Source organism: Xyrauchen texanus, chromosome 42 (assembly GCF_025860055.1).
Source record: "Xyrauchen texanus isolate HMW12.3.18 chromosome 42, RBS_HiC_50CHRs, whole genome shotgun sequence".
In the NCBI taxonomy this organism is placed as follows: domain Eukaryota; kingdom Metazoa; phylum Chordata; class Actinopteri; order Cypriniformes; family Catostomidae; genus Xyrauchen; species Xyrauchen texanus.
In genome coordinates, this window is record NC_068317.1 from 20,364,727 (window position 1) to 20,914,027 (window position 549,301).

At 38.6% G+C, this 549,301-nt stretch overlaps 26 protein-coding genes and 2 pseudogenes across 46 annotated transcripts; 12 read left to right on the forward strand and 16 right to left on the reverse strand.

Moving 5' to 3' along the window:
* Positions 1-1,994: 1,994 nt before the first annotated feature.
* On the forward strand, positions 1,995-23,916 carry LOC127634733 (basic helix-loop-helix domain-containing protein USF3). 5 transcript variants are annotated; one of them, XM_052114397.1, is made up of 8 exons: positions 1,995-2,083; positions 2,719-2,840; positions 3,566-3,651; positions 3,745-3,810; positions 3,977-4,008; positions 10,499-10,581; positions 10,689-10,785; positions 16,547-23,916. In XM_052114397.1, exons 4-8 carry the CDS (start codon positions 3,764-3,766, stop codon positions 23,431-23,433), a joined length of 7,146 nt encoding a protein of 2,381 aa, XP_051970357.1. In that variant the 5' UTR covers positions 1,995-2,083; positions 2,719-2,840; positions 3,566-3,651; positions 3,745-3,763; the 3' UTR covers positions 23,434-23,916. The 5 variants fall into 5 exon arrangements, with proteins under 5 accessions (XP_051970357.1, XP_051970362.1, XP_051970360.1 ...); XM_052114398.1 differs by having other exon boundaries at positions 2,046-2,083; positions 2,761-2,840; XM_052114400.1 differs by lacking the exon at positions 2,719-2,840 and having other exon boundaries at positions 2,007-2,083.
* A 771-nt stretch (positions 23,917-24,687) lies between these two features.
* Positions 24,688-55,822, reverse strand: boc (BOC cell adhesion associated, oncogene regulated). The gene is made up of 19 exons (XM_052114407.1): positions 55,422-55,822; positions 40,134-40,258; positions 39,182-39,463; positions 34,098-34,244; positions 33,412-33,555; positions 32,533-32,826; positions 31,204-31,476; positions 30,641-30,900; positions 29,887-30,052; positions 29,685-29,741; positions 28,905-29,114; positions 28,412-28,590; positions 28,194-28,293; positions 27,983-28,105; positions 27,688-27,870; positions 27,068-27,279; positions 26,230-26,318; positions 25,985-26,145; positions 24,688-25,848 (listed from the first exon to the last, which is right to left on the reverse strand). Exons 2-19 carry the CDS (start codon positions 40,240-40,242, stop codon positions 25,715-25,717), a joined length of 3,123 nt encoding a protein of 1,040 aa, XP_051970367.1. The 5' UTR covers positions 40,243-40,258; positions 55,422-55,822; the 3' UTR covers positions 24,688-25,714.
* Positions 55,823-92,192: 36,370 nt separating this feature from the next.
* LOC127634736 (uncharacterized) lies at positions 92,193-115,835 on the forward strand. The gene is made up of 7 exons (XM_052114408.1): positions 92,193-92,524; positions 99,643-99,936; positions 108,053-108,091; positions 108,193-108,444; positions 108,599-108,718; positions 109,444-109,680; positions 111,290-115,835. Exons 1-7 carry the CDS (start codon positions 92,497-92,499, stop codon positions 112,636-112,638), a joined length of 2,319 nt encoding a protein of 772 aa, XP_051970368.1. The 5' UTR covers positions 92,193-92,496; the 3' UTR covers positions 112,639-115,835.
* A 47-nt stretch (positions 115,836-115,882) lies between these two features.
* On the reverse strand, positions 115,883-127,333 carry spice1 (spindle and centriole associated protein 1). 3 transcript variants are annotated; one of them, XM_052114411.1, is made up of 18 exons: positions 127,236-127,333; positions 126,853-126,974; positions 126,712-126,759; positions 126,471-126,617; positions 126,273-126,375; positions 126,075-126,193; positions 124,444-124,535; positions 124,225-124,328; positions 123,978-124,094; positions 123,542-123,813; positions 122,423-122,554; positions 122,180-122,303; positions 121,895-122,008; positions 119,043-119,335; positions 118,613-118,793; positions 116,656-116,737; positions 116,459-116,522; positions 115,883-116,379 (listed from the first exon to the last, which is right to left on the reverse strand). In XM_052114411.1, the coding sequence occupies exons 2-18, from the start codon at positions 126,943-126,945 to the stop codon at positions 116,326-116,328; spliced, it is 2,139 nt and encodes a 712-aa protein (XP_051970371.1). In that variant the 5' UTR covers positions 126,946-126,974; positions 127,236-127,333; the 3' UTR covers positions 115,883-116,325. The 3 variants fall into 3 exon arrangements, with proteins under 3 accessions (XP_051970371.1, XP_051970369.1, XP_051970372.1); XM_052114409.1 differs by having other exon boundaries at positions 123,951-124,094; XM_052114412.1 differs by lacking the exon at positions 116,459-116,522 and having other exon boundaries at positions 123,951-124,094.
* Positions 127,334-128,706: 1,373 nt separating this feature from the next.
* Positions 128,707-141,791, forward strand: LOC127634738 (protein shisa-2). Its single transcript, XM_052114413.1, has 2 exons — positions 128,707-129,686; positions 139,690-141,791. Exons 1-2 carry the CDS (start codon positions 129,383-129,385, stop codon positions 140,265-140,267), a joined length of 882 nt encoding a protein of 293 aa, XP_051970373.1. The 5' UTR covers positions 128,707-129,382; the 3' UTR covers positions 140,268-141,791.
* Positions 141,792-147,412: 5,621 nt separating this feature from the next.
* On the reverse strand, positions 147,413-214,590 carry LOC127634734 (phospholipid-transporting ATPase IB-like). 4 transcript variants are annotated; one of them, XM_052114404.1, is made up of 37 exons: positions 214,350-214,590; positions 189,782-189,959; positions 186,485-186,584; positions 184,964-185,062; positions 184,757-184,802; positions 184,634-184,674; positions 184,273-184,346; positions 183,482-183,551; positions 183,263-183,390; positions 183,072-183,183; positions 181,621-181,789; positions 181,234-181,361; positions 180,877-180,954; positions 180,680-180,768; positions 180,486-180,530; positions 180,284-180,359; positions 180,070-180,175; positions 179,326-179,408; positions 179,190-179,239; positions 179,010-179,079; positions 178,727-178,811; positions 178,477-178,616; positions 175,552-175,690; positions 174,369-174,433; positions 167,206-167,378; positions 164,405-164,588; positions 164,072-164,182; positions 160,231-160,269; positions 157,727-157,849; positions 157,130-157,208; positions 156,965-157,026; positions 156,048-156,104; positions 154,739-154,846; positions 152,286-152,374; positions 152,056-152,160; positions 149,618-149,709; positions 147,413-148,954 (listed from the first exon to the last, which is right to left on the reverse strand). In XM_052114404.1, exons 1-37 carry the CDS (start codon positions 214,387-214,389, stop codon positions 148,860-148,862), a joined length of 3,528 nt encoding a protein of 1,175 aa, XP_051970364.1. In that variant the 5' UTR covers positions 214,390-214,590; the 3' UTR covers positions 147,413-148,859. The 4 variants fall into 4 exon arrangements, with proteins under 4 accessions (XP_051970364.1, XP_051970363.1, XP_051970365.1 ...); XM_052114403.1 differs by having other exon boundaries at positions 160,231-160,305; XM_052114405.1 differs by lacking the exon at positions 214,350-214,590 and adding an exon at positions 197,977-198,181 and having other exon boundaries at positions 160,231-160,305.
* A 1,875-nt stretch (positions 214,591-216,465) lies between these two features.
* On the reverse strand, positions 216,466-228,191 carry LOC127634922 (E3 ubiquitin-protein ligase RNF6-like). Its single transcript, XM_052114681.1, has 4 exons — positions 228,125-228,191; positions 226,810-226,965; positions 226,234-226,347; positions 216,466-219,981 (listed from the first exon to the last, which is right to left on the reverse strand). Exons 2-4 carry the CDS (start codon positions 226,949-226,951, stop codon positions 218,174-218,176), a joined length of 2,064 nt encoding a protein of 687 aa, XP_051970641.1. The 5' UTR covers positions 226,952-226,965; positions 228,125-228,191; the 3' UTR covers positions 216,466-218,173.
* Positions 228,192-229,196: 1,005 nt separating this feature from the next.
* LOC127634988 (cyclin-dependent kinase 8-like) lies at positions 229,197-246,636 on the forward strand. Of its 3 annotated transcripts, none has more exons than XM_052114774.1 (13): positions 229,197-229,611; positions 234,178-234,253; positions 241,023-241,133; positions 241,219-241,359; positions 242,635-242,692; positions 242,803-242,934; positions 243,070-243,213; positions 243,495-243,564; positions 243,656-243,728; positions 243,830-243,927; positions 244,483-244,570; positions 244,668-244,829; positions 245,297-246,636. In XM_052114774.1, the coding sequence occupies exons 1-13, from the start codon at positions 229,484-229,486 to the stop codon at positions 245,420-245,422; spliced, it is 1,407 nt and encodes a 468-aa protein (XP_051970734.1). In that variant the 5' UTR covers positions 229,197-229,483; the 3' UTR covers positions 245,423-246,636. The 3 variants fall into 3 exon arrangements, 2 of the variants coding, with proteins under 2 accessions (XP_051970734.1, XP_051970735.1); XM_052114775.1 differs by having other exon boundaries at positions 244,483-244,561; XR_007969436.1 differs by lacking the exon at positions 244,483-244,570 and having other exon boundaries at positions 244,627-244,829.
* A 1,133-nt stretch (positions 246,637-247,769) lies between these two features.
* wasf3b (WASP family member 3b) lies at positions 247,770-265,359 on the forward strand. The gene is made up of 9 exons (XM_052114366.1): positions 247,770-247,868; positions 251,949-252,114; positions 255,952-256,086; positions 256,485-256,638; positions 258,571-258,688; positions 259,055-259,236; positions 259,384-259,632; positions 260,169-260,479; positions 260,808-265,359. Exons 2-9 carry the CDS (start codon positions 251,982-251,984, stop codon positions 260,963-260,965), a joined length of 1,440 nt encoding a protein of 479 aa, XP_051970326.1. The 5' UTR covers positions 247,770-247,868; positions 251,949-251,981; the 3' UTR covers positions 260,966-265,359.
* A 315-nt stretch (positions 265,360-265,674) lies between these two features.
* On the reverse strand, positions 265,675-270,880 carry LOC127635127 (G-protein coupled receptor 12-like). Its single transcript, XM_052114926.1, has 2 exons — positions 269,402-270,880; positions 265,675-267,971 (listed from the first exon to the last, which is right to left on the reverse strand). Exon 2 carries the CDS (start codon positions 267,968-267,970, stop codon positions 266,948-266,950), a length of 1,023 nt encoding a protein of 340 aa, XP_051970886.1. The 5' UTR covers position 267,971; positions 269,402-270,880; the 3' UTR covers positions 265,675-266,947.
* Positions 270,881-270,961: 81 nt separating this feature from the next.
* Positions 270,962-279,566, reverse strand: usp12a (ubiquitin specific peptidase 12a). Its single transcript, XM_052114856.1, has 9 exons — positions 279,440-279,566; positions 277,667-277,747; positions 277,349-277,562; positions 276,177-276,409; positions 275,962-276,038; positions 272,926-273,009; positions 272,597-272,794; positions 272,302-272,380; positions 270,962-272,069 (listed from the first exon to the last, which is right to left on the reverse strand). The coding sequence occupies exons 1-9, from the start codon at positions 279,485-279,487 to the stop codon at positions 271,968-271,970; spliced, it is 1,116 nt and encodes a 371-aa protein (XP_051970816.1). The 5' UTR covers positions 279,488-279,566; the 3' UTR covers positions 270,962-271,967.
* A 3,115-nt stretch (positions 279,567-282,681) lies between these two features.
* Positions 282,682-288,622, forward strand: rpl21 (ribosomal protein L21). Its single transcript, XM_052114893.1, has 6 exons — positions 282,682-282,743; positions 283,381-283,459; positions 283,578-283,639; positions 283,738-283,850; positions 288,229-288,379; positions 288,497-288,622. The coding sequence occupies exons 2-6, from the start codon at positions 283,393-283,395 to the stop codon at positions 288,584-288,586; spliced, it is 483 nt and encodes a 160-aa protein (XP_051970853.1). The 5' UTR covers positions 282,682-282,743; positions 283,381-283,392; the 3' UTR covers positions 288,587-288,622.
* Positions 288,623-297,776: 9,154 nt separating this feature from the next.
* Positions 297,777-302,000, forward strand: LOC127635013 (transcription factor IIIA-like). The gene is made up of 9 exons (XM_052114817.1): positions 297,777-297,890; positions 297,991-298,085; positions 298,244-298,340; positions 300,758-300,846; positions 300,920-300,993; positions 301,098-301,181; positions 301,259-301,491; positions 301,753-301,806; positions 301,875-302,000. Exons 1-9 carry the CDS (start codon positions 297,777-297,779, stop codon positions 301,998-302,000), a joined length of 966 nt encoding a protein of 321 aa, XP_051970777.1.
* A 1,032-nt stretch (positions 302,001-303,032) lies between these two features.
* Positions 303,033-325,058, reverse strand: LOC127635109 (ligand of Numb protein X 2-like). The gene is made up of 11 exons (XM_052114900.1): positions 324,923-325,058; positions 320,555-321,087; positions 317,022-317,239; positions 315,909-316,046; positions 315,597-315,796; positions 314,882-315,250; positions 312,861-313,040; positions 311,442-311,619; positions 311,008-311,233; positions 305,239-305,397; positions 303,033-303,536 (listed from the first exon to the last, which is right to left on the reverse strand). Exons 2-11 carry the CDS (start codon positions 320,956-320,958, stop codon positions 303,401-303,403), a joined length of 2,208 nt encoding a protein of 735 aa, XP_051970860.1. The 5' UTR covers positions 320,959-321,087; positions 324,923-325,058; the 3' UTR covers positions 303,033-303,400.
* A 272-nt stretch (positions 325,059-325,330) lies between these two features.
* Positions 325,331-328,228, forward strand: LOC127635206 (protein POLR1D-like). The gene is made up of 3 exons (XM_052115076.1): positions 325,331-325,608; positions 326,823-326,897; positions 327,027-328,228. Exons 1-3 carry the CDS (start codon positions 325,586-325,588, stop codon positions 327,376-327,378), a joined length of 450 nt encoding a protein of 149 aa, XP_051971036.1. The 5' UTR covers positions 325,331-325,585; the 3' UTR covers positions 327,379-328,228.
* A 3,011-nt stretch (positions 328,229-331,239) lies between these two features.
* On the forward strand, positions 331,240-334,562 carry LOC127635321 (pancreas/duodenum homeobox protein 1-like). Its single transcript, XM_052115256.1, has 2 exons — positions 331,240-331,703; positions 333,353-334,562. Exons 1-2 carry the CDS (start codon positions 331,274-331,276, stop codon positions 333,712-333,714), a joined length of 792 nt encoding a protein of 263 aa, XP_051971216.1. The 5' UTR covers positions 331,240-331,273; the 3' UTR covers positions 333,715-334,562.
* Positions 334,563-334,798: 236 nt separating this feature from the next.
* Positions 334,799-335,893, reverse strand: urad (ureidoimidazoline (2-oxo-4-hydroxy-4-carboxy-5-) decarboxylase). Its single transcript, XM_052115308.1, has 2 exons — positions 335,677-335,893; positions 334,799-335,433 (listed from the first exon to the last, which is right to left on the reverse strand). Exons 1-2 carry the CDS (start codon positions 335,849-335,851, stop codon positions 335,084-335,086), a joined length of 525 nt encoding a protein of 174 aa, XP_051971268.1. The 5' UTR covers positions 335,852-335,893; the 3' UTR covers positions 334,799-335,083.
* A 2,136-nt stretch (positions 335,894-338,029) lies between these two features.
* LOC127635244 (receptor-type tyrosine-protein kinase FLT3-like) lies at positions 338,030-350,096 on the reverse strand. The gene is made up of 24 exons (XM_052115140.1): positions 350,029-350,096; positions 349,748-349,839; positions 349,103-349,245; positions 348,788-348,894; positions 348,515-348,632; positions 348,238-348,368; positions 347,809-347,936; positions 347,566-347,713; positions 345,299-345,476; positions 345,118-345,215; positions 344,919-345,024; positions 344,583-344,770; positions 343,949-344,037; positions 343,736-343,868; positions 343,533-343,637; positions 343,297-343,407; positions 342,930-343,086; positions 342,621-342,736; positions 341,371-341,453; positions 341,014-341,136; positions 340,794-340,905; positions 339,424-339,523; positions 339,167-339,272; positions 338,030-339,067 (listed from the first exon to the last, which is right to left on the reverse strand). Exons 1-24 carry the CDS (start codon positions 350,072-350,074, stop codon positions 338,804-338,806), a joined length of 2,982 nt encoding a protein of 993 aa, XP_051971100.1. The 5' UTR covers positions 350,075-350,096; the 3' UTR covers positions 338,030-338,803.
* Positions 350,097-352,028: 1,932 nt separating this feature from the next.
* Positions 352,029-373,574, forward strand: LOC127634822 (PAN2-PAN3 deadenylation complex subunit pan3-like). 4 transcript variants are annotated; one of them, XM_052114506.1, is made up of 18 exons: positions 352,029-352,735; positions 353,627-353,748; positions 353,867-353,939; positions 354,032-354,102; positions 354,802-354,943; positions 355,130-355,359; positions 355,449-355,553; positions 355,675-355,732; positions 356,149-356,310; positions 358,905-359,021; positions 359,410-359,511; positions 360,399-360,564; positions 360,921-361,008; positions 363,521-363,660; positions 365,556-365,685; positions 367,066-367,130; positions 367,235-367,373; positions 371,395-373,574. In XM_052114506.1, exons 1-18 carry the CDS (start codon positions 352,393-352,395, stop codon positions 371,533-371,535), a joined length of 2,394 nt encoding a protein of 797 aa, XP_051970466.1. In that variant the 5' UTR covers positions 352,029-352,392; the 3' UTR covers positions 371,536-373,574. The 4 variants fall into 4 exon arrangements, with proteins under 4 accessions (XP_051970466.1, XP_051970467.1, XP_051970468.1 ...); XM_052114507.1 differs by having other exon boundaries at positions 352,031-352,282; positions 371,395-373,418; XM_052114508.1 differs by having other exon boundaries at positions 352,031-352,277; positions 371,395-373,418.
* Positions 373,575-373,764: 190 nt separating this feature from the next.
* LOC127634821 (vascular endothelial growth factor receptor 1-like) lies at positions 373,765-437,526 on the reverse strand. Of its 5 annotated transcripts, none has more exons than XM_052114503.1 (30): positions 437,310-437,526; positions 413,476-413,572; positions 412,936-413,147; positions 411,775-411,899; positions 408,862-409,024; positions 407,003-407,139; positions 406,274-406,445; positions 405,917-406,034; positions 405,568-405,737; positions 405,314-405,461; positions 400,877-400,997; positions 400,068-400,176; positions 397,871-398,176; positions 395,468-395,614; positions 394,978-395,109; positions 392,876-392,982; positions 384,558-384,690; positions 384,348-384,452; positions 384,086-384,199; positions 383,326-383,414; positions 382,522-382,627; positions 380,665-380,762; positions 380,456-380,578; positions 380,228-380,339; positions 378,874-378,973; positions 377,277-377,382; positions 376,877-376,956; positions 376,721-376,790; positions 375,969-376,060; positions 373,765-375,852 (listed from the first exon to the last, which is right to left on the reverse strand). In XM_052114503.1, the coding sequence occupies exons 1-30, from the start codon at positions 437,371-437,373 to the stop codon at positions 375,654-375,656; spliced, it is 3,855 nt and encodes a 1,284-aa protein (XP_051970463.1). In that variant the 5' UTR covers positions 437,374-437,526; the 3' UTR covers positions 373,765-375,653. The 5 variants fall into 5 exon arrangements, with proteins under 5 accessions (XP_051970463.1, XP_051970464.1, XP_051970461.1 ...); XM_052114504.1 differs by lacking the exon at positions 437,310-437,526 and adding an exon at positions 428,946-429,050; XM_052114501.1 differs by lacking the exon at positions 437,310-437,526 and adding an exon at positions 423,619-423,880.
* Positions 437,527-439,343: 1,817 nt separating this feature from the next.
* LOC127635296 (suppressor of tumorigenicity 14 protein homolog) lies at positions 439,344-453,687 on the reverse strand. Its single transcript, XM_052115212.1, has 19 exons — positions 453,586-453,687; positions 452,409-452,598; positions 451,180-451,307; positions 449,317-449,384; positions 448,554-448,744; positions 448,133-448,255; positions 447,573-447,792; positions 445,820-445,962; positions 445,622-445,719; positions 445,336-445,445; positions 444,785-444,918; positions 443,791-443,895; positions 443,608-443,712; positions 443,268-443,381; positions 442,552-442,671; positions 441,633-441,816; positions 441,145-441,416; positions 439,600-439,736; positions 439,344-439,511 (listed from the first exon to the last, which is right to left on the reverse strand). Exons 1-19 carry the CDS (start codon positions 453,670-453,672, stop codon positions 439,344-439,346), a joined length of 2,697 nt encoding a protein of 898 aa, XP_051971172.1. The 5' UTR covers positions 453,673-453,687.
* Positions 453,688-477,337: 23,650 nt separating this feature from the next.
* LOC127634954 (spermatogenesis-associated protein 13-like) lies at positions 477,338-503,971 on the reverse strand. Of its 2 annotated transcripts, none has more exons than XM_052114728.1 (14): positions 503,613-503,971; positions 495,415-496,863; positions 492,312-492,353; positions 487,503-487,976; positions 486,246-486,390; positions 485,969-486,090; positions 485,281-485,460; positions 484,217-484,402; positions 483,458-483,637; positions 483,138-483,370; positions 482,820-482,949; positions 480,039-480,411; positions 479,830-479,904; positions 477,338-479,066 (listed from the first exon to the last, which is right to left on the reverse strand). In XM_052114728.1, the coding sequence occupies exons 1-14, from the start codon at positions 503,619-503,621 to the stop codon at positions 478,879-478,881; spliced, it is 3,786 nt and encodes a 1,261-aa protein (XP_051970688.1). In that variant the 5' UTR covers positions 503,622-503,971; the 3' UTR covers positions 477,338-478,878. The 2 variants fall into 2 exon arrangements, with proteins under 2 accessions (XP_051970688.1, XP_051970687.1); XM_052114727.1 differs by lacking the exon at positions 503,613-503,971 and adding an exon at positions 499,299-499,350.
* A 2,246-nt stretch (positions 503,972-506,217) lies between these two features.
* LOC127634956 (complement C1q and tumor necrosis factor-related protein 9-like) lies at positions 506,218-507,136 on the reverse strand. The gene has a single exon (XM_052114731.1). It carries the CDS (start codon positions 506,713-506,715, stop codon positions 506,242-506,244), a length of 474 nt encoding a protein of 157 aa, XP_051970691.1. The 5' UTR covers positions 506,716-507,136; the 3' UTR covers positions 506,218-506,241.
* Positions 507,137-508,489: 1,353 nt separating this feature from the next.
* On the reverse strand, positions 508,490-511,676 carry LOC127634955 (transgelin-3-like). The gene is made up of 5 exons (XM_052114729.1): positions 511,406-511,676; positions 510,764-510,987; positions 510,447-510,621; positions 509,436-509,538; positions 508,490-509,308 (listed from the first exon to the last, which is right to left on the reverse strand). Exons 2-5 carry the CDS (start codon positions 510,941-510,943, stop codon positions 509,167-509,169), a joined length of 600 nt encoding a protein of 199 aa, XP_051970689.1. The 5' UTR covers positions 510,944-510,987; positions 511,406-511,676; the 3' UTR covers positions 508,490-509,166.
* Positions 511,677-519,827: 8,151 nt separating this feature from the next.
* LOC127635289 (acyl-coenzyme A thioesterase 9, mitochondrial-like) lies at positions 519,828-527,049 on the reverse strand. Of its 2 annotated transcripts, XM_052115204.1 has the most exons (16): positions 526,896-527,049; positions 526,605-526,693; positions 525,573-525,599; positions 524,512-524,557; positions 524,210-524,380; positions 523,990-524,027; positions 523,776-523,859; positions 523,507-523,610; positions 523,340-523,413; positions 523,188-523,255; positions 522,910-523,021; positions 522,119-522,209; positions 521,675-521,760; positions 521,498-521,585; positions 521,226-521,376; positions 519,828-521,109 (listed from the first exon to the last, which is right to left on the reverse strand). In XM_052115204.1, exons 1-16 carry the CDS (start codon positions 526,907-526,909, stop codon positions 521,048-521,050), a joined length of 1,305 nt encoding a protein of 434 aa, XP_051971164.1. In that variant the 5' UTR covers positions 526,910-527,049; the 3' UTR covers positions 519,828-521,047. The 2 variants fall into 2 exon arrangements, with proteins under 2 accessions (XP_051971164.1, XP_051971165.1); XM_052115205.1 differs by lacking the exon at positions 525,573-525,599.
* Positions 527,050-530,195: 3,146 nt separating this feature from the next.
* On the forward strand, positions 530,196-532,210 carry LOC127635207 (diamine acetyltransferase 1-like). Its single transcript, XM_052115077.1, has 6 exons — positions 530,196-530,469; positions 530,789-530,840; positions 530,924-531,007; positions 531,267-531,368; positions 531,454-531,494; positions 531,756-532,210. The coding sequence occupies exons 1-6, from the start codon at positions 530,404-530,406 to the stop codon at positions 531,924-531,926; spliced, it is 516 nt and encodes a 171-aa protein (XP_051971037.1). The 5' UTR covers positions 530,196-530,403; the 3' UTR covers positions 531,927-532,210.
* A 689-nt stretch (positions 532,211-532,899) lies between these two features.
* On the reverse strand, positions 532,900-537,201 carry LOC127635014 (MICOS complex subunit Mic26-like; annotated as a pseudogene).
* A 340-nt stretch (positions 537,202-537,541) lies between these two features.
* Positions 537,542-540,091, forward strand: LOC127635015 (ropporin-1-like protein; annotated as a pseudogene).
* Positions 540,092-549,301: the final 9,210 nt, after the last annotated feature.

Here is a 549,301-nt window from a genome sequence, read left to right on the forward strand (position 1 = left end):
ATAATAATAAGTATGGCGAATAACAATAGTGATGCCTTCCCTTTGGCAAGCACCACTAATAAGTATGTGAGATTACAATAGTGATGCTTTGCAAGCACCACTAATAAGTTTAAGTAGGATTTCAGTAAGTTGGCTCTCACAAGCTAACAGAGTATGTGAGTGGAGTGGAGCAACAATTTTAATTTACCCTCTGCACTCAATGCATTCTTTAATCACTCCAGCTCCGTTCCGGATTGTTCATTTCCTGTTCCTCGCTCACTCTGCGTTCCTGGATTAGAGAAATCCTGCTCCGTGTTCACTCCGTGGCCAAATTAGTGCCTAACCTCTCCACTGTAAAGTTACTTCAGTATGTTTTTAATATCACAACCTCCCATGCAGAGGGTGTATTAAATGAAAAATAAATACACAATACTAGAAGAAAAGCTACAATGTGCTTTATTAGAACACTAACATAAGCCCAAATCTAAATTACATTATTTTTATATCTTACTTATTAAACATATCAGCAGCATTCTCTGGGTTTGATCAATTAACTTAATTATTAGATGCAAAAAACATGAAATGAAAAATATAAATTATCAAACGAAAACAATTATAAATGACCAAAACATTTTTTAATTAAAATTATTAGGCCTATGTATTGTTGCCAATTATTTCATATAATTGCACTTCTCTTAATCTTGCCCTATAATTCTGTGAACGAAAAATTGTTTATATATATATATATATATATATATAAACACTAGATAAGACTGTCAAAACTATACGTGTAATGCAGAGTTCACTTTTAGAACTTTTAATATAATATTTAAATCGTACTCTATTCGCATTTGCTGAGCTTCTTCATCTGCAAATGTATAATGCATAAATTATACGGCACTAAAATATATTTAGATGGCAATGCAATTAAAGTCAAACTATGCAATATTAACATGATTATTAGTTCAGTTTGTGTTTTGCATCTTTAAAAGTTAAATTATATTTAATGCGGGACATAATAGCCTAGAGTTAAGATTGAGATGCATTAGATTAGAATGTTTATATGATTATTCAAAATATTTAATAGGGTATAGATGTATTACTGACCTTTAGATTTTCTCTTCACATGTGAACCGATTATCATAGTGTATTTTGGACACGTCTTTTAAGATTTCACAACAAACATTTGATCGTGGTGGCAATCACCTCCCCAACTGTGTTCTCCTTCGCCACCCCGTCATTCATTTTCACTATATGCCAGTTGACGTAAGAATAAAGAGACGAGACACAACAAGCATGTAGTTAAGTCAAGCTTTAACGCAAGCTTAACTCAATAATAGGGGGCGTGAAAAAGTTAGTTACCTTCACGCTGGAGTTCGAACATTACTAAGTGCTGCTAGATTTTAAATTAGTATTTTTTCAAATCACATTCTTTCTGTTTATATCAGATCTTTCCTTCATGCCAATAGTGTCTAACACTGCTTTACACGTGGTGAATTATTGCATTAATGCCCGTTAACAGGTGTTTTGCCCATGATGGACCATTAGCGGAGTGCTGTTGGAGTGAGAGGAAACAATGACGCTCAGATTTTTTTAAATCCGCTCCTCGCTCCAGCCCAAATCATGCCGCTCCGCTCACATACTCTGTTCAAAATCAACAAACATTCTTTAGGGGGCGTTCACACCAAACTTGTTCTTACGCAAAAACTAAAAAAGTAGATGCAGCATCACAAATACAAGTGACCCGAGAAGCCTTTCAACTTGATACGGCGTCTAAAAACGTGGCACAACGGTAAAATACACCCGTCTAGCGCATAGTGTTTACATTGGACGCATAACGTGTTCGGCGTGAACGGGCCTTTACATCTCCTGCCTTATGTGCGTTTCTGATTACCTCACCAACAACGACGGCCCTCCAGCAAGAGCTCGTGATTTGATTGGTTTGAGTCTTGTTCGCCTTTCACTGCGATTGGTCGAAACGAAGATCCCGCCTCATTGTTTTGGGACTGGCAGTTGTATGCTAGGTCACAGATTGAGTAAATTGTCTGGGATCAACAAAGTTTTGACGGGCTTATCGTCAGTGCAGAGGATGGACAAGCAGTCGGTAGGTCATGCGTAATTAACAATTTTGCTGACACGTCGTGAGAAAGATGAAAGTGATACAATAAGGTATCCGGTAATCGAAGCCAAGTAGAGTTGTTAGCTGTCGTGTTAGCTCTATGCCAGTTAACAACTAAAGCCACCTTTGCACCATAATATTATGCTAAATCACTTTGAGTTATGAGTTTGAGTTGGCTATGTTCTCCTTACACTTGGTTGAGATTAACTATTGAACTCAGAACAAAACAGATTACATTCTAGGTTTAAAGCTAACACGCTAATCCTGCTAGTCAGTCCAGTGTTATTGAGCGTCACATATTAGTACTGGTGACTATTCAAAACAATGCTTGCTAACACACATAGTCTGTCTGTCTGTCTGTCTAGCTAGCTATCTAATCTTCTTAAACTTAAGAGAAAGATTTTGCAAAGCTTTTAAAAGCCAACCTAAAGTTTGTCTTCAAACTTTTTAATCTTATTTGTTTGTACAACACTTCTTATGGTCCTTATGAACACACTTTTTTGACAACAGCTCAAGACCTCAAATTTACACTAATCCATCTATAATTTGTAACCATTGACAATCCAGTCTTTACATTCTTTTGCCCTTTCTAACATTTTCTTCGAAACTATGTCTGAAAGGCCAGCATCTAAGACTCTTCTCTTCACTGTTGTGGATGAAAGTGGTGTTTGGCATGTTCTGTAATTGAAGCTGCTAGTTCAGGACCTGTGAGGGACCTGTTTCTCAAACTACAGACTCTGAGGTACTTGTCTTCCTGTTGTTGTGCATCTGGGTTGTCCACATTTCCTCATCTGGATAGATCCAGTTTGAGGTCTTTCAAGTCAGTAGAGCATCAAATAGCTTCCATCTATTAGTTTACATTAAAATGGATTCTCAAGGAATAGTTTTTTTCTTCCTTTTTTTTTCTTTCTCCAAAGTAGACTGGAGTAATGACTGCTGAAAATTAGGCTTTTCAATCATGGGCAAAAATGTCATTTTAAAATGAATACAAATATGACAGCTATTTCAAACCGTAATAATAATTTTAAAAATTGGGAATGCTTTTTGCAGTATTTTGATCAATTTAATGCATCCTTGGTGAAGTTTGAGATCCCTGTTTGAGAAGTTTGAGAAAATGTCTTAGTGATTCCAAACATTTGAACAGTATTTTTTTATGTGTGCGTGTGGTTATGACAATGTATTTATTTTGTTGTTGTTGTTTTTTAAAATGGCATAATCATTTTTAATGGTTAATAAATGTCAGTTAATTTCATACAAAGGTGCAACCTTTTCATAAAGGTTGTTGGCAGATAGGTTGTTCCTAGCATATTTGAAAACTTGCCAGAGTTCTTTGTATTTAGGCTGTCTACTATTGATAATGCGGGCAGTCTTGATGTTGGCCAAAATTCATTTCATGAATCTGCCATTAAATCACAGGCGTAACTGTAGTGTGTTTTAATGTGTTTTGTTTTCACTCTTTTGCTGCAGTTTTTCGTGGTGCATAGAAGTGCCTAAACCTATGGTCTCCCAACATTGCTGAGCTCACACATGATAACTGCATACTTAGGTGGAAGGTAAAGCTATGTTCATCCCAAGCCTCAGCATATGCACACATGTATATATTTACTATAAGTTACATTTTTTTTATTTTGTTGATCTATTAACAGGCTGTAAGAGTGTGCCAGGATGCCGGAGATAGTACAGACTCAAACAAATAACTCAAGACTGCCACGGTACGGATCAATTCCTGCTTAAAGAATGTATTTGTCACAACAACTAAGTATTAATTTATTTAACCCAAACATATAAGTTAGGAAAGAAGTGTGCAGATGTTTACTCATATGCCTACTTGTGAGTTCAAGTTATTCACTGTTTTATTCTTTTTTTGTAAACTGTTAGGCGGAAGAAAAACAAGGAGAGTCATAATGCAGGTGAGAGTACTATGGTACAGAATAATGTGAGTACTGCTATTGATCTTATATGTGTTTTCAATTAGGGCTGACAAATTTATCTAATAATCAAGATTACTTTTTTTACAACCAGAGTAAAAAGTGTAATTTACAGCATTTCATCCATTAAATCTACCCTGATGCATCAACATTTTCAATATATGTGTTTTCTTGCTGTTGAGCATTGCAACCAATTTTACAATTTAAAAAAATGATATGACAAATTATAATTTCGTTATTTTACTAAACCAACTAATGACTCGTCGACGCTTTATCAGTAGGTTGCACGACACGTGAAGCATTTTTTTTTAGCTTTCACTTAAGAAGAGTTGTGCACTTTTTATTTTAATATATCTCTTTACATAAATACTATTTTCCACTTAAAAACTCTAATTTCGTTATTTTACTATTCCCAACTGACTCATCCGCGCTTTCCAATAGGTTGCACGTAAGGGGGAAAAATATTTCTTCCACTTAAGAAGAGTTGTGCACTTTTAAGCACTTTTTATTTTAATATATCTCTTTACATAGATATTTTTTTTCTACTGAAAAACTATAATTTCGTTATTTTACTAGCCCAACTAATTAGTAGCCTACTCATCCGGGCTTTTTAATATATTAGCCTAAGAAAAAAAGCCGTCTTTGGGCAGCCTTCTTGCGAAGAGAGCAGCCACAGCCACGCTCACTGATGAGCAAAGGTCGAGGCAGAAATGACCATGTACCTGCAGGAAATGGCCATTGATGGGGAAAAGGACGACTAAATGTTTCCGTTCATTGCAAGATTAGCACGGAAATATCTGTGCATATGTGCTACCAGTACTCCATCAGAGCGGTCTTCAGCACAGCGGGTAGTGTAGTTACTCCAATCCGCAGCTTATTAAAACCAGATAAAGTGAATATGTTGGTATTTCTGGCCAGAAACATCGAAATTTAAACATGGTCTATGGTGAAAGATATTAGACTTCTTTACGCATTTTTCAGCCATCCGTTCTGGAGCTATTCGATTTTGCATATTATTTTTTAAACGTTCATTTGTGTAGTTCATATGACCACTTTACAATATTTCAATAACATGATTTATTTTGTAGCCTGTGCTGAAGTTAATTGTGCTGCTAATTATAAGTGAAATGTTAATGCCGAGTTTCGGTCTGAGTGTTGTTCCGTTTTCCTGTTCTTTATTTGTTGTTGTTCTATGTTTTAATAAATGTGTGTTATTCATATTCACCTTGTTTCTTTCATTTGATTTGACATTATGGATTTATGGCCAAGGAAATTTTTCTTTAAAAGTATTAACCAGACAAAAGTTATTTGACGTTCGCTGGTCTGGGTTTATCTTAAACTGCCGCTTCAGTGTATACAAGAGCTATGTGACAATGAGCAAGATGTTCTGAGACACTACAACTACTAATAATTAATTAATAAAGGCTTAAAATAAAATATTTTAATCTAAATGTACAGTGTAAGACATGTAAAAAAAGACAAGAAGCTAACAATGTCAAGATCAATATTTGTGTAGCCTGCCTGACACGGTATTTTCACAGACTAACACGTCACGTCTCTGGCATAAACTACAGTATTTAAAATAGCATATATGCATTAGCTATATTCTCAATTTAATTTACAGAGCAATCCCTGCAAAGTTTTTAGGTTAACTATAGAAGAGACTAGGATTAGTGAGTCACACTAGCAAGACTCGCAAAAGGGGGCGTGGCATCACGATGGTGGCTCTACATCGTGATGTTGGTCAGCCATCACGATGGACGATGATATCGTCCATCGGCACAACCCTAATTCAGAATTAGATTTTTCTCTTAAGAGGTCCAATGTTGCTTAGAGGTCCACTGTGAAGTTTACTCTTTAGGCACTCTTTTGTATTGATTTACTGATGTATAAAACAAAAGAGTAATTCAGGGACACTGTTATCAGCTTGTTTTAAATGTGTAGTCTAAATGAATAATATGGCATACATGAACATATCAGCCACAACATTAAAACCACCTGCTTAATATCCCCCTAATGGTCCCCCTTGTGCTGCCAAAACAGCTCTGACCCAATGAGGCATAGACTCCTAAAGACCTCTGAAGGTGTCCTGTGGTATCTGGCACCAAGACTTTAGCAGCAGATCCTTTTAAGTCCTGTAAGTTGCGAGGTGGGGTCTGCATGAATTGGAAATGTTGGTCCAGCACATGCCATAGATGCTGAATCGGATTGAGATCTGGGGAATTTAGAGCCCAAGTCAACAACTTGAGCTCTTTGTCATGTTCCTCAAACCATTCCTGAACAATTTTTGCAGTGTGGCAGGGTGCATTATCCTGCTGAAAGAGGCCACTGCCATCAGGGAATATCTTTGCCGTGAAGGGGTGTATGTGGTCTGCAACAATCTTTAGGTAGGTGGTACATGTCAAATAACATCCACATGAATGCCAGGGCCCATGGTTTCCCAGCATAACATTGCCCAGAGCATCACACTGCCTCCGCCGGTCTGCCTTCTTCCCATAGTGCATCCTGCTCCCATCTCTTCCCCAGATAAACAATGCTTACGCACCTGTCCATCCACAATATCTAAAAGAAAACATGATTCATCTGACCAGGCCACCTTCCATTGCTCCATGGTCCAGTTCTGATGCTAACATGCCCCCAATGTAGGCACTTTCGGTGGTGGACAGGGGTCAACACGGGCACTCTGACCGGTCATCGCAGTAAGCTGTGATGCACTGTGTGTTCTGACACCTTTCTATCATGGCCTTCACTCCCCACGTGCATCAATGAGCCTTGTGCACCCCTGACCCTGTCGCTGGTACACTGTCCTTGGACCACTTTTGGTAGGTACTAAAAACTGCATTCTGGGAACACCTCACAAGACCTGCCGTTTTGGAGATGTTCTGATCCAGTCATCTAGCCATCACTCAAATCCTTATGCTTGCCCATTTTTCCTGCTTCCAATGCATGAAATTCAAGAACTGACTGTTCACTTGCCTAATATATCCCACCCCTTGACAGGTGCCATTGTAACGAGTTTCAGTGGTTTTAATGTTGTGGCTGATCAGTGTATATAGCATACAGTGCATCTGGAAAGTATTCACAGCGCTTCATTTTTTCCACAGCCTTATTCCAAAATTGATTCAATTTATGAATCAATTTTGCCTCATAAATTCTGCAAACAATACCCCATAATGACAACGTGAAAGAAGTTTGTTTGAAATCTTTGCAAATTCATTAAAAATAAAAAACAAAAAAAAATCACATGTACATAAGTATTCACAGCATTTGCTCAATACTTTGAAGCACCTTTGGTACCAATTACAGCCTCAAGTCTTTTTGAGTATGATGCTACAAGCTTGGCACTCAGCCCTTTTTGGGCAGTTTCTCCCATTGTTTGCAGGACCTTTCAAGGTCCATCAGGTTGGATGGGGAGCGTCGGTGCACAGCCATTTTCAGATCTCTCCAGAGATGTTCAATCGGGTTCAAGTCTGGGCTCTAGCTGGGCCACTCAAGGACATTCACAGAGTTGTCCCGTAGCCACTCCTTTGTTATCTTGGCTGTGTGCTTCGTGTCGTTGTCCTGTTGGAAGATGAACCTTCACCCCAGTCTGAGGTCCAGAGCGCTCTGGAGCAGGTTTTCATCAAGGATGTCTCTGTATAATGCTGCATTCATCTTTCCCTCAATCCTGATTAGTCTCCCAGTTCCTGCCGCTGAAAAACATTCCCACAACATGATGCTGCCACCACCATGCTTCACTGGGATGGTATTGGCCAGGTGATGAGCAGTGCCTGGTTTCCTCCAGACATGACGCTTGTCATTCAGGCCAAGGAGTTCAATATTTGTTTCATCAGACCAGAGAATTTTGTTTCTCATGGTCTGAGAGTCCTTCAGGTGCCTTTTGGCAAACTCCAGGTGGGCTGTCATGTGCCTTTTACTGAGGAGTGTCTTCCGTCTGGCCACTCTACCATACAGGCCTGATTGGTGGAGTGCTGCAGAGATGGTTGTTCTTCTGGAAGTTTCTTCTCTCTCCACAGAGAAATGCTGGAGCTGTGTCAGAGTGACCATCGGGTTCTTGGTCACCTCCCTGACTAAGGCCCTTCTCCCCCGATTGCTCAGTTTGGCCGGGCGGCCAGCTCTATGAAGAGTCCTGGTGGTTCCAAACTTCTTCCATTTACAGATGATGGAGGCCACTGTGGGACCTTCAATGCTGCAGACATTTTTCTGTACCCTTCCTCAGATCTGTGCCTCAATACAATCCTGTCTCGGAGGTCTACAGACAGTTCCTTAGACTTCATGGCTTGGTTTGTGCTCTGACATGCACTGTTAACTGTGGAACCTTATATAGACAGGTGTGTGCCTTTCCAAATCATGTCCAATCAACTGAATTTACCACAGGTGGACTCCAGTCAAGTTGTAGAAACATCTCAATGATGATCAGTGGAAACAGGATGCACCTGAGCTCAATGTTGAGTGTCATGGCAAAGGCTGTGAATACTTATGCACATGTAATGTTTTTCATTTTTTATTTTTAATACATTTGCAAAGATTTCAAACAAACTTCTTTCACAGTGTCATTATGGGGTATTGTTTGTAGAATTTTGAGGAAAATAATTAATTTCATCAATTTTGGAATAAGGCTGTAACATAACAAAAGGTGGAAAAAGAAATACTTTCCAGATGCACTGTACATAGAGCACAAAAGGGATTTACTGATGTATAAAACAACAAAGCAATTCAGGGACACTGTTATCAGCTTGTTTTAGATGAGTAGTCTTAATTAACAATATGGCATACAGTTGAAGTCAGAAGTTTACATACACTTAGGTTGAAGTCATTAAACCTCTTTTTTCTTATTAACAATTTTTATTGACTCCAGTCACAGACTAATAAACATGACAGAAAATACGGAATCAATTTATATGAACTTAACCTGCACCTCAACAAACAAATAACTGCCCTATTTTTTGTTTAATAAACCCATGTTGCCCATTCTTCTATACATCATCCCCTCAAATGCCTCCACCCTTTCTAACTCCGTGCACCACTCCCGAAACTTCCATCCCCTAAGGATGATCTGTCTTCTGATCATGACATCAGCCAGGACCCAATGCTTTATGTACGCATTAATACTCATCCCATTGCCTAGAATACAGAGTCTGGGGCTAAATGAAATTTGAGTACCCAGTACATCACACATAAAACTTTGAACCCTCAACCAAATTTCTTGGATCTTAACACACCAACAAAAAACATGGGTTTTGTCCTCGTCTTCTGATTGGCATCACCAGCAGGTGGGTGTGTCTTTGAGTCTATACAATCTAGAGGGGTCCAATAGAATCAATGTAAAATCTTAATTTGCATCAGATGCACCCTTGCATCTCTAGATGTAGACTTGATGTTTTTTAGAATCCTAGACCACAATCCCTCCTCCAATACCAAGTTTAAATCTTTCTCACATAATCTCTGTTTCCCAGACTCTGAGTTAACAAGGAGTAATACACTGATGCCTCATGACCTTTTCCAAAAGCAGTAATCACCACTCCCAGAGTATCTGCTGCTTTAGGGGGGTGTATGCTACTCCCAAAAATAGTACAGAGCAGGTGGTGCAGCTGTAAATACCTAAAGAACTGAGATCTGTGAATCCTAAAATGTTGAAATGTTTCAAAGGATCTCAACACTCCACTCTCATATAGGTCACCGAGCGTAATAACCTCTCTCACAATCCACTCTGACCAGCAGATAGGGGACTTAATACATATTTTGGGTTCAGCCATATGCTCTAGGCATATGAATTAAATACTCTGGACACTTTGTCCATACCTTGTGCAAATGCGAGATAACTGGTTGTAACTTAACTTCTCCAAGTAGTTTAATAGAAAAGCTGGTCTGATGAAACCAAAATTCCAGCAACTTATTGTGAGAAGCTCGTAGAAGGCTACCCAAAATGTTTGACCCAAGTTAAACAATTTAAAGGCAATTCTGCCAAATACTAACAAAGTGTATGTAAACCTCTGATCCACTGGGCATGTGATGAAAGAAATAAAAGCTGAAATAAATAATTCTCTCAACTATTATTCTGACATTTCACATTCTTAAAATAAAGTAGTGATCCTAACTGACCTAAGACAGGGAATGTTTTCTACGATCAGGATTTGTGAAAAACGTATTTAAATGTATTTGGCTAAGGTGTATATAAATGTCTGACTTAAACTGTACATATATGGCATACATAGAGCACAAAAGAGATTTACTGATGTATAAAACAAAGTAATTCAGGGACACATTTATCAACTTGTTTTAGATGTGTAGTCTAATGTGGCATACATACATATTGCACAAAAGAAGATTATTAAAGTAAATTCAATAAATCAACATTAACCGCAATGAGAATATCAAGGGAAATAATCAACAATTATAATTTTTTGTCATAATCGTGAAGTCCTATTTTAATTACTTTAATATCTTGTTCCCTATTTCCATCATCCTTCAGTGGAAAGGCACCGTAAAGAGAAAATAAATGCTGGTATCAATCGGATTGGAGATCTTTTGCCTTGCTCTCAGGCCTTAAAACAGGTAATACACACATAACAATGTAAAAAATTAAGCACAATTTTAAAGGGGCTGTTGTATTAATGTTCCTTCAAAGTTCTCACTGGTTGATGTTTTGCTTCTGCTTATAGAGTAAAAATATGATTTTGGATGAGGCTTTTCATTACATCACTGAGCTAAAGCGACAAAATGATGAAATGCTGCTTAATGGGGGAGACAAAGTCTTAGGTGAGTCATGATCTCATAACAGTGGGTATCTGCATAACTTTACAGGGTGCATTAAAAAAATTGTTCACTCATCAAGGGAAATTATCATAACTTACCTTTATGTCGTTACAAACCTGTATGCATGAAATTGGGCGAGAACTTTTTAGTTTTTAGAGCAATCTAAGATTTCCTGTATTTTCCGGAATATAAATCATATTTTATATAATCTTCTGAAAGGTCCTACAACTTATACTCCAAAGCAATTTATATGGTTTAATCCATCTCAAGTGGTCCAATATAGGTTGCTTGACCATTTTTCATTTTCCTAATTTTCTGTGTGATTACCTCTATGTATTGCAAAACCTCCAGTTTTTTATTTAAATTTTACTTTGTTTAACCACGGTGGCCATCTTCATGTAATGGAGCACAACACATTTTGGTTATACAGATGTTTATGGAAACCTCGATATCTCTGCTCAGGATGGAACATATAAACATTTTTCACATTCTTGTTCCTTAGACATAGAACTTAAGTGCTAATGTAAAGTTTAAAGTTCCACATTTAGGGTACATTTATAATGGGAAGGGTTTGAGTCTCGATCCTAAATCTTTTTGGGGGGGATTATTGTGATTATTATTCATATATATAAAATAATCACACACATTTAAAACTACAAAACTCTTCACTGCCCCTCTCTGAGAGCCTTCTAAAAAGGCTAAATAGCTGTCCCATTTTTTGTTAAATTAATCCAGGTTACCTAGCCATCTATATGACATTTCTTCAAATGCCGCTACCCTGCTCATCTCTGTGTACCACTCTTGAAATGAGGGCGCTCCAGCCGACTTCCTTCCCCTAAGATTGACCTGTTTGCCAATTATAACACTGGCTAGGACCCATTTTTTCATGTATTTATCCCCTATGTTAATGACCACCCCATTACCTAAAATACTGAGTCTGGGGTAAAATGAAATTTGAGTGCCCAATACGTCACACATAAAACTCAACCAACATACTTTGATCTTAACACACCACCAAAAATGGGTTGTGTCCCCATCTTCTTATTGGCATTGCCAGCAGGTGGGTGTGTCTTTAAAACCAAGCCTATATTATCTAGAGGAGTCCAATAGAATTTATGTAAAATCTTAAATTGCACCCTTGCATCTCTAGATGTAGACGTTTTTTAGAATCCTAGCCCACACTCCCTCCTCCAATACCAAGATTAAATCTTTCTCCCATAATCTCTTGAGAGAAGTTGAAGCTCCATCCCCCAGACTCTGAATAAGCAGGGAGTAATACACTGATGCCTCATGATCTTTTCCAAAAGCAGTAATCACCACTCCCAGAGTATCTGCCGTTTTGGGGGGGTGTAAGCTACTCCCAAAAATAGTACAGAGCAGGTGGCACAGCTGTAAATACCTAAAGAATTGAGACCTGGGAATCCCAAAATGTTGAACCGTATTTTCAAAGGATCTCAACACTCCAATCTCATATAGGTCACCGAGTATAATAACCTCCTTCACAATCCACTCTGTAGAGCAGAAAGGTGATTTATTAATACATAATTTTGGGTTCAGCCATATGCTTGAAGCAGCATATTTGTTTCTTTCTCAAAACGCTTGAATTAAGTAGTCTTTTCCCCAGATTTGTACTAGTACTAGCTCTGTAACCAGTAGAAACTAAAAAATTTTACAACAGAATGCTACTATACAGTGCATCCGGAAAGTATTCACAGCACTTCACTTTTTACACATTTTGTTATGTTACAGCCTTATTCCAAAATTGATTAAATTAATTATTTTCCTCAAAATTCTACAAGCAATACCCCGTAATGACAATGTGAAAGAAGTTTGTTTGAAATCTTTGCAAATTTAAAAAAAATTAAAAACGATAAAAAAATCACATGTACATAATTATTCACAGCCTTTGCTCAATACTTTGTTGAAGCACCAATTACAGCCTCAAGTCTTTTGTGTATGATGCTACAAGCTTGGCACACTTATTTTTGGACGGTTTCTCCCATTCTTCTTTGCAGGACCTCTCAAGCTCCATCCGGTTGGATGTGGAGCGTCGGTGCACAGCCATTTTCAGATCTCTCCAGAGATGTTCAATCGGGTTCAAGTCTGTGCTCTGGCTGGGCGTTCTCAAGGACATTCACAGAGTTGTACCGTAGCCACTCCTTTGTTATCTTGGCTGTATATTTAGGGTCGTTGTCCTGTTGGAAGTTGAACTTTCTCACCAGTCTGAGTTCCAGAGCGCTCTAGAGCAGATTTTAATCAAGGATGTCTCTGTACATTGCTGCATTCATCTTTCACTCGACCCTGACTAGTCTCCCAGTTCCTGCCGCTGAAAAACATCCCCACAGCATGATGCTGCCACCACCATGCTTCACTGGGTTGGTATTGGCCAGGTGATGAGCAGTGCCTGGTTTCCTCCAGACATGACGCTTGTCATTCAGGCCAAAGAGTTCATCAGAATTTCATCAGACTAGGGAATTTTGTTTCTCATGGTCTGAGAGTCCTTCAGGTGCCTTTTGGCAAACTCCAGGCAGGCTGTCATGTGCCTTTTACTGAGGAGTGGCTTCCGTCTGGCCACTCTACCATTCAGGCCTGATTGGTTGGAGTGCTGCAGAGATGGTTGTTCTTCTGGAAGTTTCTTCTCTCTCCACAGAGAAATGCTGGAGCTCTGTCAGAGTGACCCATCAGGTTCTTGGTCACCTCCCTGACTAATGCCCTTTTGCCCTTGATCGCTCAGTTTGGCTGGGCGGCCAGCTCTATGAAGAGTCCTGGTGGTTCCAAACTTCTTCCATTTACGGCTGATGGAGGCCACTGTGCTCATTGGGACCTTCAATGCTGCAGAAATGTTTCTGTGCCCTTCCCCAAATCTGTGCCTCAATACAATCCTGTCTTGGAGGTGTACAGTTCCTTGGACTTCATGGCTCGTTTTGTGCTCTAACATGCACTGTTAACTGTGGGACCTTATATAGACAGGTGTGTGCCTTTCCAAATCATGTCCAATCAACTGAATTTACCACAGGTGAACTCTAATCAAGTTGTAGAAACATCTCATCTCTGATTCACAAGCTCTTGTTTCGATTTCGATTCAATATTGTTTCATATGTGTTTATTTCAGTTATAATGTCCCTTTTGCTTGCATTTAAAAGAAAGTCCCTCCCAGCTAATGCTGTCAAGTATACAGGGACCTTTTAACTAGGTTCATTAGGAAAATATTAATTTTACTATTTATATTTTATTACTTTTTCATAATTTGTCACATTTTGGCTTTTTAAAAATGAACAAATAAATGTATTTAATCAATAAATAAAATAATATATGAAATATAATATCTTTGTTACATATTTATGGAAAAATTGCATAATTTGTAGTACTATTTACATTGATTTGTTGTACACATGCTTAAACTGGTACAGTCTCTTTTACAAAAAACTGCATTTCTGTAAACAGTGCCTTTAAATGAGCGCATGTTAACTAGAGGACTCGGATGGCTTTACTTCATCTGTGTGATGCATGATTGGATTTAAATATTTTTTTGTAGTTGTTTTTGATCAACAACTGACTGTAAAGAACAGAAAGGGTATTAAAAGAGAGAGTATTCAATGACAAATGGTTTGCGTGGATCTCGTCTTGGACACACATTACATGGAACTTTTACTCTCAACACTCCGTGAAAGCATCTCACTGCTGAACACTTCACGACTAAACTACACAATTACTGGTGAGTGAAATGTAAATATTTACCAGCCAGTTACCAAATATATTCACTTTAGTCACATAATGTGAAATTTGGTTGCAAATGCGAGTGATTTTTTTCTTCTCATTGTTGTGGTAAATCTTGGGATTTAAGAAACGAGATCGTTTAAATGACGATCATGATGCATCGGGAAAACTATATATTTACCCACCCCTAATTTCCGTAAACATCTGTAAGATGGCTACCTTGGTTAAACCAAGTACAATAATTTTGCAATACCAATACATAGAGGTAATCACTCAAAACAAATTAGGAAAATGAAAAATGGCCAAGCAGTCAACTTCACAATTATTGGACCACTTCAGATGGACTGACCCATGTTCAAAATGTATACGTAACTGATGTAGGCTGGTCAAACACACATGCACCAAAACAGATAAAAACATCAGTCATAGAGACTATAGAAGCATTTTAATATTGCCGATTAAGAATATTTTGCCTTTACAAAGTACTTTGTGCAACCAGTTTAAATATTTTTCCTTCATAACATTATTGTTGTAACAAACTCAAAACCGTGTCAAACACAACTCCTCAAATGTCCACAAAATGACGTTTCATCACACTCTTAAATACAAACTCGTGGGAAAAAAATCAGTGAACCGGATAATTAATGCATGGCAAAGATGGTTGCTAATATCGGAAATATCCATAAACGCTAATGTTAATGAACGAATAGAATACAACAGGCATATTGTTTTACTGGCAGACTAAAAGCTGTTTATTAGTGCACAGCATGTTACAGGTGTTATAAACCAGTGTGGCTTACTTGTCGCACTTCTTTCATGAAGCATAAACCGAATATGAGAAACTGTTACACATTATTACTTAAAGCAAACTCTCCCGTTTAATACAAGCCCAAAAACAGCGTGATACAATGTGTAGATTCTGAGGTACTGTAACCTTCGGGTGTGACTTATAGTCAGGTGCAACTTTATTTCCGGAAAATGTGGTAACTGAAAAATGACTTAAACCATGTCCTAACCAGACACGACAAGATTCCAGCGACAAGCAATTTGTCTGTCCACACAGGATAAACATAAATCTTTACTAAACATAAATAGTTTTCTTAATGAAGATGTGCATGGACATATGCTTTCTACGACAGTCTTTGAGGGGATAAAAAAACCAATCACTCACATATGCAAGGTAAAGATACTTTAAGAATCGCATCCTAATTCAGTCTATTACCACTGTTCACTCTGTTATATGATTGTTATATGAACAATCAGTCAGTAACTGAACTGCTTGATTTAATATAGAAACAGGTCATCATTAAAAAAAAATAACAGTTCCTGAGACAGTTTAGACTGTGTCATGTAGCTTAATGTTGTACTTCTTCTTTAATTTCGGGTTGGACGCTGGAGAACTGTTAACGGAACCGAAAGTCATAAACAATGGAACCTATTCTGAACAAGAACCAGTTCTCGGTTCCCAACCCTAGTTATGAGAAGGATTTTAGACCCATGAGAGTTAATTTGCAGATGGAGCTACATCGCAGAAATAGAAACCAATTCAAAGATAGAATGCCTTGTTGCTTGTCATGTGTCACGGCTGGTTAGGACAAAATCTCGGATTAACATGGAAAAGATACCTTTAATTGCATGTCGCTGCATTTTGTCTGATTAGGACACCGTGTTAAATTTTGGGTTGTTTATCTTATGTCTTCAGAAGACAAACAAGTTTAATGGACTACTTCTATGATACTTTTGGGTCCTTTTGTGAAGCTTTAAAGTAGCGCTTTTATTGTATTTAAAAGACAGACTGGGACATACATAAAAAGATCTCCTTTTGTTTTCCACAAAAGAAACAAAGTCATACAGGTTTGAAATTACTTGCGGGTGACTAAATTATGACCACATTTTTGGGTGAACTATTCCTTTCAGTTTATGTATTCCTATTGGGCATATTCTCTGATTATGATAAGTATTGAATGAAATCCCTGACATGCATTTTTGTAAGCTTATGTGCAGTCATCCATTCTGAAGTAAGTCTATGGTAACTGTGTCTTTGCAGCGGAGGAGCTAGAGCGATTACGGCGGCAGGTGGAGGACCTGCGCAAGGAAAGTGCTCAATACATTGAGCTCCTCAAATCTAATGGCATTCATTTCTTGAATGACCCCACTATACACTGGAAAGGGAAGCAGCGCTGTGCAAAAGTAGCCAAAGTAACTCCAACTCATTTGATGTCAAAGGGAATAATTGTGTACTCCAATGGGAACACTTCCTGTCCCACAAGCAAAGTTTCCATTCCACCAAGTCCAGTTTCTCACCTTGATAAACAACCAGCAAATGCTGTAACAGTCCAACCATCATGCAATTCTGCATTGGGCACAGGCCAGACTCTTGGTATTACAAATTCAGCACCAGTAAGCAAAGTTATTGTCTCTTCTGCATCTTCCCACATACCTGTAGCAACTATTATCCCTGCTGTGTCCAAGCCATATCTTACAGTGGTGGAACAATATTCCCCTCTGGAACAGACTACTCCAAGATTGAACCCTCCTATGCATCATTTTACTTTTCAAGGTTCATGTCCCCAGCCTGTGGTCAACACATCACTCCCTCCACAATGTCAACCAGATAACCCAACTCCCAGACTCACTACTGCAACCAGCTTAGCCATGCCTCTCACACTTCAGCCTATGCTAAGCCTAACCTCTCTGCCTCAAGTTGTGATCAATAACTCAGTGGTCCCTGTTGCTGCATCCACTGTGCTCTCTCAAAATTCTGAAATCCCATCTGTTTGCCCCATATTCCCATCAAACTCTACTCGTCTTAGAACCAGTGCAACTAGTAGCACTCAGACTACATGGACAACACTACAGCTGGCCGGAAATACAGTGCAACCTGTCTCCCAGGCATTGGTCACAGATGGTGCCAACATTTCACAGAATCCACAGCACCTCTCTGTATGCTCAGTAGGGACAAAACACCTCGAGGAGCCTGCTTCTCTCCAATTACAACCACAGGTTCCTCTGCAACTGCAAGTATCAACACATATTCCTATTCAGCCATCTGGGCCAAGACCCCCTCAGCTATATTCAGCAGTTGTTCCAAACCCTCATACAACAGTAGCTCAACAGTCTTCACTTTTAGCAGTACCAGCCATTGTGTCCCAAGCTGTTGTCGTTCATCATCCATCTGAACCGCAGCCAACCTATTTGACCCATCCACAATCTGCTGTTCAGGCACAGCCAGCACTATTACCAAAATCTCAAATTAACTCCGCTCTTATTCCCAACTCTAACCACACCATACAACCTAAACCTCTGCTTCAAGCTGCTATACCATCTCAGCCTCATTTGCAACCAACAGTAGTGCCCCAGGCCCAGTCTGCCGTTGTGCCTCAACTGCATCTCAGTATGGTGCCTCAAGCTCAGCCAATCATAAATCCACCAACTCAACCTGCCCTTGTGCCTCAGCCTCAAGCTGCTACACTGCCAGTGTTACAGACAATGCAGGTATTACAGGTGAATTCAGATGAAACACCAGTTGCTGTGACCTCCTCTCCTCAAAATAATGCACATGTTGTTATTCTACAACAGGGAAGTTCATGTCCAGCACCACAGGTTCACAGAGAGGATATGACTAGTCAGACTCCCTGCCAGCACATTGTCATAATTCAGGCACCTGCTTTAACACCTGCATCACAGAGCCATCACACTGCCATTGTTTCAAACACAACATCGACTTTGTCAAGTCAAACAACCACGTCACACCCTACCTGTACAACAGGTACAATGCAGGCAGCTGGAACAAAACAGCTGGTACACATACTTCCACGCCCCTCAACACAATTGCAAGCACAAGCTCCTCAGACTATCACTGTGAATGGACAAGTTTATGTTTTGCAGTCAGTAAAGTTGCCAGATAAGGGGAACTCTCAGCAATCTAGTCAAAGTGTTACTCAAATCCTTCAGCCAAGCTGTGAGGAACCCACCTCTAATGTTGCCATGAATTGTTTAGGTGCTCTAACTAGTCTTAGTCAGAACATTTCAAAGATCACAAGTCAAAGCAATGTACAAATATACACGATTACTCCACCTTCATACACTACTGTGCAACCTCCAATCTGTGGTTCAGATTTCAGCACTTGTGAAACTGTTCTTTCCCCCTCTGTTCCTGTACCATCAACTGCTGCAGGCAGTGCAGTTAAAATCCTGCCAAAGAAAGGTAGTGTGACTTCTGGAAACCAAAATAGACAAATCTCAGTAAGAAGAACCAGAATGGTTAAGCAAAAAGAACCAAAACTTGGACAAAGTTTGCACAGAATTGCTGCAAAAAATAAAGCGTCCGTTTCAAATGATGCATGTTCCCAGTTATACACTATAGCAACAGGTATTAATTTATTAAAGTCTGTTGGTAAGGATATGGTTAGTCAGGATATAAATACTTGGAGTACCCCTACTAGTGTCAGTTCTACATCCATTAGTTCTGCAGTCATTAGTACCAGTTCTTTCAGTGAAAAATCAGCAGAGAGTTCTGCCTCGTCTTTGGTGTATGGCAGTGAATCTATTGTCAAGCCCTCCTTGGCTGGTGGAGAAATCTCAAAGACTAAAGCAAAATCGGTCTGTGTTGTCCCCTTGCATAACAATGTAACAGTTAGCAGTATCAGTTCATCAGTAAGTTCTACTCAGGGTAGTGTAGTTATTTCTTCAAATTATGACCACATAAGTAAAGGCATACACACTCCAGATATTGGGCCCCAGCTTAATTGTTCAGCTGACAGTGTTGCTCTTGCTTCAGAATCTAGCACTATGGACACTGTTGCATCTTTGTCAGTTACCACATCAGAAATTAAAGTTAATTCCTCATGCAGCGTGTCATTTTTGGGCAAAACTGCTAGTCAGAATGAGGTAACTGCCAGTAATGTTTGCTCCAGTAATGATGGCAGGTCAACAGTTTCAAGAACTAGTTTACCAGAGAGTTCCATTCCAATGACCGCAGTAAGCTCTTCTCAAAACAGTTCAATAGTTAAATCTATTCATTCTGTACTTTGCCAACCACCAGTTTCAAGTGGCATATCCACACTGAGTAGACCGTTAGGCATTAGTGCTGATACTATAGTGAGTGAACCAAGAGTTTCCATCATGCCAGAACAGAGTATTTCACAAATTCAAGGCAAGTTTGCTAGAAGGGAAGAGTTGACTTCCTCTCCTAAAATTCAGACATCATGTAGTATATCCTCAACTTCAACTCCTAGCTCAGACACCTCTATGTCAACTCCACCTGTTCATTTTCCAGAGGCTTCAGACCATTTCAAATCTCTTAAACGAACATCTGCAATGAATATATCCATGGCAGCCACTAACCATGAAACTTGTAGAGATTTCAAGCTGATTGAACCAAAAATTAACACAAAACCTGGCAAGGATGGACAATCTGTTTGTTCCACAGAGAAACATGTGACAGAAGTAGTTCCCTTTGCTCAAAAAGACACAGTTTCTCCACAGCAGGAATGTACATTGGTCAATGATTCATTTGAGCCGACATTGGGAACCAGTAGACATACTGATTCACCTCTGGCAGGAGGATCAGGTGGCAGAGGCTTTTCTGTTGCATCATTGCTCCCAGCAGGTCACAACATCAATGCTTCTCCAAATACATTTGGTACATTCACTTTCACTTCTGAGCAGGCTGAAATATTAGCAATGGCTGCCAGGGCTATATTTGAACAGGACAGTCCAGGTAAGAGGGTTGCTGCTGGTTGCACTGTTGACAACCCAAATACTGCTGCTACAGGGTGGGACTTTCCAAAAATGCAGTCAATCCCTTCTAACAAGGAGAGCATGACTGGCCAGCAAGTTAAACCTACAAAGCAGGTGGATTTATTCATGTCAAAAAATTCATCTCAGGTCTCTGGTCGAGGTCCTCCAGTTGAGCCTTTGGCCAGTGGCACTGTCGGCATCAGACTTCCACAGGCCATAGCTTACTCACAGTCTCAGCCTACTACTGTCACTAGCCTTAATGTTAATAACCTCATCAGACCAACCTCCAGCCAACCTTATCCAGGATCACCTAATCTTGCACAGCAGGTCTCTGCTCCATCGTCCGGGGTAGCTTCCAGTATGGTTTCTCAGTCTTCCTCTCAAGTTCCCTCAACCTGTACTGACCCTTCTCAACCCAATGAATATGCACCTTTGAAAAATGCTCTGATGCGATCTCAAGTCAGTGTTGGAATGGTTGAACGTCATCAGAAGAATATGCCAAAAAGGTCTGCCCAAGATGACCTTATTCTTCCAAATAAGCGTTCAAAGCCATGCCCAACAGGGAATGTTGCTAGAGTAGAGATGAAGGCTACAGATCATGTCCAGATGATGGTTTGTCATATGCCCTCAAGTACTTCTGCAGCCATGACAAGGAATCACTCTGATGGAGTTGGGGCTCTGTTTTCTGGTAATACTTTCATGAGCACTGTGCTCCGCCCTACTGAAGGACACTGCTCTAACCAGGTACCAACACATGAACAAACTCAGCGAAGTGTGTTGCACCTGCAGCAAGTGCATGCACAACATAGCTCTCCACAGTCTGGCCAGAACTTAGGTGGACACTCCTACCTCAAACACCAGCAACAGCAGGAACAAAGGCAACTTTACCAGCTTCAGCATCACCTGACACAGCCGGAATCTCAGATCCACAATATTCATCAGAGGAACCTGCTGCAAGATCAGCATGTGCACAAAAAGAGAGTTGTGCGTGGTGGGCAGACACCGGTTGGTCTGCAGAAGCAACATCATTTGGAAAAGAGTGGCATGCAGCAGCAACATCAACAACAGCAGCAGCCTCAGCAACACCAACAACAGCAGCAGCAACAGCAACAATCTCAACAGCATCAGCAGCAACAACAACAGCAGCACCATCAACAGCAGCAGCAATCACAGCAACAGCAACAAAAAGCACAACAGATTCAACAGCAGCAGCAGTCACACCAACAGCAGCAGCAAATGGCACCACAGAATTCACACTCACGCCATCAGCATCTTCAGCAGCAGATTCAGCAACAACAGCACTTTGGGGCTTGCCAGGATAAAAATTGTGAGGCCCAACAGTCAGGTCAGAGGGCTCATCAAAACAATCACTTGGGTCAGCCGGAGCGTCCACCTGGTCAGGATCATGGAGCTATGCAAAGACTAATGGGGTCTCGCTCATTGGAACAGCAGTTGACTTCCCAACCTAGCAATTCTGTTTCTCGTTCCTCAGATCTTGCTTGCCCTCCATCACGTCAGGAGCACCACCGTCTCTCTAGTTATTCAGCAGAGGCTCTTATAGGGAAGACTCCCGCTACTACGACTGGTGAACAACGTATGGGAGTGCATCTGCAAGCACCTCGAAACAATGGACAGGACCAGTCAGAATTACGAGGCTATGTAGACTCGTCATGTGGCAAAGGAAATATTGCTCATAATTCTCAGAGTAGGCTCCCCCCAGAGCATGCCAATACCACAGACACACAGAGAATACCAGAGTGTGGGCCTTTCAAGGCTCTGGTTAGTGGGCATCAACTCATTAACTTTGAAGGGCAAGTGTCTCACAGTGGTGACATGTCCAGCAAGTCTGTATCCCAAATCCATAGAGGTCCTCAGTTACAAGCAGGATTCAGAATGGGTTCTGGACCAATAGGGGATGGGCGTACATGTGGGACATATTCAGGTCCACATCCTGCTGCTCATAGTGTACACATTGGTGCAGGATTGATGAGAGAACAAGAGGGTTGTCACCAGAGCTTCATGCAAAGTCTTTTGGCACCACATATTCCTGAGCAAAATGTGCACCATAGAGCAGTACAGGGCTGTACCCCAGTGAGTATAGAGTACAACTGTGTTCCTGGGACCTCTGCTGGAGAACTTCAAGCTAAATCTTCTAGTCCTAATTTGCACCCTTTACAGAAAGCTGCTAACATTCGTCTAGGGGACAATAACAAAGGGCATATTTCTCAGGTCAGTGGAAATTTGCATGGTCCAACTGTGAGAGCATGTCCACCCCATCCTCCAACACCACACAGCAGTTCAGACACAGGGCGCATACAAGGCTCAACAAGATCACTCTCAGCAGTTAATCAGCGCCCCCACCATATTGGACCAGATCCACAAAGCACAAAGATCCGTCCTGGAGACCGACCTCGGTCTGGAAACTTGAGACCTGGCAATCCATTTGAACCAGAAAGCTCCCTGCCTCTTCCATCAAGTGGAGGAGTGCTCCTTGGCCGTACACAATCAGGAAATGAAGCTAGGCGAAGTAGCATTGTGCGTTTTATGCCAGAAGGTGCACAGGTCAGCAGTGACAACAATTTGGTGTCAGACCAGCATCTCACCCAGAATTTTGGTTTTCCCTTAATAGCTGAAGGAGGAATGAACCCTCCACCTCCCATTAATGCCAATGCATCTTTCATTCCACCAGTCACACAGCCCAGTGCCTCTCGCACCCCAGCCCTCCTTCCTGTGGAACCTCAGAACACTCTACCATCATTTTACCCATCATATTCCTCTGCAGCTCATCCCAGCCTTCCGAGTGAGATTCCTTTACAGTATTTTTCCAATCAGATGTTTACAAGTCCAAGCACTGACAAGAGTGGAAGTGCACAGTTGAACAATCGCTTTGGTTCTATTCTTTCTCCTCCTCGACCTGTGGGCTTTGCACAGGCCAGCTTCCCTCTTCTCACAGATATAACACCAATGCCAATTGCAAACTCCTCAGGCATCACACCTCATTTACCCAACTTCAACCTGACCTCTTTATTTCCTGAAATTGCCACAGCTATGCCTCCGGATGGCTCCTCCATGCCAATGTCCCCTTTATTGTCTCTTGCTAACACTACTTCCTCAGACTCAAATAAACAATCTAATCGCCCAGCCCACAACATCAGTCATATTCTAGGACATGATGGGACTTCTGCTGTTTAAAGCTACAGCATTTAGAATATATAAATATCTATTTATACTCCCTCACCCCTAAATTTAAATGCCCTCACCTCTTTATAGATTGTTAAATGGAACAATGGGGAACAATACAATGTTTCATGTTATGTCTGTTAGCCTTTGGTAGGTTTCCTTTGCTGGGCTTTTCTGATGATTCTTGGTGCTGTCATGGTTCTACATGATGTACAACTTGTTACAGGTTACTTTCCATACAAGCAGCTCCCAATATTTTAATAGGAAGATTAATATGTTCCAAACTTGTTTTATTCTGTAGCAACAATAGTGACTGGGTATGAAATGTCACAGCAAAAAAGTTATAACTTAGCATTTAATGCTAAAGTATTTGTAACTGATTTGTAAAGTATCAGTTGTTTTCCAATGTTTAAAATAGTTTTCTTTTGAATAAGTTCTCCAGCAGAATATAATTCTAAAATAACTTTCACTTATTTATGAAAAACAATGTAATGTCTGTAGATATTTGTAAAAATTAAAGTTTATTAAATTTTCTAATGTAAAAATGTCTTTTTTTTCCTGTCTGAAATTTTAGGCTGTCATTGTGTTTGGAGGAACTGTCAGCTACAGTATTCGCTCTTATTGATTGCTTGTTTTAGCATGTTAAATCCACCAGATGTCAGTACCTTTCAAAGATTTTTTGGCTTTAAGTTTGATTTTAGCTGAAAATAGCTGAACAATAAACATTCCTTAGTGTCAGTTAGCTATGAACAACAGCTTTCTGAATGCAAATGCTGAGCTATGTTAAACTTATATTTACACAAAAGGAGGGGGGAGGGGGGGGGGCTAGATGTAGAATTTTGTCTGTATTTGTTTTTTTTACATTGCAAGGTCTAGCATTTGATCTTTAGGACAAAATTCACACTTTATCTAATCTTTATTATCAGTTAGTATTTTTAGCTCACTTCAATGGCTCCTGTGGTTGTGCCCTGGATGGGGAGAAAAACTGGGATATGTGTGTGTGTGATGGGTTACTATCATATATTGTTAGGTAAAGTGTGTGGGACAGTGTTCTCATGCTCAAGCAAAGACAAGGTTAACTGACCAATATGCAAATATGGAGCAGAACTTTGTAGTCTAGTAATCTTTAAGAAATACATGGTACAATAGATTTATAACCTTTCAAAATGCCTACATTAGAACTCATTTTATGGTGTCAAATGCCATGCTATTTCTTGGATGCACAAATATAAAGAATGAGTGACAACAGGGCTTATTATTTCTTACATTTATTTACAGGCAATAGTGCTCAATCCATGTAACCAAAGCTGCTAATCTTCTAGAATATGTGGAGGTTGATTTTTCCTTCATGTTTCGTGTTTACAACCGTGGTAACAAGCTAATACTGATGCAGGAGAACTACCAGCCTCCAAAAGCAAAATCCATCAAAGACTGTGAAGTACCACTATACAAGCTGACAATATCAAACCAGTTTGAATATAAAAATCAGCATATTGCAGGTAGGTGTGTTTATTTTAAGAAAGTTTCACATCCAGGCCTCTGAAAAGATAAATACCTACAATATATGTTCTCTTTCGCATAGTCAATATTACTACACCGAGAATGCATATCCTTTGTATATATCCATTAATATTTTTGTTAATGATGAAAATAGATAATTCTTAGTAACCTATATACAAAGCTGTAAAACACTGCACCAACAAGACTCGCACAACTTAACAGAGAGCATTTGGAACAAGTTACAATCATGTTTTTAGTGTGTGTCAATGTTTTCAACTCAAAGTACCATCTACATTGCCATCAAGCCACTAAACATATGTGGCTTTAATATATTGTGCATAAAATATGTATGCATATAACATACATACATACATACACATACAATAAATACTTTAGATGCAAAGTGTTTTAAACAGTCAGTTGTTCAATGAATTGATCATCATCACAATGCCCTGAAAGCATTAACATTTCCACTAGCTGTGCTTCAAACATCAAGAAATGCTTGCCAGTGGGAAATCTGAAGCTTATAACTGTGAAACTATATGTTAAACAGATAAAAAATATATGCCATTGAGGTGACAATTTGTTCCAATCCCAACTGAGGATAATTTTTACAGCATGAAAATGACAATGTGGTGGTGACTGACAAACATACCAAAATATGTGTAACATCTCAAAGAACAGATATATACACATTCTAAAAACTGTACTATGTACAAAGACATAAATATATAAATATAGCATCTGTTATACAAAAATAAATATTTTTCTCTGTCTTCCTTTTTTTAATGTTTTATCCATCTTTTGGAACGTGTGTTCCTTGTTCTTCAAGCTGACTTATGTTCTGAGTTGTTCTCACTTCATGGTGCTCAGCTTCTTGGAGCAACCTGTTTATGCCTGCATCAACTGTCATTAACCAGGGCAAGTCTATGAAGAGAAAAACAGAATATTTAGTTTGAAAATAATGTGACAGATTAAAGAAACAGATTGTATCTTTTCATCTCACTCAAAGTCACATTTGGCATTGTCCTCTTTAAAAATACTGTACATAACATTATCTCACCGGCAGTCACCTCATCTTCAATGTGAATTGCTTCAGTGAGGGAGTGAATGTCCTGCAAGGAGTCAGAACTCTGAGATGGCTGTGCAGGATCAGAAAGGCTAAGGACCTGCAAGGGGGAGTCATCAGATTTACAGCATCTCTCTTCAGGACAGCCAGGTACCCTAAGAACAGCAGATATACATTTTGAGTTGACTTCAAGTGGAGTTAAAAAAAAAGAAAATCACAGCTTGAAGACCAATTCTTACCCATTACAGTATTTCTGGATATGTGGTTGCGGATTTGAAAGTATCTGAGGCAACAATGCGTCACACTCCAACTCATAGTCAGCATCATCCTATATGAGAGGTAAGGGATTGATGAACATCAATACAGTTATTAACTTTCAAATCTTCATTCATACAGAGGGTACATACATAAGTAGTTCTACTGTAACAACCAGGGACCAAAAACGAAATGTTTTTCATTTAGGTTCGAGCAAAAACTGTATTTTTTCATTCCGGTTCAGAAGTTCCACAGCCTCCTTTCCAAAAGGTTACCGGTTAGAATAAATAAAAGAATGGTTAATAACGTTCTTTTTTAAATTACAGTACTCTGCACTAATGGGTGGGTTAAATAGATCTCGCAAGAGAAACAAGCAAAAACAAGAAAAACAAGCCCAAAATAAGCGAAAATAAGCACTTATTTTTTCCCCTGTGTGGTGGATTTATCTGTCACAATCCTGTCACAATGTCAGTCTGGGTTTTGGTCTGACAGGACCATGGCATAATCGTCCCATGTCTGTGTTTCATTGTCTGTCTTTGTGTGAGTGCACGGTTTCGGCTGTATCCCCTGCTGTGCGTTCTTCGGTCCGTCTTGTTTCATGTTGGGAGCGCGGTGTCTGGATCCTGACTTCCTGTCTGGTTTGGTTTCGGTCTGTATAGTCACTTATCACTTTGTTCTAGTTTTCTGTTACAATCTGCTAAAAACTGTTCCTTTTCTGTTTTTGTTCCTTGAACTGTTTTTAGTCCCTGGTTACAACTTTGCAAAAAATCAACCAAAATCTGAATTCCAAGTCAATCAAAGTACCAACTTTCTCAAGATTACCTGGTGCCCTCCAGGGAGGTGTTGTGTTGTGTGTTTTCCATTCCCATTGGGGGTGTATTCTACTTTAGGAGTGTAGACAGTGTGAGGAGGTGCCAGGTGAGGGTTGATGGCACAGGGCCGACCAAGAGCCAATCCCTGCAGTGGCACCATGGTGTACTGGCATGGAGAGACTGCAGCTGCCAAAACTGGGAATCGCATGTCTAAGGTTTGTTCTGAAATAAAGAGAGATTCCAAACTCAGACCCAGAATGACACAAAGTTCTCAGACTTAAGTGTATCCTTAGTGAATCCTTTAGATCAATTTGTAAACCGTTTTGATGAATTTATTGAACGTAACAGACTGAAGAACGATTCATCGACAAATTGGACATCACTATGGCTTGTTTGGAGCATGTTATATGCTACACAAGAGTGTACACAGACCTGGAAAACACTGTTTTAAAAATTCCAGACATTTCTACATTTTCCATGACTATCTGGCCCCATGGAAGTTATAATACTGATGGTTATCATAGAAAGGGTTTATTGTGATTTTTGGTCCCAGTTCTAAAATTCTATAGCTGACCTTTGTAACTTTGTCATGTCACTTTGCATGTTTCTGTTAAAATTTCTAAAACTTACTTTGCTTGGCCCAAACTCTCCACAAACAGATTGGGATGAAGGCCACGATAATGAAGACAAACGCTCCAAGTACCACACCCACAATGAGGTAAGGCAAATCACCAGGTCGTGGCATTGGGTTTCCAGGATGTTCAAGTCTGGGTGTTGATGTCTCTGGAGGTGTAGTCCTCTGGTGTGGGCGTGCTAAAAGTACACACATTCACATTTAAAATCTGCAATGTCTGAATATATCTCTGTTTTGTATATTAGGTGAGGAGTTGGTTGTGATCATGAATAGGAGCAAAAGGATACAAACCTTTAGTTTCCAAGATAACGACATTGCCAAACTCACTCTCGCCTCCTTCATTAAAACACTGCATCTTAATGTCGTAGGCAGTCTCAGGCTGTAGATCTGTTATGGAATGCCAGTATCGATCACCTAAGTAGAACGACACAATGTTACAATTTATTTTTCTTTTAAATATACAGTAAGTGACAAATCACAGGGTAAAAATAAGATGACTTACCTTCAACAACGTCCTTTTTGTAGTCACTGTCGTTGTCACTGTCAGTGGGTCGGTAGAAGATGTAAAAGCCATAAATGGGGGTGTTATTGACTGCCGTGTACTGTAGAGAAAACACAAAATACTTGTACAGGGGCCCATTGTGAGAACACACAGGTCACATTTCTTGAATTTGACCATCTAAAAGGTGTTGTGAGGAAATGAGAATGCCTAGTGCTTACCGTCCATTTGAGGATGATTGTGGTCTCGTTGATGGCTTCATTATAGGTGATATAGGGTCCGTCAATGGGACGCCGGTTTGGTGGGCCACTGCCCACTACTGTGTAGGCTTTGGAGGGAGCACTAGGGGGACTCGCTCCCAACACATTAACGGCCAAAACTCGGAATTTGTACGATGTTCCTGCAATGCAATGGAAAGAAAAGGACTAAGTATCAGTTGCTTGTGAATGGAGTAAAATAATAACAACATTTTGTAATTTAGAAATGTTTTCTGATTAACATAGTATTGGTAGAATGATATATCATCCAAATATTAGTTCCAAAATCTATCGGCTGCCTCTTCAATCCATTTTAAACCATTTCCGAGTTCTTTTTTCTAACTTTTGAGTAAATGTTGCATAAAACAAGTGTTCATTTAATTTCAGCAATCATTTGCCGTCTTTAACTTGCATTCAGCGTTGGTGATCGCTAATATAAAGCTGATATAATGCTCACCTTTCTCCAGGCCTGTGATCTCCACTGAGAGGCGTGAGGGAGGGATGTTGTTCACAGCCACATCCCAGTCTCCACCTCCTTTCCGCAGTTTCTTGTACTGTACACGGAACGACTGAATAGGGAATCCGCGGTTTCCACGTGGGATCCATGTCACATAGGTTGAGGTCTCTGTGGCCATGGAGACAGTGGGCCTGTCTGGAGCTTCTGGAGCTATAATGACAATAAAAACAGAACAAAGTTGTTAACAAATGAATAACCTGCGGTGAGAGTGTGTATGCATGCACACTGGACACACACGTATACGTAATGCAGTTAATGTAATCTCATCCAATTTTAAGATTGAAAAAGAAAAAATCAAGAGAACAGTCATGATAGAATAATAATCAGACCAACTATTGGTGACTGTTATAATTTAAAGCTGTTTACATTTCAATTCTTTTTAGCTGGATTTAGAATTAGAATTTCTTATTTTTATTTGCACCAGTACCAGGGTGCCCATTTGTTCTGACCATTCATTTTTCATCACTTTTCCAGTCATTCTAGAGATCACGTTCAAAAAGAACAACTTTTAACCTAAAAATATTTTATATCAAGGCAAAACTAGAAAAAACTTTTATTTACTATAGAAATTTCCAGAAGACTATTAATTTCCATGATTTTCAAGGCCTGGAATTCACAATTATCAAATTCCCTGATATTTTCAGGTATTCTATAATCGTGGAAACCCTGCAAGGAAGCAAACATACCATATTATCATCATACAGACAAATTTATACTCACGCGAAAGACGAGGTTGCACCACTGGTGGTTTTGGAGCCCCTATGGGTCCTCTTCGCCCTGCACACCAAAATTAAAGAGCCACTTTAATTTACAATCTACCTAGACATAAAAAAGCCTGAACATTCGACTGATATACACAATAAACATTTCTTTCACAAATTATACTGCTGAAAACTCTTAAAGTAGTCATGCGGCTGTGTACATTTGCCTGTTCTGAACGTCATCATAGCAGGTTGCCCAAGCCCAGCGCAGTTCTTAGCGGCCATCTCCACTTCATAGAGGCTGGCTGGCTGCAGTTTGGTCAGAGTCAGTTTGTGCTGTGAGCCTGAAATAGTGCTAGTGATCCAGTCACCGGGAGATTCTCCAGCCTGCAAGAGAAAATACAGGAGAGCATGCACAAATACCAATGAATCAGTGTCAGGAATTACATGAGAAACATATATGCACATACTGTATATACTGTATAGAAACAGGTAATACTAAGAACATATTCGATTTTAAGTGACGTTTGTTCATGAAAACTTGCTGTCATGATGCTAGGTTGTTGCCTGGGCATTGCTATGCAGTTGGTAAGATGTTTGAGTTTTTTCTATGTGGTTCCTAGGGCATTCAAGATGGTTGCTAGGGCATTGCTTGGTGGTTGCTTACTGGCCCAAGTCAAAAGAGATTAACCTCAAGTTTCTTATGACATTCTGGTCCCTAGATGTGGCACAGGTTAGGCAACTTACATACCTCCTTCACCTGTCTGTCTGCTTATAAAGTTATGTTACATCTCTCATCGCAAAATCTGAGGTGGCACGAACTGTGCGAGATGCATTATGCACCAAAGTTAATTACTTAAGAGATAGGGGTTTGTTCAAATCCCAAACCCAATGTTCAAGCAAAAGTAATAGTGAAGCTTGCCTTAGCAAGCACCACTAATAAAGGTGGCATTTGATAGAATTGCAGTGCTGTACCTTTCTGTATTTGATAATGTACTCCAACACAGGTGCTCCTCCATCATGACGGGGTTCCCAGGTAAGTTCATAATAGTCAGCCTTTACTGTGCGTGGCTGGCTCATGATAACCGGAGCTTCGGCAGGAGAGACTCGGACCTCAGAGCAGTCAACAGGCAGCATTGCACTGGTGACCACAGGCTTCAGGGGTGGCTGTTCCCGCAACACCTTATCTGGGCTCATTGGTCGAATTAAGGGTATCTTACCTGACCGCGACGGCACTAAAATCAAAGATCAGAGCACAATAAATTAGAAAAGTGACACTACGACTGAACAGCTGAGATGCTAAATAAGACAAACACTGGAAAAACAATGTGACAAACGTACAAAGCTCTCTGGAATATCTGATTCTGACTCGTCAATCACTGTATTCTGCAGTCATATATTTCTGTATAATATCCGCTAAACTGTATAATCTGAAAAATTGTCCTGCGAAACCGATTTCTTATATAAATGGGCTATGTGAGACTACACCATCATAAAATGGCATAAAAATGGTACACATTGTCTTATGTGTTACATACCTGTTGGGACAGTGAGAAGTCTTGTAGTTGCCTGAGAACTGCCCACGCCATTCTCCGCCATGCACTGGTACACACCATCATCCTGCGGCCCAACATTGAGTATACGTAGCACCTGCGAGGACATCCGATGCCGTGGTGACGGCCTCAAGAGCTGAGCATTGTGCAGCCACACCACAGTTGGTGTGGGCTTGCCCCTCACCTGACAGCTGAATCGCACTGTGTCGCCCCGGGAAACGTCTTGTTGCTGCAGCTTGACACGCACCTGGGGAGGCTCTGAAATACAAAACAAGAGAACTTTAGACAAGTGAATGTCAAAACATGAGGCTGTAAAGGTGTTTTTATGTAGGGGGCAATTGCAACATTTTCAACATTTGCTTTCATAACTCAAGACTACTACAAATCGACTTGCCATCTTTTGCTTTATGAAACAAATACATGTATATGCCAAAAGTAATAGTAACATTAATAGACTTATCATAAGAAAGATTTAATATCTGGGATGGCATGAGGGTGAGTAAATGACAACATTTACATGCACTTAAATTACATTTTCTTTAACTTATCTTTACTTTAACTAAATAATGTTAATTTCATATGTTTCAGATTCCGTTTTTTAATTCAGAGATCTTTTGAATTCAAATGCAAAAATTGTTTGTTGAAAAAAATCGCACTACTTTTTCTCTCAAGCAGAGAGAACATTTTACAAAAATAATTTGCAATTGAAGAAATTCACTGTTAAAATTGCTGCCTCTTACAACTGGCCTGGTCTCCGCCACTTCAAGTAGCAGTGGGTGATACAAATGCTGAATAGCACAAATCAACATGGATGCTCATGGTTAAAACTTGTAGCACAAAGCATGGATCAAGCAAATGCGTCTCCATGAGTGCTGTATGTGAAGGCATGCTGCCACAGAGGAATCTGGGACAGACTGGTTTCTCTCTCTCCCAAAACTTGATGGTTGGCTGCTAGTGAATCAGCTCGAGCTCATTAGAGCAGCAGCAAGAGCGGCTTAATTAATCACAGCTGTTGTGAGACAAGCCCAAAAAAAACAACCTCATCAATGTCTCAGAAACTCGATCCTACGCACATACATACTTATTCTGCTCTGTAAATGTACTGTGGGTTTATTTTGGATGCTTATTAGCGGCATTCAACTGTATTCTCTAAGCCCTCTGGTTCTGATACATGCTTATTACCTTAAATGTAGCCATCAAATGACTGGAAATTGAAATTATGCCACCACACACATAAAATGTTCCATCACAGCCCTGGTTCCAGCTTTTCAAATCCCTGTATATATTATGAACTCTTAAAGCGTTCATACTCACCAAACACCTGCACGTCGTAAAGCATGTTTGCAGAGCTAGCAGAGCCGATGCCGTTGTCGGCTTTACACGCGTATGTGCCCGAGTCGCTTTCGCTCGCCGCATCAATCAACAGGTTGCTAAGCAGGAAGCGGGTGTTGTTATGATTTTCCAAGTCCAGGCCATCTTTAGCCCATGTGACCTGTGGAGTGGGAATGCCACTGGCCACACATTCAAGGACAAGTCGTTGGCCTTTGTTCACCATAATGGACAGAGGTGCAGGTGGATAGATGATACGTGCAGCCTCAGATGTCGAACCTAGACAGGAAAAAATCAAATTCAATATTAAAACACAAGCAAAACCTAATGAGCTGCCCCACTGCCTACATAGGCAGCTGATTTCTAAGGTTCTGCATACAGTAGGCAGCAAATCCACACACAATAAAAATTGTGCGCAGCATGGGAGACTTGACTTGCAATTGATTTCTACAGAGATTGATGTTAGCATGTTGCTAAGCTAACACGGTTTTACTTTAATAAGGGTAAAAATACACATAAATATTGGGTAAAATAATTTTTCTACAACTATTTTTTAAATCATTTTTAATATTGAATGCATTACAAATATATTTAAAACCAATATTTCTCTCACTTTATTGAATGTTCACCATCTCAGATAAATTTTTTCACTGTGCTCGAAAACTTATTTATTATTAAACTTATAATTATGGGATTGCTTTCTCCATGAAGAACACAAAAACAAGGTATCCTAGGAGGCAGCCTAATTTCATTTATGAGTGTGCAGATGTCTTTGAATGCTGCCTCTCTAGGTACAGTACAGAGCAACTGACAGAACGTATTCACAGTGTAAATTACAATTGTACATGCTTTGTGTGCACTTACGTCGTATCCGTAGACGATCTGTCGAAGTGGAGGTTTTTACTTCCTGCGTGACAGGGTTGTAGGCAGCACATTTATAAGGGCCCTCATCCTCCCGTGTTGCATTGGCTATCTGAAGGTTTCCTGAAGGCATGATCAGGTAGTTCCCTACAACACAATCAGGAAACCACTGATTAGCATCTGGATTACAGCTATTCAGACAACAGGTTTGTCAACAAAAGCTTCTTGTGGTCATTTCCTGAAATCTGAGCTGTTATCTACACCATCATTAAACTGATTATTTGAAGACAGAGATGGAAAAATTGCAACAAAGACAATCCTGCGAACAGGCGGCACCTTGTAGAGTGAACAAGACCAGACAACACTGAACACTTGATGACTCTCAACAAGACAAGAGCTGTCAAACACCCAAATACCAGAACCAGCTAGTGTGCTTTTAGAAATGACAGAATGAAATTAAGGGATGAAGTATTTGAATTCAAATGATGTGACTTGAAATAGATACAATGATGGCTCAAATAAAACAGTATTTAAAGTCCCAGTATTAGCAAAGAGAGAGAGAAAAAACAGCCATAAATCTGGAGCGATAAAAGTAAATGGCTACATATGAGGGAGACAGCAAATGGGTTCTTAGGAATGGGGGGGGGGGGAGTTATACAACGTTTGTTGACTTTAAATGTAAGAATTACCTTTAGATGTCTCTAGCCATTCCTGCTTGACACTGTAGCGGACTTGAGCTTTAGGTTGACTCTCAGGAAGATGGCACTCAATCACTGCTGTGTTCCCTTCATCTACTTCAATTTCCTGCTGGTCATCTGGCTCAAAATCACGCAGCTCTAGACCAATACACATAAAAACATGAGAATTATAATACAAACACTGTTTCTCCAACATTCAGCCTTACATTACGGTCTGTTCCTCACAATGGCTGTAGAAGACTTCGAATATAGCATGGTTTTTGGACCTTTTTGGAGCTTGATGTCCAATCTATGTAAAAGAGCAGCCCATACGTTCTGCTGAACTTCTCCTTTATGTTCCACAGGAGAAACAATATCCATACTAAGTTCAGGCACCCAACAAGAAAGTATGTCTATGGGTGAACTATCCCTTTAAATAGTCAAAGAAAGGAAATAAAAAAAAAATATTATTAAACACACACACACACACACACACACACACACACACACACACACATTGGACATCTCAAACTTCCAAGGCTCAGTTTTGAGAGTCCTAAAGTTGAATGCCTCTTTGTATTCTGTTCAAGAAACAGGAGAAGCTTTAGAGTGCATATGCTTAGGACTTTTACTTGGATATCATATGGGCAGACACCCAATAGCTCTGGAAAACAGAGACAGAAAGTCTAGCTTCCTTGAGCCCAAGTCAGCCTGGGCTAAAATGAGGTCAAAGGTGACTGTTCTCTTAAGTTTCAGGCAAGGAAAAGCAGCTTGGATTTCAATAAAATGGAATAACTCCACCTAAGTGAGTCTGAGTATGCATGTCATTCTGTGAGGGGGAATAATTTCTGCAAGACAGAGAGGGAAATTTGCACAGCGGTGTCCTGAAAAAAACCCTAACTTAATCAAATACCTCCCCAACTGTTCATCACTCTAACAAATCAAATCGCTCTATTGTTCTCCAGAGTTTAGTTATATTCCTTGGCATTTGAAATGTTTCTAAGTTATGTACAACAGGCGAAACAGAGCTAAAAAATCTGTGAGCGAAGATTGAAAAAAGGTTCTTCATGAAATCTCACTTGAACCGACGAGATACAGTGATGAATAAGTTGAGACAAGCACTTAAACAATAGTGTAAAGGAATTGAGTAACATTTTTTAGTATTATCAACCTTATTTTACATAAGCGCAAGTAAGCAGCGGCTGCATTTCCGGCGAATGTGTAAAAGATCTGCTGTTATTGACTGCAATGTAAATAAATAGAAGGATAATAATAATACCAGAATTTTGTGATATAAGTTTAGAAACTATCACACAACCACGGGATGTACATCAGAATGATGGTCTAATGTCGGATAATTTTCTAACTTCAGCATTTATAGTAAAAAAGTTAATCATTCACTTGTTGCTGTGTGTTGTTGTATTGAAGAGAAGGTAATAAAATCTGCTCCTTACTTTACCAAGATCGTAATGATGCAGTGTTTCTTGTCTCCATGTTAACCTCCAATTATATGTACCTGCATAACCTCCGATGATGGCTTTATTTGTTTATTTCCAAAGGTCATGTTTCATAAGCCATGCTGAATGTTGATCTGCGTATCTGTTTACTATACACTACTAAGAAAGAGAGAATGCTCTCTGACAAGAACGTAGAGTAAAATAAGTTTATTAATTTCTAAGATGAAAGAAGATGCAGTTTTGGACTGTCCTGTCAGCACCTGATCTCTCATTCATTCTGCCTGTGAAACAGTGTGATAAAACGATGGCATAGTGTGACAATCCATTTGGTAAATCAATCAGGGTATTTTTACAGCCCACTACTGCCAGCATCCCCCTTCCACACCTCTCCTAAATTCCACCGCACACACCTTTAACCCCTCCTCGACTGCCGCCCCATTCACCTCCCTCTCCTCAAAGCATTCCTCCCCTCATTCCACTGCATGATTCCCTCAGGTGTGGTGGGGGAATGAGGAAAGAAAAAGAGAGAAACAGGCACATTTAGTCCTATTCATCTTTAGTTTATCCTTCAGAATTACTCAAAGGATTTATTCATTTTTAATAAAGCTGAAGTGTGGGATATTTTTCGATGTAAAAATAATTATTCCTATCCCAACTTAATATGCAGAGACATATGCAAGCCACTGGTAGGTTCATTTCAACAAAAAGAGTAACATTCAATATATTTACATGCACTTTGAAAGTTTAATTTCAATTATACTAAAACAATAATTCATCTTTAAAAAAAATGTCATGTAAATGGTTTAGACAGAACGAAATCATACCAGTCCAATTTTTGCGAAGTTGGACTAACAGACCTAGAAAAAGCTAGTTGCTGTTGCTTGCATGCTTCGAAAGGCAAAGGTGACACATGCATGTGTTTAACACTTCCTCAGCTGATGTCCATCCATCACGTCACACTATTATTCAATTTCAATTCATTGCACTTTACTTTTATTTACTTACTGTATACTCTATTTGGACTATTGGTATTTTACATATTTTGCACATTTTCTCATTGTATATGCAAATAATTTGGCAATATGAATGTACAGTTTCTGTTATACCAATAAAGCACGCTAAATTAAAATAGTAAACAGAGAGAGAGAGAGAGAGAGAAAGAAAGTGAAGGAGAGAACGAACAGTGGTTAAGAATGATAGACCACAAGGAACAAACTGTGAAATAAATATTTATATGCTTCTATTATTTTTGTATGTGTGAGGAGGTAAAAGGTGAATGTGTGCTTTGTGTGTGCACGGTACTTTCTGAGTTTCCAGGAGGCCTGAAGAGCAGGGAATGCTGGGAGCCATGCAGGATTAATAGTATTTATAAAATAGATCAGCCGCGTTTCCAACTACACTTGGCAATGCTTTCGTACATGCTGCACGGTTACTTAGCATTCATCATTTTTATGTCTGGAACAGTGAAGCCTGTGTGTATGTACTTGTGTGAGTGTGATTTGTGTTCAAGTTTGTACGACTTTTAAAACTCATACTGAGATGATACTGTAAGTATTGTGTGCAATCATCGTTGGCTGGACTATGTGTCGTCTTAAATGACGAGCAAGAAAAACAAATACAACTGAGTGTGCACAACTGTGAATCAGACTTTACTGAGAATTAGCCACGGTCTGTATTAAAAACATATGTTGAACAATTTAGTGTTGTATTTAAAGGAATAGGTTACCCAAAAATGGAAAACTCTGTCATCATTCACTTACCTTCATGTTGTTCCAAACCCCTTTGACTTTTTTTCTTCCATGGAACACCAAAGGAGATGTTAGACTGAATCTCCGTCACCGTTCACACAATAAAAGTGAATAGTGACTGAGAAAATCTCCTTTTGTGTTTCATGGAAGAAAGAAAGTCATACAGGTTTGGAAGTCATACTTGTTTGGATAAAGTGAGTTTTGATTTTGGGGTGAACTCTCCCTTGAAGTGCGAGAAAGAGAAAAAGTGTGCCGAAGGAATGTTTTTGGTTCAAAGCATATGGGAGGCTTGCTTGTCTATGAAGGAATTCGAGAGAAGAGTTTGAAATAATGCTCAGGCAGGCAGTGGCCCCCCTAATGGGAGCTGCTTCAGAATTCCTTAAAGACAGATACCAGGGAGAGCCAAACTCTTTCACAGAGCAAAAACAAATGGGCAAAGCTTTAAAATATGGAGACATGAGTCAACGTCGTGCTCACGATCACACACACAGCACCCTCCCCAAATAGCCGTCCAACCCCTGAACAGACTAAGTGAGGAGTCTTTATTAAATTAGAACGAGGGGCCAATGTGGGATCATCAGACATAAGGGATCATAAGAGCTCGCATCTGCATGCCCCTAGCAGCCCTTGCTCTTAATTCATAGAATGATAGACCTTATCAATTACATCTCACATATGTACATGGACCTATCCATGTGGCAAGACAGCAAAGAAAAGGAAAAAAAGATAGAAAGACAGAGTATGAATAAAAAAAGGAGGTGAGGCAAACAGAGAGGGAGAACAAGAGGCTGAAAGTTAGAAAAAACAAATGAGCTTTGAGAGAAGTGAAATCCAATGCGCCATTAAATGCCAGGAGCAGTAGAAGGGAGATTAAAGGGATAGTTCACCCAAAAATGAATATCCTGTCATCATTTCCTCACCCTGATGTTGTTCCAACCCCACACAACTTTCTTCAGTGGAACACAAATTGAGAAATTTTAAAGAATGCGCTGGTTGTTTTCACACAGGAGTAAATGATGACAGAACTTTCCTTTTGGGTGTACTATCCCTTTAAGAAAAAGTAAGCTAGAGAGATTTGGGGTAGATGATGTAAAGCATTTTTGCTTTGCGGAGGTGAAGATGGTGTCAAGAATCTAATGTGAAATATCATCTTGAGAGAGGATCCTGCCTCGACTAGCCCCACCAAACCAAAGCTCCTCACACTATCACACAAACATGCATACATAGTTCCTCAGAACATCATATGTGGCATCCATAGGTATACAATGGGGTCCAAAATTCTCAGACCTCTGATTTCTACAAGAAATCTAAAATTCATTGATTTTCTTCACTTAAACTGTTATGTCGTTAATTTGTATTTTTAATAAATAAAGAAAATGATCTAAATAGAATCATTTTCACAACTGGTCACAGACTTCTAGTCCCTAGTACTGTACTGTATATACACACACACACACAAACTCACATTCTGGTTTCCAGACTCAAACTGCACCTCATTATACAAATATACTCTCGCAAAATTGGCACACTATTTCTTCTTTTCTTTAATTTCTTCCTTTCTCTCTCTCTTTTCCCCTTCTCAATGTATCAAGAAGAAAGCAGTGGAGAACAGGGAGGAGGCCCTTTACTAATGGGGCCAGTGGTTCACCCGAACACATACACACATACATCGTGGTGGCTCACATTACACACCCCTTCCCGCGCTCCAACACTGACTAACTTAGTGGCAAAACATCACCAGTATTTCCCAGCCTGGAATACAACCACAATACATAACACACACACTTTAGAGCCATGTGAACTCAACACAACACAATATCATCAAGGTTCAAACCCCTGTAGAACAGATCTAGTTAGAAGAACACATATTTAGGTGTGCGTGGGTACTCACTCGCTGCAGTAACACTGGCTGGCACGCTAGCGCAGGACCCAACGCTGGTGGTGGCCACACACTGGTATCTGCCCACAGTGAGGTTAGTAAGGGAGGGGATGTAGAGAGAGTCAGGCTGCACCAGAACTCCCAGCTCCTCATTGCCCCCAGCTGCCAGCTCTCGCCCGTTTAGACGCCAACTGATGTTGACATGGTTGGGCAGGGCACTGCAGCGCAGGGTCACGCTGCCCCCCAGTTTCTGTACCACAGAGAGAGGCTCCTCTGTGAAGACAGGGATGTCATCTAGAAACAGAGAAAGTGGGAAAGACACAAGAATGGTGAATAAATACATAATTTTTCCAAAACAAACTATTACAGAGGCCACTTTGTACACTTAAGCCATGCAGTGACATCTGCAAACAAATGATGCTAGACCTTTTCTCAGAACTAGCTTCACCATTGTCATTTTTCAGTTATATTTAACCAACTGGTCTTAAGGTGTGTTTTAGTTTACAGTATGTATGTATGAAGTCAGTTCCCCTTAAGTTCACACAGGTGTCCTAGCAGAGCAACCACAGTTGGAGTTCAGCACATTAACTATGTTCCACTAACATCTGACAACCAGAAAGTGTACAACTACATTGACAAATACAAGTTTGAACAATGTATCAATAATATTATAATTTAAAACCTAACAAACTTCTTTCTGTGAAATGTTTTGCTTTTGTTTGTGCTTCCTTAATAATAAATGTTACCCCCCCCCCCCTTTCTTTTTTTTTTTTACATTGTTATCTAATGTAATGTCATTCAAAAATTATTTGTTTAAATCTGTTCTGTTTGAAGTGTCCAAATACTTTTTGGGGCCACTATATATTTAATGCCACCTACACAAAATTATATTATATACAAACTATATGAATTTTTGGTTGGTAGATGTCAACTAAGACATCTTAGTAGGACACCAGAGACTCACCACTGAGAGCAGCACTACCCTGCAGGCAGCACAGCAGCACACCCAGGGCACAGAAAACTCGAACCTTCCGTTTCCTTTCCCAGGGTATCCAATCCAATATACCAGACATCTTCCATACACTACCCCTGGCAGATCAAGAAACAAAGAGAGGTTATCAGCCAAAAAATTTTCACAACAACATGAAATTTTACTGTTTGTATGGTGACTATATTCAGGAACCAACACAAACTGGGGATATGCCTTTCCAGCCCAGCCTGCCGGCAGGTAATCCCCACCTCTTCGGACCTGGGAGGCTAACAAAGGGAGGGAAAAATAACAAAAAAAGAGGGAAAGGCCAACATGGAGCGACAGCGGGAGAGAGAGAGAGAGAGAGAGAGAGAGAGGGTTAGAGCAGGTTCTCCGATACGCCGTAGCCTGGTCCTCAGCCACTCCTCCACCCTCTAGTGGATGACAGCCGCGCCTCCCTGGGCGGATCAGAGGCAGTCCTCTGGTCCCTGGCGGACAGAACACCCAGCAGCATTCTGGTTGATTTGGGGTTCACCTTCCCCTGATCAGGTTTGTATTTTAGGTGCCCTTTACAGAATATTTGTTCTTGCAATTAAAAAAACAGCTAGATGTAGTGCAAATGAATGAAATATAATGCAAGGGTCCTTAGACATGTTTTTAAAAGTGTAACTACTTTTAACTTGGCACACAGTCTTAAAAAAATGCTTCAAAAAACTTTTCTGAGAGACACCACTTCAAAAAATTTCAAAATTAACATAAAATATGTAGAAAACAAAAGAATCAAATCAAATTAGCTATGTTGAACCATCATATCCCATCCCAAGCACAAACACAACCTTGTATCCTAAGGTAGACAAAACGCTAAAACAGACTTTCAGTAAAGTTATGTGTCCTGTTACTCCTAAAACAATTTGTCTTCACAATCCCTACTAAGGGCATCACCAAAACATGCTGAAACACACATCCGTTTGAACCCACATCTACTGGGCTTGTGCTGTTGAGGCGGGTGCCCGGATAAACTAGGGGAAATCTGAGTCCCCTCAGTCAGGTTTAACTGATACAGGCACAGGTTCAAACGAAAAAGGTCTGCACACAAAGAACAATGGGGTAGGGGTGGGGGGGTGATATAATTTGTATTTTCTGGAAATAATAAGCAGGGTAATGTGATTATTACAAAGTCACAAACAGAGGAAAGAGCCAGTGAAAAAGAGTTATTGTTAGTGTATTAACAGTTAATGCAGGAAAGGGAGCAATTCTCTTTCCCTCTGCACTCACTGCCAAGTTTCCCAAATTCTTTCCTGTCAGGTTAAACTAACAACTTCCCGTCAGGAGGAGGGTGGTCCACAGCTCCCAGACTGCAAATCTCTCTCTCTCTCTCTCTCTCTCTCTCTCACACACACACACACACTCACAAGTCTACTCTCATCGATTGTACGTAATGATTAATGAAGTCTCGTAGAAAGATTCAGAGCTCAAACATGGGCGGGAACCACTGGACAGAACTCCAGAAAAAATCGTTTGCAAAAATCAATGAAGTTTGCGTCTTGGGATTCTGAGTTGTTTTTCTGGAGTTAGTAGGTACATAGCCATTAGCTATTAGCCAGACTCTGCTGTCGGAATAAAATGTATTCCATTTACAGACTTTTACTACGGTTGGCCTTAAATAAATGTTTTTCTGTTCCAACACAAAAATAAACAAGTCATGCTGTCTGGATAGAGCTGTAGAGAGATTATTTAGTCTGGAGTGGTTCAAAAATGTTGGACTCGTCTTTTTATTAATTACCATGTGTTAAAATGATGATCAATTCCCCTGTCTGTTACAACCCAAGACTGTTTGTTTCTCTTCTTCGAATTTGAAATGGCATGACGTTGATTCTAGGCACACCAGGCTACCTCACAGTGTAGCTAAAAGCAAATCGCCCCAACCAAACGCTCAACCTAAAAAAAATATCAACTAGTTTCTACCAGACTTAGACCCCATTTCCACCTGGTATTAAGATGCGTCTCGGGTGATCTGATCACATGTGATCATCGCTGTTTACACCTGGTCGCTCAAATGTGTCTCCTGTGACCATGCAGATTTCGGATGGTCTCTGATTTCACAATGTCATAAATCTGATAATATTAATGATCCATGATAACAAACTGCAAATAAAGTCATAAAAGACAAAAAAGCACAAATAAAATCGTTGTGCTGTTTCTCCCAGATGCAGTTTGTGTTTAAGCTAAACATTAGATTAGCATTTAGAGCAGAATTGTCCGTTATTTTATTGGAGCTTGTGTATGTATTCGCTTTTTCAATTTTTCCAATCGGCAAAGATTAAACTCTTGTTTTAGCTCAGTGGTTGATTGAAATATAAGGGGAGGGGCTTTAAGGCTGTCAGGGATGCATTCAGGACAGATTATCGTTTACATCTCAGATGAGATGTGGTCACATGCGTTTTTGACTACCTCCTTATGTGGTTTTTGTTTTTTGATCACAAAATGTTTTAGACCCTGTTTACACTTGTATTTACATTTACATTTATATTTACATATATGCATTTGGCAGACGCTTTTATCCAAAGCAACTTACAGTGCACTTATTACAGGGACAATCCCCCCGGAGCAACCTGGAGTTAAGTGCCTTGCTCAAGGACACAATGGTGGTGGCAGTGGGGATCAAACCAGCAGCCTTCTGATTAACAATTATGTGCATTAGCCCACTATGCCACCATCACTCCTATATTTAAACCTGATCACTTGTGATCACATCAGCCGAATTAATCTTAATACAAGGTGTAAACGGGGTTCATCTAGTTTTTACCTCCGCATTGTGATGTATTTCACAGTAAAACCAGACAACAGAACTTTTATCCATCAGGAATTGATGAACTAAGCCAGCTGAAAAGTAAAGAAAATTCATAGATGGAGCAAGATATTAAATTATGAAGAAATCATTTTTCTTTCTTTGGAATAATGTGCACTTCAGATTCGGTCACAATAAGACCAGAACTGTGCACCAATAAAGTAAATGGGGTCCATTTTGATTTCATGTTGACTTTAATAGACAAATTGACCAGACAACATTAAACTGATCAGATTAATGATTGGCTCATATCACTGCTACTGTTAATATTACTTATATTAGTATTATTAGTACTATGAAGTTTATTTCCACAATTACAGAAAACATTAATATTATATTATTAGTAAATAGTCATTAACAGAGTGTTTTCCAAAGAACCTTACTGTATACAAGTACAACCTGACTGAAGCAACCAGGAGTTTACTGTTTTACTCAAGGGCACAGTGCTTATACTTCATGGCATTTTCCTAAAAGGCAGCATCCTTGTGGTTACAATCCCTGAGCTACACCAACTGGTGGCATTACTACTAATATCTCGATCAATTGCTACTGCTGTCTCAAGATTTGTGATATTAGAACTTTGCACCAAACAATGTTGAGTGCAATCCACATGAACACTACAACTGTCATATAGGTTAGAAAAGGAGGCAATAGTCTTTCCTTTGCTGGCAAGCCACCTGTTTAGGCATCAAAAGTTATCCCCTTGAACACACACACTCATTTATTCAAGCACACATGGGTAATCCAACTCATGTCATCACCTTTGAGACAAACACTTGGAACCATGTCTGAAGGAATATTTGATAATGGTAGCAGTAATGGAAAATACTTCATAGCAATGAAATACAATTTGTTTTACCATCACAAAATGTGTATGTAAAAATGTAGGGTCAGAGGGAGTGTTAAAAAATACTGTACATGAAAAATGTGCTGCTGTTCAATTATATGACCCTTTCAGATAACTGGAATCACATTGATCTGAGCATCTGGATAAGGGCTGTACAAAGGCATGTGCGTTTAGACTCGGAGAAAGAAACGGAGAAAGAATGAGAGAGAGAGAGAGAGAGAGACAAAAAGTATAATACTGAAGTGACTTCATAATGCCTCTTTGTCAGTAAATGGACCCCTTTCTTCTAGGCCACTCTGGTCACCATTGTCCTCCAGCTTGTGTGAAATTCATTTTGACAACCCTACTAATTGGATAAAACTTCTCTCTACCGCCCGTGGTCCTCCCTCGTACTGCTCACATTCCATCTGCTTTTCCGCACAGAAGGAGAAGAGGATCGAGGAGTAAAGGGAGGTGGGGTTTAGCTCCTTCGGACGACTTGAGTTGCTGAATATTTATCGCCCCTCTCCCTTAACCCTATTTATGTCCTTAAGCCCACCCCCAAACCCATCTTCGATTCTCCAAACATCACAATACCCCCCTTTAGATAAACACATGCGGTGTCAAGTGTGAGGACTACCGGGTTCAACTGCCTGCGTGGGCCCATGGCCCACAATGCCGCAGCGCATATCTACTATGCGGGAGGCCCGTTGCTCTGGGAGATGGTAACAGGCAGAACGCACCTTAATAGAGTGGAGAGTCTTTGTAAAGCAGTGAGCCGGCGCACGGACAATAACCCCACGGCCCCCTGTGAAAGGAGAGATGCTTCTCAGAAGGGTCAGAGGAAGAGCTGATAGGGGTGGTTCAATGGCCTAGTCAGGGTTGGAGCTTTGGTTAGAGATGTGGGGGTGGGTAGAGGGTATCTGAGCTTTTGGGGTCCAAATTAGAGTGTAGATGTCAACTGGTTAGTGACTAGGCACGAGGGGGAATTGAAATGGTGGATGTTGAAGTATGTTGGCCATTTTGCAGAAGCAGCAAATTCGGGAAAGTACAGTTTAAGGGACAGGTTTCACTCATTTCACACTTATATTTACAAAAATCTTGATATTTTATCTCAGGATCCTGTATTTATATTATAACACCAAAGAATAAATTATTGTAGTTAAATTTTTCACATGAATATTTTTGAGGGAAAAAGAATGACCACCTCTTAGAGCAAAGTGTGTGAGAAATGAAGCACTCAATTATTCAACTTAATTTCTATTCAAACAAAATTCAAACTCAAAAAACAGTTCAAGGAACGAAAAACCAAAAATGAACACCATTTTTAGCAGAACATAACCGAAAACCAAAACAAAGTGATTTTCAATTATTTTGGCGAGAAGACTTTATTTTCAATTACTGGTAACTGGTTATATAACCAGTTCATTTTATTCAAATAAATTTTTCATGGAACTAAAGGCCAAATGTTTTGAATTACACCACTTGCCCCAAAATAATTAAACATATGTTTTGATCCTGAAAGAAACTGCTGCATCACACATTTCTTTGCCTAATTGCCTGTTGTGGATGTTGCATTCTCTGAATGAACAGATATGTATAATTATTACATAGCCATGCCTGCCTTATACAGATACAAGGAAATCATTATTAGAGCTAAAAAGTACATTTCTCAGTTGCTTCCAAGTCTTAAATGAATTATTGTTAAATATGATACATTAATACAGATTTGATACTGCTGGGCTTTGACTCAGAAACAGCTCTGTAAATACAATTACACTTACTGTTAATTAATTACCAGTACTTCCGTATCAATACTAAATCGATACTATAATCAACAAATAAAAAGCAATTTTTTATGAAATTACACAGAAAATGACTTGATTAAAAGAACTGCATAAAGTCTCACAGATACAAATTATGTGTTTTCCACTTTAATTATGTGAAACTCCCATAATGCTGGGATACTCCCTTCGTTACTGTCGAGCTGAGAATCATGTGACAGAGCAGAGCGGCACTTCTTTTTCATTCTGTAGGGTCCAGTGCATTTGACTGTCCATCCATCCATCCATCCATCGTCAACCGCTTATCCTGTGTACAGGGTCGCGGGCATTTGACTGTATATTATTTAATTAAATTACATCTTCTGCTGTTTAAAGATCACACTTGGCCATATCCAGAGGCTTTTTATTTTATTTTAAAATTGTCTTTGATTTCATCTCAAAACAGTCAAATCTCATTTCATTTTGCTAATGACAGCATACTGTAATATGGTACCGAAATTAGCAACAAAATATCATACCATTTTTTGGTATTGCGGTACTTTGTTAGTACTGGTAAATTGTGCAACCCTAGTGAGGTCACAATATCAGTTTTGATTTGAAATATATATTGTATCCCATCCCAGATATTGGCATAAAATATTGCCAGATCACTGTGGATTTCAATTCCTAATATACTTATAGGGCTGCAACAAACGATTATTTTGATAATTGATTAATCTAGAGATTATCAGAATGATTATTAGACTATTCTGCGATTATTTGCAACAATTAATCATTAGCTCTTAACCGATTATTCAGCTTGTGGCCCGACTTAAAAGGTTGTAGGACAAAAAAAAGATTTTGTCCTCTTTTTTTAACGTGATTAAAAAAAAAAGAGGACAAAATCTTCTTTTAAAATTACCTCTAAATGACATTCACTGAACGAAAGGGAAAAAAATACTTTTTAGTCAGTTTAATTGAGTAAAGAAATTCACTGCAAAAAATCATATTGTTATCAAGTGTTTTTGTCTTGTTTTCCATTTAAAATAGTCTAAAAATCCTTAAAACAAGATACAATTTTCCACTGCACGTTACAGTTTGACTTGCCTCAATTCTACTCGCTTTACATTTCTGAGCTTGCATTTCCACTGCAGTTTAGTGCCTCCTCAGCGTGGGTGGGATTATAGGATGATCATCATAGTTGCGCCGCCTGTACTACCGTGACATCATCTTAAACGCGACACAAACATTACTGATGATAAACAATAACACGACTGCTAGCTGTTAGCTACTAGCTCATTGTGCTGCATAAAGCAGTTGTTGCATGGTGATTTTACACAAGTGTAACAGTTAAATTGGCCAGGTTGTTTTAGAAGCAAGCTTTCCAGTAGCTGGTCAACTGAATAATGTGAAGCTTTCAAGCAGAGTATAGAGTTAACGTAACAAAACATACCATCCTACATCATGGCTGAGTCCATGGCACTCTCCCTCCCATTGCTTGCCGGTCTAGATAGCGTCCATTTGGTCGAACCACTTCCACTTTTCCACTTTTTAATGGTTCTGTAGTCACTTTAAAAAAAAAAATTTTTACATTTCCCTATACTGTTGGTTGGTCCGGTGGTAGCCGTGTGCGGCCAACAGCTGAGACATTTGCTCAGAGATATTTTCGCTTCACTCATCACTAACAAGTGGACCGTCTGCACCTCGTTTATTGACCACGGCGTGGTTTTGCGCACAGCCATTTCTTTTTTCACAATTCGAATGTTGCATGAACAAATGATACTAATATCGCTGTTACAAACTTTAAAACTAGCTGGTTGATGTCACGTGTCGGAAATCCAGTGATGCTGGTAGTGACGATTCTCCCTGACCAATCAGTGATCTGCAGGATTCTGACATCACATTTAGTATCGGCTTGGCTCGCTTGGAACCTCGAAACGAGGTGGTACTAAAAGAAGTATCAGGTACCAGGTACTATCCACAGTGGAAAACCCCCAAAAAAGTGTCGAGTTGTACCGTGCAGTGGAAAAGGCCCATTAGACTTGCTTTAAGAGAATGTATCTTATATATAAGTGTATTTTTTCACTTGGTTATACTTCTATGAGTGCAATAAAGACAAAATATACTTCTATTCAAGATCTATTCTCTAAAAGCAAGTCTAAATATCTTATATGCTGCTTCTCAGGTGAATGCTTCTTTTTTCTGTGAAGGATTTTTAGATATTTTAAAATATTTCTATTTTTAAAATTATATTCAACATTCTCAGAAAAAAAATGTCTTCTGCATTATAGCTTCTAAAGAAAATGTACACTGTTTTAAAGGAGTTTTCCATATTTATATTATAAAACAAGAAAAAAATAAAACAAATTTATTGCAGTGTATAATGGAGCGAGCGAAGGCTACCCTCTCTCACCTTTCTATTCACTTCAATCCATCTTTAACTCACAAAAATAAAAACGCTCTTAATAATAAAGCTGTGTATTGCCAATTTTATTCACTTCCACGATTCTTCATATATTATGATTCGAAGTCGCGAGCCATCACGTTATACTCTAGCTCCATTAAGCGTGCGCGCTCGATGGACGAGCGTCCCCGCGACAGAGTGTGCCTTAGCCAGATGACGTTTCAATCTCTCTCCCTTAGATCGGAACACTTCACGCAACTCACAAAAGAGGCGCTGACCACACAGAGAAATGCCAGTTTCAGAGTTTGTAGTTATTTACATGATATGCTTCCATATTATTTGAACTTTAATAAAGCTATTACACATCAAATATAACTGCAATAAAGATATAACTCCAGGGTGTTTAATTTAAAGAGCTCCAGCTCACCATTTTCCACAACTTATTCCCTCATACTTTACGATATACATCACCTGAAGCTGTTTGGAAGGTTTAGAGTGCATCTGGACTGTGAGCAGTATAATTCTTCCTCTCCTCAGTCAGGCATGAACTGCAGCACTGCTCTCGCACATCATCAGAATTTTATGTAATCTCATGCTACGTTAAATAAAATCAATCGGCTATTCGACAACGAAAACGACATTGTCGATAACACCAACTAATCGTTTCAGCCCTATATACTTGTACGGTGTATCAAAATTTACTAACCTATTATAACTTAGCACTGGGCTAAGTCCACCTGCAACCCAAGCCATTACTTTACTCACCGTCACTAAACATCTGGAACTTTCTCATGGCTCTCAAAACAGATTAGCAGGTGTAGGCAAAGCGGAATCTCTTTCAGTTCAGCATAGACTCCCAACAATTCATTGCACAGACATCAGTTGTTCCCATGCCGGATCATTAAACATCAAACGCAGCATTAACAAGGCCAATACACCCGTCATCACAGTACCCTTCAGTGTATTAATGAGCAACATCCACCCCTGCCCAAAAATATAATAATGAGAACCACTCAGCGGATTAACGAGCAAAACACTGAGCCAAGTCCAGAGGCTCTAATCAATTAGGCACATATGCATAATTCATATAACAAGGCAGCATTAACTAGTGCACGCTAATTATTGAGTTCGAGTAGGATGGTCACATGACAGAATGCCTCCATTTCGACAGATGATGGGAACTGTTAGTTAGGATTAGACTGACTTTATTTTCAAGCTTCTTCCTACCAAGCCAGGTATTATGAGAGGTCCAGTTCAACAAAAATCCATTACAAACTGCCTTGGTAATGCTTATTACGAAAAATATTGTCAAGTCATGCAATCTGTGAATGGGCTCAGTGAGCTTAGATCACTACATACACTTATTACAAACACTGAAAAACATTTAGGCTAACTTCAGAAGCCAAGATATGTTTGATGTCTGTGCATATGCACTTTGAATAGGAAAATGGCTAAAATTAAAATATTTGTAGTCATGTAGTCAGTTGTAATGACTAAAAGGAAAATATACAGGCAGCACAAGTATCATACAAAATTAAAAGACATCACCAGGTCAGGAATAATTGCAAAAAATGTGAGGTGTGTGTTGACAGTTTCTCTTCACTCAAAGTGATCATGTTTTAACACCCTCATGTTTTTACAAGAACTCAACAGCTGCACTAATTTATCAAATCCACTTTCAGAATCAAAAGCTATCCAACAGATTCACATTTATATATTTTCTTTTATGCATCTGGCAGACATTCACTCAGTCAACACAATTCTAGAACATTTGTTTCTAGAACATTTGATTTCATTGTGTTCTATCCAATTAAATTTGTAACATTTAAGTTAACTTAATCCATTTGGTCTACATGTTTGGACTACATGAATACTTTTTGTAGAACTGATAAAACTGGGCAGGGGATTTCCATTTCCCAGCATGCTCTGCATGGGACTGGATGGAGAGAACAAATGTTGAAATTAAGTGTTATTTTATACATTATCCAAGATGGGAACGGGAGATTTTTTAAAGGTTAATGTTTTGTCATACTGGTATTTAAATAGTGTCTGATATGCTGGAGTTTTGAGGGTTGCCATTGTGTTTTGATTTGAGTACTGCGTATCTCTATAAGCAGTTGCAGTCAAATTGACAGAGCTTACACTTGCTCATCTGGCACATACTAATGATTAATATAATAAATTAAGTTGGACTAACATAAGAATTAAGTTTTTAAACTAAACATTACAAAATGTATTTTGATGAACCTGATGAAGTTAAGTTAAAACAAATAAACAAACACTGATTTGACCTAATCCAACAAAATTAAGCTGGATGAATGAAACTGACTTAATAAATAAATTACTTGTAAAAACTCAATCCAGTAAGGGTAACTTTGTGAAACTTTTACAGTTTGTGTGTTCCCAAAGATTCAAACCCATGACCTTTTAAAATCATGAAAACTTTTGGAAACCAAATGCTCAAAATGTAATCATTCAATGTATGCCTAAACACACACACACACACGTCATTTGACAACAGTAAAGATCATTCGAACATATAGAATGACATTAATACAGAATAATGTTTTATGCAAAACCACACAAAACAGACACTTTATGCATGTTAGTTGCAGAGCAGCGGTACGATGAGCCGTGCAGAGCAGCGGTAGGATGGAGAAGAGAAGGGAGGGAACAGTGCGGGTGGAGGGGCCCCTGCTGCTCTGGCAGCTTTTCCATCATCCTGAATGGAACCAATTATAAATCTAAAGCAATTTCTCCACATTATTCAACAGGAACTCAGTGAGCTTAGACTGCCTGCGTGCTCACCAGCAAGTTTCAAATGATCAGGAAAAAACACCTCCAGAAAGGGAGGGAAATTCAAATATGTAATGAAATAATAATAAAATGTGTATAAACTATTTATAAAACACTCATGTGTAATAATGCTCTGTTGCCACAGAAAATGGCTGTAAACAACACTGACACAACAAACTCAAACAAAACGGTCGGAAAGCAAACAAAACAGGACTTTTAGTGCAAATGCGTATTTAAAATGTCTTTTAAAAATAGCAGGTTAGTGAAGGTTAAGGTCTAATTATTGGGTCTTTAATAGCCATAGGTTTGGCTTAGGCAGGGAAGTTCTCATCAACTATAAACACCTGCAGCATCCATGACCACACAGTTTGTAGACACATCAAAAGCAACACAAACCACATAATAAATAAACCCTAAGAACTGCAAAACAATACAGTAGCCCTTGGCACTGGATGTGCCATGATGTCCAAAAGGCACAAAGATTGTCATACCAAGAGGAAAACATAATCTGCTTCTTTTTCAACACAAACTGCTATGCTGAAGCAAACGTGTTTAAACAAAATTATAACATTATAATTGTTATTTTTCTACTTTTGAGTACAATGCAACTAAAAAAGAGATGTTTAATGTCTGCACCACTAGCATCACCACCTGTTTTCAAAGCGTTTTCCTCAAACATTTCCCCATTGGACAGCAAAACAGAAAGTCCGACCTGAGATCATTGTTTGAGCCAATGTTTCTATGTCAAGCTGGTGGTGATACTCAAACAAACAGAGCAATGTTTTGATAGGGGAATTATCCTATGGGAATTAATCTGCAAATGGCGTACTAATAGTTGACTCTTCATATTAAGCTGGGATAGGATCAAGCATTTTAACACTGGAAAAAAATTATACACTGGTCCTTTAAACATATAAAACAAGTGTAACAGAAAAAAAAAAAATATTCAAGCATCTTCCATAATATGATTGTGTCTCAAATTTACACGAATAACTTGAAATCAATTATCGAACAATTACAGAAAGTGACATATAATCTATACTCCATAGACAATGAAGAGGATTTTTGAAGTGTGTGCGAGAATGATTCAGAGCATGAGTGTGAATGTGACAGTATGATCTACAGCTCTCTGAAACGGAGTTATCGAGCGAGTGTGAATGGTCTCTCAGAGTGTCACCATTACTTTGGGCTTGTCAAATGGTCCTTAATCTTTGTACAAATATCTGCTTTACCCACACTGAGCTGTTTGTCTGCAAACAGTCGCCGCTTACTTACCCAAGTCTGGAGTTTATCAATGATCTCATTCCCTTGCAAAAGACACACGTACACAAAAAACAATGTGCAGCTATATGTGAGTGTTTCTATTGATGTCAAAGACAACTGTAATAAGATATGACATAATAATACTGTACTAACAATTAGTAAAACAACTTCAAGTGAAATGACAAGGTAACACATTAGCAGCATTTAATTATGGCAGACTATATGTGGGAGCAAATTTTCAGAAATATTTCACAAGGTTTTTCACAAGTTTAAAACTTGACAATGATAAATGGGAAAGTCAGTCTCTAACATTTCACATAACACCTATTTTTATGTTCCACAGAAGAATGATGTCATACAAGTATGGATTTTGGAACAGCACGGGGCTTAGAACGTGAAGAAACCATTTTCTTTATTGGGTGAACTATCCATTTTAAGGATTTTTTTTTAAAGTGAATATCTCAGCCCTGTAGGTCCAATCAATGCAAGTGAATGGTGGCCAGAAATTTGAAGCTCCAAAAAGCAAATAAAGACAACATATAAGTAATCAATAAGACTTAAGTGGTTTAATCCATGTCTTCTGAAGAAATCTAAAAAGTGTGAGTGTGAAACAGACCCATATTTAAATCTCCACTTTCACATTTTTCTTCTTTATGATGATTCACATTTTTTGTGCATATCACCACCTATTGGTCAGGGCTGATCAAATGTGGAGATTGATAGTAAATAATTACTTAAATATTTATCTGTTTTGCACCTGTCATATTCCTTCAGAAGACATGGATTTAACCAATGGTCGTATGGGTTACATATATGCTGCATTTATGTGCATTTTGGCCACATTCACTTGCATTGCATTGACCTACAGAGCTGAGATATTCTTCTGAAAATCTTCATTTTGCAGAGGAAAGAAAGTCATACACATCTGGGATGGCATGAAGAAGTAAATGAGATAATTTTCATTTTTGGGTGAAATAATCCTTTAAGGTTTTTTTTTTTGTTTTGGGTTTTTTTTTCATAAAAAGGCTCTAGTTTCTTCAACAAGAGCAGCACAAGAGCCCAAGCTGTAAATCCACTTCTAATGTGAAAGGGAAACAATAGCCACCTGGACGTCCAGGTGTAATAATGTGTCTAATGAAATGGAGAAAGGTCTAAAACTAAATTATCTCAGCCAGGTGCAGCCCCAACAGCTACTTAGAGGCAATTATTTCTCACTGCAGTCTTAAAATTGCCTCTTGACAGCTGCCATACTTTTGAGCTTTGTATAATTCTGAGTAACCAGGGCTTATGCATTTGGAAATAGCAGACTGACAAGGTGTGCGTTCCACTAGGAGAAGATAATCCTGATTGGAGATCATCTCTTACACACTAACCTGCAGATTGTTGCCTCCAGGCTATTATGACTGCATGAACATACCCGCTATATTATACATGAAAGTCAACCAAGGAGTTTTTTTTTATTACCCAGTCTTCTTTTGCAAATTAACAGAAAAGTTACACCCTTTATGAAAACAATAAGTCTTTCCAAAAACCTCTGCGGCACCAGGAAACCTCCGAACCCAGTTAGATTTAACTATCCTCTAAAACCATATGAAATAAGTTCATAGATGAAAATCACATTTCTATATGAATGCGAGGACAAACGATTGCACGCCCTTATATTGAGACAATGACAACAAATCTAGTACAATCTTCTGATGCCCATAGACCTGTGTATTTTTCAAAGGAAACAAGAGCCTTTAAAGACATATGTCACCTCCCCAGCTTCTCTGCCACAATGAAACCCAATGCCCTCATCTCTCCCATCTAATATGCTGTTATCAACCTTTCCAAATCCCCAGGCAGGCCCCTTTGGCACAGCTATGGGATACCTGTTACACTGAAAGAATGTGGTGCAGTGAGGGCATGTCATCTAAATTCTGTGCATCCATCTGTGCACAGCTAATAGGCCTTCCAAACATTATACCCAAATAAGGTCAGAGCTCTATGAAAGCCAACAAGATAATCAGACTGGAATCAATTATGAAACAACTTTGATCCACCCGACCGCCAATCATCTTTAGCAAAAACCCAGCTACCACAATTTTTTCTTCAAATTGAATTCTTGGCATCCGAGTGTAGCTATCAGCTAGTTTAAAACAATTGCGTGTCCAGGCAGCATTCCTCAGTTTATTCCCAGTTGGCCTGTTTTCATTATAGGAGATAGTGTAACCCAAGACTAATTCTTAGAACAAAAACAACACCTGGGCTATCGAGGTTTGAGCAGCTGAATAATTTAATTGCCTAATTTGTAACGTTGCTGTGTTGTTACTTAATAATGGTACTGACGGGCTATATGAACATTTACCCAGGAAAGTTGTCCACATGGCTAGGTACAATTTGCTTGCATCCGATCTATAGATAAAGCTGTACTGATATTATCTGACAGAAAACAAATAATATTTTCAGATTTTATCAATAATGTATTTTTTGTCCCCACATTAAAGTTAATAGCCTAAAATTACACTCAACTGACATATTTATTACTTCTAACAGCTTTAAAAAATAAACTGAAAGAATACGAAAGGTATATTTAAAAAATATATAATAATTGTTCAGTAACCAACAGGTTTGGACATTTTGGGGCAGGTTTCTTGATGCCCTATTTTTATTATAGGCTGAAACATGTTTCATAACATTTTTAATGTGGAAAAACACATAATATAATATATCACCAAATACAAATGTAATTAGAATGACAATGAAAATGCAGAATGGTATAAATATGTGTTTTGATTTGGTGTTGAGCACAGTAATGACAACGAGCACATCGGAATGAGGCCTGTAAAACTATCCCAAAACCTTTCACCTACATAGAGATGCTCTCGCAACTCACAATATATTTACTGACACTTCAGTCATGCTACATCAATGCGAGCATACAACATGATAATTAAAATTGTATTCTCGTCATTTACTAGGATTAGGTATGGACCAATGGATGAGCATCACTCTCACTAGTGAAAGAGCATTTAACGTACTTTTAATGAAATACGGCTATAAATACGCCCGATTTATCACTGTATCGTTTACCCTGGAGAAAAAACTACAAATGCATCATCTGATTGTCACTTATCTAAAGCAACAAGTATCTGTTAAGCGGACGATGAAAACAAAATAGCCATTAGCTAACACCCGCATCATTTTGTTTTATATAAGTTAGGCTCTATAAAAGACGAATAACATGCAATTCAAATATATATATATATATATATTATCGCAAAAGAACACATATGTGCAGCAAAACACACGAAAGTGAATGAAACACGAGTAAGCTATTGGAATAGCATGGTGGGGTTCCTCAAAACAAGAGATGTTTTGGGGGGAGGAGAGAGAGACTTACCAGAAACGTGCAGTATATTGCAGTTGAATCCACTACTCTTTCGTGCTCGACTTTTCCCAACAAGTTTTTCCCTCGTTTAATAATAATATAAAACTGATTTCTTCAGTATATTTGACTGCTTAAGTAATTTACTACTGCAGCAGCACCGACATTTTCTTCGGTTCCCCAACTTCTCGCATTGAAAGGACGTTTTTGGATGACTGAGCCCTGGAACAATTCTCCCTTTTGCGAAGAACTTTTCGGGCCCTCCCACTTTCTCAAGAAGGAGGAGGGATCTGAACAATAAAGATTCCTTCCCAAATTTCAGATCAGTTCACGCTCGTCTCGCATCAAGAAATACAATTTAAAGACTGAGTGAAACGTTTGCAGACTCGCGTGAGGAAAACGTGCGTACTCTTCGCGTGCTTATGGTTCTTTAGTCAGCGAAATGTTCCCAAAAGTTATGTGCGCAAGGATAAGAAGCCTCCTCCCACCTCCTGCTGCTTTTTCTGTTCTCCCTGATTTAGTATGCGTTCGTCCCCTCAAGAGTTTGTAATTGACCCCTGTCTATTGAAGCTCACGGTACCGCATGTCCGAATTCGCGCACTTTCAATGTAGCCCACTGCATTTGATTAATAACGTTCTTATTGGTTGTATATAAAGTGCGTTATTAAGGTATGCTGGTAACACACTTCATTCGGAATCGTGGACATTTGTCCTGTCACCTGAAGTATGATGAACTAACAAAAGTAATATTAATGTGATTTTGTTAAACAAGGACAATTTAACCACAAGGAACAACTTTCTTGGTGTATAGCACTTCAAGTTTTAAATCCTTTGCTCCTCAGCTCCCATGGCATTATGAGATAATAAAGTGTCCAATGAAGTCTCAAATATGAGTGTTGCCACCTTCAGACCCACTAAGTATTGCAAATAATTCCAAGCGCATTCGCATTCTGCATGTTCAGAGTATGCATGGTAAGAAAAATCTGGCTGCATGCGTTCAGTGCTCGAGCTCACTGCTGATGATGAAAAATCCCATTTGACCGAAATATACTTTGGGGTTTACCCAGATAGCACACGTACATCTCCAAGCATCACAATCTATTAGCATCTTAAAAAGATCAGATTAACAAACCATCTAAATCATAAACGTCTCAACGACATCTCCTGAATGTCTTATTGACATCCAAGACATGCTTATTAATATACGTCTTACAGACGTATTGCAGATGAGTAAACAATGTAAAGAATATGTTTTCACCCAGGCATCAAATAGACGCCTGGGTGATGTACGTGTGCTATCAGGGTAGAATTTCAGCTGATGAAGTTCCTGATAGTCCCACATCTCCGAAATGTCTGTTTTAGATCTTTTTATCTGAAAAGCATCACAATCTAATTAACATCTGCGAAACATCTTAAAAAGATCAGATTAACAAACAATCTAAATCATAAACGTCTCAAAGACATCTGCTGAATTTCTTATTGACATCCGAGAGGAAATGTCTTATAGACGTATTGCAGATGAGCAAACAACGAGAAAAAAAAACATCTTCCACATGTAAACACACACACATCAAATAGACATCTATGCTATCATGGAGTAAATCATCCAGGTATTTTGTGATTTGGACATGCTTTGATTCGCACTGCTTTTGGCACAATATATATAGTAGTTTAGTTTGCATGTATGGACGCAGGGTCATTCGATGGCGACCACAAGAGAGTGGAGCTTCTCAGAGACCCTGGCTTCATTAATATCCAACCATTGTGGCACACATCATATAACTCAGGCCTGTTTGGTGGTAAATGGCATCAAGAGACCTCCCACCACTTACAGTGCCTGAATGGTTATTTCACCATATAAAGCTCCCAGTTGCTCTTGTTTTCGTGTCACCTGTGGTTCCTCAGGTGAAATTTAACGTGTCTGAGTCTGTTCTATGGCGATGTGTGTGGTTGGTGTTGCCTGGTTTTTGCATGCCAGTGTCAGAGCCACATGTTTTTCTTTTTGGTTTGCTTGGCATGAGAGCTGATGTTATAGCAGAGGATGAATTAGACTTCCATGCTTATTAGCTTTGCAGGCTCTCTGCCCATGTGGACACAGCTGCAGTTGATGCACCAACAATCAGACCCTCTCCAATTTACACACACACTGAGCAGGCATGCACACATGCTGTAATTGCAGCAGTAATTAGACTAACCTCAATACTATTCATTGTTCTAGTCATGTCATCAGTCTTGACTATATGTGGGTGGGTGGGTGTAAGATACTAAGCTATTAATTACTAATACATTCATAAAATGTTTTATAACAAATGTTCAGGGATATAAGTGGCTGCTCACCACACTCATGTGAAAATTCTGCCAGCATCCCTCCACCACCCCAACTCCATTTTGTTTCTAATATGTTAACTAACTACCATTAATTGAATAGTCCAGAAGAGAACTCGATTTGAGTCTCATGGTTGAAACTCTTCTTTACAGACTGCATGCCAGAGCTGTTAAACCTCACTACTCTCAAAGATTATTTAAACATTTTGAACTCAAGAAAGATTTTATTTTTCTTGAGTTTTATTTATCTTAAGAATCTTAATCTCTGTAAGTCGCTTTGGATAAAAGCGTCTGCCAAATGCATAAATGTAAATGTAAGATAAGTTTAGATACTTGAATGGAGCCATAACCCTAACCCTGATCTGTAGTTTAGATGTGCAGGTATTTATTCATTAAAACCACACACAAACAAAAACACAATAAAATTAGCTAAAGCAAATTGATTTCAAGCATTTTGAGTGAGGCATTACTGTAATCAGTATTACAGAATTGTAGATGCCCTGACGACAAGCTCAGCTTGTTTCCCTGTATTCCCAATTCGGTTTATCTCAGGTAACCTTTACTAGGCGATAACAGATAATAAATATAGTATTTGATAATGTATTATTACCTGAGAGGCAGCAATAATAAGGGATGGCTGTGGGTGTTTCTTTTGTGGCTTTTGTGAAGTTTATTGGTGGAACATCAAGATGATGTATACGGTTTAGCTGTCTGACACTGGATTTGTGGATGTTTGGAAGTGTGTACATTGTACTGCAATTTATGGGTCACGTTCAGCGCATGTAGCTTCATTTGGCACAGTTGGAGAGTAAATATACTGTATGTGGGTGCATCATGGTCTGAGGTTGTTTATGCAAAGAAAGAAAAAGCATTAGAAAATTGAAGTGTATCTGCTCTGTGTTTCAATGCTAGTTACCGGTAATCTAGAGTATATGTTCAGTGTGTGATGCACTGGGCTTCTTAATGTTTTTGTGACCTGTGAGCTACATACTGATAGTTATAATTAATATGTAAAGGGGTATATTCAGTATGTAAGTGATAATGTCCACTATGCGTCGAAGTCCTGATCAGTCTGTCGAGGTTAATCTTGTGAGTTGTAACAATGATCGGCTGAATGTACATCTCACTTATTAAAGTCAGCTACTTTTTAAATAAATAAATAAATTGACATGAAATATTAATTTGGGTTAATATCATTTTATCATGGAAGAAAGAGACTTTGGAGTGATATGAGAACTAGCACATGCAACTAGCACAGCTATGCAGGACATCTGTTGCCTGGGACAACAGTGAATTATACAGAGAATGATCATTATTATTGACCTGTTTCAGTGACGTCACTTTTCCCCACAGTCACCATATTTGTGACTATCAGCTGGAGGAAACAATGGTGGTGAATGGAAAAACACCAATATCAAGAAAAAATCAAGAAAAACATCAAAATTGCTTCTGATCCATGCCAAGTCCCAGTAAAAGTTCATACTGGTCTAAAGACAGCACACATATTGCCAAATTGAACTTTCGTGGACATTTAAAGATCTTTTATCCACGATTCATTCACGGACACAGGCGAGTCTGATGTGTGATCGAGGAGTACACACGCCCACCGGTACATCACAGTTTTATGTTTTCCATTGTTTTTAATCTGGTTATGTCTTTCGCAATGTTTCATGGGACTGTAGTTCATTCAAATACTTTTTTTTGCTTCTAATCAAAGTTTGTAACGTTGTGATTTGACTTGGTTGGTTGGTTCATGGCTTAGAACTCTTTTATGAAGAATTTTAAGAATTTCCTTTTGAAAACTGAATGAGAAAAATACTTCCGGAGCCATGACGGCTGAAAAAGTTAAATTAAATTACATTTGTATGTATGCTGCTGTTTACACAAATCCTTATTTATTTCTTAGTAAAATAGATTTTGTTTTCTTAGATATAGGGTTAAATACCAGTACAAGGCCAATATAAGCATGGCTGTGATACGTCAATGTTTTCAAGACCTGTCAAAGTTGTACCCTTACTCCTTTAACCCAGAGAGAGAGAGAGAGAGAGGTGTGGCGAAAACTCAAGGCCCTGGGTGCCACTTCTCCTCCCTGCTCTATGCACCACAGGCTGAATTAGGCACAGACAAAGGCCTTTGTGGCTTAGCCATGAAAGGGCTATTAACCATGCTGCTGTCTCAGGCCAAGCCTGCTGGGGACCTACCTCCCAGAATGCCTCTGGCTCAGCATGCATCATTCCCAGCATGCACTGCTCCCTTACACCAATACCTCCATCAACTTCACAGCTTCATAATAAAGACCAACAGATTGATATGTAGATGATAGCAGTTGTGATTACAGGGGTAAAGAGAGAGGATAAGTTGGAAGGCAGTTTTGTCTAATAAAAGTGTGTGTGTGTGTGTTTGTGTGTGGCATGGTGGGCTGGGCTTCCAGCATTTGTGTAGGGGAATAGTATGTGCAGTGTGGCTGGTCTGAGAGTGTTCGACACTGTTCACTTGTGTGTGTGTGTGTGTGTGTGTGTGTGTGATGTGTGTGTGTGTGTGTGTGGAGACGTGTGCTTTTGAAGGAATGCTAGAACAGTCTCTCTGGCACTGGGTCTTACCCTATTACCCTCAACACAGGCGCCATGACAATGACCCCACTCACCGTGCCTACTGCTGACCTTAGCAGCTGTGTCACTTCCTCAGTGTGACAAAACTAAGGATGAGTTGCAGTTGGTGCCTCAAACTCAAGTACATTCACTTAAACAACACTACTTACTAATACACCTACGCACACTACGTTTAAACACATACTGTAGGTCACCCAAACATTTACAGAACACAGTCTGATGATTTAATCAAACTTTAAAAACAAACCATATAACATTAGCATGCACACAGTTTTTACATACGTGGGCTGAATACCACATTACACATAAACTATTGTCTTTTAAAACATTGAGAAACTTTAGACATTATCTATCTATCTATCTATCTATCTATCTATCTATCTATCTATCTATCTATCTATCTATCTATCTATCTATCTATCTATCTATCTATCTATCTATCTATGGCCACAAGCACAGTACTAATATTAGTCAGAATAGCTTAAATATATTGTATTTGCATTGTTAAACCTTAGAAATATCATGTAAACAAAAAATACACACACACACTAGCAAATCAAATAAATCACAATTCTCTCACTGAAACATTTCACAGAGCCCCATTTCATGCTGGTACATACACAGCAAGGCCTGCACAAAGCTCTGTGATCCTGTGCCCTGGCCTCTGGGACTCTTCATTTCCTGCCATATTATTGATGTTATTATTTTTCTGGATGGAAGAGTTTGTATGTGTGTGTGTGTGTGTGTGTGTGTGTGATATGCTTTTATTGTTATTATTTAGTGTGATTGTGTTGTCAAAACTGGTGTGTGTGTGTGTTGCCGTTGTGTGGTTGGATTGGATCGGCCTGTTAACTTGCTCCAGATGCGGCCAACTGCAGTAATTGTATGTGGAGCCATTCAAATCCCAGCATCGCTCTACCAGACATTGAGTAGAGAAATGGTGGTAACGTTTCAGAAGAACCCTGACCCGGTCTGGCCTGGACTTAACCTGAGTTAATGACCTCTCACATTTTTCATGGCAAGGTGGCATTTTCATTTGCAGCCTGGGTGGAAAAAATAATGATGTGGTTTCATGTAATTTCTTTTTGCAAGGATCAAGTGGGCCTTATTTGTTATTGTGTCCCTACTGTGCTTTTATGGCTTATTTTGTAGTGTGATAAATAAGGACTATGTTTTTAGACAGAAATCATTAAAAGTACACCTTCATTTCATTCTGTAAATGCAAACATTTAAAGGGATAGTTCACCCCTAAAAATGTACATTTAGTTATCATTTACTCACTCTCATGTTTATGCAAACAATGATTTTGTTTCTTCCACTGAACACAAAATGAGATTGAACAGCCTCAGTCACCCTTCACTTTCAATGTATAGAAAATAAACAAAAGGAATATTCCGGGTTCAGTACTCCCTCCAGGACATATACACTAGGCGGTGTGTGAAAAAAGCTCGGAGGATCATCAGAGACTCCAGTCACCCGAGTCATGGGCTGTTCTCACTGCTACCATCAGGCAGGCGGTATCGCAGCATCAGGACCCGCACCAGCCGACTACATGACAGCTTCTTCCCCCAATTAGTCAGACTGTTGAACTCTTGATCTATCAGGATCAATAATTAGCAATGCACTTTATTAACCTATAATCTCATACTGGACTGTCAACATATTCTCCTCAATTCAACTACTTATATATATTTCATATACTCCCACTTATTGTATATTGTGTATTCTATATTGTGTGTATTGTTTACTGTGCATTGTATATAATTATTGTGTTGTGTAAGTATGTGTACATTTGATATGTAAATTGTTTTGTGTAAGTATGTTGTTTATTGTAATTGGTATATGTCTCGTCACTGTCATGACTGCTATGTTGCTCGGAACTGCACACAAGAATTTCACCTACTGTTGCACTTGTGTATATGGTAGTGTGACAATAAAGTGATTTGATTTGATTTGAAGTTAAGCTCAATCGACAGAATTTGTGGAATAATGTCGATTACCACAAAAATGTATTTTGACGTGTCCCTCCTTTTCTTAAAAAAAAAAAGAAAAAGGAAAATATGGGTTAAAGTGAGCCACTTAAAATGGGGTAAATTTTTGGAAGGTTTAAAGGCAGAAATTAGAATTTTATAATTTTCATCAGTAAATATCTTGCAATATTTGACATTTCTGTATAATTTGAGCTGTAAAGTTGTTTAAATGTAATTTTTGTGGGATTACAAGATTACAGTTGCATTGTAATAACACTACTGACACTACTGTTAAAGTTGTAAAATGTAATTTACCTTTAAACTGAAAAGGTTAGTAAGCAATTTTTGCACACTAAAATCATGTTAACACGCAGATTGTTGACATCTGTTAGGTATACTTTTAACACAGTGAGTGCTATAGCGTTTACAGATTGCCCCCATTCACTTTCCTTGAAAGTTCCTAACTGTCGCCTCGATTTTGATTCTTTTTCTTTAAAGAAAAGTAAAGGCAAGTCAATATTCATTTTTGTGGTGATCAACATTATGCCACAAATGCTGTTGATCGAGATTACAGTGAGGCACTTATAAAGGAAGTGAATGGTGTAAAAAAAAATGTATCACCATTTTACACCCACCTTGAGGGTTTCAAGGCAGAAATTTGAAGCTTTTTTTTTTGTGGGAGAACTATTTCTTTATTCTTTAATAATAAAACTCTGCTGTGTAATAAATATTCTATCAGGAAGACTCGCAGACTTGAGTGAAATTGAAGATGACATTTATTTGATGAATATAAAACAGAAAAGTGATGTCTCTCTTTGGCGTAGGCCCCGTCTGGCATTCCGAAGTTGTAGAACTCGGAACCGTCATATCCTGCCGGAGATAGGAGGCAGGGGCGAGGAGCCTACCCCCGTGCAGGATGGGACTCAACTGGTGGTGGTGGGGTGGTGGAGGTTGCCGCGTTAGCACACTGAAACAGCAATGTGATAGATTGTGAGCAGACTTATAAAGCAATGGCTTACATGTGATTGGCTGGGAATAACCCAGCTAATGTTGTGATAATTTACAGCTGCTAGTCTTCCCGCTAGAACTACGCTGCGCTTACATATACCAGACAAAACATTTCTTGAGCAATCTTTCAATATTGATTGTGTTCAGGATTAGTGGGCTGTAATCGGAGGAGAAAGTCTCCTCTGTGATTGATGATACACTGCTTTCCAGGTTGGAAGTTTGCAGGAGTTTGAGGTCTAAAGGATTTAAGGTGGACTGTAGAAGGTATTAGGGGGGAGTGAGAGATAAAAATGTTGGAATACATATTCTTGACTTTTCCATCTACGCACCTGGTTTTATCATCCACATTCTTGGTCCTCCTACACAGAACTCTCTATCTTGATTCCTGTCTTTTTTTCACTGCCCCTCCCTGTCTTACTCTCCTTCTCCCTCACTCTCTCTCTTCATTTCTCCCCCCTTCACACTTCCTGGACCCTGGGCTTGCCAGACGCTCATAATTAACGAGGAAAACGATAGTCCCCATGGCCCTCTCGTTCTCCACTACAATGACGGTCCACCCCAGTCTGTGGATGTGTGCCCTTGAATAAATGTAGCCCTGTGTGTATGCACGGTTGTGTACCTGACTGAGTGTGTGTGGATCTCTCATGGTAGGTGTGTATGTACCTTTACTCTTGGCCTAGACTTCTTTTTTACTCAATGCCTCTTTATGTTCGGTGTCAGCAATGGAGCATGATCTCACCTGCTACAAATAACAGGCTCGGAAAATTACTTCTTACAGAGCCTTACACACAACCTGGGAGCAATGGCTCACACGCAAGCAAAATTACCTTCTTGACAAAGCATTCAATCTAAGAGTGCTGGCCATATGCACCCAGGGTGTTCAGGGCTATGCGTGTGTGTGTGTTTACTTTGGAGTTTCTTAGACTGTTTATTTTACAAATGTGCTTGCAATGCTTTTGCTTGCAATGGAATGTGTGTGAGTGTTTGAATATAATTTTTTCAGGTATTGAGTTACTGTTTTCTTGTAATCTGCATATTCATAATTGTTTTGAATGTGGAAGAGTTGTGAATGTTCCTTTGTGTTGAGATATTTAAGTCTTGGCACGGAACTCTTTGAAATACCATCATAATAACATCTAGGCCTGAATTCCAGAAGCTCTACGCTGTAGAACTGTCTGACCATTTTAGAGCGGCTGGTCTGATAAGAGCCCATCTGATCTCTATCTGTCACTCATAGCCAGAGGCAGTGTCACAGAGACCAGCACAGAGTCACCATTGTAAATAAACACATGGAAACTAACTCTTTCTCCATCTCTCTCTCTCTCTTACTCTCTCTTTCTTTTCATTAATACACACACGCACACACACACACACACACACACACAAAAAGCATTTAGGTGAACACATGGGAAATAATTGAGAGAGTGGGAGGTTGAATAGGCTAAATAACTTCCCAGAAAAACAACTTGACTTATCACACTGTCACCAGAATTATTTGTGTCTCATCAGTTCTCTTAACTAGTAGAGTCCCACAGGGCTCAATCTTAGGACAAATTTTGTTCTCTATTCACACACTTCCTTTTGGCCATTTCATAGTGTGGTGATGGAGGTGTGGCCGAGCGTCGTATGTAGGGAGCGAGGCCGGGTGGGGAAGAACAGTAAGGATTAACACCTGTGGGAAATTATCTCTAACAGCTGTTCTGTGTTGCAGTGAGAGCTGGAGAGGAATAAAAGAGGTAATCCAAGGGGGCCTGGGTAGCTCAACAAGTAAAAGATGCTGGCTACCACACCTGCAGTCGCAAGTTTGAATCCAGGGCGTGCTGAGTGACTCCAGTCTCAGCATTAGGTAGGCCAGCAGGGGGTACTCACCCTGCAGTCTGTGTGGGTCATAATGTCCCAGTATATTTATGGGGACACTACTGTAAAAAGGCACCGTCCTTTCGATGAGGCGTTAAACCCAGGACCTGACTCTCTGGTCATTAAACATCCCAGAGCACCTCTCGTAATGCGTAGGGGTGTAACCCCGGTGTCCTGGCCAATTTCCCCCCACTGGCCCTTCTCAATCATGGCCTCCTAATAATCCCCATCAATTAACTGGCTCTATAACTCTCCACCAATAGTTTGTGTGTGGTAAGCACTATATAAATGTAATGTTCATTCATTCAGTCAGGCTTCCTAAGCAACCAATTGGCCCCATTGTTAGGGTGGGTAGTGTCACGTTGGGTTAACGTCCTCATGGTCGCGATAATGTGGTTCTTGTTACGTGGTGAGTTGTGCGTGAATGCTGTGGAGAATAGTGTGAAGCCCCCACAGACACTAGGTCTCCACGCTAATGCACTCAACAAGCCACATAGACTGATGGTCTCGAAGGTGCAGACAACTGTGACTCATCCTCCGCAACCCGGATTGAGTCACTACGCCACCATGAGGACTTAGAGCACATTGGGAATTGGGCATTCCGAATTGGGGAGAAAAGGGAGAAAATCCCCCCAAAAAATTCAAAGAGAGAGAGAGAGTTGCACGCAGCAGTGTGGATGTGTGCATTTATTTATGTGTGTTATGCTGAAAAGCCAACTTGTGTTAAAAATAAAAAAAAATGTAAGTTGACTGTTTACCTGGCCCTCACTTTCTCCTTCAAAGAGAGTTTGTGACTTGTAGATAATGACAATATCTCTGTTTGCTATCAATATCACTGATTATGTTTACATTCATATCATTCATTCTTTGTCAGATGCTTTCTTAACAAAGTGTACACATTCAGTATAATACATAATACATAAAAAAAAAAAGATTTATAGCAATTAGCAGAGCAGGTAGCTACAAATACAAGGCAAATGACGTGGGAGAGCATGATTGGGCAGCATAATAAATTATCAGACCACATTAAATGTCCAAATAAACATTAATTTCCAACAAATATGTTTTTGTCAATTGCTGTTTTAAACTAGAATTTAATGCTTATTAGTTTAAAAGCTTAAACTGTAAAACCAGATACATCGAACAGTGCTTATTCTTATACAGTCACTTTTATTAAAACAATCCCAGCCTTTTCTGATGAAATTGCACAGCCAAACAACTTGTACACAAAGAATGGTTACAGTTATTTATTATTGTTGCTAAATAATGTAGTTACTAACTAACAACTTGTCTAGACAGTGACTGAACATTTAAGTCACAAAATGTAAGAATGTCATTGGATTAGATTACAAAATATCAAACCAAGCCTTTCACAAAAAGACATTTCAAGATGAGAATGTGGACACTTTCTGGTTGTCAAACATTAATGGAACACATCCATTATTAATGTGAGAACTACACTTTTGCAGCAACATGCAATGTGAAGAAGTATCCAAACATATTCGGTGCCATTGTATGTGCATATCTGTGTCAGCATAGTAAGTCAAGTATTATAATTCTATTTCCCCTTCTAAGACATAGTTAAGGAGAAAAATGAGAGTGAGAGAGAGCAATGTGAAGGACAGAAATTGGACTGAGAGGAGGAGAGAGAGGGGAGTGAAATATGAAGTAAACAGTGATGTAAATATTGTGTTGTGCTCTAGTAACAGCTCCTTCCTAAAGGCTCAGCGTCAGATCACTCAGCTGTTTATTTTCCTTCAAGACAGATGACTTCTTATCAAATAAGCAGACAGAGCTCTACAATGCGCTTTCCAACAACAGGTTTTTGCGCTCACTCTTGTTCTGCCCCTAACTCCACTACAGTATTTCAAATGAATGCATTATCCCCAAAACTGCACAGAAGACCATAAGGACAAACACACTCATATACTACCTATTGTGTTAGAATGGAGCCCCATGCCAGGCACATACACTCAATCATACACGTAGACATACAGGTGTCAGCACAGATGAAAAAGCAGACATAGACACACAAATATATACAGTGGGTACGGAAAGTATTCAGACCCCCTTAAATTTTTCACTCTTTGTTATATTGCAGCCATTTGCTAAAATCATTTAAGTTAATTTTTTTTCCTCATTATTGTACACACAGCACCCCATATTGACAGAAAAACACAGAATTGTTGACATTTTTGCACATTTATTAAAAAAGAAAAACTGAAATATCACATGGTCCTAAGTATTCAGACCCTTTGCTGTGACACTCATATATTTAACTCAGGTGCTGTCCATTTCTTCTGATCATCCTTGAGATGGTTCTACACCTTCAATTGAGTCCAGCTGTGTTTGATTATACTGATTGGACTTGATTAGGCCACACACCTGTCTATATAAGACCTTACAGCTCACAGTGCATGTCAGAGCAAATGAGAATCATGAGGTCAAAGGAACTGCCTGAAGAGCTCAGAGACAGAATTGTGGCAAGGCACAGATCTGGCCAAGGTTACAAAAAAATTTCTGCTGCCCATAAGGTTCATAAGAGCACAGTGGCCTCCATAATCCTTAAATGGAAGACGTTTGGGACGACCAGAACCCTTCCTAGAGCTGGCCGTCCGGCCAAACTGAGCTATCGGGGGAGAAGAGCCTTGGTGAGAGAGGTAAAGAACCCAAAGATAACTGTGGCTGAGCTCCAGAGATGCAGTTGGGAGATGGGAGAAAGTTGTAGTAAGTCAACCGTCACTGCAGCCATCCACCAGTCGGGGCTTTATGGCAGAGTGGCCCGATGGAAGCCTCTCCTCAGTGCAAGACACATGAAAGCCTGCATGGAGTTTGCTAAAAAACACCTGAAGGACTCCAAGATGGTGATAAATAAGATTCTCTGGTCTGATGAGACCAAGATAGAACTTTTTGGCCTTAATTCTAAGCAGTACGTGTGGAGAAAACCAGGCACTGCTCATCACCTGTCCAATACAGTCTCAACAGTGAAGCATGGTGGTGGCAGCATCATGCTGTGGGGGTGTTTTTCAGCTGCAGGGACAGGACGACTGGTTGCAATCGAGGGAAAGATGAATGCGGCCAAGTACAGGGATATCCTGGACGAAAACCTTCTCCAGAGTGCTCTGGACCTCAGACTGGGCCGAAGGTTCACCTTCCAACAAGACAATGACCCTAAGCACACCGCTAAAATAACAAAGGAGTGACTTCACAACAACTCCGTGACTGTTCTTGAATGGCCCAGCCAGAGCCCTGACTTAAACCCAATTGAGCATCTCTGGAGAGACCTGAAAATGGCTGTCCACCAACGTTTACCATCCAACCTGACAGAACTGGAGAGGATCTGCAAGGAGGATTGGCAGAGGATACCCAAATCCAGATGTGAAAAACTTGTTGCATCTTTCCCAAAAAGACTCATGGCTGTATTAGATCAAAAGGGTGCTTCTACTAAATACTGAACAAAGGGTCTGAATGCTTAGGACCATGTGATATTTCAGTTTTTCTTTTTTAATAAATGTGCAAAAATGTCAACAATTCTGTGTTTTTCTGTCAATATGGGGTGCTGTGTGTACAATAATGAGGAAAAAAAATGAACTTAAATGATTTTAGCAAATGGCTGCAATATAACAAAGAGTGAAAAATTTAAGGGGGTCTGAATACTTTCCGTACCCACTGTATAACAAAAAACTGTTCTCACACTCATATGATATCAGCAGTGTCGGGTAGACTACTTCTGAAATGATCTGATTATTTTTTAATTACTTGTTGCATGTTTTGATGAAAATCTAGTTATTGCATGTTTGATGAACCCAAGATTCTTTGAAAGTCAAGACAGTAATCAGGGCTGGACTGGTAATCTGGCATACCGGGCATTTTCCGTGCGGGGAATGAGCTCATATGCAGAAAAGGACAGCGAACCCCCATTCCCCCCCACTCCAACAACTTTTTGATCACCCCCCTGCCCAACAACCTTTTAATGTTCCTCACAGACATCTTGAAGACTTCTTATAAAAAAAAAATTACACTTAAAAATAAACGTTTTCCTCAGTCACCATACATGTTCACTGTATCTCTCATTGCATCTCCCTTTATGTTCCATGGAAGAAAGAAAGTCATATGGGTTTAAGATAACATGAAAGTGAGTAAATGATGATAGAATTTTCCTAATTTGGGTGAACTATCTCTTTAACACAAACTGTGGTTCTTCAGATCCTTTCCCAAACACACACAGAGAATCTTCAGGATATGTGTCAGCGCTGTCACTGAGTGACAAGTCTCAGACCCTTTCCCTGCAACCACTGCAATCAGTGGAGCAATAACAGTATGATAAGGGATGAGAGCCGGTTTGGAGGAGGTATTTATGAGCCTATCAGGAGAGCTGGCTGGAGTTCAAACCTATTCACGCCACAAAGTGAAAAGGGAGAGTTTTTGATTCCCTTCCACCATCCCAACTCCTCTCCATCTTTTTCTGATAGAGGCCCTAACCAGAAACACCTGTCTTGCAGTTCCTGCTCCCAATGGGCCATGAGGCACTCTTTGCTCAGATGTGTGTGTTGGTGTGAGTGAGAGTATATCCATGTGCAAAAAAGAAAAAAATATAGAGTTGTGCTATTTTTCTTGCAGTGTCTCATTGTTACAGGATGTTTTATTTTCTGTTTTTATGCCTAATTTGTATATTGTTTGTATATATAGCATCGTTTAGTTTGGCATAGCTACGCATTCTTTTGTCTTGTTTGTCAGTTGGCATGGGCATATTTTGCCTCATTGTCTTGGCGATGTGCGCTTATGCCATTTTGTTGTCTTTTGAGACTACGTGGCTTTGTTTTGTTTCTGTATCGCCATGTGGCTTTCTGTCTTACATCATATCCCACCTCCTTGTTTGCCCATTATTAGTTTATTAGTCACACCTGCCCTGTTTTGTTAACCTGTTGATTTGTCTCCCTATTTTAGTCTCCTTGTGTTTGCTGTCCAGTGCCAGTTTGTCTTGTTTCCCAGTCGGTCTGGTGTGTCTAGTGTGATCCAGACGGTCGGCCTTGTTTGTTCTTCATCCCATCTCTGTCTGGTCGGTCCTGGTTCCCTGTTTCCCTCTGCCCCAGCCCTGGATTGTTTGTTTTCCCTTAAGGGGTTGTTTATGTTTGTTTTCCCCTTGTGGGAGCTTTATGTTGGTTTTAGTTTTTTATAAATAAATCCCATTTTTATCTCTGCATTCACTGACACATATATATATAACTGGTCTTACTCAACCTACTCCAAACGGGACTTGAACCAGCGTTTCCAGCATGGGAGGCGGGTGCGCTAACGAGGAGGCTAAAGGCTACAGTCTCTAGCGTCAGTCGCTAGTGTGCCTCTTGAGGCCAGGGGAATGAGGTTTACATACCGCACAGCTACCTACCAGCTGGCTCCCATTACATATATAGATATTCATAAGTATTCAGACCCCCTTTCACCCCACTAGCTGCAGTCCTGTATATAATTTTTTTTCTTCACATCAATCTACACTCCACACCCCATAATGACAAAGCAAAAAACAGATTTTTGATAACTTCACAAATTTATTAAAAAGAAAAAAACGATATCACATTGACATAAGTATACAGACCCTTAACTCAGTACTTAGTTTAAGCACTTTTGGAAGCGATTACAGCCTCAAGTTTTTTGGGTATGATGCAACAAGCTTTGCACATCTGGATTTGGGGATTTTCTGCCATTCTTCTCTGCAGATCCTGGATGGATGTTGAATGGGGACCATCAGTGGAGAGCCATTTTCAGGTTCACAGAGTTGTCCTTAAGCCACTCTTGCATTGTCTGGGTTGTGTGCTTAGGGTCATTGTCCTGTTGAAAGGTGAACTGTTGGTCCTGTCTGATGTCCTGAGCACTCTGGACCAGGTTTTCTTTAAGAATATCTCTATTTTGCTGCATTCAGCTTTCCTTCAACCCTGACCAGTCCCCCAGTCCCTGCCACTGAAAAACACATCTACAGCATGATGCTTCACCATTGGAATGGTATTGTGCAGGTGAGGAGTGGTGCCTGGTTTCCTCCAGACATGACACTTGGAATTGAGGCCAGACAGTTCAATCTTCATTTCATCTGAACAGAGAATCTTGTTTCTCACAGTTTGAGAGTCCTTTAGGTGCTTTTTTGCTTTCTTGCACTGAGGGGAGGCTTCGACGTGTTTGGCTGGGCGGCCAGCTCTAGGATGAGTCCTGGTTGTTCCAAACTCCTTCCATTAAGGATTATAGAGGCCACTGTGCACTTGGGAACCTTCAATGCAGCCGAAATTCTTTTGTAGCATTCCCCAGATCTGTGCCTCGACACAGTCCTGTCTCTGAGCTCTGCAGGCAGTTCCTTTGACCTCATGGCTTTGACCTGATATAGACAGGTGTGTGCCTTTCAAAAATCATGGTGGAGGTGGACTCCGATCAAAGTGTAGAAACATCTCAAAGATGATCTAGAGAAATGGGATGCACCTGAGCTAAATTTCAAGTGTCATAGCAAAGGGTCTGAATACTTATGCCAATGTGACGTTTCAGTTTTTTCTTTTTAATACATTTGCAAAGTTATCAAAAGTCTGTTTTTTGCTTTGTCATTATGGGGTATGGAGTGTCGATTGATGTGGAAAAAAATAATTTAAAACATTTTATCATAAGGCTGCATCATAACAAAATGTGAAATACTTTTTAAATGCACTGTATATATATATATAAAATCTGTTATTAGTATATATTTATTATCCCTCGGGTCTTTTGTCTGAAACATGTCTGTTACATTGTGCTACTGTGTAAATAGTGTTTCAAAATGCTGAATGTTTGCACCAAGATTTCCCTAAAAACTACATTTTGTTTTTATCTCTGCCATGTAAAAACAAAAACTAAAGAAAAAACTAAAAACTCAATAAAAACATGTTTCTTTAAATAGATTCTTTTCTTGTCCCATTGGCGAAAATTTTCTTTATTTAAAGCATGAATCTAAAAAAACAAACAAACAAAAAAAACATATATTTTTGCTTAAAGTAAGAAAAATAAACTTTATTCACGATATTTTTCTTGATTCTCTGAAAGCAAGTCTTAAATTATTTTGCTTTTAAAGTAAATTAATCATATTTAAGGATGTTTAGTTATTTTATAATTTGTTTAAATAATCAAGACAGAAATGCTAATTAAGGAAATTATTTTTGGAGTCTGTCATGTTTTTTTTATGCCTACTTTGTCTATTATCTGCCCTGCATAGAGAAAATCACAATAAACCTGACTTTGAAATAGTTTAATAAACTTATTCTAAAGAAGGTCAAAAGATTGTGTGTGTACCTGAGTGTGCATATAAAATATTAATGCTTGTAATCAAGAGCAAAAGTATGTGTAAGTGAGAAGGGCATTACACAACATGTGTGTTTGTATATAAATGTGTCTAATGTCTGTATGCGTATTAATGTACACACACTAAGTTGTGAGAATAAATAAACATGCGGCAGCCAGAGCTCACGTGGCATTATTATCTCAGCAAAGACAAACTGTTTTGTTCCACTTGTTTGATTCTTCCCCCATGCAAAAGCTCTGTACGACCCACTGCAGTAACATGTCTCCCCTCATATCCACATATGGCTCCAATAAGAAAGTTATTTTTAGCAGTTTGCAGAATCTGATTATGTGTTTTGCATTGTGCAGCATCTGATAGGCGCACTCAAATTTATTTGGAAGGAACATGTATCCACAAACACAAAGCAACAAATTTATGAACTAACACTGTTTACTCAAACACCTCATTATCCAAACTGGCCTTCTGTAAGGGCCGGAGGGTGTGTGAGAGTGTGAGTTTAAGTGTGGACGCATGAGCGAGTGTGTTTGTTTTTTACAGTTGAAGCATGATTTCTATCATATCCACAACAACAGCCCTGTGATTGTGAATGTTTCAAAATGGCGAGCGAGCAAGCAAACACAGGCACTCTGTGGACGCAGTGACTTTGAAGATAAAAACCCTAACAAAAATAATGTGCGGTCTCTGGAAAGCCAAAAGAGAAACACAGACACTTATGCACACACTGACTCACACACACTCATTCTCTTCAACATTTTTCATGTATCTCACACACACACACACTCATTAATCTAGACAGACTCAGGAAAACCGCTCCAATGAGCTCAGTAGAGGCCCACAAATGGGGGGGGATCAAAGCCATGACAAGAGCAGCAGACTCTCTGAAAAGAAACAGCACAAGGAGAAAACGAGAAGAAAAGAAGGTTTGGAAAAGGAAGAAAAGAGAAAAGAAAATTATTCTTTGCTCCTCAACAGAACACAAGGCGAGAGGAACTTAACCATCAAAACCTAATGAACTAACAGTGTGTGTGTGTGTGTGTGTGTGTGTGTGTGTGTGTGTGTGTGTGTGGACGAGAGTTAGGCGGGTGTGTTTTTACATTCAGATTTTATTGATGAGATCGGGAAGTGTGTTTGCTCCAGTGTTTATAGTTAACAAAAACAAATAAAAACAGAAATTATTTGAAAAAACTAATACTAATACTTTTTCTTAACTTAAAAATAGACTCGGATTCATTTCAGTTTTAGTTTAGGGCAAAGAAGGACACTTTTGGAAATGTTACATTTCTTGACACTTTTAATTATGATCCAAACACACATAACCTGAAATTATACCTTTGAAGAAAGCTTTGGATGTCTTCTACCTTAGACAAAAGCAAAAATGAAGAAATTCTTAGTTCTGAAAAGTAGAACCTTTGAAGACCCTCCTTTGTCCAAATCCCAGAGGAAAAATTATTCTCTAGAAAATATCTATAACATATTTAGAATTATGTTTTAATATTTTGTAACACTTTTACATCAAAAATCATTATGTAACATTTACAAACATTACACCTCAAATTTCTGTTATTTTCTTTACCATTGCTTTTCCCACTGGTGGTCATGAAATGAGCTCTGTCACATATCGCAACGTAAAAATCTATTTAAAAACTAAAAAAGGTAAAAAAAAAAATTAAAAAAAAAAGAGATTTTGCCAAAATATTACAATTCTCTTATTTACTCTCATTCCGTCCAAGAGGTGTTTGATGTACTTACTTCTGCTGAACACAAGCAAAGATATTATAGAAATATCTCAGCTCTGTATGCCCATACAGCACGAGTCCACAGGATCTAAAGCTTTGAAGCACTAAAAAGCACGTAAAAGGTAACAAAGTAGTCCTTAAGTGGTTTAATTCATGTCTTCTGAAGATTTTCGGTGAGAACAGACCAAAATGTAACTCCTTTTTCACTGTACATCTTGCAATTGCAGTCTACAGGAAAGATTGCAGCTGAGACTGTACAGTAAAAAAGGATCCTACCTTCATGTGCTTTTTGAAGCTTCAAGGATTTGTACCATCATGACTTGTATTATATGGAACCACAGAGCTGAAATATTCTTCTAAAAAATCTTACTTTGTGATCAGCAAAAGAAAGAAATCATCCACACCTGAGATGGCATGAGGGTGAGAAAATAAGAATTTTCATTTTTGGGTGAACTATCCCTTTAATTGTTTACCACAAAGATTAATTAAGAAATTATTTATAATCATCTAAATAAATTCTAATCTTCTAAGGAAATAAATGTTCTTTGTCACTTTACCCATATTCACCCTATGTTGTAAAATTTGCAACATTTACGATCCAAATTAAACATGATAATACAAATAGACAGAGATAACAACAAGACTGCCCTGAGAAATATAATGATGTTGGAATATTTTAAATGATAACAGTAAATGCTTCTGCTTAGGCAGCCACGAAAAACACTAAAACAAAAACTTACTAAACTGAGAAAACTAAAACAAACAGACAAACTGTGAAAACAAAAAAAAACTAATACCAATTTAGAATGACAGATTAATTTAAAATAGAAATAAAAACTAAATAAAAAACCCAAAACATGAATAACGCTGGTGTGCTGTGTAAAGAAACAGACTGAGGAGGCAGACAAAGGATCCATATGTGGATCAAGCAGGTCACATATGAGTGATAAAGCAGGCAAAAGGTCAAAACCAGAAAACAGTCCAGCGAGGTAGACAAATCCAAAATGGAGAATACAAAGGCAAAATACACAATACAAAGGCAAAATACACAATACAGAGGCAAACCCGGAATAAACACTCAGAATTGCAGACTAAGAAAGAACCATCAAGACTTTGCACAGAATGGTAGAAACCCAGGGCTTAAATACACAGATAATGAGCAATAATGAACAGGTGTGAGAGATAATTGCGGGAGGCAATGCATGATGGGAGTTGTAGTCCAGTGAGGGATTAGTATTCAGGGGATGAGGATCATATGAACTGGCTAGGAGAAGAGACAGCAGATGATGTGATATGATCTTAGAAATATAACAAAGCTCACATGTCCTTAATAAGTTGTGTTGTAACAGAAAATAATGTCTGTTTGTGTTTGGATAAACTGTATAAATACTGCATAAATATGTTTGCCATACAATAGTGGCAAAGCATCGACACACACAAAAAACTGTACAGCCGTGGCCAAAAGTATTTGTCAGTGACATAAATGTTGTGTTTTGCAAAGTTTGCTGCTACAGTATTTGTAGATTACTGTTTCTATGGTATACTGGAAAACAATGATAAGCATTTCATGAGTTTTAAAGGCTTTTATTGGCAAAAACACTCAACAAATGCAAAGAGTCAATATTTACGAAAGTGTGTACATTCGCTCTGGCATGCTGGATATCAGCTTCTGGTCCAAATCCTGACTGATGGCGATCCATTCTTGCCTTATTAATGCTCGGAGTTGACCACAATTTGTGGGTTTCTGCTTGTCCACTCGCCTTTTGAGGATTGACCACAGGTTCTCTATGGGATTAAGATCCGGGGAGTTGCCTGGCCACAGATCCAAAATTTCAATATAATGATCTCTGAGCCACTTCATTATCACTCTTGCCTTGTGACATGGTGCTCCATCATGCTGGAAAATGCACTGATCACCAAATTGCTCCTGGGTTGTTGGGAGAAGTTGCTCTTGCAGGACATTTGATACCATTCTTTATTCTTGTCAGTGTTTTTGGGCAGAATTGTGAGAGAACCCACTCCCTTGGATGAAAAGTAACCCCACACATGGATAGTCTCAGTGTGCTTCACTGTTGGCACGACACAGGACTCATGGTAGTGTTCACCTTTCCTCCTCCGGACTATCAATTTTCCAGATGTCCCAAACAGTCGGAAGGGGGCTTCAGCATAGAAAATACATTTGCTCCAGTCTTCTGCTGTTCAATCCTTGTACATCCAGCGGAATTTCAGTCTGTCCTTGATGTTTTTCTTGGAGAGAAGTGGCTTCTTTGCTTCCCTTCTTGACACCAGGCCATTGTCCAAAAGTCTTTGCCTCACTGTGCATGCAGATGCACTCACACCAACCTGTTGCCAATATTGAGCAAGCTCTGCACTGGTGGTGACACGATTCTGTAGCTGACTCCTCAAGAGGAGACGTATTGGCGCTTGCTGAACACTCTGGGACGTCCTGAAGCCTTCTTCACTGGAGCTGAACCTCTTTCCTTGAAGTCTACATTTACATTTATGCATTTGGCAGAAATAACATAATATTTTTATAATAATTATCTTGCTCTATCAAGCCTACTTTTTCTCATTGCTATGTCTAAACATATATTGACTATTTTCCTACAATGAGCAATACATTTGTTGCACTTATTAATCTATGTGAATGTTAATTTCAGAATATACTTGCATATTTTCAATACTAAAAGTTGAATATGTCAACATTAGTTAATGAATTATGAACTAACATGTACTTACAATGAACATATTCATAAATTAACATTAATCAAGATTAATAATTGCTGTAAAAAACAACAACATTGTTTATAGTTCATGACAACTAATGCACTAGCAAATACAACCTTTTGTAAAGTGTTACCGCTTTACATTACTTGTTTTAAAATGTGGTGGGTTTATTTATTCTATTTTTCTATTTTCTGTAAAGCTGCTATAGAACACTATGTATTGCAAAAAGCACTATACAAATAAACTTAACTTAATCAAAAACTGAATTCCTTGCACAAACACACAAGGACACATTTGCAAGCACATGTTCATGCACAGTTCATCTTTCTCCCCTTCGTCTTCCAACACACACACACACACACACACACACACACACACACACACACACACACACACACACACACACACACACACACACACACACACACACACACACACACACACACACACACACACACACACACACACGAGAGCCCTTCAGGGAGGGTCGGCAGTCCTTAAGAAAATATTCCCCAATGCTCTAATTAGAAAAACGATGGTTCTCGTTAATAGCTGCACCCCACCTCCCCTTTCCCCTCTACAACCCGAAAAAAAAAGAAAAAAAAGAAACAAAAACCCAGAGAAAATCCCATGGAGGAGAAGGCCTGCTGTTCCAATGACTGGGCCTGGGTCAGAACTCTATTTACCTACCGCAGAACTACCCACCCTCTTTCCCGTTAACACACTCTCCCCATTTCTCTCTCGCACAAGCTCTTTCTCACTTTTAACACACAAATACACACACATTCTTTCTTAATCTTCTTCGCTCGCTCTCTCCCTGTCTCTCTCTCTATTACCATGTCTCTCACTCTCTCTTTCTCTATGTTTTTGTGCCCGGTAACCTGAGCCCTGGGCCCCGGATCCGCACATGTTCCTGCTTAAGAGGCTTGGGCCCAAAAGTGAAACCCAACCCATGCAGCTATGCTTCCCATTTCTGAAGACTTCATTAAAAGTGAGAATAATAAATGCTGCCATCTTTTTTCCAGCTCCCTCTTCTCATTCAGGGCCTAAAGAAGTTGTAGAGAGAGAGAGAGAGAAAAAAAAATTAAGTATGAGTACGAAACCCAGCCAGGAGATTCTTGTGACTTGTTTTATTTTCTTCCTGGTCCAGTGCCTGGATCCTTCAGAAAACAGAGAGCGTACGATCGCAGCCAGACTGAATCAGACTGTGTTAGCTTATCTTTGGAGAGTTATCTCAATGAACTAATGTGGCAGGTCACTCCTTCCACTCCTCTAAACCGATGCCTCCTTCTAGTACCGTACCCCATAACCCAACCAGCCATTACTTCACCACAGAGGCTCTCATTAAATGTATATATAGTTATAGTCCCAGTGCCGGAGATAGTCTGTGCTGTTTTTCACACACAAAGAATGTGTAATACTCAGATATGAAGTATGAACAGCCTTGGTTTTCTAAGGAGGATGAACAGGAGGGTTGTTTCCGATTTCCCACGAGCCAACACGGCCTCCGAAAGCATGGTTGGATAAACTTAGAAGACAGCATGCCGAGTCAGAGACATCATAGCTCAAACACAAAAATAAGTCATAACTGGCCCTTTTTAGTTGGAGGATTATTCAAAACATGCTACGTCCTACTAAACGAATACCACTCTTGCACAATGAAGACTTTAAGACATTACAGTCATTACAGCTTCATTTTCTGTTACAGCATAATTTTCTGTAAAGCTACTTTGAAAACACTGCAAGACAACCCTGCTGTAAATAAAATTCAAAGCATGAATTTCAAAGCTGTTCTAGGCTAGTTTATGCTGGTTTGGTGCTGCTCGCAACCCCAAACAACCCCAAACTCATAACCTATATTTAATGTATTCTGTGTCTTATTTTCTCTCACCTTGCACACTTTTTTTTATTGTTTTCGAGGATGAGGGCATGTCACGCAACCATGTTTGCATTTGGCTACATTCTACCAAGTGACAGAGGAATTTGTGGCAAAATAACATTTAATTTGATTGGACGCATTGGCTTTTTACATCAATGACAAAGATATGGGCAATGTATTTTCCTCCCTTTAAAAATCTGATAACCCCTCAGTATTTATTTCAGCCTGATCTCATGAAAAAACAACAACAAAAAAAACACATGACTGTGGAAACATCTTTGCAGAATTCCAAGGTTAAAATGTCCAATGTGTGGCACTAAAAGCAACTTCAAGTCACTGTGATGTTTTTAATCAACAAAACCTACCTTCCTGCCCTAAACCTTTAACCTAAACCTAACCAATAGTATCATAAAGAGGAAATATGAGGTAAAGCAACCACATCATTTTGTTGTGCTTCTATGACACTTTTGATTCGCTGACTCACGTGCTTTTCAGGACTCGTACTCTAATCCTTTGCATCACAAGTGCAACCCTCTTTCTGTTAAGCTACTGCACAATTTAAACATGCTCGAATAAGCTTGTAAATGTAGTTGGATATGTAATGCAAATGTTTAAATGTATCGCCTTACAAGTCACATGGCATAGTAAAAGTGTTTTAAATGTCATAAGATAGCACTGTGTGAGGAACAGGGTGAAAAGTTAGTGTTTATAAAACTAATAATCTGCTGTTTTAATAATCTGTTTGAAAGTGAATAAAAGTATTTGTTGTTATAGCACCTCTAGTGTTTATTCACCAGGAAACAGCTGGGATAAGTACAACAAGCCATATAAAAACCTTTTATGTTGATTTATTTTACTATCCGGACTATGCACAATTACATGGTTAGGTACATTTTATTATTTGTATTTAGCATTGTTTTCCACTGATGTCCGTGACTCTGTATCACAACAGATCTGAGACACATTTTTTGGGCACACCCACCAGTTGAGAACCACTGCTCTAGAACATAACTTGCAATAGTTGGACCAACTTGAAAAAGTAGCCTTTTATTAGCCTGAAGCACCACTTTTGACACCATTTTTTGTCAGGTCTTGATTTGAAATATCTTTTTGTCTTTTAAATCACACCTCAGCACATCCACAGTCTTCATCGTGGCTAACACTGTATCTGAAAATATATGACTTTTTCCTCTACTAGACTCCCTCTGCCTTCTTTTTGGTGAAGGTTCATTAGAATGTCTCACTTAGTCTGACAGTGTTATTTTTCTGTTTGTATCTACTTGTGAGAGCCTCTTTCTGTGGTGTGCTTCTTGTCGGCTGAGTGAGACAGCAATAGCAAGATGAAGATAAAGGGAGTTAAGCAAAGTGCTTTACCAGATGTGCTTTTATGGGCCTGAGAGGGTGTTTGGGTTGGGGTGGGTGGGGGTCACACATTCAGCTGGAGCCGAGAAAGAAGCAGGCTCCAATTATGGAGCCATGATGCACTACGTTTTATAGGCTCAGGTGTATGAAGCATCTGAAACCACAAAGGCTTGCAAACAGTAAACTGTGAATGTGTATATGTGTGTGTATACACAAATAGACATGTTCCTGCAAAGGTATGCACTAGCTCATCACAAGCGTAAAGCTGTGACCCTTTTTGAACATTGTGTTTCAACCGTAATTGAACCAGCTTCACTGAATTTACACGTTAAAAGCAGTACTCAGTAATTTTTTCCAACTAAAAAAAATTTACTCCTAGGCCCACATACATTTCTGCACAATTGGAATGTATGCTATTCACAAAGTTTCACAAATCCCTTTGCATGTTATGTTATCAAATATGTCAATATCAATATCAGTAAATGTTATCAATAAAATCGCAGCTCCATAAATTCTCCATAAGATAAATGTTTTTCGATAAAATCCATTTAAAGGAATAGTTCACCCAAAACGTAAAAATTCTGTCATCATTAACTCTAACATCATTAACAATGGCTCAACCGCTTGGGCGGGCAAGCTCAGGTTAACTTGTTTGAAATCCATCTTTTTTTTTATTTTACAAATCCATTTGGTGATGATAGTGGTGCAGAAATGACACATTTGACACTCAAGCTTTAACACATTTTCCCATGTTTAAATCCATTAGTAACACTTTATTATAAGGTTCTGCTTGTTAACATTAGAAAAAGCATTAAGGATCATTAATTAATAATGAACAGTATATTTTGTACAGAACTGATTAATCTTTGTTCATGTTAATTCATTCATTCAATTGTTCATTGTTCGTTCATTTTAGTTCAAAAGGCATTAACTGATGTTAACATGTACAACTTTTAATGTAAAAAATGTATTACTGTATGTTGAAATTAACATTAACCATGATTCATAACTGCTGAAAAGTGTTCATGTTGTTAGTTCATGTTAACTAACGTAGATAACTAACATGAACAAATACAACTTTAATGTAACGTGTTAGTGATCTATCTGACAGAATTCTACAGATATAAATTTGGGTCTAGCTATGTCCATCCATGCATATGAGTGTATAATCGCAAGAATCATTCACTAGAATGCACGTCTGATCATTTACAAACCCGCATATGTTTCCCACATGTGTTCAGGTATATTACTGTTTGATCCTTGGATCTGTGAGCTGGTATGATATAGTGTTTTGATCTGTGAAGTATTAGCTTCAGGCATCCATGAAAGGGCATGCAACACATGGAAATAGAAGAGTGTTAAACGAGCATGAGAACGTGCATCACCGAGGCCTGCAACTTGTTAGTTACGATTGTTAATAGTTGTGCGTTTAACTGGAAATGGCTTCAAAGCACTGCCACGTCGATTTATCCAGATCTCACCTGCTCAGCTCCAGCCCATGAGGAAGAGGAGGAGGAGAAAGATCAAGGAATTCCCTGCAAGCATATGCCACATCACACACACCTTCGGCCCTGACTTTGACACTGAAAAGTATGCAACCCCTTTCCCTCTCTCCCCAACACCCTGAGAGCCGACTGCAGAGTTGCATCAGATCCAGATGTGTCTGTGGATTAGACCACTGGGCTGAAGCCCACTGGTGCGATGGGGCAAGTGTGACCCCTCGTGACCCTAGAGCCTGCAGCCATGCCGACAGGAAGGGCTCGCAATTGGCTTCAGCTGTGACCTGCCTCCTCGGAGCTCATTAAGGCAAACTGTTTTTAAAGGTTGTACAGCTTATGCTATCACCAGTACTAACACTCTACAGCTAAAAGAGAGAGAGACAGACAGGTGGTGGGGGGTGAAGGAGGGAGGGGGAGATTTGAAGTATTGAAACAGCACAGAAGAAAAACTAAAAGAGTGATGAAGGGAGAACTGTGGTGAAAGAGGACGAGGAAGGAAACACTGTCCCATTTTGCATAGAGAATGTAGACAGTATGCAAGATGAGAACTGACGTATCCTGTATCATAATATGTTGACAACAGTATGTCAAAGTATACAATTTTCAGTGAATTCTTGAAATGAGCATCTGTGTTAGGTATTTCTGTGAATATTGCTCAATATTCCTTGCAGAACAGAAGAGGTGGAGAGTGTGATGGTTCCCTTTAAACTTTTGCAATTGTTTATAAATGGCAAGGAATTTGGAGGCTGAAACTCCCAATACTTAAAAGTTAAAGTGTGTAACTTTATCAGTGTTAAAATGCTAACCCATACCAGCTTAATATGCAAACAACTATAAGTAAGCTTTTTGTAGGTTATTTTTCTCGAAAACTGTAAACACTGTGTCTCTGTGGCGCTATATACATTTCTCTGTTTGTTTTGAGAGACCCATCCAGTCCAACAAAACAACATTGACTTAACTAATGGAACGAATTAGAGGCAGGACTATCTGTTTGTTTGATCAATAGAAGACAGGTGCATTTTCTGTAGGCTATTTGAAAACAATGTTTATTTCTTCTTACTTCTGATGATAACACAGTATTATGAAATGGGTCATAAGGTAAACCTCATTCTGCAAAACTTGCATTTGCTGCTACCAAGATTAGAATTAGAGCTACAGTAAAGTTAAGGGTTAGGTGTTTGGATTAGGTTAGGGTTTAGTTAATATGTAAGGTTTCTGCTGCACTTGAAATCTGTCTAAACAGGGTGAGGAGTGTTACTTTTAATGTAATCAGTTACATATTACTAATTACTTAACAATAAATATAATCAATAACATAATCAAATTACAGCAATTTGAAATTAATGTAATCAGATTACTTTTGATTGCTTTTGGATTACAAGTAAAACCAATCTCTCAATCTCTCTAAAACATTTAATTATGCCTTGTATACAAACAGAACATGTTTGAGTAATATTATGAGTACTGCTGTAGCTGTTATTATATCTAAGGAAAAGAAACCATGAAAACAGAAAATGAGCTGTAATGCAGAACAATTCAGTATTTTTAAAGAAATCAGATGAGTTCTCTGTCTGCTACAAAAAAGACAATTTATGACAACTAATGGAATGAATTGGAGTCTGAATTATGAATTATAACTATTTGAATTATGTCTTGGTTAACATTAATATAAATCTGATAGGATAAACCTTAGATTAAAAACCACTACAAAGTGTAATTCTACCATGTATTGCAGGTAGTGTGTATAGGTAATTGTAGTTTGCACTGTTCATTAACTTCAGACTGTATTCAACATGTAGATCACACGTTATCATCATCACCATTATTGTCATAATTAGATGCTGGAGAGTGTCTTTCATCAGCTTGCTCATGATCCAAAGTCAAAAATCACCAGCTAACAGTTTATGACTGATTTCTATGTTTATGTTTATGTTTATGAAGGATTTTTTAGGGGGAAATTTAGGGGAAAACTTTTTGATTCCAAAAAGAAAACAAAATCTAGTTTTAAAGAAGAGATCAAAACAGATTTAAACTTCTAGTGTGTCTTTACAATTACTTATTCCTAATTACTATAAGTGTTGAACATACATTTGCCAGAATGTCTCCCTCACCCAGACATTTGAACTCTTCTCAACAATAATGGATCAAAATCAGATAAATTCATCATTGAACTTTCTTTCCTAAGAACTAAAACCCAATTTCAATTAATTTGGTATTTATGTGTACAATTTGGATTTGTTAATAAAGATCAGGAATGCAAAATCATGAGAGGTTTTTTCTTAAATGATGAAGGTTTAAGGACTGTTCATCAAGGGGATGTGTAATTTTTTCAGCTTCAATACGGAACGAAACAACATACAGGACATCCTGGCTAATATAGTACAGTTTGCATTTGCAACCATGTAAACCAGGGGATTTCTGTCAGTATTGGCAGCTATTCCTGTTCCCGCCAGATGATGAGGGCCATGGATTTCTTGAGCACTAAGGCTAACTCATTTTAACACATTCTAATATTAACTAATTTTAGCAAATCTAGCTAATGTGTTTTCTGTGTAACTCTTTTTACCTTCAAATTCTCAGGTTTTAAGTGTCAAGATGCAATTTAATGACAATTTACTATGTTGAAATACTGTCAGACTACATATTCAAAAGTCACCAGCTAGGAACATATTTCATTTAGAACACAGATTAAGTAGTCACTAATTCAGTATTCCTAGATCAAATGAGACCACGGTGCACACCACTAGCATTATTAAACATGGGTTACACATTTCAGAAAAACAAATCTTGGTTTTCATTGGAACATTGCTTAGGGGCTTTTTGTGAGTCAATGAGTGTGTCTGTGCCTGCATACTCCTGCTATGACTCCTTTTCTGCTTGACCATCGCTGGTTTTTACCACAAGTTCTCTCTTTCATATGCCTGTCTGTTCATTTTTACATCCTTTCATCTCATCCCTCTCTCTGACTTTCTTTATTCAGGATGAGAGGCAGCTCCCCTCTGTGCTCATAGAGAGTGTTTTTTGGCATTTGTGTCTAGTTTGTGTGAGTGTGTTTGCAAAAGAAAAAAAGAGAGAGAGAGAGAGAGAGAGAGAGAGAGAGAGAGAAGAAGAAGAAGAAGAAAAAGAGCCCAAGAGTTTTGAGTGGAAGAGCCTGCTGTGCTGGATTAATACTGGATGCTCAGAGGGGGGCTTCCACCATTCATTACTGACTGATGCCCATGCCGAATTGATTTATGGAAGCGGCCCTTAATCAATTATGTGTGGAGAGCGAGAACAGAGAGAAGAATGCAGGGAGAGGGCAATGAGAGAGCATAGAGAGGTAAGATAAAGTAAGAGAGGTGAGGAAAAATAGGGCAGGGAGGTGTTGATGTAGTTTGTCCCTGGAGTGCACCACGGTGGGATGTGCTGGCATGTTGAACTGAGCGGTGTGGTTAAGAGCTGGTTAGCTACATTGTGTGGTTTAGACGGGTTGCTGTTTGTGATTGGATGTTATTTTTCAGAGAAGGGTTTGAGTGTTGTGTTAAGTTTGCTCTATATAGTGGTTTGCAGTAACTGGCTATATAAACGGTGCTGTGGATTTTATGTACTGTATACCTCCTGAACTGTATGTTTGTGAATCAGCTTGGCCAAGTGCTTAAGGAAGACAGTGTCAGTATTTCACAGGACACACTCAAACCTACAGGTTTTTGAATAAAGTTTGTTTTTAATAATAATTCCAATGATTATGTGAGTAGCGCTTGCCTGTACAAAATTTGCCACCAAAATTCTTCAGTGTTTTGGATGGTTGCCAGGCCATTTCCTTAGTGTTTTGAGTGTTTTTTAGAACATAGTTGCTAGGGTGTTCTGGGTGGTTGCTAGGTAGTTGCTATGTTGTTGCTAGAGCATTCTACGTGGTTGCCAAATGGTTGCTTATTGCCCCATGTGAACAGAGCCAACCCCTAAATGTTTTATGATATTCTGGTTCCAGATTTACAAAAATATTCCAAAGAAAAGTTCTTAATATAAATTATACAAAGTTTGTAAGGCCAAAAACATACATAAGAAAGTATACTGTAATGGGATTAAGGGAAAGGAGGAGGCGAGAACAGGCTTGACAATATAAATGATATTTAATTAAGAACTTAATCAAAAAGACACAAACACACACATATGATGGACAGCTGCCCATGAACGATCTCTCTCTGTCGCGCCACCATCCGCAGAGGCTTGATTAGCCTGATAAGGGGCCGGGTGTGTAGATTCACGACCCGGCCCCGCCCTCCGCCCTGTCACATATACATATGCAGGTGCTTGGCCAATGCATTTTCAAATGCACGGTCTGGTTGAACATGCTTAACCTGTGTTAACACGTTAATGTGGCAGTGGCTGTACCAAACCTCAGTTCTCATGGGAGCGATAGTTACCTTCAAAAGTGGCATTAAATTGATGTGTTATTATTTAGTTCAGTTGATATAAATATATTGACATTACCTCACTAACTAAGCAAAATTCTCTTCACACTGTTGCTCTGGCACAACAGTAATAAGCCTAAAAGGGAAAGATTTCAGAGGAAATGTACAGTTCACACTATAATGTCTGATATTGACCTGTTCCATATGATGTCACTGTATGACCGCGCTGCCATGTTTGTGACCAAAATTCCATATACCTTCAATGTGCTGCTGTGTGGGATGCGACAAAAGCCTCCTTCAGGAATTAAAAGCAGCTCTTACATTCGTACAGATGGGATAATCACAGACATATTTCAATACTGTGACTAAATCAGACCTGAACACAACACAAAAACATTTGGAACTTGTTGATGAATCAGGGATAATATATATTTAAATGTCTGCCAAAGTTCAATTTGGCAATATTTCTGCTGTCTTCAGGCCTGTATGAACTTCTCCTGGGACTTGGCATGGATCAAAAGCAATTTTTGAGGTTTTTCTTTATTTCGTTTCTTGGGTGTTTTTCCATTCATCTCCCATTGTTTCCTCCTGCTGATGGTTACAAATATGTGGCTGCGAGGCAAAAGTGATGTCACTGAAATAGATCAATAGCGTCCCTTGTAGCAATGTTAAGAATGCAACATGTACTTTTATTGTGTTCTGAACCGCAATTTGACACTTTTTGATACACAACAATGCACACAATTGAGCGTTTGTAGCTAGAAGCATGTACTTGTTTATAGTATGTCACGGCTTTAAAAAATGTCCTAAGTACAATTCATGAAGAACTTTGGCTGTTTCTCAATGTGCATTATGCATTTTTACATTTTGTGGACTTGTTTGACGTCATCATCCTCCTACGAAAGAAGGAAAAGAAAATAGAAATGATGTTGTTAAATCTACACGTCGCAGCACATCTCAAATAACTCGCATAGATGTGTTCTACATCCTCCTGTCTTCATTTTCGGTGGAGGAATATGCCATTCTATTGTGGATAGGATATGTAAATGCAGCAAAAGAAAGAAAAAAAAAACATTTTAAATGAATGTGGCTTTCAGGAAAAAAGTAAGAAGAATTTTTATAAAGAATGTTAGGTAAATCAGGCCCCTTGTACCTAGACATTGTTTGAGTCGCTCCTTTATTGTAGTTTATATATATATATATATATATATATATATATTGCTTATTGCTTAGAAAAATGTATGCGCCAAAGTTGAATAATTTTGGTCAGTGTTTTTTCAAGTTAAAGGGTGTGTGTGTGTGTGTGTGTGTGTGAGTGTGTCTCATGTGTGTGAGAGACAGAGGAGTGGAGTGTTTTAAAAAGCTCTTGTCATGCTGGTTCTATTGTCTGTTGGAGAGGGCAAGAGGGTGTGTGAGGAGGGGCCGTTCATGCTGTGAACTTGTTTCTCCGGCCCTGTCAGGACTATCTGAGACTCAGCCGGAACTAATCAACTCCAATAGGCCTCCCCACTACCCACAATGCACCATACCTCACTGGGGGCCGGTCAGTGGGAACTGAAGGAATGATGGTAAAAAAGACAGTCCTGGTGTACACCCCCTTTTACTGGCCCGCACAGCACACAACACGCACTGTCTCTTAGTGCTGTAATAATAAACACTTGAAATAATATTTTCACAGCAAGCAAAAGCCTGCCTCAGATCACAGCTCCGCACAGCTGCGGCGGACACTTGCCTGGACACACACACACATGCATGCACTCAGACAAATACAATCAGATATGTGTGCATAAACTGTATGACATATGCTTCTGGATACAAGCGTTATACAACACAAGATACTTTGTTTGGTTCATAATACCTACAATCTCTAGAACCAGGCATCTACTGAAAGCAATTTGTTTATGCATGCATGATGAATCTGTATACAATACTCATTTACATAAAGATAATATTAATACTGGTGTTGAGCATAATAAACTGTATGATGACATCTACATGCACTATTGGAGCAGAACTTAATTTTGAAACACAAAGCTTAAGAAGCACTTTCTTGTCAAAATGTATGCCATGAATTTACTTACCTGTTAAATAAATAAATTGACATTAAATTTAATTTGAGATGAAACTTGATATTAGACACATGAAACTTGCACAGTAGGAATTTGGCTGGCAGGGACAATGGTACATTGTTAAATATCAAATTGATCTGACATTATTCCAAAAAATAATGATTGCAGAATTCCACAATTGACTAATCAGAATCATTTGGATTGACACCCCAACACCCTCCACCCCCTTAGTGCTCATCAATATGGGTTTTTCAGTGGCAGGTTCTTCAACTTTACGTTTGGGTCGCCTCAATCTTAAACATCTGGTTACGTCTTAAGTGTGATGAGCATGGCAAAAATACACTCACTCACTTTGTGGTTTGTCGAGAGGCACTACAGAGTTACAACTGCCCTCTGCTGGGGATTGTTATAAATTCATCATATTCATAATTGTTAAAATGACCACGATGGGACCAAGAAATTACAGAAAGAAAAATTAGGAAGTGAAAGAGACAAAAATTAGATATCTTATTATTGAAGGTTTTTTTTTTTTTTTTCAAGTAATGGAATTACATAGAAAGTCAATGAAATTTCAATGAAATCAAGAAATGTGTCTCATGTGGTCACATCTAAATTAACTGGTTTTGTTCAAGTCAAAAATATTATTTAATTGATGTAACCTGACTACATTAGGTAACTCCTTAAATGTCAGATCAGGTAAGAATAGTACCTTATGATAACAATTGTGCACTTTTATGGTTTCTAGGAAACTACAAAATTACTCTTTGTGACTACAACCTTTATTAGTGATTTGTAAAATGAGTAATCACAAACAACTCGATAAGACAACAAAACCTCTAGGACAGGTGAATTGGTGTGGGAACCCTGATTTTTACATAAACATCATCATTACTAGTATTATTATTATATGCTTAAATAGACAAATCAGGCACATGTTAATACAGCACATATGTTGCTCCCAACTCAAGTGACCAAATAGGGTTTCCTGTGTGTCACCCTTGCCACAGAGGATATGTTTTGTGTCAAGTGCTGATGAAAGGGAAAAAAGAGAGTGAGTGTGCTTCTTTAGGAAGTAAGAAGGGTGTTGTGGCTCTTCATAAAGGTGAAGTAGGGTACATTTAAAGGTGTTAAGAAAGAACTAGCCTGCATCAATCCCCCCACTCATTATAAGAGCTACTCGTTGTTTTAAATGAATGAGTAGGTATGTGCACATGAACAAATGTGTCTTTAAGCCTGCATGGATAAGTATATGAACATGTTTGCATATGGAAGGTTGGGTGTTGTTGAAGATAAAGGAATTCATGTCTTTTCTAAGTAGTTCCATTATATCTTGGAATGTTTCTAAATGTGTGTCCATTTTCTGTTAACTTTCTTTTTTAAGCAGTATTTTCGTCTTGTGTCCCAGTAAAAAAAAAAAACATAAACAAATATTAAACTAGATCAATTTATTGCAGCATTTTACTGTATACAATATTATGACTTGTTTTCAGAGAATATATTTTGAATTGAGTTAATTTTTTAATAATAAAAAAAAGTGTTTAATACTTCAAACATGAAAAATATTTGTTAATGAAAAAAGTTTAATACAAGATATATTATCTGAAAATAATCAATTTGGCCTCTCCAGTAAATTTATCATGCTTTCAATTTGTTTCAATATTTGTATAATTATTGTTCTATTTATTATTATTTTTTTTGCAGTGAGCTTGCAAATACTTTGGAATTTTGAAGTTAATTTACATAAACATGAAGATGATGAAATGTAAACATTGATGTAAACAATAATTTCCTGGTTATTTTTAATGAATTGCAAACACATGCAAGGCACTTATGTGTCCATATGTTCAGACTGCAATGTTTTTGGAATGTTCATGTGTGGATGTGTGTGAGAGCAGAGGGGTGGGGTGTAGCAGAACTATTGACTCCTGAATGGATGAAATAAAGACCAGCACATGCTTGAGCTCTTAGCTCTTGGCGGGTATGGGGTTTTGAGATGCACTGGCGTGGGATTAATCCTTCATTCAGGCTCTCCTCCACTCAGCCGTCCTTGGCACAAAGGGCCCCACCCTGTGTCTGGAGGGTTTCCATGACGACCCCTAACCTGGCATTTTGCACTACTATTCCCAACCACTTTATGAGAGCACACAGTTACTTAGTTAAATATAACCCAATTATTTCTATCCAATGCCCCATTTTGAAGCAAGGATTGATGAATGGAGGTTTGGTTACAACCTGAATCCACCAAGGATATGTACCTCCCCCCAATCAGGGCCATAGCAAGGTAATCTGGGTCCCCTGACTATATATTGCTCTGGGCCCTTTTCTTATTGAAACTTACAGTTTAGAATTTATTGTGGGACCCCCAGGACCTTTGGGCCCATAGAATCATTGCCAACTTTCACCCCACTAGCTACAGCCCTGCCCTTAATACTCACAGATATTTGATACCTTCCTGCTCGATCGGGGGCAGCCTGTGGAGTGTTGGGGACAACTCCAACAGAATGGCCCAAACCCACGCCCACTCTAGTGGTGGCAGCTTCCCCCACCTGAGAGGAAGAATGAGTAGAGCTGGGGGAGAGAGAGACAGGAGTGTTAGTACACCCCCGAACCTGGGCAACGGTCTTGGGGGATTGTTCCACCATTTCCAGGGGAACGGGATAGGTCAAAAAGAAGAAGGGGAGGGGCTGGGGAGGGCCCCGGGTATGATGCTAAATGGTCCTCCACAAACTGCACTGCTTCATCCAGTGACGCCGGTCGGTGGGACTGGACCCACTCTGCAGTCCCTTTTGGTTGTTTGGAGATTAACGGTTCCAGGACCATGAGATTGATGACACTCCCGACATCGCTGGGCTCCTCTGCCAGCCCCCACCACCGGCAGGTGTTGCAAAGGCAAACAGGTGGCCGACTTCGCTTAGCATCAAGGTTCGGAACCTCCGGAGATGCTCTTCGGGTCTGCGGCTGACCCGCTGCAGGATTTCATCAGCTCAGGGTACCTCAGGAGGTTGTCGACCTGGAGTTGTGGGGCTGCGAGATGGGCCTCCCCGGTCAGCAGCGGTAGGAGTTGGAGTGTACATTTTACCCCCGGCCATTTCAGAACTTTGCATTATGCACGAAGAGCTCCAGAAAGGCCTCCGGCTCATCTTGTGCCCCTATCTTCGCCAGCGTCACATGGGGGTTCGCTGCTGCCAGGGGTGCCTTCAAGGCTTCAAGCTATGTGGCTATTTAGAAACTGATTTTAGAACTGATAATATACACTGGAGTAAAAAGTGTGACAACCAGCCTGGTCTCCCTTTTTTCAGTGGTTCTCAATCTTTTTGACTCCAAGACCTCCCAATGTCCAAGACAATATTCAAAGTGCCCCATGTAGGCTGAGATGCAGTATTTCCTCTGGTACTTCTGGTGTAATGAACTGTTTGTTCTTCAGGGAGTTGTTAAATTAAAATAAGACATAATAAATATTGCACATCTTGATTTAAAGTAAGCCATTTTTAGCAGTTTTAGATTTATTATAGTAAGTTAAATTATTATAATTATAGCGTATTAGCTTATTTTAAATCATTTTAAGTCAATGTGATGCCCCCTTGGTATAGTGGGCCTTAGCTAGGGATAAGTGTAGACACTTATTTATGAGAGCTGAGCAATTATTCAATGCAACAAGATCAACAGGTCCATTCCTTGTATTCACCAAACCCCATTCAATCTGATTTTCAAGAATTTTATGAATCTATAGTTGTTTAGCTCCATCTGCAGGTCTTGACACTCGAAGAAATGGATGTTCCTTAATGGAATTTAGTTCGTAAGATTTACCACCATTATAATTTTATTTAGTTATTTATTATCGATTTTATTTGATAACGTTGTGTGTGTGTTTTTATTTTTTTATTTGTATTTGGGTGGCAGCTACTTGAAGCCACGCCCATCGCTGTAAATTACAAACTTCAGTACTGAAATTAAATAATTCAGTATTAAATGCTAAATAATTAGCGGAGTAATCGGCGTCTTATGGTTTAGTTAATGAATCTGAACGTGAAAATTTGTTGACACAGCCTTTTTTGAATTTTTACGGGTAGTTACCACTTCCAGGAAGTGGTAAACTGCGAGGAACTGCCCAAGAGACTTTATGAGTAAAAGTTTTGCAGATGTACTAAACTTAAAGTAATAACATCACGAACATAAAAACTTGAATGATGTTTGTCGTCGTCAATAGTGCTTTTAAATACTTCTACAGCGACAGGTTGAACTGTCAGGGATGAAACGATCGCAACTCTGTTCTTCTTAGAAACATTTGAATGAACTACATGTTATAAGTTAAAGATGAGCCGTAATTATAGCGATATAGTGTTGTGATGGCAACGGAGACACCTCACGATTCAGGTAAGCTTTTTTATAGATACCATTGTAATGTAATTTGTCTTGAAAAATCAAGTGACACGCGTTTGGGTAGTTGAGATGACATGTTTTACTTCTAAAAACTATTTTAAATGGTATTTTTAATGTAAAAACAGAACAAAACAAAGAAAAAACATAATATGATTGACTGGTCTTAGCAAGACCACCTTGGCCAAGCTGGTTGACTGTCTTAAAAAACTAGGACCAGTTTAAACTAGCTAAGACCAGCCAACCATATCTGGCTGGTTTTAGTTATTTTTTGACCCCCAGCAGGGACATTAAATATTTTTTATCCCCTTTTCTCCCCAATTTGTCATGCCCAATTCCCACTACTTACTAGGTCCTCATATCTCAGGTCCAGTGATGGTAGTCAGTGTCAATACTCGCTGAGCAACCCAGGCCCCCAAATATTTGCAGTTTTAAAAATGTATTTGTCACATCACAGGACTAGTGAGTGAACTGCAAAGAATCAAAAAGGTGATTTAAAAAAGTTTAAAGTAAATGGTGACCAGTTCATGTCGATGTTTGTCAGCTACTTATTTGCCATTGGGAACTTTTGAGTATTTCTGTAACTGTTGATTTACTGGGATATTCACACACAACAGACTCTAGAATTTACTCAGAATGGTGGCAAAAACAAAAAAACATCCAGTGAGCGGCAGTTCTGTGGATGGAAATGACTTGTTGATGAGAGGTCAACAGAGAATGGCCAGACTGGTTTGAACTGACAAAGTCTACAGTAACTCAGATAACCGCTCTGTACAATTGTAGTGAGAATAATATAAGCTCAGAATGCTATTCTGAGATGCGGGTTGGCGCTGTTTTGGCGGCACAAGGGGGACCTACAGAGTATAAGGCAGGTAGTTTTAATGTTGTGGGTGATCAGTGTGTGTATAATATATACAGTGAGGAAAATAAGTATTTGAACACCCTGCTATTTTGCAAGTTCTCCCACTTGGAAATCATGGAGGGGTCTGAAATTGTCATCGTAGGTGCATGTCCACTGTGAGAGACATAATCTAAAAAACAAAATCCAGAAATCACAATGTATGATTTTTTAACTATTTATTTGTATGATACAGCTGCAAATAAGTATTTGAACACCTGTCTATCAGCTGGAATTCTGACCCTCAAAGACCTGTTAGTCTGCCTTTAAAATGTCCACCTCCACTCCATTTATTATCCTAAATTAGATGCACCTTTTGAGGTCGTTAGCTGCATAAAGACTCCTGTCCACCCCATACAATCAGTAAGAATCCAACTACTAACATGGCCAAGACCAAAGAGCTGTCCAAAGACACTAGAGACAAAATTGTACACCTCCACAAGGCTGGAAAGGGCTACGGGAAATTGCCAAGCAGCTTGGTGAAAAAAGGTCCACTGTTGGAGCAATCATTAGAAAATGGAAGAAGCTAAACATGACTGTCAACCTCCCTCGGACTGGGGCTCCATGCAAGATCTCACCTCGTGGGGTCTCAGTGATCCTAAGAAAGGTGAGAAATCAGCCCAGAACTACACGGGAGGAGCTGGTCAATGACCTGAAAAGAGCTGGGACCACCGTTTCCAAGGTTACTGTTGGTAATACACTAAGACGTCATGGTTTGAAATCATGCATGGCACGGAAGGTTCCCCTGCTTAAACCAGCACATGTCAAGGCCCGTCTTAAGTTTGCCAATGACCATTTGGATGATCCAGAGGAGTCATGGGAGAAAGTCATGTGGTCAGATGAGACCAAAATAGAACTTTTTGGTCATAATTCCACTAACCGTGTTTGGAGGAAGAAGAATGATGAGTACCATCCCAAGAACACCATCCCTACTGTGAAGCATGGGGGTGGTAGCATCATGCTTTGGGGGTGTTTTTCTGCACATGGGACAGGGCTGACTGCACTGTATTAAGGAGAGGATGACCGGGGCCATGTATTGCGAGATTTTGGGGAACAACCTCCTTCCCTCAGTTAGAGCATTGAAGATGGGTCGAGGCTGGGTCTTCCAACATGACAATGACCCGAAGCACACAGCCAGGATAACCAAGGAGTGGCTCTGTAAGAAGCATATCAAGGTTCTGGCATGGCCTAGCCAGTCTCCAGACCTAAACCCAATAGAGAATCTTTGGAGGGAGCTCAAACTCCGTGTTTCTCAGCGACAGCCCAGAAACCTGACTGATCTAAAGAAGATCTGTGTGGAGGAGTGGGCCAAAATCCCTCCTGCAGTGTGTGCAAACCTGGTGAAAAACTACAGGAAACGTTTGACCTCTGTAATTGCAAACAAAGGCTACTGTACCAAATATTAACATTGATTTTCTCAAGTGTTCAAATACTTATTTGCAGCTGTATCATACAAATAAATAGTTAAAAAATCATACATTGTGATTTCTGGATTTTTTTTTTTAGATTATGTCTCTCACAGTGGACATGCACCTACGATGACAATTTCAGACCCCTCCATGATTTCTAAGTGGGAGAACTTGCAAAATAGCAGGGTGTTCAAATACTTATTTTCCTCACTGTATATATATAGATATATATTCACACATGTATGCAAACACACAGTTTAAGTCAGAAGTTTACACCACATGGTATACTCAGTTTTTCACAATTTCTGACATTTAGATCGTAGAAAACATTCCCTGTCTTAGGTCAGTTAGTATCACTACTTTATTTTAAGAATGTGAAATGTCAATAATAGTAGAGAGAATAATTTATTTCAGCACATTCCCAGTGGGTCAGAAGTGTACATAAACTTTGTTAGTATTTGGTAGCATTGCCTTTAAATTGTTTAATAATTTTTGTCAAACATTTTATGTAGCCTTCCACAAGCTTTTCACAATAAGTTGCTGGAATTTTGGCCCATACCTCCAGACAGAATTGGTGTAACGGAGTCAGGTTTTTAGGCCTCCTTGCTCGCACACGCTTTTTCAGTTCTTCCTGTAATTGGATTGAGGTCAGGGCTTTGTGATGGCCACAACCAATACCTTGACTCTGTTGTCCTCAAGCCATTTTGCCACAACATTTGAGGTATGGAAGACCCATTTGCGACCAAGCTTCAACATCCAGGCGGATGTCTTGAGATGTTGCTTCAATATATCTACATACATTTCCTTCCTCATGATGCCATTTATTTTGTAAAGTGCACCTGTCCCTCCTTCAGCAACGCAACCCCAAAACAGGATACTGCCACCCCATGATTCACGGTTGGGAGGGTGTTCTTCGGCTTGCAAGCCTCACCCTTTTTCCTCCAAACGTAATGCTGGTCATTATGGCCAAACAGCTAAATTGTTTCATCACACCAGTGGACATTTCTCCAAAATGTTTGCAAACTGTAGTCTGGCCTTTTTTATGGCAGTTTTGGAGCAGTGCCTTCTTCCTTGCTGAGCAATCTTTCAGGTTATGTCGATATAGGGCTCGTTTTACTGTGGATAAAGATACTTGCCTACTGGTTTCGTCCTGTATCTTCACAAGTTGCTGTGGTTCTGGGATTGATTTGCACTTTTGCACCAAACTACGTTTGTCTCTAGAAGACAGAATGCATTTCCTTCCTAAGCGGTATGAATGGTCCAATGGTGTTTATACTTGCGTACTATTGTTTGTACAGATGAACGTGGTACCTTCAGGTGTTTGGAAATTGCTCCCAAGGATGAACCAGATGTCTTAGCTGATTTCTTTTGATTTTCCCATGATGTCAAGCAAAGAGGCACTGAGTTTGAAGGTAGGCCTTAAAAGGGACACCTTCAACTCAACTCCAATCAGCCTATCAGAAGCTAAATTAGGCTTGAGTCCATTTTATGGAATTTTCCAAGCTGCTTAAAGTGTATGTAAAGTTCTGACCCACTTGAATTGTGATATAGTCAATTAAAAGAGAAACAATCTGTCTGAAAACAATTGTTGGAAAAATTACTCATGTCATGCACAAAGTAAATATTTGGAGTGGTTAAAAACGTAGTTTTAATTACTTCAACTTAAGTGTATGTAAACTTCTGACTTCAACTATATATATATATATATATATATATATATATATATATATACACACACACACACACACACACGTTGGTCTACCTATCATTATGAGGACTTTCCATAGACATAATGACTTTTATACTGTACAAACTATAGATTCTATCCTCTAAACCTAACTCAAACCCTAAACCTAATCATCACAGAAAACTTTCTGCATTTTTACATTTTCAATAAAACATTGTTTAGTATGATTTTTAAGCGATTTGAATTATGGGGACACTAGAAATGTCCTCATAAATCACATTTATAGCATAATACCCTTGTAATTACTAATTTGTAACTTACAAAATTGTCCTCGTAAATCACAAAAACACGCCACACACACACACACACACTTTTATTCACCAAAGTGGCATTCAACCGATCACAATGTATAGTCAGGACATTAATAACATGACAAATCACTAGTACAACTTACTTCAAAGAGTTCTCCTCAAAAAAATCTCCACGTGCAGCAGTGACCGCTTTGCAGATCCTTGGCATTCTAGCTGTCCGTTTTACCAGATACTCAGTTGAAATTTCAATGGGGTCAGGATCCATAACACTCATTTCCAATTATCTGTTGTCCAATATCTGTGTTTCTTTGTCCATTCTAAACATTCTTTTTGTTTTTCTGTTTCAAAAGTGGCTTTTTCTTTGCAATTCTTCCCATAAGGCCTGCACCCCTGAGTCTTCTCTTTACTGTTGTGCATGAAACTGGTGTTTAGCGGGTAGAATTCAATGAAGCTGTCAGCTGAGGACATGTGAGGCATCTAAAATAGGGACTCTGTTCTTTGTCTTTGAAGACTGTAGTGTACACCTTTGTATGAAATCTTTGGCCATTTCAAGCATCGTATAGCCTTCATTCCTCAAAACAATGATTGACTGATGAGTTTCTAGAGAAAGCTGTTTCTTTTTTGCCATTTTTTTACCTAATATTGACCTTAAGACATGCCAGTCTATTGTAGACTGTGGCAACTCAAAAACAAACACAGACAATGTTAAGCTTCATTTAACAAACCAAATAACTTTCAGGAGTGTTTGATATAATGGCAAGTGATATTCCAGTACCAAATTATGAATTTAGCATGATTTACTCAAGGATAAGGTGTTGGAGTGATGGCTGCTGGAAATGGAGCCTGTCTATATTTGATAAAAAATTACTTTTTTCAAATAGTGATGATGCTGTTTTTTACATCAGTAATGTTCTGACTATACTTTGTGATCAGCTGAATGCCACTTTGGTGAATTAAGGTACCAATATCCTTCTGAAACAGCAAAATCTTCCAAACATTTGGCCTCCAGTGTGTGTGTGTGTATGTATGTGTATATATATATATCCATATATTAGAGATGCCCCGATTGCAATTTTCTTGGCTGATTTCGATTTCCGATTTTTTGCAAGTGTGACCTGCCGATACCGATTTTACCGATTGCGATTTTCTTTCTAAGAACTATTATTGACCATATATACAAACAAAATCTACCTTTCTTCAATGCTAAATTTTATTTTCATAATAAAATAAATTATTAAACATTACAATTTCCCCCAAACTGCACTAAGTTACAGGATCTTCTCTCACTTAAACAGCTCTCAAAATAAAGTGCTCTGTGACTAGAAAACGGTAGAAATAACAATTAACTGCAAATGAGTTGCTTTATATAACAGATGTCATGTTCCACAATTTTTTTTTATAAATGGACCTTTTTCTCTTTATTACTCGTCTAACAAAACAATTCCAAAGATCTGAAAAACTGAAGTGTCCAATACGCTCAGCTTACTTTAGATGTCCAAATATCTGTTGTAAAACTGAGCACTGCTTCGGGAACGGCTTGTAACTTCACACCTGTCAACACTCCCGTTTTGTTATTTCTCCCAAAAAAACTCAGGTGGTCCAGTTGCCAGATCTTGAATGAAACGCATCCTACTCACACAATCAACACATCATACAAATCACAAATCATGTATGACCTCAATCTGGCAACCTACAACCCAGCTGCGCTGTTGATATCTGCGCAGGCAGTAGGCGCGGGATGTTAAATCAAGCATCACTGATAGATGGGAGGAGAAGAATCAGCTGGTGCGCCGGTGAAAAACACAAAATATACATGTACCTTTAACAACAGCTGGATGGAAGAATTTAATTTCATATCCCGAAGCCATACCGACAATGCCCACGCCTTTTGCAATGTGTGTCGCACTGATTTTAATATCGGACACGGTGGGAAAAATTACATTACTCAGCACATTAAATCAAAACGGCATAATTTGTATGTATTTAGCCTGCCTCTGCCATCCAGCACCCCACTTCCCGTCTCCTGGATTTGTGTACCCAAATGTTGACAGATAACAGGCTGCGTGTGTTACATGACACGAGATTAAACAACTCGGGCAACACTACTTCGGAAAGTACCTCATACTTTGTATCGAGGAAATGTATCCGATTTCTGATCCCTCCGTCCTCAAATATGGAGATCATCTGGTCATCCAGGACCATGATTTCCATAATTTTCCTCGTAATTGCTCTGGTATTTTCGCTGCTCATACCAAGGAATGATAGGAGAGGCTGCTGACTTGTGACTGGCTCTGAGCTCTGGCTAGCTTTAGCCGCTTTCACTTTTTAGCTTCTTTTTTAAAATGGGCATTTTCAGCTGGGTGATGGTGTTATAAATATCTAATTAGGTTTGTTGATCCGAAAGTTATTGTTGTGGTTCTCCCGCGGTTTACTTTGGCCTCACAATTATTATACATTTCGAACTTTATGTATTCTTCACTCATACAGTGAAGATCTTCCACTCCAATGACATGTTTACGTGCGGCTGTGACGTTATTGCCTGCGCCGCTGGCAACAAAACGGACGGCAAGGAATCGGACAGACGTGAGGCTGACCGGCCGGTCACCGATCCGGGCCGAGCATGCGGAAAATCGGCTAATTCCGGTCCCTGGCCGGTCGATCGGTGCATCTCTAATAGATATATAATTTACATTTTAATTGATAGGAAACACTCTGAAAGCTAGGTAAGTTAGTTAAGTTGTCCTTGCCTAGTTGATTTTATTGACCGCTTAATTTTACTCCCCATACTCCCCATTGCTTTGTAACTATAGGGCCAGAGAACAAGCAAGCTGTGAAGGCCTGTCTCCTGTCTTCACGCAAGCTCCTGGTGGATGCCCTGTATCACTTGGGCCCTCTGCTAGACTGTGTTATATCTGTAGGGCTGCTCTCTAGAGACAACTGTTATGAGATTGAGGCTGAACGGACACCATCCAACAAAGCCCGAAAACTTCTTGAGATTGTTGACGCTCAGATGGACGAGAGTGATGCCTCCCGCTTCGTGGAGTGCCTGAGCAACTGCAAAAAATATTACCCACGTCTGAGATGCTGGTTATCTGCAAAGGAAGGTGAAGTTACTTGTAAAGGTGTTAAAAGGGATAGTTCACCCCAAAAAAATTTAAATGATCTCTTAATTTACTCACAGGCATGCCATTCCAGAGGTGTATGACTATCTGTCTAATTCAGAACACAAACAAAGATTTTAAGGAGAATATTTCAGCTCTGTAGTTCCATTCAATGCAAGTGAATGGTGACCAGAACTCAGAGGCAGGGCTGCTGATAAGGGGGGACAACTGGACCTTTTGTCCTGGGCCTGGGCTTGAGGGGGGCCCACAGAAAGGCTGTTTCATATTGTAGAGCGCATCCAAATGCGGTCAAGGAGATGTGGCTATAAATACGAAGATAGTACGCAACAGCGAAAGCGGCTGGGGTAGTGTACGTTGATTATTTAAAATAAAAAAAGGATTTAAAGGGGTCAATACATGAGGAATCACATTTTTCTTGATCTTTTGATATATCAGTGCATTCTTCATAAACTATTCAGCCTCCTTCATTTGTTTTTCACATTATGTTATGTTGCAGCTTTATGCTAAAATAATTTTTTCACATCAATTTACACACCATACCCCTAATGCACCAGACCCCTTATGACAAAGCAAAAACCTGATTTTTGATAACTTTGCAAATGTATTAAAAAGAAGAAAAAAAAAATTAAATATCACATTGACATAAGTGGTCAGACTCTTTGCTATGAAAGTTGAAATTTAGATCAGGGGCATCCCATTTCTCTGGATCATATTTGAGATGTTTCTACACTTTGATTGGAGTCCACCTGTGACAAATTCAATTGATTGGACATGATTTGTAAAGGCACACACCTGTCTATATAAGGTCTGAAAATGCATATATGAGCAAAAACCAAGCCATGAGGTCAAAGGAACTGCCTGCAGAGCTCAGAGACAGGTTTGTGTCGACATACAGATCTCAGGAAGGCTACAAAAATATTCTGCTGTATTGAAAGTTCCCAAGAGCACAGTGGCCTCCATAATTCTTAAATGGATGAAGTTTGGAACAACTAGGACTCATCCTAGAGTTGGCTGCCCGGCCAAACTGAACAATTGGGGGAGAAGGGCTTTGGTAAGAGAGGTGACAGAGAACCCGATTTTCATTCTAATTGAGCTCGAGATCATGTGTGGAGATGGGAGAAACTTGCAGAAGGACAAGATTTATACATATGCCTCTGATATTACAACTAAACTTTATCTGAATCTATGGATTCATCAATCTCCGAAAACTTTGTTTTCTCAGGTGTCAAGATCACTAACAATTCCACAAATTGACAACAGCCGTCAACGTAGTCCAGTTGATCAAGGATTTAGGGTGTTCTAGTTAAATCTATTGCATGGGTTCTGCCAGTATTGGGCTATCATGCAACATAAGCAATGATGTACATCCCAGTCCATGAGATGGAGAGAAGTTAGCAAGGGTAGTGCATACAAATTAGAAGGGGAATGCAGCCCAAGCTGCCAAAATGACACATTCTCTACTTCCTCCACATTGTGATGTCACAATTTGATAGACATTTGTATCTGACCGCCTTCACAACAACACATCAGCGCCTTATTTACCTTTTCATATCCATAGCCTCGCCCAGTAGTGGTAAACAGTGAGATGGCAAGTAGAGAACAGAGGCCTGTACCAGAGGACACTGAAGGAACTCAGGGTTTCAGGATTGGTTTCAGGTTGACAAATTTAAACCTATCCAATCAGGCTTAATTGTCACCATGATGCAGCTCATCAACATTCTCTGCCAACTCAGGCTACGTCCCTGACTCACATGAATGAGTGACATTTGCAGCGCACAACCAATTGTGTGAGAATGCGATTCACTTTGCGAGTGATTCAGCGAGATTTACCTCTGTTGAAAGCTGATGATTTTCTCCACAATTTGGAATGGCCAATTCCCAATGTGCTCCAAGTTCTCATCGTGGCGTTGTGACTCGCCTCAATCCGGGTGACGGAGTATGAATCTCAGTTGCCTTCAAGTCTGAGACGTCAATCCACACATCACGTGGCTTGTTTAGCATGTTAACACGGAGACATATCACATATGGAGGCTTCACGCTATTCTCTGCGGCATCCACGCACAACTCATCACGTGCCCCACCAAGAGCGAACCACATTATAGTGACCACAAGGAGGTTACCCCATGTGACTCTACCCTCCCTAGCAACCGGGCCAATTTGGGTGCTTAGCAGACCTGGCTGGAGTCACTCAGCACGCCCTGGATTCGAACTCTCGACTCCAGGGGTGGTAGTCAGCATCTGTACTCGCTGAGCTACCCAGGCCTCTCGAAGGCTGTTGATTACGGAAATAAGAATTGAAATTCATTTAAACTGTGCTCAAGACATTGTTTTAAAAAAAATTATAATAATAAGTTCAGCATGAAATCATGAAGACTTAAAACACGTGAATAACACAGTACTAGGGATAACTGTAACACTTTGAAGCAGTTAAAGACCTTTACAAAAGAAGAAACAGCTGGTGCTACAAGAGCTCAAGAGGACTGCTGCTAACAAATTCTTTATGTGATTAAAAAAATATATAAAACAGCTGGTATATCAATGTGTAAGTGAATTCATATAGGCCCACAACAAGAACACACAGGCTTATTAATTTTAAAAGCTTACATTTATTTAAAATATAAAAGCTTTTATACAGTGGTGGCCAAAAATATATTACCCTTGGTAAATATGAGCAAAGAAGGCTGTGAAAAATATCTGCATTTTTTTTTTTCCTTTTGATATTTTATTCAAAACAATTACAAAAATCTAAACTTTAATTTAAGTAAAACAATCGAAAGAGGGGGAATATCTCATTATAAAATAAATATTTTCTCCAACACATGTTGGCCACAATTATTGGCACCCAGTTCAATATTGAAGAATATTCCCATTCATATTTGCAACATTTTAGTCACCTGGGTGACTAGTAACATGAAATTGTTCAGCCATGGCTTCCTGTTTCAGAGGGGTATAAATATGAGGTAACACACAGTCCAAATTCCCTTAGTCATCTATCACAATGGGTAAAACCAAAGAATAAAGTTATGATGTTCAGCAAAAGGCTGTTGAGCTTCACAAAATGGGAAGTGGCTATAAGACAATAACCAAAGTATTGAAAATGCCCATAACTAACATCAGGGACATAATTAACAAGTTCCAATCAACTGGAGATCTTAAGAATCAGCCTGAAAGATCACGTGTGTCTATATTGTCTCCACGCACAGTGAGGAGGATGGTTCAATTGGCCAAAGAATCTCCAAGGATCACAGCTGGATAATTGGAAGTTGTTTGGGAGGATTTCAAGAAAAAATCCTCTGCTCTCATCCAACAACAAATTCAAGCGTCTTCAGTTTGCCAGACACTACTGGAACTTCAAATGGGACCAGGATCAATGGTCAGATGAAACAAAAAAAAAAGAGCTTTTTGGCAGCAAACACCAGAGATGGGTTTGGCACACGCAGAGGTGAAGTACCCAATGCCCATGTTAAATGTGGTGCTCAATCTTTAAAGTTGTGGGGCTGTTTTTATGCCAAAAGTCCTGGTCATCTTGTTCGGATACTTGGCATGACGGACTCTTATCAAATACCAATATATAAAAAATTTAAACCTGGCTGCCTCTGCCAGAAAGCTTAGAATGGGCCCTGGTTGGATCTTCCAGCAGGACAATGATCCAAAATAAATATAAAAATCAACACAATAATGGTTCACTGACAACAAAATCAAGATTCTGCCATGGCCATCCCAGTCTCCTGACCTGAACCCCATAGAAAACCTGTGGGGTGAACTGAAGAGGCGAGTCCACCATGTGGACCTCAGAATTTGAAGGATCTGGAGAGATTCTGTATGGAGGAATGCCTCAGTTCCCTTGCCAGGTGTTCTCCAACCTCATTATGCAAGAGAAGACTCAGAGCTGTTATCTTGGCAAAGGGAGGTTGCAAAATGTATTGAATAAAAGGGTCCCAATAATTATGGCCAATTTGTTTTGGAGAAAAATATTTATTTAGTAATGAGATATTTCCCCTCTTTCATTTGTTTTACTTCAATTAAAGGCAGGGCTGGACTGGGAAGAGAAATTGGCCTGGGATTTTACATGGGAACTGGCCCAACTGTTGAACGGGGGTGGTGGTGTTTGCTGTCCTTTTCTGCATATCGCGGCACTGTTTTGTGGTCCGTTCTTCATATCGTGGCGGCTCATTGTTGCTTATCGCGGCCCATTTGGCACGTTTCGCGCCCGAACCAACCTAGAATTAGTCTTATAATTCTTAATTTGTCAAAAAGGCTTGGAGGAATAAAATTCCCAAATGTAATAAATTATTATAAAGCTGCCCAAATTTAACCATAATAATGTGGATGAATGAAGAATCTAAAGTGAAATGGAAGAAGATGGAAATGTATCAAATGGGAGAACCTATTGGTATATCCCTGTTCCTACCCAAACAAAGCAACACATTTAAATCAATAGAAAATATTTGTATTAATAGTACTTTTAGAATTTGGTTCGAAAAATAGTAAAATTAACAAAGATATTGTTAATTTACAAGAAACTGCTAAAAATCCTGATTTCATGCCAAATAGATTAGATAATACATTTAAGTTTTAGGCACATAGAGGTCTAAAAAGTTCACCAACTGTTCACTGATAAAGGAATGGATACCTTTTTGAAACCTAGCAAAAAAGTATGGGCTTCCAAATTTACAATGTTAGTAATTTAGGAAAGAGTGCACTTGAAAGAGATATACAGGACACTCTTAATAAAATGATACGTAGGTGGAGGATGAATTAATATAAAAATTAGTCAGCAAGACTGGAAAGAAATATCATATAATACATTCCACACTACTCAATCCGGTGTTTGGAGGGAATATGCTTGGAAGATACAAATTATATTCAAAGTAAATACAATAGAATGGTAAAAGGGGATTATTGGAGAAATTGTGGAGAAAAAAATGCTCATTGCAGTCAAATTCTATTTGAGTGCTCTAAATTGACAACTTTGTAGAATTAAGTTATTAGACAGGTTATTATAATATTTAGCTGCACAATATAAATACATCCAGAAAACCTTATTTTGGATATAATGCCATTGTCCTTAACTAAATATTAATCAGAATAGCAGCTTTGCAACAGATTACAAAAAAGGCCTAAACCAGAACCCCCACAATTTCAAAGAAGGAGAGAAACTATTTCGGAAATATACCAAATGGAGAAAGTAACATTTAAAATTAATAATAAAAGTCTGGAATGTGATCATAAATGGGATTTGCTTAAAAATATTATAAATGAATTTAGATAGATTGTTTCCTTCAGATTCTTGAATTTTGAACAAAATTAGTTAAAATATGAGGTATGATGTCCCATCTCATTTAATATTTAAAAAAGGAGGTGATACCATAACTTTCTTTCCACTTTATTTGCAATAAAATATAACATGTAAATGAATTAATTACACATGTTATTTATAGAATATTGTGATGAGGAGATCGGGGCCAGGCCGTGAGGACTCACGGCCCCGCCCCGCCCCGCCCTCCTCCTCATCACAAATATATTGTGAATGGTTATTTGATAGGGTTATTCAAAATAACATTTTATTATTATTTCTCTTTCTTGATGTACAATTTGTACTTTAAAATAAATAAATAAATAAATAAATAATAATAATAATAATAATAAATAAAGATTAATCCTGATTATGACGTTAAACTGATCCAATAGGGTCTAGTTGGATAGCATATCATAAGATCTCTGATCAATTTGGTTATGGGGACCGATAGCTAGAGAAACTATCGTGAGTACTACTGGGACGCAGCGATAATACCTATACCTCATTAAGGAAAGTACAGTGTTTAACCCTAGAAAGGCTTTTTGTGGGTAGGGCTAGGCAAGCACAAGGAGACCTTGGTAAGGTGAACCCACTGCTATGCATGAGGGCTCATATCCCATCATTGTCTTACCTGGAATAAGGAAAATCTAAGTAGTATAAACAATATGAAAATGCAACCAAATTCTAAACATACTGGCTCGGCAGTCGCCCAGGTTATTAAGGTCCGCGGTGGCTGTTCAACCAATCTGCCAGCCACTGAATAATATGCCAAGATTGGAAAACCAAAGAACAAGCACTTCTCTGTGGCCGCCTAAAACGGGAACAATACCATCAGCACCGAAACTGTCGAACCCATCATGCAACCCATCTGTCAGTTGGTATACAGGCAGCTTACGGCACCAAAACAATGGACATCAAGTCTGATTAACCAAATTCCAAAGAAAGGAAACTCACAACTTATGACCAACTATCGAGGAATCAGCTTGATGTCAATAGCAGCCAAAGTCTTCAGTCGAGTGTTACTCAACCACATACAACACAAACATGTTGTCAATACATGTTGTCACATACGACAAACTGCTCCGAAACAACCAAGCAGGCTTCAGAACAGGTTGCGGTTGTGCTCAACAAATCCACATTCTTCGCAGAATCATGAAGGGAGCAAACGCCCAAGACATCCCATGTACATTACATTTATTAACTTCAAGAAAGCCTTTGACTCGATCGACCGAGAAATTATGTTTGCCATCTTGCGTCATTATGGAATACCAGCAGAAATTGTCGGGGCAATCAGAGTCATCTACGATCAATCGACAAATCAAGTGTATGTTGGAAGTGAGCTGTCAGAACCTTTCATCATCTAAACAGGAGTCCTACAATGAGACATTCTAGCACCGTTCCTCTTTATAATAGTCATAAATTATGTCTCCATACAATTCGCAGGCGATTTTGTGTTTTATAACACACAAAGTAACATCTCTACCAAAAAGTCAACGTCCGCAACTATCTTGCGCACATAAAATAGAAGAAATGCCTGAACTGAAGCTGAACAATCTTTCGTTCGCGGACAACATTGCAACATTGCACTTTTTGAAAACGATAAAACTCAGGCACAAAAACAAGTTTCTACCAACCAGCAAAACGCTTCCACAGCGGGGCTTTAAACAAATGTTGAAAAGACCATCCAAATTCAACTTAACGACAAATCACGAACTCAAACACAACTCGTCATCGATGGAAACATAATCGTGATTGTCGATGACTTCAAGTATTTGGGGTCTTATATAGTAGGCCTATCAACCGAGAAAGATGTCGAGAATCGAATCTCACTCGCCTGGGTTGCCTTCACCAAACTCAAAACCATCCTGAGATCACCCAGACCGAAAGTGACGTTTAAGATGCGGCTTTTCAATGCAGCTTGCATATCTCTGCTGCTTTATGGATGCGAGTCTTGGGAGCTCACTGAGGCACTGGATCAGAAACTCGACATCTTCGCCAGAAAGTGTTATCGGATCATGCTGGGCATCAATCATGTTTCAGCTCATATGAATAATCAAGAACCTCTACAAATCGGAAGTAACATTGAACCCACGTGGTAGACAGCACTTTTCATATCGAGAAAAAGTGTACAAAGATCTTAAACACTTAGGCCTGGAACTGGAAAAAGAACATCTAATGCAAGAGGTCACCAGATTGGCAGAGGATAGAAAGTTGTCCTTGAGTGGCCCAGCCAGAGCCCAGACTTGAACCCGATTGAACATCTCTGGAGAGATCTGAAAATGCCTGTGCACCGACACTCCCCATCCAACTGGATGGAGCTTGAACGGTCCTGCAAAGAAGAACTTGAGAGGTCCTGCAAAGCTTGAGAGGTCTTGTAAAGAAGACTTGAGGCTGTAATTGGTGTCAAAGGTGCTTCAAAAAAGTATTGAGCAAAGGCTGTGAATACTTATGTACATGTGACTTTTTTCGTTTTGTATTTTTAATGAATTTGCAAAGATTTTAAACAAACTTCTTTCACGTTGTCATTACGGGGTATTGTTTGCAGAATTTTTAGCAAAATAATCAATTGAATCCATTTTGGAATAAGGCTGTAACATAACAAAATGTGGAACAAGTGAAGTGCTGTGAATACTTTCCGGATGCACTGTATTCTTCTAAAAATCTTTGTTTGTGTTCAGCAGAAGAATTTTCATTTTTGGGTGAACTATTCCTTTAATTCTTGTCAGTAATGCAAATACATTCATGTAGATTGCAGCAGCATGGTGTGAGTGCTAAAATGGTTTTATTTCCTGTTATTAGAACTATTCAATTCTGCAGATATTCAGCAAGGACCAACAGGTAGGACTTAAAATAGTCTAATATTGTTTCAAAATTTTACTGAATGTTTTTATATAGGCTATACGTATCACAGCCCTCACCGTTGTCCTGTCCTCTTTCAGAACGCCATCTACAGTCCCAGTTTAGTGTTCTGTGTTCACGCTTGGGCTGTTCTGTTCTGCCAGTCTCTTTGTATCTCTTCTCCAGTGGCATTCTCACTAATTTGGAACTGGAGAAAATTCAGTCAGTTCTCATCCCAACCCAGCAAGCACAAACCTTGCTGTCCATCTGCTTGAAGAAGGGAGAGAAAGCATGCAAGAGCTTTTATTTAGCCCTCCAGAATGAGGACCAGCAGTTAGCTGAGGAACTTAATGGTAAACTTCATGCAGAACATTGTTATTGCAATGATGCGCTAAAAGGAAAAGAAGAATTACAACTTGCTACAGTGATGTGCATTACATGAAACCCTTGTGCTGGTCATTCAATCACCTGTTATCAAATTTCCTCTGCAATCCTCTCATTTTGTAGTTAATAGTTTGGTGGAAGACCCTTCATGTCCATCCCTTAATAACGATCTTGAGGGAAGCAGTGCACAGATAACAGTGGAGGAAACAAGAGGCCACTTGGGAACAGCTTTACCTCTCTCAGGTGATTCACTCTCCAACACCTGTATGCTTCAAAAATACTTTTATTTTCTATAGCAAATTAACACTTGGCAATTGCCAAATGACAGTCAAATTGGAGTTAATGCTCAGTTGATTAGTAACTGTTTTACAGTTTTGAATATTTTATACATTGTTTAAATTGCAATGTAAAAACTTAAATCTTACCCTTTTATCTGACTTGAATTATTAATATTTATTTATCATCAGAAATGTAAGCCACCAAAATGAAAATATGAGTAACAAAATCATGATCTCTCTTAATGTTTTTGTGTGTTGTGACATTGACCTGTATTTCCTTTGACATAGAGATGATTTAATGATTTAAAGCAAAATAGTTTCATGACCATATCATTTTCTTAATTGGCAAGAAGTTTGGACACTGATCTTTAGGTAACTAAGATCATACTAACCATATCATCATGTTTTCATAATTTTCTCACTCTTATGTTGTTCCACACCTGTAATTCCAGACCTATTTTTTCCATTCAACAAAGGAGATATTTTGCTGAATGCTAGCATCAGTCGCCACTCACTGTCATTGAATGGAAAAGAGATGCAAAGAAAGTGACTGGAGACTGAGGCATCTCCTTTTGTGTTCCATGGAAGTCATATGGGAGTTAATGATGACAGAATTAGCTCTATATATATATATATATATATATATGAACTATCCCTATAAATCTAAAACTGACTTCTTGTTTCTATCAGGAGGTCTGCAGCAGGTCATGGCTCAGCTGGGTTTGAATTTTGGTGATGAGATCAGATTTAATGTCTGCGAGTTAGGTGTGGCAGTGGGTTTGCCTCGTCGGACGGTCAGAGAATACCTTCTAGAAGGGGTCAGCATAGAGGACTCAGCACAGTTGGAGGCTTTAGTGTCCCTGTATATGGAGAAGACGCAGGACGCAGAAAGACTACTGAGCAGAGTGACAGGACTCAGTCCTCAGTGTAAGTGATATATCCAGAAACATCCATCTTTATGTACATTTTAGATTCTGTTTGATCAGTTAAACCAAGAACAGTACTTGAAGATGCACTAAGTAATGGTTTATTTACATTTCGGTGGCTAACACGACACTGGTCTTGGATTTCTATACTGCTACTTCTCGTCATAGATACAGCATGCAAATTCAGAAGTGCAAATGTAGAAATATACCACTCCCAGGCAGATTTGTCACCAATGATTATTTTATTTCTCAACTGAAAGTGTCCAATAATATGAGGTTTACAAAGATAAAGTGAGTAATACTTGGCTGGTCATGTGATCTCAAAATGGCAGGCTCCTTGAGGTAGCAGCCCATCTTGCATAGAGTAATATAGATTTTTCTTGGCCACTAATTTAACTGTGTTCATTGAACTTTTTTATGTTAAAATACTTTCTCATATCCCATCTGAATATGTATAGATAACTATAAGAAAGCCATTAGTATGTAGGTTGATTTCCCAAAACGTGTAACACTGAGTGCATTTACAAGCACATAAAAAGCACATAAAAATTTTAGTTGGGCTAAATAAATAATTAATCTTTTTAAAATGTCAAAATGACATGTTAGTCCAACCGAAATCATACCCTGTCCAGTTTGTGTGAAATAGAGCTAACAGACCTAGATGCTGTTGTCTAGACCTAGATGGTCTGCAATAGGCCTCGGCATTATGCGCATGTTTTGAGAATCAGAGGTGCCTTGCGATGTTTATTTAATTCGGAAGTCAAACGCAACACAAAGCAGATAAGAAGAGCAACAACATTTCCATTCAGAAATTATCATCTCTTTGCTCTATTCTCTTCGAAGACTTTACCATCCACTCTGAGAACTTTGGAGGGCTGACAGGTAATTTAAAAAAATAAAACGTATTCAACTTATAAGTAATTTTTATTAAGGTTGAAGCGATCTTACAGCATGGCTACTATGATTGTTCTCCCTTCAAAGTGCCCTTTGGAGGCTGATATCTCAGGACACATGGTGAATGCTAGAAATGTTGTAGAAATGAGACGGAAAGCATGATATTTATTGAATAAGCAGCCTGAAGCAAATCACAGATTCTGATGAAGAACTGTTTAAGTATTCAAACAAAAAAATACTAGTGATTGCAAGGAAAATATAGACAAACCATATATTTTTCTTAACCGTCTTTTTATTCACAATATCTCTCCTCAGTCTAAACATTATTATTACACTTTACACAGAGTTTATAAGGATAAAGGGGGACTAGCTTTTCTTTTTTTTTTTCTTTTTACCAATGCCTGGAGGAAGGTGCATTCAGAAATCTTTTTGAAAAGTGTTTATTTTTGCTATTCCATTTCATGATGCGAGTGTCACAGATATTACACACTTAATGTGAAATGTATATCATTTGAATCATATTTGCCAAAATTCTAAGTATTACATACTATTTCTCAAAATGAAAAAAATAAGATACATTTTGTTTTGAAATGTTTTGAAAATGGAAAAATTACTTTGTGCACTTTTAGTAGTACAATTGAATAATGTAATGTTCATAATTATAATGTTTGTGTGAAACTCATTTGTATATCTGTCTAACTGGTTGTCATCTGTAGGGGTTCAGCTTTCTGAGAGGGGGTGTCTGCTGTTGAGGTTGCTCCAAAAGGCTGAGACTCTGCTCCGTAGTGGAATCCACAGTCACCTGCACAGCTGGGATCACCTGCACGATCAGGACCACTTATGCAGCTGGGACCACCTACATCCTGGAGAATGCACAGACCAGCGCACTGTGTGGACCATCTTCAGTTTCCTGGTGTGGGATTGCATGGCCGAGGTTCTTGAGGAACCAGAGGCAAAGACTAGTGGAGGCATACTTGGTATGATCGAGCAGCTGAGTGCCAGTGGAAGGGTGGAGGCCGCTTTGCTGCAAGAGGTGGAGCAGTGTTGGAGAGAAGGTGATGCTGAGAGTCTTCTGCAGAGTGTGAGAGTCTTCGCTCAGGTGCTAAGGGACCTACATCCCCTCCAGGAGGGCCTCCAGCTTTCTTCTTCTGTGGAGGGTCTGTTCTCCTGCCGCCCGAGCAGGCTTCACAGGGTCACCTCCTTCCAGGGTGTTTCTGCTCGGGTCATCCGTAAAGCTCTGAGCAGCATGGCTCCAGCCTCCTCAGACCAGGATGCAACCCTCCTTGCTAGACAATATAGGGAGACGTGTGTTCGCATTGCATGTTTGCTGGATGTGGTGCAGCCAAAACGAAGCACCCCAGACTTTTCAAATGCACCCATTGCTACGGTCACTCAGCATGTGCAGTCTGTCTTATCAAATCCTGCCTTCAACTCAGAGGCCTTTGACGCAGGTGTTCGGCACCGATTGCTATCCATTTTGGAGTTCAATCCTGCACAGCTGGACTTGGGATGTCTCATGCAGCTGCACCAGGAGACTCTGTCTGAGTTGCAGAGCTACTTGCAGCTTGGCGAGCACCACAACTTCCAGTTCATTCTTGAATCAGTGCGGATACTCGGGCCCGCAAAGCTGTTCTCAGTCAGCAGGGTACATGGGCCCGTTGCTATTGACAATGGAGTGGAGGAGGTCCTTCGTTTTATTACATCAGAGCCCACTTCCTTCCTCGTTCGGTTGCATTGTCTTTGCTATGAGGAGGATAGAGGGTGCTATAAGGTGTGTGCACCACGCTGTGCGTGTATGTATCTGCTCAAAGCAGAGGGGCAGCGTGAGATGCAGTGGTTTGGTGTGAATGTTTTGGCCGAGGCAGGTGGGAAGGTGTGGATCAGAGAGGGAGACAAAGATGGGTGGGAGGAGCTACAGTCATTGGCTCAGAGAAACTCCACTCAGCTCAGGGACGAAGGCTGCTGCTTCAAAGTTAAGACCTCTGGCTTGGAGTGTGAGGTCAAATTCATGTACAGGAGTGGGAGGCTGTGGGCTGTGCCACATAGAGACTGTGAGGTGGATTAAAAGTGTGCTGTATCAAACTGTGAATTCAAGGAATGGCATTAACACATGCCTTGCTGAGCATCAACAACCCACCAAATCAACTTTTCTCAATGCACGTTTACATGCACATTAAAAAAAAATCAGACAAAGCGAGAAAACCGAGTTTACATGAGACTTGAAGTCATCGGGTTATTCTGTACTATTGATGTCAAAAAGGACACATGCACACACATTTGAAAAGTCGTTCGAGTTGCGGTAAAGCAGGGTTCCCACTTGTCCTGGAAAACCTGGAATTTTGCAATACAGTTTTCCAGTGATGGAAAAGTAATGGAAAATTAAAAAAAATTCCTGGAAAATAATGATTTGTCCTGGGAAATATTTTAGTGAAAGAATCCCTGTCACATACATTCTCTGCTCATCTGCTGTTGTTTTTTTTTTTCTTTCCAAAATTGCTGTTGTGATAACCACAAAAACATTTAAGTTATAAGCTTAAACAACTACAGTCAGACCACAGATTATTTGGAAAAATAATTCACGCCCCAAGTTCGTTGCATGGTGGTTCGGCCTTAATACCTTGGAATACCTTAATACCAGAGTTTGCTTATACTATGGTTGCCACATGTAGTATGCAGAAAACACGGACAGATTCATGGAATCTAGTCAAAAAATGGCATTAGATATAAAATGCAGAATGTCATGGAATATGACATATTTGGATGAAAATGAATGTTAGAATGCAGAAGTAATTTAATTAAAATTGCAATATGACACAGTGTGATTTAATTAAATATATAATCTGCAAGTGATGCACACTTCAAAACGAATGTGTGAAGCCAGCCACTCATACACTGGAAACACCACATCATGATCAGTGCACTCTTGTGTGTGTGAGATGACATAGAGCAGAGCACACTGAAGTGCACAGCACATACAGACTATGTGTTTATTAAGTAATAATCCCCCATGACATGACTACGTTCACCTTTATGGGCTACGTGTACGCTTGACAGATTTAGTTGGATTTTTCAACTTTACGGAAGAAAAGTTTGGAGCAATGTGTTACACTAGGGATGCACCGATAGTATCGGCTCTGATACTGAAGCTTAATTTACAACTAAATTGAACAAAAAAAGAGATCTTATCCAGTATACTAGTTCATAATAAAGTGTTTCTTAATAAGCTATAATTTATATTGAAATAATTTGAAGAGGTTTGTGTTTCTTTACATATTAAAGAGAACTCCCAATTAGTTCCACACAAATGTAAAGATATTCTAAACTGATTATACAAAAAGAAAAACACACTGGTATCGGATCGGGCGATACTGAGATTTCTGATATCGGAAGAGAAAAAGTAGTATTGGTGCATCCCTATTTTACACGGCCAATTATACTTTATGTACTTTTTAATTATGAACCGATCCAAAATCATGCTTTATTATTTGGTATGTGCATGGAGCCTGAATTCCAATTCCAAATTGCTTATTATTCTGCACGTGTTTAGAGGTCTTCAATCTGAACTGAGTCAGATGGTATCCGGCAAACCTTTAGGTTTTGGGCCAGGTTCGGGTTAGTTTTTCCAAGTAGGCTATAGGGCGAGTTATGGGCTGTTTACATGTCCCTCTGCGCTGTTTTTCATTTTAGACACTGTTAAGTTTAATAGAACTTTATTAAACACATCTGGAGACATCTGCATTCTGTTTCACCATTTGTTGTGCTGCATCAAGCTTTTTCAATGCTGGTGTGACAAATCGACATTCTGATGAAGTTCAGGTTGCAAAGAGGACTTAATGTGACAGTCATACATGATTCCAAATTGTTTTTCACTTGGCTAAGTTTCAGCACTTGATAAAAGGTGAGCCAATGTTTTTTTCCACCTTTTGCAGACAATAATTACACAAGTTATATGCGGAATCATTTAAAAATCAAAGCATCCTGAAGAGGTTTATAAACCATAGCATTCGCTGCCTCATGGAAAGTGAACCTGCCCGGGCAGAATTACACATTTTCCATTGATTAAGATAAAAATAATTATTTTACCTTTAGGGGTACAACAGCTCGTCACTGGGGCAGTACCCTCAAAGGTACACCAGCTGTACCTTCTTTACACCTTAAGGTACTAATATGTACTCTTTAGGGACAGATAAGATACTTTGGGTACTAATATGTACCCTTTCATGACAGTTAAGGTACAAATACGTTCCAATTAACATATAAAGGGTACAGTGGATGTACATTTTAGGGTACTGTCCCAGTGACCAGCTGTTGTACCCCTAAAGGTAACATTTTGCAATTTTATTTCTGACAGTGTAGGCCTAATTTGTTGAATGCAGTGACATGTTTATTTTTGTTCAACTTTAATGTGATTTTATCATTTGATGATCGATGAATTGTGCTATTTAGGCTCATAGCTCACTTTATTCCCTGCTAATCGGAGTTTGTGTTTGGCAATAAAACATTCCTTTATTCCCGAGTACCGACTCCCGACAAATAACAGAATAACCATTCATGAACTCTCTCGGTTAACCAAACAGCCTTTTTCAAAAGGTTACCATGCACATATTTAGGGAATTAAGGCATCTTTTTCTTTATCGTTAAACATTAAATGCATGCAGGAATTCCGTTGCTTATATAAATTTAAACCATCAGCTTTGTACACAGCCAGGGTAAACTGCACCTTATCTTTGTGTTTGGAAGTGTTTTGTAAGTCAGACACTGTTCTCTGCAGTACTTCAATTAATCGTGCTTCACCTGTGAGACACAGATTATTTGAGTGCATGCTCGAGTGTCTGTGCTCGCACTACTGCAGAGTGAAATCAGGGGTAATGGGCCAAAAAAAAAAAACTTCTATACTCAAACCATTTATGACTTTACACAGATAAAGGAAAGCCATTTACCGTGTTTACATGACCTTTTACATAGTCAGCTTTTTAGAATAATTGTTATAAGATTGTGCATGTAAATGCTCATCAGTGGGACATTTAACGTGGTACTATGTTAGAAATAATGATCAATAATCCTTTAGGAATATTTTACTCAATGCTGATTCATTTCCAAAGTAGTATTACAACTTGAAAGATGTGTGAAATGTTAACAAAATTATGAAATGTTAATATTTAGATTTGCTAATACTTGTTTTATCTTTGGCTGCATCTCTCTTTCGATGCTCTCAATTTGAAAATTATGTCTGTGAAACTACAATGTCAAAGCAACATACTACACAATAAAACATTTACATTTTAGATAAAATCTTAGATTTATTGTGTTTTTCTTGACTTTTTAAAGTAATAAAAAAAAAATTACATTTAAACAGTCCGTGTACACTAATTCAACATACATGCACACTAATATTTAAAATATGTTCTTCATATGAATTCCATGTACAATATTGTAATAAGAAAACATTTAAAAAACAAGACTGAAGAGACACGTAATATTATTATTAAATATCTGGCCATGCCAACAACTGATTCTTAGTGGTTTCTTGTGTTTGCAAGTTTGCAAATTTAGTTCCTGTGAGTCAACAGCCCCAGTGACTGTCACTTTCTCAACATGGGCTTTACTAAGGTTTGCAGCAATTCTCATAGTCTGGACATCAGAGAGACATAAGCTGCATGCTGTGAAGACTTAGCTGGAGATGTATTTGAAAAGCTATCGTGTATGTAAATGTAATGCCATGCATAGAAGATATCCCTTTGTTGAGCTCAATTTATTTGACATGAGCAGACATTGCAAACCAGCCCTCTCTTTTCAGGTTGTATGCCTGACAGGAAAAAAAAGAGAGAGACTTTGTAAACACTTCCTGAATATATCTTCAGTTTTCAAGTAAATATATTACATACTTGATTCTGAATGCTCTGGATTTCAACACTGTCTAGATTTTGAGATAAAACTCTTCCAGCTGACCTGGGAATTAAAGTGTTGTTGAGCTTGATTTAAAAAGCAAAACACAGATGAAAAACATCTTATGGATGCCTGAAATGTTAGTACAGTAGAACTTGATCTAATTAGGATCTGTTCTTGGCTTTTCATGACTCACCTTTTGCTACTTGCAGAAGGTTGTGGTGAATGGTTTCTCTCAGGAAGTGTCAAAAACTGCTCTGGAGTTAACCCTCTAACAGCTGCAAAACATTGAGTTAACATGCATACAAGTGAAGTGCGTATATAAGTCAATATACACAAATCATTCTCACGCCAGGTAAGGCATCAAACGATTCCATGTCAATCAGAGTTTGTCATAATCAGTCGTAACAAGATACAGAGTGACAGGACATTGTAAATTGCTTATTTGCACCACTCACATTTTTGTAAATATTTGATTATATCTTTTCATGTGACAACACTGAAGAAATGACACTTTGCTACAATGTAAAGTAGGGAGTGTACAGCTTGTATAACAGTGTAAATTTGCTGTCCACTCAAAATAACTCAACACACAGCCATTAAGGTCTAAACCGCTGGCAACAAAAGTGAGTACACCCCTAAGTGAAAATGTCCAAATTGGGCACAATTAGCCATTTTCCTTCCCCGGTGTCATGTGACTCGTTAGTGTTACAAGGTCTCAGGTGTGAATGGGAAGCAGGTGTTAAATTTGGTGTCATCACTCTCACACTCCCACATACTGGTCACTGGAAGTTCAACATGGCACCTCATGGCAAAGAACTCTGAGGATCTGAAAAAGAATTGTTGCTCTACATAAAGATGGCCCAGGCTATAAGAAGATTGCCAAGACCCTGACACTGAGCTGCAGCACGGTGGCCAAAACCATACAGCGGTTTAACAGGACAGGTTCCACTCAGAACAGACCTTGACATGGTCTACCAAAGAAGTTGAGTGCATGTGCTCAGCGTCATATCCAGAGGTTGTCTTTGGGAAATAGATGTATGAGTGCTGCCATCATTGCTGCAGAGGTTGAAGGGGTGGGGGGCCAGCCTGTCAGTGCTCAGACCATACGCCGCACACTGCATCAAATTGGTCTGCATGGCTGTCTATAGATGATGCACAAGAAAGCCTGCAAACAGTTTGCTGAAGACAAGCAGACTAAGGACATGGATTACTGGAACCATGTCCTGTGGTCTGAGTAGACCAAGATAAACTTATTTGGTACAAAGATTTGAGTACAAAGACAAATGTGTCTTGCCTACAGTCAAGCATGGTGGTGGGAGTGTCATGTCTGGGGCTGCCGGCACTGGGGAGCTACAGTTCATTGAGGGAACCATGAATGCCAACATGTACTGTGACATACTGAAGCAGAGCATGATCCCCTCCCTTCGGAGACTGGGCCGCAGGGCAGTATTCCAGCATGATAACGACCCCAAACACACCTCCAAGACGACCACTGCCTTGCTAAAGAAGCTGAGGGTGAGGGTGAAGATGATGGACTGGCCAAGCATGTCTCCAGACCTAAACACCTCAAACGGAAGGTGGAGGAGCACAAGGTCTCTAACATCTACCAGCTCCGTGATGTCGTCACGGAGGAGTGGAAGAGGACTCCAGTGGCAACATGTGAAGCTCTGGTGAACTCCATGCCCAAGAGGGTTAAAGTAGTGCTGGAAAATAATGGTGGCCACACAAAATATTGACACTTTGGGCCCAATTTTGACATTTTCACCCAGGGGTGTACTCACTTTTGTTGCCAGATGTTAATGGCTGTGTGTTGAGTTATTTTGAGGGGATAGCAAATTTACACTGTTATACAAGCTGTATACTCACTACTTTACATTGTAGCAAAGTGTCATTTCTTCAATGTTGTCACATGAAAAGATATAATCAAATATTTACAAAAATGTGAGGGGTGTATTCACTTTTGTGAGATACTGTATGTTCTGATTGGCTGTGATTGTGTCACGTCGTGCAGCAGTTTGTCTTGCAGCAGTTTAACGTTCAGCATGGACAGACAAATTGCTTGACACTGGAAATGCACCTGGTTAGGTCATGGTGCCATACTGCAAGCTGAGAGATAAGAAAAGCATCAGATGAGAGACTCATACACATACCTGTACGAGTGCTGATGGAATGAGGAGGTACTGGAGAAATAGCAGGGGAAACTCTGAATGAGGTGTTCTGTTTCTGTTGTTCAATAAGCTCTAGTAGTTTAGCTCTAGCTTCAGCACTTTGTCGGTTCAACTCATGCAGTTTTTGTTCTATTTCTGTAGTAGATCTTGCTACACAAACAGACTGAACAAAACATAAATTTAAGAAAGCTTTAAATGCACTCTTGACTGTACATCGCCCAAGGAGAAAAACAGACATTACTACTAAGTATTTCTGAGAAAAACAGTCCAAGGTTGTTGCAAATGCCAGGAAAGGAAACAATATAGCACCCAAAATGTTTGTGGTATCTTATATATTTTAAAGCAAAATTCACAAGATAAGAGATTGGTGTCAGAATTTCACATCTATCCAAGTCCAAAATATGCATCTTACCTGCTGTGTGTGCTGTGGCCCTGTAGAGGGCGATGCTTGTCTAAATATAGAACTGGTTGTGGACAGTCGGTCTGCACTCTGCTCCCTCGACACTGAAGCTCCTGCTGGAGAGGGACGTTGCTGCCCCAACTGGGCCCGTATCGCTGCATTCTGATGTGCCAATTCTGCAATCTCCCCTTGCATGGCATCCTGGGAAAAATCGTCCAGCAGATGAGTGGGGCATGGTAGGCTGATGAAGGAGGAAGGAGAGCAGGGGATGTCAAAGTCTTCCAGTGAACTCTGACTTCCTGTTGCTGTGTAGGAGCCATTATAGTGCAGCGGGGAGAAATAAGCAAAATACCACTAAATCACACTTTCATTCAAGATGAGTCATTCAGATTGAGCAAACATGCACAAGAGGAACAAAAGTGACCGGCATCCTAAAAACAAATACACATACTTTAAAACCAAGATCATACCTCAAAATTGTGTTGCAGCTTAAAGGAATAGTTCAGCCAAAAACTTATCATTTACTCACCCTCATGCCATCCCAGATGTACACTACCAGTCAAAGGTTTTGAAACACATTCATTCTTTATTATAATTTTTGGAATTATAAAATGGAACTATGGGAATTATGTTGTGACTAAATAAAATCCAAAATAAACAAAACCAACGGAGTTACTTTTTGGCATCTTCAAAGTAGTCACCCTTTGCAGACATGTACTCTTGATATTTACTTAACCAAATTCTTGAGGTTTCACACTGGGATACTTTTTAAACAGTATTGAAGGAGTTCCCATCGATGTTGGGCACTTATTGTCTTATTTTCTAAATAATTTGGTCCAAGTCATCAATTTCAAAAACTTTTTTTTTTATTATTATTACATTTTAGTTTTATAATGAAGTAAATGTATATGGTGGCACAATTATATTTTTTGTCAACAAAACTAATTCAAACATTTAAGATTTTTAAGATCATGAGAAACATTTCAGTTATGTGTTTCAAAACTTTTGACCTGTAAGTGTGTATGACAGAGTTTTAGAAGAATATCGTGACTCTCTCTGTAGGTCCATACTAGGGTTGCTCCGATACCAAAGTTTCGGCATGATACCAGCTATGGTACCTACCTATAAATCAACAAATAAAAAGCTAAATGAAAATACACAGAAAATGACTTAATTAAAAGAACTGCATAAAGTCTCACAGATACAAATTAATTTTTCAGGATGTTTTAAATAATTGTTATGATCAAATGGTGCAAATTGATACAGCTTTAATCTAATAAAAATATAATAATTATTTTACTATAATTCAATATATATTACTTTTTTCAGTCAAATAAAATGCTGCTGAACAGAGCTTCACAGTATTAATGAAAGTCACAACATGCTGATAATACACATGCGTTTGTGATATTGCTTACAGATGATTATAATAAAACCATTTAATATTATATAATTGTTATTATGAGTATTATATATTTAATATTACATTTTTATACAGTAGTTATATTTTTCTGTCTTCAAGTTCACACATCCATTTGAATAGAGCTTTCATGTTAGAGGGACTTTTATTTTGACAGACCTTTGAGATCTTCCTGTTTTTGATGGGTTAGTTATACCAAGCTTCCCATTTATGCTCCAATACCCCCATTGCGACTCACAAGCTAAAATCGCCGAGCTGCACCAGAGGAGTTAATTTAAGTGTTAACAGACGTTTATACTCTAAACACACAGCATGAAAATTAAGCATGAACATTAGTGTGCATATGCGTTTGTGTGTATATGCGCATGTGCAGAGTGGCACCTCTTGTTCATTGATTTAATCTCAAAACTGTCAAATCTCATTTTGCTAATGACAGCATACTGACCTGGTACCGAAATTAGCACCAAGATAATATTGTACCATTTCAATTTTTGGTATTACGATACTTCAATAGTACTGGTAAATTTGGCAACCCTAGTCCATACAATGCAAGTGAATGGTGGCCAGAACTTTGAAGCTCCAAAATGAACAAAGGCAGGATAAAAGTAATCCATATTACTCCAGTGGTTCAATACATGCCTTCAGAACCAATATGATAGGTGTAGGTGAGAAGCAAGTCAATATTTAAGTCCTTTTAATTATAAATCTCAAACTTTGTGGAGCCCCGATCTGTAGGTGACAATATGCATGAAGAATGCTAAACGTCCAAAAAAAAAAAAAAAAAGTAAATGTAGACATTTATGGTAAAACAATTACTTAAATATGGATCTCACCCACACCTATTATATCACATCTGAAGATATGGATTGAACCACTGGAGTCGTATGGATTACTTTATTGCTGCCTTTATGTACTTTTTGAAACTTTAAAAGTTCTGGCCACCATTCACTTGCATTGTATGTACCAACAGAGCTGATATATTCTTCTAAAAATCTTAATTTGTGTTCTGCAGTAGAAAGAAAGTCATACACATCTGGGATGGCATGAGGGTGAGTAAATGATGAGAGAATGTTCATATTTCTGTGAAATATCCCTTTAAGAATAATGTTATTTTGTAAGTTAATTGATGAATCTTAGAATTAAACAATTACATATGTGCAACAGTTACTTAAAGTACAGTACTTATTTTAGCAACTGAAATATAAATAACTACATTTTCTGAAGGAAATACAAGTGCTGCCTGCCTAAGCAAAAGTCATGTTCATGTCAGTAGCACAAAGTGTGGGACAAGTTACATGCCAAAGTTAAATACTAAAGGTTGGGGTTTGTTCAAATAAGCAATAGTAATAGGTGATGCTCACCTAAGCAAGCACCACAAATAAATTATTAACATTACTGGCTGTCACTTGACAGAATGAGGGATCTTTCTGCCCTTCAGACTAACCTTTAGGTGGTAGGCCATCTCTTTGGCGAGGAGGAGAGAGCAGCACAGCTGGAGAAACAAAGTTATGTTGCTGTAGATCTTTTTCAGTACCACCAGATTCACGATAGCTGCCTTCTAAAGAGCACAATACACTCTTAAGTTAAACAAATAAAATAATCAATTAAATAATTATTGATAAGTAAAGTTGTTAATTGCATAGTATGTACTAACAGAAAACAGATTGAAAACCCTGATATGCAAATACAAGACTGTTTGTGATCTGTAGATAGAGATGGCAGCAGTTACTTTGGACTGTGCTGTCTGAAATTTGAACTGCTGTCTTTGAGTCTGCAGAATCCGGTCCACCCAGAACGAGTACTACAGTATCCAGACGCTGCTCCAGTTCAACGATCTGCTGCTGCAGCCTTGCCTGTATAGAAGTGGCATATACAAACAAACACCATTAAAATGGCATCTGAATGGACAAACCTGAGATTAGCATCCTGATCTATAATATACCGCTGTAAGCTGAACAGAAGATTGGCTCACCTGCAAGGCAGCCCTCTCCTCTCTCATTGTGAGTGACTCTGCAGTCAGGGCATCAATTAAAGCCTTCTGCTCTTTCATCTCCTCCTCTAGCTTCCTTCTCTCTTGAACCTCCCTCTGAGTCTCCTCTTCTTTCTGTGTGTAAGTCACAAGACATTATATTATTAATTTCATGTTTTAGAAATACAAAGAGTAAGTGAACCTGTCACAGATTTTACATTAAAGGGTAATTTTACCCAAAAATATAAATGTGCTCATCATTTACTCACCCTCACGCCATCACAGATGTATTTGACTTACTTTCTTCTGCAGAACACAATTGAATATTTTTAGAAGAATAGTTCCATAGGTCCATACAATGCAAGTGAATGGTTACAAAAACTTTGAAGCTCCAAAAGCACATACAGTAAAGGCAGCATAAAAGTAATCCATACAACTCCAGAGGTTAAATCCATATGTTCAGAAACAATATGTGGTTAAGTCCATGTCTTCACAAGCAATATAAAAGTTGTGGGTGAGAAACAGATCAATGTTTAATTCCTTTTTTTACTATAAATCTCAACCTCTGACCAGACCGGTAGGTGGCAATATATATGAAGAATGTGACTCTCCAAAAAACAAAGAATGTGGAAGTGAAACTGAACATTTATAGTAAAAATGACTTCACTATCTATTTGTTTCACACCCACACCTTTTATATTGCTTCTGAAGACATGGATTTAACCACTGGAGTCATATGGATTACTTTTATGCTGCCTACATATGCTTTATAGTGCTTCAAAGTTCTGGTAACCATTCACTTGCATCAAATCTACCAATAGAGCAGAGATATTCTTCTAAAAATCTTTTTTGGTGTTCTAAAGAACAAAGAAAGTCATACACATTTTGGGTGGCGCGAGGGCAACTCATTAGAGAATTTTAATTTTTGCAGGAACTATTCCTTTATTGTATTCATGAATGTAACAGGCTTGATCTTTGACTTGAACGTAATGAAAATGTAAAACAATCGGTCAATCCAACACTCTCAAGTTGCAAGAAAGTGCCTTTTAAACACAAGGAGCTGAGTAAAAGAATAAGTACTGCAGTGATTTGAGATCAGTACTTGCAATAGTTTGTGCTTACTTTTCTGATATGACTGGCAAGACGTCCAAGCGTGGCCACTAGAGCCATGGAGAAGCCTGTGAGGCCCGGTCTCTGTTGCGGAGATCGACCATCAGAGCTCAGAAGCTTTTGAGGCTCCAAAGAGTCCAGCTCTGCCTCCACCTCTTCCAGCATGCTCTGCAGAAGCTCCATACTGGACTGGTTCCCAGCCAGAGAACTCAACCCTGAACCATTCAGACCAAAGTTATTTGCGGTGCACCCTTTACTGACTTGAGCTGACCTGCTCTTAGTACCTGCAAAACAGGAAAATTATGCATTCAAGAATGGATTACATAGACAGTTTAGACCATGTGAAAGACCTAAAAATGACATCTCAAAACATATGTTCAAATAATGTTCATAACCAGCTATTAAATATTATCTTACACACCAGCTTTAATTGACAGCAGAACCCCACCTGGTTGAGATAAAGCAGGCCCAGGGTTGAGAACCTGATTGACTAGCGATGTAGACTGGATTGTGTCACGCGGAGTCTGTCTGGACAGTTGTTGTACAGCCATTGTGGCATTGAGGGCTGAGCAAAAGAATCACAGGTGTTTAGAAAATCCAAGAACTGGTAAGTGCAATAGAGACCACAGAGCCATTATGACATTAGATGTCATATGCAATGAGATAAAAAAAAGCTTTGTAAGTGGCCTCCATACCTGCCTGATCTTCTGGGACCCCAGTATTATGGGGTGTCTCTGGTAGTTCTTGTTGCAGATTGTCTGAGCCCCATGGAGATTTTGACCTGCATTTATTTATCTTCCTGAAAACAAACATTTATACAAATATTTGACAAGGTTGTTGATGACATGGTTCAAGTGATCACTTAGCACATTCATAGTTGTTTTTTTCAAAGAGATATGAAGAGTAATTTATACCGATGTGTCACAGTGGTGGATCTGAGGTGCACTGAGGTATCCTGAACATCTTCATCATGTTCCTCTTCACACTCTTCCAATTCATTCAAGGCCTTGAAAAGACCAAAATACTTAGCCCTTTCCTTGCCATGCTATAGGTTGGACTTGTATGTGTGAAAAAAGCACACATTTACCGTAATTTCCGGACTATAAGCCGCAACTTTTTTCCCACGCTTTGAACCTCGCGGCTTATACAATGACGCGGCTAATATATGGATTTTTCCCGCTTTCAAATTTTATTAAAAAAAAAAAAAAAAAACATTCCGTGACGTGCTCAGTTTTTTGGCAGCGTGAAGCTTTCATTAGACCAATGAAATTGCCGAAAGGGTTAAGGTCAAACAACTTTTTTTGTTTAGCCTACTGTTTAGATTAAATCGAGCGCGCTCAAACTTCCCATCATTCTGATTACGGTAGTAATTTTGTCACCCTCACCATGGTAAAGACATGGAGAAACGCATATGATGCTGCTTTCAAGTTGAAGGCGATTGATCTGGCTGTTGGAGAAGGAAATAGAGCTGCTGCACTGGAGCTTGGTCTTAATGAGTCGATGATAAGACGTTGGAAACAGCAGCGTGAGGAATTGACTCTAAACTAAAGCTGAGACTATTCTGAGGCTATTCAACTCCGACACCGAAGGAGATGACTTCAGTGGTTTCAGTGCACAGGACGAGGAAGATAGTGACCAATGACTTTCTTGGTAGGCTACTGTTTACTGCAAATGTTTTATTACAAGCCGTGTGTGGCAGCGGGGCGTGGTCAAGCGCCCGTCCGGAGAGAAAAGCTGTAGGAGCTTACACCTGCGCTAAATTATGTCTAACACCGGTGTCTAATTTCAAGTGCCCTGCTTCACATGTCCTTCTTGGGAAAACTGTCACACGGGCACCAGTGTGACAGTTTTCAGCAGGGCACTTGACGTTCCAGGTAAGGCTTTTAATGGCCACAGCAATGTTTACAATCAATTTTATAAAGTTTCTCAATTCTTCTATGCGCCAACACTAGACTGACGTGTGTCACTCTCTCAGCTCTGTTGCTGCTGCCTTTTTATGCCGCTCTCCCCATGCTTACTGAAATTAGACACCGGTGTTAGACATAATTTAGCTCAGGTGTAAGCGCCCGGGCGCTTGACCACGCCCCCGCTGCCACACCGTGTTTCGTTAAAGCCTGTGTAAAGTTCATTTGTTTCAATGTACTGGTAGGCACCTGCGGCTTATAGACAGGTGCGGCTTATTTATGTTCAAAATCATATTTTTTGTAAAAATCAGTGGGTGCGGCTTATATTCAGGTGCGCTCAATAGTCCGGAAATTACGGTACATACTTAGCTATATAAATGGGAATATACCATGGACTTCAATTTTCTTTTGAATAAAATACATTATAAATACTATTGACAAACAAACTCTAATTGAAGACTTCTTGGTAATTTAAAAAGAAATATCAATTGCTTATAAATTGTTCCAATTTAGGACATCCGTGGATGTCTCTAATGTGAGGTTTTGTCAGATTTAGAAGACTTCTGCTGCCAGTTTGGTTCCCAAAGTATAGCTATGTAATCCAACATACACACACACACACATTCAAAGCAAGGATGTACCTGTGGATCCATCATCGTCTGGGAGAGCAATGAGAGCTGCGTTGGAGGATCAGGTCTTTGAAGAACAGGAAGTTCAGCATCAGAGTTGCAATCAGGTGCCATTGTAATGGTGGGAAACCCTAAAATGCACATACACATATTACTTATCTACTTGCATGATAGAACAAACATCACTGTGGTGGCACAAGCATGGCCTACCTGTGCGTCGGCGGGGTGCATCACCAAACAGGTCTTTCACCACAGCCAAGGCTCTGTCTGACCGTGCAATTGCATCCTGCAACTGGCAATGATCTGAAAACACCTAAACAAATATAAATTATTGTTACAGTGTGATGTTGAGGTTCTGTGTGGGGATTTTTTTTTTTTTACACAGTTAAATCAAAGTCTGATTTAAACCTCTCTGATGATTTTGAGTCTGGCTTGGTCAAGTCCTGGAGGGCTAGGGGGCTGATTCTTTCTCCGTCTGCGTGTTAAAGCCTTTTCTCTTAATTCCCACTGTGCCAAGACTTTGTTCTGAGACCGGTGCATTTCATGACGCTTGGTCTGAGAGATTATTAATGTCAGAAAACAAAAAGTGCATTTAATAATAAATGCTTAAATCAAGCGTTCACATATTTGCTCCAAGTAAACTCCATACCAGTTCCTCTGGTGTGGCTTTATGCACTGAAAGGTCATTCACTGTGCTCTTAAAGGAAAGGGAGATACAAATAAAATAAGACACCACAATTAACTAAGAGTATAGACTTAATATCAAGCTGATTGCATTTATGTTCCCTACCACCCATTCATTCTTGGGTGCAGACGCCTTCTTAGTTCGCACAGGTCTTTTACCCGGACCATATAAAGGACGATTCATCCTCACTAACGACATCTCACAACAATGACAGGCACAGATGTCTCCTGGAGAAACACAAAATACACTTCTAAACAAAACATGAATCTTTCACGTTAATCTAATCATACAGTTTGTGCAGACATTTTTCAGAAACGGAAACAGCGAACATAAAATGCAATTGTTCAAATCTACTAACAATAAGTAATCATTTAGACGCCGTCTGGTACGTTCAGACGAAAACAAAAATATTCTGGCTAACTGCTTGATAAAAATGTGCTACGCAGAATGGCCGACACATCTTTGCACTTACTGACGAAAATACGTACCTTATTTGAAAACGGATACAATTAAAGAATGGACGAGAATGTTGCTGTCCTTTGTTGGTGTTAGTGTTGTAGTAACAGAAATAAAGCGTTGAGAAACGAAAATTAAAAGCACCACTTGACCACATTTCAAAATAAAAGTCCATCAAGACCTGCAGCCATAAAATAAGTAAAAAATAAAATGAAATAACTTTTCACAGAATCTAAAATTTTGTCCAACTTATTTCCCCAAGGCTTCTGAAAAACATAGTAGGATAAGGGAACACAATAAGGTTATTTAAAATTTAAAAACAACGCTTGACCACATTTCACAATAAAAGTTTAGCAAGTTCTGACTCCTTAAATACCAGATAACCAAAAATAAAATAACATTTCATATTATCTCAAATGCTAAAACATTAATCTCCAAAGCTTTAAGCCCGAGGGAACAAAAACAATTGCTTAATTTAAAAGCGCCGCTTGACCATATTTCATAATAAATCCCGTCCTGCAGCCATATAATTCTGGATAAACAAAAATAAAGACAGAGTCTAAAATTGAATCTCCAAGTTATTACCCCAAGGCTTTAAAATATTATAGTTTATCTGACAGAGTTGGACAAGGGAACACTCAGAGCCATAAATATATATATATATATGGCTCTGGAAACACTAGAAGGATGTTCAATATAAAAGCACCGATTGAACACATTTCAAAATAAGTTAATCGGATCCTGCAGCCATAAAAAAGCAGAAATATAATAAAATAACATTTCACAGAATCTAGAAATCTCCAAATTATTTGCTTTATATCAGAGTTTATCTGACAAACATAGTACACACTCACACACACACGCACGCACGCGCGCGCGTTGGCTGTTTTGTCCACTAGAGTGCGCTGTCGACCTAAACGTCGTTTCAATTATATACCATTCTGCACAAAACAACCGCGATCAAGTGGTGTGAGCTTACCACCAAGTGCACTTGAATAATTTCTTTTTTTTTTTTTTTTTAGAAAATATCTTATTTTGCATAAATACAGAAAATAATAAATTTTATAAAAACACTACGCCCAGAGTTTGTGTGTTTTTTTTAAACATTCTCCAGTGTATTATATTTTACTTTTTTTTTTTTTTTTTTAAATGTATTGGTTCCTTTTCTGTTCGTATGCTCTTGATAGTGGCCCATTATATCCCCAAGCGATCCTAATTGAGGGCTCTAATGGATGCGAGCCACCCGGCGAGCTGAACGCATTACAATACACAGTTTCCACACCTTTTGTGCTCTGTGATCCCCACGGACACCGCTGAACACCCATCGCACAGGTGCTACTTCTGAAACTCCGAGGGGCCCCCTGCTAACATACAATGACACTTGTTTGCGTTGTCCAACAGTCACTGGAATTGCGCATGCGCTTCTGATCGGGTGGGCTACTGCTATCCATTGGATGTCAGTGGATCACAGTCTATCAATGCCAAATCCTCACCATGGACAGCTGATCTTGCTTGAGATATTGACAGTTTATTCCATGCTCCCATTTGGAAAGCAGTTGTTGCAGTTCAAGGGTTCTCTTAGAAATGAATGCGGTGGACTTCCAATCCAAACACTTGATGAAAAAGAAAAACTTAATTGCGTGGTTTAGGAAAAGTAAATCATTCGTGAGAACATATTCAGGGATCGCGCGTATGCATTGCATGTACAGTCAGCACTAGCTTCTCAAGGGAAGACAAGAGACAAGTGTGTTTTCTGGCGACATGACATGTTTTCTCTTCCGCGGCGGAATGGGATTGATGCAAAATTTTGTCCTGGATGTTTCGCAAGGGAATGTGGGATATTCTGAATTTAATATTTTACTCGCAGCAGAACGCATCCTTTATCTTTGGGTTTAAATATGCATAGTCCTTTGCATTACGTACGAGTCAAAGCTTCTGGAAGTCTGATGACGCGACTGGGGGATACACTGGATAGGCTACTTGTCTTGTTCAATTCACTCTGCTGGAATTATTGAATTAACCTAGGAATTTAGGTGCCCAATGACATTGCTAAAGTCGTTAGTTGGGTTCCTTTTTGTCGCATCTTCTCATTTTATCAGTTTCATTAACTTAACCGGTCATTGGCAAAAAGATACGAAGTTTTTCAGCTACACATCTTGTGTCGGTGGCTCGTGACAGTATGCGCGCGTGCACGGGATTCCCGATGGCTGTCACGGTGGTATTGACACTATTGACTTTTATTAACGTCAAGGCGAGCGGAGAGTATTGCCACGGTTGGCTCGATTCGCAGGGTGCCTGGCGAGAGGGTTTTCAGTGCCCGGAGCGCTTTGACAGCGCCGAGGCCATCATCTGCTGCGGGAAATGCGAGCTCCGGTACTGCTGCTCCAGCACAGAAGCTCGGCTGGACCAGGGATCATGTAATAACGATAAGCAGGCACAGGACACCAACACTGGGGACAAGGACAACAAAAGTTCTGGAGCAGGTAAATACATGCGCTAATGTCTACACGATCTCAGTAACTCTCCTCCAATGCATTTAATCTGTCTGAAATGTAGGGAATTATAAAATGACTGTGTAATCAAATTTTACTCAGACCATTTTAAATGGTTTAATGTAATAACTTTTTGAGGAGCAGTGTGTGCATGGGCGAGTAACGTATATCGACCCACTTAAAACTGTTTTTCTGTCCCTCAGGCGTTTTGTGCGTAAAAGTGCCATTAAATGAGAAGTTAGGATAGAGTTTCAGGTGTCCAAAAGCAAAAGGGGTCACACAAATGCTGTACGCTAATCTTGTTTGACTGTGTCTCCGGGTTAAGTGTCATTGCTTTTGCATGTTTTGACAGCTGCAGTTAAATTAGCTTCAAATTGGTCACTCACTCACAAATGGTAAATTGTGCTGCGCGCGATTATAAATAGCTGCTGTTTGCCCTGGCAGTAACGCGCACTCTCGTTCGATTCCCCACGATTCACAAGGATCAAGTTCATACCTGACCGGATCGCTACTGCGATGTGCTGACGCAGACAACCTCTTCAAAAAAAGAATCCCTCGCTAGTGCATCATTTCCGCTGCCTTCGTGAAAGCTTCAAAACTTGCAATACTATTGTGCAGTTACTGGAGTCCCCGACTTTTCCCTTAGCAGAACTGTACAGTAAGTGCACACTCTGATTCATGTGTTATGCAGGTGACTTACCCCAGCAATCAGTGTACCATCCATAGCTGTTTTTTTATTTATTTTTTTTTATATATATATATATATATTTTTTTTATGAATATTTCAAAATCTTAGAAATGTAATATAACTTAGATGTTCTGACACGTGTAAAAGTAGGTGTTTTTAACAATACTGCTAGAAGGGCTACTACTCTGAGTTTAAAGGGATAATTGACCCAAAAGTGAAAACTCCCTCATACTGTTAACCACCCTCAATCCATGCCATAGGCATATTACTTTTTTTTTCTTGTAACAAACACAAAGAAGATTAGAAGACTATCTCCGCTCTGTAGGTCCATGCAAGGGAATGGTGGCCAGAACTTTAAAGGTCCAAAAAGCTCATAAAGGCAGCATAAAATAAATCCCGACTCCAATGGTTAAAATCATGTCTTCAGAAGCTAAAAAAAAAAAAAAGTATGGCTGAGAAACCGATAGATATTTATGTCCTTTTTACTATAAATCTCTACTTTCACATTCTTCTTTTGTTTTTGGAGATTCACATTCTTCATGCATATGGCCACCTAATGGGGAGGGATGATAATTTATTGTAAAAACACCTTTAACCACTGTCATGAGTCATGTGGATTACTTTTATGCTGCCTAATTGAGCTTTTTTTTTAGCTTCCGCATTCTGGCCACCATTCACTTGAACTGAAAGGACTGAGTTGAGATTCTTCTAAAAATCTTTGTTTGTGTTTAGTAGAAAGAAAGTCACACATCTAGGATGGCGTGAGGGTGAGTAAATGATGAGAGAATTTAAATGAGCAAATTACCATTAGCAACCTAATACCTAACAGGAAAAGCAACTAAGCTAATAGATAACTTTTTAGACACTTCTAATGATGCATAGCTGAAAAGCAAGAGGAAATGGCAGTCTGCTACGGTATGTGGGGCATGGAGTTTGACAGATCTTGTCTGGCAGTTAAAGACGTGGCTCCACTTGGACACAATAATGCAACAGGTGTGATTTCATGTTAAGGGGGCCCAACCCTTTTAAGGACATGAGAGAGGCCTGCATGGGTAACATTTGCTGTCATCTAGGATCAGCAGTGAACACCAGTGTTAGATTTACTGGATTCACTTGTTTGTGTAGCAAATATTAAATTTTTTGTTTTAATAGATTCAACAAAAACGGGTTTATATAGCATGCACATACGCTGTAAAAATGGCAACCTGCAATTTTTTTAATAATAGAGTTGTATGTATTTTTTACTTGAATTAACCCTTAAAAATTACTTTTGTTGGTAAGCAGCAGTCATAATAAATCTGTCATATTAAATCTTTTTTAATTTTTTTTACTTGAATAAAACCAGTTAATTTAAATAATACAACATATAGCACATTTTTATGTTACCTGACAAAACTTCTTTTTTCAGTTTAGTTCTTTTCCCTTTTGAGGTACTGTATTAGTTTGTATTAGCATTTCTATATGGCAGAAAGACATTCTGTATCGTTTCAACTATTGGAAGTCTCCTGTGGTGAGTGTGCTGCTGTCTATCTCATTAGACACCTATAGCTCCTTTCTGTTACCACTAATACTTTATAACACATTGAATTGTGTTATAAAGTATTATGAAATGTGTTATAAAGCATATTACAGTTAAAGTACAGCCGTACTTTAACTGTAATATGCAATTACTTTCCACTGCACTTTTACTCGGATAGTTTTTGTCCAATTTAATTTGTACTAATAGTATTTATTGCACTTCTGGTTAGACCCAAACTGCATTTCGTTGCCTTGTACCCGTACTTGTGTAATGACAATAAAGTTGAATCTAATCTAATTATGCAAACTGGAAAATGTGTAACATCACTCAGGAACAATAAATCTATGGAAATAACCTGAATAATAACAGATTCTCTATTGTTTTTCCATACACAGCTGTGCGTAACTGTGAATAGGGTGTTCCTTAATTGCCAAATGATCCTCAAAACATGCAGGCAAACCCAAAGCTTGCCAAAAGCCAGGTCATTTACTGAAACATTCCACTTTAATAACTACTAAAGCATAAAAGAGCTCCTGTTAAAATGACTCCCCTTTCATTTTCACAAAAGCAATCCCCAGCAATCATGTCCTTGACTGAATAAACTGTATAATAAAATGTTAACAATAACTGCTTTTGGTAAAGGCTTCATTCCTGAAGAATACTGTATGCTCCTGTAATAAAATCAAAAGCCAGATTACAGTTCAATTAAAGAGGGTGAGAGAGCCTGATCAGACACTACAAAGGGAATGCTGAAAACATCCACAGGTGATAAAATGTCTGAGACTAAATAAGCTATAAAGGTTACGGTTTTGAGCTGTCTGTTGAGAAAAGCGCTCCTAAGCATGTACACGATCAGGCAGCAAGGGCAAAATGGTCACAACAGGATTGCAGCAGATTAGAGCAGATCAAAACGGTGTTAATAAGTGATAATGAGGGGCCCCGGACCCCTGGGGACAAGCCTCTGGTGCAACATCTCATCTTTCATTCTTCCCCTCTTTCCTTCTCTCTCTCAGTGCCCTCTTCTAACATGGGCCATCATGTTACCCTTTTGTGAGCATGGTGGAAACATGTGAGCACTCTTGTTTTCTGAATTAAAGATGTAAACATGCTTAAATGATTCACTTAACACACAAGTCTTTGCTCTCTTGTTGGATCTTCTTTCATTCATATACTGTGATACACCAACAATTTTCAGCAATGCTTTGGGCTACACGCTTGTTTTTATTGTGATTTTTAAAGGTGTGAAAATAAAGACCAGGTCACAATAATGATACACTAGTCTTCCTAATGGCACTGGAAATACATTTGCTTTGTAACATACTGGAATTCAAAATGGAGAACTGTTATTAAAGTGTTTTCAATAGAGGTATTAACTTTTCTCAAGGGCTATACACAAACAAAACTCAAAGTCATCTAATGTGTTACCATGCAGCAATTATCTTTAGTTTTGTCATTAGGGATGCCTGATACACACACTGTAACATTACAATTTCTAATATCAGTGGTATTGAATACAGCTGGATGACCTAAATACATTGTGAAGGCTGTATTACTAAGTTATTGATGCTCGCTAACTTTGCTAAGACACATGAATGATACTTCAAATTTTGCGGCTTGTTGAGGAGAGGTGTGCTATTACATTTGTAAGTAACTGGACTTGTGATTTATGTCTGGTGAACAATAAAATGGGGGAAAAAATCCCAAAGATTTGCATTGAAAGGGGGACCCAAGCCTTAGGGATCAAAATATCATAAACCCCTTTTCCACCTGTGATTAAGATGCATTTCGGATGATCTAATCACGTGATCTGGTGTGAAACATTGCCGTTCACATCTGCACTGAAACAAATACTGTGTTGAATTAGTTTAAAAATATTGTGGATAATTTTTGCTGTCACTGTGAGCGAGCCCACGGCGCCATCTCCCTCGGCTCTGTCTCCTGAGCCTTCCACGGCTCCGCCTCCTGAGCCTCCCGAGCCTTCCTCGGCCCTGCCTTCCTCGGCTCCGCCTCCTGATCCTCCCTCGGCTCTGCCTCCTGAGCCTCCCATGGCTCCGCCCCCTGAGCCTCCAGAACTTTCCATGGTTCCGCCTCCCTCGGCTCCGCCTCCTGAGCCTCCCGAGCCTTCCTCGGCTCTGCCTTCCTTGGCTCCGCTTCCCTCTGCTCTGCCTCCTGAGCCTCCCTCAGCTCCGCCTCCTGAGTCTTCTATGGCTCCGCCTCCAAAGTCCTCCTTGTCTTCGCCCACCACGGTTCCGCCTCCTGGTCCACCCAAGGCCTTACCACCTGAGTCTGCCACGGCTCAACCTGCCTCTGCTCTGCCCACAGTGTCTCCCACGGCTCTGCCTGCCTCTGCTCCGCCCCCAGGGTCTCCTGCGGCCTTGCCTGCGCCTCCTTCATCGCCGCCACCCAAGTCTTCGACTGCTCTACCTCAGAAGTCCTCCTTGGCTCCGCCAGCTCCCCTAGTGGCCACTCTTCCTCCCAGGCCTCCTGAACCAGCCCTTGCCCTATGGCCACCTCCTAGGTCACCTAAGCCTGTCCCTGTCCTGTGGCTTCCTCCCAGGCCCCCTGAACCGGCCCTTGCTCTACGGCCATCTCCCAGACCACCTAAACCTGTCCCTGCCCGGTCGACGCCTCCCAGACCACCTAAACCTGTCCCTGCCCGGTCGATACCTCCCTGGCCTCCTAAGCCTATCCCTACCCTGTGGACGCCCCCCCAGGCCACCTGACCCGGTTCCCTTAACACACCCCCAGAGACTGCTTGCTTGCCCTCTCGGCCTCCCTGGTCTGCCAGTCTGCCCTCTCGGCCTCCCTGGTCTGCCTGTCTGCCCTTTGTGCCCCCATGGACTGCCTAATTGTCTCTTGTGCCTCCGTGGACTGTCTGTTTGCCCCTGGTGCCCTCATTTTATTTGTTGTGGGGTTTTTTTGTCAATTTTTTTTAAGATCGTCTGGATTCCGATCCTTTGAGGGGGGATTCTGTCATGTTCACTGTTGTCTTCTGTTTTTGTGTTGTATGTTGAATGTTATCTTTGCATGTTCGCTTCTCTTGTTCCTCTGGTTATCTGAGTTCGTTCGAGGTCTCCCTGCCCTTCATGGATGTTTTCCCCAACCTGTGTAGCCCCTTTATGTTTTCCCGTATTTAGTTCCTTTTTCCCATCGTGGACTTTTGTTTTGTTCCTGAAATTGTTTATTTCTTTATCTGTCTCATTATTGCCAAATAAAGCCGCTTGTGGATCCGCACTTCCCGTCTGCCTCTTCCTCACATCGTTACACAGACAACTAGTGAATGTGGAATGTTTTTATTGTTGTTTACAAATTTACAATCTAACAGATATTCATGCTCTCATAGAACCAAAATACATTCAAATACAAAAATAGTAACAAAATCATGACGATAAACAAAAAACATAAAAACAAGTGGGCTATGCAATGACTTCAGTAAAGCAGACTGCACACTGCAGAAATATATGCAGGTAGGAGAAAACTCTCTGAACTAATACTATAACAAAAACACCAGAAACAGTTTGTATTTATAAAATGAAACCATTCATTCAAAAGACCTTTTCAACTTGGCTAGACCATGCCATCATCAAGATTTACTGTATGACTTCAAAAAAGGAAAGAAAAAGTGTAAGCTTCTTTGGGTAGCTGATGTAAAGGGCATAAAGTAGCCCAAAAATTCAGTGCACTGACAAGTTTTGACAAATGTCCCCAGCTCATTTTCAAGTACAACCAATACATCCAGTGGGTTGAAAGGCAACAATCGCTCTTCCTGCTCCAAAGCATTGATGGCATCTGCTCCTTTCTGTGCTTGGTCAAGCTCCTCTTCCTAAACTGATAGAAATAATCTGTCAAAATGTATATTAACAGTTTCCATTGTATTTATTTGCACAATTACATATCCTCAAACTCAATAATTACAGAGTAAAAAGAAAAGTGATCCTTAAAGGGTTAGTTCACCCAAAAATAATAAATCTCTCATTTACTCACCCTCATGCAATCCCAGGTGTGTAGGACTTTCTTCTGTTGAACACAAAGATTTTTAGAAGAATATCTCAGCTCTATTGGTACATTCAGTGCAAGTGAATGGTGGTCAAAAAGGACATTAAGGTGGCATAAAGTAATCCATATGACTCCAGTGGTTGAATCCATCCATTTCAGAAGTGATATGATAAGTGTGGTTGAGAAACAGATCAATATATAAGTAATTTTTCTGTCAATCTCAACATTCATTTTCATATTTGTTTTCTCTTGTTTTTGGGATTACATTCTTTGTGCATTTCACACTGGGCAGGGAGGAAAATTCATATTATAAATGACTTTAATATTGATCCGTTTCTCACCCACACCTATCATTTTGCTTCTGAAGACATGGATTAAACCACTGGAGTCATATTCATATCTTTAATGCTACTTTTATGTGCTTTTTGTACTTTCAAAGTTCTGGTCACCATTAACTCGCATTGTGTGGACCCACAGAGCTGAAATATTCCTCTAAAAATCTTAGTTTGTGTTCAGCAGAAGAAAGTAAGTCGGCAGGACACGGCATGAGAGTGAGTAAACAATTAATTTTATTCAGAATTTTCACTATTCAACCACTGTACCAAATTATAAATTTATATGAATGTCAGCGGATATGTTAAAATGGTGCTATAAAAATATGAATAAAGTAATCCAAATGTGTTTCCTTCCTTTTTTTTTTGCCTTGAAAACCTCTGAACTTTTCTTTCAGTTATAGCTGTATACCTGTCCTATCCTGTTAGACAAACTTACACATGTTGATATCAGGGTATGTCCTTGAGGCAAACCAAAAATGATAATTCTCTCATAATTTACACAGTTTTATGGCACTTTTCCACTTCACGTTACAGTTTGACTCGCCTCAACTCTACTCGCTTTACTTTTCTGAGCTTGCATTTCCACTGCAGTTTAGTGCCTCCTCAGCATGGGTGGGATTATAGGCTGATCATCATAGTTGTGCCGCCTCTACTGCCGTGACATCATCTTAAACACGACACAAACTGACCAAAACAATTACACAATCGCTTTCATGCAGAGTATAGAGTTAACATACCATCATCCATCGTGGATCAAGGGTGTTCAAGGCACTCTTCCTCCCATTACTCGCCGGTTTAGATGGTGTCATTTGGTCGAACCACTTTCACTTTTCCTTGATGGTTCTGTAGTCACTTAAGTGTTTTTTACTTTTCCCTACACTGTTGGTAGGTCCGGTGGTAGCCGTGTGAGGACAACAGCTGAGGCATATCCTGAGAGACTTTATTGTTTCGCTCATCGCTAACAAGTGGACCGTCTGCACCTCATTTATTGACCACGGCGTGGTTTTGCGCACAGCCATTTCTTTTTTCACAATTACAAAGTCGCGTGAACAATGATACTGCTATCGCCAGTACTAACTTTAAAACTAGCGGGCATGATGGAAATCCAGTGACGCTAGTAGTGACGATTCTCCCTGACCAATCAGTGATCTGCAGGATTCTGACGTCACATTTAGTATCGGCTCGGCTCTCTTGGAACCTCAACCGAGGCGATACTTAAAAAGTATCAGGTACCAGGTACTATCCACAGTGGAAAACCCCAAAATAGCATGCAGAGTCGAGTTGTACCGTGCAGTGTAAAAGCCCCATTACGCCTTGTCAAACTCATTTGACTTTCTTCAGGGGAACACAAAGATTTTTAATGGATATTTGATGTGTGTTTGTTCATATAATGGAAGTCACTGAGGTTAAAAATTTCAGCACTATTTAAATAGTGTTCTGTTTCTTACCCACACCTATTATATTACCTCTGCAGACATGGATTTAACCAGTGGAGTCATATTGATTAATTTTATGTTTCCTTTATGTGATTTTTGGAGCTACAAATGTCTGATCACCATTCACATGCATTGTGTATGGACCTACAGAGCTCAGATATTCTTCTAAAAATCTTTGTTTGTGTTCTGCTGAAGAAAGACACACATCTGGGCTAATAATCAGAGAATTTAAATTTTTGGTTGAACTATTCTTTGAAATGTGTCTCCTGTCACCACTTGTCTGAAGATTTGGAGGGGAGAGACGACATACATCAATCACTCTGTCAGTGTGTTACTGTATGACATTAAAGCCGGAGAAGACAAAGAAATTGCGAAAAATACAGCGTGCTATTTTGAAATTTAATCTAAGCACAAAAACAAAATTTTGAGCAGAATTGTCTGTTATTTTATTGAATTACTTGTATTAATTTGAGCTGCAGATTTTCATGCTTCTCATAAGTGGACCTGCATGCTGATTTCAGACACACTGAGGAAGATTCGTGAAGTTCTCATGCTTGTGTATATATACGTGTTTTGAAATTTACCAATCTGACTTTTTTGTTTCTATCAAAGCCACTAATAACCGGCAAAGTTTAAACCCTTGTTTTCGCGATGCAGTTGATTGACAGGTGAGGTGAGCTTCGCTGCACTTATGCCAGGATGCATACAGGACGGATTAGCATTTACACCTCAATGCGTTTTTTACCACATTCTTATGTGGTTTTTGTGATCCGATCACAAAACGTTTTGACCCCGTTTTGACCTGTATTTAGCGCTGACCACATGTGATCGGATCACAAAAACAGCAGCTTTACACCAGGTGTAAATGGGGTGATAGAGACTTGGCAGCAGTATTGGGAGTGCTGTTATGACTTGGGCCATTAGGCAACCACACATAACACTGTAGCAACCACCTCACAACACCCTAGCAACCACCAAGAACACCATAGCAATGTGTAGAAAGACACCCAGAATGACCTAGGGCTGGGTGACGTGGCCAAATATATTATCAAAATATATATAGATTTTTCATATTATTTGATATTGATATTTATCACAGTAATAATTTTATACTGTTAATGGGGGAGGTAATGCATTCCACATGTTTGTTAGACCTCAAGAATGAATATAAACATGACTTGTTTGTTTACAAGTGAACTCCAGTGAGTAAGCAGCCTTTTAAGTATACTGTACTATGTTTAGGATCGCTACATAAGGTGTGTGATCTCTTTTCAATGCAATTTGCCAATTTCATCATATTCAGCGGATGTTTGACTCTGCTGAAAGACATTCTTGTGACACTCCACACTCCAGCTCAGTAGGTGGCGGTATGCACCATAAGCTGGATTACCAACCACCAGTAAACATCATAAGAAGAAGCTATCTTGCCTGTGATAGCACTATGCATCATGAAAAAAATTAAATAACAAAATAGTACATGAATAAACAACAATGATGTTGATGTCTATTGTGTTCATTCGATAGCTGTGTATTGCATTGTCATTGCTGTCTTGTACGATACACAATGATATCATATTAGTCAGATAGCTAGCAAGTGCCTATGAGGCTAGGCCTTATTGCTGGTTTCCATGACAGCAGGGCTATGTAAATGCTAGCCTGCTAAATCTTCCTAAAAATAGACTGATTTCATGACTATGATTTAGTTTGCTAGTTGCGAGTATAACTTTGCCAAACTGCTTACATTCTTAGCGACATGCACCTGGTCCGACCGTCCAGATGTAGAACCTAGGCAAAAAAATCGAACAAAACTAAAGTTTATCATTGATATCGAAAATGTATTTTTTTGTGATATATATTGGTAATGTTCTGTAATGGTAATCTACCAGCCCTATGCAGTGGTGACTTACATGTTTTCCCGAAAATGTAAAAATTTTGTTTCTTACCAAACTATGTTAGTGTAACTTGGAACTTATGCTTTGTTGTTTGAGTTGGTCACCATTGTTCTTCTTTTATTTTTCAGTACCCATCTATGTGCCCTTCCTAATCGTTGGCTCAGTCTTTGTGGCATTTGTGTTGGTGGGCTCTGTGGTTGCTGTTTGCTGCTGCCAATGTCTCCGCCCCAAACAGGAGCCTGCTTCAGGCAGTGGGTCAGGAGGTGGTTCCAGTGCCCGTGTTTTAGAGACAATACCCATGATAGCCAGCACGGGCACATCACGAGGCTCCTCGTCCCGCCAATCAAGCACTGCCACCTCCTCCAGCTCTTCGGCTGCTCCCACCGCACCCCGCCCTGCACCTGTCCCCCTGCTACGTGCACAGGCCTCTTGCTGCCTACCCCCAGATGCCAGCGTCTATGTCAACATGCCCACCAACTTCTCTGTACTAAACTGCCAGCAGGCCACTCAGATTCTTCCTCACCAAGCACAATTCCTGCATCCTCAGTACATTGGCTTTGCCCACACTGTTTCTCCGCCCCCAGCCTTCTTAGACCCCGCTCAGGCTGGCTACCGCCCCTTGCAGTCTCCATTCCCCCCACCTACCAGTGTGGCCAGCATGGCCAGTGTGACCGGTGATCAGAAGTATCCTCCTGTAACCATGTGAATGTTGGAGTGAGAGTCATATGGAATGCTGGAATACTGGACCACAATAGCGATCATGATGAGCAATCATTGGAAATCAGTTGGAATTGAAGTCACAAGGGGAACACGCAACAATGGGTCATTTCATGGCGAAAATGGAATGCCTTGTTACACCAACAAGCAGACAAGTTGTGTTTACGTGCTTTCACAAGTATGCATGGCCCTGCTTTCACCTAGGACACTGAACACACTCACTTGCATAGTTGTGCAATTACTTGCAACCCAAATGAGACCCTGAGACTGGTATTTTTTCAAACCCAAAATGTTTTCTGTGATATAAAGGACACAGTCAATATATGCTTGAAAAAATAATTGTGTAATGTGCCTTGAAACATGCTAATGGTGATGCACAATGAATGTGTAGCCTGTAAATGTTTGTGCTGTTGTAAATGAAGCGTACATGTGTACATATGCTATGTATATCTGGGTTTTGTAACCCTGCTTATGTGTTCTGTGTGTGACTGTATAGGTGTGATACAGTACATGTGAATATGTGTGTGCAGTTTAGAACTGTATATGTTGCGTGTAATGGGAATCACAGGTGCTGTAATGTGAAAAGCAGTCCTGGCTCCCTGTTGAATGCTTAAAATATAATGAAGTTAACATAGGACACAGACTGTGACGCTCCACCCTCTTGTCCACTGGCCTAAGCAGATACACAAGCACACACACTCACACACACACAGATACACTCACTTGCCCTTTTACATATCCTGTACACACTCACATGCCACAGAGCCCGTTTTGCAGAACCAAACTCATTATCTCACAGTGCCAAGGAACAGAAAATATCCCAATATAAAAGGGCTATATTAGAAACATGTTTAGGAAAGGTATGTGCGTGAAGGTGTATTTAATGGTATTCCTCTGTGTAGTTGAAATCAGCGGTCTTCTGAAAGCAGCTGGGTCAATTACGCAGTAAAAACTGTCTGCCAACTGTTCCCCTTCACTAAGTCACTGCCTTGTGAAAGAAGTGTATGTGTGTGCCTGTATTTATGTGTGTGCCACTTTCCCTCTCCTTCTGTTAGCATAAGGCACACTCAATGACTACCATAGGGTTCCTGGGCATTTCATTTGGAGTGGGTTTCTTTCAGCACACACACACAAAAAACAGCAGTTTAGCAAGGAAAGAAAAGTCCCAGACTCCTCTAGCGGAAGCCCATCAACTGCTGTAATATAAAACTTCTAAAACTCAAGCATTAGAACTCACCATGGCAGAGAAATAACTAGGACTGACTTCTGGACTTCCACCATGTCCCCTAATAGGTAGAATAACATAAAGTCTGATTTGACAGAGAGCATTTTTGTTTCAATTGTATGTGACAAAATGACATGTACGTTACAGATTTGTTTCGGAGTATGATACATTTACATGTGTGTGAAACTGAATGTCTAATTGAGGTTGAATGTTCCTCTCCCTCTAAGAGCAGGGTGCCATGTTTGTTTTACATATGAAAATATATTAGTTCTAATAAATATTTTTAGAGACTGTGATATGTTGCAGGGTTGCTTGTAAGAGATGTAAGAGTGCTGCTGTGCTGGGGTGAGAGTGTCATATTGTCCGACCGGAGGTGGGGCGGGGGGTGGCAGGCAAACTGCTCCTGGCTGGACCTGTTTGCACCACTGCCATGGCTAAATTAAACCAGAGAGCTCCTGTTACACATGGACTTAAAGTGGCTGATTCTAGATCAGGTTGAGTGCTCCATCTTTCATCACTCTCAACACTCACGAATCATGATGAAACTGAGACCAGGGGCCTTGTGTCTAAAAACAAAATTAAAAAGAGCGAGAAAGAGAAGCTGCACATTTTGCAGTGTTTCAACGTTTTAAATTAATTATTATGGTGGCCGAGGTGTGCATAACATAACAAAAATATAAAATAAAATAAAAGCTTGATACACAAAGGAAATTAGCCACAACACAATTAAGCCACAAACATTTTTTTTTTAATTAAGCTACAGCATAACGGAAATTGACTCTTTTCACACTTCCGGGGTTTGCAACGCAGAAGAAAGGATTGCAGGGTAAACATCTGAGGGCCGTCCTGAGATCGCTGAGGCGAGCGGGGCTCACGGCAAATCTGAAGAAGTGTGAAATTGGGCAGGTGGAATTACTATATCAGGGCTTCCACTTGGGTCATGGACAAGTGTGCCCCCAAACCGATAAGACAGCAGCCATTGTGGCTTGAACGAGACCATCGGCATTGCCAGGTCATTTTTCCAGGGCTTCAGCCTCGAATTTTTTGACTGTAGCCCCGAATGTAATTTAAAATGTTTTTTTACACAAAGTTTAGGTGCAGCTCAACAACAACAACAAAAATATTTTCTGTATGAATATGCAATAATCTTTATGACGCAGCCTGTCTCGCATGTCTTCGAAGAACGTAGGAGACTGGCAATAATATTGCTACATTTTGTTTGAAGTTCACTTGATGTGACGTGACCCCCCACCACCGAAAACTAGAGAGAGGCAGCTAGTGTAACTCTGGAGGAAAAATTAAACGGCAAGAAAAAAGCAACGCAGCCTTTTGGACTTTATCGAAAAGAAAAGTAATGGTGAAGATTTATTAATGTTACCTACATGTTTAGCTTAACGTTTTTAAGCTTTTGGGCTGGTTAAGGACGTGCAAATATAAGAAATAAATATAACGTTATGCTATGTATTTAGAAATAAGTGTAAATTTAATTGAGAAATAGCCTACATCATAATTATAATTGCCATAGCCAGTGGGTGACACCTGTCTCTCATTTTGGTTTATCTGGGTTTTTCTCGTAGGCTAAGTAAATCAAATCAGTTGAAAAATTGGTCTGCTTGGGGTTTGCTAGTCCACTTATGCTAATAACTAGCAAGCTAGCATTACCCTCAAAGTAGGCAGCTTGTAGTAAGCTACAGATTATAAAAGGCTACCGAGAAGTTGATAGTGGGAGTTGTCCCAGGTGTTGGTGGGGGAGGAGCTCCCCATCCTGTAGCATTAGCCGAATGCCTCGTAAGAGAGACAAGATGCAGCTAGATTGAAAAGGTGTGTCTGACCATCAAGTGGGCGGTCCTCACACTCCGGTACTACCTGCCCCGCTTCAATGTCTCCACTCCATGAAGGATGCCAACGTGTGGATCACTCGTTGGTATCTGGCACTCTCTCGGAGCCGGGGGGTGAGGGGGGTGAGGGGTGTAGTCGGCAGAGGGGGTGTGTGGACGCGGAGGCATGGTCGAGCACCATGCTGTGGTGAGTAAGGCCAGAGGGAGATGAGTGGTGAATGATTTCCACCTGTGCTTAACACCTGTCTTGTGTTTCAGTGAGAAGTGACAGGAGCATTTAAATAGAGGAGACAGCAGCAGATGGGGTGAGAGAGCCCAGTTATCATCCTGCCCTGTCCGCTAGCAACCAAGATAGATTTGGAGAATCGTAATCGACAAAACAACGGCATGAGGAAGGCCAAGATATGGTAAAATTCCTAGACGGGCTCTTCCCGAGTCTGCTCGAAATAACAGGCCATAAACTGGATAACAAGTGAGCTCACACAGGGTCCCGGCTCGCAGATCTGCAAATGGAGAAAGGCCCCGATCAATTCTAGCAAAAATTCTGAGATCATCCGATAAAGATTTTGTGTTACACGAGGCAAGGAGTAAAGGAAGACTTCCTTGAAAGAAACTTTCCCTCATTTCATCAGTATTTGACTGGTCATTTAGAAACATTTTATTCTCAGATCACACCCTATTGAGTTTAGAGGTGTTGCCACATACAGAGATAAATAAATCATATAGTTGCTGCTTTAATTGATCCCTTTTGCAAAATCGTTGCAATCTTTCCTCATTATTGTTCTGTCTTGCCCTGGAACCATTAGCATGCTGCGATAAGAAAGGAGGAGGCTATTCAGGGGTGGTCGTGGGAGGTCTGGCAAATAAGCTATTGCTTTATGCAGATTATATTTTATTATTTGTCTCCAACCCCATTAGATGTATGCCTTTGCCTTCACAAAATTAATAATACTTTTTCTAAGTTCTCAGGATACAGAGTCAATTGGTCTGAACCCGCAGCTTTGGCTCTGACAGTGTACTGCCAAGTAATGGCCTTCCAGCCGGGGCCTTCCAGTCGCCCAAACAGGGCATTAAGTTTTTGGCCATTTTATTCCCAACAAATTTGTGTGATTTAGTTAAGAGTTAATTGTGACCCCTTAATAAAAAGGTTTTCAAGCGATGTGAGCAGATGGGCTTCATTATATTTATCTATGATTGGGAAGGTTAATGTTATTCAAATTAATTGTATTCCAAAACTACCTGCCACAGTCTCGCCCTGTAGATGTCCCCCTATCTTATTTCAAGCAATATGATAGTATAGCGAAGTCCTTAATTTGGAATGGTAAGCATCCTAGATTACATTTGAATAAATTACATTGGCCGATTGACAAAGGTGGGCTAGGCCTGCTGAAGATTTTTTTTTATCATGCATTCAGTCTCAGACATTTGGCTCATTGGTCGCTTCCACCTGAGAGAGCCCCACCCTGGTTTTGTATTGAATGGGAAGTTCTTGCCCTTATTTCGCCATTGATCAGTCTTTCGATCAAACTAAACAGAGAAGTTACACCCCGTTATCTCGCATTTGCACTCAGTATGGACAAAAGTGTCCAGAATTTCTAATTCTGGCATTTATTTAAACTTTTCCTCAAGCATATGATTGAACCCTAAATTATGTGTTGATAAGTCCCCTTTCTGCTGATCAGAGTGAATTGTGAGGGGGGTTACTACACTCCAGTAGTGACCTATATGAGAGTGCAGTGTTGAGATCTTTTGAAAATTTGATTCAGCATTTTGGGATTCCTATATCTCAGTTTTTTAGGTATTTACAGCTGCACCACCTGCTCTGTACTATTTTTGGGAGTAGCATACACCCCCATAAAGCAGCAGATACTGGGAGTGGTGATTACTGCTATTGGAAAAGATCATGAGGCATCAGTGTATTACTCCCTGTTAACTCAGAGTCTGGGAGACGGAGCTTTAACTTCTATCAAGAGATTATGGGAGAAATATTTAAACTTGGTATTGGAGGAAGGAGTGTGGTCTAGAATTTTAAATAACGTCAAGTCTGCTTCTAGAGATGCAAAGGTGTGCCTTATGCATTATATTATTATACATTGATATATATATATATCTTTTTGCAGCTCTAGAAGCAGACTTGACGTTATTTAAAATATATATGTGTGTGTGTGTGTGTGTGCATAGATTATATATCGATTCGATTGGATCCCCTCTAGATTGTATAGGCTCGGTCATATAAAGACACACCGGATTGCTGGCAATGCCAATCGGAGGATGGAGACACAGCCCATGTTTTTGTGGTGTATTGAGATCCAGGGGTTTTGGATGAAGGTTCAGAGTGTTGTGTGTGACATGTTGGGAACTCAGGCCAGAGGCTAGGGGACCGAAGCCTGGCCACCCCATTCGCACACAGACTATAGAAATATAATTTGAACCTGCTAAAACATGAATAGCTACTATAACTTGATAGAATAAATCTCACAGAGCAAAGTGTAACTTTTTCAGTGTTCAAATTTGTTTTCATAGGTTAATTTCACCTAAAAGTGTAAAACTAGTTCTGTGGCGCTATCAAAACATTGCTCTGTTTGTATCAGCAGCCCGACACAGCTACATTGGCTTGACCAATGGTGTGAGTTTGGAGCAGGATTATATGTTTGTACAACCAATGGAAAATTGTGAGTGATTTTGTTTTTAAAATTTAGTATGTGAAATTCAGTTTGATGCTAGATTGACACACAAACCCCACACATCACTTGAGTCAAACTTTCCAGCCAGACAATGGACTCTGGACCAGGCTGCCACTATAATATGCACAAAAATAATAATAATTATAATAATTCACTATTATGCAGTGAGTTAAATATGCCTTCTTAAATTTTTGGCATGCTTCTATGGAAACTCCAGAGGGGTGAGTCCTTGGATGTTGTTGAAAAGGATCCATGTGTCTCCTGCTGAGGTGGAACATACTGCAGGAATGGATTCCCCATATTGGAAACACTGGAGCTGGATAGAGCTGGATCAGATTTTGAGATGTAGGAGTGGACTTCCTAGCAATGAGGAATCATCGGAATGATTGAGGTGACAGGGTTACACACACCCTCATGATAATGTGCACACTTAAATGAACTCATATGTGATTATTCTCAGTAATACTCAATCTCTGGTCGTCGCATAATTAATACATTATGAATCCATTTGAGCTGATCTGGCTGAGTTACACTTTACATAGTCTTTCTCTCTACACACACTTACAAAGTACTCTAAATTAGTTTTTTTGGACAGTGTGCAAATTGAGTGAGTGTTTAAACAAGGTAAGATCTACACATTCTCTAAATGTGTTAGTCCTCTCCTTTCTTTCCTGTCCTTAATTCTAAGAAAACACTCCAGCTCAGATCATTTCCTAACCTGTGTATTTCTGACTCAATTCTGAAGTGCACTTCTAAGAAACCCGGCCAGAGCAAGCACAAATCAAACCCTAAAAGTGCACTTCTAAGCCCGCTGGTGAACGTTTGCTTTCACCTTTTAAGTCACTTTATATCTATAGTACCAACAAAGTACTACAACGTAATTATTGCCTCGGAGCGACCACCCACTCCCATGACACACTGTGAGTGACATAATCGAGTCGGTCTCCCTTTACCCTTAAACTACTTATATAATTGTACTTATCAGATTATTTTGCAATAAACTTATAATATATGGTTTCTTTACTTATAATCAACAACCTAAATTTTACAGTTTGATATATCCCATTGTTTCTTATTTAATTACATAATTTGCAATGCTTCATTGGAATGTAGTTTGTACCCTCGGGAAATACAGTAAGAACACAGCCTTGTCCCTTAGTCTTTTTGTTAGATTTTCAAATACTTTTTTTGTCTTAAAACAAAGTTTTGGATGATGTGATTCATTCACCTCAGAGCTGGTTGGTTTGGTTCATGGCTTACAAATCTTTTATGGAAGATTTTATGAGACGCCTATGCAAAAAAAATTAATGGAAAAATTACTTCCGGAACCCAGACGTATGTACCATTGAAGAAATTAAGTCATACAAGTTTGAAACAATGAGGATGACAGAATTTATTTTTTGGCCAAATCATTCCTTTAACAAAAAAAAAAAAAATGACAAAAACAAGCCTTAAAAAGAGAATGACACAGAGTCACAAGTCCAGTTTATTTGACACAACAGTCCAAACACCTGACAGGTTGAGTGAAAGTGGACAAAACATAGCCACAGCTGTGATCCACAGCAACCACTGAGTGATACAGAGGGGGGACTGAAAGGTTAACTAGATCAAGAGAACAAGAAGACATGGAGATTGCTGATCTGGAGAGAGAGACAGAGAAAGAGAAGGGTAGAGAGAACATGAGCTCTAAGTTACAGACTCTGTATAAAGGTTGCCATTAAGTAGAAGATTAGTGGAAGGGATAGACCAAGACAGAGAATGAAAGAGAGAGCAAGAGTGTGATAAGGTGTATTTGTGTGTGTCTTTGTGTGTGTGTGTGGTAAGTTGGGAGCTCCATGCCTCAGGGTGGGAGCAGTAGTGTGGGTTCCGCCTCAGAGGAATCTCTGTGTATTTTGGCATCCTTGTTGGATGGGAGGGGGTACGATGCGTGTGTGTGTGTGTGTGCATGTGTGCGAAGCAAGTCTGTTGACAGAGATGGGTCTAAAGCAATGCCCTGCATCTGTAAGTCACACATACTCAGAAACGCACACAATTCCTCCATCTCAGGTCTGTATTAGGAATTCCCCCAAAGTGTGCATACATGTGTGGGTGGGTGTGTCACTGTGTGTGGGTGTTTTGTGTTTATTTAGAGTGGCCTCCCCTCATCTGCATCAATGTGGTGATGATGAATACACCAAACTCCATTCTCTGGAGACATGGATGTTAGGACTCATCAAAAAAACACACACACACACACATAACCGCCTTCTCACAAACACTTGCAGACACACAAAAGTGCACAACAGCTGCCCCCAACCAATAAAATATATAGCAATTGCAACAGACAAGCCATACACGCAACAAAATTGAGATCTCTCTGAGTGCATATATATGCTCACTGCTCAAACAAACGTCCAGATGCATCCGCGCACCCACACAATATATAATGCAGATAATGCAGACAAAAGACAGATTCCACAGAGTGGTTATGCAGCAGTTTTGTAACTCATGATAGTGATGAAACATTATGAAACATTTCCACTTCTGGATGCTACTTGGCTCCTTTTGTCTGTTCGTTCATGAGTAGTGCATTTTGACTGGCCATTTCAGTGCAACAATTTCCCAGCCCACCACAGCCCTCTGTTTCCGAACATCCACTCACTCCAAGAAGTCCAGCCTCGTTGTGGGGGGCCATGTGAAATGTAGCTGGGTCCAGTAGTGTGCTAGCTGTTCCCAGTTCAGTTAGTTTACGTTAAAGTTCCAAAAAGGCCAAAGCAAGATCACCCAGCACAGGTGTGTCATTAAAGTCTCTACCAGCTGTTGCTGTGGTGACCCCTCAGCAGAAAGCTGTCCAGCTATAGACTGGGCCGTTGACGGGTGGTGTCGTAGGAGCGTACAACCTGGGACTGAGACACCACACCATGCTCCTCCTGTGAGAACGCATATCCATCTATGGGGAAAAGGAAGAGAAAAGGCATATTCACATGTATGCTAATCAAGGCACACTTTGCTGAAAAGATTAAGCAAGACTGGTCACCCAGCTTTGGATGCTGGTCCCACAGGAACGAAAAACCACAAATGAGATCTCTTAAGTACCACAATTGCTTCTGCTAGACACCAATGAGATTAAAAGAGAAAATCTTTATTAGGTCTCCTGCATTGGTTATGTCCCCTGCTTCTCATATTTTTCTGGGTGTCAATTGTTTCATTTGTGGCTATTAGTTTTTCTTGAAAGGAATTTTTAGAAGAAATATTGGAGACAAGGTTGATGCTTTAATGCAACATAATGGAGGACAACCTTCAGATTTGAGAGCTATAAAAGATCAATAAATCTTTTCCTCTAGGGTTTGCTTGTGTCCCCGCCAGGCATCTTAACTATTTTAAACAGCAAGACTTCCTTGATCATTCAGCTTCACCAGCTAAGTTTAGTATTGCTATGCAGGTCCACCTCATTGACCAGGACCAAACCAGCACTATCCACCCTGAACCAGCATAGAAATTCATGTAGGTCTTTTAAACAGGGCACACATAGGTTTTGTATTCAGTTAGCTGTGCAGATGTGTGTCTGTATTCAGTGTGTTAAAATGGGTGTGTGTGAGGAACTTTAACTTACGTGACACGGTCTGCTGCACAGAGTTTGAGCGTCCCACGCTGGAGGGCGTTTTCCTAAAGACCCGTGTCAGCAGGTGGGCACGCTCGTTCAGACTGGACAGAGAGAGAGAGAGAGAGACTGACAGGTAATCTCACCAATCAAGGTGCAGAGCTAATGATTGATATGCTATAATCAAGGCACATAGGAATAATTGACAAACTAGAGATCAAATCACATGCTGAGATACAACTAAGATATCACACCACCATTTCTATAACACACAGACTTTTACTCTTCTGCATGGCAGTCTTGGCACACAACAGATACATTAACGATGATCAGTCGAGCAGAAAACACACACCCAAACAATTTTAAGAAATGGCTTTCCAAAGCACTCCTAAAAACATTAAAGTCAGCACAGCGATTCAAATATCTCTTCAAATATTTCCAAAGCCCTAAATCCTCAAGCTTCTCATCCTTCAAAATAAAAAAATTACAAAATACTAAGAGCATAAAAAAGTTCTCTATCATAAAAATGTATGTACCCAATAAATTCATTTCCAATTACTAAATTAAATGGCAAAATAGCAATGAATTCCAATGCCATTTTGTGGCCAGTTTCAAAATGTAGAGAAATTGAGCAAGCCTGACCTCATCTTTAATAAACAAGTTGAAGAATCAGTCTATGATGTTTCCCTGTAAATCAGATAAAAGAAAATTTCCCCCCATCAATAACAGAGAGAGAGAGTGATCCGAAAACCAGTTGTCATGGAGGATGGCCAAACTTTTCAAGGTTACAGCTCAAAATCCTATTGCGCTATGAAGGGGACCGTTTGCACTGTTATCATTGGGAAGGACGTGGCATTCATTTGGCTGTGCTGTAAAAAAATTCAGCAACAGTATATGAGAAATGGCAGAAAGTCAGCCAACAAAAACTATGTCTGCAAAACAGATGACCGGTTGAAAGAACGGTATGATGAATGTATAAATAAAGAAATAAAAGGATGGAATGACGCATAGGCTGACTTGTAACCAGAGCTCTTTCTTGCTTTGTCATTTTGGAGCTGTCTTTCTCTGAAACTGAGGACAATCTTGGAAATATATGGCTACAACTTATTTTCCCCTTGATTGTCCCTCATCTTCGAGTCCAGGTTGGGATTAGACTGGTGGAAAATACTTCGCCCATGTCCAGTACGGCTAGCTGAGGTCTTCCTAGGCCGACAGATTTGCAAGTCGAAACATATACTCTTCGATTGTCCCAGCCTCCACCTCAAAATGCTGAATTCAAAACTAATTTTTAATCATTCGGCAGACTTTGGAGACTCTTTCAGAATGACTTGCACCCATTATCATTTCAGCTGGATATATACTGAAACAAATGATGTTAAGCACTCCCCTCTGGGAGAATAAGGGGGTAAACCCAAACAGGGTTTACGGCCAACATCCCTCTGATTAGAAGTCCATTCTGTCAACTCCTTGGCCATGTAAATTAGTGGCCTAAAGACCACAAATCACTTCAAGGTATTAGAAAAACTGCATGAGGCTACACATACTGTACATTTGCCAAGTTCCTGTCTCATATAGGACCATAGGCCCAAACACCAAACTCAATATGTAGTGCAATATCCTGTAATATCTCTGGGCAAAAACTATTAGTCCACACAATTATTCCACACAGTCAGCCTCAAAATCTACAACAGTATGAAACAAACACATGCACAGAGGTAATTTAAACTACTTTTGAAGGATGCTACACACACCCAGTCTTTATAGCTATGCAAACCAGCTGACCAGCTCATGGCCTCCTGACCTCGCAAAACATGGAAACAGAAAGAGAAGAGGGAAAAGAAAAGTCAAAAGATATAATGATGATAGAATTAAATGTTTAGGGAAAAGAGAGAGGGAAACAGAGGTCACTCCACATCCCAACAGCTGGTGACATTCAGGCAGACTGGTTCTACCTGCATACATTCCTGCCTTTGACTCTGTAGTCTATGAATCCTCAGCATTGGGCCTGTGATTGTTCAGGCAAGGGTAAGAGAATCACAATGAACTTAAATAATGTCTCTTTCTCAAACACATCCAGAAACTATAATTTGCAATTAACATGCAGGCATAAACAAATGATATGTTGATAACATAACACAATATGGTGATAAATAAAACATAACATAAAGAGATAAAAACAGGGTTCCCATATTTTTTGACCAATTCATTCCCATGACCTTTCCAGTCATATGTACTTCCCTTATACTTCTGTATAAGGATTTTAAAATATGTAAATGAATGATATAAACCAATTTGTAAACTTATGTTTCAATTATGCATTTGTGTGAAGAGAGACCAATTTTAAACCTTGATAAAATGCCTGGTAAATCAATTTGAGGTATTAAAGGGGAAGACACATTTACAGTTTTACAGTTGTTTGCTTTGGCTTCAAGTCAAATTTAAGGACATACCTGCGGCCGCTGGCATCTCTGAGGACGGCTGCTCCAGGGTCCACAGCCCAAGCCTCTAATTCCTGCACTTCCTCTAGCAGAGTCTTCTTCACTGTGCGTCGTCCTCTGAACGCACAAAGCCAGACAGTGTGAAATTGTCAGTCTGTTTATGTGAGTAGCTAATATACATTGCCAAATCACACTATATTTTCTCCATAAATACACTGAAGTGTGTGTGGTATGTTACTTACGCATTCCACACCACATCTTTGAGTAAACATGCTGTTGGCACCAGTATAAGGCCCAGCCAGAAGCTCCAGCACTGCATCACCCTGCCAGCCTAAAACAAAGATAAACAAATCATCAATTTGAAATCAATGCTCAGCAAACATTACAACACTCAATCAATGCAGGATTTCTCTCTCCTAAAAGCAGCTTTCGACTGACTGAGTCATCTTTGACCCCTGTTAATGGCAGAGGTTAATTACCTATTTGTCTCCCCCACCATCTCTTTTATTTGCTCGAATAAACTGTCTTTATCTCTTATGAGTCATCTTTAATAACATTATTTTAAATGGATCAGTAGGCCAAGTATAATAGCTAACACTAGGCTATATAAACGAATTGATTAAAACTATACAATTATCTGAAGTAGCCTCTTTAATAGAGCTCATCTTACACCGATCAGCCACAACATTAAAACCAGCTGCCTAATATTGTGTAGCGCCAACCCCATCTCAGAATAGCATTCTGAGATGATATTCTTATCACCACAATTGTACAGAGTGGTTATCTGAGTACTACGAAGCACCAACAAACATCCATGCGATTATCTAATCAGCAAATCGTACTGAAGCATTGCCGTGCATAAAATCATGCAGATATGGGTCAGGAGCTTCAGTTAATGATCACATCAACCTTCAGAATGGGGAAAAATGTGATCTCAGTGATTTGGACCGTGGCATGATAGTTGGTGCCAGATGGGGTGATTTGAGTATTTCTGTAACTGCTGATCTACTGGGATTTTCACACACACACACACACACATATATTTATTTATATACAGTATCTCACAAAAGTGTGTACACCCCTCACATTTTTTTAAATATTTGATTATAGCTTTTCATGTGACAACACTGAAGAAATGACACTTTGCTACAATGTAATGTAGTGAGTGTACAGCATGTATAAAAACCAGATATAATTAAGATATAATCAAATATTTACAAAAATGTGAGGGGTGTACTCACTTTTGTGAGAAACTGTATTCATTCACTGTATGTATTTATTTTTAATTATGGCTGTGTAAATTCTTTATTAACTTATTTATAACTTGTCTAAAAAGTGTTGTCGCATTGTTTGTCAAGTGCTGTGTGAGTGTATTGTGAACTGCTAATGGTACACTGCAAAACCAATATCCCTAAGGGGATAAATAAAATTTCTATTCTATTCTATACAGTTTTTATTCTATTCTGTTCTATTCTATACTATTATTTGCAGATTTTAAAATAGCAAAATAAAAGATGCTTAATTGGTATGACTGAACTATTGTCTTTTCAGTATGAGAGAAACATAAAATCCATTCCAAATTGTATTCAGAGCATTCTGAAATAAAATATGATAAACAGGATACATTTTTCCTGGGGTAACTTTTAATGTTAATCGCATAGACTGGAGCAACTTCACGGTGTGCAATCAAGTGATCCCAATGAGGAGAGGGTTAAGCATCCTCCACAAATTATATTCCCGGCGGACTCTGCTGGACTCCGAAAACCATTAGGAGGTATCCCTTACGACAGCTGCACATACACCCCCAGACCGCCAACCCTCCTGAATTCTCAGACAAGGCGACGTGCAAAAATGCACACACTGATATACAATGATGGAAAAACATGCACATGCATATGCTCTCTTAGTTTGGCCTACATGGAGAGATTAAGAAATGAGCATCTAGGAAGAAAAGCCTATACTTTCGGGTAAAGAGCAAGCGGGGGGGGGGGTTCCACCCAATTTGGCATGCCCAATTCCCAATGCATTCTAAATCCTTGTGGTGGAGTGACTCGTCAATCCGGGTGATAGAGGATGAATTTCAGTTGCCTCCGCTTCTGAGATTGTCAATTACCGCAGACCTCCGCGGTAATGCGCTAGGTCTGCGCATTACCGCGGAGACCTAGCACATGTGGAGGCTCACACTATTCTCCACGGCATCCACGCACAACTCACCATGCGACCCACTGAGAGCGAGAATCATATTATAGTGACCATGAGGAGGTTAACCCAATGTGACTCTACCCACCCTAGCAACCGTGCCAAGTGGTTGCTTAGTAAGCCTGACTGGAGTCACTCAGCACGCCCTGGATTTGAACTTACGACTCCAGGTGTGGTAGTCAGCGTTTTTACTTGCTGAGCTTCCCAGGACCCCACATTCCTGATTTCTGACACAAATTGAATTAATAGGCCAAAGGGTTTCACAGAGCTCCATCCCAAACCCAACTGCACCACACTGCCCCCCACAGGCCATAAAAGCCTGGGGCACGGGTGACTACAAGGCAGGTGCAGTGGGACTGCGGAGTGGGACATCAGGCCATAAATCTGACACGGAACACACAGAGAGCAAGTCGTCCAGGTGCCGGACAGCAGTCAGATTCATGAGCCTGTCAGAAGGTATGAGAATGAGCAGGTCTGTGTGTGTATATGCACTTACCTGGCCCAACATATCTGGTGCTATTGGCATGGTTGGCCAGATAGCAGAATAGACAGTGAAAAAAAGCATCCAGAGCACCATGCTGCCCCAAACAGCCAGATGAGAAAACTGGACAGAGAGCAAGAGAGTTAGTTAGTAAGTAACGTTTATTTAACCAAGATAAAGCACTCATTGAGATCACATTTGTAATGGTAAGCTGGTCCAGAAGGCAGAAAAAAATACAATTAGATGGTAATATATGAAAAACTAAAGTCTATTTGTAAAATTAAAACTAAAATCAAGCAGAACATAATACAAAACAATGGCCAATCTCAAGGTCAAGTGCCATAAATTCAGCCAATGGAAGAAGTGTAGTCATATTGTGTAGTCAGTTTTAAGTTTTTCTGTACGTATTCAATATTGCTGGGCATTGAGCATTAAACCTTGTTGTGGCAGGGCGGAGGGCGGGGCCAGGTCGTGATGTTACATCACAAAGGATGACCGGAGATGGCAGTGTGACAGAGAGAGAGAAAGATGCCTGAAAATCTCTCTCTCTGTCGCACTGCCATCTCCAGTTGGCCTTTATCACTATCAGGGGCTTGATTAGCCTGATAAGGGGCCGGGTGTGTAGCATCACGACCCGACCTCCGCCCTGCCACACTTGTATTCCCAGCTCAGACCTAACTATCTTTTGAACGAAGATTATAATGTCTACAGAGAAACTAGTACCAAGAGCACCAGCTCAGCTTTGACATATAATAAATAAAATGTAAGACACTACAAAAAATAGTGTCAAATTTTTCTTTAATCTATACATTGAGAGCAATAGAGAGAGCTGGATCATGGTCAATTTCAAACCATGCATTGACGCACTGAATATAGACTTCTCCAACACATCAGCAAAGCCTCTCTGTCTGTAATGGACACCGTGTGAATTCCAAGGTGGCTTTACTTCATCACAAGTGCTGGTGCGTGGACAGCTGAACGGACAGGGAGTGTCGACGTCTCCTCAACACACACCACAGAGGGAAAGAGAAATGTCCTGACATAGCACCAGTACATGTTCTCCATCTATCTATAGCAATGGCACTTCCTGGAATATACATGACCTATCTACAGAATCGGACACATTCAAAATATTTCATCTGAAAACTTGAGAATGTTCTATTATGTGATTTCCTTTCATTCCAGATGTAACACATTCTTTGAAATAAATTTGATGTTTTATATGGGGCTTTCATAATTGTTGCCAGAGATGCTCATTACTTTGAGCTCAGACGGCCATCTGCGAGGAGTGTGTGTGTGTGTTGGAGGATAATGACTGACTTACCTTTGTCCATGCTGTGGTCTCCATACCGGCTTTCAGACATACAGTTACCACTACATACTGCAGCAGGGGGAAAGAGAGAAAGAGAGTGGCCATAAATAACAGTAATGATATGCACTCATCATCCTGGTAAAACGTTCTGTACAGTATCACACACACTACACTTGAGTACATAAAACCAGATGAGGGCTTTCACACAGGCATCAACTTACTACTGCCTCTAGCAACAAATACAGCTTTAAAATACACACAATTACACATTCACCCTTTGAAGTAATCGCTCATACACACATACACACTCAGAAGCCTGTAAGGAACAGATAGAAATACCAGCAGACAAAGACTTCACTCACCATGGGACTCATTCATTACTGTTTTAATGGCAAGAGTCTAGTATCGCCTCCAGATTTCCAACATACTGTATTTAATAGTCTGGGACACAAACACACACACATGGCCTCATTTCTATAAAGGAACCTAGTCCAAAAGCACAACAAAACAACATTTGACCACCCAGAATACCCTAGCAACCGCATAGTAAAATTCTGGCAACCACCTAGAACCACCACTGACAATTACTTCAGAAAATGTAAAAATCCAGTTACTGTCACAACCCTAAATAGCTGACTTGAACTGTAGTAGCTCAGCCATGAAGTGCACACATTGGCTAATGGAAAGCTGTCTTTTCTGTTCTGGTCAGTGTTCTAACAGTTGGCGATTCTGTCATTTTTTTGAGTTCCGATCATTTCATAAGGACTTTTTTTCTGTGAAAAGAGACATTAAAAAGTTTACTGAGTAAACACTGACGGCTAAAGTACGAATGGAGAAAAAGCACTAGCACGGAAATGATGTGTGACTACTCATTGGCAGGGAGGGCAGCGATGCGATAAATGCCATGCTGTGATTGGCTGACGACTCACTGTGTAGACTATGTTCCCCACGAACAGGTAGTCAACACTGTTGCCGTTGTCAAAGGGAGTGTCTGAAGAAACAAAAGGGATTGATGAAAAGATACTCAACAATTTACACACTCAAGCTTAAGTGTTTTAAGTGTGTGTGTTTGTGTGAGTGCTTGTGGTAGTTACCGTGCTCCAGTAGTTTGAGTGGAAACCAAAAGAGAATAATGGAGTGAATGAGAGCATTTATACAGTGACCCCAAAAGACCTGGAAAAAGAGAAAGAGTGAATGAAAGAGAGAAAGGAGGGACAGAAAGTAGGAACGAGAGAGGGGGGAGAGAGAGAGAGTCAGTTAAGACAGTCTAATGCCAAGATACACATAGCCCACACAAACAGTTTCTCTGCAATTGCACAGCTAGTGCAGTGTCCCCCAGATCACCTCTAACGCACACAAACACAAATAAACACAGATCTTCTGTCATAAATGAAAGACTTCCTTATTCTAGCCTTGAATCTCATTATTACATTATCTCTGTGGTAACAGTGCTTCTTCTTGCATTCAGAAAATGAACAGTCAAAACAACATGATGTCATTGCTAACAACATCATACCGTGATAATCAATTACAGGTCTACCTGTAGCATACCATGCCTATCACAAGTCTGACCCTACTGCAGACAGATTTATGAGTCTTATAGTATTTGTTGTTATGCATGCCCATGATTGCCTGTTTGTGTGTGTTTGTGTGTATGTGTGTGTGTGTGTGTGTGTGTGTGTGTGAGATACCTTGGTGTTAAAACCTTCTGCATTCTGTGTTATGCGGTAGAGCTGAGGGAATCGTAGCATGTTCTGTTGACTGCATGGCCGGTCATATATCCCCAATGTGAAAGGAGGAAGTGCTGTAAAGATCTGAAACACATATGCACACACTCAATTATTAAAGTCAATTATCTTCAAGTACTGTAGAATATCATTCCTATATACTAACACAATAATAAAATAAAATCAGACACAGGCTACAGTGTAGACAACACAAATATACACACTATGAACAAAAACAATATAGACATATTGACAAATAGTGCAGTGATCAGAGTGCAAAGAATGCAGGAGCAAAGTTATTATTATCATTATTATGTACATGTCGGAGGTGGATGTGATATACAGGTACACATACATGCATACATGTACACAGTGCGATGAAGCATAGTGCAAAGGATGCTGGAATAAGTTTCAAGTTTCAAGTTTGTTTTTATTTATATAGCACATTTAAAAACAGCAAACAAGGCTGACCAAAATGCTGAACAGTACATAAAGTAAGGAACAATGACAAACCACAAAAAAAAGAAAGAAAAAAAAAAAAACTCACAGTAGATTGGTATACAGAATAAATAGTATAGGTATTTTGTGCAAGAGTTGTGACTTGAGGTAGGTAGATTGGTATACAGTATATACAATATGACAATATGACAATATAACAGTATGAACAGCTCTGAAATAGAGAATGATTAATAAAATTAAGCAGTAACCAGTAAACAGGTGGCTGATTAGAGACAGAGGCAGCAATCAAAACATAATGTGATTTAGATCTCATAAGTGATTTAGAATGCTGAACATACACTCACCTAAAGGATTATTAGGAACACCATACTAATACTATGTTTGACCCCCTTTCGCCTTCAGAACTGCCATAATTCTACGTGGCATTGATTCAACAAGGTGCTGAAAGCATTCTTTAGAAATGTTGGCCCATATTGATAGGATAGCATCTGGCAGTTGATGGAGATTTGTGGGATGCACATCCAGGGCATGAAGCTCCCGTTCCACCACATCCCAAAGATGCTCTATTGGGTTGAGATCTGGTGACTGTGGGGGCCATTTTAGTACAGTGAACTCATTGTCATGTTCAAGAAACCAATTTGAAGTGATTCGAGCTTTGTGACATGGTGCATTATCCTGCTGGAAGTAGCCATCAGAGGATGAGTACATGGTGGCCATAAAGGGATGGACATGGTCAGAAACAATGCTCAGGTAGGCCGTAGCATTTAAACGATGCCCAATTGGCACTAAGGGGCCTAAAGTGTGCCAAGAAAACATCCCCACACCATTACACCACCACCACCAGCCTGCACAGTGGTAACAAGGCATGATGGATCCATGTTCTCATTCTGTTTACGCCAAATTCTGACTCTACCATCTATCTGAATGTCTCAACAGAAATCGAGACTCATCAGACCAGGCAACATTTTTCCAGTCTTCAACTGTCCAATTTTGGTGAGCTCTTGCAAATTGTAGCCTCTTTTTCCTATTTGTAGTGGAGATGAGTGGTACCCGGTGGGGTCTTCTGCTGTTGTAGCCCATCCGCCTCAAGGTTGTGCGTGTTGTGGCTTCACAAATGCTTTGCTGCATACCTCGGTTGTAACGAGTGGTTATTTCAGGCAAAGTTGCTCTTCTATCAGCTTGAATCAGTCGGCCCATTCTCCTCTGACCTCTAGCATCAACAAGGCATTTTTGCCCACAGGACTGCCGCATACTGGATGTTTTTCCCTTTTCACACCATTCTTTGTAAACCCTAGAAATGGTTGTGCGTGAAAATCCCAGTAACTGAGCAGATTGTGAAATACTCAGACCGGCCCGTCTGGCACCAACAACCACGCTCAAAATTGCTTAAATCACCTTTCTTTCCCATTCTGACATTCAGTTTGGAGTTCAGGAGATTGTCTTGACCAGGACCACACCCCTAAATGCATTGAAGCAACTGCCATGTGATTGGTTGATTAGATAATTGCATAATGAGAAATTGAACAGGAGTTCCTAATAATCCTTTAGGTGAGTGTAGGCACGCCACACACTACACAACAAGCCAGTATGGTTTTTCTGGTAATTCTGGTTAAACAAAGAAGTTAAGCTGGTTAACATATTTAATTAAAAGCATTGTTGGAACACCAGTGCACCAGCATCCCAAGTTGTGGACCAGCATTTAAAACACAACATATGTTGGTGACCATCTCTGCTGTTATTTTTACTGAGCTTGTCACAATGCATTCAGAGATTGCATTCTCCGTTAAGGATACATGTGATCCTGCCCTAGATTTGACCAAAATGCGATCTCTTAATGTTGCTGCTTAACCTTTCGGAACAGCCTTTGTGTTGGACGTGTACCTATGATGTTTTAAAATGCTGTCTAGGTAAGCAGCTTACTAGGTTTAGGAACAGATCTTATGACCATTAAAATGCTTCAAAATAATAAAACAACTGAGAAATTGAGATAGTGGGAGAAATACACTCACCACATTGTACAGGCCAATGCACCACCGTTCAAACAGGATCTGTCCAGAGAAACCGTTTACAAATGCGAACCAAAGCTAAGGACAACAGAAAGGGTAAAATGTGGTAAAAAATTTCAGTAAGTGAAGACGAAAGAATAGTGAAATAGTGAAAGAATAAAGAAAAGAGACATGAACAGACAAGAGTAAATGCCTTTGCCCACCAAAGACGATGTAATTATGAGAGGCGAATCACTGAAGAACGGCCCTTGTATATTGAAAGCGACGCGAATGATGACCGTTAGGACATTCACACATTCATCTTTAATCTGAACCATTTTTATAGACACTTTAAAACTTGCCAATGACAGCACAGCTGTTAATGTCTACTAACAATTGCACAGCAGACAATTTTGTGGAGACACTACCACATGTTTGGTGTACAAAGGCATTTTGATACAAAGACTGGACTGCAAGTCACAGCAATAGTATTAATATTGTTAATATTTGGGGAAGAAAAACTCTTACGATCCAGAAAATTCAGAGAGTTTTTTAAAGGACATGCAAGGCAAACATACCATTTACATTTTAAGAATACCCATATGAGGATTTTGTTTTTCAGTTTTTAAGGCATTTGTTGCAAATGACACACATCCTCACGGCTGGATCAGGATTACTTCCTCGAGTTCCTTCAGCGTTTAAAGTCAGTGGTCAACACATCTTTCTGTGCTTTAGTGCCACATATTGCGCTGGTTTTGTTAACTGCAGCAGCTCCTGCCACGTGATCAAAAGGTCATATTTTATTGGTCAGGTTATTTCATCAGCCGGCAAAGAAAAAAAAATGACACACTGGCAGACAAAAAAGCCTCGCTTTGTCAGTGCGTGATTCAGCATGAATGGTCACTCCAGGTGAGAATGGCTTATTAGGAATCTATTGTTTCAATTCAAAATGTTGATCAAAGCGATAAATCAGGCCACAAATTTGCATTTGGTGTGCAAAGGCCTTAACATGGAAACTTGTGTGTCATGCTGCTTTCGGCAACATCACAAACCAAGGCAAAGGTCAATTCACTTAAACAAAAGCCTACACACACACACACACACACACACACACACACACACACACACACACACACACACACACACACACACACACACACACACTTGCTGTCTATCCCCCATGTATCTTCTATAAAGACAAAGACAGTCTGTGAACTTTGACCTTTAAAGCTCTTCTTTGCTGGAAGCTAATCCTTGGTATGACCCAAAAACCACCCCTGTCCCCTGACACATGGACAGATGTGCTCATACAACAATCACATTCCAAAAATATAGAGATATCTAAACATTTAACAGCCCCCAAGTGAGTACATTGTACCCAGCTCTTCCCACAATACACACATTCATGCATAACTACATCTTCATCATCATCACACATACACACACACACACACACACACACACACACACACAGCAGAGCAATGGGTGCTGACTTTGGGGGCATATCTCTGCACCTGCTGCCAGGGGATCTCATATAGACCAGAGGGGGCATCTTATTTATCACTGTCAAACATTTCCACAAACAGCTGCAAGCAGTCTACTTAATGTACTTAAGTGTGTCTGTGTGAAAGAGACGCAAGCAAAAGGAGTGAAAAAGAATGTGGGAGAAAGAGTAGAGAGAGATAGAGACAAAATGTATGTGCGCATGGACTTGTGCTATGGACTATCTTTCAAAGTTTACTGAACTCATGCCATGTAAATTCAACACATTTTAAAAGCTAAATTATGTTATTTAAAGGGGTAATTCATCCAGAAATGAAAATTCTGTCATCAATTTCTCACCCTCATGTTGTTTCAAACTTGTATGACTTTCTTTCTTTAGAGGAACACAAAGATAAGTTTAACAGAACATCCTTGGTGCTCATTTGCATACAACAAAAGTGAAATTTAAGAATTCACCATAAACGCAGTCCATACAACTTGTGCGTCTTCCATATTTAAATCTTCTGAAGCCATTTACAGTGCATCCAGAAAGTATTCACAGCATTTCACTTTTTCCACATTTTGTTATATTACAGCCTTATTCCAAAATTGATTAAATTCATTATTTTCCTCAGAATTCTACAAACAATACCCCATAATGACAACGTGAAAGAAGTTTGTTTGAAATCTTTTAAAAATAAAAAACGAAAAAAATCACATGTACATAAGTATTCACAGCCTTTGCTCAATACTTTGTTGAAGTACTTTTGGCACCGATTACAGCCTCAAGTCTTTTTGAGTATGATGCTACAAGCTTGGCACACCTATTTTTGGGCAGTTTCTCCCATTCTTCTTTGCAGGACCTCTCAAGCTCCATCAGGTTGGATGGGGAGTGTCGGTGCACAGCCATTTTCAGATCTCTCCAGAGATATGGACTCTGGCTGGGCCACTCAAGGACATTCACAGAGTTGTCTCGTAGCCACTCCTTTGTTATCTTGGCTGTGTGCTTAGGGTCATTGTCCTGTTGGAAGATGAACCTTCACCCCATGTTTTCATCAAGGATGTCTCTGTACATTGCTGCATTCATCTTTCCCTCAATCCTGATTAGTCTCCCAGTTCCTGCCGCTGAAAAACATCCCCACAACATGATGCTGCCACCACCATGCTTCACTGGGATGGTATTGGCCAGGTGATGAGCAGTGCCTGGTTTCCTCCAGACATGACGCTTGTCATTCAGGCCAAAGAGTTCAATATTTGTTCCATCAGACCAGAGAATTTTGTTTCTCATGGTCTGAGAGTCCTTCAGGTGCCTTTTGGCAAACTCCAGGTGGGCTGTCATGTGCCTTTTACTGAGGAGTGGCTTCCGTCTGGCCACTCTACCATTCAGGCCTGATTGGTGGAGTGCTGCAGAGATGGTTGTTGTTCTGGAAGTTTCTTCTCTCTCCACAGAGAAATGTTGGAGCTCTATCAGAGTGACTATCGGGTTCTTGATCACCTCCCTGACTAAGGCCCTTCTCCCCCGATTGCTCAGTTTGGTGAGGCGGCCAGCTCTAGGAAGAGTCTTGGTGGTTCCAAACATCTTCCATTTATGGATGATGGAGGCCACAGTGCACATTGGGACCTTCAATGCTGCAGAAATGTTTCTGTACCCTTCCCCAGATCTGTGCCTCAATACAATCCTGTCTCGGAGGTCTACAGACAGTTCCTTGGACTTGGGCTCGGTTTGTGCTCTGACATGCACTGTTAACTTTGGGACCTTATATAGACAGGTGTGTGCCTTTCCAAATCATGTCCAATCAACTGAATTTACCACAGGTGGACTCCAGTCAAGTTGTAGAAACATCTCAATGATGATCAGTTCAAACAGGATGCACCTGAGCTCAATTTTGAGTGTCATGGCAAAGGCTGTGAATACTTATGTACATGTGATTTTTTTTCGTCTTTTATTTTGTATAAATTTGCAAAGATTTCAAACAAACTTCTTTCACAATGTCATTATGGGGAATTTTTTGTAGAATTTTGAGGAAAATAATGAATTTAATCCATTTTGGAATAAGCTGTAACATAACAAAATGTGGAAAAAGTGAAGCGCTGTGAATACTTTCCGTATGCACTGTATGTGCGACTTAAATTTCAATCTGTTCCTTACAAAGATTTGATCCAAAGATTTGGAATATAGCACACAAGTTACTTGAGATATGTTTATTGTATTTTTTTAGCTTTACATTCATTTATGAGCATCGTAAACATTCTTCCAAACTTTTATTTTGTGTTCCATGAAAGATAGAAAGTCATACAGGTTTTGGAAAGACATGAGGTGAGACCTAATATTACTTTAAAAGTGTTACACACATATACACTTGATTGTGGTTAATGTTCATACCTCTATGATGTACAGAACCACATTCTTATAGAAACAGTACAGGATACATTTGGTTACCCGGTTGTAACTCCAAGCCCCATGAACCAATAACAACTTTTCCAGGTAGGAAAACTAAAAGAGACAGAGAGAGGGAGAGAGGTTGAGAAAGGATTTAGTTTGCCCGCATGTACACGTGAACCATTACTGCAGGAGCAGCTACCCGGATACAACAGCGCTGTGGGCAGAAGACTGCTCTGTGTTTTGTGTTGTGGTAGTCTAAGTTTGTAAAGATGACACATTGAGATGACTGTATTTGTGTGTGTGAATTAGCCAAGTAATAATGTTGTATCATACCTGCGCTATAGAGTAGTCGGATGAGTTGGTGGCCTGCATGCCCTCATTTCCACTGATGCCCACTCCCACATGTGCCGTCTGTATCATGCCTACATCGTTGGCTCCATCTCCTATGGCCAGTGTGATGGCCTTTACATGCTTCTTTACCATGTCCACAATCTCCGACTTTTGCAGAGGAGATACCCTGGATACACAATACAAAGTTTTCATTTAGTCACATTACATATGAGGAAAATGGCATAGTGGGCTAAAGCACATAACTGGTAATCAGAAGGTTGTTGGTTCAATTCCCAGAGCCACCACCATTGTGTCCTTGAGCAAGGTACAGAACTCCAGGTTGCTCCGGGGGGGGATTGTCCATGTAATAAGGGCACTGTTGGATAAAAGTGTCTGCCAAATGCATAAATGTAAATGGTTCAGTGATGGTTTCAGTTGGTAATACCCTGGTAATAAAATAAAAACTATGGTTTTTATTAATTACCATATTCATGTACCACAATATGTATCAAAGTACCATAGTATTACCATTTAGTACCATCATTGTACCATGGTTCCACCATAGTACTTTTTTTTATCTGCAGCAGACATGTAATCATAAACTATTGTGCTTCTTTGTCTCTATGGAATTCCCCTATGGCAGGTGTGGTATATGATTTGGATTTCTAAAGAAAATTAATGACCACTGATATACATTTACATGCATTAATTTAGCAGACGCTTTTATCCAAAGTGACATAGCATGAGCAATACTATAACACAAATAATTCATCATAAGTAGACAGTAATATTAGAAGTGCTGCAACGCAAAGTTTGAGTTGGCCAGAAAAGGACAATCTAATACAGAGATGTTTGATCTCCTTAATGGTGCAAGCATGGTATGGTCAAAAAATCTAACATTTGCAGTGAAAAGACAAATCCTCAGCAAACTGCTTTCTCTTGTCATTGTGTTGATCGATTCCACCCTTTTCCCACTATAACTCTATCCTTCACACAATCCCAGCGGGCTGGGGAGATCTGAGGCAGCAGGCAGATGAAAGGCGGGCTAATGTTCTTCATGGTGGAATTGAGCAGAAAATAAGGAGGTTAAAGCAGCACTTTAAACAAACAGTGTGAACTCTGGACACCATGCATGGGGCATACACACACATGCAGATTATTTCCCTGCAAACTTTCTCTCTCTTAGAAACACTTTTAAAACTTTAAGGTTCAAGAGTCCATATGTGAAAATGCTTATTTTTTGCATGTTTCTAATTTAATAAAAAAATTCCCCCATTACAAATTGTTTTATCAGCATAACAATTTGAGTGAAAAGCTGAATTGAATTTGAGAATTTCTTAGTATCTGTTCCATCTTTGCTTTAATAACAACATGCCCTCAATGTGGCATGGACTCCACAAGTTTATGCAAAGCCTATTGATCCATTGCATTCCAGCATGATTGAGAATTTTCCAAAGAGCATCTTGTATTCAATTTCAATGGAAGCCAAAAAAAACTTTTGTAAATAGTAGTTAACATGTTCAGTGTCATAAATGTGCTTATTCAATTATTAACCAAGAAATAATGTAGAATCTTCAATGTTCAAACGTCATAACATTTCTTTGATTTACATTGTTCTAAATCCTAAAACTAAAAAAAAAAAAAATCAAACCAGATTTGAACACATCTGAATTAGTGAGGATGGTTTTTATAATAAAATAGTGAAATTTACTATACCCTACCCCTAAATCTAACCCTCACAGAAACCATCTGACATTAAGATTTTTTAAGTCAAACATGATTTGGTAAATTTATGAGCACTTTCAATTGTGAAGACCACTTCAAATTTCCTCACAAGTCAGTTTTCGGCACTGTTCCCTAAATTTGTGAGGACATTTTCTAAAATGGCCCCTAACAATAGCTAAACTACACACACACACTGTGCTTCTCTCTGTTGTCTGTCTCAGGATTTGTGTGAATTCACGCAGGTCTGGGACAGTGTGGGGGTGCCAGAGAGGGAGAAAAGTTTGGTTCAGCCAGTTTGTAGGGCCTTGGAGACCAGAGTCCGGATATGGGCTTTATGCAACAGCAAGTCAATAACTCCCTCTCTGACACACACAACAGATGGAAAGACACTTTATTATTGCATCAAAACTAAAATGCTTACAACATGCCGCACAGACCGCTTATTTATATTTAGATAAACACTCTCAGCAATTAACAATACTATATGAATGACTATATTGTCTACCTGTGTGTATGAGAGTTTGTGCATGCATATAATGACAATAAGTGAGTCATTAGTTTGACATTTGCACAGAGCTCAGTATATTACATTACCTGTCCACAGCCCCTCTGTTCTGGGAGCCAAGCTCCTATTTTCACCACTTATTTAGTCACCCAGGGCAAGACATAACCTTTTACTAAAAAGCATGCACACACAAACACAGCCACACTCAGTAATGAGTGTATTTTTGTTTACGCATACTGTTCACATGTAAAATATATATGCAATAGACTATAGCTTTCAAAACACAAGGCATAAACCTGCAAATATGTGATAATTTCATATTGTTCCAAACCTTTTTTATTTTCTGTCTTCTGTGGAACACATAATATCCAGTATGCTCTTTTCCAAGCAATGAAAGTTGTCCAAAACTCCTACACATTGAGGTTTATTATTTTTTTAATTTAGAAAGAAAATCATAGGGGTTTGGAACACCATGTGGATGATTAAATCATGGCAATAAATGATTAATCTTTAGAGTGTATAGGCTCTGAGATGGAGATGTGCATATATTTATGGGTAAAGTTTATGTGTATACCTGCAACAGATGACGGCCTTACAGGACAGGGCGAGATCAAGGAAGGCTTGCCGCACTTCAAAAGAGAGGGCGTATTTGAGAGTTTGTCCATCTATGATGAGCGCTAACTCGTTCTCTTTCCTCAGACTGTCACCCAGCGAGGAACAGTGAGCTGTTAGTGTGGCCCTGGTTGCCTGAATACAAGAAAAAGGCACATTTAAAAAAATCAAAACGACCAATTAAAAAGAAAGAAAAAAAAGAAATGCTATTGTCCTGTACAATACATTCATGTGTCTTTTTCATTTCTAAAACACGTCTATAACTGCATGAAACCATTCCCAATCTCTTCATGAGAAAATATGCCAGCACACATTTAATTATATTTGCCTAACAACATACTTCTCACACATACACGTGGATAGTACACACATATCAGAGCAAGAGTGTAATGCCAAAGGAAGTTAAAGTGGATGTTTTAAGTGGTGTCACTGGGGCTGTTCGCACCACAATCTCTCACTCACTCTCACACACCTGTTACACATCATCCTGTCACCCAAGACACTCTAAGCCCTTAAAGGACTCAAAGCATGAACTGTTGGCCAACAAGAACTTTATATTGGGAGAGAGAGAGAATGAGAGAGAGAGAGTGAGAGAGAGAGAGAGAGAGAGAGAGAGAGAGAGAGAGAGAGAGAGAGAGAGAGAGAAATGTGATAATTGATGGAGGAAGGAAAGAGAAGGATAAGGAAAAGTAGAAGGAAAATTCAAGACAAACTTTGATGTTGACTTAAAGAGTTTTCTGAAAGTTAAAAAAGTTAAACAGCCTTGAAGTTTGATGGCAGAATAGGCCCTATGTACTTTTAACCCTTGTGCGATTTTCGGGACATTTTTGTCTTTTTCATTTTAGTTTTTTCGGTCATTTTGGTTGTTAATGCCAACGACATACATTTTCCCAAAGGTCTGTATTTTGGGGAAATGTTTATAATGTTATATTATGTTTATATTATACTTTATACATATATTCCTAAAATACATCTATAATACACTGTGTACACAAAATAGTTACACTATTGACCTTCAGGACAAAAATGTCCCCATTGAAACCAATTAAAACAATATCTGAATTGCAATATTTGATCCCAATGCCATTAAAGCATAAAATCATGAATCCTATGATTTTATGCTTTCATTCTAGAGCCCTGGCTTCAAAATGTAAAAAATACATATTTTCCACCAGAAAAGCATGTTTAGCCTATGGAGAAAATACATGCTTTTTTCCTATTTTCTGTTTGCTGTATTATAGAGCACTGCAGTCCAATTGAAGAAATGATGCAGGCTAAAATCCTGAAAATGTATGAATATTTGGTAGTAATGATCAGGACTGATGTTGGTTAAAAACTAACTGAAAGTGGAAAATAATATTAATATATAATAATATTATGGCAGTTTTTTGACATGGACATTATTGTCCGCGAAGAACCTCTGAGTAACTTTTTTTGTATTGATGCACATGAGTTAAGTAAATAACTAACTAATTAGCAAACTAAGTACCTAAATAACTAACTATTGATGGATGGATGGATGACTGGATGGATAAAAGAGGACTAATGAAAAAGAATGAAGAAAGATAGGAAGATGGATGGATGGACAGAAAGAAAGAGAAAGAATGGATGGGATCTATTTAGTTTGTCTGTAGTCGTTATAATTAATACATTTTGTATGAATGAGGTCTATGGTATAGTAGCCCTCATTTAGAGCTCCCAAGTAAATGTGCATGTTAGTGTGTATGTGTGTGTACACACGTGCATGCTTGAGTTAGAAAAGACATGGAGAGATAAAAAGAGAATGTGAAATATGTGCATATGTGTGTTTGTTTAAATGTGGTTGGAGGCAGTTTTTGATTGTGATCTTGATAATGGGGAGAGAATCACTAATAGAGGAAACAAACATTCTTCATTCTCTAACAAGAACCATGTGGATGACACAGCATGCAACAAGGCACGGCGCTGGTGGCCACACGCATACACACACAAACATACATTCACACAGCTGTAGAAAGTCCCTGTCAGTGCTATGACATTCTTTGTGTTGCTAAAAACCACATTAGACACTCATGACTGCTTCAATTTAGTATTAACTCTTGAACTTCAGACAGGATGTGTCAATGGCTGTGTCCAAATGAATTCACTCTAAACTAACAACTCCAATCAACATCTTGGTTTGAATCAGTGAGTAAACAAGTCTCGGTGCTCAGACTATATAAAAACAGGCAGAGCTGAGACCAGCCAATAAGATTCCTTAGTAACCAGAGCTCATCTCCTCTCTTCAGCTCAACCCGAACATGTTTTGTCTGTTAGTGTGTATGTGTGTGTGTGTTTATCTTTTTAATCAGGAATCCCTGTTTGCTTTCACCTTACCCAGGAGAACAAGAGGGAAAAAACAACACAAATGGAATGAAAGAATTGTGGAAAAAGAGTGATTATGGAAAAGTGGGGTCGTTGTGTGTTTGGGTATAAACAGTGGCCTAAGAAAACTGCTAATGGTAATTCATTACCAATGGAAAGAAATTTCCCAGCTAACTAGTTTATTATTAAAGACAGCCCCCCACACACACACACACACACATTAGACACTCATGACTGCTTCAATTTAGTATTAACTCTTGAACTTCAGACAGGATGTGTCCAAACCTAAACCAAGCCTTGTTACCTAGTAAGAAATATATGGTTGGGTATTGATAAAGATTTCTTGATTTGATTTAATTCCAATTCACAAGCTCTCAATTCAGTTCCGATTTTGATACGATTGTGATTAATTTGCATATATTTCAATTATGTCCATTTTGCTTAAAATGCAAAAAATTATCCCTCGGGAAAACTGAAGTAAACTCTACAGTAAAATGCAGATCTTGGGATTTTAAGAATGTTATCAGGTTTGCTAAAATGAAGATTGTGATTAATAAGAAAAGTTATATTTTTACCCAGCCCAAGTAAGGAATAGTGCCGAACGATATTTACCTTTCACAGATATATCAGTATCAGCATATGTTTACCGATATGCACAGACTTTTTTAGAACATATAATGCAGAAAACAATGCTTTAAAATTGGCGTCATACATACTGAAAAGTTAATAATTGTAAAGCTGTTCAATGGAAAGGAGGAGGCGAGAACTGGCTTGTCCATATAAATAATAGTTTTAATGATAAACTTAAAAAGACACAAACACACACATGTCGGACATGTCCATAAACGATTTATCTCTCCCGCACCACCGTCTGTAATCGGCCTTTATCCCTCTTGGAGGCTTATTTAACCCGGCCCCGCCCTTCGCCCTGTCACAATAATCAATGACTGAATCATATTCCCTTTTCAATATAACTACTATAATCTTATCTCTGTCCCTGACAACCATGTCACTCATGTTTATCAGATCTGTTTGCTATGTTAGCCAACTATAATTTTTCAGAGAATCTTTTTGCAGCTTAGCAGACAACTGTGTGGTGGTGGATTGTGTCTGTTGAGTGTTGATTTCATGCTACGTTGTTACCTAGTTGCTGAGACGCAATGCTGGGAAGTAAATAAAGTCCATCTTTTGCTCTCCGTGACAACGAGCTTATAGCTAACTAGCTAACCACATAGTTACTTTCATTGCATGTCAGCTGAGTGGAAGCTAATGTGTAAAATGTTTTGTTCAGAACTCGCAGTTTGGTACCCCTTCAACCGAAGAATTCCAGTTGTTACATTTAAAAAATGTAACACAGCTGCCGTTGTTTATCTCTTGACTCGGCAGGTGTAAATGCCTCGGCCACTAATTGACTGGCAGTATTAGAATAGTCAGCAACTGACTGATTCTGAAGTACTGATGTCTATTTAGCTATTTATTGTATTTTTATTTATTCTTTATTTTCTCAGTGTTCGTTTCTAGAATTTGTTGACAATGTATAATAATAATGTCAAATATTCTTTGATAAAAATATTTGTTTAAGAAAGCAGCCTTCTGAGTGCCTTTGCATAATCATTTTGGTGCACCATCCACATAGAAAAGGTCTGTTTTCATTTAATTCATTCATGTGTAATGATCTAAAACAAAACTTTAGAGATTGCCAAGCAAATATTTAGATATATTAGAAGTAGTTCTATTACAATTTAAGTAATTTAATACAATTAAGACATTTATAATTCAATTCCTTTAAACCGCTCCTTTAGATGCCTTTTTTTTCCAAACAACCTGCCGAACTGCAGACACAGGATTGTAGGATATCTAAGGCCGCAAGGGATCCAGTAATTACATCATTCCTTAAAAAAAGCGACAAGATGAAGGCGACTTACTAGAAAATTGTACAATTAATTTCAAATAATTTGTAGATATTTTTTCTTTGTCCCTCTATGACAGATGTCAGTAGTAAATGAATTTCATGATCCGATACAAATGTTATTTTCTGTACGTCTTTGAGCTGGGAACTGAATAAAGTACATGTTCTCACAAACCCACATAAATATTGTATATAGAAAACACTTCAGTACGCCCACACACACACACACACACGCACACACACACACACACACACACACACACACACACATTGCAGCTTTGTTGTGTTCTCAGGTTCCAGCGAAAGGGATCTTATCACTTTTATATTTAGAATAGAGGAGAATGGCCCCTTTGGTGTGACAGATCACATTCTCCATTCATAGAGAAATCACATACACACAAGTAAGTAAGACGTTAAGGCCAACTGCTGTGACACATGACAGGTCATCTTATCTATTACATAGCAGTGTTGCATGCACTAAGCAACACAATGCAGTGAGGTCTCTCTCTCTCACACACACACACACACACACACACACACACACACACACACACACACACACAGGGGACAGGATCATGGTTTATATTCTAGTAGTGAGATAAATGTACAGTCAGCTGAATAAACCAGATCGCAACATTTTTGTGAAAGGTGTGCAAAAACTATAACTTTACAATTTTTTGGAACCCAGTCGAACATTATTATAATACTGAATTATTATTGTTGGACCCAGTCAAGTTTATTATTATATAATAATGAAACATTATTATTATTTTGAGTATTATATTTGTTTAATACAAAAGTAATACATTTCTTCACCTTGAGCTTTTATTTTGGGTTGAGTTTAAATTGTTCCTCAATACAAATCTAGTAAAGCGCTGTCACCTGCTCATTTGTGATACTGTGATATATTTGCTCATTAAATGCTGGCAGTGTGACAGCAGAGGGGATTGTTGGTGTGACTGATGAAATGTGGAACTCAGCCTATCACACAGATCAGGGAGTCTGAGACAGCCCCTCTGTGTGTGTGTGTGTGTGTGTGTGTGTGTGTGTGTGTGTGTGTGTGTGTGTGTGTGTGTGTGTGTGTGTGTCTGGCAAAGTAAGAGGGAATATGTGTGGGCCATGGAAAGACTATGTGTGACAAAGGAAGAAGGGAAAGAAAATGTTTGGACAAGAATAACTCTGTGTGTATCACAAGGACCAGCTATCTGAATGGGGCAGTGTGTGTGTGTGTGTGTGTGTGTGTGTGTGTGTGTGTGTGTGTGTGTGTGTGTGTGTGTGTGTGTGTGTGTGTGTGTGTCACAGCAGAGTGACAGATGGAACTTGTCACAGTCAAAAGCCATCATGTTTACCCAGGAGGCTTTGCTGCCAGAATTTGTTTTGACGAGATGGAGTGCCAAAATGAGATCACGTTACTCCTTGCTTGACACACACACTTGCTCTTGAACACACTCTAATGCACACACGGTTCCTGTAAATTTGGAAGCTGTTGAAAGACGGGGGAGGAGATGCCTGACAGCAGAGATGGAGAGAAAATCTATCAACCACACCATCAACAATGACGAGCTAATTTTTCCATTATATAAATGACAGAGAGAGAGAGAAATAGATAGAGTCATGAGGCGGACGACACGAAAGACTGTGATATGTTGGCCCAACTGTGGGTTCAGCAGCTGTCACACACAATACACACTCTCTCTCTCACTCATACACACACACATACTACACTCTCGTATACACACACACACACACACACACACACACACACACACACACACACACACATCACTGCAGTGCCAGAGGTATTGTGGGTTATTTTAAGTGTTCTGTGAGATAAGAAAGAATTCTTTCAGTGATTTTAACTACGACCTGCATGGCCAACCTCCTTAAAACATCGGTCATATGCTAACTACATAAAATGGTGTAAAGTAAAAGGTCATTAAACACTCACTCAATTAATTCCATAATGTGGTTGGACAATTTTCAAAACTACAATATAATTTACCACAAATGGCTGCCCATTAGTGGCAGAAGAGAAACTGCATAAACTCTAATTTATTATCATTGTCTATTTTGACCGTTAGCATTGTGTTGTGGTGCGAGTAAAGGTCTATTCACACTGAGCATTCATTTTCACATTAAATGAAAACAGCACATCCCTATGGACTCCTTCACACCAAGCAATTCCCAATGCACTCTAAGTCCTCGTGGTGGTGTAGTGACTCACCTCAAACCGGGTGGCAGAGGACAAATCTCAGATACCTCAGTGTCTGAGACATCAATCCATACTTCTTATCAAGTGACTTGTTGAGTGCGTTACCAAGGAGACGTAGCGTGCGTGGAGGCTTCACGCTATTCTCCGCAGCATCCACGCACAACTCACCAAGCTCCCCACCGAGAGCGAGAACCACATTATAACGAACACAAGGAGGTTACCCCAGGTGACTCAACCCTCCCTAGCAACCGGGCCAAATTAGTTGCTTAGAAGACCTGGCTGGAGTCACTCAGCATGCCCTGGATTCGATCTAGCGACTCCAGGGGTGGTAGTCAGCGTCAATTCTCGTTGGGCGTCCCAGACCCCCCAACCAAAAGAAATATTTAACTGTATAACCCAGCCCTAGTTTATGTGCATGTTCAGTTTTTCATGTGTCTCTCTCAAGCTTTTGTCATAATGAGTACATGTCCATATGATCCATTACGGCTTTCATCATGCCCTCAATGATGACACCAGACACCTTAATTATCCTCACCTGTACATGAACATAGACACACACTTTCCTCACTTGACCACACCCAAATTCCTCCAGAGACATCATGAGAACGTTAACCAACACACGCACATACACACACTGTATATATCTACAATATGTACTCACATCCAGGGAATCTTCATTGACGATTATGAGGGACATGCCATGTGACACCAGCCTACAGGAGTAACCTGAGACACAGAGAGACAGTTACAGAAGAGGCGTTACACAATGCCACACATACACGCCCCAACAACAACTTAACCTCATTGTATATCTGTCATTACCCACTAATCCTTGTCTACCGAGCTGTGCTCTGCTGTCCACTGTTTCATCTCCACTCACACCCACTTTATTTTGAGCTGTCTGTTTGCAGTGCCCGTCTGACTGCATATCTGTCTGTTCTTCCTTGTCTTCTGTGTTCTCTATTAATCTCGGAGTCTGCTTGTGTGTTTTCAATCAGTGTCTATTTAATATTGTGTTGTCATATTGTATGTCCTTGTCTGGATTCAGGCTACTTTCAAGCTCCTTTTGGTCATTTTTTCGATGTTAAAATACTTCCTCCTTTTTCAGCTTATGCTGCGTTCCATTCAAAGTTGGATGTGTGGGATTCCTACTTGATATTTCCCACATCCGATCATGAAGGTGTTCCGTTGCCCGACGCTTGGAAGATGACATACAAAGAACGAAATGCAGCTTTAACCAAACCAAATTGCAGAGGATAAACTATGCTATGCAGTGCTAGCATTTGTTTAGCAGGTATAAAAGCTCCTTTACTGTTTTATTGTTTGTTTCATAAGAACTTTAACTCATTAACAACATTCGTTTTTGTCCTGACCCAGTCCTGTGCCCCACCATGTTCACGTAACATTATACACCCACAATTTGGTGATGTGCAGATTGCAGCACAAATTTCCAAGTTGGATTTCTGACTTCAAGTAGTGTTTAATTGTACTTTTCCAAGGAGGAATTTGAATATTTAAACTTTACGAGATGAATGGAACGCATCATTGACGTGCAGAGACAAATACCCGTAGCCATTCATAGATTGATTTCTCTGTAAATACTGTGACTTTGTCATTATTAAAACATTGATCTGCTTGTTTGAGCATCCTGACACCACAAACTTGGGTGGGACTATCTGCTTGTTGACCAATTTAAGAAAGGGGGAGTGTTTCACTGTTTTTAAACATTATTTTAGTTTTTCCATTCGATGCTGCAAGAGTTGCACAGATATTACACACTGCTGCTTTAATGATTGACTCCTGCATGTTTGTGTAGTACATATACATTTACGACAAACACACACCAATGTTTATGGCTGTCTCCTGCTTGTCTCCGGTTAGAACCCAGATCTTGATGTCGGCTTTCATGAGTGTTGCAATGGTTTCTGGGACTCCTGCTTGCAGGCGATCTTCTATTGCAGTTGCACCCAACAACAGCAGGTTCTGTGTGTGAGAAACACAGATGACACACTGAATAATGTTTGAATATATCAAACTATATTTGAACATTTTCTATAGAAAATATGAGTGTGAACTCACAGCCATGGTGCTAAGGTGTTGTGGGTGGTTGACATTGCAATGTGATTATAAAGGTGTTGTTGTTTTTAGTGCATTGCTATGTGCTTTCTATGGTGTTCCAAATGGTTGCTAGGGTGTTGCTAGGTGGTTGCCTATTTGCCCAAATCAAAAGAGACAGAACTAACTAGCAGAACTAGTCAATTAAAAAAATATCACACTTCTCCTCAATAAGCTGCATTATTTCAAGTGTCATTCATGTCTATAGCATAAATTATGCAAAATGAGTTACGTGTTGAATTTTAATAGAATAGTTCACCCAAAAATGAACACCCTTTTAGTATTGACTTAATTTACACTAATGTCGCTCCAAATTCATATGACTTTCTTCAACGGAACTCAAAATTACAATTTCTAGAAAGTCTTTGCAGGTTTTACTTGTAAGTGAATAGTGGCTCTGGTCTGTCAAGCTTGAAATAGTACAGAAATACACAAAATAAACTACAGCAAAAGTCATAGATACGCCTCATCATGCATTTCATTCCAAGTCTTCTTATGCAATACGATCACTTTCTTTGTGCAATGAACCGAACAGAATTTAAGTCATTATTCACTCTGAAATGTCTTTTTAGTAAAGTGCTTAAATCAAATATGGCAGCTATGTTGATAACATGAAACCTCATTGGTTCTCATCAGGTCTCATGACCAAAGGTCATGACATCAAGATGCATGTTTGGTTACAAGATGTAACATCTTTCAAATTATCAATATTTATTTTAAGCACTTTAGTCACTATACACTTACAGAACGGCAAATAAACCCTGTGAAGACTTTTTAAATGAACTTTTGTGTTCCACGGATGAAGTTATATGGGTTTGGAGCAAAATGAGGGTGAGTAAATAATGACGGAATATTCATTTTTGGCAACCTATTGCTTTACTACTTTGGGTTAAGTAGTAGAAGTAGATGTTCAAATCCCTGCCTCTAATTATGAGCAATGATAATAGTGATGCTTGTCTTAGCAAGCAAATCTAAAGCAGCCACACACACACACAGGGATACGGAAACTCAGTAACCACATACAGGTAAGGCAACTGACAATCTGAAACAAAATTAGTATGAAACCAAATAAGTATGACAAAATAACCCATCCTTCATCTCTCCTCTCCATAATCTCCCACTCCATCGTTCACTTCACCATTTCTTTTCCCACTCTCTCCAATAATTTATATTTTTCCCCAAGCATCAGTATGTGTATAAGGGGCAATATTTGGAAAGTTGTGTGTGTGTGTGTGTGAGTGTGTGTGTGTATTAATGTGTATGTGCAGAGGTAACACAGTAGTTATGTTGACTCTGGTTTTATGGGGCTCTTGGCAGACTAGTGAAGGTAATTATCCTCGCAGTGGTATACCAACCCCTCCTCAAACTACTAATCTGGGCCAGAGCCCTGAAACACACACAAAAACCCTACAAACTCCATTTTCACTGCTCCATATAACAGTGTCTGTGTCCTGGGGCTCAGATCTCTGATCAGTGCGTTTGTAGCCAGTAAGTGGGATTGGAGCACTGTACTGTGTATTCCAGTCTGATGGGAGAGTTTATGGCTTGAGAATAACAAGTCACCTTCTGCACAATACCAGTATGAGCTACCTGCTTAAAATGTAATCATACACTGCCTCCTTTTGTACAATCAGAGCATTGCAGCAGGGGCACTGGCTCAGACAAGAGACCTTAGTCTTGACTCTTGTGTAGCAATATGTTTGTCTATTGGCAAGAATTATGGCACATTGCAGTTTATTCTGGTGAAGCAGCACCAATTGAAATTGGATATAACTGAGAACCAAGTGGAATAGTTTATTGTTTACTATTTAGGCATTCAAAGATTTCAAAGATTCAATGCCACAAACCTCACGAATTGGCAAATCTAATGATGTTCCTTCAACAGACAGCTCAAAATCAAGTCGGAACTGCCTATTTCATACAGTTATTACCATTTTTGTGTGTAATATGTATCAGATGGTCTTCCTCAGCAGTGTAAAGTGCTTATTACATTATCGGCCCTTGTTCAAATATAATAACTGTTAGATAGTGATGTGTGTAGCCTATACAAATTCTGACATGAAATAAAAATTGTTTTATTATTTTTTATAAAGCTTTAAAGGTCTTTCTCCTCCTGACATCCAACATATATAGGATTTTTGTTTTTAAGTTCCTTTTATCCGATACATGCCATAGTAGTAAATCTTGGGCTATCTTTAAGAGGACTCCCTAGGCTTTTTAGAGATACCAAATATTTGGAAGCTTTCTCTCCTTGGTGTATATAAATGTATGACATTACAATTCAGCACATCAAATCAAATATGAATAATCTCTCTCTCTCTCTCTCTCTCTCTCTCTCTCATATATATATGTAATTTTAACCAAGCACAAGATGCTTCAATTCAGCAAATACTCATTTTGAAATAGCATTAAAAATATTAAAGTTATGGTCACTTTTACTTTATCAAAATCAGCAAAGATTTCACAGCAAAAAGACATGTGCTTCACAATAGGAAGGTTTATTACCCCCTCAAAAAAACATAAACCTTCACCAGGAGGCAGTAGACATCTAGTACACTGCATACAATAGGTAGCTCAGCAAAGTATTTATAATTTTGAGGCTTTAGAAAATCATGTATCAAATATAATACCCACGGCTTTATAGGGTCAAGTACCTTCTCTATGAGTTCGTAGCATTCCTCCAGTTTCTGAGCTCTGTCCTTTAGCACTGTGCTAACACGGTTGTACTCTCTCAGCCATTCCTGATACGCCCCCTCCTCTAGATCCATATATGCAAAACAGAGTGTCCGCAGCCCTACACATGCACAATCATAGAAAAATACATGTCAATCCAGGAAGTAGGTGAGGGGGGAAAAACCCCATAAAAACCCTTCAAACAAATGACAATTTTGAGGAACTCTTCACCTTCTGTGGCAAACTGCTCCAGGTGGACCACAGTCAAGTCTTTATACTGCGACGCCTCATGCAGACGCTCAAATATCACATTATCCTATAATACATGCATGACATCATCAAATTGCAATATAGTTGTATCCATTTGACATAGCATCTCTAGTATAAGAAATAACATCACAAGGCATAATAATTATGGGAAAGTCCTAAGATGTGTATGCACTGTATATTGTGCCTATTTCTGACTTTGCTTTAAATATTTGTGTGTGTGTATGTGTGTTTATGAAACACTCACCGCTCCCTTGCAGTACAGTCGCAGTTTGCCTGTAGGTGTTCTGACAATTACTGACATCCGTTTACGGTTGCTGCAAAACATTTGAAACAAAGCGAAAGCTTGTTATATTATAGACTTTTAGTTTGCGTGTGTTATTTGTGAACTCCTTCTCATGGGTGGGATGTAACAGCTGATGCCTACCTGGAAAATTCTAGAACATTAAGCAGCTCGTATGACTGTTCTTTTCCTCTCTGAGGAACAGACACAAGAAATGTACACATTAAACAATGAAACCTTCAGAGCTTTGGTTGATTATTTAAAATGAAAACACACGAACCGCCTCTATGATGACTGAATGGGGTGTTCTTGCAGTAAAAACAAAACCCAGGCTTTTGGCACCTTTAACCAGCGCTCCTTCGTCTGAGAATATAGATTTGTATTAATACTTGTAGTAATAAGCATTGTGGCACATGATTCAAGTTGAGTACTGAGTGAAAATGACAAAGCACAAGTCTTAATAAAGTCTTTTAAATAGTCTTAAAGATCCCATGATAAGGTTTGACAACTGCTAAAAGTTAGTAAAATGTTATATATAGATGGCCATAGCCTCAAAATCTAATAGAATAAAAGTCACAAACCCCCCCCAGTTTTTAATTCTTGGTGTCTGAAAATTAAAGGTGCACTCTGTAATTTTTTCTAAACTTCTAAAGACATGAATTTTGCAATATATGTAGGAAATCATGAGCACTGTTTTAATCTATATGGAGAGGGTCTGCACATGGGGTCTGCCATGTTAGAATCACATGACCGTCCTGTTATTTGACTCACACTCAATGCTTAAAGTAATCATAGCTGACTGTGAATACTAAATTTCAACAGTGGCATCTGAAATCTGATTTTAAATGATGCTGCATCCAAGCCGCTACGTGTCAGTGTAAATCCAAGATGACACGAAGACAAAAGTTACTGAGCGCACCTTTAAAGGTTTGACAATTAAATGGTCGCAAACTTATAAATATTTAAAGCTGCACCTTCAGTTTGAACCACAAGCAAATAGGTCATGAGAAGAAAGATGTGAAACCTGGTGAGGAGGCCTGGAAGATAATTTGGTTTTCTTCTCGCTCAGGAACAACAGTATGACAAACAGCCATCATGGTTAAAAACTCACAAATCTGAGGGGAAGTGGGCTATGAAGAAAGAACGAAGGACAAATTCTAACCATAAACACTCATAATACACAGAAATATTGCATTTTAAAATCTAAGATACAAGAGAGAACTGCTTTAAAAACTCACATGGTTCTTCTCAATGTTCTGAATAAGAGCTGGATCATCAAACTCTGTTGAGTCATGACTTGTAGAGGGAAGGTGACTGAAAAAAGTGAAATATAAAAATGAGATATAACATATAATAGAATAGAATGACACACAATATCCTCTTAGATTTGAGAAGCATTTGTTAAATTACAGGACTGAGATAGAATCAGCCTTATCTGACCTGAAGTCCTCCATGGATCGATCGCTGTCCAGATCTGGGAAGTGCCTGGAGACAGAGTTATAGATCAGTGGCCACACACACAAATATCAACAAAAAGCAACAGATCAATGCATGCTAATAGAGTCAGAACCATGCAGAGCACACCGATAATGCATGTTCAATGAGGTATTACAGCAATTGAACACTATAATTACCCATATGTAATTCCAGCTATTGTGCACTTCTTAAAATGCATGATGTTGCAGGTGAGTGTGCCGGTCTTGTCTGAAAATAGATATTTCACCTGAGAAAAACAGAGTGAGGAAGAGAATGAAAGAGAACTGAGAGAGTATTGCAGCTGAGAAAAAAACATTAGTAAGATAGAAAAACGTTAATGGTAGGTTTTCCGTACTTGGCCAAGTTCTTCATTCAGATTGGACGTTCGTGCCATGGCAGGCGTATCTGTCTCAGAGTAATACATCTCAACATCCTGCAAAGACAAAAAGATTTTGATGCTCACCACACATTACCTCTCATACACATACTGTACTGCATTACTTAGTTATCTACATAACTTCTACTGCTTTTATGCTAATAATGCTTATTTTAAAATAATTAAAAACATAATTTACAGTAATATAAATCAGGTTTTCAATTGAGGATGCCCCGAACGTCCCAAACGACAGACTTTTTTTAGGTTTAGTGCACTTTTGGAGACAAAAGTCCCCAAACTTTAGCTAAATATACACACATTAAGCATCAGTCTTACCCAGTTGATAAAGAGAGCCTGTGTAAATTTAACCACTTCCAGTGTGACCAGTAGACTTATGGGGATCAGATTATTATAGAGTATGATGAATGTCAGCAGATTGTACCAGAAGTTCAGGGAGATGTCACCTAAACACACAGACACAAGACACACACACACACACACACACACACACACACACACACACACACACACACACATATAAATACAACCAGACAAACTTAAAAAAAGATAACAAATGCAAATATATCAAATTGATTTAGTTGTTATTTAGTTCACCTTTGCTAAAAACTGAAAAGGTGCTCACAAATACAACATCTAACACACATCTACAAGGTGTGAAAATGAAAAGCAGAGGCAAGTGAGTGTTTTTTTGCATGTGTATACCTGTACGTGAAAGGTACCAACAAGCCTCATCTGTGTGCTCTTTATTCCATATGGCAGCACCAATGGAGCTGATCAAAGCCATGACCAAAAGAATGCAGAACAGAACGAGAATCTGCATGTTTGTCACACGTTCAACATTGGAGCGTTTCAGTGGAGCTTTAGTGGAATTCTACAGAATAGAGATTTAATATTTAATGCTCATATTATGTTTGTGACCCTTATAAAAATAACAGGTCAAAAGAGAGTGTAACCACAAATGCAACCTGTTTATATTAAGTATACACACAGACACATATGACTATTTTCATATACTGTATAGTGACTCCACTAATGTTTTAATAAGGCCGTCAACCAGTAAAAATCAATTATCGAATTCATTACATGATGTGCTGATTAATTAATCAAATGAATTACATATAAATATTTACTAAGAAGGCCCCCAAATAAAGGTAATTTACAATATCATAATTATAAATAAATAAATATTATAATTCAGATAATTTAAATACATTAGACCATATTGTGGTAACAGACAAGTAAAGCATTTATACAATACAAAAAGAGTTTTTAAAAGTCAAAATATTGTTATGTTTCCATATGATTAAACAACCCAAATATTGGCCTTTTTCTGTCTGCACAACTTTTAATTGTTGGTCTATGTAGTTGTGTGTCTGACAGATGCCTTTGTAGCATCGCACTTTGGTTGCGTTGCATCTCACTAGTTTTCAGCATCTCCAGTCATGAGCGCTGTGTTTATGGGACGCTGTGTCACAATAGTTTGAAACTTTACAACAACGCATTTCGAGATTCCGGCATTCTATTGTGCTTGGTTATTGAGCTCAAATACGCATTCCTGCCTGTTGCTCTCATTGGATTGACGAGGCATGTAGCCTGTACAGCCAGAGCTGACTGCCACCTGCTGCAACAATGTGGTTCATCAAGCTTGAATTGCTCTGATGGTAGAAACATTACTTATTACAGAATTTACGTACATGTTGGGTGCATGAAATTGCATTCATTTTTTCAACGTGTTATTTTTTTTATAGAATTAATCACACCAAATTATGGTGTTAAATCGATAGCCCTAGTTTTAATCTATTGAGGTATAAAAATAGTGTTGTCTCAGGAATTTCAGATGGTTTTACAATTATATTCATGTACCAAAGATCTGATTATGATTTTGAGTTTTGTGGCAGTACTGATGGTATCTGATGGTAATACCATGGCAGTTACTTGATATATACCATGATAATACAGAATTCCTAGAATATTCATGAAACATTGTATTTGCATGGTAATCCAAGGTACTTCAATACATGATACTACGATGGCACAACTGTTCATAAAAACATGGTAATTAATTTGTGCTTTCAACAACCTTAAAGTCTACAGATGAATATGATTTTAAACAAAGGTAAAATTTCACTTTGTTTTTTTTAGATGTCACTTACTTGCATGAGTTTGGAATCATGTCCAGTGTAGACTACAATTCCAACAACCCACTGCGTGTTCCTGAGCTGGGCGCCTCGTAACAGCACCTGGTCTGGCCCAAGTGGAACTGGGCTGTAATATAAAACAGCAAATTATCAGTGTGTGTGTATATGTGTATGTGTGCATAGACATTATTTGTGGTTTAACGTACTTGTGGTTGTCTAGGTGCAGTGTTCCAGTGAAGTCATACAGGTGTCTGTTTGGCCCCTCACATTCTAGTCGACCAGATAAAGCCATCAGTTCCTCCAAAGACTGAACACTTGCTGTGAGAGAGAGACCCTGTACATACATATACACACAAGTATTATAACAAAACTTACAGCTAAAAACACGTTCATATTAAGAAACACTTTTGTGACATGTAGTTTACCTGTCGGATCTTCAGGTTGGTCTCTCCATCTAAGTTGGATGTTTCAGTATAACACATGGCCTGAGGTTCACTGTTAGAACAACAGCAGTTTAATTTAAACACAACCGTAGCACACAATCATAAATATTAAACACACACTGATGTTAGGCTTTGTTCACACTGCATTTGCTTACGCTCTTTAGGACTGACTACCCGCAATGACATTTAGCAAGTGATGAAATCTGATTCTTTTGTTTATGCAGTGTAATCAATATCTGGTTTACACAGTATGTACAGTGATAGCATTAGTACTGACATAGCTGCCAACATGAATCAAAATGATTTTTTTCAACAAAAAATTAATAGCTGTGAGTTTAGAAAGAGATGAGGGAAAACATGGAAATATTGGTCTCTCACCATGGCAACACATGAGGCACACAATGGAGACATTACAGCATTTTACACATTATCATACTAGTTCATTCATTCGCTATTCACTACATAATGAATGCCACATAATTCACTAAAAGTGAAAATCACTGAATTACCTAAATATTTAATTGGATTTCAAACCACATACAAAAGTGTATTTTATTGTTAAGAAATCAAACAACTTCATGGATTTGAGTCAGAAATGCCAAAATATCTTATTTTTGCTGCCTGTCTGAACAAAGCCGCAGAATCCCTGAAACATCACCAAAACCACACTTAACATACTTCTCATATCTCACACAGGTATAAATATAGCAACAGCACAAACACAACACAACAAACCCCACTACACACACACAAACACAGACAGCGGTGCTGACCTGGAGGACACTATGACCATGTCAGCTGGGAGATGCTGCCCATTGGTCACCTTGACTATGTCTCCAACTGCCACCTAGTGGACAGGTGCAGCATTGCAACAGCATAAGAAAGGAGAAAATGAGATTAAGAGAGAGACAACAGTGCATGAAACAAAGAGAAGTGCTGCAACACAAAGGAGGATGAACAAAAATCAAAAGGAAAAAGTAAAAAAAGATCTGGGAGAGATTAATTAAAATAAGCAGATGCTACCAAAATTTGCATGAGGACAGAAATGAAAGCATCATTGAACAAAAAGGAATGAAAAGGAAGAGAAGTGGGATAAGAAAGAAGAGATGGAAAGAGAGAGAAGGTGAGGGTTACCTGCTTCCATATTATGGTCTGCCATGATCCATTACGCAGAACTGGAAAATAATGACATTGTCAGAAAAACTCTTCCCATAACATACACAATTACATGCAAGCTAAATGATTCTAATAGCCAACCTGTTGTCTTCTTTTTGTTTACTGTGTTATCTGCTTTGTGTCTTTTCTGTAAGAACAAGACATGTGACACCTCATCAGTGTTTATCATACAAAATATCAAGTGCATTTCAATGACAAAGCACTTATCCGATGTTTGCAAAACATAGTCTAGTCTGTGGTATATACAGTTTAAAGTCAATCCAGTGTACCATTCAGTAGAATACTCACATAATCCTCAATGATCTCCTTGATCCCAGCCACTGTCAGAATAAAGATGAGCGGCACCAGCGTTGTGTAGCGACCCGTTGGTGAGACATCAGGGATTTGCTATATTTGAAAATGTACATAGATCACTTACATAAAATTAAGTACTTTACTCAGATGCTGAAATGACGTGCTTTATGTTTCAAGTGCTGATGGATAACTGCATCTCATATTAAAAATACAAACAATTATTAGACAGGTATAAGAGAATGTCTGAATAAATAAGTAAAACAAAACAACATGGTGATTTTTTTTTTTTTTTAGCTATTTGATTTAATCTCACAAAGATGTGCCCGGGTTATATTTTATCTTAAAATCAAAACACAGAAACTTTTGCTTAAATAATATGAAATCTGTTTTTAGGACCATATAGATTTTTAGCATTGTTATTATCATGACAATTGAGCACATTTCCCCCACAAATTCTCAGAAATCTATAGCAAAAAATTATTTTCATTTCTGTAATTAGAAATTCTGTAATTGTCATTTTTGTAATACAGAAGCGAATATAATTGTATCTGGAGACAATGGCTTTTCAAAATCTGCGTAAATACAGTACAACAAATAAAATTACATTAATAAGTAGTTTACAATTTAAATCATTTTTTTTTCACATTACTGTAATAAGAATGAAAATTTTACAATTACAATAAGCTACTTAGAATTGGGGAAAGGGTGTTTAAATGTGCTTATTACATGGCTCTCTGGAATATTCCATTCTGATTAGTCAATGGCACATCTAGTGGTCTGGTATTTCTGATGAACAACCGCATATCCACATATCATATCATATTTGTCATGTAGTCTTGTAATGTGCTGGATAACAAGCTGTCAACCAACACAAACTGGAGGTGGATTTCAGCTGTTCAGCGATTTCTCTCTTCTCACATAATTACATAATTTCATTGCAAATCAATGTTTCACGTCCATTCATTTATTTATTTGGTTTTAGCCATGTAACAAGCAGAATGATGAACAGTCCACTCCGATTCACATTAGGGTCCTAATCACCCTGTCGGGGCTTATTTTGCGATAACAACTGACTGTACATTATCCCTTATTTAACTGTCATAATGCATAATGTGATAAATAAATATGCTTTATTTTCTTTTCTTTTTTTTTTATTTTGGATTGAAATATGGCCAAGACTTTTCTTGACAGTTTTCATGAGATTAACCCATTTAGATTGCATTCTGTTTGATGCATTACTGGCCTAAAAGGTTAGATCAATATCCAACACTGAGAGTTAGTGACTCAAAGTGGATGAAAGTATCATAGTGGAACACTTCCAAACAGAATCCATCCATTACAAAAATGGATATGTTGGCAAACGACTGAAAAGTCTGTACAAGCTGTTCAGCTCCCCCGATATCCTACTGCAACAGCTCAAAAGTGGCACCTATGTGTAATAAATGTTCTTTGAGATCAAAACAAAGGCAGTTTGGACAGGTGCGAGTGTATTTGTGTGTGCCACAACTGTCATACCTGCATGAGAGCAATGAAGAGGAAGAAAGCATTAGCTGCTCGTCTGATCTGTTCATACAGAAAGCGCGGCAGGAAGGTAAGGATCCCGTATTTAGCCGTGCTAGAGAGGTAAAAGGGAAAATTGATGATATATCTCTTTAGTAAGTCATCTTTCACCCCACTTTTGACTTTTTTAGAATGTCTATATATACAGCCTGGGCCATTACAGCACTCATTTAGGATTGGCTCCACTTAGGTTTTGCGAAAAAGCATTCGCAAGTGTTTTGCCAACACCCACCTGCTTTCAATGCCTGACACATTACTGGCCAAAGCATTTAAATGTAGATAAACAATCCCAAAATAAGTGTCTGGGCTGTTCGGATGGATGTTTTTCTCCTTGTCAGTCAAATAACTGTATTGATCAATCTCTAAGTAGCTCTTGAATAGCTGATTGTGACAGTAAAGGATTTGCAGTCATTAAAATAGCTGTGAAGAAACACTAAAAATAACTTCAGGGACTACACATTTGTTTCCATCCCAAGACTAAATATTAACAAGTGTCAGTATGACTCTGTTTGTGTGGGAGTGTGTTTGTATCTGTATGGGAGGCATGTACTGTATAAAGTCCAAGCGTAGGCACGTTCCAAGGACTTTCACAGCATTACAGGGATAGCTCACCCACAAATTAAAATTGTCATTATTTACTCACCCTCATCTGTATGACTTTCTTTCTTCAGTGGAACACTAAAGGAGATATTAGGCAAAATGATAATCTCAGTCACCATTTACATCTGAAAGGAAGTTATGCGGCTTTGAAATTACATTTGGGTGAGGAAATGGACAGAATTTTTATTTTTGGGTGAACTAACCCTTTAAATGCACCATTTCTATGCAACAATAAAATACTTGTGAGCGCAAGTATGTTTTGGTGTTCTCTGTAAACATTACACCCTTCTGGGTTCATTGGGAACGAGTTCACAGCCTAACACACTCCTTGCAACCCACACTATGGCCTCAAACAGCAGCTCAGTAGCTGACCTGGAAGTATGGCGGGCTATCGTTGACATCAAAGAGCGCCTGAGACCATTCATACGATCCCCTTCATTAACATTCAGTGGCCTAATCACACACACACACAGTAACCCACACCACAGTGACCATGCTGCATAGTACTTGGGGATACCCTAAAAGACTGATGTGGATGATATAACTACCATGCCAGCCTGAATGATCCCTGGCACTGACCCGCGCTATTGTGTACTGCTGGATTTGTCGCTCTGGTTACTCTTTGATTGACAGCTGACCAGTTGATGCCAATGCCATGGGAAGCAGAAACCGGTTTGTAAATAAAACATGAGGATAAAGGAAGAAGAAAGAGATCTGAATAAATCTAATAACAATTTCCACTGCTCCAGTAAAGAGAGGCATTATGCAGAAAGGTTGATGAACGGAAGGTCATGAAAGATGATTCTTGAAATTAGCCAATGACAAAGCGGATTTGGGGTCCTAGGCCCATGTTAATGTTGTTACAGGAACCAAAATAGAGCCTTTTAGAGCTTCAGCTAATACCGGCAGATCAATAAAGTGTGTGTTAGTGAGTGTGTCGATACTGAGAGATTCTTTTTGAGCTTCTATGTGAGTGTTGTGTGTGGGTAGGGCACTATTATAGACTGGCAATCACCCCTTGACTATGAAAGTGATCTCCACATCTATCCGGCTTATGGTCTGAGTATTTAGCTAACATCAAACATGATCATATTCAAGTGGAAGAAGTGTCATCATCACAATTTCACTGGATTCCTATTTGAGAAACTAATCCCATTTACACGTCAGGTAAAAACAAACTGATTGAACGGCTGGTACACACAGGACCGCCCAAACTCAGACTGGGCCCCTGAAAAATTATAGGTAATGGGCCCCCCTCCTCAGTGTGGGGTTGAGAGATGCGTGTGCCAGTATATGTTGGAGCGCTGGTATTTGTCGCTGGCAACAAGTGCTCACTATCTCTGGCGGGCGATCTCCAGACGTCGTAACACTATGGGGGTGTTGAACTATCTCTCTTGGGTCCCCCTTCGTTGCTGGGCCCCAAAAGCTCTTCCATTTTTTACCCCTTATGGGTGGCCTTGGTCTATATGACAGGTCTTTATTGGAGTCTTTCATGGACTGGTCCACTTATAGACCTCATGACGTCCAAAAAGCCTGTTTTTCAGGAACTACAGATGAACTCTAGCCAAGCACATCTCGGAACATGACCTTGGAGTACTCTCAGGAAATCTTTGATGGAGTACTTCACTTAATGGAGGCTATTTGAATGTCTCATTCAAGACGCACTTGCTTTAAGTTAGCATGGAATTTCCCTGAGGGCAATGCTTTTCTTAGCCTGATTAAAGTATTTTACAATCAATCTCATAGTAATACTGACTAATTAAGATCTGTATTGAAACAACTCCGTCCTTGCTGTGGCATAAAACACAGTTCGAATATTGTGTGTAATTTAATAATTAATTCAATAACAGGTACAATAAAACGCAATAAGATATTGAAAAGAGGAAACAAACAACTTCCTAAAAGATGCATAAAAAAAGTGCATGAATGGCAGGTAGTGCACATAATCACACAAGAGACGGATTAAGCACTTCTTTCATTTGTTCTGTATGACTTGATACATCCAAGTACCATATATAGTTATTTCATCTTTTACAAATCACAAGCCAGAAATTTGGTTATAGGCAGCAAATTATAGGAGGATATAGTCATGGGACAGAATGCAAAACATATTCTTCTCTAAATTGCTGATCAGGCTGCAAAAATTTAGTTTTTAACACCATGTCAGCTTCTTAAGCCATTTTCATGGAAAAATACAGCTAAACAACTAAAAACCTATAAGATGTTGAAGAACTTTGTTGTGATTTTTTTTGTTTTTGTTTCTCTAAAAATGCAAAAACAAATAGGTAGAAATATAGATGTTTAAGATCATTTTTATAATTTGTGTACACTAACTATAAGTCTGTCGTACTAAAACATACTACCTTTCTAACATATTGCTTATAACAGAGATACGATTGTTTACAGCCTCTAAAATAATGTGAATGTACTATAAGGAAATAACAAATTCACTATGAATAATCAGTGATTATGCCTTTAACTGCAACAATAAACCAATTGAGAGGCTACAATATTTAAATCAAAGTAAATTGTGAGACTTTTCACACTCTAAACAAAGAATACAACTGAATTTGCATTCAATTAAACCTTTTCCTATTCAATAAATCAATGTCTTAAAGATTCCTCTATTTAAGCATTCCGTCAATGACTTACCTGACATGGTTGTCACAATATTTGGTAGTCTGGGGCCGGTTGAGAAGCACAGTCCGCGCTGTGGCATCTATCGGGTCCGCCTGGGATGTGGTTCCGGACATCTCATCCTCTGTCTTGCGGTAGCCGGTGGACGAGCACGCGGGTCCTGCACCGTTCGAGTGATGGGAGAGAGGCGAGGCTAGCGTGAGTGTGCGTGAAAGACAGGAGGAGGAAGAAAAGACACAGAAATGTCGTTTATAGTTCAGTGCGGTGACCACTAACACTACTACTGTGTATGCTGATGCAAGCCGCCCCTATCTCATGACGTTCCCCTCTATGCACCGCCCTTCCTTTCATTCTGCACATCATCTTCATCAGCATCCACAAGATCCGTCACCAATACAGCTTGCGCGCGACGCCCACGGGACCCCCTCTATAGAAAGTGCTGATGGGTGCACAATGGCGCAGCAAACACCACGGGCGTGTCACCTTTGTAGGAAACCTTGTGCATTTGTTTCTCTTTATAAAAGCCTTTTTTCGGCGGACATCTCCGACAAACACCTGGTTATTCACGATGCGCTGGAAAAATGCAATGGGCTACGAAGCGACATTTTGGCTGTGTCTTAAACCCTATCGAGCTGGATACCTCCTAGACAGCGTTTGACAACCCTGTCTACACCGGACGCGAGCGGCGCGTCGTGTCAAAAGCAAATCGTCCACATTGCAATTAATAATATTATCTACACTTGCTGATGCGTCACTCAGAGTGAACGGATTCCCGTTTTATTTTTGACACGCTGCAGAGCTACTCCAGCCACTTTATTAAACCGTCCATTTTAAATGAAATTATTTTACTTACCAAATATCATAGGTGTGATTTTTTTTTGTCATGTATTTTGCTTGTTATATAGTTAAATAACCATTACACTGAAATCAGCTTGTGGTGTTTCTGCTCTCTGATCTACTCATTTAAATTATATTGTTTCAAACCATATTTATATGCATTTATTGCAATAATAACATTATAAGAAGGATTACTATTTATAAATGTATAGGTTATTCACCCAATTAACTCAATCTCACCGGACTGGTCCGTTTGCCGAACGTCATTTAGAACGTTCACTTTGCGAGTGTTAGTCTTGCGTCACGTTAACGGACAATCAAACGTTCCAAGTGTTGTCTAGGTAGGCAGCTCACTAGGTTTTGAAACACAGCCGCCCAGAGCTATTTATAACGTCTAATAAAACTCGAATTTTCATGCTGTGAACGTTTTTTTTTTTTCCTTCTGTCGCTTTTACTAGGACTTGAATTAACCCATAAATTCATTAAAGCTGCTATATGTAAGACTGACAACAAGCGTTTGACATTCAAATTCAAAATATTGGAGAGTTGTGGCCCCTCCCCAGACTCCAAGCTCATGCGGGTTGCCAGAATGTTGCCACGCAAATTAGCCAACTCAGCATACGTTTTAAATGATATCTGGGCTTAAAGTAGTCTCCATCTTCCACAGGCATCTCCAATATTTATCCTTGTTTTACTACGCCGCTGGACATGGTGGTTTTAAACGGATGGCGAGGCTTTTAAGGTCGCATTAAATCTGTTATCTCTGATCCAGTTCGTTTGCTGGCTTCCATGGCTGCAGCAGAGAGGTCATATCTGGCAACCCGGCAGTGTCAAAATACTATGGTAAGTGGGCAATGGGCGGGATCACACAGGCCAAAACATAATCAGAAATTCCGGCCTTGAATTGAAACTTAAAAGTAGAATATACTGGCTTTAGCATTGTTATCAAAGAAGCCAGTATTTCAACTTACTTAGCATGTTTCCCAATTCTCTAATTACTTATTAGGGTAATTTTATGATTAAGTACAGTACAAATATTACATACAGCACCTTTAACGTTCAGTTATTAACTTTAATTTACCTTATAGGTAAATTATAGGTGTCGTTGCAGATGTTATATATCAATTTGGGAATGAGGGCTGACACAGTTTAATCCAGAACATGTTCTTCTTCAGATTTATTTAAAGATTATTTTAAAAAAGGAAAGAAAAACATTGAATATATCCTCTCTGGTTGACTCGTGTATTACAAGTGACCCGGCAGAAACGTGTTTATCATATTTTGGATTATTTTTTATAAATTCCCACTTAAAAGTACTCAAACACACAATAATTTCATAGACTGTCATTGGAAAATAGCAGAGGCGGGTCAGAGTAATGGCGGCAGGGCAACTGTTGCTAAAATAGGATTGGTCAGAAGCGCTTTTAAGGCAGGTCCAGTTGTACATTTCAGAATATTTCGCAATAAACGTAAACTATATTGTTTCTATCCTTATAATCCGTGTTGGGTTACTCTAAAAAAGTAATTAATTACTACTTTACTAAGTAATTAATTACTAACTAGCATTACTAATTACATATTCTATGGTGTAATTAGATTACTGTACTAATGACTGAAAAGTAATTGCATTACTTATTACTAATTACATTCCAAACCCCTTGTCAACCTTGACGAGATGAAAAACACAAGGATAGACATGAAATTGTTCTTTTAATTCTATCAAATATATAATAATATCAAACAAATAAAATATTCATGAACTGGCCAAACAATTTAAGGGGGCTGCATTTAATTAGAAAACATCCATTTCGACACTACATTTTGATTTTAAATTCACTATTGTTATTATATATTGTTCTATAGTCTGTACAGTATTTAATACATTTACATCAGAAGTAACTGTTATTAAATTACTGAAAATTAAGAGTAATCCCATACTTTAACTTTTCAATTAAAATGTAATTTAATTACAGTAATTAATTACTTAGTAATGCATTACACCCAACATGCTTATAATCATGAATGCTTAATATAATTGATTATAATGCTTATAATCAAGAATGCTTATAATCAACATCCTAAAACCAATTGTTTGATATATTCCTATGTTTTTTTTATTCAATTGCATCATTCGCAATGCTTCATGGAATTGTAGCATGTTCCTTCATGAAAGACGGTAAGTACACACTGGGCAGTTCTAGACCTTATTAGGGGGGCTTCAGAATAAAAATTTGTATTCTCTTTGCTATTTTGCATATGCGTGGTAACCCTTCGTACGTGTGTTGCCAGCTACCTGCTTCATTTGAACGGAGAAGCGGCTGTGCTGCATGTATGTCATAGGAGGTGGCAAACTTGAATGTATTTTCTATGATTTTTTACTTGTTTGCTAACCTGCATCAATGCATTCAATGTCTACACTGTCTAAGGACATTTTCTCTCTCAAATGAGCAAACAGTAGTTAATAATCATCCAGCCAGTTTATAAATCAAGATTGCTTGCTCATGCTTTGCAAACTGAAGCGACTGAGTTTTTAGTTGACTGTCATAAATGACACATTTCTTGAATACAAAGTCCATATTTTTTGCCTTTAGCTATCTAACAGTAATACTGACTAATAATAATGATATGATGGCTAACAAGATTAAAATGTTTACATTTGTTCTATTGTGAAATTTGGCAGTGGCATTCACAATACCTGAGTTTGACCTACCAACTGAAATTTCTTTCTGTAGCCCAGTGCTCACACTCACACACAACCACACACACAAACAAATCAGATAGACCACAAACGACATTCAAAGACATGTTTGCTTTTTTATAAATGGATATACATTTTTAAACATAAATGCTGGAGGACATGGAAAGCCATTTCCCCTTTAAGGCGTCTCTGTAACATACACTGTGTAATTTTTAATGAAAGAAAGAATTATACAAATATCAATCCACTTTGATGTGGTTGAAATAATATAGGTTTATACTAAATATATGATGATATATAATGATAAATTATAAATGAATGTACATTAAGGTAAAACAATCAGGTATAATAATATAAATATTAGCACAATTAAAAGCACAGGATTACTGTCTTGAAGTTATAACGGTTTGTATATACTTGAATTAATAGTTGAAAATTTGAATCCCCATGTCATGACCCCTCTAAGATAACTGAAAAAAATTCTCCATATAATGAAAGGCAATGTATTTAAGTTCCAAAAAGGACATAAAAGCATTGTAAAAGCTCTCCATGTGACTCAAGTTGTATATCCCAAAACTTCTATTGCAATATCGTGCGAAGTGCGATCACTTTGGGTGAGGTCATTATTCAGTCTCAAATCAAATCAAATCGTTGATCATCTTGTGCATACACAACCTAAATAAAAAATGGCATCATGCTATTTTCCATAAAACCTCATTGGTTCTTGGATGTCAGTCATGTTTCTTTGAGAACCAGAGCTTTTTGATGTTAGTTTTTGTTAGGCTGTATATCAGGCCAGAGAACTGCCACTTTGGGGTGTGTTTGTAATGTGCAAAGCCATTGCGTCTTGTCTATTGTTGTTTTCAATACACATGCAATAATACAATTTTATACATATGCGATTACAGTTGGAAAGATGCCAGCTTCATTTACGAATGACCACAATGTAAAAACAGTGTTGATTTATTACAAGTTTGCTTACCCAGCCTCAGTATTGCCATAATGAATGTGTGCAATCATCATTTGAAGTCTGCGCCGCGCCCAACGTTTTCGTTCCTCATTTCCCCGCAGTCACCATATTTGTGACCATCAGTGTGAGGAAACATTGGCAGTGATTGGAAAAACTTCAATTTCAAACCAAAAATTTCTTTTGATCCATGGCAAGTCCCAGGAAAGGTTCATACAGGTCTAAAGACAGCAAAAATATTGCCAGATTGGATTTTGCGGACATTTAAATATATTTTATAAATGATTCATCTCCATATGCCGGCAAGTCTGATGTGTGACCAATGAGTTTACGTGCACACCAGCAAACACCGTAAACATCTTTCATTCATAAGGTACAAATGTTTTGTGTTGTTTTCAGGTCTGATTTGGTCACATTATAACAAAACGTCTGTTATGATCCCATCTACAGAATATGAATGTAAGAGCTGCTTTTAACTCCTGAAGATGACTTGTTGCATCCCACTCTGCAGCACATTGATATGGAATTTTGGACACAAACATGGCGGTGCGGTCATACAGTGACATCTCATGAAACAGGTCAATAGAATCGCATGATACTTGGAGTGGGCATTTTGTGTAAAGGGTGTTCCTTGTCGTCTTGATGCAGACAGATACACTTGACAGCTGTGGCCCTCGAGCAGTGCCTGTGCCTTTAAATGAAAGGCTTTTGTATTTTTTGTGAAGTGAATGCTGACATGAGACAGAAAGGGTTCGTTGTCTGGAAAGAAACCAACTTCTCTTACTGAAGAGACACAGCAGAGGTGAACCTGTTACACAAAACGTGGGAGAGGGTTTGCTTTCGTCTGTTTGAGAGACTGACTGGAATGGGAGAAGTGACACATGTAGCCCATCTCTCCACACCCGCTTTCGACCATACACCAGCTGAGTAAACTCTCCTGTCACATCCAAACAGCTGTTATTTACCTAGCTTACATTATTTATTATATGTGGAAAAAAAAATATTATTTTGAAGTCGCCTCTCTGCTGCGACAACATTTGAGAGAGAATCGCAGCGATCAGAATGGTGAGTGGTTGTGTTTCAAAACCTAGTGAGCTGCCTACCTAGACAACACTTGGCACATTTGATTGTCCGTTAACGTGACGCAACAGTTACTATACGTGTCAAAGTGAACGTTCTAAATGACGTTCAGCAAACGGACCAATCCGGTGAGATTGAGTTAATTGGGTGAATAACCTATACATTTATAAATTGTAATTGTTCTTATAATGTTATTATTGCAATAAATGCATATACATATGGTTTGAAACAATATAATTTAAATGAGTAGATCAGAGAGCAGAAACACCACAAGCTGATTTCGATGAAATGGTTATTTAAATAAACAAGCAAAATACATGACAAAAAATCACACCTATGATATTTGGTGTGCAAAAATATTTCATTTAAGATGGACGGTTTAATAAAGTGGCTGGAGTAGTTCTGCAGCGTGTCAAAAATAGAACGGGAAATCCGTTCACTCTGCGTGACGCATCAGCGAGTGTAGACTGTATTACTGTGTAATTTAACAATTTATTTGACAAAAGACTTCAGATAAATATGCATTACAATATCACTTTTCATTTTAGCCCACGTAAAAATATTATTGCTTCCGTTAATGAGAATATTTTATCAAAAACCGCGCCGTCCACGGCAATCTCCCATTAATACCGATGGGAAGTTCTGCAGAGCTTGTCAGAGTGTCAGAACTGTAACCAAGGAGGACAGAGCTTAGTGAAGGGTCAATTATATAAGTAGTTTAAGGGTCAAGGGAGAAAGACTCAATTATGTCACTCCCAGTGCGTCATGGGAGTGGGGGTTGCTCCTAAGCAAATTTCACAAGCTTCGTTGGCCATGGTTCTCTGATTGGTGAACGGATATCTGCTGTACCATGGGTAATGTAGTTTTTTCCAGGAATTCCACTAACAAACACACTATTTAAGCAATGAAGTTGAAATAACATAGATGGCTGGCTTCAACAGAAGCATATAACATCTTTGAAAAACCTCGGAGCTCAAGGTAGGTCTGTCTTGAAATGTTGAAATGTTGAAAACTTGAAAAGTTATCGTTGAAAATCAATTTAATTAGATTTTTACTTCTAGCACCAGACTGTTGTGATCTATAGGCTAAAATAACTATTACAATCATATGCAATTGCTGTATGATTCATGTTGTTTTAACTGTTGTTGAGACTTTTAAATTAAACCGAAGATATACTGTTTAATTTACAGTATATAAAGATATACTGTAAATTAAAAATGTCTCTGTTATGTTCATGTTTTCTCCAGTTAGCTCACTTGTGTGTCTTGTTGTGGGCATGTGTTGTAGTAGTCTTGCAGGATGCAGCTGTCTAGGGGCTTCACTATTATGGATTGAAACCCACTAAACACGCTCAATGGAGTCACTTCCTGCTCAAATGCTCCTTCTTTTTTCCTATGAAATGGAAATTTTGCCTGAGGCCATAGATATTTTGTTATTTGGAAAAGTGACAAAATTCCTATAAGTCAAATTGCCAATATAGACTCAAAACAGTGGAAACAATTGCATATTTTATGATAAATTAAATAAGAAATTAGCCCAATAACATAAATTTATTACACAGATCTCTGGAATACTTCATTCTGATTGGTAAATTGCAGCATTGTGTGGTGATCTATATCTGTATAATAATGACCTCTAAACTGCATAATTGAGCATTGTTCCAGACAACCAATTTCAATGTCTCACATATCACTCTGCAACTTATTGTTTCACATAATAATGTAATTAAAATTAAAAATTTTAATTAAAAAATTTTAATTAATTTTCCAAATTTTAATATTTATTTATTTAGTTGTATCTGTGTAATAAGTGGGGTAATGCGCAGTCAGCTGTTCATTCACACGTTAGTTATTTTTGTTATAATGGCTGGCTGACTGTACATTTATCCCTTACTTATTGCAGATCTTTGTAGTAAGCATTTTTAGAACAGCGAGCAAGACTATATTTCCTTTCAAATAATTATTTAACTTGCACTTGCAGGTAAGCAGGAAGTACTATAAAAGAGGTGTGGCTCAATATGGTGTAAAAAAAAATTACTCCATGATTCCTCTCGCTCCATATCAACCATTTCAACTGCATGTTCAGTTATGCAAAACCATAATCAAGAGGGATCAGATAAAACACAGACCCACGCACACACCTATAGACAAACACACAAAATCTCTCATTCTAAGGAGGGACATATTTCCATCAGATCTTCCAGGTTTTTATGAGATTGCATTCTGCAGGGGGGTCATATACTTGTAAACAACATGACTAAGTTTTGAGGTGCAGCATGTAAATATAGCAAGCACCCAACTCTTTGGTGTCAAAGGCGATCTTGGCCACGGATAACCATCTTGCCATTAACTAAGCTATCAATAAACTTACAATTATATACAGTGTTATTATATTTTAGCACTGAAGACATAAATGTGATGATATCTGGTTATAATATATAGCTAATGTACTTTGCAAGATGGCACTGGACTCCTTCAGATTACATTTAATTGTAACATAAACTACAAAAGTGAGCTGGTGGCCTGCCTCACAAGCAAAAAACAAAGTGCACGTAAAGAGAATTCCTTAGTAGAATCAACTCTGGACCAGAATCAAGGAATCAGATATAACCCACTTTTCACCACATACCTCACATCCCACTCTGAAAGATCACTTTCTTCTTCTCACACTTTTATTTTCTCCTTCCTCCACTTATTCTCCCCGACTATTTACTCCTAATGATCGATACAAATCCCATGAGGTGCGGCTTTGATTTTTTCAGGGACAGATGAAAGCCTCAGTTACTAACAGACGGCCAGGCAGACAGACAGTTAGTACCTAATTAACATCACAGAACTGTGGAATCAGCATCATGTTGGTTAATGATTTGCAGTACACTGACTGGGCATATAACCAATTTACTCGTTTTATTATGGACACAGAGGCTTCAGTTCTGATTATTTTTAAGTTGTGCTGATAACACTATGAAGCTGATTTTGCCCTCAAATGAAGAACAATAAAAATGAATTGTTTGTTCAGTTTTCATGAGCAGCAAATAAATCATGTGTGTCACCGTCCCCAGCCAAAACTGATACAAAACTGATACAAATAGAAACATTGTTAATATTGTAAAATAAAACCATAGCCTACTCAAGCAAAAATGTCTCACCTATGTTTAATTTACCACTATTGTCTTCTGCTTTTACAATATATTAAATGTATTAATTTAGCATTATTTCTTGGCAAATAGAAGACATCCAATTGTTTTATTATCATTAAAGGTGAATGCTAAAGGCTTGATATGACCATCCTGATGAGTACATATTTCTCAAAACAAAATATAGTCTGATCCTGCTAACCAGGCCCACACAGAATGCCCAAAGAACATCACAGACAATTCCATAAAATTCCACAGAATTCAAACACCTGTCATTCACAAATTTCTACTCAAACCCTGTCCCTTGCATATTCATTGATTTTAGAAAATGTGTAGTTTTCAAAAGAGTTTAGTGCTCTCAGCTCTGTTTTTACCATGTTTAAAATGATATATGCCTACAGTAGCTTGATTTCCATCCACATATTTTTATGTGCATATCACATAAAAACCGCTGGATGAAAACACCAAGATGCGAATAAAATCTCCAAAACTGGATTAAATACGTATAGCCTACTGTGCGCTCCATTGAGGTGTATACATTTTTTATTTGATCAAAAGAAATGGGCATAAACTATCATGGAAACACATTTGCTTAATAAACTCCTTTTGAATTTATTAGAAATACAAGCATCATTGCATCTGAAATGCGGCATTGGGTCACCTGAAATGTTTTTAAAATCCAAAGCCTGCAAAGAGTTTGCAGAGCAAATAAGACGAATACAAACTTGATCTGTGCCGAAGAGCATTGACACTTTTAAAAATATACTTACAGAAAGTCAAAAGAAAGGAGGAATACACACACTGTGTGCACAGAACTGTGTGGCATGCTGTCACGCCCAGACAGTGTTTTGTCTGTGTGTTCTAAACTGTAAGTATTTTATTAATAAAAGAGTCACAGTGGCTTCGGTTTATCCGGAAGAGGCAATTTCAATGTAATCTTATGATTAATTGTATGTATTCTTATATAAAGTTTGGCTCAAGCAAATATACATTCTCTTACATTTGCATAGACACTGAAACATACAATATGTTTACGTACAATATTTACATATTGACAGCATGTAAACGTCATCATTTTACGAATTAACACCTATAGAAATGTACAAATGTTTACGTGTACTGTTCGAATTGATTAATATTGAATAATTCATAGAATTAATCAGTTAAATACATTTAATTTATAATCAGTGAGATTAGTTAAATGCATCACATTTATTTAATGCAGCTGACATTATAATATGATATTTTAATGGTTTCATTCAGTTCTGTGGCATTTCTGCTGCCCTATACAACATATTAAATTATTATATCACTTTAACCAAGATTACACTTTAAAACGTTACAATGAATAAAAACAATTTAATCGTTTATTAAGCATTTATCTTATTTTTGTTTGCCATAGGAAACAAAATAATGTTTTCAGAATATGCCAAAAAACTAAATAAACCACAAAAAGCACCATAAAACAATTCATTAAAATTAATCCATACATTTGTTAGCTATAATCCAAATCTTCAGACTGCTTTCTGTGAAGAATAGACCCAAATTCAAGCATTTTATTTAAGGATCTCCGTCTCCATCCACCGCAGGTTTCATTCAGGCTCCAAGTTGGTTTCATTTTCAAAATTACAAAATTGCCGTCTCAAGCATTACGAACAGTGGTTTTACAGCAGTGATGTCGAATGCTCATTGGCTCTTAGTTTCTTGTGATCATTTGCAACATATGCTGTGATGTATATGTTTGAATGAGATATGTGTAACGATCCCCGTGTTCTCTGTTTTCCGCTTCTGTCACTTTCTGCACTCCATAGGTTCACTTCTGTCCCTTGTTTAGCTCCACTGTCTCTCTGTCGGCTTTCCCGCTCACTGTTCATTATTATCACCTGTCTTCGTTAATCTGTCATTGGTTTTGTTTGCTCATTGGTTCCTTTGCTCTCTGTCTTTGTATTTAAACCCTGTCTGTTTGTTCTGTGGTTGTCATTCGTTAATGTTAGTATAATGTTTCCGTGTATCAGTTCCGATGTCTGCTTAAACGCCCTCTGTCCGTGTTCCCTGTCAGTCTGTCTACTCGTTCATGGTTACCCTGTTGTCCGTCCAAGGTTCCCCTGCTGTTCTCGCGCTCCTGCCTGTTTTCCCATCATGGACTTTGCTTTGTTCTAGTGTTTGTTTATTTTGTCCTTTATCCCAATAAAAGCCCGCGTTTGGATCCGCACTCTTGTCTGTCTTCCCTCATCATTACAGAACGAACGACCACAATGGATCCAGCGGCTTTCTTCGTGGGACTGACGCATATGGAGCTAAACATCCGTGAGTTCTCCCATTTTTTCTCCTGCATGGCCGGCTACACCGGTTGGGATGACAACCTCCTGAAGACCGTCTACAGGACTGGGGTACCTACACACCGGTGTTGTGTTTTGCCGGAGATTGGAGACTACACCTGGCAGGAATACGTGAGTCTCGTCGTGGAGGAATTCGCTGCCGGTGAACCTCCTCTCTCGATCCCGGCTCCCGCCTCTGGGCTCTCTACTCCAGCCACGGTCAGCAAGCCTGTGCCCACTCCAGCCACGGCCAGCGAGCCTGAGCCCACTCCAGCCACGGTCAGCGAGCGTGTGCCCACTCCAGCCACGGCCAGCGAGCCTGAGGCCACGCCAACCACGAACAGCGTTCCAGCGTTGTCAGCCTCATCCGCCCGGAGGAAGAGGAGAAAGGGAAGGGTCTCTGCTCTTCAGCCTCCGTCTACCACAACTCCGTCCCCAGAACCCCCCGTGGCTCGGCCCCCAGCGTCCAGCGAACCCAAGCCCACGCATGCCACGGCCCACCAGCTAGAGCCTGATGCCCCAAATGTCAGAGAGACAGCGCCTGTAGCCTCGACCGTCCCTGAGCCAGTGCCTGTAGCCTCGACCGTCCCTGAGCCAGCGCCTGTAGCCTTGACCGTCCCTGAGCCAGCGCCTGTAGCCTCGACCGTCCCTGAGCCAGCGCCTGTAGCCTCGACCCTCCCTGAGCCAGCGCCTGTAGCCTCGACCGTCCCTGAGCCAGCGCCAGCAGCCATGACCGTCCCAGTGCCAACGCCAGTAGCCATGACCGTCCAAGGGCCAGCGCCAGTAGCCATGACCGTCCAAGAGCCAGCGCCAGCAGCCATGACCGTCCAAGGGCCAACGCCCGTAGCCATGACCGTCCAAGGGCCAGTGCCAGTAGCCAGGACCGTCCAACAGCCAGTGCCCCTCGAGCCTTCTAGGGCTCTGCCTCCTGAGCCTCCCAGGGCTCCGCCTCCCAAGTCTCTCGAGTCTTCCAGGGCTCCTCCTCCCGAGCCTCCCAGGGCCTTGCCCCTCAAGCCTCTCGAGCCTTCCAGGGCTCCGCCTCTCGAGCCTTCCGGGGCTCCGCCTCTCGAGTCGCTCGAGCCTTCCAGGGCTCCACCTCTCGAGCTCCCCGAGCATCCCTGGACTCCGCCTCTCAAGTCTCTCGAGCCTCCCAGGGCTCCTCCTCTCAAGCCTCCCAGGGCTCCTCCTCCCGAGCCTCCCAGGGCTCTGCCTCTCAGGCCTCTCGAGCCTTCCAGGGCTCCACCTCTCAAGCCTCTCGAGCCTCCCAGGGCTCCGCCTCCAGAGCCTCTCGAGTCTTCCATGGCCCCTCTCCCCGAGCCTCCTACGGCTCCACCTCCAGAGCCTCCTACGGCTCCGCCTCCCGAGCCTCTTACGGCTCTGCACCCAGAGACTCCAGAGCTTTCTAGGGCTCCGCCTCTCGAACATCCTACGGCTCCACCTCTCGAGCCTCCTACGGCTCCGCCTCCCGAGCCTCCTACGGCTCTGCTCCCAGTGACTCCAGAGCTTTCTAGGGCTCCGCCTCTCGAGCAACCTACAGCTCCACCTCTCGAGCCTCCCACAGCTCTGCTCCCAGAGACTCCTGAGCCTCCTACGGCTCCGCCCCTAAAGGCCCCTACGGCGCCACCTTCCTCGGCTCCACCTCCTGAGCCTTCCTCGGCTCCACCTCCTGATCCTCCCTTGGCTCCACCTCCAGAGCCTTCCAGGCCTCCGCCGCTAGAGCCTCCTACGGCTCTGCCTTCCTCGGCTCTGCCTCTTGAGCCTCCCACGGCTCCGCCCCCTGATCCTCCAGAGGTGTCCATGGTTCCGCCTCCCTCGGCTCCCCCTCCTGAGCCTCAAGAGCCTCCCTCAGCTCCGCCTCCTGAGCCGTCAGAGCCTCCCTCAGCTTCGTCTCCAGAGCCCCTCGCAGCTTTGCCCCCGGGAACTGTCCCTGTCCTGAGGCCGCCTCCCAGGCCTCCTGGACCTGTCCCTGTCCTGAGGCTGCCTCCCAGGCCCCATTGACCTGTCCCTGTCCGATGGCCACCTCCCAGGCCCCCTGGACCTGTCCCTGTCCGATGGCCACCTCCCAGGCCCCCTGGACCTGTCCATGTCTCCATGGACTGCCTAGTTGCCCCTGTGAACTGTCTCATTTCCCTTTTCTCCTCCCTGGTCTGCCTGTCTGGCCCCTGTGCCTCCATGGACTGCCTAGTTGCCCCAGTGTTCAGTCCCATCTCACTTTTTTTCCCCGTGGTCTGCCTAATTGCCCCTTGTGCTTCCTGAATCCGTCTCTGTGTCTCTTGTACCTCCTTGATCTGTCCTTGTGTTCCTTGTGTCCCGTTCTGTCTGTTTTTTCTTCCCCTCTTCTAGCTCCCCTCGCCTGGAATATTTTTGTCTTTTTGTATGTCAGTTTGTTGAGACCGTCTGGAATCCGGTCCCTTTGAGGGGGGGCTATGTAACGATCCCCGTGTTCTCTGTTTTCCGCTTCTGTCACTTTCTGCACTCCATAGGTTCACTTCTGTCCCTTGTTTAGCTCCACTGTCTCTCTGTTGGCTTTCCCGCTCACTGTTCATTATTATCACCTGTCTTCGTTAATCTGTCACTGGTTTTGTTTGCTCATTGGTTCCTTTGCGCTCTGTCTGTGTATTTAAACCCTGTCTGTTTGTTCTGTGGTTGTCGTTCGTTAATGTTAGTATAATGTTTCCGTGTATCAGTTCCGATGTCTGCTTAAACGCCCTCTGTCCGTGTTCCCTGTCAATCTGTCTACTCGTTCATGGTTACCCTGTTGTCCGTCCAAGGCTCCCCTGCTGTTCTCTCGCTCCTGCCTGTTTTCCCATCGTGGACTTTGCTTTGTTCTAGTGTTTGTTTATTTTGTCCTTTATCCCAATAAAAGCCTGCGTTTGGATCCGCACTCTTGTCTGTCTTCCCTCATCATTACAATATGACAGCGCCGTTATGAAGTGCAATATTTACAGTGTTCACACTTGTTCTTCATAACCTCAGAAATTCGCTTTGGCATGCTGGATATCAGCTTCTGGGCCAAATCCTGACTGATGGCGATCCATTCTTGCCTTATTAGTGCTCAGAGTTGATCACAATTTGTGGGCTTCTGCTTGTCTACTCGCCTTTTGAGGATTGACCACAGACAGGTTCTCTATGTAAGATCCGGGGATTTGCCTTGCCACGGATCCAAAATTTCAATGTAATGATCTCCAAGCCACTTCATTCTAACTCTTGCCTTGTGACATGGTGCTCCATCATGCTGGAAAATGCACGGATCACTAAATTGCTCCTGGATTGTTGGGAGAAGTTGCTCTTGCAGAACGTTTTAATACCATTCTTTACTCATGGCAGTGTTTTTAGGCAGAATTGTGAGAGAGCCCACTCCCTTGGATGAAAGGCAACCCCACACATGGATGGTTTCAGTATGCTTCACTGTTGGCAGGACACAGGACTCATGGTAGTTTTCACCTTTTCTTCTCCGGACTATCGATTTTCCAGATGTCCCAAACAGTCGGAAAGAGGCTTCATCAGATAAAATAACTTTGCACCAGTCTTCTGCTGTCCAATCCTTGTAATTCCTGCAGAATTTCAGTCTGTCCTTGATGTTTTTCTTGGAGAGAAGTAGCTTCTTTGCTGCTCTTCTTGACACCAGGCCATTGTCCAAAAGTCTTCACCTCACTGTGCGTGCAGATGCACTCACACCAACCTGCTGCCAATATTGAGCAAGCGCTGCACTGGTGGTGACACGATTCTGTAGCTGACTCCTCAAGAGGAGACGGTCCTGGCACTTGCTGGACACTCTGGGACGTCCTGAAACCTTCTTCACTGCAGTTGAACCTCTTTCCTTGAAGTTCTTGATGATCCGGTAAACGGTTCTTTCAGGTGCAATATTCTTTGTAGCAATTTCCTTGCATGTGAGGCCATTTTGATGCAAAGCGATGATGGCTGCACAGCTTTCTTTAGAGGTAACCATCGCGACAAGAACACAATGATTGGTAGCACTTCTTCCCTCTTTTTTTATAGCAAACAGTCTGCTCATAATCCAATCAGAATGATAGAGTGAACTGAGTACCTAACTAGTACTCATTCACACTTTCCCAGGTGCTGCTGATATGATTAGTGAAATTATGTTAGCTTGTCATTTTGTGGCAGGGGGGGCTATATAAATCTTTTGGCCAATGAAGCTTTTTGCAATTATTTAAAATGCATCTGATCACTCTGCACAATAATCTAGAAACAATGTGCATCAACACCACAACAACTGAAGCAGAAAGCTTTGCTAAACACAAAATATATGCCACTGCCAATACTTTTGGCTACGGCTGTAGGTTTGAAGCTTAGCACTATGCAGGTTGAGTGTGGTCACTTGGCCATACGCCAGCTTTTCACCACTATAAGGCAGCTTGCTTTTAAATAATGAATAGACCTGGTTTGCATTATTCATCACAACGCCATGGTACCCGTGCTCACTTTACCTTCTGCATTCTCCTGTACCGCATGCATTCATTCAGCGGCCCTCTCTTATTTCATGCAATATCACTGCACATATCTCCGCCTGTATTATACTACTCTGATTAGTCTCACTTTGGTCATGCTGTTCAATTGAGTGTCAAATTCCTCTGTTGTGTGGAATTTTCTGCTGCCACAATACACTGGCACTGGAACCGGGTCAAGAGGACAGTGACTCAGCAAATCTTCATAGTGTCTCTGCAATCATACAGTAAACCCCCAAAAAACCAAGTCTCAGTCGACATAGTCCATAAACTGACGGTCAAATGCATAAACGTAGCTGACAAAACTGGAACTTTCTCAATCTGGCAAGCACTAATCTGATTGGATGACATTACACAAGTACCTAGAGTAAGGGCATACAGGATTTGTTATCAACAAAGTTATGTTTACAAGGTAAAGGGGTTAATAAAATGAGCACTTTTGAGGATGAAACAATAAAAACAGTAGAATATTTTTTTCATACTATTACCTAAAGAACTGCAGTTGGTCACTTGACACGTTGACAGACTCTTTCTGTCTAAATGGGCTGTTCTTGGCTAAAATAAGCTGTAATGTGGACCAGACCTTATGCTATTAAGTCAAGTCTAGCTCCACAAGACTAAACAAAACCCAAGAACACAACAAATATGCATGCATGCTACAGTCGCACTCCTAGCTACCAGGCTGTTGCTCCCACTTATGTTGGCATGGCCACTCCACCCGAAGTTTAGAAACTCATTACCTACAGAGCCCCAATTAGACCTTGTGTGCCTTCGGCGTGACATGTTTGTCCTGTTGTGAAGGTGACCCACAGGTCCCAGTTGCCACCAAGGCTGGAAATGTAGGATGCGCTTGCAGCCTGGGTCGCGATGGATATTGTGAATAAGGAATTAAAGCCAATAGACACAGTGACCAGGGTTAGTAATTCTATTTCTGTCAGCACTACAACTTCACCTGTGTCTGATCCTGACTGGGGATTATCCCAGAGCCCAGGTGAGATTGTTCACTTTACACCACCAGGCATGCCAGCTATCCGCAACCTCATGCCATGCAAGCATCACAATCTGACCCCTTGCATATTAAATGACACACTGCAAAAATTGCTTTCTTAATCAGCATTTTTGTCTTTAAGACATTAATTTGTTTTCAGATAATATATCTTGAATTAGGTTTGTTGTTCTTATCCTATTGCAAATAGATTTTTCTTGTTTTAAACCTCACTAAAACAAGAAAAAAAGGGGTAAGAAATAAACTGATTTCAAGATATACTTTCTGAAAGCAGCTCTTAATACTGTATATTATGCATTTATGTATATTATGCATATTCTTGTTTAAAGGATGTTTAGATAGTTTTGCCGAAAAACAAGACAGAAATAGTGAAAAAGAACATGATTTTTTGCAGTGCACAAACATTAGGACAACTTTTTTTAATGCATGCATGCATTTTGGCGCATCCCTTGATGCATATGTATGTGTGCATGTGAAGACATACTGTAAATGACAATGCAAAAGTGAGATTGTGAGGGAGCAAGACTATGTGTCAGGGCTGTTTGGCATGACATTTACAAATGTGTCAACCTGTAGATGTGCATCTATCAGTGAGCAGGACCGCTTTATGTTATTTCCACATGTGACAAAAAAAACTGGAGCAATGCAAAAATACACAGCGGAAAGGAGTGTTGTAAGGTGCTGGAAGCAATTTTATATGGAATATGCAGAAAATGTTACTTCTCCCTGAAGATATCACTGAAATAAATGTCCTGAAATCACATCTTAAATGTCATATTCAGATTAATAACTGTTGTCATCTTAGGGCGCAACTTTGCTACTGTTGAGTTTAACTGTGAAAAGACAGCTGCTCTTCTGTTCGTTGACAATCTCAATGCTTTCTTTGGAGGGCAGTGTTTTGGAAAGAGTTGGCATGACTAATTCAACAGCTCAGTTTCATTAAAGTTCCAGACCTGCAAAAATCACTTACAACAACTTTAAGTGGAGTTTAGTCAATCGTGTTTGTTGAGCAATGTCGAAACTCGGTGTGATCGATGAGAGATGACAGGTGTGCATATATCGGCTATTATAACTTCTTCATCCAATCAGAATTTAGAATCGGAAATATCACTTTTGTAATATTGGTTTTGTTGTTTTTGGGGCTTTTGTATTGTAACCCAAGTGTTAAAGGGATAGTTCATCCATATTTTTTAATTCTCTTAACGCTTACCCTTCTAGAATCCCAAATGTGTATGACTTTCTTTCTTCTGCAGAACACAAATTAAGATTTTTAAAAGAATATCTCAGCTTTGTATGTCCTCACAATGCAAGTGAATGGATGCCAAAATGTTGAAGCTCCAAAAAACACATAAAGGTAGCATAAAAGTAATCCATGGTACACCAGTGGTTAAATCCATGTATTAAGACACACTTTGATAGGTGTGGGTGAGAAACAATATATAAGTCATTTTTATCATAAATTCTCCTCTCTGCCCAGTAGGAGGCTATATGGGTGTAGAATGTGAATCACCAAAAACAGAAGTAGAAGAATGGGAAAGTGAAAGTGAAGTGAAGACTGACAAAAAAAAAGGACTTACATGTTTATCTGTTTCTCACCCACACCTATCATATCGCTTCTGAAGATATGAATTTAACTACTAGAGTCATCTGGATTTTATGTTTTATGTATATAGTTTACCATTTAAATGTTGGCACCCATTCAATTGCATTGTATGGAACTACAGAGCTGAGAAATTCTTCTACAAATCTTCATTTGTGTTTAGCAGATGAAAGAAAATCATACATATCTGGGATGGCATGAGGATGAGTAAATGATGAGAGAATTTTCATTTTTGGGTGAACTATTCCTTTAAATAAGTAATAGTGCTGATTTTGCAATGTGACTTATAATTTATTTTTAAATAGTCTTTTCTTTAGGTCTGAGATCCTTATGTTCCATTTAAAAAATGAAAATTATCAAATAATTTATTTGAATTTCAAACAAAAATACAGCAACTACATTGTCATTGACAAATAAGGATGTCCGAGGGGATTAAAAAAGGTAAAATCTTTCAAAAAAATAGTTATATAAAAATCATTTTCATGTTTTGTAAACATTTATAGCATTTTCTAAACAAAAGGAAAAAAATATTTAATGATTTTGTCTAACCATCAAGTAAATGGTCTTAAAATACTTTCCTTGCACCTTGAATACATGTGAGTGTATGCAACTTAATCGTTATTTTAAAAAAGGGGCTTTTCAAACATATTTTTCAAGGTATTTTTCCCCCCATGAATATCAAAATGTTTTCTTAGGGCTACCGTCATTTGACCTGCCTTTTCATAAAAATTTCAAAATATCAGATTTAGTTTTTCAAACTTCACATGACAACTGAATGTCAACCTGCATGTTGTTTACACCACCTGATATTGATTTAGTGGACAAAGGAGTTTCTAATATTAATAATATAAGAGAATAAAATTGTTTCACTGCTAAGTTTTCAAGAATTTCAGCTTTTAAAATTAGAGACAATTATTAAGGTTTTTTTTCTGTCTCTGGACAGTTACACCACTTGCACCAGAAAACATACCAAAATGACTTTGAACTCAGTTAATGAAAACATGTTTATCATAGCAGAGGTGTATTTTAATTGTTGTAATTCAAGTAATTGCTTTGTGTGAATTGCCTTTTTTATCTATTTTTTAATAATTTCACATATTTTACAAATTATAATTACAATATAATTACAAATGATAAATTTCACACCATTTACCAATATACATTATGATTTTGGCCACTCCATGTTTCAGTGTGTATGCGTGGGTGTATTTCAGCATATCTATGCAGTGTTGGCTAATGGAAGGGGTGGCTTCATGCACCTGTGAGGCTCCAAGCAGTAGCGAGAGGCAGCAGCCCACTTGAGGAGGGCACTCACTTTTCTCAAACCTGTCTGTCAGACGGGAGCTTTATGTTGGAGCCCATGGGCTGGTCCTGCAGGACAGGGGAGTCCTGGCTAAGAGGGGTCAACACTAACTGTTCTGGAGGAGCCCAACAAGCATTGCCGTAAGAAAAAACAATACACAAGACATCAGTCAGTAAGAGCAATACACTCTAAAAATGTGCTTCAAGGGTTTGAAAGATGAGAAATGGTGCTTGGTAAAAGTATTACCATAGTATTACCTTCTCTTCATGAAATGGGTTTTTTATTGTCAAGGGCTTCTTAACAAAGGTTCTTTGAAAAAAATTATGACGCAAAGTGGGTAAAATGGTTTTATCTTTATCTAGTTGACTTCCATTTGGAGTGTTTTGGAGTTCAATAATGTATCACACACAACAAACGTAACACGAAACATAAATTTTTCAGCTTATTTTTTCCTGTCTAACATAAGAAAGCTCACTGACATTGTATGACATAAAAAGGGCACCGATTTGCTGTACAAGATCAAGTCTTTAAACCCACATTAGCTCATGAAGCAAGGCTTGTTCTTTAGATGTGCGTTGGGCTTGCTCCTAGAAATGTCTTTGAATTTGCTGGATGTAATATTAAATAGAAGAGGCAGGGTCTAGCTAGAAACTATTGTGTTACTCTGTTTATGTTAATGTGACTGTCAAAAGCATTATTACAATAATTCAAACAGAATTTATTTTGATGCAGGTGCAACCTCAGGATAAAAATTTTAACAGGAAAAATGTGAACTGACATATGTTAGCATATGTTAGCCTGAACACAGCAATGTACAACATGCTTTATAAAAAATATACAACAATATAATATGATACATATGCATACGCTGTTACGGTATGTAACAATTTGTTGTTAGTCCAACTATATAATAAGTAACACATTTTTAAGACAAGCATATCCCGTTAGACTCACCACAATATTAGTTGACTTCCTTCCTATTAGATATTTGAAATTTGGTTTCTCTTGTACGTTTTCAGACTAAACTTTACTTAATTTGTACGATGCAGATGGCTAGACTAAGAAAATGGTATACACCATAGTTCCTATTGATATTTTAATAAATGTACAATGACTAAAGTTTAGTCATATTTTAAGCAATATCTACTGACAGCAATACATTTCTTGCTCAAAGCACTATCTCCTGATTTCTAATAGTGTTCCTTTAGCACTGTTCTATTCTTGAAACAAGAGAGCCCCCTTTTGTCTTGTTTTTGTTCTTATATATATATGTTCTTATATATATATATATATATATATATATATATATATATATATATATATATATATATATATATATATATATATATATATATATACTTTATTAGGTACACCTGTACCTCTACTTATACAGACAATGTGTGACAGCAGAGTAATGTATAAAATCCTACAGACACTGGTCAGGAGCTTCAGTTAATGTTCACATCAACCATCAGAATGGGGGAATAATTTGATCTCAGTGATTTAGAACAAGACATGATTGTTGGTGCCAAACGGGCTTCTGTAACTGCTGATCTCCTGGGATTTTCACATGCAACAGTCTCTAGAGTGTGAAGAGAACGGTGCGAAAAACAAAAAAAATCCAGTGAACGGCAGTGTGGGAGAATGGCCAGACTGTTCCAAGCTGAAAGGAAGGTGGCAGTAACCATTAACATGCATTACAATGGTGCTATGCAAAAAAGCATTTCTGAATGTATAAGATGTCGTACATTGAGGCTGATGGGCTACATGAGCAGAAGACCCCTCCGAGTACTACTACTGTCAGCTAAGAACAGCTGAGGCTGCAGTTGGCACCGGCTCACCAAAACTGGACAGTAGACAATTGGAAAAACATTTCCTGGTCTGACAAATCTTTTCTGTTCTTGGCTGACAGAAGTGGAACCCAACGTGGTCTTCTGCTGTTGTATCCCATCCACCTAAAGATTTGTCATGTGCATTCTGAGATGCTATTTTGCTCACTACAATTGTACAGAGTGGTTATCGGAGTTACTGTAGCCTTTTTGTAAGCTCAAACTAGTCTGGCCATTCTCTCTCATCAACAAAGCATTTCCGTCCACAGAACTCCCACTCACTGGTTGTTTTTTGTTTTTCGTAACATTCTTTACAAATCAGCAGTTACAGAAATACTCAAACCATTGCCACGGTCCAAATCACTGAGATAAAAAAATGTCCCCCATTCTGATGGTTGATGTGAACATTAACTGAATCTCCTGAACCATTACCTGCATGATTTTATACATTACACTGCTGCCATACAATTGGCTGATTAGATAATTGCATGAATAAGTAGATGTACAGGTGTAACTAATAAAGTGGCCGGTGAGTATAAATATGTGTGTGTGTGTGTGTGTGTGTGTGTGTGTGTGTGTGTGTGTGTGTGTGTGTGTGTGTATTTATGTACTGCACTGTGCAACAGTTTTAGGCACTTGTGAAAAATATTGCATAGTTAGGATGTTTTCAAATATAATGCCATAAATAGTTTTCATGTATCAATTTATATCATACAAAGTCCAGTAAACATAAAAAGCCTTGCCTTTAAAACAGCCCCAGTTCTCCTAGGTACACCTGGACACAGTTTGTCTTGGTTGTTGGCAGATTGGATGTTCCAAGCTTCTTGGAGAATTCACCACAGTTATTCAATCTATTTAGGCTGTCTCAATTACTTCAGTCTCTTCATGTAATCCAGACTGACACCGTGTTCAGTGGGGGGCTTTGTGGGGGCAAAGCCATCTCTTGCAGAGCTCCCTGTTCTTCTATTCTAATATTTTCTATTTGCAATGTTTAATGTTTGGGAATCTACCAATTATATTTCCTATTGACACACTAAACTGAAGATATAAATAACCATCTTAAGACAAATGCTTTTGTAAAACATCTTATGTGCCTAAGACTTTTGCACAGTACTGTGTGTGTATATATATATATATATATATATATATATATATATATATATATATATATATATATATATAATCAAATAAGAAAATATATAGAATTAAACTAAAACAAGACAAAAGGAAGCTCTCTTGCATATTTATTGTATATTAGTATATTAGATTGTACTGTATATTACATTACCATGAGTGATGAGTTCGATGCTGCCCCCATGTGGCCTTTAAAAGTGAATGCACGGAAACCTTTCACACAGTACGTGATCACTAAAGCAGGGGCCTCTGATAAGCAAAATCATTGTTTGTGCATTTTGCAAACCACCTATGACATCAGACGTTTATTGTTCTTTCATCCGTATAATGGCTGTTCAAACAACAGCACACTAGTATTAATACATTTAAGAGCACTTGGTTTGACTTTATTGTTACATGCTATATATTATTTTAGCTGTTTTCAATTTAGGTTTCAATTGATTCCATTCCATTTCCATCATACATGAATCTACAGTATGGAGAGCAAAGGTGAAGGAAAGCAGCTGTCAGTCATATGCCGTATTGAGTAGAACTGAGTGGATTAATTTTCCACTTACAGTACAGTTAACATAATGACAGCAAAGTGCTGCATATTATGAGAGGTTTTAATAAGATATTTCTTCAAGGCCCATTATAAACTACACAGATTAGATATTTCCAAAATTAACAACTTTAATGAGTGGTATTCGAAACTAAAACAAACTAGAGGCATATTCCTATTCCACATGTGGTTCCCAAAGACATGGCCCTTGTATGTTAATTCTGGAACATGCTGGGTCAAATGCTCAAACAAATGTTCAGTGTAATGCACAATGCATTTAAGTCAGTCAGTCAAAAGACTCCTCCCTCAGTGTCATCATCTCACAAAGCCCACAGAATAAGCACATGCTGGAATAAACCTGCTGCCAAACGACACACTCCAATCTCTCAAACCCTCCACCACTGCTCAAATCTAAAGAGTAATGTACTCGCAATGTACTCTTGGCTCCTGTTCTGCACATAAAGGGCTTCCAAACTTTCTGTGCTAGACTGAAGTCTGGAGAATGATATGTATGAGATCCGGCTTAGGCTCGCAATAATTGTCTCAATGGCGCATTTCCATTCACACTGGATTCTTAAACTGGATTCATCTTAAAAAGATTCCGTTTAATGTTTCAGTAATTTACAGTCCCTGACCTATATATTTTTCAAACACTATTTAACCCTATATTGCATGCACTGAAATAAATATTTATTAAATATTTGGTTAACTTTCCTTGCATAAAATGGACCTTTACAAATGTTAAAGAATCATATAAAATATAACCATATGAACCCTATATTACATGTATTATGAAAGCAACATTTAAAAAAATAGCTTGATTAACTTTTTTGCATATAAAGGACCTCATTACTAAAGTCAAACGATAATTAAAAAATATATATTTGGGAAGCTCATGGGAGGCAACATTATGCAACATTGAAAAAAAAAAAGATGGGCTTTTAAGTATTTAAATATTTATAGAGAAATAGAGTGACTTTCCAATCTGATGATGTAAGACAACTACAAATGTAGCAATGCTTTTACACCATTTTATAACATTGTGTAATAGACATTACATGACAGAATATAGTTGAAATGTCACCTATAGCTTACATTTTAAACTTAAAAGTTACGTAAATAATGAAAAGGTGGGTGCTTCAGCCAGGTGCACATGACCTCAACAGGTGAGTCGGCCCTGTCCATGAGCTTACAAAGATTGAGCGCTTTAAATGTCACGTGACTACTACTAATGGAACGTCTCCCTCAATCGTCTATACAGATTTGGATAATGGTCGTTATCTCTTCGGTTCACCTTCGCCCAACTGATAGAAAACAAAACACCACTTCGGTAACCCATCTGTTTAATGATTACCGAATTGACAGGTAACCTACGACCGTTTCAATCACTACATCACCTCCCTTTTCTGATTAACACAGGCATACAGTACAACCAGTTCTTAATGTTGATTATTAAGCACTGAATAAAGTCAAGACTGCGCCGTTTGTGTACCGCATCCTTATAATAGGTTTGTTTATATGTCTGTTCTACTATTAAATTAATATTCTATGGCACAACATTCCACCGAAACAAACACACGAAAACAGAGCTAAGGTTCCTTACAAACTACATTGCGAAACAAAAACATATATGTCGCACATCTCGACAGAATATGTCACGCTTACCTCCCTCGCTGTGGATCTTCGACCGTCTGTTGAAATACATCGCGCACGCATGTGTAGGACTTCCAGCAAGAGGAGCGCAATGATGGCATACTGCGACTCAGTGGGGTTATGCGGCCCAAGGAGGCAGGGATGCGGTCTGTTTTGATGGAAACAACATAGCTCCTGATGATGGGGTCACCCTCAACCGCGTGCACTGGAGCGGTCACGCGCTCCTGCCATTCTGCTGATCCGTCGCATTATTGCACGCGCGAACGTACAGGCGAATGAATCCACGCGCGCGCCGTCATCAGACTCCGCCTGTCCCAACTGGACACTTTAAGCTGTCCATACGCCCTCATATGGTCTGGACTCAAAATGTTTAATAAGATTGGCAATCAAACGTATAATATACACTGCCGGCCAAAAGTTTGGAATAATGTACAGATTTTGCTGTTTCAGAAGGAAATTGGTACTTTAATTCACCAAAATGTCATTCAACTGATAACAAAGTAGGCTGTAGTCAGGACACTACTGATGTAAAAAACAAAACAACACTATCACTTTTTGGGAAAAAACATTTTGTTGATCAAATCTAGACAGGCCCCATTTCCAGCAGCCATCACTCCAGCAACTTATCCTTGAGTAAATCATGCTAAATTGCAAATTTGGTACTGGAATATCACTTGCCATTATATCAAACACTGCTGAAAGTTATTTGGTTAGTTAAATGAAGCTTAACGTTGTTTTTGTGTTTGTTTAAAGGTCAATATTATGTAAAAAATGGCAGAAAAGAAACAGCTTTCTCTAGAAACTCGTCAGTCAGTCATTGTTTTGAGGAATGAAGGCTAAACAGTTCTTGAAATTGCCCCAAAAAAACTTAAGATTTTATACAAAGGTGTACACTACAGTCTTCAAAGACAAAGAACAACAAGATAATTGGAAAAGAGTGTTATGGATCTTAAGCCCATTGATCTTTTGTGGGATCAGCTAGACTGTAAGGTGCGTGAGAAGAGCCCGACAAGACAGCCACATCTATGGCAAGTGCTACAAGAAGCGTGACATCAAATGTCACCTAAGTATCTGGCCAAACTGACAGCTAGAATACCAAGGATCTGCAAAGCTGTCATTACTTCACGTGTAGGATTTTTTGAGAACTCTTTGAAATAGTTTATGAAGTTCTGAAAAAAAAAAAATCAAATTGTAATAGAAATTATTCACGTCATTAATGTCTTGACTATACATTGTGATCAGTTGAATGCCACTTCGGTGAATTAAAGTTCCAGTTTCTTTCCATAAGAGCAAAATCTGTACATTATTCCAAACCTTTGGCCACCAGTGTATATGGTTTGTCATTTCTATATATTCATAGTGTAGGCCTATTTGGTTGGCTACCATGTAAAATAATAAGGCAACAAATTTGAATCTCCTATTTATATTTTAAATAAAGGGCCAAATGCAACAGTTTGGGTTGAACTTGTAAGGGACTATCTTCACATTTTCAGGGTCATTTGATCCACTAGTTAATGTAATTCTTGCTTATCTTGTGGATGATGACTGCTTCCACAAGTCGAGAAAATCTGGCCAGTGTGCGGTTGGGCAGCGTGGACTGAATTATGATGAAATTGATGTCACGCATACTGTGAGTGGAGGGATCCACAACGCAGATGCGCAAAGTATACTTTGGCCTTTACACTTTCTAGCACTCTAGGCATGCGTCAAGCACTAGGATGTGCAATCGAGCTTGAAATCATGATCATGCCTAGAGACTGCAATGGCAAGAGGTACAGTGAAAAATAAGTTACATTTGGGTCTGTTCTCACCTAAAACTGATTGGATGATGGTGAGAAAATAACTAGAGAATTAAAATTGTTTGGGTGAACTATTCCTCGAGGAACTATTATTCAAGGTTTAAAACAATGATTTCTCAGGGTTATTCATAGAGTGAAGAGTCAATACGTTTCCAAATTCCAAGGAATAATGAATAATGTTTCATTTTATTACATAGTAACAGAATACATATTCTTCAGTTTTAGCATCACATTATAACATAATACATAGTCTTTGCTTAATGATGCAATTTTTTCATCATTAAATATCTAAAATTCATAGCCAAAGACCCCCCCACCCACCCACTCAGTTACACAACGCCTCGAAAACCATTCTATTCCATTCAGCATTCAACAGACATATACACGCACATTTGGAACACACATACTTAGAATTTTTGAATTCACACTTCTTTTATAACATACACACATCCTCAAAACAAATAGACAAAATAAAGGGATATTTTAATATACAAGAAATCAAAAACTTTGAGGAGAGCTTTTTAATAACAGATTTGTCTTTGTTTTAACTGAGATCCTGAAACATAGACATCTTTTGTATACTGAGGGAAAGTGCACCTTTAAGAGAATAAGGTACCACTACATCTTTCATTCAGGACTCCTACTTCACACTCTGCTTCATGTGGGGAACGAGCAACATTGCATGATTGGTACAAAATGGTGACTGGAGGAAGCTGGGCTTTCAGACAAGCCCAATAAGTGAAACCACTGTACATTAAAATACTCGTGCACGAAGGGAATGTGATCAGGGCAGGCCAGAGGAAGGATCATGATGTGTGTATGATATGGGGCACATGATGATAAAAACAATAAAGGTAGTTACATAAGAGGGGTAAGAAGTAGGAAAACATATTAAATAAAAAACATAGGTTTTTAATATTTAACTACCAATCAGTATCTTTCAATGCCCATTGAACTTCTCATGTAATTCTGGCCTATGACAGGCTTGATTGTACTGACCTATGGGGCAGCTGCTGACAAGCACTTTAGGATAAAAGCTTAAATTTATTCTCACCTGACATAAAAAAATTGTGAACTATGTGCTGGATGATGAAGGGGCTTTATCATGTTTAAGCACAGGTAAACCAAAGACAAATCAAGCATGCACTTCCTAGGTCATACAATTTCATATAATCCGATCTGCACTCCAAAATGCTGTAGTAAATGGCTTGTTCAAATCAGAAATGTAATGACACTCAAAATGGAAAGCATATGAAAATATTGTTGGGAAAATATTGACCACGCTTATAAAATTACTGTGTTGTGTAGTGTTGGTGGAGGAGCTTGCTGCAGTTGACCCTTAATGTAAAGATGCAGATGCAGTTATTAGAGTTTCATAAGGACTAATCCCTATAAAACTGGACTCAAAGAGAAACCGTACTGACAAACATAATCTCTGTCCAGATATATCCCATACCTTTTCTTATCGACCCCATAAAAGTCACACTTAAAACCTGCTTTGATTGAAAACGCATTTAAAATTAACTTGCCCAACATACAAGGACTGTCATAAAAGCTTCAAAATGATGAATTCTGCAGCAAGCACATAAATGTAAAGTTTCTTTTTTTTATGCAAATTAAACCAGGAGCTTAAGTTTCTTTCTAAACACAGACATTCACATATTTACATGTACTTAAAGAGTTTGTAGAAGTCTATCTGTAGAATTCCTGTTTTGAGCCACCAAAAATCAACTTAAAGTGGGACAGAATTAGCTGAAGCTATCTTTAATAACTCCTTCTGAGTTAGTCACACTGTCTGTTAATAATATGCCTACAATCCATAATGGCGAGATCATGGAGAGAATGGAAGAGGAAAAAATTTAAACAAGTGCAGGAAACAAAAGGAGTCTAAAAAAATAAAGCTTTGTTAAATCTCTGCATTATAGTAATTCTTCTGCTTTTGGTTCTACCTTTAGCTTGAATACAATGGATCTCAGAGAATGAAAACATTGAAGCACTATTTACAGGTACCCACTAATTGAAAGTGACAGCCTGACATCATTCCTGATGGCTGGACAGAATAGGTTGCCTGCAAATGGGGCAAGTGTTGTTTTCAGATAGCCAGCGATCAATGCAATGGATGTGGAACTCGTGGGCACAGGGCAATCGACGCAGCTTGTTGCCCTGAGCATACTCATTGATGCAGACGCTGCAAGCGCGGCCCTGCTCACCCTCCAGGTTGACCTGACCGTAAGTGCGTGTGACAAGATTGTCGATCTGTTCTTTGGTGAGGCCCCGTGGGTGCTCCTCATCTTCATCTTCATTGAGTAGGAAAAAGTGTGCCAGCCTCAGGATAGGCAACGTGCCGTTCTCCACTAGATTGTTAGTGTCTCTACTGCTAGGCCGTCCCTCTGTCCCAGTTCTACTCACCCGTACTTGCCCTTCCTCCTCGCCTTCCACTAAAACCTCTTCAGCTGATTCCACCACACTGTGGGCTGTAACGCCCTCATTGCTATTTACACGGTATGCCTGGGCTCTGGCTGCTGGAGCAGAGTCCTGGTTGGGCACAGCAGTCTCTGAGTCCGCTTCTGTCTCCATGAGGGAGCTAAGCTCGCCAAAGCCAGTCATGATCTGCCGCAAGATGGAGCGCAGTGCTGTGGAGCTGGGCTCGCCTAGGCCTGTCTCAGAAATGCGCCGTAGCGGGATGCGTATAGTGCTGACATAAGTGCGGATTCCTGCGCGTTCTGAGCGGGAGATGGTACGGCGAAAGCCTCCACTGTCGCTCTCAAAAGTAACCGTGTTCTCAGCAGCGCGAGCCCGAGAACGCGTACGACTGGCAATGCTGTCCCTGTCACGGTTCTCGCCTGGTCTGATACGCCGCACCTGGAGGTCCAGCATGATTGTGGGGTGGCGCCGCACCCCTCCATTACCTGATGCAGGTGTCTCGCCCTCTTCCTCACCTGCCTCTGGGAGAGATTCCGTAGGTGCAGCCGGCTCTACAGTAGCTTCACCCATCTCCATAGGAACAGCTGTACTTCCATTGGCCTCCACTTGGGGAGTGTTGCTGCTATGGATGGGGTTAACACTGGGGGGAGGATTTCTGTCCAGTGGGGAGCGGCTACGTCTTGAGGAGCGAGATGAAGCCCCACCTCCTCCTGCTGCCCTCCGGACACGGCCACGTGAACGAGTCCTACTGTTTCGCGGCTCACGCCCAGCTGGTGCCACCTGGGGGCCAGGCTGAGGCAGAGGGTTGGGGCAGCCTGGGCCTTCATTCCCATTTTGACCTTCCTCAGCATTAATTGAAGACGTTGTGACCTGTATTTGACCCCTTATAGCACCACTATCCTGCTCTTGTGACTGAGAGGTGAGAGGAGCCTGTGGAGGGGAAGGACTTGGCAAAGGGGGCAGATTCCTCCTCAGAGCTGTGGAAGGAGCCTGTGCTGTCAAAGGAGGCATTATAGGTGGAGCCGAGCTGCTACTACTACGACGCACTGCAGCCCTCCTTCCCAAAGTGGGCCTGGCTGTAGTAGAGAATGGAGCAGGGTGTTGAAGTGAGTAAGGTGTAGATCTTGTGGGGCTGTATGGGGCCGTGGGTACAGTTGCAGGCGACACTGGGGGTGGAGGCATTGGGAGTTCAGAGGGGTCAGGTGTGTCACTGTGTTCTCCAGGCTCGGGCTGCTCGTGATTGATGTTGATCTCAAGACTAAAGCGGAACTCGCCACTGTTAGGGTTTGTGCGGCTGACAGCACGCCAGGTTTGGTTGCCACTCTGCCCGCTACGTGTGGCATTTCCCGTGCGCCGGAATGTGTTCAACCACTCCAGCAGGGAGTCTCCGTTAGAGGTCTCCGCACCTGGCTCAATGGCACCTGGAAAAGAAACACATTAAGAAACTTTACTATTCCAATTTCACACCATATATTTAAGAATGTAACTTAGGATAATGAAACAATGCACATTCATCTTTTACTTCTTTTTGCACAAACTAATTTGCATTTTAAAGTAGATCTACAATGCAACCTGCCCTTGCAGAACTTTGCAGAACAGTGTTTCCAACTGAATCTCCAGTGCCATGGCAAAAGAATGATGCCCAAGATGTGAGCTTGCATTCTCAATTGAATGTGATGAGATAAAAAGAGCATATGCCTTGAAATAGCACAAAAACAACACCTCTTTCAATTGCATTATGTAGGGCTGATTGATCCGTTGAAATAAAATAGAAATCAAGACTTGACCTAATGTAAATATTAAACCGCAAAGGGCTGTGATTAAATCAAACAGTCTGCATGTGCCACAATCTGCAAGTGCGCATCTCTGTTTTGAGCACACATGAGGTCGTTCTTTGCGCGCACCACAAATTTAATCTTGTGCACAGTATAATAGATATATAGCATTTGATTCGGTTTGGTAACATGCACTGATCATGTTATATTTACAGTAGAGATGTCCCGGCCGATCGTGCCTAGATTTAAGGCTGATCTTTTTTGCAGCATGCAGGTAATAACACACACACTGCTCCTCTAATGAATGAGTGCTTTCTCAGCACTTGAAGAATGACAGAATGGCCTATGGAGGGTGAGTTGTTGGCAATTCTAAGCATTCACGAATTTAAACTTTAAGACATGATGTAATTGAGATGAATATGCCGGTTTGTTTTTAAAAATGTGAAAGAATTACATGTGTATGAATATTAATTTGCCCATTTTCTAGAGTCGTTACGGTAGTTATTTGGACTTGTTGCACAGTGAACAGGAAGAGGATATAGAGGCTGCTAACATGTTTAAAGGGTAACTAAACACCTGCTCAGAGTCTGACTCCACCCACTAGAAATATTTGAAAATGCAGGAAAAGTGGGCAGACCCCGGCGGGGATAGAGGGAACGAACCGAGAGCGGGGCTGAGCGGGGGGCACCTGAGACTCGTAGTGACGGATTAATTGACAGCTGCTGTCAGACTCTATGTTATTATTATTCCTCACACAGTCGCAAGACGACATGTACATGAATCTGGCGTGGTGAGCTGGAACCTGCTTACATCAGCTGTCACCGCTTACGTCACGAAGTACCGCAACAGCCAATAGGAAAATTCAACTGCAGTAGCCACCGTTCAACCTGAAGAGGGCAGCACTCAGACGTTTTTACACCATATATTGTAGAATTAAAACACTTTATACACAAATGTCAAAAAAATTACTTGAATCAATGACCAGTACTAATAAAGCCCCATTCTTACAGATCATTAACTAAAAAAAGTTGGTTTAGGGTTTAGTTACCCTTTAAAAACAAATTAAACAAAAAATAAAAATGCAAATACATGATACATGACGTGAGTTGTGACAATCAGATGTTGTGTTGAGTGATAGAGACTGTTTGAGCAATCATGAGCGCTTTTAGCTTTATTCTCTTTAACATGAGCGCTCATTGTGTCAATCAAAGACGTGCACTCTTCAGGTGCTCTCAATATCTCATCATCAGTCACTCATCCCAATTTAAATCAGATTAATGTTGGTCACAATACCACTAATAATAAATGTAACTGTTTAACCTTCAAAAAATGACACCGCGTCTTCATGCATTTGCTTAATAATTGGTGATTTGTTACAGCAAAACTCAAAGAGAGTAAACAGACCATAGATATTAATGATTTCTCACTGGAGCAGTTTTAGAGCTTGTTATGAATATATTTTTCTTAATTTTGAATGTATCTCTGTGGTGTGTGATGCTTTCATGGTTTTTACTGTTGTCAGTATGTCACAATGGCATTTTAATACTGACAACTGAACTATTAATAATGGTTTCATTATTGTTGAACTTGGGCCTGTTCAAGTGTAACTGTTTACGCCACATTTAAGTGTACGTAAGATTTCTATTCATCCATACAGAACTTAGTGGATTTGTGATTTATTTTTGTACCTGAATATTAAAGATAAAATAAGCTATTACACCATTCTAAGTAGAAGTTGATTTTATATGTGAGTTTTATAAAAACGCTAGCTGCACTAAGTTAAATGCATTAAGCTGAAGACATCTTTTAGTTACTTTGTTTACTTTTGTAAACAAACAAAAAAACAGTCTGCAGCTAAATTATCTAGGCAAATACAAGTATCAGATCGAGACTCGGTATCAGATGATATTTAATATTTAAATATAGGATCGGGGGGCCAAAAAAAGCTGATCGGGACATCCCTAATTTACAGTGCTCTAAATTCACTTTAATTGTCCACTACAAGTTACTACACAAATAAAAAACAAACCTATAACACCAGGTTTTAATGGACAGAAGCCGAGATGAGAGCATTTCACCATATTTAGAATTATTAAGCGGCCTTTCAAAGTCTATTGTTAAAACGACTTCACACAGAAAGTTCCTGCAGTTTTTAACCAGGTGCCATAGCAACAAGTTAAGTACATGTGAAGAAATCTTTAGAGAAATATGACTTCTAGAATAATAATAAACTTGACCTCTTTGGTCATGAAGGCTTTTGAAAAAGAGATCAAAAAGTATATAATGGCAGTTACTAGTTCGGCTTTAGATCCGCTGCAGTTTGCATATCGTGCTGGAAGAGGCGTAGATGATGCAAAACTGTTTCCGTTAAATACTCTTTATCAACATCTGGAAAAAAGTAAAGCATTTGCGCGGCTTTTGTTTGTGGACTTCTCGTCAGCATTTAACACTCTGCAACTTGTCATTTTAGGGAAAAAAACGTATTAATCAGTTTAATTTTAATCATGGATTAGTGTCATGGATTATGGACTTTTTAACAGATAGGAACAAAGGGTTAGGGTTAATGGGGTTTTATCAGATATGTTAAACACTTATCAGATATGTTAAACACTTCCATAGGTTCACCACAAGGTTGAGTACTCTCTCCAATCTTTTTTATATTATACACTAATGATTGTCAGAGTATACAAGGTAACAGTTAGCTAGTAAAATATGCAGATGATACTGTTCTTCTTTCCTTGCTTTCACATTCAGACCAGGATTATGTTCCGGCTCTACACAAATGTATCTCTTGGTGTAAAAGTATGAAATTAGACTTGAATGTCTCAAAGACTAAAGAGTTGGTTGTCAATTTTAGTATGAAAACACTTTCACTTCAACCTGTGATTATTAATGGTACACAGGTGAATGTAGTAGAGGAATGCAAGTATTTAGGGACAATTTTTGATAACATGTTGAAGTTCGATAAATTACTGATGCCATTATTAAAAAATCACACCAAAGATTGTTTGTACTGAGGAAGCTTAATTCTTTTGATGTACAGAGACCCATTCTAAGGTCTTTATATAATTCATTTGTTGAAAGTATTCTGTCATTTTCTTTCTTATGTTGGTTTTCTTCATTGTCTATGAAGAACAAAAATCGTCTGCAAGGTATTGTAAACTTGTGCTCAAAAATTATGTGTGTTTCTTTACGTAATTTAAAATTTTACTATGAACAGCAAGTGTTGAGGATGGCACATAAAATAATGGGAGATAGCACACACCCTTTGAACCCTCATTTCGAGTGGTTGCCCCTTGGGCGGCTTTTAAGGACAATCAGGTGTCTCACAAACCATTACAAATTTACTTTTGTGCCTAAGGCAATTAGTTTATGTAACAAACATAATTGACTATTTTGTTATTCATTTATTTATTTGTAGTTATTTATTATTAAAAAAAAATGTATTTATTATTTGTTTTTCTTGTTCCTTTTTATATATTTTATGTATTTAGATTTTTTGTTGTACGTCTATTCAATGTTGTCTGTATATGTGAAGCACCAGGACAGTCTGAATGAAATGCCCCATGGGATTAATAAAGCTCTATAATAATAATAATAATAGTCGTTATTATAATACAATTAATTTCTTAATGTCGTTTTTTTATCCCCTTTTCTTCCAATTTGGAATGTCCAATTCCCACTACTTACTAGGTCCTCGTGAAAGGTTACTCACCTCAATCAGGGTGGTGAAGGACAAGTCTCAGTTGCCTCCGCTTCTGAGACAGTCAATCTGTGCATTTTATCACGTGGCTCTTTGTGCATGACACCGCAGAGACTCACAGCATGTGGAGACTCATGCAACTCTCCGCGATCCACGCACAACTTACCACACGTTCCCCATTGAGAGCGATAACCCCTAATCGCAACCACAACGAGGTTACCCCATGTGACTCTACCCTCCCAAGCAAACGGGCCAATTTGGTTGATTAGGAGACCTGGCTGGAGTCAATCAGCACACCCTGGATTCGAACTAGCAACTCCAGAGGTGGTAGTCAGCATCAATACTCGCTGAACTACCCAGGCACCCATAATGTAGGAATATTAAATATTATTAGTATTAAAGGTGTGAATCTTCACTGGCTTCACGATTCGATTACAATTCAAAGGGTAAAAATTTGATTATAAAATGATTCTCGATGCATCACGATGCATCTTGTCCTTCAATATCTTTCTTTAAGTTTCTTCTCAATTAATTTTTACTCTCAATTTTTTCCCTTTCAGCTTTTTATTTAACAGCTGTTTTAAAAATCAGAACGAGTCACATTACATAAACCAGCCTTTTACATTCAGTATGAAACAACATGTGAACAAAACATTGAACATTCACAAGATCAAATAAATGGTTCTATAGTTTAAAAGAGTATCTCAGTTTTTTCAGTTTCTTTCTTTAGAAGCACAACAAAAATATTGGTTCCCCATCAAAACACACTGAATACTATTACTTCTACTAATACTATTACTTAACTGATTATATTATTATTTTGGTTTTTCTTTAAGCATTGTAAATCATTTAATAGTATTTAATAATTATTTAAAATTAATCTATGCCATGCTATTCATTTTAATTTTTAAGCACAAATGGAAGTTGCTGGTCCAGGATGAGAGATATATCTTCTTCTATGAGAGTGCAGCTGTCAGCTTCTACTCTCCTCACCTGCACAGGTGATAGTAAAGTGGTTTAAATAGTGCACTTGTTGCTTCAGTGTCCTGTATGCACTGTTCTATCTGTTTGCTCTGCAAGTAGAAGATAAAACCTTTATCATCAGGTATGCGCACTGTCCTGACAAACGAGTGACCGGCAATGACAAAAGCCAATGAAATGGAGAGCGCGCAAGAGTAGAGAAAGGCATCGGGGGTACATCTCCTGAACTGCTGCCTCGTCATTATTTTCTTCTGTGTTTTTCCCCATTGTATGCAAATCAGTACAATTATGGGTGCGAGCACATCTTTCATGTTGTTTGTTGGCTTCTTATCACTGAATAAACTCTCTCGTTGTTATGTGAGAGGGTTTGTGAAAGAATTTCGGGATCATAGTTTATTTTGGTACAAATGGTCAAGTGTTTGAAATAGCTGGTCTGCAAACAGTCGTGTTTGTGCACTTGACTTTAGTGTATGCACTTAACTCGCGTCTTTGTTTCCATATCTGTCTTTGGCACGCATCACTGTTCTGCCATGATTTAAACTGAACTCAGACTCGATTCTGATTCTTTCAAGAATCGATTCAGAATATGCATTGCATTGCTGAAATGTTTTTTTCCGACAGCTTTAATTAGTATGATGATTATAATATTCAGTATTATATTACAATTCTGCATCCTTGACTGAAAGAACTTACTGAATCAGTGTTGTTCAATGTTCATATGACAATGTGTAGCTAGCTATAGATAAAATTTGGCAATAATTTATCTATAATGTATAATAATTTAAAATTGGTAATGTATATAATTTAATTCCGTATTTCTGTTATGTTTATTTATTTTGTGAATGGAATCAATAAAAATTGTTAATAAAAAAAGATTAATAGAATTTACATTTAAATAATTATTTTGTATGGGGCAGTTGCATGTCATTTTCTTTATGAAGGCTATGCATCAAAACAACTTGAGAACAAAACAATTGTAATTCACAATTTGAATAAATTGTACACAGTATAATTTACATAGTGAGCAATGCTGATATGCCTTAGACTAATTAAAACGTGTAAAATTTAATTGCAGAAAAATTTGCAAATTCTGTCTGCACCTGCTTACAAGCAATGCTTCACTTAAATATTTCATGCAAAACCAGCAGATTATTCAAATAAAAGTTATTATGACAGTTGCCCAGTTCAATTTAAAATCCTATCTAAGTACTCACCACTACTGCCTTCTGCCTCACTGTTCTGTGGGCGTGGTTCAGGGTGTGGCTGAGAAGACACTCTCTCCTTTGCACCATCCAGACGCTGCCTCAACTCTTCTGCGGTGACTTCCCCTATGCTCAGACAAAGTCACACCTTACAAAAAGCTATATTTTGTTCCTTTGGGTGAAAGGCTATGTTCGAGGATTTCTAGTTTCACGTGCTCTGAATTTTTTTATTTCTATGTTTTGACAATAGTATACGTGTATTACTTATTAATGGTAAAACTGAAATGTATTAGTGGTAAATTGACTTTTCTTTATAAATATATATAATGATCAAAACAATGACAATGTAACAATGTTTGGGGGCTCCGGAGTAAAGGACAATTTACATTATTATTGAACTGTGTGCTACAGAGGGTCCCAAACAGGGCCGTTTCTAAGCATATTTGAACTAGGAGGTTGCCTAGGGCACCACCTGCTTGGAGGGCGCCACTGGGGGCGCCAAAAGGGATCTCGCCTAGGGCGCCAGAATGGTCTGAAACGGCCCTAGACCCAAAGCATGGTGTGTGTCTGTATTTAGAGTGTGCTCACCAGGAGTTCCCAGTAGATTGCTATCTCTCATTAGTCTGTACTCTTCCTCACTCAATTCGTTAATGAAGTGATAGTATGCCTCCTCCCGCCGAAGGCGCTCCGCCTGACGATGACGCTCGTCTCGCCCGCCGGGAGGGTCCATCACCACAGAAACCGCTGTTTATAGATATTCCAAAGACAAAAAGGGGAAATGTTGTTAAAGAGATACAAATGGTGCCTGTTTATCATCCACTGTGATGGCTTACACCATCAAATGCCATTGAAATCCAACCATTAATTTGCTTCCTTAAAATCTTCCATAGAATAAACAAGAGCCAAAAATTTCAGCTCCTTGCCAAAGGTCAGTTTACCCTGACTTAATATTGATCTACAATAATATACTACACTGAATCTCTAGGACTTACCAAAAACAATACATAAAGAGTTAACTAAGCATTTTACCAATGACTCTAGAAAAAATGGAAACCAGGGCAAAATGTAGTCTTTGGATGTTATTTTTTGACAAAGCAAAGACAGGATTGTTTATTTAGCCATGATCATGAAACAGCATGAAAATTCACGTCGGAAATAATGTGTATATTTAAAGAGAGTCTGAGCCATAAACTTCTCTCTGTCTCACACAGCCACCATTAGAGGATTGCATGACAAAATGAACGCCAGGCCATCCGAATATCCGAATAAAAACACCTTTGACACATGTCAACAAGCAACGATACCAATATGACATTGACAGTCGCCTCAAACTAATAAAACTGAACATCCTTGTAATTTAACCAATACCGCTGCTCTGTTCTAATATGTCACACAGTAGGCCACCAAGAGCACCGCAGAACAAGTGAAGCACCAAAACTGACGTTGTTAGCTTCACAACCAATGAGCGAGCCAGTAGCGATGACTGACACATTGATTGGCCAATCACCATCGCTCTGAGCAGGGACATGGCCAAGAAAAAGTCAGGCTCCATGTCAACTAGCAAGCTATCCGAGAGACAATAAAACAGCCTCGGCAAGCACTCTATACTTGGCGAAATTCGCATTTTAAATTTGTCATTAAACTGTCTCCATCGCCTGTCATCGGGCAAACGCAAGTCATGCGGCGGAGTGAGCTGTCATTTAAAATGCGCAACACCTTTGATGGTGTCGACAGATTGCTGACAAGCTAACTGTGGGCCAATGAAAAGGTTTAGATCATTATTTTGACAAGATGAGAAAAATGTCACTGACACAACAATGTAACAGGAAATGTGAACTGTATTAACACTACGCAAAATTAGAACAAATTAAAGAGACAAAGCAAGTTATAGGTATTTAGGTACCTGAAACAGCAGCTGTAATATGGACGGACTCTCTTTCCTCTCCGCTCTATGTAGGCAAGTAGGCAAGATGGGACCAACGGAGCTACACAAACAACTGTCCGGACAACCACCATGTGCGCAAAAAAACGATCCCCACAGTCATAGATGCATAACAACATTATAATACACAGATTAATAACAGATCAAATTTGACAGTTTGTCTATGTAGTAATTTGTTATGATGCAATACATGAATCAAAACTAAATTCTGTAGATATTCATATTACCTACTAGGGTTGTTCTCACAGCTTTTAACAAATAAAATGTTATTATTTTCTCAGCTATTCGTATTTACTAGATTATATATTTAACTTGTGACTTGTGCAGGGAGGCAAATCCTTAGATTTAGAATGAAGAATTTAGAAGGAATGCTGTGTTTAAGGAATAGTTCACCCAAAAAAGATTTTTAGAAGAATATTTCAGCTCTGTAGGTCCATTCAATGGAAGTGGATGGTGGCCAGAACTTTGAAGCTCCAAAAAGCATATAAATGCAGCATAAAAGTAATAAATACAACTCAAGTGGTTAAATCCATGTCTTCAGAAGTGATATTACAGATATGGATGAGAAACAGGTCAATGGTCCCCTTTCACCATAAATCTCCACCTTTCACCACATAATATAGCCAACCAGTAGGTGGCAATATGCTCAAAGAATGCACATTGCAAATTGCAACAAAAAATCAAAGAAATAAATGTGCAAGTGAAAGTGGTCATTTATAGCAAAAAGGACTTTAATATTGATCTTTAAATGTTTCTCACCCAAACCTATTATGTCACTTCTAGGGACATGGATTTAACCACTGGAGTCATATTGATTAACTGTTACGCTGCCTTTATATGTTTTTTTGGAGCCTAATAGTTCATTTTAAAATTTGTGTGGCTCTGTTATATTTATTTAACTACAACGAAAATATAGTGCAACACAAAAGTGCTCTTTGGCAGAGAAGAGTTAAAATACACATGCGCCACAAAGCCCATTGCTGGGTTGTTAGTGCCATACACGACGTTTTGCGACATTGCCGTACGTGGACGCTGAACTCTCCCGGGTGAGATACCGGCAGAGCAGCGCAGTTGCAGAGAAATATCGAAGAAATCGACTTATAACTCAGTAACACTCTGCGTTTTTTTCCAGATCAGAAGCACACGTTGTTCATACATTGTTACAACCGCCCGTAATTGCTCGCGGTAAATGTGGACTCTTTAGTAAAGCTGAAAGCGCGCGAGGGAAGGCAACTAATTGTCTAAACGGGGCTTGAAGTTGCCTCCCCAGCGGCGCTTTAAAGGGAAGGCGCAGCCCGGATCCTCCTTATAACGGTGAAAATGGACTATGATTTCAAAGAGAAGCTCACCGGGGAGAGAGAAAGAGTCGAGGATCTCTTTGAGTACGAGGGATGTAAAGTTGGACGGGGGACATATGGCCATGTGTACAAAGCCAAAAGGAAAGATGGGTGAGTTTGCAGGATAGACTTGTGCAACGATACGAGGCCTGCGTTCCCGTTGCATTCTGCTCTCAGAAATCGAAATAGACAGCGTTTTAGCCGCTCATGTCCACTTTTTTATAGAGACGTGTTTCTTATATTATAAGAGAGGTTGATTTGCACCACTCACATCGCCAGTGAAACCAAATTTTGAAGGGGCTTTCAATGTACGTCAGCAGGCAGGAATGATGTTGTGATTGACGGGCTTAAGAAAATTATGATCTGCACAGTTGCAGGGTGTGTGAGCGTCGTTGCACGAGTCAAGCAGATGCATCTGACGCATATTGAATAGTTGAAACAATAATTAAACAGAACAAAAACATCTTTTGTTGATTGTACTAACACAAAAATGTGTAGTATTTTTTCTAGACCAATAAAAAACTACTTAAATCTCAATATTATGTCGATACATTAATTTAGTGTTAATATGCTTGACGTCACTCGTGAGATATTACCATGGAGATCGGTATCAGCGTACAGCTGCATCCGCTCCACTTCACGGGTTTAGAGGAGGATATCTTGGGTCCACGTTACCATTCTCAGGTGTCTTTAGGTTGCAGGGCTTCTTCTGGCTGATCTTTTCTTCTTTATTTTTGCATTCATCATCACTCTACGTCAATGACACTGCACAGTTCGATGTCACTCACCACCAATTCTGTCGTCGCAGCATTTGTTGTTAGTGATAATGAAAGGGTTTTAGAACTAAAATAGTAATGACGTGGCTTTGTATTCCAATAAAAACGACGCATACAATTGTCAAACAAGTCTATGTTACCCCAAAAGTCCAATATAGTGCCACAACTCAAATGCTTAGAAAAAGGTACAGTTGGTATTTTTTCATTAAAAAGTTTTACTCTTAAGGAAATTAATAGTAAATGTGAAACATATATATATAAACGCATGAGCACTCACATGGAGATGAAGAGGACATCAGTAACCTTATAGAAGCGGTTTTATACTACATGGAGAGGGTCCCCTCATGGGGGCTGCCATGTTAGGATCACATTACCATTTATAGGCTCCTAGCTTAATCTTGGTAACTGCCCTGATTTAAGAAATGCACTATTAACAATCAGCCCTAATTCATTCATTCAACTCATAGGTTGAATGAATTAGGGCTGATTGTTAATAGTGCATTTCTGCATTGGAAACTGAAATCTATTGTGTTTTAATGATTCTGCAAACATCATCTAAATTTACATTAAAATGTGTTATCCATGACATAATGCCTCATTCTATGAGTAGAATTCACACGAGATCAGTGTTTTAACTTCTCAGTGATGATTTATAGTAATGTATATGCATTAGATAATGTATAATTTGTAATGTTTACCTTTTGAATTCAAAGCGTGAACACTCTTTACTTGGCCAGACAAATGCGCTGATTACACTTTTATTATAATTTATTATGATGACACATACTTCTGCAAAAAAAAATTATATGACACGTTCTTGGAAAATGTCTCTAGGCAAACAATTATACAGATATAGGTACATTTGCACCAGCTTGCTAATAACTCTACTGGCCAATGTGTTCATGTTGGCTTCAAAGTAGGTGGAGCTCCAGGTCATACCTACCAATGACGTAGACCAATGGCAGTAAGAAGGTGTTCAGCAGCCAGTAATAGGGCTGGGTATTGAGTTCGATACATTTTAGGCACTGGCCGAATTGGCTCTAAACATTCGAGTATCGAAAAATGTCTTGTCGTTCGGTACCAAATTTCGATACCTGAGGGGTTAATCTCATCAATGTCAGTGATAAGCATGTAGCATGCTAGATGTGCCCAAATCTAAAAGTGCTGGTGATGGGCTGTGTTTAGGCATCAAGGATAAACACTAGTATCATAAAATGGTTTGAGTTCCAGGGCTGAGAAAGAATGTTATCAGTAACATTGTTTGCACTGTTCTACATTACAGAGAAATACTAAACCGTAATAATGAGCCTTTAAAATATCATTAAGCGAGCCGCAGCGACAAAAAGCGGTAATGATTCTGAATGCTCTCTTTTCATCTTTTTGATATATGTTCCTGGATAACGAAATACCCGACCTGTAGAGAATGCACGGATGAAGCTTCTTTGCCAGGGAGATGTTCACAACTGTTGTAAAGCCATCTTTCAAAAAGTTGAACAACACATTTTAAATGCACTTATTTTTTTCCAGTTTCATTTGAACTTTTAGTTAAAATAAATAAAAATAAAGTTCAAAGTTTGAAATCAAGGTGTCTTGCTTTATTGTGTAAGCTTAACCTAGGCCTGGGCGAAAAATCGATTCAATTAATTAATTTGAATTTTTTGTTGCGGGCGATTTAAAAAATAAGTAAATCGAGTTTTTGTGTAATGGCGCATTTTTGGCTCCCCGGAGCATCCGTAGCGTTAGTTTCACATAGCAGTATGGCAAGCGACAACAACAACATCATAGCACACACGTAAACGGCAACAGCATACAGCAAGCTGACAACATGGCTACCGGTGAGAGTGGGAAGTTTGTTCCCAAGAAACTTCATCCCAGAAATGGGGGTTACATTTGTCTTGCTTTTGATTAAATAAAAGCAAAATTTGCTTTAAGTTGTCTGCCTTTTGTCGTATTGATTTCCTTAATAAGTAGATGGGAAAATCGGGAAAAAATCGTAAATCGAATTAAAAAAAATAAAATCGGAGATTTTATTTTTAGGCCATATCGCCCAGCCCTAGCTTAACCCTAACCATGTTTACCGAAAATGATCCCATAGTACCACCTAGCATCCAACCAGCAGTAATACCGGTGTTCGTCGTGTTTTTTTTTTATTCCGACCAAAGTATCAAAAAAAGTATTGTTTAGGAACCGGTATGGATATCGAACATTTTTGAACGATACTCAGCCCTAGCCAGTAAGAACTTTTCCGAACATTTCGCCCTGGCAAGCTGTTACGAACCACCAGAACAAACTCTAAACACCTTTTTTTTTTACCATATTTATCTAAAATATGTCACACTAGTATGTTCTGCAATTTCGTAGGAAGTGTGCGGGGGACTTTAATCCTAGATGACTGCCATATTGACCAGCACAACCTAAATAAATAAATACTTTGTGCACCTTTAAATGAATAACCCAAGTCATCATCCTCTCTTGGAATGTAATAAAATGACCATAACTCAAATAGGTTATGTGATGTATTTGGTGCCACTTTGAATGCGAAAGAAAATCACAGGGAGAAAATGTACTGAAGACGATAGGTTTGAATCTACCGATCCAAGAATGCTGGAAAAGAGAATTGGGAGGTCTGTTTTATTAGAAGTCTTCTGGGGGAAAAGGGGAGTTTATTGAGAGAAATTCTTTTGCTCTCAATGTTTTTGGTATCTTGCCGAAGCACATTCTGCAAACTTTCTCACTCTCTGACACAGACACAGGATTTTATTGTTACTCTTCATCCAAAGCAAGACAAATGATTACCTTCAAACACAATGATCAAAGGACTACAGAAAACAGTATAACAAATGTTAAATTTTTTGGTAGGATTACATAATAATGCATATATATTTCAGCTTTATTTTTCTAAGTTTTAAAGTTTAGACATATTTGTAAGGTCTCTTTAATAGACCACTACACCATACACGCCGATGCAATTCTGATTGCCTATTTTAGCTGCAGTGTTTGATTTTACTCCATGGTTTAATTACTCACACTTGGAAAGTAACAAAATTACCATATGTCTCAAATAGTTTTGCATTAATTAGCAAGAAATTAGGGCTGTGGCTTGGTGGAATAACAAAAAGCACACTACATTTTACTTGTTTTTGTTTTGAGGATGTTTAAAACTTTATTGAAATTAGTCCTTAATATCTGTTGGACATCGGTGGTAATATTTAGCTGAAATGGCATTCTTACCAATGTGATAAAAACCTTCTTGCAGTATTCCTAACATTTTATTGTATTTTGTACGGTTACGGGAGGTCTGTTTTCCATACTAATCCCACACACTAAATTGATGTTTAACTCGTAATAACTTTCGGTTTGTGTGCTGCAGGCTTTTGTTCACACCAAATGCCAACTATTTATATTGGTAGAAGAATGGATCTACTGATGAGTTAAGCTGGTTCTGAGGTGCCCACAGCAGAGTTATTAAAGTCCAGACAGCCTGGCGGCCAAAGTCTCGTTTGAGCGTCCTAAGTGTTTTAAGATGTTTTTGTTCACTAAAAGTGCTGGTTGTTTATGAGAGGTTTACAGCTAATTTGTTCTCCTGTAACTGGACAGGGCATAGTCCTTCTATGGGTTTGTGGCATGAGGTTTTTTATGTCCTGACCTGTCCTGACCTCAACATGGCTATGCCCTCTTACCTTCATCACCCCACTTTAGCAATCGTAAGACTTTCGTTGCTGGAAGGTGTGGTGTAAATAAAAGAATACAAATCTTTGGGGACCATTTAGACTCGGAAGATCCTCCCTAGTCTTCCCCAATGGGTTTATTCTATGTGCAAGTGGTTTAATGTGCTCTGTAAGTACAGATTTTAGGAAATGTACTGAAGAGTAATTGTGGTTGCCGCTATCTCCATTTGCAGGAAGGATGATAAAGACTATGCTCTGAAGCAAATTGAAGGCACAGGAATCTCTATGTCTGCCTGCAGAGAGATAGCAGTAAGTACATCAAGCTTTAAATGTGTTCCAGTCAAGAGGATGTTCTTCAGGTAAAGTAGCTCTGGCACATGCAATCTTGGTTAACTAAAGTTCCTAGAAACACATTTGGGCATGTGGATATTTTAGATTGTGTAAATCTTTCAACTCCTTCTTTTAACATTCCAACAACTGTCTGAACATGTAAGTGCAGTATACATTAAATGCTCTTTAGAATTGAAATGTGTACATTTGTTATGTTAAAAAATACTTTCTTCTGTCTTAGTGTAGTGTGCAGTAAGCCATTGTGTGACTTGCCAAAATGTGAAAACACTGGCTCTATGGTGCTTTCTAAACATTGCTTTCAAACAAAGGCAGATGGAGGGAGTGTTTCTGGAAACCTGTTTTGAAGCAATAATTCTTTTTGCAATTTGGTGCCACAAGCAGTCCAGAAATTACATAACATTTTAAGACTGTTATTTTTGATAAATTCCCATTTTTGGGGGCTATGGTAGCCTAAATGCAAAAGATATGGGACATCACCCGCAAGGTTTATGGTTAATTCCCAAGGCTTTTGTGTGGTTTAAATTAGTCACCATGGAGGGAGATCTGCCTTATTACAGTTGGCAGGCATGGTTTGCGATCAAAGTCAAGGGAGCTTCTGAGAATAGTGAGGGTGCTGTGTATAAAGGTGACACGCAATGTAATAAAAACAAATAAAAAAATTCAAAAAGTTGAAATCATGTTTAATGCTAATAAATCAACTTAATATTTAATCCACAATTTACACCGCTTCCTTTTTAAGAAAAATATTTTTTTTCTAATGTACAATATAGCTTCTGCGCATGAAGGCAGCATGCAATTTTGGAAGAGTCAGTGTGACAGGGCGGGCCGGGTCGTGATTTTTACCAACCCGGCCCCTTATCGGGCTAATCAAGCCTCTGAGAGGGATAAAGGCCGACTGCGGACGGTGGTGCGGGAGGGAGCGTTTACGGGCAGTTGCCCCGTGTGTGATTGTGTGTGTGTGTGTGTCTTTTTATTTAATTAAATGTTGTTTATAATGTCAAGCCGGTTCTCGCCTCTCCTTTCCATTAATCCATTTACAATCAGTTTTTGCGTTCAATTAATAGGTAAGGTTTGAATTTGGCATTGAGAAACTTATCCTAGACCAACAGTTATGAGACCGCTAAAAATACTCAAACTTTTTGCTCAAACGGAGTTCTTAACCAATCAAATGCTCAATTGTACGATGTACACATGAAAGGAGAATGCTGCATCTGCAAATTAGTGAATCAATGTGCGTACTTATGTGTTCTTACGTTCTTGTGGACCCGTTCATGTCATCATTCACTGCAGAAGTTTGATTCCAATCCTCAAGAACGCAAGTACAGAGAACAAATAAAATTACCCGGATATGTTCTTGATATCAAGGATGCATCCGATCCATCCTTAAGCACACCAAACCTGTTTAAAGTCCCAGAAGTAATAATGTGTGGCTCTTTGATTGCTGAAGGACATTTGTCATGTTTTTTTCCCCTAAAGTGTTTCCCGTGGTAAGCTCGTGGAAGTCTGACGGCCGTGAGAACTTGTTTTGTTCTGCATAATTTTAATAAAGTAAAAAACACATGGAGGAAATTATTTGTAACAGACTTTTTTCTTTCAAAGAGCTTCTAGTCCAGCAAATCTCACTGGTCTGATTATAATGCTGTCACTGGTCTGTATTAATGCCAGAATTATTATTTTACTGGCTTCAAATGTGCTGTGATGGGCAGTTGTGCAACAGGAAGAACGCAAGAACATCTCAATGCTCAAAATAGATGCATTCTACGTCCTCCTGTCCTTCTGAATTCGTTCTTCCAAGGATGTTTGGCAAGACCGCTCTTAATAAGAATGCAAGTCCATTCCCCGCATTCTTTGAATTGAGATTCACCCATTGATATGCAAGATAATACCAGATATAGGTCATTTCTATTTAAATGAATGGGAGAAATTGGAATGCTCAACCATGGAGTTCCGAGCACCCAGTTGTCAAAGATGTAGAAACGAAGCCTGCCTTACAGTTAAAAGAGCCAATATCCTGGGCCTGGGTATCTCAGTGAGTAAAGGCGCTGCCTACCACCCCTTCAAATTCCAGGGCGTGCTGAGTGACTTCAGCCAGGTCTCCTAAGCAACCAAATTGGCCCGGTTGCTAGGGAGGGTAGAGTCACATAGGGTAACCTCCTCGTGGTCGCTATTATGTGGTTCGCTCTTGTTGGGGCATGTGGTGAGTTGTGCGTGGATGACACGGTGGATGGCTCAACAAGCCACATGATAAGATGCTTGGATTGATGGTCTCAGATACGGAGGCATCTTCCGCCACCTGGATCGAGGCGAGTCAACCACGAGGACTTAGAGCTCATTGGGAATTGGGCATTCCAAATTGGGGAGGGAAAAAAAAGAGCCAATCACCTTTTAGATAAAGACATTACCTGTCAATCAACTTTAGAACACGCATTAGATATACAAGCTGGGAAAATTGAGTTTTTAGCGTAATATGAGGTAAAGAATCACAATTTATGATTCAGGTATTGTCATCGGTCTTTCTCCATTCAAGTAGATCTGCACTGTTATGACTGGAAAGATCCTCCTGAGAGCACTCCAAAGGTGGCGGCAGTGGAATGACTTTGCTAATACACATTTATTTGTTTAAATGAAGGGATTTTGTATATGTGTTCTTCAGGATTCAAGGAAATATGCTTTGCCACTTTACTGTATTATTATGCTTGAATATTTAATTACGGGTGCTCTAGCGTTCATTTGAGGGTTCTTGGCACCCCTGTAGAACCGAGCTTGACAGTTGGCCGCCCTGTAACTTGTTTAGAAGAGAAGTGCCTGTAGAATGTTTTATTATGAATAAGAATTTTGGTCTTGAATAAATCTGAAACAATTGATGGCTTCAGATCTCTTTGTGTGTTTAGTGATTTTTAGGTCTTGAAGACTCCATAAAAATCATACGATGAATGCAGTTTTTTTTGTCCTGTGTTTGTTTGTGTTATTGAAACAACATTTGGGTGGGACATATCCAAATGTTTGTAAATAACCAACATTACATCTATGAACAATGAGTGGCTTCTAGGGCTGCAACTAATAATTGATTATCGATTAATCTAATGATTATTAGAATGATTATTCGACTGTTCTGTGATTTTTGCATCGATTAATTATTAATTAATTACTTAACCAGCTATTCAGCTTTTGCCTCCACTTAAAAGGTTGTATAAAATGTGCTTACTAACAATAAAGAGGACAAAATCATTTTTTAAAAATACCTCTAAATGACATTCACTGAATTAAAGGAAAAAATACTTTTTATTTATTTTAATTCAGTTAAAAATTCACAGCAAAACATCATAATTTTATCAGGTGTTTTTGTCTTATTTTCCATTTAAAATGGTTTAAAAATCCTTAAAACAAGATACATTTAATTGAGAGCAACATATAAGATATTTAGACTTGCTTTAAGAGAATGTATTTTAAATATAAGTTAATTTTATATATAAGTGTATTTTTTCACTTGATTATACTTCTGCGAGTGCAATAAAGACAAAATGCAATTACACTCACCTAAAGGATTATTAGGAACACCATACTAATACTGTGTTTGACCCCCTTTCGCCTTCAGAACTGCCTTAATTCTACGAGGCATTGATTCAACAAGGTGCTGAAAGCATTCTTTAGAAATGTTGGCCCATATTGATAGGATAGCATCTTGCAGTTGATGGAGATTTGTGGAATGCACATCCAGGGCACGAAGCTCCCATTCCACCACATCCCAAAGATGCTCTATTGGGTTGAGATCTGATGACTGTGGGGGCCATTTTAGTACAGTGAACTCATTGTCATGTTCAAGAAACCAATTTGAAATGATTTGAGCTTTGTGACTTGGTGCATTACCCTGCTGGAAGTAGCCATCAGAGAATGGGTACATGGTGGCCATAAAGGGATGGACATGGTCAGAAACAATGCTCAGGTAGGCCGTGGCATTTAAACGATGCCCAATTGGCACTAAGGGGCCTAAAGTGTGCCAAGAAAACATCCCCCACACATTACACCACCACCACCAGCCTGCACAGTGGTAACAAGGCATGATGGATCCATGTTCTCATTCTGTTTACGCCAAATTCTGACTCTACCATCTGAATGTCTCAACAGAAATCGAGACTCATCAGACCAGGCAACATTTTTCCAGTCTTCAACTGTCCAATTTTGGTGAGCTCTTGCAAATTGTAGCCTCTTTTTCCTATTTGTAGTGGAGATGAGTGGTACCCGGTGGGGTCTTCTGCTGTTGTAGCCCATCCGCCCCAAGGTTGTGCGTGTTGTGGCTTCACAAATGCTTTGCTGCATACCTCGGTTGTAACGAGTGGTTATTTCAGGCAAAGTTGCTCTTCTATCAGCTTGAATCAGTCGGCCCATTCTCCTTTGACCTCTAGCATCAACAAGGCATTTTCGCCCACAGGACTGCCGCATACTGGATGTTTTTGCCTTTTCACACCATTCTTTGTAAACCCTATAAATGGTTGTGCGTGAAAATCCCAGTAACTGGGCAGATTGTGAAATACTCAGACCGGCTGGCACCAACAACCATGCCACGCTCAAAATTGCTTAAATCACCTTTCTTTCCCATTCTGACATTCAGTTTGGAGTTCAGGAGATTGTCTTGACCAGGACCACACCCCTAAATGCATTGAAGCAACTGCCATGTGATTGGTTGATTAGATAATTGCATTAATGAGAAATTGAACAGGTGTTCCTAATAATCCTTTAGGTGAGTGTATATTTAAGTTACATTCTCTAAAAGCAAGTCTAAATATCTTATATGCTGTTGCATTAGTTGAATGCATCTATTTTTAAAGGATGTATAGATATTTTAAAATGTTTGTATTTTTGTATATTATATTCAGCATTCTCAGATAACAATTGTTTCATCTGCAGTATAGCTGCTAAAGTAAATGTACGTTGTTTTAGATATTTATGTTGGAAAACAAGCCAAAACAAATAAAAACGTATTTTGTTGCAGTGTATAATGGGGTGAAGACTACCCTCTCACCTTTTTGTTCACTTCAATCCATCTTTAACTCACAAAAAACCTCTCTTATTAATAAAGCTATTGCCAATTTTCTTCATGATAATAAACACACAGTGACTCATATTATGATTTAATAAGTCGTGAGTAATCATGTTATAATCTAGCTGCAGCAAGTGCATGCTCGAGGGATGAGTGTCCCCGCATAGAGTGTGCCTCAGCCATGTGCAGTTACAATCTCTCTCCCTTAGATCGGAACAATTCACACAACTTATGGTAGATGCGCTGACCACACAGAGAAATGCCAGTTTCAGAGTTTGTAGTTATTTGCATGACCTGCTTCCTTATTATTTGAACTTTAATAAAGCTAAAATGCATTAAATATTACTGCATTAAAGTTGTAACAACAGGGTGTTTCCATTAAAGATGCTCGACATGCAAGTTTTGCTTCAGTGGAGTGGCAGGTCCAGCTCCACTTATTCCACAACAAGAGTGCTTCTGTACTTGCTTATTTGGTATTTTTGTATAATTCCCTGAAACTTCAATCTACATCACCTGAAGCTGTGAAAGTTTAGAGTGCATCTGGGTTGTGAGCTGTTTTCTTCCTCAAGTCAAGCGCAAGCTGCAGCGCTACTCTCGTGCGCCATCATTGAAGTTTCATATGATCTCATGTTATGTTAAATGAGATCACACGACTATTGTGCAATGGAAATTTTTGTCGATAATGTTTTATTGTTGACGTTGTCGATAATGCCGACTAATCGTTTCACCTCTATCGGCTACGTGCTGGTCTGTTGCTCACTCCAGAGACCACTTGTTTGCACAAAAATCTGTCCAATATGTAATATTTTCGGTCAGTTTTTGCTAAAATGAAATTATATACATTTGAAATGTGTAACTACTAAAGCAACACACAAACTAAATGCCACAAAACTATTCTTTAATTTTTTTCCGGGGATCTTTAAAGGGATAGTTCACCCAAAATGACTGAAATTGAAATGATGCCATCCCAAATGTGTATGACTTTCTTCAGCTGAACACAAACAAAGATTTTTTGAAAAATGTCTCAGCTCTGTATGTCCATACAATGCAAATGAATGGTATCTGACTGTTTGTAGCTCCAAAAATCACAAAGGAAACAAAGTAAACCAGATGACTTAAGTGTTTAAATCCATATCTTCAGAAGCGATATGATATGTGTGGGGGAGAAACAGATCTCATTACTCTCATTGTATGGACCTACAGAGCTGAAATATTTTTCTAAAAATCTTCGTTTGTGTTCAGCTGAAGAAAGTCATACACATCTGGGATGGCATGAGGGTGGATAAATTATAAGATAATTTTCATTTTTGGGTGAACTATCCCTTTAAGTACTTGGGTTACACTTATATGATGCATTAAAAATATGCATAATTAAAAAAAACTTCAAATTTCTCATGTAAAATGTAGTGTGCTCATTGCTAACAAAATAGCTATTTTGTACAAACATCATTAGCTAAAGGAATATTTAGCTACATTAAATTTCTAAATATCAAAATATGGACCAAAATGTGGATCTGTCTTCGAGACTACCATTTCAAAAACAGACGGTCATACTGCAGAAATGCAGTGCTTAACAAACTTACTTTAGACTGATGTGGTTCTGTGTTCTTTGGGTTCTGTGGGTGCACTGTAGATGTCTGTCTCAGCGGGTATGTGTGTGTGTGTGTTTGTTCTCTTTGCTCCCTGCAGCTGCTGCGAGAACTAAAGCACCCCAATGTGATCTCACTGCAGAAGGTTTTCCTGTCACATGCCGACCGCAAAGTGTGGCTTCTCTTTGACTACGCTGAACATGACCTCTGGGTAATATACACTAAAATACACATATTCATACACACACAGAAATATTTGTATGCACGTCTTGCTGAGTGTGTATGTGTCTCTGTAGCACATCATCAAGTTCCACAGAGCCTCCAAGGCCAATAAGAAGCCTCTTCAGCTGCCGCGTGGGATGGTTAAGTCTTTGCTCTACCAGATCCTGGACGGCATCCACTATTTGCATGCCAACTGGGTCCTGCACAGGGACCTGGTGAGCTTGTGTGTGTGTGTGTGTGTGTGTGTGTGTGTGTGTGTGTGTGTGTGTGTGTCTGTCTGTCTGTCTTTGGCAAACCGTACACTAATGCATTTCGTACCCATCCAGAAGTGTTTGATTTGGCATGGTAATCATTCATTTCATTACATTTTATGATTAGCGAGATGATACATGACAGGAGGCCTGTCAAATCTGAATTCTTGCTCCTGAGTCATCTCACTCAAAAATATTAGTTTTATGAGTTCAATGTAATGAAACCTGGCATGTTATCATAAATGTCATGACAATATTTCCAGCAGGTGTCAGCATTTATTCGATTTTTATTAGATTATTTATTTTCACATCTGATCTGCTGTAAAGGCATGTGCTCTGACAGTAAGCTCTGTCCACAGAATTTGTGGCATAATGTTAAAACCCACAAAAAATCTATTTGGCTTGTCCTAAAAGTCATGGTTATTGTGAGGCACTTATAATGGAAGTGCACAAGGCAGTCAGCATTAAAATAGGTTTTGATGGTATGCCCACAAATTCTCTTATAATTTACTCATTCTCATGCCATTCCAAATGTGTATGACTTTTTCTTCTGTAGAACACAAAGATTTTTAGAAGAATATCTCAGCTCTGTAGGTCCATACAATGCAAGTGAATGGTGGCCTGTTGTGTGTGAGAAACAGAAGTCCTTTTTTACTATAAATCTCCACCTTTGACCAGTAGATGACGATTTGCACAAAGAATGTGAATTGATAAAAAACAGAAGCCGAATGTGGAAGTAAAAAGGTCAATTTCTTGTAAAAAATAAATCCTTAAAAATGTATTTCTCACCCACACATCACATTGCTTCAGAAAATATGGATTTAACCACTGGAGTTATATAGATTATTTTTATGCTGCCTTTATATGCTTTTTGGATCTTCAAAGTTCTGGCCACCATTCGCTTACATTTTATGGAGCTACAGAGCTGAGATATTCTTATTAATATCTTAATTTGTGTTCAGCATAAGAAAGAAAGTCATACACATCTGGGATGGCATGAAGGTGAGTAACTGATGAGAGAATTTTGGGTGAACTATTCCTTTAAACATTATGTGTTGGAATTAATGAATTCACTTCTGATATAGATGGCAATCACAGCTGTATAAAGGGGAATGTTTTTAACAGAACCATTAGCTCATGTGTTTAAGCACTTTAAAGATACAGAATGAAATTTTGAGAGGAAGTGTTTAAACACGAAACTTTGACCTGCCCTTTGAACTTTGATTCTTTTCACCACAGAAACCTGCCAACATTTTGGTAATGGGAGAAGGTCCTGAAAGGGGACGTGTAAAGATAGGTATGACATCAGCTCTGTGTTTTTTTTTTCATACTCAACAAGAACAACAGATATATGTCTACTTGATTGTTTTGCATCACAATCATAAATATCCTATGCTTTGTATGCAGCGGATATGGGTTTTGCACGGCTCTTCAATTCACCGCTGAAGCCTTTAGCAGATCTGGACCCTGTAGTTGTTACGTTCTGGTATAGAGCACCAGAGCTTCTGCTGGGAGCCAGGCATTACACCAAAGCCATCGGTGTGTATGTGTGCATATGCACATGCTTGTCCATGCATATATGAAAAACAATTATGCCTTATGTAACAACACATCTCCCTCAGGACTGCTGCTGTCCCAGTCTTGTATGTTAGATTTCATGTCTCTCCTCCACAGATATCTGGGCAATTGGCTGTATCTTTGCCGAGCTTTTGACCTCAGAGCCTATCTTCCACTGTAGACAGGAGGATATTAAGACCAGTAATCCTTACCATCACGACCAGCTGGACCGCATCTTTAATGTCATGGGCTTTCCTGCAGGTACGCTATGCTGTGCTGTCCAGTCATCATTCAAAACTAGTTGATTCAGCTATATTAAGTTTTGAGACTGTTATTGTGCTGAGCAAGCATTTGTAGCCATTCCCTCAATGTATTTTTAACATGTTCAAAATCAGTTTTCTTATACAGAAGTAATCTATAGAATGTATTAAATAAGTAACTTTTATTCTAATATTTATATTTGTCATTACAGTTCAGCTGAACTTGAAAGGCCAGTTCTTCGGTGCTTGTAATTTTTTAGCCTAATCTAATTTTCTCCTCAGACAAAGACTGGGAGGACATTAAGAAGATGCCAGAACACTCTACATTGATGAAAGACTTTAGGAGGAATACGTTAGTTCAGTTTCATCTCTGGCTTGCTTTGCTGAAATGTTTACACATTTATAAGGTGTTTCAGTGATGACACTTCTCCCTCTTGCTGTAGGTACACTACCTGCAGCCTTATAAAGTATATGGAGAAACATAAAGTCAAACCTGACAGCAAAGCATTCCACTTGGTGAGTGAATCACTGACTCTATCAGAACATACAATACAATTATAGAAAATACTAAATTTATTTAGAAACTTGACACTATTGACATCTGAACTCCCTCTCAGCTGCAAAAGCTGCTCACTATGGACCCAATCCGCCGAATAACGTCTGAGCAGGCCATGCAAGACCCGTACTTCCTAGAGGAGCCTTTACCCACGTCAGAGTGAGTGGCGTCAAATCCAAAATCAGCTTTCTGCTTGTGAAATGGACTGATTAATATCAGAATATGATTGTTTTGAGTATGCACATGTCATGTAAATGCATTAACCTAAATAAGCCAATATTCTGATTCTAGAAATCCAAATAAAACCATCTTTACACTGTAAAGGTGGCACAGAGGCTGCATCTGAAGTGTCAATTAGTTGTATTTACACAGACTGTTCAATGCTGCTCAGAGCTTAAGGCATTGTGTCTTTACACAGAATTTTAAGCAGGCACAGAGCAGGCTTAGCTCGGCTGTGTGTAGACACGTTAAGACTGACAAAAACCTGTATTGATCAGAATTTTGCATGTAAATGCCTTATAAATATTCATTCATAGCATATATGTGCAAGCCCATACAAATGTGCTTCTGGGAAAAGTTAAGCTGTCGAAGAAAAATGTAAACTATTGCTATACATGTACACAGATTAAAGTATGTACAATACACTTAAATCAGTTGCACTACTTGGATGAGAAGGTTTTATTTTTTTTTTACTTTTATGTGTGTTTTGTTTAGTGTATTTGCTGGTTGCCAGATTCCTTATCCCAAACGAGAATTCCTGACAGAAGAGGAGCCAGAAGATAAGGCTGATAAAGTGAGAAATGTGTGTTTGTTTCTTATTAAGTTTTTATGTGTATGTGTGTGTGTGTTTCTGTTTAGAGTGAGTTGCAATGCTCCCTCTTGCTCTCCTGTTACCACAGAAAAACCAGCAGCAACAGCAGCAGGGGAACAACCACACCAATGGGGCGGGGCACACAGGTAACCCAGACAACAGCCACGCACAAGGCCCGCCTCTGAAGAAGGTGAGAGTGGTCCCGCCCACTACTACCTCAAGTGGCCTGATCATGACCTCAGATTACCAGGTAACACATGAAAACAAAAGTGTTCATTTGTTTTATATTGTTACTTTAATAACAATGGTGGAAATTATGTTTTTGCTCACCAGCCACAGTGGTTGCTGAATGCCCAATTGTTATATATTTAAGGAATTGGTAGTATAAAAGTTAAATTGAGCAAATGCACATCTGACAGCAGTAATCAATGGGTATTTTCATTTAAGCAGATGCATTCGCTGCAAAGTTGTAATCAAATGTATTACTTCTATATGTGTGCATCATTTTTACTAAGCTAGTGCATTTCTTGTCAATGCCCAATCCAAGATGTGCTACTCACCACCACAGTAGCTGGTACAATAGACAAAATTACCATTTGGCTAGTGGCGGGTGTTCATTTCCCACCCTATTTACATACCTTAAATTAAAAACTGAATTACTAAAAAAATATTTAAAAAAAAGATGCTGAATAAGTACACCATTCTTCCTTGTTCCAGCGCTCCAATCCACATGCTGCCTACCAGAACCCAGGACCAAGCACATCATTGCCCCAAAGCAGCATGGGATACTCCTCTACCTCCCAGCAGCCTCCACAGTACTCACACCAGACCCATCGCTACTGAGTCAGGCCACGCCCCCCTCACATTGACCACTAGGGGTAATGCACTTAGAGAGGTGGGCGTGGACCTGGTTCGAACCACCCTCATACCCCACTTGGCACTTGATGTTCAGCATTTCCATAGAGACACAACAGGAACAATAACCGTACATGAAGCTAACTAACCTAACAACGCATCAGTATCATACAGCTGACAGTATCCTCAGCTGAGAAAGAAAAATGAAACCGAAGTGAAAACAATCCTAAAGACTGAGGAAAACAGATGTGTGTTTCATTTGTGATAGTTCAAGTCTTCACTGCAAGTCTGTGATCCTTCACATAAAAAAAAAGACAAAATACACAAAGCAACAATCTTTCTCAATATGTGGTACTGATCAGCTGCACACTGTAGTAAGACTGGTTTGGTTTGAGTTGAATATCTACCATGCCAACTAGTTTCTGAAGCCCCAGTCCTTCTAGCCCTCAGTTTGAAAGAACTTTGGCCTCTCCAAGACTAAAGCTGCTATGTGACTGCCAGCAAAGACAGAATGACTTGCTTTTACTCTGTCTATCTTTCCGTCTACCCTTACACACACTCGGATACATTCAAGCACTCACTCTCAGCCCATTGCTGGAGAATGAATTCTCTGTGCTGGAGCTGCTGACTGAAGCGTTATGAGAACCTCTAGTGCCCCCTGCTGGATTATACTGGTAGTATGCTATATAAAATAAAATAAAAAATACAGTAAACTTGATTTTAGAAGTTTAATAATTTAATGTTTTGGTTTTACATTAGGAGAGGTCAGCAACTTCCATTTTGTTGTCAGACCGGCTGTTATGTGTGAAAGATCAGCCTTGGAATTTCATGACAAAACTAGTTGTGTGGACAGCAGATTGAACATGCATTGTACTGTATTGTTATGAAATATTTTACATGAAACAAATAAAAGTGTAAGCCTTTAAAAAGATAAAGTGTGTGAGAGAGTGTGAGATTGACTGATTGATTGCAGTACCAGGAACAATAATAACTAAAACTTGCAATGCACCTTTAGTTTATAACTGAATTTTAAAATGTTATTTTGAGCAGTTGTTTAGGTATTTTTCTGTTGCTATTATGGCTGGGTTATCTTTGATCGTCTAATTTAAATGAATGACATTTAAGATCTATGAAAATACTGCATTTGGAGTACATTAATGTACAGTATGTGAAGCTGTACTATATTACATGTAGATTTTTGAAAAAGCTTGTAAATATGACTCAAGGACACATTGGGAAATTATAATATGTTGTTGCACCATCAATAACAATTATTCCATAAATGTCCAGAATTCACTAGATCATTGAAAAGAAACTAACAATTAATGTTAACTTTACTAAGGGTTTATAAAATAGTTCATTAATGACTTATGAGTCATTTAAAAATGCCTTATAAAAAATGTTATGCAGTTCAAGCAACATGCATAAAACCGCAACTTTCATCCAAAACTTGCCAAATAGTGAGCTTTTAACTTACATTTTATAAATGCTTAATTAATACTCTTATTTATACTTAGTCAAAAACATAAAATGCCCTGATTCATGATTTATGCCTTAAAGAAGCTAAATATACTATTACAGTGAGATTACAGTCCACTTTGTGGTATATTAATAAGTGTGTGTGAGCATGACTATATTAATGTCTTGGCTCACTTGTGTTGTCACTGTTATTGTCACATTTATGTCAAAAGATTGGTTTTACCTAGTCCATGTTACCTTAATTCCTCTGCAAAAACACTTTTAATGTCTTTGTTAATTTTATATCAAATAATAAAGGCTGATGACCATTAAACTTTTTTAACTTTATCTGTTCATGGCTACTGCTTAATAAATGCTTCACGTGTGTCTACTTTACACCAATGTAAATTTTCCTTGGTTACTTGTGTTGATAAGTGTTATTAAGTATTTATAACGTGAGGTAAAAGTGCTCGCAATTTATCAGGCACTGCACCGTATGTAAATTGTTAACAAAGCGAACATCAATGGAAAGTGTTACCAAATAAACTATTTTAGAGAATGTTCGATGTTATTATTAAATGACCTTAGTGTATGTGTATGATGCAATTATTACATATTACTCAGGATTTAGGGTCTGTTCCTTGTTTTATGGTAAGCACGATTTGTTAAGCATTTTCGCCCTGTGTTTAAAGCCCCAGCTAAATCCCGCATCTACACGGCCCTCCCTATGGTTTTATGACCGGAGGCTCTCTGTCAATCATCCTCCGCCTCACCTCTGATAGGCTGCTGGGACAAATGGGGGCGCGTTAAATTCTAATTGTAAAATGTCGATTGGCGAAAGTTACCCAATATGCCCCGCCCCCAAGCGGATTGTTTGGAACGGTCAGATGGACCGATGGAGACACAGGATGGCTATCCGGACCGCTGAAGCTTTGGACATGTGAGCGAATTGAATTCTCCAAAAAATACACTTTTGGTAAGCAACAAACTTGTTATCTTGACTGTTTATCGAGCTTTTATATAATAAGTGGCACGGTTTGCGCTTATTTAGTGTGGAGTTTAATTATTTAATTCCGTTAACTGATAAAATAACAATGACATGATGACCGTTTGCCACCGCATAACGTGACCTGTCTCCTGAGCACAATAAATGGAGAAGAAAAAAGTTTACATTCTCAATCACGTCACCATAATCCCAGTCCCTTTTAGTAAACTGGCATAACAGAATACCATATATAATCAATCATTCCTATTCTTTACTTTTCGATTTCTAGTGTTTATTATATATAAAAAAAAAAGAGAAACGAAAACTTAACTGATTTAACCTGAAAGCGTTGAAAGCACAGATAAGACTTACATTCACCAGCCTTCATGTCTGACGTTATCCGTATTGAAATATTGATGTGGTCTTACGCGCAGTGATGTGCTGTTCTTCAGTTATGAATATCTAATGCATCATTCTGTCCTTAATGGATCTGCTGCGTTTAAATCTACGTTTAGAGTGGATGCGTGTTTCCCAAGTTAGTTTAGACAGGATGTGGCCTCCTGTAGTCACGGAATGGACCTCAAAGCCTGTCAACAGCAGTGATGGGGAAGTAAACAGCTGTGATGCACACCATTTATTTATGTGTGTTATTTGTTTGTGCATATCTTATAGTGACTACTTTTGGTTATGCACCCTTCTTGTCATTTGATCAGGATGACATGTATACTGTTTGTGTTTGTAGTGTTCTATATATGTGTTGTTTTTGCAGTAGGCACGACGTATGGAAAAGGAGGCAACAGAAAAGACAGAGAGAGGGGCAGGAGTGCTTCTTTCATTTGAAGAATGGGGTGGGGAGTGGGGTGGGGATGGCAGGGGTAAACGGGTGGGGGAGGGAACAGAGCATGCATGGGAGAACTCCTCAATTGCCTTGTGTAAGGACGGCTATTGTCCCAGGAACCTTTCAGAGTGGCTTCCCTTAGGTCCCCTGCCAGTCTCCCTCCCCCGTCATCCCTCTCTCTTTCTCTAGCATACTTGTCCTCTCATTCACTCTTTTCTCCTTTGCTGCTTTCACTTGTACACATACACAAACAATCACACTCTCCATTTCCTCTCACTCTCTCCCTCACATTCTAAGCACTCTGGATCACTCCAACACATTTTCCTCTCAACCGAAAGTTTCCCAAAGAATTCTGTCTCTTTCCTGTCTAACTAACTCACAGACATTGCAACTTCTTTTCGTTTTCATTCTCGCTCCCTTTGTCCCCTCTGTGTCTCTTGTCCCCCCTCCTGGTGAGGTCTTAATTCAAGGCACTGTGTAATTAGTGTGGGTTGTGTTGTGTCCGTACTCCCATGCACGGCAGAATTATAAAGCTGTAGAGTGCTGGGCTGCTTAATTAACACATTACAACATTCATAAACATGTACCTCATTAGACTAGAACAACAACTGCGTATGTGTATGTGTGAGGTCTAATAGCATATTTGCAGTGCTTTTGAAACCACTGGCTGCCCTGTTTGTGTTTTTAAAATTTCAGGCCTATTTAACTGGTGGAGTGAGGCACTGTGCTCAGTTTGGCTATAGTTTTCACTCTTAAAGTTGAACTGAACTGAACTGGTTAGGTGGACTTGGTGGCCACTTGTAGTTTGTTACTCTGGTAAAGCAAACTTCTATAATTATTAATTTATTACACAATCATTGTTCAGATGCCATCCGTGTGTGTGCTGAAGGGAGCTGTCAAAAGTTAAATCAGTCTAAAGCTAGAGTATGTAATTTCTCCAGCACTAGCATCACATAACAGAATGAGAAAAACATGTCTCAAACATTTCCCGTCTCACACTAATGGTTTATTCCAGACTGATCTCACAGTGAAATCAAAAACAGTATGTTGAATGTTCTTTAGCTAAAATCGGTCTGTGCTTTCTGAAATATGAAACACTGCCCCCAGTGGCTAAAGCTGTAAGTGTTGTTGGGCTTAGAGGCATGTGTGAGCTCCATTTTCCAGGTGTATTGTCCACAGAGGGGTGCCACGTTGCTGTAATGCAGTTAGGAGGAATTTATATTATATAAACTGTACACCCCCCCGCCCCCCCTCCCCCCCACACCCCCAACCTAAACCTAACCATCAGTGGAGTACAAATGTAATGTTGAGGGAAAATGCAGCCTCCTAATCATGATAGTCACTGATTGTGCTAACACAATTACTTGCTGGTTTTAATGCTGGATCTGAACACACGCTGCTGACACAAAGCATCAAGGCAAGAGAAAGTATACAAGCTGGAGCCGCCAAAAGGGTGGCTGATGCGGATGGCACTTGTCAGTGAGTCAGCATAATGTGGCCGATCCTAGTTTACTAGAACTCTCAGAAACAACATGATGACTCCCTGTGTGATAACGTCATTGATTCAGTGCTGCTTTGTCCAAATGGATGCTCAAAGAAACAGAGCAATGTTTTGATAGCATCACAGAGCCACAGTGTTGTTTACACTTTTTGGGTTAAACCACCTTACAAAGGGATAACCTTTAGTAATGAACTGTTAGTTGTCTCTGCATTTAAAGATGGGATAGGAGAAACTATTTTAGCATGTGCTGAGATTTTGTGTAAGTGAATTGTGTTTTACACCAGCTCTGGTTGCATCATTGTTCTGGCTGTTTGGGATGACAGGAAGTCAGAGATGTGACAGAGGGGAACAGGAAGACTGGAGCTGGGTGTGGCACAGGAAAACAGGAAGCAGGGAAACAGGCAGATAAGATGACCCCTGAGATGCTGCACCACCATCCCTTTGTTCTTGTACCTAATCTTTGACTTTCAACCCCCCAATCACACAGCAGATGGCCTCTCAGCTGGCCAATCACTGTAGGGGTTACTGTTTCACAGATGGGAGCATTCTGTCATGGTGTCCAGTTGAACCAGCTGATATGGTTTAGTGAGGTTACTTGTGTTCAAAAGGAAAAACTTTGCTTCTTGACAATGCACATGATATTTTCATGTCATGCATATAGTAATAAAGTAGTATATATATTTTCTGTTATGTTTTATGTACAAACATGATATTGAGTCATATTTTATCATACAGTATGGTGTGATATTATATTGAATGTCACAGTGTATGAAAAATCAGCTACACTAGAGTAGATTATATTTAAGATAAATATTTATAGAAAACAATATTGGCATTAATTTGACTTCTTTCTTTGTTTAGCCAGTTTTTGTTCATTAGATGGCAGTTTCCCTGATTGTATGTAATGCAAACAATATGTCTGAGCAATTATATATTGTTTTTATAATTTTTTTTGTAGTTGTTTTCCCCATCATTAAACACAAAGAAAATGCAGGGAAAGAACGAATGCTGTTTGGCTATAAAGATAGGATGAGTTAAAAATAGAACATTTTATGAAAATAATGCAATTGAAGTAAAACCTTTTCTGATGACAGATTTTTATCAATTTTGGCATGCAATTGCAAAATGCAGTAACTACACATTTTGTCAAAATTTAGTTATGGTCGAAATCAGGTCTCTTTGATTCGATCTAAGTAATTTGAAGTAATCAGTTTCAGGCTGGTTTGGTGTAATCACATTTTGCCTTTTGCTAGATTCTGCTGGATTTTTTAAGCAAAATTTCAGCTTGTACGATGAACTGGATTAGTTTGACTGTATCTTCTTTGCTTAATGCCTTGTAATCCCACCATGGGACTCTGCTTGTTGCTCCTCTGCGGTGCTGATTGAAGCTTGGGCCAAAAGTCCCTCTCACTGAATGTTACAGTATATGTTGTTTGTGTTCAGATGCATTGGGGTTTACATATGCTGAACTTTTGGATCATGATTCTGGAGTCAGGAGTCTGTCTGGTTTATGACAGAGTGTACTGTATTTGCAAAAGACCCCTTTTTTCCTCTTTTCTTGATCTACAGTTGCCCCAGTTTAATTAGAACGCTCTCGCAGTGTGTGGGTGTCTTTTATATAACGAGTTGTTGAAAACTGAGTAAACATTATAGATGGACTTTTCCTTTGCGCTTTAATTCTAGTCAGTCAAGGTGTGTTTTTAAGCATATTGTTTGTCTTTTCTCTGTGCAGGCCAACTCTGGTGTGGCTGTGTAAGGAAAAGCCATGCCGCTGGTGAAAAGAAACATTGAACCCAGGCACCTGTGCCGTGGGGTGCTGCCCGAGGGCATCGGCAGTGAGCTGGAGTGTGTGATGAACAACACGCTCTCTGCCATCATACGCCAACTCAGCAGTCTGAGTAATAATCCCTCTCTCTTTCACACACAGACACACACACATGTTAACTTAGCTACCTAATCAGGGACTTAGCTTTGGGTTCTATTATCCATAAATTAAGCTATTTTATAATTACTGTGCACTAACCCAAACCCTCAAATTAAGTAATAAGCCACTAGAGGCTTATTTTTAGATTTACACTTATTATTAATAAGAATCAGAATATAGAATTCTTCTGCCAAGTAATACAGTTCATATGCATAACTGCAAGCTGTTTACGTTTGTCTAGTAATGTAGCAACTTGGCTCATTAATACAGAATGTGTGGTCACTGGTGTGTGTTTATCAACATTTAAAATTTTACGTGGCTCATCCAATCATTCAGAGTTTGAACTATGCATATTATTATTACATTTTGTCAATTAATGTTTGGCATTAAGTGGAACATTTCTGTTACCAAAGCTATTGCTAGGCCACACACACACATACAAAGTGTACTAGTGTCACTTTGTTGCAACTAATGTTAGATCCTTTTTGTAAATAATAGTTTATAATATTTAAAGCTAGAGGTTAATACCTACACTTCACCTGACCTTTTGTACATTCTCTGTGAGAGACTCATTAGTTCTTTTTAAGATATTTTTTGTTCACCCTGCTGATACTGATACTTATACTTTTTCAAAACCGCTTACACTATTTTGTCAACATTGCCATGTAACTTGTCACACACCTTTTGTGCTAGTCAGACATGAATGTTACCTCAAATCATCCAACTTGTTGAGAAGAGGTGTACTATGTCTTTTAGAATTGATCAGATCAGATATTTTTTCAAAGGTTGGACCCAAGATATATACAGTGCCACAGAAACCTGTGGTGGGTCCTTTTCTTTTTAGTCTTGTGTATCAAAAAAACGAAAACAGAACAGACAAAATATATACAGAATCAACTTTTACCCCTGTTATTTCCCCCTCCCCAAACCCACCCTGTCCCTCAACAAACATCCCTGTGGTCAAAGCCTAAATTACACAATGCGCACATATAAACTAACAAACCAAAAATATTTGAGATAATCAAAAATATAAAAAGCAACAAACTAAGAGAAAAAAGAAATCCACAAAGAACAGAATCCCCAATTACTACCACAATTTTTCCTCTCTCCACATGGTCCTCACTGATGTGGGGTGGATGCTTTTGACTTTGGCCAAGACTTGCATACAGAATCTGGAATGTTTAGCAGCTCTAACTGGTCACAAATAATTGAAAAGAAAACACTCGACAAATAGCAAAAAATGTATAGAGAGGTTATGTACAGCACAGAATACTTAAATACAGACTATTTCTCTGACAACTATGAAAACAACAGATTAGTAAATTCTGCTCGTGCATATCTGCTTTGCTTGCCACTATGTGCCTCAAATGAAAATCAGAAAATCTTTAAACGATCTAATGTAACAAACCTTGCAAACTTGGCAAATCCAGTGATAATTTAATCCTCAAAACCGCTAGTTTTGTCAATCTGGTACTTTGTGAACATGTTTCTAGGTGGACTGATAAAAATCCCTGTGTGCTTTGACTCACAGATGTTTTATCAAACCAGACAATTAGATTAGAACTGACTCATGTAAGAAAGTGTTTTTCCTGTTTTGTGCGCAACATGCATCAGACTGTTAGTGCACAGACTGTGAGCTGTCTGTAGGTGTGCCGTCTGAATCAGAGACTAGCAATCACCTAGCAACCACTCAGAACACCATAGCTACCATATCAGTTCTCTAAAATCACATGCTAGCATCACTCAAATTTTCTGTTGTGTTGATTATGCATGCTTGAATATTTATTATTTAAATTACTGAACATTATTGTTAAACAAATTTAGACTCTTATCCAGAGATATTTGGTTTGCATTCATTGTGGAAATAATTTAGTGGTCCATCCATTCTTATTATCAGCTTAAAATGCCAAAGGGAAGTTCTCTAATAATAATTCCTCTTGACACACGGGACCTTAACTGCGTTACATAAGACCATTAACTTGAAAACGTGTCCTTAGAATCAGCAAGTTTCTCTCTGTGTATCAAACCACTATTCCTCCCTTCCATCCATCCATCCCTCTTTTTCCCTCCACCTGTCCCCCCGATCCCTGAAATCCCCTGAAGTTTTTTTTCTGGGTTGGTACTTTGTAGTGAATGCCTGTAGAAGGAGAAGGCCTTTCAGTAGCAGCTGTGTGGATTAAATATAAATGACAGCCCATTGGACTTGAAGGCAGAGCTGTAGACTGTGTGTGCGTGTGACAAAAATAGATTATGCATGTGTGGAAACAAGCTTTTTGTCTGTTTGTGGGTGTAGTACACCGAAGAGAGTATAAGTGTGTGATCTGTGATATATATATATATATATATATATATATATACCCACACACACACACTAACGGGAAAAAGTTTTTCTGTTTTAAAAGCGGCTTTTTCTTCCCATAAGGCCTGCACCCCTGAGTCTTCTCTTTACTGTTGTACATGAAACTGGCCTTGAGTGGGTAGAATTCAATGAAGCTGTCAGCTGAGGACATGTGAGGCATCTATTTCTCAAACTAGAGACTCTGATGTACTTATCCTCTTGTTTAGTTGTACATCTGGCCTTCCACATCTCTTTCTGTCCTTGTAAGAGCCAGTTGTCCTTTGTCTTTGAAGACTGTAGTGTACATCTTTCTATGAAATCTTCAGTTTTTGGCAATTTTAAACATTGTTTAGCCTTCATTCCTCAAAACAATGATTGACTGATGAGTTTCTAGAGAAAGCTGTTTCTTTTCTGCCATTTTTGACCTAATATTGACCTTAAGACATGCCAGTCTATATATGCCACACAAAAACAAACACAAAAACAATGTTAAGCATCATTTAAAACACAAATAGCTTTCAACTGTGTTTGATATAATGGCAAGTGATTTTCTAGTACCAAATTATCAATTTAATCTGGCATGATTACTCAAGGATAAGGTGTTGCAGTGAAGGCTGTTGGAAATGGGATCTGTTTAGATTTGATCAAAAATGACTTTTTTCAAATACTTTTTTTACATCAGTAATGTCCTGACTATACTTTGTGATCAGTTGAATGCCACTTTGGTGAAAGTGTTCCTTCCAAAACAGAATAATCTGTACATTATTCCAAACTTTTGGCCACCAATTTTGTGTGTGTGTGTGTATGTATGTATTTATATATATATATATATATATATGGGTTCATAGGCCAGGAATTTGAAAGGAACAGACACTCTTCCTTCCTGCAAATATTTTCCTGTGTGCTTTTGTTTAACTGCCATTATTAATAGCAACAATTGTGGGTGATTAAAAAAAACTTTATTTCTTTAGACATATTTGAACCATTGTTCTTGTAATACTGTATATATTATGTCATTATGTCCTTTGTGCTGTATATTTTGTATATGGACAAATTCAGAATTCATAAACATAGAAAGCAACTTAAAAACAAGCCAGATTTTGTACTATTTAGAAAGCTAATGTGTTTTTTTTTTAATTATTTTTTTTAATACTTTGTACCAGTTCAATATGCAGAGGCAACTAACATTAATTTGTTTACACTGTGGCTCTGTGGGGCATTCATTATTTATTTGATTATTTGAGTGGCCCAACATAGCAACACTGACTCAACCAATGCTATGAGTTTGGGGCATGTCTACCAGTACCATGGCAGAGTGTTTGGGAATAGAAAATAGGAAATAGAGTATTTTTGGGTTCAGAAAATTAAACACTTCACCTTTAATATATAATTTCACCTCTATTATATACTTTTGAATACATTATATATTAAAACATTTAGATCCTCAAAAACAACGACTCACATTTTTCATAGGTAAACATGCTGAAGATATATTTGGAGAGCTCTTCAACGAGGCGAACATGTTCTATTTGCGGGCAAACTCTCTACAGGATCGAATTGACCGACTTGCTGTCAAGGTTACACAGCTGGACTCTACCGTTGAAGAGGGTGAGTATGTGTTTCTGGGAAACAAGGTTCTCAGGGTCATCTCTCTATACAGTGTGTCCATCGGCATCTCATTTCTCCCTAAAAATAAAATCACTGAGGTTACACAGCTCGAGTGTGAGATCAATACCACTGTATTCCTCCAAACCAAAAATCAACAAAAAATAAATAATGCAGAATTTTACACTCTCCACATCTTTTTTACGTTTCTCTATTACCCACACACTGAAGCATGCACTTGCATCTCTTTTTCAATGAAAAGATCAATACTGGAGTTTACTTTACACACTCTGGAGGGCAGGCGTAATCAATCTCTCTCTCTCTCTCTCTCTCTCTCTCTCTCTCTCTCTCTCTCTCTCTCTCCCCCCAACCTCCCCCACCCCCCCCTTCACCCCATGCAGTCTCTCTTCAGGACATAAACATGAGGAAGGCTTTCAAAAGCTCTACTGTACAGGACCAGCAGGTGGTCTCCAAGAGCAGTGTACCGAACCCGGTGACCGAGATGTACAACTTGAGTGACAAACCCCCACCTCTTAATATTCTCACACCCTACAGGTGTGTGTGTGTGTGTGTGTGTGTGTGTGTGTGTGTGTGTGTATTAGAGTGTTTAGTGTTTTTCCTCTTCAAAAATTATAATTCTGTCAGCATTTACACATCCTCATGTCATTGTAAACCTGTAAGACTGATATTCAGTTAGGAAAAATATGTAGGGTGGGTCTTGATTTTACCCATAAGGAATTGATTGGATTCTGAAAAGTGGTCTCTATATGACAGGTGCTTGGAGGGGAGGGGTTGAACAATACAAGGGATTGTTGAGATGAGCCAGAAAGGAAAGGCATTACACAGACGGAGCAATTCATTACAATTTGATGACAAATAGCATTTTCTTTCGAATAATTTGTACTGATGAATTCAGTACAATAGTGAATAATGACACATTTTTTAAGGCATACCCCCACACAGACTTCCTCATGCCATAGCCCATCCAGCCTCTTAACGTGCTCTGCACGCTGGCGAGCAGGAGAACCAGTCTTTGTCAAAAAAAAAAAACTCTGCTGGGTCTATCTATGGCCTGTTCATTCTGTCACAGGTTGAGCAGAGAATCAGAGGCAGGACCCAAACAAAAATGATTTATTAATACAAAAATAAACAAAGGCAAAACAAAAATTACACAGAAGGGTAAATCTAGGTACTGGGTGGTAATGACAAAAACGGCTGGACTGGAAAATAGGGAAAAACACAGGACAGACTGGAACCAACAGGAACTGGGAAGAACACATATCGAGATGGACACCAAACAAGACGAACTGGGATCGGACAGCACATACGAGGAGACTAAAATAGGGAAGGAATTCAAACAGGTTAACAAGCAGAACAGGTGAGAGAAATTAAATAATAATGGGCAAACAAGGAGGTGGGGTATGATGTAAGACTGAGAGACACGTGGCAATACAGAAACAAAACAAAGCCACGTCCTCTCACAAGACACAGACACCCAAATAGCATGAGTGCTTATCGCCAAGAGAACAGGCAACAAACGGTCATGCCAAACCGACAGATAAAACGAGAGAATGCACAGCAATGCTAACAAAGCAAAGCCATGGATCCAGTCACCATGCACCAAACATGAAACTTGAGACAAACCGAAGAGCGCACGGCAGGGAAATCACAACCGAAGCAGTGCGCTCACACAAAGACACAAAACACAAGACAGACATAGAACGAAGTTGTCATGGCCCTGCCACATAAAAACCCAGACTGACAGAATGTCAGACAATAAAGTCATTTTTTATTTCATGTTGACCTTAAATGTCCTGTTGTCCTCTACAGATTAGATTGGTCAGAAAATAGAAACCAGTGACTCAAACTAAATTAGGTTTTACTGCTTTATCACCAAACCATTCATATCTATTAATGGTACTTACAAAAAACAAAAGCAGCAGCAGCACATTCGAATATAAGTCTTTAAACTGGCTTGAATGGAAGTCTGAAGTATGATTAAGGAATATAGAGCAGTCATGAATACTTAAAGCTGGCAGATGTAGTTCATGTGAACCTCAGCTCTCAAGGTAGAGAATGTGGGCTGTTCATGAATACTTCAACAGATTTAATTCAAAATATGTGGAGGGACTGTTTTAAGGGACAGTGGCTTTGCTCTGACTAATCTTTCTTGGTCTGTTCAGTGGACTGCAGTTAACAAAGTTGTTTGTGATTTTGCATTAATGATTAATGGTCAATTAATACCACTTTTAGAAAAGAAGCTGGTCAGAAGAGATTTTTTTTATCTTTCTCTCCTCTAAAGAGTTCCATAAAACCAGTCCAGCAACTGATGGATACTTTAATGTATTAGGAGCCATAGTTACCACACGTATTGTGTATTTGAGAGATTAATTGAGAGAAATATTTAAAACGGCTTCAGATAAAAAAAAAGCAATCATAAAATGAAACATTTTTATTGTAACAACTCTGACCTCTTTGTTTCCATAGAGATGATGATAAAGAAGGTCTGAAGTTCTACACTGACCCCTCCTACTTCTTTGATCTGTGGAAGGAAATGATGCTACAAGACACAGAAGACAAGAGGAAAGAAAAGAGACGACAGAAGGTTGACTTCTTTAACTTCTCTCTCTATATTAGTCATAGACCGTAATATCGGCCAGGCCGATAATTATGCTGATATTTGGCCATTTCGAGATTTTGAACAAATAGTGAATAAAATATAATTTGGTGTCATCAAATGTAATCAGTTCAATGTGCATATCAGCATTACATCAGCCATCGGCCACCCTGCTCTTCAGATATCAGTATCAGTTATTATTCAATGTGGGTCGACTACTACTCTCTTTTTCCCTATACTTTTCAAAATTCTGTGCATGTATATTGAACTTTAAATTTAGATACCTTTTTATGAGGTATATCTGATTATAAAACATCTATGTACGATAATTTTGTGGTTTGACACCTGATACAGGAGCAGAGGCAATGTGTAGATGGCACACTGCAGCGGGAGGTTAAGAAGGTGCGAAAGGCACGAAACCGCAGGCAAGAATGGAACATGATGGCCTTTGATAAGGAGCTGCGACCAGACCATCGACATGCTCACACTGTGCACAGAGGACGCTCTACTGAAGGCACCATGTCCCCAGAGCACAGGTTAGACAGTCTACATGGTTTTGGAAAAACACAAGGTTGAGTAAATGATGATAAGACTTTCATTTTTTAACTGTTCCTTTAACTGCACTTATATAACCTCAATCTGAATGATCTTATTCATAAATAAAACTCTCTTGACCACTGCAGGTCTCATGGCCAAGATCATATAGATCATGGTTATCTCAGCATGGCTAACCATGCTGGCCACGCCCACACTTACTCTGGGCCTCGACCCAGTATGGCAGCCCTGGCAGCTCATGCCCAAATAAACATGGACCAGGATTACAGAGCTGGGTCTATAGCATACCGTTCTAGCCGTCCACATCAGGCCCCGCCACCTCCTCCACCAACAAACACAATGAATGGCTCCATGACACATCCACCTGTCAACTACAGGTTTGTTGTTTTTATGTAGCTCAGTCAGATCTTTAATACCTAAACAAAACATCATATATTTTAGGACTTTTACATGCAGTTTTAATGCACTTATATTCATTAAAGGACTACATGGAATTTTTTTGCATTCAACATTCATTTGTCACACTGCAGGATTATTTAAAATTAACTAGTGAAGTTCATAAATTGATTACAAATTGTGAAAAACTTAATGGTGACCAGTTACAGGACATATAGTAAATACCTAATGTTACATACAATAATTTCTTTTTTTTTAATAAATACAAATTTTAATCTAAAATCTCAATGTTGGATAAAAACAAAAATGAATTGACTTGTTATACAAATGCTGCCACCTCGTGGTCGATATACAGAATTTGTTACTTAGTGCATCTATGATTTGACTATATACAATATCACAAAAGATATTGGACATACAAAAATAGCCTTAGATTATGATTTATTAGATTGTTGCATGAGCTGAATAGGCAAGATTGATTTTATTTCCTACCATTTTCTTCATCCTCTCTTGACAGTGTGGATTACATGAATTCTGGCCCCCAACCTCCACCACCAGCTGCTATTCCATCAGCACAAACTGCTTTTGCAATGCCACCCTTGGGCCCAGTCCCACCTCCAGGTCATCTAGGACCAATGGGAGTAGTTGCTGGCTTTGCCCCATCTATTCCACTTACATCTGGACCAACAGTTGCCCCTCCTCCACCAGTAGCCCCACCCCCTCTTCCCAGTGCATGCCAATCAATCACTCCAAAACGACCATCTATGCCTATTGAGGCCCAGCCCATAAACGATGCTCGCAGTGACCTGCTCGCAGCTATAAGAATGGGTATGAAGCTTTTGTGTGTGTTTAGCAGTTCCAGAATATACATTTTACATTTGTTACACATAAACATTATATGTTCGTTGAATGAAAATTCTGCCATAATTTCCGTGGAACACATAAGGAAGCAGAATGTTAGTCTCAATCACCATTCACTGTCATCGTGTGTACATTAGCAACGGCCTATTGGAGTTAATGTACCTATAAACCAAATTCTGTTTAATTCTGTTGTGCTCTGTCTTGCTGCTTTCAATGCAAGAATGCATCCTGTGTGAACACCCCTGAGGCCTTTGAGTTGTTGATCACGTATGTGTGTTTGTGTTGGTACATGCAGGTATTCAGCTGAAAAAAGTTCAAGAGCAGCAGGAGCAGCAGGCAAAACGAGAGCCGGTGGGCAATGATGTCGCCACCATCTTGTCTCGCCGTATAGCTGTGGAATACAGTGACTCTGAGGATGAATCTGAGCTAGAGGACAATGACTGGTCTGACTAAAACAATGCATAATAACTTACAAGAACATACAAAGGTTCACAATACAAAATTCACTAACAAACGTTAACATTACATTTCCAATGTACTGTATAAAATGTTCTTGTATACAGGGTCCAAAATTAACTTTTTGCCACAGGTGCCAATAGCGGGTGAATTAAGAAAATTAACCTGCTGTAAATTAAAATTTTGTTCCTTATGACAATAGAATTATTTAGCTGTTTTTCCTTATATATTAGCGACAAAAAACACGGGTCAGTGCGTTACTCACAGCATCATATACAAGATCAGTGTCGGTCTCTCAATAATACTGCACCTGTCACAAAACCGCAAAGACACATCCTAACTTTTGTTCCTTATAATTTATTTTTGGTGGCTTAATGTGAGGAACAATATGGGTTGCCTCATGGTGTTGAAAGTGATCACACTTCATCGAGACTCCAACTATAGTTGTTATTGTTTGACTTACACCATGTATCATGTTTCTATTTAAGTTTCTAATAAAGTTACCTGCCAACTCTGGGAAAATTTTTACTTGCGTTTTACAAGTGTTAATTTTGGACCCTGCTTGTATTTATGAAGGCCGTCTATATTATCGATTACTTAACAAAATAGCCAAATAGCTACACTGGTGGCCAAAAGTTTGGAGTAATGTAAAGATTTTTCTCTTATAGAAAGAAATTGGTACTTTTTTCACACCTTTGTATGAAATCTAAGAATCGTATAGCCTTCATTCCTCAAAACAATAATTGACTGACGAGTTTCTAGAGAAAGCTGTTTTTTACCTAATATTGATCTTAAGACATGCCAGTCTATATATGCCACTCAAAAACAAAGACAATGTTAAGCTTCATTTAACAAACCAAATAAGTGATTTTCTAGTACCAAATTTGCAATTTAGCACGATTACTCAAGGATAAGGTGTTGGAGTGAAGTCTGCTGGAAATGGGGCCTAAAAATGACTTTGTTCAAATAGTGATGGTGCTGTTTTTTTTACATCAGTAATGTTCTGACTATAATTTGTGTTCAGTTGAATGCCACTTTGGTAAATTAAAGTACCAATTTCTTTGCGAAACAGCAAAATCTGTACATTATTCCAAACATTTGGACACCAGTGTTATTATTATTATTTCTTATAATGAATTTTAATGAAACGCTTGTTAATAAATCATATTGACATAAGTTGTATATAGCAACTGAAAAAATATACAAAGTACGATGAGGTCAGCAAAACAGATTCTGATCAGCTCTGAGAAATTTCGGAATGTGCATGAAAGTTTAGATATTCTGTATATTGAGATTTGAAGTTAGTAATTATATTTGTGTGAACTGACCTGTGGTGTAGACTTAAACTACCTGATTTTAGGTAACACTGGATTGTGTTCACTTAGTGTTGTCTGGTGTGTGCGTGTGTGTGTGTGTGTGTGTGTGGTGGGTGTGTGATGAAAGGACAGCTGTTGGCACGGCCCCATGACAATAAAAATCTGACAAAACACGTTAAATCACATCGCTCTCTGTTCCTGCCCCTGACTGTCTTCGTCATGGAAACAGGACAGTTTAGATTCTGAGACACATGTCTCTATGGAAACAGTACAGCTGAGACTCAGATCTCCATGGCAACAGTGAATTTGAGGCACTCAGCCAATTGATGTGCATGTGTGAATAAACCCAGGCAAGTATATTTAATGCACAGCACATTCTTTTAATACAAAATTAACAAGATCTCTCAATTCATTACCAAAGCAATAAAAGTATACAACTAACACCTTGGAAAAATATACAACACGTTAACACAATGTCTTAGTTAATTAGTGCATGTTGATTCTAATTTTTTACAATATTGTTTTGCAGATAAGTCATTTTTTTGTGCCTTTTATCATCAAAAAAATAAAGTGCATTTCACAGTTAAAACTACACATATGTGTACACAAGATGCTGAAACTGATGCACCCAACTGCCACTTGGATTGTTCAAGATACCATTTCAATTTCAGTCTGTTCATAAAAGAAAAGTAAATATACAGTAGAACAGAACTAATCTGAGTTTTACTGTTAATGTAAAAATTTGCCTTACAACTGTAAGGCACAAAACCAGAGGTTCAACCCACATGATTTCTTCTACTATGCTCATTAATTAAACTGGAATAAGCAACACACTACAATTCAAGCCCTTTGTCACTGGCAAACCCACCGGTCCCATCGGTATGACATCAAAGTCATTATTTAGTCATTGTGAAGCTCTTACATTGGATTACGGAGCACAATCAGTTGAATACATGTCTACTTAAATCAAACGTTAAATTGGCAAACATGCATCCACATGTGGAGGATCCATCAGAGAAATCGCAGTTGTTGTCGACCAGGCACAACGCATGATAACATCATTGTACAAATCTCTTTTCAAAAACAGATGGAAAAATTATGTTTTAGATAGAGGCCTAAACCCAAAGCCACACAATAATCTCTGAGCCATATCGGAATGAACGGCTGTGGATCAAGCATAAACCCTCTCAATCTGCTGTAAACAAGCATGCCCAGGCAATAGGAGATGGTATGCAAAAGTCAATACAAAAAATTGGAATGTGGCCCAAAGGTTGCAGAATGACACTGAGATACTGTGAGATATGTCATCATGCCTTTCAAAAGTTGCATGCTTTATCTACAGGATAAAAATTATTGATAGGATGCCATAGGAACAGAACAATAAAAATGTCTTTATCAGTACATTCGGAAGAGGCTGTACAGTGCATCAGAATATAAAATAAAATCTCAGTAGTTCAGAAAGAATCAAGACTGAGGGGAAAAATAGAGACTTTCAATTAATATAGTAAAATAAATGATTCCTCAAAGGACAAAGAATTCTCTTTTGTTTCTCAGATCTGGCTCAAAGCAGCCTAACAACTTGACAAAATGTGCCAGGCCCATCATATTTTTTGTCATAATCATCAAGTCTATGCTAACCACCTTTAAGCTCTAATAAAGGGATAGTTAACCCAAAATGAAAATGATGTCACCCTCATGTAGTTCCAAACACTATGTTAGGCAGAATGTTAGAGACTGACAGCCTCAGTCACCATTCACTTTTATTGCACCTTTTTCCATTCAATGAAAGTAAATGGTGACTCTGCTGGTCAGTTCCTAACATCTTCCATCACATCTCCTTTTGTGTTTTACAGAAAAAAGAGAGTCATACAGGTTTGGACATACATAAGGGTACCCCCCTCATTTTTGGGTTAACTAACACTAACTAACTTTAAAATTTGCATACCTGTTCGATACACCTCATGTGCTGTTTCAATCAAATAATCAAGAGGTCGCAAGGTGCGTCCGACCCGCAGGCACGATGTATAGAGGGTACCTCTCTTGAAATGATGGGAAGTCTGGTAGCCACTCTAGCCCATGCAGGTCTATGGAGAATATACATTATAATCCCCAACTACATTGTCCCCAGAGAGACAGACTTGTAGCTCACAAACATGCAAGCATTCACGCACACACACACACACGCACGGCCATGCAGGTTGTATGCACCGACGCAGACACACATCAGTCATATGCGCACAAAATGAACACATTCCTCACGTTATAAACATCTCTAAGGTTCACAAAAAGCAAATGCATACTGCAGAGTAGGTCACATTGAGTGTACAGAAAGATTTTATCCATAGTTAGATATTGTAAATGGCCATAGGGAGGGCACAATCATCTTCTGGATGGAACACGAGGCAGTGAGATTATGGACATGTTTACAGGGATTGGGTCATTGTCCAGTTCAGATTTTTTTAATCCCAAATTCGCTCACATCATTAGGGTTATGTTGTAATAAGTACAGTTGTCCGTTGTTTTTGGAATCCACTCTTTGAATCATTTCGTGGTAGGTATTTCTAGAAGTTCTCGGCTAGCTGAGGTGTTTGTTTTGCTCGGGCAAGGCTGTTATTGCTGCCAGAATATTGCTATCATTTGATGAAACACTCAGTCTGTAGTTATTGCTTGCAGATGGATTCTGCAACAGCACTGAAATGAAAAGTACCTGGTTGACATTTGATAGTCATTTAGCTCTAAAGCAGGGGTGAACATTAGCTCTTAATAGTAAGGTGACTTCAGCATCAGCTGTGAGGAAAGTACTGAAACAAGGTCACGATACACTTTCATCATAACATTACACCCAAAGGTCAACTTTTTTGCACACTTTTTCTCTTCATTAAAGTTTTGTCATTTTAGACAGGAGATTTTCCAATTATCTAACTTTTATGGCTCATTTGAGGGCGAAAGTGTACAGCATCTTGGTTGAGCTGACACATAATTTATCATGACGTTAAGTCTCCATTATTTGTGTAGGTAAATGTCACCTGAAAACATGTCTGGGTCATATTTTACCCCAAAATCAAAAGAAAAACAGGATATTATATTTTACATATAGAAAATAAAGCCTGTTTTAGGGCCATTCAATTCTAATTTTGTAATTATATATATATATACACACACATACATACTGTATATTGCATTATAATAATGAGGATTGAGGTTAAATTCACTTAAAAAATATTTAAGCCTATTTTTAAGATTTATGCATATAAAATTTCCATCAAAATTTAATATTTAGCTATTTAAATTAATAAAACAAATTTTATATTTAAGTTTTATTAATTTAATTCAGTTAAAGATTACTCAATTAAATATGATAAGGAATTATGAAATTGATATGCAGAAAGTCTTAATGGTTCTAAAATGTATATTTTTTTTCTATTTTCATTTAAGTTTGAGGTGAAATATTAAGCCAGCGTTTTCTTGATGAGCTTTGTTAGACACCCTCTATTTAATTTATCTCATGTTGGGGCCAAATCATCTTTCTTTATAAATGCAGTACATTGAATTATCAAGAACAATGTTATTAATTACAATTGTGTGATGGCTATACTGGATCCAGTAGTCATTACCAATTGAACATAATAAAGGAGCAGTGCTCTGTTCAAAGCATTTGTGGGCACAATGTAAATTAAAAGCAAATCAATAGAAAATATATTCGGTTCCATTCTCCTTGTCGCTGCAAATAAACAAGCTTCTTTTTCTCAGCCACTTAATGCATGTTTAGTACTCAACAGTTCTATGATGTAAGCCGTTAGTCACAGGGGGGCTGTTTGAATGAACATACACTTTCTCCAGGGCTCTAGTTGTTTTCATCCCGCATTTATGGAAGAGGATGCAGATGAGCAAAAACGATTGCCAGTTAAACTTTTGTAAAATAAAACCAGAATAAAGGCATCAATGGGTTTGGTTATTTATAGAGTGGTTCTCATTCTGAGATTGTATTTAGCTCTCCATGGTTTCTGCTTTGGAAGAAATTTTACATTCGGGCACACTTGGGTTGAGATTTAAAGTGAGATGACAAGCAGAAGAGAGAGGGCAAATGGCGAAGGCTGTATTTCCCCTTTCTCTCTCTCTCTCTCTCTCTCTCGCTCTCCCTTTCCCTCAAGGTCGGTTTCTTTGGAGGATGCAAGGCGCAGATCACAGAGCGCCTTGTCTATTTTTAGCACTCCGTGGTTACTTAACGTTCAGCGCACGTTCTTGAATGCAGCAACAGAAGAACGGGATGAATGAGCTTCAGGATCCAGTCAAGAGGACCGCCTTGTGCTGCCCTTCATCCTCCACCTCCCCCTTCACTGCCTGTGTAACAGGGGCCGCCACTGTGGCCAAGCCAAACAAGGACTAAAAATGCAAAGGCGTATATATGTACAACATATTTACAGCAGCCAGCCACATAGCATCCATTTTCACCCTTTTTCTGGACAGGGTGTGGCAGCTGGTCAGATCACGATCAGGCAAAGATTGTGTGGCAGTGGTTGTCACGTTACAATTAGGGGAAGACATTAACGGATGACACACAGCCCTCTTTCCCAGGGTTTGGGAATATCTGCAGCCGGAGTCTGAGCATGACTAGGTCTGTGCAATTCCCTAGGCTTCTAGCGTTCAGAAGCTGCCCTCTGCATCAGACGTCACAGGGGACCCTTGCCCGCTGGGCCACACTGGCAGGGATACAGCCACAGCACACAAGCCACAGCGCTTTCTGGATCTCTTGATTGCGGAAGGCGTAAATTACGGGGTTGATGACAGAGTTGTAAGTGGCAGGCACCAAAGTGGCATAGGTGTAGAGGGGTGGGTATGTGTAATCAGCTATAAGCGAATAAACTGTAAATGGCATCCAACAGGCGGCAAAAGTGCCCAGAATGATCGCTAGGGTGGAGACGCCCTTTCTGGTGGTGACGTAATGGGGGCTCGCCGCTAAAAAGTGGTGCTGCAGGGCGATTTGGTGTGTGTGACGCATAACAATTTTGCAGATCTGCACATAAAGTTGAAGCATTAGGCCAAACAGTAGAAGGAAGGAAATGGACAGAACAGCCACGTTGTTTTTTGTCAGTGGCCACACCACACTGCAGTTTGCTTCCTGGCCCAGGCAGTTGACACCAGTGACAGGCAACAAACCCAGGAACAGTGACACTCCCCATAGAAGCACAAGCATGGTGTATGTGAAGGCAGCTGTACGCTCAGAGTTGTAGGTAAGGGCGTAGAACAAGGACAGGTAGCGGTCAATGGTGATCGCCAGCAGGCTGAAGATGGATGCAGAAAAGGAAGCCACCACCAGACCCACAGTCAGGAGCTGTGCCGAGTCAGAGTGCAGCAGATAAGCAAAGGTAAAGTGCAGGACTAACCCCAGGCCAGCCAGCAGGTCAGCTAGAGCCAGGCTGCCAATCAGTAAAAACATGGGGGCACGCAAAGCTGGGTTCTGCCAGATCACAAGAACCACCAGGGCATTCTCACAGGCTATCAGGGTGCCAGAGGAACACAGCACGATGTCCCAGGGGTTTACCAGCAGCTGATCAGGTGGCCTCGCCGGCAGAACCACAGGTGGGTACGTTCCAGCAGTGAAGTTCTCTGGGCTTCCCGCACCACTACTGCCCCAGGTGGGCTCTTGGGCCAACCAGCTGTGGGTAACTGGCACCTCCTCACTCATTCTGCCTCCCATCGAGATGACAAATGCATACGCCACACAAACACAGAGAAAAACACATTTAGATGAGTAGATTGTAAAATGGTAATCACAAATTTGATTTGTTAATATACTTAGGTTGATTTAGAGATTTCAAATAATATTTTTGATGTGGATGAAACCAGTTAATTCAAATGTTACCACACAAAGTACATTTTTGTAAAAAAAAAATGTGTACACTGTAAAAAGTGGTAAACAGCATTTTCTTACCTTGGGAAGCTATTTCTACCTGATCTAACTCTAAAAATGTCTTTTGTTGGCATAACCTAATGTAGTCAGGTTGATTCAGTGACTTAAATAAAACCAGTTAATTTAGAAAAAAACAAGTATAATCATGATCAAAATACATGTAATCATGATACATTATTTATTATTATACAACAAAACATCAGACAATCGTAATCAGCCATTGTAACAAAATGTCAAGAAAAAGAGCCTATATTAACTATAACAAAAAACATAATAAGCATTCAATGGAACAATATCTTAAAGCGATAGTTCACCCAAAAATGAAAATTCTCAAATAATTGACTCACCCTCATATTAAGAAAAAAAAAGGACATCAACTTTGATCCATCGCTCACCCACACCTATCATGCCGCTTCTGAAGATATGGATTAAACCACTGGCGTCGTATGGATTACTTTTATGCTGCATTCGTGTGCTTTTTGAGCCTTCAAAGTTCTGGCCACCATTAACTTGCACTGAAAGGACCAACAGAGCTGAAACCTAAAAATCTTAATTTGTGTTCTGCGTAAAAAAAAAGTCGTGCACATCTGTGATAGCATGAGGGTGAAATGATGAGAGAATTTTCATTTTTGGTTGAACTATCCCATTCAAGTGTTACAGAGACATTGTAAAAGTGTCAGTTTAAACATGGCCATGAGAAATCACGCATTACTCCTCTACCAGTGTCTTAAAACTCAAAGTTAATTTGTTCAGAACAAGAGTCAAATTAAGATAAATTAGATATACTTTTGTTGGATATACAGGAACCTGTTATTATTCAGTCATAGGTTACAGTACAACGGTGGAAACTACAAAGGGAAGGGAGGGCCCTGTTGAGTACTGATATTAAATAAAGCTTATAAAACAGTTTATAAAAGAGCTCTGCGTCTTAAGAAGACGCCTGCATCAGCAACCTTTCATTTATCACATATACTGCACCATAAGCCCATTACTGCAACCAGCTGGATGACAGCAAAACCCTGCACCCTATGATTCTCTATAATAATGCTTAATCTCTCTCTCGATACTGGATATAGATATATAAATATAGAGAGATGAGATAACTGGTTCTTTATCTGTGGTTAAATGCAAAATCAATATATAGGTATTAACATGTTCTGAAATGGACATGTTCCCTATTCACTCCCCATCTGAAAGCTTCCCTACCTTATCTCTCGGAGGAGAGGCGCCTGCTTTAAATGTTTTTACGTCCTTGTTGTCTTTCCATTACAATTTATGGCAGCGCTGTTCACCGGTGCAGCGCCTCCCGGATGGAGGAATCGGATGCGGTGATGCCGAATATTTTCTTTATGCTGTACGTTACAGCCAGCAGCGATAGCGGCTCTTCGCCCTCTGCACGAGCATCTCCGCCGACTGCGACTGTGCGAAGAGCTGGAAGGTAGGGAGGGCGAGGTTTGATTCTCACCGGCCCGACTCACCAGAATAAGGATCCAGTCACATTTGTTTGCTGTTCTACTGCTTAAGGGCGGAAACTAAACTATGATAATTCCTCGGTTTAAATTCGTGTAGCATCAGTTGGGGCTGGAGGCACCATGTACATTCTCATATAATCTTATGCACATAAATATTAACACTCGATTTAAGAGCATTTGAACCTGTGATTTCTACCGCGTGCGCAATCAGTGCAGCTTTCAAAATATATTAATATTTTCAAAGGTCTTTGAGAATTCTCTAGGATTATAATATGTTGTTAAGAGGAGATATTGCAATGCCTCAGTGTAGGATGACACCCATTTATCTATCATCTGACATTCAGACTGCATCTTTCATTGTGTTGCTCCCCTGTGAAAGCTATTCTCGGCGCGTGCTATTAACAGCATGCTCATCTGTGTCACCCAGTTCCCCCACTATCTTTCCTCTCTCCTGCATCTCAGTCTAACCTCTTTTATTTAGTTTATTCCCATCACTCTTTTACAGTCTAAAATATGTCGCACAGATTTACAGCAGATCATCATAGATTAAACTGCACATGACACCTCTTAAAATCTTTCTAGCCTGAGACCAGGCTTGAAATGCATCGCAGAAAATAATTGTACATGTTTAAACAGGGTTTTTTCTTCTTCTTTACAGACCACTGGCAATACAAGAACAGAAAGCATTTTGTGTGATACTCTTTAAGTATTAGAGGAGAAGAATCTCTTAACTTAAAGGAATAGTTCACCCAAAAATACAAATTCTCTCATAATTTACTCACCCTCGTGCCATCCCAGATTTGTATGATTTTCTTTCTTCTGCAGAACACAAACCAAGATTTTTAGAAGAATATGTCAGCTCTGTAGTTCCATACAATGCAAGTGAATGGTGAGCAGAACTTTGAAGGTCCGAATAGCACATACAATTAATCCATAAGACTCTAAGAGGTTTAATCCATGTCTTCAGAAGTGATATGATAGGTGTGGGTGAGAAACAAATAGCCAAAATCAAAAGAAGAATATGAAAGTGATAGTGGAGGTTTATAGTACAGAAAACAAAACAAAAGGACTTAAATATTGATCTGTTTCTCACATACACCTATAACATTGCTTCCAAAGACATGGATTTTACCACAAGTCTTATGAATTACTTTTATGCTACTTGTATGTGCTTTTTGAGCCTTAAAAGTTCTGGTCACCATTCACTTGCATTGTACAGACCTACAGAGCTGAGATATTCTGCTAAAAAGCTTGGTTTGTGTTCTGCAGAAAAAAGTAAATCAAAAACAAATGGGATAGCACAAGGGGAAGTACATTGAGAGAATTTCTTTTTTTGGTGTAGTTATTGTTTTAAGCATTAATTAATCAGCTATATATTTTTAATTACTTCAAAGCAAAAAACACAACTATTTAAATATGTCTGAGCTGTAAAGATAGGAGTGCAATGGATGAAATAAGTGATGCTATATTTGATTCTCAATCTTGCAGTAATCCCGACTAGCCACTGAGGGGCCACAGTGACCAAGAATGAGTCATCACCACCAAGGCAGGATCAAATCGCAGCAGGCTGGTAATAGCTCATCCTTACATGCTTGCATGCATACATCCTGTCTTGGTGTATACACTTTTATTTCTTTTTCTTTAAAACAGAAAACGATAATTTCACAACAGGCCGTCTCAAGCAAACCCTCACATTAACCTGCCAACATCTACAAAACTGTATCAAAAGTGCACCATAGTATTATATATTTTTTTCTGGTTCCATCTTCTTATTTTTTTGTGGCTATATCAGTAATATTATTATAATTCTCATAATATTTATACAAATATTACTCTGTACAAGGTAGAAATACATAACTCGCAGTTCCCCACACCTGGAGTGTTTAAGACCCTCCCATCCATTTTAATAAACACACCCCCCTTTCCCCCATGCACAAGTCTTCACCTCCACACAGCCGCAGGAATCAAAAGGTTGCAACATGAAAGTTGAATGCAAATCCCGGTCATATCATACATATCTGTTACATTAAACACATTCTCTCCACAGCAAAGGACTGAACACGAGCGATGAAACGCTCTCACAACATAAATACAACTGACAAACAATGTTCAAATGCCTTGCGACTGCATCACATTCAACACTACTGCTGCATCGAGACCGGCGAGGGAGGGCTTGGACGGGTGGGGTGGGGGGTGTGTGAGCTGCAGTGAGAATCTGCACAGGTGGGATGCCGCAGAATTCTGCAAACAGGCATGCCTGTTGCACTGGTGTCCATAAGGGGACGCCCCTCTGGCCTCTTTCAGTCTCTGGACTGGTAAAACAAGATGTACCCGGACTCTGAGTTCTTAGAAATTTCAGATGTTAAACCATAGAACTCTTCAATTGCCTGGGCGTCAATTTTCTATAGGGAGAAATGGAACAAATTCAGACAAATGAAGAAAGACCATTTTTGCAATCTTGTATTCACTATAGTATATGGCCAAAAGTGTGTAGACTCCTAAACGCCACACCCTTATATACTTGATGAGCATTTTCAATGCCAGTGAAGTGTATTTCTGTATAAATGAATGAACAATGCTGATTTTGCATTTCTGTTCGATCTACAGTATTATGGATGAGGGCTGGCAGCTTACCTCAACAATGTCATCATCAAACAACAGCCAGAAATCATGACTCTTTACAATAGCGATATAGTGTCCTCGGTTTGGGCCGCTGTAAAAACACATGCAGATTGGCTACGAACCAGGAAATATTGATTCTCCTACTTTGTAAAGACTAATTACAAAAGGCTGTCTGTGAGTTATAGTATTTCTTATTTAAAAATCAGTGAAGATTATACATAATTATACATGTATTGTATATTGAAAGTTAATTCAGACTTGGGGTGTCAAATATTACTAAATAAATATCACATCTGTACTGACTAACCTGCCACAATGCACCACCACAGCGACCAGGTCGTAAAGCCTCTCAGGATTGGTGGCATCTCCAGAGGTGTTAAAGAGGCGGAGCTCCAGAGGGAAGACCACGCGGTAGCTTAGCTTCGTATAGCGCTGCAGCTGCTCCATGTATTTAAATCTCTTCAAGTGCAAGGCGAGGATCATAGGAAGTTTCTTAACCCGCATTCTACAGTCATATACAAACACATTCATTTAGAAAGTATATACAGAAAATACATTGTAAAGAATCAGTTGGTAAAGGACCAACTGACAGAAATTGATATATAGTCATTCATTTTAAATGACGCTAATGCTCACCGTTTGTGTGCCTCTTGTTTACTTCTGCATTCCTCACAGTAATATTTATATTCACTGCACAATGTCTCTGTATTACTGAAACCTCTATAAAGAGCGAGTAAAAGAGAGAAAAGTTGATTAAAATGGATATAGGTTGTCTTTGAGAAGACTGTTTTGCATTGGTTTAAAGGCCCCTTGTAGTGCCTTGATTTTTTTCCTGAGTTGACTAATTTTCAATTGAAACAGGACGTTTGGGTGTGGCATATGAAAGTGCTCGTCCCTTTTTTTTAAAGTAGCCATTAGCCTTTAGTTTGCATCAAAGCCAAAAAACATGATTAGCTACTTGCTAGTTGACTGCAGGTTGTATTACACCATCTACACCGGACGCGACTATTGGCATGACGCATCAGCTTGAGGCTGTCTAACACTGTAGAAAGCACGGACCAATCCACTGTAAAATCGAGTAGAATTCAGCAATGGTTAAATAATGCAGAGTTTACACTACACGATTTTAAGCCCAATTTTCGCTCGCCGACAGTTTTGTGGAGATCGCCGACAAAAGCCTGAAATCGTGGGCAAATCGGAGCTCGCTCCCGTGAGCAACGATCGCAATGTATGAACTATTAAAGATGAGATTTGAGAGAATCGCCGACACGTCGCCGATGTCAGCAAGATATCTAGGATGTTAAATATCTGAACCTGTCTACAACTCCAAATCGTGCAATGTGAAATATGTTTTGACTGAACACAACTGCAGCGTTGACCTACAGCCAATGAGAGAGCAAGAAACAGGGCACGGGAAGTTTCAGTGGGAGGAGTCCTGATGTACTGTACCTGCAACAGAACAACAACTAGCATGGCTGCGGTATCAAGAAACTCTAATTGGACTGAAGAAATTTTGGAAATATTTGTGGAACATTGGCAGGAGCACCAGTGCCTACATGATTTTTCCTCTGAACTGTACCACAACCGGGTGGAGAAAGAGAAGAGTTGGAGAGAAATTGTCAATTGTCTTGGACAGTCAGGTAAGCAAATAGGTAGTTTTTTCAGTAGGAGCTACTTTTTCATATTGAAACTAATCAAATATATGATGCCTTGAGGCGATTAAAAACATACACATTATATTCTGAAATGCATAACAAATGATCATTCATATGTTTTCGTATCTCGTATCACTTCTGGCTTGTACTCTGTTGTGAAACGTAATTTGGAGTCCAGGCAGAGTCGTCTGTGATTCGTCAATAGTGAAATGTCTTGTAACGTGTTCACCCCTGTCGCGGATTCGTCGTGTAATTTGAAAACGCTACAACTTCAGTGACATGACAGACAGTTTTGTAATATGAACAGTACCACGACCCGACATCTTTGAAAGTCGTGTAGTGTGTAGGAGCCATAACCAGTATCATACTTAAAAAATACATAAAAAATCCACTGGTATAAACATTTACTTATTATGTTGGCTTGACACTTGGCACAGACCTTTAGGCTATTCTCATTCGGGTTGCTATGACTTTTCGAACTGATCAGGACTGCGTTTCCCAAAAGCACCGTAAGCCGAATTAGATCATAGAAATCATTGGCGGCAATGGTTTCTATGATCTACTTAGCTTGCGATGCTTTTGGGAAAAGCAGCCCAGCATAGAGCACAACAGTGCCCGCCAACTTTTTCAGCCACCTGCGACCTGGAAGTATTTTTACTTTTCATAAAATCCCTCATAAAACTACTAAGCCATGAACCAAACCAACGAGCTCCGAGGTGAATCACAACATTACAAACTTTGTTTTGTAGCAAAAATGTTTTTGAAAATCAGACAAAAAGACAAAGGCACAACACTATCTGTCATTCACAAGGGCAAGATCTACAATCCCATGAAGCACAGCAAATTACGTTATTGAAAATAAACCAATGGAAATTTATAAAACGTTTGATTTAGGTTGTTGATTATAAGTATTGAAACAATGTAGTTAACATTTATCATGAAATATTCCAATATATACAAACATGCACTGTAAGTAGTTTGTGGGTGAAGGGACACCGACTCTTTTGCGTTATCATTCACACATCACAATGCGTCATAGGAGTGGACGGTCGCTTCCAGGCTTGTTTGGCTGCAATTGTCTGATTGGTGGAGCTTTCTCTGCTGGACCACAGGTAGTGTAAATATTCACCAGGAACTCATTGATTTTTAAACAATGAGGTTGAAATAACATAGACATATGGTCACAACAGAAGCATATACTGCACCATCGATGAACAACCTCGGAGCTCATGGTAGGTCTATCTTTATATGTTTGTAGGTCATCGGTAAAAATACATTTGTCTGAGGAAAAAAACTGGCTAGATTAGCTCTGCAGCCCATCAGCACTAGAACAGGGCATCCGTCTACCATCGGTGCTATGCAGCTCATCTGGTGTAGACATGGTGTCATATGGCATTCTTATTCTAGAGAGCTTTATTATATTGGAAAAGAAAATCTGTGTTGTAAAGATGAGTGATCAATATTTTTGGTCCGTTTTACCAGAAGAGGAAGACTGTAAGTTATAAATGAGTATATATGATAAAAGTTCATTCTAAAGAGCACTAGTGAATAGAAGGCTTTAAAGCCAATATACCAAACCCCAATTTGTTTTAATGAGGTTGTGATGAGGAGGAGGGCGGGGCCTTGACTACACATACCCGGTCCCCAATTGGGCTAATCAGCCGAGGAGAGGGATAAATGCAGCCAGATGCGGCAGTTCGGGGGGGAGAGGGGAGGGAGAGAGAGAGAGAGAGAGAGAGAGAGAGAGAGAGAGAGAGAGAGAGAGAGAGAGAGAGAGAGAGAGAGAGAGAGAGAGAGAGAGAGAGAGAGAGAGAGAGAGAGAGAGAGAGAGAGAGAGAGACTGAGACTGAGACTGAGACTGCCGCATCCAGCTGCATTTATCCCTCTCCTCGGCTGATTAGCCCAATTGGGGACCAGGCATGTGTAGTCGCGGCCTGGCCCCACCTTACTCTTCACAGAGGTCTTTAACAGCATGTCCAGTATGTGTTTGTGTGCAATTCCTAAAGTGTTTTCAAACCTGAGACAGTGTGTAATTGAAGTGTTCTGTTCAACATCCACTGACAAATCCAAGAAATCCTCGTCTTTACTGCTTATCTGTAAGAGACCAAAGTTCAAAGATGCACCTCAGATAAAAGCACAGCCAATCACATTCATCATAATTATCAGGATATCACACCCTATTGTAATTAAGGGATTACCAGTTTAATAATATACAGTATGTGGCGCTATTACCGTCTCACAGGTGAGGCACCGTGTCTCATTGGTCAACGTGCCCTGGAAGATCTCGTGAACCCAGGTGGAGGAGGGCGGGGTGCTGTTATTGTTCTGTGAATCAAGTGTTCCATTGGCCAGTTTGCCATTCTGTTTGTCTTGCTTCCGCTCTTCTTGTAGCAGGTCTGCTATAGTGTTCAGCAGGTAGTTTAGGAACTCATGTGCATCTTGTTGCATGTAGTTATCAAATAGTTCTGTGGGTTTACAGGGAGAAAGGATATGTCACTCTCTGTAATAGCAATCTGCTGGGTAACACAAGGAATGATGAATGAATCAAATGCTGTATCTAGATCTGCACAATGAATCAAAAATAAATAAATAATCGAGATTACAATTATGGCTGCTACAATTAACTAATCGACAGTGATTTCATAATCATGCAGCCCTAGCTGAATCTAATGTGTTTTACATGCCAATAAAACCCATTGAATGAAACTAAATATCAAACCAAGTGGCCTTTATTTTAAATACAGCTCATGCAAACTTTTTAAGGAAATTACTTAATATGTATGTTAGGTTTAAATGATACTTAAATATAATTCAGTTCAATTATGTTTAATTTATTCAATTGTATTTAACATATTAAAATGAAAAATAAAAAGTATTTGCACACTTTCTGTCTGTTAAACTTTGTGGAACATGTCGACAGATGTTGTGCTGAACTACACCTGTGGTTACTGTGCTAGGGCACCTATGTGAACTTGACTTCACACATCCACTAAACATTACCATAGGACCACTTGGTTAAAAGAAGTTGTAAAAAAATTTGAGAAAAGGTCTAGCATTATTTAATTTGATCTAATGCAATGAAATGCAACAGCTGCGCTGCTGCTGGCAAGTGTATCAGACTGAAGACTGGTTTTGTTGGATGAGATCTGTGTTTCATTGCTTGCATTTTATACACTCTTTGAGCATTAAAATGCAGTCACGAAGTAACATGTTTTGAGCAATAAGTTTCATTAAATTGTTTCAATTGACAACATCTGTAACAACAGTCATTATAACAAATGTACATAGTGTCGCCTTCGGTGTGCAAAGGCCTTTAAGTGTCCAAATAATTTTTGGGCCATCTGTTAACTTAAAAATATAGTTGCTTGATTATATTTCAGCACTCTCTCTTCTTTCATCCTTACCATTCTCTTTCCGTAATCTCGTGATGAACTTTTTAGGGGGTATCACCCCAACTTTCCTCTTCTGGTTAGCTATGCTGTGAAAGAGGTCTGCCAGGCAGGTGAGCAAGTTCTCCTTGCGGCGTGGCTGACTCCTGTATGCCAGGATTTTCTCCCGGAACGGCCTGCAGAAGTACAGTGCCTGGAGCACAGAGTTACAGTAGCAGGTGTTTCCAAACTGTGGATCAAACACAGAACACAGACACACAATGATTCCAGCATGATGATAAACACACTGGCCAGAGGAAACAATGTTAGAAAACAGGGAAGATCTCTTCTTACATTGACCAATCCAAAGTAATGCTCATTGACAGGGAACTGCTCCGAGCCGATCTCTTTCTCCAAAGCGGAGGCATTGGCGCCCTGAAACAGAACAGGCAAGCAGCTATTCAAGCATTTACAGCAGTTAACTTGTGGATACAAGGTCTCTTTTACAAAAGTACAATGGCAACCATAGTTTCTGCCAAATATATTTACTGTAACTAAAACAAAACTGTAATAAGGTTTTGCCACCAGCCATGGATGCCATCCAAAAAAATTAAAGGGATAGTTCACACCAAAATGAAAATTGTCTTATTTACTCACCCTCATTCCACCCCAGATGTGTGACGTTCTTTCTACTGCTGAACATAAACAATGATTTTTAGAAGAATATCTCAGCTTGGTATGTCCATACAATGCAAGTGAATGGTGGACAAAACTTTGAAGCTTCAAAAAGCATATAAAGGCAGCTTAAAAGTAATTTATATGACTGCAGTGGTTTAATTCATGTATTCAGAATATGAAAGGTGTGGGTGAGAAACAGATCAATAAATAATTCCTATTTAACTATAAATTCTCCTCCCTGCCCAGAAGTTGGCAATATGTACAAAGAATGTGAATCGCTAAAAAAAAAAAAAAAAATAAGAAATGATCTGTTTCTTATTTTTGCAATATGTAAATTAAATGCAAGTGAATGGTGGACAAAAAGTTGAAGCGCCAAAAAGCATATAAAGGCAGCTTAAATGTAATCCAAACAACTCCAGTGGTTAAATCCATGTCTTCTGGAGTGATATGATGGGTGTATGGATTACATTTAAGCTGCCTTTATATGCTTTTTGGAGCTTCAACTTTTTGTCCACCATTCACTTGCATTTAATTTACATACAGAGCTGAGATATACATCTAACAAGAATGTTTGTGTTCAGCAGAAGAAAGAAAATATACATATGGGATGGCATGAGGTAAATAAATGAAAGAACTTTCATTTTTTGGTTGAACAGTTCCTTTAGGCAAAGCTTTTAAGAAGACATTTACTTGCACTTTGAAAACATTACAGTAATCCCTTGTGATTCAGAATAACAACTAGTTAAAATAATACATAAAGAACATAAAGCAGGTACATTTGCATTTCATTAAAATGTGCAAGACATTTTAAGGTACAACACTACATTAGCACAACATTTCACAGCCACAATAATTGTAATAAAAGGTTTTCTAACTGAATAATAAAGTCCAAAAAGAGCAATTAAATCAATCGAATAAAGATCCAGATAACAGATAAGATATCGAGGTACACACTACAAGGGGGATGCACAGACAGGGGATGGGACACTAAAGCAATCACGATGTACGCACTGGGGCACAGGTACACTGAACGCAGTGAAAATCACAATGCTAACGTTTGCCGTACCACTACTCATTTATCACACAAAAGTAAAAATCGCGCTGATTTAGTTAGCTCGCGCTTATTAAGCATATATCATGCTCATAACCTGTGTGTACTGAATGACACTTCAGCTCAGCAGTTAGCTGATATCTACGTTGCTGCGTCCAGGAAGGGCGAATTCAAAAGGCCAAAATTGCTTTAAAAAGACATAGATAATATTTATGTCGCATATCCCTCCGATAATAGTAATTATTTAGGCCTAATGCAAAATTCATAGCAGGAACACACGCACGCAAGGAGTCCAATTCCCAGTCGCCACTAACACAACAAATGCAGCACGTCACCAATTATACTATCATGCATGCGCGGACATCCATTAATCCGTGAATCAGTGCATATTTACTCACCATGGTACAAAAAGAGGCAAATTTGGAAACTGTCATTAGGATTTCCATTCGCCCACCGCCATCTTCCACCCAATCACCGCGCGGAGGCGAAGAGGAGTCCCCGTGAGGACAGACTGCGTCCCTACCAGAGGGCATTCCGCGGGGTCTTAGCGTCCCTCCAAGACTGATGATTTCCGTCTGATTAATTGCTTACACAATTGCAAAATTACTATTGGACTGAATAGAGTTAAACCAGAAAATCAGGGAGAATTCTTAAGATTGTATAATTTGTATAATATGTTTATGACGTTTAAATTTTATTTTTAAAATGTAGTTTTATTTATTAATAGTCATTTTATATCAAATTTTGAACATGCTTTTTTGTCAATAAAAATATAAAATAAAAATAAATAATGTGAACATTGACCAGAGACAGTTTAGCAGCGATGGACCACTGTATTAATCGGAGCGCCCAACGGATGTAGAAAAGAAAGTCCCGCCTTACAGGCAAAAGAGCCAATCGCCTTTTAGTTACAGAAGTTACCTGCGAATTAGCTGAACTAGCCGAAAAATAGCGTTATTTTTTACGTGATCTGAGCTAAACGAGCAAAATGTATAATACTGGTGTTGTCAGATTTTACTGTTGATTTCAAATTTGCTCTTTGATCGGAGATTTCGGTCTTTGCCCATTCACGCAGATAGGAGCTGTACTTTTATGCCGCTTGTTTACATAGAAAATAGCTACTTGGGAGCGTTTCAAAGATGGCCGCCGAGTGGACTGATTTGTCTTGAAAGGTACTTTGATAGTGGCCGCTCACTTTTATGTCACATAATTTAATTTCACCCAAATTAAACCCCCATGCTTCTTTAAATATATTATTTAAGCGAAGCAAACAACAGTTACATGTATGTAGTTAAAATTAATCACTTAAAAATCAGTGAGTAAACTGGTTCTGCATGGCAATGACATAACTACGGAAGCCCTGAACCGCACTTAAAAAAAAAATTCACCCCAGATTAATTTTTTCTGTCTTTGTTCCTTCCTTAGCCTATGCCCTAGAAGGAAAAAAATATCTCTCATTTTCTCTCTCTCCAAAGTAATAATAATACATAAATAAAAAATTCTCCAAATTTCTCCAAAATTAGTTTTTTTCGTCAAGAAGCAACACTTGAGAATTTTTTTTTTCTTTGCCTGCTGGTTAATCCTTAGCATGCTGTACCAGCCTCTGCCACTAATTAAATCTTGTGCTGAAGGTGACAGATGTCAGCTTAATCTGTGTATTTTTTTGTTGTAAAATACAAAAAGAATGTTTTGCGAAGCTTAATCATGAAAGAAACATACTGTATATAATGTTTGAGAGTCTACTAATCAGAATCAGCTTTATTGGCAGGTATGCTTACACATACGAGGAATTTGTCTTGGTGACAGGAGCTTCCAGTTCACAATAATACAAAAAAGCAACAAGACATATATAATAATAATCAAAACAAATATATAATACGTGAGATCCCACAATTAAACGAATACACCTCAAGTTACAATGCTTCATATGGCATTCATTGTGAAGTGTTTTTTTAAGACATTAACCACTGGGAATATCAGTGCTGCTATTGATATTGTGCTTTTTTTCTATTTGTAGGCCTATGTAAACATGCACTTGATAGATGTCTTTGACCGTTGCAACACCTCCCACTCTCTTTTCAGTGCTGTGTTTAAAGGGGTGACTCAAGTTAGAGTTGCCCAAATCAATGAATTCTTTGGAGCGATGCATCAGCTTCAACCACGGCACTGTGTCGAGGAAATGGTGCATGCTCCATGTTCAATTATCGTTTGGCGTTCTGGTTGTCCCAGAAAGAGATTTTGCGTCTCTTGAATATTGCAACATAGGCAATGTCTGTTTTTTGTTGTGATGTGTGTACAACTGGTAATGTTAATCATGTTGCAAGTAATGTTATAATGACAAATAAAATAATGCATAGATTGATGGAATGTTTAACAAAAGTAAAGTTGTTCAGACTTATTTACATTGGAACTTCATCACAATTGAAGCTCGTCAATATGAGATCATGAAACACAGGTGAAAATCCAAAGCCTGAATAGAGTTTGCAAAGCAAATATTTAGATCTTAATAATTGTATAATAATGTGGGTTGCTTTTGGATAAATGCTACCAGGATGTTGTGCCCCTTAAAACACTTCCAGCTCACATTCTCATTTTACATAAAATAAGTTGTTGATTTAAAACGCAACAACTCCAAAAGTCACAGAGAAGTCGGGGGAAGAAAATCACCATAAGCAAAGATGCAGCAATCACAGGAGAGATGGAGATTTAATTACTAATAATCTACAGGTGGTGAGACAGGTGAAAATTATCTACACAAATAATTGAATACAAACTTGAAATGCCTAAAGAGCAGGTTTATGTCCACTTTTGAAAATTATCAGTTGTACACAATATCACACGCACACACAAAATAAAAAAAACAGGCATTGCCAATGTTGCAATATTCAAAAGACCCAAAGTTCTCAGTGCTTTCCCTCATTTAACAGACCAAGGGATAACCAGAAAGCCAGACGATGATTGAAAACGGAGCGTGCACCATTTCCTCAAAAAGCTCTGCATCTTCCTTTAACTCGACACAGTGCCGTGGTTGAGGATGATGCATCACTCTGAGGAGTTCATTGATTTGGGGAACTCTAACACGAGTCACACAGCACTGAAAGAGAGAAGTTTTGGCATTGCCACACTTCCCAATGAATGCCATTGGGACATAGTAACCTTAGTTATATTCATTTAATTGTGGGATCTCGTATATTAGTAGACTCTCAAACATTATATACAGTAAAAACAAATCCTTGATTAGGTTTTGCAAAACATTCCATTTGTATTTTACAATAATAAAAATATACAGATTAAGAACCACAGCTGTCGTCTGTCACCTTAAGCGCACAATTACATTCTTACTGAGAGTGGCTGGTACCGCATGCTAATTGTTAGCTAGAAACAACAACAAAAATCATGTGCTGCCTGTCGAGAAGAAAAAAAGAATTAGCAGAGAATAAAAATTGAGAGAGAATTGTATATTAGTTTTAGTTTTTTGTAGGACATTTGTAGGATGTTTGATACATTTCACCTAATGTTTTTTCTTTTCATTTCACAGAGCGGTTCAGGGCTTCCGTACCATCTCTGTCTAGGGAGCAATAGCTTTGGAACAATTTTATTCAGGCAATTGAGCGGTACACCTATTCGTGTGCTTTGAAGGAAGAACCGCAGGACCCCAACATTCTCTTTCCGCCGTACCCGCCATCTTGCGAGCAACCGGGGGTAAGATGTGCTCTAGACATTATAAATAAAATCATCGATTATATATAATTTAATGCAGATAACTTGTACACAAAGCACCTACAAATTTTATTATCCAACTAGCTTCAAAATTAAGCCTGTGTTTGTGTTGCTTGATGTTGTATAGAGTAAAACTACAGCGTTAAGATGAAAGTGTGTCGGTTCCATGTGGGCCATGCGTGGACTTTGAGAGAGACGAGACTGGCAAATAATAGTGTGGGAAATTGTGTTGCAGTATTTATCGAGATTTCAGTGTCAGTTTGATAGATGTTATGACGAAATGTTAACTTGTGTAAGTTAAGTCAATGTTTTACAAGCAATATAGGCTAACTAATGACAATCGTTTCTCATAATGTGCAATTATGTCACAAATACAGCCATCTTAACTGTTAATTTTACAAATACTTGTTTAGATGTTGTATGTGTGAGATCTATATATATATATATATATATATATATATATATATATATAACGTATATATGTATGTCAAACTAGTGTATTGCTTGGTTAATAATCACTAGAAGCTGTCAACTGTGATAGTAATTAAAGTAGCTCCTTGGTGTAGTTATAGTTGGATAAAATGTTCATGAAAACTTGTTTTGTCTCTTTTCTACCCAGTAATCAGGCATCATGACGAACACCAGAGGCAAGAGGAGGGGGACCAGGTATATGTTTGCCAGGCCCTTCCGTAAGCATGGTGAGTTCACTTGAATCACACTGCATTCATTCTCTGGACTATAGGTTTACATGCACATAAGTTGGCAGTGTTGATGTTGAACATTTTGTCTAACAGAGCTTAATTCTTTCTGTAAAAGGCCCAGTCCCTCTGTCCACTTATATGCGTATCTACAAGAAGGGTGATATTGTTGATATCAAGGTAAGTTTAATTACATGAAAGATTTGTAAGTCTCAGTATACTTTGTTGTGATGAATTTTGTGCATTGAAAATAATAAAACCATTAAGTTTTTACGCAGGGCACAGGAACCATTCAGAAGGGTATGCCTCATAAGTGCTACCATGGCAAAACAGGACGTGTTTATAATGTTACACAGCATGCTGTAGGCATCATTGTCAACAAGCAAGTCAAGTAAGTAAAGCGCTTGTCACATCTAGATGTTGATGATCAAAATATACTGATATTTTAATTAGAGATTTGTGGGAAGACTAATTTCACTGACATTTAAATGTAATTTTTGAATTTGATTAGTCGAAAAAGAAACCCTGAGAAAACTGTCAAACATTTCGTTCATAAGACCCATTTAAAACACTTAAACAATTCGATTATGATAATTGAACTTTAAATATAGAACATGACATGCATTCAACGTTAGGGAAAACTGGCATATTTTTTTCAAAGCAATTGCATTTCATGACGAACATTAGGATATGACCTGATATGATATGACAGCTGTTCGATTAAGAATGTTAAAGAATAACAGTTAAGATGAAAAAAGAGGCCTGTGTGAAATGTACAATAAACCTAATGTATTGTTCTAAGCATGACATTCACAAAGAGTAAATGGTCTGCACTTATATAGTGCTTTTAAGTTTAGCGCTTACCAAAGCGCTTTACACTGTGTCCTAATCACCCATTCACACTCGTACACCAATGGCGGCACAGCTGCCATGCTAGGCGCTAGCCTGCCATTGGGAGCAACTTGGGCTTCCGTGTCTTGCCGAAGTGTCCTTGGGCAAGAGTCGTGTGGGCCGGGAATCGAACAGCCAACCCGCCCTACCACCTGAGGCACAGCCGCCGCAGTAAGCATAAATAAATAAATGGGCATACCTGGTCTAAAATAGTCATTTTCTAGGCTACTTGTGCATACTTATTTGATGAGGAAAAATTAACACGTCAACGTGGTCCGGTGAATTACGGAACCGGACTCACTGAGGTGATTTTCTTGTAAAAAAAAAAAAGCCCACTCGATGGGAAAATAACTTGATCATGCACAGATTTAAAGACTCAAATGTGAACATCCATAGCGACCTGCAAGCCAACGTTTCAGAAATCCGCTTCTAGCATCAATGCCGAAGTGACACTGCTCAGTTTTTAACAATGATACGGCATGAATAATGTGTACGTGTTAGCTGGAATTATTTTAAAGGTAAGCTACACCCAATTAAAACAGTCCTGAATTGTCATTTTTAATGATTGAAAACACTAATATTGACTCAAAATATCAAATGCATATAGAATGACATGCGTTTACAAACTCAAAACTACTCCATATCAGCTGATATCCAAATGTAGGTACTTGTATCAGCCTTCAATAATTGGTATTGGTGCACCTCTAAATTGTATTAATAATTATATTTAAAATGTTACATTAACATGACAGGAATTTAAGTGCAGCCTTTGTAAAAAAATATAAGCCAATCATAAATGTGTAAACCTTTAAAGGGATAAAATATTTACAGACTAGTAATTTCAGTATCAACTAGCAGCATCATTAATGTTTATTCTAATAGTCTTGCTCATCCCTAATTTTAACAGTCCTGCTATAGCCTGATTCTATGCATTCAAAGTTTCTGCCTTTTATTTTAAGTAAAGGGGTGGTCACACTACACTTTGTGCTCTATTCACTCTCATTCAAACGCATCCAATCACGGGACACTGGAAATGCAACGTCATGCGAAGAAATTTGTTTGACGAGAGGACAAGTGATTAACAGATCACCAAAGTGTCACATGCTGACATCTTGGTCATTACAAAGAATGCAAATTTCATAGTTTAGTGTTTTGTTATACAGGTGCTGGTCATATAATTAGAATATCAAAAAGTTGATTTTATTTCAGTAATTCCATTCAAAAAGTGAAACTTGGATATTATATTCATTCATTCCACACAGACTGATACATTTCAAATGTTTATTTCATTTAATTGTGATGATTAAAACGGACAACTAATGAAAATCCTAAATTCAGTGTCTCCGAAAATTAGAATATTACTTCCAATACAAAAAAATTATTTTTAGAAATGTTGGCGAACTGAAAAGTATGAGCATGTACAGCACTCAATACTTAGCTGGGGCTCCTTTTGCCTGAATTACTGCAGCAATGCGGCGTGGCATGGAGTCGATCAGTCTGTGGCACTGCTCTGGTGTTATGAGAGCCCAGGTTGCTCTGATAGTGGCCTTCAGCTCTTCTGCATTGCTGGGTCTGGCGTATCGCATCTTCCTCTTCACAATACCCCATAGATTTTGTATAGGATTAAGGTCAGGCGAGTTTGCTGGCCAGTTAAGAACAGGGATACCATGGTCCTTAAACCAGGTACTGGTAGCTTTGGCACTGTGTGCAGGTGCCAAGTCCTGTTGGAAAATGAAATCTGCATCTCCATAAAGTTGGTCAGCAGCATGAAGTGCTCTTAAACTTCCTGGTTGACGGCTGCGTTGACCTTGGACCTCAGAAAACACAGTGGACCAACACCAGCAGATGACATGGCATCCCAAACCATCACTGACTGTGGAAACTTTACACTGGACTTCAAGCAACGTGGATTCTGTGCCTCTCCTCTCTTCCTCAAGACTCTGAGATCTTGATTTCCAAAGGAAATGCAAAATTTACTTTCATCAGAGAACGTAACTTTGGACCACTCAGTAGCAGTCCAGTCCATTTTGTCTTTAGCCCAGGCAAGACGCTTCTGCCGCTGTTTCTTGTTCAAGAATGTCTTGACACAAGGAATGCGACAGCTGAAACCCATGTCTTTCATACGTCTGTGCGTGGTGGTTCTTGAAGCACTGACTCCAGCTGCAGTCCACTCTTTGTGAATCTCCCCCACGTTTTTGAATGGGTTTTGTTTCACAATCCTCTCCAGGGTGCGGTTATCCCTATTGCTTGTACACTTTTTTTCTACCACATCTTTTCCTTCCCTTCGCCTCTCTATTAATGTGCTTGGACACAGAGCTCTGTGAACAGCCAGCCTCTTTAGCAATGACCTTTTGTGTCTTGCCCTCCTTGTGCAAGGTGTCAATGGTCGTCTTTTGGACAGCTGTCAAGTCAGCAGTCTTCCCCATGATTGTGTAGCCTACAGAACTAGACTGAGAGACCATTTAAAGGCCTTTGCAGGTGTTTTGAGTTAATTAGCTGATTAGAGTGTGGCACCCGGTGTCTTCAATATTGAACCTTTTCACAATATAAACATTTTCTGAGATAATGATTTTGGGGTTTTTCATTAGTTGTCCATTATAATCATCAAAATTAAAAGGAATGAACAATTGAAATATATCAGTCTGTGTGGAATGAATGTATACATTATCCAAGTTTCACTTTTTGAATGGAATTACTGAAATAAACTGTTTAATATTCTAATTATATGACCTGTATATTAATATATTTTAGCATGTTTAATATTATTTGTGATTTATTTACTTTCTCACTTGACATAATATCCTGGCATGTTGCGTTGTCTGAAAAAATGTGCATGCTCAAAGCCTAGTGTGACTGCCACTCAACTTGGACTAGTTGGTGATGGCTGGAAGTAATAAAAGTATAAACATACTATTTTAGGCTTGTCAAAGTTAATCTGAGTAACCTCCAAAGATGCTGATTTATGGAATGCAAACATGTGAATAATGATTGAGTGTATGTTTTTGTCAAATGCTATCCATTGAATTTACAATTGTCCAATGTTTCCTAATGTTAAAAAAAAAAAAAAGGTCTTAATCTACAAATGTTTATGTCAGGCCTTTACTCTATAAAAAGGAGAAGGTACTAGAGAATCCTGATGAATTGTGATTCCTTAGTCACCAAAGTAATAATTTTTTAAAGTATTCATTGGGTTTGAAATGGGTGTTCCTAAAGTAGGTCTGGGGAAAAAAATACAGATGTTCAGATAAATGGCAATCTTCACAGAACAGCCGATTTTCTTATTTAGACAGTACCTTTTTGTTTTTTTTAAACCTGTTCAACAAATCAATGTAAATACCTGTAAATAGTACAAATTATGCACATAATCAATACAAATATGTAGCATATGCCACAATCTAATAAATGCAATATAATTTGTTGATAGAATACGTGGATTTGTTCATTTTTAAAAAGCTCAAATGTGGCAAATTATGAAACAATATCTCATATCATTGGTAAAATTTACAGCATTATCTAGGACAGAATTTAATATGTAAAAAAATAAAACGTGGACATGAATAACTGAAATATACCTGCATGTCAATTGATATTGAATTGAGAGCTTGTGTAATATAATACAATTGGGAAATCGTTATCAATACCCAGCCTTACTCCTTAATGTGTTTAAGAGCCCCAGATTCACTTTACCATAAGGGCAGTCCAGTGTCCTGTGTGGTCATTCATGTGGGGAAGAGCAGTGATCCTTATGCACCCTGGACAGACACATTAATGCCTGTGCCAGATTGTCAATAAGGGAACATGCATCTCATGGATGATATTTGTGATTGCGCAACATAACCCCTGTTGTTGTAGTGAGCAACTATTTTTGTTCCTTTCAGAGGCAAGATCCTGGCTAAGAGAATTAATGTGCGTATCGAGCACATTAAGCACTCAAAAAGCAGAGACAGCTTCCTGCAGCGCGTAAAAGAGAATGAAAAGAAGAAAGTGGAGGCCAAGAAGGCAGGCACTTGGATTGAGCTGAAACGCCAGGTATGGGAAATAAACTTGGTGTTTTGTCAATTTTTCCATCTTGAAGTGTCAATTTATTTTACAGTTAACTAGACTTGTATTTTGTTGATGTATATTCATCTTGTTCTTTCCTCTTAGCCTGCTGCTCCACGGCCAGCACACTTTGTCAGCACCAAGAACAATGAGCCTCAGCTCCTGGAGCCCATCCCCTACGAGTTCATGGCATAAGTCTGCTGACCAAAATAAAGTCCTTTGTACAACATACTTCATGTTTGGAACTCTTTACTTTTAAAGAAATGTTGGGGTTCTAAAATTGCTATTATTGTCATTTTATTTATAAATGTAGCATTGTTGCTCAGACTAGAAATGAAAGCATCCGTGTACTGCAGAGCATGCGCAATGAATCGCAAACACTGATGCTGTTACTTCCATTTATTTCTATTATTTTAATGCAGTTATTACACTAGCGACAGTGCTGTCAGAGCTGCATGATTTTCTTTTTATTTCCCATGATATTGTAATCATTATTTTGATTAATAGAATTTATATTTTTTTTTTTTCCTGTGTGGGGCAAATTACAATCCATATTTATATAAGCTACACCTCCAAGCAAGATTAGAACTTTGTTCCTTAGTTATCGCTGTTATATCATGATATAATGGGAACATTCTACAGCCTTGGCCAAAAGTATTGGCAGTGACAATTTGTTTTGCAAAGTTTGCTGCTTTAGTATTTGTAGATTATAGATTATTGTCAAAAACACAATTTATGCAAGGAGTCAATATTTACTGTCTTCAAACTTGTTCTTCATAACCTCTGCAGTTCGCTCTGGCATGCTGGATATCAGCTTCAGGACAAATCCTGACTGATGGCGATCCATTCTTGCCTTAGTGCTTGGGGTTGATCACAATTTGTGGACTTCTGCTTGTCCACTCGCCTTTTGAGGATTGACCACATGTTCTCAATCGGATTAAGATCCGGGGAGTTGCCTGGCCACAGATCCAAAATTTCAATGTAATGATCTACAAGCCACTTCATTATCATTCTTGCCTTGTGACATGGTGCTCCATCATGCTGGAAAATACACCTATCATCACCAAATTGCTCCTGGGTTGTTGGGAGTAGTTGCTTTTGCAGAACATTTTGATACCATTCTTTATTCAAGGCAGTGTTTTTGGGCAGAATTGTGAGAGAACCCACTCCCTTGTATGAAAGGCAACCCCACACATGGATGTTCTCAGGATGCTTCACTGTTGGCACAACGCAGGACTCGTTCACCTTTTCTTCTCCGGACTATCGATTTTCCAGATGTCCCAAACAGTCGGAAAGCGGCTTCATCAGAGAAAATAACTTTGCACCAGTCTTATGTCTGTCGTTTATGTTTTTCTTGGAGAGAAGTGGCTTCTTTGCTGCCCTTCTTGACACAAGGGCATTGTCCAAAAGTCTTCGCCTCACTGTGCGTGCAGATGCACTCACACCAACCTGCTGCCAATATTGAGCAAGCTCTGCACTGGTGGTGACACGATTCCATAGCTGACTCCCCAGGAGGAGACTGTCCTGGCACCTGCTGAACACTCTGGGACGTCCTGAAACCTTCACTGCAGTTGAACCTCTCTCCTTGAAGTTCTTGATGATCCGGTAAACGGTTCTTTCAGGTGCAATATTCTTTGCAGCAATTTCCTTGCATGTGAGGCCATTTTGATGCAAAGCGATGATGGCTGCACAGCTTTCTTTAGAGGTAACCATCGCGACAAGAACACAATGATTGAAGCACTTCTTCCCTCTTTTTATAGCAAACCGTCTGCTTTTAAATTCCAATCAGAATGATAGTGATTTCACCTGACTAGTACTCGTTCACACTTTCCCAGGTGCTGCTGATATGATTAGTGAAGTTATGTTAGCTGGTCATTTTGTGCCAGGGCCAAAAAACAGTGAAATTTATGTTTTTGTGATAGTCAATTTTTTTGGCCAATGAAGCTTTTTGCAATAATTTCAAATGCATCTGATCACTCTGCACAATAATCTAGAAACAATGTGAATCAACATCACAACAACTGAAGCAGAAACACAACATTTATATCACTGCCAATACTTTGGCCACAGCTGTATAGATCAGTGATCCCACTACATTTATATGCATATCTTTCCATTCAGTGGATAAAAAATGTATATTCTCTTCGTTCACTTAAATGTAATTAGTTTGAACTTCTCCCTGGACACATTTAATGATGTAGAAACAATGCCGTAATAATTGCATTTAAATATTTAATTTTCAACATAACACCAGGCAATTTCTAAAAGAAATGTAGGCTACAGTAGCGCTGTAGAGTGGTAGTTCTTAATGGCCGGCACTAGAGGGCAGTATAAGCTATAACTCGGTGTGACCCACTTAGTTTAACGATATTTAAAGATATTCTAGGTTGATGTGTGGCGAGAGGACATTGATAGCGCTATTCTTCCAAACGATATTTTTGGACGCATATTTGCATATCTGATCTATTTACCAGAACAGCCTCATGACCAGCAGATCACGACTTGAGAAAATGCTTAAGTTCTGTTGACATCAAAGCATCTGACTATAGGCAGCCACATTCGAATTATTACATTATGATTTAACACTCGAGTTGAAAGTTTTCATAATAAAGGAATATTTTTGTTTCAGTACAAGTGAAGCTCAGTATACTGCATTCGTGTCATAGTGTTGATTACCACAAAAAAAAAAATTCTTCTCATTCCTCCTTTTCTTAAAACAAACAAAACAGCAAATAGCCAGATTACAGTGAGGCACAATACAAGTAAATGAGGCCAATTTTTGGAGAGTTAAATAGCAGGAATATGAAGCTTATACTTTTATAAAGGTACATTCTTATGTTAAAACGTGTGTATTATTTGGACTGAAAAGTTGTGTAAAATGCTATTTTTTACTGTTGTTTTAAGGTTTAGAGTTATGTTGTCATGGCAGCAAAGTTGTGCAGTTTGATAACTTTACACAGAAAAGGTTAATAAGTGATTTTATCACACGTTAGCACACACATTGTTTACGCTTTGAGGCTATACCTTTGAAACAGTTTCAAAGAGTTTTTAATGTATACAGACTGGCCCCATTCACTTCCATTATAAGTGCCTCACTGTAACCTACAGTAGATTTGTGCTTTTTTTTTTTTTTTTAGGAAAATTTGTCAAAATACTCATTATGCCACAAATGCTGATGATTGAGCTTAACTTGTATTGAATACAGAATATTCCTTTAAATGAAACACAAATCACAAACACAGTGTTCATATTGGTAAATGTTTATAATTAAGGAGAAATGATGCTGACATAAATGTTCTGTCATGAAATAAAAAAGTAAAAGAAACAGTGCAATCTAAAACATTAATAAAATAGTGTGTCCATTATTAAAAAGTTACAATAAAATAACAGTTTAAATAATTAAACACCCCTTTCCATTCCCCCTCAAAGTGTAAAGTAAAGAGTGAGTTTGAGACATGTCACCAATTACAAAAAACATGCTCACCTCAAAATGTCCAAATTTGCTGATACTTTTGTCTGGTTTTTGAAGTGTGTACACTTGATATTATATATCTGCAGTTCTGGGCCTTTAGTGTGTGTGTGGTGTGGGTGTTTGTGTGGTTTGGTGTGTAAGTGAGGACCACCTCTCTCTATCTTGACTTGGAGTGCAATCAGAGTGGCTGAATGCTTGACTGGATATCTGACAAATATGTTATCTCATCCCACCTCAGTTCTTCGCCAATATTTGCTTCAATTAGGGTCAGTTTACCGAGATACACTGCAGCTGTGTGGGTGTGTATGACGCTTGTGAGAAACAGCCTTAATTTCATAATGATCTCATGTCACTTATGACCATTTTTATTTTATAATATCTACTTTTAACTACAGTGAATATTTCTTAGTGTTGGTCCTATGTTTGTTTTTGAAAGTCAATTCCTAGAGGTACTTAACAATTGATATACTGCTTAGAGCGGACAAAAATGCATTAGTTGTGAACAACACCCTATTTGCCAGGATGAAAGATATGGTTAATTTAACTCACATTGACCTTTAGTGGTCATGGGTCATGTTGTCACCCTACATGGGGTAAGTCGTCACAATGTAATATAATTTTAATCATAGGAGTGGGGATGTGGTTGTCTCTTCATTGGACCAGGAGGACTGTCAGAAGTTTTGGGGTACAAGGAAAATCTATAGAGCGGACAATCTTTTTGACTTTAAACTGTACCCTTGTAATTTCCATGTGTGACAATAAGCCCCAGCCTCCCCTATAAAGGATGTTTATATATTATATTGAGCATAATTCCTTGAACAAATTCAGTTTACATGATTTGCCAGGATGAAAGATATGGTTAATTTAACTCACATTTGCCTAAACAACAGAAATATCTACTTAGAAATATCAGATAAGAATTGCTATATCAGCACATATGCATTAAAGTAAATCAACGACTTGATATAGATTAGCTGTTATTGTGATGCAAAATGTGTCCTGCATAGTCTATTCACTCTGTCCTTAGGGGACACACAGGTCTGGGAATTAGTCAGAGTATTAGGATCGCAAGCTTAGAGGTCATTGCATGACTGTGAGAATGTGTGAGGATAACTAGATAACCTCATTGTATACTGTGCCTATCCGTTGCCTCTGCTATCATGCTGGTGTTAGGTATTTGTTAGAATTGGAAAGAAGGTGATGAGGTCTTGTCGAGGTCATAATCAATAGTATCAATCAACAAGTGACACGGTGCCCTAGTATTGATCACTACAAAGATGTTGAAAGAACTATAATGGCATGGAATTTCCCTGTGCAGTCAAGTGTCAATAAATCCTAGTGGCTGACCGGATCTTTCCATCTTAAAGATTTTTGAATTTAAAGATTTTAGAATAGCAGGGAATGTTGTTCTGGACCCACATGTCTTTAGTGTATGGGGCTGGGGCCCACTGTATCTCTGTGAATTCAAACAATGGCCCTGACATTTACAATATCATACACAAAAATAATGTGAAATAATGTGAATGAAAATATGGCATTTGCATTCAGTTATCTGTTGCATAAATTAAAGCTGATGTGTGTAAATTCTTTCAGACTGATCGCACTGTGAATTTGGCAGTCTGTGCATACCGAAATTTGAACCACTTCCCCCAGTGGCCGAAGATGGAATTGTTGTTGAGGTGAAATGTCCACAGAGTGGTGCCAAATGAGAGTTATATTTTTTGTTGTAAATGATGTAACATAGTCAAAAGGAATGCATATTTTATTAACCATACTCCCTAACCCAAACATCAACCCTAAGCCTAAATGTCAGAGGGGTAAAATTTTATTTTACAGTGTAAATATAACCTTTGAATGGTAATCAACATTGTTTATGTGAATGCATTTACTTCCTGGTTTCCATGGGACCAGAATTTGTGTTTATAGATTGCTCATGCAACACATCAGTAGTGCCACAGGGTCCAGGAAAAGTGAACAGTGAATTGTGAATTGATGCAGAAATGTCTGATGGGGGATGGCACTTGTTAGCAATTCGACAGAATGGGGTTGATTTTAAGGTACACAAAAATTCAGAAGCAGCATGTCAATTTCTCATGTAGTCATGCTAAATTTTGATCTCGCATTCCAGCTTAATAGGTGTTAGTTATAGAGGTAAGCCATCTTTAACACTATCAAAACATTACTCTTTTTGGAGTGGAGTGGACTTTTTGGAGTGGCCTGTCCAAGTCGACACAGCAACATTGGCTCAACCAATTATACCAGTCTGGTGCGGGACTATCTGTTTGTACAACCATTGAAAATGTGGGAGTTTTTTGGAATAGTTTTGAAAACCATAATTATTTTTGCAATTCCGTTTGGTGACCAAGTGTCACAGAAATTACACACTTCAGCATGTATGTAATTTTGTTCAATTCCTTTTATGCTGAAAAGGTTCTTGAATGCACACAACCATGTTTGTATGTGCATTTTGAGTGTCCTGGTACACGTTGTCTGAAGTGCTGCATGGCTCTGACTCATAAATTGAATAAAACAAAGTAAACAGACACAAGAGGGGTAGATAGCAAAAAGGGATGGAGCTGAGTGGGCAGAAGCAAGTCATGCAACATAAGGTCCTTAATCATACCTGTTTGACACTGAGATTTAGGCAATCAAGTTGTGCGGCTGCTGTATCGACCTCCCTTGTTACACATTAACTTTCCTCTCTCAGCCAGGGAGACAAGCAAACATGGAAGAAAAAGATAGTACAACTAGACATCATGTTGTCTTCTACCACAGTCTCTTTATAAAACCTCACAGAGGTTGTGAAATTAGAAATCACATGTGAGACTGAAGGTGTCCTATCAGCACCAACGACACACTGTTAGGCTGTGAGCTAGTGTTTGTCTTTTTTGCTTGTTGGTGCTTATCAAGACAGATCATGGCCATGCAGATACAGAGACAGCTTTATTGATCAGTCCCAAACATAGGGTGGGTTGGAACACAGCAAGACCGGATGATGTGAAGGAAGAGGCATGGTGATTATAAGCAGGAATGTTCGCTGCTGTGTCACAATTAGCTTGTTAGAGGGTCCAATTGAAGCTCCTACTGATTTTTGTCTTATTTAGAACCACTGCTCCATCGGTAAGGCTCAAGTACCCCTTCATCAACACCACACCAGAAATATGTACCTCTAATATAATATAATATAATATGACAACATAATATAATATAATTAAGGCTGTCGATTTAACGCATTAATTCAGGACCATAATAAGGTAGATTCCTGAGAAATGCAAGCTTGTAGTACCACCTGTTTACTCCAGAGGGCAGTAAGTGAAATTTACTTATCAGCTGTATGAGCAACGTGCAGTTTAAACAGTGAAGAAAACAACACTTAAGTAGGCAGAACAACATAAACAAGCGTTACATTCTTGCATTCAAAACACTCGAAGGAGCGCAAATGCGAACTAAGGGATCTCAAGATGTGCTTAAAGATGGAGTATTAAACTATATTTAACTTGACACAGTGAAATAAACATTTTATATTTATGACGCAACACACCCGAGACATCTGACGTAGGTGTAAATTGATGGGCCCTTAAACAAGCCCTCATAATAAATCTCCAACTGATTGACAAATTCACTTGTGAAATGGATTACTGTGAACTGAATGCCAATGATTGACTTATGATCAATAATATGGTAGTAAACAATACATTGTATTCTAAAGCCTCTTTTTAAATGGTCTTATCAATGATGAACTCTTCTGCTACAGGAATGGAATGCATTTTAATTATCTGAATATATATACTTTTTTATATTTAAAGATAACTATGTATTGTTATATAGACTATATGAGGGGCTTTCTCAGCAAATATTTTTATATGTGATTAAATGCAATTAATTGCGATTAATTAATCGGGACACCATGTAATTAATTCTATAACATTTTTTTATTGATTGACAGCCCTAAATATAATATAATATAATATAATATAATATAATATAATATAATATAATATAATATAATATAATATAATACAATATTTTACTGGATAGTAGAATAAAAAATTAACCAGGTCTTGGGGCAAAAATGCCACATAAAGTGACAAAAATGCCCCATATATTTCAATATGAATTTGAAATATTTTGTAATATTTTATTCTTGGCTTGTCTAGTTATGGGTGAAATTGTGATTCACTTGAAGTATTTAACATAGCCTAAAGGTCAACATGCTGTGTTTTGCCCTCAAAAAGGAAAAATGGCCTTTTAATGAAAAATGTTGATGTCTAACTACTGGATACCATTTAGCATTTTTGTTCATATATTATTAATGATAATGAAAGACAATTTTAATAAAGGGAAAGAACTGTATTTAAAAAAACAGACTCACTAGCACACAAATGAATAAAACTTTCACACATTTAATAAATGTTATAAACTGGAAAATTAATATAAGATTAATCATCATTTGTTTTTTTAACAATTCATTTTTCAGTTTTATAGGACAGAACATTAAATAACATTAAAAACCAATGTTAGATTTTGGTTGTTTACCCATAAATTATTTAAATGTGAGGTCTGGAATTTAGCCTTATGAATAATGATAGAATGAAGTTCTGTATCAGGTCATTCCAATACACTTTTTAGCAATGGAAAGAAAAAAAATATTTAGCCTTAGGGCAAAGGGCAGCATGCAGGAAATTAGAAATAGTTTATCGTATGCAACGCTGATTTTGAAATAGATCAGGATCACCTTGGGGCACGTAGCATTGAATGAGAGCAATGGACCATGGCTGTAGTTACATATCAGCAATCTGTACTCGGAGGCTGATAAACCATAATTTGGGCTGAAACTTCCACGTGTGTAAATGATGGATGGAGCCAGGCAGTCTTTTAACACTCTCAGACAGACACATTCATTCACAAGCTTGAATGGAGCCACCAGTGACAGATTAATATCCACATAAATCTCTGTCAGACAAACCCAAAGACCTTCAGTCCCGATCACAAGTCTGTGAAGGTGAACCTCTGTGCTTATCAGGTGTCAGACCATGTGTGAATATAAATACAAAATAAACAGTAGAGGTGATGCATTGTGTTTATTAAAACAAAAAGACATGGCAAATAAAAACATTGCATTTCTTTTTATATTGAAGTTATATATATATTATTTTTATTTTTTTTAAAGTGTACATTATTGACAACTATACATTGCAAAAGAGTAAATAAGACCAAAAACAGACATACAACTAGGGGATAAATAAAAATAAGTTATCAATATAATTTAATACATTTATATTGTTTAATTGATATTCAATACTAAAGACTCTTTCAGTACATCCAATAGCCTAAAAGAGGTAGAATTTAGGTTGACAATTGACAGTATTTTGGTTTGTGGATACATTAATTTACATGCAGAATATAGGCTAAGTTTATCACATACTCCATCCTCCTGTTCTCATTTATAGGAACATATATGCCTCAAACATTTCAAGGATACATTATAAATAGCCTAATCCTCCTTGGGTCAATTAAGTAGGAACTTTCTTTGAACTGTTAAGATGATTGATGGATGCATGAAAGTCCTAATGATGTAACGTCGTTCGTCAATCATGTGACGTGTACAGGTAGGTCTATTCAAATGAGGGGTAAGCCAAGTCTACCTGTGATAAAACGATTACCATTATTAATATGGTAAAACAATTTGTGCTCCATCTTTTGACACTTTTTTTTTAATAAATTATATTAAGCAGCCTGACAGGTCGCATGTTCATTTTGCGACTTAATTATCTCGTTTCTTTCGATAAACACTAAGTAAGCAGGTGTCAATGGACTGGAGATGGTACGTGCCACTCACAATAAAAAGTAGTCAAACGAAGGCTGCTGCTGTTGTAGGCCGAAGATAGACCTGCCACCGTATGACTATCCAAAATGGGTGAACAAATCAACCCAAATAAACACTTCATCTGTTCTTTTGTCAACTGTAAAGCGACGTTTTCCAAGTTGTGGAAGTTGGAAGCACATTATTGCAAACACTCGGGACTGGTGAGTGATAACTTAATGAATGGCATATTTCTTCCTCCAAACGTCTTGCTCGGTGAGAAAGCACTCAGTTAAGATTTGCTCTGTATTTATGGTTTATCAGAAGCCCTTTGCTTGTGGAAGCTGCGACAAGAGCTTTTGCACCCGTTACCAGTTCACCCGACACCAGCTGAGCCACAGTGGGGAGAAACCTTACCTGTGAGTACCCAACACTGCCTCTGTCTAAAATGTTGAGCTGCTTACTAACACCGCATTTATGGAGCATGATATGAAGCTAAACAAGTTTTTAAACACCGTTGCATAGCATGGCGCCTTGCACGTGCTGCTTCTGATCACCTGTTTTATATACATTCAAGGTGCTCAGTCAGTGGATGTGCAGAGGCATTCTCCACGTATGGCAGCTTGAGGAACCACACTGCTCAAGCTCACCACAACAAAGAAAGGAATTATGTCGTGAGTCCCTTTTTAAATGATGGTTTAAAGTTCTGCATTTAATGTTCTTTTAGAAATGAAAATCCGTGCTTGCAAGTAGCTATATAAGTAACAACAAGTACTTTCCTCCGTGGAAACGTTTGTCGGAATAGTCACTACAGTACTTCTAAAGAAAGTTCACAAAACACTATATCAGAGCCTACATTATCTCCGTGTATATGGTTGATTTAAATTAGAACACCTAAAAATGTCATGTATTTTTTTTTTATCCCAACAATTTCCCAGACTGCTTCCAATCCAGAAAGGTTTTCATTAGCTTCCAGGTTATCACTCCACAAGCTTTTCAAATAACTCTTTCATTCAGTTTTTTTCACTGTTTTTTGGCCAAACATAGGATAAGGGCCTTTCCCACTGGTGAAACTAAAGCCCATTTTAGGTACTTTTCCCCGGAAATAGTAAGGAACTATAGTTCCTCTAAGCTGTTTTGGGGACATTTTTTAGCTCTTACTCTGGGGTAGATTTGGGCATATAGGGACTGTAGAAGGTGCTGCAGCCTGTGATTGGATAAAACCCCTGCATTGAGAAAGGAAAGGAGCTCAATAGTAAACAACTAGCTGTTAGCCGCTACTGAGGATTGCACACATTTTTCAGTTCCCTTAACCGAAATAACATATAAATAACATATAAAAGTATAGTGAGTGTCTGTCTGTCTCGCTTCACCGGGAGACACTTGAGTTTATCACATCAGAACTTTAGGTAATTTACCTTTATGCACTAAACTGTCAAATCTAGTTTATGAGGGAAGTATTGCGTGCCTTTTACTGTGTGGTTAACTTGCATCCCTTTTTGGGGGGGGTCAATGAGTATTTCAATACAGCAATTTGAGTCATAAAAGATTGTTGATAAATGGGTGTATAGCTGCATGGAGCACTGCAGGTGTAGCTCATAAGCCCAGTTTAAACCGTAACCTGAAGACACCGGCTGTGTCCGAATGCTGGTATATGCCATATAAGTATGGATGGAGGTAGGATGAAATTAGGTGCTTTTTAAACCGTTCAGAGTTCCATTCATCCAAAAACACTCTTTAAAACCAATAACTGATTAGGCAGCTGCATGCGTCTTCTGAAGTTAATATAAAACCGCCCTAAACAAACAAAAGTGTTGCTCCGATTCCGGCATCCTCTGGTGTTTATTTTGTCGTTGCTATTGAAACGCGCATGCAAATGATGTCAGAATAAAAATGGTCAATGCTAGATGGATCACTACAGTGCAATGGGAGAACAGTCTCCTGTGTCCCGTTCCTCTTGAGTTCTCATTTGGAAAAGTACCAGGACTGTAAGTGGGAAAGGGCCTCTATAGGACCTTGGATCTTGAAAATTATCTTGTCTTTTTGTCCTGTTTCTAAAGCCAAAAATGCAACTCCATTATATTTATATCGATATATTTATTCCTACTTTTTGCTTATCTGAAAGCTAGAATTATTTATGGTTTGTGAAAGGCACTGAAAAGATATTTTAGAAAATTTAGAAATTAATTCAATCAAATGGAATTATGCAGAAGTTTACAATTAAATTAGGGCTGTCAATCAGTTACATTTAATTACATGGGGTGTCGATTAATTAATCATTTAATCCCATATAAAAATATTTGCTGAGAAAGCCCCTCATAACTCTATATAGTCTATATAACTATAATATTTAAAAGAGAACATGTAAATGTCTCTTTCTCTCAATTAAAATGAATTACATTCCTGTAGCAGAAGAGTTAATCATTGATAATACAATAAGTGGCTTTAGAATACAATGTATTGTTTACTACCATATTATTGATCATAAGTCAGTCATTGGCTTACAGTTCACAGCAATCCACGAATTTGTCAATCAGTTGGATATTTATTATGAGGGCTGGTTTAAGGGCCCGTCAATTTACACCTATGTCAGACGTCTCTGGTGTTGCGTCATAAATATAAAATGTTTGTCACTGTCAAGTTAAATATAGTTTAATACTCCATCTTGAGATCCCTTAGTTCGCATTTGCGCTCAGTGTTTTGAATGCAAGAACGTAACGCATGTTTGTGGTGTTCTGCCTACTGAAGTGTTTTTTTTCACTGTATAAACTGCACGTTGCTCATACAGCTGAAGTTTCACTTACTGCCCTCTGGAGTAAACGGGTGGTACTACAAGCTTGCATTTCTCAGGAATTATGCTATTTATTTGTTAGTTTTAACGCATCCCTTTTTGTAAAATTAATCGCACTGAATTAATGCATTAAACCGACAGCCCTAAATTAAACGTAATAAAACTTGGAAAACAAAAAAAGTCACATTTTTACGTTTCAGCTTTAAAATTCTATCTTATGTGCTCCTTTTACAGTTGTGGGTTTTTTTTTTTTTTTTTTTTATACATTTATTACCTGAGTGTTGTGACCATGTTTCCTAGTGCAAACATCAAGACTGTGGAAAGGAGTTCCATAAGAAAAAACTACTGATGATTCACTCATGTGAGCACACAAATGAATTGCCTTTTCAGTAAGTGTTAGTTGCTAATGTACATTTAGGTTCTGAATTATAACCAGTTACTCATAAATACCTATTCTGGCAGATGTGACTTTGAAGGATGTGGCATGAAATTTGCTTCTCCTACAGTTCTAAAACGACATGGGAAGGTACATGAAGGTAACGCACTCCTCGAGCCCAAAAAAAAACATATCTGACTTTCAGACAAGGTGTTTTTTTATTTTTTTTATTTTCCTATTTATTTTTGCTTTCTAAAACTTAAGGTTACCCATGTGCTGAGGAGTACTGTCCCTTCAAAGGGAGAACTTGGTCAGATTATCAGAACCACAAAAAGGCTGAGCACAGAGGTACATTACTATATAATTTCGATGTTCTGTTTTGAATAGTCTTTTGTTTCCCAATACGGAGTCCTTTTGTTTTGCAGAAACGCTGCCATGTGATCAATGTAAGAAGATCTTCCACCAGGCCTGGTTTCTGCAGAAGCACAAACAATTTGTTCACTCTGGGGAACGGCGCCGGTTTAAATGTACTAGAGAGGGTTGTCCGGAGAGCTACACCACACACTTTAACCTCCAGAACCACATTCTAGTCTCCCATGAGGGAAAGCGTGCCTTCACCTGCTCTTTTGCAGGCTGTGGTAAAGCCTTTGCGATGGAGGTCAGTTTTCCAATAAATTAGTAAGGGTATCCTGCTGAAAAAAAAAAAAATTAAACCAGCAAAAGGTGGTTTCTGCTGGTCTGATTTGATGGTTTTAAAGGGCGTTTAGGTAAATGACAGCTGGGAGGCCAGTTAGCCTCGCTGAACACCAACTAGGCCAGGCTGGAAGAACCACTAAACCAGCTTCATAATTAATGTTGACTTTAGAAGCTTTTTAGTTTAAAATGTTGCTAACACGAAGTTAACCTTCTTTCTCTAAAGGAAAGCTTGAAGCGGCATGCTGTGGTCCATAAGCCTCAAAAGACAAAGCTGCAGGTAAATTGATACATGTGCACAAAGGTCTTATGTGTGTAGATGTTGCTCAGAGTCTGATCTTCTTACAGAAGCCAAAAACCACTCCGCGCAAGAAGACTTCATCCAAGACAAAACCTCCGGATGCAGCAAAACTGTCACAGCTTCTACAAAATGTCTCCTTGAACAAGGCTACTTCACAGAAACCAGAGACTTAGGCTGCTTTTTTTTTTTTTTCCCTTTTGGAAAAAGCCCCCTTTTTTGTACCACATTTTTCCTCTGTTGAATTCTGTTTCTAGATCGTTTTCAGTTTGTCACTTTATGAAATAAATGATCACTGCTGCAACTTGTTTTGTTGAATTAAGTAAATTGTGGTGGAAAAGGATCTTGCCTGTTTGTTAAAGGATGGTTCACTGAAAAATGAAATCTCATTTACTCATGACATCCCAGATGTGTATGACTTCCCCCTCATCTGGAGTACACAGATTAATATTTTTAGAATATCACAATTCTGTAGGTCTTGACAATGCAAGTGGATGGTGGCCAAATCTTTGTAGCTCCAAAATGCACAAAGGCAGCATAAAAGTAATCCACACTACTCCAGTGGTTAAATCTGTATCGTCTGATGCGATATGATTTGTGTGGGTGAGAAAATAAATATTTAGTATATTTTAACTATAAATCACCACCTTTGACCAGCCCCAACCAGTAGGTGATCATATGCACACAATTATTTTTTTTTTTGAAGAATTGATTAAATTTTTTTACCCACACCTATCATGTCACTTACAAAGACATTGATTTAACCACTGGAGTCATATAGATTACTTTTTATAGTAACTGATTTTTGGAGATTCTAAGTTCTGGTCACCATGGACTAGCAGTGCTAAAATATTCCAAAAATCTTGTGTTCTGCCGAAGAAAGTCATACACATATGGGATTGCATAAGGGAGAGTAAATTAAAGCATTTTTATTTTTGGGTGTGCTTTCAGTTTATAATCCTCTTAACTTTCTGACCAAACAAGAAGAGAAAGGGACGCATGTTTGATGTAGGAAATATTAGGCCTCCATAACATTGTTAATCTTTATAGATTTCAAAAAGCATTTTAAGAGGAAATATTTTAAATTGGCTTTTTCCAGTATATCTGAAGTTTTAACTTGAATTCTTCAATTTATCATTGATCCAAATCGGATTACAAGGAGATTTATACAGTTTAAAATAAAATCACTTGAGTCTCATGTCCTCACTGGGATAGATTTATTAAACTGCTGTGCACATTCATCCATTCATACTTGCACACGTATACTTTTGTTCAGTCTCTTTTACACGCATTCACAAATATAGCACACATTTAGAGATAACATGTATATAAAACCTCCAGTAGAGTGGACTGCTGATCAGCATGGCGATGGGAGACCTTAAGGCTGCTCTCCAGAGGGGGTGTGGCCTCATGGGCATGGCAGGTTTTCTAAGGCCTGGTTTATTCAGCATCAAGTAAAGCATTCTATTTCCGAGAATCTTGCTTGATAGTATGGTGCCTCTGTGGCAGAAAGAACACAGGACCATTAGAACCGATATGAGAGCTGTCTGTGGTGAGGAATGGTGCCCTTGTGGGGCTATATCAGACTTCCTGGCCAGGACACAACAGTGAGTGCCACCCTGCTTCGCTGCTCCTTCAGCATGGGCACCAAAGCGGAGTGACTCATGCCAGCTGTGGGCAGACCGTTTACTGTCACTATCATATCGCCACACCTGGGAGACAAACCAAGAGGTGATAAGTGCCATTTCAGTGCTACAGAATAACGTAAAATGTATTACAAACTGACATAAGTGTTTCCTGCTGTCCACTTCAGCAGCAGGAGAAACAGTTTTAATGAATCAGTCAAAAACATTCACGATGAGGGTTTGAATAAGTTTAACGATTTGTAAGAGCGGTTGCTGTCCATGTCCAACCCGAAATGTGCCATTACTGTATTATGTGTGGTGTACTTAAGATTTGTTAGGCTTAAAGTAATAGTTCACCCAAAAATAAAGATTCTCTCACCATTTACTCACCCTCTTGCCATCCCAGATATGTATGACTTTATTCTTCTGCAGAAAGAAAAGATTTTTAGAAGAGTATCTCAGCACTGTAGATAATGTTACCCCATGCAATGCAAGAGATTGGTGGACCAAACTTTGAAGCTCCAAAAAGCACATAGGCAGCATACAAGTAACCCAAACGACTCCAGTAGTTAAATCCATGTCTTCAGAATCATTACTATCATTTTTGGGTGAGAACAGACCAAAATATAACTCCTTTTCCATTTCACATCTTGCCACTGCAGTCTCCAAGCACGATCATGATTTCAAGCTTGATTACACTTCCTACAGCTTGATGCTTGCGCAGAGCACTAAATGGCGTTAATAAGTGTAATCAAGCTTGAAATCATGATCGCCATAGATTATTTGGGTCTGTTCTCACCCCAAACCAATTGGATGGCTTCTGGAGATATAGATTTAACCACTTGGAGTATTACGAATTACTTTTTTACTGACTTTGTGATTTTTGGAGCTTTAAAGTTATCAAAGTTTCTCGAGGAAGTCAGTCCAATGTCAGCCATCTTTGGAATGCTATCGGGAGGCTATTTCCAGTCATGCTAGTGAAGCTCCTATCTACTTGAATGGGAGAGACAATGAAATCTCAAAAATGGTTGGTCAAGATTACAATCAAAGAACATATTTAAAATCAGCAATAAAATGTTAGAATATTGGAATCATAAATTGTGCTTCTTTACCTCATATTACACCAAAAGACAATTTTACCAGCTTGTATAGCTATTGCACATTAGCAAGTTGATTGACAGGACATGTCTGTATCTAAAAGATGATTGGCTCTTTTAACTGTAAGGCAGGACTTCCTTTCTACATCCGGCGCTAGAGCTTCTTGGTTGGGCATTCCAATTTCTCCCATTCATTTAAATAGAAGTGGCTCGTCTCTGCTAAATAGTCTCTGTCAATATTCACTTGCATTGTATGGACCTACAGAGCTGAGATATACTTCTAAAAATCTTTGTGTTCTGCAGAAGAAAGAAAGTCATACACATCTGGGATGGCAAGATGGTGAGTAAATGATGAGAGACTATTTATTGTGGGGTGAACCATTCCTTTAAATGACTGCTGCTTGTACAAAGCATCAGTTCTTGAGTTTGGGAAATAAAAGCTTTAGAAATAAACTTTACCTAAAGTTGTGTACATTTTATAAAAATAAAAATAAAAAAAAAGAATAGTTTTTTGCCTAGCATTTTCTTACGAGCAATTAGCCAATTAAGGGTGACTGAATCCTGAAGGAAACACTGATGGCCAGAGGCGAGGGTTGTTTTTTTCATTTTAATTGAGGTAATCTTGAAAAGTGCTGTATCATCTAACAGTAAAGCATAAGGTCATTGTTTATTGTGTGCTTGTGCTTGCTCACTTTAGACGGCCATCGTAATAAGCAGGTGTTCCAAGGACAATAGTTTTGATAAAGAATGCCTGGCTGCTGTGGTTCTCCTCATAACCTCCAACAATGCTGAAGCCCCAGCTGCCAGGGTGACTTCTGCGGAGGACAATCTCATGGCTGCTATGCAGGTAGCTGTGACAGAGCCAGAGAGAGAAACAAAATAAACATATTAATACAAAATTAGATTTTTACATTCAAATAGAAAATTGACTGTAGTGCTACCGTTTTCTGAGTGGTTGCCAATGCATTGTGGTTGCTGAGGTGTTCTGAGTGGTTGTAAGGGTGTTGCTATGTGATTACTAGGCTGTTATGGGTGGTTGCTAGGGTGCAGTGTGTGGTATCTAGGGCATTGCTATGCAGTTGCTGTGGTGTTCTGAGTATGGTTGCCACTTTGGCCCTGTAAAATTCCTGGACACCTGATCAATGATCGAAAAACGAATTGCTGGCCATTATACATGAAATATACACAACATATTTTATATGAGTTTACTCATTGTTTTAAATGGAAATTACTGTATATATATATATATATATATAAAATTCAAGCAATAGCAACAATACTCAAATATTATTATTTTTTAAATACACATTTCAATTTAATAACAAAATTCCATCAAAATGAATCTTATTATGTTTACAAAATTAATAAAACTTAAAATATAAATTTTATGATGTAAAAAATTACAAAAATTTTTTTTATGAAATTTAAATGTGATTATATATAATTATTTTGTTATAGGGATTTCCTTTGATATGTTTTCCAGAACATTAAAGCATTATAGTAAGTAGGCTATAGTATAGTATAGACAATACAACAAACCAAATAAATAAATAAAATTAATAAAGGGGCAATTACATTATTTCTAAAAGTTTTACAGTTCCCTTACGACTCAGTACACTTGACATTGCATTTATTAACATATATGGGGAGTGCCTTCTTACATGAAGTAGTTGAAACCTCTCTACAAAAACGCCAATATTCTAATATTGGCAATGGTGTTTGAGCCCCGCATGTTTTGGCACGAAACTGTCTGCTATTAAAAAAAAGGTGGACAAATACCATTTCCTATTTCTTCCTTCGACAGCGATCATCTCTCATCTAGAAGCCTTCTACCTTCACCGTCGACATACACGAGTCAGCGGGCAGAATCTTCACAGCAGCGAGCGCATTCAGACCATTCTACAGTGTCTGTCTCAGTTCAAACTGGAGAGAACACTTTCACTGAAGCTGTTTCAGAAAGCATTGGGATTTATGGCGATAGCATCTGCCATCATTCCATTAGGCCTCTTACACTTGAGACCTCTTCAGTGCTGGCTGAAGTTCCGTGTGCCATGATATACTTGGCACCAAGGGTGCATGTACATCACTATATCCCACCGCTGTATAGCTTATTTGGCACCATGGACAGCTCCTGCTGTGTGCGAAAGATGCCCGACTTTTGGCACCTGGACGGCGAAGAAAGTGTGGCACATCAACGGCCTAGAGCCATCATCTGTATTTCTAGCCTTAAAGGCTTTTCAGTCAGAAATGGCAAACTGTCATGTCCTGGTTCACTCAGACAACATGACAGTTGTGGCATATACAAACCGCCAAGGTGCAATTCATTCACCGCCACTGTTGAGACTGACGCGTCACTTCCTCCTATGGAGCGAGGCCAGGCACATACCTACAGCCACACCAAGGGGTGATACTGGCTGAATGGAGACTTCATCCTCAAACTGTATTAAAGATTTGGGAAACATTGAACGTGTGCTAAAATGCGCCAAAAACACCATTTAATAGGCCAAAGTGCCATCCACGAGATGCCTCCACACGCTAAAATGGAAGATGTTCACCGATTGGTGTCTCTCACATGACAAAGACCCAGTAAAATGCCCCAACGCTTATAGTGTATGTTACAACTATATCTGTGTATCACGCACATGAAGCCTGTGCCTCTATAGGGAAGCATGATTTAATCAAAGTTCCTTAAAGGAGCAAGACAATTAAAACCCACCTCGCCTGCTACAGTCCCGACTTGGGACTTAACTTTAGACCTAAATGCTCTCGCAGGGGCCACTTTGAGCCTTTGCACTTTGATTTGTGCATGCTCTCCGTTAAGACCATACTACTGCTGGCTCTGGCCTCAGTAAAGCGGGTCAGAGACCTGCATGCACAATCAATTTACAACTCCTGTCTTGAGTTTGGCCCCGGTCTTTAAAAAGCCACTGTCAAACTAGAAAAGGCTATGTGCCTAAGGTCCTAACCACACCCTTCATAGCGCAGGATGGTCTTCTCAAAACACATTCACGAGGCTTTACAACCTAGACATAATATCTCTCTCTTCACAAGTCCTCTCTGTTTAGAGCAATTGTTATTTCGTTTGCCAAACATATACTGTGGCAGGGCGGAGGGCATGCAGTCAGCCTTTAAACCTCACGGAGGCATAATTAGCACAATACGGGACCGGGTGTGTAGGATCACGACCCGGCCCCGCCCTCCGCCCTGCCACATATACTTATACCCCTCCCCTTAAGTACGGGCTCCCATCATTTTACACAATTTCCTGAATTCAGGCCGTATGGAGTGCTACCCTCCTGGCCCAACACGAGATTCACTCACTGCGGCATACTCATGTCGGTCACCATCCCACGAAAGTGCCACATCATGCTTTCTTTCTGGTAGTTATGTCGTGTAGTGCGGCGTGATGGGATTTTGTTCTCCATATGCGTTAATAAACACATTGTCAAGTGTACAGAGTCGTAAGAGCATGTCTCTGTTATGTACGTTGTTTCCCTGAGAAAATGGGAATGAGAAATTGCGAACGCAAGTCACACAGACTCAAAGTTCTTGAGGCACGAGTGATGAGCTCCTTGTTCTCAGTCAGAAATTCTGAGGAAATGGTGTTTGTGCACCTGTTTTTATAGTGGACAGTTTCGTGCCAAAACAGGCGGGGCTCAAAGACCATAGCCAGTATTAGAATATTGGCATTATTGTAGAGAGGTTTCAACTAGGTCCTGTAATAAGGCACTCCCCATATGCATTAATAAACACAATGTCTCGTTTCCTTCGTCTCAGGGAACTGAGGTTACGTACGTACCGTAACCAAGACATTTTTACAAGTTCTGTTTTTTTTTTTTCATTATTGAAATTATTTAAATATAAATTCTAATATTAGTGTTGCAAACTGTATTATATAAATACACCTCTCTTCAACAAGCAGCACAATTTGAAGTATCATTTATGCCCATTGCACAAATTGTGTGGGGGTGAGATATGCACCAATATTTAATATAACACAGTTGAAAATACAGTTGAAGTCTGAAGTTTACATACACCTTAGTCAAATACATTTCAATACAATTTCAAAAATGTTTTCACAATTCCTGACATTTAATCATAGAAAACATTCCCCGTCTTTGGTCAGTTAGGATCACTACTTTACATTAAGAATGTGAAATGTCAGAATAATAGTTGAGAGAATGATTTATTTCAGCTTTTATTTCTTTCATCACATTCCCAGTGGGTCAGAAGTTTAAATTCAATTTGTTAGTATTTGGTAGCATTGCCTTTAAATTGTTTAACTTGGGTCAAACATTTTGGGTAGCCTTTTACGAGCATCTCACAAGAAGTTGCTGGAATTTTGGCTCATTCCTCCAGACACAATTGGTGTAATGGAGTCAGGTTTGTAGGCCTCTTTTGGTTTGTATGCTTGCACTCTTTTTCAGTTCTGCCCACAAATTTTCTATCAGATTGAGGTCAGGGTTTTGTGATATCCACTCCAATACCTTGACTTTGTTGTACTTAAGCCATTTTGCCACAACTTGTGTCTCCTTACTGAGAGGTATGATGGCTACGTGGTCCCATGGTGTTTATACTTGCATGCTATTGTTTGTACAGATGAATGTTGCACCTTCAGGCGTGCAACATTCAACAATTTGGGGAAATTACTCCCAAGAATGAACCAGACTTGTGGAGGTCCACAATTTATTAGATTTTTTTATAGTCTCTGTGATATTCTGGTCACTAGATTTATTATTATTTTCCCATGATGTCAAGCAAACAGGCACTGAGTTTGAAGGTAGGGCTTAAAATACATCCAGAGGTACACCTCAAATTCAGTACACCACCTATCAGAAGCTAATTTGTCTAAAGGCTTGACATTATTTTCTGGAATTTTCCAAGCTGCTGAAAGGCACAGTTAACTTATGTACAATAGTAATAATGATATTTTCCTTTGCTAATAATGAGCAACTGGGACACATAGGGATATAAACACTAGAAACCTGGACCACAGATGGAGAAACAGATGCATGTATTTGGAGAGGTACAGATAGGGAGGATCTGGCACAATAACAGGAAGCGGGAAGGAGACAGCAGGGCGCCAAAGCAAAGGGACTGATGAAGGAGAAGGTAGGACCGAGTAAAAAAGGTAGAAGTGAGCTTGGACACATTAACCTATGCGTATCAGCCTGAGTCTGGGCTGAATGGTGTAGAAGCAAGATATTTCCACATGTCCACTTCTGATGAAAATCTGCAGCTGTTGATGTCACGACAGAGCCATAATCCCCTCGTGGGTTACCACTGCATAAAGCTGCTGATCCAAAACACACCACACTACAGACTTTTTTATGTCAAAGTAATCAAAAAAGCTTAATTCCATCCCTTCAAAGCGGTTTCCATTCAGATTTGGATTAAAAAAAATAGGTAAACCTAAACCTGACATGATGGTCCTGGCCAGATTGCTTTTGATCATTTTAGGGTTATTTGCATCAGTGCTCAGCAAGGTGATGATGCTATTTTTAAGCATCCCAGTGGAGTACAGAGAGTGTCCAAAAACAAATATTGGACTGTTCCAAAAGTACATCCTGTTTAAGACCTTGCTAATAGCTCTGTGTCATTTGCTTCATTCATATTATTTCCTACACATATCAGATTAAAGGAATACTTCAGCCAAAAATTCTGTCATTATTTACTCACTCTAATAATGTTAATTTTTCTTTTAAACTAAAAGTAGACGTTTTTGAAGAATTGTTTTGCAGTGCTTACCATACAATGACAATATTCATAGTGGCCATGGGATGTCAAGCTCCATAAAACACTATATAAGCGGTTTAAAAGTAGTAATCTTCAATTCCGTCATCCAGATTCAAAAAAGGCATTTTAATGGCAAATCAACATGCCGAATTGATGTCAAAATGGTATTCTCACTTGTGTATTAATGCAATGCACAATGTAGAGATTTAGATATTGACTTGCTCTCAGCAATTGTTTTCCACATAAAAAAGTTTTACTCCTAAAGAAATTAATTGCAATTTTGAAACATATGCATATAATCATCATAACATGAGATAAAGACTCCAGTCATATCAGCATCCATATGAAAGCTGGGGGCTGCCATATTAGAATCACATGACCAGACAAATACTTCTTGCTTCATTTCAGTGAACGCACTCTTATTGGACACTTTCACTCATGGTTTATATTTATCATGGCTGACTGTGAATTGTGATTTTCTACAATAGCTTCTTTAACTGAAAACTATTGCAATCCAAGACAACAAGAATAAAAACGTATTGTGTGCATTTGTGCGCACAAGTTGTATGTACTGCTTTTTTACTGCATTTATGGTTCCAAATGTTTTCTCTTTGTGTTCCATGTTAAAATAACAGGATTACAGGATAACAGGAATTTTCATTTTTGGGTAAACTACTCCTTATACTAGTGCAACAAAATATTTGCTTGCTTTACTGCACTCTTACCTTGGAAGTCCAAGCCACATGACCCAAGATGGCGACCAGCTTGCGTCATAGTCATTTTCATGCAGAGGCAGCAGCTCTTCGTCCGAGCCAGGTTCTTCCACAGTGCTGACCTCCAGTGCCCTCAACTGGACAGAGCAGGACGTGGCGCTGGACTTCAGAGTGCCCACTGCTTCGCTGTGGCTCAGGTAGGTCAAATCCTGACCATTAATACTCAGCAGTACATCTCCTGAGCAATGAGAGACACAAAGGGCATTTAGATAGGCTTCAAGCAGACACACAGAGGGGGCCGCAGCATGTGTTGAAAACCCCATGGAGACAGAGTTTGGTTCACTGCACTTCATCATTTTGAATTACAAAAAACAACCTTTGGAGTTGCTGTTTTGGCCTCTAGCTGAGAAGATATGTCGCCATCAGAGACAATTCAGATAACTCACCACGCTTGATTCGTCCATCACGTGACAGGCAGCCATGGGGCTGGACGCTTGTCACAAAAATGGGCAGCTCACCGCTCTTGCTGCCCCGCCCTCCCGCCACAGTCATACCCAGTGACTCATGAAGCTCCTTCTTCACAGTGATGTGTTTCTCCTTACTGGTCACACACTGGGAGAAGTCCTACAACACATGCTCATATTTACACAAGCACTTACAGCAGGAGAACATTGAGGGGGGGAATTCACTAAGAATTAAGTATGATAATAGGGTGGTTTATTGCACACACTTTATGGGTTGTTTTAGCAGCCAATTGACTAAAGGAATTATGTAAATCAGAAATGTAGTGCTGAACTCAATTTGCATCAGTTCTGAGGGCTGGGCTGTGAAGGGTGCAGCAGACTACCACGATCTGGTATACAGTACTGAGACTGTACAGCATTGCTCCACCACTGTAATCTAGACACTTTCAGCTATTTAAAATGCAGAAATTAAGTTTGACTACACTGTGCATCTGGATATATGATCGATTATTAGGTTTTTCTCCTTTATTTGATTGCTTGATATATTACTGCTGCCATGAACAATATAAACTATGCAAAAAATCACTTTTTAATTCAAAGTTTTGCTTGATGGTGCAATTAACATCACGCTATTATGGCCCAAAGCAAATGGTGCTGATTTTTGTGAACAAAGCACAATCTATAAAAAGCCTAATTTACACAGAGAGAAGGCCTGTTTATACTAAAAGAAATTACAATGTAAATTCAACGCAGTGCTATTTCAGGACATTTAGTGCCCGGTTAAACTGGATTACAAGTGGTTAGTGAATTATGGTTTGTTCAAGTCATGTTGCAAAGAGTGTATTTATGAGTAAAGCACCCATGAACACTCCCACAAAGTCGTTACTACCAGTGGGAAAGCCCTGACTTTCAGAATTGAGGGCATGATATATGAATCATGACGGAAGCAATTTTGGTATTGAAAATAATTTAGTTTTACTTGTGAAATTTGAATATACTTGAACTCAGTTTCTTTTAGCTGAAATATAGTGCACAATAGTGGTGAAGCTGTTTAGGGAAATCACCCCTAAACCTAAATTTGCCTCAAACGTGGATAAGAAAAAAGGGAAACCCCTTTCTAAATGGACACTGATCCTAACTCTGATCAGCTCCCTGTAGAGCAATGATCATTATACCTATGAAATCAGCACTACTCTAACTTCATAATTGATTTAACACTGGAACCAACCAGGAGGTTGCAGGAGTAATTACGCTTGTGGTCTGAACCCATGGAAAACTGGAGTCTACCCAGATGCTTCAGAAATAGGGCTCCCTAATTACATCTGTACAGTGGAAATACTAAAATAGAATCTGCAACACACACACTTGCTCTCACACTCAGCCACAGCAACTTGTACTCACTCTCTGGGTGGAAGACCTGGCAAGGTGCAGACTTGGGACGGGGCTGGGGGTCGCAGTGCAAGGGAGTGGGGGGACGTGTTCATGGCACCAAATGTCCCTGGTCAAAGTGGAGCCTGTGTGCACGGCCATAGTCTGCTTGCTGGAGCGGCTAATCAGCAGATTGACCCTTTCTCCACTAGCCTAGAAGATGGCAGTAGGTGGCTTGTGAGACTGACAGTATATCTAATATACTTTTATGCTGAGGTGGCACTGTATCTTACAAAGGAGTCTGGTATCTGCCAGTGCTATTCTTAATGAAGCTTAAGCTGCTCTTTGTCTTTGTGATCTGGGCAGCCAGATTGGAGAACGTGCATAGAGAAGCTATCAATCACATTTTGAGCAGGGCAGCAGAGACAATGTCCTAATGTCCCAAACAGGCAGCGAGACTTGGATAAATGACAACAGTGTTGTGTTAGGAGAATATGTATAAGAGAATACGTGAAAAGACTAAATCTTTTTAATTTCTCTGAGTGGTACTTGCCTGTGCAAAAGTTGCTGCCACAATGTTGGAGAATTGTTGGTAGAGGTAGATTGATATAGAATAGTCTTTTTATAGACTATTCTAAATAGTCTTGGACTCAAGTGACACAAGCAGCCTCAACATTGTACAGTGACAACAGTACCACACATATGCTACAACACTCATAAGGCACAATAAAACAATAAATAATACATAAAATATACACCAGGTTACCACTCTTCAATAAAAAAAATACACACCGTGGTTACCACACATCTGCTAGCCTTCAGTTTATGCAACCTTGTGTAATAATCTAATAGAATAATCTAATAGATAAATGAGTTCTTGTACCTATTAGATTTACATAATGGAATTCTAAATCATCTCCCCAAAGGTAAAGTTTTAAATTAATTGTGTAGAATATGAGTATCAACAGCCACAATTTTCTTGGCATACCTTAGTATGGAGTCGTACAGATACAGTATATCAGTTTCACCGATTTATCGGTGCCGATAGTTGCTTTTTGGAACCATCGTTATCGGCAAAATCTCAGCCGATAGTTGCAGATAGATTTTCAGAATTTCTAAATAAGAGCCGATAGTTTCAGATAGATTTTCAGAATTTCTAAATAATAACAGTTAGTTTTTGGGCTTGTTTATACTGGGAAAAATGTGTTATGCACCAAATCTTTCTTTATGGTTATTTAGGGGATTTTGGTTGAACAGTAAATTGCATCTGGAATTTTATTAATTTGGGACTTTTTGTCTGTGCCAATCATGGTACGGAAAGAATAAGTAAAATGTTTGACATTCTATAAATCTATTTTAAAAACTATCGGCCGATTAATCGGTCATCGGCCTTTCCCACGACCTTAGTTACAGTTATCTGCAAAATCCACTACCGGTTGAACTCTATTTGTTGAGGTTGCCAAGGCATTGCTATCCAGTTGCTAAAGTGTTCTGGGTACATGTTAGTGTGTTGCTAACTGGTTGTTAAATTGTTCTGGGTGGAACAAGTCTCTGTGATATTCTAGTCACTAGATATGAATTGGGTCCCTCCTTCAAATTTCATGGAATGTTCTGGGTTCAGTATGTTATAAATTAAGCTCAATCAACAGCATTTGTGGCATAATGTTGATTACCACAAAAATATATTTCACTCCTCCCTGCAGTGTGTGTTTGTGCTTTTTTTTTTTTTTTTTTATATAAGTCGAAAATATTTTCTGTGGTAATCAACATTATGCTGCAAATGTTGTTGATTGAGCTTAACTTGTGTTGAACCAGGAACATTCCTTTAAGTATATGGGATTGTTTTCACCCGTTTTATCATCCACCAGGAAAAATCATAAGTCTGAATACTTTGCAAAGTAACAGGACTTCTGCATGGTTTGAGGTATCACAGCACAAACAGTGAGACTAATTATATGCCAAAGTTTAATGTATGCACAAATGTATGCAAGCAAGCATCATTAGTGTGACCTGTGCTGCCTACCAACACAAACACACAAATGTTTTCTCTCTACCTGTATAATCTGAGCAGCCTGCTCAGGTGTGCCATGTCTTAGGTCGTGCTCGTTTACGGCCAGCACTCTGTCATTGCTGCAAAGTCGTCCATCTTTAGCGGCAAGCCCTCCCTCCAGCAAGTCCAGGATAAACACGCCTGCTTCATCTGTACGCCGCACCAGTTTGATCCCGAGCTGCTCTGATGATTCCTGCTTGTGCAACATGATGCGTATGCTGGCAGGGCTGCCCTTGGGCGAAGCAGCTGCCTCGGGCGGCCTGGCAGAACAGCGGCGCTCTCTTAGAACTGTCAGTTGAAGAGTGGCACAAGGACGCATCAGTGAAGAGCGAGCAAAGTTATGGGGCACGTTACTAATGTCTATGTTGTTCACCTGCACAAAAATGGGAAGTGGGAAGAGAAAAATTAGTTTGAAAGATTTAGGTTACAGCAGTTTGAAGAATGCTGTTCACCTAAATCTATCTGTGGCAAAATACGCACTGCATCTATTCACACAGATAGCTTTTCTGCAGCCATATTAAGTGTAAAAATTGCTTTTCACATAAACTAAATCAATCTGTGGCAAAACACACTGCACTACTTGCAGACAGCTATTCTGCAGCTGCTATTCATCAGGACTCTTTCAAGATTGATTAAAATATCAAGCCTGTTCGGTAAATAGCAGTGAAAGTGCTTTTTTTTTTTAAACAGGCAGTTATTTTGAAAAGTAGCGACAATACCTGAAGTATTTGGTCGCCGGCCAGCAGCCTTCCATCTCTGGCTATAACACCGTCACGGTACACCTCCTGTATTACCACATTTATCAGGGGGGTCTCGTTTCCACCCACAATACTTATACCCAGCTCCATATAAGGGTTTGAACGATGAACCTCAATGGTGGTGATTTCTCCCTCAGGTAGGGACGGAAGTTTCACACAACCTGATGAACAAAAGGTATCAAACCCAAGCAAAGATATAAAAGGTATTTAGTCTCATAGAGGTTGAGCGAGGGGGGATATGTTTTAGTCTAGCATTGGATGAGACCGTCATACCTTCCTCTGCAGAGAGCGGTAGAGTTTCAACAAAGTCCCATCCTGAAGAGGCGGAACTACCAGTGCGGAGAAGATGGATGCAGGGGTTACTAAGAGGCCGCTTCACACGTGGAGGAACGCACTCCAGACCAGGGAGACCTTTGAGAGAAAGAATAACAGAGAAAGCTGTAGATTTCACTCCCAAAAACACAATGTGTGTCATCACAGAAGCTCTGTTCCAAAACCTGTGAGCTGCCTCCCTAGACAACATTTTCAGGCATAAAGGTGTGCTCGTCATTTAAAAAAGCATTGATTTTGCTGCATTTACACCTCTCATCCACACTGGAATGGCATTGTCCTCCACAGAAAATGGAGACTTTCAAAAAAAATGCTCTCTACATACTTTGGGAAATTATGACGTAAGGAAACTGAAAAGTCTGGACACCTGGTTTTACCTAAATTCGAAGACAGCATCCTATGTATCATCAAAGTCAAATCAATCCCAAATGCACTGTGACAAGCTCAGTGAAGCAATTACCAAAAGAGTAAAAATGAATGCTGATTATATTTAATTCAATATGTAAAGTATTGATAACAAATTGTTCAAAGTAAAATTGACTTTTTCACATAATATTTGTTTATGCTTTGTATTTATGTGCTTATTAGAATATCACGTTAGCTCAGCAGCATGTGCTAATGCCAAACTCTATTAAAATCTATTGTTAAAGTAGTCAGTCTATATTTGTATGTGTAAGTGACCGTTGCCTATGTGGACTGTTTCAAATCAGTCACTTACAATTTTACATGATGATTAGTATATTGCTTTAGAAGAAAGCTACACTGCTGGAAAAAAAAACAGCTTAAACCATCCTAAGATGGTATGCTGGTCTTAGCTGGTTTAAGCTGGTCTAGCTAGTCCCAGAGCCTGGCCAAGCTGATCTTCAGCTGATCTACCTTGTTTTCAAACTGGTGTTTTACTGGTTTAGCTGGTCGGTCAGCTGGTCACACAAAACCCCTCTATAACCAGCAAACCAGACCAGCCTGAGCAATACTACAGCAGGATATGTAGGCAGTCGGCAGCTAGGAATATCACAAGGTTCTGAAAAACAGCGCAAGATTACTGAGGATACTCACTGTCTTCTTCAGTGCTCTCTTCAAAAGCAGGGTTGTCAACACCAGGATCTTCTGTCCATGTAGGAACATTGTTGCATGCGCTGGATCCAGCAGGTGGTGATGGCAAACTCTCATTTATTTCAGTCTGGGGGGATTTGGGTGGGTTGGTCACCATGAGCTTGTCCTCCCCTCCCTCCGTCCGTTCCAGCTTTGCTCGCTGATTCTGTGTACCAGGACACCTACACCCACATCCACAAGTAAATTAATAAAGTAACCTTGATCATCACAAAATGCTGGGAAGGCTAGATACACATGGAGATCTGCTTAACAAATTATAGACAACAGCAAGAAAAAGAAAGATAACAAAGATATCAAATTTGTTCCATTCTCTCCAGAACAACCTTGAGCTAAATCATCAGGGCAGAGGCTATTCCATTAACCTAAAGTAAAGACCCTGATCATGCATTCCTTAACTCAGTGATTTTCAACTGGTGGGTCGCAACCCAAATATGGTTTGAATGAATGAATTACCAGAGCTAAACACAAATAATAAAATGCAAGAAACCATATAATCATTAACAATTAAGGATAATAAAATAAATAGGCTTGTCAACTTACTTTTAAAAGGGGTGAGAAACAGTTCCATATCTTTTGTTGCTCATGCCAAAGGCTGCGTGTCTAATCAAATTCTATGAAATTTGGTATAAATGTATCCATCACTGGTAGAAACTAGCAAAATCAGATAGATTCCAACATGGTTCCCCCCTTATTTTCTTTTATTAAGGTCAAAAATATGACTCAGACAGCATTTAGCATGGGTTCACTTGCCATGAGAATAAACATGTTTGAGCCAAACACGTATTTTGTATGGTGAATTTGTATTGGCTACCTATTTAATTCATGGTAATGAATGGTATTAAATGCCATTGTTTGATTTTAAGTATATTTTTGTTTACTTTATACAATAATCAATTTTGTGTTGGGCCACCACTTGATCTGTATCCAGAATCAAACCCAGTTGAGAACCACTACCCTAACCCAGTCCAGACAATAAAATTACATGTCTTTACACATCTTAATTTGCCTTTGACACTATTTAACTGGATCACAGTTATGCAATTAATGATAATAATTAATTACTTTACACCTCATTTGTGACAGATATGAAGGATGGTATTAAATGCTGAGGTCTCATAGTGTAACAGGAAAGCACTGTCAACATAGATAATGCTGGCAATGTTTCTAAAGTCTTAGGAAGGTGTTAGAACCTTGTTAAGGTTAATCTCCCAGTGATCTTAAGTGCCCTTCTATAGAGATATAAATAAATCTCCCTTGCAACAACAGTAAATAAAAAAAACAAAAAAAAACAATTGATGATCTGACAAAACTTTGAGAAATTCCATCTTTTGACACCAAGTCTTCCTTGGAACAGAACAGGAGTCTTTCAAAGAGTTTACACTGATTTGACCTGTAATTTGTGACCTAACATTACTCTTAACTACTCAACTGACAGTTGGCTTCAGACATCAGACTTGACACCAAACCCTTTGAAGGCCAAGAACTTGAGTTTATCCAAAGGCACAATCATCAAGCCTATTCTTTGCACTTGAACTCAGTTCAAAACTTATATCATTCTGTCAAAATCATCCTGCCAACTCTTAGTACCAATTCCATGCTATATTTTCAACACTCACCATAGTTCTGGGTTGCCCTTGGCAGTCTCACAGAAGAAATGGTTGAAAAGGTTTCTAGAGTTGAAGTTTCCAAGCATGATAACAGAGAATATGAAACTGCTGCTGGCCCGCACAAGACACGGGACTGACTAATCCCCCATCACATGACGAAGGGTCAAATAATCCACAGATGGGATGTCAGATCAACCCCTGCAGCCTTCACTCAAGGAAGTGACTCTAAGGTTCACTGGAGCCTTCTCTACCAAGCGTCACCTACTAAGTCTAACTCTAATAAACAAATACACAACTTTATGAGAAGTATTTGTTCCTGCATGTTCTGTCTCAGAAGGCCCCTGCAGGCATGTGATTATAATCATAATCAAGCCTGAATTCTTAATATACTTCTTAATGCATTCAGTAAATTGATCAGATTGGCTTGAGATAAAGGATGTTTATCATTCGTGTTTGAGGATTACATCCCTATTCTTAGAATTTACATCCTAAAATGCATTGTAAAAAACTACAATGTAAGACTTCATGTAATATCTAAATATGAATACTACCACTGACTTTTTTAAAAACATATATTTAAGATGTAATCTTTGTTTAAAGTACCCTCCATACAGTAAACAACAATGGCAAGAGCTGTTTGAAATGACCAGTTCCAATCTGATCAGCAGTCTTTAAAACAATTTCTGGGAGTCAAGGTGCATAGGTGTTTTTTTAAGGTAAAAAACAAAACAAAACACAAAGTTAGAAACAAAGTTGCATTTAAAAATCTGTGAGGTTCATGGCATTGAATCTTTGAAAGTTATTCAGTCATTTTTTGAGAAAAATAAACAAGATTAAGTTGACAAATCTGAATATTCTGACTTGTTATATCTGATTTCAGATTTCCCACCCATAAACATCACTTAAACTAAGCAAATAGTGGTAATGGTCACTTTACATAGCCATCAAACCACCCCATCCTGCCTACTTGTGCAGTTCTAGGCCAGAATAGAGCGCAACAGTCTGCTTCCAGAAGTAGAACTCAGATACAGTTTTCCATAGACTAATTGATTTTTATCAATAATTTATGAACCTTTAGCTCAGAGGTTGTTAATGAATGGTATATGCTTCTGCTCAAGCCATCAACAATGTTATTTGAACTTAGTTTTTTTATTTGCGTTTAATAGTGCAATTTGTGGTGAAGAACTACACTACCCATGATCCTGCAGAGAAAAATACACCAATCAGAGTATCGCAGCAAACCATGTGTGCCAAAAGATATCTTCAAGAACCTTCACTCCCATGACACACTGTAAATTACACAATTGAATCATTCTCCTTACACTCTCAAATTACTTATATATCTGAATATTTTGCAATAAACGTATAAACATATTGTTTCTATACTTGTAATCAACAACTTTAAATCAATAGTTTTATATATTTTTCCATTGTTTTGAATTCAGTTGTTATTCGGAATGCTTAATGGAATTGTTGTTCATTCCCCCATGAAAGACTTTAAGTACATTACTCTTTTTATTGGATTTTCAAATTGGATTGGATTTGCTTCAAATCAGAATTTGCAATTTTGTGGTTCACATTAGAGCTGGTTGATTGGGTTCATGGCTTAGCACTTTATTATGAAATCCCTATGGAAAAAATAAATGGGAAAAATACTTCCGGAATCATGGCGGCTGAAAAAGTTGGCTGCCACTGTTGTACTATTGGCTTCAAAGTGGGCCAGACTTAATACAAAAGTCAGTCAAAAGTCTGGATCTGCAAGACTATGTCTGAACAAACCATAAAACAATGTTTTACATTTGAAATGATATACAGTATATATGAGTTCAAGCATGCATATTTGTGTTTCAAGTCAGTTGAGAATATTACCTGTGTTTAAGATGTGCCTCTAGGTCACAGCGAGGCATGTTGAGAGAGCAAGTGGGTGTGAGTGGGCATATAACTGATAACTTATCCAGCAGCTTGTGCACCAGAATGCTCGAGCGCCGGCAGACCTGCAGCTGAAGATACGCACGGTCCAGCGGACAAAAGTCCCGTTCTTGCAGAAAGCTGCACAGGCAGCGGGCACAGAAGGTGTGGCCACATGGTGTATCCAGGGGCTGAACTAACGGCTGAAGGCAAATGTGACACACCAAATCATCATCCACCTCCAAACGATAGTTATAAAGGTGGTTCTCCCAGGCGCGGTGAATCTGTCCACATTCAGAGCAGAGGGCCTCCAGAAGAGCATCGCTCACCATTCCCGGATCCACTCCCTCTCCCAGACTGCCCATTGCGCACAGCACACAGCTTCAGCTTGACAATCAATAGCTTGGTAATGGGGGCGTCCGCCCCATGGGCGTCAGAGGCGGTGTGACTCCAGCAGGGGATGGCCACCCCCTGGTAAAAGATGTGACATCCCTCTGATGGGTTGCAGAGAAGAAGGGAAGTTACTATACTGAATGAGAGTGTGTTTGTGTGTGTGTTGTGAGGATGAGATTATGTTGCAAAGCAGTGTGGGTTTACTCTTGCACATTAATCTGACAGTGTAATCTCTTGCTCTCTCGCCTAGAGCAATCTTTCAATCCCACAGAGAGAGAATTATCTAGGATTGAGGCAGAGAGCGCAGTCAAGAGGTTTTCATGTGAAAGTGAGAAGAGGACAGACAAGGTTGAGAAGACAAAAGTCATATGCAAGATGACAAATAGATAAATAGAATGAAATCATGTTTTTCATGTGTCATTTATCCTATCCTATTAGAATAATATCGCCTCTGCAAATGCACCTATAAGAAAGCCATTTGTAGTTTGCTTTCCCCAACCTCAAGACCTTGTTCAGTTTGTTTGAGCATCTGATAAATTATTATTTGTTTGATAAATAATTGCTAAACACTGCACTTGATTCTTTTGATTTCAATGTTTATTAATACAGGAGTAGAGAAACGAGTAGACTGTCCTCTGATGATGTTTTTTGTTTTTTTGAAATAAACCCGAATTTTGCCAAAGTTGTACCTGATGTTGGTAGCAGTCTTTTTATTTTTGGTGGCATGGTTGCTGGTTCTGAACTTTACACTATTTCTAAAATATTCTAACTGATCCCCCAGCGTGAGTTATTCTAGGTGACCGTTATTTAGAACCTGTCACTTTAATGTTTCCATGGTGACGCATCATTGCTTGTCACGTTACACAGCGCAACCACAACACAGCGCTGAATGAATGATGATCTGCTTTTATGTCATTTTTCCTTTTTTATACAAAATATTCACAAATGTATTAGCTATAACATGAAACACTGATATTCCGATTGTCAAATATGTGCAAGTGGATGTGTTTTGTTGTTTAAACGCCTTTATAACGATCGCGTTAAGTTAGTTGAGCTGTATGTGCGATGGGCGGCGCCATGTTATTTTACAACACGTCAATTCCTCAACTTCTCACGAAATACATGAAAGTAAGTGGCCGGTGAACTGGGAGAAGAATAGAGTAAAATGTAAAGCTACTTACACAATGTTTATCTGATATGAAAACGTGTCTTATTTAGGGTGAATTGGTAAAATTCGTGACGGACGAAAACGGGGGCAAGACATCCTGCAGACCACAATTCTCGTTGTAGAGCTCATCCATGTCAATAGAAAAATACATGTCCTTTGACTCAAGGCTCTGGGAGAAGTCAGACGCGAGCGGTGCCAGTATGTTTGTGACAAGTGCTTCTGCTTTTGTGCGACCGCAGCAGATGTGTTTAACTATAGCCGAGTCGGAGTACAGTTTTGGCGTTAATTTTATAGCACAGTCAAGTGATCTGTATGACTGTTGGTGGGTCACAAAGTGGAACACAGAGGTCAGCTCAGCAGCAGCTATTTTATTATACATAGAATCATCCTCCCGTCTAAAGAAGGATGAGACCAAAGTGTTGGTCTGTACAGTTGTGTTGTTAGTTATATGTAGTTTGCTGCTAGCATGCAGCCTGACGTCACACTCCCCCCCGTGCGAAATACCAAACTCCTTCCTACATACATTACAAAACGCTTTCTTAGCATCACGTAAAACTGCAGTAATCCCTTATTATAAATACCCCTTATTTCCCTAAACAGTCCTCCCGATACCTGCAGAGACGTTTTTGCTTTTTAGCTACGTGTTCATCGGGTCCCGGGACACCAGCCTGAGGCTCCATTTCAAGATTGAATGAATGAATGAATGACATTCTCGCCTTGCCGCCTACGTAGTCTACGTAGCCCACTGCAGCTCTCTACGTTCTTTTACTGTGGTTGCAATGAGCAGCCGACAGGAGCTGGCTTCAGGACGGCAATGAGCAATTTTTAATATTCTATCACACTATAACTACTCGAGAGTCTGCTCTTGAGACTTTGTTCTAATTTTCGGGACAATTAGGGAAGGATTCGGGATTCGGGACAACTGCTTGGATTTCGGGACTGTCCCGAATTTTTCGGGACGTCTGGTCACCCTAGTCTTATTGTAACGTAACGTTAATGGAAAGGATTATAATTGCCGCTTCCCTAGACATCAGTGTGTATTTTACAAACTCAAAATATTTTTTTGCTAGTACTTATGTGTATTTAAATGTCTGAAACCTAAAATAAACATTATGTGGTTGAAAACACAGAACAGTTGATCTGTCTATGGTTGTGATACATGACAGCAGCACTGAGCGCGTCTGTCTCTGGCTCAGCGCCAGCCAAAGCCGAAAGCACGTTTGAATTTAGCAGTTGATCACGTGATGCACTGACCGTTCTAATCACACCGGTGTTGATCGATCATACGTGCAAAAGGGTTAACATAAACATTGAAGGAATATATTGAAGGAAAAAATGCTTTATTTGTAATTTAAAATAATGGTGCTGATGATTTTTAGAGACCCTCACAGGTGTATGATTTTACTGCTTTCATGGGAGCTCATCCTCTCTCTATGGGAGCTCAGCTCCCACTGGCTCCCACGTAATTCGAACCATGGTTAGTAGCGTTGCCACTTTTAGTTAATTACTCCCCAACACTGGCTATCATAGACTGTGATTTCATTATAGCCACCAAACAGCAGGGGGCAACCTCTTGAGCCAATGATAACTACAACTATTTCAACCTTCGCCTACCCATACATAATATCCAACAGCTGTACATGTAGCCATGGCCAACCTCACACTTGAGCCGGAGAATGAGAGTCTGTAACAGCGTCTCCGTCACTACCTACCTCTGTTTTTATCTTGCAGCTGGACATGAATAAATCACAAGGACACAAGGCTCCTCTGTTCTATAACAAAGCCCTGTCAACATCGCATCACTCACTCCCAGTGTGCAATGCCAGTACACTGAAAATGTCTCAATGTGAATATTATTTTATTATAATCTACATGAAGCAGCCTGTACTTAACCCTTGGTGGCATGATGTGGGACTAAGGCTAGAATGCTTAATGGCTTTTAGGGAACTGTTCCATGTCGATTCTCTGGTAACTTTGAATCACAAGGGAGTCTTAGACCACTCGCTTGTTGTATCCTTGTATCTTTAGCATCTTGTTTGGGTATAAATCCTAGACAGTGTCCCCACTTACAAAATGGCAAATGGCGTTATTCTGGCTGCTTGCCGATGAAGAATGAAAATTTTCTTCTGATAAATATTTGTTCAACTAAACAGGCCTCACTGACATAACAAAACATAGTTATATTTGTATCATCTACATTGAAAACAAGATATATATATATATATATATATATATATATATATATATATATATATGATATTTTCTATGCACAATGGCACACGCATATTTATAGAGTTTATTTTTGCGCAAACGGCTTTCAATTGGCAATGACATGTTTTCAATCTGCATTCATTTTGACACCCATCATGCATTCGCTTTCCAAATCAATATCATGACCTTAATTGTCCAAAAGGTTGTCTATCCACAAACAGACCAAAATAAATTATTGGAGGGAGTGGGAGGAGAAATAACGGCACTGCATTCATATGTCTGGAGATGCCACCTGCATGAATTGTCTCATTAATAAGGCGCATCCTGTCCCGATCTATGACACGCACAAATATCGATTTCTCATTATTTCTGGTATAGAGCGATTCGCTGTAAAAAAAATAATAATAAAAAAGATCAAAAATAATTATACCGTCTCTCTCCCCACTGCAAAAATATGCCATCGCCTGAAAAAGGACGACAATGACATCAGATATTACACATGAGATAATAAAGGATCTGTGAGTGATAATAGGAGTAGGCTATATTAATTAAATTACCTTTACGTGCTCCCCTTGTAAGGTGTGAACTCTGGCCCCGAGAGGGGAGAATCACGGAGCTCAATCGCATCCACCGCAGCTTGCCCGAGCCGCATCCGAACGTCAAAACATCCCCCGTATCTGTCATGGATGAAGGGCCGCCCCTGTTCGCTCGGGCACACGGGGGCGGGTGGCGAATTTCTGTAACCAAGGATTGCTGGGAAAGAGTCATTGATATTCATAATTTAAACGATATTTAATTGGAAGAGTTATTAATATTAATCAGGAAAGCGCAATCTGACTGGTTAGTAAAACTATATATCACCCCCCAACATACCGCCCTCAACGTTTCATTGACCAATCAGAGCGCTTCCCTCATAAATATGAAGTACACTTGTCCTGCAGATGTGACCATTGAGATGCCTGGTTAAAAAGAGATCGTAGTGCATACCGCCAGCGTCTTAAGATTACAATTTAAACATTCTTAAATTCGTACAACAATACAGAAGCTGCTATATTTATATTTCTTACGTTTTCCTCTCATACTTATGACCAGGATAGACGTTGTGTTGTTTTTAGATAGTCTTGCGGGGTCCTTCTGTTTAGGGTGTTCGAGAATAAAACATAACAACAACAACTAGCAAGCTTAGCTGTAATGCAATATATTTGATAGTTGAGTAAATCATGGATGATAGTGAACTAGAGAGGTATGACTTGCAGAAACATATTGCATTTGTTTGCAGTTAATTTTCGGAATACTGTTTTTACTATGCTATACTTGTCGGCTGCGTTTGACTGTAGTCTGTGTGCAACTGTCTTACTTTGACTAAATTAGAGTTTGTCACGATGATTATAGGTAATATTGTGTGGGCCGTTATCTCTGCTATAGGCTATGTACCAGTCATCATTGCCAACAATGACATTTAATAGTTGATTATTTTTTTTTTATTTATTTCATTTAAAATCAAGTATCCACAACGTAGCCTACATAGTTAAATCGGCTGTTCTGTGTTACAGTCTCGGCGCTGATTTTCTAATAAATTGCAATAAAGATCTAAACAATGTAATTAGTCATGTAAATGCAATAATTAAATGGATATTTCACCCTCCTTCAGAACACATGAACATTTTAAGAAGAATTTCTCAACTCTGTAGGTCCACACAATGTAAGTGAAAGGTGGCCAGAACTTTGAATCTTCAAAAATCACAAAAAGGAAGCATAAAAGTTATCCATAAAATTCCAGTGATTAAATCCATATCTTCAGAAGTGATATGATAGGTGTGGGTGAGAAACAGATCAATATTTAAGTTCTTTTTTTTTTTTTTTACCATAAATTTCCACCTTTGACCAGCCCAGCCTGTAGGTGGTGATATGCAGAAATAATATGAATTGCCAAAAAACTAAAGTATAAGAATGTGGAAGTTAGAGTGAAAGTGGATATTTGCAGTAAAAAAACATTTGTTAAATGTTGATCTGTTGCTCACCTATCATATCGCTTCTGAAGATATGGATTTAATCACTTGAGTCTTATGGATTACTTTTATGCTCATTTTATGTGATGTTTGGAGCTTCAGAGTTCTGGCCACTTTTCACTGGCATTGTGTGAACATACAGAGCTGAGAAATTCTTCTATAAATATTTGTTTGTGTTCAGCAGAAGAAAGAAAATGATACAAATCTGGGATGCATTAGAGTGAGTAAATTGATGAGAGCATTTTATTATTATTATTTTAGGGTGAACTTTCCCTTTAAGCTTTATAGAAATGCTCAATCTTGCCACTGCTAAACAGTCCGGATGCCAGTGAAAGAGTAAAACCCTGCCTCTCGGGTCAAGTTGGATACACTTACCTGTTTTTATCCAATTCATATTCTGTTCCAGTTTATCACACTCTGAATCCTGTAAATATTCTCACCACCCTAGGAAGGCAGTGGAGGAGCTCCTTAAAGAGGCTAATAGAGCAAAAGTCCGTGCAGAGACAATGGGCCCTGCTGGGTGGTAAGTAGTAAGCAGATGTTTTACTGACAATGCACAAGTTTACAAGGGAAAAAAAGGCATTCTTATATGTTATGCATCCTTTATGCTGGTATATTTGTTTTAATATCTTGTTAAATTGCTTTATTGTAGGATAAAGTGTCCACTGGGAAGTACCAACAAGCGTTTCTTGCTGAACACACTTCGTTCCACTGTTCTGATGGGTCAGCCTAAAAACCAGGGCACTTCCGAGAGAGGCAGAGATGGACATAGGTACAACAGAGAGTGTGAAAAACATCGCATCAAAGACTGTGAAGAGTGCAGTCATAGAAAAGACAGTCACTCTGATTGTCATTCATCAAAACACGATTCCTCCTCACGCAAGGATTCATCATCCAGAAACCAGCAGTACCTCTCCAGGAAGTCAAATAGGACTCGATCTCGTTCACCTGTCAGGGAGAGATCTGCAGCTGTCCAAAAACACTATGACAGAAGGAAAAAATGATGTAGCATTCTATGGAGAGTGTAATATTTGTCAACAACATACATGAGATCATTACCATCTGTCCAAAGTGTCCATGTCTTCATTGTTAAGCTCAGTCGACAGCATTTGTGGCGTGACGTTGATTACCACAAAAATAATGACTGGTCCTTCTTTATTTAAAAAAAAAAGCAAAAATCTTGAGGCACTTACAATAGAAGTGATTAGGGCCAATCAATAAACATAAAAATATTCACTATTTCTAAAGTTTAACCACAAGACATAAACAATATGTGTGTTAACGTGATTTTAGTGTGATAAATTCACTCACTAACCTTTTCTGTGTAAAGTTATAACTAATTTTACAATTTTGTTCCCATGACAACAACGTAACACAGTAAACGCTAAAATTACGATCATTTGAACAACTTAACACAAATAATACACAAGTCTTAACAGAATAATTAATGTAGGCCTAAGTGCTTTTATAAAGTGACAAGTTTCTAATTTCTGTGGTTAAACACTCCAAAAAATTGCCCCCATTTGCTTCTATTATAAGTAGGCTACATTAGGCCTACTGTAGCGTTTTTTCTTTTTGCCCTGTTTTTAAGAAAAGCAAATGTTATCGATTGAACCCGGAACATTAATTAATGTAATGTGGACAATGTCACATTGTTTATGATAGTTTTTTAAACATCTAGAAAGTGATTATGTTATTTCACGTACTTGACCAGCACAAAACATGATATTCTTAATAAAAACGTGTTTACTCTGGTAATATAAGCCATATGTTCTTATGTAGGCCTATAGTTTGTCATTAAAAGCCTGTATTAACAGTTTTAATTTAACATTTGGCCAATAAACACAAGTTTTTGGGCGAAGTTTTTGTCATGTATCCTCTCATTTCGTGGTGACTTCATGTCAAAATGCACGATTTAAAGCGCCCAGCGTTTTTCCACCTGGATTTCAGTTCAAATGCAATTATCATTCCTTTGCCGTTACTCGCGGTTTCACATGTTTGCCTAAGCTTTGCTGTCTCCACTGAACAAGCATATTTTATCGTCATTTGGCCTCCCAGTTTATTTATGTTCGTCTCCTTATCGCACAGCTTATTGTCTAAAAAGCAAAAATGCTCCTTTTTTGTGTGATCAATTTACCCTCCACCTCACAATGAATTTAATTTTCATCTAAATCCGTTCAATAGTTTGTCTAATCTAACTGTTTATTGACACAAGTGTTCAAATAACAATTTAAACTGTTTTAAGAGACATCTTGACGGTGTAGGCAATGCACTCGATTAAACAGAGACTGATCGTTTTACATAACGCAATTGTACATTATGGTATGGCTTCGAGGAACTCTCCCATTATCGAGCCGCACTTGGACGTTTATGGCCACACATTTCTCCTACTCAAACATACAAGAGTCTTCAGAACGCTTTTGCGTGTCCACTAACTGGTTTATTGCATTTTATCTAAAGTCTCAAAACGCATTTTAATTGCTTGCCGATTTTATGTACCAGTGCCTTAAGTTGTGTATTTCCTCCCTGATTCTGCACAGATAGATTATATATCACTTAACACCATTATACCACTTATAACCTTCCATGGATATACTTCCAAATTGCGGCGTCTCACTCACGCTTTATAAAACCTTTAGTACACTTTCAACATTGGGGAAAAAGTGGCGTATGATAGTTTCCTTTCCTTTTCAAACTAAAGTCATATATAAACACCATTAAGCGTCGTTACGAAGCCTGATTTGTGAGAAATGGATTTGTCTGAACTTTATGATGGCGCATGAGAGCCCCATTAAGATATGAGAGAAAGTGCCATTATTGTCATTTGAAGAGGTGTATATATATATATATATATATATATATATATATATATATATATATATATATATATATATATATATATATATAAACACTCTTAGTCTCGATTCCTCGAATTTTTCTTAAATATAATAAAATACAAATGGTCTCATTTTTTTACGCAGACTGACTTACTTTCTGCTGAACAAACGAAGATTTTTTAGAAGAATATCTTAAGTCTGTTGGTCCATAATGCAAGTGAATTTGAACTTTGAAGCACCTAAAGGCAGTATGAAAGTAATTACAACTTCAGTTAAATCCATATCTGCAAAAGTGATATAGGTGTGGGTGAAAAGTAGATCAATGATTAAGTGATTTTTACTACAAATCTCCCCTTTCAATCATATTTTTCTTCTTTTTTTATTGGTGATTTGCATTCTTTGTGCGTATAGCCACCTGGTCAGGGCTGGGCAAAGGTTATATTCTGTTTCTCACCCACACCTATCATATGTCTTCTGAAGACATGGATTTAACCACTGGAGTCGAATTGTTTACTTTTATACTGCATTTATGTGCTTATTGGATATTTAAAGTTCTGATCATCATTCACTTGCGTTGTATGGGCCTACAGAGTTGAAATATTCTTTTTGGGCGAACTATCCCTTTCATAATACATTTTGTGTATCGAGCTTTATAATTGTAACTATAAATGTAAATCGTCTGTTGTTGTTGTTTTTTCTTCTCGTGATCTGAGTCAGATCATCTGACTGACATCTCCAAACAAGTTACTGCTTGGTATAGCGCACACGTTGCAAAAACATCTTAAACAAACTGAGTCGTGTTTCACCCTCCATGATAATTCGTTTACACCGAACATCTCGTTTTTATTTAAGAACGAGGGCTTTAGTTTAATCATCCGAGAAAGGGTGTGCTTAATGGCAGGTAAGCTTGGTTAAAGCCAAAGACTGTCAACACCTTGGGGTTTTGAGTGTGTGTGTGTGTGTGTGCCAATGTCCGTTGCTGTCACTGGCAGTGTCCATAGATCCTACTGTACGTAAAATGTGTTAAATGGACCTGTTAATGTGTACATTTTAGAGGCTCCAACACGCACTTGTTAGTTTTGCAGTTATGGCAAGCCGATTTATCTTTTAATGCACCCGCAGCGTTACTCGTTGTAATTATATTTACTAGTAATATCTCAATTAGAAAGCTCTATAATTTATTTTCTACTAGTAAGAATTACAATAAAAGGGCTCTTTATTTTTATTTTTACGAGTAAGAATGCAATTGCAAAGCTCTACAATTTAATTACTTAGTGCAATTGCATTTTTACAAGTAAATACTCCAATTAAATGTACAGATGATTTTCGACTAGAAATAAATATAATTACAGAGCTCTGCAATTGCATTTTTTTTTTATAGTAAAAAATAAAATATAGAGCTCTAAGTCCAATTATATCAGTAAAAATCAAACGAAGAGTTAGGAGTATAGAAGGAATATTTAAAGATAATTTAGCCTTTCATATGCGACGTCCAGTCTGGTTCCAAGACAACCATAAAGCAGTCAGATACGTTTATGTTGCCTAGGATAAGTGACAATCGATCCAGTCTCTCCTCCATCGGATGTTGATGAGACAATTTGGACCCTTACAAATTAAAACTGTTGATAACTTTTTATTTTCAGGAACTTTCCCACGGCACCTATTTTTCTTCTCGGTTTGGTGTTGACTGAAAATTGGCCACTCAAATTCTGCCTCCTGTGCGAAGATAAAAGGTACGGCCGCAGATTCTGCGATTCAGCTGTCTTTGTAGGCTATATCACAACTGCAGGTGTAGCACATAGTCGCAGGCAAACAGAAAATGTTTACCAAGGGCATTGATTTTGAGCTGTCAGTTCTGTTCAATTATTGTCAAAACGTGGAGCAGTCGAAAGGAAACACCAACATAATCTACAGCCAGTTGTCAGCTTTGTGTAAACAGTGAAACCAATGGTGCAGCAGGGTCACATGGTCACGGTGGCACACCTATGAGGCCCTAGAACGGCGCCAGACGGTCAGACTGCAGGTAGAGCAGAGGTCCTGATCAGAGGCAGGGCGCTGGCACATGTGTTCTTTTACTGCACGGTGTCCCCGGTCTGTGGTAACCATGAATCGGGAAGAGCATTATTACCCACCTAACCATCTGTACAAGGAGCCTTGTGTCTTCCAGAGACACCAGAACGAAGACTACAACCAAAACCCTCCGCCTTGTCTGTATATGAGCAGACAGATTCAGTCTGTCTACGCGTCACCTTCTTTGGGCGCAGAGGACCAACCAAATCATACCGACGTTACTTCTTATAGCATGTCGACACGGGACGATCTGGCAGTGCCTCATCTCCACCTGCCCCAGACTCCACAGCCACTTCTACAGACAGTCGGTGGTTATGGAGAGTCTGTCGACCCGTGCGGGGATCGGAACAGATACCACCTCCCTTTCCCATGGATGAAGTCAACTAAATCTCATACGCACTCATGGAAAGGACAGTGGGCAGGTAACTCTCGTACTTTGGCCATAAATATAGCTCACCTAATAACTTTTTATAAAAGCAGGCCCAAAATTCTAAAGTGCTTTCAGAATCCTCATATGACAAAATCTCCATTTGGATTTATTAATTCAGAGATGATCGAATCTATATTTTAAATAAGCAAGCTATGTTTTAGGGGGAAATAAAAACCCTAAATGTTTTGAAAAGGTTTACACTTTCGCTAATACCAAACGAGGACAACGACAGCACCAATTGGTCAAACGTAAATTCAGGGCCAAAATTCTGACAATCTGAACATTTTTATTGTAGGCCTACTGAAAACGATTTTAGGGTCGAAAAATAAGAAAATTATTTTGGGTAAACTATTTTCTTTCTTTGGCCCAGCAGTTTGTCTAAAATGGAAAGACCAAGATAATGTTATAGTCTATAATGTTTTGAATTTAAATGGTTTATTTTACATTACACAGTAGCATATGGTTAAAGTTGATGGTTTCGAGTTGATTTGATTTGATTATTTTTTTGTAGGCCTATTTCTTTGTTCTTGATAGTGTTCAATTAGACGGAGATAAGCGGTGTAGACTGTGGACAACATGTAACTTTTTATAAAATTGAATTAAATAGAATTAATAAATTAAGTGACATTTACACACTAAAAACATTGACAATTATTTCCACTCAGTATCTACATCCAATTATATGTAAAATTATTCTCATAAAACACCAGATGGCTCGCGGAACCAAATGTGTAGAAAAACGGTTTTCAGATTTTTGTATATTTTCATTTAGAATTTTAGCTTGGTTTTATTTTGCTACAATAAATGTCCAGTTTCATTCCAAATTAAACTAATTTCAAAATGAGCATTTGTTATAACGAAAGATAAACGTGCGCGCATAAGATATTTCTGGAGATCATGAGACAAAGATCCTCGGATGTTACAAACAGCATGTTCTGTGTATAATAATAGGCTACAAACTATTAGGATTGGGTTCACGTGAGATTTCCACAGGTTATGGATTATCAATTCAAGTAATTTTTATTTGTCAATAAAATGTTATATGATCAAATGAGACTGCTCTCTGAGAATAATTAAGCTATTCCACGTTATTTATAACATCACCTTTCCATGATTGTTCTGATGTTATAGGCTATACTTTTGTTATTTTTATTTCTTTAGAAACGAGTTAATGATTTTACTTAAAATAAAAAACACATTTATTTCAGATAATTCGCGTCACATCTATTCCATCATCATCTTGAAGCTTTTTCGCTTTTTCACAGGCATGTTGGGGAAACCAGAAAGTGTCCAAAACTTTAAGGACCTCTTCGCTATATTGACCATTAGTGGGTTGAAGACATGTTCATTAAAATTTCCCCCATGTATTCTGTTGTTGGAATTCAAGTTCTCTGAGCACTCTCCCAAGTGTACCCTCAAAATTTAATCAAATTAAATTGAGTAATCTTTAAGAAAATTAAATTAATACAAATATAATTTAGTTAAACGTTGCTCAATTCAATATAGGCCTAATGGTGTTTTGTTAGCCTATAAAATTGAAATGCGTAAATCTTAATATTTTTTTTTGAGTGTAATATACATTTGGGGGTGGGGTAAGTTTATTATGAGTTTACAAAAGTTTTCCGCATGATTTTGTTTTAGGCTCTTACATGGTAGAGGCCGAGGAAAACAAGCGCACGCGGACAGCTTACACCAGAGCGCAGCTGCTCGAGCTCGAGAAGGAGTTCCTCTTCAACAAGTACATCTCGCGCCCACGCCGCGTGGAGCTCGCGCTCACCCTCAGCCTCACCGAGAGACACATCAAAATCTGGTTCCAAAACAGACGCATGAAGTGGAAAAAGGAGGAGGACAAGCGGAGAGCTAGAGGGGTGGATCCCGAACAAGACTCCTCGATCACGTCTGGGGATCTGAAGGATGAGTCGTGTCTCGTCCCAGGAACTCTAGCGGGACCCACGTCACCCCTACACTCTCATGTACCTCCAGCTCCACGAGAGTCTGCGTAAAACGCACACTGACCAAAAGACACATCCGAGATTGTGCCATCAACACAATCTATTGGCTCTTGCAAAATGAGTGGAACTAGGTGTGCACATCAGTAAGATAGTGTCCCATTCTCATCCAAACAGTTGGTCACATCTTCTTTGTATACTTTAGACTGGCAGTAAAGAGCAATCCCAGTTTAAATGTTTAACATGCATTTTATTTGGATGTAAGAGAGGTTGGATGCAAGCTTCTGTGGAGTCAATTTCGTATTGTGTAGGCCTAATCAAATCTCAGCTCTTCATTTAGCTAAATATGAAAACACCAACCAGCTCTATGAGGACATTGCCAAATAATAATAATTTATTCATATTTATAGATAAACAATGGATAGTCTTGTTCCTTAATTTTAGAATGTCACGTATTTTCACAAATCTGTAAATGGGTAAATACTGTATATCTCCACATGCTTCCAAAAACATTCAGAATATTTATGATACAATGGGGGCTAAAAGTACAGTTTTAGGAAATATGCTTTTTTTCTGGCCACAAAGTGTATCAAGATTGAATTTTTTTAAATTAAATATTGGAGAATGGAGAATCATCATTTGTGTTATAAGAAATAATAACAGAATGTTGTTTTGATTCAAATTCATAAAAAAAAAGTTGCATGGCCAGGGAGCATTTTACCCCACACTTGGGGTAAAAGGCCCCCATACATGGGGTTTATAATGATACATATAGGGGCAATAGTAGCAGCATGGTTTTTGGGCTGACAAATTAAGATAATTTTAATTCAATATACCTGTTCATTTTAATCACATTTGGAATTTCATAACATCTTAAATATTCTATAAACAAATGAATCTACATTGTGATTGGATCAGTCAATGCTACTTTGACCATTCTTCATAATAAATCTATTCCTTCTTTAGTTCTACCCCCAAAATCATAATTTCACTTAATGGACAGTTATTAAAAACGTATGAGTTAATCACCTTTGCCAAAACTGAAAATGACTAATAAGTGTGTGTGTGTGTGTGTGTGTGTGTGTGTGTGTGTGTGTTTGTTTAAAACAAGCAAAAAAGGCGACCGCCAATTAATAATTAATGATTTTACTGCACTCATATGACCCAAAGTTTATTAGCCGACCCGACAAAACGTCTCCTTAAAGCACACTGTATTTTATTGGCCTTTTAATGATATTTAGGGACATTGAGATTATTATCACATTGTAAATTTTTGAATTATAAGCTTAGGCCTTGCATGGTATAATGAAGCATTTTAATTAGCCACTTGTTTATTTGTGTTTATTTACTTTAAAACTGACACATTACAACAATATGCAATCAAAAACAGGGGACCTTTGTTACTTGCACAACTCAGCTGGGGTTACAGTTTTGTTTGAATATCAGAAAGGACAACATTGTGCAACCTGAGACTGCAGATTTTTTTAACCTCTTCGATGGCTCGTTCTCTCTCCAATGCGCGCTCATTCTGGATGCGGTCAGACAGCTGGCGCAGAATATCCGCTTTATTGTTCATACGGACGCAGATGATAAAAGGGAATCCAAAGCGCTCCTTGTACTGCGAGTTCAGACGATACATGCGCAGAATCTCCGCGGAATCCAGTGTGGTCAATCCGGCCTGACTCTGCTCTTCTTGCGACTCGCGTGTTAACGTGCCGCTCTGGAGATCCATGCCCGCTAAATCAGGATGACACCGCAAGATGCCCTCTTTACCTGCACACATTTGATAAAATAATTATGCGCTGTTTTTTTGTTTGTTGTTGTTTTTAATTAGTGAGGTTAAAACGTCAGGAGAACATTCCTATGTGTCAAAGTGTCAAAAGTCCATGATAAATGTTAGTCTAAAAAAAAACAGCCAAATATGATATACATTTAGGGATTATTGTCATATGTATAATTTAAGATTCCATAGACCTACATTGAAGAGCGTTTTCAGGTTGAAGCACAATAGCATACCTGAGTCGGATAGACTCTCAATGAATTCCGTTATGTGAGTCTCGATGTCCGCAAGGTCTTTGAATGGCCGATGTGACCATATTGCAGCCGAGATGAGCGGGCATTTCTCAACCACATTACCGAATATTTTCACGAAATCGTCGTATGTGAGAGCATTTACAACGCTTATGTCCATGGCTCGAGCGTGTCCTTTACAAACTGTAGTGGAAACGGCAAAAGCCAATATTGGACAAGGTCAATGTCCTTTGGGGCAAGCCAGTCACCAAAAACTCTTCCCGGTTAGAACAACAGTGCAGCAGTCATGCACGTTTTCTGCTGTAATTATAAACTCAAATACAACCTTTTTTCAACAGACTATTGTAGGATATTTTACGTGATGATAAAAGTCTAAGCAGATTTGCTTCATCACATAAAACCACAAAGCTGATGATGCCGGCTGATTTTTTATCACACTGTTCAGAAGTCTGACACAGGGGCTCTGTGGCGCCACCTACTGTGGGCCTGCGTTCATCAAATGTAATGAGCCACTGTCCTCACATGGGTTTTCTGTAATTAACATTTTTATTAATTAATATATACACCACAAAGAAAAACCCAACACATATAAAACGAATCAACATCTAAGATTCAAACCACACTAATATCCCTCCTCATTCACCAAGCCCACCCTGACCCCCAACGAACACCCCTGTGGTCACACACACACACACACACACACACACACACACACACACACACACACACACACACACACACACACACACAAATGAAAATATAATAAACATACATCATTAAACTAAACTACACTCTTCACATCCCCTCCCCGAGACCCCCCCCAAAAAATACATAATTCCAAATTTTTTAACAAATAAGTCCCAAAACCCCAGCCTTATACTCACCTCTTCCTTGAAAGCAGCAACCTCCCCATTTCCACACACCACTCCGAAAAAGAGGGCGCTCCATCCGACTTCCATCCCCAAATTATTTGCCTGCCGATCATGAGACAGGTCAGAACCCAGTTTTTAATGTGATTATGCCCAAATGTATGCCCGCCCAATCACCCAAAATACAAAGTCTGCAACAAAATAAAATTTGAGTGCTCAAAACGTCACTCACAACTCTGAACTTTCAACCAAATTTTTGAATATTAGCACCCCCCAAAACATGGATTGTGTCCCCATCTTCTGATTGGCATTGCCAGCAGGTGGGTGTGTCTTCAAGACCAATACTATAAAATCTAGACTCACTGGGGTTTTCAAAGTTTTTGGCATCAATGACCACCAAATATGGGGCAGTGGTGGCTCAGCAGTCGAGGCTCTGGGTTACTGACCAGAAGGTTGGGAGTTCAAGCCCCAGCACCACCAAGATGCCACTGTTGGGCCCTTGAGCCTGTCCCTTAACCCTATCTGCTCCAGGGGCGCTGTATCATGGTTGACCCTGCACTCTGACCCCAGTTTAGCTGAGATATGTGAAAACTAACTGTATATATGCAAAACTGTGTGTATAATGTGTGACCAAAATAAAGGATTCTATTCTATTCAAATATGATGATTGCATTGCGAAGGATGCATTTTCTAAAATAGTAAACCAGCTATTCATTTAAATTTCCCCAATTTGTTACTGTGTGAGAAAATGGTAAACAGGTATTATAAACACTTGTTTTGAAAATTAAATACTTGCTATTAATATTGTTATTGTACCAAAGACAAACATAAATTAGTAAAGTGTAATCTTATTAAAATATCTATTGACAGTGTAACTTTACACAATATTAGAGTAAAGTTAAATGTAAAAACCTGAAGAGAAACATATTCAATTAAAATCAAATGCAATTTTATAGCAGATTTCATACTATCGTTCCAAATCAGCTTTACAGAAAATATTGCTTTACAACCTCCAGTCAGCAAGCTAAAGGTGATTAAAGGTATAGTATAATTACTACAAGTATAATTTATTCTCAAAAGCATGAAATATTTAATTTTATTTTTGTATTTATTAAAACAAATTCTATTTGTTTTATTTATCACTATTCAAATATATGTCTGTCAAAAGAATAAAGTAATCATGCAGAACCCTATGATTTTCTACCAGTCTTTAGAAAGCACATTTGTCAAATGTTTTTATTTTTGTTGCCCTATTTAATTTAGCAATTTTCATGGACTCTCTAGCACCCCCTTGAGGCCCCCTGGAGGTCTCTGGACCCCAGTTTGAAAACCCCTGCTCTATAACACTATGAAATGACAAAGAATTATAACATTGAATTTGTTTTCATTTTTATTTGCTTTTCAGCAGTTACCATCATAATTGATAGGATTGGAATGATTTGTGTGAGCCAATGCTCAAAAATCAAGGAGAATAGCCATTTATTACTTTGCCATCACTATTTTATTCCATTATAACTTCATAGGCAAGTGAACTGGAAAAAGAATGTTTAATGTTAACAGCAGGCTAAGAGGGTGTGAAAATTTTTCCTTTGCTGATTTTTGCAGAGTCGTAACAATGTTAGAAAGACAGAATGCACTGGATATTATAGACCTCATCGTTGTGTCTAGAACATCTGTGCAAATGAGCAATATTAAATTTCTGCTACAATCAAACTGTAGGCATAACAAAGCATACTATAAAAATATCCTTGTTGATAATTGATACATTGATATATAATGTATCAACAGCAATGATTTATCAATAAAAGTCAAAGGACAATTGAGTAAATATACTGAAAAATACACTGAGATAGCAACATCAAGCAAATTCAGAATGCAAGACACAGCCAAATATTCATCTTTTAGAAACATATCCATATTGTCCAAACTTGTACTTTTAGAATGCATGCATATCTAAAAATATATATATATATTTTGTTTTTAATATTGGTTTAAATTCATGAAGAAGGATCAATATCTCAGCACTTACAGGAAAGCTGCTTGCTGCACAAAACTACATATAATTATTTTTACTGATTAATTACAGCATTTACACTCATACACTTCTGAAGAGCTCACTGTACATACAAGTTAATAAGTGAAAAACTTCAGAATACTTATTCATTATTAGTCCTAAAACATTTGCAATTGCAATTACTCATTGCAATTCCAATAAGTATCTCAGATGTGAAATAAGTTGTTATTTAAGGACATTTTTTCCATGCGCCAGACATAATTACATACTCCTGGCCTGAACTCCTAATCTTCAAATGAGAGGTTCCTGTTATTACTGATCCGAGATCCTCCATGGCTTTGCCTTCATCTGAATTCTCTGTGTTGGAGGATGAGTTTACCTGTGATGTCTGACAGACATCTTGTCTTTCATCCAGCAATGTAGGGTCAGGAGTTACTGGTGCATTCTGATATATTAAGTCACTGTGGCAGTATCCTCCAATATTGTAATAGATCTGCAGACAGATATCACAGTAAATGTGCAATAGTAGGGTTTATATACTATCATGCATCAATGTTAAAACTTTTGTAATATTTTTAATATAATCAGTCACCCTCTCTTCAAAAGCAGCCAACTCATTTTGCATGAAAGCCACAAGCTTGGAGAAACAGGGTCGGTCTGCTGGATCCAGTGACCAGCAGTGACACATCACATTGTATCTAACAGTGAAACAAACAAAGGTCAAGTTGTTGTGAATGTATTATATAAAGAGTAGAGCAAGATCAAAATCTGCACAATTATAGCCAGAATAAAAAGGGTATATCTGAATAAAATGTGATTTTCTTTTTCATCAACAATAATGGCACTCACACCGATTCTGATGCATAATAGGGCTGCTCCATGTGATACCCACTTTCAATCATTGTGTAGAATGTGTTATTTACAGTTTTACCAGGATATGGGGTGACTCCTGAAAGAGATTAATATCAAATTGAGCACAAACTATTAAACAAAATGTATTTATATGCTTTGATATGTTGAATCAGGGATTTTCTAGGTTCAAAACAAGTCAAGCTCTGTCTAAAGCATCTTGTATAAGATTTAGAAACATCTTTTTTTGAAAACAATGTGAAATTATGCTTACAGTATTGCACTTGTGTCAAGGAATTCCAGAGGGATTCAAAGCAGAAATTAGCGGGTAATATTTTTCATAAAGCACTTTCATAAAGTTATTATTCCATACAATTATTTTTATTTGTGCTGTTGTTTATGTCATAATTTTAACAGTGTAACTACTGTTCTACAAAATACAAAATGTAGCAGCACGTCTTTTAAGAGGCACATGTAAACATGAGCACATTTCCCCTATTTTAGCTTCATTACATTGGCTGCCTATTCAATTTAGGATCCATTTCAAAATTCTGTTATTTGCTTTTAAATCATTAAATGGTCTTGCCCCGCCATACCTCTCTGAGCTTTTACACTCTTATAAACCCGTCTGCACTCTCAGGTCAGATGATCAGCTGCTCCTGACTGTGCCTAAAACTAAGCGTAAGCTCAGAGGGGACTGTGCCTTTGCTGTGTCTACCCCTAGACTATGGAATGATCTGCCTTTGCATGTTAAGCAGGCCTCTTCTTTATCTGTTTTTAAAACCCTTCTTAAAACCCATCTTTTCTCTATGGCTTTTGACACCTAGTAAGATGTCGACTTTATTTACTTGATTGTATTTGTTACTTTGAATGTTTTTATTGTATGGTTATTAATTGTACATATGTATATTTTTCTGTACAGCACTTTGGTCAACTTTGGTTGTTGTAAAGTGCTTAACAAATAAAGTTGGTATGGTATGGTTCTAAGCAGATATACCTATGTGTTATTTCAGGTATGTATATTTCTGGTCTCCTTGTGTGTATCACGCAAAAGTTAAAGGGTTCACTGGCTTTACATTTTCATGTCAGGAGTTGAAATATTGGATACAACTTTGCAAAGACAAGGTTATTAAGCAATTTTATCAAACATAGTTTTTTACTAGCATGTCTAATGTTTAAGGGTTTTTGACAATATTTTGGAAACAGTGTGCATTTTAACATTTCTCCTTATGCTTTACCCCATAGACTTCTTTTGTAAGTGCATTACTGGAATTGTAATTGTCCACAGACTTTAACCTGTCTTTAGACCCTTTAATATAATGATGAACTTTAAAGATTGACAGATGAGAGAAAGACAGAGAGAAAGATACCAAGAGAAAAGATTTCCCACAGCAGAATGCCATAGGCCCAGACATCACTTTGCATTGTGTACACCCCTTTGAAAATACTCTCAGGAGCCATCCACTTCACAGGCAAGCGCACCTGCAAAAGGTAAACAATTATGAATACCGAACATCTTTATGAAGGCCATACTTATTAGTCATATCAAGACAATTCTATCACATACTGTATGCATACAAAAATACATACATTTCCTTTTACAACATAGTTGGAGTCATTTTCAATGTCTCTTGCGAGGCCAAAGTCACCAATCTTCACCTGTCTGCCATGTGTCACCAAAACATTTCTGGCTGCCAGGTCTCTATGGATACACTGTAGATAGAAAATTGTTCACTGAAAGCATTTTTACAGTGACCATATGTGACACAATGGGAATGCACATAAAGAAATGAAGCATGATAAAAAAATCAGTGTCTATTTAACTTTAACAAGCGCTAGATAGCAAGATAAAATATAAAGGAAGCATTTAAGAATAAGGCTGCTGCTTTTATTTCTGTGAAATGGCAAGAAGTAGAAATTCTTTCATGATCAGAAAGAAAGGCTTACATTTTTAGCAGACAGAAAGTCCATGCCTTTTGCGACTTGAAAAGAGAAACTCAGCAGGTCATCATAGGCGAGACTCTGAAGTTCTAAAAACAAAAAGATTCAGTCCACTTACTAAGGACAAAGGGACTGTAATGCTATTTCACATACGATATTTGCCTTATGAAATTTTCAAATAAAAACATGAAAAATAATTTTATATATGAAATATATAGTTTCATGGTCTAATCTATGAAACAAAAATGAACCAAAAAGTCCCAGAATCCCAGAATCATCTCTATGGCCATGGCAACAAATCATTTTTGGTTGAAAAATTATTTTCTGCTTCCTAACATTATCGTTTTTCAAAGTATGTGGGACTAGAGAGTGTTTTCCAAAGTCTCCATTTTCGGTAGGGTAAAAAGCCATTCCAGAAGACTGAACTGTGAACTAATCAGAGGTTGCACTAGAAAAACATCTTTATCTGTCACTCTGATGGACTGAGTTGTAAAATTTCCATCATGGTCAATTTTTATCCTTCATACTTGGGTTCACAAATACTAGGGCTACATTCAGGGTGAAAGCTCTACCTGTCAATCAATTGCTGCGCTAAAACAAATGGGAAAAAGCACACACATACATATGCAAGTTCACTGAACTTTTTCATTGCGCCTGATATCAACATAAAGATGAGAAACACACACATCTGTAGCTTAGTTAATACATTTACTCCACTAAAATAATAGAATTCTGCTCGAAAGATCATGTTTGAGCCTAGAGTAAATACAAGTATAATTGGCATTTGGATGCACCACTGTTTTCACGTTTTCTATATTTCCAGGGATGGCAGTGGTGTCTGTCCACTAGTTGGGTCATCCGATACACATCTTTAATACAGGCATTAAACAGGGCGCACACACATAGCTGGTTAAAATGGTTTCTTTTTTATCTGTCAAAATGATCAATGTTTCCAAAAAATCTGTAAATGATATTTGGTATACAGCCAACAAAAATGCATATTTTATTAACACTATGCCCTAACCCAAACCCTGAACGTAAACCTTAAAATCAGTGGGGTAAAAATGTAATCATAGAGGGTTCCACCTCCTTCTCAATTAGGAGAATGTGATGATTAATGCTCAGTAGGCTATGTCTATTGCCTACATAGAAAATATATCTGTCAGGGGGCACTACCAGCATGGCCGGCGAGTTAACTGACTTGCGTTAAACGGTCTTTGGTTGCATTCTCTATATATTCTGCTTTCTCCACCTACCCTCAATAGTAGACACTGAGCTGATGCTAGGACTGAGCAGTGCCTCATTCTCCTTTCCTTTGAATACAGGAGATGTGTTGTGCAGACACGGGTCATCACTAGGCTCAACACACTCACTGTGGAAGTACATGAAGGAGAGAGGAACAGTCTTTAACATTAACTGAATGACAGGTTATTCATTTGCGTACACCTTCAGAGTTACAGTTCCCTTTATGTACAATATATTAATTTCCCTCTGTTTCACATGGGTTTTTCTCTAAAAGGCCAGTAATAAATGTAATTCACTTCTTCCTGGACACTTATTCAAACCTGAAGTTTCTCTTCTGCTGAAAGTTGCGGTAGAGGCCTCTGAATCTGTCCCTGTTGAAAGCATCAGTCAGATAGTTGTGAAAATGCTCTCTGTTGCTTTTCAGGTAGTTCAGGAGATCTCCATTACAGCAGTATTGGAAGATCAGGTATATGGGACCTGTGAAATGTCAAAAAACAATGGAATACATTTTGAAATCATTATTATCCTGCTTTATGTAATTTTCATGTAAGTCATGCAGATTTGGAATAACATGAGGGTGACTAAATGACGACCGAATTTTCATTTCTGTGTAAAATATCACTTAAAAAAAAAGTGCCTTTGGCAGACAAAAATGATTCAGAAGCCCATGAGTTCTCTAAATCTTACCTAAGCCTGTGCAAGCTCCGAGCAAGTTGACAATGTTTTCATGCTGTCCGATATGCGTCAACATTTTCAGTTCAGACATCAGAGCCTCCTTCTCCACTGCCTGGTGCTTTTCTGATTGATTTGTAAATTAATAATAAAAGCTTTCCGTTTACTATCATATTCCAACATGCCAATGACAAACACAATTGATTTAGTTATTTTAGAGAGCTATTCATAGTATGTATTGAATTACTTACCCTTTAACATTTTTACTGCTACCTGACTAGAAACTCCTTGTTTGCTGATTCCATACGCCTTCGCATGCAAAACCATCCCAAAAGCACCAGACCCCAGTTCTATTCCTTTGGGAACACAGACAAATAATTCATGACACCGAATAAGCTATTTAAGCATGTTCGTAAAAAGTAAAAGAAAAAAAAGTGTTTCTTGTGGTCTCTACCAAGCTCCAGATTCTCTCGTGGAAATTCCCATTTGGGGTCATACTTAAAGTCCCTGAAGTCTATGTATATGTAGTCATTGTTGTTGGGTCCGACCATCTGAATCATCTGGATTTGGCTCTGGTACATAGGCTTCTGTGAAACAAACAAGGGAAAGTGAGTTTCAGGAGGTAAGGTATATGTGAAGTCAACCTGACAGGCAGGCACATGTTTACCTTTATTCTGATGAAGATCATTAAGGCAAAGATGACCACAAGTAGTACAACAATGAGCACAAAGCAAATTACATAATCAACGTAGGAGTCTGTAGGAAAACAGAGAGGCAATTTATGATTAACTGTACTGGTTAGTGTGCTAAACAGTCTAACTAGATAATTGTATGGCATATAGTATATTCTAAGCTTGCATTTGAGAACAAAATGAGTTAAAATGATTCAACGGTTGCAACCATTTTTTGACATAAAATCAGGTTTCTTTAATGAGCTAACATTCACAGTGAACTGTATTTATTGCAAAGGCTTAAACATGCTCTTGAATCCTGAATTGGCTAATAATTGAAAATGTTGGGCTTTGTCAGACGTGTCAAACGCTGGTCTGGATGGATTCTTTCACCAATCTTTTTTCAAAGCAAGACTTGCTCAGTTTACAACATGCACATTATTAGTGCTGCAACCAGTATTCACAAAAATATGTTACTTTTTAAAAGTATTTTTATATACAGTATATGTTTCCACTACTCTTTGTTTCAGCTCATTGATGTCATGTTAATATAATAGGAAACCAAAGATAAAAACTAATATTAATGGTGAAACAACTCCAGGATTGTTAATTTAGGGGGTTTAGACTTACTTGTTTGCAGTAGCATTTGGTCACTGCAGTGAGTCCCTTCTATGTTAGTTATGCAGCATTTAATAAGATGGTCCTCTCTGTAAGAGCGTGATCTGGCAAAGACAATCTTCTTTTGACAGAACTGATCAGAGTCTGGGAATTCAGAGGGGGCAACAGGCATCTCATTCCAATCTTCAGGATCAATACATCTGTGAAAATATACACAGAACTCAGCATCATCTGGTAACTGTGGCATTATCTACTGCATAAGCATGCAAAGATGTCATGCATTTCTTGTATAAACAAGATTATATCTTTGCCTTTGGCTAGCTTTTCACCTTAAAGTCAATCACTTACTTAGTATGTGATGGGCAGATTTTCCAAGATAGAGCCACAGGTGTGGAGCTTTGAGTTGTGCAAGTAGTGAAGCTCAAATCTTTAAGTATTTTTATTCTAGGAATGTCTGCATTGGAATAATTTTTTCTCGTTGTTAATCTCTATTTATTGTACTCTGGCATATTCATCTCTCCAATATCAAAATATTTTTATCACTCACCAGATATGCAAAGAGACACATTCCTTATGACACTATGTTCTTGATTCTCTAGTTTAATTTGATATTGTCCTGATTTGGGGTAACACAGCTTAAAAGTACTATAAAGACAAAGAATAAAGTAAGTGAACATAACAAAGCACTCTATCGTTTGCAGTCAAAATGGATTGCAGGATGAACATACCTGTTATAATGATGGTAATGAGTCTCTCTGCACTTGATTTTGGTTTGATTTGGTATAATCCAGTGGCACTGGGCTTTTGGGTAGGAGAATACCAGAGCCTGGAAGCAGAAGCTTGCCTTATTTTGAGCTAGAATGCTGTTGTTCGCATTCAGCTGCAATATGTCGATTTTGTCTTTTTCTGTCAAGGGAGGATCGCCATCAACAGAGGGAAAAATATAACTTTAATTACTATTTCAACAAGAAATCATTCTCTCTATTTTGATGTTGTGAACATGAACAAATATTCATGTAACAAGATTCTTAGTTAGGGGAAAAGGAGGAAGCGGGAGACGGCGAATACAACTCAAACAATATGTTTATTTAAAAAAAAAAAAGCAGACACGGTTCAGTACAGTCCCTATGGCTTGTGTATCGTAAGTCTCTCTAAATGGCAGTCTCCACTCTCACTGCATCGACAAACAGCTATTAGAGACAATCAGGTGATGATCCTTACTGTTCTCATCTCCTGATCTTGCTCTCCATTCACAAGCCAGCGCTCAACCACTCCCCCACCACCACAATTACACATTGGTAATTTTGGAGACATCCATGCAATTGCTTTAAATTGCTCATTGTGTAGTTATACAGGTCCTTCTCAAAAAATTAGCATATTGTGATAAAGGTCATTATTTTCCATAATGTAATGATAAAAATTAAACTTTCATATATTTTAGATTCATTGCACACCAACTGATATATTTCAGGTCTTTTATTGTTTTAATACTGATGATTTTGGCATACAGCTCATGAAAACCCAAAATTCCTATCTCAAAAAATTAGCATATTTCATCCGACCAATAAAAGAAGTGTTTTTAATACCAAAAAAAAAGTCAACCTTCAAATAATTATGTTCAGTTATGCACTCAATACTTGGTCGGGAATCCTTTTGCAGAAATGACTGCTTCAATGCGGCGTGGCATGGAGGCAATCAGCCTGTGGCACTGCTGAGGTGTTATGGAAGCCCAGGATGCTTCGATAGCGGCCTTAAGCTCATCCAGAGTGTTGGGTCTTGCGTCTCAACTTTCTCTTCACAATATCCCACAGATTCTCTATGGGGTTCAGGTCAGGAGAGTTGGCAGGCCAATTGAGCACAGTAATACCATGGTCAGTAAACCATTTACCAGTGGTTTTGGCACTGTGAGCAGGTGCCAGGTCGTGCTGAAAAATGAAATCTTCATCTCCATAAAGCTTTTCAGCAGATGGAAGCATGAAGTGCTCCAAAATCTCCTGATAGCTAGCTGCATTGACCCTGCCCTTGATAAAACACAGTGGACCAACACCAGCAGCTGACATGGCACCCCAGACCATCACTGACTGTGGGTACTTGACACTGGACTTCAGGCATTTTGGCATTTCCTTCTCCCCAGTCTTCCTCCAGACTCTGGCACCTTGATTTCCGAATGACATGCAAAATTTGCTTTCATCCGAAAAAAGTACTTAGGACCACTGAGCAACAGTCCAGTGCTGCTTCTCTGTAGCCCAGGTCAGGCACTTCTGCCGCTGTTTCTGGTTCAAAAGTGGCTTGACCTGGGGAATGCAGGGATGTTTCTACTCCAGACTCAGTCCACTGCTTCCGCCGGTCCCCCAAGGTCTGGAATCGGTCCTTCTCCACAATCTTCCTCAGGGTCCGGTCACCTCTTCTCGTTGTGCAGCGTTTTTTGCCACACTTTTGCCTTCCCACAGACTTCCCACTGAGGTGCCTTGATACAGCACTCTGGGAACAGCCTATTTGTTCAGAAATGTCTTTCTGTGTCTTACCCTCTTGCTTGAGGGTGTCAATGATGGCCTTCTGGACAGCAGTCAGGTCGGCAGTCTTACCCATGATTGCGGTTTTGAGTAATGAAACAGGCTGGGAGTTTTTAAAAGCCTCAGGAATCTTTTGCAGGTGTTTAGAGTTAATTAGTTGATTCAGAAGATTAGGTTAATAGCTCGTTTAGAGACCCTTTTCATGATATGCTATATTTTTGAGATAGGAATTTTGGGTTTTCATGAGCTGTATGCCAAAATCATCAGTATTAAAACAATAAAAGACCTGAAATATTTCAGTTGGTGTGCAATGAATCTAAAATATATGAAAGTTTAATTTTTATCATTACATTATGGAAAATAATGACCTTTATCACAATATGCTAATTTTTTGAGAAGGACCTGTATTCAAGGTGTCTAGCACAGACACCTTTGCATACAAAAAAAATATTTTTAACAGAAAAGGCAATGGCTTTTCTTACCAAAGATCATGACATAGGTGGACGCAGTGTGGTTGTATTTAGATTTGCAGATGTACTCTCCACTATGCATCACATTAACTGATTCAACAGTGAGGAGCTCCATCCAATAATAATAATTTAGCGAAGTGACTGAATTGACTCCACTGACCTGAATCAAGGGCAGAAAATATAAATGCAAACTAGTGTTAATAAAAAAAGTCATGAATAATTCAAATAATTACTTACTGCTATTAAATGTTTTACCAAAGAGTTGTTGAAGTACCATCTCAATTCAGGACTTTTTCTTGTTTTCAGTATGCATCGGAGTAGCAAAGACTGACCAGATTTTAGAAAAATTTGAACCTTTTGCCCATCCTCCTTCGTCTCCAGATCTGCAACGGACATAATGACAATTGATTTTTATACTAAAGAAAAAGTATCAATCCACTGCAATAACCTACATCCTACAGTAATTTTGCTACCATTATAGCAGGTTGAGAATTAGGGTTAGACATGGGCATATGTGGGTCCCACTTGGTGTATTTCATTGCCCATTAGGCCTGCGGTCATTTTTATCGTACCCTTTTGGCCTGCCGTTGTGGTCCCCCTCTCCCCCCGGGCCCTCCCTGTAGTTAAGCCACTGGGTCAAAATATCCTTAATTATATTATTATTGTAAAAAGAATATTACATACCATAATCATAGATCTCAGAACATTCTTCCCCCAGCAAATTACTGGCACAGCACTTTTGACAATCAGGGCTACTAATCAAACTGCTCTCTGTCCTGTTCCACCTATTTTCCCTGACTTCCTTTGGATTTTTGCTAAATGGAAAACAAGCAATCAGATCACAGACAGTTATGACTGCAATTTATGCAAATAATTCACCACAACTATGGTTATAAACATATCCTATCTGAAGAAATAACATACTTTAAAAGACATATAATAGACTATAACTTTATATTACTTGTTGCCATTCCACTTGATGGTAGGTTTAGGATTTCCCTCGGAAATACAAACTATATCAGCTGTATTTTTTTGTCCTGCACTTGCAATAGCTTTGAGCACTGGGACTGATGGCATCCCTAGAGATAACAAAGAAACGTAATGCAACATAACATTTGGAGGGTGAAATGATTAGGGTTAGGTCATATGTCACAGTTATTTTCTGTGATTTTTAGCTACTAGTCTCAGTTGAGATGTATTGCCTCCCTTTTATGAGAGGGGGTGTTTTGCTTACTTTTTGGTGACTGCACAACTGTAAGATTGTGATTGCCACAGAGTAAAGTGTATGTTCCATTTTCAACTCTCTCAGAGTGCTGTAACAGATGCATAGTGGAATTTACCCTGTAGGCAGCACATAAAGCAATTAAAAGGTTAATATCAGTTCCCATAGTAATCAATTATCAATTCAGAGATGTCAATTTAGATAATCAGTGTCTAAACTGGTCAATTAACACATCAATAACATCCTGAATTTCAACTAAGAATATGTATTAGAGCATTTTTTCCATTTAACCATTAAACAATCAATTCCTCTAACACATAGACACACCTTTGGTAGCAGAGACATCTAAACCGCTCTGAGCTGTTTTGTCGACATGCTGCGTAAATGTCCACTGTCTGTCCCTCAACGACACCCAGTTTAATAGGGTCAGAATTGAGCAGGTCTGTCTCTTGCAAGGTGCAATTTACGGTCTGAAATACATTTGTGCAGAGTTTGTCAATTAAGGATTAGTACTTACAAACAAATTATCATGTCATAAAATTCAACAGTTTCATCAGCATCACCATTAATGCTGATAACTGAATAACTGTGTTCTGTAAATTCAAAGTTCTACTTCTGTTTCAGTAAAGCCATTAGATCTGCTTTTTATTCATAGATGACATTTTTTATGCCAAGTAATAGTAATTACAAATAAGTTGCAGATGTGCTGGCACTGACATTTTATACACAAACAAAATATTCCATTCAACTGAATGTAAGATCAGCTGGTTAAGTAGTTAAATGTGTTTTTGTAATATCAAGTAGAACACAAATGTATGGACATGTCTTAATGGTTAATTTGTATATACTGTAGTATGTCTAACCTCAGCCTTGCGTGGAGGTAAAATATAAACTTGAAAAGAAACACTGAACTAGCCTACTGTCAAAAAGCTGCAGTGAGCTACTGAAGGACTGGTCAAAAGAGTATTTTACCGATCCATCGGTGACACAGTGGGCATGTGTGTCTGTAGAGCCATCTCTCATTGCGCTGAGGCTTCGAGCGCTCCACTGCAGCAAGAGCAGCACTTCAGTTCAAAACAAAAATAAAAGCGCGTGAAAAGCCAACAAAACGGAACGCAATCCGATACAATTTAAATAATGGAATAAATGCATAACATTCCAATCAAACAAAAACGACCAATAATGCGTTATAATAAATTAGCTTAATCCTTAATTATTGAATAATTAAATTAACGAAAGTTTTTCTGACTTACCCACAAAAAGCCTTTTTCCTAAATGCATCGCTTTAATGCATAACATTGTGGACAGGATGGACAGTAAACAGGCGCTCTTAAACTTCTAGCTACAATGAATGACGCGGCACATCACTTAATAAGGTGCAAACGAATTTCACTGCAACGCATGACAAAAAGCATCGCTTCTGACGTTCAACAACTTCTTCAAATGCATGAGGTTAGCCATCACCCTGTGTACAACACCGCATAAAGAAAGTACTCGTACGTCTGAAAAGCGTTGGTGTGCACGGTAAACACTGAAAATGTATTTTAAATTAGAGTAGAAAAAGTCAGGGGAAAAATATAAGGTAACTATTAATTAATAAATAAATCAAAGTCTGAGTTTTTCTTTGTAGCCTACTTTAAAACATCACCAGTGAGGCAAACACTTAAAAAAAATCATAAACTGGTGCGCATTTCGACCAGTTATTGCACAGAAACATGTATTACATTTATTAACCGTGCTTTCAGTATTCTGATGACTGTTGGATTACAAATATTAGGGGTTTCTTTAACCATTTAGTTTTTCTTTCTCATTGTCTTTTTGTAGGTTGGAACAAATATGGTGGATATTGCTATAGGCTACACTCAGCAAAACGGGCCTGCACATAGATCATTTTGAATTCTTGTTTTAATTTAATTAATTTTATAGATTTATACAATAATAAAGTAGCTACCATGCTTACACATTTGTTTGTGTAGTTTATTTTACACAATTTTAAGGCTAAAATAATCTGACAATATACTTATGAGATCAAATTATCCCAGCATTCCTGTAAAAAATTTATTTACCAGCATTTGGGTTGAATAAATAACCATTTGCTGGGTTACAATGAACAACCCATCAAGCTGGGTTTGTTTAGACCAGCGTGTGTTCTGTCCACTGATTGTACAGCTCAGTTATCTGAGTTACTGTAGACTCTGTCAGTTCTAACCAGTCAAGCCTGTTGATCTCTCACATCAACAAGGCATTTCCATCCACAGAACTGCCGCTCACTGAATGTTTTTGGCACCATTCTGAGTCTGTTGTGTGTGAAAATCCCAGGAGATCAGCAGCTACAGAAATACTCAAATCAGCCCTGCATCTGGTACATGCCACAGTCCAAATGAGATCACTCCCCATTGTGATGGCTGATGTGAACATTAGGCCTACTTGAAGCACCTGACATGAAAAATCTGCATGATTTTATGCACTGCACTGATGCCACATGATTGCTGATCATATAATGGCATGGATGATTGTTGGTGCCAGATAGGTTTGTGTATTTCTGTAACTGCTGATCTCCTGAGATTTTCACACACAACAGTCTCTAAAATTTACTCTGAATGGTGTCAAACACATCCAGTGAGCGGCAGTTCTGTGGACGGAAATGCGTTGTTGATAAGAGAGGTCAACGAAGAATAGAGAATGAAGAAGGATGTTGCTATTTTGGCGGCACAAGGGGGACCTACAATATTAGGCAGGTGGTTTTAATGTTGTGGCTGATCGGTGTATTTCACTGACACTTTCTCGACGAAAGTTGGTTAACAAGTCCACTAACATTTGAGAGAATATAACACATTATATACTGAAATGAGTTGGGTTAATTTCACTGTCTGTTTAGGCTAGTTTTAAACATATTTTGTACTTCTATAGCTAATGCCTTTTTAAGGTTTAACATTTAAATTCTGGGTCTGGGAAAAGGTTAAAATACTCAAATCTTCCCATAAAAGACATTTGAAGGCATGGCATTTTTTATTTTGTATTATTAAAGTCAGTGTTAATGTAGGCCCAACCATTGTTTTATAAAAACACAAGATGAAATCTCTCAATAATAATCATAATAAAACCCTAGGACATAGGCCTATGTGCTTGAAGATAAAAAAAAAAGCACCCAATATAACTTCCAAGCAAACGAGAAGTCACGGTGCCCAGATCAATGGCGTAGGCTATATCATGCTTTATTTGTGCATACATTTCTCAATTATAGTTTCAATCATTATAGCGATTACGCTTTAAATTAATTCCCTAATGACTCCACATGTGAACTGCAGCAGAGCTCGGGTCGTACCCAGCATGCACAGTAGAGCTATTAGCGCTTAGCTGAACAGAAGACAACAACAACAGCATGATCCATACTGATGGGATAGTAGGCCAGCTATGGACCCCGATAACATGTAGCAATTCGTAGCAACAAACGCGTGGATCTTGCTGACTTGAAGATACCGATTTTATTGCTAAACGTACAGTAAGGTGCTTATTGTTTCTCAAGTGCTTTGAAAAACACACAGCTGCTGAGTTCTCGACTTGAGTCTCTCTATGTACGAGCGTCTTCCGGCGGGAGCAGCAGAAGCAGAGGTGCCATGAACAGTGGACTCCCCGCTTCAGCTGCTCCGCTCGGGGGTGTCGGTATACCTGGTGTGAAGGTGAAATTCTGCCGCTACTATGCGAAAGACAAGACTTGTTTTTACGGAGATGAATGCCAGTTTCTGCACGAGGACCCGTCTATGGCGAGCTTTTCGCTGCTCGGCGGTTGTGCTGGTGCTGGAGGAAGCCCCGTCTCTTTATCTCTGACCGGAGGAGCGATGACTGCGGCGGGTTACGCGCTCGGAGGCAGCGCGGCCAGCGGCTCTCCGGCGAACGTTCCCAAAAAGAGTGATTCTCTCGGTCCCACAGTAACGGCTTTGGATGGTCAACTGTTGTCCAGTGAGTTTGCTCTGAGGCCTAACGCATCCTCTCTCCGGTTGCTGTTGTTGTCGAGTCGCGCGGCGGCTTATGTGTAAACCGAGGCCGCGGATTTAGCGCGGCCTATCTCTCGCCACCAAAACAACACGGGAAGCAACATGTCACCCCATAGTAACAAAGCACGAAAATACTAGAACAATGTAAGGAAAACGTCTAGTTAATGCTTATTTTTACTAAACGCGTTAAGTGTTTGAGCACTAGATAGGATATGTTATTGTTCACTGTGTAAACGGAAACCTCATTGTAAACTACTATAATAGCAAACACCTCGTTAGCCAGTGTTTTGATGACGCTTTTTATGCTTAACATGATGAGTCTGAGTGCATTTGGATTTTGGAACATAGGTTGCGAAAATGGATCAGGTGTTTCTCGGTGTGCAACAATACATCTAGCAATGTTACAAGGTAGCTACATTGTTACTCATAATCGTATAAAAATACGCCCACAAATATAGGCTAAAAATATGCATTTAATCACAATGTCAGCGCATCGCTTCAAATAAAGATGGTCGGATTTAATTCGTAAAAGTGCGTTTAGCGCGTCGACTGACAAAATGTTGACGTCCTCCACACGCTGCTTTCTGATTGGCTGTTGAGTTATCAATAGGGCTCTCTGCTTCGTGCAGCTCCCAAGACCTTGCTGGAGTTTTCAGGGGAAATTCTGTGGAAAACTCGTCAGTTGCTTTCAGCAGAGCATATTAATCTTTTAAAACACTAAAAACATACTACAACAGCCTTTTATCACAGCAGTGCATTATTTGAATTATTTATATGTTTAGTTCTAAAAGGACTTGCATAGGATTTAATATTTTGTAAACACAAAGTAGTCGCATGTTTGCTTGCTTTATTACAGTCCCTGGAATGGAGGGAGGTGCTCTGACTGATGCCAGTCTGACCAACTCGTACTTCAGCAGCACCTTTATTGGGGTAAATGGGTTTGGAGTCCCAGCAGAATCCAAGTATTCAATGATGCAGGTAACTAACAGCATAAGTGTCTGTGTATGCTGATACATTAGAAAAGAATGGAAGCAACTGGGTCAGACCAAATGAGCACAGACAGTGACCGTTAATTTGTCCATGATAATGTTTTCAGAGGATGACGAGCAGCAGCAGCTCTCCAAGTCTGCTAAACGATGGAGCCAAGAACTATAGCCACGGCACTCATGGTGAGTTAAGAATTGTTTGAAAGTTTTTGTAGTAGCTATAAAGCCATACTGATGGGATGTAAAGCTCTTCTGTTCTGTGACCTCCTGTTTAGATCCAGTCAATTCCCCAACGTCATCTCTCTTCAGTGATTTTGGTGCTTTGAGCATGTCACAAAGGAGAAAAGTGAGTTTGGTGCTTTGAGCATGTCACAAAGGAGAAAAGTGAGTGTCTCATAAACAAATTTTTTTTTTGGTCACTCACACCCTGTGTTAAGAAATTTGCTGGGTTTGTGGGGACCTGGGTAGCTCAGCGAGTATTGATGCTGACTACCACAACTGGAATCGCAAGTTCGAATCCAGGGTGTGCTAAATTACTCCAGCCTGTTCTCCTAAGCAACCAAAATTGGCCGGATGTTAGGGAGGGTAGAGTCACATGTGGTAACCACCTCATGGTCACAAATGAGTGTTCTTGCTCTCAATGGGGCATGTCGTAAGTTGTGCATGGATCGCGGAGAGTCCACATGCTGGTAGTCTCCACGGTGTCATCCACAAAGAGCCATGTGAAAAGATGTATGGATTGACTAACTGAGACATGTCCTCCACAACCCTGATTGAGGTGAGTAACCGTGCCACCACGAGGACATACTAAGTAGTGGGAATTGGGCATTCCAAATTGGGAAGAAAAGGGGATAAAAAAAAAAAAATGGCTGGGTTTTTTGTTGACTGAGAAAGATTGCATATATTTCTGACAGATTTCAAAAAGACTTGAGGAAAAACAAATCGTAATTTCATGCTGCTTAAATTGCTTAGACTTTTTGAAGGTGAAGAGTAAAAGCGTTATGGGTCCATTTATGACTGTGGCTGTCTTGTGGTTCATTTGCAGGCTCCTAACCCTACAGCCAGTGAATTTGTCCCTAAAGGGGCCCCACGAATGGCCTCCATGTCTCAGACAACTGTGCCAGCCTTCGCCTCCCCCATCTTCTCTCATCCTGGTCTGGGCAACTCTGTGGCTGCTCTTGCACCTGGTCAGTGATTCACGGCAAAAGTAAAAAATATCACCATGGGTTTTGCCATTTTATTTTTTTCTTAGTTTTTCTTGAACACTCACTTAAAGTCCCTTTTAAGGCACTTCCATTCACTCTGTAGCCTTCTTGGTAAAGCTCAAGGATGTGATTTTTGATTGGGCTATAATATGCCTTTTTTTGGGATAGGTATGTCCCTCTCAGCTGGGTCATCTCCTCTCCATTCCCCCAAAATCACGCCTCACACTTCCCCAGCCCTGCGACGACGCAGCCACACGCCCAACCCTAACCCAGCCAATTACATGGTGCCCACCACTGTATCTGACAAGGGGGGTGGAGCCCACATAATTCAGAAGGAGACTGTGGGCGGGACCACATACTTCTATACTGATAACACTCCTGCTCCCTTGACCGGAATGGTATGCTCCATATAAATCAGGATTTACAGAGAGCTGTTATTGCCTTTACCTGATTAAAATGATCGATGTACCGATCATCACATTTTCAGGTGTTCCCGACGTATCACATGTATCCCCAAACAGCACCTCATGTGGCGTACATGCAGCCGAAAGCCAATGCGCCATCTTTCTTTATGGCTGATGAACTCCGACAGGTGATCTAACATTTCTCCCCCTCATCTGTCCATTTTTGTCTGTATTGCGACACAATGTTTTGATTTTTCTAACAACAAAACTATTTTTTTGTGTGACACTCATTTATGTCTCTTTTTGTAGGAGCTGATTAACAGGCATTTGATAACAATGGCACAGATAGATCAGTCTGAGAACCCTGGTAAGGATGTGGTTTGTCTTGTGTCGGTGTGGTATGTCAACGTTGTTCTTGTTGTTTTTATTGGACAATGTGACTTCTAACTGTTATAATGTCTTTTTTGTGGTCAATGCATCTGGATTTACCTGGTGTCTGAAAAGAAAACCACATCCTTTTTGTCTCAGTCTTTTTTAATAGTTTTGAAGTGTGCATGGGCTAAATAATTTTATACATTGACATCCATGGATGTAATGCATCCACATTCTTTGTAAAATTCATATTCTTTGTGAAATGTCTGCCTTGTGTTCTTTTGTAATTCATTTTTTTTGTTATATATTTTTATATTTGAATGTATTACTATTTGTGGTTTATTTTTGGCATAAGTGTGTGAGAAAAGGTATGTTGTATGCTTGAGGTCAAGTGTTTTATATCTCCTCTAGGAGTGCCCTCTGAGTTAGATAGTTACCACAGCCTCTTCCCTCTGGAACCCCTTCCCCCACCCAACCACCTTCAGAAAACCAGCAACTTCAGTTACATCACTTCCTGTTACAAGGCAGTCAACAGCAAAGATGACCTGCCTTACTGCCTCAGGAGGATACATGGTGAGTAGAGGTCGACCGATATTGGTTTTTGCAGGCCGATGCCGATCTTTTGAAATCCGGGTCGGCCGATGGCCGATTAATGCTGCCGATTTATTTTGGCCGATATGTGCTTGTTTTTAACCTCTTATTTGAACCTTTTATTTGAAAGATAAAATGTAACACAAATAATTACTTAAGATAGAAAAAAATCTCTCAACATATACATTTATTGAACACTTGACCAATCTGCACTTGTACACTTAAATTAAAAATGTATAATGTAAAAACATATTGTATAAATAATGTATAACAAATATATTAAATAAACAAAGCAGGTGTTACGAACTGCTCCGAGACACGAAGGTAGAGATCCAAATGCAGCTTTAATTAAGGGGCAATCCAGACATGTAATATTCAGAGCATCCAAGAGAAGCACAGGCATAACTAGGGATGGGAATCGTTAAGGATTTAATGGTATTACTATCTTACCGATACTGCTTATTGATCCGGTACTTTAACGGTATTCTTAACGGTTCTTTTTGTTTATATATACATATATAATATATATATATATATATATATATATGTATATATAAACAAAGATAAATGTTATATAGGCACAGTGATTTAATTTCAGGAAGGTCTACTAACATTACTGTTCAGGTGTGGTCTAAAAAAAATCTAATAAAGTAATCAATTGTAAAATAACACTGCATAGTTTATCATAGATCGATTAATGCTTATTAATGCAGAGGTTATTCATTCAAGAGCTGTAAGTGATTTTCTCTTTGCCTTTTGTTGTTTGATTCGCAGTAATGGCTTAATCGTCAGCATGTTTATTTGACCGCTTCCCCTTTAAGACCGAGTCTAATAGACTCCTGATGCGCCATATTTTCTCCCAACTATTTCCATAATTACGTCCATTTAAGACATAAACTGTGTTTAAGTGAATCTCCAAGCCGGTCGTTTTGACATATTTTTGTGTATAGTTGATCGTTTAGACGTGCACATGGATCCAAAGTAGCCTATAGTTTGCTTGTCTCGTTGTGGTCTGTATCGGAGTGCGCGCCGCCTTGGGAACGGTATCTCTTGCGCTCTTTTTATTATTAAACGTGTCCCGCAATTTAGCAACAGTAGCTAGACTGCATTTTACAACAATCACCGATCGTGCTGATTCTGACGTTAAGTTTGAGTTTTAGGGAGAAATGTCAGTGCACCGCTGTGAAGGGAAGGAAGTTGTGCTAGACAGAATGCGGCTTATGTATAAATATTCTTTTTATAATCTTTGGAAGGCGAAATCTAAAATAAAATCAGACTAATAATCACATATCTAAACCAGGCTACGTTTGAATGTTTAGTTCTGTCACTCATTAAGCGGGGCTCTTGTGCTCGCTGTGCGCGAGATCTCTCTCTGACTGCGAATAGCTATTGCATCACAGACAAATGGTTTCATAGAATTATTATACATAGAAATGGCTGGCGAGATAAAATAACTTTCTCTTTATAGCAATAATAAATGTATTTTCTTAATTTCTCCAGTACCGACAGAAGAACCGGTAACGTCCGAGCTTACCAAAGCCAGTCCTTCACTAGCCTATAGTGCGCTGGTATCTTTTTTTATTAGCCTACTTATTTCTCTGTATTGAGTGACAACCCTCTCAAATATAAGACACACAAACAGAACAAATAAGTCTCAGATTCACTGTCTGTAATTGCTAAATTCTTGCTTACTTATTGTGACATGATAGCAACCCTTCTGCTGTGATAATGCAACTTCAACTACGCTATCAATATCCGAACCGAACCAATATCCGATCCGAAGTAGCCGAACATCATGTCACGTTTTTTCTTGAAGTTGGCAGTAACATATCAAAAGTTTTTAATTAAATATAAAGGAGTTATACAAATTTAATCCTTACTGTTTTCTCCAAGGAACTTAGCTCCTTCCTTAGGCACTGGATGAGGTCTGCTCACTCTGCTGGAAAATGACTGTAGGGGCAGCGTGCGTCGAACACGTGTTCCACAACAACACTAGGCTGCCCACAGATGCGCCTGCCTAATAATCGGCTTGATATACTTGGATATTGGCTGATGCCGATTATGTTAAAAAATGCAAAAAATCGGCCGGCCGATTAATCGGTCGACCTCTAATGGTGAGGCATGAAGTAGTTGCATCTGCTGTAATTCCTTTGGGCTAAGACATTTTGCACGCTTGCACTTTTTTCAAAATGTCATTTTATTTACATTCCATAGACACCCCCCCCCCCCCCATAGACATTAAGTTAAGATGAGAAAAGCTTGCACCATTATTCTAAGGGGAACAAAATCCTTGTAGAATAATAAATTTAGATGCCAAATAAAAAATTGACAAGTGCAAAAATGAATGGTGACAAGACGTTTTTGGGTTTTGCCCTTTATTGGGGTAAATTGGGTTTTTGTGCATTTTATTTATTTTTTCTTATATTTATCACAAAATGTTTTAAAAAAGAGCTGAAATACAAATTAAGATCTTTATCTTGGCAGTACAAGGGACACCTTGTGTCTTGTGAAATCCAGTTCAGTTTACTAACCATATTTATAACTGTGGAAAAATGTGTGTGTGTTTACATGAGCAGGCTTCAGGTTGGTGAACACCAAGTGTATGATGCTGGTAGACATGTGGAAGAAGATTCAGCATTCCAATACTGTGACCCTTCGGGAGGTTTTCACCACCAAAGCATTTGGAGACCACTGTAAGGATTGGTGTATTTTTGTGTGTAAATGCACACATTTTCATCCAGCATAATTTTGATCTACTTTGCCATGATGCATTTGGTTGTCATTACTGTGTCATGAAAAATTTCATAAATCTTAAATTCCAGGCCTGGAATGGATTCAGAATAAACAAAATCCCAAAAAAGTCTCTAATAGTGACTGTTCTAGTTTTTCAAGTTGTGCTTCTCACTAAAATATTTCAGCGTTAGAAATTGCTGTTTGTGAGTGCAACGTCAGTTAGATGATTTAAAAAAAATCCTTTTCCAATAATCATGAATGACTAGTGAAAGTCCAGGAAAAAATAATGTAAACTTAATGGTCAAAATGTGTTTGAACCCTGAGGATGATCATGACTTTCCTTTCCAGCATTGGTATTCTCCTATGACTTCCATGCGGGGGCTGAGACAATGTTCAGTAGGCACTTCAACGATCCGGCAGCAGATTCTTACTTCACAAAAAGAAAGTGGGGTGAGTTGTTCTCTCTTGGCTCTAGTCATTTGCGAGAGTGCATGTGTGTAAAGATACAGGCTTTAGTATGCTAAGTGTGTGGTTGCAATTGCATCTTGGTGACTGTGAAGCGAGGAAAGCGGAAGGAGTGGTTTAAACCGATCCTGCTTCAGGTGGGTTCAGTGCCTGCAAGCTCAGTACTTACAGAGGAAGCAAAACCCAGGGGAGGCATTTAGCTATAAATAGCTGCAGCACATACAACTGAATTAACCACAGTGCACACCCAAACCATAAATTATTTATCTTTAGTAAGAGTTTGTTGTCAGGACATTTGAAAATAAAACACTTTAAAGTGTTTTAGGGCAGTGACATAAGCAATTTAACATGCTATACTCCATCAAAATCTATTTTGAGAGCATTTTTCTGATTTATAGAGTCTCGTTATATTAATATAAATGACTGTGCATTCAGAACGTTTTTCACATTTTGTTTTTGCAGACTTATGTTAAAATGCTTTTAAATTATTTTATATTTTCACATCAATCTACCCTCTATACCCAACAATGACAAAGCAAAAACCAGATTTTTGATAACTTATGAAAATTTATTTTTAAATAAAAAACAGAAATATCACATTGACTTAAGTATTCAGACTCTTAGTATTTAGTAGAAGCACCTTTGGCAATGATTACAGCCTCGGCTTTGGGATATTTGACCGATATCGTTGATATCCGATTACATTGTCCAATCGCCCAGCCATAATATACATTCTTTTAAATTTTTGCGTAAAATCTTTTTGTTAAAGAAAGTTAATGTCTGTGTTAATTGTTAACAATCCAAATGTATTTTAAGTAATTGACAGTAGACATTTTTTTACATTGTGTTAATTTTCCGTGTTGTTCCATTAGGGCAGCATGAGCTCCCTCCTCCACGTCAACATGCAGGCCTGTTACCAGAGTCTCTGATCTGGGCCTACATCGTCCAGCTGAGCTCAGCACTGCGCACCATTCACACAGCTGGCCTGGCCTGCAGAGTCATGGACACCAGCAAGATCCTCATCACTGGAAAAACACGGTACACTACACATCTAACACAAAACTGCGTTTATGTTACTGCATGAATGGAAAACGATGGAATATCTGATAAATAATCAACAAACTAAAGCAGAGACTAGAATCTTCTTGATGGCCATAGTTCACCAAACATGTCAAACAGAGATGGGACCAGGTTCTGTGAAGCCTCAGAACAAGGCCAGTGATTATGTTCGCTAGCCAGAAATGGTGAATGGAGAAGTTTGTTTTTAGTTAGTTTTTTTCTCTTCCTTTAATACACAAACACTACCTGTTTATCTGCTCTTCTCAGCAGCATTTGGACAAAAAACTGCACATGCAAACAAAGACACTGCTAAATGTCTGTTGTTTTTTTCATAGGTTACGAGTCAACTGTGTTGGAATGTTTGATGTCTTAACATTTGACAATAGTCAGACCAACCACCTGGCGCTTATGCCCCAGTACCAGGTACTGAATGTCTCCTTTACAACACAGTCTGTTACTGCTATCACAAAGTTTTATGTCTTGCATGTTTACAGATACGGCATATCTGCATGTAATCATATTATACAGTGGAAGTCAGAAGTTTACATACACTTAGGTTGAAGTAATTAAAACAAATTTTTTAACCACTCCACAGATTTAATATTGGCAAACTACAGTTTTGGCAAGTCGTTTAGGACATCTACTTTGTGCATGACACAAGTAATTTTTCCAACAATTGTTTACAGACAGATTATTTCACTTTTTATCGACTATATCACAATTCCAGTGGGTCAGAAGTTTACATAAACTAAGTTTACTGTGCCGTTTAAGCTGCTTGGAAAATTATTGAAAATTATGTCAAGCCTTTAGACAATTAGCCAATTAGCTTCTGATATGAGGTGTACTAAATTGGAGGTTTACCTGTGGATGCATTTTAAGGCTTACCTTAAAACTCAGTGCCTCATTGCTTGCCATCATGTGAAAATCAAAAGAAATCAGTCAAGACCTCAGAAAAAAATTGTTGACCTCCACAAGTCTAGTTCATCCTTGGGAGCAATTTCGAAACACCTGAAGGTACCACATTCATCTGTACAAACAATAGGATGCAAGTATAAACACCATGGGACCACACCGCCTTCATACCTCTCAGGAAGGAGATGCATTCTGTCTCTTAGAGATGAACATGGTTTGGTGTGAGAAGTGCAGATCAATACCAGAACAACAGCAAAGGACCTTGTGAAGATACTGGAGGAAACAGGTAGACAAGTATCTATATCCATAGTAAAACGAGTCCTATATCGACATAACCTGAAAGGCTGGTCAGCAAGGAAGAAGCCAATGCTCCAAAACCGCCATAAAAAAAAAACTGACTACAGTTTGCAAGTGCACATTAGAACAAAGGTCTTACTTTTTGGAGAAATGTCCTCTGGTCTGATGACAAAAATTGAACTTTTTTGCCATAATGACCATTGTTATGTTTGGTGGAAAAAGGGTGAGGTTTGCAAGCCGAAGAACACCATCCCAACCATGAAGCATGGGGCTGGCACCATCATGTTTTGGGGGTGATTTGCTGCAGGAGGAACTGGTGCACTTCACAAAATAGATTGCATCATAAGGAAGGAAAATTATGTGGATATATTGAAGCAACATCAAGACATGAAGTTAAAGCTATGGGTCTTCCCAATACATATACGTACATACACTCACCTTCATACATACACACACGTAGTGCAAATCTATTACAATCTGTTATATAAAGAACAAAAAACAGTATATTATGTACAGAGCAATGTAAGTAATGGCAGAAGTGGATATGTTGGATAATATAAATAGAATTAAACTGTGTATTGCACATAATTATTGCTCAATGGGGCAATTTAATTGTTCATTAGATAGTTTTTTCCCTCAGGCTATCTGTTCCTGTGTCTGACGGTTCTGGTGTTCAGAGCTCTGAAGCGTCGGCCAGAAGGCAACAGTTCAAAAAGGTAGTGGGCTGGGTGAGTGGGGTCCAGAGTGATTTTACCAGCCTTTTTCCTCACAATGGACAATGACCCCAAGCATACCTCCAATTTGTGGCAAAATTACTTGTGGACAACAAAGTCAAGGTATTGGAGTGGCCATCACAAACCCCTGACCTCAGTCTGATAGAAATTTCTGGGCATATCTAAAGTGTTTGCAAGCAAGGAGGCCTACAAACCTGACTCCGTTACACCAGTTCTGTCTGGAGGAATGGGCCAAAATTATAGCAAATTATTGTAAGATGCTTGTGGAAGCCTACCCAATACATTTGACCCAAGTTAAACAATTTAAAGGCAATGTTACCAAATACTAACAAAGTGTATGTAAACATCTTACCCACTGGGAATTTGATGAAAGTAATAAAAGCTGAAATAAATAATTCTCTACTATTATTCTGACAGTTTATAGTACATTCATAAATAAAGTAGTGATCCTAACTGACCTAAGACAGGGAATGTTTTAAAAAAAAAAAAAAAGGAATTTAAATGTATTTGGCTAAGGTGTATGTAAACTTCTGTCTTCAACTGTATGTAGTAATATTTAGAAGGTTGTGGAATAGGGCTGTACATTTCTGAGTCTTGTGATTGAGTAAACACAATATTGTGTTTACTAAATTTAATCCTCTATGATTGTGATCAAGGTGATGCACTAAAAAATTAGTCTAATACTACATTTTAGCACTGCTTCTTTTATATCTTGGAAAATAATATCTACTGTTCCTGCCCACTTGCTCACATTTAATATTGCATTGTGATTCATCATAATACTGTATGTTATGTATTGTGAGATACTACTACATGGCAACTGTGCACTTGTCAGTTTTATGTGGGGTGTTATATTGGATGGTGTTTATTTTAATTGTTTGCAGTTGTTTTCGGAAACATGTTGAGTGTCATGATTTGTGTTTGTTGTTACACTTTGGGTCTAAACACATTGGTTTCAGAAGATGTTTGTTTTTGTGTCTGCTCTCAATCAGCAAGCAGATCTTGTCTCCTTGGGGAAGGTGGTGTTGGCTCTGGCGTGTAACACTCTAGCTGGCATTCAGAGAGAGAATCTGCAGAAAGCCATGGAGCTGGTGTCCATCAACTACTCATCTGACCTTAAGAACCTCATACTGTGGGCAATTTATCTCTTTCACTTGCACACACATTTTTACAGCCTAAATGACCTCAAAGTTGTCAACCACAAATGGCAGATTGGTTAATGTATGCATACACTCATACAGTGGGGGAGGGGGTTCAAAGCTGTGAGTTTGCACTGAAATTATAGGATTCAAGAAGTTATTTAAAGCTCAAGTGCGTTACTTTTTTCTGTTAAAATACTTTTTTGTAGTTCTCTTTCTATGTAGAGACAACTATAAGTAAATCATTTGTATGTTAATTTTCTTAAACTGTAAACACTGGCTATATAAAACCCACTCTGTTTGTTTTGAGCAACCCGTCCAGTCTGACACAAGAACATTGACTTAACCAATGCTGTGAGTTTGGGGTGGGACCAGGGGTTGTGTTATCAAAAATCCTCCATTTACCATTTAAAAAAAAATAATTACATAAAATATTGACTGCAAATTTTAACAGTTTTAACCAAGTGCAGCAGTTTTGACTTTACGGTCTCTCACACACACTCCAGTTGTGTGTGTCCCTTGTTTATTGCCTGGTAGTATTAAGATATGTATTAACAGGCACCATCACCATTAACACCTGGTAATATTTGTCTCTTTTGACCAATTGCGTTCAGATTTCAAAGAGAGGGTCTCTGAATTAATGACCGCATGCATCAATCATTATGTTAGTGTATTAATGCATGATTCGTTTGCTACTTTATTATCATAAAATGCAATAATGTATTATAATAAAATGAAAGTGCAAAAAAGAAAAAAAGCAGTGCATCGTTTCTGCCAATTACTTGCATTTAATCTAAAAACAAACTTTACTTTTAGAGCAGAATTGTCCGTTATTTTAGAGTACCTGTACTAGAGCTTCAGAGAGGTGTGTGCTTCTCATCTGTTACACTTTATTGTTCGTGTGTATGCTTAGTTTCATATATTCCGATTGGAAGTTGGTTTCCTTTTAAAAGCTGCACATAACCAGTAAAGTTTAAAATCCTGTTTTAGCGCAGCAGTTGATTGACAGGTAGAACTTTCACCCAAGAACTCCTTGGCTTCACTTGACTTGTGCTTTGAGAATCAAACAATATATAATTTTAGCCTATCCATATTCATGTACAGTAAATGCTATTATAATAGATGCTACGCCCCTGAATGTAGGACGTATATGATTAAAACAAGAATGACAGATAAAAATAGACCATGATGAAATTTTACAACTCAAGTCATCAGAGTGATGGGTAAAGATTTTTTTTCTAGCGCAACCTGTGGATGGGACTATCTTTTTGTTTCGATCAACAGCAGACTGGGGATGTTTTTGAAAACCTCCTTAAACAATGAATTTTTTTTTTTTTAAATTCTGTTCAGTGATGTAGAAATTACATCAGCTTTAAATATAAAAATAAACAAAGGTTTAGCATTTTTTAAGTCTTAAGAAACATTGTTGCAAAAATGAAGTTGATCTGCATTATTTCTAGGTCAGTAATTGAATAAGCAAATTTGTGACGTTGACCATGTTAACTACAGTACTTTTTACAAAAGGTCAGATTTCCTTGCTTTCGTTAAAGCTCTTTGAAACATTCTTCAGTCATGCTGGGATAGCATGGATTATCAAGTTCTGCACAAACTTGTGGAGTCCACGCCAGCATGGCTACATGGTGTCATTAAAGCAAAAGCATTTTTGCATTATAAAGCATGTCATTAAAGGAATTCTAAAATTCATGTCTAAAATTTTAATGCAACTTTTCACTGAATTTATAGTGATAATATAATTTGTAACAAACATTTTAAATTAGAAAAATATTTCCTGTTGTAGTCTCTGATATGCTCATGTTTGTAGCCCCACTTCCACACTTATACGCACGTTTGCTCATGTTGTTTTTGTTTGTTTACGATTCTCTTTCAGGTACCTGCTCTCAGAACAGAGCCGTCTGCGCAGCGTCAATGACATCATGCCAATGATTGGAGCACGGTTTTACACTCAACTTGATGCCTCGCAAATGAGGAATGATGTAATTGAGGAGGACTTGGCTAAGGTACTTCAGCACATACACAACCTTGAGGACCCTGCTACGCAGTTAAAGGGATAGTAAATTAAAACATTTTCACTTTTGGGTGAACTAGCTCATGTTGTTCCAACTTGTATGACTTCTGTGCATTACAAAAGGAAATTTCAGAGAATGTTAGATTTAGTGATTCTCTTTCATTGCAGGGAAAATAGATGCAATGAGTGACTGAGTCTAACATTCTGCTTTAACTTCTTTTGTGTTCCATGGAAGAAATTCATATGGGGTTGGAGCAACATGAGGGGGAATAAATGATGACAGAATTTTGGTGAACTATCCTTAAGTTCAACAATAATGATGATCAGTTGATAGCTAGAAGGGTAGGGGAGGTGTGAATGTAGTAGATATTTTGGAATTGTTTCCCCTGTTCTCTCTTCTGTTTCTGTTGACCTCTCACATCAGATGTGTGAGCCACTTCAGCACCACCCTCCTATATGAACAAACACATGTTTTTGCATCTAACTCTGGATATAAAAGAGGTTTAAATATAGCCTGGTTTCTCGAAGTTCCTCATTTTATAATCTGTGCAAAGGAGCCTTATTTATGCAAACAAAGAACAAACTTCAGTTACATTCAGTTTGTAACTTTGCACATTTTCTCTGCTGGGCTTGGATATTAAAGACCCCATAAAATCAAAACAGAGTTTTGTCGGTTTAAGTTTATGGGTGTTTGATTAAGAGGCCATCTGAATGCTAGTGTACTCCTAAAAGTTGGTAAAATACATTTAGTCTCATTCATTTAAACGCCGACTGTCTCTCTGAGCCACACCCAGAGCAGCTCCTGAAGAGTGGGTGAAAATAGCCCGCTTCTGAAGTTCTGTGATTCATGTGCCATATACAGATGTTTGAACCAACTCCTATGAAATTCTAAACAAGGATTTCGGTTGCCTGCAGGGGTTCTAAAAACAACAGTGTATATGTAAAATCGACCAAAAAAAACAAAATAGATGCAGTATTCGAAAATATTTTGATATATTATTTTTCATGTTAAGATATTAAAGGAAATCTTATACCCCTATTTTTTGATATGATTCCAATTTAAATATAAATAAACAATTAATATAGACAATTATTTGTTTGACAATTTTCCAGGTAAATTTCATAATTATGACAACTCTAGCATTAACAAGTAGCAAATCATGGTTCATGGCTGTGATGTAAGGACAAGGCCTTTTTTATGTCCTGCTCAAGCATCCGGTTTTTGAAGAAAAACGATGTCCTTTGATGTTTATGGACTGATGAGGATGACGCCAGATACAGATTTCATCTAATTTAATCGTGTAATTTTATTCAATTTTGTTGTTTGTTGTTTTTTTTTTTACATGCAAAGTGTTTCATTGCGTCTTTACAGGAGGTTCAAAATGGGCGATTGTTTCGCATACTGGCAAAACTGGGAACCATCAATGAGAGACCAGAGTAAGTGTGATATAACAATGACAATAGTGAGCTCTCCAGATACGACCCCTCTCAATTCATTCTGTACCTATTTATAGGACACTTTAAACAATATAATCTTGTAGGTTCCAGAAGGACCCAACATGGTCTGAGACTGGTGATCGTTATCTGCTGAAGCTCTTCAGGGATCACCTGTTTCACCAGGTAACTGAGGCAGGCACACCCTGGATCGACCTCAGCCACATTGTATCCTGTCTCAATAAGGTGAGCTTGGTTTCCTTGAAATAACTCTGTGTATATGTGCATATCTATATGTGTATTAATTGCTAGGGTCTTGCTTGATGGTTGCTGTAAAAAAAAAAACACTCCCCCAAGTATGCATATGATGGTATTCGGTTATACGGTAGATCACGGAAAATAGCATGCATAATATTGTTATCGTGGGCACTTAAAAATACCGTAAATAATTCTAGATATTTTTTTTGTCTTCGTTTTTTCGTCATTTTGGTAACATTTTAGATTTTTTAAATTTTGTTAATGTATTACATCAATAAATATGGTGTATTGAAATTGCATATATATACAGTATATTGTTACATGTTTGCCTAATTTGTACTATTTACAATGATGTACTTGGATGTGTAGAACAAGTGCTAAAATAGTACTGTCTCTTTAAGACCTGTGGCAGTGTTAGTAGGGGCAGTAGTGTTTGTTTGGTCGGATGGCTTCTTTGCAGCATCCATGCTATGTGTGATTAGAATTAAATATTTCTTTTGTTGTTATTGATAAATCACTGACTGTAGAGACAATTTAAAATAGATTTTATTAAACAACAAATGATTTACTTGGATCTAGTCTTTGGAATTACATTACATGGAGTCAAAACTTTTACTCTCAGTACACTGTTAAAAGATTTTGGGATTGGAAATCTAAAAAAATTACCAGCCAGTGTCTAATAATTTTTTTGTCCATTTTCAAAATTATTATTTTTTTATTTTATTTTTTAAAACATATATTTTATCATTTACATTTATACAAAAGGACTGCACAGATTTGCCAGTTCTTGCTGTGAAATTTGTCCCCAATCTTCCACCAAGACAATTGCAAGTTCCTGGACATTTCTGGGGGGAATGGCCCTAGGCCTCACCCTCCTATCCAACAGGTCCCAGATGTTTTCAGTGGGGATTGAGGGCTCTTCACTGGCCATGGCAGAATACTGACATGACAGTCATGCACAAAACGAGCAGTATGGCTGGTGGCATTGTCATGCTGGAGGGTCATGTCAGGATGAGCCTGCAGGATTGGTACCACATGAGGAAGTAGGATGTCTTCCCTTTAACACAGTGTTGAGATTGCCTGCAATAAACAACAAACTCAGTCTGATGATGCTGTGAAACACTACCCCGACCATGACGGACCCTCCACCTCCAAATCAATTCCGCTCCAGAGTACAGGCCTCGGTGTAACACTCTTTCCTTCAATGATAAACGCGAGTCCAACCATTACCTCTGATAAGACAAAACCACGACTCATCAGTGAAGAGCACTTTTTGCCAGTCCTTTCTGGTCCAGCGAAGGTGGGTTTGTGGCCATAGTTGATGATGTTGTCAGTGGTGTCTTGTAAGGACCTGCCTTACAACAGGCCTACAAGCCCTCATTCCAGCCTCTCTCAGCCTATTGCAGACATTCCGGGCACTGATGGAGGGATTGTGTGTTCCTGGTGTAACTCGGGCAGTTGTTGTTGCCATCCTGTGCCTGTCTTGCAGGTGTGATATTCGGATGTACCAATCCTGTGCAGGTGTTGTTACATGTGGTCTGCCACTGCGAGGACGATCAGCTGTTCTTCCTGTCTACCTGTAGCGCTGTCCTAGACGTCTCACAGTACAGACCTTGCAATTTATTGCCCGGCCACATCTGCAGTCCTTATGCCTCCATGCAGCATGGCTAAGGGACATTCACGCAGATGAGCAGGGACCCTGGGCATCTTTCTTTTGGTGTTTTTCAGAGTCAGTAGAAAGGTCTCTTTAGTGTCCTTAAAGTTTTTATAACTGTGACCATAATTGCCTACCGTCTGTAAGCTGTTAGTGTCTTAACAACCGTTCCACAGGTGCATTTTCATTAATTGTTTTACAAAGATCTGAATTTTTAAAAAATAATTTTTTTAAATAGTGTCCTGAAAAAGGGGCATTTATTTTTTTTCTGAGTTTATTTGCCCGAGCCTAGATCCAAACGCATGAGCGAGGTCCAGCATATCCGTGAAAGAAACCGTTATTCCTGCAGGATCAGTTTGTCTCCTCCACGCCTCATTATAGTATATCTGAATGTAAATATCATGGTATATCACAATCTAAGTATCAATACAATATTTTGAGAAAAAGTATCGCGATATATCGATATTTGATTGTATCGACACAGCCCTAGACACTCATGCACGGGACAGTCATTGCGTTCAATTCAGCAAGATAAAGGTAAGTTGTGACAGTTCTGCTCGTTTTTTCCCAAACTTTTGGAAAACTGAGAGACAACACACTATGAGAGAACTAGTTGTGACAATGTGACAACTAAGATGACAAAGTGAACACTTGTTGCTATTTGCAGATAATGTGTAGCTTGCTTTCTAGTGACCAGAGAGTAGTTCACAAAAACTCTGCTAGCTACACAGTAATGTTTGCGTCTCTGATTAACAACTAAAATACAGTTGGAATCAGAAAATACTAAGTCCTGTAATTAATAACGGCAATGTGAGGCAATGATGATTTCAATATTAATTTCAAGTTGGAACGCCATGCAGTCGTGCGTTGCCATACAGTGAGAGCGAACTTAAGGTTATTAAAGTTGTAGCTAGTGCTTGCTATGAAGGAAGAAGAAAAAAAACATGCATACTATTATTGCAGCCTAATAGCTAGCTTGAAATAATCTTGTCTAGCCTTACATTAACAATAGCCTCAACAAGACATGGTCTGTCCTGATCTGTTATGATCAGTGGCCCCGTGGCATAATGTCCATTTTTAAACGTTAAGACTTCAACTAAATGTTATATTTGCTTGCTTAAGCGCCGTGTCACCCATGGTGGGTATAGGCGATGTCCTTTGAAATCTGTCGCCATTGCAGTCTGTTTGTTTTTGGCTGAGGCCGAATGATTTTGAATGCATAATGAATGATTTTGCTTTGTGGAAGTATCTGGTTCGTCATCTGGACGCCACCTTTCGGATATTTCCAGGTTGGTCCAGGTAGTGCTGTGAAAGTTTGTATGGGGAGATGGTTCGGATGCATCCACAGGACATGTCCTATCCATTTCCAGCGCTGTAAAGATATTGTGGAGCATAGGGGTTCTTTTATACCACAACTTTCACAGACACGTTCATAGGAAATGTAATCTGCCCAGCTGATTTTGGGTATGCGGCGGAGAAATCTATGGTCGAAGGCCTCTAATTTCTTTAACTGGTTGGCTTTTAAGGGCCATGTTTCTGAGGCATACAGGAGAGTGGCCCGAACAATGGCACAGTAAATTCTGACTTTGGTCTTAAATATTTGAGTGCTGCAAATATGCCAGAAGCCTTTTGTATACGTGATGCTATCTCTTGGCTAAGGTCGCCTGATGGCGGAATGTGACTGCCCAAGTAAATTAACGAGTCCGTTACTTGCATTTCTTCATTATTTATTGTGATTGGTATGACTGGGACAAAGGGGTTGAGGTTTGGATTTTGCACGGTTTAATTTTAGGCCAACAGCCTCAGTCCTTAGAATCACTACAAACAATGATAAACCATATCATCCAGAGGGCAAAGTTACTATTCAGTGCCTGTTTTAAGACATGGTCAATGCAAATGTTGAATAGGCATGGAGAGAGTAGCTTTAAAATTGCTTTAGCAATTATAGTGACATGAAAATGTTATACCTTCTCATGCCTACTCCCAAGTCTCTATGATATTCTGGTCCCTAGATATAGTTTGAGTCCCTCTTTCAACGTAAATCATGCGATTTTTAAAAGTTTTTATTCCCCCATCTGTCTTACGGTCCACCAGGGGAAAATTAAATTTCCGACCACTTAGAAAGGTAAATGCACACTTTCCTCAAGCCAAACAGTGAGGTGTCTTTCATGCCCATAGCACAAGTGAAAGGGGAAGAGTTATGTGCCGAAATGTAATGCAAAGGGTTTAGGAGTTTGTTCAAATGACCCCAAGTAGGAGTTCTTGTAATGGTGATGCATATCTTATACCGTACAGTACTTCAGGACCTTCAGTTTCACCTTTACTTGTCTCACTTGTCTTTATTTCTCATTTTAGCTGGATGCTGGTGTACCAGAGAAGATCAGCCTAGTGTCGCGGGATGAGAAGAGCATGCTTGTGGTGACCTACTCAGACCTGAAGCGTTGCTTTGAGAGCACCTTTCAGGAACTGCTTGCCGCCGCTAACAGTCCGCTGTAGCAACCACCCATCCCCACAGTAGTGGGCTGGAACTGCCTGAAACAGAGCACATTGCACTACAGCCTGGAACTATAGGTGCAGAATGATGATCTCACAACCAGGGCGGAGCCAGCTGGTTGCTCACCTTCAGTCAGATACACTGTTCTGTCCAGAGAAGTCTTTTTTTCTAAAGCATATTTTTTTAGTTTTCTCAACACTGCAGCTGCAGAATTATGAACTGAACTGGAAGCTGTGATATTTTTTTTTTTAGACTCAGGAACAATGTCAGAAATAAGAGACTTCCTGCTTTTATTTAAAAAAAATGTCTTTGGAGGAAGCACAATTTTTTAGGTTCCTTTTTAAGTGATTGTGCGTGTGTGTCCTACAGGGTGCATTGTGGACTGAGGCCTCACACATGAAAAGGAAGAACTAGAAAAACAGATCTTTTTTTTTTTTTTTAACACCATCTCCTTACCCATCTTAATTGAGGTTCTACAAGATGGAACAGACCACTGGTCATTTGTGGTGTTCCTCGCCCAAATTTTTTTGCCTCGATTCTCACTTCGATGGGACAAACCACTGGGATAGTTAACGAGGGGTTGGCAAATCAATTATAGTGACCACTTATGAATGTCTGGCATGAGTTGTAGTGTGCCCCCTGACTGCCATCTCGGAGGTGGTGGGGAGGCATTACTGGTTGTGTGCGGGGGGCATTTAGGGTGGGGGGTGTGATTTCAAATCATTTGCTGGCGCTTACAAAGGGGTGCTCTCTCTCCTCTTGCTATGTAAAATTATGGCATTAATTTCAGAGTTTTGCAACATCCATTTTCATTTTACAGATGCTTTTGAAATGTGACTCAAAATCGGAATAGAAGAGGATGGATTTATGTTGTCTTTTTAGTCAGGATCTCATGATAGGAACCAAATAACTGGACCATGCTAGCTAGAGAAACCAGTTCTGGCATATTGTAGACTGTTCTCTTATACCTCTGTTGTGGAGTATCCCAAGTTTCTACACTCTTTCTTTTACCCTGCCATGCTTCCTCCATTCTTTTCCATATCTCTGTCTCTACCGCCCCTCTCTGGGTCTTCACACTAGTTTTGGTTTGGATATAGTGAATCTCAGTAGAGCTCTCTCGTGTTGATACTGTCATTCCATTTCCGCTCCAAACTGTTGTATAGAGATGCATGATGGGATGTTTACGATCTCTCCTCACTAAAGTGCTCTCTGTGGACCAATCTCATCAGGATGAAAGGGGGGTTTGGGTTAGTTGGGATTGTATTTGGTTTTCTTCATTGTTTTTTTTACAGTTATTTGACCTACAAATTATGTGATGGCAATGTGCTTTAACTGAACCTCTGATCCAAAAAATGGTTCGCTTAAAATGATCCCTGAAAGGAAATAGCCAATGACTGAATGTCTCTGACCTGTCATTGGTGACTTGCCCAGTCCGTGAGTCAAACTGAGGTGGAACGGACAGAGAAGGGTACAGGATACAGCAGGCAGAGCTGCAGTGAGGATGCTGTGAGTTGAATATATTGCTCCTTTTTTGTATCTTCTTTTTAGTATAAAGATCAGTCAGTAAGAAACTTGGTGTACACTGTGCCAAGCCCTTATTCCACTCGAAGTGACATTACAAACACTGATAAATACACGTTACATTCAAAGCCAGCACTGGCAAATCTCATATCATGAACCCAGTTTCCTATGGAATGCACTCCTGTTATAGACACTCGTGCACACACACACACACACACACATACAACGCACTCGTACATGAAGTCCTTCACCATCCCAGTACGTTTTATGCCCTTGTGTTTATAGTCACATTTTTGCAATATTTGTGTGTACAACAGTATTTTAATAAAGAGTAATAAAATATAACATTCATCTGTGTGTTTTTAATTCCTAGAATGACAGCATATGACAAAATACAGCAACAAAAACAGCTCACTGACAAGTATAAAGGACACTTTCACAAATACTGCCCCCCAAGTCATCACAGCATTGAAAAAGCAGTGTTGTCTTTTTAACTCTTTCCCCGCCAGCGTTTTTAAAAAAAAGTTGCCAGCCACCGCCAGGGTTTTTGACGATTTTCGCTAAACTTTAATGGCCCGCAGAATATTTTCTTCCATGAATATATGAAGATGCTATATATCACAATAAAGATCTGAGCCTCTGCTTTTAGGCAAAAAAAAAAACGATTTTATTTTATCTTCATTTGTTCTTTTTTATTGCGACTTGAACAGAGGTCGGTTTTGTCAAAAAACAACATTTCAGACAAAAAGCTGATAAAAAGGCATGTTTATGTCTGATATTTTGAGCTTCTCAATACTCCACTTCATGTTTGAGACGATCGCAGTCTGTTTCTTTGATCAAAGAGTTGCGTACTCTTTCAAAACAAGCGGAGGGGTCTTCCTTACCGTATAACACCTAAAACACGGAAACCCGGAAAATTCCGTGTTTGGCGGGGAAGCGTTTTTTCATAAAACACGGAAAATTCCGTGTTTGGCGGGGAAAGAGTTAATGTCAAAGAATTCATGGTAGGGCAATACAGAAACCGTATGTATGGGCAGCTATTTTGTGGGAGTCATTAAGTCAGATGATCTCTGCACATAATATCCAATGTATGGTAACCTATTTTAAGGGCAGGTGCAAATGCATGTTCAAGGGATAGTTCAACCCAAAAATTATACATCTCATTTCCTAATCGTGATGTCATCTCAAACTCGTAAAAATCACGTCATACAATAAATACATCCTTCAAAAAAATCTTTATTACGCAGACGAAAGTCAGAGTCTGAGACTGCACTAGGGTGTCAATTGAGAGATAATTATCTTTTTTGGATGAACTGTTCCTTTTAAGATTTTCCAGTATACACATTGCCAAACAACTTCGTTTCATCGCTCAAACTTTTTCTACTGCAACAATGTTGCAATACTTCTCTACACACAGCAGAGAGTGCATTGCAGGAAGAATTTAAAAATATTTTAGGCATTTTGGCCTCTCCATTTGCATTGTTCTCCTTAAATTAAAATTGTTAATACAAAAAAAAACAAGTTATTTGTGTTGCGCATTTCACAACACGCATTGTTTCGAAGCAGCTTTAAAGAAAATGATGCTTTAACAGAAAATAAAACTAATATCTATTAAGTCTGTCGTCATTGTGTAGTTTGATGAAAATATAATTTTACATTGTGTATAAAAATAAGTATATAATAACAGTGAGCAAGACGAAGTGTGGCAAGGAATACAAAACTCCATAAGAGGTTGTTAGTGGAGAAAATAATCTTGGGAGAAATGAGACTCACTGTGAGGGCCAGTTCTGGCTATACAACATGAATATAAGACCAAAATTAGTTATGTGTGTGCAGTGAAAGTCATGGTTTAAAATTTGTAAACCAAGCAAGTGTAAAGGCCCAATGTTTGAACTGTACAATTAATGACTATTGTCTTTTTGAAGTTCATCCTAAATTAACAGAAGTTTACATTTGTGCATTGTCCTTTGTTAGTTGGCTGAAAATGTTTTCCTTGACATTTAAAAAAAAAAAAAAAAAAAAAGCTACTGCAATTTATCGTTGCTCCTAAATCCAAGATTATACGAAACCAGTGATTCTTAAAGTTTTATCAGCATTTAAATACACAGTAGATACTGTAGGATTTTTACAGGTTACTTATTAGGGAAATAAATACAGTTTATGGTTAATTTCTCCAGCATATGGTTTTTGCAGCACAAAAACTGTGATGCGCTACAGTAAAACATTTGGTACCTACAAGCAGTGATTGTAATAAATGCATTTCATTTGTTCATGAATAAATAGCTATTCTCTGACTATTAAACAAATACAAAATTTAAGGGGTATGGATTATGTGGTTTAAGAGAGAATATATAGACATTAAAGTACAGGAATTTAACATTTTGAGATTAAATGCTGATCAGTAATTAGAAGTGACGATAAAAAACGCTTTTTAAAAAGCAGACAAAAGTTCACAAAGTCAAGAGAGAGTGAAGAATAAAAGAATGCATTCAGAATTACTGGGTTGACCGGTCTCATCTAGCACAACAAGCACCCGAAAGCAAAATGGTCCAGATGAGCTGTGTTAAGAATGGAATTGGATGTTAGATGGTGTTTACATTCAGGTTGGCTGATGTGGGTGTGCTAAAAACAGGGGGTAAAGCAGAGCAGCTTCATAGTCTGGTGGGTGAGAGCAGCAGCTCTCTGAGTAACAGATGTGAGGAAAAGCATTAGAAACATCCACTTGTTGGATTTTTCTAATGGGGGCAATATTCATACAAGGCAGCATCCCACACTGGTTTTGATCTTTGGTGAAGAGCCTGCAACATAAATGCCGGTGAAATAATTTTAAGTAACAGCCCAAATAATGCCACAAGGAAAACCGTAATGCTTGCAGTTCTTATTTTAATTTAAAGGCCAATCAAAGGACACTTACTTGGTGATGGCTTTGGTTTTGAAACTGTTCATCCATTTCACCTGAAATAACTCTTCAGATGGAAGAACCATTCCACTGTCAGACTGGTTGTCCTAATCCAAATTAGAATACAAAAGTCATTATTATCCAGGTAATTTAAAGGGATATTTCTCCCAAAAATGAAAATTCTCTCATCATTTACTCATCCTCATGCCATCCCAGATGTGTAGGACTTTCTTCTGCTAAACACAATGAAGATTATTAGAAGAATATCTCAACTCTGTACGTCCATACAATGCAAGTGAATTAGTACCAAAATTTGAAGCTCTAAAAGCACATAAAAGGCAGCATAAAAATATTCCATGCAACTATAAGAAGCTATATGAATAGGTGTAGGTGAGAAACAGATCAATATTTAAGTTTTTATTTTTACAATAAATTCTCCTCTCTGCCCAGTAAGTGGTGATATACACAAAGTGGAAGTTCATCTGAATATGAAAGTGGAGATTGATAATAAAAATGGATTTAAATATTAATGTTTCTCACCCACATTCATCATATCGCTTCTGAAGACCTGGATTAAACCACTGGAGCTGTATGGATTACTTTTGTGCTACCTTTGTGAGATTTTGGAGCATTTCAAAATGTTGGTACCCATTCACATGCATTGTGAGGACAAACAGAGCTCTAAAATTCTTCTAAAAACATCTTTGTGTTCTGCAGAAGAAAATCATACACATCTGGGATGCATGAGAGTGCCTTTAAAAACGTACATTATGGATTTCTTTGTGTAGATCCTCCTCAAAAGTGCTAATGGCTTTGATTTGCCCAGTGTTGATGTAGCTGTAATACACAAGGAAATTAATATTATTCCCTCCATTTTCCCATTGATTGATCATGTTCTGTCAATATTTTTAAGACATGTGTACCTTGATGTCCCAAGGGTTTTCTTGCTGTTGTTGCTTTCTCCTGAAAGAAGAGTGTTTAGTGGAATATATTCCTTCCCATCCTTTTAAAAAAAAAAAAAATGTTAAAAAGTATTCTGAGACTAAATCTCAAGTTTAAATAATACATTGAAGATGCATGTGATATAAAGAAATGTGTGAACAAAATATCTTTTACCCAAAAGTTAGATAAATCACAATCAGGGACATCCTTAATTGGAAAATCAAATAATAAATAAGGTAAATACTGTTTTTTTTAATAGTAGTTTATTTTAAAAAACAATCTGTTTGGGTTAGAGTTATTCTTTAGAAATTAGAATGACCTTTTATATAAAAATAACAAGTATATGGCATATCCCAATTTGAAGGAGAGATGTAAGCCCACCTGTTGGACACATGTCTGCAGATGGTCTCCCAGTATTTCCACTAGAGTGGTGAAAGAGGGTCTGTCCTCAGGGTTATTCTCCCAGCATGCCCTCATGATGCTGTAACTGTCATACAAATACCACAATCTCAGTATTGCTATATAGCCTATATATATATATATAAAGTTGCATTTTGCTATATTCTAGACATGATTCTATAATTCAAATGCCTAGGGTTAGGATGGAGTTGAGATGGCCGGTGGACTTAAGGGCGCCCACTTGTTTCTGCGGGCACGCCATGTCGCCCACGGCAAGATGCCGCCCCGGGCAACTTCCCATGCCTAAATCCGTACTTGACACTGTTTACAGGGTTTGCACAAGGTACTTTAAGTGCTTAATTGGGGGCCTGGGTAGTTCAGCAAGTAAAGAAGCTGACTATCACACCTGGAGTCGTTAGTTAGAATCCAGGGCATGCGGAGAAACTCCAGCCAGGTCTCTTAAGCAACCAAATTGGCCCGGTTGTAAAGTAAAATGCTCAGATTGACGATTTCAGACACCGGAGGCAACTGAGATTCCTCCTAGGCCACCTGAATTGACACTATGCTACCATAGGGTTTAGAGCGCATTTGGAATTGGTCATTCTAAATTGGGGAGAAAAAGGGAGAGGAAAAAAGTGCTTGAATTTAGCTCTTAGGTATTGGAATACCTGGAAGAATCGCAGTGTTTTGTTGAAAAGTGCTTAAGATTAAAATGAACCATTTCTTCCATGTAATATGCGTCCGAAGATGAAATCCCGCACCCCACTTTCATTGAATAATGTAACTTTCAATATAATTTCAGTTCGTTACAGCCAGTTAAAAAAAGGAAAGCACAAATAAATATTAGTTTTGACCACAAATGGCACAGAAACAGATTTATCTCTCTAATTAATAAATTAACACCTGTGCAAGTCTGTGGGATGTGTGTTAAACTCTTAAAGTGACAGTACCATTATAGCGCTTGTGTAAACTTCACGTAAATGTAAACGTAATGTTATAACTTATAATTTGTCCACATTATTTCATTATTTCAATTATTATATATATACAATTTCAAGAAATAATATTAATTGATAGGAAGTAGAATTTTATATTTTTTAAAAGTTGTACTTATAACCAAGACAAACAAATTATAATATATATATATTTATATACACTTTCACAGGCTTTTCAGGACGGGTTCTGTACAGTTCTTTTGCTTGTTTTTCACCTGATCGACCTGAATGTAGTAGGCCTACACTATTTTTGAAGGCTTATTTGTTTGTGAGCTTTCCTTATAGTGAAAGGTATATGAGAAACTCTTATTTTTGAAACTTTGAAGATTTATATTGTGAATTAAAGAACTTTATTTTGATGAGAAATTATAATGCGCATTTTGCGCAAACATAAAATAAGAGAAACAATTTTCTGCCATACTTTGTCATTTAAATGTTCATATCATACTGAATCGAGGTAATATCGAACTGTAAACCTCATATTGTATATATTGAACCAAATCGTGTGATAACTATATTGTCCCATCCCTACCAAAGCCCCATGAACACTGTTAGATGATGGTTGTTCAGGTGTGACAACTTACATCTCAGGGGTGCTGTACTCAGGAGGACACATCCGTGTTCCCTGTTTCAGTCTGTGGCAAAACTCCTCATCAATGCTCAGTCCTGGGTATGGAGATGCTCCTGTTGACCACAAACCAAAAATATTTCTGCAAATAACATTCCCATTTGGGATACAGTTGGGTATAACTGTATGTTAGGTTCCACTACATGCTGGTCTGTTCTCCGGTCATTTACTGACAGACTGGAGTGCAACATCACATTCTGTTGTTTCTGTATTGTTTTATTGGGGAAATGTATTCCATTTTTTATTGTACTAACAAAAAGAGCCTCACAAATAAAACTCCTTATAACATTTTTAAAAAGAGCATTAAACATTACATGAATTAAATAAACATTAAATCTATCAGCAATGACAGTGCATGGCCAACGTTTATAATTCAATGAGACATCAAGTTCATTTTAAATGCATACAAAATTTGCATCAGTATGAACATTAATGATCATAAAATCAACAGCAATGATTTTGCTAGGTCAAAGCTTTCATCTAAAAACACTGAAACACTTTTAACACTTTAAAGTGCTTACTGATAGTCCATCCCCTATTCCAAAGCTGAGGTGCAAGATATTATCTTTTGAGAGCAATATCATATTTTAAAACAGCAGATTTCCACCGAGTCACACAAGGAACAGTTGTATAAAGTTTTATGTCAAATTTTGTGCATTGGACTCCACTGCATCAGCAGCAACAGTAGAGAGATGAGCTTTGTTTTGAATCTCATGGGTTATGCACATTTTGCAAAATAATTGCACATATTGCAGTTCAACTATTGTGTACCCTGTAGGCAGGACCCTTAGAGATGGTGTCCACTAGATCCTTTAAAGCAATTAAGTTCAATGTGTGAGCTCCACATCATTGGTGTAATTTCATTCTTAAAAAATGAAATTATCTCCAGAGATCCAGTGGTTAAATGCTAAGAAAGACCGATCCTTCTTCACCTGGCTGTCTAGTAGCGAGTATCAAGTCTGAGTGCAATACAGACAACCCTCCCCTTTTCTTCCGAAAACACTCAGTCTTACCAATTGTACATCCGTGTTGTTCTGATTTAGAAATACAAATTTAAAGACTGAAAAAAGAGAGTTATTATGATGATCAATAAATTAACTTGTTAATATGGAATCATGTAATATATAAAAAAGTAACTGTTGTCAGATTTAGAGTATTTTAAAATGTTATTTAATCCGATTACAAGTACTTAATTTTTTGTAATCCAGATGACATGGAATCCATTACTGCCCGACACTGGATTTACATTATGAAACATGCCATGTGACATGCTTGAAGTAGCTGATGTAGGGAAAGAGTATTGACATTACCAAGGGAGAAGATCTCCCATAGAAGAACTCCATATGACCACACGTCACTCTGAGTGGTGAAAACTTTATCGAAGATTGATTCAGGGGCCATCCATTTCAGTGGTAACCGTGCCTATATGGCAAGATACAACATGACACATTCATTAAAAGGTCTTTTATGATTCATCACTTTTCATTGTGTTGCTGACCATACCCTGGTTTATTAAAGGAAGCATAAAGTATGCTTACATCTCCCTTGCGCACATAGTCAGGATTTTTGAAGACATCTCGGGCCAGGCCAAAATCACAGATCTTGACCACATTATTGTTGGTCAGCAAGATGTTTCTGGCAGCAAGATCACGATGAATGCACTGCAAACAAGACACAACCAAATCCACAAATCAATCTCTTAAACCAGCTACAAAGTTACAGCCACATAAAGAGGAAGCTACTTTACCTTGCGAGAGAAGAGAAACTCCATGCCTCTGGCCACCTGAAAGCTGTAGGAAATCAGGTCTTCAAGGAGCAAAGGGCTGTTTGGTTCTAGAAGAGAACCTTGAACAGACAAAGTGTTCAAAAAAGTTTGACTTTGTTAACATTTACAATATTGCCAAAGAGTACAAAACATACCGATAAAGCTATGTTGACTCGACTCTTTGAGTAAGACATAAATCTCTCTTGACAGAACGGATCTAAAAATGTGCAATTTTAATATCAAAATGTTATGTCTTTTTGCATCAGTGTTGATGGTTTATTTAAGCAATATCACACGTTTAAGAGTGCGATATGGCCCTACATCAGCACTGCTGTGATTCGGCCGCAGGCACGAGTGCCGTAGGAAATTACAGCAGTGGATCAGAATCTGCCGTTGCTGGTTAAAAAAAAATGAGGTGTCCAAGCCCCCATTAGTAATTCAAAAATGTCACTTCAGAAATGGTATCATGGCTTGTGCTGTTTCTAACAAGTCATTGGATAAACAAGGATATGTGTGTGAGAGAGAGAGAGAGAGAGAGAGAGAGGGGGATGGAGCATGTGCAATCACCTGATGCCAAACCCAATAAGAGATGCTGTCAGCTTTCTCAGTAGAAAATAGATGTCCAAGCGGGGGAATTCCTCTCTATTTCGCGGTCATTCACTATAGAAACAGCGATGTCCTCCGCCATTTTAAACAGTATGTATCCAATGTGGAAACTCCGATAAAAGGTAAGCACTTGAGTTCTGTAATAAATCAGTCTGTTGTGTCTCTCAGCACAAGCCTTAATCCTGAAGTTGTCCTTTTAAAGCCTTTAAAGCTATTTCCTAGCTTTTGGTAATGTATTAGTAATAGGAATAGCAGCGATCACTGAGCGCAGTTCTATGTAAACAATGACTAACGGATTCACTATACGTCACCAACTGGCTCATATTACACACAAACATTATCTTTTGCCACCACCTGCTGGCTAACATATGTAATTTCAAAAATAAAGCCAGTAACGATACACTTTAGTTTAGAACAGCATGAACGTGGAGTGATACACACACAGTGAAGCGTCCCAGTGCTGATGCTGTCACACCAACAGTGATCATGGAACGTCTTTCGTCCAATCAGATTCGAGGACCTGAACTAACTGTGGTATATTCTTCATAATTAGATTAGCCTACTGGTGGAATTAAAGTTACAATCCTGACTCCTGTTCAACAAGTTTCATTATTTGCATAGTCATACTTTAAGGGTGCTTTCACACTAGCACTTTTGGTGCGCACCCGAATGATGTCAAAGTTTAGTTCGTTTGTGTGGAGTGAACGCTGTTTTCAGAACTCCACTTAAAAAGATGGCCTGGGGTGTGGTTCGCTGCTAATATGAACACAATTGTACCAAATCACAGAAGTGAACTTCTACTGATGATGAATAATTAGTGTCTTTGCAGGCTCCCGATTGCAATTACTATGGTTTAATGAATTTCTCATACCAGCTTGTGTCCAAATAAATCACCTACAGAGAGCAGCTCAAATGCTAATCATGCACATTCAGTGCATCTGTGGGAGACAAACATAATTGTCATTTTCTGCATGTAAAGTTTTGGTGGCAAATCGAAAGAGATGAAAACTTTAATAACACAGCAAAGTTGATGTCTTCTTGAGTTGTTGCCTAGTTACGGTGGTAAACAGCTGCTGCTTGTACACATGTTGATGCAAAATTGGACTGTGGTTCGGACCCAAAAACAGAGCATGTGAAGGGGAAAGGAAACAAACTCTGGTTTGATCCAAGCAATCAAACCAAGTGTGAAAGCACCCTAAGGATAACATGTAGGCCTATATGATGGTATCTTACCAGTATCCTCCTCTGAGCTCTCTCCTCTCTCCTCACTAAACCCTGAGCTGGCGCTGCTCTGGCTGCTGGACACACTGGGCAGTCGTCCCTTACATCTGTTCATCTGCTTCAGATACAATGGACATGAGAAATAAGCAGCCATCCATATCAATACAGTGTGAGATATAACCAGCTTTTAATGAAGTTGGGTGAGAATTGAAAACACATCTAGCAAATCACATATCATCCTGTGTCAAATACAAGGACTGCATTGACTGCATACTATTTCATCATTATTATCGAATGTTAATATACAGTACATGTGACGGTGTGTTTAAAAAACGAAAACGTTACAAAAAATGCCACAAAATAGTGTTGATTTTAAGGAGGTAAGTAGGTTTAGGGATAAGGTCAAACAGAGGGAAGTAAGACATTGTTGTCTTGGTAAACACAGGTCTATTAATTTCACAAGGAAATGAGAGAAGGGCATACATTTGACAGTGGACACACTTAGGTCACAATAACACAAACCTCAAGTTTAAGCTTAACACAATGTGACATTCAGTAAATCTCTTGAGTCATTCTGTAAAAATATATTTTACACATTAGACAGGATTGACGATAGATCATTTATTATGCCAGCAAAATCACAATTGCATTCAAAACTAACAAACAATACTTAGTGCTGTTTTTAGGCTCAGTTTGTTGCATTAAGTAATATTTGTGTTGTCCAATGAATTCAATGTGTATTTAGGAAAAGTATACCAGATAGATAGACAGACAGATAGATGATAAATAGATAGACACAAAGACAGACAAACTAACCTTATTTAACAGGAAAACATCTCGTTTGCTCTTAAGGTAGGCAGACAGGTTGCCGAACTTGCAGTATTCGACTATGACCATGAGAGGCCCTAAAATTAGACAGCAGACAAAGTATAATACATAAAAACATATAGAACAATAGTCTTAATAGAACAAAAGACTTAGTTTTAACTAGATTTTTAAGTTATAATTGCCCCATTGAGCAATAATTAATGTGCAATACACAGCTTTGTCTATTTATATTTATCCAACATACCATACCAACAGATTTGTATTTGTATATTGTTTGTATATGTATGTATATATATATATATATACAGTGTATATATATATATATATATATATACAGTGTGTATGTATATATATATATATATATATATATATATACAGTGTATATATATATATATATATATATATATATATATATATATATATATATATATATATATATATATATATATATATATATATAATGTGTGTGTGTGTCCTATTGTGTATTTCTATATATACTTTTTTTTCTATTCACTTTTATTTTTATTCTATTTGTATTTCTTTTTTTATTATTATTTTATTATTATCTCTGTCTTGCTGTTTTGTATTGTTTATGCACTGGAAGCTCCTGCCACCAAGACAAATTCCTTGTATGTTTAAGCATACTTGGCAATAAAACTGATTCTGATATTTACAACTGGTGCATAAATACCCAAACATTGAGGTTTATAGAGTGTAATGTAACAAAACGATGGTAACATGCAAATACCTCCTGGTTTGGTGCATGCACCTAGAAGATTGACCACGTTTAGATGATGGCCAATATAATTGAGGATCTTGAGTTCCATCATCAGAGCCTTGTGTTCACTGGGTGTAGCGCCATCTGCAGAGACAGACATTACCCATTAGAGTGTGATCTTTCACCAGACTAAAGATCACACTCTAAGAAAGCCACCCAAGCCACCCACTTTCATAGGCTAATACTTGTATTTTTCAGTAAGCTAATTTATTTAACAGGTTTTAGAATATACCATTAAGCATTTTAACTGCCACTGTGGTGCAGCTGGCTGAATTGCGAATGCCGAAAGCTGAAGCCTGCATCACCCGCCCAAATGCCCCTCGCCCCAGGGGCTTTTCTGTAATGGGACAATAACTCCAATATCAGTATACAGTACAGCAGCACCAATATGAAATTAACTTAAAAAGCACACAAACTAACAAACATACACACAACAATTTACCCAGTTTAAGGCGGTCTCGAGGAAACTCCCATTGGGCAGCGTCATACTGTAACCTATGGCAGTGCTCAACCAGATGCTCCTCCCCTGGGTGCAGGATGATTGGCATGTACTCTGCTCTGCCATTAATGTTTGGCTGAGAAGGACACACAATTGTGACACTTCAAAATTCTCATAAACACAAAACTATTGTAAAAATGATTTGGATGGCACGTTGAAGCATCATTACCACATCAATCATTCTTCCACATCAAATGGAGAAGTTTTTATTGGTGTATATTGTAAGAGCCAAATCAATAATTTGTGTAATTTATGTATATTAATATTATTTGCATGTTGTTTATTTTCTTTACTTTTAAGTATTACAGGTTTAAAGTGTATCTTTATTTGGTTTTTGTTATGTAATGCAGGCTTTCATTTTTTTTGTCTATGTGTGTATTTTGGTTTCGGTTTCAGCCTGCTGGATGAAAAATTGCAGTGTCTTCAAATAGGTTAAATGTGTGCAAGCAGTACAGAAAGAGAAACAGTTATTTTACTGTGTAAAGCACACAAAAGGTAACTTTGATAGGCTAGAAGGACACCCTTTATAAGCTGTAGTTGTATTAAAGGGGTCATATAATGCCATTTTTGTACAAGTTAATATGAATCTTTAGGGTCTAAATGAAAACTTTGTAATATACTTTTATTAAAAATTCTCATTAGTATTCTAAGAAAACACTAATTTTACCTGCTCAAAACAGCTCTGTTTTCAGCACGCCGTTTCAGTGCATATGACTTTAAAGGGTAACTAAACCCCTGCTCAGAGTCTGACTCCACCCACTAGCAATATTTGAAAAATGCTCGAAAAGTGGGCAGACCCCAGCGGGGATAGAGGGGATGAACCAAGGGCGGGGCTGAGCGGGGGGCGGGGGGGGGCGTGCACCTGAGACCCATAGTGACAGATTAATTGATAGCTGCTGTCAGACTCTAAAATGGAGAGTGACTGGAGTGACGCAAGTAGCTTTGCCACGGAGTGGTCTTTTGAAGTCGAGGACCTTTCTCCCCCACCTTCACCTGAAGTGGAGGAGGGTGAATTGTCTGTGGACACAGGGCCGGAGCCATATCAATTCGAGCCACTGGCTCAAACTGCGGTTTTAACTCCCTGTTGAGCATCCGAGTGCGCATTCACAATCACTCGCGTGCAGGAAAAACAAACGAAACGCTGTTCAGTGATGTTTATCCTTTTAGCAGGATTTTTATTTAGCAAGCTTCACTTGAACATAACATCAGTTAGCTGTTCTCTCAACTTAGAAGAATGTGACGTAAAGCGTAACGTCATCATGTACAAAACCGTATACCTCCAAATAAAATGAATCGGTTACCTAACGTAACCTCGGTTCTCTCTAGATGAGGGAACGAGTATTGCGTAAGCTAGCTTACGCTATGGGAAAGATTCATCTTTTCTGAGATATTGAAGCCAAAAAATTATCCTTAATTTTGTATCATTTGTCAACGCAGTGCAGCAACTGCAGACCTTGAGCGGGCTAGCTAGCGAGCTCATTGGTTGCTCTGCGGCAACTGTTGCAGCCTATAGACGAACTTGGGCGAACTCACGTCCAATGAGAGGCGTCCGCACGCTTACTGCATCAAAGCCCGCCAAAATGGGCGTGGCTAGAGTGCATATAAGCGTAGTTCGTAGGCTGGAACCCTGGTTTTCATTGAATGAAGCGAAAGTCGCTCGTGGCGCGAGCACGGCCGGCTACGCAATACTCGTTCCCTCATCTAGAGAGAACCGAGGTTACGTTAGGTAACCGATTCGTTCTCTTACGAGAGGTTCTCTCGTATTGCGTAAGCTAGCTTACACTACGGGAACCCATTGTCAACACCGTGCGCGCCAAGCATCCACTGCATGAGCCCCGGGGGTGGGGGGACCCGGGGGAGCCCTTGTGAGTGGGGAAATAATATTTGGCCGGCAAGAGTGTGGGCCAGTGTGTGTGTAATACATAAGCACATAGTGGGAAGGGAACGACAGAGCGGCGGTGCCGGTCTGTGTGGAATGAGTCCCATCAGTGCAGCTCACCAGGGGAGCTGTAGCGTATTAAACCGCTAGTAGTTTTGCCTGCAGGGCGGGCACTTCCAGATTGTAAAATCTGACAAAGGTGGAGGGGTGACGCGTTTCCCTGATCCTCTGCATTACCTGTGGCAATAGCGAGACGGGAGGGAAGGCGTAAAGCGGGCGGTTGGGCCAGTCCTGGGCCAGCGCGTCCTCGCTTTTCGAGAAAAATATTGGGCAGTGAGAGTTCTCTTCTGATGCAAAGAGGTCTATCTCTGCTCTGCCGAATATGCGCCATAACTTCTGGACTGTTTGAGCGTGCAGGGACCATTCCCCTGGAGGAATATTTCTCTGGACAGTCTGTCTGGGCCGTCGTTCAGGTGGCCTGGCACGTGCGTCGCCCTCAGCGAGCGCAGGTGGCACTGGGACCAACTCAGTATGCATTTCGTCAGATGGAAGAGGTTCCTGGATCTGACACCGCCCTGACGGTTTAGGTAGGATACCACAGATCTGTTGTCCGAACGGACCAGGACTGGGAGAAAGAGCACAAGCGCGTACACGACCGCTATCATTTCCAGACAATTTATGTGAAGGAGCTTTTCCTGAACTGACCATAGGCCAAAAACCGGAGAGCCCTCGCAGACCGCGCCCCAACCCGTGTTGGACGCGTCTGTCGAGATGACTTTTCGGCGAGATACAGCTCCCATCGTCACTCCCCGCTGATACCATTCGGCCACTGTCCAGGGCTGCAGAGCTGAAATACAGGTCTGAGTCACCTTGATTGGCTGGGGGCCTGTGGCCCAAGCCCGGCGAGACGCGCAGGTGTTTAGCCAATGCTGAAGCGGGCGCATGCGCAGTAAACCCAGCTGAAGTACTGCTGCGGCTGAGGCCATGTAACCTAGCACTCTCTGAAATTTTTTCAGAGGCGTGAGGCTGTTCATCTGAAAGGACGCGGCTAGTCGCTGAACACGGCGCGCGCGCTGTGTAGATAAGCGAGCCGTCATTGCCACGGAGTCTAGTTCTATTCCAAGGAAGGAAATTGCCTGACTGGGCTGTAGTGAGCTCTTGATCCAATTGACTGCAAGACCCAAACTGTTCAGATGGCTGAGGAGAACTGTTCTGTGAGACAGAAGCTCCGTATGTGACTGTGCCATAATCAGCCAGTCGTCCAAATAGTTCAGAATTCGCAAGCCCTGACTCCGCAGGGGTGCGAGCGCCGCATCCATGCACTTCGTGAAAGTACGGGGTGCTAAAGACAGGCCGAACGGAAGGACGGTGTATTGATAAACCTGGCCGTCGAAGGCGAATCTCAAGAATGGCCTGTGATGGGGATTTATCTGAATCTGAAAGTAGGCATCTTTCAGATCGAGAGAGATAAACCAGTCCCCTGGCGCGTATGCGCGAGGAGTTTCCTGATTGTAAGCATTTTGAACGGTCTTTTTGCAAGCACCTTGTTCAAACCCCTGAGATCTAATATTGGTCTGAGGCCGCCGTCTTTCTTGGGAACAAGAAAATAACGGCTGTAAAACCCCGACTCGCTCAGCGAAGGCGGCACTTTCTCTATGGCCCTTTTGCACAGAAGGTTTGCCATTTCTGAACGAAGCATGCAGGCTGCTTCCGTGTTCACAATAGTTTCGAGCCGCGCTCTGAAGCGGGGAGGGCGGCGATCGAACTATAGCAAATAGCCCTGTTTTATTCTGCTTAACACCCATTTTGATATCCCTGGGATAGCTTCCCACGCTTTGAAGCGTAACGCTAGATGGTGAATGGCCAAATCGCCCTGATTGCCGCACACAGCGCGCTGAACAGAATGTGTGAGCGCGCTTACTATGCTTATGCATGACTGCTCGCAGACAGCAGGGACAGGCTGTTCTGAGTGACTTCCCGATTGAGGTGAATGGGGAAAGAGTCACATCTGTTAAGTGATGCGCGAGCATAGTCACGGGCACGGGACTTACATACAGAGAAGTGTTTGCTGGCCGTGTGACAGAGCGGGCAGAGAATGGGCGCGCGCACGTATTCGTGAGCGCGTTTATTGACTCTAACACTCGAGCGGGTTGTGTCCGCTTTATGTGAGTGGGCTCTGATCGGGACATGGGAAGTGTAATGCTTGTGTGTAGAGGTGAACACTGGATTGTGGGCACATTTTCTACACATAAGGCTGGTCGTGTGACAGAGCGGCCAGAGAAGGGGCGCGCGCACGGATTCGTGGGCGCGTTTATTGACTCTAACACTCGAGCGGGCTGTGTCCGCTTTATGTGAGTGGGCTCTGATAGGAACACGGGAAGTGTAATGCTTGTGTGTAGGGGTGAACACTGGATTGTGGGCACATTTTCTACACATAAGGCATGTTTGCTCTTTACAAGATTTCTTTGGGTCGCCGTGAAAACGGCGTTTGAGTGCAGGCAAGCGGGCAGTATCACCGGCTTGTTGGCTGCTGAATCCACCACTGTAGTAGCCTGAGAGAGGGGGACTGACAAGGGGCGAAGCTTTGATGGTGGTCCGGCCTCGGCGGGACTGAGCCGTCGTTTTTTCAACAAGGCTAGGAGGACTTCGGTTGCTCAGGTTTCAGCGCAACCTTAGACCGAGGCCCGCGGGGGGGCGGCAGTCTGCGGCGGCTGTCTGAGCACGATCGAGGGCGGCCGCCCTGTCGACGCTGAGAAGTCTGACTTTGTTGAGCTGGGCGCTGTGAAGAGGCTCGTGCAGGAGGCTGGTCACGTGGGCGGCCTGCAGAGGAGCTAGCGCGACGCGGCAGGAAGAGGTTCATGGCTTGGGTGGCTTTCTGGACTTCTGAAAAGCGGTCAACAATGCCACTCACCGCGGAGCCGAAGAGACCGGTCGGAGAGAGCGGTGCGTTGAGGAACGTGGAGCGCTCTGCTTCTCCCATGTCGGCTAGCGTTAGCCACAGGTGTCTCTCGGTCACAGTCAGCGAGGCCATGCACTTCCCTAGAGCTTGGGCTGCAGCTTTGGTGGCGCGAAGGGCGAGGTCCGTCACGCTTCTTAGATCTGTAACAGCCTCTGGGTGCCTGCCTTTCTCATCCCACTCCCGAAGAAGGTCCGCTTGGAGGATCTGTAAGACGGCCATGGAGTGCAGAGCAGATGCGGCTTGGCCGGCGGCGGAATAGGCGCGGCCAACATAGGCGGAAGTCGCTCTGCAGGCCTTAGACGGGAGCAGTGGCTTAGACCGCCATCTCGCGGAGGGCGGGCAAAGGTGTGCTGCTACCGAATCCTCGACCGGGGGGATGGAGGAGTAGCCCTTCTCGGTGGCGCCGTCCACCGAAGCGAGAGGGGTGGAGACGTGGGAACGGATCCTGGCCGAGAAAGGCGCGTTCCACGACTTTGCAAGCTCAGTGTGGAGTTCCGGCAGGAAGGGAGCGGCCCGGGCCACGGGTGTTGCGCGGCGATGGCTCTGAAGAAAGCAGCCGTCGAGTCTGTTGGGAGCCTGCTCAGGGGGCGGTGACCACTCGAGCCCGAGGCGGTCTACGGCCTGTGTGAGGAGGCGTGTTAGTTCCCCTTCGACTCCGGCGCGGGTCCTGCTGGATTCCTGGGCCGAGGAGGAGGCGTGGGAGCCTGACCACTCCTCGCTGTCCGAAGCCATGATGGAACAGCCCTTATCCTCCGCCTCGTCCTCCGAGATGGCAGCAGTGCGGCCGCTGGGCGGCAACTGCGTGTCCCGGGGGCGGGGAGGGTGAGAGCGATGCTCGAGGGAGAGGCTCCGGCGAGGCAGTCGCTTCTATCACCGGTTCTGGCAGCCTTTGGGAGCGGCGCTTTTTCCTGTGCGGCAGAACGGAAGGCGGCGCGGCGGCTTCGGTTCTGAGCGCTTCGAGTCGAGCCCGCAGGGTCGACATCGGAAGCTCCTCGCAGAGGTCGCATCCGCCTTCAGCGAGGGCGAGCTCTGCATGCCCCAGTCCCAGGCAGAGAGCGCAGATGATGTGGCGGTCTCCGGCGCTGAGAGGGGCAAGGCATGAAGCGCAAGTGGTGCGAGGCATCTTAAAAAAGACGCTCGTTACTCTTTTGTGAAGTTCGTTAAGAACTAGCTTGCTCTAAAAAAAGGATACGTCGCCGGATGGCGTAGCTCGCAGGATGGCTGAAGGTGGCGGAGACGGCCGGCTTCTTCGAGCGCTGTCCAAGCTTGCTAGATGCCCCTCGAACGGCGACGCGGCTTCCAGTTCAGAGATGCGAAGAGCTTCGCTGAAGAGATGAAAATCAGGGTTCCAGCCTACGAACTACGCTTATATGCACTCTAGCCATGCCCATTTTGGCGGGCTTTGATACAGTAAGCGCGCGGACTCTCATTGGACGCGAGTTTGCCCAAGTTCGTCTATAGGCTGCAGCAGTTGCCGCAGAGCAACCAATGAGCTCGCTAGCTAGCCCGCTCAAGGTCTGCAGTTGCTGCACTGCGTTGACAAATGATACAAAATTAAGGATAATTTTTTGGCTTCAATATCTCAGAAAAGATGAATCTTTCCCGTAGCGTAAGCTAGCTTACGCAATACGAGAGAACCTCTCGTAAGAGAACTATACAGGTAGTCAATACCGTAATACAATGTATAAGGGTGCAATACGTTTAACACTCCCGCATCGCGAACGCGCGTTTGTCTACCCCAGAGGATTAACTTTAGCCTAACCATAAATTGTGATTCAAATATATATGATCACTCACCTCAAGATGCCGCTGAGGTGGTGGAGTCCATGCAGGAAGAGCAGCGTTTGGCACTGCGTCGCTTTTCAGCGCGAGCAGTTTGGAGAAGCCCATTTCCACCTCCATTGCGTTGGAGAAGCAATCCCGCGTAAAATGCAGTTTGCACACTTCTCCAGCTCTAGGCGGGAACTCGCGGTCTTCCAGAACAAGGACGTGCAACCCCTGGCGCCTAATTTCCAAGTCTGCTGGAAAGCTATACAGTCCAGCAGTGCTGTTGCAACCAGAAACACTACACCTACGTACCATCCTGACCACTGTACTAAATACAGATAATCTACGCTAACTTGAAGCTATCCTAACTGACGCAATACTATGCTACTAACTAACTATGCTTCTAACAATACTACACTAACAAATATGCTAATTAACTACCTAGGCTACACGAAATAATCTAAATAACTATATAAATGCTATGCTAAATAGATGCTAAAATACTCTATCCTGATCGTTTTCAATACTCGCAATTCCAACTCCTGACTCGCTACAGTGGTTTTGACGAAAACAAGATGGTTTTTACACTGCCATGGGCGTGGTAGCTCGTACCAAGGGCGTGGTGAGCTGGAACCTGCTTAGGTCAGCTGTCACCGCTTACTCACGAAGTACCGCAAACAGCCAATAGGAAAATTCAACTGCAGTAGCCACCGTTCAACCTGAAGAGGGCAGCACGCAGACGTTTTTACACCATATATTGTAGAATTAAAACACTTTATACACAAATGTCAAAAAAATTACTTGAATCAATGACCAGTACTAATAAAGCCCCATTCTTACAGATCATTAACTAAAAAAAGTTGGTTTAGGGTTTAGTTACCCTTTAAATGATAATGAGCTTTGGTCACCCCGCCCCTTCTTAGCAAAACCAGCTTTATACTGACCCTCATTTATAAAGCAGTCTGGTGAAAAATGATTCGCTCAAACATGAACGCATTGACATTGCTCGTGGGGAATATTCCCATCGTAAACAAAACTCAGCCACTGCGTCTTCAGTGGTTCAGATTTAGGAACATCAAAATGACTGCTGTGTTCGTTATTACACCGAAGAACAGGACACCACAATCGCTTAGGCGCCATTCTGCTCCAGTGTATCAACAATGATGACGGACTATGATTGACAGCTCGCTCACGAGCGAGGGCGGGTCTGTGTTAAAACACTGCTGTCAATCAACAATCCTGGGAGGGGCGTCCGACCGTGTGACGTCACACGGTCGAACGGCTCGATTTGAGGCAGGGGAAAATATATAAGGAGATTAAAACAAAAACACTGGATGGATTTTTATCATAATAGGATGGTTGTGTACAGGCACAGCCAACACACATTTCAGTACAATCAACTTGAAAAAGTGCATGTACCATTATATGACCCCTTTAAGGAGTTACGAATACATACTTCAGTGATGTAAAGCCTTTTCTTTTTGTTTTTGTATTTTTTGTTTGTGACAATTAAACTTGAACGTGTTCACGGACTTCTGGCCTAGTGTGTTTCACGTGTACGATCCCGTTCTCTTGCACTATAGGATCAAGGAAAGTGAATTTCGACTTTGCTCTTAACATATATATTTAGGAAGGGACGTTTTGCTTGGCTCTAACCTGTTTAAGTTTACGAATCAGCAGAGTGAGAAGCAGCCAGAATAGAGTGGCCACCACACAAGTACATGCCAGAGTTGGGATCTCCAGAGAAAGGGAATCAGATGAACCTATAGAATACATAATGTTGTCATCCATACTCACAGAATATACATATTTAAAGAGAGAACATGTCAGTATAAAAAAACTGTTTAGGTTGCTCTAAATTTTCCTGTTATGGCCTCTAATCTATATTGTTGTTTCCATCTAAGAGTCACATACCATGTCTGTAAGGAGCATTTGGTCAAACTAGTCAAACACAGACTAAAGGCATCTTTATACTGTATATGTTTATATGTTTACACATCCTGCTCTGTGCCAGCTTAAAATTCTGTGTAAAGACGCAATGCAGCATAAAAGCCAGTGTAAATTAAGCCAGGTCTAATGAAAACAGAGCAGCCTTAAACTTTGTTTTGTCATGATGGAGCTTATATTTCAGAATTTAGTTTCATATTTAAGGGAAAATTTAAATGTAACATTCAAAATGTTATATTTAAAACATTACTCTCATATTATGTATGCAACTGTGATTTCTGTGTGTGGTCAGGCCATGAGGGTGCACGCCTGCCGCTGAGTTCCCCCAATCAGCAGGACAGAGAGATAAGGAGGAGCCGGGGCGCCAGGGAGAGAGACACAAGGAGCTGTGTTTGTGTGTCTGCGTGTCAGTGTTCTGCTGAAAACAAAGTTTATGTTGTGTTTAAGTTGAACATTAAAGTCTACATGTATTGTTCAAGCCAGTCCCAACTTCCTCCTTCCCACACAACAACAAAACTTGTTACACTGTGTAAATGCATGTATGCCTGCTCTGAGCAGCATTAAACAGTCTGTGTAAATGCATATATATATATATATATATATATATATATATATATATATATATATATATATATATATATATATATATATGCCTGTTTAAATGCAGCTTCTGTGCCACATTGGCAGTGTAAATATGGCTTAATTCATATTTGTTCACAGACACTCTGTCTCCTCCCCTTTGTTAATGCATAGAAATAGCTAAACATATAAGGGTTGAAAACTAGAGGCCATCTGTGGGAAATGAAAAAGGGAGACAGTTTCCTTCCTGACCTATTGGAACAAAACAGCATGAACGTCTCCTCTCAACACTGAGTTTAGAAGCATCCGATCAGAGAGAATGATTGAGAAAGAGAAAAAGAGGTAGGGTTGAGAAAAGAATAGAGAGGGGCACAGAGAGCTATTTAAACAACTGACAAATTCATATGAATAAATATTCCAGGTGAAATATACCTTAAGCATTGTCAAGTAAATTTCCATTACTATAAACACATTTATTTTATTTTTTGCTTTCTTTACAAACTGAGGGACAAGACAAATTATTTTCTACGGTAATCAACAGAATGCCAAAGATGCTGATTGAGAATTTGTATTTTTAACTGGGAGCTGACTAACCAATTAAGGCATACAGTTATTCCAAATAATATTTAACTCTCAGTAAAAAGTGTGATATGAAAGTAAAACATTAATGGTAGAAATATATAGATATATTTAATTTATCCTCAATTTAAAGCAATAGTTCACCCAAAAATGAAAATTCTCTCAACATTGACTCACCCTCATGCTATCACATGAGTATCTTTCTTCTACAATACACAAACAATCATAAAAGTGAGCAAAAAATTCATCCATTAAATTCCAATGGTTAAAGGACTTAAATATTGATCTGTTTCTCACCCACTCCTATTATATCACTTCTAAAGATATGGATTTAACCACTGGAGTCTTATAGATTACTTGCATGCTGACTTTATATGCTTTTTGGAGCTTCACTTGCATTGTGAGGACCTTCAGAGCTGATATATTTTTCTAAAAATCTTTGTTTGTGTTCTGCTGAAGAAAGAAAGTCATACACATATGGGATGGCATGAGGGTAAGTAAATGATGAGAGAATTTTCATTTTTGGGTGAACTATTGCTTTAACAGTAATGAGGATAAATGAAATATATCTATATATTTCTACCATTAATGTTTTACTTTCATATCACACTTTTTACTGAGAGTTGGTAAACTGTTCCTTTAAGGGTGCTTACTGTGAACCCAAATGTGGGCGGAGCTTTCCACAGATCCCCTCTCATTAGTGGCCTTGCAAGTATAAATTCCCTCATCATCAGATGTAATTCGGTCAATATGAAGAGTACCTTCCTCTGGGAATAGCATAATTCCTGTCGATAAAAAACGAAAACGTATATATATATATTTAATAAATTCATAAACAGGACGGTTGTTCCTGCTCTTGCATATTATTCAGTTCAGAAATAATTTTTTTAATTTTTTGTTATCTTTTTACATGCAGTTTAAGTATATATATATATATATATATATATATATATATATATATATATATATATATATCAACAATGTTTTCAAACAATGATTAATTAAGTAAAAAAAAAAAAATCACTGACTTAAATTCCTTTTAAAAGGCAACCCCTGAAAGTCACTGGGTAATTTGCACACTCATTTTGGTTGCATTTTATAGATATAAGTTCTCAAATACATTGTGCAGACTGGCAGTCTTACCTGACACCTGGTGGAGCTTTCTTTGGTCTTTATACCATGTGATATCGGGATGTGGAACTCCCTGAGTGGGACAATGGAGAGTGACTGAGTTGCTAACATTAACACTGTGATCACTCAGCTTTTGTAGCAGCACTGGAGCCTGCAGATCTACAGATGGAGACAAAGAGGCCTCAGGGCAAGGGTCAACAAATAGTTTGTCACTTACATAAAATGAACATGGTGTTTACATGATGTTTTGGAAATGCTACCATTGCAATACTTTGATTTATTTGTGCCATGGCAATAACATTTTTGCTGGACATGTACCTTGGTAATGATATTTTTTTAAAGTACTCAGAGTACAAGCAAATACCATAAATGAAAGTGCCGTGGTAATGATTTAGTGTAGTATCAAAGTCACATGCCATTACCTTTAGATACCATCCCTAATCGTATCATAGTACCATCACAGTACTTTTTGGCAAGAGGTTCCATGTCCACCAATTCAGTTAAATAAAAAAATAAAAATCTCATGGGAAACTGACGGAAACCAATAACTGTCACATGTGGCACTTAGCAATTTGAGTAACCGCCTTATAAAGTAACTGAGTGATTTATGAAGGACACATGTCTGCTATTGTTACAGAAGTGTGAATAGACTGCGAGTTGAATTTCTTTCACTACAGAGTGAAGTCTGGAATGTTTGAAATGCAGCCATTGGATTTGTGCCATTCTGCAAAATTCCTCTGTTTTGTCTTAATGACACATTCAGCAATTCATGACCTTGACCAATATTTCCGGGTTAGCTGGCCAAGGACGTCTGCTATTGCTTTGGCAGTGGATAGGCTAGGCTTACACTTTTCAGATATAAATAGTATCAGATCAGTAGAGATTAGAAGAAATTAACTTAATTTGCACACTTTTTTTGCACTAAAAGTTTTGTATCGAGCTGTCTTTTGCTTCAGATATTTTCCAGCTGAACACAATTGATTATTGTCTCTTTCCTTGTTCTGTGACAGTGGCTGATTGGCTAATTGTTCTTTGGCCATGTGAAGCAGCCTTAAAATGTGGCATAGTGGGAAGTGCCATTGTGTACTCTTCCTCCTCACTAGATCTCATTTCCACACCAAAGAGGTTCTGCTTCACACAGCCTTGGAGTGAGGGGCTGCAGGAAGCTCCAGATACAGTTCCCAAGGACCCATTTTGTTTTCAGTCTCTCTCTCTCTCTCTCTCTCTCTGCCTCTGTCTCTAAATGTGTGGGTGCCTGCAAGCACATTCTTACGTGACTCAAAGTCACGGACTGTATGCAAGTTTTGTATTTACACTGATAGTACAGTTTCAGTAATAGTTCACTAAAAAATTCAAATTCCTTCATCATTTCATAATTAACTCGCCCTTATACAAAGCTATCGTATGGCTTCAGAAGACTTGGATGCATGGATGTAACATATGAACTACAAATATGGCACATTCTTGTTATTTAAGGAGTTTGACAGTCCCTGTTCCCAACTTCCCATTCACTTTCATAGTATGGAAAGGAGCAGCCAAGACATTCTGATAAAATTCTAATTTTGTGCTCAAAGTAGGGTTGGGTATTGATACAGATTTCATGATTTGATTTCAATTCACAAGCTCTTGATTTGATTTTGATTAAATTCTGATTGATTTGGCTAGGCCTATATTTCAGTTATAATGTCCATTTTGCTTACATACTAAATAACTTCTTTCTCAGCTAATGTTGTTTGTTATACAGGGGACCTTTAACATGGTACATTGTGTAAATATAAATTCTACAATTTTATCATTATCATTTTTCATAATTTTGGTCACAACTTTTTAAAAATGTACACAAATTGACACTGACTTGAAGAACAAGTGCTAAAACAGTGGCAGTTCACTGGGGTCTGCAGAAGTGTTTTGGTTGTGAGCATATTAACGAGAGTGAAGTCGCATGACTTCTTAAGGACATCTGTTCTATGTGTGATTAGAATTAAATGTTTTTATTTTTGTTGTTTTTGAACAGAATGAATATTAAAAGAGACATATTCAATGACAAAAGGATTGCGCAGATCTTGTCTTTGGACACACAGTACACCAATCAAATCAAACCAAACTTTTTCTCTCAGGATCTTGGTGCTTAACTTCTTCACAGACATTTTTAGTTGAATAGCGCAAAAGTTGGTCACATATGCGAGTCCTTTACTAATATCGTTCTTGGGATTTAAGAATCAAGATGGGGATCGTTCAAATGAAAATCACGATGCATGCATCCCTAGTCCAGTGGACGAAAGGAAGTCATACTTGTTTTGATTGAAGGTGAGTAAATGATGACAGACCTTACATTTATGGGATCACTTTGCCTTTAAGGAGAGCATCTGTTTGTGTGTGTGTGTATGTTTAGCACAATGACTCTTGGAGACACACCTGTTACCTCCACTGGTATATCTAGATGTGTGCGTTCTCTTGTAAGCAGGTGTTTGGCATCACAGATGTATGTTCCTGAATCCTGTGAGGTCACATTCTTCAGCAGGAGGTGTAGGGTGAGGGAAAACTCCCCCTCTGTAAGCTCCCCTCCAAGAACTGAATTTCCCTCTGATGCTGTGGTGTGATGCGTCATTTTATACCACAACATATCTGAATAGAGGTGCTTATTTGCCATACAGACCAGGCGAAGGTCCCCGCCCTCTCTGGGCTCTTCCTCTAAAGATGCGATGAAGCCTCCTTTGACATCTGTGATGGTGGACAAAAGAAGTGTCAGCTTTCAGTTCCTAAGCAATCTATAAATGCCCTATACAGTGTGGCAGAATGCATGCAGACATACTGGCAACAAGTGACCTTGGCTGAGGCCATTAAACAAAGGAGAAACCATTTTGAGTTTTTGTGAGTGTTGACCGAGTGTTTTTATAGTTAATTAACTAAAATTATTTTTAAGTAAAATAAAAACTGAAATTACTGGAAAAAACTAATACTAAACTAAAATATTTTTCATAACTCCAAAATTAACTAAAATAAAATAAAAATGCTCTCAATAATATGGTGAATTTGGGAAAAGAGTGACAATTATGGACATTTTTCTTTTTTTGACACATTGAATCATGATCCAGATTTTTGTCTTCTACCTTAGTCAAAAGCAAAAATTAAGAAATATTCAATACTGGGAAGTAGAACTTTTGAAGATCCTCTTTGAAGGGCCCACTGGTAAAGTGGCTCAAAAGAAAAATTATTTTCTAGAAAATATATATATTTGAAATTAGTTTTTATATTTTCTTCTACACTTTCTCATCCCAAAATTAAGTTAACCTCTAATTGTTTATAAGATTAACTAGATTTACCTCAAATTTCTCATTTTTTTAGAAGAATATTTCAGCTCTGTAGGTCCATACAATGAAAGTGAATGGGGTCTAAAACTTTGAAGCTACATAAAGCACATAAATGCAGCAAAAAAGTAATCCATAAGACTCCAGTGGTTTAATACATGTCTTCTGAAGTGATCTAATCGTTTTTTGGTGAGAACAGACCAAAATGTAACTCCTTTTTCACTGTAAATTTTGCAATTGCAGTCTACAGGAATGATCATGATTTCAAGCTCAATTACACTTCCTAGTGCAGTTTACAGAGTGCTAGATGGCGCTGGGAAATATAATCGTGCTTGAAATTGTGATTGCCAAGGAAATTGCTCATGTCAAGATTTACAGTAAAAAGGGACTTAAATATTGATCTGTTTCTCATTCACACTTATCATATCGCTTCAAAAGACATGGATTCAACCATGGAGTTGTATGCATAACACCAGTGCTGTCTTTATTTGCTTTTTGGAGCTTCAAAGTTTTAGCCAGCATTCACATTCACTATGGACCAACACAGCTGAAATATTCTTCTATAAATCTTCATTTGTGTTCAGCAGAAGAAAGTATATGGGATGGCATGACGTTGAGTAAATTATTAGAGAATTTTTTAGGGTGAACTATCCCTTTAATTGTGTACTCCCCAAAGATTAGATTAGTAATGATTCATAAGAATTTCATGAAATATATATGGATACAATGTGGATCAATCTTTCTAATAAAAACTAAACTCAATTGTAATGACAAAATGAATATAAAAAACTAAACTGAAAATCCAAAACTGTAATAACACTGGACCGAGCAGCATTATTTTGTAACCTTTGATGACAATTTTGAAAAAGACATTGTCAGTACAAGTAGCAATAAGAGGCTAGTGTAAAGGCTCCCTGTTTTCTTGAGCTATTTGAAATTTCCAGTGGAAACCTCTCAAGGGTTTCCTGATGGACATTAATGTTTATCTTTCTCGAACACCACCAGCGTACTCCAAATAATGCTCCACACGAGGAGGCAGTTTGATAAGAGCCACAGGTTCCTGTTCACTCCTCCACCCTGTCACTATGACAACAGCCCCCTCCACCAGGATGGGCTGCATCCACTGTGTCCAAATTTAGCACAGCTTTAAAGCAAACCCTCGAAAACAAGGGGATGGAGGGAGGGAGGGATAAGGGGAAGAATGAGAAGGAGAGCGAGGTAGTGGGAGAATAGGAGAGAAGGACAGGATTGGAGATATTAGCTTTTTGTTTTAGTAAGCAGTTCATTCACTTTGCTAAAAATACCTGTGACATAGAAAAGAATGTCTAGTTCATCTCTGCCCATGAGGTTGGACGCAACACAGCGATAAATTCCAGATATCAATGCTTCAGCAACTGTCAGAACCCCTACAGTCTGTGGAAACACACACACACACACACACACACACACACACACACACACACACACACACACACACACACACACACACACACATTGGTGCAGCTATCATTATGAGGACTCTCCATAAACGTATTGATTTTTATACTGTACGAACTATAGATTCTATCCCCTAACCCTCACAAAGTTGGGGACCGACTGATTGTCAAAAATGTCAGGTTTTACTGTCCTTGTGGGGACATTTGGTCCCCATAATGTAGGGAATACCTGGTCACACACACACACATACACAAAGGGTTGGGTGGGTTACTTTTGATGCTGTAAAATGTAATTTGTAATTTATTCTGTTAGATTACTCTAGGTCAGTAATGTATTCTAAATACTTTGGATTACTTCTTCAGCTCTGGTAGATTTTTTTCACTTGTTTTGACTATTTGACAACGGGAAGTTTGTTGATAAAAAAGTTTGATCGTGCTGGTAACATGTGCATGTAAAATGGCTAAAAAATAGCATTTTAGCATAGCGTAAAGCTGACAAGGTTTATTTCTATTTCTTCTATTGTGTAGAATCAGTTTGCTAACAAGGTTAATTCATTAGGTTAGGGTTTGTTTCAGATTCCCAAGTTTGAGGAATAATATTAGTGATGTTTTTCAGGTACCCTCTTGTACTCATTTTATTTGTTCCCTATGAACAGTCCACCCATTATAGCACTCACCTTATCCTTTCCTTGTAACACTTCCTGTCTGTAGCTGATGTTCAGAATGGGATTGTGGGTGGACGTGACTTCTGTCCTTTCGCTGACTATAGTCCAAGAGGAAGGAGAAGGCTTCTCACAACTTAGAGAGTAAGAGAGAGGAAGACAAAGGACAAGGGAAAGAGGAAGAGAAAATGACAGCGCTCTTGAGTTCACAAGTGTTGATGTAGGCCTAGTGTAGTCACAAGACAAATGTGTGGCGCAGCTGCACTTCAATGGGGAAGACTTCCGATCACTGGTCTCTTGGGAATTCTTTTTTCACCATAGTAATTTTTCGCAGAATCTCATGGAATTTTTTTCATGTAGATTTTTTTTCCCTCAGTGCGTGGATGTGTCATCCCTATAAGGATATGGTGATACTTGTTGAATGTTCCATAATTAGCACTGTATGGCTTGGATGAGTTCCCTTTCCTATCTCATCCCCACCATATTTCCGAAATTCCAACCTCTCATCCACTTTATATAATAAATTCTAAGTATTTATCCCAATATCTTATCCATGGCCATTCTTTAAGGTCCCTAATCTTTGGAGCATGTTTCTGGTAGCCTATCATGATGGGTATTTGTCCGTGACTGTGTGCCCACCGCCCTGTACCCCTCCCTGGCTTTGGTGACTTTCGCTGATTGCTTTTCCTATTTGGCTGAGACAGTGTTCTATCCTCGTACATCCCACCCTGATCATGACAACAGCTTTTCTCAAGCACACACACTCTCCATTCCCATGGCTCTCCGAGAAGAGTTGCTCGCTTTCTCTCTACACACACACACACACACACACACACACACACACACACACACACACAAAAAAAGTCATTTTGTGTGATTTAAAAGTCATTTGTTTTTACCACAAACATCCTTAAAAAGACACGTTCATTCTTGATTCACACCAACACGCACATTAACACACATCCATGTACCCTGTGTGCCTGCGTACAGTATTACGAACTCATCATGTGAATGGGACTTAAAGAACTGAAGTGGGTCATTATAAAATCTATGCTGTTCTGTTTTCTTGAAATCCATACTTGTCAAAGTTTTCAATGAAGAAAATGTTTATTATAGATTGCCAATATTTCAGCTACACCTTTGTGATCAGTGAGAACTTCATATTTACAATTTTGAGAACCAAACAGACCATATTGTACAAATGATTTTAAGCAAATTTTATGTCGAAACAAATACATTTTGCTATGAACACATACATTAGATATTACAAAATACATTTTTATCAGTGTTCTTACACGTTTTTACAAGTATTTAGATTTACCATAAGTAAGTTAGTTGTATAAAATTATTAAATATTAGAATCATATATTACTCATAGACAATCTGTATAAAAAGGGACAAATCACTTTGGGAAAGACCCGTAGAGTAGAAACAACACACAAAGTCAAACGACCATTCTCTCACACACAAGCACACACAGGCATACAAACAAGCAGGTTCTTTACAGCTCAAAATAAAGCAACTGTAATACACAGCATTACCATGAAGTGGAAGAGTTTGACATGAGATAGACACCATTTGACATAGGATGACACAGAACTGTTGTCGTTCATTTCTAGCCCATTGAAACTCCTACACAGCAGGCGTTCTGGGCTGAGTCTAGTCTGCAAAAAATATTAGAATTCCAAATAGTGAGCCTTGGTTTCTCTGCCCTCCTTGGCTCACGTTGAGATGTAGATAAAGAATATTTAATTATGTACAATCTGAACTCACAGCTTTTGTGGATGTTAGAACTATAACAGATGGTTTGGGATTGCAGATGGAGGTGTGGTTCATACATCCTTTATAGTACCACTCAAGAACACAAAAAGCAAAGCAGCACCAGGCAGTGTTAGTAGTATATGGATGGGGATTGCACTCCTCTTGCATAAAATGTGTGAAGGAACAGTGAAGACAAAACATGATATCCAAATGTAGAAAGAGGAATAAATTAGAATGTAGTTCCAGGGGTATAGAGATATCAACCTCTCACTCCAGTGTGAGCTCAGCTGTTCTGGTTCCTCAGCTCCTGTGTGCTGGGGTAGTGTCCTAGCATACGCTGCTGGGGGGTACAAGAGATCACCTGCTTTTAGTCACGTCTCTGGGGTGGCTGCCGTAGAAACCATCCTGGCTGGATAAGGAAGGAGGCACATGCCTTCTGAGGGGCATTGTCAGTTGTTGGGATGTGGAAAGGGTTGGTGGTTAATCCATAACTGGGAAGGGTGTCTACGTGGCAGGACAGATGAGTGGCTGGTTAAGGGATAGCGGGAATGGGGGGAATTGGTAAAGTGGGGTGTAGGGTGGGGGAATCAGGGACTCTCAAGAATAGATCAAGCTCCTGAGGAAGCGGACTGTGCCACGTTTGAAGACGAAGGGACAATCACGCTGCTAGGAAGCTGTCTCGCGTCGGGGAGGAAGCCAAACAACGAGAGGAAAAGCGCTCTGATTTTTCGCACAGGAAGCCCATCTGCGCCTCCTGCCTGGCTGAGATAAGAGTGCTGCTGTTCCCATGGCCGAGCTCAAGCCCATCCAGCCGCTATCAGGCCAGCACGGCCCACAACTCCACTCTCCCTGAGCCTCCTCCACCACAGCGTCAGGCCAGCTGTGCTGGGCCGCTATAAAGAATAAGGGCCTGAGTCAGGATCCATCCAGTCAAGACCTCTCAACAGAATGTACATACAATACATTTAAATTATGAAATCTTAAACAGTTCTTTACCTTTTAGATGATCTCTCACAGACTAGACTATTCAAATACTTTAATTGTTGCAATGATGGGTGCCTAATCAATAGTACAAATTATCAGGGATATGTACTCCTTTATAACTTAATATAAATCATATTAAATTAAATTAAAATTAGATCAGATAGGACACCAAAGAATTTCTTAAGAAGGAATGCATGATGGCTGGCACATTATTCCAGCTAACGAGACTTTTCCTCTGAGAGATATTTCATTTTCAGTTATTTTAGGAAGTACATTTGTGTACTCCAAGAATGGGCCGAGCAAATGTCACCAATCTATGATGGCAATACAATAAAGGGAAGTATGATCTAAAAATGGACATATTTTAGTAGAAAAGAGGCTGTGTCATACTGTGGCTCAAAACTTTGAATTTCATAAACATTCATTAAAAATAATTGACCTTTGATTGAGCCTGTACGTGTCTATGTCAGTGTGTCTCTGTCTATGCATGAGTATGTTGGAGGAATGTATGTGAATGGGTGTTTCTTTGGGATGTTCTACTATGAGTAATGCTTGCTAATTCCTCTCATGAGAACGGTGGATATGTGGTGTGTCAGACATTGAAGAAGGCATGGCAGGATGCGTCTGAGCAATCACAATAATAAACAGCCAGCATTCTGCACAGGAAGTTCATTAAATCATAGTGTTTGATTTAGAAACTAAATAATTGTGCTTGTAAACAAGGAACTGCCTTCTTTTGAAGTGCTTTTTTATGCACTTTCAACTCCGAGTTATATTCAGTTCTGTGACTGTACCAGGCACACACTCACACAAATACAAACACACACACAGGTGTCTGCATCCACACAAAAATGAATAGAGACTCACACATGAAAGGGATTCTCAAGCATCTGTTCTACAGGCTAAGAGGAAACTCTGTCTGAACACATGCTGAAATAGACAAAACAGGTCTCTATTCACAAACACACACACACATACACACTCACACAGTCATACACACATAGAGTACACAGACATGTATGTGTGTGTTTATATAGACACATGTCTCCAGTCATATGTGCATTCATTCTAAAAAAACTAAAAACACATCAAACGCTGTGACCAGGTACAGTATGAAATAGCTGTTTACAATTGACATAAAAATGGTTTCAGGACATTACGCAATGATGGTGAGGATATCTAACTTGGTCTAATGTGGGAAATCCAAACCTAGCAAAATTACATTGTCTCACATTTTTTTTTTCCACTTAGATCAACTTCTAAACTAAAAGCGACTTTTGGCCCTCACCCAGTATTCTTTAGTGTATCCCTTTCCACTGTGACTAAAGGGCTACGAGGACAAACCAATAATGAAGGAAACAATTTCAAATTTAGAAAGTTCACTGTAATGCTTTCACTTTTACAGTAAACCATGATGGAGGGAAATGAAACAATATTTAAGAGACCTTGGAGAGGTCTGATTAAAACAAGGTAACGCTATAACCTTCCTAAAATAAGTTCTTTGTTGAGCATTACCTATTTGCTCCCTCTAATAAGATTATGCATTTGATCAGCACTTATTTGACTTTAGGTGAGTGAGAAGTCCAAATATAAGAGTAACATATACGGTAAGTATTATGATATATTCTTTCCATATGTACTGATCACAGCCTTACTTCCTATGTGACAAGAATCGACTGTGTGCTTATGTCTGTATGATTAACTTACAGGCCTTTAGGTGGGCACGGATGCCAGAGCCATTGAATTTGAGGTGGTGGAACACCATGAGAGGTGCAGTGCAGGGCTTGTCTGCTGCCTCGCTGGACAGTCCGAGGCTGCATTGAGGACACTGTCTTCTCTCCAATCTGTGGCTTCACTGTGAACATAGACAAGCACTGAGTCTACAGGTCTCACTGTCACACTATCACTCAGTTATTGGGTTACATTTAAAAATATGTTTTAAAAACACTTTTTAATCTCACCATTTACCACCAATGTGATTGTGAGATTCTGGAAAAGTCCATACTGCTGGATACCAGTGAGGATGGTGTAGATTCCTGCATCCTCCTCAGCAACATCCCGTATGACCAGAGAAAACCCATCAACATGGTAACGAGAACAACGCTCGGCCGCTACCATGTCATCCTTGAACCTAAGCAATGGATTCAGGTGTTGAAGTTATGTTCAGGCAACATGATCACACAGGCTGGTTAAAGAGGAGTTCACTTAAGGGCAGATATGTTGTTTCTGCTCATGGTATTTACTTGAGTTTAGCAAACATCAGATTACATCTCTTAAGTAATCTAATTATCTAATCAATTGAAATCTCACCAGGTGATTTCAGGTGCAGGGAAAGCCCTTAGTTTTGGTGCTAGGCGGAAAGATTTTTGTCCAGCAAAAGCCTGAACCACAGGGCCATCTCTGTTCTTGAGTCGAATGAAAGGCTGATCTGCAAAAAGGACCATCAGAAACATAAGGAGTACTAAGAGACAAAGCTATGTACAGCTATAAGCTGTTAAACAGTAGTGAATAGAATAGAAGTAGAGAAAAGGAATTCTAACTGGGGAAAACAGCCAAAAATGGGGACCGTTTTATATGGTCTGTAAAGTGTGAAATATACAGTAGATCAGAAATTGCCTCTGTGGAAATCCATGAGAAACACCAACAAAAAAAATCTCAAAAACTCACCATAGACAATAACTGTGGTATTAGTCTCTCGCTTCGATGGACCACTTGTCACATGACATTTGTAGAGTCCTCTGTCTGCTTTGCTTAGTCTGGGGATGGTGAGAACACTATAAAACAGCATGTTGGTTCTGCTTCTTGATATGTGTCTGCTGATAGTAGCAGAGCCATTCGCCTGCGGTAAAAACAAGCAGAGCAAATTGTCACAATCATCACAATGTTTTTCCCAAGAAATGAAGGGCTAGAGAATTGCAATCTGCATCATAAATGTACCATCAATCATTGCAATTTTAAAGACTTAATAAAAAATTATAAAAGCTCATTTTTATAAATGACCCTCTGACCCCAGCTTAGTTGAGATATGTGAAAAACAAATACATTTCACTGTATATAAGCAAAAATGTATGTATAATGTGTGACCAAAATAAAGGCTTCTAAAGCAATGCCGTCTTAGTGCACAAACTGGCATATCTTTAAAAACTGGAGAAAAACTGTGCTGGATATGTGTATTGTTGCGGAGCTAATAAATTATTAGATTACTTATAAAGTAATATACTTTTTTTTCACCTGCTTTGTACCTACAGAAATATATTGTTCATGTTACTATACTTCTTAGTACAAAAAGAGCATAGATTCTGATTACAACAACGGGATAATCTCAGTTTTCATTTTAACAGCATAATACCAATCATTTATGAACCACAAATCTGTACTGGGTTTTCAAATCCATACCTTTCCTGGGTAGGCCCAGCTAATGGACACCCTGGAGTTCCATTCGGCTGTAACAGTACAATTCAGTGCTAACATCTCCCCCTGTAATGTGTGGACCAAATCTGTGCTGTTCAAATACACACTCAGGATCTTATTTACTGTGAATAGAGGAAAATTGATACAACATTTGATCAGTCCAAGAAAATACATAGTAAACTTCACAATTAGGACCCAACTCATGATCCACCTATTACAGTGGTGGCAAAAATATTGGCACACTTGGTAAATATGAGCAAAAAAAAATAATAATAATTATAGGTGTATAGATATAGTAGTGTCTAAATGTATTGTGATACGTTTAAGGGCTAGGTAAATTTAATGTCAAATAATAGTATTCATTATTATTAATAAAAATTTTTTTGGTGATGTTGGTGAGATTTAAACAATCAGTTATAATAATAACAATAATAGTAGTAGTAGTGGTAGCAGTAATAATAATAAAAACAATAATACCAGTAGTAGTAGTGCTAACAATAATATCATCTCAGCTTTATGAAATTTTAGACTAGTCAATAAAATTATTGCCAGTATACGAAACTCTCTAGGTCTGGGAGCCGCTCCACCACGCCGGTGGGCACATCCAACAGACCCGCCCGACACAGACACCAACCCCAACTTTAATCCCCCCGGCCCCCCTCCCCTGCCGCCGGCAATCTCGTGCCAGCGGTTAAGCCTCTGTGAACCGCTGTGTCTTCCTCCACAAAGGATACTGGGGCACCACGACAGGCACCTCCAAATCAAGCTCACCTGGTCTGGTTGTGACCCGGCAGATGACCGGAATTGTGGTGTGCACCAGTAATCTCCCCAGCCAGAGACACCACATCCAAACCAGATAGCACTCCGACACAGTCATGTTAAATTAAGAGAAAGGACCACCAGCAGATGCAGCAAAGGGAGGGGCCAGGCAAACCAAATCTCGCACAGGTAATGCCTATGCCGACAAGATGTGCCAAACGCACCCACCGACAGTACTAGAGCAGCCCCCAGACCCAGACAGTTAATAAAGTATATAAGTTATAAGTGTATAAATAGATTTTTTTTGGAATTGGGTTTTATAAGTGAGGCAGGTGGGAGGGATGATAGATTGTTCTATACTAATATAACTATCAGTACTGTGGTGGGAGCACTTTGGACCCGGCGTGATCTCCTGGCATGCATGCAGTGCCAACAGTACAAAGGAAGCTGGGGGCGCCACTTACACTATGTCATGCTGAGCCAGAATGACATTTTTACAATCCTGCCCCCATGCGCACACAAACATGAATAATGAGGTTGGAGAACACCTGGCAAGGGAACTGAGACATTCCTCCATTCAGAATCTCTCCAGTTCCTTCAAATTCTGTGGTCCACATGGTTGACTCACCTCTTCAGTTCACCCCACAGGTTTTCTGTGGGGTTCAGGTCAGGAGACTGGGATGGCCATGGCAGAATCTTGATTTTGGGGTCAGTGAACCATTTATGTGTTGATTTTGTGTTTTGGATTATTGTCTTGCCGGAAGATCCAACCAGGACCCATTTGAAGCTTTCTGGCTGAGGCAGCCAGGTTTTATTTTTTTATTTGTTGGCATTTGATAGAGTCCATGATGTCATGTATCCGAACATTGTATCTTTTGGCATAAAAACAGCCCTCAAATGTAAAGATCCACCACCATATTAAACCGTGGCCGTGAGGAAATATTTTTGGGAATATTTTGAATGAAAGGATAAAGGATAAACAATAAAGACAGCAGCCACAGCCTTCATTGCTCATATTTACCAATGGTGCCAATATTTTTGGCCACCACAGTAACTAATCAATGAAACTAACCTAAAGGACTTACCTGGCCTGTGAGTCAAGAAATTGTTGGTGTATTTGACTCCATTGACGATAGTCTCACAGAAGAAAAGTCCAATGTAGAAATATGTTGGGCTACGGATAATGAAACCTTGCCTACTGTTCCAGATGATGTTCCTATGATCAGGCTCTAACTGATGGTCAGGAAACTGAACAAAATCAGAAGAAAAATTATTATTAAACAAAATTGCACAGCTACGTGATTAGCTATTGCATAATATTAGGTAACACAGAGGGTAATACAGAGATTTTTGCTTTCACTTCATGAAGCTGTAAAAGATTTGTATTGGTGTGGATTTTAAAAACAAGCATCAACTTTTAGTTTAAATTTTTCAGTTTCAATTTGTCTGGGATGCAATCTCTAATGGGTTCAATAGTGCACCATTCTTCAGAAACTTTTGGAGAGCTCTGTTATGATATTGCGTACCGCCATGTTCAATGGAGGAAATGTTTACAGACTTAGATGTGACTCTGTGGAAGTGTCCCGCCCTTCCTCAGGGGATCAGGTGAATGCTTTCCTTCCAGTGTGAGCTGGTAAACTCTCCTTGTTCCTTGAAAGCACTACTTCATTAGGTAAGCCCTTTAGCTGGGGCATAGCAACCATTAAAACTGCACTTTTAGACATGTCTATGTTCGCACTCCCCACGTTTTAGGAGATGATAATTATATTTTAAGAGTTTAGTTTGGCTTAGCTACAGTGTAAAGAAAAAAAGCGGAAATGATAAATAATTTAAATAATTAAAATGATAAATGATAGTGCGGAAAATGATAAACTTTAGACCAAGCAGATAGTGTTTTTAGTGGACTGAACGAACACACAAACTGTAAGTGATAATCCTACTATGGCAAGCAATTACACAATACATACATACACAACATCTAGGCCTTAGCAAATCTGATAAGATTTACATTTTGTTCCCCCCCACTTTTCACATCATTCCTACACCCCACCACATAAACCCATCCAAGTCTTATGTAGTCAACCTCTCCAAAGCCAACATCTTTCATTCTTAAGATGGCAGCCCTCCCTCTGTACAGAGCCTAAGAGGATGTGGGAACCTGACTTCAGTCCATCCCCTCACATCCTGTTACTACAGGATATAGACATTGCGGCTAGGCCCTCAGGTCAGCTTCTGGAAGGGCCCCACTGGCTACTTTCACAGCTTGAGTGAGAGCATGGCCACCTGGGTATTGTTCCCTATGCAAGAGGTGCAAGATTAAAGATACAGAGCCAAGTGCAAAATCCTCTCAGGAAAAAAACACTCTACCACTGTGTGACAGTCCAAATTTGAGTAGGGTGGAGGGAGTTTGTATTTTTAGAATGATTACCTTTTTTTTTTATCTCTGTGCACAGGGTCGGACGGGACATAAACAAAGCAAACAGAAATTAAATGTGGTGCTTTTTTGAGCTGGAGGGAGGATAGGGATGTCATATCACTAGCATATCCTAAAACAGTTTCCATCCTGCATGCGAGAAGCCAAAGGCAGTGCGAAGGAAACTGGTCAACTTGTTCTTTTCCGATTCCTCGTCTCATCTGAAATTCATCCTGAAATTCTTCAGGCCAATCTTAAACTCTCTTGAGAGAGTTGTTACCATATTTGAACCAAACCTATTTCTCCAGAGGATTTGTTGTGTATTTTCTTATTTTATAAAACATACAGCATGGCGCAGTGTATAGTGCTAAGAGCTTATGACATAGGAATTATTGGCTAATGGAAACCTAGGTTCCACTAGTCTGGCTTGGATCATGTCCCAATCCTATTCACCCTCTCTCTCTTAGATTTCTTTTTGGCTGCGTCCATGCCATCAGCTGTGGAAGACATTAGCCAGTTTGAGGTGGTGGGAGCAATTTGGACCCAACATGATCTCCTGGCATGCATGCAGTGCCAACAGTACAAAGGAAGCTGGGGGCGCCACTCACTCTGAGTATCGGCTTACACTATCTATGTCATGCTGAGCCAGAAAGACATTTCCATGCCCTTATAACCTGGAGTGATGGTAAGATAAGGAAAGGGGGAGTTCTAAATTGTAAATTAGATTTCAGCTAGAAGATAAAGGAAGTATGGTAAAGGAAGCTGCAATTGTTTCAGTAGCTTGACTGGTAAAGCATGCTGCATGTGATGCCAAGAACATGGATTTGATTCCCAGGGGTTTGTATGGACTGATAAAATGTACTTTATCGGCTGAATTAGCTGTAAAGCACTACAAGTCGCTTGTGTGAAAGTGAAGGCCAAATGTGTAAATGTATTGTAAATGGGTGCAGTGAGAAAATTATGAGAAATCTGTATTTATGTCTTATTGGAAAAGTTTGAGAAGATAAAATTAGATCTGAGAAAGCTACTGTGCAATTAAACACATGTAATGATTATGACAGGTACGGTAATGTTTAATGTTGTACATTATGCTGCTATTGTGTGAGAAACCTCTACAAATGATTCAGCCTCTGCAAAATGCAAATAACTGATTTCAAGTGAATCATGAACCAATTCATTTGCAAAAAAGGCATCGCTATAGTTTTCATTCTGAACAGGTGACAGAAAAGATTTTAAAAATATTATAGTCAGTCAACTATCTGTCTTCATGAAATAACAACTTACTGAGTGACAATAACCAACATTTTCTCAATATCTGCCACTCCAGTTCCACTCAAAACAATTTCAAATAGAAAACATTAGGAGCAATACTAAAATTGTTCTTGAGAATTTTGCCGTCGCGACAGCCCTGGTGAAAAATTTGCTGTTTAATTTAAAATGTCTCAGATTGCAATGTGCAGTGTTTAATCTTGTGTTCATAGAGTGCAAGGTAGAGAAACAAATATACAGTACAAAGGTAAGGCTGATGTGTCTAATGAAACACTGAGTGACTGAAGTCTGTTTGATTTACAGCTGGGCCACTCACCTTGACCAATGAGACTTTGGCTTTAGGGTTTGTTACCCTGCAGGGGAAGATCAAGGGCTTTCTTTCCTTCATGTACACCACATCTGGGCTCTTAGACTGCAGCTTCACAAACGGCCGCTGGTTATCTGAAACACCAATGCCAAGTTTAGGATCAAACAGACGCGCACACATGCACAGCAAAACACGAAACAACAATGTAGAGTTAGTAACAAATGATTGCTATCAAACATTCTCTCTCTCTCTCTCTCTCTCTCTCTCTCTCTCTCTCTCCTCTGTCTCTCGTTTTCCAGCTTGATTGCACTTCTGCTGTAGTTGCAATATTCTTGTGGCAATGAAAGACTTTGGGTGTTGCTCACCCCATTGTTTGGTGCTCTGGTGTTATTAAAGGAAAGGAAAAAAACTCTCTGAACATTTTAACAGAAGTACCCTAAGGACTCCTGGATGCTTCCTTGTCGTGCTTTGATTCAATATAAAGGACGAAGGGTGAGGCTAAATGGACATGGCCACAGGAGCGATTGATGGTCCTCAGGGGCCTTGTTGGCTAACCGGGGGCTGTACCTAGTGACCTGGGGCACCTCTGTTCCATGCCTAGACTTCCTTAATGCAGGCATTGACCAGGGAGGAGCCCACCAGTCAAAGAGCCTCTTCTGCTTGATCATTCCCTCAGGGTGCCCACTCCCATGCACAGACACGTATCCCAACAAACATACATACACCCCTACTGCCAAGAAGACACTGCATCCTCTATCCTTGTCTCCAAGTTGCCCCTCCCCACAAGAGCAGCACAGGATGCAGACAGCCAGGCTGAGGGAGATAGATAAGGCCGGGTACCCTGGGAAAGGCTGCCCAAAAGCTGAGCCTTTCAACATCTGGTGCTATTTCTGTCCCCTTGAGGTAGCACGTAAATGAAAGTTATAGTCAGACTACTATGCAAACAAAAACAAAAATGCCAGTGTGCAGCTGTGCCAAACACTCACTTAGTGGGATACGTGGCTCAAAAGAAAATGGTGTTTAAATATTATTGGCTTTCCAAGACTTCCTGTTTAGCTTTAAGAAACAGAAATGGTCAGTGAGATGGTCAGCTATTGAATGAAGGACAGAGGAAGAGGGTTTAAGGGTGTGCATGTTTGAGTGAATGAGTGTTCAACTGAAGATTCTTACCTGTGATGTAGATGTACACAGAGGCTTGTTTGCGCTGCTTTTGGTGGTACCTGCAGCGGTAAGAGCCAGTGTGTTGAGCTAAAGTAGGACTGAGTGTCAGGCGGCTACAGTACTGGTTATTTTTCTTGCCACATTGAGACTCCTCTATTTGGGTGCCATGGAAGACTTTTGGAATGCTAGATGGCATAATCCACTGGAGCTCCCACCGCCCCCTGAAATATCAAAAGTTTAGATTATGCAAAGAAATAGTTATGTATTTCCACCTGGCTCCCCTAAAAACATTATCTCAGTTGATGCTTTGAAATGGCATACATTTCCATCTTTCATGCATTCGACTTCACAATCGAAAAATTGGCTAATATGGCTTTTAGTCCAAAATCCCAGATCACATTAATTTTACTGAAGTGTTGTACAAAATCCAAGCTTTTTTCATGTATCATCCCTGTTAATCATAAAGCATTATGTGACTCATCCATAAACCTCTCTAAACCACTTACTCCCCTTTAACCCCGAACTTGTGTGAAAATATGGATCACTCACATGCAGTTTAGTTGAAGAGTCTGGTTTTTCTCTAAAATAAGCTGCTTCTCAGTTATATCCAACACAGGAGAACTGTACCTTCCTTTTGTGTCTGTGTCTTTCAGATAGAAAAATAACATGTTAGAGATGGCTGAAAAACATGTCACATACTGCTTCAAAGAGTAATATTAACCACATGTGGGTGAAAAGAGTGATATTTGTCTATTTGTCATTAACACATTTTATTGATTCCCTATATACATTAACATACACCCCTATCACCCAACATACATCCCAGTGGTCAGACATTATATAATGATAGACAGACACACATTTAAACAGACAGTCCAAAGAAAATACTTGATGACATGAAAAGACATAAAAATGAACCATCAAAAAAGAAAAAGGGTTCCACATATTAATTAATTTACATATATTTAAATTACATTTAAAACTATGAGTCCTTCTCCACTGCCCCTCTCTGAGAGCCGTCCAAAAAGGCCAAATATTTGCCCCACTTTTTATCAAACAACCCCGGTTGCCTAGCCTTCTATACGATACCTCCTCAAATGCTGCCACCCTGCCCATCTCTGTGCACCACTACTGAAATTAACTTATGAACTTATCCTCTATATCAGGGGTGTCAAACTCGGTTCCTGGAGGGCCAAAGTCCAGCAGAGTTTAGCTCCAACCCTAATTAAACACACATGAAGCAGCTAATCAAGGTCTTCGGGAGTGCTTGAAGATTACAAGGAGGCATTTTGGAGCAGGGCTGAAACTAAACTCTGGATGGCTTCGGCCCTCCAGGAATTGAGTTTGACACCCCTGCTCTATATTAATGACCGTTCCATCACCTGGGACAGTCTGGGGCAAAATGAAATTTGAGTGCCCAATATGTCACACGTAAAACTCTGAATCCTCAACCAAAATTCTTGGATCTTAACACACCACCAAAAAACATGGGTTGTGTCCCATCTTCTGATTGGCATCGCCAGCAGGTGGGTGTGTCTTTAAAACCAAGCCTATACAATCTAGAGGGGGTCCATGAGATTCTATATAAAATCTTGAATTGCATAAGGCGCACTCTTGCATCTCTAGACATATACATGATGGTTTTTAGAATCCGAGCCCACACTCCCTCCTCCAATACCAAGATAAGGAGAGACATTATGTCTTTTCCCATAATCGATTGATAGAAGTTAAAGTTCTGTCCCCCAGACTCTGAATTAGCAGGGAGTAATACACTGATGCCTCATGACCTTTTCCAAAAGCAATAATCACCACTCCCGCTTTAGGGGGGTTTATGCTACTCCCAAAATTAGTACAAAGCAGGTGGCACAGCTGTACATACCTAAAGAATTGAGACCTGGGAATCCCAAAATGTTGAACCAAATGTTCAAAGGATCTCAACACTCCACTCTCATATAGGTCACCAAATGTTGTAACCCCCCTCACAATACACTATGTCCAGCAGAACAGGGACTTATTCACACATAACTTTAACCCTCTATGGTACCGTGTTGCCTCCAGGCAACACAGCCTATTTTAGTTGTTTTTTAATAAAATGAGACACCCATTTAATTGGGCAATGCTATATAAGGGGTCTATTTTGTTTCCTCTTTCAGCACATGTGCACATGTCACATATTTTCCATATTTTCTCCATTGAAAAGTGCATTTTTCACTAATCTTTGTCCAGAGTCACCTTCATTGGTAGTAAAGAAGTATTTTCAAAAACTTTACATTTTTATTATTTATTTTACCTGAAACGTAAATGTTAATATAATTTCAGCATTTTACTTATAGTTTGCCATGGATAGCCTGCAAAACTGTATCTTTGATCTTAAACATTATTTAACTATATACAGTTTTTTTTATTATTATTATGAATTTACATGAAAGTTTTTTCCACTTTGATTATAGATTCTGAAACATGAGACAAAAAAATATAAGACTAATTCTGAGCAAATACCTGGTTAAAAAATAATAATAAAAAAAGCCACAATATTCTTTCTGACTTTTTCACCGGGTATAACGTAGTTAATATAGTCATGACCTGCGGCCTGTGGAATGACTAAACGGTTGTGTATTTATTTAGTAATTGCACAGGCATGTTACACTAGTTACTGTGTTTATAATGTAGGAAAACCACGTGATGCTGTGACATTAATAGCCTACATCATTTGCAGTTTGTGCTATCACATTTATTACCACTCTGTCCTAAAAGTACTGCATTCACTAAAAGTACAATTATTGTTTGCATGGTTTCTCCTAAAAACAGCATCTCATGTAGGCTACTGCTCTCTCGTCCGATTTCACGTCTCAATGCAGACGGTTCCTTTACCATGCGGGACGCTCTCAGCCTCTCACTATTGTTTATTGTTTCTTAAATGTTATAGCATAATTTCCTTTCCATCATTCACACGTTATGCGCTGTCTGTACTTTATAAAATGGTATTGTCTGTACTTTATAAAATGGTATTGTCTGTACTTTATAAAATGGTATTGTAGTAAGGCCAATTAAAAAAAGGAAGTGGTGTCAAGCACTTTTCCCCACACCGAGTCCCGCAAGGGATTTAAATAGGCTCGTTATCCAACACATTCTCACACCCCAGATATGTAGAACGTGACGTGTCCGGGGTTTTAAACATCACAAAACAGTTGGAGGGCCATTGCAGCCTATTCCTTTTGATTGTTATTTATCGCGGTCTCGACTGTCCACCCGTTCGCGGCGTGAGCTTACCCGAGACGTGACATTTCAACGCTGCACGCTCCGGTTCGCGCAGATACATGCAAGTCTATGGGACCGCCCTGCGCGTCGAAAAACGACGCCAAAGGTGTACCTGGCGCGTCAATATGCGACGAAACCGCCCGAAGCGTCCGTATGTGACGAGTCGGGGTGAGAACGTGTTGCAACAACTCACTATGTCCAGAAATTCCCCCAAACATGAGACTTTGGCACTTCTTACAGGGTTCAAAGCCAATTCCAACAAAACCTTTCACTTTATATTCGATGAAACGCTAACGCCCCAGTGTAAATAAATCTAAGATAATAAGACTGTATACATGTAAAGATACTGTAGACATGAAAGTAATGAATAAAATGCGTCATAAAAACGCTGCGTGGATTTTGAATGAACTTCAATAATTATTATTCATTTTATTTATTTAGTGGAAACCACCTCTTACTGCTAACCAACGATAGTCTTTTTTAAAGCCACTCGTATTTCTATTATTGCTCTAACACGAATTATAATTATTTATATATATCATTTTGTTTTATTATTTTGTATTTATTTATCTTTTTTGTTGTTGTGGAGCGCTAAAAAGGAGTAGCATTTAAAACAATTGCTATAACATTTTTTTGTAAAATTGCAGCCAATTGAAACTCATAAATAATTTTCAAATATTGCATTCAACGCCTTTTTTTTAGATGTTTTTTAAGAATAATAATAAGCTAAACGAAAATATACATTATTCCATTCTTTTTAGAATTATAAATGATAGAATCATTGCATTTAATTTTATGACAATTTTACAAGTGAATACATTTTTATTCATTTTATTAATGATTTCTCGTCATTAATGAATTAACTATTTGGGGTATTCTTACGAATCTTTCAATATCCAATCGAATAACAATTTTACTTTGCTTTATTTATTTTTTACATTTACATTTATTCATTTGGCAGATGCTTTTATCCAAAGCGACTTACAAAAGAGGAAAACATAAGCGAATCATCTTAAGGAGACAGTGGAACAGAAGTACCATATTACAAAGTTTCTCTAGGATCAGAATAGTATTCAAGACTTATACAAGTGCAAATATAATTTTTTTTTTGTTAGTGACTAGTTAAGTGCTCTTTGAAAAGATGCGTTTTAAGTCGTTTTTTGAAGACAGAGAGTGAGTCTGCTTCACGGGTGGAGTTGGGAAGGTCATTCCACCAACGTGGTATGATAAAACTGAAAGTCCGGGAAAGTGTTTTGGTGCCTCTTTTTTTGTACGACAAGGCGACGTTCCTTATAGCCGACCGCAGGCTTCTGGTGGGAACTCTGCATAAATGTTTTTAGGTATGCTGGAGCAGACCCTTTTTTTTTTTTCAGCCAAAGCGCCTGTCTGAATGCTTTTGTGCACGCAAATAGGAATTTAAAATAGAAAACATAGAAATAAAAATGCTTGAAACACTTTTTGCCATTAATCAAGTTCAATCTTCCATCCTGTGATGTGAGGGGTGATTTGTTGACCAATAAAAACAGCTAATAATCACGCACTGTGGACAATACATCAGTTCACCCCTGCTTCCTCCCCGCGGGTCTGTTTATACACTAATTAGCGCCGATTCCTGCCTGCTCGAAACTTTCCTCACGGTGGTCATGATCCCGAAGTCATTTATATTAAAACTTCCATTTCACCAAGTTATCAGGCTCAGCTCAGGAAATAAAGACCTCTCTGATTCAACCGGGACCAAACGTTGAATGCCAAGAGCAGAGAGGTCTCCGCTATCAAACACGAACCCTAGCAACGAAAACATATCAGTTAGTGATTCATTATTGTGCATTGCCAATTGTGCAAGGATGCAAAAACGTGATAAACGTTTCTGTATAAGGTATATGCGTCCAAAGTTAACCAGAGCGCGAGGCGACGCATCTTCTCTTCAAGCATCATCAGTAAACAGAAATTATGCTCAGAGATTAAACAGACACTCGCTTCCTCGCGCATTTCCAAACCGTTCTGCCTCCTTTCCATTTCAGTTAGTTTCAACAAAACTTTATGGCACACATAAGAATAAGAATGGAATGGACAGATAATAATCGATCGTTATGTTATAGTGACAATGTGCATAACACTTACCTTTTGCCAGAACTCGCCCTGACAGTCCAAATATCATCACAAATAACAGGCCTATATCGCACATTCTCTTGGTCTTGCTTGAGTTCCCTTGCTTGGAGATGAACACCTATAATGGCAAACCTTGCACATCCAATAGACTACTCCTGAGAAACAATTCCCCTTACAACACCAAACTCCCCAAACCCCGGTTTCACATGGACTGCAGTCAACTTCAGCGTTGTCCACAATCTCTTGATGCACTGGGGCCACGTTTGAATTCCACAGTTAAACTCATTGCTCATGACCGTGGGCTGGGATTTATTCATTTCCCACGGCCACCGGAGCTTCAGTGACGCTTATTGACACACCCATTCCGCGCTATAGACCTAAACTGCAAAGACCCAATGAGCTCCACTGCTCCAGTGTCTCTCCTGTACTTCCTCAATCATACAATGAATAAACCAGCTCATTGCAATGTATCCAGCAGTGTGTGAAGATATCTCCCCTTGCAATCTTAAAAGTTGAGAGTAAATCCCTATGGAGCAACACTGAGGTTTCTTTTGGTGAGGTTATAGTAGTGAAAAAAAGAGCTACCAATGTAGAACAATGGAGATTTTGATCATGCATCGCCCACTAACAATGCAAAAATTAAAATCAATCCTACCATACAATAAAACATTAAAAAAAAAAAAAAAAATGTTGCATAACATTAGTTAATGCAATATGAACTACATGAACTAACACTGCACAATTGTGCAACTGCATTTTTCAAAATGAAAATGAACCAAGATGAATAAATACTGTTGTTCATTGATAGTTCATAATGCCTTGCAAAATAAAGGAAATATACAATAGCAAGCCTAAATAATAAAAACGAAATAGCTACAAACATTTATAAAATTAAATGCTTTTAAGGTAACACTTTACAATAAGTTTCCAATATTTAACATTAGTTAACTACATTTGTTAACATGAAATAACAATGAACAATAATTTTACAACATTTGTTAATCTTGGTTAATGTTAATTTGCAACAGTTACAATTTTAAAATTAAAAAGTTGTATATGTTACAATTATTTAATGCACTAATGAACTGACATCAACTAACAATGATCAATTGTGTTTTTATCAATTAACATGAAAATGAAGAATTAATGCTTTTTTAACCCTCTATGGTACCGTGTTGCCTCCAGGCAACACAGCATATTTTAGTTGTTTTTTAATAAAATGAGACACCCATTTAATTGGGCAATGCTATATCAGGGAGGAGAACTCAAATACTAACTAATGAAAATGCGAAAAAAGTGGTCACAACACCCACAGGGGTCTATTTTGTTTCCTCTTTCAGCACAGGTAAACATGTCATATGGGTCCATATTTTCTCCATTAAAAAGTGCATTTTTCACTAATCTTTGTCAGGATAATCGCCTTCAAAATAATCTGAGTCACCTTCATTGGTAAGTAAAGAAGTATTTTCAAAAACCTTACATTATATATCATCAAATGTATCATAGGACATTACAAAAACTGCAGGTTGCCTTGAGGCAACATTGTACCGTAATGGAATCGCATAAGGTCATACCGGGCATAGGTTCGCTGTGTCTCCAATGTCAAGCTGTAGCCTACAATTGTTTCATCCACACAAATATTTCCATCAATTGGGATTGCTTTGAACTTCTGGTTCAAAGCAATCATAGCGATGAGCAGTTTGTCCCATTCAAGGGGAAAACGCCATGAAATATTACAATCCCACAACGAAGGGATGGGAGGGGTTGATCTACTAGACTCTCTCATCACCTTCTACAGAACAAAGATTTGATCCAAAAATGGTATCAGCGAGTGGTCTTCCACATGTTTGATCTGATCTAAAATAAACTCTCATATAGGTCACCAAGTGTAGTAACCCCCTCACAATCCACTATGTCCAGCAGAAAGGGGACTTATTCACACATAACTTTAAGTTCAGCTATATGCTCAAAGCAACATATAAATAAATGTCAAAATTAAACACTCTGGACACTTTTTTTTTTTTTTGTCTATTTATAACTCACATAACTAAGGGCCTTGATCACATCAAAATGGCGAACAAAAATCAATTAGTCTAAACTACAAAACTGAATTCTGTTTGGAACACAGCATTTATAGAATTTTGCCTGAACTTTATTTTTGAATTTCAGTATTTTCTGTTTATAAAGATACACTATAAGTCTTCGATATGCCTAAGGAGCCCTGCATATAGATATGAGATGGCTATATATTACTGTAAAACATGCTTTGTCAGCAGTACCACCGCTGCAGTCTGCATAGGGCACCAACTCCCTATGGGGGCACCATCTTACGGAGGGCACCAGAAAGTCCACCGGCTGCCCTTTCTCACACATTATATGTTATTCAAGGGAGGAAACACAGATTATCGCTTCGCGCTCAAATCACGCAAACTATAAGTGAATACATCAGTCATGTGTGATTAATCTATTACAGTTCTACTCATAAGTTTTGCTAAAATGAAGTTTAAACATTGGCCATTGACTATTATTTTTTTTTTTTGGGGTTTATTTATTTTACCTGAAACGTAAATGTTAATATAATTTCAGCATTTTACTTATAGTTTGCCATGGATAGCCTGCAAAACTGTATCTTTGATCTTAAACATTATTTAACTATATAAAGTTTTTTTTATTATTATTATGAATTTACATGAAAGTTTTTTCCACTTTGATTATAGATTCTGAAACATGAGACAAAAAAATATAAGACTAATTCTGAGCAAATACCTGGTTAAATAATAATAATAAAAAAAAGCCACAATATTCTTTCTGACTTTTTCACCGGGTATAACGTAGTAAATATAGTCATGACCTGCGGCCTGTGGAATGACTAAACGGTTGTGTATTTATTTAGTAATTGCACAGGCATGTTACACTAGTTACTGTGTTTATAATGTAGGAAAACCACGTGATGCTGTGACATTAATAGCCTACATCATTTGCAGTTTGTGCTATCACATTTATTACCACTCTGTCCTAAAAGTACTGCATTCACTAAAAGTACAATTATTGTTTGCATGGTTTCTCCTAAAAACAGCATCTCATGTAGGCTACTGCTCTCTCGTCCGATTTCACGTCTCAATGCAGACGGTTCCTTTACCATGCGGGACGCTCTCAGCCTCTCACTATTGTTTATTGTTTCTTAAATGTTATAGCATAATTTCCTTTCCATCATTCACACGTTATGCGCTGTCTGTACTTTATAAAATGGTATTGTCTGTACTTTATAAAATGGTATTGTCTGTACTTTATAAAATGGTATTTTAGTAAGGCCAATTAAAAATGAAGTGGTGTCAAGCACTTTTCCCCACACCGAGTCCCGCAAGGGATTTAAATATAGGCTCGTTATCAGCCGTTTCAGAAACTCACTATGTCCAGAAATTCCCCAAACATGAGACTTTGGCACTTCTTACAGGGTTCAAAGCCAATCCCAACAAAACCTTTCACTTTATATTCGATGAAACGCTAACGCCCCAGTGTAAATAAATCTAAGATAATAAGACTGTATACATGTAAAGATACTGTAGACATGAAAGTAATGAATAAAATGCGTCATAAAAACGCTGCGTGGATTTTGAATGAACTTCAATAATTATTATTCATTTTATTTATTTAGTGGAAACCACCTCTTACTGCTAACCAACGATAGTCTTTTTAAAGCCACTCGTATTTCTATTATTGCTCTAACACGAATTATAATTATTTATATATATCATTTTGTTTTATTATTTTGTATTTATTTATCTTTTTTGTTGTTGTGGAGCGCTAAAAAGGAGCAGCATTTAAAACAATTGCTATTACATTTTTTTGTAAAATTGCAGCCAATTGAAACTCATAATTTTCAAATATTGCATTCAACGCCTTTTTTAGATGTTTTTTAAGAATAATAATAAGCTAAACGAAAATATACATTATTCCATTCTTTTTAGAATTATAAATGATAGAATCATTGCATTTAATTTTATGACAATTTTACAAGTGAATACATTTTTATTCATTTTATTAATGATTTCTCTTCATTAATGAATTAACTATTTGGGGTATTCTTACGAATCTTTCAATATCCAATCGAATAACAATTTTACTTTGCTTTATTTATTTTTTACATTTACATTTATTCATTTGGCAGATGCTTTTATCCAAAGCGACTTACAAAAGAGGAAAACATAAGCGAATCATCTTAAGGAGACAGTGGAACAGAAGTACCATATTACAAAGTTTCTCTAGGATCAGAATAGTATTCAAGACTTATACAAGTGCAAATATAATATTTTTTGTTAGTGACTAGTTAAGTGCTCTTTGAAAAGATGCGTTTTAAGTCGTTTTTGAAGACAGAGAGTGAGTCTGCTTCACGGGTGGAGTTGGGAAGGTCATTCCACCAACGTGGTATGATAAAACTGAAAGTCCGGGAAAGTGTTTTGGTGCCTCTTTTGTTTTGTACAAGGCGACGTTCCTTATAGCCGACCGCAGGCTTCTGGTGGGAACTCTGCATAAATGTTTTTAGGTATGCTGGAGCAGACCCATTTTTTTTTTTTCAGCCAAAGCGCCTGTCTGAATGCTTTTGTGCACGCAAATAGGAATTTAAAATAGAAAACATAGAAATAAAAATGCTTGAAACACTTTTTGCCATTAATCAAGTTCAATCTTCCATCCTGTGATGTGAGGGGTGATTTGTTGACCAATAAAAACAGCTAATAATCACGCACTGTGGACAATACATCAGTTCACCCCTGCTTCCTCCCCGCGGGTCTGTTTATACACTAATTAGCGCCGATTCCTGCCTGCTCGAAACTTTCCTCACGGTGGTCATGATCCCGAAGTCATTTATATTAAAACTTCCATTTCACCAAGTTATCAGGCTCAGCTCAGGAAATAAAGCCCTCTCTGATTCAACCGGGACCAAACGTTGAATGCCAAGAGCAGAGAGGTCTCCGCTATCAAACACGAACCCTAGCAACGAAAACATATCAGTTAGTGATTCATTATTGTGCGTTGCCAATTGTGCAAGGATGCAAAAACGTGATAAACGTTTCTGTATAAGGTATATGCGTCCAAAGTTAACCAGAGCGCGAGGCGACGCATCTTCTCTTCAAGCATCATCAGTAAACAGAAATTATGCTCAGAGATTAAACAGACACTCGCTTCCTCGCGCATTTCCAAACCGTTCTGCCTCCTTTCCATTTCAGTTAGTTTCAACAAAACTTTATGGCACACATAAGAATAAGAATGGAATGGACGTCTAATAATCGATCGTTATGTTATAGTGACAATGTGCATAACACTTACCTTTTGCCAGAACTCGCCCTGACAGTCCAAATATCATCACAAATAACAGGCCTATATCGCACATTCTCTTGGTCTTGCTTGAGTTCCCTTGCTTGGAGATGAACACCTATAATGGCAAACCTTGCACATCCAATAGACTACTCCTGAGAAACAATTCCCCTTACAACACCAAACTCCCCAAACCCCGGTTTCACATGGACTGCAGTCAACTTCAGCGTTGTCCACAATCTCTTGATGCACTGGGGCCACGTTTGAATTCCACAGTTAAACTCATTGCTCATGACCGTGGGCTGGGATTTATTCATTTCCCACGGCCACCGGAGCTTCAGTGACGCTTATTGACACACCCATTCCGCGCTATAGACCTAAACTGCAAAGACCCAATGAGCTCCACTGCTCCAGTGTCTCTCCTGTACTTCCTCAATCATACAATGAATAAACCAGCTCATTGCAATGTATCCAGCAGTGTGTGAAGATATCTCCCTTGCAATCTTAAAAGTTGAGAGTAAATCCCTATGGAGCAACACTGAGGTTTCTTTTGGTGAGGTTATAGTAGTGAAAAAAAGAGCTACCAATGTAGAACAATGGAGATTTTGATCATGCATCGCCCACTAACAATGCAAAAATTAAAATCAATCCTACCATACAATAAAACATTAAAAAAAAAAAAAAAAAAAAAATGTTGCATAACATTAGTTAATGCAATATGAACTACATGAACTAACACTGCACAATTGTGCAACTGCATCTTTCAAAATGAAAATGAACCAAGATGAATAAATACTGTTGTTCATTGATAGTTCAAAATGCCTTGCAAAATAAAGGAAATATACAATAGCAAGCCTAAATAATAAAAACGAAATAGCTACAAACATTTATAAAATTAAATGCTTTTAAGGTAACACTTTACAATAAGTTTCCAATATTTAACATTAGTTAACTACATTTGTTAACATGAAATAACAATGAACAATAATTTTACAACATTTGTTAATCTTGGTTAATGTTAATTTGCAACAGTTACAATTTTAAAATTAAAAAGTTGTATATGTTACAATTATTTAATGCACTAATGAACTGACATCAACTAACAATGATCAATTGTGTTTTTATCAATTAACATGAAAATGAAGAATTAATGCTTTTTTAACCCTCTATGGTACCGTGTTGCCTCCAGGCAACACAGCATATTTTAGTTGTTTTTTAATAAAATGAGACACCCATTTAATTGGGCAATGCTATATCAGGGAGGAGAACTCAAATACTAACTAATGAAAATGCGAAAAAAGTGGTCACAACACCCACAGGGGTCTATTTTGTTTCCTCTTTCAGCACAGGTAAACATGTCATATGGGTCCATATTTTCTCCATTAAAAAGTGCATTTTTCACTAATCTTTGTCAGGATAATCGCCTTCAAAATAATCTGAGTCACCTTCATTGGTAAGTAAAGAAGTATTTTCAAAAACCTTACATTATATATCATCAAATGTATCATAGGACATTACAAAAACTGCAGGTTGCCTTGAGGCAACATTGTACCGTAATGGAATCGCATAAGGTCATACCGGGCATAGGTTCGCTGTGTCTCCAATGTCAAGCTGTAGCCTACAATTGTTTCATCCACACAAATATTTCCATCAATTGGGATTGCTTTGAACTTCTGGTTCAAAGCAATCATAGCGATGAGCAGTTTGTCCCATTCAAGGGGAAAACGCCATGAAATATTACAATCCCACAACGAAGGGATGGGAGGGGTTGATCTACTAGACTCTCTCATCACCTTCTACAGAACAAAGATTTGATCCAAAAATGGTATCAGCGAGTGGTCTTCCACATGTTTGATCTGATCTAAAATAAACTCTCATATAGGTCACCAAGTGTAGTAACCCCCTCACAATCCACTATGTCCAGCAGAAAGGGGACTTATTCACACATAACTTTAAGTTCAGCTATATGCTCAAAGCAACATATAAATAAATGTCAAAATTAAACACTCTGGACACTTTTTTTTTTTTTGTCTATTTATAACTCACATAACTAAGGGCCTTGATCACATCAAAATGGCGAACAAAAATCAATTAGTCTAAACTACAAAACTGAATTCTGTTTGGAACACAGCATTTATAGAATTTTGCCTGAACTTTATTTTTGAATTTCAGTATTTTCTGTTTATAAAGATACACTATAAGTCTTCGATATGCCTAAGGAGCCCTGCATATAGATATGAGATGGCTATATATTACTGTAAAACATGCTTTGTCAGCAGTACCACCGCTGCAGTCTGCATAGGGCACCAACTCCCTATGGGGGCACCATCTTACAGGAGGGCACCAGAAAGTCCACCGGCTGCCCTTTCTCACACATTATATGTTATTCAAGGGAGGAAACACAGATTATCGCTTCGCGCTCAAATCACGCAAACTATAAGTGAATACATCAGTCATGTGTGATTAATCTATTACAGTTCTACTCATAAGTTTTGCTAAAATGAAGTTTAAACATTGGCCATTGACTATTATTTTTTTTTGGGTTTATTTATTTTACCTGAAACGTAAATGTTAATATAATTTCAGCATTTTACTTATAGTTTGCCATGGATAGCCTGCAAAACTGTATCTTTGATCTTAAACATTATTTAACTATATAAAGTTTTTTTTTTATTATTATTATGAATTTACATGAAAGTTTTTTCCACTTTGATTATAGATTCTGAAACATGAGACAAAAAAATTTAAGACTAATTCTGAGCAAATACCTGGTTAAAAAATAATAATAAAAAAAAGCCACAATATTCTTTCTGACTTTTTCACCGGGTATAACGTAGTTAATATAGTCATGACCTGCGGCCTGTGGAATGACTAAACGGTTGTGTATTTATTTAGTAATTGCACAGGCATGTTACACTAGTTACTGTGTTTATAATGTAGGAAAACCACGTGATGCTGTGACATTAGTAGCCTACATCATTTGCAGTTTGTGCTATCACATTTATTACCACTCTGTCCTAAAAGTACTGCATTCACTAAAAGTACAATTATTGTTTGCATGGTTTCTCCTAAAAACAGCATCTCATGTAGGCTACTGCTCTCTCGTCCGATTTCACGTCTCAATGCAGACGGTTCCTTTACCATGCGGGACGCTCTCAGCCTCTCACTATTGTTTATTGTTTCTTAAATGTTATAGCATAATTTCCTTTCCATCATTCACACGTTATGCGCTGTCTGTACTTTATAAAATGGTATTGTCTGTACTTTATAAAATGGTATTGTCTGTACTTTATAAAATGGTATTTTAGTAAGGCCAATTAAAAATGAAGTGGTGTCAAGCACTTTTCCCCACACCGAGTCCCGCAAGGGATTTAAATATAGGCTCGTTATCAGCCGTTTCAGAAACTCACTATGTCCAGAAATTCCCCAAACATGAGACTTTGGCACTTCTTACAGGGTTCAAAGCCAATCCCAACAAAACCTTTCACTTTATATTCGATGAAACGCTAACGCCCCAGTGTAAATAAATCTAAGATAATAAGACTGTATACATGTAAAGATACTGTAGACATGAAAGTAATGAATAAAATGCGTCATAAAAACGCTGCGTGGATTTTGAATGAACTTCAATAATTATTATTCATTTTATTTATTTAGTGGAAACCACCTCTTACTGCTAACCAACGATAGTCTTTTTTAAAGCCACTCGTATTTCTATTATTGCTCTAACACGAATTATAATTATTTATATATATCATTTTGTTTTATTATTTTTTATTTATTTATCTTTTTTGTTGTTGTGGAGCGCTAAAAAGGAGTAGCATTTAAAACAATTGCTATAACATTTTTTTGTAAAATTGCAGCCAATTGAAACTCATAAATAATTTTCAAATATTGCATTCAACGCCTTTTTTAGATGTTTTTTTAAGAATAATAATAAGCTAAACGAAAATATACATTATTCCATTCTTTTTAGAATTATAAATGATAGAATCATTGCATTTAATTTTATGACAATTTTACAAGTGAATACATTTTTATTCATTTTATTAATGATTTCTCTTCATTAATGAATTAACTATTTGGGGTATTCTTACGAATCTTTCAATATACAATCGAATAACAATTTTACTTTGCTTTATTTATTTTTTACATTTACATTTATTCATTTGGCAGATGCTTTTATCCAAAGCGACTTACAAAAGAGGAAAACATAAGCGAATCATGTTAAGGAGACAGTGGAACAGAAGTACCATATTACAAAGTTTCTCTAGGATCAGAATAGTATTCAAGACTTATACAAGTGCAAATATAATATTTTTTGTTAGTGACTAGTTAAGTGCTCTTTGAAAAGATGCGTTTTAAGTCGTTTTTTGAAGACAGAGAGTGAGTCTGCTTCACGGGTGGAGTTGGGAAGGTCATTCCACCAACGTGGTATGATAAAACTGAAAGTCCGGGAAAGTGTTTTGGTGCCTCTTTTGTTTTGTACAAGGCGACGTTCCTTATAGCCGACCGCAGGCTTCTGGTGGGAACTCTGCATAAATGTTTTTAGGTATGCTGGAGCAGACCCATTTTTTTTTTTTTTTCAGCCAAAGCGCCTGTCTGAATGCTTTTGTGCACGCAAATAGGAATTTAAAATAGAAAACATAGAATAAAAATGCTTGAAACACTTTTTGCCATTAATCAAGTTCATTCTTCCATCCTGTGATGTGAGGGGTGATTTGTTGACCAATAAAAACAGCTAATAATCACGCACTGTGGACAATACATCAGTTCACCCCCTGCTTCCTCCCCGCGGGTCTGTTTATACACTAATTAGCGCCGATTCCTGCCTGCTCGAAACTTTCCTCACGGTGGTCATGATCCCGAAGTCATTTATATTAAAACTTCCATTTCACCAAGTTATCAGGCTCAGCTCAGGAAATAAAGCCCTCTCTGATTCAACCGGGACCAAACGTTGAATGCCAAGAGCAGAGAGGTCTCCGCTATCAAACACGAACCCTAGCAACGAAAACATATCAGTTAGTGATTCATTATTGTGCGTTGCCAATTGTGCAAGGATGCAAAAACGTGATAAACGTTTCTGTATAAAGGTATATGCGTCCAAAGTTAACCAGAGCGCGAGGCGACGCATCTTCTCTTCAAGCATCATCAGTAAACAGAAATTATGCTCAGAGATTAAACAGACACTCGCTTCCTCGCGCATTTCCAAACCGTTCTGCCTCCTTTCCATTTCAGTTAGTTTCAACAAAACTTTATGGCACACATAAGAATAAGAATGGAATGGACAGTATAATAATCGATCGTTATGTTATAGTGACAATGTGCATAACACTTACCTTTTGCCAGAACTCGCCCTGACAGTCCAAATATCATCACAAATAACAGGCCTATATCGCACATTCTCTTGGTCTTGCTTGAGTTCCCTTGCTTGGAGATGAACACCTATAATGTCAAACCTTGCACATCCAATAGACTACTCCTGAGAAACAATTCCCCTTACAACACCAAACTCCCCAAACCCCGGTTTCACATGGACTGCAGTCAACTTCAGCGTTGTCCACAATCTCTTGATGCACTGGGGCCACGTTTGAATTCCACAGTTAAACTCATTGCTCATGACCGTGGGCTGGGATTTATTCATTTCCCACGGCCACCGGAGCTTCAGTGACGCTTATTGACACACCCATTCCGCGCTATAGACCTAAACTGCAAAGACCCAATGAGCTCCACTGCTCCAGTGTCTCTCCTGTACTTCCTCAATCATACAATGAATAAACCAGCTCATTGCAATGTATCCAGCAGTGTGTGAAGATATCTCCCCTTGCAATCTTAAAAGTTGAGAGTAAATCCCTAAGTCTTACAGTAGTACCTAAGTGGTACTGCTGACAAAGCATGTTTTACAGTAATATATAGCCATCTCATATCTATATGCAGGGCTCCTTAGGCATATCGAAGACTTATAGTGTTTTACTTTATAAAATGGTATTGTCTGTACTTTATAAAATGGTATTTTAGTAAGGCCAATTAAAAATGAAGTGGTGTCAATCACTTTTCCCCACACCGAGTCCCGCAAGGGATTTAAATATAGGCTCGTTATCAGCCGTTTCAGAAACTCACTATGTCCAGAAATTCCCCCAAACATGAGACTTTGGCACTTCTTACAGGGTTCAAAGCCAATCCCAACAAAACCTTTCACTTTATATTCGATGAAACGCTAACGCCCCAGTGTAAATAAATCTAAGATAATAAGACTGTATACATGTAAAGATACTGTAGACATGAAAGTAATGAATAAAATGCGTCATAAAAACGCTGCGTGGATTTTGAATGAACTTCAATAATTATTATTCATTTTATTTATTTAGTGGAAACCACCTCTTACTGCTAACCAACGATAGTCTTTTTAAAGCCACTCGTATTTCTATTATTGCTCTAACACGAATTATAATTATTTATATATATCATTTTGTTTTATTATTTTGTATTTATTTATCTTTTTTGTTGTTGTGGAGCGCTAAAAAGGAGTAGCATTTAAAACAATTGCTATTAAATTTTTTTGTAAAATTGCAGCCAATTGAAACTCATAAATAATTTTCAAATATTGCATTCAACGCCTTTTTAGATGTTTTTTAATAATAATAATAAGCTAAACGAAAATATACATTATTCCATTCTTTTTAGAATTATAAATGATAGAATCATTGCATTTAATTTTATGACAATTTTACAAGTGAATACATTTTTATTCATTTTATTAATGATTTCTCTTCATTAATGAATTAACTATTTGGGGTATTCTTACGAATCTTTCAATATCCAATCGAATAACAATTTTACTTTGCTTTATTTATTTTTTACATTTACATTTATTCATTTGGCAGATGCTTTTATCCAAAGCGACTTACAAAAGAGGAAAACATAAGCGAATCATCTTAAGGAGACAGTGGAACAGAAGTACCATATTACAAAGTTTCACTAGGATCAGAATAGTATTCAAGACTTATACAAGTGCAAATATAATATTTTTTGTTAGTGACTAGTTAAGTGCTCTTTGAAAAGATGCGTTTTAAGTCGTTTTTTGAAGACAGAGAGTGAGTCTGCTTCACGGGTGGAGTTGGGAAGGTCATTCCACCAACGTGGTATGATAAAACTGAAAGTCCGGGAAAGTGTTTTGGTGCCTCTTTTTTTTGTACAAGGCGACGTTCCTTATAGCCGACCGCAGGCTTCTGGTGGGAACTCTGCATAAATGTTTTTAGGTATGCTGGAGCAGACCCATTTTTTTTTTTTTTCAGCCAAAGCGCCTGTCTGAATGCTTTTGTGCACGCAAATAGGAATTTAAAATAGAAAACATAGAATAAAAATGCTTGAAACACTTTTTGCCATTAATCAAATTCAATCTTCCATCCTGTGATGTGAGGGGTGATTTGTTGACCAATAAAAACAGCTAATAATCACGCACTGTGGACAATACATCAGTTCACCCCCTGCTTCCTCCCCGCGGGTCTGTTTATACACTAATTAGCGCCGATTCCTGCCTGCTCGAAACTTTCCTCACGGTGGTCATGATCCCGAAGTCATTTATATTAAAACTTCCATTTCACCAAGTTATCAGGCTCAGCTCAGGAAATAAAGCCCTCTCTGATTCAACCGGGACCAAACGTTGAATGCCAAGAGCAGAGAGGTCTCCGCTATCAAACACGAACCCTAGCAACGAAAACATATCAGTTAGTGATTCATTATTGTGCATTGCCAATTGTGCAAGGATCCAAAAACGTGATAAACTTTTCTGTATATGGTACACTGTAAAAAGTTTGCTGTAATTTTTAGTTACTTACTGGCAGCTGGATGCCAGTAAGTTACTTTAAAATGATTTACAGTAATATTACTGTATTTACATTTACAGTAATATTACTGTATTTTTCATTTACAGTAATATTACTGTATTTTCATTTACAGTATATGTACCATATTTTAATTTACAGCATATGTACTGTATTTTCATTTATAATTAATTACTTAATAGTTAAGATTTCATTTGTATTTTTTATTAATATTTTCCACCTGTAAGAAAATCTAATTGTAGAACCCCCCCCCCCCAACCAACCAGGGGCGGATAGGCTATTGGGAATACCGGGAACAATCCCGAACGGCCGGTCCATTTCAGGCCGAAGACCGGCCCGGTGGTCAAAGAGTTTTTTTTTTTTTTTTTAATGATACGCGACTGGCCTAACCGGACTCTCAGCTGCAGCGTGTGTGTGTGATTCAGACCGGGCCAGACCAATACTTTCAATCTGAGGGGTGATACGAGCGGCCCCTCCCAACTTGGACTGATCCTCGTTTTTCCTGACATCCGATTGGCTCAAACTAGGCGCCGATCAAAGGAGTTTACTTTTGGTCATGTTTGGCGGGTTTGTGTGAATGCAACAGATACGAACGGTAAAAATGGCAAAAAGAAGGATAGAAGAGAAAGAAATGGGTGGGGCCGAAAAAATAAGAATTAAAAAGAAAAAAAATTTGGCACAAGAGGCATCTAAATGCGCCAAATTAACAGACCTTTTCCGTAGTGGAAAGAGTGCTGTGGCAGCCGGAGGTGCAGATGAGGAAGGACCCAGCAGCATGGACAGGACAGGTGCACGATTAGGGATATATTAGTGATTTATACACTGAAATTGTTTATATTTGCATTTAAATCTAGGCATTTATTACATGGCTTGGTAGAATTCCAATGTAGGAAGAGAGAAGAGGAGGAGGCGGAGGAGCAGCAGAAACCAGGAAACAAACAGGTAGAGGGGCAGTGTGCAAGGCTGGGTAGGCAATCATATTAGGCATATCAATCAATCAATCAATCAATCAAAGCTTTATTAAGGACACACACACAAAATAGAAAAATACAGCACAATATTACATATTTACATATAGGATAAAATGCCAATAGTTCCACATACTAGATAATAACCTGACTGAAGCACAGATTAAATTAGAAAATGTATTATTCTTAGTCATATTTATTACTGATGTTCTTCTCAGCTGTACAATCAGTAAGCAGAGGCAGGGTCCAGCACAGGGGAAACTGAGCCAGGGAGAGTTGAAAGTGAGGACACACACACACACACACACACACACACACACACACACACACACACACACACACAAATCTCTATTTTATGGGACTGCATTGTGGTTTTTGAGTATCTGAGTGGGTATTTGTTAGTATTTGTAACCATTTTATCACTCCGACTGACTGTACACATGACATGCTGGTAGTTAGCAGTATACTAACTATACTGTGACTTATGTGTTCGAGATTAGGTTTTGCTGACCTGGTTGTGTTCAGTGCAGTGGTGACTTGCTTATACAACCTGAAGAGGCAGGTGTCATCCTAAAATTTCTTGAAGGTCTTCAGTGTAATCTGATTCTCTTTATACCATAAAAACACTATTAGAATTAAAATAACTGCAAAAAATCCTTCTGCTCGTGCACCAAGGGCACTCGCGTAAAAGGCCTCTCCATCTTAAAGTCCCGGGCTGAATTTCAGTCCCAGTACGTCCCTGCCCCAACCCCCCCCAAAAAAATCACAATTACTCATGCAGATTTTACATTTATTGTCTGTTGAACATTTATTAAGTAAAACAAGTTCCAATGTATCTGTAATGTAACATAGCTAAAACTTACACATTTTCAAAGTGATACAAGCCAAAATAAAATGCAATAAAAAAAATCAGTTTGTTGTTACTTTTTAGTAATTTTGCCAATAAAAGTCAACAATCTCTCTGATGAGAGATGCCACAGGGAGATTCAGACGAATGCTTTTTCTTTGCATCCTCTATCCAGATTTTTGGCTGATGTGTGACTTTGATTGCTATTTGGTGCCATCAGGGTTGATTCTCAGAATGAACCTGCAAGCACAAGAAAAACTAAATTATTTCTCATACCAGTGTTTCTCCAACTGTCATAACTCCGTAATGTTTGCACTTTGGGGTCAATAAAAGCAATATGTACTGAATACCTACAGGTAAAGTGCATAATTAGTTGATGATCCATGACATTCAAATCACTGAATCATTCAAATCACCATAACAACAAAATATATTTTGGGTTACCTTATGCTGCAACCCTCATTTGGAAAAAAAAAAAAAAAAAATCAATTTTAAAAAATATATAAAAAGATTTATAGACTCACTAATTAAACTAACCTATATGTGGGAAAAAGTATAGCAATGGGGGGAAACTCAAAGAAAGGCCCTAGCTGGCCAGCACATGCATACGCAGGATGTTCTTACTTCGAGGCAACAATTCTTACCACTGAGCTGCCCTTTTTCAGCCTAGACAGGTTGGCATTACAACAAAATCACTGTCCATTTTCCCACCAATACACTTCACATCCCTCATCTACTACATTGACGGTTAATATCAAAATGAGAATCAGAATCAACTTTAATGGCCAAGTATTTGTACACATACAAGGAATTTGACCACAGTTATTTTCATTGCTCTCAATGTGCTTACACAGGATTTATATTTGATCAATAAAATGTATATCAAAGTGGATTGACCCTAACCCTAACCCAAATTAGGAATATAAATTCTGCGCAATTTGTTGCCACACTGTCATTTAACAATTGGTGTTACGCCCGTTTCACACATACTCCGTTTGCGGTGCGTATGCGGTGCGGATACGGTACAGGAGCAGCACGCGCTATAGTGCTTTCACATATGCTGTGTTTGCAGTGCGCTACTGATCCGCAGTTTCTGTGTGCCACAAAATCAAAAATGTATTAGTAATTTTGATTTTAAATCCAAACGTTAACTTTGACATTGTTTAAGACATTGAAACAGTATGAAAATTAATTTTAATCATTGTGATTCTTTGTTTTACATGTAGTTCGAGTTGTTGACAGAAGAAAAACTATCACGCTATATCTTTTGCTAAGAAGGAGAAGAACGAGATGCATTTGGGTTCACTCAGTCAAACGAGGCAGGAGACAGTTTGGTGCTTGTCTCAGAACTTCAACTTTACAGTGACCGGCACCTAAAGTACTTTCGGATGAGTGCCGAACAGATGGATAATGTTCTTTCTCTGGTTGGAGCAGACATCACAAGGCAAACCACAACGTATCGTGCGTCCATCGAATCATATATGATGCCATTTTGCAACTTTCGGGACTATAATCATACTTTTTTGTTTTGCTTGACCCTGTAATTTAGTAACTGTAGAACACATTAACTGTAATTATGCGTATTTGATGAAATTATTACAGTTTCTTGACAATCTATGTCTATTTTAATGTGAACAATGCGCTGCCACTTTAATTCAGTGCGGTGCAGCACAGCAAAAATAGACTCGGTGCGTAATCGCTGCACTGCTGTATACACACCGCAACTGGAACGGATCGACGGACTGCTTCCGCATGCAGTCTGAAAGCTCTAACCTGTTAACATGGGTACGGAAACAAATATGCACCGCATACGCACTGCAAACGGAGTATGTGTGAAACGGGCGTTATGCTGCTTTTGAAGTATTTAATGATGTACGAACCTCTGAATAAACTCCAGTGTACTGGCTGCCTCTTCCTGGTACTGCACATTGAATACATAGTAGCAGCCAAACAGGACAGCTAATGCTGATGAAAAATCTGTTAGCTCCTGCAGCTGGATGATGACGCTGCCCTCCATAGTTAGCATCCATGTTTTTGCTTGGAGAACAGAATCTCCTGTAACAAACACCATCACAGCAGCTTTTTAGTATTGTCACAGGCTATGTTCAGCCTTTGCGTAAGATCTTAAAGCTGGTGTTGTACAGACCCACCATCTGATCATAATCTCAGCCATAGTATCAATTAATTACATTATTTTCATAGCCTTACCAAGTGCAATCACCTTGGGATGCTGGGAACAGTGAAGCTTCTCTCTACATCTGCTGGAGTTGCAGTGACCTAAGTGCAGCAATTAACAAAAAGTAGGAAGAAATTCATTAAATATATAGAGAACATACTTGTGTCTTTCTTTACAATACTTTCTAATAGGCTCCTCTATAGAGGTCATGCTTATATGTCACTATGTGTTATATCTTGTGATACAACCCCTTGACCAGCTCAAGTATGTCTGCCTATCTTGCAATTCACAGCTAAATTCCATATCAGGCTTATTACCTGTAAAGTTTGATTTTTGAACGATGCAAATAAAATGGACCCTCAAATGCATGACACATGTATACAAAACAGGAATAGTCTTTGAAATGTCAAACTATGATCCTAATTACAATCAATATTCTCTAGAAACAGCTGTTCAAATTAACTTTAATACTTAGATCAGCCAAAAGAAAGAGTGAATCCTCCCTCTCTCTGAAGTACGTCATTGTGGTAGATGAAAACTGCCAAGGTCAAGTTGGCAAATCTAGAATTAGTCAGGTTCATATTTTGATATGGCGGTAAAACAATGAAAGCGTTCACACAGATAAAATTACATTGTTTGCATACAAATCACGTGGTCATTTTTACAGTAACCACTAACTAGTTGCTCGATAAATATCAACCACGAAACATAACGTTATGAGAGGCTGCTGATTTAATGGCAACGTTTAAATATTAAAGTCAAATAACATTGGTTTAAACACCAGTTTCTTTATCTTTTGTTTCTCTGCTTAACTTGCCGTTACGACGGAAACACCAGAAAAGACACCTCCTGGGACTCGAACACGATCTAGACCACAACCTTGAAAAAAAAAAAAGATGCACTTGAAAACACTGTCTCATAAAATAATAATCATAAACTCCGCTTGAACATCGGTGTTGCCTAACACCATTTCACATTAGCTATTTGCGTTGAGTTAAACTCCTGGTTAGCTAACGTTAAAGCGGCAGAGGAACACACAAAAGTTGCGTTTCTCTGTTTAACTAAGGGTATCTTCAGCTAATTTAATTGATATTAACATATTCACAAGTTGATAATATCACCGTTATGAAGGCAATAACCGACAACTCCTAGACAACAGCCAAAAAAAAAACGGTGGCAAAAGACAAAAAGTTACTGTTAATAAAACTTTCTTTAATCAGGTGACGCACGTTAGTATGCTGTTAACATTACAAATCAATACATTTGATAATGTCTCTGTTTTATATAATGAAATATAATAATACAAACAATATACTAACCTTTTCGATGAATCACCGTTGTAAATTTCATTCCCAGTTGTCCTTTATCTCACTTTCACCAAACAGCATGGAAAAAAATATTTGAAAAGAAATCTCTCTTGCCATTGGTCAGTTTTTTGTGGGCAGGTTCACTACTGTAAATGGATTTACAGTACAGAAGAATTACTGTAGAATTACAGTAATGTCCATATAGTTTCCCATAATCCTTTGCTATTTACAGTAATGTACTGTATACACATTTTACAGTATCTTGCTGTACGTATTACAGTAAAATACCGTTCAAATTGCAAAAATCAGTTACAGTGTATATGCGTCCAAAGTTAACCAGAGCGCGAGGCGACGCATCTTCTCTTCAAGCATCATCAGTAAACAGAAATTATGCTCAGAGATTAAACAGACACTCGCTTCCTCGCACATTTCCAAACCATTCTGCCTCCTTTCCATTTCAGTTAGTTTCAACAAAACTTTATGGCACACATAAGAATAAGAATGGAATGGACAGATAATAATCGATCGTTATGTTATAGTGACAATGTGCATAACACTTACCTTTTGCCAGAACTCGCCCTGACAGTCCAAATATCATCACAAATAACAGGCCTATATCGCACATTCTCTTGGTCTTGCTTGAGTTCCCTTGCTTGGAGATGAACACCTATAATGGCAAACCTTGCACATCCAATAGACTACTCCTGAGAAACAATTCCCCTTACAACACCAAACTCCCCAAACCCCGGTTTCACATGGACTGCAGTCAACTTCAGCGTTGTCCACATATACTCTTGATGCACTGGGGCCACGTTTGAATTCCACAGTTAAACTCATTGCTCATGACCGTGGGTGGGCTGAAAAACGGTGAGCAGTTTTTTCCATTCAAGGGGTGAAAACGACATGAACTCTTACAATCCCACAATGAAGGGATGGGAGGGGTTGATCTACTAGATTCTCTCATCACCTTCTACAGAACAAAGACTCGATGCAAAAAGTGGTATCACCGAGTGGTCTTCCACATGTTTGATCTGGCTGTTGTTGAGGCCTGTCTCCTCTACCGGAGAGACAGCAGTGACTTATGGTGATTTTTTTTTTATCTTGAAACAACACTGATTGTAATGTTTTGAAATTATAAATTGATATGATGGTTTGGTAATACTTACCACGATGGTACAATGTTGCCTGAGAGCAACAGCTCGATATGAATTGTTACTTTTTATTAATGATGAAATGTTTAATATATCCAAAAATTAGATAAATCTGTTTGTTCAAGTGTTTGGTTAAAGAAATTGATGTTTTCAATAAATATATGTATTTTTTCTGCATGAAAATGTCAAATGTTTCAATTTGTCTATTGTGGTACAATGTTGCCTTGAGGCAACAAACTTTTAATAAATAAATACATTTCAAAATAATGAAAATGTTTATTGATATAGTGTCGAATTTTAAGCAGGAAAAGCATCACAAATATTTTTTTCCTCATTGATATCATATTGCATACCATAGTATGTTAACAAATTGAACCTTATTGTAAAGTGGTACCGCTTTTAAAAGGGTGCAAACAATTACAACGTTTTTCATACATCGTAATACACATTGTCGCCTATATTAATAATGTTGGCAGGACATCAGAAAGTATAAGGTTATTTTGTAATGACACAGAAGACATTACGTGCACCAATAAAACAAATGGATCACAAAACGAAATTAACGTAGCACCTCTTTTTAATATAGTTCTAATTTTCAGACGTCTAATATAAAGTATCAACATTTTCTCAAATTTTTACATTTACATCTTGTTGTCGGGAATACAGACAGAAAGTTTGCATAACTATGGACTACTGAGTAAGATGTAGTGTCATATCACGACCAGTAGAGGGAGTCTTAGAGGGCTGGCATTGCTTTTTCCTTCTGAGTGAAAGTGCTCCAGGGCCTTCAAGCATTTGTGAACAAACAACACCAGTTATAATAATAATAACAATAATAATAAAAAAAATATATATCAATAGTAATAAAAATAAAAGGATTAAATGAATGTTTTTTTGACATGCAATCAATTTCACAGTTGGACAAATGTGACATGCACAATATGGTACATTAAGTGTAGGGTTTAAATAATCCTAAAACCTTAATAAATCATTAAAACAATTCCATTAACATGAATAGATGAATGAAAGCTAATATTTAGTCACTCAAGTCACTGTATGCAATCACATATAATCTCACCGAGATAACTCTTTCCACAGCAAATAATGAAAGAATTGTACCTCTTCAACTGGCTTGTTAAAATCTCTACAATAGTAGTGCTGGTCTGTGACTACTAGGTCACCTTAGAGAGCTGGTCTGTGGGTGGCAGAACTCAAGTTTTGGTGAATAAAGCATCACAGAGGGAAGTGAAGTTGCTGGTAGCCCGTGGGTGGAGGTTCAAAAGCTGAGCAACAGGATTAACTGCTCCCAATGCAAAAGTGTTGAATTTTGCTGTCTATGTGTGCACCATGAGAGCTGGTGCCACTTGGTCACACGCAACTGAGAGTGGGCAAATTGTGATGTTACCCATTCTCTGGTGTATATCTGTGCATGTGTGCATTTGTGTCACACCTGGCCTTTCGTCTGCTGTTGAATCCAGTCTGTGAATTTAATGACACGTGTGTAAACTCCAGGCCGGTTCTGCCGAGCGCAGCCCTCACCCCAACTCACGATGCCTGCTAGAAACCACCTCCGCCCACGTTCCAGGCACACCAGGGGTCCCCCAGAGTCTCCCTATATGAACACAGATGTCAATAAATAAACAAGTCAAATGCAGGCACATATACAGACATACAGAAATGGTGATCACATCCACACTCACTTGACAAGCATCCACTCCTCCCTGAATGTTCCCGGCGCAAAGCATTCTGGGAGTGATTGCATCGTCATACATTTTATTGCAAGTGTTGTGACTGATGATGTTAACTGTGGCCTCCTGCAGCAACGTGGCCAATTCACCTGAAATCAGAACTCTGAAGGATTCAGTTGAAAACAACAAAGCATTTATGGCATTCGCAACAGATCTTGGTTAAAGGAACAGTTCACCCAAAAATGAAAATTCTCTCATCATTTATGTGTATGACTTTCTTTCATCTGCTGAACTCAAATGAAGATTTTTAGAAGAATTTCTCAGCTCTTTTGGTCAATTAAATGCAAGTGAATGGGTGCCAACATTTTGAAGCTCTAAAAATCACACAAAGTCAGCATAAAAGTAATGAATACAACTCTGGTGGATATATCAATGTCTTCAGAAGCAATATGATAGGTGTGGGTGAGAAACAGATCACTTTCACATTCTTCTTCTTGTGTTTATGATGATTCACATTCTCATGCATACCGCCCCCTATTGGGCAGCGAGAAGTATTACTAGCAAAAAAGGACGTAAATATTGATCTGTTTCTCACCTATCATATAACTTATGAAAATATGGATTAAAACACTGGAGTCATATGGATTACTATTATGGTGCCTTTATTTGCTTTTTTGGAGCATCAAAATTTAGGCAGCCATTCGCTTGCATTGAATGGATCTACAGAGCTGAGATATTCTTCTAAAAATTATAATTTGAGTTCTATAGAAGAAAGAAAGTCAAACACATCCTGGATGGCATGGGGGTGAGAAAATGGAGTGAGAATGTTCTTTTTTTTGGTGAATTGTCCCTTTAAATTTTTTCTCTTTGAATATCCTTTTTCACTCAGTAATTAATTACAGTGGTACTTGATTTTCAGAGGTGGAGAAAGTTATTAAATTTTGATGCAACATTGGCCAACATTTTTGTCCTTTTTCAATAACATGCACAGATGCATTGTGCACAATAAGAACATAAATGTGTATAAAGATTGTAAATAGGATCCGTTTTTATTTTAAGATGATTTCTGCTTGTAACTTTGGTTTTACTGCATTATAATGTTTTACTAATATTTCTACAAGAATTCTAAAACAGTAGACACAGAGGTCTCTGTTCATGGATAGCACTCTGTGTACTTTCCACTTGTATTTTAGAATTATTTCCACTTGTATTTTGGAATTTTAGACATTTCTTACTTCTGAGTAAGACCACCATAGCCAATTTAAAAACCAGCCAAACACAGATAGCATTAACTGGTAGCATTTCTACAGTAATGTGTGACTTTCCCGTTCTGATAGGGATGCTGGGGGATTTTCCAGTGGATGTGCAAACATTTGACTAGGTATTTCAGAATGCATTTATTTTATATTGAGTCAGCTTATGATTCATCTTTTGCAAAAGAGAGTGTGTGATGGTGTCTTTTTTCAGTTGCTATGGAACAATAACTACTTGTTTGTTCAGAACATACATACGTATTTTAACAGTGTTTCTTTGGAAGTAAGCAAGCAGGGACCTTACCCTCCTCTGTCAGGACACCCCATCCTGTGACAAAGCAGCTGGTTCCAGAAGTAAAGGCATGAGAGGGAGCAGGCACACAGACTGGCTGTACCAACTCATTGAAAAAGACAGGGGCACTCAGTTCTAGAAGAGCGATGTCATAGTCGGAGGTGAATTGGTCATACTGAGAGTGCAAGACGATACGGCGGATCTGTCTGGTGGCTGCTGCGTTGCTGACTGAGTTCATTACCCGCATACCCATGTATGCCCTCCATGATCGTGCATCAGAATACCTGCCAATACGTGGGCAAATACTTTATACCTGGAGCGTCAGATATTTTGGAATCACTGTGACAAACACATACATACATACAAACATAGATTACTTACAAATGTCACTTGGTTTTACTTTTCTAATGTAATGATAATCGTGCATTTTTAAGTGTGGCTTAAACTATCAAATTCTGTACTTTTTGGCGCCACTGTATGTACAAGGTAGAAACCCTCACTTGATTGCATCTGAGTCCTGGAAGCAGTGAGCTGCAGAGATGAGCCAACGGCTGCCCACCAGAGAAGCCCCACACACGTGGCCATAGCGCTCCATTTGAAGGCTGACCTGCCATGGCCATGAGCTGGCCTGGGCGTCTGTTCCACCCACAATCTTCACCCTCTTTCTGGGCCTTGTGCCACAACCTAGCATGAAGTTTATTTGGCTTTTGCATGTTAATGCAAGATGAAATTTCAATAATTTAATGACTTTTGTTTCATCTTTTGCTTTCAGAATCGTAATAATTTCTAAAAAACAAAATTAACTGACTATAAAATCATTTTTAAAGGAATTGCAAATATAAACGTTGTTTTCAATATAGCTTTCTGAATACACCCCCAGTATATCATTGGTCAAACAAAGAGCCTCCAATGAATGCCATTGGTTGAGTATTATTGTTGGGGCAGGTCTAGGCGAGTCACTCAAAACAAACAGAGACATTTTCAAAGCGAAACAGAAAGACAGTGCTTACAGTTTTCGAGAGAATGTACCTATGAATGGCTTGCTAATGCTTGTCTCTGCATATTAAGCTTGTAAAAGGAGAAAGTATTTTAACACAGAAAAAGTTATATACATCAGCTTTAAGGTTAAAATGTGAAATGTAGCATTTCCTTAGTGAATAAAAATTTCCTGAGAAGGGTTTGCTGCAGACATGTAATTTCATTTCTCAGGCATTTTATGCATTCTTTGCTAAGGGTGTGAAGATTTATCCTTGTTTTTATTTATAAGAAATTTTTAACACTTATTACTATGTTTAACAAAAAGAAAACACATCACTGCACTATAGCACATTGAGTTTTTTATTGATGTCTGTGTAGAATTTTTATCTATGACATTTATTTTGTGAATGTTATGCTGTTCCATTTTATGAGTGCTCTCACCACAGCGCAACTCATCCGAACCATCTTTGCAGTCTTTGATGCCATCACACTCCGGATTGATTTTACTCAAGCATTTTCCATTGGCACACTTGAAGGAGGTGGAAGAGCATCCTTTCTGCACTACAAAAGACCAGACAGACAGAGTAATCAAAATCATTAATATAATACTAGATGAACTACAAAATATTGTTTCAGTCCGAATGATCATAAAAACTTGAGGATTTGAGACATGATTTAACAGTAGTTGTGATTATGCCAACACTGTATATTTGTCATGACCTTAGCAAATTTAAACTATTTGCCACTTTCCCTATGGAATAACATGTTACAATATAGGTAAAGTCTAAAGCTGCAAGAAATTGAGGAATTTATGCCTTATAAGGTAGCTATTCTAACATATTCATAGATTGGTTATTTAGAAAACTGACATAAAAATATTTGGACAGTTCACATGATGTGTCTCAACACAAAACATAATAAAATATATGTATTATATTTAAATTGAGAGAATTTTATCATACAGAACTATTTAAGTGAGATGCAACTGTATGGTCATTGGTTACAGCATCAAACTATACATTCTCCCTTTTACAATCATATATGTTTCAGTCTAAATTTATGATGGTGAGTTTATATCAAATCCACATTATTTGTCAACTACCAATTTGCATGGAAAGTTGGGCATAAAAACAGAAGGCAGAGAGGTTTTTACTCACATGCTCTTGTACAATTGAGTTCATCACTGCGGTCTTTGCAGTCCAAAATTCCATCACACACTGAGGCTTTGGGGAGGCAGATTTTGTTTGGGCACATGTGGTAGCATTTACCCCCTAACAGATAAAGAAATGAGCTTATCAAAACTCAAAGGTACACGCACACACACACACCAGAACATAGGCAGATCTTCCCACAGACTCTATCCACACATCTGTTTCAATGAAACACAGATGAGGTAAACAGGCATCTCTGATTATGTGTGGATGAGGAAAAAGAGCAATTATCCTGCATTGGTATAAAGTCTTCAAAAACTGTCATAGGACAAAAGCACACACTTACCACAGTTAGCTTCTTCACTACTGTCACTACATAGGAACTGGGTGTTACACTGTCTGTGTGGTCTGCACTGGCCATTACAATACACTTCTCCTGGCTTACATGTGTCTGAGCGAAAGAGAAAAGGGTTTTAAAAGACACACAATGGATGGCTGGAAAGAATATAAAGTGCATGCAACCACTTACTGCATTTTGCCTCATCTCGTCCATCAGAACAGTCTTTGTCTCCATCACACACCTTCCTCAGAGGAATGCACTTGCCATCTCCACATCGGAACTGTCTCGGACAAGCTGATATAGGAGAACAAGCATGCTCAGAACTGACTAGCTGTGTAAATATTTGTTCTGACTATGATGATTCAAGAGATTCATATTCTTTAATAAATTACGCAATGCAACATGCAAAATGAAATTTGGTCATTATTTGGTGTGTCGGCCGATGTCAGAAATTCAAAAGAGGCAGACACAACTTGCTTTCTACGGCTCTTTAGTCCAGATTTTATTTTCATTTGAAAATTATAACAAACAAGAAAATCTAAAGGAAAAAAAAATGCCATGTACTGGTGTTTAGCAATGAAATTATACATTAATACTGATATGAAATAATAATATAAAAATGTGAAATTAAAATAATATTAAAGAATAAGACTAGTTTAATAAAAAAATTAAATAATGAGACAAAAAATAATATTTTACAATGGCTCTAATATTTGGTTATTGTGATTTTGTGGAAACATAACATAATTTATTTTAAATATATATGCTAAAGACACAAATCGAACACTCCTGAGCAAAGTACATTCGGGATCTGAACTTCATTCTGTAATTTCTATGAAAATACCTCATTTGGCTGGATAAGAAATGAATGTGTAATACTTGGGCATTATTATAGTAATTATAATTAAATTCTGCAATCAGTGCATTGAATTTTCATTGTCAGATCATGATCCATAAATGCATTTACACACCCCTATTACTGACAAAAATTACACGTGACAAAATACACTCTGCTGTTTCACAAAACAATTGCACGTTTGTTCTTTTAACGGCCCAGAAACATCCCAAAGTAGTTGATAAAAATAGACACAGTTGCATTAAAACACAAAACCACACAAATCAAAACCACTCGACAGTGACTTTGATATACTGTACTTTTCTTGAGACTGCACAAAGGACTCACCACTTTCAGGAGAGAAGGCTCTGTAGATCAGGTAAAAGCCTTTATGAGTCAAAGACTCATCCGAGTGAAAGTGTAACAGGACAGAAGAAGAGTAAATTCTTTTTCTACTACTGTCACCAATCGGGTTACAGAGTCTATGGAGGGGCAAGACATACACACACAGGCATGTACACACAAATCATATGCACATACAGACATGTACACAAATATATCTGCGGTCTAGCAGAAAACTCTGAACCGTAGAATTGAATTACAGTAATCTGGGACACCTTTTGCACTTTCGGCATATGAAATTTACTCCAACAATTCCGACCAATAAATTACTTCATCATATCCTGTCACAATCAATAGAAAACCTAGAATATGGTCATAATAACAAACTTTCTTGTGAAAGAGCAAGAAATGTAAACACCTAAACTTAAGTGTCCCACAATACTGAAAGTCCTGAATCATCCTAATTCCCCTTATGTTTCTCATATGACAGCTCTTTCACTGTAGTGTAAGCAAACCGCATTCACAAGTAATCAGCAAGTGAAAGACGTTACACTCACTTGACACCACCAATTTCCAGCCAGTCTTTTTCACAGGTGCTAGATGAAGGCGAATCCTGAATGTCCAGCATCACAATGGTCACAGAGAGAAGGTATCCAGGCAACGGAGCCTACGAGAGAAACCAGACCCTCAAAGGAAGCATTCTTGCACAAAACCGTTGCCAAAAAAAACCCTGCAGTCCCTAGATCAAAGAAGCAGCATCCCAGGCCTCTGAATGAGGTTCATAGGGCATGCATGCTAACACTGGAGAGGAGGCTCATGGGAAAGCCTTTAGCCTCAACTCACCCTGATTTTCCAGTTACAGTCCACATTTGGAGGGTAGTAGGAGGGATAGTAAGGCGAGGTCACTGTGCCGTTCCATGCAGAAAGGAAACCGCCACATTCTGTAGACAAACAGTGACACGGAAACAAAGATTTCCTAACATTTGAGCGGAATAGTGACTGAAAGGATTTATGCCTTATGCTGACCATTAATCCACACACCTGTTTTGGGTATAGCCTGGAAATAGGCTTTGAAGAAGGCCCCTTGCCTCTGTCGACTGAAAGAAAAAGTGACAAGCATGACGTTTCCAGATGATGTCAGTTTCATTACAGGTGATGTTCCTGATTCTGGCAGACCACACCATCTGGTAAATTGAGAGATTATATTTTATGTTAATATCATTGCTTACTACGAATATGAACAGCAACAATATTGTAGCATTACAAAGGAATATGGAGGATAACATGTTGCATTTTATTCCAAGTCTTTAGTTCCCACTTTTTTAACCAATGAATTTCCAATATTCTCAAAGACTTTTACAGTCATCTTTGATCTAGATAAAAAAAAATAAAAAAATTAAACTTCAGACAAATTCACTAATGAATCATTCGGACCAATTTTAAAACTTTTCAAACAATTAATTTAAAAGATCAACTCGAAAAAACAATTCATATTCTTTAATAAATTACACAATGCAACATTCACTCTGGTTTGCGGGCAAGTTTTATTCTATACACAAAAGCAGTATCTAGCTAATGAAATATTTTAGAGTGAAGCATAACTAGACAAATGTATATTTAATCTAGAAAATTCCATGAATTCTATGATTTTATTAATTTCCATGACTTTTCAGGGAAAGCACAATTTAATAATTTCCCTTGTTTTCCAAGATCTTTGGAACCCTGTTTAAAATGTTTTACTATTGGTGAAAAACAGCATAAATTATATGTGTACACTTAAACATTACATTTCCATTTATAACTCCAAACTCAGACCAGGGAACTAATGCAACATGTTCAGCACATGCTAACATTATAGCATTATAGCATTAAGTATCATTAACTATCAAAAAAATCTTTTCATTTTTAAAGCTTACTTCTAAAAAGAAATTAATCTGCGACTATACTATTGTTCATTGTTATTTCATAATGCATAAACAAATGTTACATTTCAAAACCTTTAATGTTAAAGGAATGTTATGGCATCAATACAAGCATTTGTGGTACAATATTGATTACCACAAAAATAATTTAGACTTGCCGCTCATTTTCTTTAAAAAAGAAAAAAAGAAAAAATCTGGGTAATAGTGAGGTACTTACAATACAAGTTAATGTGGCCAATCCGCAAACGTTAAAATACTCAAAAGTATAGACACAAGACATAAAGGATATGCATGTAAACATGATTTTAGTGTGACAAAATCACTTACTAACCTTATCTGTAAAGTTATAGCCAATTTAACAACTTCATCACCGTGATGATGTAATGTCAGCAAAAGCCAGAACACTAAAACGACTATAAAAATTACAATTGAAACAACTTCACAGCTCAAATAATACACAAGTTTTAACAGAAGAATTAATGCAAGTGCTTTTATAAAATTATAAGCTTCACATTTCTGTTTAAACCCTCCAAAACATTTCCCCATTCACTGCCATTGCAAGTGCCTCACTGTAACCTCGATTTTTACTTCTTTTTTTTTTTTTAAAGCAGGGAGACTATAAATAATTTTTGTAGAGATCAACATTATGCCACAAATGCTGTCGATTGAGCTTAACTTGTATTGAATCCAGAACATTCCTTTAAAACGCATGGGTATATGTAGATTTATTAACATTAACAAAAATTGATAAATGCTATGAAAGTATAGTTTATTGTTAGCTGTTGTTAACTATTGCAACCTTACTGTAAAGTATGACATAACAAACCAATCAAATGCACAACTTGCTTTTCTGCAAGTGCCATCGCACTTACCTGGCAATGATCTTGTTCTGAAGCGGCAGTAAGAAGTCATAAGCAGACAGTTTGTTGGCAGAACAGCTACCTGGTGTCGCCCCTTGAAGTGTGAGGATGACGAGTCGCACGACATGGCCGGGTGGCACTCGAAGCCTCCACTGATAATACGGCTTCTTTGGACTCACAAGACTGAGTGTGCGATTATTCCCGTACTTAGCATACAGGTCGAAAGAAATGGCTGTTAGGCAGATGGGAGTAATGTATAATCAGAATGAATACATAAATCAAGAAAACAATCACAATAATGATTGTAGAGTAGTTGTCATGGAGGAAAGATGTATTGTAATTGTTGAGTGACTTGCATGCAGAGTTTACTCAGAGGATTAATGGAACATGGCTTCATCTGAATCGCCTTACCTACTCATGGCTCATTTGTGTTTTCATCGCTCATAGTAGAAGATGTGTCATAGGAGATGCATTGGAACTTAGTTGAATCAAAGTTTGGCAAATCAAATGAGTCACTGTTCATAAATCATTTGAGTAAACCCAACAGGCTTTACAGTGTATTATGATTGTACCCTGCAGCTCCAACTGCCACTTGCCACTCTGAAGTGAGTTGGGATTCTTTATCTTTTCCGCCTTGTCATCAGAATCTTCATCGTCATCATCATCAGCATCACCTCCGTCATCTGGATTCAAACCTGAAGATAAAGAGACATGCATTGCTCAATTGAAGAGCTTTTTTCTTCTTCCCTGCTGAAAGGTCCAGCATAAATTTCCATACTGGTCCATGTGAATTTAGGCTGGTTTTGGTGCTGGTCTATCTTGTGGAAAAGATAACAACTTAGCAATTTAAAATAGTTGACCAGCTAGCCTGGTAGGAGCTTCAGCATCTCGTGCTGGAGACCAGCATTGAAGAAATACAACATGCAGGTACCAGTCATGCAGCAAATGGCAGGGTTAAGAACAAAACAGAGGATGACAGGACATGTTCTTTACCAAGCAGACGCAGCGTGTCCTCATCCTTCTCCATGTAGTAGCGTTCCTCGTTCTTGCTAAAGAGGACCTTGTTGGTACCTGGCAGTCGACGCTGCAGTCGGGCCGGGTTCACTCTCTGGAGTTGCTCAGCAATAGCGGGAGGAGCAGAGAACTTACTCCAGTAGTACACACAAAGACCTTCCACTCCTTCACTGTCATCAGGACACATGACATTTAACAAGATGGCAAAGCCTAGAACTCATTTAGAAATGCAATCGTGCAACAGAGTTGATGAGTATTGAGGGACAATTTTCAACTATGTACCAATGGAGCAAATGCATGAACTAATAGATGCCGAATGTACATTGTATTTTGACATGGAAACACCCCACATAGAGTAAGACATTTAAGGCTTATGTGCTTTTATAATAAGTTGTCAGTCTGTTTTAAACCCGGTTTATACAGTTGTACAATGAGGTGCACTATTAACAAACAGGGTCAAACAAGATGAAAAATGCTTGATCAAATCATCTTTAAACAGGCCTTTATTTATAGCTACAAGAATACAGCACAGTTCTCTGCCCTGTTGGAACAGTGGAAATGCAGCTAATGATTGTTGCATTTTTCCATCCGTTTATACATACAGTACATTATGTCCCATTAAGTTCCAAACATGAATAAATCAATGTATCCATTGTGTACACAAATGCCATTGGTATTTTAAAAAGTATTTACAATTTATTTATTTTTTATTGTGGTATGTGTTCTTTATGTACAGACTCACCTGAATGCAATAATTCCTGAGTGCTGATAATATGAGCTCCATGGTGAAGAATCATACAACTCTGAGAACTTAGATCCATGGCAACATCATGCAAACCGAAAGGAGGAAAGAGATGGCAAAAGTAACATGAAATAATAGATGGACCCTTCCCACAGACCATGATGATGTATTTCTGCTTTAATTTAGCAGTGTAAATCTAGCAACCTCTTTTAAATTTTAAGTTCTCTGTCATGGGAAAACAATATTGGTTTTTTTCCTTTGCTGTTGGAGCAAAAATGGCAGAAATAATATTTTCTACGGTCTCCGATCCCTCTGCTATAGTTTACTTTGGCGTTTCAAACACAGAAATGGGAAAAAGATCCATTATAGTGACAAAAATCAGTTAGCATTCTATTTCTGTTCAGTTCACTATTCTATTTCTGCACTCTGTAAACAAACCAGTGATAACGTCTACCAAGGTCATAAAGTTTCCGCCTGTTCTTTTCTTGTCATATACAGTATTTTAAGACATCCCAGTGACATCACTTCCACTAAAGGCATGACATCACTGAAGAAGGTGAGACATTAGTGGCCCGGGTGAGACCTGCAGTCTAAGCACAAAAGCGCTGTTCTTGTACGATTGGCTTTGAGCAACAAGAGCTTTGGGCAACAACAGCGCCATTGTCTGGGGCTCAATGTCATATTGAAGTGCTGGATGGAAGGGTCATTCAGAGGGTTTAGACTAACTTTTAGAAGCAATGGAACACAGTTGCAGCACATCGCTTCTTTCTTTCACTCACTTATTACACAGGATTACCGGTACAGCACAGGTTGTATTTAGGCTAATTAGAGCATCGTGTTTAATGAAAAGCTACACTTGGCTAGTTCTGATCCCAAAACACGGCCTCTATTCTACCCTGCAAATGCAAAATGCAGTAACTATGAAACAGATAAATAACTTTTTTTGATTGTACAGTCAAATGTGTTGTGCATTCACAGATGATTATGATATGTACATCAAATTATTTTTGTGCCTTAAAACCATGACCAATGATTTCAAGCATGACCCCAAAAATTCAGATACTTCTATATTACTTACATTTTCGCACTCTTTTGTCTCTGAATCTGAGCATATCAGAGCTGAATCCATCTGTCACAGGACAGATCATAGACTAAGAGACCATTCTTTTACAAAAGATGTAGTTACTGCATTTTGACTCTGCACCTAATGTTATGCCTAATGCTGACACAAATGCCAACCATTCCCCTAATACTGGCACACATAGCCCCTTCTTTTAACTCTCTCTCTCTCTCTCTCTCACTTTTGGTGCCCTAAATCCTTACCTTCTCACTCACCTGGCCTACTCTGTCCCCTGGTCTACCTTTCTTCTCTCTTCTGGCTGCAGCCTCTCAGCAAAAGAGGTACAGAGCATCTGATTGTGTGCGAGGAAGCCCTTAGACAACGTTTTTATTGAAGGACTGCTCTTCCTCTCACTCAGCCTGTCTGGGCCCTGTTCCTTTCACAAACACCGTTCTTGTCCTCAGCCCTGAAAAGCTGTGTTCCTCTGGGAGCCAGTCTCACCGCACTGCCTCCCACCGAGCTGGTCTCCAGTTACAGCTGGCTTTAAATTTAAGAGGGCCATGGAGCGGCCGGAACCTCAATGGGGCCGTGCTTAGAGCCTGCTTTACATTTAAAAGGGTGACAATGAGGGACGAGCACACCATTGGAGCTGCAGGTCTGACGGACCCTGCGATTGAAAGTGCCAGGGGCAAGCATCGTCCTCGAGTGGTCTCTGGAGATCGGACACATTCCTTAGAGATCACAGAGAAACCAGCTTTGTTGCTAGGCGGCACAGAGAGAGTCTTATATACGTTTATGCTTACGTAATGGCTTAGCGCCTGAGACTGGAGGCGGAACTGTGTAGACGACGGGTCTGCCAGGTCTGGGGAGAAGCTGAGGTTGGAGAACTCTACACTTCCTCCAAGATAGAACACTGAGGAAGATGGAGAGGCTGCAGGAACCAGAACACATCAAGAGATTATTCAGAGATAATATGCATTAAAATACCACACAGAACAAATCAATTATTTAAGAATTCTTTAAAAAGTTTCAAATGTTGATCTCAAAATACAATGGCGCCAAAATGTACTTGTGCACTTCAGGTTCTATTCAAGTTAAGATAAATCGACAGCATGTATGACATAATGAATTTCAACTCATCCCTCCTTGTATTGAATTGACTTGTATTGAAACTGGAATATTAATTTAAATGTTTGAATGTATTTGTGTAACAATGGCTTTCTGGTACGTTATAGCTGTGCAGTATGTTTAAACCTCACTCCCCTGCCCTCAAGATGCTCATTAGAGACTGACACTACTGTAGAGGCTGTAGCTTTTAGCCTCCTCGTTAGCAAGCCCATCTCCGATGCTGGCTAACGCTGTCCGAATCATGGAAGAGCAGGATCGGTTACATTTGCATTCCAACTAAATATTAAACCAAGAGGCAATTATTTTAAAGAAATATGGCACAACCACTCTTTTCACACAAAACATTTTTACAAAAAGAAGTTTGTTGGTTTCAAATGATAAAACAATAGATTTACTTTCAGAATTAAGTATTTGGACACTTTCTGTTTGTTGTTAGTGGAACATGCCCATAATTAATGTGATGAAATTCACCTGTGGTTACTGTGTTTGGACACCTGTGTGAACTTGAGGCGAACTACATCCACTAAGAATATCACCTTGGGATCAGTTCATTAATGTATTTCTGAGAAAAGGTGCCACTTGGTTTGGTCATTTGTATCTAGTGCAGTGACATTCAGACATTTATTTATTTATTCATTTATTTATTTTTCATTTTTAAGAGACTTAAGTGTACAAAAGTATCCTTTTACTGCTGTACAGTATACCATGCTGATTAAGACAAAATCATCAGCAGCTCAGACTACAGCATATATCAAGCATAACAAAATAAGAACATTTACAGGCTCTCCCTGAAGATGCTCCTATGATGACCAAAGGATGAGAGACTTGACTAGCTACAGTATACTGGAACATACCAGATCATAATCTCAGCATCCCTCCACAGCAGCAGAGGGTTTTAACTTACATGCAAGGAAATGGAGCATCATTGCAATGGCAGCCGAGAGGGGTAGGAGGGGGGAGGCTCGCAGTGCCCACTTACTCCAAGCCCCACAATTTGTTGATTTAGTCCCTGCGCTCTTGATGTCAGACGCAGCCTGGGACTCGCTGTGAGTTGGGCTTGAAGTCTGGGTGGTCTTTGTCACACCCAAGTCCTGCTAGACACAAGTCCATAAACCTTCCCTTAATCCTTTCCATCTAATGTCACTTGTTGTAATCTTTTTAAATAAAAGAATGCAACAAACAAACACTACTTGAGCAAAATAAATAAATAAATAATAATAAAAAACATTGAATTATAATTGAATTATGATTTCAATTAGAATATTTATATATTAATTACGAATTAATTAGTCATTTTTTAATTATTTACCTTTTTTGAGTAATTTACCCAACACTGCAAAGTAATTTATTGTAGTTTTAAAATTTCAAAATAAAATCATCAGTAAAAGTTTACAAAAACGTTAGATATCATAAACAGACGAGGGGCGAATTGTACCCCACCATACTATTGTACACCCTGACCCACATAGACATCTTGGTTAAATTTCTTTAGCTTGACCTGTATGACTTTTAAAATCTTCAACATGTCCCTTTAATAATTAAAAATAAAAATACTTCTAAAAGGCAGTAAATTGAGGAATGACCCTATTGCTACCTTTCTATCATCATACAACAAACTATGTGTCGCCTTTAATTGGCTTCAGCCGCATAATTCTAAACATATTTTCTTTAGGAGAAAGGGGTCGCGGGACTAGGATATCCTGGTGAATTCCCCTGTGGAGTCACACAAAGCGTAATTTGAGGGTCAGTTTTCCCACGGCCCCTCACAGCGGTGTCAGCTCTCCATCATGAGTCGCACTTTGACGAGCACATTCATCAGACGATCACCACCGACCTTTCGACACAGGCTCATTAGCTCGTATAACTATACATTTTAGGTTGATTTCCGTATAGCCTGAAATACATTACGCTGATTAATGTAGCTTACACAATAGTATTGTTTTAAGCTAACGAGGATGAAAAAACAAATAGTTACAATCCAACTTATATATATATATATATAAAAGCCCTCCATTTGCTCAAAAGTGTCCTCGCTGTGATACACTCGCCGCGCGCGCGGTGCTGATGGAAGTCTCTCCTACCTGTGCAGGTGAACCAGCGGGCGCGCTGGTTCCTAAACCAGAGACGCTGTAAACTTCGCAACTTCTGTTTTTGGGGAAAGTCCTCATGGCCCGGTCTCTGATGGCTCCGTTGCAGCGATACAGAACAATACCTTGGGCAGAGAAATTAGCCCGGAAAACGAGCGCGATCCCTCCTCTGATACCCGGAGAAACCCGACCTTAGCGGTATGGAGCTGCGCGCATTCACTCTCTGTATCCCACCGTGAACAGGGGCTGCACGGGACCCAGCATGCACCGCGGTACAAAGGGAGCACTATAAGTAGGTACAATCCACACAGCCATCCGTGCGACAGAAATTGTGGGCAAACTTCTCCCGTGCGCGTGTGCCATGATGGCCAACAATGGGCAGTCTGCTATTCCTTGATTAGGGGCATCATTAAATTAATCGCGGAGAAGAATGCACAATTGCACCGCTTCACCTACTGTGGACATCGCTAAAATATGTGTTAAACCAAGAGCCAGTGTGGATTAAATATTTCCCGGTTGTTTCCCTCCCGTGTCTCACGTTACGAGCGAGCCAGCGAGGCATGCAGCCTGGGAACAAAAGTGGACCCAATATATTCGTTCTCGCCGCAATGTATTGATTACTCACCGATTCCTGGTGCAGACTGGGACATTTTTTCTCATTATGGGAGTACTGAATAAGTGAGATGTGCTGGACGTGGAGTAGCATGCTTTATCTGTTATCATACCTGATGTGGGTGGTATTGCTTTTATTGTTAAACTAGAATAAAATAGGATAATTCTGTAACTACAGTAGGCCTACTGTGCAAAAGCCTGATGCTTCACAAAAGCATTTGTCTTAAGATGGTTATGTATATCTTCAGCTTTAGTGTGTCAATAGAAAATGTAAATGTTAGACTCTTAAAAGATCTGAAGAACTGTGGCGAATTCTCCAAGAAGCTCGGAGCATCCAGTCTGCCAACAACCAAGAAAAACTGTGTCCAGGTGTATCTAGGAGAATTGATGCTGTTTTAAAGGCAAAGGTAGTCACACCGAATATAGATTTAGCTTATTTATGTTTACTGGACTTTGTATGACATTAAGTGATAAATGAAAATGATTTGTCATAATTTTTGAAGACATCTTCACTATGCAAAATTTTTCCAGTGTCTAAAACTTTTTCACAGTTCTGTATGTTAACATAATAATAATAATAATAAGCAGTATGTAATGTAACTGTTAAATGTAGTAAATATTAATATCCTTATGTCATATTTTATTATGATACATGATATATATATATATATATATATATATATAATGTACTGTATAATCATATATTATATTTCTATGATTATAATATTTTTTTAAGCAATATCGCAAGATTGCTGTTGTTGGGTCATTCCTAAAATTCGATGACATTTCGGCTTTGAAATTTTGTAAAATAAACATACTTTTATTATAAGTATCTTTATGTTTCATCATTAAAGGATAATGTAGTTATAGGCCCACTGATCAAACTAAATGATTGGATTATAACAGGATGGACATTTAGTGGATAAATTAGCCACTACATGGTGTGTGAATGAATTACATCAAGATAACATATTTATAAACTTATATTGATGATTTTATTTCTTTGAATACAAATTTCTTAAAATTATTACATTACAATCATTTCCCTATATCCACCCATAACGGGCTGGACATGTCATGCTTGACCACATATGACTAACATACCAAAATAAAAGGAAAACATAAATACAACAAAAGAGTTATGCACTTTGAACAACTCAAAATAATTTTGAGTTAAAATTGTAGGGTCATGAGTAAATTACACTAATGGAAAAATGGAGAAGAAAATGACATATTTTTTAATGTGACTTTTGGGCCCACACCAGTGCATAACATTATAAGTAGACTTTTATTTATTTACCAAGCCTAATAAAATACCACAACATGAACTGTAGGAATAAACCTGTTCTGTATATCAGCACAGCTCTGTTTACAAAATTATGTTATCTAATCAGTGTTTTAGAATGAATCTTTTGAACAAATCAATTAGTTCTCATCATTTCCATTTTTTCAGTGGCAAAAGACTAATCAGTTGAGTAAATGATTGAATGACTCACTCATAATATAAAAGACGCTCTTTTGTTGCCACTTACTGGAGTAAATATGCAATCTCCAGAGATGGTCATTGAACAAATCAGTGAATGAATTCTTAATGAACGATTAATTAAAATACCCACCTCTATTTGGAAAACCTTCAACATAGAGAAGCGGAATGATAAAAATAGTGAAGCATTCCCATGCTGATGGACTTTATATCAGCACTCTTGACGCTCCATGTCCAATCAGATTCGAGGACCGTTACTAACTGTTATATTAATAATATTATAATATAGTTCATAATATTATGAATTCTTGTAATATTACTATTATACCAAGTATACATTTTATCTCTAGTATATTGTCTTTTATATTTCAGAAAATAAATCCAGTTTCTGAATTAACAAGAAAACACACCCAAAACAACTTTGTTTTCAAAAGAAATGTATTATAATGATGATTAATGTAGTATATTTTTATCAAGTTAAGTATACAATAATCAGGTGTAATCAATGTAAACATTGTTGATTTGTACCACAGTTTTGTCTGACGGGCAAACAAGCAGTTTACTGTGTGTGTGTAAAGGCCTGTGGACGTGAGAATCAAAGAAGAGGATCTAGTGCAGTGACATTCAGACATTTATTTATTTTTCATTTTTAAGTGACTTAAGTGTACAAAAGTATCCTTTTACTGCTGTACAGTATACCATGTTGATTAAGACAAAATCATCAGCAGCTCAGACTACAGCATATATCAAGCATAACAAAATAAGAACATTTACAGGCTCTCCCTGAAGATGCTCCTATGATGACCAAAGGATGAGAGACTTGACTAGCTACAGTATACTGGAACATACCAGATCATAATCTCAGCATTCCTCCACAGCAGCAGAGGGTTTTAACTTACATGCAAGGAAATGGAGCATCATTGCAATGGCAGCCGAGAGGGGTAGGAGGGGGGAGGCTCGCAGTGCCCACTTACTCCAAGCCCCACAATTTGTTGATTTAGTCCCTGCACTCTTGATGTCAGACGCAGCCTGGGACTCGCTGTGAGTTGGGCTTGAAGTCAGGGTGGTCTTTGTCACACCCAAGTCCTGCTAGACACAAGTCCATAAACCTTCCCTTAATCCTTTCCATCTAATGTCACTTGTTGTAATCTTTTTAAATAAAAGAATGCAACAAACAAACACTACTTGAGCAAAATAAATAAATAAATAATAATAAAAAAAAACTTTTTCCCACGGCCCCTCACAGCGGTGTCAGCTCTCCATCATGAGTCGCACTTTGACGAGCACATTCATCAGACGATCACCACCGACCTTTCGACACAGGCTCATTAGCTCGTATAACTATACATTTAAGTTGATTTCAGTGTCTAAAACTTTTTCACAGTTCTGTATGTTAACATAATAATAATAAGCAGTATGTAATGTAACTGTTAAATGTAGTAAATATTAATATCCTTATGTCATATTTTATTATAATGATACATGATATATATATATAATGTACTGTATAATCATATATTATATTTCTATGATTATAATATTTTTTTAAGCAATATCACAAGTAAGATTGCTGTTGTTGAGTCATTCCTAAAATTTGATGACATTTCGGCTTTTAAATGTCTGACCCGGATGCTGTTTATATCTTCCTTCCTGCTTTTCAACACTTTTCTTCATTTTTTGTGATATTGTCACTTCGTCATCCATACTTTTTTGCTTTCTTTGTTCTTCTTCCTGCTGTTCTGCATGCTTTTTTATCCCTTCCAATATTGCTTCTTGGCATTGTTTATTAAATTCATCACTTATTCTTCGTTGGCTTAACATCTCTTGGTGCATTTCTCGATCAGATCCTTCTGGCCCTTCCCACATTTGGCTTGGTGTCCACTGACCCTCTGTGCTGTCATGTTCTGATTCCGCTGCTTCTCCATTAGTGTAGCTCGTTGTTCTATTGACTTTGATTTCTGGGTATAGATTTGCTGGTTCTTCTCCTGCTCTTGTCGGCATTTTTTCGTTCACCTCTATTTCTCCTGCCACATGCACTTCTCCTTTAAATTCCATCATAGGCATCTGCAAATTCCCTTCCATCTCTATTGGCGGTGCATAGGGAGGAGGTCGTTCTACTTTTTCTTCATCCATCTTTTTTCCTTCCCTTCCCTGTTATAATATTTGTATCCCTTTGCTTTTGAACATCTCATTTCATTATCCTCACCTGGCTCTTATATTTTGGTTTAGGATATTTAACAATGCTTCCATCTCTCTACATAACCCCACATCAAATGTCCCCTCTGCTGGCCACTTTGTGTTCAGCCCTTTTGTTCTTCCCTCCCATTTTTTAGACATCTCTTTTATCACATCTCTACATTGGAAACTCCATGCATATCTGATCTATTGGTGTTGGTGCCATTTTTTGTTATCTTTATTTTTTTATTTTATTTTATTTTTTTATCCAGCACCCCTATTTTTGAGAATTTTCTGAAAATGACATACCCAAATACAAATGTCTGTAGCTCCTAAACCATATGGTCCACATTCATAACTCTGATATTTTTTTTAAACTAGACACTTGAAACTTTGTTACCCAAGAGTCATATTAATTCAAAAGTAGCATAGGAACAGAGTAAAACAAGGTCAAATTTACATGAAAGTGACTCACGATTTCTATGAATGAACTTCATTTAGGGAAAAATGTATCAGACTTTTATGTTAAAGGCCTGAAAACACCATAAAGATAAAACTGAATGTCTGACCATGTTCTGATTCAAATTTGAAGATGATACTCCCAAAAATGTAGTTTCTGTAAGCTTTTATTCAGGGAAAGTCTAGGCGTCCTTTCCAAAAGGCCAATTGGAGACTCCAAATGGACATCTGGTAACCAAATGACATAAGGAGTAAACACTACATACTACATACATGTATATTACTGAGCATCATATTACAATAACATATGCCTAATTGTCAAAACTCTTATGATTATAATGCTCAGCATTATAAATGCCTTGTAATAATTTATTTTTTCCACATATCTTTACCTGACATCTTGTAATCCTTTCCTTCCATTATTGTTATATTCAATGAATGCAGCATTCATTCATTTATTCATATACACCTAGAACTGTAATCTCATATCTTGCTAGTCTTCTCCACTGTAATTTTATAATCAAAACCATCTTCACCTGACTTCTTGTAATCCTTTCCTTCCATTTTTGTTATATTATATGCATCATAAATATAATGTGTGTGTATGATATAAATATTATGTCTTTATGTATAATATACAGCTATCACCTAACTACTCGTGTAGCCTCGTGTCTTTGCTAGTCATTTTATAATCAAAAACATGATATGAACAGAAAAACTGCCAATACTTCATAAACATAAAAACTCAAGACCATGTGTTTCAACTTACCGATCTAATACGGGCTCGAGTCCATGGAGAAACATCTCCTCTTCAGCCGAATCGACACTCGACACCATGCTCTCTCTGTCCAAGATGTCTGTTTCTGCGTCTTTCTGCTGTTCTTCGTCGCTACTCCTCATTACCTCCTCCAAAACACTCTCAACACCACAAAAACTCCTCTTCAGTCGACGATCCATGATGTAGATTGTTAGATATAATGTTAGAATAAATCCGCGCGTTGAAACGAGCTCCGTGTAGCAAAACAATGGTAAAAAAATGTGCGCGCTGTGCGTAAAATGACGAAGAGCGCACGTGGACGCACTTGTATTAGACCTATGAATTAGACAGATCTTCTGAGGTAAACTAAGCAAACTTACTTCCGGCAAGATGGCGAGCTAGGCGCACATGTTTTGCTGAGCTCTGGCAGAACTATTTCAATTTATACTTTTTTATTGCTACCTTCTCATAAACCAGTCTCAGAAACTTAATGACCAATTAAACACGTTACTATTGCATTCATTTGTTTTTGATACGCTCTAAATTGAAAGAGTAAACTTTGACGGGAACATGGCCCATTCAGCAAACAAAGCTCAAAGTGTACCCATGGAAATGGATCATAATTACGGACGAGAGAACCCAAAGGAAAGACGACGGGATGCTTCTCACATTACTCCAACCAAAACTCCTCAAAAAAGGTAAAACCAGACGAGTGTGAAATCTCCAATGCAGCTTTGCTGCAGGCGATTAACTCCTTAAAGGTAAGATTCGACTCTCAAGATAGAACGCTGGAAGACATCGCAGACAAAATTAGACAAAACAGCATCATGATTGTGAACATTTCCAAATCAGTAGAGTTTAATGCAGCGGAGATTAAGGAATACAAGCAAAAATATGCCTTCTTGGAAAAGAAAACCGCAGTTCTTGAGAAGTCTAATGAGGATTTAAGGTTGAAAACGTCCGAGCTTGAGCGTTATAAGCGGAGATGGAATCTTCGTATTAAAGGGATGAAAGAGCATGTTGACAAGGATGCACGGAAAGAGGTGACCGAACTCTTGGGTACCATAGCTCCACATCTGGCACAGAAGTTGGAAGATGTTGTTGACTCAGTTCACCGGATTGGAAAAAAGGAGAGTGGAAGACACCGTCAAATGATTGTTCAGTTCACCATGCGTAAATATAGAGACGAATTCTGGAAGACTACAAAGAACTCGCAGCTGTGCACTGAACGTGGAATCAGGTTCGCGGAGGATCTGTCAGCCGAGGACCGGAGTGCTCGTGCAGCTCTTTGGCCGCTCATCCAGGAAGCCAGAAGCGCCGGAAAGAAGGCGTACTATCGCGGTCCTTTGGGATACATCGACGGCCGTTTAATCTCAACTACAAATCAAAGTGTGGGCTGATTACTGCCATGAAACAATGAAGAGGCTGTAAGCTATAAGAACTGAATATAAAACTTATCTGCCAGAGCATCAGTTCATATTATTTTGTTTAATTTTGTTAAATCCTTATAACCAGAGTTATTCTATTCCCAATAGGGTTTGTTAATGGTGTTTTGTTAATATTGTTTTTTTTTCTTGTTCTATGTTTAAACTTAATAGCTGCATTTCTTTTCTTTCACTAAATGTTAGGGGTCTAAGAGACAGTACAAAAAGAAAAGCTACATTTCTGTTTTGTAAAGAAAGAAAAGCTCAATGTGTTCTTTTGCAGGAAACTCATTCATGTTTCCAATTTTATTTGCTCATGGCACAACTCGCTCAGGAGGTGTTTCTTTTCTGTTTAACAATTTTCCTGGGAAACTTGTCGAGTCAAGATCTAGCTTGGATGGACACTGGTTATTTTGTATTCAAAAAATTGAAAATTGTTACATTATCTTAGGAAATGTGTATGGTTATAACAATTTATCCCAAAACAAATCTTTAATTTCAGAAATGTCACTGATATTAGAGGAAATGAAAACAAAGTATGCTACTGATTTTATAATATTGGGTGGTGACTTTAATATGGTGAATGATGAGTGGTTAGATAGGTCGCCAACTAAATATAATGTAGGCTAAATCATTACAATTTGTTATTACAAAACTTTTGTAATAATCAAGGTTTAATAGATCCTTGGCGTGAGTCAAACCCCTATCTAAGACAGTTTTCTTGGGTTAAACCTGATGCTTCTTGCAAGTCCCGAATTGATTTTTGGTTAATTTCTCATAGTTTTTTGCCTTATCAAACTATATCTAGTATATCGGCAGCTCCCCTAACAGATCACTGTTCAATTGAATTGATGATATATCATAAAAATAAACCTTTCTGTAACAAGGGTTATTGGAAGTTTAACTCTAACCTTCTTAGAAATGAAGATTATATGAAATTGGTTAAAGATACTGTTTTAAATATTTTGAATGATAATAGCTTGGTTTCCTGGACAAGTAAATGGGAATTCTTTAAATACAAAGTTCGACAGTTATCTATCTCTTATAGTAAACAGCTAAACAAATCATATAGGCCTACTTTAAAAGAGACCTCTGTTATTAAAGAGATAAATGAATATTCTAACAAATTAATTTTAACGGAGGATGATAGATCAAGGTTGTTATTTTTGCAATCACAGTTGGATGAAATCTATATGAGAAAAGCTAAGGGAGCATACATTAGATCAAGAGCTAAGTGGATGGAAAAAGGGGAGAAAAACTCTGCTTATTTCTGTAGGTTAGAAAAAAAGCGGCAAGAAAGAAACTCTGTTAAAACATTAGTTAGGCCTATTAATGGGACCGAGTGTTCTAATTCACAACTGATAGCTAAAGAAATCGCCAACTTTTATCAGGATTTATATTCTTCATCCTCTTCAATATTAGACCCTAATTCCCTTTTTGAAAAAATTGGAGAATTTGTTCCTCATATAGATGATCAATTCAAAACGATATGTGATGCAGATTTAACAATTGAAGAGCTTGATTCTGCTGTTATGTGTCTGTCATTGGATAAATCACCTGGCCCAGATGGTATTACGTCTAATTTTTATCGCCATTTTGGGATTTATTAAGGGAATTTGTTTTTGCAGTTTTTCAGGAAATTATTAAAGTCGTGGTTTTGCCTAATTCAATGAAACAAGGCCTAATCACACTTATTCCCAAACCAGGAAAAGACTCTAGATTGTTGGACAATTTGCGACCTATAACTTTGCTAAACACTGACTATAAATTACTAACCCACATATATAATAATCGATTGAAACTTGGTTTATCCAAAATTATTGGGGAGACACAAACTGGATTCATTAGAGGCCGATCTATATAACAACATTCGATTGGTTTTGGACTTGCTGGAATATAATCAAGAAATTGAGGATGATGGGGTTATATTATTTTTAGATTTTTATAAAGCCTTTATGTTAGAACATTCGTTTATTTTTAAATGTTTGAAAATGTATGGGTTTGGTGAAAATTTTTGTAATATTATTCAGTTATTTTACACAAATACCAATAGTTCAGTGGCCCTACCAACAGGTACTTCACCCAGATTTGATATCAAGAGAGGAGTAAAACAAGGTTGCCCCGTCTCACCCTCATTGTTTATTCTGGCTACAGAGATGTTGGCTCTCTTAATTAAAAACTCAAGTATTAAAAAATTAAATGTGTTTGGACAGGAAATTATACTTAGTCAATTGGCTGACGATACAACATTATTTTTAAAAGGTCTTGATCAGGTTCCTAAAGTAATTGAGATAGTTAGCTATTTTTCTAAATTCTCAGGTTTAAAACTTAATATTGCCAAATGTGAAATTATTACCATACGTGAATGCCCTCTTAAAATTGCATATAATATTCCGATTAAGTCGACTGTCAAATATTTAGGCATAAACATTTCTAAGGATGAAGTCATGATGGAAAAGCAAAACGTCTGGAACAGATGGAATGAATGCAAAGGCAGGCTTGATGCATGGATGCAAAGGGATTTGTCTATCTTTGGAAGGATTTATTTAACTAAAATGGAAAGTCTCTCTAGGTGTATCTATCCTGCATCTTGCCTCTCTATTTCTAATAGAGCTATTAAGACCATCAATCAAATTAATTTCAATTATATATGGAGAAAACGTGTGCACTATATAAAGAGGGCACGACTTATACAAGATTATGAAAATGGTGGATTACAAGCCTTTGACTTCGATTGTATAAATGGTATGTTAAAGGTCAAATGGCTAAAAATTTTTATAACAAATGAAAATAGTTTCTGGTTTTGCATTCCCAGAGGTATATTTAGAAAATTGGGTGGAATTGATTTTCTATTGAGATGTGATTACACTGTTTCCAGACTGCCAATCAAATTATCTTCCTTTCACCAACAGATATTATTATATTGGAAGTTATTATATAACCACAACTTTTCTCCACATAAAATCCCAATATGGAACACTAGATTTATTGTTTCTAAATATAAGTCTCTATGTGTTCTTGAGTGGCTTGAGAAAGGTATTTGGTCAGTTCTTCACTTGATAGATGAAGATGGGAGATTGTTAACTTTTAAAGACTTTTGTGCTAAATATAATATACAATGTGAACGCAAACATTTTGAGCGTGTCTTAAATGCGATTCCAAAAAGTTTTATAAATCTTGTACAAAACACTTCTGTCAACATATTTGATGGACCTTGTGAACTTCCATCCCTTCTCTTCAATGGTAATGACCTCAGAGCAATGCTTCCCAACAAACTTATCCGCTCTTGTTTCAATTCTATAGTATATCTGACACTTCTGTATAATAACTGTGTTTTGCAATCTTATGATAAACAAACTATTAGAAAATTGCGAACACAGTATATTAGCTTTCCAGTGGCTCCTAAAGCTAAGGAAACTCATTTTAAAATATTCAATGGGGTATACCCGTCAAGTGAATTTTTAAGACAACGATTTAATTTTGAAGTAAATGCCTGCACTTTTTGTCAAAGTGACATAGAGACAACTGATCATCTTTTTTTTTCTTGTCTGTTTTCAAATACTTTTTGGGAAAATATGTCCTATTGGCTGGAATCAAAGATTCGATCACTGCCCACTTTTGCTAGGGAACATGTTATGTTTGGAATGATGTTGGAAGAGAAAAGAAATGATTTTCTTATTAATGTAATGTTGATACTGGGCAAATTTTTTATTCACAAGTCAAAATGTATGAAGACGAAACCTTATTTTTCTATATTTAAAAGAGACTTAATTTGTAATTTCTTTCCAGCGTTGGAATGTGTAAAAAGTAAAAAGGCCCAGAAATTGGCTGGAATAATAAGAGACCTTGATCTCTTAAAAGAGGAATAAAGTGACCCCTCTGTATTTGTATTTTTATTTTATATAAGTTTATTTATTTATTTATTTTTATTTTAACTGATATGTGCCTTGCCTAATACTTATTTATCTGTACTTACCAATGCCATTATAGATGTATATTCTGTTTTTTTGTTCTGTTCTTGTGTTCAATAATAAAAAAAAAAAAAAAAAAACTAAGCAAACTGTCAATCACTGCAATCGTGTTTTAGTTGGTTAATACTCCCATCCATCAAAATTTTGCTGACCAGACATTGGGTGGCTTTTATCCAGTGAAAAACCGAGGTGCGAGAGTGACAGGTCCCGCAGCCTGTTGTTGCGCTCCCTTCATATTTTGGTCATTACAGAGCCTGTGATTGAAGGAGAGAAACAGGGAATGGCTCATTTTATCGGAAACAGTCCAAACTACGGGGAGAGATGGTTTTGAACATTGGAATACAAATTAGAATCGATATTTCATTGAAAGTGAACATGATGGATTACTCTAACTGGAAGCGCTCATGAAAACTGAGGAGGATATTTCGTTTTTTTCCCTATTTTTTTGTTGTTTTGGATTAAAACGTGGGATGCATTTTGAAGCGTAGACCCTTACATTGAAATGTATGCTGGTGTTTCTTGGATTCGTCCGAACTGATGTGAACCATAGGAGATGAAATATAAGTATTGCCGTTCATTTTGTTCATATTTACAGGGTCGGTCTGTCAGCATTTAATTGAACCCTTTCCTCTCTGGTGTATTGATTGCAAAAACAAGTTCAGAACGTGATTCTTGAGTGTTTTAGCTTTCAAATGATGCATAGTTTATGATAGTTGATTGAATATTTGTTATAAAACAAAGGTAATAAAATTGTAAACACGCCCCCACGGCCCGCCCACGCCCCCCTATTCAGCACCTCTCTAACCCCAGATTGTTCTCCTGTTATACTAATCTTCACCAGGCTGGTCAGACGAGGATCACTAAAAGTATCCGACCCCTGACTTCCCCTGGACTTTTTCTGGGTCGAAGAATTATTATTTTTTTAATTTATTTTTTATCTTTCTTATATATTTCATATATATTTCAGAAATATATATTTCTTATAGTGGCTTTGTTTGTTCGTCTTCTGATCCCACTTTACATTAGTTATTTTGCATCCAGATAATATCTCTCCTCAGGATTATCAAATCAATGCTCCAGGCTCTTCCCACGGCGAACCCTCGACCTGTTCCAATTACTTCGCCTGCCCAATGCATAAAAGTAAGACATGGGGTTAATTCTACTTGGCATTCTTCGCATGCCATCACAGTGATATTTATTTCATCTCTGTTACACTGTTCTAAATAAAAAGGCTCAAGAAATTTTATTAGGTCTTTTCTTTCATTTTTATGTAGTATGCGTTTACATATTCTCCCTTTTCTCTTTTTATTCTTATTATTTATCATTGTATTTCATAATTCCAGAAATGATCGCTAATTCCCTGTGTTTTTTATTATTAGTCTTTTTAATTCTATTTCTTTTCTTCTCTCAGTTAGTCGCCTCTCAAATTCAGTATCAGTTTACTTCCACATCATGATTTCTGATTCAGGAGGAAAATTGAGACAGGAGAAAAAATTCCTCTCCTTCTCTGTGGGTGCTCAAAGCCCTCCCTTTACAGCTCCATTTTTTCGCTCTAGCAGCCCCTCCCTTCTCTTTTTCCCAGTACTCAGTCTCCAGAACTCAACAATTGTGCTTATTTATCCGAGTCTTACCAACTATACTTCTGGATAACATCCAACTTAATAAACTAAATATTTATTACTACTAATACTTATTTATATATTTCTTATACTTATTTTTATGTATTATCTCTTCCCCTTATATTTATTTATTATCTTTTCTTTCTTTCTTTATACTATTTTTATTATCCCCTTTATTTTCTTAATTTATATTTTCTCTTATTCTTTTATTTTATTATTTGCTTATGTTCCTTCTTTTATTGCTTATATGGTTTCACTTTATTTCTTCTCAAAACCAACTATTTGTTTATTCATGCTTTATGTTTGTTAGTATAATCTTATTTTGTGAATTACAAAACTTTTCTTAAAACATGTTTATACCTCACTTACTACTTATCCATACAGCTTGGTCACAAGTGTTTAAAGTAATACATTAATTTTTCTAACTATTTGCTTTATCATGCATTATGCTTTCATTTTTGATTACATATTTATTTCAACATGAGCAATACATTGCCCTCCATGTCTTTATTAGCAATACACACTTAAGTTTTGCATTCTGCTTTATACCATGCATATCTATGTTTCCCTATCCATGTCTGCCCTCTAGTGGTTATTTGGCTGTCTTTCATATATTTCCATTATTGCCTGCTTTATTTTTGTTGGGTAAACTAAATAGATCCTTACTTCAAATCTCTCAATTGTTCCTTCAGTTACGGTTGCGGGTACTCTCTCTCCGCTGTCATTTTTATAGAATATCACCTTACTTTTTCTTTCTACTTTTCTTATTATACTTGTTATGTCTTGCTGCTGTTTTTGGTATTGTTTGTATTGTTGTTGACTGGAAGCTCCTGTCACCTAGACAAATTCCTTGTATGTGTAAGCATACTTGGCAATAAAGCTGATTCTGATTCTGATTTCCATAGCCACATTTCTTAAAACAATTACTCCCAAGCCTGGTTCTTCTAACGTTTCCCAAATGTGCCACTTCAGATTTCAAGTAAGGAATATTCGCCTCCTTGACTGACACTTTCAAATGTACCCTGTATATATCTATCTCATCTCTATGGCCTGTTTTACAGAGTGTAGTTATGTGATCCACAAATGATTTAGGATCCATGTTCCAAACCGCAACATCCAGCCAGTTAACACATGGCCAGTCCTGTTCTATTTCTCCTAAATTCACCACGTCAGTTAAGGTTCTCATTAACTCCTTCTTTTTTACAATTAATTTTCTCTTCTGCCCTGCGTAATCTATGTACTCTGATTCTTTCCAAAAATGATCGCTGATTGCCTTTGACTCTATCAGCTCTTTCCAATTCTCTCACCTATTCTTCAGATCTGCGTTGATCTCCAAACTTTAAAACGTGCTTGTCTCTGCATTACTCTCTAGTCTTGTTCACTGCAATGGAAAACATTAGTTAAAATTATTCTATGTCCGGACCGGCAAAAGTCTCAGGGAAGTCAATTACTGAGACTTGCTATCACAGATCACACAAGACCACCTTAAGTAAAACGCTTACCTTGATTTTGTGGCGCCGGTGATCTTGTGTAACTCGTGCAAGCCGTCCTGTCGGTGACCTTTCGACCCCTTTGACCTCACTACCGTCCCTTCTGTGGTCGCCAGCAATATGTCGTCGAATCTCTCTAAGTTGTAAGAAAACTCTCGGAGTCTTGAGTTCCAGATGTCAAAGTTGCTGTTTATTGAACACCAACAAACATGAGACCGGTCAGCTGTCCGTTCGGACTGTCTTAGTCCAAAACCTCCTCTACAGTTTGTTATCTGGCATTACCTCTTCTGTGCCCCTTCGTTATTTTTGTAACCAATGGATACTATTTGCCACCATTATCTCATAGAGCCTTTTGATATCTTTTTACTGGTAGAAACTTGGCTTTAGTCTATCTTCAAGTTCCTTAGCCTCATTATTTTGTTACAGCTGGGTGCTCATTGTGGCCTCTGCAGCATCAACACTTTTAGTAACCTCATATGCTCTCTCCTGGGTCTCACAAAGGCCAGGAAACTCATATAAGTACTTTGATATAAAAACACACTAGAATATTGAAAATATACTATAACATGTCAGAGTGTGATGAGCCAAACCCATTAAAATCAGTTCAGACAGAGAATGAACCGTGATCAAAGCTCAGCTTGTCTCCTGTTATTTCCCTCTGATCTAACTCCAGCACACATACCAATGACCAAACAAGGCTTCTAGGCAACCATTAAACCAGGTCAATAGATCATAATAATAACAACAATATCATTGTGGGAAAATGGAGGCTATTTTGGGTTAAGTCGCTATTCAGTCAAACATGAAGAATGGTGATCATAAATGGCCATTTACTTTTGCAGTCTGTTAGGATGAATAACTTGCCTTACACTGAAATACTCAGTGTACTAGGCTCATAGAACATGTTCTGGACTTCAGGTAATGGTGGAGTTTAAAGAATAAACTTAATGAGTATGACAAGAATAATGCTGCCTAGACGTGCGGTCAGAATTATCGTAAATATGAGTTTCCACTAGGAAGTTGCTTATGAACAACCCCTCAAGTTGTAATTGCGGCTGGAATTGCACTCTTAATTTTGATACCCGAGTTTCTGAGATGGGAGGCGATATGGCGGAGGAGAGTCCAGTTTATGTAGTGAATGACAGGTTTTATAAAATGTTCTCAATTGTTAGTGCTTGCTGTTTCTGTTTCTGCATTTCACACTGTGAAAATAGCTTGTATTTTTCCTAAAACCCATTATGGTCAGCAAGCTGAGTAATGTTTTTATGGTTTCAAAATAAAAGTTCCTCTAGAAATATGCACGAACGAACTTGGTGTCGAACCATGATTCCTGCTCTTTCCGACAACAAAGCACTTGAATGCGATGTCCTCTTATTTATCACTTCAGAAGTAGGATAATTCCGAAAGCATATGAAGGCAGCATGTCAACATTAATCCATTTAAGTTTGAAAACTCTGTTTTCAGTTTTCTAACATCATTGTTTTTGAAAGTATGCATTTATGTACAGCGTTTTCAAAAGTCTCAGTGAGGATCAGAGCCAGAAAGTAGTAGTGCAATTCATGTGTTTTAAAACGAAAACATATTAATGTAATGCATTGATTTCGCTATATTTACGCCTCTCATCCATTCTGGAATGCCATTTTCCTCCACCAAAGTTGAGAGTTTTAAAAACACTCTCATTACTGAAAACAAAGTTTTCAAATTAAAATGTGGATTGCCACATCCACACTATTGGTTTTCGTTTCCAAATTCAGTTCAACAACTGCTCCAAAGAATGCAATAATGAAGATACATTTTTGAAACGCTCCATTTTTTTGGTGGAGACTAAATGAAAACACTGTTCTAGTGTGGATGAGAGGCATAAATGTAGCGAAATTAATGCATTTTTAAACTAAAAAGGTTTAGAAGTTACATCCACACTAATCGGTTTTCGTTTTCATTTTCCAAATGTCATAATTTTCCATAGTTAAGCGGTAATTAACATGTTAATTTGTTCCCATGTTTGCACCTCCTATCTGCATGGGATCAGCGATTTCCACCAAAAACGCTCCCTAGTACCGCATACTTGACAAAATGTATTAGTTTGGACATGAATTAAAAAACCAAGGGGCTATTCTGTTCTTGTGTTTATAGTGCAACGAATGGAACAGAATGCAGTTGTCTTTAAGACACCTTTTTAGAAGTTCAAGTTGTTTTTACTTAACACAGCTTCTTACAAACATGGTGCTCCTGCGCAAATGCTTAAATGTTTACAGAAGCACCGAGAAAAACTGCGCAGACAGACACAAAAACACATTTGGTTTGAATGGTAAACGGTCTGCACTTATATAGCACTTTTTTAACCTTAGCGGTTTTCAAAGTGCTTTACACTGTGACTCATTCACCCATTCACCCATCACACACCAACGATGGCAGAGCTGCCATGCAAGGCGCTAGCCTGCCATTGGGAGCAGCTTGGGGTTCAGTGTCTTGCCCAAGGACACTTCGGCATGTGGAGTCCTGTGGACCAGGAATCGAACAACCAACCCTGCGATTAGTGGACTACCCGCTCAAACACATATGGTATTTAGACTAGGCCAAATCTGAAAAGTTAGCCTCTTTATAAGGGTTTAGGTTTGGATTTCTTCCAGTCTATTTGATGATTAACACACTGATTGACATTCAGTTGATATATCAGAAAGTAAAACTCACCACAGTTTTTCTCATCGCTGTGATCAAAGCAGTCAGGTGTGCCGTCACATTTAGCATTTTTCTTTAAAATGCAGGCTCCATTGCCACAGCGATAACTGACCCCAGAACAGCTAGTCTCTGCACAATCAACTTTCATCACGGCATATGCAACTTTTTGAGCTCAAATGTATGAATGTTATGAAATCTAAAATGGATTTGCCACTACCCCGAGTACAGTTGGTCTCATCTTTACCACTAGAACAGTCCATCTCTCCATTACAAATGTACAGTGGGTGCAGAGGGGTCGAACCTCCACAGATTTTGGGAGGTTTAGCTTTTGGATGGGTAAAATGTCTTACTGATAACATAAGGACAATTCACACAATTCTGGACATAGAAACATATCATTGTATCCTATTCTTATACATAAAAACAATATTTCCAATATATTTCATATTTAGTACTAAAATAAACTAAGCTGTTTAAATATATCATAATGAAGTGATTCTCATCTCAATTGTTGGGTTGTGACTTAAAAATGGGTCACAGGTCTGTTCTCATTGGGTCACAGATGGCTCAGACAACACAGTTCTCAATGCAATAATAAAATGCAACTAACCATATCATCATACCCAATACTTTACATCTTGTAAAAGAGAGAACTACTGAAAAAGTATTTATAACTAGCATGAAACACTACTTAATGTTAATCTCACCAGTTTTAATATATCTGTAAATTTTTGATGAATCATGATTTTGTGGTAGTTAACGTACAACAGAAAACCTCATCGCTTTCATCCTGGCAGTCATCCAGTCCATCACAGTGCCGGGCCTTCTCCACACACAGACCTGTGGAGCACAGGAAGTGGCCCTCTGGACATGCTCGGAGAAAAAGAGAGAGACAAATTAGATTGCATGACCAGTGTAAGGCTGATGTCTGAAAGGAGCCATTGAGTGCCATGACTAATTTTATTCACGTAACATATTATTCCTTTGCTCGTGAGTCAGAAAGAAACTGCTAATGAGAAACGGCTGATGTTGTAACTGCTGTAAGTGGCACTGAAAGGTTGGTCAGCATTTCGTGAGCTGCAGCGGAAAACCACTTCAGTTTTGCGCAGGAATATGGAAGACAGTTGAGTGGTCAATGTAATGTCCACAGTATCTGTAAATGAATCTCAGTTACATCTAGACAATTTCAAAACATTTCCGCTCAGTCTTTAACTTTATAACTATAGTTTACTGTGAGTATTAAGAAATGTATGATGTCCATTCATGCCAAAAGTAGACACTTAAAGGAATAGTTCACCCAAAAATGAAAATTGTCTCATCATTTCCTCGCCCTCATTTAACCCAAGATGTATATGACTATGTTTCTCCTGCTGAACACAAAGAAAGATTTTTAGAAAAATTTCTCAGCTCTGTTGGTCCTCACAATGCAAGTCAACAGGGTACCCAAACTGAAAAGCTCCAAAAGGACATAATGTCACCATAAAAGTAATCCATTAGCCTCCAGTGGTTAAATCAATATCATCAGAAGCAAGATGAAAGGTGTGGGTGAAAAACAGATCAATATTTAAGTCCTTTTTTACTATAAATCTCCACTTTCACTTACACATTCTTTTTCTTTTGTTTTTGGCAATTAGCATTCTTTGTGCATTTCGCCACCTATTGGGCATGGAGAAGAATATGTAGTAAAAAAGCACTTAAATATTGATCTGTTACTCACCCACACCACTCTGTACTTTAGGTTGAATGGACCTACAGTATAGAGCTGAAATATTCTTCTAAAAATCTTACATTGTGTTCTGCAGAAGAAAGAAAATCATGCATATATGGGTGGCAGTGGTAACTAATAAAATAATTTTTGGGTGAACTATCCCTTTAAATCACAAATGAAAATTTCAGTGTGTCATCTGCAAATAAATAGCTAGATATGTTTTCAGAAAAAAAAAAAAAAATTTTGTTTAGTTTTTTGTTGAAGAAAGCCTTTCTTATCCATTTTTGCAATTGCTTTAAAACTAATGGTTTCAAGGTGATTATTAGTGTATGACATCAGTTCCTCTCAAGTACACAACGTTGACCAAGCAGACTTATCACAGGTGTAGTTCATCTCATCAACATGTTCGACAATCAGAAAGTGTCCAAATAATTTTTTCTTTATTTTTAACAATTTATTTGTTTCATAATATATTTAAATTTAACAAGCTTCTTTTTGTAAACTATGTTGCTTGAAAATTGTGTTTTATTTTTCTTTAAAATGCCACTCGGATTATATTTTGTTATATACTGAAAAGATGTTCATACAATTTTAAGTTTGGCTAAATGTCCAAATGGTGTCACAGTAAATACATATGTTCATTTTTACTTTATAGGAGTTTATAGATAATTGTAACCTCAAAGCAATTTACCACTGAAATAAGACTTACATAATCTTATTGACCTTCCACCAGCCGTGTTCACAATTTTTTAGAGTCTTTCAATTTCAGTATGTAGTTCTGGAACCTCAGAGCCACACACAGAGCAGAGCTGGGCATCTAAAACACCAACATCCAACAATGAAGATACTGTGGATAATATCTACCCATTAATATATATAAAAAAAAAAAAAAAAAGCATGCATTGTTGATTGCGCAGACTCGTTTAATGAGTGCAGTAAGAGCAGCACCCGAAACATCCAGGTACAGGAGCACTAATGGGGTAACAAATTGGGTTAGAATGGACTGGTTATCACTCCAGCATCAACCGGGCCAGCTGGTAACTCTATTCAATTCATGCACTCTGTATAGGAAAGAAAAAGGGGCTCAGGCTTACAGTCACAAAGAACACATGCCAACCATGTGCACACACACTAAACCACAAAAAACTCACATTATTCCAAGAGAGCCTGGAAAAGTCCTCTGAAGCTCTTGTTGCCCTGTGTGAGTCTGAAGGAGAGCAGCATGACATTGGAGGTGGAGACCAGTGAGATTGGGACAGACACTGATTCACAAAACCTTGAAAGAGAACACCAAGATGAAACAGAATTTGTTTGGTAAAGGAACTTCAGATGCATTCAACATTTAACAAACTCCTAGATTTCATCTAGATTATTTTAAATTAAGTGGTAAACAATGAAATGAAAGTTGTTCTGAAATTAACTGTATAGTATTATAAGTATTTCACTTAATTTCATCACAAACCTGTACAGAATCATTCCTCTCATGGGAAGTAGAGCATCATACACAGTGAGCGCTTCATAGACACAGTCACTGGGCTCAATATGCAAGCTTTTCACAGTGAGTCGGGTGACAGAACCTGGAACACTTGTCAATTTGATATAGCAGCTCAATCCACCCCATGAAGAGAACACATTGAGGGGAACACTCACATCAGGAACACCTGCATACAGCTTATCCACACACTGAGAGCCTGAATAGACAAGTACGAGATAACAACAACCATCATTCACAGAATATTTGTAAAACAGTCACATTCAACGGTGATGTAAATAAAAAATGAATTCCACCACTTTCAATTCTTAAGTTGGAATTTAATTGGCAACACAGTCAAGGAACAATGGGATTTCATAAGTTCAATACAAGTTTTGTGAAAAAAACATTAATATTACATAATTTATTTTTACAAATTATGCCTATTTTTTCCCTGACATACTGTGTAGAATAACATACTCTATATATGCAAAAGGAATAGATCACGCACAAACCAAAATTCTCTCATCATTTACTCAGCATTATGCCATCCCACATGTGTATGACATTCTTTCATCTGCTGACCTCAAATGATCAAGATTTTTAGAAGAATATCTCAGCTCTTTTATTCCATACAATGCAAGTTAATGAGTGCCAAAAATGTTAAGCTCTAAAAATCACACAAGTCAGCATAAAAGTAATCCATAAGACTCCAGTGGTTGAATCAATATCTTCAGAAGCGATATGATAGGTGTGGGTGAGCAACCGATCACTTTTGCCCATTGTACAAAGGTGCCTCAGTTTGTTCCTGGGAGGCAGCAGATGTCCTAACCCCGCTCCCACCCTAATCCTAACCATATGGAGTTGCAAACCAGGAACAACGCATGGCACCTTTCACCCCTCACAATCACTTTTACGTTCTTCTTCTTGTGTTTTTGTGATTCACATCCTTCATGCATACTGCCCCCTACTGGGCAGGGAGAAGAATGGAGCAAAAAGGGACATAAATATTGATCTGTTTCTCAACCACTCCTATCATATTGCTTCAGGAGATATGGATTAAAACACTGGAGTCGTATGGATTATTTTTATTATGCCTTTATGTGCTTTTTAGAGCATCAGAATTTTGGCACTTTTTAACTTGCATTGAATAAACTAACAAAGCTGAAATATTCTCCCAAAAGTCTTCATATGTGTTCAGCAGAAGATAAAAAGTCATACACATCTGGGATGGCTTGAAGGTAAGTAAATTAGAGAATTTTCATTTTTGATGGTGAATTATCCTTTTAATTATGTATTTTTTAATTAATTGACTGGACATATTTCTATGCTGTTCGATGCTGTCAAAAAAAATAAATAAAATAACACGACATTCAAAGCAGATTTTAATTTTGCCATACAGCACCACAAAATACAGGTGGAATTTCAAAAATATGTTAATATTATAAACACATTTTTGAGAAAAAAACATATGTTGTATACATGACACTTATTTAGGGGTAATTCATACTGAACAATTTTTATGTTTTATTGGAAACTACACTACAGAATTTATCTGAATTTCATTCCATTTTTATTATTTTCCTTAAATTCAAATCTGAATTACAATTCTGCATTCTGTTTACTTCAATTCAAATTCAGGAACTGAATTGGAATTTGAGGAATTAAACAAGCATTTTCAATTCCATTTTGAATGGTGCACAACGCTGTTTTGTTGTAAATATTAGTTTCAATAATACAGCTTTGACTGACTTATCCATAGCCGTTGATGTGTAATCAGAGCGTAAAGCAACTGGAAAGACAAGAAAACAGACATTGGCTAAAATAATACCTCTGAAGCTTAGCAATAGACCTTTTTCACAGACTATGCATTTAAAGGCACGTTTCCACCTTATTTAGTAATGAAAATCTAGCAAATTTTATACATTTTACTTTTTCTTTTCTTTTTGTATATTAATGACATTATGCTTTGTGTTATATTACCCTGAAATTATTATTATTATTACTACTATTATTATTTTTCAAAAACGAGTTACCCCAGCTGCTATGGGGTTTATCATACATCTGCTGAGTAAGTGACGGTAAATTTGGCATCGATCACACTCTAGTTTTATCCTCTTGTGGAAAGTCATGGAAATGTAATAGTGATTTTTTTCTTTCCTTTTGCTGTTGGAGCAAATGGGTAAGCATGAAAGATTATTGCCTGCAATCATTTACTTCTGTGTATCAGAACCTGGAAACAGAATTCTACTGTTAATAATTCTGTACTGTCTACAGAATTATTCTCAAAAAAATGTGTACTTAACATAAAGCGTGTGCATGATATCATGTGAATTAACCACCAAGTAGGTTGGCAGTTTTTTGCTAAGATTACATTTACAAGAATGGTGTCAATGTCAACTGGTAGGCCCTGCAGGAAGCCCACGGAGGACCTGTTGTTCAGACTCGTGAGCACAGAGTCTCTGAGGATGGCACTTACACACTCCTCACACACTGCTGGAGTCTTCAAGTGTGGCACCACAAAGACCATCCAGAAATGCACCAGCATGCCCCTTTGTTATTGTTACTGATGAAGTGATAGATGATGGATTACAGCCTGCATGCAGAAACTGGTAACAACATGACATTTCAATAGACTTCATCTAGTAATTATTTACAGTTAGGATCACTGAGCCTATGATCAGATATGATCCAATATGATCCAATTGTTCTGATCTGAATATACTGAATGTGCTTAAAAACTGAGCTTTTAAATTAAATAGTCAATTGAGACACTCAATGTATCATTTACTGGAATTATAGATTCCCTACTGGATCACTGCACCAATGTAGATTACAGCCATACAAAGATTAGATCAATGTTTCCCAACCTTTTATTTAAGTATCCCTTCATGAATAACTATTAACTCATATTATACTGGATTTCATTTAGCATTATCATACACTTTAATAAAGTTATTATTATCTATTTAAAAAAACTGTCTATTCTGGGTGGTACATTTTTTTTACCACAAACTGTATATTCTGCAATGAGTGTCATTATTACAAAATGTATAAAACTTGCAAACGTTATTCTGTTTTCTTTCCTTAAAAGGAACTGAAAAACATAATGAGATTAACCACAATTGGATATTTTAATCTATCTGTTTCTGTTTTATCGGTTTAACATTGCAAAAGCCAAATCTTTCGATGTACCCCCTGGATCCTGATTAAAAACCCTCCTGTTGTACACTTGGTTGGGAATAACTGGCTCAGACAGATTTAAGGCCAAATGAGAAATAGAGGGATTCCATTAATCCACAGAATAATACTGAACCAAGTGTACTTCAGATCAGAGATGATGGTGGTTTTATAGAGTCTGGACAGTGATGACATTCATATGCTGTTTATTTTAACGGAACATTTACAGATATGTAAAGGCCTCTTATTATTATGATTATCATTATGCTGCATTTATGCTGCGAGCGTGTTTAACTGCTCTACTCACCACATGCTGTATTTGGTTTGCCATGGATACAAACTCACTCAAGTCAGTATGCCGGAACTCTGGTATAAACTCAACGTTGGCAACTCGGAAAATACCAGCAAAATACACACCATTATTGCTCTCTCGCCGAACTACAAGAAACATAGCATGCATTTTTTTCACCTTTTACATCAATTAAAAATGCTAAGATGTAATATACTGAATGCATGTGTGTGTTTTGCTTACATATAAAAACCCACAAAAGTGACCACATTAACAACAGGTATGCATCACATTCTGACCTGTTGTAACAAACACACTCATACAATGAAAGAGAACTACTGCTAAAGGAAAATCAAAGATGCAAGAGCAACATCATAACACCATAAGTCATAAAGTCTCAGGTTTTAAAGAAACTGTCATAACAGTTATGGGAACAATGCACTGATATCATTTCTGGTTTAATGTGTGTGATAGAGCATCAGCATCGATAGCTTCCAAGTGTCAAACAATCCATGATGTACATGACTTTTTTGTTTTTATGGACAGTAAAATCTATTTATACCAAATTTAAAAGGCACCAAAGCAGAACGATGCAGGAAATCGGAGACTTCAGTTTAGGAATTAAGAAGTGTTGTGGCCCTGTGTGGTTATCAGCAACATATTATGAGGGTTTGAGTTACATGGTCAAGCCAATCAGTTCTTCTGAGAGAGATTCAACTGGGTTTCAAAATCCACCTCATTTTGGGTCACAATGACATCATTGTTGAAGTCATTTTCCTCCAAATAAATTATTACATCCATTTACTGCAATCTCTATCTATTGCTCATCAGCCTGATGCATTTAGAGTGCAGGTTTCCAAGGTTCTTGAGTGTAAAACACATGAATGTAGATTTTATATCCATGCCATGGACATGCACAAGGCTGTTAACCACCATTACTGAGTTATTACCATGCTGATGTAAGTCGCATGTTTGTTTGTTTATTTAAATCTGATCAAATCCCTGTACCATACCTAATCTTTTGAAAGGGAAATTTTTACACATTATGATTATAAAGTATAGTATAACAAGATAGATATAGATAAATACTTGAAGGAATAATGTGAGCGCAATACAAGTTAAGATCAATTGACAGCATTTGTGGCATAATACTGATGAGCACAAAAATGTATTTTGATTTGTCGCTCCTTTTCTGAAAAATAAATACAATAAAATATTCTGGTTACAGTGAGGCATTCTGCTGCAAGGATGCGTTCGGTTTGAACAGCCCCTTAATCTAGTAAAAAAAAAATGTACAACCACTTACAGAAATTGCATTAGTAATTACATTCTACATTCCTAAGAGAATACAAAACACATGCAACTCAAAATAAATTAAGCCATTCGTTGATTTATGCTGTATTTGAATACTTTGATGTAGGCACAGACTGTATACAATTGTATACACATGTTTATTTACATTACAAAATAGATGTTGTAGTGTATTTTCTCTTAACTCGAAAAAGAACTAACATAAAAAGGCTCCAGCCTCAGGCAAAATAAATAAAATTATATAGAAAAAAGCAGACTAGAAAGCCGAAAATTAATAACTCATTGTCTTTTCTGACAGATTGGGGTGAGGCGCCAAACTAGGACAGGAAAAACTCACAACAGCAGCTTCTTGACCATAACAGACATGACATAATGATGCCTAACACTTTAAACACCAAGCCTAAACGAACCATTTCTCTCCATTCCCAAACACACGCACGCATACTTTTATACACAAAAGGTTGGTTTAGGCTAAATAATGAGCCTTTAAACTCAGGCACATATATGTCATCACACACTTGCTTATATGAATATAAATATACATATTTTGTATGCATTTGAGTAGAGCATAACAACAGACATATAGTCCAGCAGTGTGACATCATTTATGGATCTCAACATCAAACATCTGTAAAAACAGGCATGTGGTCTAAGTCTCTTTACTGTCCTTTCTTGAAGAGGGTGCTGCGTGCGATTGAGTGCCAAAGGTGAGAAGGTTTCTTCTTTGGCTCTGCTAAAGAGAAGACCTGTTGCAGGGGGATGCTGGTTGGCACAGTCACATGTCGCTGTAGGAGAGGATGCAGCGACTGATGGTGGGGAGACACTGGATGGCCAGAATAATTCATTTCTGGAAGTGCACAAACACAAAATATGAGTTCCGATGATGCCACAGAGACAGAAAGAGAGAAAAAACATGATAGTTTAAAAGAATGGTTGACAAACAAAATTAATTGGTATTCATTGGAATAAACAATGCTAAATGCAAATAATAAAATGTACATAACCATATAATAATGCATAGTTAGGATGGCAAAGAAATAAGCTTCATAAATAGGCAATCCACTTATAAAGAATTGGACAATGCTTCCCATACCTTTTGTTGTGGAGTAGAAATCAAAGGCAATGCATCTAATCACATTTTTTCAAAAGTATTTTGCCACAAATTCATCTGTTACTTGATGTCTAATACTAATACAGTACATGGCCCAGTGGTTATTCCACCTGTTAGCCTGGTAAATCACACTTTGGCTGTTATTAAAGCATTATAAAACGGCAAAAAAAGTATTCATCCAATCCTGTTAAAGGAATATTCCGGGGTCAAATACAAGTTAAGCTTAATCAACAGCATTTTTGGCATAATGTTGATAACCACAAAAATGAATTCTGACTTGTCCCTACTTATCTTTTACAAAAGCAAAAATCTGGGTTACAATGAGGCAATTATTAAACGTATATTCCTTTACATGTGCAACTAAATTAGCATATTGTTATTTGTTTGTTTGTTTTTCTACAATATCGCTATTGTAGGTCGCCACTTGATGTCCAACGGAGAAATCTGTGTCCTGAAGAAAAACCAGGTGAGAACCGATGATTTAAAAGACTGGACCTACTTTTCATTTGGCCTCGTTTTGATTTCCTCGCGTTCTGAACTGCTTGCTTTCTCTGGGCCTCAGTTATCTCCATTCCTGATTAGAGACAAAGGAAAAGCTTGTTGTACATTAATGAACATTATACTTTGAAATCAATATAAAAAAACATGCCACTCTACAGACATATTCTTATCCCTTAACTATCTAATACTTTCAGCTTTAAGACTCACCCATCTCTTGGTCCTCCTGCACTCTTCTGCGCTCTCGAGCAAACGCTTGCAGCCATCGCTGCTTGTCCTGGCTCTTTCTGCAGCACAGCACGCAGAGTACCTCCAGATTCTCTAAATGCCGTAGGAGGAAGGCGTTTTTCAGGAAGCCCAGCTCAGGGTGCCGTCCATCGTGCAGGTCAATTGGCTCAAGGTGGTCTGAGTCCAGACGGCCCCGGTAGTGTAGCAGGTCTCTCCGCAGGACGTCTTTCTTGCAGAACACCAGCTGGTGGTCAAACAGGAAGTAGCTGCGCTGCTGCGTCTTACCGGGCCGTACTATCCGTGTCAGCTCGCCTGAGTGGATGAGCTCCGAGCTCCGTGTTAACAGATCATCACCCTATAGGTCAAGTGTTGATAAAGGTTGCTTCGGACGACTTTGGAGAAAATACAAATTTTTCCAAGCACAAGTTTCAAAATTGAAATCTACAATATAATTGTTTTATGTTTTTTCCCTTGTGGCTGTTTGAAAAGAAATTGAAGTGCGGCAAGATACAAAGCAAAGCCCCAGCTAAGCCTGTTAAATACCCAGTGTATTAATCAATAAGTAATCTAATTAACGGATCAACATGGTATCCAATTAACATCTTATTGCATTACACACGCAAGCTTCTCTGCCCATCCAGTTAAGAAAATACCAATAAATACAAAAAGGAGTGATTTGTAAATTCTATTCACCCTGTGCTATATTGAAAGCACTACAACACATTATTGATGTTTTACCTTGTGAATTTAATAGTTTTTTAATGTACTCTTATTTCAAATCAGATGATTGCAACATACACTAAAAAGTTGGGACAGTCTTATCCTGCAGGAAATCACTGTTGGATGCGCATGATCTCCGATCCCTCTTAAAAACAGTTATGCATCTGTAATAGATATCATGACAACACTTCTTTAAACCTTTGTCAGTCAACATCATTTGCCGCCGCATCCACAGATGCAAGTTAAAGGGATAGTTCATTAAAAAATGAAAATTCTCACATTATTTACTCACCCTTATTATATCTCAGATGTGTATGACTTTCTTTCTTCACCTGAACACATTTGAAGAAAAATACAATATCATCTTAGCTCAGTAGGTCCTTAAAATGCAAGAGGATGGAGATTTCTCTTTTGAAGCTCCAAAAATCACAGACAGTCAGCATAAACTTCATCCATATGACTCCAGCTGTTAAATTAATCTTCTTAAGTGGCATGATCGCTTTTGATGCGAAACAATAAATAAATATTCAATTACTTTTATAAACTCTAAATCATGCTTCCTGTCAGCAGCGGTAAGCATGTGTGATGTAATCGCATTGGCATTTGAAACAAGTGAGAACTGACGCAAGTGTGTCACAGCCGGAAGAGAAGCACTCTTTACAAGTGAGGAGAAGGAATGCTGTACAGTAGCTTGTTTGGTTTTGGTTTAGATCTGTATTGATCTGTTTCTTTACTCACAATGGTGCGTTTGTGTGCTTATCCTGGATGTCTCAACCGAGTGGAGAACGTGAGATTACGTCTGTATCGTGGCAATGCGAATACGTCAAACGCGAACTCAGTGCTCTCCTGAAGCTGGCCGGATGCATTTGATTATAGTTGAAAAGTACTTTTTCGCACCAAAAGTCATATCGATGACATTTATGCTGACTGTCTGTGATTTTTGGAGCTTCAAAAGAGAAATTGCCAGCCACTTGAATTTTAAGGACCTACTGAGCTAAGATATTTTTCTATTTTTCTTCAAATATCATGAGGGTGTGTAAATGAGGTGAACTATTTTTGGGTGAACTATCCCTTTAATGCTTTAATATATGAAAAGCAGAAGCCATATATCAAAACTGTCTAAAAGTGCTGCCGCCTTCTCTGGGCTCAGTTTCATCTGTAAAACCATGAAATCATGTTTTGTGACAAGGACCATCCAAGCTGTTATCACTGTCAGGTCCAAAAGCCAGTGTTTGTCATGGTAAGGGAGTGTGTCGGTGCACAAGGCATGGGAAACTTGCACATCTGCGAGGGCACCATTAATGCAGAAAATATGTAAACATTTTGGAGCAACATATGCTGCCATCCAGACGCCATCTTTACCAGGGACATCCCTGCATTTCTAGTAGACAACGCCAAACCACATACTGCCCGGATTACAAGTGAATGGCTCTGTAAGCAGGGAGTGTGGGTGCTAGATTCGCCTGCCTGCAGTCATCATTGACATTATTGAGTACACAATATGTCAATGAAGACTCTGTACAATTATGCAGCTAAAGACCTGCATAATGGATGAATGGGGGAAAATTCCACCTGCTAAACTTAAACTTGTTTCTTCAGTGCCCAAATGCTTAATGTGTTATTAGAAGAAATGGTGATGTTTCACAGTGGTAAACACTCAAATGTCCAACCTTTTTGGAGGGTGTCAATTTTGGTGAGCATATTTAAAAAAAAATATAGATAAATAAACACATATAAATTCACAAGGTAAAACATCAAATGTGTTGTAGCACATGGTGAATAGAATTTACAAATCACTCCTTTTGTTTTTTTTTTTGCATTTTCCAAACTATCCCAACGTTTTTAAAATTGGGGTTGTATTTTCATTATAAAAATGAGTACAAATGAATTTCAGTTTTGTATGTTAGTCTGTATGTTATAAAATTTGAACCCTTCTTCATAAATATGAAAATTGGTACTAGATAGTGTTAACACTAGACAGCCCTATAAAACTATAATAACCATATCTGAAACAGCGTTAATTGGAGTTGAGATGTTACTGACCGCCCAATGGAGGATGGCCACCTGCCAGTGAGCAATGGTGTCAATACTCTCCAGTCGTCTCTTCCTCTCGTTTATCAGACTTGCCACATTCTTCATCGCTTTGTGTGCGTCACACACACCCGCATGGTCACTGTGGGAAAAACATCCTCTATAAGTGAAACTGTGTAAGTGCTTTTGAATTTTAATGACTATTTTATTTCTATTTCAGAGATTTGTGAGTGTTTCCAGAGCAGTTATCATATTATAATCCTTTTGATACTAATGTTCTTTATTCTATGAAGTGTCTATAAAAAGGGGGTATGCAGAGGAATGAGCAACCTGTGGTCTTTGGGTGTGTATTTCAACAGCTCTCCCAGCTGAAGAGGGTATTTACAGATCTTCTGTACAGGTGTGAGTAAGAAGCCGGCAATAGAGATATCAATCATCTGCTGTAGAAGACGACATGCCTCAAAAAAGTGTTTGTATCGCCCTTGTTTCATTAATCGATGTAATTCAGCACACGCAGATGGATGCGTGTTACAGTACTCCGAGTATATAGAGAAACCTTCCCCCTGAGGTAGGAGAAAAATAAAGACATTTCATCAATTTCAAAACATTGGAACAGGATTTACATTTCCTTGGGTTTTATGTAAACATACCTGTTGAAGAAAGCAGGAGCCAATCTCACTTAGATGAGGGTTTTCTGCATTGTATTTCTTTTCAAGGTCCTTCAGAAACTTCCTCTGGAACTTGTAGATGTCTTCAATGTTGCTGAAGATTGTCTTTAGCTGTGGATCAGTGAACATGCCAGGATGTTTCCTGCATTGACGGATATAGCCCTACAACACCAAATGATGATGAAATTGCAAGATTAACATTATTTTATGAGAAAATTTAATGTAGACCTTCTAAAATAGACAGATATTATAGCATTGCTTTTAGAAAGTTATATTTTGCAATGCAACAGTGTCATTTTATTTTTTAAGGATTTGACCAGCAGAGGTCAGCAATGAGAAAGATGTCCTCTCACTCCTGGGCTGTTTGAATTTGCATACTTCCATACTACTCATACTACTTCTGCACTATATAGCGTGTGTGTGTGTATATATATATATATATATATATATATATATATATATATATATATATATATATATGGAACATAACATGCTTGCTAACTACAGTGATAACTTGAGCATTAGGCCTACATTCAAAGAGATAATGGTGCTATTAGTTATCTTGAAAGCAGACAAATGTGTTTCTTTTTATCTCATGTTTAAAATTATGGTGCAAGAGAATGTTCAAGATTGATTACCATTCAGACTAAAATAAAGATAAGGGCTGTTATGTAATAAGGAGTGCATGTAGACCGGAAAACAAGACAACAGACAGTAGTTGCAGCTGGGATGGAGGCTCACCTCGCAGATATCTTTGAGATGCTTGATATAAACACGTTCGGTCTCCATGATCTCTTTGACCACATTTGCTCTCATCTGCTCTCTGTGCTCTGAGCTTTGCTTGTGCGTCTCAGAGGGGACGGACTCTTCCATATCCAGTGCGCTTTCCACACTCTCACTGCTCGAGTCCTCCTGATTCACCCGAACCTTGCCAATCAACATGCCATTATAGTTAATCCCCTAGGATCACATTACTAAATGGACCAATAAGCAGGAAATTATGATTATGGACAATAATAATGATTAAGACAATAATAAACTCTGTGTAATACAGGCTTTTAACTGATTCAGACAACTTGATAATCCTCTTCTACAAGAAGACTTGATCAAATCACTTCAGGGCTCTTTGTGTGTGATTGACTCATCTTGTTGAATCTTAAGATAAAACCTTGCCACACATTTTACAATGGGATGCTTTGAGAGAAAAAAAAAAGAAAGAAAAAAAAAGAAACACACCTCCACTACATCCTCCAATTCTTTCCAAACCGGTCAATCAGCATACGCAACTATAATGACACATCTAATAGGGATGTGCAAAACTACATATTTAAAAATTGACTAGTCAGAGGGGTGCCTGAATATCTGGTAAACTAATCGGTCTAATTGGTTTCTGGTTAACCTGACTTTTGTAGGATGATTTCCCTCGAAAAGTGTAAACACTGGTGCTTTCAAACAATGATCTGTTTGAGCATCCAACCAGCCTGATACAGCAACATTGGCTTGACCAGTAATGGGAGTTTGGTGCGGGTCTATCTTTTTGCTTGAACAATGGAAGATGGAGGAGTTTATTCGGAAATCCGTTTGAAAACATGAAATTCCGTTTGTTGTTCCGTTTGACTTGTTGGTTGTTGGATGACTAGTAAACCATTGTGACCCACCCAGAAGACCTCCCATTTCTTTTGGGTCACTCAGAGCAACCGTGCAGGCTGTGCTACTATTTTCAAGTGTTCCTCCCAAGTGGAATGTGTTTAAACTGGCTTTTTGTTTCACATTCATTACTCAGAGAGGGTGACAGTGCAACTCACCCGCACAAAGCTGGAGGGAAACCAAGCCTCACGGTCACCCACAATCCCCCACCACCAGTCCTTCTCCTGAACATCCAGAACCCGGATCACCTCACCGGCTTTGAAGGCCAACTCCTGCTCTTCCATCGTCACATGATCCCACAGGGCCTCAGCATATACAGCATGGCCCGAGATTATATACTGGAGATGGAGAAAATAGAGATTACAGTCAGGCTGATAGGCTATAGGTCAGATAAAAAAAAAGATTGATAAGTGAAATGCAGGCTTGACAATGCCTACACATGCATACACTTAAACAGCTCTACACACAAACACATGATTTAACTGATAAGACACACAGTGAAATATGACATAGACTCTATAACACAGCTTATAAGTGAAAACAACAGTATACCAACAAAATTGTAAAGGCGTCTGTAACATTAAAGGTGTATTAAGTAACTTTGCATTGCAAAAAAAGGTTTACACAGTGAAATGAATTGTACTTTTGACAAATATGTTTACATTAATGAACACTTACATGGGATGAAGACTTATTCATATCAGTGGCATAGAAAAAGCTGGTTTATTCTAAAAAAATGTATGTCGAGGTGAATTCCAAAACACTAATGGTTTTAGTATAGATACATCCATATGTATGCAAGAAAACACATAACCCCTCATATAGACACAAGAACACACAGCAAACCTGATTTAGGGTAAAAAGGTTGACTTCTAGTTGGAGATATGGTGTTCCTTCAGTCAATTCTTCAAAACTGCCATCCTCCTCACTCACACTGTCATCTTGCATTGGATCAGAGTTACCATCTTCTGTACAATACAACCACACACAGAGTGAGTTTAGAAATAACACAGGGATAAATCAATATTCCCTCTCCTAGCAATCATCAAAACAATCTCACTATAGAGCCTCTCATTTTATTAGGTCAAGTGCTTATACACACGCATTTAAAAAATACACTGACCACTGAGCACTCTGCGACCTTTGCGTCGGCCCATTCTATCCAGACCGGTAGGTGTGCTTTGGGAGAAAATGCAGGGTCTCAGACGGGTGGATACCGCCCGATATGGAGGCACTCTATGAGAAGGAACTGGAGGCCGAGAAACAGGCTGAAACAAAGCACAGATTAAACTTTAATCACCAGCCTTAAAAGGGGCCCACCATCCAGCAGGCCTTATGTTCATATGTAGAGTTCAATGTTCAGAGCAGGACAATGACCTGTCAGATTCTTACTGTCAAATTTTTTGACTACACATCATTGACATAACAAGCACAGCATTGCAAGTTAGCGGGAATCTCACAATGTCAGACATATTTGACCAAAATTGTAAATTATAATTTGCATCAAGAAAAGTCTTTTTTTGGAAAATTAAGATTTTTGCATTGTGACATTACTTTGTACCCCCCCAACCTGGGTAATTTTTTTACAAAAAAAAAACAGGACAATTTAATTCAGTACAATAAATACTATCGTGATGTATAACTATTTTACAATTTAAATAATATATCATTAATTAATTTAAATAAGAATAAGATTTTTTCATAATACAATACAAAAAATTTGGGGCAGTGTGCTTAACTGTCACAAAAAATGTCACAAAGCAAAAAATATTAACGGTCCTAAAAATAGGCTTCATGTTATTTATGCAAAATATACTTTCTAATAATGTCTTTATATTTTGGGGTGAAATAGGACCTGGAGATGCTCCTGACAGCTTTTATGAGATTCACCTTTTAGAGAGAACAATTAATTGATGCAAGGAAATTATTTTCTTAAGTGGAATGTCTATAAAGTCTTTCTAAAGAAACACAGAGACACACACAACACACACACACACACACACAGATCAAGTTTTTTCTGTGGGACAAATATGGTTACAGGAAAGACATTTTATAATTACATTGAGGCCAGAAAAAATATTTTAAACCACCTGACTAATGACGTTATAAACCCATAATTCTACAGCCTAAGGGAGCGATCTAATGAGACAGTAACAATGTTTATTTACATCAAACCATTTAAACTACTGTAAGTGAATACCACACATAAGGCATCCCTTCAGCCCCTGTGACAGCCCTAAAAAAACTAAAAACCCTGACCCATGATTATAAGCCATGCGGCCCATACGCATTAGCCAATCAGACAAAGTTGACAGATCTCAGCCAATTTAAAAAACAACAACAACAACAACAACAACAACAACAACAAAAACAGCCTTACAGAAGGTAAACTTTCAGTGTCGTCCTTTTGCTCAGAAGCTGGGGATGAAAACAGAGTCACTCCTCCAATAACAGAGATGGGACGACTCTTTCTGTCCTCGGCTTGAGTCCAGACATGACCATTCTCTTGTCTGCTGCTCTCTATGTAGCTGCCTTTGCCAGTATAGTCCTTTTGGGAAGTGTAGTCCATATTCTCAGACTTCCTGTCCTCCTCTGGTATGCAGTACTTTGTGCTGCCCAGCTGGCCATAGTCAGAGAATGGCCGAGGCCTGGATCGACCTGCCTTCGACCTGATCGACTTGGGCACTTCGAAAATGGGCGAGTTACAGGAAGTGGCTGGTGAATTTGGCGACGTTGGAGTTGTTGCCAAGGGCGATTCAGCAGCACAAGTGGTTGTGACAGCTGAAGCTGTTGTTGCAGAGATCTCATCGCTTGTTTTCAAAAGAGATTTTGTGACCAGGTCATCTGATGAAGACTAGAAGAGAAGTCAAATATCTGCAATCAGACATGATCTTAAAAGGCTTATAATTTTAAACAAATAACAAAATATAATGTTATAGATGTAAATGTGATCAAGATTCAGTGATTCTAGGTTCAATGCAAGTTAAACTCAATCAACAGCTTTTGTGGCATAATGTTGATTACCACAAAAAATAATTACAACCCACCCCTCGTTTGTAAAAAAAAGAAGAAAAAAAAGAAAAAAGGAAATATTTTATAACAGTGAGGCATTTACAATGGAAGTGAATGAAGCCAATCTAAAAACATGAAAATACACACAATTTCAAAAGTATAGCCGCAAGAAATTAACATTATATGTGTTAACATGATTAAATAATAAATACAATTATGTTAACACATATAATGTTTATGTCTTGCGGCTATACTTTTGAAACTTTGTGTAGTTTTGCATATATGGACTGGCCCCATTCACTTCCATTGTAAGCGTCTTACTGTAACTGCTATTTGTGCATTTTTTTAAGATACACTGGCGGCCAAAAGTCTGGCACAGATTTTGCTCTTATGAAAAGAAATTGGTACTTTTATTCACCAAAGTGGCATTCAACTGATCACAATGTATAGTCAGGACATTCAAAACTTCAAAGAGTTCTCGTGAAAAAATCCTACACGTGCAACAATGACAGCTTTGCAGATCCTTGGCATTCTAGCGGTCAGTTTTCCAGATACTCAGATGACATTTCACCCCACACATCCTGCAGCACTTGCCATAGATGTGGCTGTCTTGTCGGGCACTTCTCACGCACCTTACAGTCAAGCTGATCACACAAATAACTCAATGTGGTTAAGATCCATAACACTCTTTTCCAATTATCTGTTGTCCAATGTCTGTGTTTCTTTGCCCTCTCTAACCTTTTCTTTTTGTTTTTCTGTTTCAAAAGCAGCATTTTCTTTGCAATTCTTCCCATAAGGCCTGCACCCCTGAGTCTTCTCTTTACTGTTGTGCATAAAACTGGTGTTGAGCGTGTAGAATTCAATGAAGCTGTCAGCTGAGGACATGTGAGGTGTCTATTTCTCAAACTAGAGACTATTAATACTATTATTGTTGATTTTAAAAATGAATTAGTTTTAATTAGTAATTCAAAATTACTTTTTAATTTTTTAATTACAACAGTAATATATTTAAATCGTGCACTTTAAACACTCACGCTTTTATTTTGACATTCTAAACTCTCCAGGAAGTCCTTTATGTGTCTGTTTGCAGGCACGTTCACACATCTTATTCAAATTCTGGTCTAATGTACCTCTGGTGCTGTTCTAAATGCATATTATCAGTGAACCGAACTATTGAGCACCTACATCTGAGATGCTGTTCCTGAGTAGTGCTCAAATATTGCACACTGCTGTGAAGGCAAAAAATAGCCATGAGTTCATCACCAGCCTGTGCGTGAGCCTGTGTCAACAGAGCAGCACTATTCACTAATGCGCTGGCACTGTGCATACTATCTATTATTAAACACAGCCTTTAGTGATTCACAGAGCTATTGCATGTTTTCAAGTGGCTTTGAATTAAATGCACGAGTCATATGAACTGCTTTCATGGTGTTTTTATGGATTTTTTTAGAGTTTGACAGTAGCGAAAATGAATAACACACAGTATCTCATTTGGATCGGGCTCATTGTACCGATACCCAATCCATCTAAAAGCTTCAGTATCGGAGCGGATACCGATCCAGGTATCGGATTAATACATCCCTAATAATATATTATATACATACATACATGCATGCATGCATGCATACATATACACACACACACACACATATAAGGAAGGGCAACCCACATTGTGCCACAAATGCTGCCAAGTGAGCTTCACAATGCGTTCAGACCAGAGGCGGCGAGAGCGTCAAATCGACCGGAAGTCATTCATTTTCTATGACAGCCAGCGTCTCTCGGCGGCGAGAAGCGGAGCGGCGAGTCTCGGGTGGTGTGGGCGTCGGAGGAAAGTTCAAGTGCAGCCAACATTATGGTAATGAGCTTTGACGCATTTCGGTGGCAACCTATTGGAGTATAGAAGTGGTCCACTTTAGCGAAATCTAGAGAACACAACCGTGTAAATTTTGGTTCCCACCAAACTTTAGTTCCGAAGACAAAATGGAAGAGAAAATGATTATTGCCGTGGCGGGTTTTCCCGTAATATTTGATCTGTCCCTGTTTGCTTACAGGGATATAAATAAAATAAAAAACTATGCGTGGACAAAGGTGTCTGAAATTGTTGGTGTGCCAGGTGAGTTGATGAAGTGGATATTATGGTTTATATAATATTATATAATAATATATTTCATGAGGATATACGCTACTTGTGATATGTCGTCAAAAAGATACCAGTCGACATGTCTGGATGTTTTGTGGCCCCTTTAAATATAGTTCACGAAACAAAGCATTCTCAACGAACGTTGCCGCCTATTTCAAATACGAATTTTCGATAACGTTGTTGGCAGAGCAGCCAGAGCGAATTTTGACGCTCTTGCAGCCTCTGGTCTGAACGCACGGTAGCTTGTACTGAACCCGGAACATTCCTTAAAGGTGCAATATGTAACAATTTTAATGTAATATTAGCCAATTATTTGCAAATGTGTGAACGGCTTGTAACGCAACTTAAAAAATGTGCCCTTCTCAGACTTCCTAGGTTGCCTATTAAAGGCTGTACACTGATTTCCATGCGAAGGGAGCAAGTCGGTTTTGCCGGGAAAATCGAAAGGATGTGACATTTATGCGTGTTCCCGAGAGGCTTTCCTCAGTAATAGCTTCTCTTCTGCTATTCAACAGCATCAACAGACAGTCTGCAACACTAGGTAATGTTATCTTAGAGTGAAAACTAGAGTGAACGTTGGCAGAGCATTTGATTCCTGGAGAGACCTTAGTTTGGTTTTGGGATTGTTTGGCTTATTGGTAAGCTTAAATAACTGCAAAGCATGTGAAATATAGTGCCATACAGATTGATCTGTGTAATTTTAGCTAACTTGATCTTGCCTGCTAACGCTGACGAATTGCAAGCTACCTTACTTCGTAACTTTCAAATAATTTAAACAATATTCTCTTTATACTAAAAAATCAGGTATGCAGGATAAATTTAAGCAAATATGCTAGTTTCTTGATCACAATACAACATATAACATACAAAACATAAAATAGTGCAACATAACAGTGCAAATTAGTTTTAGTTTCATCTCAAAGTTTGATCTCAAAAACAATCATAACTGTGTAACTTTAATTATGCTACCTCATCTGTCAGCATGAGGCCGGTGAATCATGTTCAGTCTCTTTGTACATTACGTTACTGTTTCGGCCGATGCTCGCTCGCGTAACTAAGGAGTGTGTGCACGAGAACGAGCAACAGGTAGCAGGCTGCAGTTCACTTAACGGCCAGGTGTCATTAATAACAAGGGTTTCTGAATCTTCCATACTGCACATTTAAATTAAAAAAACTCTGTCTCAAGCGGTTTCCTAAATGAAGCACTATTAGCATGTTAGCCAAACTACAATACTTGAATCTCAAAAAATTTACATATTCACAAGGTGTGAGGTGATGATAAATTACATTAATTACAACTGATCTGTCAGTCCAGCATCACGGCCGGGTAACTCTGCCCCTTGAGGTTTGAGTGCATGAATTGTCCAACATTACACACTAAATGTTTTCGGTAGAAGTACACCTGGGTAATCTTAGTACACTTCTTTTGTTGCATTTTCAGTGTAAACATACTACTTGCACTATTTACACAACAAAATGGCATATAATGTAGAAGTGTGCAGAAGTGTGTGATTTGGGACACCCATAACTTTATAATACAATAAACAAAGGCTCCAATTCAAAACGAATTATTGCACACTATATAGTATATATTTTTATTTAATTTTGTCTCCCTTTTCCCCCAGGGGATGAGTAAAAATGTACTGTACTATCCTATTCTACTAACCCACACCCTAAACCCAACCCTAAAATATCTAAACATGATTAAGCAATATAATATAAAATCATGAACATTTCATTTGACTACCAATTCAAAGAAAATTAGATTTTAGAAGAAAAAGATTCTAAATCTCACAAAACTTTTTTTTTTTTTAAATCTGTTTGTTACATCTACACAACAGACTGCAATGACTAATGATTGCATTTACAAGATTTATTTAGAAAGACTGAGATTTCTACAGACATTTTACTATTAGCCACCAATATCAAACAGTTCTCAAAACAAATTTGTTTGTTTTTTAAGAGAGAAAACCACCTGTCAAAAAAAGTATATCTATCTGTACAACATGGCTTATTAAATTTAAAAACAAAACTTACCTCTAAACCATCAGGCTCCCTTTCTGCAGACTTCCATATACACTGAAAAGGCATACATTGAACAAGCACCATGGTGAGAAAGGTACCTTATGCACGTACAGTATATACACATCCTACACTGGCTCGGTTTGATTTCTGGACTTTGGCCCTTGGGTTGTTCTCTTTGGGAGGAGACATTTTGTCCTGGTTGATATGTGTCCAGTCTCAGGTCTGGGAATTGAGTTTAAGCAATCCCGCTAGTCATAAACATCAGCTAATCATTAACTCTACCTACTGCCTCTATCGAGTGCCACACAGCTGAGTGGCCATGTGACACTGTAGAAACAAGGTTTATCAATTTAGAGTGACCGTAGAATGACAAAGTCATTCAAAGTTGGGTGGGTTGATCGACCAATTGAGCCAGAGTAATTAAGTGAATTGCTCCAAATGAAATGTCTAATCTCAACGTTCCTTTAGCAGAGTTTGTCCTGATCTACTAAAAAGCCATTTGAAAATTAAGGCTGTGGTGATATTGTCATATACAGAGGTCACTTGTGTGACAAACATATGATGCAATCCAAATAAGTCCATGCTTCAACAAAAATCAGTTTTTACTTTAATTTATGACTTCATATGTCAAACGTTAAGGTCATCCAACTTACACAATGACCTAGTTTATTAATGTTTACATTAAGAATGATGAGCAAGGAGATTTTGTGCAGAATGTTAGCCTCAGTCACAATTTACTTTCATTGCACCTTTTCCCCCATACAATAAGTATGGATGGTGACTGAGGCTAACATTATGCCTAACAGCTAATTTTTCTTCCACAGAGGAAAGAAAGCCATTTTGGAACAATATGAGGAAATAATGGCAGAATAGTTTTTTTTTTTTTTTTTTTTTAAATATCCCTTTTAAGAGATATCAGATTAGGCCTGGAAAAAAAGTTCATGTCTAGTCCTGCTGCTTATTATCAGACAGACTAATATTATCAGACAGACTAATTTAACCAACAAACAGAAAATCAATATCTTCTGAGGGAGAGACAAACAAGTTACATATAAGAACTACAGAGTTTCATGCTTTCATAGTTAAAGGAATGTTTCAGGTGAAATAAAAGCTAAACTCTGGATGGCATCTGTGACATGCTGTTGATTATCACAGACAATAACATGGAAAAAAATCAACAAAAATGTGTTGACAGAAATACATGTATAATGGACATCTATGGCTTCCATTGTATGCGTGTCGGTGTGTTTTTGTTAATTGTCAGCATATCACAGATGCTGTCAATAGAGATTATTTTTTATTTAACTTGAAACTTTCCATTAAGGTCCTTTATGCAGTCATATTTGAATCTGAAATACATTTAAAGTCAGAAAATGCATGTATAATTTCAAATAAATACTTAAAAATACTTGAAAATAAAACAAATTGGCAGAAAGACCATTAAAGTTTAAAGCTGAAGTGTGTTATTTTTGCCAAAATAGTTTCACCTATCCTAGTTAAATATGTAGAGACAACTATAAGTAAGCCACTGGTAGGCTGATTTTCCCCTGAAAAGTCTAAACTGCGCCCCTACGTCTGAGCTGAGCATTCGTTTTGTGATGTTGTATTCAAGTCGGAAATAAAATAAGGAAGAAACACACACACACACACACACACACACACACACACACACACACACACACACACACACACACACAAACAATAGCAAATATTTCTGTTGCAACAGGGGAGCATAAGCGAATGCACCAACAACACTTTTACTCAAACTTTATGGATTAATAAATGGCATCTCAAACAAATGATTCATTAAGTCATATAAAACAAACAATGAAGGGGGAATTGTTGGCTTTACATTAGTAGACTCTGATTTTTTATACATAACAATTAATGTTATTGAAATAAAGCACTGAAATAAAAAATAATTGTGCAAAATCATTATACGTTTAATCTGCTTCAACATACCTAAAATTATTTCTGTAGAGCTACACACCCACTAGAAGCCTGCGGTTGGCTAAGGAATGTCACCTTGTTGTACCAACACAAAGAGGCACCAAAACACTTTGTCTGACTTCCAGCTTCATCATACCATGAATGACCTCCCCAACTCCATCTGTGAAGCAGACTCACCCTCTGTCTTCAAAAAACGACTTAAAACGCATCTTTTCAAAGAGCACTTAACTAGTCACTAACAAAAAAATTAAAAATGTGCACTTGTATAAGTCTTGAATACTATTCTGATCCTAGTGAAACTTTGTAATATGGTACTTCTGTTCCACTGTCTCCTTAATGTGATTCGCTTATGTTTTCCTCTTTTGTACGTCGCTTTGGATAAAAGCATCTGCCAAATGAATAAATGTAAATGTAATCATCTTTCATGATGATACACCTCTTCCAATATGACAACTCTGGTATTATCTAGAATTCCAAATGTTGTCAATTGGTAAACTCAGCCAACGTCCCTCTCAAGGCAAGTCAGTTAACTCAGCTGCTTTCTTTGGAAAGTTCCCGGGCAGGCTGGCTAACCATTTTCTATGTAAACAGTGGCATAAAAGCACAGATCCTATCTTCTTTAATAGGGAAAGACTGAAATCTCCAAAACAGTTGGTCAAGATTACAATCAAAGAATATATTTAAAATCAGCAGTAAAATCTGACAACACTGGTCTATAATTTGTGCTTCTTTAGCTCAGATCAAGGTTCAGCTAATGCACATGCACGTTCTCGAGTTGACTGACTGTATCTAAAAGCTGATTGGCTCTTATACCTGTAAAGCAGGACTTCCTTTTCTACATCCATTGGGCATTCTCCCATTTATTTTACCATAATAATACCAGTGGCCCATTTTGGGCTAAATAGTCTCTGATACGACTTTGCTTGGTCATTTGTGCTCGGAACTCGTAAATACACTATCAAAACATTGGTCCATATCATTGACCATTGGCTCAACCAATGATGTGAGTTTGGGGCGGGACTACATGTTTGCATGACCAATGATGTGCGAGGGAGTGTTCAGCAAACATAAAGCAATCATTATTTAAAAAATTCCGTTTGGTGAAACTTGTGGCACAGAAATTAAACACTTCCACTATAAAGCAGAGTTTTTAAAAGTATCTTACCTCCAAGTTAATGTTAATGCCATTGACTGCCTTCTTTTGACAAGGGCTTGAGCATTGCTTGTACATTTGAGAGAAATTGTCATTTATTCCATTTTGATGGCACTCCAGAGGCTCAGAGTTCCTTTCCAGCAAACAGAATGGAATTTTTGAATGTAAATCTGTTGAGGACACAGTCACCTGCCCAGAGTCACTTATGAGGGCTGTTGATTTGCTAAGAGGCTCAAGAGAGTTATTGGGGGTGGAGCTAAAGAAGGCGGGAGCAGAGTGTAAAGTTGGGATATGTTGGTGAGCATTGACCTGTGTTTCCAGCTGGATTTTGGTGGGTGTGGGTGAAGGTCTCCGTTGACGCCCACTTGTGGGAACACAGGATGTTCTGCGGGAGTAGTCATCATGGAGTTGACTAAGAGGTGACAGTGGTACTCTAGGGGTGGGGCCTGGGGAGTTTTTACGTTTGACAGACAGGTCCGTTAAGCTGCCGACAAACGTTTTCATGGGGCTTTGACGTCTACCTGAACCATGTTCCTGCAAGTCAATAGATGAGGAGCTGACGGCTCTCTGAAGAATCGTAGTACTGGGGAATTCTGGGTTCTGTGGCTCAGCTGAGGTGACCTTGCGTCCAAAATGACTCTTGAGGACATGGATATTTTCAGCACTTTTGCTTAGTCTGCTCAAAACCTTGACATTTTCTTGAATCTCAAGGGTCTTGCAAGGTTCAATGGATTCTACAGTGCTGCCGAGATGACTTTGGGAGCCAGGCTCAGTAATTGACGGGCTCTCTGGCTGTCTCTGCACTGTGTCAAGCAATGGGATGCGTCCTGCACCATATGCCTTACGGATACTTCGAGAGAAGTGGGAATTCCTCTGAAACTCAGCTTCTTCTTCACAATCTTCATCCTCATCCAAAAGCAAAGATATTTTCCCAGTATGAGACGGCCCATTTGACACTTTGTCAATTTCCGTACATGTGCTCTGATTGGCGGCAACAGTTCGTTTGGTTACAAAAAAACCATTGTCATCCTCATTGAACACTGATGAAAGATTTCTCTCCTGACTGGCTACCATTGCATTGCTCCTGTTCTGGATTCCTTGGAGCACAGAAGACCGCAGTTTTTTGAAAGAACCCATGACGCGGAGACCGGCTAGTCCAGACCAGGCCTGAGGTGGACCTCTGTGAGTGGTACTGTCCTCACATTTTGTCTGGGTGGAAAACAGATGTACAACCCTGGAAGGGTACACCTTGGCCTGGCTGTCAACGATCACAGGAATGGACTGGGCCTGAGAATGGAGTTTGTTAAGTCTGTTCACCTCATAGCAGGGCTCGGAAAGGACAGGCTGTACCTGGACCCTACTACTAGACTTGAGTCCTGGATTCATCTGCTGCTCCTCTGTGAAATGGTCATTCTCAGGCTCATTGCTGAGAGTTGAGCCCTTTGGGTAAGAGGGAGGTGCCTGCAGAACCAGATTAAGAAGTTTACATACTAAGGTTACTGAACAGTGTACACTATCAGGCAAACAATCTTATTGTCAGATGTCTTTGTGGAACATGCTTTGTGTTTTTATTCAAAGTTAGACAATAAAACAACCCACTGTTTTTTCTGAAGAAGACTTTTACTTCACACTTCAATGAAACAATACAGCACCTGGTTGGAAACCAGACATTCTTTGTACATGCATCACATTGATACCTTGATAAGTTATGTTATGAGAGAACTTTAAACTATGTCCTTATACTAATTGGCCTTGACTTATGAAATACTAAATCCCAGCACAGCTGAAGTAATTCATAGCTTATTTCTGCACCCACGGACATAAATTCATCTTCCACGTCTGTGTGCATAATATAGTCTTCTGCACTCTCCTGTTGAGGAATAATGACCAGAATGCCTTTACCTGACAAATGGGATAGTGTCAGTGAATAGCATGAGTGCTTACTGCTAGCAGGCTGCACTAAGGGCAAGGTGTGCTGTAAAATAACTGGTTTATACTTCTTTAAGCCTGAGAAAGAGAGGCCCCTCATCAAGGTCGTGGAAGTTGTAGCCTGGTGCGATGTTAGCGTTGATGAGAGACTTTGGTGAGCATGAATAAGCAATAAATAAAGTGCTAATCCATGGTGATTAATGCAACAAATTGCTTCCCAGATTTATTCTTGAGTTAGGGGAGAAGGGTCCCCCTGTGGAAGTTGACAGGTTTCCTCTGGAAAAGATGATGGCTTCACTACAAGCTCAATCAACAGCATTTGTGGCATAATGTTGGTTACGACAAAAAATAATTAAAACCCGCCATTCATATTCATTATATATATATATATATATAAATAAATAAACAAAAAACAATTGAGGTCACAGTAGGACACTAAGAATGGAAGTGAATATGGCCAGTCCATAGATGCTAAAATGCACAGTTTCAAAAGCATAGCCACAAGATGTATACATTATACATGTAAACATGATTTTAGTATGACAAAATTGCAGTATTGGATACATTGTAACATGGGATACAACTAAAGTTAATAAGCTATTTTATCACACTAAAATCATGTTTATACATATAATTATTATGCTTTGTTGCTATTATTTGAAACCATATATGGTTTAGCATTTATGACTGGCCCCTTTCACTTCCATTGTGAGTGCCTTACTGTAACTGCGATTTTTGAAGGACGCATTTTTTTTGTGTGGTTTTATTTTATTTTTTTGGGTGGAAATCAACATTATGCCAAGAATGCTGTTAATTGAGCTTAACTTGTTCACTTGAATTGGAATTTCTTTTCATTAAATAAAACATAAAACTAAGTGGCATCTGCAAGAAAAGGATGCTGGACCATTTCTCAGCACTAGCTTTACTTGTCTCATTTTTTCCATTACTCTCAATAAACTGGTCCCAAAAAATTATTAGTGGATACATGAAGTCAATTCCCCACATGTTCACACAGGTGTCCAAGCTGAGTAATCATAGGTGTAGATTATCACATTATATGAACATGTTTCACAAGTTTGACTACCAAAAAGTGTCCAAATACTTTGTCTAAATTTTAATATATCTATTGTTATATAATTTAAAAGCTATCAAACATCTTTTATCAAAACACATTTTGTCAAATATGTTATCTGAAAAGCATGCGCTATCTTTCTTTATATAAAATGCCAGTTGGCTTGGTATTTTTTATCTAAGGCAATAACATTCATAAATTTTAAAGTAATAGTTCACCCAAAACTGATAATTCTCTCACATTTACTCACCCGCATGCATCAAGCTCGAATGTGTAACAGAGCTTCAAATCAAGATTGTACCACGGTGTAAAGATTTATGGTGAAATAGGAGTTACATTTTGGTCTTATTCTCACCCAAAACTAATCATATAGATTCAGAGGACATAGATTAAACCACTCAATGTATGGATTACTTTTTGCTGCCTTTATGTACTTTTTGGAGCTTGAAAGATTGGTCACAATTCACTTGCATTTTAAGGATGTATTAACATCATTCTCCATCAAAATACATTTGTTGTGTTCCACAGAGGAAAGAAAGAAACTAATACAAGTTGGAGATGGTATAAGTGTGAGTAAATGATGAACTATTTTTGGGTAAACTATTCCTTTAAGTGTGGCTTAAGTGTCCATTTACAGTACGTCAATGCCACTGTATATAGATTAACCACATATGTGCCTTTTGACCTGTTGTCTTGCAATGTGAGCATTGATTAAGCCTCGCTCAATTTTCAACTCATATGATGATCTCTAACACATCAAGTCCAGCCAACCTTAAACACTTAGCTCCATTGAGGCATGAGGAAGAAACTGCCATCCTGAGCTTTTTGTTTAACCAGAGCTCTGAAAGAAAGCAATTATCTCAATGTATCCCAAGTATCCCCTCTGTCTACTCACATGTGCATTGTCCAACATCTCTGAGCCTACAGTTAAACTTCTCTCCTACTCGTCCTCCTCTGTATCGCCAGTCCTTTGTTTCAGTATCAGAATTAATTAAGAGCCAAAAAGGCAAGCCTCTACGTTCAGCTAACAGCTGGAGCCAGGCTCAAACTAAACTCCCTAAACAAAAACACAGACACACTAAACACACACGCCTACGGAAGATCCACTAATACAGCCAAACACACCTACAACTAATATGCACCACTGATGCATGCATATTAAACCAACCCTGACAGTACATTCTTAAAGACACACACCTTTATGATGGAAGCAAACAGCAGTTACATTTTTTTTTATTAAATTCTTTTAAGTGTTTCATTCTATTCAGAGGACTATGCAGATTTCAAACTAATGGATTGACTTCCTGGTGCCAGAAATATCAAAGCCTAATATAAGCGGTGTAAAGACAAGCAAGGATCCCTCGAACCATACTTCCCATTTTCCACTTCAGTATGTACATCCAAAGGCAAGCTGATAGGCCGTGCCTTAAAATTAAAGGGAGTTCACCAAAAATGAAAATTCTGTCATCATTTACTCATTTTAATGTTGTTTCAAACTCATATGACTTATTCCGCAGAACACAAAGAGATGCAAGGCAGAATGTCAGCCTCAGTCACCATTCACTTTCATTGTATGGAAAAAGAGCAGCTTGAACATTCTTCAAAATGTCTCTTTTTGTTGTCCATATGGGTTCAGAAAGACCGAGTAAGGTGAGTAAATAACATTTTTGGTTGAACTTACCCTTTAAGTTGATTTAAAAGATTCTCCATACTAAGTAAATGCTCATTGCAAATAATGATTATGCTTTGTACAGACTAAACACATAGACTAAGTCCAAAATGATGCTTGCTGACTAAGGAATTTCATAACAATAACCTACCACACCAGTTCTGATTATCTACCAATCAAGATAAGCAAGTCTTGCCATGCTGTCACACCACTTAGGAATGATGCTGCCAATGCTATCTTTATGAACAAGTAAAATGAAAATGACCAGACTCACAATTGTGATAGAAGTACAAGCCTTTTTTATAAGCTCTTTTATATTTTCAGCTTACAAATGCTACACCGCCCTTTAGCATTCCAGACTTTCTTAAAGCATTTCAGTCATTATGTTTTATCTATATAAATGATCTGATAGTTATGCTCAATGTCCAAAATGAAATCAAAAAGATCTTATTTGTATTTAACTCACATTTTAATAACCCTTCCACTGGCTAAACACAAGCAGAGATTTAAAGTGAAAATGTTAAAGGGCACTAGCATTCTTCATTCCTCTGGTTAACATTCTTCTTGCTCAAACCCACTTGATAACGTGTGTAGCACCCCTCTTCCCCCCCTGATTATAAGACTTTAACAGTCTGGACTAGCATCTATATATCTGTATACAGTCAAACACACCCATAGACATGTGTTTGTGTGTAGAGAGAAATTCTTCACAGAAGCATTAACCTCTTCTAAAGTCAGTGTAACAGATTTGGTGCGTCAGAAAGACAACAGATGTACACTAAATAGAAGAGTGATTTATTATTTTTGTTTGGTTACTGATACCATCAACCATATTATGACCCTGTTCTCCTTTTTGTCAGTCAGAAAAGGAAGCCTATGGTGGACACACCCTGCCCGCTTCAGGCATGGGAAGTATCATGTAATGCGACCTCTGACAACTCATTCATCTCACCAGTTTCTGAACCTGCATTAGTCTACTTAGACTGCCACTAAAAATGTAAATTTTTTGCATATCCAGATTTTATCTGGAGTTTTTGATAGTCTGGAGAGCAAAAAAACACATCGGGAGGTGGTTTTAAAATGCGACTGAAATCAGATTTTTTCAGATGCGTCTCAGTCCGGACACTCTGGCTGGTCAATTCGGATTTCAAATGGTCTTTTATGTCACTCTTAACGTGACACACAACGATGATGTCAAAAATTGGTGACAGCAGCACGGAACATCACAATATTCAACATCACAAACACACAAATCTGTTTTGAAAGAATCTTCACGTGGGTACGCCTATGTTGTTACCATAGCAATCCATGCAGATAGGTTGGTTATGTCTGAACACGCAATCTGATTTGATCACTTGCAATTAATTGTGTGGACAATCTGCCTGAAAAGATCTGATTTGAGAAAAAAAATCTGATTTGCCTGCAGTCTGAACACTAAATTCACTGCTGTAAAATGCATGTCAATGTACTTTCAGAGAACTGTAAAAAGGCAATGCTTAGTTTTATGGAAGATATGTGCATACATGTGTCATATTTCACCATGAAATCTTAGAGAAAAAGATATAACATTTTGCATAAAGAAAATTAGCTCTATTTTTAGAAGCATTAAAAGGAATGTTCTAGTTTAATTAATACAAGTTAAGCTCAATCAATGGCATTTGTGGCAAATTAATGTCAATTACTAATATATATATATATATATATAGTGAGGTTACAGTAAAGCACTTTCAATGGAAGAGAATGAGAACAACCCACAAACATTAAAATATACAAAGTTTTAAAAGTATAGCCACAAGCCGTAAACATTATACATCTAAACATGATGATAGTATAATAAAATTGCTCACAAACCTTATCTGTGTAAAGTTATATGAAATATTAGGATTACAGGGTTTTAAAACATTCACTTTGCATGACTGTGGAGCCAAAAAGGTCTTGAGTAATACATTTCACATTTGATTATTCTATCCCAAAATACTCCCTTTAAACACTTAGCTGCTCCATTAATGCATTTGTGTAGTATCAGGGTGTATGATCGTTGATCAGAGGGTGAGAAGTGAGATTTAGCATGACTATATGGTCGCCTGGCTCAGGAGGCACACAGCAAAGCATTAATTCCTTGTGCATGTCTCGTGATAACGAAAACCCTCTCATTATGTGTATGGAGGAGTGCATTCCATTGCCTGTGCCCTTTAAGTTGAAGTCTAGCAGAGCAATTGTTTAAAGTAGAGAAAGTGCTGGGCTTAGTACTTTTAACTAGCTAACCACTACTATAGTGCATGACAAATGAAGATTGCAGTGACATTTTCTGGCATGCACAATTATCTATGATATGACTAATGATATCAATAACAGCACATGGTTGCATATGACCAACATATGCCAAGATTTAAACATTTCTAAACATTACAAAGATTCAGGTTAGTGCTTAAAGGGATAGTTCGCCCCAAAATTAAAAATCTCCATCCCAGATGTGTATGATTTTATTCTGTGGAACACAAACAAAGATTTTTAGAATAATATCTCAGTGCTGTAGGTCCATACAATGCAAGTCAACAGGGTCAAAACGTTGAAGCTCAAAAAAGCATATAAAGGGAGCCCAAAAGTAATCTATATGACTCCACTAATGAAATCCATGTCTTCAGAAGATATATGATTGGTGTGCTTTTTTATTAAAAATCTCTCATTTCAAACAGCCTTCCTCAGTGATCTTCTTTTCTTTCTTTTGCTTCAAACATATCGCCACCAACTGGGCAGGGAGGATCATTTATAGTAAAAAGGGACTGAAAATACTGATCCGTTTCTCACCCACACCAATCATATTACTTTTGAAGACATTGATTTAACCACTGGAGTTGTATGGATGACTTTTATAGTGCATTTATGTGCTTTTGGAGCATCAAAATTTTGGACCCTGTTGACTTCCATTGTATGGACCTACAGAGCTGAGATATTCATCTAAAAATCTGGTTTGTGTGAAGGCGATTACAGAGTTGTGTTCAACTGGGTTCTCTTCCAAAGAAAAAGCTCTCATTTATTTGCGAGTTTAATTAACTCGGTCTCCTTGTAAAGCGCTTTAGGAGCACCACGCCACCCCCTCCTATTCCATCCCCCATCCCGCATCTTCCTTCTCATCTACAAGTTTAGGGGCCGTTCACACCGAAAACGTTTTGTAAACAGGCGCTAGCTATGCGGACGTCTTTGAACGTTGTGCCGTGTCAAGTTAAAGAGTACTGTTAAAAATGCGTCTCGAGACACCTGCGTTCTGCTCTATTCATGACGCTGCGTCTAGCTATTTTTTACCGAAATTACGTGTTCGGTGTGAACTGCTCCTCTCGTGCTCTAACACCCCCCACATCACTATGACAACCAGCGGGATAGTAACGCACACACAATGTCCCCCTCCTCCCTCTCCCAGCGTCTTTTGAATCCAACGGTTTTTAAAACCTCATCGACACTTTTTAACCCAAATCTTTAATTCACTCGTCATTACACATCGATTCTCCTTTAAATGAAACGGAAATGGTTTGTTATTCTTACCTTTATCATAGTTCTTGAGTGGCGTCTTGGCCCGGTGTCACAACAGTTGTTCGGCTTCTATCGACTTGTCAGTCGCTACTAACTCCTCCGAAAGTCCAATGTCCGGTGAATTACGCATATTAACACATCGGAAATCGTTAGACAGCCAGACGAAGAATGCGAAAGTAAATAACCAGCCAAAACGTTCTTAAGGAATCCTAATGCACAAGCTCAAATATCTCGTGGTCAAATATATATCGGGACGGAAAACTTTCCATGAAGTGTGTGTCCCGAGGACTCCCTTGGGCGATTTAATGGCACATGGTCGAAGTTAACTGGACACGAGCAAGCTTTATGGTTGAAAGAGACTGGGTTAAAGAGTTGAAAGTTGGATCATTGTGGTAGAAACGCTTAGCCAGATAGATCCACAGCCCTGCGCAGGCGACGCGATGTTATTGGACAGCATCCGTGCACTTGTTGCGCTGATTGCTTCGGGGCGGAGAAACAAGTCTGCTGTGATACGCTCAAATAATACACAAGTTTTAACAGAAGAGTAAATGTAAGTGTTTTTATAAAAAATTATAAGCTTCACATTTATGACTTTAAACCCTCCAAAAATTGGCCCCATTTACTTTCATTGTAGCCTAAGTGCCTTGCTGTAACCTCTATTTTTGCTTCTTTTTTTTTTTTTTTTTTTTTTTAAAGAAAAGGAGGGATGAGGAGAAATATATTTTTGGGGTAACATTTTGCCACAAACTCTGTCGCTTGAGCTTAATTTGTATTGAACCCATTCCTTTAAGGAGCTTTTTATGATCTCACTAAAAGATTAGGGTACAACAGGGCTAAAAGTCCCCACCAAAACACAAATTGGAACAAACTATCTCTGCAATTTCTTAAACACATTTTTGTCACTATGCACTGTCAAATTTAGATTTTGAAGTAATTTGAAGTAACATTTAACTGCATTTCTTATGTTGCAAATGTAAATAGATATTGAGAATCCCTGAAATGATCACATTTATTTATCACATTTATTTGTCATTTTTTGTTTTAGTTAAAGGGATAGTTCACCCAAAAATGAAAATTCTCTCATGATTTATTCACCCTCATGGCATCCCAGATGTGTATGACTTTCTTTCTTCTGCAGAACACAAATTAAGATTTTTTAAACAATATTTCAGCTCTATAGGTTCTCACAATGGAAGTGAACTGGTGCCAACATTTTGAAGCTCCAAAATCCACATGAAGGCAGCATAAAAGTAACCCATATGACTCTAGTGGTTAAATCCATTTCTTCTGACATGATGTGGTAAGTGAATAAATTCTCCTCCCTGCCCAGTAGGGTGCGATATGCACGAAGAATGTGAATCACCGAAAGCACTTGAAGAAAATGCGAAAGTGAAAGTGAATTGGAGATTGAGCAGGGAGCATAATTTGTAGTAAAAAAAAAAAAAGACTTAAATATTACTCTATTTCTCATCCACACCTATCTGAAGATATGGATTTAACCACAATAGTTGTCTGGAGTACTTTTATGTTGCCCTTATGTGGATTTTGGAGCTTCAAAATGTTGGCACTATTCACTTGCATCGTATGGACCTACAGAGCTAAGAAATTCTTTTAAAAATCTTTGTTTGTGTTCTGCAGAAGAAGGAATACACATCTTGGATGGCATAATGGTGAGTAAATGATGAGAGAATTTTCATTTTTGTGTGAACTAACCCTTTAAGGCGATTAAATCAATGTTTTTCAATAACAGTCCAGTAAGTGAAAGCCATATTTGCATAAGTTGGCAAATTTTGCACCATAACTATTGCCCCTAAATCTAACACTATACTACTATAACCCCCTAGTGGCCTTTTACCAAGTGTGAGGTAAAAGGCCCCCTAGCCAACTTAAAAAAAAAAATGATCTAATCTATAAATCTAACCAAAGCAACCTTCTGTTATCATTTCTTTTCACAGAAATGGTGTTGCTCCTTCAATATTTAGTGAACAGCATTGCCATTTTTCAATCTCTATACACTTTGCTCTAGCCCCGATATACCCTAATTTTGCTGTAACCACCTAAGTCAGGGTTGTCCAGTCTTTACTGAATTTTCAATAACAATTCAATATATATATATATTGACAAAACCATTCAATCAATTTAGACGTTACCATATAAAACATGCTTTGAGGTTATCTGGAGAAAAACAAAAATGCATGGAAAATATACTTAATAGAGTCTTCAATGCACAAATAAGGTTTATCTTGTGAGTTTTAATAAAAATTTTTGATGTTATAGAAATCTGTCAAAAGAAAAAAAAAATCAACTCAAAACAAGTATTGTGTGTGAGACCATTTAGTGAATTTAAAATATTTTATTTCAGAATACATGTGCACAGGCTATCCAACACCAGTTGAACAAAAGGCTCTACAGAGTGGCTACTTTAGGTTACAAAGAGGAGAAATCCAGAAAAAACAGTGTCATCATCTTCATCTGCTTACAGCCCAGTAAATAAGCCTCCATCAGCCACTTGCAGCCACACCTTGTCTCCCGCCTCCAGGTCTAGGACTACTCCCACTGCTGCCTGGTCCTCAACCCTTTGGTAGTTGTCCATGGTGTGGATCGTTTGCTGACCATTCTTTATCAGGACCACTATAACATTTCAAGAGGAGACAGTGATATGATGAAATGTGATATGAAAATAGGCTCCGCTGCGACCGGTCCGAGGGTCATAGTGACCCTGCCGATTATAGAGGATTTTATCAAAACAAATTGGGGTGTTAGCAGGAGTTATTTTGGAGGTTTCACTCATTCCAGCTGAGAAAGCATTTTTTTTTATCTCAGGTATGTCACCCTTTGGACCTTGTTCTCCAATGTCACCTTTTGACCCTTTTTCACCACGCAAACCAATGCTGCCCTTGATACCTTGATTGCCAAGATCATCCTTTGGGCCTAGTCTTCTAGAGGTCCCAAAGTGCCCTGTAGGCCCTGTATCTCCTTTAAAGCTAATGTCTCCTTTTGGTCCTACAGGGCCTTCAGGGCCTACCTCCCCTTTGATGCCCTGCAGTCCAGGCAGACCTATTTCTCCCTTCTGGTCTTTCAAACCTAGTGGCCCTGGGAAGCCTTGGGGCCCCATTTTGCCAGGTGGGCCCCTGTCACCATTATCTCCACGCTGCCCCCATACCACCTATGCCAGCAATACCTGCAAAAGCACCAACCATCCCATGAAATGGCAATAGCCATTTGAAATTTTTAAATGTACAAGAAAAGAAAACAAACAAAAACAAACCTAATGTATTCTACTAAAGTGAATTCTTTCCATACTCCAAGAAACACAAAGGTTGAAAAATACCAGATTAAATAAGATAAGGATTTGGAAAAGGAAACAAAGAAATCCATATTAACCATCATAACCGCAAGTACCTTTGTCCCCTTTAGAAAGCAACAAAGCTGTTGAAACCCTTCTACTGCATTATATGTATTTACTGAAATTCTGATTTTGCATGTAAGTTAGATAGTAATCTAATAAACTATGCAATGTCTTAAATATGGCCTTGGACTTTAACATCTAATATCCAGTGACGTTGCAAACACTGCTCCACAAATGTTCAGTACAATTTTTGACCTTGCTTAGCTCAAAGGTGACTGATTAACTGGAGTCAAAATGTATTTGCTTTTTTCTTACCTCTGTCCCCTTTGGGGACTCTCTGGCATCACAACCTGGCATTCCATTGTGTTCTGGGTCTCCTGGTATTCCGGGGTGACCACACATACAGCTGTTATTCTTTTCAGAAACTTCCTGCTCTGCAGCACTGACCAACAGAACAAGAAAAAGAATGAAAATCTATCTGGGAAAGAGCGTGGTGCTCTCAACCATCTCTGCAGCACACAAATGTCCAATAAACTGTGTTTAAAAACAGTGCTAGGTCCAAGGAAGCTAAATGTGCACAAAGATTTTTCCAATTTTGTCATACCAAAGACATCATTGTTCAAAACTGTTAATGCATTGATCAGAAAGTCATTGTTGAGATTACCCAACTTCATTACACATCACCTATGTCCTCTATTGTAATGCCTCTTTGTATTTTAGTTTAGATAAAAATCAACCTGGAACCTGGTATTGCACAAATCATATTAGCATTGAGTTTTACATATGAGGCAGGCAACAGCCATTTATTCGTAACTCTGTTAAATCCAACATTGTGGAATAAAGCTAATATTATTTTGAAGATGTCAATCTGTCACTTCCATATGGGCTTTAGGATTTTTAGTGACCAAACAAAGGCAAGAATAACACTGAGCCTCTAGTGTTTTAATTTGCACTAATTGATTTTGTTGCTTTAGAAATATGATTGTGCAGTCATAAAGTCAGTCTAAAGAGCATTTTGTAATTCATTGCTGTACATACACAAAGTCCCAGTTACTTTTATCTTGATTAATTTTCCACTTCAGTGACATTGCACATGCAATTCAATGCATCTCAATGCTTGACCTTATAATGCTCCTCCATTTGCCTCTATACTTCTGAATATTTAAATTCACTGTGCATCAAATACCTCGCTCCCTCTCATAAAAATAAATGTTTCAATTAGAATCAAAAGGCCTAATGCCATTGTAGAATATTTTTATGTTCCAGAAAGAACTTTGTTTAGTTCTTTAGAAAACCAAGTATGCACTGTGCTTTATAGATAACTCTAGAGCCATATACAGCAAGATAATATATAAATAATAATTAAAAAAAAATGTTTGTGTATTTTTAAGTTTTTAAGAGTTTAGTTATGCATTTTGCACACTATAGTTTAAGTTTAGAACTTAGACAATATAATTTTTATTTAATTACATTTTTATTTGATTGAAAACACAACTAGCTGATAATTTATTCAATTCAAGGTTTATTAAACACTTCCACATACATGAACACCAAAATAACACCAAGCTTATGAAGAAACTAATTTCTCAACAGAAACATACTATGGGCAACACAAACACATATATGACATACAGTATTAATCTGCATAGAGTACATTTGTTAGTATGTGCACTGCCATCATTTATTTATGCTATAAAAACAGCATGAAAGCTGATCACAGTTACCCAGCAATAACAACAGGTGCAATACAGTATCAGCAAGTGCAATATTTTAAGTTTGCAAACTGTACATTCAATCACTGTGTAAAGTAATAAGAAGTTTTCTGTCCTTTATTTGTTTTTTAACATACTGTTTTCTCGTTGAAAGCAAGTCAGTTGTCTGGACTTTAGTTAATTGGCTTCATATGTTTATAAGAATTATGACCTCTATTGGCATACATTTACAAATAAATAAACTTATCCTTTTATAAGTTAAGTTAACCAAAAATAAAATAGATATATCTAGCATGCTTATACCTTCTATAATTGTAAAACGGGATGAAATAATATTCTTATAACCGCTATACTTCAGTTTCCGATGTTACTAAGACTGCTCTTCTTCATCAAATAGGCTTCACCATCAAGGACTGAGAAGGAACACTGCTCGGTTTTTGGCTGGGGTTAGGAGGTTTTAAGGTCTTCTGGGTGTTTTAGGCAAGTTTTGGGATGTAGTATCGTTTTACATAATCTGCCGATGCATGCCATAACCAGTCATGCCAGATTGAGATGCCCCACGGTTACTGCCCATCTGCAAGCCAATCAGATTCTGACCATGGCGCAACTGCTCCTCAGAAAACTCTCGCCGGTTGCTTTGAGACTTCCTGTCACACAAGATCAAAATGGATTCAGAGCTCACATGGCACTGAGACAGTTCATTCACAAGTCCAACCAGAAAGCACTTAACGTTGCACTATGAATTGGTCTGACAGCACTTATTGTCTTGCTCACCTGTGAAACCAGTCTCGGTTACCTCGGTAATGCCCATCGTCTTTGGTAAGAGCAACGCTACCCAGGGCCATTAGAGTTCTCTGGACAGCAGCCATGTCTTTTCCTTAAACCAAGTGAACCAACAAACACTGAATGATTTTGGCTACACACCAAGAAATATAACTTGCATCATCCCAGAAATGATAAAAGCATTGCAAGACCTGGCTAATTATGCATAAACAGTATATGATAAAATAGCATTTCATGCAAACACTTGCAATCTATTAATTTGTTAGTTCGACCAATGAATTTCTATGACTTTTCTAGTTGTTAACTGGAAGGTTACTGGATAACTGGATTACTAGATAAGAATAAAATACAAATTATATTAATAATAATAATAATATATATATACGTATGTAAGACCAGTTTTATAATGCAATGCAGGCAATTATTAGGCCCATCTTCTTCCACAAAGCGACACTGATATGTGGTGCAACAAGTAAGGAATAATTGACGACGGGCCGTTGAATTATTAGAAAAATAATGCACACCCGGGGTGGTAATGCGCATTACCACCCCGGGTGTGCATTATTTTTCTAATAATTCAATGGCCCGTCGTCAATTATTCCTTACATAATTCAACGGCCCGGAGTCAATTATTCCGCTTATACTACAGTTACCACACCTCGAACAGATGATGTGATTCTAGACGTTTGTCAAGTTTTTGTCATTAAAATGCTCTTGTATGTAGGACTAATTTCTTACGCATCTAATCCCATGCCTCCGTTGCTAATTCCAAAACGTCATTTTAGAGTTAGTAACGGAGGTTTGAGCCACTGACAGCAGATTAATGCAGTTATTAGTGTAGTTATTAGAGAGACAGAGGTTGCAATAATGAGACAGAAAATCATGTGCGTCATATTATTTAATTTATTTATTAATTCATACGTTATAATTCATTATAAATAAATATAATAAAATAAATAAATAAAGCACCATAAAAACCTCACTGTGCTGTTGTTACTGTACCTTCCCATAAGTCCACTGTCTGAAAAATGTCAGTGGTGATTACTCCATATGCTTCAGCTGCCTGAAGGAACTGGGAGATCTTTTCCATCTGCTTAAAGGCCATCTGAGTCTCTGGGATCCTGTTAATAGGCTCCTTACCACGTGGATACAAACTATTAATGAGTCTGCAGAGGATCTGCAGATATAGATGATAAAGGAATGGAAAGTACAGAGATAAATATGAATCCATGATTCATCAACAGAAAGAAAGATGTTGGTTTGATATTGTCAAATGGTATTCAGAGAGAACTGGAACCCTGTTAGATGTGGTAACTCACAGTGCCATCCATGAGCCAGTTTTGAAAGTTTTGTTTCCCTGGCTGTGGTCTCTCTATGTTTCCTCCACACTGTGCAATGATCCAGTCTACCAGCCGAGACTCCAACTCTGGGTCGTACTTTTGCTCAATCTTCTCCTGCACCTCACGGCTCAGTCCATAACTGGGTCCTCTGTTTGCCATGGTCAGTTAAATGTAATATAGATCTTTTCCCAGTGGACCTATTTCTAAAGACAGAAAATAATTAGCATCTATCAGCTGAAGCGGCACTAAAGAGGAGCAACAATCATCCCCCGTCTTCATTACGCCTGTTTTTTTTTTTTTTACATGTACTGACCGGGGTGTGGTCCAGTTCAGTTCCAACGTCACTTTAAAACAAAAAGCTCAAATGCGTTTCAATCCGAACGTGTTGCCGAGAATAGACTATAATAACTGTCAAGTACATCGCAGTATCATATATATAAGATAATACCATATGTTTTCAAGAATTCCGATTAAGGGCATGCAGAAGCAGAAAAACAAATGCTTTAGCAGATTTGTTTTAAACTATTAGATTTAAACTGATCATTATTTAATTCTACTTGCGATAATTTTTTTTTTTTTTACTATAAAAATCCAAGAGTGAAATTCACAGAGTCCACTTACCTCAAGGATATGTGCGTCTTGTCCTCCTCCGACAATGCGGGGTCACAGCTCAGAGATGCTGGACTGAAACGTCCATGCAGCTGGTTATGGGGCGTGGCTTACGGCGCACTGTTCGGTGAGGCGTGGCCCATGAATTTTAACTAGGCTACGTAGCTGGACGTTCGATGAAAAGAAAGGTTGGTGTGGCTTAATTAATATTCATAAGCTGCGTTTTGCGTCGTTAGCAATCGGTTAGATGGCCGGCATAATAAAGATGGTCTCAAGAGATTATAAAAACAATTGTGACACTATTGCACATTATCATTCCAATGGGCTTGAATGATTTCTCTCGAGTACGCATTTTGTCATATAATTAAAATATGATCCTAGAAAAGATTTTGAATATGAATACCAATCAACACCTTTCAAATACCTCCTTCTTAAATATAGTATTATGAAACTGCCAGGAAGAACAACAAAACAGGTGTAATATGTACATTGACATCTCTTAAATTGGGTACTGTAGTCCAAATTAAAAATATTGGAGTGCGTTCCCCCTCCCCAAGCTCGAAGCTCTCCCGGGTTGCAAGGTTAAAGAGACCCATGAACGAGCAAATGCCAAGCGACAAGCCTTACACTGTAAGTTTATCAGCTGTATATGTATATGTTTGCGATGCATTTACATTTTTTTTTTTGCTAATTATAAACCAGCTCATGTGGATTTTTATTACAACTCTGTCAATGTTACGTAGATGTATTGCTGGCATCCATGGCTGCAACGCGCTGTTTTTGCCGACTAACCTGTTTCAAATTTGGCAACCCGAGGTATCGAAATACTATTGGGCCCCCCCAGTGGGCGGGATCACACAGGCCAAAACACAAACAGAAATTCCGGCCGGAATAGACATTTCAAAGTAGAATATACTGGCTGTAGCATTGTTTTCGGAGAAGCCAATATTTCAACTTGTTGAAATGTTTCCTATATCTCTGATAACATATCATAATAATTTTATGCTTTAGTACAGTAGATATATTACACCTTTAAGATCCACTAGTAACGCATGTAAACTCAGCAGAGGACAACTGTGGTTGAATATCCGTGATGTACAGGAAAAACAAGTAATTTACTTTTATTAATTGAAATCTTTAAGCATTGCCTTAAGTTATCTTTAGAAAAGCCACTTTGACTGCTAAAGAAACATGTCTAAGCTTCATTTAATAGGTTGTGTGCAAAAAGTGAAGAATTTCAACAAACTCCATCTTTAATGTATAATATTTAGCTTTTAATAACAACATTCCAAAAGTGTATTTACCACTGTGTGGTAGACAACTGCATATTATTAGATTGTACTTACAAGATGTCGTTATACATGGTTTGGACTTAAAAAGTCTTGTGAACGCAAGTATTCAGTATGCTAGCAATGTTTTAATGATTCTATTATAAAGGGATAATTCATATTATGTGGTTAAAGCAGTGGTTAAATCCATGACTTCTGAAGTGATCTAATCAGTTTTGTGTGAAAACAGACCAACATGTATCTCCTTTTTCAGTGTACTTCTTGCCATTGCAGTCTATAGGCATGATTATGATTTCAAGCTTGATTACACTTCCTAGTGCCTGATGCGTGTGCAGAATGATAGATGGCGATATAGAAAAATTAATCAAGCTTGAAATCATGATCGCCAAGGAGACTGCTTATGTCAAGTTTTATAGTGAAATGGAGTTATATTTTGGTCTGTCCACCGATAATGGAGTGATATGGATTACTTTTATGTGCTTTTTGGAGCTTCAACATTTTGGTCACCATTCACTTGCATTGTATGGATCCAAAAAGTAGAGATATTCTTGTAAAAAATCTTCATTTGTGTTTTGTAGAACAAAGAGAGTCACATCTAGGATGGTATAAGGGTGAGTAAATGATTGGACTTTTGGATAAATGGTAGTAAAAATGGCACCTGAATGATGGAAGACCACAACATTACTTTGGCCATGATTCATTTTGATATGAATCTTACGTATGCATATGCTACACATTGTGCTACTTCAATTTAGAGATGTCTGACAAAGTACCCAGATAGCACATGTTCATTTCTGAGATGTATTTTAACAAGCGATTCATATGGAAAGCATTGCATTCTAATTAACATCTGAGAGGAAAATATAAGAGCAGATTTACATCTACATATGTAAAAATTTCCAGATGAAAACATACATATCTAATAGATGTTTGGGCAATGTACATGTGCTATCAAGGTAGGGACATTGGCTGTCATAGAAAGGTCAGTCTGGTTGTTAAATATGAGCTCATCGGTTGGGGATAAAGGGTTGAAAAGGCCTGGCCCATTGAACACAGTTCAACACTAATCACGTGTGTTAATCAACAACCAAGCGATTCCTTGAGCAGTGGTCCAATACTTACTCCAAACAAACAGGGAGTGCAGGGGGCAGACAGAACTGAAAGGTCAGCTTTGATATAATGCGCTCAATACTGTGCTATTTTGGATGTTCGGGTGGGCTAATTAAATAGTACACACACCATTAACTCATTATAACATATTGGCCTTATGGAACAGTGTTTAATCACAGATATGTGTTTCATACACTGTGTATTGATATACTAAGGATTTATTTTCATAAACAGTGTGACATGAGGTTAAAAAAAGGCACAGGAGACCTACAGCAGTAACCAATCTGCTAGACAAGAAGCAGCTTTCCAAAAAGGTTGGTTAGCAGAGGGAGTAAACGTGTAAAAGACATGTAAAATAAAGCATAAGAGAATAAAGGTTTTAGGGTTTGTCCCTTTTTTTCCGTCCAACAGTTCACAACAAAATGGTAAGAGGGTGTTTGGCAAAATAAAGTAAGAGGATCTTAAGGCAGGTTGTTTGGTAACCCCATCCTAAATCGTGGATCACACCATAGTGGTAAACTTGTCTATGAGGTCATCGATGGTGTAGACAATAAGTTTGATGTCATCTTTCTCAGCACTGCGGTGCTGGCCATGGCGGCGTGCAACGATGTCTACATTGGTGCTTAGAACACGCTCTGCAACTTGCATGGAGATGTGCCAGGGCACGTCCTCATCTTTTAAGCCATGAATGAGATGAACAGGGCAGGTGATGCTGTGGTTCTCTGCCTCACTCAGGAAGTCCATACTCACATTCCCTTCTCGTTGCTCTTCATGGGGATTGTCCATGCACCCTTGTTCTCACAATCTTTTCTCACCTGTATAACACATGTGAACTCTCTGACTATCTTTAAATATTAATACAGTGGTTAGTGGGACAAAAGGCCACTATGCTAATGTCCATCTCTAGGACCCATTTAAAAAAATTATTTGATGTGACTGATTTGATCTGAAGTCAAGTTGCATCTCACCTCTATAGGAAGTGTCTTAAATGCCCACCAATGCTTTTGTCTTTTCTGGGCGAGCAACAGCGGCCAAGAGCATCAGCCATCCACCCATACTGGAGCCAACAAAAATCTATTACGAATGTTAGGACACAAGCTACTACAGTCTCAGGACACAGTCTCTAATACAGCATATACAGTCATCCCATTGAGCCCAAATTAAATTACTCTTAAAGCAGTGTTCAATGCCAAAATTTGAAATATTAGTGACCTCTAGTGGTCACACTACTAAAAGTATCGACAAGACTTAAGAATTAAAGGAATGATTCACCCAAACATGATAATTCACTCATCACTTATCCTTAGACAATTTTAAACTCATTTGACTTTTTTACTTCTGCAGAACAAAAAGCTATTTTCATTGTATATAGTATAAAATGTATCTGTTCATTGCAAGTCGATGGGGACCAACACTTCCAAGCTCCAAAAAGGACATAAAGGCAGCATAAAGGTAATTCATACTGAAGTGGTTTAATACATGCACTCTGCACACATGTTAAGGGCAAGGAAGTGTAATCAAGCTTTAAATCATCATAACACCTAGGAGACTAAAAAAGAGTGAAAAGGCAGTTCTCATCCTAAATGATGGTATTGCTTCAGAAGACTGGATTAAAGAATACAGAAGTGGATCAAACCATTAAAGTCTTATGGATTACATTTATGCTGCCTTTATGTCCTTTTTGGAGCTAGGAAGTGTTGGTCTCCATTTGTTTAAATTTAATATCTCACATATCTCAATAAAAATATACAGTATTTGTTTGTGTTCCGCAGAGGAACATACTAGTTTGAAACAGCATAAGGGTGAGTAAATGATGAGAGAATTATAGTTTGTGGGTGAACTATTCCTTTAAGTCAAAACACTGAACAGGATCATTTTAAGATGTGATAGTAATAGCACAACTATTTTAGAGTATAGGAAACAGTTCTAAGAAGAAATTTACAAAAGCTGATTTGGATTATTGACTCAAGTCTGTACTGATATGCAAAATCTTTGTAACTGTAGTCTTATGAGACCATTTAAAGGGATAGTTTACCCCCCCAAAAAAATTCTCATCATCTCCCATCATTTACGCACCTTCATGCCATCCCAGGTGTATATGACTTTCTTTCTTCAGCAGAACACATTTGAAGAAAAATATCTCAGTAGGCCCTTAAAATGCAAGTGGATGATGATCAGACTTTGAAGCGCCAAAAAGAACAGACAGTCATCATAAACGTAATCAATTTGACTCCGGCAGTTAAATGAATTGTCTTCTGATTGCTTTTGTGTGCGAAAAAGATCAATATGTAATACTTTTTAACTATAAATCATTGCTTTTGGTCAGCATCAGTATGCGGGTGTGACATAATCACTTTGGCATGTTCACGCAAGAACTGCAACACACACAGAAGAGCAGGGCTGTTTACAACTGAGTAGGTGGAACGCAGTACAGAAGCTTCGTTGGTTTTGGTTTAGATCTGTATTTATCTATTTCTTTACTCACAATGGTGCATTTGTGTGCTTTTTCTGGATATCTCAACTGAGAGAAGTGAGATTATGTCCGTAACATGGCAACGTGAACACGTCACATGAGAGAATGCATAAACTCCGTCTTGTGAAGCTTACCGGAAGCGTAGATTTATAATGAAAAAGTACATGAATATCGTTTTTTTTAGCACCAAAAGCAATTGTATCGCTCTAGAAGACATTAAATTAACTGCTGGAGTCATATGGATGATGTTTATTCTAACTGTTTGTAATTTTTGGAGCCTCAAAAGTCTAATCAGCATCCACTTTAAAAACCTACAAAGTGGAGATCTTCTTTTAAAAATCTTTGTTTGTGTTCTGCAGAAGAAAGTAAGTCATACACGCCTGGGATGACAAAGGGTGAGTACACAATGAGAGAATTTTCATTTTGGGGTGAACTATCCCTTTAAGTCTCACCTGGGGACATTCAGCAAGTTCATCTAACATGAATAGCACATCTTTTCCTGCAAATACACCCTTTTGTCCACTCATGTTAGATCCATAGCCAGGCAGGAACACAACACCAGGACTTTTTCCCTTCACTCTAGGATAGGCTAGCTTTGGTTGATCTGAGCAGGATATGTACTGTAGGCTACTGTAGATTTGTGTCAAACCCTTGCAAAAACTGTCAGCAGTTTAAATGCTTTTCTGCCTGTCTTATACTGAAGCATGAAAACAAATGTACAAAATGAATTACAATATTGTATAAACCATACAATAATTGCATATTTTAGTAAATTGGCCGTTAAAACAAGCGAAATAATATATATTTTTATTAAACTCTTGGATTATTCTTTTCACAGTTTGTGTAAATGAAGTTATACCGTTTAAAGGCACTGAAACTCCATCCCGAAGGTAGGCCAATGTAGGGTCGTCCGTGAGCGTCTATCGGGATAATTTTTGGGGTGTGTTCCGCACCGTCGGCTGAAGTCGGTCCCCGTCGGCTCTTATTTGGCCGACTGATCATGTTGATTCGGCGGCGGAGCTGGTTGGATCATTCTGATTGGCTGTTAGAGAACCAGCGCACGAGAAGAAAACGGAAATGACTAAGCAAGTAAACGACGAAGTCAAGAGGGAACATACAGTACGCTCTTCTAATTTCTTCGCATTTCTCATTCCAGTACGCGAATACTTTCAAACGACATGGCTGTCTGGAATGAGGCAAATGAAGACGAATTAATCAGCATGATTCAGGAGAGGCCAGAGATTTGTGTGAAAATATTAAGAAAGCGCTGCTTTGTTAATGTTTTGCATCTCAGCAGTCACTAGCTTTTCCGGTTTCCCGTTTTGAGTAACGAATATAGACTACTGCCACCTGCTGGTACGGAAAGTTATTTCCTCCAACGCAGTCGGGTCTGTGCGGGTTTTTGTTTTTTTTTTTATTATTGAATAAACAATTACAGGGGATACATAGGCCATATCACAAAAAATAAATAAAAAGAATCTCGAAGGTTGAGCAAGACAATAAAGTACACTTTCAAACAAGATACAGTAAACCGTAGTCTACTAAAAAGTCACAACACATCTAAAGCAATAGAAATGAAACATATAATAAATTAATAATAATAATAATACAAATTGTCACCTTCAGGAAATCAGTAGGTTACTCATAATTAAACCTTTTTTTATTTTTTTATCAACAGAGCAGTTTTAGTGGCTTTCTTGTTAAATTATGAACAAATAGAATCACTTTAGATCGACACAAAAAAGCCTAAAATTGGGCTTAGAGTCAGTGACTACATTTATGGAGTGAAACTGGCCACAGAGAGTTAGCAGTTTTAACCTGTCATCCATCTACTTTTACTGAGTCCCAAATAAAAAAAAACCAGTACGTTTATTATTGAATAAATAATACGTTCGTTTTAAGCAGAGAAAATAATAAAGGCTACTTCTGCCCAGAATACCATTGCATAATCATATAAAAAAAAAAACAAGTGTGGTATCGTTTCAAGATTGAAGTTGCAGAATGTAAATTGTGAAGAGATGTCCAACTTAAACTTAGAAAGAAGAGAGATACAGGCATAGTAATTATTAACAATTTTATAATTAAGTTCTTTCAATTTGTTAGGTAACAGAAATTATTAATGCCAGTCCATATATTAATAGTAGAAAGAGAAGGATAATTTAATTTCCACTTGAAAAGAGCTTTGGGATTACAGCTGATTTTCCTAATAAGGAAATCTAAGACGTGTTATAAAGTGTATATGGTGCATTCCTATCCAAAAATTGTTACATTTGACATTGGGAAGCTCCAATCCTCCAATGGATAATTGGGGCATTTTACAGACTGATACTCTGTAACTAGTGTGACATGAAGACATGCAACAGTTTGGGTGAAATACAGTTAATAACCCATTCATAAACTCGAAGTGAGGCATCCACTCCAAAAATGGCAGTCCATTATTAGTAATAGGAACAAAAGCTGCCAAAACAATCCAAAAACAAAAATTACACATTTGTCAAACCAGTTCTTAATAAAGATAGATTATTTTCCACGCAGCACATTCTGCTTGTTCCATATAATTCTCCTATGAGTTTGTGCAGTTTGTTCAAGTGTTCTTTTACTGACTATCGAAACCCTTCTACCTGACAGTCCCGACAGCTCCACTGCCCAAATTCTGCTAAAGTCCTCTCCAGCAATGCCTCACCACCACCGCTGCCATGGGGTTGCATCGCCCACGGAAGTAATAGCGCAAGGATATGCGGGTTGCCATTATTTGGAACAGGCACAAAAAAATGATCTGTGTGAGGGACTTTGTCGTGTTGCCAAGTGTTCTTCACTTTTATTTTGCAACGTTTTGAGACAAAAAACATAACGCACTATTTTTACTTGGTTGTTGTAATACTGATCACTACAAAGAAAGCACACGTTAATCTCTGCTGAAAAACGCAACATAAAATAGTTGTCTGTGTGATTTAGGCCTATGTGTGCTATCTATATTAAATACATGGACTATGAAATAATGTAAGTTCAATTCAGGATAAAGCTGAGACATGGCAATTGCAAAGGGAAGGAACTGTATGTTTTTGTCAATTGGTTACAGCTCAGAAAATAAAGCTGAGGTGAATAAATGCATGCACTTAATGGACACACATGGGAAAACAGCAATGGCTCTGTAGACAGGAACAAGACTAGCTGCTAACTAAAGCAAAGGCATTTGAAAAATTAAGATGGTATTATATTTTTAACTTCAGGGGCATTTGTTCCCCAAGCCTGCTCTGCACATACATCAAACACTGGAAGTGTAATCAAGCTTGAAATCAGGATCACTAAGGCGACTGATGAAGTCAAGTTTTATAGATGGGGGAAAAAAGAAAATTATATTTGGTCTGTTCTCACCCAAAACCAGTTCAGAAGACAACCCCTGGTGTATGGATTACTTTAAGTTGCCTTTTTGTGTATTTTGGAGCTACAAGGTTCCGGTTACAATTCACTTGAATTGTATGGACCTACAGAGCTGAAATATTCCTCTAAAAATCTTAATTTGTGTTCAGCAGAAGAAAGAAAGTCATACACATCTGGGATGGCAATATGATGAGTAAATGATGAGAGAATTTTTATTTTTGGGTGAACTATTCCTTTTAACAAAACACAAGATTTCACCAAATGCAGCTCTGTTTAAAATGTTTATAAACCGTCTGTCAAAACAGAATACTGAGATGTTTATTCTGAGATGAACATTGCAAATAAGGTAAATGACGTTAGTCTGCCAATTGAGACGCAGATAGGCTTATTGATTTGTTGTGTTTATACTGTACATCTCTCTGTAACAAATGACCAAGAATTGAACAACCACTCATACAAAGGCACAAAATAATAAAAGCATTTAAAAAAATTAAATAGAGGGACATATACTGCATGTGCTGATTAATATATGTTATGCACAAAATTTTTTTTAAAAGACATGCATATATTTGTCACATATGGCCCAGGTAGTGTGACTAAATGAGATATATTTTAAAGTTTAACATTTACGGCATACAGAGTTCATTTTAGGTCCATTCTACCATCTTTTCTACATTTCTATGAATGTTTGTTCTATTTAAACAATAATTATGCAGAAACTGACAATGGGAAATCCTCAATTTGGCTAAACTGAAAAGTAGTTAAAAAAAATCAGCATTCTGAAACATAAACCTATCCATTAAGTGCTCTTTAGCACAGGTATGTTGGGTTAGTTGGTAGAAAAATATAAAATGAGGTCAAACCCTCACAACTTGATCATCAACTTAAGTGAAACCTTTCAGAGGAGATCAAGGTGTGCAAGACTTAGAAAATTATTGTGTGTATGTCTCTTACTTTAAAGTCTTTTAAAGTTATGTTTTTTGCTGATCTTCAATAACATACATCTCTCCTGATATATTTGATCATATATTGCATTCTGCATTGCAAACAAACTATGGTCAGTTATTGATTCTAATGACAAAACAGGTAGATGTGGCCAGTGACATAATTCAGTTATGCCTGGATAAAAATAAATAAATACACGAACTTCCATAAAAAAAAATTAAGAAAATCCAATGTCTAAAAGCTCTTTTCTAGTAGCTCTTTTCTCTGAAGGTGCCTCTCCTGAATAGGTAAATTACATACAGGTATATGTAATGGCAGTAGGCAATTGTATATTGTAAAAAATTTAATGGACAGCACTGTTCAAATAAATCAGAAATCACACATAAACACTAGTGTATCTGTAGTGCTGGATGTTGCTTTGGCGGGAATCACATCCTATCGCACATCCCAGAATACTCAAGACTGGCTTCTCATGGTCTCATCAAAGTGTCTCTTTCCATCCAGGTAAAGCATAGACTCTATAGATGACCACAAGATGTAAGATTAATTTCAATAATGATGTCAATACTATAAGAGTTTAAAGCAATAACACTAAAAAAGGACCAAATGTAACAATATTCGTAAGAAATCTGACCTCCATAACTCCGTGGCACCACAGCTGGGACATCCTTCTCTACACGGAAGGAGAAGTGGAACACATTTGTGGTGCTGTGCTGCCGGGTCAAAGGGTCAAGCACTTCTGTGTGAACTCTGACCTGGATGTGCATCCCTTCTGTGTAACAAACCTGACAACAAAGTATTGTCAATCATCTCAGTCTGAAGAGCAAAAAATTGCCTACAAAATTATCATTAGTGAAAATTACATTTAAATAAGTTTGAAAAGCATAGAAAGTAATGGTTAATAACCTGTGAGGACAGTAATAGCAAGGAACCAATTTCTACTGGTTTCCGAAACAAGATGTCATCTACAGCCATCAGGGTTGGTCTGCAGCCACTGAAAATTAGAAATACAGCCATGTGATTTGAAATGACTGACTTATTCACAGGAAATATTCAACAGAATAAAAAAGGGGATTCTCTTACGCAAATGCACAGGCATTGGCCCAACCAAGTTCGTAGGCCTTTCTCATCAGAAAGCCACCGAATATTCGGTTGAATATATTTCTTTCCTGTATGATGCACAGTCCAAATCAAATACAAACACATAATCACACTGCACAATCCAACTGTGTGTGACATCAAATGTTGCAAGTGTGTACAAGTAGATACTGTTCATCGAAGTATTCCAGATTACTGCAATGCATCAACAAAGAACTATACACTGATTCCAAACTGATTTCACTTATTGTCCCCCTAGTGTCCTCACATGAAAATCACTTTCAAAAAACAATCAATTGCAATATGCAGCACTCCAGAGCAGCATCATTTTTATTAATATGCCTGCTTGCAAATTTTACTTCTGCCTATGTTTCTGTAATTCACAAGAACAATCTCCCAAACTGGAGCTTTGCCTTAACCTCTTCTCACCTGTGGGTGACAAATCTCAAGCCCTTTCATTTTGGCATCTTCCATCCAAACTGAGTTAGGTGGTAGAATCCGACTTCGAAAACTCACAGTTCTAAAGAGAGGGTATACATTTTCTTAATGGAATGTTCCGGATTCAATACAAGTTAAGCTCAATCAACAGCATTTGTGGCATAATATTGATTACCACAAAAATTTATTTCGACTCGTCCCTCCTTTTCTTAAGAAAAAAAAGGAAATATCATGGTTACAGTGAGGCACTTACAATGGAAGTGAATGGGGAACCATAAAAAGTGAATGTGGCCAATTTTTGGAGGTTTTAAACACAGAAATGTGAAGCTTATAATTTTATAAAACCACTTTCATTAATTTGTCTGTACAAACTTATGTATTATTTGAGCTGTAGTCATTTTAGGGTTCAACATTACATCGTCATGGTAACAAAGTTGTATAATTGGGTATAACTTTACACAGAAAAGGTTATTAAGTAATTTTATCACAAAAAAAATAATTTTACACCAATATCCTTTATGTCTTGAGGCTATACTTTTGAAACAATGTGTATCTTAACGTTTGTGGATTGGCCCCATACACTTCCATTATAAGTGCCTTACTGTAATCTCGATTTTGTATTTTTTTTAAAAGGAAGGACGAGTCAAAATAATTGTGGTAATCAATATTATGCCACAAATTATGTCAATTGAGCTTAACTTGTAATGAACCCAGAACATTCCTTTAAGAAATATCCATACATGGAAATGTATATCTGTATGATGCTGATGAGTAGATCTTACCTTGGGTCTAGAGTGTTGAGGAACAGGTTGTGAATGCGAGTCCTTTCCTCAGCTGTTGGGGCCACTTTAAGAAGGGATGCTGTGCTCAGCTCCACCCGCCTCTTCTTGTTAACTAACAATGCAAATTTGGTATAGCATTACGTAGCTTTATCAGCAAGAAGTTCAGATCAATCACAATGGTGCATGTTGACATTTATTAAAAACGAAAGAATTTAAAATAGTAACATTTTCAAATGTGCATATGTTTCATATTTTCTAGTGGCAGTCTTTCTGCTTACTCTCTCCCTGTTGAAAAATAGCTTGTTCCTCTGGCCCCTCTGGTTTCAGTGGGTTTATAAAAGCTGCCCTGGTGAAAAAATGAAAAACCCAATGCATCAACATTTACTGAAATAAACAGCACATCATACATGGACGTATCTCTCATACCAACCTTTTGTTTTCAGCATCTCGAGCCACCATTACAAATGTGGCATCTAATACTTCGGTGTATACTCCATCGTGATTCTGAAAAAAAAAACAGGTCATCTTAGCTTTATATAACATTCTAATGTGCAAAATAACATACATGCTTCATTAAAAGTAAAAAATAAAGATTACCTGAGACATGTGCATTTTAGCTTCTATTGAAGTTTTGCCAACCCATGTGACATGACCTGTGAACTTGATATCACAGTCTGGGTAGATTATGTTTTTTCTCATGTCTGTTAAACAATAAAAGTCAAATTTGAATAAATGATAAATCTATAAACCATTCTTAATACAATGTATTTCACAATGAATTTCATTTAATTTGGCTGAGGATTTTATTGGTGATAAAGCATAACTGTTTAATAAATGATTATATGCAAGGCAAGTATGAGGAATACCAATCTTATCCACTAGGGCGGTGACAATAGACAGTGGCGATCTTTTCAGATCTTTATTCCATGTGTGAGAATAACAGATGAGCACTAAGGAGACAAGGATAAAGAGCGGATGAGATAAGACAAGGGGCTTTGAGAGGTTATCACCCACCATACTGCTGTACTTATCATGTGGTTATTGCAGTTATTATCAGTTATTACGGTGCATCTGTAGCACCTGCTAAACTATCCAAATCCTCCATAATCCGGCCAAACCTATGAAGAAAAAAAGGATTTAAGCAAAAGAACAAAATGTGTAATGGTGATTAGAATGCAAGTCTAGAAAACACATAGTTGATGTGTTTTATAGTACCCGAATGCCACTAATTCTACTGCATACAAGCAACAAGGGATTCACCATCATAGTACAGGTGAGGATAAGTGGAGGTATTTGGTACCTGACACTGTTGAGATAGTTGAGATATTTCTCTCTCAGAGCAGGCTGGGAACCCAGAGGGAGGTGAACCTCAATTACACTGTCCTTCATTGTTCTTGCAGGCAGTTCGTCTTGACTTTGAGCAAGATACTGGCTTAGTGATGCACGCTCAACCATTGCTTGCTGATGGTTGCTGTACAGTGAAATGGAGACAACACATAATTTTGTGTGTTGTGATCATCTGCATGTGTGTACTGTGCAAAAAGGTCACAAATAACAGGGAAAAATAAGAACATATGGAGTGTTGCTATTCAAGTAACATACTTCCAGTTGGTGGATGCTCCAACTATCTCCCTCAGCCTGTTGCGAACTGTAAAAAATAAGGAGGAAAAAAATTAAGCTTGAAAAACCTGCCACATTTGAGACATCACACATTTATAGAAGGTTAGTGGACTTAGCAAAGGCAGGATTAGCATGGCCTGGTCTACATCATTCCAAAATTAAATATGAAGACAAAGAAAAAATAGATGGCAGGAAGGGCTCTATGGAGACAAGACTAGACTGCATGAACAGGCAGTTCACAGAGTAAAGGCATTTGAAAAAGGAAAAACAAAGAGGTCAAAGTACATGTACCATGAGATACATTAAGATAGTTTATTAAGCCACATACAGAAAGACGGTCTTAAGCATAAACCTCAAAAGGTGCATCCAGACTGAATTTAAAGGGATAGTTCAACAAAACATTTACTCACCCTCATGCCATCCCAGATGTGTATGACTTTCATTATTCAGCAGAACACAAATGACGATTTTTAGAAGAATATTTCAGATCTGTAGATCCATTCAATGCAAGTGAATGATGGTCAGAACTTTGAAGCTCAAAAAAGAATATAAAGGCAGCATTAAAGCATCCTGTTGTTAAGAAGCAATATAATTGGTGTGGTTGAGTAACAGATCAAGTCCTTTTATTATAAATCTCCACATTCTTCTTCTTTTGTTTTTTGGCAATTCACATTGTTCGTGCATATTGCCACCTACTGGTTGGTGCTGGTCAAAGTTGGAGATTTTAGGAAAAAAGGACTTAAATATTGATCTGATTCTCAACATCAAATTGCTTCAGAAGTCATGGCTTTTACCACTGGATTACTTTATGCCCCCTTTATGTGCTTTTCGGAGCTTCAAAGTTAAGGCCACCATTCACTTGCATTGTATGGACCTACAGAGCTGAGATATTCTTTCAAAAATCTTTATTTGTGTTCTGCAGATGAGAAAAAGTCATACACATCTGGGGTGGCATGATAATGAGTAAATAATGACAGAATATTTGGGTGAACTATCCCTTTAAAGAAAATTAGACAGGGAAATGAAAATTTCTTCCATTTTACCATTGCTCACAAGAAAATATGAGTTTCCTGTGGGGATATAAATGAGTCAGGACTTGGCACACTGGTTACATTATGCATAATTCAGATATTTGTATCTTAAATTATTAAAATGATTACAGTGGGCTTAATTTACTTTCCTAAATCAACAATGAATTCCAATTAAATGAATAAATTATTATTTTACACATTATAGCCAGACATCACAAATAACTCCTGTGACTGATCATATCCAGGTCTCCACTAAAATCAGCATTCTGAGATTATATTCTTCTCCCACAAATGTACAGAGTGGTTATCTGAGTTACCATAGACTTTGTCAGTTCAAACCAGTCTGGCCATTCTCTGTTGACCTCTCTCATCAACATGACATTTCAGTCCACAGAAATGCAGCTCACTGGATGTTTCTTTTTTTTTTTTTTACACCATTCTGAGTAAATTCTGAGTCTGTTGTGCGTGGAAATCCCAGGAGATCAGCAGTTACAGAAATACTCTAACTAGTCCATCTGGCACCAACAATCGTGCCATGGTCCAAATCACTGAGAGCAAAATTTTCCCCATTCTGATGGTTGAAAGGAACTGGAGATAATCGCATGGATGATTGTTGGGCAAGCAGGCTGGTTTGAGTATTTCTATAACAGCTGATCTACTGGGATTTTCACACACAACAGTTTCTAGAATTTACTCAGAATGATGGCAAAAACAAAAAACATCCAGTGAGCGGCAGTTCTACAGACGGAAATGTCTTGTTGATGAGAGGTCAACAGAAAATGGCCAGATGGGTTTGAACTGACAAAGTCTAGGCTAACTCAGATAACCACTCTGTACAATTGTAGTGCGAAGAATATATTCTGAGATGTGTTTTGGCGCTGTTTTAGCGGCACGACGAGACCTTCACAATATTAGGCAGGTGGTTTTAATGTTGTGGCTGATCGGTGTGTAAAGGCAAATGAGGAGATAAACAATACTCTCTAGAAACCAACAGTGGATAATTGACCATGACTGTGAAATGTTAATCTATTTCTGTACAAGTACCTTCCGACATATCAGTAGCCTTTCCTTGTCTGGACATTTGACCCATGGAAAATCTTCTGCACACCAAAGATGATGCAGCATTAAGGATCCTATAAAAAGCAGTGTTTACATGAAAAGGCATTAAGAAGCGTTTATACTTAAAAAAAACTACAATAGGTAAAGCCACGTATTAACAAACTATACAAAACACTGCAGATAGAAACTATGTAACACACTAAGGCAGGGCTGGTCTGGAATGACTCGTGTGCTGTCTTGCAGACTAAACAAGAGACGAAAACATGTAACACTCACCGCGGAGAGAACATCTTTCTTGTTTTTCGCTCAATACTTTATTGTATAACAGTAGTGAATGTCTTCAGTCGTACAATAACAGTTAAATCTATGCAGAGATGACAGCTTTCTCTCATGACAGCATTATTTTTCCACCACTCCTATTCTGGCAGGTCCCGCCTCCTGCGATCGGATTGGCCACTAAGAGCTACTGACAAGCGGTCTGCGATTGGCCAGTTGAGATGTCGTTCATATCGCCATAAACGGATAACAAAAAACAAACAAACAAACAAACAAAAAAAAACATTGAAAGCCAATGTTTAGATTTACAGTAGAAAAACGACTTCAATATTTATCTAGGAATATGGTACGAAATAATTGAAGTTTTTTCTCGGCTTACAGAAAAGTGAGAAATACACTGTCAACTGTGAATTAAATGTTGTTTTCAAACCTTGCTGCCTTATAGTTCTGTTTTAAATTGAATACAATTGGTGGTCACATATTTATTGTTAAGAAAATTAAAACACAAACAGTTTTTGTACTGTCTGAACGGCAAATTCTCAGAAGTGCCTGAAGGTGGATAAGACAACCATCCAGTCAGAATGCGTCGTCAAGCTGGTGACGTATAGACAATCATTTTGTCCAATCATTTGACGTCTAAATGTATCGTCCGGGACATTCCGAGATTCCGGAAAACGGGTGGAGGCAAAATAACGCCTCATTGATATATTTGAAGCCTTTTTCATGGTTTATGAACGATTTAACATTTTATTTTTCCTCACTGAAAAAAAAGTAAAGTCTAGTAAAATTGCAAGAAAGATGTATAGTGATATATCCAGACAATTGTTTTGATAAATATCCCTTTTTTTTTTTTTTTTTTTTTTACTATACCCCGTTGTTGTTTGTCGTTTGCTTTTTGTTGTTTAGTATTGTGTAGGGGACGCTTTCATTTACACTGACAATAATTGTATTGTTCCTATTGATGTTTCTTATTTCTCCCCTACGATAATTTTGTAGTTTTTTTTTCTTGTCAATAAAAAATACAAAATAAAGCCCCATGACACTTCTTGTCGTAGGCGAGGCTAAACCATCGTAAAAACTGTTACAAATGCGCAAATTTCCTCTAAAAGGGTCCAACTTCTACCGTAATTACGGCCGTTATGTTTTGGACATTAAAGTAGTAAAAAAGAAATAAATGTGCTGAAAACCTTTCTGAAACCCAATATTTGGCATGAAGTTGCATTGTCTAAGTTTATTGTGGAAGAATTTCCCTCCAAGGTAACGTCGATTTCACTTCAAAATATACATTCTCGTTCTTTTTTGATCCCAGCCAAAATATATGAACCGAGCATAACTTAAAGGAATAGTTCACCCCAAAATTAAACAATTCTCTCATGACTTTCTTTCTTCTGCAGAGCACAAATGAAGAATATGAAGAATACATGAACAATATAATTAGTTTTGAGTGAGAAAAGATCAAAATGTAACTCCTTTTTCACCACAAATTGACCTTATTCACGTTAGTGTCATCATTGATTTGGCACGAACGGTGTAAAAACCTCCTTGATCCTATCTGATTTTCCACAACTCATGTTGTCTGGAGTTCTTTGTATTCTAAATGTTCTTAAAAATATATTTTTCAATTTTTTGTGGAACGATCCAAAATCACTTTAAACTGAAGTACAGCCCATTGAAGAGACTGTACGTCCCTTACAGCCTCATTTCCATTCCCATTAAAAATCTAAATTGGCGCTACCGTGAATAAGGTCTATTGCAGTCCCTAGGCATATGATTTAAAGATCGACACTTCCTTGTGCTTGACGCATGTGCAGACCACTGATCTATATATATAAGGGGTATTAATACACTTTGGTGTTGTATTTTTACTGTTGATTATTAAAGATTATGATCGTTATGCCCACTCTACATGGGGATAACGACTAATGTGTGCTTAATAATTTAATTTAATAATTTCATTTATGTACACGGTCATAAATTACAACCTGTGGGCACTTTAGCCGCATCCTTAAGTGAGTGTTGTTTCGCGGTTAAACGCTGCACATGCCGCGATGCCCTCTGTCGGTAGGGAATAGTAAGATGGCCGCCAGAGCACTTCCGGTAGCTTCACCTACTGCTGGTAGTTTAGAATTCTGTGAGCAGTCCAGTTATATATATATATATAGATCAGTGGTGCAGACAGAGATTATTTAAATTACTTAGATAACAAACTTCACGGTTCTATCATAGAACTCTATCATTCTGTAGGAGTGGTGGTGGTGTAGTGGCTAAAGCACAGGGCTGTTAATCAGAAGGTCACAGGTTCTAACCCCATGGCCACCACCATTGTGTCCTTGAGCAAGGCACTTAACTCCAGGTTGCTCTGGGGGGATTGTCCCTGTAATAATTGCACTGTAAGTCGCTTTGGATAAAAGAGTGTAACGGTCAACCAGTGGCAGTTAAGTCACCATTTGCGGGTACATTACATATGAATGGGGAGAGTCGTAAACTAACACCTACTTGTCACAAAATAGTCTGTGTCTTCTTTTATAAAACAGCAATTTTATCGTAGTAAACTCCACACATAGTTCAATCAAAAAGGATTGTTTAATGTTAAGTATGTTGAAGATTTGTGGACAGGTGGTCAATTCATTAAGTTATGAGCTGTTTCCTCTCAAAAGCAGTTTATTCAGCAAACTGAATCATCTCCTCCATAGACATCCATAAAAAAAAACAGCCTCACCGGTGTACCACACAAAGAATGTCTATGGGTCTGCCATGTTATGCTAATTTATGCTAACTTGTAGGCTCCCTGTACTTAAAGGGTTCTGGCTCAGAGCACAAGATGGTGCTAGCAAGAGTAATCGAGCTTGAGCTCATGATCACCAAGGAGACTGCTGATGTCAAGATTTAAGTGAAACAAATACATTTACTTTGGTCTATTCTCACCCAAACTCGACTGGAAACATGGATTAATCCACTGGGTCATATGGATTACATTTTTGCTGCCTTTATGTGCTCTCTGGAGTGTCAAAGATTTGGTCACAATTCCCTTGCATTTTATGGAGCTTCAAAGCTGAGATTCTTAAATGTCTCTGCTCTGTCAAAGCTTATTCTTTAAAAAGCTTTGTGTTCTGCAGAAGAAAGAAAATTATACACATCTGGAATGGCATGAGGGTGAGTAAATGATGAGAGAATTTCCATTTTTGGGCGAACTATGCCTTTAAGAATAACGGTGCCCGATGACGCACTGTATCGACAAACGCTATTGGTCAGAAAACGGAGACATGTATTATTATGGTAATCAAGCCCCTCCCCCGCCGGTGAATATATGCCCGAGTTGATAAACAAAGAACATTTACTAAAGCCAGGTGAAAACACCCGGGTCAGCTGCTGCATGCGAGTCCAATACAGGAGAAACCCAGACTGACAGCGGAGGGTAATATTCTGGGAAGCGAATGAAGAAACTCCTTTTGCTTCACTTCACGTATAGAGGACTAGTAAGAAAAGGGAAAAAGAGTAAGAGAAGAAAATGGCTAATTTTATTTTGCGTAAAGCGGAGCCCAAAGACGTTCCTGACATATTGCGACTCATAAAGGTATATTAGTTTAACACTGGTTCAAATACACTCGTATTTAATGACTGCTTTGGGCGCCAAAGAATGCAGTCGAAACGTTTGAACTGTACACAAATATGCCTTAAAAAGCATCTAGTTGGGATGCTGACTCAAGTGAGCTATTTATTAAACAAAGTAAAGTGATTGTCAAAACATATGACATTGTTGGAGTTTCCAAGTGTGACACTGGGGGCTTCTGTTTGTGTTCTTTGCATGAAAACAAACCCTAGGCCCACCCAGTTCACAACTCTCTTCGCTCTTGCATAAGCATATTTTTTAACTCCACATTTTTGTTTCTTAGGAACTTGCTAAATATGAGGACATGGAAGACCAAGTAATATTAACTGAGAAAGGTGAGTTGGTCGGTACCACTTACGCCGTGTACAATCTGATCAATAGTTGCACAGCAGAGACATTAAGATGATTTTGTGTTTAGATCTGCTCGAGGACGGATTTGGAGACCACCCATTCTACCACTGCATGGTCGCGGAGGTGCCAGCTGAGCATCGTAAAGTCGAGGGTAAAACATCAAAACCATATCATTTTGGGGTGCTGATCTTTTACTATCGATAGTGAAAACGTTACTAAGAGAGAACTTAAACATCAACCTGTTGAAAAGCTGAACAGACGGTTTTCAGTTAGAACAAAAGTAGAAAAAATGTGACAAAATGTCAACTAGACTAATATTTCAGCACATTTAAGTAGAGAAATTGTGTTCAAAATGTCAACTATACTAATATTTCAGCACATTTAAGTAGAGAAATTGTGTTCGTTTTTAGGTTATGCTGTGATTGGATTTGCCATGTACTACTTCACCTACGACCCTTGGATTGGCAAGCTGCTATACCTTGAAGATTTTTATGTAATGAAAGAGTACAGAGGTATGGGCCTGAGGGCGTCTCTACGTATCCCTTATGAAAGTATGCATTCCTTGAATTCCCTTGACTATTTTCATACTTTCGTTAGGTTTTGGAATTGGGTCAGAAATCCTGAAAACACTCAGTGATGTAAGTATGTCACTTACTCATCATCTGTTTACATTTTACAGATTGAATCATTAAAGTTGTGATAACAGATACAGTAATGCAAAAATCAACAATTCAAGCAGTTTTTGTTTTCAATCACAAAAGTGACCACAGCAAAGTTAGAGTTCTGTAATATATTTAGGTGGTTGTTGTCGCAGCGCTCTGCATGGCTTGCCAGCCAATCAGTGCATTACATGTCTAGATACAATAAATAGCATTAAACACATCTGTTTCCTTCTACAGACGGCAGTGAAGAGTCGTTGCAGCAGCATGCATTTCATTGTGGCTGAGTCCAACAAGGCGTCCATCGACTTCTACAAGCGCCGCGGGGCTTCCGATCTCTCGCTGCAGGAGGGATGGCGACTTTTCAGGATTGATAAGGAGAATCTCCTGAAAATGTCTGCTGAAGAGTGAGCTGGCCCAAAGCTCCTGTGTTCTAGGATGGACTTTGGATAGTTCTCACCCTTTTGTCAGTTCAAATAGGTTTCAATCACTTGAAATATTTTAGGATAGCCTGTGGGCATTAAGCATATAAACATGCAACCACTTACTCTATTTGAGATGAAGGTAAAGCATTCATTACTGATTGAGTAAAGTTGTTGATTTTATTCTTGCTTATTTGTATTCAAATTTGTGCATTAAAAATCTACAAAAAAAGTTAGTGTTTTGTGTGTGTGTGTGTGTGTGTGTGTGTGTGTGTGTATATATATATATATATATATATATATATATATATATATATATATATATATATATATATAACAAAAAAAGTCTTATTATAAGAAAGACCTGGACATCATAGTGTGGTGAAGGGCTATGTTGTGGCCACAAGCTGCCCTTCCTCGCAAGTTATACGTAATTGAAGGCTGACAGCAGTCGCAGAACACTCTGACCATCAGATGATCCCATCCAATTAGACCAGTGCCTGCCCTGCTTCAAATATTCTATAAATGAGAATGGACAGTGCAGTACTTTGCAGAATGCCCCTTTGTGTATGTGCAGACTAGGCCAAGTTCATGTTACATGGGAAAGACTCTTATCAATGTGATAGAAAAGGTTAGCATGATGATAATAAAGGCTTGTAAAGACAAAAAAAAACAACAAAAACAAAGCCAGCACTTGTGCAGAAAACTCTGGAAATGCAATCAGACCCATTTGTGAGACCAAAGTCCTAGATTTGCTAAGAAATGTTGTTTGGTAAATTTCAGAGTAGTTGGTCCAAATAATTAAAACACAATTGCAGGAGAAATGGGTATTGTACACAACATTAAATAGAAGTAAATGTACATATTGCACATACTACATAAACAAAAACAAGACTACATTAGTGGCAAACATTAAATAAAAAAATAACAGGTAAATATGCTTAGCATTGTGCTGTAGCAAATCAGTACATTGATAAGTGAATAGAATCAGGTTCAAGGCTATCTGTTTTCGGTGCATTCTCAACCTGCAAAGAAAGAATGATGGGGTAAAAAAAAAAATACATAATAGCAAAGCATTTATTGCACAAATTCTGGGTGCTCTAAAGGGTTAGTTCACCCAAAAATTACAATTCTCACAATTTATTATTCCATATCAGATGTGTATGACTGACTTTCTTCAGCAGAACACAAATTAAGATTTTTGGAAGAATTTCTTAGCTCTTTTGGTCCATACAATGCAAGTGAATAGGTGCCAAAATTTTGATGCTCCAAAAAGCACATAAAGGCAGCATAAAATTAATCTAAAATAAGACTTCAGTATTTTCAATCCAATCCATTTGAATCCAATTAATGTTTTGTGCAGAATTTATATAATATTTGTAGTAAAAATGTACTTACATATTGTTCTGTTTCTCACCGGCACCTATCATATTGCTTCTGAAGACGCTGATTTTACGGTATGTGATTTTTGAAGCGTCTAAATGTTGGCACCCATTCACTTGCATTGTATGGACCAAAAGAGCTGAGAAATTCTCCTAAAAATCTTTAATTTTTGTTCAGCAGAAGTCAGTCAGTCATACACATCCGGGATGGAATAAGGGTGAGTAAAGAAACAAAATTAATTAGGTCTCGCTTCCTTGACTTTGGACGGACTAAATAATTGGAATATTTCTGTGAAAGTGTCCTCCAGATCACCATAAAATGTGTTATAATATTCTAGTCAACTGGACTTTTTCCATTTAAAATGATAGGACCAAAAGTCTTTGGACCGAAAATCTGCACAGTGTCAGATTTTTCCTCACTTACCTTTTCCATGGATGATGAATGCCCTCTCAGTAGCTCCTTCAAAACAACTCATTTTCTGAACCCCAGGAATGTATATAGTCCTTTGTTAACTGGTAAATACAAACAAAGACATCCATGTTAAAATCATACAGTTCCTGCAATATATGACCCATAAGTTGTCTACATTTTGAAACTTAAATATGAAACTCCTTTAGAGTTTAATTTACTTGTTTTCTTGGATTTTCAAGTGAGATAGGGAGCAGTCTATTATTCACTTTAATTGGAGTTTATCCGTGGAAAATTTCTCAAAATATCCCTCTACTTAAAAGTTTTCCACTTAAGGGTGGCCACACAGGAAGAAAAGAGGATGTAACACTGACAATCTGAACACAATTCACAGACTGAATTTCCTCTAGGTGACTGTTCATATCCTAGGACACAGTAAATTAAGTAAAGTAGTTGATAGTAGTGGTAAGGGGCTTTTCCTCTGCACGGTACAACTCGACTCAACTCTGCTCGCATTTTGGGGGTTTTACACATACCTGATAATTTTTTTAGTACCACCTCGGTCCAGGTTCCAAGCGAGCCGAGCCGATACTAAATGTGACTTCAAAATCCTGCAAATCACTGATTGGTCAGGGAGAATCGTCTCTACCAGCGTCACTGGATTTCCAACACGCGACATCAACCTGCTAGTTTTAAAGTTAGCAACAGCGATAACAGTTATCATTTGTTCACGCGCCTTTCAAATTGTGAAAAAATATATTTTATAATTTTTTCAATAAATTAGGTGCAGACTGTCCTCTTGTTAGCGAAGAAAGAAACAATGCAAAGCTAAAAAGTCTTTCAGGAAATGTATCAGCTGTTGGCCACACCTACCAACAATGTAAGGAAAAGTGAGGAAGAAGAAAAAAAAAAAAAAACAACACTTAAAAATGACTACAGAGCCATCAAGGAAACGTGGAAGTTGTTTGACCAAATCAATACCATCTAAACGGCGAGCAATGGGAGGGAGTGTGGCCTGGACTGGTGTTGATCCATGATGGAGGATGGTATGATTTATGTTAACTCTATACTCTGCTTGAAAGATTCACTTTATTTAGTTGACCATGTACTGGAAAGCTTGCTTCTAAAACAACCAGGCCAATTTAACTGTTACACTTGAGTAAAATCACCATGCAACAACTGCTTTATGCAGCACAATGAGCTAGTAGCTAACAGCTAGCAGTTGTGTTATTGTTTTGGTCAGTAATGTTTGTGTCATGTTTAAGATGATGTCACAGTAGTAGAGGTGGCGTGACTATGACGATCAGCCACTGCACTAAACAGCAGTGGAAAAGCAAGCTCAGAAGAGTAAAGGGAGTAGAGTTGAAGTGAGTGGAACCATAATGTGCAGTGGAAAAGTGCCAACAGTCTGGTTGCCACACTCTTAAAAATGGTTGATTGTTGTTATTTGCATTGGAAGGCCTGCCAAGAAACAGCAACAGACTCTGCCCGTCTGAACAAAAAGAACAGTAAACTTGCCCTGGCTACAGAGGCGGCATACTTTGGGTAAAACATGGAGGAACTCAGAGCCATTAGCTCAGTGGGGATGATCAGCTTCCTCACTCCGCTGCCTGTTGAGCAATAAAAACACAAGAACCAAATCAACTGTTAATCATAACAACATCAAAGGTCTTTGCATGATCAACCCAAACAAGACAAATTATCAGGAATGGAATGAATGATAAAAAAGGTACGTATAGGAATTTTACCTTAAGACACTAAGAAAGTGTCCCAGGATTTCAGAGAAACCTAAAACACCCACACTTGGGTTGAACTCAGAAACTCATGTATATCTGAGAATCAAAGAGATTCATTAGTCTTTTTTACAACCACACAAACACTAGTATAGACTAGTGTATGTGTCCTTGCCCCTTACAATCTTTTGGGTTGTATTCACACCAGGCTCAACAGTCTTGTAGTAAGATTTTGATTAAAAGAGAAAATGTTAGCAATAGGACAGGAGATAATTGATGAATTCAGAAATAATTAGTCTCAACCATAACTTAAGAGTACGAGCATAGTGTCCTCTTGAAATGGCTAAAAATGAATAACAAAACTTACCTGCACTTTCTCCACAGCAAATTGTGTATTTTCCTGGAGGTTAAGATAATACTGTAACAAAGTAAACAAATAACAAAATGAGATTTATTTTTATCAGTTTTATTGAGTCAATCTGCATTGTAATATGCAAGCGGTCTCTTGAATTCATTTTCCTGTTTCTCCCCTTTCCCTTGAAGTCAAGCAGCATGAGAGGTTGACTATACCTGACACAATGACAAATAAGGTTCTGCGGTCTTCCTCAGAGATACCACACACTGCTCAACATGGCCAACCTCAGGATTCTCATACTTTTTTATTTTTAATCCTCTTTTCTACCCAATTTGGAATGCCCGATTCCCACTACTTAGTAGGTCCTCTTGGTGGTGCAGTTATTCACCTCAATCCTTGTGGTGAAGGACAAGTCCCAGTTGCCTCCACTCCTGAGACCGTCAATCCACGCATTTTATCACATGGTTCGCTGTGCGTGGATCCGCGATCCACGCACAACTTACCACATGCTCCATTGAGAGCAAGAACCACTAATCGTGACCACAAGGAGGTTATCCCATATGACTCTATCCTCCCTAGCAACCGGGCCAATTTGGTTGCTTAGGAGACCTTTCTGGAGTCACTCAGCACACCCTAGATTCAAACTTGTGACTCCAGGGGTGGTAGTCAATCAATCCTCGCTGAGCTACCCAGGCCCCTTGATTCTCATACATAAGATGAGACTCGGTGTGTTATACAGTGCGAGTTGAAAAATATAAGGTTTTGCCAAATCCTCAATGTCAGGGTACTACAGCTGTGTCATTATATCCCACACTGCCCCTAAACGACACTGTAGTACACAGGAAGAACCTCATCATGTGGTGTTATAATGTTTGGCCTGGCTTTCAGCAAAGATAGTGGCAGACACTCGGCCAAGGGCTCCAGGCGCTGCCACATTAAATATTAGATTTAGATAAAATATACCATGATTACACCAAGAGCACTGTAGATTTTGTAAACATTTACATATATTTAAAATATGTATAAATTAACTTCGCAGTGATAAGAGACACTGAATATAAACTACAGGCTTGTAGTGTCCCGGTAGATGGAAATCGTTCTAAGCCTGCCCGTTTCTTCTATCCAAAATATAAAAGGAGTTTGCCTATTTGGGGAAACACATGATTCAGTTTGAGAAACATGACTGTCAGAAGGGACTTTGCTAGCAATTCCATCATAGTCCATGAAAAAAGGAAACAATGCCCCAGCATTATGCAACTGTTGTAGATAAAATATTTGGGACACCCTCTGTCGACATAAAGAGGGTTAAATATAAACATCACATTACAAGACCACTGGGCCAAAAAAGCTACCGTTAGCTTAGCTCACTGCACCACTGTGATCATCTTAAAAGCTAAACCCTTTTCATTATCTAAAAAAAAAAAGGAGAAATAAAACAGTAATGCCAAAAATGGCTTGACTTCATGCAATGAAAAAAAAAATTAAGAATTATTCTCACCTTTGCTATTTTTCCAACATTTGACGTGCAGTTTCTTGCAGTCTGCTACGGCAAGTCTATGAGGACAAACGGCTCAGCGACGTGTATATTTCTAAACGTTTTACGCGTTCCCCCTCTCTCTTTCTCAAAACCTTTTCAATTAAAAGTGTTTTATTGGCATGTCAAAATAGTTTCTTACATAAGGGCAAAAAATCAGAAACTGAACACGAAATAGAACACGAAGCAATATGGGTCAATGCGCGATCTGTTACTGTTAACATTCCCAATTGTGTCCCAAAAGTGTGGTTCCGGAAGTTAAAATTCCATTCACTTTTTCCCCATAAACTGATTTATATAGACCAGAGGCTGAGCTTTACAAAATGGTTAGGGGCCGTTCACACCAAACATATTCGCCTCCATCCGCGCTGTTTTCCCAATTGTTTTTATATGTAAACATGCGCTAGAGCGCTGTGTTTTCTGACGCCGTGTCAAGTTAAGAAGAAATGAGCTTAAAAAAAACCAAAACGTCTGAAGACACCTGCGTTCAGTTACATTCGTTGCGCTGCGTCTTGTAACGTAAAACGTGTTCGACATGAACGGCCCCTTAGCCTACCCTTTCATGATTAGGCTACATTATATTCAATTCTTCCATTCAATATGTTTTCGATATATGATTTTAAGCGTCTACTAGCGACATTTACATTGCAATCAGTTAAGGTATAGGGTCGATGAGAAAGTTTAATGTTTGAGAAAGTGTCGAGTTTACAGCCTATTCTAACTTAAAGTTTGCTCGAGGTTGTTAGCATATTAGACTTCTCTCTTTCTATTGACTTGAGTGCTCCATAGTAAGGATTTGGATTAGCGGCTATTTTGGAAAACTGTAGAAAAACCAGAGCTGCCTAATATTTTAAAGCAGTTCACAAAAGCTGCAATCAGGACACAGCCACATGATGTGCGTGAATAAGCTGTGTAGGAGAATTTTTTATTCATTCATTTGTCCTGACAGTTGATTTCTTTAGAAGTAGTCATTATGTTCATGTATCAGATTTGCAGCCATGTATGATGTATATTTTATAATGCAAAGCAAACATGAAATAACCATAAACTCCTCCTTCAGCTATTTTTCAGCACTGTCAATAGGTGAGTTAAAGTCAGTTAAAGAGGGGCTAGAAATGACAGTGGCAACTCAGAAAACTGACACAGGACTTATGGCAGGCCTTCTGAAGATCCTTCATCAACAGATATGATTCAGTGTCATTTATGTATCTATTTTTCTGTGAGAATTTTTTACAAGCTTTCTCTTTCCTGTAGCTCGTTTCTAAAGAAACAATTACAAAAGCAAAGCTTCTTCAGAAGTGGAAAGGCCTGTGCTTATATGTTGAACAGCCGGGCACAATCTTTTCCCTTGGTAACTTTGATGAAAATATCAGTTGGATACAGTTTTTTTTGCCTTGAGATGCAGCGCTTTGGGTGGGGTGAGTGGCCATATCCATTGATAAATAAAACAGCACTAATGAAATTGAGTGGAGTTGGCTTTGTTGTTGTTGATGACATAAGTATAGTTGCGGCTGTAATCCAGTTGACTGACTCTGGATGGCAGTGTTGCATTTTAAATCCTTCTATTGTCTCACTTTTCAAGTACTAGGCAATAATGACTTATTAAATTATTAACAAAGTATCAATTAATATGATAGACCAAAATATTGGCCATATTTTGAATGTTTAATAATTGGTATTTGGCCAGTAGCCAATAACAGAACTGGTCATTCGACATCTGGAAAATATCAGCCATTAAAAAATCAATAAAGAGATGATAGTCAAAATCCATTCAAAGTAAGCTAAGTGGTGTGGAAAAAGTGTAGTGCCAATTGTCCTACTGTTTCAACAGTCCATCCATAAAGAGTGCTTTGAAACATGCATGTGGGATATTTACAGAGGACTATGAAGAGCGTGCAGCACCAGATACCTTTTGACACATTTCAGGATCTTTACCTGGCCCATCTGGATAGAGAAATTCCTAATGAACAGACTGACAGCTTCCTGCCATGCATGCATGCACGCACGCATGCACACACACACACACACACACACAAACATGTTTTTATATCATTGTGGGGACTCTCCATAGACTTCCATGCATTTTATACAGATCTAATGATAATTTCTATCCCCTAACCCTACCTTTTAACCTAACCTTCACCGAAAGCTTTTTGCATTTTTACATTAAAAAAACAAAACAAAAACATTGTTTGTGACCCCACATGGTAAAAATTAAACTCTATATAAATATTAAAATCCTTAAGTCAAACACTTTTGTTTAGTCTGTTTAATTACTACCCAGACAATGCATCACTTGGCAGTTCTGCTTTTGAAAGATTGAACAAAAGTAACTAATTTACTATTTTGTAATCAAGCTGTTATAATAAAGTAATTTGCAAGCTATACTCTTGTTACACTTCTAATAATTAATTTGAATGTGCATCACTAGTCTAGATGCAAACTTCATCAAATTTCATTCTACCTCACATTCTAAACGCATGAAGCAAAATAATATTTCACAGTTCTTACAGTGCATTAGATATTTCAGCAATATCACATGAGCAAGAGTGTATTCGGCCACAGATAATCACAGCAGTGCTGATTTAGGGCCATATAGCACAATTGTGAGTGTGATACTGCTTATATACAATATTAAATAGTCAATCACTATTGAAACTGCAGTGTCCTCCGCCTTTTTAAACAGCACCCATTGTGTAATTAATCAGTCTGTTGTGTCTCTCAGCTGTGATGAGCCATAATGCCGAAGTTGTTCATTTACAGTCGTTTAAAGCTATTTCCTAGCTTTAGTAGTGTTAATACAAGCGATCATGAAGAACTGTTTTATGTAAACACTAGCTAACACAATTCACTTCACATCACCTCACTGGCTCATATTACACAGAAAAATGATCTTTTGCCACCACCTGCTGGCTAACATATGTAATGTAAAAAAGAAAAAGACAGACAGTAGCTCTTAACATATTTGCTCTGCTCTTGCACTTCAGTTTAGAACAGCACAAACACAAGCGGAGTGATACACACACAGTGAAGTGTCCGAGTGCTGATGCTGTCACACCATCAGCGCTCATGGAATGTCTCTCGTCCAATCAGATTCGAGGACCGAAACTAACTGTTGTATATTTGTTGTTATAAAAGGACCAAAGTGCCCATAATGTAATTTGGTAATTGTTAATTATAAAGATGTAAACTCTTTAGCAAGTGGAAATCTGAGAGAAACAGGATGTTACTATGCAAATAATAAGTGGGAACAACAAACAAAATATCTGATTAGTTCTATTTCACAAGATCCAACCGAGTGAACCTGGATGCAGGACTCTCGTCTTGATGAGAAAACAGGATTACACGTTACATTTATGTAAATTTAATTGGCTACTTTGTTTTTCCTGCTTTCACAGAATGCCAAGATGGAACGGTGCAACCTTCACCTTTTACAGAAGTGCAGAACAGATGGTCCTTACTGTATATGTTCACTTAATGTTCTTGTAGATGTCTACAAACACTGCAAAACACACTATATTGATCAGGGTTACTGTGTTTGTTCTCTTTATTGTGAAGCAAATTGGATAATTGAACCTAAATAAATCTTTAAAATCTGAAATGCCTGGAATTATATTACAAAATTGAAAGTAAATTAATAGAAAGTAAAAAGCCGAAACAAGGCCAATACTATATTACGTGTTTCCATATGAGTTTGATTTTCATGATGAGTTTGTTTTGCTTTTAGTTTTGATATAGTGACTCACTGATTTCCCAGTACTACAATGTGTTTGGGATTTTCCAAACTAAGCTACTGACCACTGTATTCACATGTGTCTCCACACCAAAATCTGTTGTGAAAAACATTTCATACTCATACCATGTCACACACATACACACAGGCTTATTGGGGACTTTCCATTGTACAGAGATAATTATATTTTCTATCCCCTAACCATACCACTAAACCTATCAATCACATGCGGACAACCTTTGTACATTTATATTAAGACATTATTTAGTATGTTAATTAAGTTGTTTTCCAAGTTTTTTGTGCATGTTTTTTTTTTTTTTTTTTTGCTGGTCCCAACAATGTAAGAGATTTCAGGTTTAACTGATCTTTTGGGAACATTTGTAGGCAAAACAACACACAAATTTGCACATATACTCTGTTTACATTGAAAACAGTGACATAAAATAAATCATATTAGTGTCTTGTTTTGTACGACTTGTTTGTTCGCAAGACACCAAATTCTGTTGTGACCAGGTTTATGCCTTAAATCAGAGGTTCCCAACCCTGTTCCTGGAGGCCCCCCCAGAACTTCACATTTTGGATATCTCCCTGAGTCAACTCATCTGCTAGTTAGACTCCAAGACCTGAACTGGGTGCACTGTAAAAAATTGCTGTAAATTTACAGAGAAATTCCTACAGCAATCTACTCTGATTCTTAAATACAGTGGCTTGCTTTAAAAAATGTTGCATTTTGGGCTCACTGTAAAGTGACTAGTTTTACAGTAAATAGCTGTAAAGGCATTATTGAACATTAACATTTAAAATCATGATATTATCTTGGTGAAAGCTATAGTGATATTTTGAAATGTCCCCCCATGAAATTTTTTGTTTGTGGCATGTGGTTAGTGATGTTTCTGACCAATGCCTCTTTATCAATCTCACATCAGCCTTCACTTGTCTGTCTAATGAGTGAAATAAAAAAATATACTTTTAAAGCAATGTACATATTAAATGTACAATTTTACCAGGATTGAACAGTGTATTTTGTATGAAAACAAAAACAACAACCTGTACTCAGTAAAATAACAGTATAGCACTGAATTGTGGGTGAAATACCCATAAGCCTTTGTGCTTGAATAAGTATGTATGCCTGTACATAAAAAAACATGTTCAAAGTTTTTATTCAGTCTTAATAGAAGTCTTGAATTAATTTAATGTTGTTGTTTTGTTTACAGTCACCATTATGGTGATTAGTGTTCTCTTGAGCTGGCACCTTGGACCTTCTTTATTATTATATTATGTTGTTCCAGTCAATCAATTTAGGTTTATGTAAAACACAAGCTGTTGCACTGTGCTACTTGGAAGACAAAACCTAAGGTCAGATTTAATATCTGATTCTACCTTGCAAATGGTACTATATGTGACAATAGTGATGCATTACACATAACATGCATAGTGATGCATAATAGTAAAGGTTATTTCAGCAAAAAGATATCAGCAAATTGAGTGATTGATGTTATTGAGAAAATTACAGCTTAACTTGCATTGTTATGAAGACACTCACAGAAATCAACTCTCGACATACAAAACACAACAGTGGTGACAATTAACAAACATACTTTTACGTAAAAAAGTAAAAGCTGAACATTCAAATACAAGTAACTGAGACTACAACATAAACAATGTCAAAATAAACCAGTAAATAGTAAAAAATCTAAGTAATTTCTTCATGACACAGTGCATACTGGGAACATAGTTGTTAATTTCAACAACAGTAGATAGTATGTAATTTGACAGCTATATGCTGCTAAATTACAGTTACTGTAGCTGTAAGAACAGAATCTAGTTGTTAATTTCAGCAACAGCAATACACAGTTAATTTTACAGTAACATGCTGGCAACCCTGCTGCCAGTTCTTCATTGTTTTTTGATGAGAAAAGGGAGATATACAAATGTGCAGTGTTGGGGTCCTTCAGGAACAGGGTTGGGAACCACTGCCTTAATTTATGCCTCTCATATCTTTCCCAATATAGAGGTATATTCACCTCGCACACACAAAATGTCTGTTCACATAAAACAGTGACAGGAAAACAAATCACATTATGTTCCTTGTTTTGTGTCAGACATTTGTTTTGCAGTGTGGAGAAGCAGTGGCACATTAATAGGCAACAGTCATCCAGTTGGTCTGATTAAAAACATTTTAGAGGAATGGTAAGAGGATGTGGGCTAATTTGGAACCAAAATGAAGGACTCAATCTTACAGGCCTGTTAATGAGGGTCAATGAGGGTCCATATTTTCTCTCCCCTTATTAATAAACAGTTAAACAGCCTTTTCAGAAAATGATGATGAAGTCCCATCATTGAGATGGATGTTGTTTTCTACAGTACTGTAAATATATTTTGCACACATGGGCATGGCACAGTCTAAAATTCTGTTTTAAATTAGCAGCAGACTCAACAATTGTGGCATGACACTCAAACAACATCCTCACTGGACAGTGAGTATTAAAGCTTGACAGCCTAATATGATTGACAGAGGCTCCCAGATGAACTTTTACTCAGCATGGAGCTCTCCTCTCTTGATTGGCTCTCTGTGGATTTATCAACCTAAGCAGCCCAGAGTGCTGAGCTAATGTAATTGTCTAAGCCAAAGTAGCCAAGGAGCATCATGGCTTATGTATTTTCAGAGAGTCTCCACAATCAAAGCGACTTCAAGTCTGTTTCCTTTACTATACTTTACTAACAACTTACACCAACTAATGAGCCTGGGTCTTATAAGATAAAATAACCCATAAGCTATGAAGCCAAAGTCAAAAAATCCCTCCCCTGGTCTCTAATATTCTGGTCTACATACAGTAGATATGGCTCCATCAATGTAAGTCAATGGGATTTTATTGTTGTTCCCTGTTTTATTGTAATATAGTTATACAGACTTTACAATGAGCCATATGGAATGTGATTCTGTCTGAATGCCAGTGCAGTAAAATGACAGTCATGCCCGTTACATAATGACTTGTTTTTGGCAGCACAGTTAACTTATTTTGAAATATAACCGTGGTTCCTAAAAGACAGATGGTGGAACACAAGCACACAAAATGCTGTGGATTGCTGTGCTGTATGTTTGAGTGAAAAGATCACAGCTGCAAGTTAAGGGAATGGAGCCCAAGCTCCCAGCTGTTCAGGGCTAAAACGACACACTAATTAGTCGCAGCAGTTATGACACTTATCTTAGAACTCTAAAGGAAATAGGAGTGTTAGTATTGCAGAAGATGCTTGAGCTTGTTATAGAGGACACGGATTTTCCCATAATGTGTTATTAAAAAAGGCATTGGAATTTATGCATGTAACTTCCCTAAAATAGGTGAGAAAAGCTACATTTTAAGTTTTCTTTTCAAGTATATGACAGGTAAACGGAACGGAAAACCACAGTGGCATTACTTTAGCCTAAGACCAAGTCTAGGAACCCCTTTTTCTGGTGGTTGTAATTGTAAAAATGCAGAAGTCGAAAAGGTAGTCTCATAAGAACTTGTGATATTTCATAAGAGATGGCAGAATATAAAGATGTCATATCACTTGGCATGTACCAAAATGTAGGCTACAACTTGTAGACTAATAAAAAGAATTTCAAATCGATAAAATACAGGCATCAAATTGTAACTAGCCTTTTATCCAACACTTTAGTTTATAACAGGAAACAATTGTGAACATGTTTGGTTACTCAATCTATATTTATTTAGGCTGAAATAGAAATGAATGCTGTATGTCAATGAAGCATCACTCAAAACCAAGTGTTTACTTTGTTCCGTGAAACACAGAATTTATTTTCTTATTAAAATCATTGTCAGGTTTAGGGGTTGGGTAAGGAGTTAGACTTGATGGTTAGGTTTAGGTTTAAAAAGTCTTGATAACACTCATTCAAAACCACAATGTTTCCCCAGATAGCACACGTACATCTCCAAGATGTCTGTTTAAAAGTGTTTAATCTGGAAAGCATCTAATTACTATCTGCTAAACATCATAAAAAGATCTGATTAACAAACATTCTAAATCATAAACATCTCAAACACATCTGCTGAGTGTCTTTTTGACCTCAGAGAGGAAACGTCTTATTGACATATTGCAGATAAGCAAACAACTTAAAAAAGTTCCAAGATGTAAACACATCATATAGACGACTGGGTGATGTAGTGTGCTATCAGGATCTCTTTCTTCCATGGAACACAACAGTGATTGTCCTAATAAAATAATGGTTAGGTTTCAGATTTGGGTAAATAGTTAATTTTTCTCAATTAGAGTAAATGTACAAGAAAGCTTGTGTGATGTCTTATAATTTCGCCATCACGTAGGGTACAATAGGGCTAAGGGCACACCATTTGCTTTCTTTTCTGGTCACAAAATTATCAGGATTGAAAAAAAAATATTTCTTCTTATTGAATATTGATGGAGCAACAAATTTGTTTGAAAAAAAAAAAAAAAAAAAATATATATATATATATATATTATGATAATACTTTATTTTAAGAATGTGAAATTTCAGAATAATAGTAGAGAATTATTTATTTCAGCTTTTATTTCCTTCATCACGTTCCCAGTGGGTCAGAAGTTTACTTACACTTTGTTAGTATGTGGTATAATTGCCTTTAAAGTGTTTAACTTGGGTCAAATATTTTGGGTAGTTTTTTTTTGTACCATTCCTCCAGACAGATCTGGTGTAACTGGCATAACGGAGTCAGGTTTGTAGGCCTCCTTGCTCGCACACACTTTTTTAGTTCTGCCAACATCAGAATTTTTGATGGTCACTCTATTACCTTCACTTTGTTGTCCTTAAGCCATTTTGCTACAACTTTGGAGGTATGCTTTTGGACATTGTCCATTTGGATGACCCATTTGCGAACGAGCATTAACTTCATGGCTGATGTCTTGTGATGTTGCTTTAGTATGCACATAATTTTCCTTCCTCATGATGCCATCTATTTTGTGAATTGCACCAGTCCCTCCTGCAGCAAAGCACCCCCACAACATGATGATGCCACCACCATGCTTCATGGTTGGCATGGTGATCTTTGGCTTGCAAGCCTCACCTTTTTTCCTCCAAACATAACGATGGACATTTTGGCCAAACAGTTCAAAATGTTTTCATCACACCAGAGGACATTTCTTCAAAAAGTAAGATCTTTGTCCCCATGTGCACTTGTAAACTGTAGTGTGGCAGTTTTGGAGCAGTGGCTTCTTCCTTGCTGAGCAGCCTTTTAGGTTATATTGATATAGATACATATCTACCTGTTTCCTGCAGCATCTTCACAATGTCCTTTGCTGTTGTTCTAGGATTGATTTGCACTTTTCACATATTCATCTCTAGGAGACACAATGGGATTCCAGAACTGCAACCTACCTGTAGTGTCCAGAAGTACAATGTATCCATTGCCATGACATCGCCAAGGTCAAGAAGGCTAAAACACGACCACCACTATATATACTATAGAGAATAAGATTCTCAAGTTGATGCATCAAGATTGGGCAAAGAAATACCTGAAAACAGATTTTTCAAAGGTTTTATGGACAGATAAAATGACAGTGACTCTTGATGGGCCAGATGGATGGGCCCGTGGCTGGATCACTAATGGACACAGGGCACCACTTCGAGTCAGGTGCCAGCAAGGTGGAGGAGGGCTACTGGTGTGGGCTGCTATGATTAAGGCTGAGGTAGTTGGACCTTTTCGAGTTGAAGATGGACTGAAACTCAACTCCCAAACCTACTGCCAGTTTCTGGAAAGTACTTTCTTCAAGCAGTGGTACAGGAAGAAGTCCTCAACATTCAAGAAGGACATGATCTTTATGCAGGACAATGCCCCATCACATGCATTCAAGTACTCCACTGCTTGGCAAGCCAGTAAGGGCCTCAAGGATGCCCAAATAATGACTTGGCCCCCTACCTCACCTGACTTAAATCCTATTGGGAACTTGTGGACCCTTCTCAAACACGAGATTTACAGTGAGAGAAGATGATGCACCTCTTTGAACAGCATTTGGGAGGCTGTAGTTGCTGCTTCAGCAAAAGTTGATCGTGAACTGATTAAGAAACTGACAGACTCCATTGATGGAAGGCTCGTGGCAGTTATTGAAAAGAAGGGTGGCTTTATTGGTCCCTGAATATTTTTGAAATGCCAAACGATTTATTTAATTGTAATTTTATGTTAGTTATTTGTTGCGCTTACTCTAACAATTGAGAATAAACAATTGAGTTGGAAGAAATTATTTTTGTAATTTAGTCGCCTAATAATTGTGCACACACTTATATATTCCCGAGAAAGACAACACTCACTAGTTAAACATTCAGGTTTGAAGTTCAATAACATTTTGGATTGACTGAGAGCATTGTGTTTGTTCAACAATAAAATGAATCCTGAGGAATATAATTTGCTAAATAATTGTGCACGTAGTGTATATACTACCAGTCAAAAGTCTGAAACACTCTCATTCTATATTACAATTTTTTTTCATCACATTTTACAGTAATACTAAAGTCATCAAAACTATGGGAATTATGAATAAACAGAATCCAAAATAAATGAAAACTGTTATATTTTAGCATCTTCAAAGTAGTCACCCTTTGTCTAGAATTTGCAGACATGTGCTCTTGACATTTTCTCAACCAACTTCTTGAAGTTTCAGCCTGGGATGCTTTTTAAACAGCATTGATGGAGTTCCCATCTATGTTGGGCACTTATTGTCTGCTTTTCTTTGTTTATTCAATTTCAAAACCTTTTTTTTTTTAAACAAAATTTTAGTTTTATAATGAAATTAATTAATATGGTGGCACAACTATATTTTTGTCTACAAAACTATTTTCAAATATTTAAGCATAATCCTTCAGATCAAAAGATATTTAAGATCATGTGAAACATTTCAGTCAAGTGTTTCAAAAGTTTTGACCGGTAGTGTATATTGTAGCAAAGTGGAGACATTTAATGTAAATTGGACACCAACAGTTTTGCGACACCCGTTTTCTGACACGCTTGTGTAAGAGACATAAGAAGATATGTTGCACAAGAGAACTCCCCATTTTGTTCCTTGTTTGATAATTCTTTAGGTAAATATCAAATTGTTAGTAAAATATGATTCGGCTGCTTTATTCTGCCTTCCTCGCAGTCACTCTTCGATCAGGAGATGTATTCACTGGTGGAAAGAAATACACAGACACAGAATGTCACAAGCAGTTATTAGAACCAAGCAAGGGGTTTATACGGTTCTTGTCGCACAAGGCTGGTTACACCCTTTACCTCAAACTTTCTCAATCCTCCATATATGTGTTGTTTCCTCTCGTCAGAAGTACATTCTTATCAAGTAAATGTTGTGCTCAAGACAGTGCTGAAAATATTCAAATCAAATAAGCAAGCAGCAGCATAAAAAGGTCACATTGTTCCATCTGAGGCCTATTTTTCACACACGTTTTTACACAAAATGCTTGTAAATTGCATTAAATATGGGTTCAGTTGTAAGTTAAAATTGAATGTTTGTTGTGGGTTGTTTTTGAAGGATCCATATGAATTGCATGTGTGGAGTTTGACCATGCTTTGCATACATGCGAGGACTGGGTATGTAAATTCAGAATGAATGCTATCTTATTGATTTTAGCCCAGAGTGTTTTGCAGTTTAGTGAATAAGTGTAAGACTTGTTATATATGAAAATGTGTAATGATAATTTTATGGTTTAAACTGTTATGCATGTACTGGTTATGCATGTACATGCCTGGTTTGAAATGCATAACATTCTTTGAGTAATTTAAGCATGTGTTAAATGCATCAGATGCTCTGAGGGGTTTGATGCAAGTATACTTAAATGCATAAAATGCTGTGAATGTTATAAGCTTGTATTAATGTGATGTAGGCTGAAGTATATGTAGACTAATGCTCTGTTTGTATTTTCTTTTTACATTAGCCTCTACCATATTTCATTGTTTTTGTATTCTCTTAATTCTCTTTTTTAAATACAATACGACCCCATAATTTTTTTAATGTTTATTTTTAACAGCCATCAGATAAAACCCCCCAAATATAGTTTTGTGTCCTGTGTGGTTATTTACTACCCACCGGCTACAATATTAACAAAAGTTTGTTTTGTTTTTTCCAAACAACCAGGGAGACCTATTGGTCACCCTAAGAGAGAATCTACTGCCCAGCCTAAAGGTCACATCCTCCCATCCCTGTTCTGAAGACGTCAATACTAACACATGTGAGA

What these genes read in the sequence shown, in the direction of transcription:
- LOC127634733 (XM_052114397.1), top strand. Translation starts at nt 3,764, where the DNA reads ATGCCGGAGATAGTACAGACTCAAACAAATAACTCAAGACTGCCACG. An exon ending in AATAACTCAAGACTGCCACG is followed by an intron (nt 3,811 to 3,976) that starts GTACGGATCAAT and finishes GTAAACTGTTAG; the next exon opens with GCGGAAGAAAAACAAGGAGA. An exon ending in TGGGGGAGACAAAGTCTTAG is followed by an intron (nt 10,786 to 16,546) that starts GTGAGTCATGAT and finishes GTGTCTTTGCAG; the next exon opens with CGGAGGAGCTAGAGCGATTA.
- boc (XM_052114407.1), bottom strand. Translation starts at nt 40,242, where the DNA reads ATGTCTGGTATATTGGATTGGATACCCTGGGAAAGGAAACGGAAGGTT. An exon ending in GGGTAGTGCTGCTCTCAGTG is followed by an intron (nt 39,464 to 40,133) that starts GTGAGTCTCTGG and finishes CTCTGTTTCTAG; the next exon opens with ATGACATCCCTGTCTTCACA. An exon ending in ATGGCTAGAGACATCTAAAG is followed by an intron (nt 33,556 to 34,097) that starts GTAATTCTTACA and finishes ATTGTGTTGTAG; the next exon opens with GGAACTACCTGATCATGCCT.
- LOC127634736 (XM_052114408.1), top strand. Translation starts at nt 92,497, where the DNA reads ATGGCAACGGAGACACCTCACGATTCAG. An exon ending in GGAGACACCTCACGATTCAG is followed by an intron (nt 92,525 to 99,642) that starts GTAAGCTTTTTT and finishes TTGTAACTATAG; the next exon opens with GGCCAGAGAACAAGCAAGCT. An exon ending in AACAGCTTTACCTCTCTCAG is followed by an intron (nt 108,719 to 109,443) that starts GTGATTCACTCT and finishes TGTTTCTATCAG; the next exon opens with GAGGTCTGCAGCAGGTCATG.
- spice1 (XM_052114409.1), bottom strand. Translation starts at nt 126,945, where the DNA reads ATGTCGTTAGTGAGGATGAATCGTCCTTTATATGGTCCGGGTAAAAGA. An exon ending in TGCACCCCGCCGACGCACAG is followed by an intron (nt 126,194 to 126,272) that starts GTAGGCCATGCT and finishes TGTGCATTTTAG; the next exon opens with GGTTTCCCACCATTACAATG. An exon ending in TTGCCAGTCATATCAGAAAA is followed by an intron (nt 122,555 to 123,541) that starts GTAAGCACAAAC and finishes ACTTACACACAG; the next exon opens with AAAGAAGAGGAGACTCAGAG.
- LOC127634738 (XM_052114413.1), top strand. Translation starts at nt 129,383, where the DNA reads ATGCGCGCGTGCACGGGATTCCCGATGGCTGTCACGGTGGTATTGACA. An exon ending in CAACAAAAGTTCTGGAGCAG is followed by an intron (nt 129,687 to 139,689) that starts GTAAATACATGC and finishes TTTATTTTTCAG; the next exon opens with TACCCATCTATGTGCCCTTC.
- LOC127634734 (XM_052114403.1), bottom strand. Translation starts at nt 214,389, where the DNA reads ATGTATTTCAACAGACGGTCGAAGATCCACAGCGAGGGAG. An exon ending in AGAACATTGAGAAGAACCAT is followed by an intron (nt 180,176 to 180,283) that starts GTGAGTTTTTAA and finishes CTTTCTTCATAG; the next exon opens with CCCACTTCCCCTCAGATTTG. An exon ending in ACTCAAACTACTGGAGCACG is followed by an intron (nt 157,027 to 157,129) that starts GTAACTACCACA and finishes TTGTTTCTTCAG; the next exon opens with ACACTCCCTTTGACAACGGC.
- LOC127634922 (XM_052114681.1), bottom strand. Translation starts at nt 226,951, where the DNA reads ATGGACCCTCCCGGCGGGCGAGACGAGCGTCATCGTCAGGCGGAGCGC. An exon ending in CAATCTACTGGGAACTCCTG is followed by an intron (nt 226,348 to 226,809) that starts GTGAGCACACTC and finishes GTCTGAGCATAG; the next exon opens with GGGAAGTCACCGCAGAAGAG. An exon ending in TGAGGCAGAAGGCAGTAGTG is followed by an intron (nt 219,982 to 226,233) that starts GTGAGTACTTAG and finishes TTTCTTTTCCAG; the next exon opens with GTGCCATTGAGCCAGGTGCG.
- LOC127634988 (XM_052114774.1), top strand. Translation starts at nt 229,484, where the DNA reads ATGGACTATGATTTCAAAGAGAAGCTCACCGGGGAGAGAGAAAGAGTC. An exon ending in ACGCTGAACATGACCTCTGG is followed by an intron (nt 241,134 to 241,218) that starts GTAATATACACT and finishes GTGTCTCTGTAG; the next exon opens with CACATCATCAAGTTCCACAG. An exon ending in AGGCTGATAAAGTGAGAAAT is followed by an intron (nt 244,571 to 244,667) that starts GTGTGTTTGTTT and finishes CTGTTACCACAG; the next exon opens with AAAAACCAGCAGCAACAGCA.
- wasf3b (XM_052114366.1), top strand. Translation starts at nt 251,982, where the DNA reads ATGCCGCTGGTGAAAAGAAACATTGAACCCAGGCACCTGTGCCGTGGG. An exon ending in ACCATGTCCCCAGAGCACAG is followed by an intron (nt 259,237 to 259,383) that starts GTTAGACAGTCT and finishes TGACCACTGCAG; the next exon opens with GTCTCATGGCCAAGATCATA. An exon ending in CATCCACCTGTCAACTACAG is followed by an intron (nt 259,633 to 260,168) that starts GTTTGTTGTTTT and finishes CTCTCTTGACAG; the next exon opens with TGTGGATTACATGAATTCTG.
- LOC127635127 (XM_052114926.1), bottom strand. Translation starts at nt 267,970, where the DNA reads ATGAGTGAGGAGGTGCCAGTTACCCACAGCTGGTTGGCCCAAGAGCCC.
- usp12a (XM_052114856.1), bottom strand. Translation starts at nt 279,487, where the DNA reads ATGGAAATCCTAATGACAGTTTCCAAATTTGCCTCTTTTTGTACCATG. An exon ending in TTGCCTCTTTTTGTACCATG is followed by an intron (nt 277,748 to 279,439) that starts GTGAGTAAATAT and finishes GTTCTGTTTCAG; the next exon opens with GGCGCCAATGCCTCCGCTTT. An exon ending in ATTACTTTGGATTGGTCAAT is followed by an intron (nt 277,563 to 277,666) that starts GTAAGAAGAGAT and finishes TTTGATCCACAG; the next exon opens with TTTGGAAACACCTGCTACTG.
- rpl21 (XM_052114893.1), top strand. Translation starts at nt 283,393, where the DNA reads ATGACGAACACCAGAGGCAAGAGGAGGGGGACCAGGTATATGTTTGCC. An exon ending in ATTGTCAACAAGCAAGTCAA is followed by an intron (nt 283,851 to 288,228) that starts GTAAGTAAAGCG and finishes TGTTCCTTTCAG; the next exon opens with AGGCAAGATCCTGGCTAAGA. An exon ending in GGATTGAGCTGAAACGCCAG is followed by an intron (nt 288,380 to 288,496) that starts GTATGGGAAATA and finishes CTTTCCTCTTAG; the next exon opens with CCTGCTGCTCCACGGCCAGC.
- LOC127635013 (XM_052114817.1), top strand. Translation starts at nt 297,777, where the DNA reads ATGGGTGAACAAATCAACCCAAATAAACACTTCATCTGTTCTTTTGTC. An exon ending in AGTGGGGAGAAACCTTACCT is followed by an intron (nt 298,086 to 298,243) that starts GTGAGTACCCAA and finishes TATACATTCAAG; the next exon opens with GTGCTCAGTCAGTGGATGTG. An exon ending in CAAAAAGGCTGAGCACAGAG is followed by an intron (nt 301,182 to 301,258) that starts GTACATTACTAT and finishes TTTGTTTTGCAG; the next exon opens with AAACGCTGCCATGTGATCAA.
- LOC127635109 (XM_052114900.1), bottom strand. Translation starts at nt 320,958, where the DNA reads ATGGGCAGTCTGGGAGAGGGAGTGGATCCGGGAATGGTGAGCGATGCT. An exon ending in GAGGCACATCTTAAACACAG is followed by an intron (nt 317,240 to 320,554) that starts GTAATATTCTCA and finishes ATGTGGGTGTAG; the next exon opens with GTGTCCTGGTACACAGAATC. An exon ending in TGATGGACGAATCAAGCGTG is followed by an intron (nt 311,234 to 311,441) that starts GTGAGTTATCTG and finishes CTCATTGCTCAG; the next exon opens with GAGATGTACTGCTGAGTATT.
- LOC127635206 (XM_052115076.1), top strand. Translation starts at nt 325,586, where the DNA reads ATGGATGATAGTGAACTAGAGAG. An exon ending in GATGATAGTGAACTAGAGAG is followed by an intron (nt 325,609 to 326,822) that starts GTATGACTTGCA and finishes TCACCACCCTAG; the next exon opens with GAAGGCAGTGGAGGAGCTCC. An exon ending in ACAATGGGCCCTGCTGGGTG is followed by an intron (nt 326,898 to 327,026) that starts GTAAGTAGTAAG and finishes GCTTTATTGTAG; the next exon opens with GATAAAGTGTCCACTGGGAA.
- LOC127635321 (XM_052115256.1), top strand. Translation starts at nt 331,274, where the DNA reads ATGTGTTCTTTTACTGCACGGTGTCCCCGGTCTGTGGTAACCATGAAT. An exon ending in ATGGAAAGGACAGTGGGCAG is followed by an intron (nt 331,704 to 333,352) that starts GTAACTCTCGTA and finishes ATTTTGTTTTAG; the next exon opens with GCTCTTACATGGTAGAGGCC.
- urad (XM_052115308.1), bottom strand. Translation starts at nt 335,851, where the DNA reads ATGGACATAAGCGTTGTAAATGCTCTCACATACGACGATTTCGTGAAA. An exon ending in TGAGAGTCTATCCGACTCAG is followed by an intron (nt 335,434 to 335,676) that starts GTATGCTATTGT and finishes AAATGTGTGCAG; the next exon opens with GTAAAGAGGGCATCTTGCGG.
- LOC127635244 (XM_052115140.1), bottom strand. Translation starts at nt 350,074, where the DNA reads ATGTTATGCATTAAAGCGATGCATTTAGGAAAAAGGCTTTTTGTGG. An exon ending in CGGAGCTTGCACAGGCTTAG is followed by an intron (nt 343,087 to 343,296) that starts GTAAGATTTAGA and finishes GACATTTCACAG; the next exon opens with GTCCCATATACCTGATCTTC. An exon ending in CTCAGTGTCTACTATTGAGG is followed by an intron (nt 341,454 to 342,620) that starts GTAGGTGGAGAA and finishes TTTTGTTTTTAG; the next exon opens with AACTTCAGAGTCTCGCCTAT.
- LOC127634822 (XM_052114506.1), top strand. Translation starts at nt 352,393, where the DNA reads ATGAACAGTGGACTCCCCGCTTCAGCTGCTCCGCTCGGGGGTGTCGGT. An exon ending in GCATGTCACAAAGGAGAAAA is followed by an intron (nt 354,103 to 354,801) that starts GTGAGTTTGGTG and finishes GTTCATTTGCAG; the next exon opens with GCTCCTAACCCTACAGCCAG. An exon ending in TGGCTGATGAACTCCGACAG is followed by an intron (nt 355,554 to 355,674) that starts GTGATCTAACAT and finishes CTCTTTTTGTAG; the next exon opens with GAGCTGATTAACAGGCATTT.
- LOC127634821 (XM_052114503.1), bottom strand. Translation starts at nt 437,373, where the DNA reads ATGTGCGATATAGGCCTGTTATTTGTGATGATATTTGGACTGTCAGGG. An exon ending in ACTCTTCAACTAAACTGCAT is followed by an intron (nt 413,148 to 413,475) that starts GTGAGTGATCCA and finishes TTGATATTTCAG; the next exon opens with GGGGCGGTGGGAGCTCCAGT. An exon ending in CATTCTTTTCTATGTCACAG is followed by an intron (nt 398,177 to 400,067) that starts GTATTTTTAGCA and finishes CCACCATCACAG; the next exon opens with ATGTCAAAGGAGGCTTCATC.
- LOC127635296 (XM_052115212.1), bottom strand. Translation starts at nt 453,672, where the DNA reads ATGAGGACTTTCCCCAAAAACAGAAGTTGCGAAGTTTACAGCGTCTCT. An exon ending in CCGCTGGTTCACCTGCACAG is followed by an intron (nt 452,599 to 453,585) that starts GTAGGAGAGACT and finishes ACTTGTGTCTAG; the next exon opens with CAGGACTTGGGTGTGACAAA. An exon ending in ACGAGATGAGGCAAAATGCA is followed by an intron (nt 443,713 to 443,790) that starts GTAAGTGGTTGC and finishes TCTTTCGCTCAG; the next exon opens with ACACATGTAAGCCAGGAGAA.
- LOC127634954 (XM_052114727.1), bottom strand. An exon ending in GCATTAACATTAACTTGGAG is followed by an intron (nt 492,354 to 495,414) that starts GTAAGATACTTT and finishes ATGCCTTTTCAG; the next exon opens with TGTATATGGAAGTCTGCAGA. An exon ending in TACACACCCAAAGACCACAG is followed by an intron (nt 482,950 to 483,137) that starts GTTGCTCATTCC and finishes TTTTTCCCACAG; the next exon opens with TGACCATGCGGGTGTGTGTG.
- LOC127634956 (XM_052114731.1), bottom strand. Translation starts at nt 506,715, where the DNA reads ATGGGGCCCCAAGGCTTCCCAGGGCCACTAGGTTTGAAAGACCAGAAG.
- LOC127634955 (XM_052114729.1), bottom strand. Translation starts at nt 510,943, where the DNA reads ATGGCAAACAGAGGACCCAGTTATGGACTGAGCCGTGAGGTGCAGGAG. An exon ending in ACTGGCTCATGGATGGCACT is followed by an intron (nt 510,622 to 510,763) that starts GTGAGTTACCAC and finishes CTATATCTGCAG; the next exon opens with ATCCTCTGCAGACTCATTAA. An exon ending in AACCGAGACTGGTTTCACAG is followed by an intron (nt 509,309 to 509,435) that starts GTGAGCAAGACA and finishes CTTGTGTGACAG; the next exon opens with GAAGTCTCAAAGCAACCGGC.
- LOC127635289 (XM_052115204.1), bottom strand. An exon ending in TTGAGATTTGTCACCCACAG is followed by an intron (nt 521,761 to 522,118) that starts GTGAGAAGAGGT and finishes TGCATCATACAG; the next exon opens with GAAAGAAATATATTCAACCG. An exon ending in GCCAATGCCTGTGCATTTGC is followed by an intron (nt 521,586 to 521,674) that starts GTAAGAGAATCC and finishes TCTAATTTTCAG; the next exon opens with TGGCTGCAGACCAACCCTGA.
- LOC127635207 (XM_052115077.1), top strand. Translation starts at nt 530,404, where the DNA reads ATGGCTAATTTTATTTTGCGTAAAGCGGAGCCCAAAGACGTTCCTGAC. An exon ending in ACATATTGCGACTCATAAAG is followed by an intron (nt 530,470 to 530,788) that starts GTATATTAGTTT and finishes TTTGTTTCTTAG; the next exon opens with GAACTTGCTAAATATGAGGA. An exon ending in AGTAATATTAACTGAGAAAG is followed by an intron (nt 530,841 to 530,923) that starts GTGAGTTGGTCG and finishes TTTTGTGTTTAG; the next exon opens with ATCTGCTCGAGGACGGATTT.